This window comes from Vicugna pacos, chromosome 25, assembly GCF_048564905.1.
Source record: "Vicugna pacos chromosome 25, VicPac4, whole genome shotgun sequence".
Lineage (NCBI taxonomy): Eukaryota > Metazoa > Chordata > Mammalia > Artiodactyla > Camelidae > Vicugna > Vicugna pacos.
Window position 1 is genome coordinate 447,534 of NC_133011.1, and position 576,716 is coordinate 1,024,249.

Genomic DNA, 576,716 nt, shown 5'->3' on the forward strand with positions numbered 1-576,716 from the left:
TAAGCTTAACCTCAACCCTATGGGACGGACACTTCCATTTTATTCCCATTTTATTGGCAAGAAGATAGAAGCACAAGGAATCCAAGTAACTCAACTTGGAGCAATGTCTCTGTCTGTTAGTGCAGAGGGAAATGTGATTCATGGATCCCAGTGTGGCCAGAACAAATTTATAAAAGCAGGACCATTTCTCCCTGCAGGAGGGGATGGGGTGGCCAGCTAGTATTTCAAAGTTTAATTCAAATCCCATTTGACTTGTCTGCACTGTTTCCCGTTTGAAGCTCAAGGGATGAGACATAACATCCAACCCTTCCCAGAAGGAAGCAATCACCACCATGAGTAAATTATGATCATTTATGCCAGGGAAGCACTATGTTAGGACCCAGAGGGGTGTGACTGACTCCCTGAAGGCACGATGCAATGGGAAAAAGTTTGAAGAGGAGATGTGTGAGCGCTGGGTTGGGGGAGGAGGAAACACTGATGGGGGATACAGAAGAAGGTGCAAATAAGGAATTCCAGGCAGTGAACATGGCTGCCAACAATACAGATCAAAGTCAAGTACCCTCCCAGACTCTCAGTATTCGGATGGTTCCGGACTATAAACTGTAAGGGAAGGAGGAAGAAAGACAGTATTAAATGAGGCCGGGAACCTGGGTGGGTTTAGTAAGGGTTTTGGGATTGTTTCTTGTAATGACCAGGTGTACATATGGAGGGTCCTCAAGAGATGCTCATTAAAGGAGAGATGTGTGACAAACTGTATGCATGTTGGACAAAAGGATGGTGAGCTCCCCCTGGATCTTTCTGGGGAGTTCCTGGAAACCTCTTTTTCATACTCTGGAACCCCTGGTAACAAACCCTATTTGTTCGTTTCAGTTCCTGCTTTAGCAGAAAGCACGTTGGGTATTTTGAGCCCTGAGGCTTACAGACTCAGGATGGGGAAGGTCTTGTGAGTCAGGAAGTCACCATGGGGCCTCTGGTGCTGCCTCAGAGTGTGTCACAGGATCTGAGCTGAAACCTTTTTCTGGAATTTCCAAGCAGAAGCCGGAGTATCGCCAGGGGATTATCACCGTTTTGAGCAAGAGGAAGTTTAGCAAAGCTTTCGTGGGAAAATTCAGATCTATGTTGCAGTCTCAAAAGTGCAGATTCCAAAGACGGTCCTAATTATCTCCCTCTATCTTGTACAATGAACCTTTGAAAAAGGTTCAAGTGGCTCCCTCTATCTTGTACAATGAACCTTTGAAAAATGGGAGGAAAAAAATCAGTGAAAACCTACTTACCGGAATTCAATGTACATAATTAAATTATGTTTCGGCTGTTTAGAATTCAGCTTAGGGTGGCTGGTGTAAAAGGAAAAACAAGCATTATATAAGAAAAAAAAGGGTTTTAAAGCTCAAAGAACGACAAATCATGTCTAACCTGTAGAATGATATTTCTAAAGAACAAAATGGTTCACTCTCGAAAATTACTAACAGAGTGTCAGGAGAGAACAAAGGCTTTGCAAGAAAGACCATAATTCTTACATAATTTATATATATATTTTGTATTTCGCCAAAGAATGCCATTTGGGAAAATTGAAAATTAAGGTATCTAAATATTTCTAATTAAATAATTAAAACGCCTGTCAACTTTTCTCATTGTGTTTTGTTCTTATTTTAAGGATTTGTGGAAGGATAAAGAGAAAGAGAAAGGCTTTTCATCTCGGAGAAAACTCTGTTCTCCAGGCACCTCCTCTGTGCTTTTCTTCTTTCTTTCTTTCTTTCTTTTTATTTTCTCGCCACCAAGAATTACTTTGTCGCCTCTCTCGGTGTCTTGAGTTCTTCTTTTTAACTTTTCTTCCTCCAGTGAAGTGTTGCCTTCTGGAGACGTTCTCCCATCTTTTCTTAGGGGTTTCTAGGCTAAGAATTCTTTTATCTTTCTCAGTCCCCTTTCAGTTCTTGGAGACGTTGGAATATTTACTGAAGGATTAGAAACAACTCAGGTTGAGGGTTTCTCTTAAGAGACAGGCTTAGGGTGAGGGTATAGCTCAGTTGTAGGGCCGATGCTTGGCATGCATGAGGTCCTGGGTTCAATCCCCAGCATCTCCACTAAAATAAATGAGAAAATAAACCCAATTACCTCCCCTCCCCCCAAAAATAAATGGGAAAAAGTTGATATAAAAAACACATGCTGTACAATTCTTATAGAATAAAAAGAAACTTAAGGTAAAAACCTTTAGAAAATGTTCCAGCCTCTCACCTACCCGCCTCCCTCCAAGTGGGATTGTCATGCACAATTCTACTCCCCATGTTCTGCTGTGGGTCCTGAGGCTGTCGGGGTGCAGAGAGCATCCTCTGGGGTCCTGAGGCTGTCAGAGTGCAGAGAGCATCTTCTGACCACCGCTCACTGAGAAGGTGCCCCGTTTTACACTGGAAGCAGTCCTTCTGTCAGGTTGGGTGGTAGCTGGAAGATGGTTCTTTGACTTTCTGGGAGAACACCTGGCTATTTCTCAGGCTTGGTCTGCTCAGCCTGCCCTGATCCTGGAAATCACTCCTTCCTCCACATCTTCCCAGGGCCGCTTCTCACTCCTCATCCTCCACACACTCCCCATGGTGGCTCTGGATGGAGCAGGGGTCCCTCTCGTGTGACCCCCACTCAGCGGCACCCAGGCCCCTCCACGTTCTCTCCTTTGAAGACGGAGCTGGCCCTGGCACCCAAGTACAGAAGACCACAGACATTGCATTTTTACCCCCCTAGGACCTTCTTTATCCTCTTGCTTACTCCTTCCTGTGACTCCTCCTTCAACATGTCCTTGCCCTTCACTGCCTGGGGCCCCCCTCCAGGATGATCCACAGAGGGAAACACAAACCCCACAATCTTTGGCACCAGTTTATTTTCAGTTGCATAGGAAGCCAGTTCACATGGCTTAAGACATTGAAGACATATAATTTAATAGCTCACAGCAAGCAGGAAGTGGTTGACGAAGTCAGTAGCTAGATGACCTCACAGGGAACAATGACTTTTCTGATGGTTCTGAATGTTTAGTCTTTTGTCCTTCGTTTTCATATTTGTCCCCTTGTGATGGCAACATGGGCAGCCCTGGGCATCACCACATCTCACACAACACGGTGAATCCTCCTTCCAAAAGAAATTCCAAAGATAATGGAAAAGAAACCTCTGCAAGGCTGGCTTTAGTGACTCACTTTCCAAGAATGTTACCGAGTCCAGACTCATTTTGCTCGCCCAACAAATCAGGAGACGAGCTGTTGGGGCAAGGGATGATGACTTTATTCAGAAAGCTGGCAGATCAAGAAGATAGGGGACTAATGTCCTGGAGAACCATCTTCCCCAGGTCAGAATTCAGGCTCTTTTTATACTAAAAAGGGGAGGGGGTGGTTGGTTGTTGCAAACTTCTCGGTGCAGGAATCCTGTGATCTTGCAGCTGTGCCCGTGGGTCAGGTCACAGTGCCCCTGCAAACCTCCAGCAAAACAAATGTTATTCTCTGTTCTGCAACTTTTTAATCTCTCTATGAACGGAAAAGTGTTGACATCCTTAAAGGTCAGAGCCTTGAGAGTGGGCTCTCCTGTAAAGGCAACGGTCTCTTACAAAAAGTGCAGAACCAGCATGACTCAGCACAGGAAACGGAGCTGAGGGTTAGAGCCAAAGGAACCGATCCAACATGGAGTCAAGTTTGTTCTTCTCTATTACAGAAAAACATTTCAGGATCCAACATCCAAGTGCATGGTTATTCAAATCACAGAAGGATGGGCTCACATTTTGTTACCACAGTTTACTGGGAGTCCTGGTGAGGGTTAGCTGCATTCTATGCTCAGGGTCTCACTGGGTGGAGATGGAGATGTCAGCTGAGCTGGGTTCTCACCGGCAGCACCAGGTACCCTTCCAAGGACATTCAGGTGGTTGGGAGAATTTATTTCGTCACAGGTGAACAACTGAGGTTGAAAAAGAAACATAAACAAATAAATAAAAATAGAAAGCAAAATAGGTCCCTCATCAGAATGAGTCTGAGAATGAATCACTTGAAGGTCTCTATGATTTCTCCCATTTCTCAAATTGTATGAATCTAAGATCCTTTTTATTCATCAGATAATTCATACTTTTATATTTCTCTCTGACTCCCCTTCCTCCCACACCCAAAGAAGGGCTCTGGAAGTGGTCCACTTTACATCTTTTGACTCATCTCATCCGTGGATGGACTTTGGTTTATGTCCTCAGAGTCTGGAACCCTGGCATCTCTTGTACTTGGGGATGACTCAGAAATTTATGAATTTGTACCACCTAAAAATGCCAGATTTCAGAAGAAAATACTTACGTCCAAATGATATACTTGAAGTTCAATGTAAAGTTGATTACAATCAATTCACGGGATAAAAAGACTAAGGGTGCACTTCATTTGACAAAAAAAAAAAATCATTTGACACTTCAGAACTTACTAGCCTGCATAAATGCCCCAGCAGGAAAAAGATGCATTGATGGAGTGCACATTTGAGACTGATTTCTCCGAAAGGCATTTGTACCTCTTAAGAGATTTTCAGAACCGAGCTGGACGCTGTTCTTTGAAACAGGTAATTGGTCATTAGCTGATGATCACACTTGTAGTTACTTCCTGGACAATGAAGGTCTTTAACATCATAGAAGGTCAAATTGTCAAGCAGGTCCTATAGGAAGCTGGCTTGGGTCTAGCACAGATACCCAATTGGAACAGTTCTCTACACTATCTGAGTTTTTTTTTTTCTTTCTTTTTTTAATCAATTTATTTATTTTTTTAAATTGAAGCACAGTCAGTTTACAATGTGTCAATTTCTGATGCACAGCATCATGCCTCAGTCATACGTGTACATACATATATTTCTTTTCATAGTCTTTTTCATTGTAGATTATTACAAGATATTGACTCTAGTTCCCTGTGCTACACAGTATAAACTTGTTTATTTATTTTATATATAGTAGTATTTGCAAATCTTGAACTCCCAATTTATCCCTTCCCACCTCCTACCCCTCCCATAACCATGAGTTTCTTGTCTATGTCTGTAAGTCTGTTTTTCTTTTGTAAATAAGCTCATTTGTCTTTTTTTTTTAATTCCACATATGAGTGATCTCACATGGTATTTTTCTTTCTCTTTCTTGGAATGACATTCTCCAGGTCCATCCATGTTGCTGCAAATGGCGTTACTTTATTATTTTTTTATGACTGAGTAGTATTCCATTGTGTAAATATACCACATCTTCTTTATCCAGTCAACTATTGATGGACATTTAGGTTGTTTCCATGTCTTGGCTATAGTAAACAGTGCTGCTGTGAACATTGGGGTGCAGGTGTCTTTTCAAATTAAAGTTTCCTCAGGATATATGCCCAGGAGTGGGATTGCTGGATCATAGGGTAAGTCTATTTTTAAAAACTGTCACCTAAAACTTGGACTCCTTTAGCTGCCTGTATGCCTTGTGTAGTTTTATTGATGTGGCCATAAGCCTGATAGCCACAGCACTGCCTAGGGGGAAAATCGGGTCATTCAAAGGCTAAACTAAACCTTACCATAATTATGAAATGGGCATAGTGCTGCACATTTATTTTCAGAGTCTCTCTAAAATTAGGATAGTCATGTGCACATTTCCATGTTACCTAACCCAGCTCTCTGGCAGGTGAAAAACCAGGAAAAAAAAAAAAAAAGAAGCCATTCCATACACATACCTATAAACATCCTTAGCAAACAGGGAAATCATGAATTACCATCATATTTGTTCACTTCTTTGAAATTCCGTTTAAATATTTAATCCCACAATGTTATGATATTTTTACCATTCTTATGGAGATAAAAAAAAACAACAACAGTACAGGGAGTTGAAAGAGCAGGACAAAGCAGAGTGGAAGCTGCCTATGAGTTGATGTCAGCCAGCCCTTAACTGGGGACTGTAGGAGGGCGGGGGGAATGGGGACACGGTTAAGGGTGCAACTGATCAGAATGTTGAGGGAGCCTTAGAAGCAGCAGCTAGTTATGGTTTTAGGAAAGCAATAAAGAGACAAATCCATCTCTTGTATTTCCCCCTATGTTTTTACTAATTCACGCCGGAGAGGGAGGAGAGTCCAGGAGGAATGTGGGACCTGCGTCAAGTCACCCCTCCCCACTTAGCAGGTTCCCTGTCTTAAGGAAACAGAACCTTGCACCCAGGAGACATCCATGGACACCATTCTGTCCAGGGGGAAACGTACCATCTGGGCTCATGTTGGCTTGGGGGGTTAACTCCTCTTGGTTATGACTGCCTTTCTTGAGTTCCTGTTGGCTTGTAAGTTACCAGTGGAATGAAATCCTACAGACGCTGGAGATGGTACAACTGATTGTCAGTGAGCAAATGTGGGGCAAGAGAAATCTTTTTTAAAAATAACCCATCTTCCAAACAAAACAGAAACAAAAATGGACCCACGATCTGGCTTTGGGCTGGTCAACAGCTTCTAATTTGGATTGTTAACTATATTTGAGTGTCAAAGAGCAAATATCAAAATACACGTCTGAGTGGGCGAGTCAGCTACCTCTCTGTGTTTCAAAAGCAACTCAGACAAGCCCCAAGAGCCTAGGAATAATTGCGATATTAATTCAGCTCATCAACAGCCACGAGAAACACGGCTCTTGCTTTTCTAACAATTCAGAGGACTTTGGCACGTCAAGGGGATGTTAATTGGCCTGAACGGGCCCAGTGCATCTGGCTGTCCAGACATCATCATGCTGCCCTTCAGACGGATCTGTTTTAGCACGTGGACCACGCGTAAGCTCTATTCTGGGGGCTGGGGAATCTGTGTTCCTGAAACGATACAGATCCAGTTTTTTTTTTGTCAAAGCACCAACCTATCCAGCTGTCTTGGGAACTCCAAAGCTGAGTGCCCTCTTTCAAAAGAAGAACAATCACAGAAGGGAAAGAAAGGAAACACAAAAATTGAAAAGATCTTTAGACCATTGACATGCCACATGATTGGAAGGGAAGATGCCTGGTTTAAGCTGAAATCGAGAGGTTAAAATTGCAACAGGTGTGTTTTACCAAACCAAACGCTCTGTCGGCACACACACAGTGGGATGAATGCAGGAATGGGCCCCTTATGGCTTTAAATGTGATGCGCTGTTGTTAACAACATCAAAAGAGATGGAAAGAGACAAAGACTGAGTGAGAACGGGAGAGGGGGACCCATGTGCCCTACACGTGCGTGCCCAGGGGATTTCTGGGTTGGGACGTTTGTCACTGCACCAACGTATTCAGGTCAAGCCGTGTGGGTCCAAGGAAGCCCACCTGGGCACTGCATGGGAGGTGAGCCCTGTCCACACCAGGGGCTGCTGGAAAGACGAGACGCATGGGGAGGGCAGGAGGGTCCTACTCCGGATGCAGGCAGAGAAGCAACCGAGAAAAAATTCTGGGGAGGCCGACATGCAGCTGTGATGTCACACTGTGGCCGGTGGGGACCCCGTGCTGGGAAAAACTGGGCAGGCCAGGCAAAGACGTGAATGGAGGAGAGCCGGGGGAGCTGGCAGTGTGAAGAAGCAAGAGGGAGTCATTTGGAATTAAAATACACACTAGCCTGGCTGGAGGTGGACCCTGGGCAGCAATGAAGAACTCAGACCTCGTTGGTCACAGAAGGTTAGTCCTGGTTTGAACGGATCAAGACCTTGAGTGCCATGATCAGAGCAGAAGAACCATCTCTTGGAGCTGCAAGGGCTCCTGGTCACCTGAGGATGAGATAGGATGAGGTGGCCAAGAGCAACAGAGGGCATTTAATGTGTCTCCAAGACAAAGGGTTGGGCTCAGGTGTGATGGCTCTGGGGCCTCAGGGACAAAATTTAATAATTGCTCCACACCAATCTGCTCAGCCTGCCTTAACTGGGCTGATGCAACAGGATATGATCCAAGACTTGAAAGGCAAGACAGTCCCGCCATATGCAATACGATGGATGGACTTTGAAGACATGATGCCAAGTGAAATAAGCCAGTCACAGAACAATGAAGACTGAATGGTTCACCTTCTGTGAAGTATCCGTAATGGTCAACCACACAGAGGAAGGGAGCAGAATTGTGGTTGTCAGGAGAACGGGGAGGTGGACATTTGTTCTTCAATGGTTGCAAAGCTCAGTCATGCAAGATGTTCAGGGTCTACCACACAACGTGGTGCCCATAGTTAACAATACCGCGTTGCACACCTAAACATTTGGTAAAGGGTAGATCCCGTGTGAGGTGATCTTAACACACACCCGCATGCATAGAACTGGACAGTTTAATAAGCCATATTGTGCAAAACCCAAAATCAAGGGACAAAGAATATTAACAATTTATACCCTGGAAAGAGAGGACCAGCTCAGTTCCCAGCATCTCTTGGCTACCTGCACGCGACAATACTCCTGAGAGGCAATGCCACCCTTTGCTTCGTTGACTCTCAGTTTTCTCCTCTGCAGAGAAGAGATCATAGTGGCACATGTTATAATATCATAGGGTTAAATGCAGAAGTTGGGGAAGATCTGAGTGCACTGTCCAGCAGATAATAAATATTAACTCCAGGTAATGTCCTCATCATCCCAGCTTTTAAACCTCACAAGACTCCCATCAGAACTGTGTTCTTCCCTATTCTGGAGAACGTAAGCTCACACATCTAGAAAATATGGGAAGTTATGACTCTAGACACAAGCTCCTTCCCATGAGATAAGCCTGCCTCAAACTCTCTAATAATCAAGTTTGGAAAATTTAAATAACCATCAATGATTTTTATATCCAGATCTCTTTCGTTGTCTGTCTCCAACCAACCAGGATGTCCCCAGCTGTGTCAGTGTCTGGATATAAAGGAGGTTTTTAACCCCAAGTCTCCTGGCTTATTTGCATCTGCTACCTTCACAGCAGGACCCTGGACCTCAAAACAGAGTTTCCGCCAGACTACTCCTCTCTTGGAACTTGTCTGTCCCCCTTTGCACTCACTCTTCCCGGGCTACTGCTGAGGACCACGCCCAGGTTCCCATCCACGGAGTCCTCCAGAGATACTTCTTTGGCTTGGAACAGAGCTGTCCACCTCCCATCCTGTACATAGACACCCTATCTCTTGTAGGAAGTCTCTAAAGCATTTTAATAGATCTCAGAGTCCGGAGCTCAGGAAAGTCACAGAGAGAGGAGGGGAGGCCCCTTCTCACCTCTGGTTGATGGCCCACCTTCCTATCCTGCATTTCCTTCTGCAGGAACTAAGTCTTCCCAGCAAGGCTTGTAGAGTGAATGCCTGTATTTTCAGAAGAGAGTACCAGTCAGAATGGCCATCATTCAAAAGTTCACAAATGGCAAATGCTGGAGAGGCTGTGGAGAAAAGGGAGCCCTCCTCCACTGCTGGTGGGAATGCAGTGTGGTGCAGCCACTGTGGAAACCAGTATGGAGATTCCTCAAAAGACTGAAAATAAACTTACCGTATGACCCAGGAATCCCACTCCTGGGCTTGTATCCAGAAGGAAATCTACTTCAGGATGACACGTGCACACCAATGTTCATAGCAGCACTATTTACAATAGCCAAAACACGGAAACAGCCTAAATGTCCATCAACAGGTGACTGGATAAAGAAGATGTGGTATATTTATACAATGGAATACTACTCAGCCATAAAAACCGACAACATAATGCCATTTGCAGCAACATGGATGCTCCTGGAGAATGTCATTCTAAGTGAAGTAAGCCAGAGAAAGAAAAATACCACATGAGATCACTCATATGTGGAATCTAAAAAACAAAAACAAAAACAAACAAACAAACAAAAACAAAGCATAAATACAGGACAGAAATAGACTCACAGACAGAGAATACAGACTTGTGGTTGCCAGGTGGCTGGAGAGTGGGAAGGGATAGACTGGGATTTCAGAATTGTAGAATAGATAAACAAGATTACACTGTATAGCACAGGGAAATATACACAAAATGTTGTGATAACTCAGTGAGAAAAAAATGTGACAATGAGTGTGTATATGTCCATGAATGACTGAAAAATTGTGCTGAACACTGGAATTTGACACAACATTGTAAAATGATTGTAAATCAATAAAAAATGTTAAAAAGAAAAGATTCAGGAAGGAAGATGGAGCCGCCATGGACCACGAGACTTGAGTAATAACCCAGCATTGATTTCTTAGTTGTTTTGCCTCATATGGATTTCTTTTTGTGTGCTGGAGAAGTCTACTACCCAGAAACATCAATGGACACAAACAAAATGAATAAGCCAACAAACAAGACTAATCTCTCTAGACAGAGGACAAGTTAAAGAGTGATCTAGCAGAGCAGAAACATTATGACCTAATGTCAGGTGAATACTGTAATAAAAAGATTGTGCTCTTCTCCCTTCTTACCAAGTGTGGAGACTGTGAACAGAGCCCTGTCTTCCATCCCTGCCCTGCAACAACAAGGTGATGTGGTTACGGCAACTATGGATGGAGACATACCCTTCATCTCTACCCAGCAATAAGATGGGCTCATCACTCCTTACACCGCAGAGATTGGGAGAAAAGACCAGTCATCTAGTCACATCCTGCAATAAGAAGGCAGCCCTTTTCTTCCTCCCCACCAGACATTGCAGCTATGGAGATGGTGGGCAGAGCTCTGTTCACCATTCTTTCCCTGGGAAAATGAGGCAGTGTACTCTTTTTCCCAACAAAAGAGTGAGGAGAGGGAGAATTTCAGAGGAAATGAAATGAGAGACAAGGATATTATAAGTCTGCGTATCAAGTTCTTGGCAGATCTTACAGTAGTCCACACATGAAACCAGCGAGATACAAAACAGCAGCGGTTTGATGACTGAACGGTGTGGGATATCACCTAAGTTCTAGGTTGGCCTCTAGGTAGCACACAAGTGGGACAGGTCAGTACAGTGTTGCAGAGGCTTTGAAAACTAATTTGACATTTCAACCACACCCCACTAAGTGGGTCAGGCTATATGTTTTGAAACTCTATGTATTGAATGCCTGAATGTAAAATAGGAATTAGACTTTTTAACATAATACTCAAAATGTCCAGGATACAATCCAAAATAACTCATTACTCCAAGAATCAAGAAAATCTAAAATCTCATTAAAAAAAGGAATCAATAGATGTCAATACTGAGATGACACAGATGTTGGAATTATCCAACATAATTTCAAAGCATCAATCATAAAAATGTTCTGAGAAACAATTACAAACACTCTTGAAACAGATGAAAAAAAGTTTAAAGTAACAGAAATAGAAGAGAAGAAAAAAAGAAATAACTAAAGAAAAAATTTAAACGGAAAAATACAATAACCAAAAGCTTAAAACTTACTGGATAAACACAAGAGCAGAAGGGAGTTGACAGAGGAAATAATTAGGGAACTAAAAACAGATCAGTGGATATTATCAAGTCTGAGAAAAAGAAAAAATAAATAAACCCTCAGTGACTCTCCTAGGACAATAACAAAAGGAACTTTATTTTATTGTTCTTATTTGAATTCCTTTTTTTTTGTTTTCTACTTCCTATGGCTCCTCTTGGTCTCTGCTTTTAACATAATCACTAAAGATAATAGATCTTTTGTTTATCTATTTTCTAAAATAGTCTTCCCTTTATTCCATACTTACTCATAGTTTTAAAATCTCTTTTAATACTCAGTAACTCCTCTTGACTTTTTAAAATTATGTTTTATGTTTGAGAGCAAAAATTAGCTGATGTCATCCTCCAAATATGTAGGCATACTAATTACTACAACTATATCATGGAATGGAGAAGATAAATGGACTAAAATGTAGTAAGATACGTACTTTCCTTTAAAGTTGGTAAATATTGGTATTAGTGGAGGGTAATAAGTTATATAGAGAGAGTGTGATCCCTGAAATGGCAGCGGTTGGAAAACTACTGCCCTTGGACCAAAACCTATCTTCCATCTGTTGTTGTACATAAAGTTTGATTGATGCAAAACTACGTCAATTTATTTATGTATTTTTTATAGCTGGGTTTTTGTTGTTTTTTTTTTTGCTACCCTTGCAGAACAGACTAGGTGCAACAATGACCATATATCTCCTATGGTTATAATATTTACTACCTGATCCTTTACAGAAAAATATTTACCAATACTAGAGCAGCCACTAAAAACTTATAAAGAGACATAATAATAAAAATATGGATAAATCAAGCAACAAGAAGAAAAATAAACATGTTGCACTACATCAAACTGAAAAGCTTTCATCAGCAAAGGATACAGTCAACAGAGTGAAATGGCAAACTACAGAATGGGAAAAAAATGTTTAGAAGCCAAAAACCCAATAAAGGGTTAATCTTCGAAAAATATAAGGAACTCAAACAACTTAACAGCAAGAAAACTAATAACCAAAATAAAAAGTGAGCTAAGGACTGGAATAAGTATTTCTCCAAAGACATACAAACGGCCGACAAGTATATGAAAAGATGTTCAACATCACTAATTGTCAGGGAAATGCAAATCAAAACCACAATGAGATAAAATTTCATACTAGTCAGGGTAGCTATTAACAACGACAACAAAAGACAAGTGTTGGCAAGGATGTAGAGAAGTCAGACCTCTCGCACAGCGTTGGTGGGAATGCAGAATGGTACAGCCACTGCGGAAAACAGTATGGAGGTTCCTCAAAAATTAAAAATAGAACTCCAGTATAATTCAGCAATCCCATTTCTGGGCATATATCCTAAAGAATTAAAATGAGGTTCTTAAAGAGATATTAGCATTCCCAAGTTTACTGCAGCACAATTCACAATAGCCAAGATGTGAAAACAACTTACATGTCTGTCTACAGATGAATGGACAGAGGTTTCAGCTAAAGATGAGTAAGCTCCAGAGACCTGCTGTACATTACACTTACAGTCAACAATAATACATTGTCTACTTAAACGTTTGTGAAGAGGCTAGATCTCATGTTAAGTGCTTGTACGACAATAAAATAAAATTTGAAAAATATAGATTAATCAATAGTGTTACAAATGTTCCAATAACCCACAGGAAAGAGGAAATAGTGGAAAAGCACATACACATACACATACACAGACATAACAGAAAATAAGAAATATTATGACAGATGGCAATGCTTTCTTTTGTTTAAGTAAATTGTTCTAAGTCTCCATTTTATTTTTATATTTTCTTAGGGATCTGGCCATTTAGAATGTGGTCATCTATTTTACCTAGTCCTTAAAAGTACTTTTCCTGTAACTACTCTTTGATGAACAATGACATTTAAATTTTATATGACAAAATTAATTCAACAAATATTTATTGAACACTACTATTTGGTGAATAATTTACTAGTCTTTGGAAGTTATAATAAAGCATTTCAAGATGACTGCAGTTCATATTTTAAGTGAATAACTTAACTCCAACCACTTCCGTATCCTAGGGTCTGAAGTAAAAAAATGGTGAAGGAAAGGCTTTAATTTCAATGATTATTTACATATACATTTATCTCTTACTCAGAAACCAGCAATTTTTTTAATAATTAACTATTAAACAGCATTTGAGACACCTCCTTATTATGCAAGATACATATAAAATTGTCATTTTGTCACACTAAAGGTCAAGGAATTCTGTTCAGTGGGAACAGGAAAGCTTCTTATAAGAGACACCATTTAATTTTATGTCAGAGAAGGGGGTATTTTTATTATAAGCAGAGGAGAAAACACACAAAAATTAGGAAAGCAAATGAAGTATATGAATATTTTTCAAATTGCTCTACTGGGAATTATATTTAAACACAACATAAGAAGTCAGAAGGAGATACATATGGTTAATCACAGTAAATGCAACAGTGGAAGAAAGATTTGAAGCAATATTTAAAGTGAAAGAATAAAAGAGAGTGGGCAAAATAGGGGAGAAGACATTTCAAAGATCAACTGTCATGGCTGGAAAGAAAACCATATGACTGGAAATCATAAGGGGGATTACGAATGAGTGAGCAAGAACGTGTGTTCTGGGAAAGCTAGGGCAGAAAGGCAACAAAAGAATTTAGCCCAACAAATCTGTCATTCTTCCAACCTAAATAAATTAAACACGAGGTAACATAAAGCCCAGATTTTATTGGAATCTTTGTGCCATGTTTTGAATAGAATAATACAAATTCATCAAGAAAAATGTCTCAGAGAAAAAGTTTTCCATTTTCTTTTCACAACTTTTAGTTCAATAGGGCAAACCAAGTCAAAGAAAATGAAACTGAAGTAAGGAATGTATTTTTATTACTAAAATTAAGAATATGTCAAGGTCAAAACATTGATTTCTAAAAGAGATTTTAAAAGTACAAGAATCAATAAGTATGGAACAGGGGGAAGACTATTTTAGATGATGGATAAAAAAGATCTACTGTCTTCTGTGATTATGTTAAAAGCAGAGCGCATGAGAATCCGTAGGAGGGAGGGGAAAATAAAAGGAATTCAAATAAGAGCAATAAAATAATGTGCTTATCCATACATAATATTTATGAGTAAGTTTGAGAATAAGAAGGCATTTATCTCTAAAAGGAATCAGATATTGTTAGATCTCATAGAATAACAATAATTTGGCCCTGTTTCTAAATTCAGGAAAGAAAATACAAAAATGATTTTAGTCATCAAAAATTTAAAGCCTGGAAAGCACAGAAGCTCTTAGGAATCAAAAATTGAAACAAACATAAAGGAAAGGAGATAAGAAATATTTGCATAGATAAATGTAAAAGGTGGATTTTATTACCCTAAAACCTGACTCAAAATTCATAGATGAAAAAAGTGGAGAAGTCTTCCAGATAAATAATCTTTTTTTCGGTAACTTTACATTTATTTGTCATGGATCAGTTAGTCAACCTAAATATTAGTTTCATTCATTCATTCATCCATTCATTCATATATCCTTCCATTGTTTATGTGACAACTTAGGTATTGCAAATACTGATAATCTCTCATATATCATACTTCAAGGTACATTGTCATTCATCCTGTCTAAAACCCTTGACAGACCACTCTATCATGCAATAAACTTTTTCTCTTTTTGTTCTATTAAGTCTCCCACTGTATTTATGAGACAAGTTTAAGAACTATAAACTAGAAAGTTTTGCATTTAGATAGATACCTAATATGTTGAATAACCTAACTCAGAAAGTACTAATTGGCCACTATAAACCTGAGGCAAATTTATGGAAAATTCTGAATCTTACTTCTAAGACGTTTTTGACAAAAATTTTAGAGTACGTATTGATGGAAAGTGATTTAATTTTCAAATGACATATACCTTTGAAGGATGGAAGACAGAATTTAAGTATAAACAGATTTTAACAGGCTGGAAACTGGTGCTGAATCTAAAAAGATGAAAATTAATAGGAATACACCACACATTCTGCCCTTAGTTTCAAATGCCTCATCCAATAAATTGTCTATAGAGGAACTGTGTCTTTGTAGCAATAAACTTTAAATTGTCTTTTTAATTGATGTGACATAATGTAGCAGCCAAAACAACAAATGGGATCTGAAGTTGTATGGATTACTAGCAATAGAATATCAAGAGTAACTTGTGAGACAGGAGCATTCGTTTATTAGTAGCTCTTTCTCCCTGGTTAGACAACAAGCACTAGAAGAGCAGAAATCCAGTCACTTAATAGTAAACTCCTAATGCTTAGATGCTTTTTTTTTTTGAAAGACAATCATAAAACTATGCCATGAAGAAAAAAAAATCACAACCATTAAGAAATAATGATATACAATTTCCAAGTTTGGCATATCTCCCTCTAATCATAATTACCATAAAGAAAATCACACTGGAGATTTTATCCTGTGCATAATATCTTTTAGCATAAAAAACATTGTATTGAACTTTTTAATTTCATTTATCTCCTAAAATATTGAAACCATTTTGACATTAAAACTACTTACTACTTAATAAACATCGTTGCATGATAAATAATGACTGAACAGTAATTATATGAAAGTTTCCTAATATTAACCCTTAGGGTTCCTATACTAACATGTTCCTAATTTTTCTCAAGAAAATAATTGTCATCTTTATTTGCATTTCATATCATTTATTTTGGTTTTATTACCAGCAATTGTCAAAGAAAACAAATTGTTTTAATCCTTATACATAGTCTCATAATTCATAATGACTTGAGGAAAAAACTTTACATTAATTTGCTATCCCAATCATAAGCTAGGAAAAGGCCTTTCTTACTCTGCTCTAGTGTCACAAGTTATACTCTGTAGAGGCAGACACTGAGATGGAATTTAGGGTGCAAGATCTTTATTGGAAATCAACAACTGTGAATGGGAGAAGCTGGATTGGGCAAAAGAGGAAATGAAGCTGTAATTCAGGATTGAAGAAGCCTCAGCGAATATGGTGGAGAGCTCTGGCATAGGATTGCCTGTTAGGGTGTCTCATACCCTGCTGAAATGACAGGACTTTTAGATCTCCACCTGACTCTGTAGCTGCCTGTGGGTTGTCACAAGAAGGACATGACACGGGGGAGCTGGCTCTCTGCATCTGAGGCTGGCACGAAGGAGCTGACAGCTGGAGGCCATGTGCTGGCTGCACTCCCTGCTGGTGGGCCTCAGGTCCTTCTGTGAAGCGGAGACCAGGCAGTGCATACCCATGTCCAGCACGTCTTGCCATCTAACTGTGTCATGTTCTCTTAACTGAACTCTTTGAGTTTGAGTTAAATCTTAGACTCTCCCTCTTTGCAGATGTCTTATTCTATTCTTGACATGGCTTTTGTCGCAAACTTCAGACTCTTCCAACAGGGCTACCTATGGTTCCTCTCACTTCTAGCAAGAAAATCCCATACGTGTCCACTCTCTAAGAGTTTGGCCCAAAGCAAAAGACAGCCACGATATTCAACATGCCATTAATTCAACAATAAATTGTGTTAACACTATACAGTTATCTGATACCTTCCCCTTACATTAAAACAACAGAAGAGAAAGTATTTGTTTCCTGGTCCACATAATGACCTTGCCCTATTATTTTTGCCTGATATAATACACAGAGATCAAATACCCCAAACTGATTTACTCAGGTTTTTTGGCCTGGATACGAATAAAATGGTAATTAATACTAAACAGATATTAATGATACACAAATGGATTTTACAAACTTTATACTATCCAGCATTTACTAAAAAAATTCTGTAGAGGTAACAATAATAAAAATAACATTTATTGACATGTAATATGAGCCAGACACAGTGTGAAGTACTTCACATAGAATATATCATTTAATACTCCTGGCAATTTTTGAATTAGGCATTAGTAATATTGTCTTCATTTTACAAGTGAAAAGATTAGAACTCATAGAGGAGCAGCTTGCACTTAACCAAGCAGTAGACGTGTGACTTAGAGCCAGAGCCTTAACCACTACACTCGTTTGTCTGGGGAGGGCTATATACACATATATAGTTATAATCTTCACTTCCCAGGGGACGAACTTAACATTTTTCAGAGAAGTATCTCACACCACTTGGCTAAATGTAGTGACCTGAGGTGTTAATAGCTGATAGTGGAGCAAGTAGAGTTTATTAAAATAATTACTGTGATGATGATTAGTAAGATATTAATAATATTGTCACCCATACTGTGCAGCCCAGGCCCCAGGTGCAGAAACTGTTTTTAACTATACAGGCTGGTTGTGTTCTCTCAACAGGATGCTACAAAGGCCCAAGGCAAAATCAAACTGAACTGGCTAATAGCAGGCAAAGTAGGCTAAAGGTCAACACTTTTCTCGCCTTGATTTTTCTGTTTCCATGCCAACCCCTGAGATCTGAAGGACACTTCCCCTGATTTAATTCTGTGTTTGTTTTAAAAGCACCTTGTATTTGGCAGAGATGCTTTTCAGCTGTACTTTGAGAGATACATGCTTTGAGAGATATGCAGTGGTCAACCGCCCTGACCAGGCTCTGAATTGACCACAGGAACGCACCTGCGCAGATGAGACCTGGAGGTATCCGAGAGTTACCATTCTTCACTGTCATACTAAGCTCTCCACCCGAAGTGGGGATTTGTACTCTGCCAGGCACCCATTTGTGCCCTGGGCAAAGGAGAGTGAAGACTGCGCATGCCCTGCTGTCGCTGGACCTCTCCGCAGCTTTCCTGGAGCCCTGACGACCTGCCTGCCTTCTAACCCTTAAATTCGCTCTCTCCCTTCCCTTCAGGGAGAAGGTGCCTTTAGAGCATGAGCTCCCGTCTCTGTTCATTGGCCACTGAATAAAAGCCTGCCTGGCCTGCACCAAACTCAGTTTCGTTTTCGGCAGGGTGAACCTGAGCAGGAAAGAACTCCCTGACGGAGCCAGAGGGGCTTCAGTTCAGTGAGGGCCCAAAACGGGGGCCTCATGTCCACTCAGTAAAAATATTTTTAAGTAAACGTTAATTTTAGCTTTCTCTATGGGAAGTATGATTGAGAATTAAATATACTGGAAAATACATTATATATTATAGTTGAGCCTTGAACAATGCTGAGGATAGGGTGCCACCTCCCGCCCCCCAGGCACTTGCATATCGCTTATAGTCGGCCCACCATGTCCTTGGTTCCTCTGTATCCCGGCTTCTGCATCCCCCGAGTCAACCTAACAGGGATCGCATAATGCTGCGGTATTTACTATTGAAAAAAAAAAAAATCCACCTATAAAGTGGACCCACGCAGTTCAAGCCCGTGTTGTTCGAGGGTCATCTGTATTTTAAAAATACTATCTCCTTCGCACTTTTTTTTTTTACTGAAAGCAGCTTAATGTAATAATGTGTATTTGATTCAAAGCTCGCCAGTGACAAATTTGATCTCCAGAAAGTAATATGAAAAACAACGGAAACGTGTTTAATTCCATTCTTCATTTTAAAGTAGGAGACATCCCTCTGCTTTTAGTGTCTACCCTTCCCTGTGCAAATGCTGAAAGAAAGAATGAACTTACGGTTTTTGGAAGCAATCTCCCCTTTTCTCTTCTCCGTGAAAGGTGGAGTGCTGACCGTTTGCTAGTTCAAACGTCAGTTCCTCAGGAGTTCCCAGGGTGAAGTTTAAAACTTAGCATCCTTTATCTGGAGGGCAAGGAGACACGGAAGGAAGGCCATTCCAGGTGGGTAGGTGGCTGTGTTAACAAGCAAGCCAGCTTAAATCCGAGGCTTGTCCTGGGCAGCAGCAAGATGAGTACCTCTGTATCTGTCCCCCAGCATCTTAAGAGTTTACATAGAGGTCTTAAGTTCAGCCACAGATAGAGTTCAAATGATCTCAGTAACACACTACTCTCTCGAGACCGTATCCTCAAAGCAGCAATTAGTAAGGGAATAGACAGCAGAACGTATGTTCCAAAGACACGGGAGGCGGGTAAGTTCTAGCTTGCATGTCAACCAGTGGTCACGTCCTCTCTATGACCTCTTCCTCCAACATTGTATATAGTTTTTTCAAAAAAAAAAAAAAAAGGACCGTCCTTTTGTTGACTTATAAAATATGCCAGGCTGCCACCCTTTCATATCGCTGATCAATGAGTTAATGAGCCATAATTTATTCATAGCTCCTTGAATACTTCTCTTTTTCAATGCATAAATATAAATATATGCAATTCTTATTATAAAACCTATAGCTAAGAATTTGAATAACTATTGTGTTTGAATATGTGATCAAATAGGCACTATATATTATTTTAGAGAAAAAGGAAACTAGAAACGTAGCATTAAAGTTAATTATTTCTTAGTTATCATCTTATAAATTTTATAAAGTACATAAAATTATGAATTAACTTGGCCATTAAAGAAAATTTGAAATAGGTAAAATGGAAATATGAGGAAATGATGAGATTGTTTCACTTTATTTTTATTTTAAGTGATACCCATATCCTTTTTGTGATCAATGTAAGTTAGTGGCAAGGTTTCTAAGATATTAATTCACTTTCTGGAAATGAAATATGCTTATAGCATTTTCCATTAAAATTATGCTTCACTGAATATCTGGGAGTACAGCTAAAGTGACTTCTTTCCAAATGTCTAATGGAAATTATAGCAAAATATTAATATAGATTTAGCCATAATAAAAACATGCTATGGTGGTGAGATTTGATTGTAATGATATAAATATTCCTATCCAGTCTAACAAATGTCCTAAATGTCAGATAAAGTAGATTAAGTAAAATCCCCATAGAAGGAAATAATCAGCATAAATATCTATATAAAAATTCACATAAAGCTGTACTATAGGGGAGAATTATATACCATGTGCTACTATCTTCACCCAAGCTCTTTGATGGACTTCATATTCAAAAGCTTCTAGATTGTCATTATTGAGGCTACCATTGAGAGTAATGCCTAATTTCCTCTAAAATGTATATTTATCATGCCTTAATTATTATTCTTCATTTATATCTGAAAATAATTTGGTAGAGCACCAGTAACCTATTTTAGAAACCTGAAATATACTAGTTGCCACAGATTCTGAGTCATTAACATCCATTAAAAGTCATTGGCTGACTTACTGTTGTGATAGCTGTAAATACCCATAAAGTCTCCTACAGTCAAAGTTTACTCAAATCTCAAGGGTTTTTGGCATCTTACAATATTCCCTTTATGTTTTTTCCCAAAAGGAAGAAAGAGCCTATTAAGTGCTTTTGGAGTCTTTGTGCTGCTTCTTTTCATGTTGTCTCCTGAGAAAGTCCAGGAAAAGAGACAATTGAGAAAGTGGGGAAAGAGATTGTTCAGGCTCCTGAACTGCATCTTCCTTATGAAGTCCTTATCAAGTTCTTTAGATTTTTTTATGCCAAAAAATAATAAAAAACAATGTATCTAGAATTCTGATATCAACAAACTGTTACTCAAGTGTTCTGACGCTAATAGCCTGACATCCAGAGAAAGGAAGTCAAGCGTAAACTTGGATAACTTTTCACACATATGATATTGTTAATTACACTTCAAACTAGACAGTTCCATATTGAAAGACCTATAAATTCCTTCAGTCTGATGGCAAGAGATTTTGTAAATTAGTTAAACATCTATACTGACCCTGAAATGTACTAGGCGTCAAGAAAAACATGGTTCCTGGAGTTCCTGTGAACAGCTATGATTATTGTGTAGATACAGCTTTCCCATCAGCATGCCATCCATCACTGTAAAAGCCATCAGCCAGTGTTAGTGAGCAAGCTGAACGGTGCTAGCTTTATTTGGTTGTGGCTGAAGGAGAGGCAGCTCCATCAGGGGAGCCAACAAAGTTCAGTTGCCAGGGCTCTGGTGACTTAGGAATGGTAAGGATGCCCTCTCCTTTGAGCATGCAACTGCCTAGGCAGGCATGGCTGCCCTCCAGGCTTTGTTCTCTTCTTGTCTGAGTGGATTCAGAGAAGCCCAATGGCAGGGCGGCAGTCAAGATACTGGAGAGGTTTTTGTTATTGCTGCTGCTGTTGTTGCTGTTTAAGTAATTTGCTGCAAGACAGGCATTTCCCCTTCACCATGTGTCTGGGAGAGCTCAGAGGCCGTGTTCTGTGGGGGTGAGAATGAACAGCCCCGATACCTAAAGGGTGATAGTTCTCCAACACAAGTGTTCCTCACACAATGTCTTCTTAATAATATTTAGCCCTCCTCTGTTATCTCACAGATGTTTCTTCCCCTAGAAATGTTTTAGCTTCCTGTCATTATCGCAGTCTGTCCATTCCTAATGATTTTCTCGCTGTCCCTTCTTTCATAGCCACCCTGGGTTTTGTCTCAGCCACAGAGCTTTAGTTGCTGGCAAACTTCCCAGGAGTTTGGCCCAGAGTCAGCAGATCTCTTATGCATCCCTGCAATTCAGGGGGGAACTTTTCTGATACAATAGGTTGTCCCCAAAGGGAGTCAGAGTCTAAGGAAGTTTCTTTGCTCCCTGAGATCAGAGGCTCTCTTTTCCCTTTCCGATGGGCCAGCTAGTGCTTGAGTTAGAAATGAAGCTCCTATGTAAACCACATCCTACTGAATGCTAGCGTTCACAAGTTGAAATCAACATTTAAACTTCTAGCAGTTCTTCCAGGCCTGGATGCTCTTGCTTTTGAGGGGGATTAGTTATCTTCCCAGGTACTGTCACATAATTTTTGTCCTGAAATGTTTACAAAAGATCCTGGTGTTCTCTACAGTATTAGGATGCTTCCGCACCCTGACCGCCACCTCACTACAGGATTGTGGGCTCTTTTATCTTTTGCTCTCTCTCCTTTACCTTAAAGCTCATAAAGGATGAGAGACTCAGGAGAGGGAGTCAGTGGACTGAATTAAAGGCAGGTTTGTATTCCTATAAACAACAGAAAAGTGCACTGAATTACTTGTCACTAACAGTTTTTGCTCCAGTCTCTTATTTCAGGTCAAATATGCCTCACAAGGATTCCTGAGTGATCTGCCTTTCCTGGATACTGCATCCATTCATGGCAGGTTGTGGCCTGCAGGCAAACAATGCAGCAACTAGACATCTAGCCCTTTCTATGGCTTAGGGTCTTGATTCTCAGTGGATCTGGTGACCCTCAGGCAGAACTATGACCATTAACACCACCTATGACCTGTCTTTTTGCCCAAACGTTTTCTCTCTCCCCCTCCAGGTGACCTAACTTCAACCGAAGAGATGTATGTCCCAACTTCAGGGTGATCCAAATGAACCCATCTGCTGTATTCCAAGGGCCTTTTCTGGTGTAAGAAGAACATGTTCTTTGTAAGAATACAACTAATTTAATTTTTACCATTGATTATTCAGATTGCTTTGTAATGTTCCAGTTTGAACAACAGTCATGTTTTTGTTCCCACACCACCATGCACAGCGAGAACTGCATGCATGATAATAATTTCTATTTCTACATACTAGCAACAAGTAGTAGAGAATTTTAAAACATAAAACTTATCACTGTAACAAAGGTACCACTCTGGGAGGCAATGTTGACAGTGGGGGAAGCTAAGCATATGGGGGATCAGGAGGTGTATGGGAAATCTCTGTACTTTCTTCTTAATTTTGCTGTGAAACCAAAACTGCTCTTAAAACAAGTCTTTTTAAAAAATTATTACAGGCATGCAAAGCAAAGTTGGTCAACATTCAAAATCAAAATCAGTCAGTGTTATCTACCAAATCAGGCTAAAGAAGAAAAACTTTCTATGGAAAACTATATAGGATCAGAGAATTGGCACAGAAAAAAATGGACAATACCTAATATCCATTCATGATTTAAAAACAAAAACTCTCAGAAAAGCTGCAGTACAGGAGAACTCCTTCAATTTGATATGGAACATTTTACCCAAAAACCTTCAAGTAGCAATATACTTAATAGTGAGAAAGTGGATGCTTTGCCTCAAAACTGGGGGAAAAATTTCTCTAGGAAGGCTAGTGAAGGAACAGGGCAAGGATGTCCTTCCTCTCTCAAGGCTCCAGTTCAACTTTGTGGTAGATGTCCTTGACAGGGAAATGAAAGAAAATAAATAAAATATATATAGATTAGAAATGAAGAAATAAAACTGTCTTTATTTGCAAATGACAGGATTTTCTAAGTAGAAGATCCCAAAGAATTGACAAAAAAACTTCTATAATGAGTATAGCAAGTTTACTGGACGAACAAATAATATACAAAAAAGATGAATAGGTGATGCCCAGGAGATTATTTTTAGGCTGCTGAAATAATTACATCCTGTATGGTATTGTAATGGTGAATGCAAGACAGTAAGCCCTTGTCAAAATCTCTAGAACATTACAAAACAAAGAATAAAACCCATGGTCACAAATTTTGAAAAAATCATTTAGGAAGTCAGGTGATCTCAGGATGGAACTCAGAATGAAGCAAACTAATATAAATGTACTACAACTGTATGAAGCAAACTTACTTAAAGGACTTGAGGAGTGAGATGCTGACCTAAGCACCTTTGGAAATAAGTGGAGTTTGTAAGACTAAAGGCAAAAGAAACTTTACATAAGACTTGTACTTTAGTTGATAAATTTTTTTCTCCCCATGAATATACAGGTTAACAATTCTGAAACAACTATATATATCTACTAGAGTTGAAGAAGTAAGAAAAAGGATGGTAGAGGGTGGGAATCAGGTTTCTTATGGTTGAGTGGAGAGTTACAGATATACAGAGGAGGAAGACAGAATAATAAATGTGGTAATGGATTAGAGTTGTAAACACTAGCATGAGCTCATATTTCCCACTATATAAATACAGGTTGTTACACATAGAAATATTTATACATACCTGTGTATGTATACACAGGGTAGTATACGCATATATATGTCTACGCTTTTTCAGCTGAGAGGGCAAGAAATAATGGCAGCCTGCTGGTAATTAGTACCCCTAGTGTTCAGATCTTGGTTTCCAATGCCATTTACCAATAAAAGGAACCAGTGCTTCTTGGAGAAATGGTTGATTCTAAGACCGGGGAGGAAATGAACAAGATGAGACTTGTAGTGCCAGAAAATAAGAAAAATCTCAAAAAGCAAAAACAAAACCTCTACCCACAGTAACAGAGATATTTCAAAAGGATAGAGGGGCCAATTAAAAGAGGCACCCATGGCCAAAGCTGGAAAAATTTTAGCAACATAACTAACAAAGTAGTATTAGATTATAACCCAAATTATAAAATATCCATGTGTCCATATTGATATAAAAATGGTTAATTAAGTAAATAAATATGAGAGTTAATACATTTCCTGCTCAGGGTAATTTCAAATAATTTGTATACTTACTTTGCCCTTAGGAAGGCAGAGTATTACTTCCCTCCTTAATCATGGTTGTAAATAGTGGCTACCTTCCAATAGTATGAAAAGAGTGGGGAAAAAAGGTAACTTTACAGTGGAGAGGATGGACAAACACAACCTCAAACCAGGTGATCAAGATCAACATCAAGAGTGATGTGCCATATTGAGACATACTGATAGTGTATACCCTTGATATCATGTGAAGACCATGGCACTTTATGTCATGGCTTCTTCTCCAAAACACATGCCTTCAATCTAACCATAAGAAAACCATTAGGCAAATCCCAGCTGAGGGACACTCTACTATCTACTGAGATACCTTACCAGTGTTCTTCAAAACTTTCAAGTTCATCAAAAACAGGGAAAGACAAAGAAACTTTTAACAATCAAAGCAACCCTAAGAAGACATTACAGTGATTCTTGAACAATGTTGGGGTCAGGGATGCTGACCCTCCACTCACTTGAAAATCCTCAAATTACAGTCAGCCCTCCATATATAACATTCCTCCATTTCCATGGTTCCACATCCTCAGATTCAACCAAGGTGGATCATGCAGTACTGTAGTATGTATTTAGTAAAAGAAATCTATGTATAAATGGACTGACACAGTTCAAATTCATGTTTTTCAAGTGTCAACTATACTACTACGTAATGAGGTACCATGGGTGAGATCCTGAACAGAAAAATGACAATGGGTAAAAACCAGGACAATTTGAATAAGGGATTTACTTTTTAAGGTAGTTATTAATAATATAAAGTAATAATGTAGTGACACTTTGGTTCATTAATTGTGAAAAATATATTATAGTAATGGAACATATTAATAATAGGAAAACTGAATGAATGGTGAATGGAAATCCTCTGTATAATCTTTGCAATAATTTTGTAAATCTAGAACTGCTCTAATTCTTTAAAATTTAAGGTTCATTAAAAATTTTAAAAAGAAGAAAAACAATGTACTATATAGCTTCAAAAGCAAGCAAAACTTAGAAATAATTTAACATATTTTTGAGAGATCTATATCCTGAAAACTAGAGTATTACTGAGGAAAATTAAAGGACTAAATAAATGGAGAGAGGTACACTATTCATGGAGTAGAAGACTCAGTATTTTTATGATTTCATTTCTCCCCAAATTCACGTATGGATTTAATGCAATCTTATTGAGTTGTATTTTTTTAGAAACATAACATATTGATTCTTGAATGTATATAGAAGCAAAAAAACATAGAGCGAGCCAGATTTTGAAAGAAAGGAATAAAGATGGAGGATATCCACTAACTTATTTCAAGGCTTACTCTAAAGCTACAATAAACAAGACAGTGTGGCAATAAAGAAAATATAGGCATATAGATCAATAGAAAAAAATGAGGGTGCAGAAACAAATCCACCATATATGGTCAATCAATTCTTAATGAAGCAGCCAAGAGAGTTCAGTTGTAAAAGAATGTTTTTTCAACAAGTTGTGGTGGAACAAATATCCCTGTACAAAATGAATCATATCCCTTCCTCACAACATATACAAAATCAACACATGCTAGGTCATACACTTACATTTAAGAGCTGAATCTATAAAACCTTAGAAGCAAATAAGATAAAATGTATTTTGATTAAGTCCAGTACTTTTGCTATAATTCCAAGTTCATTAACATTTTCTTCCATATACTTAATCCTTTATTAATGCCATCCAGTGCATTTTTCTACTGAGGCATTTTATTTTTAGAGGTTTGATTTGAGTCTTTAAATTGTCTGTCTCTCCTTATCAAGTTCATGCTTTCCTCTGCCGTAATTTCAATATTAAAACAGCTGTTTTATTATCTTTGTCTGCTATTTCCACCATCTCTGTCATTTCTGGGTCTATCACTATTAATTGGTTTTCTCCTTATTATGGGTTATATTTTTCTGCTTATCAGCATGCTTGGAAATTTTTGACCAGATGCTAGTCATTATGTTTGTGACATTTTTATGTTGGAGTCTGATTGTGTTTTGTTTTTATATTTCTTCAAATACGTTTGGGCTTGGTTTGGGGATTCATTTAAATAACTTAGAAACAATTTGATATTCCACAGGATTGAGTTTAAGCTTTGTTAGGTGGGACCAGAGCAGCCTTTAATGTATAGTGAATTTGGCCCCAAGTTTGAGGCCATTCCTTTTAGAGTAATCTACGTGCTACCCCATATGTTGAGGAATTATTTCTACTCTGGCTCGAGAATGTAAACTATAGTTGGCTCTCTGGTATTTCCAGTGATTTGACTGCCTGCTTTCTTTTTTTGTGCTTCTTTGCATGGCCTGAGATGGTTTTCTGTGTCCAATATTGATCACTATTCAGGTGAAGACTCAAGGGAAGTACTATGTAGATATCCAGATCTCTCTTTATGGAGATCACTCTCTCCAGTACTCTGCTGTGTGAATTATAGATGCCTTGACTACCTCAAATTTTAAATTGTATATTATCTACTTAGGGAGGCCACCAAGCTGCATGTGGGTTCCTGTGCTTATTTATTTTGCTTCTCAAAAATGTAAAAATAAAATAAAATAAAATAAAAATGAAAAAAATGTAAAAAAAAAATAAAATACTTTGCTTCTCAGTGATCATTAATGAATGTTACATTTCATTTAAGTCTGAAAACTATGCTTCTTATATTTTGTCTGAACTATTGATTTTTTAAGGTAAATGGACAAACACGTTGTTCCATCATATCTGGAGGGGAAAATACAAACTTGATGAGCTTTAAAAAATATTCATCTTCATGTAACCATCACCTCAATCAAGATACAGATTAACAATAAATAACAAATAGAAATTTTAAAGTGAGTATCTCTTCCTGTCATAATTATGGCTGATTATTTTTTCTTTTTTCTGTACGCTGCAATTTTTTCTTAATGACTTCATCAATTCCTCAATTCTGTAATTTGAGAAAAAATTTTAAATGTAATTATAAAAAATAGACCATGTTTTACAGTTTAATGCTTTTTCTGCCTTGTTAGAACATGCATTTTATAAGATATTTTCTATATAATTTATCCATAAAGCCTATTTAAACATTAAAAAAAAACCCAAAAATCATTTGAATTCTCCAATTTGGTACTTTACAAATAGTGGATATTTTATGACTTAAATTTCTGTATTAGTGTTTAATATATAAGAATTGAATGTGATTTTTTATTTGTGTCTAATTTCATTGTTTAAATAATGGAAGCCTTCATTAATTTTTCTGCAGTCATATTTCTGTCCTATTTCTGGAATTCTGAAGAAATAATTTTCCAAAAGGAAAAGATTTCCTCCCTTAAAAGTATTATTTTTTAAGTTCAAGAAACAGAAGAATGTTGGGCAAAATCTTTATTGAAGAGAATCCAGCAATAACAAGAACAAAGAGAGCTATTTATCACTGTAGAACTATAGTAATTGCATACTATCTTAGTGATTAAACTAATGATTTAATGCTTGGAATTTAAAGGCTTGGCAGAACTCCTCAAACAAAAAACCAAACAAATAAAAAAACCTTAGTTATGGGTTGTACTTCTCAGCAGTAACATTAGCTTGAAATTTACATTGGAAAGTACTGTAAGTCTTTATTATATTAAAATTGAGATCCCTCAAGTGTTTTAAACTCAATATGTAATGGAACCAATTGAATTGTAATTCAGTCAATTATTTGTCTTACATTTAACATTTAAATTTTAAAATCCTGCTACCAAGAAGGAAGAGGATACTGAGATACAAATTTACACACACACACACAAAACATATTAATAATCAATTAAACTAATTAATCAGTTTAATCAAACTAAAAAAAATTTATTTGTAACTGGGCATGGGAAACGTTTCACATTTTTTTTCTGCCTGACTACTTACTGAATAATAAATCTACAAATCTGGAAAAGTTGTGACATTATTTCAAGACAATCTGACTTTTAGTTTCTACTTCCAGTACAATGGGGAAATAAAATGATACTGATTACATTTTTCAAGTGAATACCCATTACATGATTGTGAAACATTTTCAATGATTATTTAAATAGAGACAGGTTATAGAAATGTCTGCAAGTTTTTAAAACACTAGCTATCAGGCTGCACAGTCTATTGTCTATTGTTTACTTTATTTGGAAATGGCTCAGTGACCTACATAATAGTTTCAAATCTCCAGGTAACTGTGAACTTGGTGACCTAAGGAAAAAGTGAAGGTAAATATGTCATATATATTATGATATTACTTATATAAGGTAAAATTTCCAAAAGTACAGTTTGGAAACATTTTTTACTCAATAAGCAACAAAGGAAAATAGAAAAATTCCTATTGTTTTCCACTTATTAACTTGTATAGGTTCCTAAATGTCTCCCAGCCTGGTCCAGAGAATCATAAAATAAAAACATGTTCAGAATTACCTCTTATTTTTGTAATATGTTGTCATGAGCCATTTATTTTCCTGCTTTTGAAAGAGATTGTGAAAACATATTCCTATTTTTTTTCCTATTGGAAAGTGAATACCAATACCAAGTTAATTCATATCCCATGCCTCTTTAATGACAATCAGCTATTTCTGAATCTCTCATCAACCATTAACACACTTTTTATGTTGCTGGAATATTACTGAATACAAGAATATTTGGTAGTGCACTTGAAAGTTTATATCATCTATTATTATAGTGTTTTCTTGTTCACTGTGTAAGCATGTGTAATTAATTAAATAAGCCAATTTGTCAACCCGATGTGCTCTCTTTTAAAATCAGGAAGTAAAGTCCTTTCACTGTATCACAGTGCATGTAATTAACCTTTGCCAGAGGCTTATTTTTACCCTGTGCCTCCTACATTTACTAGCAGGTTTACCTTGTCATATACCATATAGCATGCCAAACTCAGCTTAATGTTACAGCTAACAGTAGTATTTAGCACCCTTGGTTAAGACAAAATAAAGTTTACATATGTATCATTTGATAAAACAATGTTTATTCTGTATTAGTGTGTTAGTTCATCAGTTGAAGAACACATCCTTAGAATCAAGACAGCTTAGATTCAAATACCAATAAAGCCATGCAAAAGCATAAAATCTTAGTTTCCTATCAAATATACATTTTAAGGAAATTAAATTATATATTTTTAAGAAAAATAAAATGTGAATAATAATTAAAATATTGAAAAAACAAAAAATATAACTATATTTTATTAAAAATACATTTTAGAAATTAAAAGATTAATAGTTTTATAAAATTAGAGTACAAAATAAAAATCTTCACAATTTTTGAAAACGTAATCCATGGTATTGATGGTATATTTTCCCAACAACTGACAGTTTCTAAAATATAGCTCTGCATATTTTGTCATCTTTGAAAAATAATGGGCCTTGCCATAAGTCAAACTTATAAAAAAGGAATAAAAAACAAAACAAAACAAAAACAACTTTAAAATCAGGTTTTTCCATTCTAGCCCCAGAGGAGATTAAGTATACTCTATCCTGTCTTTTTCCCACTGAATACAATTACAAATTGGACAGAATTATGGAGCACATCTTTGAGTACTCTGAAATTTACATTTTAAGCAGTTAATCCAACAGAAAAATTGATTAAGAAAATAAACAATTCACGAAAGTAGAAATACAACTGCTAAGAAGTATATGAAATTATGTACAGTAAAACAGTATTAGGAAATTAAAAATTACAAATTTTTACTATTTGATTATTAAATATTATGTGATTAGCTCTGAAGGTTAGAAACATCAAGTAGTGCCATAGATGTGGAGAATTAAGAACTGACCTTTACTACTGGTGTAAGATATATATATCCCAGAGGATATGGAGATTATATATATATATGTGTGTGTGTGTGTTTCCTCTGGGATAGGTAATTCACAGAAACTTCCATAACACACCTGGGAAAAAATATTCACATATGGGCATTATATTTATGTATAAAGCTAACAGTTAAATAGAAGTTGTACTGTATAACTATTGATCACCAACTAAATGGCAGGAACAATGCTAAGTTACTTAAATTTATTAATCTATTTACTCCTTGAAAATGAACCTATGAAGTAAGTATAGTTATGACCTACATTTTACAGATGAAGAGAAAAATACTTGGTTTAGATCATACAGGCAATATATGTTGAGATTACAATTTCAAAGTAGATCCCTATTATGGGAGAACAAAAGAAAGTCATGGCCAGATTACAGGTCTTGATATTAACAGCTCTAAGTGAAAAAAGTCAGACTGGGAAAGACAAATACTGTGCAATCTCACTTACATGTGGAATCTAAAAATACAAACCAACTAAACTCATAGATACAGAGAACAGATTGGGGTTTGCTTGGGGTGGGGGCAGGGTAAAGTTGGTGAAGGTGGTCAAAATGTACATACTTCCAGTTATAAAATAAAATAAATATGCCCTGGTGACTTAATGTACAGCATGGTGACTATAGTTATAATACTGTATTGTACATTTGAAAGCTGCTAAGAGATTGTACCTTAAAGGCTCTCATCACAGGAAAAAACTTTTTAACTCTGTGTGGTGATGTATGTTAACTTATTGTGGCGATCGTTTCTTAATATATGCAGATATTGAACCATTATGTTGTACACCTGAAACTAATATAGCAATTACATCTCAATTTAGAAAACAAATACTAAAGAGTTTGTTTAGACAAACTTATTTGTAATTAAAACCAATGAGCATTGAGTGTGTCAAAAACTGTAAGAAAAAAATACAGAGGAAATTATTATTAATTAAAATACACTAACCAACCAAAATGGCTTTCCAGTTATCCTAGTATTATTCCTGGGCAAGATCTTGGTTTAGCATCATTTTGTAGAAGAAACTGTGCGTCTGTTCTGCTTACCCTGCCAAAGGGACCCAAGCACCGGTACACAAGACAGCGAACACCACTGAATTCATGCACCTCAATTCTGTAAGCTCCCTGGTATTCTTCCATTAAACACTTTCACTGTTTAAAACAACTGGAGGTTCTTCTCTTTACTCTTGTTCTTCCTCCTCTTTCCACTTCTTGCAAACAAGGATTCTAGCAGCAATAGCTACTCGTCAGTAGTAAAGTTTTTATAACAAAGGAATGATTTTAGAGATGGAAAAGGATAGTAAATGAGACATGTTCTCCTCCTGTGAATATGATGAGAGAGGATGTATCTGGCCATGTCCTTTACTGTAAATCCCCAAGGTACAATTGTCCTCAAAAGCAAGGATATAACCATTAGTTCAGCTGACACATTAAACGTGATTCTGCTTCTTAGTCTAACTGCATAACAACACCCCTTGGTCAGAACCCATGTAGGTCAACAGTAAATATCAAATTCTTTTCCCCACTGGTCTCCAAAAAAAAAAAAAAGTTTCAGAAAAGATTCAGATGCCCTTGGAAAGGAAGAGAGGGACGCAGTGAGTAATTTCTCTGTTAGTTACTGAAACTCATCTAAATATCTTTATGTTCTTTCCTCAATTACTTATGTAGTAAGTCACAATTCTGGCAAAAAGTTTTGAAAAAAATAAAACAAAATCCCACACAGAGTGATAGTAAAGTAAGAGCCATTATTTAAATCCTGAGGGTAAAGTTACAGTCAGGGGGAGATTCATCTCTAAGGGAATAAAAAGTAAAAAGAGTTACTAGTGAAAGAAAGAAAATAATGTCAGGGAAAAAATTTTTTTTAATTCTTGAGGGAAATATATTAAGGAAAAAATCAAAGAACAGTATAAATTTAAGAATAAAAAGATTTTCTAAATAAAATGTGGCCACATAACAAAGACAAGGGGAAGATTAAAGACTATCTAAGATATTATCAAAGGGACAATTACAATATATAAAGATAGCAGGATTCTATGTGAGCATGGAGATTATATAAAAATAATGACACTCAAGAGAACACAGGAGGAAAACATTTGAGTTCAGATAATAGATACATTAAAGGCATATATTTAGGAAAATGTTTGAAATATGAGTAAAAGAAGGCTTACTTTGATTTGTTGAGAAAAATAACAACCAAATACACATTTTAAGAGTGAACACAGTTCTTTTGCATACTAATAGTTTTATATACTGTTTGATTTATATCTGTGGCCTTGATTTCTTACTTAGGCCAAGTGTAAGTAATGAAAACAAAGAAAGTTCTCAATATTCCCATCTGGGATGGCATTTCCTCAGTATATAACAAATTACGGCTAGAATGATAAGAAATTTACATCTGCGCATGCTAAATTCACAACGGATTTAAGCCATGTTAGTGGGGATACTGACTATGTCTGCACTAGGGTACATACAACTGGAATTCAAAGGAGTCATATAGTCATTACCATATAGGTGTTATTTAAAGTGAAAAAGACCACATTAAAAATGACTATAGAAAGAGAAATAGAAGGATTCTGAAGCCTAATCCCTACAGATTTCAACCTTTAGAAGTCTAACAGAGATTTAAAAATGGGGGAAAAATGAAGACTTAACAACTTGTCAAGCAATGTGCTAAGGAATCTTTAAATACTTCTAATTGGACAGTTTGGATTATTTATAGTTGAATGTGATTGCTATTCTTTCACTCATATATACAAATATGTTATCTCTGCCCATACACATAGTTTTCTTATTTCTAAAGATCTTTACATAATTTGCTTTTTGCTTTTGCCTGTGGCTGGTCTCAATTTCATGTTGAATATATGGACTTAAGTTGTGATGACAACTTTCAATTATGTTTATGCCCTATAGATAACCTTTTCTCTTTTTGGTTCTAATGATCTTTGAAAAGCTAAGGACTAAAGGGAAGTAATTAAATAAATCAGTGTTTTTCCTGATTGTTTTGTTGGATGTTTTTAAACAGAACTTGATAGTTTCTATTTATTTTCACATTTGGGGATATTTTAAAAATTTAATAGAATACTATTGGTTACTAACGAAACATTTGAGCAAGAAGTTTTTCCACTTTCCCCATTTTTAAAACCACTTGATTAATGCCATCATGATTTACGGTTATGATATAATTACTATAGGGGATGGGTGAGTAACTTTTAATATTTTAATGTTATTGCTTGCTCTTTATTTTTTTTAACTGAACTCAGCGTGGGAAGGAAGAGATTTAAACATGAAGCCAATTACTTCTCTATTCCTTTCACCAGAGAAAGTTTAAATTGGGATTAATGAGTGCTTAGAGGCACTTTTTAAAAAACACTTCTGTGAGGTAAAACGGATATGCCCCAAAATGCACACATTTTGAGTACATTATGAATTTTGACAAATTTATAGATTTGCGAAACCTTCACCGCACCAAGAAAATGAACATTTCCTCTACACCCAAAGGTTCCTGATACCGCCTTGTAACCCATTTTTCCCCTCAACACCATCCATAGAGAAATGAATCTTCTGTGCTCCATTCCAACTCTACCAGGGCAGTGTTATTGGGTGTTAATATTGACACATATGTGGCATGTATTTTCATCAACATTAATTTCATATACAATCTGAAATTGAGAATAAGTAATCCAGGTGAAGGTTCCCATGGCAAAAGTGAGAAAACCAGAGCCCATTCATTGTCTTCATTCATTTATTTAGTTACGTTTACTGAAATAAACACTGTTGTCAGGCACTGTGCTTGGTGCTGCAACTACAAAGAGGGAGCATGACCAGACAGAAAACAATAGTTCTGTGTGGAAATTTCATGTTTAAGACATTTTTGAAGTATCCAAGTGACAATGTTAGCATAAGGAGTAAGACACATAGGCAGTGTGCTAGAGCTGGTTATGTAGAACATAAAATTTTCTCAGCTCAGAGCCTGATAGACATGATACGAACATGGGGTTTAGAATCATATGTAACATAATTAAGACTAGTTCATCCCTGGTGCAAGATTGGTACTTTTTTCCCACTATATCCATGTTATACATCATTAAATGACTACACCTATTTTTTTTTTTTGCAGTCAAAAATCTTTGTAACATAGTGTTCCAAGAAGAGAGAGGCAATTGATAATACATCTGCAAAAAGTGAAAAGGCCAACAAAAAATAATAGGAATTTAGGATTATGTTAGAAATCTGGGGTGAGAAAGATGCAACATGCAGGATCCAATCACCAAAATCAGAATCATGAGAAAGGTGGTCCTGAAGGAAGAGAGGACGTAGGAATATAATATTCAAAGCCCATAATCAGAGCCTCATAAGGCATTAGGGCAAGATGTCCAACATCAAGAAATGTACAATTATCTTAATAAACAGTTGTTTTCAATCATCTTTGTAGGCTAATAGTTGTGAGCATAGTTTGATACAAGGTTCTTAGATTTTGATATGTAGATGTCATAGATTAATTTTTTTCAATAATTGTGCCTTTAAATTGTCTATTCTTCTTTTATGGAAAAACTAAAATCTAAGTACTCTACTTACAATGGAGTTTGCATAATCACAGAAAAAATTTAAGAAAATATTTTTCAGTTTATTATATGTGCCACATATAAGGAACTTGGGCTATGATCTGCCAAAAAAGAAAGGAAAGAAAAGAAAGAATGCAACAAACTACTACTTCTTTAATTTTTCCTTTTTTTTTTTGAACTGAGTATTTCTCAGTGGAATAAGCTAGGCAACGATGTTGCCTCTATACCACCCAGTTCTCTCTGAAGCTATTTCCAAAAGAAATTTGTATCTGCATAGTCTTTCTGAAGCAATGCAGTTGTTTCTCAAATATCCAGTATATTTTATTTGTCTATTTTTTTTATCCAGTGTTCCTGGTTTTACTCTTGGGATAAAAATTATTTCCCTAATCCATGTTTGCAAGTACTTGATATTTATAGATAGATTTTATGTCCCCAGATAGACTTTGTTCACTCCAGCTCATAAAATTGGAGGTATTTTAATCCTTCTCATTAGTCTGTCTGTGCACTCTCCTAATCTCTCATATTGCTTTTGCTGTGGTCTCTTGGTTTTCATTTATCTATGTGTTCGTAGGATTGGAATATCTATAACTACATGTATTCAAGCAGGTGAGTTCACATCAAATATGAAGACAAATCATTATTCTCATGCCTGTCAAGTTGATAAAAGTCACACAGATTGAAAAAAAGAAAGCTCTTATATTTTAATTATTCTCCAACATTTTACTATTATGAAGCATTTATATAGCATTTTATTTACACAACACCAAATTGATTTTTTTATGTATATACTCTATACTTTCATCTATTGGCTTAACTACTTCTTGGTAATGTTTTAAATCCTCCAGGGCCCACTTCTGAAATTAAGTCAGATGGCAAAATTCTAAAATAGTTATTATTTCTGAAATTCATTAAATATTTGAACTCCTTCTCTGTTATTACTGTTAATATTGTCTCATTGTTCATTGAAAGATGTAGCAGCTACTCTACACATCAGTTGTGACAGTTGTGATGAGGTCACAGAATGGATACAAATACTGCTGGGTAAATTCCTTTTTTTAAGACAGGGATCCCTTTTTTTAGGTAAAAATCTATTTTCTAAAAAAATCAGCATATGAAAATCGATTGATTTTAAATTATGAAATCACTCGTATGTGGAATATAAAAAAAGAAATAAAGAGGACACTAATGAACTCATCCACAAAACAGAAACAGAATTACAGACGCAGTAAACAGTCTATGGTTACTGGGGGTGGGAAGGGATACATTTGAGAGTTTGAGATTTGCAAATGTTAGCCACTCTATGTAAAAATAGAGTGAAAAAACAAATTTCTTCTATAGCACAGGGAACCATATTCAACATCTTGTAATAAACTCTAATAGAAAAGAATATGAAACTGACAACCAAAAAAGTTTACGTGTGTAATCATGGTATTGAGATTTTAACTTGCAATATTTTTGTTGTTGTTACACTATCGTCAAGTAAATCTTTTTAAAACATTAATACATAGGTCATGACAAACAATAAATGGTATTTAGGCTTAAAATGAGAACCTGCCAGCCTGCCCCTTTATGTTACAATGATATTAAATAATTCTGCCAGTTGATATCAGTTTTATCTCAGACATTCCACTTTGTATTAAACTCTGGTCAGTTTATTTCCCATCTGTTGTTAAATTGAGAATTAATGGACACATAGCACTGACTATGCATAAAACCAAGTCAAGCTTTTTTTTGAAAAGAAAATTTAACTTTTGTTGACAAATCATGCTCTCTATGATTATTAACCAATACAGAAAAAAAAAATTGTAACAGAAAGCAAAACTGTATTTTTTATAAGTCTATAAAAATTAGGTCTCGAGATCAAACAGCAATCAAATTGAGGTGCCCAGGAAAAAATCAGAAGTATTTACAAGAAGAAAGAATTTTCCACTCATAACTTTGGGAAAGGCAGGAGATAGAGAGGTGGGTTTGAGGAGTTAAAAAATGGAGAGAGACCACCACCAGGTCCCTTCACCTAACCAGCTCCAACATTAGAAAAGATATTCAAGGACATTTCAAAGTTTATATAGGGGTGTTGTAACTAATGTAATTTTCAATTTTTATTGCAATATCTCACATTATACTGTTATACATATGAAGGCTCAGAAAACCAGGAATATCAGAATAAATAACCTAATACTTGACTATAAGAATAAAAGGCAGATAGAACTGAAATGAGAAGAAAATCACCTGGCTCTTCCTTTTGGAATCCTAATGCTCTGCCTTGTGAAACTGACTGGAGGGAAGAAGATGTGCCACGTCTCCTCCTGTGGACGCGCTCTTACTCAGTCCTGCAGGAAATAAACACATTTCCAAAACTTCCAGGACAACTGACTTTTTCTTTTTGTTTTTTGTTTTTGCTTGTTTGTTTTGGGGGAGGTTTCATTTTGTTTGTCTTTAAACCAAGGGTACTAGACAAAGAAAGTCAGGTTTCTGGTGTTTCTGGGGCCTCCTATTTGAGTATGTCTCTGATTCTCCCAGAAGTAAATCAACTTTCCCTAAGTCCTAAGAAAAAGTTTTCAGTGTCTTGGAATTCCCTAATTGTTTTACCTAGTGCTGGGATTCAGGGCTGGTCACCCCGAAATAGGCCTCAATGGCATATTGATCGTTTTGAATTCAAGTTACTTAAGAAAGGGCCAGTCAAGAGGGACACTTTGACCCTCCTCTCTGTATCCTTGAAAGCAGGAAATAAATTTCCATGTAAAAGGTGGTGGACACCCTTAACTCCAGAGATCTGGGCTGAGAAGCCTGTAGAGATAAATCTTGTTACTTCTTTAATTTACTACCCCAAGACCAAACTCTGTTTAGATTCTTTGCTAATTAATTACCCAAAACCTAAGTTTCTTTATCCTGTCAATCCCTCACCAATGTATTGTTTTTTTCTGTCTAAAAGGTATAAAAGCTGTCTGCTTTAGCTACTTCTTAGGTCCTTTTTCTATTGAGATCTTCATGCCCATGAATTAAAATCTGTCTCTTTTTCTCTTGTTAAACTATCTTATGACAGTTTTATTATTCGTCCAACCACAAGAACTTAGGAGGGGTCAAGGGGGAAATTTCCCCTTCCCAGACAACAGTAACAAATAATGCACCCTACTACAATAACGTCATGTTGTTAAAATGGCTAATGTGTAAAACTACATGGAAATCAGTGATTAACAATAAACTTCCCTTAAGAATAGCAATGACTTACAGAAAATGATGAAGAACTTGCTTAACCATTCCAACACTCCAAAAACGCTTTCGCATTGTTCAGAGGAAGACTGCTATTTAACTGCTCTTTATAGTATGTAATAACACTGTCCGCATCAAAGGTCCCTTCGATGATACCATAATTATTAACAGTTAGGTAATGAATAGTCACGGTGTATAGAAAATGTCTCAAAATACTTGAGATTTTATCTACTTTTGTGAGGTTGTATATTGCAAATGTCAATAATGGTGATAGCAATTTCAGATACATGTATTTTTCTTCCATTTTTGTCTCAGTTGAAAGTCTGTTGAAACCTCACTGAATCTACTCTGCCATTCTCTACTGGCTGTATGGTAATCAGACCTGGGTAGGACTCAAATAATACTCATTCTCTTCTCTGTATGGCTCAGAGTTAACTATAACACTTCTCTCCAAAGATGCACATTTTCCTTGCTTTAAGATAAAAGCTGTATTCATACACAAAAAAAAGTACAATGAGATTTTTGAAGATTTTTTTAATACATACCTATTTTTATTTCAAATGCTAACTTTATAAAATCCTAAATATAGGAATAAATTGGGAGTTCGAGATTTGCAGATACTAACTAAATAAACAACGAGTTTCTTCTGTATAGCACAGGGAACTATATCAATATCTTGTAGTAACCTATAATGAAAATTAATATGAAAAGGAATATATGTATGTACATGTATGATTGAATCATTATGCTATCCATCAGAGATTGACACAAAATTGTAAACTGACTGTACTTCAATTTAAAAAAGGAAAAAAATCCTCAATATTTTTCTGATAACATTTATTTCATTCCTGTGAATTATTTTTCTTTTTTTCTTGTTTTTTCTCTCTTCTAACATTCTCTAAGCTCCTTCCTCTCTTTTTCCTTCTCTTTTTTTCCTTCTCTTTTTTCCTTCTCTCCTCCCCTTTCTCTTGTTCCCTTCCTTCTTTCCATTTGTCTTTCTTTTCTTCCATTTCCTTTATTTTCTTCCTCTTTATTTACAGAGAGATATTTATATCTTTGGTAGTCTTTTCAGAAGTATTGAGCTCAAAAATTATATTTTCTCCTTTATCTAACTGATATTGTGTGCATACAATTTTTTCCTGGTTAGAAGAAATGCAGTCAGTCACAGTAAATAACTACCTTAATTCTTTAAGGTTAATTATTGATAATTTTTTAAAAAGTAACTGGATGACTATATATTGCTTATGATAAATTATCTTACTAATAGTCAAAATCTAGCTCAACTGGGTCCATTTACAAATTATAAATTTACAAAGCATTTAAAACTTAATTTAAGTGCATTTTTGTTCTCAAAAGGATTTTGATTAGTTTTAGAATTTCAGTAAAGACAACAGATGTACTTTAAGCAAGAGATAAATCTACATAAATTCAAAAAAGCAAAGTCCTTTGGAGTTTCATTTGTTTATCTTTCTTGTTTCCCACTTTTGTCAGTATTTTACCAGCACTGTACAAAAAAATATATGCATATGCAGATGCTGAAATGGCATAAATTCTAATATTTAAAGAATAGATGGACAGACTAAATGTGATCATTTACAACGTATGACTAGTTCATCCATAAACTCACATTACCCAGCAGCATATATACTCCATGTAACATATACAGATATATATATGTGTATTCTAAAATATGTAATTCTTCATCATCATAAAAATTATGAGAATGTTCACAGATTACCTCAAGATCTCCCATCACTGTGGGATGCTAAAGATACAATGATGTTAAAGAAAAACAAAAACAAATATATTGGTCATTTTTTCCCTCAGTTCCTCCCAACGAACTTTCCTCTCTGCTCCTATTCCAGCTCCCAGTGGGCAAGATGCAAATGGGTATTTGGGACTAACTGGAGGAGTTGAACTAGAAGCTGAGGGGTGTTTCTTTCTGTCTTTATATTTAGTCACATTTCAAATGCTTAAGTTTGATTTTCAAAGCTGGAACAAACCATACTTTTCAGCAGAATATTACTTGCCACTAATTCCCTGAGAACAGCTAGGTTTTCTCTGAAGTCACCTATGTCTTTGTTTTGCCCTTATAAACAAATGCTTTGCAGTATCTTCTCCCTGTCACCCATACTCCTCCAGAATCTTAAATGCTTTTGTTGTGTTCTCGCTCTCACAGGAGACTTGTAAACACTTGACATTTCAGAGGAGTGATAGGACTTTGCAGATTTTCCCCAAAACATTGTTTTAAAACAAGCATTCAATATTTTATTATTTCAGCTCACTCATCTTTCCTAAAAACAAGTACATAAGTATGTGCTCCTAAGACAAAAATTAGAAGTTTGTAGTTAAAATAGATTAAATTATGTAATAGTTATGAATAAATTAGGAAATAAATACAAAAGAACTGACTGATAGACATAGTTGGGAGCATTTGAGTAAATTAAATCCTAATGGTTTTTCACTGTATTTTATTCAGTTTCAATCCTAATGTTAACTCAATGTTTAGAACATAGAACATATTTCATATAACATTTTTAACTAACAAATACTAATAAAATCTACCACTATGAAGTAAATTATCAAAGAAATTTTGAGTGAATAATATGTTTTGGCTGTTTCTTCACTTGAATAGCCATTTGGTGATTTATAAAAATACACACCCGTATCATCCATTTATATTTTTATTAATTACTTGATTAATTTTAGAGTGTTAGATTACATGTGTGTATAGAGAGAAAAGAGAAAGTTTTGTATGTATGTGTATACATATACATTTATAATATCCATTTAGCCATTACATTTATGTTATATAAGTATATAACATATTTGTTATATAAGTGCATATATGCCTATTATATATACAGCATGTATCCATATAACATATATATAAATATACAGTCAACCCTTGAACAACACAGGAGCTAGGGGTGTCGAATTTCCACACGGTTGAAAATATGAGTATAACTTATAATTGGCCCTCAGTATGTGCAATTCATCCATATCCATGGTTGACATCCACAGGTTCGCATCACAGACCTGAAGTAAATTACAGATTCAACCAATAATGCATCTTGCAGTACTGTAGTATTTGCTGTTTAAAAAATCCACATAAAAGTGAACTCATAAGTTCAAATTCATGTCACTCATGGGTCAACATCCATAAATATATAGAGATGTATATTTACATGTTAATATTATATATGTGTGTGTACATATACATACACATTAATATTTATTTGTTATACATAAAAATATAAGCTTTGTGTGAGAAAATCAACATATATGCATTTTTCAGATTCATTAAAGAAAGAAGATTGACACCAAAAACTATTTTTCCCTTGGTAGATTTCTTTTTTTTCTCTACATAGAGAATTCTGTTTTTCTATTAGCTTATTAGAACCTGCATCACCATCCTGGATCACCTAGACTAGTGCCTTTTCAAAGTTTAATTAAGATGTCTTCTTCAATTGTAGTTTTCAATTGTTGCTTTACTACATTATATTGTTTTTGCCCTTAAGAGTTTCAAGTTTTAACGTTTTGAAATATTGTTTTCTGCTGCCTGTATCTATCACATTTTTACTTGTTCTTCCCATTTCTTTCTGTATTCCTGGGATTTTTGTCTTTTTTTTTTTTAATTCTCCAACAGAATTTTATTTCTGGATACTGAAATTTGGTTTTGACATAATTTTTGATTTGATATAAATTTTATTATTTTTTAAATATATTTTTATTGAAGTACAGCCAGTTTACAATGTTGTATTAATTTCTGGTGTACAGCAAAATACTTCACTCACATAGGAACACACATTCATTCCTTCTAATATTCTTCTTCAGAAGATGAGACTGACGAGGGCTTAATCTCTAGAATATATAAACAGTTCATACAACTTAATAACAAAAAAAAAAACCCAATCCAAAAATGGGTGGAAGACCTAAACAATCAATCCTCCAATGAAGACATATGAATAGCCAATATAGGCACCTGAAAAAATGCTCAATATTGCTAATTATCAGAGAAATGCAAATCAAACAGCAATGAGGTATCACCTCACACCATTTAGAATGATCATCATTCAAAAGTCCACAAATGACAAATGCTGGACAGGGTATGGAGAAAAGAGGACCCTTCTCTACTGTTGGTACAGCCATTATGGAAAACTGTCATATATATTTTAGATGTCCTCGAGCTAGCCTTTACTTCTGAGATTGCTTTGTCACTTCTTCAATTTTTGTCTGATCTCAGGAAGCTCAAATCTAACATTTCCATGATTTTTTCCCCTTTATTTATATTGTGGTTTTGAATCTCTTGCTTTCTTTCAAGTAAGTAATTTCTTAATTATATTTTTATATTGATATTATGAATGTCACACTCAATTGTCTCCATTTTTAATTTTTGAGGGTAAGTGTTTTAACCTGCTGAAAGTTTTAATTGTCTTTTTTTGTTGCTACTGTTATTTGTTTTTTATATGAACTTTATACACACTTAGTTTTTCTTGTAATTAGATTCATGTGCATTATGCCAGAGATAAACCTAAAGCAAATTGAATCAGAGAAGCTAAAATAAAATAATCAAAAAATATTTGCCAAATACAAACAAAAAGAAAACAGAGGTTTATCAAGCAAGATAGAATTTAGCCTCCAAAAATTAAATGAGATAGATTTATAGTTTGAAAGTTTGCAATTTATAGTGGTTGTATAATAGCTCCAAATATCTAGCCTATTAATAATACAGCAGCAAAATTTCTAAAGTTGAAACTACAGGGAATAAAAGAGGAAATAGAGAGGCATTAAAAAAACACCCATAATAAGAGTTTTAACTCATTACTCTAAACCCAAAATATTTCATGTGGAAAAAACTTGAGTACAGAGAAGATCTAACCTAAACAAGATAACTAATAAGGTATTGATATATCTGTTTACTCATTCATAATGTACATTTCCTCATTGGTAATGTAGAAAAAAGCACTTCTTTTCAATTGCAAGAGAAAGAGTTTAAACAGAAAAAGTAAAATGAACAAGTAGAAATAATACAGAAGTTGACATTTGATTACAGTACATCATCTTTCTGGATGTAACCTGCCAATGCATTAAGTATCTTTAACTTATGTATATGAAAGAGATTGATTTATAATCTTCCATTATTGTAATGTGCTTGTCAGCTTTTGGCTTCAAGGATATGTTGGTCTAACAATTGTTAAGAAATACTGTCTTTCTCTGCATTCCTTGGAAAACTTTGTTCAAGATAAATGTTCCTTCTTCTTACATTGGGAACATTCACTGCTGGATCCAACTAAGACAGAAGTTTCTTTTGTAGGAATGTTTTTAATAATACATTCAATTACCTTAATAAATATTGGACTATTCAAAATTTTTATTTCTTTGTGCCAGATAATATTATTGTTTCCCCAAGGAATTTATGTATTTGCTCTAAGTTATGAAATTCCTTGGCATACACTTGTTCACAGTTATCATCTTATTCATTTTTTTGCTAGTAGAATGCCTAATAATATCCCTTTCATCATTTCTAGGTTTGGTTAATCACATTTTTCTCATTCTTTATAAAAAATTATAGTAGTCTTCTCAAAGAATCAACTTTTGACTTTGTTAATTTTCTCTGTGGTTTATTTCATTTACTTCTCCTATTGTCAAGGTTTTCTGCCTCATATCTGTTTTCCTAGGGAGGGGATTTGCTCTTTGTTTTCTAGCTCATGAGTTGGAAGTGCTAAGGTTAGCTAATTTCAAACCATAAGTTATCTTCTAATATACACCCTAAAGTTATAAATATCACTTGGAGATCTCCTTTAATTACAACCCACAAGTGTGTGCTTCCTTATTCTCATTATTAATCATTTTAAAATATAATTGACTGGATTAGTGATCTCAGCCTGTATTTTAAACGTTTTCTTTAATATTTCAATTATTTTTGAAGTGTATTGTTTTTAAAGAATCTCTAGATACATTTTTCTACTTATCCTTTGATTAATAATTTCCAAGTTAAATTCACAGTAGTCCAAGAATAGGCTTTGAATATTTTCAAAATGTATTTATTGAGGCTTCTGTAAGGCTCAGGGTTTACCGATTATGTAATTGTTACATGGATACCTGACAAAATTTTGTGAACTCTTTAATCGTTAGAGGCAAGTTTCTCTATATGCAACTTTGATCAAATTTTTTAACTGTAACAATTTCCTATTGGATTTACTCCTTTATTTTTAAGTTACCCCTCTTTATCACTAGCAATGCTACTTTCCTTAAAGCTAATGCTTTATATTAGCATAGCTATATCAGTTTTTTGATTTGTTGTGATATTTTGCATGTTACACTTATAAACAGCATATGGATGTTTTTATTTAAATTGAGTCTGGCTATCTTAGTCCCAATATTTAGTTTATTTGTCTTTATAATAATTACTGAAATAGTTAGGTTTTAATATGTCATCTAACTGTTTTCAATTAGGCTCATTTGTTTCTTGTTTTATTCTGTTTTGTTTTAATTTAATTCCTTCCGAGTTTCTTTGAATGAATCAAAAGATTCATTTCATGTTTTCTACATTTGACTTATTAGTTACCTTCTTTCAGTGTTCTTTTTGTGGTTATACTACATATTATAACCATTATTTTTAGTTATTATATTGGATATAAGTTATTATCTTTGCCACCTCCTGCAACATTGCTAGAGGTCACTTAAGACATATTTTCTCCATTTTAGATTTTATGTTATTGCTTACATTCACTTTAATTCTATGAACATTTTAAACTCACAGAGGTATTACACTTACTGTTTTAAATTGTCAATATTCATGTGGAATTTTCTGGCTGTTTACCATTTTCAGTGATTTTTATTCCCTATTAACAGTTTTTGTTTTCTTTTGTTGTCATTTTTTTTTCAGATGGGGGAGAACTCAACATACAGATGTCCACTAAAAGCAAAAGTTGGAGCTAGCAACATAGAACTAAAAAAAAAAAAAAAAAAGATTTAAAATATACTTTAAAAAACCCCCAGTCTGTGCAGGAGCTGTCTGCCTTCCCACATCCAGGTTTATACTCCATGATTGGTATCTATAAGGAAATTGCTGCTAAGGACTTAAAGCAAATTTTTATCCTCAGCACAAGTGGGGAAAAACAAAACAAAACAAAACAAAAAGAGAAGTAGTTAAATACATTGTATTCATTATTTCATGCTGTTTCTAAACAGAAACTAACATTGAATTTTAGTGCCTCAGTGAGTCACAGTAAAACACACACAAAAAAAGATCCAGTGAATGCTTAGTCATCCCCTATCAATTATCACAGTAATTTCTAAACCATCACCTTAATTCCACATTAATTATTTATGATGCTAATTTAAGGGGAAGTATTCTATAATTTACAACTTCTTACTACCATCCTCCAACTTAAAGAAACAAATAATATTAATTCTTAATGTATGTAAATAACTGACTTACTGGATAGCATATGTTTTAACCTGTGTCCTCTAGAAAGCGTATTTGAAAGGTACAAGTTTAGCACAATGATGGGGGAGAAGAAAAGGGAAATGAGACAAGGAAAGATTTGAAGCAACATGATGCTCACCTTGTTGGCACCTGCCTCACTGATGTCTAGGAACAAACAGCAGATTTCTCAGCAGTTGTGCTTACTCAGCATGGAAGACTTTTCTTGAAGGACTGCAAGGAACTTATGTCTGGCTGTCTCCTGTCTGACATTTCTTTTGGGTTAAATTTCTGTCCGTGGTAAACAAACTTCCCTACGCTTCCAGGTTGTAATATTCAGAATCTCTGCTCTTGTGAAGGAAGCCCTCCCTCTTCCACCCTTCACGGTGTGGTTCTTCATCTAACTAGGAAAGTGGAGAGAAGGAGGGAGGCAGTCAAGAGAGACTCGCTTGTTTCCCAGTTTTCTGAGTTTAGAAGTTCTTAAGTATTATGAATTAAGTCTCACAACTAGCCTATAGGGTAGGCGATGAATTTTGTCCAGTTTTACAAATGTGTAAAACATCATCTTCAAGGTCATATGGCTCAAAGTGTTATAGGCATAAAATTCAGATTCAATATGACAGCCCCAAGTGTCCACAGTTTGAAGATTATATGCAATCACAAGGTCAGTAATAAATTATTGTTCTTTAATTAAACAAAAGGAATGTTTCTTCAATTAAATAGTTTTATAGTGCTATTCAGGCAGCCTGTGGAACGTCTTAACAGTGTGGATTGTTTTATACCATTTTGAAAGAATGAGTAACTTTTTAATAAAATGTTGCCCTTGCGGCACTTGAATGTATAATATACGGGAAATTTACTGGATTTAATTTGGTATCGGTTAGATGAAAGTTATAGTTAACTTTGTAAGGGAATCTATACAATTATCTAGGAACATAAATAGTTCTTGATGCCCAGTACTTTTTCTTCCCAATAAAAAGTATTACTTATTTAAGGAAAGGAATCTAATAAATACTTGTTGCTGAGCCAGATTTTCCTCTGCATTTCACAGTCATAACGAGCTTCTCCAAGATTTTGCCCCATAAATGAAGCACGCACTGAACTTCAAGGTTGAGTTATGATCCAACAGCCTCTGAATGGAACCATGCCGTGATGTATATGAGACAGCAGATAATCAGAAGTCATTTCTCAGTGTTCTGGACATCCTTTCTGTGCTCTTTAAATGGACTTAAACCACCTCTGCAAACCACACTGTAGTGATACAGCCTAGGCAATGTGATACAATACAAGGTTATGATTCCACTTTTCCTGTCAAACCAAATATTTTATTCCTAAGAAGCTAATTAAATTCTATTCTCTTGTTTTAAGTAACTAGAATACAGCGAATTGAAAGAAAACAATTATTTTATAATGCTTTTTGTTTGTGCAAATAAATCAATGTTGGAATAGTCAGTTAAATGAAGGTTCCTGAATAGAACTTTGAGTGTATTTCAAATGACCAGTTTTGCCAATAAGGACCAGTAATCAAACAATGATTATAGAGATATGTAAACATAAAGATGGTCTCTACACCTATATTTTGCTTCTCATACTTTCATTGGTTCTATTTATCTTTTTCAGATGTTTACATATTTATTTTTAAATGAAATAATTATCTTGCTCAGATTTTAGGTTTACCTTTTCATTGTGAGTGTACTTGTGTGTGCATGCACATTGGAATCATCCAAGGATTACGAAGGATAAATAAATGGAAGATATGGACCTTGAGCTATGAAACTTTACCTCTTTTGGCTTTCAAAAATTGTGACAATCAATTTGAGTGATTTTGTTCATAATTATCCTTTTAAATGAGACATTGTAACATTAATTTAAGTCTATTTCTTGAAAAGCTGTATCACTGGAAAAAATGAAGTTGGGTGATCTACAGAGTTAAAATTTTCTCCCAGTAAGCTAAATTGGATTTACTTCTTTTTCAAAAGGCTGTATTATACAAAGAAGAGGCTATTCCTCCTTACTGAGATTTCTTGCATTTTGCTATGTTCTAAGCACCAGATAAGCTTTACCAATTACAACCTGCTGTTCAGCACTTAAAGTACAATGGGTCAACTCTAAAACAGACAAAAGAGCAGCTATATAAAGTTTGACAGTATATCTTTATCTTCAAATGAAACAGATATATTCTCTAATTAAACTTTTTCACGGTTTGGTCTAGTATGTTACCGTCTTTTTTGAAACTTTAAAATTTTTCTTACCTATATTGGCATTTTTCTTTACAAGTATAGGTTATGAGAAAATCCCTGATTTTGTTGGCCTAAATTGAAAAAGGGAGAATATCATTTTTGATCTCATGGAACCCAGAGAAGCTCAATAATTTGCTTTTCCTAGGAAAAATAATATTCCTCTATAACATAGTGGGTATATGTGAGGTATCTGAAATCAAATTATGTGCATTTGTGCGTCTGAGTTTGAGTTTCCGAAAGCTTAGTGTCTCAGTTTTCTTATCTGCAAAATAATAATAATAATCACTTCAAAATAGTGTTTATAGCAAAAAATGTTTGAGTATATTATTGAATACTTATTCTGTATTCAATACAAAGTAATACATTATATTAGTATTATTTTATTATGTAGATATCAATTTTTAATTGACTAGAGCCATGTCATTAAAGATAGCTTAAAATTCTGATTGAGGCTAAGTAACCTGGAATGGATTAACCTCAGAAAAGCATAGGAGAGAACTGAAAGCCAGGATCTGAGTCCTGGAACATGCTCATCTCTGCAAAAGGAGTTATTTGTTGATAACTGTCAGTTATCTTCAGAAGTGAAACACAAAGCTCATCGGGATTGGGTCTAGGTTGCATCAGAAACAAGTGGGCAAAAAACAGGACCAGTAGGTGGAACAGCAGCCATCAGAAATGGATTTTTATTCTAATCCTCACCCACAGCAGCTCAGTGCAGTCAACTCCGCCCTTTAACCAGTTAAGAGGGAGTAGGCTAGTTCATCAATCCAATGACAACATCTACAGATAATTGAGGATATTTTCTGTATTAAGAAACAATGTCATTTGCATCCATCAAGAGTGATACATAATCTAGAAATTCCTTTCCATTAATATAAGCATATTATAACTATAGAGGCAAAAATTAATTACGTAAAATAAAGGCAATGTCCTTAGTCAACAATCCAGACTTCAGGACAGTGAGTTTCCAAGTAATTTACTCCTTAATTTATTCTAAATATTAATTGACTCACTGCATGTCAAGGACTGTTCTAGGTTCCAGGGGAATTCAGATAAACAAAAAGACAAGTTCACTATGTCATAAAACTTGTACTCTGGTAAAAGGAGATGGAAAACAAACAAAAATACAATGTGATTGGTCAGTAGTGGTAAATTATATAATAAAAAAATAGGTCAATTGAGATAAAAAAATGGATGGTTACATTCAGTTAAATTTCCAGGAAAAGTGTTATTCTAGTGATATTCAATACGATACTTAATGACAAGAAATATCCAAATATGGCAAAATTTGGTATATAATAGACCAGAAAAAGGAAGCAGGACTTATAAAGGCCTGGCAGAATGGAATTTGGTAATTGCAGAACTAGAAAGTAGGCCGATGTGATTGCATGTCAGGATATTGGAGGATTTCAGAAAATGATGTCAACCAATAGGGCCTCAAGTTAATGTCAAACTTTTTAGAATATTCTAAGATAATGGGAATCCATTGAGGGTTTAAACAAGGTATCTTCAGGTTCTGAGTATCTATGGGAATATCATTCTGGTTGAAGACAGGAAATGAATGAATTCATGTATGGAGAATGAAAGGAAAGGGCACAAATTCTGAAGAATGGACTTAGGATAAAATGTTACTCTATCCTGGAAGAGATCTAATGGATGGATTTATTAAAAGTGGTAGTAATAGAGAGAGGGGCATTGTGATATATTTTGTAAATGAGGTCACTAAAATTTGCCAATAGTTTGGATATAAACAGATGAGAGAAGGAAGAAAAAAAAGCATTCTTGAGAAGGTTGAATGTAAGTGTAGCGATCAAGTAATCTTTTTTTATGTTATGTTCACAATAATTATTGGAAATCCAACTGGATACATGAAGCAGAAAAGTATTACAGATAAACGCATTTGGAATTCAGGAGAGGAAGGTGCTGAGTCCATAGCTCTGAGCCTCTTCAGCAAATCAATATTATTAAAGAACGTGTTGGATAAGGTCACTCTGGGAAAAAAATTAGAGAGAGAAGACAAAGGATTACCAACCTCTGAAACAAAGATAGATCCTTCATACTTAGAAATTGACACCAGTTCCTACTAAAGTGACTATCATTATTTCCTGGTATTAACAGGAATTTTCTCATTGACTTGGCTATAACAAATTGGGTAAGAAATTACTCTTTTTCATACCAAGCTAGCACATCTACATTAAGAAAGAACAGTTCAAATCTAAAAATGTATTATGTCTAAAGGAAATACTGTATATGTAATTTAGATACAGATTTACTTGTGAGCAACAGAAAAAAATCTCAAAAATTACACTGGCATAATGACAAAAAGTGTCTCCAGGAACTCAGTTTATTACTCAGCTTTATCCAGAGTCTGGAATTTAGTCCCACATTCCAGAGAAGCATCTGTGCTCAAGGTAATAAGATGGAAAAAAGGATAAAAAATAGTAGGGTTGATGGACTATACAGTCTTTCTGAAAGAAGATTCCCATAGAACATACAGAATGATTCCATTTACATCTCATTAGCTGATTGTAGTCTCAAAGCCCCTCCAATGCGAAGAATGGAACCATGGCCTTTGTTAGAGGTGACTATATGACCAGCTAAGTGTTCACTGTCTTTAGAAAGAGTGAATGGGTACTAAAAATAATCAGGAGTCTCTGTCATTTTCATATTACTATTTAATAAAAAAGGATGATGTTGAAATATAGTATTAAAAGGAAATAATTAAATTGACAGTCATTAACTACCTCAATGAATTAGTCCCACTTTCTCAAAAACCTAAGGACTATATGCCTACTTTAATAGATATATGGAATTGTTTACATGAAAATTAAATTAATTAATGCCCACACATTATCCTGTATCCTTTTTGCAGCCCAACATAATATGAAGTTAAAGGGGAAAAACTATAAATTTTAATAATAAAGGCAACAGAAAATTAAATGGGATAATCTGAAAAGTGTTACAACAAAGTAAAATATTTCAATGAACTTAAAGTTTATGTTTAAACAGAGATGCTGTTTCAGAGATAATGTTTAACATATTACACCTCAACAATGCCAGCTACCTTCTCTTTCTGCTATTATAAGGACATATAAATCTCTGCTTATGCAAAACACTTCATGTAGATCATCTGGGGAATAACTTTAAAGAAGAAAATTGGGAGGTGTAATTTCAAAAAGTGTCCAACATCAAGTATATTTCTTCATTAAAATTTGAATTTTTTTTTCTTCTGAACATTTTAGTTCATTAATAAAGAATGGATCCACTCTCTGAAAAATCTCTTAATTTTTGCTGAAGCACTGAGTATTAAAAGTTTCTCCTTTAACCTCTCCAATTATTGAAAGTTATTGTTTCCTTGTCTGGTTCAGAGTTATAGGAGAGAAGTTCTGCTTTCACCTGAAGGAACCAAAATCAGGTCAAAGAGCTTCCTCCAAGGAAAACAGAGTAAGATAATTCTAACCAGTATTAGTTACCTCAGTGGTTAATAACAAAAATTATGTGAGCTGTCTAAATCAGTATAATAGATAAAGTTAGTGAGTTAATAAGTGACTTTGGAACATTCTTGTATAGTGGAGAAAACCTGTAAAAGAACCTTAAAAGAATACATATGAGTCCAAAAAATTGTATTGATCCATTTAGGATTTAAGACCCATTACTTATGGGATTTGGGCTTAAGGCAAATTACTTCGTGTGTTTTCCTCTTTAATATTGGTTATCCCTCTTTGTCTTCTTGTGATATTTACATATTCACTTTATAGAAGGACATTTATCTCAGGCACATTTATTTATTAAAATAGAAGAGTTTAACCGGCATAATAAATAAAATGCTACATTTGTTTATCTCTTATAAAGGCAAGTAACAGTAACAAAGGAATGAAGAGATGTCTCATGTCTGATTCTGCTATTTAAAATCTCACTAACAAAATATTTTCTATGTTATTATTATAGGAATCTCAAATTTGAAATGGACTGTAGAGATAAGTGCAGTACAACATTCTGCTTTCTCTGCTTGAGCATCACTAGTGTTCTGTGTTTTCACAGAACACAGGGAATATCCATTCTATTTTCAAACAGATGTGTAACTGTGTTCTCTAGAGTTTATTCTGCCACCTCCCCTGAAATCTTATAAACACCTTGGTTTAGCTCTCTAGAGTCACAAAAATTATTGGTCATCATTCTTCTACGCATCAGATGCTAAGGATATTAGCAAAAGTTTCATGTCCACTATCTTGTTTTTTTAGGGCCCAAAACTTTATTTTTGTTAAGAATTTTTCAGATTGTCTTTTTTATGGGGGCCTAGAAGAAAGGCTACATTCTTCCTTCCAATGCAGCTGAGTATAGGTAAATGACAAAGTGCTAACAATTTGAATGTAAAAGAAAGCAGTCTTTGCTAAATTCAGAAGTATAAGGCCTTCTCTGCCTTCCTCTATGGCACTGGTTTCTTTTAAATGTGCTTGGAATTTGATTATAAATATATGGAGCTTATGTAAACATCCTGAGTATAAGGATGAAAGCAATATTCTAGGAAGATTTCCCTGGAAATGAAGAAGGCAACTGGTTATTGATAACTTGGACAAATAACAACCCTAATTTGAGTGACAAATCTCCAAACATTTGAGTAAGGAACCAAGCTTGGTGTTTAATGAAAACACTGTTAATCTAGGTGTTTTCTCAATTGCTGTTGAGATGTATTCTTATGGAGATGTATTTTTAATGGATACATCCTTATATAAGCTCTCATATTCCAGGTGTTTTTCCGTGAAGTATTTTGCTATACTGAAAAAATAATTATATTCACGTAAAATATTAATGTATGAATGATGATGTTTAACTGATGTTAAATTACACAGAAATAATTAGAATAATTTTAAATATTTATATTACTGACTGCATCTATTGACTCTCAATTATGAAAAAAGAGATTTAGCATACTTACACTTCTTCCCACCTTTTATCCGCATTCCTATAATTTGATTTTGTCAGGTGAATTATCAATTTATACAGTCAAGATATATCACATTTACTTTCTTTTTCCTAAATGTAATTTTAAAAATTGGTTTGCCCTAATTCAAGGTTGAATAAAGTCAAAGTTCCTCATCAATTATTTTTAAACTATAGCTTTCCACATTCCTTCATTTTTCATCTTTAGATATTTATTTGTTGTCCAGATGTAATGGTTTTCTAGTACTTTTCTCAGTAAATACTCAAGGATGGTTTTACAGACATAAGAACATTCATTGCTCTACGGCTGAATGAATTTGTTCTGACCATAATGTTATTCAGGTACCATTCCTTTACTCAAAACTTTGTTTTATTTTGAGGATATTGGAAGCCAACATCATTTTTCTGACTAGCTGCTCATCAGTTTCACAGGATATTTGTTAGTGTTAATTATTTACATAAAATTTTCCTGTAATGAATTATGCCCTTTCAATCTACAGATTCAAATCTATTTTAAGATTATTTTATTCTCGTATATTTATATCTGCTATATTATTTCAACTTGCGTTGTTCTCTGCTTCTTGCACATCAATTATGTGTAGCTCAATTCTTCTTTGTCTCCAATAATTATCCTTTCTCATTCCTGTTTTATATCTTTTTGTTGCTGTTCTGTTTTCTGTTTTGAAGTGAGGTTTCAGCCTTATGAATTGCTTGGGTCATGGAACATAAGCAGAAGTAATACATGTAACATTTGAACATGAAAAATATCCCCCAAGACGCCATGTGCAATATGCCACCTATGTTTCTCCCAACTCCAGCAAGGAGAAATAGTTTAGATGATGGATAATACATTGCCCTGGGTCCCTGAATGAGGATGAAATTCACTAAAGCTCTATGCCAACCCAAGCTGCGTATGGTTGATCTAGTAATAGTATGAACAAGTAATAAACCACTGTCCTTTTATACCAGTAAGATTTGGAAATTGTTTCTTACTGCAATATAACCTATTTCTTTCTGACTGAGCATATACAACAGTTTTTTCTTCTCATTTATCAGACTTATAGTTTCTTTCTTTGATTTTAATTATTTTTAATTATTTGTATACCTCCATCCTCTCAAGTATATTTCTCTTCTATTAAGTAAAGTTAAGAATGTCTAGATCTATGTCCAATGTATTTAAACCTTCTCTCAAATCTTCTCTATCGTTCTATTTTTCTACTTTGCTTTTGAATATTTTTTCTGGGTTTCATTCCACTAGTTTGCTCTCTTTTGTTAGTTAAATAAGCTGTTTCATTTCAAGAATTCTAATTGATTTTTCCCCCAGGTACAATATTCTTTGGAATCAAGTTTAAAATACAAATTATATTTTTTTCCAAAAATTTTTAAATTTGGCTCTGTTAGATTTATTGAGTGTTAACTTTTTTTTTAATTTAGTGACTTTCCTTTATGGAATTTGTTTTCTCTCTGATTATTTTTCTAACTTTTTAATGGCTAATTCTTGTTCACCAGTGTTTGTTCTATGTACTATTTCTGTTGAGTATGTGGGAAGGGCAGGAATATGTAGAAGTTATAACTTCCCTAAGGCATTTCCCTCATTCTTTAGTGCTGACATGGATTGGCCAACACACTTATTCGGCAGCTTCCCACTTAATAACCCTAGTGAAAGCCAGAGGGTTCAATACAGTTCTGTTGAGCTTGGTTCATATATCCCTTGAAATAGTCCTACAGCATCAACAATGTACTTTTGTTATTGATTTGAACTGTGGTTTCCCTGGTTTTGTTTCTCTGTAGAATCTGAAACTGGAAATCTTCTTTACTGACAGAAACTTCTGAAAAATTCTGACACATTGATGGCACTCTTTCTTGTTTTTCTCTGTTATTGTAGCTATAGTCTCATCTCTATGTTCTTGCTTCAACTTTCCATGGACTTGGGGGCTTGTGGGGCTCTTGGCTTTGTCTGGAATTTTTGTCTGATGTCCTAGATTTGCCTCTCAGAAGCAAAGTAATTTCTCTGGAAAATATGACTATATTTTCTAGTCTGTTGTGGTAATTTTATAGCCTGCCTATGTGCTTCAGAGGCTTACTGCCAGCTTCAGGTCATCTGTGAATTTCATTAGCATGTTTTCCATGTACCCAGCTAAATCACAGATAAAGATGCTCAACAGGATAATATTAAGAACCAAGTCCTGTGCCTCAGTTCATTCCAGGTTGACGCTGAGTCTTTAATCAATATTCTCTTGGGATTCTCATTGAGAAGTTATCAAGTGTAGTTAACCATATTATCAGGAAATTTAGAATTACCCATCAATTTCTCAAAAAAATGAAAAAAGCATTTGCCAATTGCCATGCTAAAATTATTTTACTCTATGTCTTTAGCATTTCATGCTGGCTGTCTTTATTTCACCTTCCTCCTTCTGACTGTTCTCTGCACAGGATCCAAAATAATCTTTCAAATCTGATTAACTTACAGCCCTGATCCTAATGCATCGATGTCTTTCTTACAAATCCCTCTATTATGTGACCTCTAGCTATTTCCTATCACTCTTGTAAAACACTGTCTTTCTTAAGAAATTATGTAATTGCTGATTTTCTTATATAAAATGTTTTTCCCTTACATAGGGACTTGACTTCCTCCTTCACAGTGTATAGGCTCTACTTAAATATGATATCCAAGAAGATATTTTCCCTAATTATCCTGTTTCAAAGAACATGCTCCTTCCATCACTTTTTATTTTCTTATACTGTTAAATGACGGAATGGAGGAATAAATCTTCCACCTCTACTTGCTTAGGGAAAAATAATTTTAATTAAATGAGAAATTTTAAAAATTTCATTGGCTTTTATTTGTCATTCATTGTCTTTATCAATGCTTATAAATCATCTGAATTTTTTTAATCAAAATTTTCTTGACATTAGACTGAAACTCACTCGCCCATGGTTCTGGCATTTACCTCATTTATTTTTAAGAAAATTATGTCTTTGAGCATTTCTAACCTACCAGAGCTATAAAAGAGATAAATATAATAGGTAAGGAGTAGAGTATATGTTAAAATGGTCCATCTTATACCAAGAACCACTGCATTATATGCTTACTGTGTTTCATCAGTTTCCAGTGATGATCAGTAAAGAATAAAGAGCTAGCTAGGAAGTTAGGGGCAGAACCCTAGATTGGTTCCTTGGTTAGGCTGCTTATTCATGTTATTTCAATTTTCTGCCTCAAGTTTCACAATCATTATCCTAAGAAATTTCAGAAGGTTGTAAACAAGTATAAGGGTAATAAATGTAAAATACCATAGAAGTAGTAGGCATCCAATAAAAATACATTAATGTAATTCATAAGCTGACAGAGCAAGGACAGAGCTAGGGCTCAGGTACAGGCGTTAAATGGTGGCTTTCCCACAATCTCACCTACGCTGTACTTTACTTTTTTATACCAACATTTTCTACATTTTTCTACTCTGATGATCATTTTCTTTGGAAAAAAATAGGTAAGTTTGATTTTTTTTATGTTTATATCAATACAATTCATAACATGGACCACCTGCTAACGTTTTTTAGTGGTTTCCTTTATGTGTCTTGTCGATGAAAATTTACTGCTCAGCTAAGGTCTCTTTGTTCGTAATATAAATATTGAGTGCTTTCTCTCAATTGGCATATCTGCCACATCTGGACATGATAGCAAATAAAAATAGAGATACAAATACAACAAGCCCCCACCCCTTCCACACACAGAGATTGGTTCCAGAGAGTAATGGCAGAAATTAATAGTGACCTTATAGACGTCAAGAATATAAGGATGGAGGCCCCTGTATACCTGTGTCTAACTCACCAGTCTAGCCCCTACAGAACCAAAGAGGTTATGTTAAATCACAATGGACAAGTACTAACAGCAACTGAATCTGTTATGCCACACACTGTGTCTTTGTTAGAGCATTAACAAGGGCTCAGTAAAAGGAAGGCGATGAGTGAGCCAAGTAATACATTCTTGGCTATTCCTATTACTAAAAGAACGTTTTTCTTTTGCTTTATGATTTCTGATTTTGAATTCTATTAAGAACCCCTTGCCTAAACGTAGTGAAAGCTATGGCTAGGGTTAATTATTTTTGCATTTTTCCCTATGCTGTTTGTTGGAAAGTATTCTATTCTTACAGTTTTGTACTAGGCATTGTCTGAAGATCTTTCTAAGTGCTCTAGCACTTAGATTTTAATTGGTGGCTAAGCACCTTTAGTTTTCCCTTTGTCTTTGTCTAATGCATTAATTATAATCAGAAAAAAACTAATTCCATAATATCTATGATAACTATTTATCTTATAGCTCTCAAACATCTAACACATTACATTTGCCTGTTCCTTCTCTCCTACTCGTACTCTATCCCATTCCAGATCCTAAATTATATCATAAGACAAAGAATTAGGAAGTATAAGAAAGGAAGAAATAAAACGCTGCTATTTATAAATAGCATAATTGTATAAACAGAAACTCCAAAAGAAACTGTAAATAATATATCCAAATCTATAAATAAATTCAATATGGTCACTAGAAAGAAAATAAATACTATATTAATATAGTTACATTTATATTTTATAACAAAGGGTATTTAGAAAATAAAATTAATAGTATCATTTACAACTGGATCAAGAATATAAATAATCAGAAATGCACTAAAGAAAGATGTTCAAGAACTTTCTATTAAATATTACACCATATTAATTTCCTATTGTTGATTTAGAAATTGCCACAAACTTAGTAAAATACATATTCATTATCTTACAATTCTGTAGATCAGATTTAGAAAGTGGGTTAGCAGCGCTGCATTCTTTCTGGAAGGTCTAGGAGAGAAATGTTTCCTTGCCTTTCCCAGCTTCCACAGGCTGCTCATGTTAGTAGGCTTATGCATCTGCATTGCTCCAGCCTCTGCATCTTTGTTACACCTCTTGCTTTGACTCAGACCTTCTGGCCTTCATCTTAATAATTCTTGTGATTACATGGGATCCACCCAGATAATTTAGAATAATCTCTGTCTCAAAATGCTTAACTTAATCACACCTATAATGTCCCTTTTTGCTATGTAAGATAGCATATCTACAGGTTCTAGAGTTTAGTTCGTGGACTTCTTTGTGAGGTTGTTATACTTCCTACCACAATAGAGAAAAATTAAAGAAGAAACTAATGAAGTTCTTTATATCAGACATTATGGGGAACAATTGAAGAAGGTGTAAATCTTCATGGATTAGAAATCTAAATATGGTAAAGCTGTCAGTTGCTTCTAAATCTTTTAATAGTTTCAATGCAATGTCATTTAAAATGTTAGCAATATTCTTCCTTACTGAATGGAGATGTTGATTCTGAAATTTATATGAAAATTTAAAATACGAAGTACAGCTACAATTTTAAATTGGCTTTAAAATTTTATAGCACTACATCATTGTCATGTATCAAAATTTATTATGAACTTTACCATAACTAAGACAGTGTGGTATTAGTGAAAAGATAAATAAGTAAATACATCAGTGAAATAGGACATATTAGAGATTCCAGAAATTCTCATTTATATAATATATATATGAATATAATATAGGAACAGTACCCAATGATCTCATAGGAGGCCTACAATTAATTCTTAAGCACAGTACAGAAAAAGCTAATCATAAGCATGAGATTTAAAAACAAAGGAAACTGATGTCAACAAGATGGTAGATGGGAGTTTTCCCTCATTTTCCTCTCAAAGAACACACATTTGGATTATCATCCATAGACAAGAGAGAATATCTTAGTGGAAATTTGGAAGTCTAGCACACTATTGGAGCAAAAAAAAAATTCTGAAATTGGATGCATTGAGGGAGGTAAGAGGAACAGTTTCACTTCTTTACCCATATCACCCTCTCCTAAAGCAGCATAGCTCCGTACCAAGAGAGAGCCTCACCATCCACAATGTATCCCACAAGGGTAAGTGAGCTGTCCTCCTCAGCTGCGTGGGACTCTTCCAAAGAGGTCTGCTTCCTTCTCACTCCACCCAGAGTACTAAGACTGTCTGCTCAGCTGAGGGCAGGGAGAGACCAGGAACACGGCGGCCAGGACTCAGAAATCATCAAAACGATGTTGATCCTACTAACTGCTTCATGCGCTCCATCTAGAAGACTGTTCAGAGAATGATGAAAATGCCTCACCTGTGGATCTCTCTGACTGGCCCACAGGCACCCCGATGTTCCATGCACCTCAGCCACATGACCCTAAACCCCTGTGATGGGCTCTCTGAGTGTGCCCCATGAATAAAAAGTGTGAGTCTTTGCAGACAGGTAGTAAGCACATAAAGAAAGCCAGACTAACTATGTGGTTTGGGAGAAAGCACACAACCTTGAACATTCAGTACTGTCTTAAAGAAAGAAAATGGGAGACTGTCAGCATTCAACCTGGCCTTGTAAGATTAAGAGAAGGCATTCAAGTTTAAGAATTATCCCCTCTCCCCAAGAGAGAACAAGAAGTGTGGAAGAGATAAATCCATAGAAAAGGTCTGAGAAAGCCTCAGAATCCCTATTAGGGCTGACAGGTGGGAATATTTCCCTTAGAAACCACTCACTAAAGACTGCAGGAAGTTACTGCCTCTTTAAATTCAAAGAGTGACACAAGATGAAACAAAACACAAAAAAGTCAAGAAGATATGAGATTACTACAGAAACACAATAATCTTCCAGTAACTGACCACAAAGAAATAATGATCTATAATCTGTCTGATTAAGAATTCAAAAAAATTGTTTTTAGGAAGCACAATGAGTTACAAGAAAACACAGAAAGACAATAAAGCCAAATCAGGAAAATAATACACAAGCAAGTTGAGAAGTTTAACACAGAGATAAAATCATAAAAAAGAACCACACAGAAATTCTGGAGCTAAATAATACAATAAAAGAAATTAAAAAATACAATAATGAGTAAGGAGATAGAATCAGTAATCAAAAATCCCTCAACATAGATAAGCTCAGGAACAATACAGTTTTCTTGGCAAATTCTACTAAATATTTAAAAAATTAATGCTAATCCTTCTCAAATGCTTCCCAAAAATTGAAAAGTATGAAATACTTTCAAACTCATTTTCTAAGGCCAGTGTTAAAACTCTGATACCAAAGTGAGAAAACACAACAAGGAAAAAAAAAAATCACTGGCCAATATGCCTAATGAACATACATGCAAAAAGTCTTAATAAAATATTAGAAGACAGAGTTCAACAGCACATAAAAGAATTATACATCATGATCATGCGGAATTTATCCCTGGGTTGCAAGGATGGTTCAATAAAGCAGTAAATGTGATAACACCACATAAACAGCATGATATGCATAAAAAGCATATTATTATCTCAATAGGATGACACAATTCATCCTACATTTATGATAAAATCTCTCAACAATATTTAATGTAGAATGAATATACAGTAAAATAATGAAAGTCATATAGAATTCAAGCCCACAGCTAAAATCATACTCCATGGAAAAAAGCTGAAAGCATTTCCTCTACAATGAGGAACAAGAGAAGGATGCCCATTATCACCATATCTATTTAACATAGTACTAGGAGTCCCAGCCAGAGCTAGGCAAGAAACAGAAATAAAAAGCATCCAAATTGGAAAGAAGAAGTAAAACTGTCTTTGTTTGCAGAAGATATGATCTTATCTATGGAAAACCCTAAGACCCTACCAAAACCTTTTAGAACTAATACACAGATTCAGTAAAGTTGCAGTATACAAAATTAATATACAAAAATCAGTTGCATTTCTTTAGTTACAAACTGTCAAAATATAAATTTAGAAAACAATCCATTTATAAATGAATCAACCCAATAAAATATTTAGAAATAAATTTAACCAAGGATGTGAAAGATCTGTATATTGAAAGCTGAGACATTAATGAAAAAAATTGAAGAATTCACAAACAACTTAAAAGATACCCAATGACTATAATTGTAAGAATTAATATTGTTAAAATGTCTATACTACTTAATATACTCACTCATTCAATGAAATCTCTTGAAATTCCAATGGCAGTTTTCAAAGAAATAGAAAAAAAATTCCTATAATTTGTATAAAACCACAAAAGATCCTGAATAGCCAAATAAATCTTAAGAAAGAAGAAAGCTGGGGGCATCACACTTTCCAATTTCAACCTACGGTACAAAACAATCCAAACAACATTGCACTGGTGAAGAAAACACACACATAAACTAATGGAACAGAAATAAAGGCCAGAAATAAACTCATACATACATGATCAACTAATCTGACAAGGACATCAAGAATGTACATTGGGCAAAGGATAGTTTCTCAAATAACTGGTGCTGGGAGAGCTGGATACCCACATTCAAAAGGATGAAACTGGACCTCTATCTTATATCAGTCATAAAAACTAACTCAAAATGGATTGAACACTTAACTGTAAGACATGAAACCATAAAACTCCCAGATGAAAACACAGGGGAAAAACTCCTTGACATTGGTCTTGGCAATGTTTTTTTTTTTTTTTTTTGGATATATAACACCAAAAGCACAGGCAACAGAAGTAAAAATAAACAAGTGGATCTACATCAAACTAAAAATCTTCTGCACAACAAAGGAAACCATCAACAAAATGAAAAGGCAACTTACAGAATGGGCAAAAATACATACAGACCACATATTGTATAAGAGGTTAATATCCAACAAACATAAGAAGCACAGACAGCACAGACATCATCTGATTCAAAAATGGACAATGCACTGAACAGACAATTTTCCAGATAAGAAATATAAACAGTCAACAAGTATATGAAAAGTTTTTCAGCATCATTAATCATCAGGGAAATGCAAACCAAAACCACAATTAGATATCACCTTGATGGCATTAATCAAAAAGACAAGAGATAGAAAATGTTGTGGAGAATGTAGAGAAAACTATTGGTGGGGATGTAAATTGGTACAGCTATAAAAAAATATGGAGGTTGCTCAAAAAAATAAAAACAGAACTATCACACAGTCCACCAACCCCATTTCTGCATTTATATCTGTATGTATCTGACTGAAACAAAATCATTATTTTGAAGAGGTATCTGCATTCCCATGTTTATTGTAGCATTAGTCCTAATAGCCAAGATATAGAAACTACTTCAGTGTCTATCAATGGATAAGAGAGATATGAGATAGATAGATAGATAGATAGATAGATAGATAGATAGATAGATAGATAGATAGATAGATAATAGACAGATACAATGGAATATTATTTAGTCAAGAGAAGGAAGGAAATCATTCTCTTCATGACAACATGGATGAACCTCAGGGACATTACGCAAAGACAGAGAAAGACAAATAATGTATGATCTCATTTATATGTGGAATCTAAAAAAAACAAAAATCAAAATCACAGAAAAGAAGAACAAAATAGTGCTTACTAGGAGCTGGGTGTCGGGTAAATGGGGAGACAATGGTCAAAGAGTTATAAGATGAATAAGTACTGGGGATAACGTATAGCATGGTTACTATAGTTAATAATACTTTGTTTTACACTTGAAATTTGCTAAGAGAGCAGATCATAAGCATTCTCACTGAACACACAAAAAATATAGAGTATGTGAGGTTATGAAATTGGTAATTAACCTGATTACGGTAATCATTTCACAACATATATGCATATCAAATCATTATGTTGTGCACTTTAAATACATACAAGTTTATTTATTAATAAATTGAGGTGTGTGATTATATACACCTCAATAAAGCTGGGGAAAAAGAAATAAAGTATCTTTTAAATAAAAAAGCATGTTCTCTGATTACAAGAAGATTAAACTAAAAATCAATGAAAGAATGATACATGGAAATTCCCCAATGACACAGAAATTAAATGACTCACTTCCAAATAACCCATGAATCAGAGGAAGCCACAAGAAAACTTTTAAATATTTTGAATTTATTTTAGTGATGCTAAATAATACACACTTTTATCTAAAAAAATAAAATAAACTGGTAAGTTGTTAAACACTGGTTCATTAAACAATATAATTTAAAGAGTAAAAAGGCATGATATAAAGTAAGAGAAGAAATAAATGAGCAATCAGGATGAAATGTACAGTGTGGAGAATACAGCCAATAATAATGTAATATCTTTGTATGGTGACAAAGGTGGTCAAAAGGTACAAGCTTCTGGTCATAAGATAAATAAGTACCAGAGATGTAACATACAACATGATAAATATAATTCACACTGCCATATGTTACAGATGAAAGTTAAGAGAGTATATACTAAGAGCTCTCATCACAAGGAAAAATTTTTCCTTTTATTTTGCATCTATCTATGAGATGCTAGATGGTTACTGAATTAAATGTGGTAATCATTTCATCATGCCTGTGGGTCAAACCATTATGCTGTATACCTTAAACTTACACAGTGCTGTATGCTGATTATATTTCAATAAAACTGAAATGGAACATAAAAAAAGTGGGAGAAGAATTTTGAACAGGAATTTCAACACAGTTTGGAGAAAATCTCCCAAAACATGTGAACATTTTCTCAACCACAGTAGTCATCAGATAAATCAAATTCAAGTCAGAATAACTTGAAATATTCAATAATACAGTTAACCTTAGCGACAAATAAATAAAAAGAATGAAATGCCAGGAGGAAACAAGGCTATAGAGCTTTTAGGACAGTGTTACGCTGCCCATGGAGGTATAAATTTTCTAGTCACTGGAGAAAATTGGTAGTAGCTTCTAAAGCTCACAGAGCCTTACCTGTATATCCCCGCTATTTCACTGCTGTGCACCTAGGCGGGAAGAGGCATGTGCAGCAGTGATCTGCACAGCACTGTTCACAATATTCAAAACTTGAAACAACCTTCTCATTTTTAATTCATGGGTTGCTTTTGACATTTGGATAGGATTGTCCTTATTGTATTCTAATTAGCATCTTCCAATCCACCAAAAATAGCAGCACTGTTGCCTAGTGGTTTTGACAACCAGACTATCCCCACATATTTTCAAATGGATTTTAGCAGAGAGGTACAAACCCCTCATGAACCACATTACATAAAAACAAAGAATGAATAATACTGCAGAACAATGGACACAGAAATCAGACATTTCAGAAGAGCAAGAAAATGGTTTCAGAAACTGATATTTCTTTTAGTGCATAGAAAAGGGACCTTTCTTGAAAGGATTGTGAGGAATTTCAGGAAGAAAGACTTAAACAAAGGAGGATATTGAAATTACTTCAGAAAGCAAAGTTTTAAAGTTTTTCTCTCTTGAGTTGTAATCTCATATATTTGTACAACCATTAAGTAAAAAGCTTTCACTTATATTTCCGGTGCCCCTAAAGAAATCCTGATAGGACTGAAGCAGCCTGTCTCATACCTTCTTACTGGACCTCACAGGGAGAGGGCCCATCAAACTGGCCATGCTTGGAGTAATTGGAGTTAAAAAGGCAAAAGAAGTAAGATCCAAGAAGCTCTAGGATAAAATGATAGAGGACAAACCAAAAGATGGAAACATCTCCTCACCACTGTAAATCTCAAAGTGAGAAAGTCTTCACCCAAGCAGGTGATCAACAAGAAAATGCTTTTCAGGCTCATTAAAAGAAGAGCAATAAATAGCAAGTCTCTTCTCCATCTAGGTCTGAATAGCAATGGGTCAAGGTAGAGGCTAACATATCATCTTTGCTATTAATGAAGACTGATGGGGAGGGTGGAGCTTAATTTAGCACAAAATGGATGTCCCACCTAAATCCCCAAATGAGGCAAAATTACCCAACCAGTCATTGTCATGCGGGACCCGGGCAGTCCTCTGCTGAGAGGGAACAGACAAGCACTACGCTCTCTTTCTGCCGGTAGGTGGGCTAGGTATATTGTTATTTTTCTCAAATTTATCAATAGGGCAATTTACTGTACATCCCTAGGGAGGGCTGAGTAAAAGTGAAGAGACCTAAGGGGGCTCCTTTTAGAGGAAGAAAGCATCAGGCATGGGAGGAAGGATTCCGTTACCCTTTCCTAGTTTTTTTTTTTTTTTTCCTCCCTTGACATACTGGACTTTTTGCAAGGCAGCTCACAGTTAATGAACTTTGTGACATTTCCCTGACCCAAGTGATTAGCAGTTTCTCTGCATCTGCCTTTCGGGCGTCTCCTTCTCCAAACATCTGCAAATGCTGCTTTGTGTCTCTTCCTGAGACCATCAGTATTCAGTTTAGGTTCGCCACCCAGATGTTCTGAAATGAATCAAAACAGTGTACTCATTAAACTAACACCAAGATCAGTCTATAGTGTCAGTTAGAAATTTCACTCTTGTTCTATTTTTATGCCAAATTAAGTCCAGCCGTACTATTCATCAATCTATATCAACTGCAATGAACTCAAATAACTCAAATAACATCAAGATACTTCAGTAAAAGATGTACAAGTATATTTCAACAACAAAAAACTATGCCAAAATATAGAGATATGCTGTAATTTAATACAAGTTTTCTATTACCTTTTAGAGAGAAATTCAAAGATTAAACCTCCTCGCAATGATATCAAAAATACAATGAATTAAAGTTCGAAATGAAATCCTCCTTTCCTAGTGAATTCATGATTAAAGTTCTCAAGTCTTAAATTAAATCCTAAAACCATTCTTCAAACTCTCTTAATCTCTTAATTTTTTTATTGAAAGGTTTTTGAAGCCTAGTAGGAACTGGAAATTCCTTCTCTGGAGCTGTGTGATTCCTGAAGAATCCCAGAAGTTATATTAGTTTATTTCCAAGTGTCATAAATACTGCATTTAACAAATATCTATTGAGCGACTCCTGAGTCACAGGCACTTTTCTAAATTCTTAGGATACATTAGTTAATAAAACATCAAATATCTGTACTCTTGTGAATCATATTCTAGAGAATATGACATAAACAACCAATAATACATTAAATAAGTTATTTAAAATTTTTGCTATTGGAAAAAAATATATATATACAGGGTAAAGAAAATAGTAAGTTTGGAGGTAGGGGCTACAGATGATAGTTTTAAATAGGGTGGTGAGGCTAAGCCCACTGGAAAGGTCCCATTTAAGCATCATTTACAGTAGGCAACATGGGAGACTAAACCACGTGGGCTTCTGGGAAAGCATTGGAGGTGGAGAAAAGTCAGAGCGCAGGCTTTAAGTCCCTCTAAGTCAGTGCTTCAGAGGGTGTTTCAGCATCTCGATAGAGCAGGGTTCTTTCAGTCACTGTCCCTGAGGTCTCTCACCGGAGTGGGTGTGATGATTTCTTCAGTTTTAGAAGTTCTTATTCAATACCAAATGCATCTAATAAACGTAGTTTTCCTTTACTTCCCTGGATTTTATCATTCTGACTGGGAGGTATTTTTTGCTTCAACTCAACATCTACTCCAGATATAGACTTTATCTGCCATTGATAACTTTGACACAGGAATCGGACAAGGCATAGACATTCAAGGAATAACACAGCAATTAACACTAGGATGGTGAAAGATTCAACCCCCAGTAGGACTTGAGGCTCAAGATGGTGGGAGATTTGACTTCTTGTAGACCTTGAGCTTCATTATATGCTCATTGTTACATATGAGCATGATAAATAACATGCCCATAGGTGCCATGACAGTCCCAAAGCTAACCATAGGAGGTCAAAGAGTGGGCCATGGCTAAATACCTGGGACTCCCAGCCCCTTCCCCAGGGTAGCTAAAATGGTCCTCTCACTTGTTCACATATGAAGCTACTGAGCCCACAAAAACTGACAACTCAGCTCCCTCCTCCTTGGAGTGTGTAACTCTTTTACTTTCATCTGAGCACTCAACCCCCACACCTGATGGCCTTTCTCTTGCCTTCTTAAATAGCCTACATTCTATGCAGTATGTATCTCTCTAAATAAATACACCTTTACTCAACTGCGGCTTGCTCTTGAATTCTTTCCTGCGCTAAGGAGGATATATTGATAGGAACTTAAAAAAAAAAAAGTCTAAAAAAATGGACCAAAATACCCAACAACTGTGAGATAGCTAAAAAGTTGAAACATAGGTTTAATGAGAATGCTAGAAGGAGAAGAAAGAAAATGAAACAGAAGAAATTTTTGAAGCAAAAATGACCAAGAATTTCCCCAAATTAATGTCAGACACCAAACCATAGATCTAAGAAGATCAAAGGACACTAAGTAGGATAAATTCCAACAAAACCACACCTAAATTCTATCCTTAACTTTCATGGACCTCCAAGTACATACACTCCAGAGTTTATAAGTAGTAGCCATCAACCATAGATCAGTAGTCCTCAACTGAGGGCAGTTTTGGCTCCCAAGGGACACTTCTCAGTATCTGAAGACAACTGTTATTATCACAGCTGGAAAAAACGTACGACTGGTGTCTAGTGGGATCCTACAATGTACAGGAAAGTCCCCCGTACACCCAAAAATGAGTTATCAAACCCTAAAGGTCAATAGTGCCAAGGTTGAAAAACTCTTCTGATGACAAAGCCCCTAAAGCTACAGTTAGCCTTGGATAACAAAATGGTACATTTTCTGAGGATTAAAAGCCCCTACCCAAGCATCAATAGTTAAAAGTCAGCTGCACCGCTGTGAACTACTGCCCAACTGAAAACAGCCATCACAAACCACCATGTTAAAATTTTCCAACCCACATGTTAAAGGGAGTTCAAGAGAGTCGCACCAATCGTGCCAGCCTGCATCAGCTGGCTAGAACCTTCAAAGAAAGGAACACGCTTAGGGTCTTTAAACAGATTTAGTTTTCAGGAATATTCTTTCACTTAGTAGATTTAACAACCCTGAGGGATTTACTTAACTTGTTTGAGTTTCATCTATAAAATGAGGGGGATATATACAATTTTATGTCATTGTTGTACAGGTTAAGTTAGATAATGTATAATCAGTCCTTGGCATATACATGTTCAAAGAAGTTAGTCCTTATGAGGATGGTGACAGTTTTGCTGGATGTCTTATATTTTCTCCTACAGAGCTACTCTGCATCCTTTCCCACTCTGTTCTCTGCCCTGGGAGGCTGGAGTCTGTAGGGACTACATCAACGGTCTCCCTTAACTTCTGAAACCCTGTTGACTTTGACCAACAGGAAGCACCAGAAGTAAGTTGGGAAAAGAAGGAAAAGTGAGGATTGGTTATTCCCTCAGGGGTTTATGGGTCATAACAGTCCTTCTGTTACTAGTCTCCAAAATTTGTGTTATTCCTTGTGGTTTTCCTACATCTGACTGTACTCCCCTCTACAGCTTTTGAAAAGAGCTTCTTTATTAAATACTCCTCAAAATACCCAGTTTGAGTACCATTTCTGTTTCCTATCAGGACTTCTTTTGACAGGTACTATTACTAATTATGATGATGGGGATTGTTAGTCCTCATGCCACAATGATTTCCAGAGGGGCAAAATTCATGTTTTATACAACTATTTTCCCTTAAAGTCCACAGCACTATTAAAAGATAATGCAGATAAAACAAAACCAGTGGATTCTTGTGTTTTAATTTGATTGCCATTGATACTAATTCAGCTAGGTCATTTCATTAAAAACTTCTACACATTACTAAATAAAATATAGAAAGCCAAAAACATTAATGGAAGCAAATTCAAGTATGTCATCTTTTTAATGTTGGGGTTTATATTGTTTCCTCAGAATAGTAATTTATAAGCAAATGTCTCTTATTTCACTCTCCTCTAGAATTTTGAAATCTTTAAGAAAAAATACCATTAAGTGCAACAAATCCTTAATGTAAAATTTAAATAGTTGATAAGCTTCTCGTAGTGCAATTGTTAGCTTAGGGTTCTCAAGAGATTTAGCTCTGAAATTTGATACAATCACTTTTCTGCCAAAGAAAATTACACCAATTTAATGAAACTGTCACAGACTAGACCAAGCAATATACACATCAAATAGATCAGTTCTCAAAGATTGGTCTTCAAACTTCATGACTTTTTTCTAATAGAATAGCAAAAGTTGCTCAAATTCCAGCAATCTTTGCAGTTTAGGGAGCATTTTCTTCTCAACAGTGAAAGGTCATTTAGGATCTAAAGTATTAGGCCTTTAAGTTTTATGTGATCATATAATTTATTACCCAACCTGGGAAATGTTTGAGAGTATCAGGTGGGGCTATTAATAATTATACAAGGTAACAGGTATAAACTGGGACTTTGAGGGGAAAGCTGTGGTGTTTGGTTACTCTATCAAATTCCTTCTAGACTGAATAAAATATTTTTTTGTAGATTTTCAGGTGTTTTTTTTTTTCCTACCCCATATTAATGTCAATCTCCAGAATGTCTCATCTTGGGGTATTTTCCACAATTTTTCTAAGATTTTTTTTTCTTTTGTTTTCAGAATTTAAGTGAAAATTAGCCCTGGGTCTGCTTAACATTATTCTTGACACTTCCATTCCTCTTCTCAGTAGGCATTAAATAAAGAAACATAACAAAATCTGCTGGGATAAATACCTCTATCAGTGTTTGTATGTATATGATTATAAGTTTGTAGTTTTCCAAAAATATGTACATTCCAAATAAAGCATCCTATAGGCAGGTTTGAATTTGGTAAACCTTCCACAGAGGATATTTCTTACTCTGTTCAATTCTGTTAGAGAAAATTAAAGTCAATACCATGATATAGGGAGTGTTCTTTTAAACAAATAAATTTAGCTGATTATAAAATTTTAAAATCTGAAACTTATTTATAAAGGGAACATAGATGACAAGTATGTCATCTGGAGAGTTTTCTGCCTGCAGCAGTAGAAACTTATTGAGACAGCAACCTTCAGTATGAGAGCAAAAAAACACAGAAACATAGCACTGAAAACTCTATTGGTGCTACTGACATGAAGGGGATTAAATATAATAACTTTGTAAGTGCTAATATTTCAATCAAGATATGAACATTTTTCATGTCATTTCATGGTTCAATTTTGAAAGCAATAAATCATTATCTATGTACTGCTTTGCCATGATTAAAGTTTAAACGGATGAGCAAAAATTCATACCGAGCTTCATGAAATCTTAGAAACTGAACATTGAGTAACAGTTCTGAGCAGTTAGTAAATAAAAACATTCAAATACAAGGCTCTTTCATGGTAGCTTAAAGCAGGATTTTGATGTATAATGAGCAGTGCAATCTATATAAATAACTGGCATCTATGATGATAAGTTTATCAAACATATTCCATTAAGCCTTCATGAACTTAGAGATAAGTGCCTCTCTTTAGCTGATACAGAAAAACTTTTGACATTCTGCAAAGTAAAAAATAATGTTCAAGTTAAAATTACAACTTAACTGTTCTAAGCAGCACCACAACTCATGATGAAAACTTCAGCATTCACCTCAAAGAATCACACCTGACACGTCACTCATCCAAAACATTCTAACTATTGTAATTACAGTACAAGAGTCAAGTTAACAAGATGATGGAAGTTCGTCTTGAAAGCACACCTCTTGTTGGAGCTTTGTCCAAAGCTGATCTATAATAGGTAGGTAAGCCTTTTTATAATAGAAAAGCCTACATCTTCCATGAGTTAGTGGAGTGCAGGAAATTCTGGTTTGAATAGTCAAGTAGTTATCAGCAGTAGAGTAGGAAATCCAGGTATTTTAAAGATTTTTCTATTATTCATTATTCATTCTTCCATTATTGATTCATCTGCTCAACATTTATTATAACCTTCAGAGGCAGAAGATATGCACTCAACACTGTCAAAACTAAAAATAAAACAAAATGGATAGACCCTGCATGTGGTAGAAAGAATAAGTGGCCCCTGAAGCTGTCCGATTCCCAATCCCTGAAACCTGAATATTTTACATAATAAAAAGGACTTTGCAGGTGTGATTAAATTAGGGATTTTGAGATAGGATTATCCTGGGTTATCTAGTTGGTCCAATGTAATCACAACAATCCTTCTAAATGGCAGAAAGAGGTCAAAGTCAGAAAGAGAAATTTGAAAATATTACTCTGCTGGCTCAGAGAAAAGAGGAAGGGACCACGAGCTAAGAATGCAGGTGGCCTCTAGAATCTGGAAAAGGCAGATTCTCCCCTTCAGCCTCCAGAAGCAATGCAGCCTTGCCAACACGGTGCCTTTAGTGTGGTAAGAGCCAGTTTGAACTTTTGACTCTCAGAACTGTTATACTAACTTCATAATTTATATTATTTAACAAATGACAAAGCAAAGTTGTTTTAAGCCAAGAAGTTTGTGGTGATTTGCTACAGCAGCAATTGAAAACTAAAATGCTGCCTTAAAGGAATCTGTGGGCTAAATATAAGACTAAATACATAAGTTAATAACACAAAGTCAATATCTCTTTGAGAGATAAAAGCATGAGATACGATAATGAAGTACTAACAACTGATAACATTGATTGAGCACTTATTCTACTCCAGGACACATTAATTTTCAAGCAACTCTTAGGATAAAAATATTTTCTACCATTTCTATGGTGGAAAAAAGTTTTTTAAATTTATTTTACTTAAAGTAAGTTAAAAACCTGGGAAAGTCAGAGCTTGAATCCATGCTGCATGATTTCGGATCATGAAGTCTAAACCACCATGTCATATATAACATTTCACCAAATGTCGACATAGGGCAGTTAAGGTAGTTGAAACCACAATAGGACCTACTCAGGTAGTGAATTTGTGCATGTACTAGCTGGGTAAGGGAATTCTTCCTAAGATCAGGAGCACTAAACACAACGCACATGTCCTGAATGACTATCTTAATTCACGTCTTGTATAGCTTATAATCATAGTCACCTACATGATGGGCCAGACTTTATTAAATCAAAGGGCTTTGTTTCATAGCATTTTTACCTTTTTGCACTTCCTTGGTAGCTTCCATTGAGTAAATTTTCCCCCAGAGTAGTCAGAGTCATTTGACATTGTAAGAACACACACATATACAAGCACAATGGCCTGACAGATTAATTTATCTTTATGCATTCCCACACATGTCATGAAGCCAAGTATGTACTAAACAACCCCAAGTTTTATTAAATTAATTAGTGAGGATAATTAAAATATTTTTATGGTTCGAAGTGTCCTAAGAGCAATCTAGTATAACACTCCCGTGAAGAATGAAACCGTTTTTGCCTGAGTGATGAGTCATGTCTTAGAGGGTTCATTTTAAATGTCAGAATGACAGGTATGTATATTTCTATTGGAGTAACTTTACCAGTAAAGATTTCAAATGGGAAAATTAAAACATCATAGTTTAAACCTAGGAAAATGAGAAATAGAAATTCTGTTTTGAAATTTGTGTTTGTGAGATAAAAGGAGTCTGCAGCATACATTAATACGCACAGAAATGGGAAGGAAAGAGTTGACCGTATGATCCTTTAAAAAACTGAATTTACCAATTTTGTTGAGCCCATAGGTTATTGAAATAGAAGAATTATGATTAGGAGAAAGAGAGTGACTGAAGGTACTGAGATTATATAGATGAGAGTTGAATGTGGGGAGTGCTGAATGCAGTTAAGAAAATATGCAGTTAGAGAGTGCAGAACAAATATGAATAACTTACATTTTTAAGAAGAAAACAGGAATAGAACATGTCAAAGAGGACAGGAAAATTAAAATGAGAATTAAGGGAATGAGTACTGTGAACGAAAAAATACGGCAAACCATATGAATAAATAAGAATGCTGAAGCCATCAAGTCATCAGCAGCTGCCACCACCGCCCAGTGAGGACAAGCCTGCAGCCCAGCCTCTGCAGCCACTCCCAGTGGTGCCCTCTGAGGGGACTCAGAATAAGAAAGGACAAGAAACTGGCCCTAGATAGCTAGGTGCTTGTCAAAGAATGAATTCAATGAGCCCAAATGTTTGCTTCCTCCAATGATCTGGGGCCAATCTCACAGCCCCTCCCCCAATCCCGCCCCCCAGCATTTCAATCCTGGCACCCACAGTTCTGATGAATGTCAAAAGCAGACTTGAAGAGGGAAGAGGAAATGATTCATTAGTCCCTTGTGTTCCAGGTCAGTTCACTGAAGAGCAAATCTCCACATGATGAGCCAGATTTTCAAATAAACTTGCCTTGTTTATCAATGTACCTATTTCTTTTACTTGTTCATGATGTGTACATGAATTTTTTGGATGGAATTATTGTTAACAGGTTTAAAATATTTTCATGAAATATCAGTTGATGGATTTGAAGTTTTACCTTGGTTTACTTTTTAAACTTGGTTTAGTCTCACTGTACATCTGTGACCAAAATACAGTGTATTCCAGATTTTTCTCCATTTTGGGTCAATGACTATGGGGAATGAGAATTTCATTGGTATTTCAAATTAGATTTCATGTATTTTGGATGACAAGAGTTTCATGAATGGTAGAACAGGTTTCTCTATTCTGATACCTTGTCTTTCAGTTCATTGCCTTTTGTACGTCTCTTAATGCACAGATTTGTAAACCAGCTAGTTCAGATAAATATTTTGCCTCTATATCAAGCACTTGAGAAGGGATTAGTGTCTGAAATGTGAGTCACACGCAAAATTGAAATTCATTTTGAGTTGGATTGACAAATCTGTTGCAAAACAGTCGGGGTGAACAAGCTGTGGCACACTGAAAACCAAGTCCGCACAGCAGCTCTAACTACAAGCTGACAATCCTTAAAGGCATTTGAAACCATTTCACATAGCATAATTTGCCAGTAAAATTTAAAAGTTAATTATATATTTTTAAATTTTGGCCCTTACAGCATAGTAGAGTGAGCTAATCATTCTCCTTCATAGAATATTGTCATCATTGACCCATACAAGGTCCTTCTCAGGTTTTATTGTGTTTTATATATTCCCCCTTCATCTCCAATCTCCACTCTCATTCCCTGCCTCTGTGAGGACTTGCTGTAATGTGTTTGTTCTATGTCCTTAAAATGTGTGGAGAGGGGAGGGTAATAGCTCAGTGGTAGAGCACACACTTAGCATCACCAGTTCCTGGGTTCAATCCCCTGTACCTCCATTTAAAAAACAAACAAACAAACAAAATTTATTTAAACACGTGGATCCTAACTAGTGTTTTGTATGTTTGCTTTTAGTTTTCACACATAGAATGGTGCTGTAAATATCCTTCTATTTCTTACTCTGTTTTAAAGATCTGTCCATGTTGATCTTTGTATACTCAGTTCATTGCCTCCAACAGTTGCTTTGTATTCCATAGGATGCATTCAGCCCATTTTATTTTATTTTGGGGGGTTTTTTTTTTGAGGGGGAGGTAATTAGGTTTATTTATTTATTTATTTTTTAATGGAGGTATGGGGGATTGAACCCAGGACCTCGTGCATGCTTGGTTTGCATTCTACCACTGAGCTACACCCTCCTCCCTGGGCCATTTTACTCCTCATACCCTAGGTATAGGGTGTCTCCAGCTGTCCGCTACCATAAACAATTTCCTGATGCATGTCCTTACACACGTGCCCTTACTGAGGAATGAGATGAGTTTTGTGGAGTGCACACGCAGGAGGCTGATCGCTGTATCACAGAGCATATGGGCATGTAACGTCACTAAGTACTGCTAGCTTGTTTCCCTGAATGACTAACTGGTTTAAACAACCATTGGAGGCAGGGCAGGGAGATGGAGGCAAAATTTAAGGGAGTGCCAACAAACTCAGTAATAACATAATATTTTTATTGAAATATAGTTAATTTACAATATTGTGTTTATTTTAGGTGTGCAGCAAAGTGATTCAGTTATATATGTATAAAATATATACATAATTAAAATTATATATAATTATATATACAATTACTATATTTATAACTGTATATAATTATTATAATTATACATATTTTCCAAGTTATTTTCCATTATAGATTATTACAAGATATTAAATACAGTTCCCTGTGTTACTATGTTATACAGTAAATCTTTGTTGCTTATCTGTTTCATGAATAGTAGTTTGTACATGTTAACCCTAAACTCCTAATTTATCTCTCCTCATCCTTTTCCCCTTTGGTAACCATAAGTTTGTTTTTCTATGTCTGTGAATATGTTTGTTTTGTTTACAGATTCATTTGTATTATTTTTTAGATTCCACATGTAAGTGATACCATATAATATCTGTCCTTCTCTTTCTTTCTTTTTTTTTTTTTCTGTCTGACTTACTCCACTAAGTATAATCTCCTCTAGGTCCATCCATGTTGCTACAAATGGCAAATTTTTTCTATGGCTGAATAATATTCTCTCTCTCTCTCTACGTATAGGCATTTGGGTTGTTTCCATGTCTTCGCTAATGTAGTTTCTCCAAAGAAGACATACAGATGGCCAAGAGGCACATGGAATGTTACTCAACGTCACTAATTATGGAGAAACGCAAATCAAAACCATAAGGAAATATCACCTCAAACTGGTCAGAATGGCTATTATCAAAAAGTCTACAAATAATAAATGCTGGAGAAGGTGTGGTGAAAATGAAACCCCCCTACACTGTTGGTGGGAATACAAATTAGTGCAGCCACTATGGGAAACAGTAAGAAGGTTCCTTAAAAAACTAGAAATAGAGCTAAAATATGATCCAGCAACCCTACTCCTGGGCATATATCTGGAAAAGACAAAAACTCTGATTCGAAAAGATACCCGCACCCCAATGTACACAGCAGCACTATTTAACATAAAATTGTGATGCAATATTTTTAATGAGCTAAGTTAATATAAAAAAATCCACGATGAACCAAATTTTAATATCTAAAAATAAAGAAGACAACTAGTGCTACACTTGCCTAACTCTCAGACCCCACCTCAGGGATGAGGAACGGGGTCCTCCAGCTACTGGGAATAGTGCTGGAAGACAGTCCTTTGGCCTTCAGCCCCTTCAGGAATGTTCTCAGCTGGAAAAAACCACCCCTGAGTGGTCATCCAATTGAGGGCATAGAAATGACTCATTCCTTTACCTCTGTTGGGTCAGCAATGAGGGGTGACCCCAGCCTCAGTGCTCCCCGTGGGGCTGGCTGAGTCTTTCTTTGTGACAGCGACACAGCTGATATCTCCTGTCTCCTCCCCGCCCTCCTCCACAGGTCCTTCCCAGTAAATGTCTTGCTTGCTAAGCTTAAGCTGGGAGTTTGCTATTGAAGATACCAACTTGTGTCACTTGCTAATATTTGGTATTATCTTCCTGTACAGCATTAGTCATCCTGATGTATGTAAAATAGAATCTCAGTGTTTTTCAAAATTTGCATTGCTTTGATTATCAGTGAGGTTGGACATCTCTTGGCACGCTCTGTGGCCAGTAGGGCTTTTCCTTCTATGAACTGCCTATCCGCATGCTTTGCCCATTTTTCCACATGTGCTGTAAACTTTATAATGTAGAGCTGTTGTTGAATTGATAATTTGGTGAGCTGGCCGTTCCGTAGTCTAATTTTAGCAGTTTGACTGTCAGTGGATTAGCTTTCCTTGGATTCCATTTACACTTTTTGATTAACTGAAAAATTTGGCAAATTAGGTGAATTTCATTTGGCCAATGGAATTTTGGTGAATTGACTTCAAGTAAACTGGTTTTTGATGAATTGGCTTGTATCTACTAAGGATGTTTTGGCCACTAACTCTCCTTACAACTTTCCTTGAGAACGCTCCATGAGATCTGTCAAACCCAATGATGGGGGGAATGTACATGGAAGACCCCTGCCTCTTATAATCCAAACCCCCTACCGTGTTTCCTCCTTCTCCCCTTTCTACCCATATCTGATCACTATGCCCCTCTGCTCAATATCCTCCGTAGTCTCCCTCCACTCCATCATAGCAGAAGATGCCCTCTGCCATGTGACCTAGTCCATCCACTTTTGCTCCTTCCTTCTGTCAGCAGTGGCACGCCCAGTGTTACCTGCATCCAGCCATCTCTACTGTTCCTCAGACCAGCATGGCTCTCTCCCATCACAGAAAAACTGCTTAAAAGGGCTGACTAGACTTTTCTTTTTTTTTTTTTTCACTTCAAGTTTTATTTTGCCTCTTGCAATGGTCTTCAGATAGTTTTACAGTTCGTTTTCTACAGGAACTGAGCTGTGATCTAATAAACAATCAATGAAATGTCATCCCAATCTTAATAAATATTCATAACCATAGAGAAGATAGCATAGCACTTTACGATCCTAGAGGCCTGGAAATCTGTTTCATAGTTAGCTCTGTGACCAGAAGACCAGCCAAACTGATAATTAAAAGCCAAGATAAAGCCACAAACAAACTTGCTAAAAATCCTGATTCCATAAGAGGTTGACCATGAAATTCTCCAGATAAAATGCTAGAAATTGTCCACTCATGTACAAAATGTACTTAGAGAAAATCAAATGACATTAAGCCATTTTAAATAGTATCTTGCAAAGATCTTCCCTTCACCTAAGTCCTTGAAAATGCCAGCTAGGTTCCAGTTGTCCAGCATACCATACATATCCTGCTATCAGTTAAAGATTTCTAAACTGAATATAAAGAGGTCTTCCTTCACCTCACCCATTCAATGCACATTCACAGGCCTTGGTTCAAAGTCACCTGGTAGCACTGGGTACTGCTTTAAAAGATTCTCTTTTCAAAACCCGTACGGATGGAAATCTAGGAAGGAAAATCTTTCAAGTTTCCTTTTCCTTGATGCTCCCCTCTCAGCTCAAAGTTAAAACAGCTGATACAAAACTGCAGGGAAGCAAGATAACAATATACTGTTAGGAATCTGGAGAAGTCAGCCAGCCATGATTAAAAAAATGAATCCTGCAGAGATTACCTTCTAGTCTCAAGCTCAGAACCCTTAAAAACACCAAATCTAAATTAAAATCAACAAAGCTTTCGGTAACTGTGGTTAAAGAAAAAAAGTTAACCATAAGTCATTGGTTAAAGTGTGCTCATTCTTTCAAAAAATTAGATACAAACATGCAAGAACTAAAGACTGATTTAATAAAACCAGTAGTAACAGGTCTTGAAATTAAAGGACATCTGACCTGAGGGCAAATGAGATCAATCAGTCCCTGAACCCTACTTGCCAGATGTCTAAACTAACATTTCACATGCTGACCTGCATTGAGGTTAATTTCCAGAAGTGACTGTACTTTCCAACAGATTGAGTCCTATGGAAGTTAGGCTCTCGTACCCAAAGTGGTCATGGCCTAGCCCTAGGTGGGAGGCACTTCAAAAGTAATAAAACTTCTTAAAAAAATGAAGACAAAAGTAAAGAAAATCCACCTTCCACTGATTTAACATTATTCAAAGTGCCATCCTGAACCACACCCTTTCATTTTCAAAAGGAAAATTACAAAAACAGTAAACACAAAGGATAGTCAGGTTACAGCTAGTTTATATACAAAAAATTTTTTACAAGTTTGTCACTTTTAGGCTTTTGCCACAAACAACTGCACATTTGTCCCTACAAAGCACAACATGCCTGAACCAATGGTCACTACAAAGACGATTGGCCATGGCTTTACAAAAAGCAGAAAAACTGCCCAAATTGAAATCATTTATTCAGCTTACTATGCCATAACCATCCCACTTGGAATCTCCACCCTGAAGCCTCTGAAACCAAATCTTTCTCATCTTTGCCATGACCCCGAGAATGAGATACATTTCATTCAATAAGCCAAGGAGGATGACAAATGATTTTGATTACTCTTAGGTGAGAAATGCAACCATACTGGATGCAGAAAACAGTGCTGACTACATTTATTGAAGAACCCTTCCCTAAAGCCCATATAAGAGGTCTTGGCACCTAACACAAGACCCAATAAGGAGGCCCAGATCTCTTTCACACAGGATTTGCAGCAATACTATCTTCTTCCAGCCAGTGAGTAGTCTCAAAGTACGATGGGTGAGTTTTATATAGTCTTCTTTGTTTCCAATCCCCATCAGCTGATTTGTTGCTGCTCCAGAGGCTGAACTGTATGAAGACCCCAACCACCACACACCAGGTGAAGTTAAGAGACTTTCCGACAGTTCATAGTGCCAACAAATGTCACAGGCTCCGACCAAGTATAACCACATCCTTTGGAAATCCTTCCATTTTTGCAATTTCAAAACAGCCTAACTTGCTGTAAAATTCCAAAATTCTTTTATCATCCGGTCTCACTTCACAGAAAGCCCCTCGGGAGCCATTAGCCTTCAGTGAAGAAAGGAGACAAGCCATCATGCTTTTGGCTACGCTTGGGTCAGTTACTTTTTTGTGAATATCCATCCTTATCAGAGAAGGGAAGTTGGCAAGGAAAGTTTCTGGCAACACTTCCTGCTCTTCATGGAAACTCAACATTATTTTCTCAGCCTCAGAGAGTTCTTTGTCACCATTTGGCTTGGTATACTTCTCCTGCATGAAGGGAATCCAGGAAATTTTACATTTTCTAATGAAGGGAGTCACATCTACAGTGCCCAGGGCATAACCACATATGCCATCTTCATCTTCTAGGACAAAACAGTAATCCAGGCTGAGGGAAAGCAACCCTCCTACTAACTTGTCTCCAATAAGGTCAGGCTGACTTTGAAAAGGTAAACCCACTCCATCGTCATACATTTCTCTGCAAATCTTGTACACAGAAGCCTCATCTTTAGGAAAATATGGTCTGATAGTATAAACTTTGGAGGTAGGAGTCAGTGGGGGTGGTTGAAAAAAGAGGTCATTTGTCCCATCAATTGGCAGCAAACGCTGGAACTCTCCTGCTAGACCACCTCTAAAGGCCCAGGTTTCTTGGTCTCCAATTAAGAACTGTGCTGAAGAATGACTACGACACCCTAACCACTGTACAAAAGACTTCACCATAGACATTATACTCTTGATATCCCAAACATAGGAGTACATGTCATAAAGGATTGTCCTGTTGGCACAACTGGAGAGCCGAGTGAACATTCCCATCACTAGTCCACACATCTCTTCAAACTTGGCTGCTCGTGACCGCCATTCTTCAATTTTTTCAGAGTCTTTCCCTTTGCAATTGACGCTAACAACACTGCTATTCGCTCGAAGCCACTGGAACTCCCTTAACATCTGTGCTCCTTTGGGTCCACGTTCATAAGGAAGGTAGAATAGGTCAGCAAGTAATTGTAAATCCTCCAAAGTCACCGGTTCTGCAGTGTACAAAGGCTTTTCATTTGGACCAGGCACAAACTCCTCCTTGTTTGTCTGTTCATCAGTCTGCATAGGGGCAATATCACTAATGCAATCTTCCTGCATAGACATCTCTGGGGATTTTGATTCAGCTATGCTCTCTTTATCAGTGTCCATTGGTTTCAATTCCTCTGCCATCTTAGCTTTGACAATTTCAGTCAGTATTTGATTGTCATTCTTGTGGTCTGTTTCTTCCTGTTTTTCCACTACCATGTCCATGGATTCCTCATCTGGGCTGTTTCTTTTCTTCTTCCTTGGTCAGAGCTGTAGGCTCACCACTCAAGGCTGCTCCTTGGCTCATAATGGGCTCCTGGTAAACTGTTGTAACTACAGTTGTGGCATTTAAAGAAGGTGCTGCAACTAGAGGAGTCCCATCAACTACACTTGCTTTAGAGCCACTGTGTGCAACTTGCCTACTGCTGTACTGATGAGGTACGCCAAACTCCTGCAGCCATTCTGTTAAAGCTAACTTTAGAGCCATCTGTGGACTATAGAGTACATCAGTTTCAATATCTTCATCACTGCCTTCATTTTCTAACTTTATCTGGATGGATACTGTACTGTCTTCACTGTCAGTCATTACGACATCTTTTCTCACTCCATTCATGTTTGATTTGTACCAAGTGGCAAGGGTATGGATAGCAACATAGTTGGCTTCAAATTCACAATTTGGATTAGCCAGGACTCCTTTTAACCATGGGATGAGTTCTGTGGATCTTCCTTTGTATGGGCCCAGAAATAGTCTCTTCTGGTCATAATCATTAGCATGAATGTTATCCCAGATTACCGGAGCTCTCTTAATAATCTTAGAAACCTCTTCAATGGACTCTACTGGAATTTCTTTAGATACAACTTTGGGACCTGTCCAAAGCACCTCAATTCCAGGTAGCAGCTTTTCACCCACAGTCCTTAAGTAAGGAGACTGAGACACATTTGGATAACAGAAAGTGCCACAATATTCTGTGGGACAGAAGAGGAACGTTTCTGGCTCTCCTAGATACTGATAAATTTCATTTGTGATGGAGACCTGGGCATGCGCAAAAGAACTGAATACCTCTTTGTCAGCTGCACACATATTATGGTCAATATCATCAAAAAGAAAGCAAATGACCTGCACCCAAACTGAGAAACCTGATCCAGTTTGCGTTTTAAGGTAGATACTTCCTTGGGGTTAGAAAAGGTAATATCCAATCCAGGTGAGATAGCATAGATGAACTCTATCTCATATTCCCGTGCAGCAGAGATGAGAGTCATAAGTTGCTCAGCTTCTTCCACTGAATACATCTCTCGGCAAAACATCCTATGTTTGTAGTCATCTTTTGGAGCATACAAATATGTATTTAGTTCCCATTTCTGGAGCCTTCTAAAGAGTTCTTTTCTCTGTTCCATAACCCATGGTCTTCCATAAAATCCTTCCACCACGCCACATAGGAACCTCTGAGCCCCTCCTGCCGCCCCGGCCACCGCTGCTCCCCCGGCCCCGGATGGGTTGTCTTCTCCGGGGGCCGGAGCTGCCGGCGGCTCCAACGATGCCCCCGCGGAGGCGGCAGGGTTGGAGCTGAGCTCGCCCTCCCGCTCCTCCAGCGCCGCCTGGCTCTCTTTCTGCACCATCCTCCTGACCCCGGCCGCCGCCACCTCTGCAGGTCCTCCTCGGCCTCCGTCCGTCTGTTGGGCTGCAGGCCCGGAGCCCTAGAGAGGGCCTCGGCTCCAAGCGCGCCCCCCTCCTATTCCTCCCCCTCCCCCTCTGCCCTTGCCCCTCCCTCTCCGCAGGGACCCGAATGCCCTGATGAGAAGGGCGGTGGCACCGGCGCGAGCCCTTTGTCAGCCGCTGCTTCAGTCTAAGCTAGGGATCCGGAAATCCGAGCGGAGAGCGAGGCCGCGATCTCCCGTTGCCTAGAGGTAGATGGCCAAGGCGCCTTTTTTCGTTCTCAGTCGGCCTCTGCTGCCCTTCCAATAATCCTAGTTCTTCCGCTGCCTTCACCCGAAGCCCCTAGATCTCCTCTGCCACTGCCTCTACCGCCCGCTTCCTGTTTATCCGCCTGACTAGACTTTTCATCTCCACTTATTGCCTCCATTCTCTCCTCAACCTATTCGTGATGGATTCCACCCCCAGGACCCAGCAGAGACTGCTTTTGTAAAATGCCCGATGGCCTCCAAGTGGTAGCGTTCAGAAGTCACCTGACCTTTCAGGAATATACTTTCTGCACAACTACTTGCTCCTCTTGAGACAGCCTCAGCTCTTGGCCTCAGTGACGCCACGCTCTCTCAGTTTTTTGTTGGAATTTCCTGATTCATCCCCCCTTTTGTGGCTGTCTCCTTCTCCACTCAGCCTCTAAAGGTAGGAGCTCTCCAGGGCTGGAGGCTGGGTCCCTCCTCCTGTGTTCTCTCCCCAGGGTATCGCACTGTATGCCATGGTCCTAATACTATCTATATGCTTTATCTGCTGTCTCCTCAGGCCAAGCTCACCCCACATTTGAGTGGAGAAGGAGACAGCCACAAAAGGGGAGAAGAATCGGGGAATTCCAACAAAAAAACTGAGAGAGTGTGGTGTCACTGAGGCCAATTAGCTGTTTCCTCGGCTTGAACCCCCTCCCCCAACTCTGCCCATCCCCACCTTTGCAGGTCTGAAACCCTCTGTGCCAGTCAGATATGACTTTAAATGGCATCTCCTCAGAGAGGTCTTCTCTGAGTATCCAATTTAAAGTAGCCGTCCACTTACTCTTTACTTCACACCATTTTAACTCTCTCCACAAGCCCTTCTGGTTTTCTGGGGGTTTTGTTGTTGTTTTTGTTTGTTTGTTATTTATTTCTTCCCTTTCTGACTACTCTAGAGAGAATATAAATCCCCATATCAGTACAGACTTCATCTGTCTCATTAGGCAATCAATAAGCAAGCAAATAGATCGACTTTGAAACACTTTAGCATATACAGTTTGATTTTAGGGACATGCCCCTTCCGTTAAGTTACATACAACTGTACCTCAGGCTGTTGGCATTTTCACCAGAAATGCACAGTCCCGGGAAAACCAGCAAGTATTCTCATTTGGAATTCCATCTTCTGTACCCTGCAGCAGTTCTGTCCGACAGAAATGTAACGTAAGCCACATACTTAACATTAACTTTGCTAACAGCCACTTTTTAAATGCTAAGAAAGAGGCTGAAATGAATTTTTGGAATGTTTGATTTAACCCAATATATGTGATATTATTTTGACATATAAAATTATTAATGAGATATTTTATTTAATTTTTTTGTGGGGGTTGTACTAATATTAGGTAATTATAGAAGTAGGGGACTGGGCAGATGAGGGAGGATGGTCCAGAAGATGGCATTATGCCCGCCTCCAGCATAAAGGGACTTCACTTCTTCTAAATGAGTGTCAGCAAAAAATGGGTTAGAACCAACAGCTGCAACTGCTCGGTAGAGAGAAGAACTTGACCCGACAGGACCCAGTGCTCATTGTTATATAATTAACATTGCAGTTTTGGCCCCTCCATGGGTTTTTCTGTGTACAGCATGGGTAAGGACGTGCGCAAAGGAAACAAGCATTCCAGGGGCAAGAGCCGTCAATCAATCCAAAGACCATCTCTAAGCCCCGGTACAGCATAAGAGAAAGGGCAAACAAAGACCACCGCTTTCCCTTCCTTGGATCAGCCCGCCTCCCGTTTCTGGAAGTGTACTTTTCTTTTCCTAAATAAATTCTTCAAAATCTTTCGATACACAATGCACTCCATCTCCCATCTGTAAACTTGTCTTTCGGGTAAGACAAGGACCGGGGTCTGCTCCTTTTTGGGGGAGCACTAAGTCTTCCAGCTCTAATGTATCTTACGCTTAAAGAGCACCTCACTTGGCCTAGCTGAAGCACTCCACAGCCACATGTGGCTCCTGGCTACCATATTGGATAGCACAGCCCTCGAGAGTTTACCACAAGTTCTCCTGTTAGCGAGATCTTGATCAATACTTGAAGCTCTGAAAATTTGCATCATGAATGTCCAGCATTTTTTTTTCCCTTGGGGAAACTGATGGCCTGTTAAACAGCAAGATGAATATTTAAAATGGACTTTCATGGGTGAAATGAAAGATGTTAAACAAACATGGAGCAGCTACAATACTTTTGAGACACTTTCCACTCTAGTGTGCACAGGGTGTAAGAATTAGGAGGCCTATAGCTTGTATTTGCAAGGATGGCACTTGAAGTTGAATTCCTAAATGGTCCCAAGTCCAGTCATTGGTTTAGGAAGACTTACGGTTGTCTGATGCCAACTCTACGGCTAATGGCATACTGCCTCTGGAATGTAGTTCTGCCATTCTGGCTAAGCTGAAACTCTCTTGCACATGGTGGTCAGAGCCCACAAAGCACCTAAAGGAATAGAGAGCTGCCACTTCATTCACCCGACCAGCAGGAACTGCTTTGTGCTTCCTTAAGGAGTATTTATTCAGAAATGTGTGTTTGACAGATTTTTTTTGAGGCTTGCTTTCATAGTAGTAGTAAGACTGTGGAAGTAAAGAAAGCCTCAAATTTTTCAGCAGGAATTTTTCAGCAAATTGAATTGCAAGTTTACCTATAATCCAATGGACTTGGGGCAGTTCACGGCAGTCTTCACAGCAAACCTCTGTCAACCATTAACGCTCAGCTGAAGCTCCACCTCCTCCCCGGGCAGACATCAGCCCACTTCCCTTGCCTCCCATTACACCTTTTCAAAGGCCCTCTGCGTTGCAATTATTTTTATGTATGTATGTATATTACATTGTAATTACTGTTATGTGTGTGTCCCTCCCGGGACTGTTAACTCCTCAGAGGGCAGGGGGTCCTACCTTTTAATCTTTGTATAACTAGCAAACTCAAATCAATGCTTTGCTCTCAATATGCATTTAGTAATCATTTGCAAGATGAATGAACTAATGAACCACAGACAATACTCCATTTAATGCTAAGGAAATGCTCAACACGGAGTGGAGACACAAGACACATCCTGCCTCAGTGCCTTGTAATCGAAGTAAGGCAATCAGTAGACAAGAGGGGGCTCAGAGATGGCCTGAGGTGACAGAAAATGGCAGATGTCGGTAGCAGTTTTCTTAATTTCTCCATTAATGAGAGTGATTTTTTTGTTTTTTGGTTTTTGGTTTTTTTCTGCTTTTTAATCTATCATCTGACATCATTTAGCTAATATAGTCTTTTCCATCTTTGGGGGGACTAACTGTGGATCTTGGCTATTGTCTTTATTAGTTTGGTAATGACTTCATTGGGTTTAGGGGTCATTAATCTCTTGTTAATGTTTGCAACTTTGACAAACAGATGAAACATATTCCCCTTCATTCAAAATTTGATCTAAAATTAATTATCTTACTTTTTTGGCTTCAGGGCTTGTATATTTTCACATCAGAAGGTACACTTAATTTTAAATGAAGTGATTTTTATAACCTTCCTCTGAAAATTTAAGAAGGGCACTTGCTCTTTAATCTAGGTAATTATATCTCTGGTTTTGAATTAGCTTTTCTTTTTGGATGCGCTAGTTGCCTTCAGCATTTTTCTGTCTCTGTGTCTTCTGTATCCAGTCACAATTTGTCATGATGTCCATGCCTTTTAGCTTTTAATTCCCTCCAGAGACCCAGCCATAAAGCCAAGACCTTTTAAAAATTGTGTCACATGTTTCTACTTTCAGGAAAGTGCACATTCTGGGGCTTTTTTGAAGTTATTATTTTTTTTTTCCTTTTTACACTGATGTCTACAGTTCCCTGAAGGAAGTTACTTCTACTGGCTTCACTCATTCCTGTTTCTTTAGTGGCTCACTCTGATTCGAGAAGGGAAGAGTTATGACTTCCTGTTCCAGGAAAAGAATGAAGAGAAGACAACACAGACCATCAGGAGGCTACTCAGAGCACTGGCCTCAAGTCCGGAAGCTTCTGATCTGTAATGAGAAGCCCTGTGGCAAGGGGCGTCCTTCTCATCCTGCTGCTTTGGCTCGCCTTGTGAGTCAGGAGCACATGACTGCCTGAAAAGTATAGGTCAAGCAACTTCATGAAATTGCTCTAATGTGCTCTACCCACAAAGCATAGAAAGAAAGACAGAATGAAAGAGAGGGATGACTAGTAGACTGCAAATAATCATGTTTATTCAATAAGAAGGAAAATGTGAGTGACAACCATAAGGATTCCACCTATTCATCATGGTCTTTATGTGGGTTGGAATTTGAAATAAAGAGTAGCTGAAGTTTGTTTCTGGGTTGGAAAGTTGAGCTTCAGTAGATCTTAGATTTTTTCCCTTAGTGTTAATAGAATCACGGATTCTTAATAGAAAGCTGAACCCCGGAAGGTGGCTCGTCACAGACCAATGCCATCAAACCAGGGTCTGAGAGAGGGAAATGCTTCAGGGACGCCATGAAGGTTTCAGTTAAGCTTCATTTTAAAAATATTAGTAAACATTTAAAAAGCTGAAAAGCTATGACTTTAAAAAAATTACACATAACTCCAAATATTTGATACACCAAATTTAACACATCAGAGACCATTGATGAAATAATGTGTGCTGTAGGTTAACACAATAATCAGACCTGCAACATAAGAATAGTTACCACTTATTATATTCATATGCTGTACTAGGAATAATGCTAACTAGTAGCCAATTGACTAATAACTATTTAACTAACAGATAAATAAATATTTGACTATTTATTTGATTATTTCTTCATAAGTCATTTAATGTCTTTCTCACAGTGTTTCTATGATGATTAAATGAGAAGATGCACATAAACTATTGAGTCCAGTACTTGGCACAGTGTAAGCATTCCATATATATTAACTACTATGAATTCTCACAAACATTCCTGTGGAGGGATTTTTACCACTGTTATATTATCTGTAATTTGCTTTAAAATTCTTCAACGTAGTGCGTATTAACTTTAATCTCTATCCTCAGGGCGTTAGTTAACATTTGTAGTTCCCTAAATGAAAATATACAATCCAGGGAGTTAGCATTTTAAAGACTCTACTCCAAAACTGAGGCTCCACTATCATTATTCCTGATCAACACCGGAAGGTTTCTAATTAGCATAATGGATGTGAGAAATGACATTTCATTGGAGAAATGAATAGTGCTGAAGGATGAGTGGACTGACTAGAAGTAATGAATAGACACCCCTGCCCTTGAATGAAGAGGAAAGAATCAAGCTAGCCCAATAGCCTACACCGTTCGAATAATATTAGGATTCTGACTTGTTCTGAGTGTAGCATTTAGTGGAGGTTTACGTCACCCGACTGAGCAGGCTGTTAGCTGAGCGAGGCTGTCAGGATACTTCAGCACCTGCCTGAAGTGAAACTTGCAGACAAGCTGCTTTCAAAGTGTCTGAAAGGACAGAGAGTTAGCACTTCCCTGACCTTTCGTAAACTAAGACCAAATGGCTACATGGTAAGTGCTTGTATGTTGCAGAACTTGGAGCTGTAAGGTACTTTCTATGTCCAGGGTGCCGTGGGAGGAATCTGCTTCTCCCTGTTGGAGGTTTCCTCTGTCTTCTCAAAAGAACTCGGTAACTGTCAACAACCAGATTGGCTTGGCTGGTTCTCGATGATTCTCGTTTGTAAAGCTGAGGCTGAAATTGCTTAAGAATTCTGCTTGGGGTCAGTTTTGTAGTTAGTGTTGGTGGCGCCGAGCTACGTGGCGTCGAAGCCTAAGTTCCTAACAAGTGTGTTCCACCGCCTCTCAGAGAATTTGTTGAGTGAGTAACTGCCCTGTGGTGATTATATCATATCGTAGATTGTTGTAGCAGTTTCTGTGAGCTTTGTGTACTTCTCGTCTGACTTCTGTGTTATGATAAGGCAGGCATGTGGTTGTTAGATACTGTTAATGATTGAGACTTCAAACAAAATGTCCTGACCTTTTTCCAGCTTCTGAATTAGTCCAACTGAAGAGTATCTGGAGATATCAAAAAGGACAGTGAAAACACCACACCGTTTACAATAATACACACTGAAAACAAAATAGAAATATAACATGAACGCCAAGGCAGGTATTAGATGATGTCTGTTGCTCACCACTTCAGATGTCATTGTTCTATTGTCATTAAACAGCCTCATTGTTCTCACTGGGTGACTTTATAATGAGTAGATATTACATATCTGAAATTGTAAAATAATAGCATATGTCTGGATTCAAATCCCAGTGTTAATTATTCCACCTGTATGAGAGTTGGTAAATAATGTAACTTCTCTGAGCTTTGGTTTTGTAATGTGCGAAAGGGATACTACTATAAAATTGGAAAGATTTCTATGAGGATTAAATAAATGAAAATATGTGAAGCATGTAGCACTTCAATATACGAAAGCCATGATTTTTATTACTCTTTGTATCATTATCATCCAGTCCCATGTTCTACATAAAGTAAGAATATTCTCTCCACCAGTCTTGGCCTATAATAACTAAGCTTCCTTGAATGCTTCCAGTGACAGGGAGATCACTACTTACTATTCCATTAAGTCCATATCTGTACCTGGAAAATTCCCACCTTTGATCCTAGTTCTGCCTCTGGAACTGGAAATTTACTTCATATTCCCACGAAGCAACCCTTTAGCTTTTTAACATGACATCTTCACACGAGATGGGAGGGTCAACCGAAGAGAACAACCTGAGGTTGGCTTGTCCCATTTGATTACAGAAAACAGGTGACACAGGACTTGCTTGGGGGCATACACCAGCCTCCAACCCAGCCAAGTTGAGTGATTATATACCAATAACCAGAGTTCTCAAAATATATAGACTGTAAGCAAGATGAGTGGCTTTCCAGGAAGAGCAATTTGGGAAGTCAGAACAATGCTTCTTTCTTTTGTGACTTGGAGGCTGTTTGTCCTTAGGAGCCTCAACTAAATCCCAATCCCCCAGAATAATGACCATTCTGTTAGGGGCTAGGTACACATATACCCATTACTCCCATTTTATAAACGAGGCGCTGAGGCTTAGAGGTGAAGTAGCACTAAGACATACATTTAGTGATGGGCTTCCAAGCCAGTCTGGCTGAATCCAGAGCCCACGTTCTTATCTCCTCAGCAGTCATGAGTCACTGGAACAGTCTTAGTGATGTTTTCTGGTAGCTAATTTCAGCCTGAAAGAGTTAGAAAGCTGCCTTAGAGTTGTTACTTTCCAAATATACCGAATATTAACATTTTAGCCACTAAATTTAGCAGATCTGAGGTTTTCATGGTTATGTTTTATTTTAAAATGTGGTAAAGGAATTGTAAGAATATTATCTCTTCCTTGGAGGTTCAAAAATCAACTTGCCATTGGGGAGGAAAAAGATAACGTGATCTATAGGATATTTTTATAATTCTGGAGTCAGCATCCGTGCACCTTGCACACATGAATTTGCTCCAACTGCAGATCACAGCCTGAAACTTCCACAGCGATTGTCAACTAACACCTTTGCCTCCCTGAATATTTGCCTTCAAAGCATAAAAAGGATAAGGAAATGTTGGTGACTCGGAACACCTGTAATATTCCAATAATTCTTATTGTCAGAAGGAATTGCAGCAGAATATAGTGGTTAAGAGTGAGGGCTCTGAAACTCTGCAGCAAGTTTGAACTTGGCCCTGACCGCTTATCAGCAGCATGAGCTTGGACGCATTCCTTCTTTGGGCTTCAGCTTCCTCATCTGTAAAATCAGGGTAGCAGTAGTGGTGTTGTTGTGGAGGTTAAACGTGTACGGCGCCTTGAACATGGCTGAGCATGTAATAAGCACTTTATGTTCTTCTTACTTTCCCTCCAGAAAGGTTTGGGGAATTGAATGGTTTATGTAGTACAGCGCTGCAGAATAAACCCATGTGTATGTGTAAATGTGGGTGCATAGGGGGGAGCGAGGGAATGGGGAGGGGGGTGGTTATTTAGCGTTTTAAAGAAACTAATCCAGAGCCCACATCTCGGAAGTGGTTGTTTAAGCATTTCAAGTATCATTAAGAATCTACACACCAGAAGGCTCAGAAACTGGTATAAGGTTGTACCACAGCTTTTCTTTCTTCCATTGGCTCTACCGAGTGTTAGGATATGGGTTTGGCTAGAAAGTTTCACAGGACCCGCTGTCCTTACCTGAAGGAAGAGGAAGAGCCCTGGTGTTTTCCGAGCTGCATCTCCATCCTGAGCTCTGCTTGGTCCCGTGTTTGCCTCTCTGTTCACAGAGGGCTCTGCCCTGAGATGCATTTGGAAGGTTGGTTAATCCATCGGTCAGAATCCTACAGAAAGACTACAAGTGAGCTTCCCACACAAGGTGCAGTCAGAAGGCCTGAGGACAGCCGTGTGGCTGTTTTTGTGCCTGGTGGCCAATCAGTGTTTATACTTTACCAAGAGGCTGGTCTAGGATATACTTTCATTGAAACATACTGTCTTACTGAGTAGTCTGTTGGAGGAGATAGGAGGAGAGGGAATTGATGGCTTTTATCTGCATCGGAGGCCAGAGGAGACTAATTCTTACCAGAATAACCACTGACCATTGAATGACCAAATTGGCATAGGTCAGCCCCCAACACTGAGAGGTCTTATGTAAAGGACTCAGCTCGGTAATTGATACTCTTTTCATTCCCTGAAACCTGCCTTTCCTACCAGAAAGCAAAAAGGTAGGCCTGCAACCAATTCATTCATTTATTTGACAACTATTCAGAGGGCCCACTCTGTGCCAGGCACTGTGTTAGGTGCTGGGGACATATGCAGTAGTGTGTAAAGCAGCAGTTCTGCCCACACGGAGCTGACGTTCCAGCGAGCGAAGACAATGAACAAACTAAAAAAAATGCCGTCAAGCCTTCCTCTCCATCTCCCCGGGTCCTGCATCAGTACCAGAGAGCAAGGTGGAGGTGGACCGGCCTTGTGAGGTAGAGGCGGGCGCCATCCTGGGGAGGCTACTTTCTTAGAAGCAGTCGCAGGGGTCTAGGAAATGGTTTGTCCCGGTGCTTCAGAACAGTTCTGCAATGTCCACGAGCAGTAAACAAGCAAGAAACAAAAGCAGAGTCACTGAAGAGCCACCGCCTATGTGTTGTATGTGTTCTGAGCAGAGACACTGCACATGGGTACTCCACATCCATGGGACCAGTGTGGTTTTCTACCTATTTGAGAAAAACCTCCAGTTCAAGATTCCCTTTCAATATTCAGAAGTAAACAATTAGCTCAGCTCTGAGCCAGCCTGACTCTGAAACATCTATTTGCCCCTTATTTCAACCCTTAGATTCAAGAGCTTGTTTAGTGTCACATCTTTCCTTGCCTCCCGTCCCCAGCCTACCCAGCCCACCTGCCTCCACTGCTTGCTGACAAGTGACCTCTTTGCTCCCAGGGATGGTCTTTCTCTTCTCCTCATTGTTATCCAAGGCTCCCCGGCCTCCATTTCCCCAATATTCTAGGATTATGCCTTTGTCTTTTATTATCCTGTCGCCTTTCCCTTTTAATAATTGCATTCACCCTCCTTCAATAATAAAAGTAAAAAGGGAGAGTAAGTTAGGTTTTAAGCGTAGGACTCAAGAAAAAAAAGTCATTTTGATGTTAATCCAAGCACAGCTGAGGGTTGCCTTGGGAAATATATGACATAGACAGGTTAATTATACTGTGATTATTCATATCACAAAAATATTGCAATGTTACTGATGGGAGTATTATATCTATTTTAAAAACTCCAGCAAAGGTAAATGATTAAAAATAATGAGCTCCTGGAACATTTAAAGTAGAATTTGATTTACACATATTTTACTTACAAATTTTGGAGACAGTGCATTTTGTTCTAAATGAGTCACACCAATGTAATACTGAAATACGAAAGCAAAAATCGAAAAGTATCTCAACTGGTTGGAGCCCCTTTGGGGTCATCATTGTCTCATGATGATTAACAATGACTTTAGGTATTGAGATAAACAGAACTGTCACAATTAGTAATTACTTACTTACTTTAATGATTGAATATTGATTTAGCCGCCAGCCATTTGTAAGGACTGGGTAGGTCCCCCCTAAAAGTGTAAGACAAGGTACTTACTCTCAAGGTTACTTACAATCTAACCATGAAGATAAACCATATGTATAGAGAAAGTGAATAAAAACCTCAAGGGTGATACAGTAGGTACCAGTTGAGTGGTGTAGATGGACAGGTGGTGTGTCAGTTTTGAGGAAGGCTGATTGGCAGGCCAAGTGGATAAGGTTCACTCCACACTAGTGTCTGGATCATCTCAATTACTGTAAGTAGCTTTGGCATCTTCTTAACTCTCGCTCTGTATCTTTAGTCTTTTTCACGCAATTGATTTATTTAAGTGGGCAATATATAGTTATGTTGTAACGTATTTTAATAGCTTGAAAATATACAGTGAAGTGAGTCCTTATGAAGACATACCCTGATCCAGCAGCAACAGAGTTAGCTGTTCACTCCAGAAAATGAACCAGGAGGGGTTACCAGGAGGCCAGTAACTTATCTGAAATAATATTTATACCACCCAGCAAATAGTGAAGAAAAACTTCCTTCAGCTCTGGACATGGTAGTAATCAAATCCGGTGGCAGGGCTGACATGAGCACAACTCAACAGACAATCCAGCATATCTGTCTTACATCTGGCTGCCGCTACCCAAGAGTTATTATGACATCCAACAGTGGTTAAGTATCAGTAATTTAAACCCCTGTGATTATAACTAAACTGCACCCCTCAAACAATACATTCATGTTGATTTCTTCATCCAGAAATATATATACAGTGAAAATTGGCCACCCCCTGCCCTCTTTCACTGCACGTACCCGCTTTCACCGGACTGCTTCTCTCCCTGGAGACCACCGCCATTACTGGTGCCTTATGTGTCCCTCCAGAGTTAGTTCTATGCATGTACAAACATACACAAATGACAGAGCCTATGTACTAGTCCAGATCTTTCGCTAACTTGAAGATTTATCTTGGAGATCATCATATCTCACTAGATTTACTTCACTCTTTTTGTTTGTTTGTTTTCTGTTTTTGTTTTTGTTTGGTCGGGAAGGTAATTCGATTTATTTATTTATTTAGTGGAGGTGCTGGGGATTGAACCCAGGACCTCTTACATGCTAGGCTTGCACTCTACCACTAAGCTATACCCTCCCCCTCTACTTCATTCTTTTTAAAGCTGCATATTATTTTTTTCTTGCATTCTTTTTTAAATTGAAGTATAGTCAGTTTACAATGTTGTGTCAATTTTTGGTGTACAGTGTAATATTTCAGTCCTACGTATACACACAGATATTCATTTTTATATTCTTTCTCATTATAGGTTACTACAAGATTTTCAGTATAGTTCCCTGTGCTAGAGAAGAAAAACTTGTTATTTACCTATTTTATATATAGTAGTAGAGCTGTATATTATTTCAGTGTCTGTATGTGCTATAATTTGTGTCACCTCTTGATGGCTATTTAGGTAGTTCCTTAGCATGTACACTTATTTTTAATTTTTAATGTTTTTAATTGAAATATAATTAACATCAATTAAAATGCAGAGATCTTCAGTGTTGAGTTTGGAAGACTTCTGATGATCATTTACACCCATTAACCACTACCTAAGATAAAACACAGAATATTTGCATCTTCACAGAAAGCTCCTTTGTCCCTCTGCAGTCAGTCTCCCCTGCCCCTCCACTGCTCTGATTACTATCCTTGTAAATTAATTTTGTCTGTCCTTGAACTTCAAAGATTGGATTCAGATAGAATCTACTCTCTTTTGTCAGACTTCTTTCATTCAGCATCACATTTTTCAGATTTGACCATGTTTTTTGCAGATTTAATCTTAATTTATATACTAATCTAAATAAATAAGATTTTTATTGAAGTGCAGTTGATTTTCAAAGTCATTTTAGTTAAATAAATAAGATTTTGCCTATGCTCTGGGTGTTTTAGGGGGTTACAAATGCTAATTAATTGATTTACTAATTAATCTCATCCAAAGAAGGATGGACCTTTGAAATGGTTAAACAAAGATTTGAAAGGAGTCATGAAATTAATATTAACTTTCATTTAAAAAGACTGCAGTATTTTAGGTGACGCTAAGATTGATATGTTACCTCTTTGATATGTAACAAGTGGATGTGATTTTCTGAGAGTCCATGATTTTAAACCATTCCTCTTTTAAGTGCCTTACTTCCTGAATTTCTAATATGTGTTTTGAGATTTTTGCCTGATGGCAATGATAGTCCTCATATAATTATATTCAATGTTCCTGGAGATGTAAACAGAGAAGACTTCTTGGAATGAATGCACAATAAACTCAAGATTGACTGTGGTATACACCCTCCCATGACTATGTAAAAGCCATTCCTCCCTGCTCCCTTCACCGTAGCAGAGCCTTGGTTTGTTCCATTTCCCTTGCTTTGGGGAGTACAGGTCTGTCCTCAGCTCCAGAGGCTGAGCCAAATGTTCTAAGGATGGCAGAACTGAGAGACAGCGAAACTGAGGCTGTTACTGTGTACTTAAATGGAAACCTAAGGGACAGAAATTTTTTGTTGGAGGTTTTGAAATTTATTTTATTTTTTAAGTCAAGTTTACTGAGCTATAATCTACCCTGTTGTAAAATTCACTCTGTTCATGATGAGTTAATTAAAACTAAATTCTTTGTATGCTCTTTATCATGATTTGCTTTTTAAATACTAATAGCAAACAGAGGACAGTTTTGGTCCATTTAAATTCTGAGTAATCTAGAACCAGTTATAGCACCTTGAAGCTTGGAAAGAAACTGAGCTCTGTAGAGCTTGTACCACATAGGATGCTTTGGCTGAAAGTAACAGAAAGTACTGATGCAAAATGGACTAAAACAATAAGGAAAAGTATTATTTTGCAGAGCTGGGAGTCCATAGTCGGACAGGTTCAGGTGCAGTATGTTCTGAGGCTCCAGGGAATCCCAAGGACCCAGACTCTGTACATATATTCACTGTTGTCCTCTGCTTCCACTTTTGCCTAACGCAACTTCATTCTTGGTCACAATTTCATTGCTAGCAGCTATCTGGGGTACTCCTTCCTTTGGGTACAGCGGGAGTGAGAGCCATGGAATAAAATATGCCCGTCCATCTGATTGGGCCACCAATCTCTATCACACCTATCTGTAGATCAGTAAGTCTCACACCTATCTCTAGATCAGTACTAGTCAACAGGAGATTGGCTTAGAAAAATAGGATTATTTGATCAGGTGGATGTCTGATGAAAAATTAGGGTCCTCTTAGGGAGGAGAAAGAGGAAAATGGATTAAGGTAACAAAAACAACATTTACTACAGAGCTGTATGATATCTTAGGCTGCTAAGGTCATATTTAGTAGACTAGTTATTGCCTCACCAATACTTGGACTATTCAGGTGGCCTGAGAGGATTAATAGAGCTCCATTAAGTGCTTTACTCTCTAGAAGTGCTTTTATGCACTGCAAAATAGTCTTCACTCAAACAAATTTTATTATATCTCATGGGTAGGATTTCCAGTCCTGGACTCTTTCTGAATTACTTTTACTTTGCATAACCACAAATATAACTTATGGTTGTCAAGAAAATCTCAAGAGAAGCTTACAAACTTTGTTGCAACTTAAAAATATAGATAAAAAATTAATTTGATTTTAAAAAGCAATGTTAGGAAAGTGAAAAAAGGAAGGGAGAAGATGGGAAAAAATGCCACCTGAAGCAATCTGAAAATGCTTATACTATACAAATGTGAAAACCTGAAAATCACTTTAAGTAGCTTTGAACTAGGCAGAATTGAGCTTTTTCAATTTGAGTCTATGTCATATTACCATCAAATTCTTTAAGAGCTTCAAATACTTTTAAGATCTATGTGTAAGAATTATTCTATGTGTATAGTAAACAGTCTTATGGTTATCAGGGGTGGGGAATGGGGGTGGGAAGGGATAAGTTTGGGAGTTCGAGATTTGCAAATATTAACTATTATATATGAAAATTAATAAAAAACCAAATTTCTTCTGTATAGCACAGGGGCCTATAAACAGTGTCTTGCAATAACTTTTACTGAAAAAGTGTATGAAAATTAATATATGTATGTGTATGTGTGACTGGGACATTAAGCTGTACACCAGAGATTGACACATTGTAATTGACTATACTTCAATTAAAAAAAAATAAGAAAAAAAAAATTGTTCTATGTCTAGAAAATAAAACTGAAAGGAAACATACCTAAATGTTGATATTATCTCTGAGCATGAGGATTAGGAAAGATTTTCTTAACTGATTTTCATATTTTTCACATTTAAAAAAATGAACAGTATGTATTACTTTTTTCAATCAGAATAAAATAGTGTATTATAAAATATACAGTGTTTTGTCCAGCAATATAATGTAGAGACTAGATTTATAACTAGTGAAGAATACTTAATCTTGTTCCATTACTAAGAACCTAGGGATTTATAAGCCAGGATCAATCTCTGTGACCAAATATTTCATCAATGTGCAATATCCAATTGGCTGCTTATATTAGAAGCAATTGCTCCAGGTGGTTTATAGCAACTAAAATGATCCCACTAGATCACTCTTCCTGACTAATCTCATCTTTTCCAAAAGTTAGAGACTCCAATACCAGTCCTTTGTGACAATGATACTGTATTTTGTGAAAAAGATCAACTCAAAGTGCCAAATTCCAAATAGCTAAGCAGAGTTTGCAAACTGGTACCCAGAGGGCTAAATCTGATTAATATACCTATTCGGTTTGGCTTATACAGAGTAACTTAAACATGAAGTAGTCAGTAGTCAAACAAATTAGAAGATTTTTTATAAAATATGAATTTTTGGATTCCTTGAATAATTAGAAGGCTGGAATTGCTTCTAAACAACCATCATATTGCCTACCTTACAAGACTGGCTCCATTTCTTAAGTGTGTGTCTTTGGCAAGTTACTTATCTTCCACATGCCTCTGTTTCCTCTCTGGCAAGGTGTAATAACAACAGTGCCTGCTTCATAGGGTTGTGTTGAGAATTGAATGAACTAATACAACTAAAAGACATAGAACAGTACTTAGTACCTAGGCAGGGATGGATAAATGTTAGCCATTATTAATGTTACCAGGCAACCTCAGGAGGCACTTGAGTTTGGTCCTTCTGAAGTTGGGGATCACATCCTGCAGAAGGTAGGAGAGGTGGGTGGTGCTGGGTACAAAGAGTAGGTTTGGGACATGGGATGGATTTGCAGAGACTTGGCTTCTGGTATAGTGAGACAATGAGAGGGGAATAGATATCAATCAGAACTGGAGAGAGGGCATTGTAACAGGAATCTGAAATCAGATGAGCATATTTCTTTGCTTTGCCATTTACCAGCTGAAGTTTTCCAAAGTTTTCAAACTTCTGTTTCCTCATCTGCAGAATGGGGATAAAAACAATGCCTATCCTGAGGCATGTCTTAGCGTGGATTTCCTCCAGAAAGTAAAGTGAGAGACAAGAGCTTTCATGGAGAGAATTTATTTTGGGAAATGATCCTAGGGTATAGGAGCAGGGGACTGAAATAGTGTCCCAGGAAGAGGAAAAATAGCACAAAGCTGTGCTGCTGAGCTGGATGCTCTTGTAGTCAGCTGGACCTGAGTCCCACAAGACCCTCTGAAAAGCCATGCAGAATATACCTCAGATTTGTTCACTCAAGGGATAGAAAAGAGGAGCATTCATCTATGGTCTCTGTGCCCTCTCCCCACTGCCCTGCTCCTTTGGTCACTGGTCGCCCATTGGGGTATTAGTTATTTTGCACTTCCAAGTTTGTGCATATGGAGACCAAGTGGACACCTGCAGGCTTCCTAGTGTCAGAGGTGTCCCCAGGGTAGTCAGCAAGGGGTACTCGGTACAGAAGAGGCAATGTGCTGTCAGGAGGCACCTGTGGGAAGCAGGTTGCTGCAACAATGGCTGGAGGAAACAGTGGACCAAGAGGACTGTAATGAGGCCCACTGGGGGCCCAGAGTCTGCTATAAATGTCCTATATAGAGTCTGTGGGTATTCCCTTGTCAAGAGAATCTGAATTTGCTTCAATATCTTTTTTTTTTTTTTGAGGTGGTATGTCTATTTTAATGTACTTTTAACAATGACTGAACTTTTAAATAAAGAAATGCATAATAAAAGTTAACATATGTATCCGACAATTTTGTCTTCTATTCTCAACAGTATATTTTAAACCCTGGACAAAATTAGTAGCCCAAATCTTTATTCTACCTTAAATTAATTTGTTTGTCCTCTTCTCTCCTCTCCAAATCACTGTACAGAGTTTGACGATAAGAAATATGATTCTTTGATAGCCCTTAATTCATTCTTGCAGCACCCCTGTATGGAGTTCAAGACCGACACACTTGAACAGCATTAACGTATGTCAACATACCAAGACATCTAGATGTCAAGATGAGAGGAGAGGTTCAGTCTGGAGATGACGGCTCAAAGACTTCTGCTGAAGTTGAAGACCACTTTGTGGTACACCGTCCACTATCTGCTGACTTCAAGCAGTGTGACAAAGAACAACATGACCAACACCAATGAATGTGACCCTACGTGACACGGCGAGAGGGACTGATGTCCACAGCAGCTCCCGAGGTAGAAAACTGACTATTTATTATCAAAGATGTGCATGATACCGAAGTTAATAATGTTTAAGTATAAAAGTTAAAAAACTGCGCAAAGGTGCTGTAAGCGCCCTGCACACACACGCTGGCAAGAGGCTAAACTACATCAACCAGGAGGTCTGCAGTGAGACTGTTTTCTTTATGAGTTTTAAACTCTGTATTTCTTTAGAATTTTTATGTATTCTATGCGTTCATTTTCTATTTCCTTATGCCCCCTCTAGCTCAAATCAAGGAAGAAAAACCAATCCTAAAAACTTGTGGGTCACTCAGCGGCTTGCACGTCAGTCCTCACAGATGCGGGAGGCCGCTCGGGCGCAGGGCCGTGAGAGGCAAGACTCGGGGAGAGGACTCGAGCTGGTGGTCCCAGGACGCGTGCGGAGGGGCTGGGGAGGAGGACGTCTGAGAGACTCTGGGGCTACCCACTTGGACTTGAGATCGCTGGGATTGAGGAGGTTAAATATCTATAAAAACTGAGAGTTTTCAGGTGTCCTACACCTACACCATCCAATTCTGTAAATAGGTAACTCACTTTGTTTTAAAAATACTGGTTTTGAACAATCGAGTTACAGTTATAGTGCATGCTACATGTATTCAGGTGATTAGAAAACCGATCAGCCAGTTTCAGAGATGCCTCTTTCTTAAATTAGCAGTAGGAAATCCCCATGAATTTATCTCAGGGGCAGACGGGTGGTGGGAAAAGCACGGAGTTGAGGAAAACGTGCAGAGAACTGGTCAGGAGTGGCAGAGACGCTCCCTTCTCAGTGTCCTGGCGGCCCCTCTGTAGACAGAGGGTGAGAACACAATTGTGTGTTTATCAGCTTATGGAGGAAACATAAATTCCTGCTTGTTTCAGAAAGGGCCCTCTATAAACACTACCTGACCCTGACAACACCTCATTTAAAAACTGAAGGAACTAGACCTGGCGTGGGTGTGCAGGGAGGGAGGAGAGAAGGCAGGGGAAGTAAAAATGATTCCTAAATGCGAAGTTCAGAGCGGAGCCTGGGCCTCGGGGCCACTGGCCCAGCAAACAACGCAATCCTTAGAAGGTCGGGAGTGAGACTCTGGGCTGACAATTAAGAGTGAGCAGACGGCAGCTGAGCAGCACAGTCACAGGAGAAGAAAACAGTCACCACTGTTCACTTTTTCACTCTCCCTTTAGCTACAACCTCGGCATAGGAGGTGTGAATGAAGTCATAGAGCTGCTTCGCGTTTGCCGCGTTCCCCAGGACACTCGCCAGCTTGTCTTGGGACAGGCTGGCTAACTCTGCGATGTTCTTAACGTGGTTCATCAAGGAGCGACAGTTTTTGGCATTGACCCCCGGCATTTTCAACAGGAAGTCTTGGGGCCCGGGGCTATACTTCTCTGCCTCGGGGAGGGTCTCGGAGTCCGCGGTCACCGCCATGGCGGCCACCGAGTCAGGCTGTGGCTTGTTTTGCTTCAGCTCCTCAAACAGCTCCGCGGTTGCGTGTGGGGAGGGGCACCAGAGAAGCCGGAGCCTGGGGAAGTGAAGCGTGAGGAGGGTGAGCTTGGAGCTGACGTCGCTGCTGGAGATCTCCTGGTGTAAGGCGCCGCGGGACACGAGGGAGAAGGGCTTGCTGGCGTCGAACTCGATGAGGAGCACCGGCCGCTTGTAGCGGCGGGACATGGAGGTGCACTGGCTGTACAGGCGGCCGTTGTTCGAGGAGCCGATCAGGTCGCTGATGCTCTTGCGCTCCACGCACATTTCCGGAGTCAGGATGTAGTCGCCGACCTCCAGCGTCACTGGCTCAATGTCGATGCCCCGACGATGGATCAGAGACGGGAGTTCACTTCGAAACTCGCGCATATCCACGACTATACTTTGCTGGGTACCATTCTGCTCCTGGCCGCCCGCTTTCCGAGTGTCAGTGGGAGCGCCCATAGACATGCAGCCTCTTACGAGGTCCAGGTTCGTTTCATCCCTGCCTTCACTTTCTTCAGGGACAACCATGCTAGCCTTTTCCCTTATGAACTTTTCAAAAGCTTCCTTCTCTTTCCGCAAAGCAGTGAGATAGCGCTGTTCCTCGGTGGAACCTCCGTATATAAGTAAACCCTCAGCGGTTTCCCGGGGCGACTTGCCCTGTAAATTTCAAGCTGACGTACGAACATTAGCTCTGCGTCGTACAGAACCGCGTATCGCGGCTCCACTTTGTGGAGCACCCTGGTCAGAGCGTAGGGGTCGCTGCAGCCCAGAAGTGGGTGGATGATGGTGAGGGGGTCTTTCAGGATCCCGTACGCGGCATCAGACGATACATTTAAATCAAACTCCTCATGCTGAATATCTTCTAAGGAGTTCTCGGGGCTGTTGCTTACGTCTCTTGGACACCCTTCCTCGACATCTCTCTCCTCGTCCACTTCTTCAGATTTCCCCATCATCTGAGTTAAAGTCAACCGTGGCTTCTTCTTTCTGAGAGTCCTCTCGTTGGCAGCAGCCCCCTCTTTGTTTCGGAGGCCTCTGAGCCTTCTGCTGGATTTCGTTGTTCTCTTTGTACCGTCCTCCTGCCTGAACTTCACCCACACGTCTTCAGCTTTGCTGTCCTTCTCAAAGGTTTTCCTGTACAGCCTCAACAAGAAGGCCTCTGCTCCGACCGCGACGTACTCCCGCAGCTGGGAGCACGTCCTGTCATCACTTGCACAGATGAGAATTTGTCCTGGACCACCGAGGGCTTCACTCTCCTTATTCTCTGCCTCAATTTCTTTCAGTACTTCGGTAAGTGCTTCCCACTTTGGGTTGCTTTCTAGTACCAGTTCCTTTTTTGCTTCTTGTTCCTCTTCAGTTTCCATTTTTTCAGGCATTTTGCCTTTTTTACTCATTTTGGCATCTGGAACATGATAAACCCTTGCTCGAGCATTTACAAACATCGAGGTGCTAGAGTCAAGAAACAGCCAACCTGAATTCTGACCAAATGCCTTCTCTGTTGCTCTGAGAGATTCCAGAAGATTAAGAAATGTGACACAATCATATTGAGAGAGATATTGCAGCAAAGTACGTAATATCTTCAAATCCTGAACCAAGGATTTAGTCTTGGCTCCAAGCTGGTGCCACAAAGGATCCAGATAATGGCAGATTGTCTTGTCAAAAGGTTTTCCAATAGCATTTTCTAAAGATAAATCTTCGACTTCCAGTGATGGGTTATGGCATTTCAGTTCCTTCAGACACGCATTTAAAATGTCCGGAATAGCAGTCTGTATAGCACGCATGGCAGGTGTCATAGAAACATGAATTTCTACGACTTCGGGTTTATGCTGTTCTAAAAATGAGTTTACTGCTACATGGAACCTTGGCCACAGATACAGCTTCTTCACGAAAAGATTTCTCATCACTCTTTCCACGTGACAAAAGCCAGTGTCAAAGGCAATGGCATTGTCTGTGAAAGCTTTAATGAAACCACGTTTGTTTTTCTGTCGAAAGAGGCGCAAGATGAATGCTTCTTGACAAGAATCGATTATTCTGTGAGCTCTATACACCAAGACGCCAGTAATTAAATCTGAGGGTATTCTGTCAGTCAAGAAGTCAACCACAAGTATTCGACTGGTTGCAAATATCACACCGCCTTGTGTGTAAACTTCATAGCGATTGTTACTTGTGATTTCATTTGTTTCACGGCGAGGGAGGTGTTCAATTCCTTCTATCTTCAGCTGATTGATAAAATACTCCTCCTCGGCCGGCTGCGTGTTGAGCACCAGCACCAGGCATGCCGGGTGGCAGTGCAGCTGTAGGAAGTGGTAGAGGAGCCGGTCCGCGCCGAGCCCGCGGGCGCACACTACCAGCCCGTCCGCATCCAGCAGTTCCAGCACCAACTGCCGCTCGTATTCCAGCAGCGGCGCCATAGCTGTCGGTGGAGCCGGCAGGCCCGGCTCCATGGGCGCCCTTCCGGGGCGGCCCAATATCTTTTATTTAGTTGCATTATCCATACCTCCATGAAAACGTTTTTGGGGACAACTTGCGTTTGCTCTCTGTTAATTGCATAAAAGGTATCTATTTACCCTCTGATTCAGGAATATACAACATTAAAAGTAGATTCCCGTATGATACATCCAGAAAGACAACGTTTAGACTTAGATACCACAGAGCTGATACACTTGTCTGGACATTTCCTCTATAAAATTACCTTTAGAATTGTTACACATTTTTATGTTCAAGAAATCTAGCTTGAAAGACTGCTCCAGAGATTACACGATCACTGCTCTTTGCTCTGCGACTCAGGCAAAGGCCTCTGACACTGGGCAGTAAGAGCAGTCAGAGTGATGTGGTAGACGGGGGTCAGGCTTTGACCGCCTCAATCTTGTTTCAGCCAAAAATTTCTTTTGTCCCCTCACTTCCCCAAGCCTGTTTTCTTGTTTGTAAAAGGATTTGGATTAAACGACTTAAAATTTCCTTGATATGGAAAAGAATGAAATTGGGCTCCCTACCACACACTGCATACAAAAGTTAACTCAAAATTGATCAACGGGGGGGTTGGGGGGGCAGGGAGGGTGCCATGAAGCTTTAGCTCAGTGGTAGAGTGTGTGCCTAGCATGCACAAGGTTCTGGGTTCAATCCCCAGTACCTCCATTAAACAAATGAACAAACAAGCAAACCTAATTACCTCCATCCTCTGGTCCCCCCAAAAAGAAAAAACAAAATGGATCAACCACCTAAATATGAGATAAAACCATAAAACCATTAGAAGAAAATGTAAGAATAAATCCTCATGATCTTGGATTTGGCAATGGTTTTTAAAATATGACACCAAAAGTATAAGCAAAACAACAACCAAATAAATATACTGGACTTTCTTAGAGTTAATAACTTTTGTGCATCAAAGGATATTATCAAGAAAGCGAAAATACACCTACAGAATGGGAGAAAATATTTACAAATCACATATTTGATAAGGGTTTAGTATATGTAGAATATGTAAAGAATATTCTCAATAATAAATAAATAGTCCAGTTCAAAAACAAAGGACTTGAATAGCCATTTTTGCAAAGCACATGGCTACGAAGCACATGAAAAGATGCTCAATGTGATTAGTTATTAGGGAAATGCAAATCAAAACTACAGTGAGATACCAATTCATACCAACTGGGTTGGCTATAATAATAAGTTTAAAAAGGAAAACACGTGTGAGAATGTGCAGAAATTGGAACCCTTGTGTATTGCCAGTGGAAATGTAAAATAGTTCTGCTCCTATGGAAAACAGTTCGGCAGTCTCTCAAAAAGTTAAACAGAGAATTACCGTATGGCCCAGCAATTCCACTCCTAGGTATACATATGTTCTTAGCATTATTCACAGCAGGCGAAAAGTGGAAGTAACTGAATGTCTATCAAGGGGTACTAGGGCTGTTCATCCCTTAATAGTAAATAAGGGTACATGCATACAGTGGATAAACAAATTGTGGTATGTGCACACAATGGAATTTTATTCAACCATAAAAAAGGAATGAAGTACTGTTACATACTACAAGATGGATGAACCTCAAAAACGTTATGTTAAGTGAAAGAAACATGGCAGAAAGGTCACATATTGTGTGATTCCATTTATATGAATTACCCAGAATAGGCAGATCCATAGAGACAGAAAGCAGATTGGTAAGTACCTAGAGCTTGGGATAGGGGATAAGGCAGAATAATGGCTTAGTGGGTCCAGGGTTTCCTTTGGGGTGATGAAAATGTTTGGAACTAGATAAGGGTGCTGGTTGCATGATACTGTGAAGGCACTAAATGTCACCGAATTGTTCTTTTTAAGATGGCTAATTTCATGTCATATGAATTTCACTTCAATTTTTTAAAAAGTCTTTGATAGCTGTGAAATCTCTGAACGTGACGAAAGTAATAAAACCATAAATAGTTCGTAAGATGGGAAGAGCAAAGAATGGGGCTTATTACATAAAATGAACGGTACCACTCTGAAAAAGCCAGGGACCCCCTGTCTTAGATCACGAATTTTCAGCAGTGGGGAATCTGAGTCAGGGTCCTAATGTCTATATTTATGTTGGCACCATTTGGCTGATTTTTTCAGGCAACAAGTGAAGGCGAAGAGTAGCATCTTTACATCTACAATCATCTGTAAGTTAGTCTGTCTGTAAATCACATGCAATGCAGAAACTTAAAAATAACTCCCCGTCTTTTATGGCTGCCTATCTGGATAGGCATGGAGACAATATGCTGTATTCAAGGCATCAAAGAGATATCATCAAAAGTGTGTAAATGACCTTGGGTTTATTAACTTTTTTAAGGCTATTCATGGTGTTAGCAGAGTAAGCATTTATTGTTTGTGACAACCCCTCAGGGCAGATGCCATGGTCCTGCCACTTTCGCGTGCTTGTTAATTCTTTCTTGTGTCCTAAATTTCAAGAAGATGGAAATGGACGTTTGGAAGCTAATAATAGTGTCGTCTCATTGGCAGGAGCGAGAAGGGAGACGCCTGCGGAAAAACGATAACACCGGGTGCCTTGAGGCATCCGCAAGGGAATGAGGGAGAGAAATGGGACAGGAAGGACCACGGGGAATCAATAGCACAGGAAGGCAGGGACAATGAAAGCATGTGAGCCCGAAAACCAGCAGGAAATAAAAATATATATGTAAGAGCTTAAACAATGGGTATCAGAAGCAGAGCCTGCTAGTCGTTCACTTCGGCTGTCAAAATTCACTGGGAATTTAGCAGTATTCAAACCACTTAACTTGGTAACTTCGCCTCTGGGGCTCTATCTTAAGGAAATGACCCTATTGAGAATATGTCCTTTTACTTGACATTATCAAACTTCAGCAGTGTGGGGAGGACTAGTTAAGTGAAACATTGACCACCCCCTTGACCAAATAGCCATTAGAAATGGTGTGGTCACAGCTTTCATAATAATATGGGAAAGTGTTGTGCTATTTTTGCACAATAATGTATTTCTTCCTTTTATGAAAGTGAAATACAGTAATTGTAGAGAATACAAATCATGACAGCATCAAAAATAAAATAATTTATAACCCTACTTCTAGAGATAACCAAGTTGTATTTTGGTTTACTTCCTTCCAGTCTTTTTAATGAAAGTATGCATATACATACGTATTTATAAAGATGGGTTCCACATTGTACCAACCTTTGTAATCAAACTTAACTAAAATAGGAGGAAAAAAGTAGCAAGATCTTATACACATATGGCATCATGAATGTCTTTGTATGACGGACTGGGAAAGGTTTCCCCATTTTTATTCCTCAACAGTTTTTTGATATTTGTCCACTTCCTTGATAGAATGGATTTCTGGTCCTCTAAAGTTGGAAATGGTAGGAGAATTGAGGAGATTTGGGAAGGGATGGATGGCTGACTCCATCCTGAGATTCTCCATTCAGTGCCACCAGGTAGGATGGAGGCTTGGTGTTATCACCGGAGCTGGCAGCTTCTCTCCGAGAGCTGAAATGGGATCGTTGCAGGAGAGCATCCCCAGGCTGAAGTCGGGAAGCTAAGTCTTTGTAAACCTGCATTGTGTGGCTGTACGTTAAGTTTCCCTTCTTAGTCCTGGCCACCCTCTGACCCCCTATTTCCCCTGCCTCCTCCACATCTCACACACACACACACACACACACAGAGGTCTCCTCTCATTGGCAACTCTGGACTTGCTTTTATTTAGGAAGCAACTGGTTTCCTTAAAGAAAGTGTGTATTATTCTCACAATGGGAAAATAAATAAACTTTAATGGATAAATAAACCTAGTTGCAGGGGCAGATTTCTTAGGCCCACACTAAGGTTTTCACTGATGCTGTGGGCATCCAACATCATGAGTTTACACTGTCGAGAAAGACTTGCACCCCCACCTGGGCTTCATGCTTACCCTGGCTCCCTAGGTCCTGCCCAGGGCACATGACTGAGATCCAGGCCAGTCACGCATCTTGTGACAGCCTGACCACTCAGCTCTTCCCTTTTGCTGAATTCTGTCTTCTTTTGCTAACAAGTCCATACAGAAAGAGCAGCTGGGCCCCGAAAGGGCATTTTATCAGGGAGGAATTAGCCTGGTTCTCTGACACCAAGATGAGTGTGTTTGAAGATTATTGGTACTCTGCTCCTTGGCTCTCTGTCCTTCAGTCTAAATAATCCCAGTTCTTTCAATTTTTCCCCCCATAAGCATTATTGTTTCCTACCCTTTAATATCCTTACAATTCTTCTCGGAACCTCTCCCAGTCTTCCTCTTCCCTCTGTAATTACAGGGCTCAGATACAATATTCTAGGAAGCGCCTGAGCTGTGCTCAGTAAAATGGAAAGCTTATCTCAAGATTCCTCCATGCTGGGGTTTATGCAGCCTTCCCAGAGTCACACAACGCTGTATTTTTAAGCAACTGCTTTAGAATGCCTCGTGAACAGTTTATTATCTCCCAGGAGCAGAAGCCTACAGAGGTGGGCATGGTGCAGGGGCCCCCGGGGGGGCACAGCACGACCAGCTGTGCTGGCAGCCGGCACTGTGGGCACAGGAGGCAAACTTGGAGAGTGAGGCCCTCGGGGCCTGGGTCCCTTTTTAAGAGCATTTTCCTCTTCAGAGGCTTCCTCTCCCACCAAACAGACTGCTCCTTAACCTTCCAAAGTAAGAAAGAATCTAATATCATCATTTATACTTTGCCTAAAACTCAGTCATGTCAGTGTGTGTTTCATTCAGGAATTTGCGGTTTTAACCCTTTTAGTTTTAACTGAAGAGTGAGAGACATTCACTACTGAGAGAATCTCAAACAACAGCAAATGAATGGGCCATATCGTGTCTATCTATTATCTATCTACAGATCTATTTACCTACCTATTATCTATTTATAGATTATCTATCTATCCACCTATGATCTATTTTCTATCTATCAATCTATCTGTCATCTATCTACTTACCTTTTACCTACCTATCCATCTGTGTATCTGTCCATCTGTCATCTATCGGTCATTCCTTCTTTCTTCTTGCCTCTGGCTCACTGGCCAGGCTGCTGTTTCTGCCCATTGGGATACCTAAGGGGGCTGAGACAGACCAGCTACTCCGTCCCCTCCCTGCTCTCTCCCCTCTTCCCTTCCTTCTGTTCATTCAACAAAACTCTGTTGGGTACCTGCTCTGCTCCTTCCATGTTCTCAACAAAGTTCTGGGATTAAAATAATGAAAAAACAAAACAGAGCCCCTGCCTCCAAAGGACTCGTAATTTGGTAGGAGGTGTAATTCCATCCCAACTGATGGGAAAAGAAGTGTAATGAAGCATCTAGACACAGCCCTAGATGTTGTGTGACAAGAAAAGAATTGTCGTTCCCACCCGGGAGTGGAGGAGACAGCTGGAAAGCCCTCTTGCGGGGAGGGCGCTGAAACTTTACTTCTACTATGAGCCCATGCTCCTCATTTACCATCTTCTGTCCCACACCTCCCAAGATGCAAGCGAGACAGAAATACTTTTTTTCCTTCTGAGCCAGTTGTGTTTCTGCTTTCCTGTCCCCTCCAGGGCAGCTGGGTCACAACTTCATAGCCTGGAGGCTCTTGTTTTAACTTCCTCTCGACACAGGACTGTGGAAGCCCTCAGTGTATAAACGATCTGTGAGTATACATGTGTGTGTGTGTGTGTGTGTGTGTGTGTGTGTGTGTGGTGTGAGCGCTGTACACGTGACCAAGTACTAGAAATCTCCTTCCTTGGGACGCAGTGGGAGAGTTGAGGAACCTTGGACATTGGAAACTAGGATCTCATTTTTTCCATGCAAGTAAGTACAAATCAAATACATCTTTATCTACTTGTGCTTTTTTTCACTCTTTATTTTCCACAGCAATTTATTACAGCAAACCTCAGAGATACTCCATGTTCGATTCCAGGCCACTGAAATAAAGTGAGTATCACAGTAAAATGATCCACATGAATTCTTTGGTTTCCCAGTGCATACAAAAGTTATATTTATACTATACTGTATTAAGTGTGCAGTAGTCTAAGAAAACAACCTTAATTTAAAAATAATGCTATTGGAAAAATGGCAGCTATAGACTTGTTCAACGCAGGGTTGTCACGGATCTTCAATTTGCAGAAAACGCAGTATCTATGAAGTGCAGTAAAAGCAGCGTAACAAAGCTGGGCATGGCTGTGTTCCAATGTTTAAGTAAACTACTGTTCCTTCTCTGCTCCCCTCCTCACAGCACTGCTGACACTACGTACGGGCTTTTCCACACCAAGCAACTCTCCGGCTCTTGGTGTCATACGTTTAACTGCCGCTTACTGCCCAGAGGGCACAGACCCCACAGGGGAAGCGCTTGGTCCCACAAGGCTTCAGACACCTCTCGTAAGTCCATGCTGCACCTGTGCTTCTGACCAGCCAGCCATCGATCCAGGGCTTCCACAACCTTTTCCTTAGGGTTTGATAATTTGCTAGAATGGCTCTCAAAACTCAGGAAAAAAATTTACCAGAGTACCAGTTTATTAGAAGAGGATACAACTCAGAAACAGCCAGATGGGAGAGATGCACAGGGCGAGGTGTAGGCAAGGGGCGCTGATCTTCCGTGCCTTCTCAGGGCACGCCACCCTCTCAGCATCTCCACGTGTTCCCCAACCAGGAAGCTCTCTAAATTGCATTGTTTAGGGTTTTTATAGAAGTTCCATCAGGTAGGAATACTTGATTAAATCATTGACCATTAGTGCTTGGACTCAGTCTTCAGCCCTTTCCCCCTCCCTCAAGATCAGTGGGTAGAGCTGAAAATTCCAACTGTCTAATCACTAGCTAGTTCCTCTAGTAACCAGCCCCCACTGTGAGGCTGTCCTGGAGCCTCCAGCCACCTGTCATCTCATTAGCATACAAGAAAGACACTTATCACAGAGGAGATTCCAAGGGTTTTAGGAGCTGCTTGACAGGAAAGCAGCAAGGCACGCAGAAACCGAATATGTATTTCTTATTCTGCCCCAATGTTATTCTTACATTTGAATTTACCTTGAATATTAGACTATAAGGTCCTTGAGAGGAAGGACCAAACCATATACACCTTGATACAACCTTTAGCTCTTCACATACACTCAATAAATATTTGTTAAATAAATGAATAACTTCATTAGTCAAAACAAGTATTTTCTAAATGTTTGTTGAATGAATAAATGAATTCATGTGTATTGATCTCTTGTAAGTTTATTTGGTTTCCACAGTAAAATTGACACCATTGTTTCAGTGCCAGGGTGTTTCCAGCCCTAGGAGGATTTTGGACACATGTGAGGTATCTTTAGTTGTCATAATGTTGGAGGAAACATCTCTGGCATAGGACAGTCCCACACAAATTCACTCCAGACTTACAAATAGGTGAAAAGTGTCTTTCTACTTATGAATCCCCAACTAACTCAATTGTACCCATAAATACAGAGCACTTTTGGCATCATTTTAATACATGGTCATTGTCCCAGCAATAGAACAATCATACCAAGCAAGGGATGGTTGTACCTTGACTTTTTGGAAACTTTAACAAGAATTGTTCACCAAAAATTATGTCACCTATGGCAACAGCCCTCATGGCATACAAGTCGTCATCACAGCTCAGCTCAATTTGTCAGCATTTGTGATCATGCATTCATAGTGCTTCTTTGTAAAGACCTAGCACCTGACAGTCATCGCTACATCTTGGTGTGGTCATGCCTAAGCATTTGTGACTGAAATACACATTACTTTGCTGTAAATTATGTTCCTTTTATTTATTTTATACTACATTGATTTTTATATTGATTTTTTAAAAATTATGTATGATGGTGGTTATATTAGCTATACATTTCAGTTCAAGGTAATAAAGGATGAGCTACATGATATTTATATTAAAAACAGACTTTGGGTCTGCTATAAACTGAATGTTGGTGTCCCCCCCTTTCCCTGCAGATTTCCTATGTTGAAGCCCACTCCTCACGTGAGAGTTTTAGGAGAGAGGTAACTAGGTCACAAGGGTGGAGCCCTCATGAATGGCATTAGTGCCCTTGCAGAAGAGGCCCCAGAGAGCTCCCTTGCCCCTTCCACCATGTGAGGACACAGAGAAGATGGCTGCCAGTGGACTCTCACTGGACACTAAATCTGCCAGTGTCTTGATCTTGGACCTCCCAGCCTCCAGACTGTGAGACGTGAACATCTGCTGTTTGTGCACTGCACAGGCTGTGGTGCTGCGTCACAGCAGCCTCAACAGACCACGGCTGGGTCTGGGGGGGCCGAGGTCTTCTTACTCTCCCACACTTTGCTGCTTACAACCTCAAAGAATCATGGGGAGACGACTGCCATCTCTTAGATCCCTTGTCCCCTTTGCATTTCCCGAGGAGGCCTTCCCACCTCACTTGGGTGCCCTCAGTTATCCTTCCTCAGGGGTGCAGTGCTGCCTCCCCAGGTGTCTGCCGATGGTGACACCTGACAAAGCCTCCTTCCTTAGAGCTTAGCCATTCATCTTGGTTTGGGGCATTGCTCTTCTGCCAGATGAACAATGACATCAAACTCGGTAATGAGGCTGGGATTAGCTGGCCAAGGGGAGGAGGTTGGCTTAGGCTAGAGAAGTCGTTAGGAACCATTGGTTTATTATCTGAACTCCCGAGAGAAGCTTTTGGTCATGTCCCCTGGGCTTTCTATAGAAGGCATGTCTGCACACAGCACAGGGGTGGCCCATAGAGTGTCTTTGTATGAATTCGAAATGGTACCCCTTGGAAGGCAAACAGTTGCTACAAGGCTTCTTCTCCCCTGGCTGGTGCGGCTGAGCCTTGATCAGAGCCGGGATGGATCACAGCTCCTACTCACCTCTGCAGCAAGGACAGCCCTGACTTGGGCCTTTAAAGATTTACTTTTGGTGAATGATGATCATCTGGGGTTGGGCTAAGGGACACTTGTGGCTACCTGAGGTCTTGGCTCCAGAGAATTAATTTCCAAAATATGTTTCTCATGGGCCTCCATCCAGCTAAGACATTGGACCCTGGAGGCAGGTTGCCTGATCCAAAACTCGGTTCTATCATTCAGTATCTCAGAACCATTGGCAAGTTGGTTGAACTTGGGAAATTTACTTAAACTTTTAATACCTCTGTTTTCACATTTGTACAATAGGGATAGTAGTATATCTAATCCTCTAATAAGGTTGTTACATGGATTAAATGAGTTAATATATGTCCAGGGTGTAGAACAGTACACCCTGTTAAGAATTATGTAAATTTATATATAAGTTTAGAACACTTTATATAAATTCCATATCTTTATTGCTACACTTCCTAAATTATATGAAATTATGTTTGCATCTTTGCTACTAGACCGAATCTCTCACAAAGCAAGACTACTTTTTACCCACTTTGAATCTCTCACACAGTAGCAGAGTGACTGCTCCTCCCCGCTCAGTGAATGGTGTTGATTGACTGACTAACAGACTGAATGAATGAATGAATGAATGGATTCCCAGGGCAGAGAAGTGCCTTCAGGACACCATCTTCCTTGGTAGGTCTTCTCCCAATATGCCAAGCCTTGAAGTAGAGGAATTAGCAGGAGCAAGGAGGTTCCCTGCCCTTCCTGATCGCACCTGAATTTACCAACAGGCAGAGAGACTGTCTGGCTACCAACCAATGCTGTTAAGTGAACAAAGACATCTGTGGTCTCTGGGGCTGCCCGTCTGGCACCTTGCAGGAAAGTGAAACCGAGTGTGAAACACACCTGTTCTCTCTGGCCTTTTAACTGGCAGGGCTTTAATTGCTAAGGGGCAGGAGAGGTGGGAGGTCCAAGCTTTGAAAGAGCCAGGGGATTAATTGTGTGTTAATGGATGGATGTACAGGGGTGAGGGGGCAGTGGAGGGGGGGCAGCCCGGGTGGGGAGGGGAGTGGGGAGCAGTTGCACATTCTGGCCTCTTGGGCTCTTTCTTCTTCACTGCTGTATGCCTTGTCAGCAGCCAGATGGCCCAGACCAAAATGAAAACAAATTCAGTTTGGGAAGAGAAACCGTAGAGCACGTCTCTAGTGAGTAATGATGCTGAGCGGCATCTCCAGGTCTGGAGCTGTCCTTTGTTGCTCACATTTCAAATAGTGAATTTCCAACCTCCAGTCAAGGCATTCGAGGCCTTTCAGGGTTTGAGAGTGTCAGCCCCAATTCCCTCTCCCCGACCAAATTCCTCTCTGTCCTTCAAATCTTAGTGCACATTTTGGCCTCAGCATTGTTGCTGTTATCTCTGTGCAAAATGCCCTCTGCCTATTCAACTGCTCTTGTTAAAAACTCCCATTCTTGTGACAATGAATGTATGTATGTTCATGTATAACTGAAAAATTGTGCTCTACCCTGAAATTTGACACAACATTGTAAACTGACTGTAACTCAATAAAAAAAAATGTTTATATAAAAAAAAAACTCCCATTCTTTAGGGCTCCACTTAAATGCATTTCCTTCAAGACACCTATGAGATCCTCTTAACTCAAGCCATTTTAAGACTCTCATAATCCCATGTACTTTTCCACCTCCCTTAGTTCCCAAGATACTAAAATTTTAAAATATAACTTTCCTTATTAAATTACTTATTATTTTGAAAACATTTAATTTACAATTTGCTGTGGTATTTTGGCAAATCATTGTTTATCCCTGGGAATTCTGGTAAAGTAAGAAAATCTACTCTATAGATTGTTTTCAATTTATAATGATATTTTATAAATTTTAAATTTGACTATCATTGAAGATAATAAATGCTTATAAATTCTGGTTTTACTGTTTTTCTTTACATATTAGGAAGCCATTACTTTCTTATTTGGTTCTGCAGTCTCCATAGGCCCTTGGAAAGCTGGGTGGCCCTGGATTCTAGGCTACAACTTCTAAACGGGACTGAGCCCTGTCACCAGCAGACTCACTCTCTTTCTTCTTGAGCATAAGGCTCTCTGCACCCCTAGTGGGGGGCTAGTTTTGATCAAATTCTGCCCTTGATTCAGCATCTAGCTACCCGCTAGAAACAGAGGCTCACAGGATATGGTCACGATCAACCAAAAAGATGCCATAATTGTGAACCTGTAGGCACCAGATAGTATGCTATGAAAACACAGAAATCAAACATGTCAAATCATAAGGAGAAATTTACAGACTCTTCATAATAGTTGTAGATTTTTATATACTAGTAGATTCGAAGTACACAAATTATAAAAGATACGGAAGACTTGAATAACACAGCTACAAACTTGATGATATAAGTACTTATAAAACTCTGTACTTAACAATGTGACTATACATTGTTCATAAGCACACACATACCATAGAAGACACCATACTCTGGTGAGGTTGTCCACAGACTGAGAAGCACAAATGAATGGGGAATTCTCCCTGCTTAGTTTGGTGAGAATGATTGAAGGTGGCTGTCACCAGTGGTGTCTGGAAAGGTTTTACAGGGTGGTCTTGAAGGAATTCACTTGTTAAGCTGGTAAGGAAGAGAAGAACATTCCAGTAAGTAGAACTAGTTTATAGAGACCAAAAAAAAGAGCCTCAAATGGGGAAATAGCAAGTACTTCTATGTGACTAGAGTATAGGGAATGTTGAGAAGACACTGGAATTTTAAGCAGCAACCATTAAGAGATGGCCTTGCAAGACATACTTTACCTTACAAAGTAGCAGTTTCTAAAATGAGGCTACCCAGACATGGCCATTGATTTTTGCCATATCCATTCACCAAATGTATTTTTCAATCTTAATGTTCTTTAAGTCAACAAACTCTAAAACTCAAGTACATTTACTGAAAAAAGAAATTGCAAAACACCTCTGTAAATGAACAACTGGTAATCTTGTCATTAATAGGAGTTAACTAAAAAAAATATATAATGAAAGCAAAACAAGATGACTACATTCTAGTTATGTATTACGGACTATGGTGAGCATCCCACATACCCCTCTCCAGCAAAATAAAAACTACCAATGTGCTACTAATTGTGGGTTATTATTCACATTTAAAAAAAAAAACTGATGCAAAGGAAGAAATCTGTAGTGTTAGAATCACAGGGCCTTCAGAGAAGCTCATTTATTTAGATCACTTAGGTAACCCTTCTCTTCACCAAATGTTTCTGCAGGCCACAGAATAAAGTAGTAATAAATGCGCTCTTAATTAACAGGGTTATGGTGAGGATTTAATGAGTTTGTGTAGCGGATCATAGCCTGATGTTTACTGAGTGCTTATTACAGACATACTGTTAAATGTTTTATACACATTATTTAATCCTCATAGCAGCTCTGTGAGGTAGGTACTATTATAGTTACCATTTTACAGAGGATGAAGCAAAGCCTCAGAGAGGTTAAGTAACATGCCCAGGATGGCATAGCAAACAATTCAGAGCCAGAAACTGAACTCAAACTTCTTGGTTTTTAAGCTTTCAGTGTTAGTTCTAATAACATTTTTTATTTGAATAGTTTATTTTCCTTTTCCCAGAGGCTTTTCCTTGTCACCAGATTCCATTTAGAGGCAGGGGATTAATGTTACTAATATTGCCAGGGAAAAAAGCAGGGAGAAAACCATATACCCAAATCCACTGACCACCAGTTGGCTGGATAATTATTTTCATACTTGACTAAGTTTACTGAATTGTTTCATCACCTCTATACAATTAGGAACAAAGGCCATTCAGTCAGTTCAGGCATAAAAGTCTTCACATTAAACAGCTGAACCTATCTGCCTCCCTGCCTCCCTTGAGAATGATCTGGTTTTAATCTAATGAACTTCAAGAAATATTCAGCTTATCATGTGTTTTTCCTTGGGTTGAATGCTGGACAACTCACGGTGAAACTGGAGCCTTCCATCTACAAAGGGTTCATCTGCACACTTGACTCCCAGATTTCTCTTATTTTCTAACGTTATCGTCCCCTTGGCCTGATTGCCTCATCTATCTATTTATTTGAGATAAGTTCTTATTTTTTTAAATTTAAAATTAAGGTTTAAGTATATGAAGATATCTTTTTAAGATGATACCATTGGACACCAACAGATTTTGACAGTCATGTGTGTAAATACGTTCACTTATTGTAAGTTAACTGTTTTCCATTTTAACAAAAGTTTCGGGATGCAAGTTCATGATTCCACAGAAATGTTGGTGATTGTCTTGGGAGCTTAATGCCTTTCTCCATTGGAAAACCCCAGTCTTCTTTTTCCTTTATTTTCATTAAATCTCGAAGTTTGGGGTATTTGACAATTAATACGTTTACTTTCTCCATTTAAAATATTTTCCTGTGTATTTTTATAAGCTAATTAAATTCCTTTAAGAAGTTAGAATATCAAGACAGCAATTAATTACTTCATTAACAAAATGACTATCCCCGAGTCCACTTCCCCAGTTCCTCAATCATTTCCTGGATTAGCTAATCCACGAGCAGATGGGCAGAATGCCTGAAAAACACCTTCATTTTGTTTTTCTGAACCATCAAAGTGAATAGCTTTTTACCATTATGAGAAATAAAAAAGCCTAATAAAATCTAGGTGATTGATCCCTTTTATGCTTCTTGAGGGGTTTCCTGAGACGTCGATTAGACACTTGTTTTATTTCTCTGACAGAGGCTCACCTTGGAAGAGCCAGGGGATGGATCTGTGGGCAGAGGACCAAAGAGGTTTGGAGGCTCTAACCACCAAGCTGATAGCGGAGGCCCCCGGCTGGACCGGGATTCCATCCCTGTGTGCAAAGGGCAGAGCCACCCAGCTGACATCAGACCAGGGCCCAAGGTATCAGCTGAGAGCTCAGCCTGCCCTGTGCCATGAGGCACCTGGTTTCTAACCTCTCAAATTCCTATCGATTTATTTATAAATGGGAAGAGAATAGGGATCGACCATAATAAAATGATAGAAATGGAGTCAATTTCTCAAAAGACGCTTCAATTTTCCAAACTGAGGTAAAATGAAGAGCTGTATTTTATTGGTCAGTAATTTAAACTTCACGGTCATCTGAAGTTCAGTTTCCCTAATAGTGTTATCTCATGCCCAAGTAGAAGTTAGGTAAATATTTTTCTTCTAGCTAGAGAGAAATTCATCAAAATTCTGTCAGGCAATATAAATTGTGATCACTACTTTGGACTCTCTCTAGAACTATAACAAGTCTCATTCAGAAACTACAATATTCTTCTGGGGAAAAAACGCACTTTAATCATATACCTGCTGGTCAACACAAAGCTATGAATAAACAGTCCAGCAGGCAATATTGCAAGTAAAGTGCTGAGTGTTTTCTTAAGAACTGAGAAGAAAAAAATGTACACTTTCCCAACAAATGTTTCCTTTGAGTCCTTTGAGAACCAAAACTAAGGACTGTGAATACTAATCTAATTGTGTATATAAAATTACTTAACAAGACGTTCTTCAGCAGCTTAGTTTTCCCATCATATTTTCACTATAGATTCTTTTAGTCACTTGGAATTCATATTGCTATTAAAATGTTTTCTTAATCATGTAGTAATACCTGGCATATATTTGGGACTGTTTTCAGACTCCATTTTTTCTCTAGTGACACTTTTTTTTTTTTTGTCAATAATACTAAATGTTTTAGTAACTGGTAGGTCTTTTTTACTCTATTATTTGCTTTCATCCTGACTATGTTCTAATTCTTTTTACATGCTTAATTTTCAGACAACTTTAGTATAATTTTATCTATTTCCAATAAAAAAGAAAAAAGTTATTTTATTTGAAATGAAGTCCAAAATATTGGCAATTTGGGAATTGATTGGCAATAGAATTGATACTCTAAAATATTTAGTATTTTAACCCATAAACATTAAATGCTGTTTTTCAACTCTTGTGGAAAGGGATACAATGTATCCTCCAATGAGCTCCATCTTCTGGTGTTTACGTTCTGTTGTAATTCGTGGGTGTTACCTACAAGTTGCTTCTAACCAATAGAATATTTCACAGGTGATGTAATGGCATTTCCATGATTATGCTTCATAACATTATAATTTCTACCTTATTAGAAGACCCTCTCTCTTGCTTGCTTTGATAAAACAAATTTTTATATGCAGCCTTCTCCGTTGAGGCCCATGTAGCAAGGAACTGAGTGTGACCTGAAGGTGATAGCCAGGGAAAAGCTGGGGCCTTTAGTCCAACAGTCCAAGGGAGATGAATTCTGCCAATATGAAGTGACCTTCAAAAAGATCCTTTGCCAGCCAAACCTTGAAATGAAACTGTAACCCAGAAAGGAGTCTCATTTACATGGAATATACAGATATGCGTACACTGATGAATTTAATAAGTTAATACTTAATGGATTTTTGCATGGGTGTTTTTCAGTTAAATTAACTGGCAATTTTCACTCTTCATTCTATGTTTCACAAATTTGGTGCTAACGCTAGCTTGGCTAATTTACAAAATAAATGGGAAAGTTTTCTCTTTTTTCTAATCTTAAAAAAATTATATAGTATATCATTTCCTTCAGTACAACTTGAAAAAATCATGCAATTTCCTCACAGAACCCCTATCTGAAGCAAATGTGATAAGCTACGTAAACCTCTTTAATCAGAATTTGGGATGTTTGGCATTTAGTAAATGTTAATTGCTTCTATGAATGATACTGCTCTGACAGTTTTACCAGTTTCTTCCAAGGTATTTAACTGTTAAAGTTTTCTATCACATAATGACATTTAAAAAATTTATACTTTATATTTTATCTAACAATTCAAATTATTTGCAAGGGTTTTACAGAGTACTCATTGAGTCCTTCACTCACTCTGCGTGTGTTGTGATTTTTCTTATTCTTATTTCAGTGCATTGTGTGGCTTCTCCGTGTCTTCTGTTTTAAAGAATATATTATTTTTATGTAGGATTGTTTCATAAAAATTTATTATTCTACTCATTCTCCATTTCCTAATTTCCTAATCTACTTTTTTGTTTTAATAGTATGTCTAAATTCTTAAAGTAGATGATTAATTCAATATTATTCTCCCTTGTAGCACTGAAACATGTTAAAACTTTTTTCTTTAAGAAAAAACTAAATATCCATAAGTTTAGATATGTAATCTTTATATTAAAATTTTTTCTAGATATTAAACAATTTTAGTGGTAATTTCCACTTTGACACCATTATTTTTAATCAATTTTTTCTAGTTTTTGTTTGTATTTTCATTTTTTTCTCTGCTTTCATTATTTTTATTGCATTTTTTAATATTGGTCAAAGTACATGGCCTATATTATTTGGTAATTTTTGAAACTGAGATTTGCTCTGCAGAATAATACACAGACAACATTTTTAAATGTTTGATGAGGATTTGAAGGGAGTGTGTTTTTTCAGGGTATAGAGTTCAATGTATTTTTTAAACCTGCATTATTAGTTAGATATCATTTGATTCTTCAGCATTCTTTCTTATTTTAAGGTATATTCTTTAACACAAACTAATAGAGGCAAGTTAGATTTTTATTTCAATTGTGTTTCTGCAGAATTTGTTTTTGTATTTTCTATATTTTATAACTACTTTAGTTTTTAAGGGTTCATGATGTTAAGAATTGGTTATATGTATACAAACTTACTTGACATCAGTATCTTAAACTAGATTTTTAATTTTTTAAATTTCTAATTTTTTTGCTAATTCTTGTCCAGTAACTTTTAACCATGTTCTACCGGCCTTAGTATAATTTCAGCCCTGAGTCAAAATACAGAGTGATGAAGAGTATTTAAGTAACTAACTACACAGACTGTTTAACCATTGAGGCCAACGTGTTCTGAAACTGTCCTTTCAATGTCCCACACAAGGCAGTTCTTAACGGTAATTACATTAAAGAGACAAACAATTATAAATCTCCCTGTGGTATAATTTTATCAGAACAGGAACTTATGGGAACAAAAAACACATTGTAGTGGTGAGATCAGCATTATTTTAAGCACTAAAATGCAACTTACTGAGGCTAAATAACCCAAGTAATGGCATTCCTAGAACATCCTTGGGTTTGAGGTTAGCAAATGTTATCAGTGTCTGGCTACATAACTTATTCTGTAAAATAACAATCAGAAATGTATTACCAAAAACAATGTCTCAGAAGATAGAAGTTAAATAATTCAATTTTAAAACCTATAGACTTTGCATAATATTTTTTCAGACTTCTGACTTTTTCATGTAGTATAATCAAATATAACAGACTGTAATGAGAGTACTTGTTTTCTGAAAATACTAAAGACTGTACATAGACATTTCTTTTCCTCTCTCCTCTTTATTCAAACTTTGCAGAAGTGGAATGTTGTTTAGGTAATAGATAAACCTCGGGTAGAAACCACTTTTATGAGGAAGAGTTCATGGTGACTTCATCTCTGCTATACTCATGGGTCCATAAGTGTAGTAGCCAAGTTTACAGTAATTCTCTTCCCTGTATTCCCACTGTCCAATACTGTACTTGGTACATAGTAAGTCTACTGCTATTGCTCAGTGTTTTCCACTTTGAGTGAATAAATGTGTGTGAATGACATTGAAGACTAAAGTTTATCAACTTAAAATATATATTTTTATGTCTTTCTTTATTATCCTAGAGATAAGAGTCTAAATAAAAATGTATTTGTTTACTTATTTGCTTAGAAGTTGAAAGTTTTCATTTAAAAATTGTGCAAGTTAACAACAGCTGTTTCAAGTAAATTGTTGGTAAGCTAAGCTTTTATCCACATACTGGGAAAAACAAATAACAATAGTAGAGTATAAAGACTTTTGGTGGAGATTGTGAAAGTTGAAGGTGCAGCAGTCAGGTTGGTGTACAAGGAGTCAATAAGATTTGACTCTTCCGTGAATAAGTTAATGAGATTAAGGAACTAGAGATGAGAGGGCAGAAGAGAACATTTGTTGAATGTGTGATGTGAATGAGTACCAGGGAAAGGAGATATAATCACTATCCTTAGATTTTAAGATCACATCTTCATACTCACATGGCTTAAACAAACAAGTAAGTAAATACATGTGTTAATAAAGATAAAGCAAAGGTATATTCTCTACCAGATCATATAACCCAGCTACTCCTGGTGTTGGCCTTGTTTATACTTTTGCCTCAATTCTTTAGTTCAAACTAAAATTGGTAAACTTTCTTAGAATAATAGTCTTAACTTTGATAAGTATTAGCAAAATTAACTGTTTTTATTTTAGTAAGAGTAATGGCAAAATTGGCTATTTCATCACATACAATACTCCCCCTGGTTGTGTTCCTAATTATCCTAATATATGGATTCATTAGATATGAACTCTGTTTTATTAGTTTTTTGTGATTATGTATATGTACTAGATTCTTGGTATATATTTATGATTATGTCCCTAAGATGTGAAATACATCTCCAAAATGAAAAGAAAACAAATAAATTAAAAATACGTACAGATATATAAATTGACCTCTGTCAATGTGTACAGGCAAAACTAATAAATGACTCTTTATGCACTGCCATTATCAACAGCGTTCTGAAGTATTTTGTATAATACTGTGGGTAAAACTTTTCAGTAACCCATGTTAAATGTGGAATTGCTGAATCCTAGAAGGAGAGAGGGATCCAGATAGTGAGGCTGGAAATCAGAACTATTTTTGTCCTGCTGGTGTTTGCATGTCAATCAAAGGGAGATGCCTGGAAGAGTCCAAAGGAGAAATACAGTGTTAAAGTTATTACAGAGATAAATCCAGCTGAATTGGGGGATTTACTAGATATTTAATACATGAAAATAATAGATAAGTTCCTGCTTTCATGAAGTTTATAGTCTGAAATAAATACAGGATAACTATTTGCAATAAAGTACGATAGTGAATACTATGATTTAAACATCAAAATAGTGTTATGGAGAAAATAATGTAAATATGGTTTCCCTAGGACTAATTGATTATATGACATGTGGAAAGTGTCCAGACATCCAGAGATCCTAGAACATGAATTTCATCAATGGCAATATAATGAATGGGCTTCAAACATGTTTTATTTTAAAATTGTGTGCCCCTTTCTTGCTGCAGACATAGCCGTCTCATTAGAGGATATCATTATTATTGCTGTTATTATTATTATCACCATATTATTGAATCCCATGTAAATGTGATGTATTATTCAGGAATAAAACCACAGAAATTTGACAGTTCAGACAAACAAGGTTGTGTATGCATACAGTGAAATCGAACATTTTACTATCACAGCCAATGAACTAGTAAGTTGTCATCTTGTATTTTGAGCCTCGATTTTTGTTTTCATTTTCACTTCTTTGAGGAAACTAAACTACCAGGTGATTAAAAACTGTATTACAAGCTTAAACTGAATGCCTTCTTACTGCTAATGTACTCATTTGTTTTGCATTACGTTTGGAATTGAATGAGTGACAATGTCTCCTACTTTGGGCTCCTCCATCAAACCATGGTTATAAAATTAATGAACTGAAAGGGGCTCTTTTTATTAGCAGACATTAAAAAAAAATTAAGTGCCAATGCAACTCTGAATCCTGAGAAACTAATGAGAAATGTTTTACTTGTTCTTTATTAGAATTCCTTGAATGATAGAAAATAATAGACAATTGAGCCCAACCCTTGGTCTAAATCAGCGATACCATGAGCAAGGTATCATTTGTTGAGCGTTTGTTGCTAAATGCTATGTAGAGATATTTATGCCTCTGAAACTCTTCTAATCCATTGTGACTGATGTATCTGTTTATCTGTCTCCTCCACTATTCCAAGGACAAATTGAGGATAAAGCCTAGGTCATTCTTCTCCGTAATGATGACAGTAATCATAACAATAATACTTATCATGCAACCATAGCACGTGCTTGTATCTTCAAGCACTTTACAATGACTCACTTAATATTCATAACAATGGCCTGAAGTAAGACCTCTTACGAAACCCAACTTCCGTTCTAGCGTCTGGATTTAAAGTCCATGCTCTTAACCACAAAACGATGTCAGACCCACTAGCACATTATTGCCAGTTTACAGCTGTCTCTTTTAAATGACTTAGGAAAAAAAGAGATTTTGTAAAAACTCAGTGAATTAATACGGAAATATAAAAAATACACTCTTCCTCTTCTCCAGGGTCTCAAAATGTAGAATTAGGAATTTATATACATACACACCTGAGAAGGTTCATTTCTTTCTGTGCTGTATTTTCTTCACCTTTTCTGTTTTCTGATCTAAATTTTGTGTTGATTTTGTTTTTCTGTGTGCAGTAGATAGCATGTTTCTAGGACTAATCATGTCAGTATCTTCTGAGTTTTTTTCCCCCTACATAGAGAAATTTCTTTCATTCAGAGAGGCCCCAGTGGGGCTATAAGGCTGTGGTAATTCTATTTAGGCATAATTCTTCAATTTTAAAAAAAGGTTACTTTTCGCCTGGATGTTACACTATAGCAGTACTTCTCTTTAGATAATGAAAGTGAGAGAATTTAATACTTTGTTCTATGAAAATACAAGTACAATACTAAAATGTTTGTGATTTAGTTTTTAACTCATTAAATTACCATTCAATGCAACATAACATCCTTTGTTTTCCTTTAACGGTTGTACAGCACAGTGACCAGCATTTTAAATCTAAAAGTAATGCATATCATATCTTTAAGATTATGATCTTTTAAACAAAATCACTATTCTCTCTATACTTTTAGTTTTCACTTGTGGAATCCCTTGTCTATTTCTCCTTCTTCCCAAGAAGCATTTTTATCAGTTTCATGTTACTATGTCCTCATCACAATGAGTTTCGTTATTCCTGTACTTTAAGGCAGATGTCCTGTGCTTTTAGCTCAGTCATATGTGATCGGGAGACTATATGATTTTTGTCCAAACTGTGCCACTATTGAGAATCAGAACAATGCTTTTAATAAGTAAGCCAAGAAAACAAGTATAAACCAAGAATAAACTGGGACCCCTGTTTACCTTATATACAAGTTTTCCAACTCTTACGTTAAGGTAATCTTTGATCAGGGAAAGAACAGGCACTCACAGCTGTCTCACTTTCCTAATGCGTGGATTTTACCATATTTAGTGGCCCACCTTTTTCTGGATATCTAGTGAGGACAATTTACAAACACCCAGGTTTGGCCCCTAGAATCAAACTGACCTACCTAGATGCATATTAATTAAGTCAAGTAATTAATATGTTCCTATATTCATGTATGCAACAAACATTGACTAAATGCAGGCCAGTCGCTATGCTAATATTTAGGAATCATCACTGAATGACATAGGATGCCTTTTGTATGGGGTTCTTCGTCTAATAGAGAAGGATATGCAAATGGGCAGATGATGTATGCTATGGCAGGTAATGTGCTAGAGCACATTACAAGGTCTAGGAGATGAAAAGTGACATAAAACTAATTCACTTTTCATGAGTGAGAGAAATTTCCAGAGAGTAAGGTGAGTTAAGATGTATGGATTCTTTTTAATTGGTCAGTAAAAATGAAGATTATTTCATTTGGGAAGAATGGTGTGTGTAGAAGCCTCGAGGCTGTAGGAGCCATGGACAGGACAGACAGCATGAAGTTTGATAAAGTGAGGAATAAGGTATGGGAGAGAAATGATGAGAAACTTGATGAAGGAAAATACAAGCGCTCATTTCCAAAGAGCCTTGGGAATCATTCTAGAGTTTGATTTTCATCCTGAGCCTAATGACATTTCAATGCTTTAAGTAGGAGCCGTGCCATTTGATTTGTGGAGACGCAGTGAAAATGTGCCGGTCAGACTTCCTCCTGGGAGGCGCCTGCTCCCCAGAGGTGCCGCTCTGGAGCCATCATTCTGGTGAGGATATATTTCCTGCTGGCTGCCCTCAGGGAGCCTGAGCAGGGTGGCGATGCCAGTGCTTACCCACTCCTGCAAGAGAAAGGACTCCTTTAGGTGGCCCCAAGATTCCTCAGTGGCCTGGCTGATCTGTCTTAGAACTGTGCTGCAGTCTGAGATTCTTTGTATCCACTTATCCTTCCCTCCCCTGCAGTAAATCTCTTGCTCATCTAATCATATCTTGTCACCCAAACTGACATAATTTGATCTCTGATTATTGAGATTCTGTATGAGTGTCAGCCTTAACTGAGCCTTGGGTTTTGTTTTGTACAGCATGACTATCTACTCTGCCGACTCAACCTTGTATGCCCCAGAGAGAATAATGTGAATTCTAAGTAAAACCCTGGATAAGCATATATCTTAAGAGACGTTTATACATATACATGATCTAACTTAATCAGATCAGAGTCTGTCTGTCACACTACTTTTATAGCTCTTTGAATAGAGAAATTTTTCCTCTCTTGGTCATTAATGTGTATCTTATCCAGTAGAGAACCTAAAATATGATAGGTGAACAAGTATGGTGTGTACCTTTAAGGAACAGTATTTGCCAATTAAACAGTGATTTGATGCCTATATGCCTATTTATCTTTCTTGGATTCCTTTGTAACACTTATTACAAAATTAAAATATTTTTAATTTTGGCTAATTATTCCCTGAACTTTTTGTAAGTTATTTTGAACATGTTTATATTCCCATTGCAGTATATGAATTCCAGTTCCTAAACATTCTAACCAATAATAATTTTTATTTAATTAGAGGTATTCTGTTGGTTGTCAAATGACCTTGAAAGATATTTATGAGGAAGCTTGGAGAAACATAATTAATAGATCCTTTAGTTAAAGCTAGAAGTAAGTCTCAGTCATTTTCCTTAAATATGCTCTGATCATTTATTTTATTACAAAGTTTGAGATAACTCTTTGAAGGCTGAGTTGGGTATTACAGAATGTTTAGCAATGTCCTTGGCCTCTACCACAAGACGCCAGTGGTACTTGCCATTTCTTTGCCCCCAAATTTGATAACCCCAAATCTCAAGATATTGCCAAATATTCCCTGGGAGGCAAAATTACCCAGGGTTAAAAAGCATTGATATAAAGGAAGAATTCCATCAACTCTATGTTCAATATCTTGAAAAATAAATATTTCAAACTTTAATCTAGATATAGTATAATGCCTCAAGCACATTCTAGAAGGGGAAGAGTGGATTACTCAGTAGAGTTTTATACTGAATTTATCAAGGAAAGGGAATTCATGTCTTAAATTTTTTAACCATGGCAATATCTTGAATATAGTTGATTTCACCAATGATAATGTTTCTAGTATATATTTTGCGAATTAACAAGCCACTGCATTTCACTAATGTGAGAAAATTTCTACTGTAAAAGCAATTGTGTTTCTTGAAGGTGAAGGACACTGAATCAAACTGCAGTAAGCACTTCTGAAGTATAGCTTTCCTTATTTAATGCAAAATTAACATTCTTGGAATGTGCATTAATTAATCATATGGACTGACTATTAATAGGACAAATAAGTGTCCTGGGAAGTAGCTTAAACTAAGGCATATGTAATATCTCATTGTTTATTTGAAAATAAATCACAAATATCATGGTAATTGGTTTAATTATCCCTCTTAATAATTGGGCTTAATGTATCATTGAGTCTTCATCAAGAGAAGCAGTATCTCTTGGAGATATGTATGAATACGTAGGCGTTAACTTCCTAGAGGGTTTGACCATATGAAATTGTGATGCATAAGCAGTCTCAGGAAGGCTGCTGTTTCATGTCTGATGTTACAGCCTGAAGTCCACAGGGTGGGAAGTTGGGACGGAAGGATGGATGGAAAATGGGAGAGATCCAGAGTGAATTGGAGCTTCTGGAGGCAAACAGAAACTAACTCAGTTCTTCAAGCCCCTGGTGGTGTGGTGGTGTCCTACGCAGCTTGGGCCAACCCATCACAGAGCTAAAAATATACTCCTGACCCCGGAGTCAAAGATGCTGAAGGAGGATCCAGGGGCCAGTAAGGCAGTTACAGTCTGGCTGTTGCTTCGCACCAGTGAGGTGAGGCAGCAGGTCTGCTGCAGTGTGTACGAGCTACAGAACGGCTGCTGCTCCCATTCCTCCATCCAATGGTATCTTAAATATTTTACTTCTGGCCCACCTTTAGTAGAAACATATGAGAAGGAAAATTCTGGGAAACATAGTCAAATTTAATCTTGTAAACCACCACAGTTTATAAACATTATCAATGATATATATGGACTTGGAACATTATCTGTGAGTTTTTCTATCCAGTGATGAATAATTAATTAGCTAACTTACTGCAACCCCTTTCTCTCGTCCCTCTTTTCAATTTGTTCTGTTAGTTACCTTTAAAACTTTAAATTATAATGCTTAAAAGCTAGTTCACATTTTAGGAATTGTAGCAATTATACCTTGAATCCCCATGATTTTGCTCATAAATTCTCCTTCACCTCCTTTTCCCTCTATCTCCTTATTTGATCTTTCATCATCTGTCATCTGTGACTTGCCAAGTGCAAGTTACATGATAATAATCTTGATTTTCAGATACAAAACCTTATTTAAGTTTGACTTGTGTTTTCTATGAGCAGTAACTAAGCGTAAATTATAATGATACCTAAATATTTGTTGCTAAATAGCCAAAAATATGTCATGGAAATATTTTCTTTCTTGAGCATCTTTTTGTAAATTTTTAAATGGTGCTCCCATTACCTTTCTTATATTTTTTCCTGATTTTTCTGTGTTCATCATGTCTGTACATTCACCTGCTATCTGGTTTCTATAATTTGATCTTATTTCAGTGACTTCCTTCCTAGAGCAATCTGAATCAGTTGGTTTCTAGGCTGGTTATAACTCCTGAGTTGGATCAACAGTGCTCCATGTCTTCTGTCTTCCGCTTCCTCCTTTGTGTATTCCTCATTATTGGGAAGAGTATACCCTCAGATAACGTCCTAAGAAGGAAGTTGCAGGATGTTAAAGTTCTGAGACAGTATTTCTCTCTCTCACTCTCTCCCTCTCACACACACACACATGCCCCTTTTCAATTTCTTCAAATTTGATTAATAATTTGTGCATAGAATTCTGCGTTCAATATTATCTGTAAGAACTGTTGAAGTTTTTGTTCCACTGCATTCAGCACTTGATTATCATTGAATAAAAACCTGAGACCATTATGATTCTTGTAACTTTGTGCATGTTATTTCCTTTTTCTCTTTAGAATCTCTTATAAAGTTCTTTATTATATCTGCTTTATTCAGGGTTGTATCTGGTTTTAGTTTGAAGAGTTGGGAAATGCTGTTTTACTATTTTTTCCTTGATTTTCTTTGTTTGATATTTTTGTTTCCTTCCTTTCTGAAACTCTTATTAGTGGGAGGATTATATATTAAATTGATTCTCTACTTGTATGTTATGTTTTGTCTCATTTTATATTTCAAAAGACCATAATCTGTTACTTTAACAGTTCTATTTTTCTTGGATAATGTTTCTTTTCTTATCACTTTTGTTATTGTCATTTATTGGTTGTTGGAATTTATGTTGCTGACATTCTGCACATGCATATGAATCCTTATTTGTCCCTTTAAAATGTATTAGAGCTGCTGGAATCTCTGTGAGCAGATCTGCATTCATCAGTGTCATGCCTGTTATTAGATGAGAAAGCAAAGAACTGGAGATTATTTGAGACACATCCACATTCCTGAAGGCACAGGGTCTCTTTGCAGGTTTAACATTCCCACTAGTACATGCCATACACTTTGTTCAAATATCATGAGCTAAGAAAAACAATCTTTCTTACTATATATTCTAGTTTTATTTTCTAGAGAATAAGCACCTGATAGTTGATAATTTTACACATTAGCTTTTGAGAAGAGAAGGGGAAACCTTCTCATTGCCTCATAAACATACTTTGTGTAAGTTTTTTTTTTTATGTTCACCCACTGATTACTCTTCTAGATACATATTTTGAGTTTCTTCAGGGTTTCTTCATGAATTATAAGGCTTCCTATGAAAAACAGATTGCTAATCCTCTGCTTTGATTCACCTACCAATGTACTTATTTATATTTATTGTACTTATTTTTATTATGTGTGATGGTAAGTTTTATAAATGTGTCAACAGGAAGGGTGTTTTGGGATGGGATAAGCATTTGAATCAATGGACTTTGAGTAAGCAGATTGCCCTCCATATTGTGGGTGGGCCTTATCCAATCAGTTGAAGGCTTGATTAGAACAAAAAGTCCTGCAAGAGGGAATCCTCTGGCAGACTGCCTTTGAACTTCATCTGAACTGTCAGCTTTCCTAGGTCTTCAGCTTGCCATTCCTCAGGTTGAAACTGTACCATGAGATCTTCTGGTTCTCTGGCTTGGGGGCCCACACTGCAAGTTTTAGGCTCACCAGCCTCCATAAACATGTGAGCCAATTCCTTATAATAAATCTCTCTACATAGATTTACACATCTTATTGGTTCTTTTTCTTGATTTTCAATTTTATATTTTCAGTTATCATATCTCATGAAAGCCTTTCTTTTTTTAACATATAGAATTAAAAACAATATTATGCCATTCTTTTAACCCAGTTTTACTTGGAATTAATTAAAAACATGTGTGTGCCCAGTCCATTATCTTCAACTGGAGCAAAGTTTACCTTTAAAATGGAATCTGAAGTCAATATAATAGAAATTGGATTGGAAGGGGGCAGACTAGAAGCAAAGAGTCCAAGTGAATCACTGTTTCATTAAATCAGGTTAAGATAGTGGTGGCCTGTGCAAATGAAATGTCAGTGGATGTTAAGAGGCTACGTCAGATCTACAGCATATTTGACATCATATTTGATTGTCCATTTTGTAGTGGTTTCAGCTTGATGCTTCATCTAGGGCTGTTGGATTTTCAGTCAGTTAATTAATTTGTCTCCTACTGTATTCTCATGCACTTCAAGCTGCCCTACCAGGCCCTAGACTGTATTTGTTTTTTCACTCTCATAACAGTTTCAATTTGCTAACAAGCCCTGTCCTTTCTTGTCCTTCTCCAGGTTTTCAAATCTCTAATAATCTAGTCTTTTGTAACATTTATCATTAATCAAGTCTCTTCTCACTGCTGGCTTACTTATTTCCTTCCTTCTCTCCTTTACTTTGAAGGATGTTGGCTCTCTTCCTGATGTGTGTGTGTGTGTGTGTGTGTGAAACTTAGTTATCAGCCTACTGTTATAAGCTAATATAAATTCCTTCTCATTGCAAATAATCTTAATTTCAACGATAGGAGTATAACCTTTATTCTTCCTAGTTTTCCTTGCTAGGAAAGATTAAATGTGGATCCTTTTTCACTTGTTCAGGACATGTCTTTCAGCTCCAGATTCTGGCTATTTCTTGAATCCTGGATCTGCCTTTCATTTGTGTTGGTACTCTTGTCTTTTGGAAATTGTGCTTATATTTAACTTATTTGGTTTGGACTCATGGCTCCCTAGAAAAACTTTGGCTCAAATGACCCCTCTGCCTACTGCCAGTTATGCTTTATGTAAATTTTATCCAATTTGTCCAATATGGAGACAGTCCCTGGCCCTGCCTTGCAGGACATGTTCCTGGATGGGCCTCTGCTCATTCGATATGAGAAGCAGATTCAGGTAACTAAATTCATGATGAATAGGATTCCAAATATATCTGTTCCCCTGGGTTCTGTATGTAGGAGTTTATAGTCACTTTTACGTCTTTGTCTTACACTCTAGAATCCTCATTTTGCTCAATTACTTTATTCAGACTCCATCATTCAATTTCCCAGGCCTTGAACTCTAAAAAAAAAAAAAAGAAAAAAAAAACAAACAAAAAACTAAAATAGATGAGGCTATTGCAGCTCTCGTATATTAATGATAACTAAAATTATTGGAATGCTTATAATGTCAATCACTGTGCTAAGTGCTTTACATGACCTATTTAGACGCTCAAAATACTACGATTTAAGTAATAATTGTAACATCATTTTATGTATAAGAAAACTTAGGTTTGGTGGGTGAAAATAAGCTACTTATTTAGCCAGGATGCCACATCAATGCTACCTATTTTAGATTTTATTAACAAAGATCATAATTTCCAATACCAGTTTTGATATAGGGTAGTACAGATTAAGTTTAAACTGAGATAACAAACAGCTCTCTAGGTATCAGTATGTAAAAACAACAAACATTTTCTTCTCAATACATGACTTCAGCATCCACCCCTGAATAGGAAGAGGGAACTGGGGCAGCTTATACTTGCAGTTTTGTATTTTGTTCCATGAGTGGCATCTGCCACTTCCGCCGCAGCCCGCCTGCCAGCCCCACCTAGCAGCACTGGAAGCTGTAGCCCTTTGCGTGCATGGAGGAGAGGACAGCTGGATACTGGTGACCATTAGTAATGTCTGTTGTATCAGCATTTCTAGAAGCCGTGGGTGTCTGACTCTAAAGACCATGATCCTGAGAACTGAATTCTCCTTTCTCCTCTCAGTTCTAATCGATTTAACAAAACTATATACTAACTTAAAACTGTTTAAAATACAGAGAAAAATATACAGGGAAGAAAATTAATTACTCATGACCACTGATATTAACATATGAAAGTTTTTCACATAAACTCCATATATAAATCTTAATAAATAATTAAGAAAATTACCAATTCTCTATCCTGTAGGTTTCACTTATTATTTAGCATTTTTATAAATTTAAAGTCTGTAAGAAGATCATATATAAAACTTAGAAACTAAGCTAGAGGTATTTTATTTAACCAATTGGCTAGGTTGGATATTAAAGTCATTGAAATGCTTTAGTATTATGTAGTAGCATACCGTTAAACAACTCAAGCTACCCTCTAATATAAATTTACAAATATAACAGTACTCAAATCTGTTATGTATTGTGATTTTTTATATTTTTAGGTAATAGTTTTATATTTCCTTTCCCATTTTTCACTCTCTTTGTGTCTTTACTCTTTTATGCCTATGAAGTCAGATTTGTTTACATTTTCTTAGGAATAAAGTATTTCTAAAAGGAGATATTTTTCAATATCAATCTATAATTGCTTAAAAATTAGATTTTAAGTAATAGCACTTTCATCAAAATACCTCCAGGGAATATTTGCTTTTCCTCAATCGAAAGCAAATTGTTTTACACAAATTATCTACTTTAATGACTTGTTTTCTCATTAGTAGAATCTTGTATGATGTGTCTTGTTGACTTCTCCCTCCTCTTGGCATTTCCTGGTGATTCTATGATGAGAGAATTATTTTTTCTTTCACTGACTTTAGGGAATGGCTTCTGCTAAACCTTGGCCTCGTCTCTTACAGAACCATAGACTTCATAAAATGTTCTAAGAAACAGGTTAAATGAGCTCCTCTACTTTTAGCAGTTTGTTTCCACACTATATAATCTCATCTCAACGATTCTATAAATAGATATCTTCAGAAGTGGCGCCTCACATAACAGGGACCTATTTTGATACTAGTGGGGTTCATAAGCTAATTTTCAGTGGCAATCTCCTGTATTTATACCAAATATATTTCGGGCAGAATTAGTGCTGAAATTATGGTACTCATTTAAAGAACACTTTTGTTTATTAATATTAAATTTGCCATTTTATGCTTATAATTGTTTTAGAACTGCATCTTGCCTAAGAACCGAGGATATTTCCATTGTAAAATTTTTCAAGTTCGTTGACTTTTTACTACTATACTTCCTTTACAATGTTTGGCATATATATTTGTTTTCTCCTTTCAATATTGTTCTTGAAATTTTAAATAAGTGACATCCTCATTTCACTTAGAAGGCTATAATTACATAAACAGAATAGTCAGAAGGTGTTCTATTTAGAAGACAATAATTGCTTTCTATGGATGCAGAATGGAGGTTTAGAAGGATCACCTTTACACAGGAAAGAGATTGGGAAACGTTCCTTCAAATTAGGAAGTTGTGATAGCTCCATTTTCAACGTGAAGATATTTTATACCTATAAGTTGAGAAAAAAACATATTTGCAAGTGAAACACTTAAAATCATATCTCATGTTTCCATAAGAGGAATATTTTTATGGATTTAATAAAAGCTCATGGACTTAATAAAAGCTCAGCTTCCAAAACACTTGTCAAATTCCTTCTTAAGCAGGGTCTGTGCTGCAGTTAAACCAAGTATTTCAAAGCATTTTGATAATTTTTTCCTTTGGTTTACACTGTAGTCAGCTCAACTGAATCACTGTCTTTTACCATTTCTATGGAGAAACTTTGATTCTGCGCAGGCCGGACCAGACATAAATCATTCAACTGATGGCCTCTTAATCCTATGTTTTCACTTGTACTTTCAAAAATTGGATCAAAGATACCTTTATTTTCCCATGCTATTCCAAAGTATCATATATTAATAGCTGACGTTATGCAGCAACATGTCTCATGTAGTCTTTCCTGCTCCCTGACCAAGTGCTTACAATCGCCTGTCACTTACCCACTTACTTGCCTCAGACTATTTGTTAGGCTTCCCATAGCCCCATACAGCCTTAAACTTTGACTTGCCCCTAAGCTTAAGTAAGCACTGAGGTATTCAGCACGCTCCCTTAACAACTCATTCCAAGAATTAGCTGACACAAGGAGAACTGCTTCCTATTAAGACGTCCAGTCCTGTGTTCTGCTCACCCTCACTGTTGCTGCCTCCCTGACAGTTTCTGCTAGTCCTGCTGACCTCCCCATTTATCTGTCTCTCTGTACGATTTCTGTTTGTTTAATTTTGAAGTGCTTGCAGATATTGTAGTTAGAGTTTGCTCCCTATTACAAAATTCTTTTAAAAAAAAGTCTCTCCATACCTAAGTTCAGATTTACTTTTGGTTTGCCTAATGTTACTGTCATTATCCTCATTTATACCAACTGGGAAACCGCATATAAAGGAAATATAGTTATTTAATAAAAATTACATATATAGTAATATTAACACTAGAACTTCAACATAAATCTGTATCAAACAAAGTTCTCATTTATGGCATAGCCTCTTTTTTTTTACTGCTTCAAATACGGTAACATTTATTAGAAAGATTTGCACATTTTAAAACACTAGGCAGAATTTTCCTTTAAGCTTCTAATCTGTTCACACTGCCTGCACTGTGGTAGTGGATCTTGCTAAGCCACTGCTAAGCAGAATTAGTAAGCACATATGGCCCTTGGCCACATGTCTTGTCCTGATGCGCAAGCAATGGAGACCTCATGCCCCCGGCATGCAGTACAGCACACTGTCTCCTGGCTGCCTGGCAGACTCCTCGGTGATACCTCATCCTCAGCCGACGGGATGGTTTGAATCTAGTCCTTCATCTGGGTACTCCTGGTATCTCATCCCTCAGTTTCCTGAAGTGTGATGAAATAATCACATTGCAGGAATTGATGAAAATTCAATAGGAGACTCTAAAAGATAGCATTCTTAAACCCAAATAAGTGAACCTGTGAATTCTGTACTCACTGGATGGACTTTCAGGAACATGAGTGGGATTTCTTAGAAATGGTGTTCTGTTCTGTTCAATCATGCCAGAGAAAAGAAAAAAATGACCTGTAGTCTTTATTGAGGCATGTATCTCTAAATTCTCTCTCTTTGCTCTTTCACTGTAGGGTACACAGTGCTGCTTCATTTTGTAGCTGTGTATAGAAACCGACAAAGGTGAATTTTCTCACTTCTCACTTCTTTGTGTAATTTTAGGATAACTTACGATGACCATTCCAGTTTCTGATTTTTGTTTAATGCATTTGCCTAAAGACAGGCTTAAAATAAGCCATAAAATGTTTCATTGAACAGCTCAAAATATGGTAGGTAATGAAATTGTTTATCAGCCCTATAGCATTATGGTTCTCTATAGTGTTACTTCCATGATGTAACCTAGATAATTTGTGGGCCCACCTTCTTTTAGAATAAACAGGAGGTTTTGGCACAAAAGGAGGGACAAATATCCTGACCATAAAGTAAAAAATAATTCTGGGACTCTATGTTTATGATGTTAACAATGGTTAGTGTGCCTTGCCACAAATAATAAGAGAAGTTCATATGTACCTTTACTCTAGGATAGAGAAGCAATCATTGATGCACAGCTATGAACAAAGATTAGCAGTGGGAAACTACTTTTTCAGGTTATACAGAAAAAAATGTCAAGCATAAATTTATATTTGAGCTGAAGTCTAAGAACTGAATCATGTGCTCAGAAGCATGCCATTGTGTTACACTTTCCTCTTTGAAAATATTTTATTGTTATCCTCCAGAAGTTGTTCATGGCCGATAAACTATGGAATTAAAAAGTATCTTCAGCAAGAGTGATGCCAACATTAATATAAAAAACTGAAGTGAAAAAACCAAGTTAAATGAAGAGAAACAGGAAAAGGGGGAAATGGAGCATTTGATGGTAGAATTCCAGCTAATTAATAATTTTTAGACTCATTTTATTATCTGTTTAAACAGACAATTTAACTTTGCTAAATTTGAGATAAATTTAGGATTTAAGTTCTATGTTGAAAATTAAATTGTTTTAATATACTTGATTTTTTTATTGTGCCTCAAAGGAAGAATGCACACCTACTATAAACATGTAGATATAAATGTCTATATCTATGCTGATAGATCTTTCTATATTTAGATGTAGTATACATTATATTATAAGTTAAAAGTAATATATAAGTTGTTGAAAATCCAGCTTTGATCATATTATTGTAGGAAATTACTTTTTATTTGTACTTTTGACTTTCTGTTGAATATTAAAAAAATAATGTACTGTAAGTAGTCCCTGGGTATCTGGGGGGATTGATTCCAGAACCCACTACAGATATCAAAATCCCTGGTTGCTCAAAGACTGTATATCCAAGGTTTTGCATCTGTGGATACAAACAACCATGGATCATATAGTTCTAAATTCACTAGAAAAATCTGCATGTAAGTGGACCCAAGCAGTTCAACCATGTGTTGCTCAAGAGTCAACAGCATGTTTTAAAATTTTATTTTTAATATCCCTTCCCTATTTTCAGTAACTCTGCTTTCCATAGTTACCACTTCCTGTTACTCACTCAATTAGGAAACTATTATTTGAGTGGAATTCTAGAGTTAGAATATATTTATAAAATCATCAAAACCTACTGTCTAAGCAGAACTAGAGTTAAAATTTTCTTTTTACAGTAATCACATACATAGTCTATCTTCAAGTTTTCTTTGAAACTCCTATTTTGAGTGAGTGATACTCATCTTGAACAGTTTGGAACTAATACAAGAAGCAGTACATGGTGACTTGGTTGCCCAAGGTCAAATGTTTCATAATATTTATAAAATTAGAAAAAAATAAGAAAACTCAGCATGTAAAATGATGAAGCTAGAACACTCCCTTACACCATATACAAAAATCAACTCAAAATGGATTAAAGACTTAAACATAAGACAAGATACAATAAACCTCCTAGAGGAAAACATAGGCAAAACATTATCTGACATACATTTCAAAAATTTTCTCCTAGAAGAAATAAAAGCAAGAATAAACAAATGGGACCTAATGAAACTTACAAGCTTCTGCACAGCAAAGGAAACCAGAAGTAAAACAAGAAGAAAACCTACGGAATGGGAGAAAATTTTTGCAAGTGAAACCGACAAAGGCTTGATCTCCAGAATATATAAGCAGCTCATACGACTCAATAAGAAAAAAATAAACAACCCAATCCAAAAATGGGCAGAAGACCTAAACAAGCAATTCTCCAAGGAAGGCATACAAATGATCAAAAAGCACATGAAAAAATGCTCAATATCACTAATTATCAGAGAAATGCAAATCAAAACTACAATGAGGTATCACCTCACACCAGTCAGAATGGCCGTCATTCAAAAATCCAAAAATGACAAATGCTGGAGAGGCTGTGGAGAAAGGGGAACCCTCCTACACTGCTGGTGGGAATGAAGTTTGGTGCAGCCACTATGGAAAACTGTGGAGATTCCTCAAAAGACTAGGAATAGACTTACTGTATGACCCAGGAATCCCACTCCTGGGCTTGTATCCAGAAGGAACCCTACTTCAGGATGACACCTGCACCCCAATGTTCATAGCAGCACTATTTACAATAGCCAAAACATGGAAACAGCCTAAATGTCCATCAACAGGTGACTGGATAAAGAAGATGTGGTATATTTATACAATGGAATACTACTCAGCCATAAAAACCGACAACATAATGCCATTTGCAGCAACATGGATGCTCCTGGAGAATGCCATTCTAGTGACAGAGTGAAGTAAACCAGAAAGAGAAAGAAAAATATCGTATGAGATCGCTCATATGTGGAATCTAAAAAACAAACAAACAAACAAAAACAAAGCATAAATACAGTACAGAAATAGACTCACAGACAGAGAATACAGACTTGTGGTTACCAGCAGGGTGGAGGGTGGGAAGGGATAGACTGGGATTTCAGAACTGTAGAATAGATAAACAAGATTACACTGTATAGCACAGGGAAATATACACAAAATGTTGTGATAACTCACAGAGAAAAAAATGTGACAATGAGTGTGTATATGTCCATGAATGACTGAAAAATTGTGCTGAACACTGGAATTTGACACAACATTGTAAAATGATTATAAATCAATAAAAAATGTTTAAAAAAAACCAACAAAAAAGAAAAACCTTTTAGTCATGCTTTTTGAATGTCTAGATCCTAAACTCTTTTTGTGCATGGTAAAACATTTACATTTGAAAAGGAAATAAAACCAGATTAATCTATCTAGACAAGGAGAAAAATAATTAGTGAATGTTAATTGCTTAAACATTTATAGATTCCAGAGTACTTTCTCTTTTTTTCTAAGTGATTCTCACAGCATTTCTGGGGGTGGAAAAATAACTTATACAACATCACATAAGTGAAAAATGGAAGAACCATGATTCATTCAAATCCTTGCTTTGCACACCAAGTATATCTGCCGTACCTCCCATAACCCCTTCTATTTTTCCATGTCATCTGAAAGTTTACAGTTTAATCAACCATGCATCGATGACAAATATTTCACTTTTGGCTTGCTTTTGACAGTTGAAGGTTTCATCATTATAGTTTTTCTTTTCTGCTAATATTGCTACATGTTCTTCCATAGTATTACTTTTTCCAAACCATCAAGGTAATATAAAACACTGACCTCCAAAATATTTGAACAGAATTTTGTTGATCAAGTTTTTTTTATTTTTTATTAAACACTGATTCCTATAGAACATGAACCATTATGTTACCAACCGGGAACTTCAACAGGGAACTCCTGCCATCTAAAATCCTTCCGTTAGTTTTGTATTCTCATAATCTACCACCTATAAACATGGACATTCCCACTTCCCTCCTCCTTCCCCCCTCCTGTCCCTTTTCTTTTTGGTCGAACAATATAGTGCTCATGTTTTCCTGCAGTATAACTTCCCTAGAATAGGCACCTAATGAATAAATCACATGTCACATTAGTAGAGAATATGGAGTTTCAGTATATGATGGAAAAATCAATTCTATGAAAAGAAAATGATAGTGTAGAAGTGGAAAATTTTTACATCTTATACAAATACTCATTTTGGAAAGCTGTTTTTTCTTTCTTGTAAATATTGGTGAAATTCAAATTTGATTTGTTTCCAGCTTATTTGGAAAACAATGCAGTAGGGCTAACTTGATTTCTTTTACATAGCTTCAAACATAAAGACATTGATTACAGTTAAAAAATCAGCATAAAATGCAGCTGGACCACAGTGCCACTTATGTAACCTTACCCTCTCTCTTTTTCTTTCCTTTTATAGGATTACAGGAAAATAATGTGATTTTAATTGGTAGTAATGATAACATGCTTTTTGTTAGGTTTCTGTAAAATCTGCAATTTTAATTTATATTATTATGCGTAACTCTATCATAGGTTTATCCTAAAAGATACCCGGCACCATTGCAGGGTGTTATTTGGAAATCTAATGGCCTTCTCTAGTTTCACTCATGAGTACATTGTTCTCATTCTCAGAAATAAATCATTAAAAGGAACAAATGTTCTACATTTTCTGCAGTAAAGGATGACAGTTAAATGTCTGAAGGAGGAAAGAGTGGATCAAAGTAGAGGAAATAGAGATGGATGTACTTAGTTGTTGAATAAGAGATTCAGCCATGAAATGTATCGGGAAAGCTCTCAAGGATAGAAAGTCTAAAGAGGAGTTAATTAAAATAAATGTGAGCATCACTGCCTAATTGTGATCATTTTCCTCCTGTATCTACTTGATCTCACTTTAATCCTCACAGTCTAAATATAAAATAATGGCCAGCTTTAGCAATTATTTTCCAAAGTTAATCCATCAATGACATTTAGAGACACCAAGGGATCTGAAAGGGATTTTGTTTTTGTAAAATAGAGATTGCTTCTTTACTTTTTAATCTTATGCATAAGTTGGACATTGACCCAACTCGTTCTCTAGTTAGGAGATGAGTTTTCCTATCCTTGCACTGTTACCTAGGATACCAAGTCCTTGCTACATTTAGACACCTGCATAATTGCTCTATGTGCATTATATCAGGTCACTTGTGAGGCAAATCAAAGAAACTCATCTACCCAAATAAGATTCTGATAAAATGAAGATCGTAAAATAATATTTTGAAGTTTTATGTTTAAGTATTTTTCAGACTACTCAGAAAAACTGCCTTTCTCCAGCACAATTTTTAAAATTAATTTTGCAACAAATGGTGTTTATTGCTTATTGTTTCTAGTTTGTAACTTGATTCTGTTAGCAAAACACTGACTGATTTTGTGACTTTTGCTGCTGTGATTATGGTGTTTATAAAAAACTAATTCATTTTAATTTATATGATGAAACCATCAGTAATTTTTAAATGAAAGCTTTTGAATAAAATTTTGATAGTTGTTACATAATCAAGTGAACTAAATCTGTAATACAATTTTTCATTATAAAAATATACATTTTATGTCAGAAATAATCATTATATAAAACTATTCTTTGTTCATTTTTCTAAACTTTTTGTCTCTAGGATTCATTTCAGTAAATCATGTCATGATTCAATTAAATCATGTCTACTTACCATCTTCAATCTGGAGTCTTAGGTGAACTTTCAGAAGTGTGTTCCATTTCCTCATTGAGCTGGTAGTTGCTGAGTGTGTGGTGAGTGATGGGATAAATGGATGCCAGATGCATATCTTTTTCTTGGTCTCATGTGATGTAATGAGGGATCTTATGTGCATGGATCACCATGTAAACCCAGACAGTGATGCTGGCTAAGGTCCTATAAGAAAGGCAAATCTGTGTCCAGAATGAGTCAGTTCTAGTCCTAATGAAAGGAGTCCACTGCTGGCAGAGTTCAGTGTAATCACCTTGCCACTAAGTAGCTCACTGGTATCTTCTGGGAATGATTCATAGCAGATCTTATGCATTGGACTTTGGTGGACATTCAGAGGCATCAGAATCTAGATTAGCCTTGATAGGCGAGTGTAGCTCTATTGCTGGTCATCATGGGCCCATTTTAACAGCATGGTTGTTGATGATGGTTGACTGACCTGAATTGGTCGAGTCAAAGCTCTACTGTTAGGGAGATTTCACCTCATTGTTGATTCAGGGTCATACTGGAGGGTGACAGTAGCATAGAAGGAATGTATCTTTAGTTTGCATCCATATATGAGATATCCCAAGTTCAACCTTATTTCCTCTCCATCGTCTCTTGAAAGTACCACCCCACCCCCACCACCCAGGCATCCGTAGATGTGACCTTAGGGAGAGGTGTCGGGACAACACTGGAGGACATGGGATTCTGGATCACTTGATTGTGCAGCTCATTTTTCTGCCCTCTGGACCAACCTGTGCCCTGTCCTTCACATAACACTGTCTTGTGATGCGTTGCTTCCAGTTTTCCCCAACCTTTTGACTTGGTAACTTGGCAGGTCTGACAGAACCTATTCATGATGAGCATGATTTTTTTTTAACTGAATTATAATTGACATATAGCATTTATTCGTTTCAGGTGTACAATGTAATAATTTGGCATTTATATACATTGCAAAATGGTTCCCCCAGTATGTTTAGCTACCATCTGTCTCTGTACAAATTTACAATATATTTTTCTTGTGATGAACATTTAAGACTTATTTTCTTAGACATTTTGAAATTCATAATACAATGTTACCGACTATAGTCACTATGCTTTATATTACACCTCCATGACTTGAAACTGGGAGTTTGTACCTCTGATCCCCTTCACCCATTTCAATCACCCATGATAGGCTTTCCTATTTAAAAGTCACTTGATATCCCTTAATCAAACTTTCCATCTTTACAAGTGCACAGTAGACTATCAAATTCTGTTTTCAGATGATGGCCTGAGTGGACTATAGAAAATAAAAAGACTTCACATGATGATGCCCCCCGCTGGGGCTTGCCATACATTCTAAGGGGTGCTATTCCTGCAGAGTCGTATGGCTCACGTAGAAGGACCCAAGTAGAAGAATCGTAACCTGTATCTGCTGCTGATAACCTTTTCTGGCTCTGGGTCTCACCAAAAGCTCTCAGCCTTCCAAATCACCTGGCAAATGAGTCGAAACAGAAATGGCCAGTCTGAAATATGCTGTATCCAGTACAAAATGCCTCCCAGGTTCCGTGTTTCCTGTGTAGTGGTGAATAGTGCAAGATCTATTGTCCTTTACTTTTGCAAAAACCTTGTCCCAGTGCATTGGGCATAAAAACGTCACTGGTGTGATATGTTCCATAGCTTTTTAGTGTTTATCTCCCATCCTCTGGGACACATGGATCTTACCAAGGCCTCAAATATGCTTGCTCTTTTTGCTCAGTTGGTTTGACTATCATGCCATTAATATAGAGAACCAATCTAATAGTTTGCAGGATATCCCAATGGTCTAGAATCCTTGAGAATATTTTATGAGAGGAGGAGAGTTAACATAATCCTGTGGCAACCCATGTGAACTGACTCTGGTCCACTTTCATAGTAAGGCACGAGAAGAATACATTGACCAGATCAATTACTCCAAACCATGCACACAGGATCATCTTACTATGTTCTTGAAGAGAAAAGCTCCTTTTGTACAATTTGAGGTAACTGACTGTCATTCTCTAGGATCAATCTTGTTTCTGTAAGAGCTGGCATTATGAATAAATGATGTCATAGAGACGACAGTCCTGGAATTCTTTAAGCACTTACAGGGAGCACTGACCTCTCCTATTTCCTTTGATATGTGGTGTCATTTTATTTAATGACCTGGCTCTGGAATAGGTAGTTCTGTAGGCCTTCTGTGAAAAAACTTTTTACGACACAGGCCAAGAAACCAATCTGGGGAGTGGTGTACTGAGAGGGACGTTCACTACACACTCAGGGACTGGGGAACCGGAGACTAGATGATAATGAGTCTGTGAAATTGATAGCACCCGATAAAAGCCAGACCTGGGCAGGTTCTTTACTTCCTGCTTTGTCCCCGCCTTCTGCCACTCTAGCGAGAGTTACCATGCTTCAGGTGCAATGTAGCAGGGTCAGCTATGACTCTGTCCATTGATTCCCCCAAATATTTATATATTCCCAGTCCCTAGTTTATTGTTTCCAGAGTAAATGGTCCTGGACCTTTTGGGGACAAGGCTAGATGAATTATTGGTGCTTATGTATAATGTAGCTTTTCAGTGTCCATCCTTCTGGGAACTTGGACCTTCCTTCAAATAGTTCCAGGCCTGAAAGCTGGCCCAGAACCAGAAGTGGGGACACAGCAACATGAGTTTTTGCGTGTCTGCCCCAAGCCTCCTGATCATGAATCCTTAATTCACTTTGATGTGATTTTTCAGATCAATGATACAAATGGAGCCATCTGTCTTTCCCTATATATCTTCCCGGCAAGGATGTCATATCCTATTAAACGTGTCTATGGCTGGGTATCAGCCTCCACCCTATTTGTACTCTGATATTGTTGTTTGTTACAATCATTGCACCCACCTTCTTTTTGACAGCTGGTAACCATCACATGACCTACTTTCTTTCAGGAAACTTTCATTACTATTCCCATTGCTGTCAGGGAACCCAGCTCTCTAATAGCTTTCCAAGTGTCAGACCTGAACTACAGTCTTACAGAGGCTGCTCAGTTTCTCATCAGTGCCTGCCTTATTGTCTGCGTAAAGAGAGTGTCCTTTAGGCCTCCTTTAAAATATAGTTGACTAGTGGTTTCCAGCCTTATGTAACTGATAGCCATTTCAACATTCTGCTTTGCTTAGCTTCTCAGTTCCTTTTTACACTGCCTGTTATGGTAGTTATGGTTATTATATTTCACTTAATGGGGGACATTGCCTTCTCGGGGCTTTCTCCTGCCATTCTACCAGGTCCAATCTGACTCCTGGATCCTTGATAGAGTATTAAATATAGTTTGATAGGAGAGTTTCCCAGTTTTATAAAGTGTCCCTTATCTTTGTGTCATGATACCCTTGACATCAGACTTTCTGCATCCAGCCCCTTACATAAGTCTGACTCCCGTTTGTACACTTGGCAAGGCTTTGTAACTCCTTTAGTTACAGTCCTTTCACTCCCTTTGCAGATCAGGTGCCATCCTGCTCAGTCATGTTGTCACTCAACACTGGTTATTGTTCTCATGGACAAAACTGGCGCAGAGGAGCAGATTCCGGGGTTGGTCACATGTTGTCCCTTAAGGCAGCAACTGGTAGATTTTCTTCGAACAAGGTACATGCAAGCTTTAAATGTGGAGGTGTCCTGGAGGAGTCTGCGTGGGTACTGAGATTTAGGAGATGGAGTTTTAGGAGATGCTGCAGTCTGCGAATGTTCAGGAGCACGTGGACATTTCGTGTGTTCATGTGCATTGTGACAGGTGTCTCCATCCCAGGTCTAAAGGTCCCACTCCCTCCCAATTCGGGCTCCATCGTGGTGCAATGGAATTGCTGGACAGGAGGATTCAGTCTTCCCTGCCGCTGCATTACCTTTATACCTAAGGGCTGACCTTGAGCCTCAGCTTTTGCCTTCCAGCTACAGGAGATGAAAGTTTCCATTTCTGTTGCCGAGGAGGCTCTATGGCTTTTAAACGCATGGTCTTAAATTGGTGATGAATTACCTCAGGCGTTTGCTATCTTTGTCTAGTTCATTGATCACCCCCTAGTCACTGCTCTGGCAACTGTGTTTCTCATAATCACTACTTCCTTTCACTGTAAGCCATTCCAGGTCACCACTGGTGAGACTATTAACTATTACACTGCTATTTCACGTCGGAGGTTATCAGTATGTCACAACAATGGGATCCTCATTGCCAATAAATAGGCCAATGAATAATCTATCTCCAAAAGCCCATTTTATAAACTGCTTCCTCCTGGCACCATCTGCTGTTAGCCTGATTCTGCAGAAAACTGAGTTTTAGGAATACTGGTGCCTTTAAGAAGTTGAAAGAAGCAGGATTAGGCAGAAGGGAAATTCCATCTTACAATATTCAGGTTTTGTTTTGTTGTGCTTTTTGTATTCACTCAGTGATTATCAAACATAGCAGCATATTAAGAATCCTAGCAAGTGTATTTTAAAAGATACCAGTACCTGGGTCCACCACTGATGGATTAAGTCACAATCCCTGTGAGTCGTTCTCAGAGACCTTTAGGCTGTAAATGCTTACAAAGTAGTTTTAAAGTAGAGAAAGTACTGCCTGCTGTTTTGGGCTTATCAGTTAAGTTACAATTAACCACTTTTGTGGCTGCATTCCCGAAGAGACTAGCAGTCATACATCTATATTCATGATTCTACTCTGCCAGTATCAACCATTGCTCCTTGGTGTATCTTTTTTGGAACCACTGGAAGATAGTTTTTTATTTTGACCTTTGTAGGCTGTGACATGGATCATTCCCTAAGCAGAAAATGTTCCCTCTATTTGATCTACTATCTTGAGTGACTCCCAAACAGGAGTTATACAATGAGTCTAAATGCCAGCATAAAAATTCTACAAATATTTAAAGATTATCAGTGTTAAAGAATAATGAAATCACTGAGTCTTCTAAAAATACTATGATTCCTTGGAGAAATTAGAGTTTAAGAAATAAAACTTCTTCTCTTTGTAAGTTAAAGACATACAAATCCACACATGTTAAACAAAGATTTAAATAAATCAAGATCTTAGTTTTTCATCCGGTTTAATTTCACCTGAGAGAATCTCACTGAGATGCTTGGGTAGAATTGGGGTTTCTTTAGTCTCTTGCTGTTATAAATATAACCTTGTAAGAGTGCCAAAGATGATCTTATCTCCAAATCTAACGTGTTTCACCTTTTAAACCCTGAAGGATTTGTTCAATAATTTAATTTTTTATACACTGGCTTTCTTGCAAATACAAAGTCCCAACTCCTTAACATGGCTAATAATCTCTCCTGGCTCATTTTACATTTCCAGTCAAAGACCATGTGGTGAATTAGTCATCTCACATGGAACGAGGTAGAGAGAGAGAGAGAGGAAACAATTGATTTGAGCCTTGTCTGAATGGGTACCCAGTTTAGAAAAATATTCTCCAGTGATGCATATCCCGTTTAAGGTATCATTTTTCTCATGTAGGATTTACAATAGTTCTTACTTAAATGCAGCTTTTGATATCGGAGGTCTGGGCTATGGCCTGAAATTATTATATATAACAAGTTCCTAGATGATGCTGAAGATGTCAGTCTGAGGATACTCTGACCATGGCTTAAAGAAGTGAATCTTTCTTAAACTGCAGTCTTAGTTAGGACCAGCAGCAAAATGTCTAAAATTTAAGGCAGTAACAAGATGAAAGAGATTATGAAGCAATCAGAACATTCATACATTTTTTGTGGGATTGTGAATAAGTAGAAGCACTTTGGAAAACTCTTAGGTGGGATTTGTGGGAACTAAATATATGATAGTGCTAGGTCACAGAAATTTCACGCTTCATTTTACACGCAAAGCAAAGACGTGCCTTATTGGCACCAAAAGACAAAGATGCATGTTCATGTTGTGTTATTCATAATAGCCCAAAACTTGAATCAGACTGAATGTTTATCAACATGAGAATACATAATTAAATTTAGAAATATTTATAAAATTTGGTCCCATAATACTAATGTATGAGCAAAATTTTAAAAATATTTAAATTTCTAGCTGCTAAATTTTTAAGGTTTGAGCATTAATTCTGCTTTATATTAAATATTAAATTCATTAATATTTATAAGAAAATAATAAAAATTAGTGTATGTGTTTATTTAACATATTATATATGATTTTGTTAATGATTTCTTATTAATTTGTTTCTCTTTTCTATCATAATTTAAGAGTTTATTTTAAATGGAAATCCCTGATTTTCTGTATGTTTGTTTCTGAGCTATCAAGATTTGTTAATTGTTATTTATTGTGGTCAGGGTTGATAAGAATATTATTATTATTATTATTATTATTATTATTATAAAATAATGGCCATATTTCTCTATGCTGTGCAATATATCCTTGTTGCTAACTTATTTTATACATAGTAGTTTTTAATCTCTTATTTCCATACCATTATTTTGCCCCTCTTCCCTTTCTTGTCTGTACTGGTAACCTAACAGTTTGTTTTCTATATCTGTGACTGCTACTTTTGTTATGTACATTAATTTGTTTTCTTTTTTAGATTCCAGATATAAGTGATAACAGAGCATTTGCCTTTCTCTGTCTGACTTATTTCCCTAAGCATAATATTCTGTAGGACCGTTCACATTATTGCAAATGATAGGAAGTCTTTACGGCTAAGGACTATTCCATTGTATATCTATATACCATATCTTCTTTATCTGTTCATCTGTTGAAGGCCATGTAGGTTGCTTCCATATCTTGGCTACTATAAATAATGCTGCTATGAAAACTGATGTCCATGTATCATTTTGAATTACTGTTTTTAATTTCCTTGCATACATATCCAGGAATGGAGTTGGTGAATTATATAGTAATTCTGTTTTTAGATTTTTGAGGAATCACCTCTCTGTTTTCCATTGTAGCTAAACAAATTTACATTCCTACCAGCAGTGTACTAGGGTTCTCTTTTCTCCACATCCTTGCCGATATTTGTTATTTAAGAACTTTTTGATGATAGCTAATTTGAAAGGTGTGAGGTGATACTTCACTGTGTTTTTGATTTGCATTTCCCTGATTAACGATGTTGAACATCTTTTCATGTGCCTGTTGGTCATCTGTATGTCTTCTTTAGAAAAATGTCAATTCAGGTCTTCTGCCCATTTTTTAATCAGGTTGTTTTGTTTTTTTGATACTAAATTGTATAAGCTGTTCATGTATTTTGGATATTAAACCCTTATTGGTCATGTCATTTGCAAATATTTTCTCTCATTCCATAGGTGGTCTTTTATTTTTCTCGATCATTTCCTTTACTGAGTGAAAGCTTTTAAGTTTAATTAGGTCCCATTTATTTTTGCTTTTATTTCATTTGCCTTTATAGACAGATCCAAAAATTATTGCTACAATTTATGTCAAAGAGTGTTTTGCCTATATTCTCTTCTAGTTGCATGCTTTCAGTTCTTACACTTGTCTATAATCCACTTTGAGTTTATATATGGTGGGAACAGATGCTCTCGTTCATCTACACGTATCTTTCTAGTTTTCCCAGCACCGCTTATTGAACAGATTCTTTTCTCCATTATGTATTCTTGCCTCCTTTGTTGTAGATTAACTGACCATAAGTGTGTGGGTTTACTTCTCGGCTTTCTATTCTGTTTTATTAACCTATGTGACAGTTTTACTGCTTCCCTTCCAATTTGGATGACTTTTTTTTTTTTCTTGTCTGATTGCTGTGGCTTGGACTTCCAATATTATGTTAGATAGAAGTGGTGAGTGTGGAGTCTTAGTCTTGTTCCTGATTTTAGAGGAAAAGCTTTCAGCTTTTCACCACTGAGTATGCTGTTAGCTGTGGGTTTGTGATAAATGGCTTTTATTATGTTAAGATATGTTCCCTTTATCCCCATTTGATAGTTTTTATCATGAATGGATATTGAATTCTGTCAAATGCTTTTTCTGCATCTGGAATAATCTTGTGATTTTTATCCTTCCTTGTGTTAATGTGTTGTATCACGTTGAGTGTGAATATGAAAACATCCTTGCATCACTGGAATGAAACTCACTTGATCATAATTTATAAATTGTTCATATAATTATGAATTTGTCTTGCTAATATTTTGTTGAGTATCTTTGCAGCTATATTCATCAGCAATACTGATCTATAATTTTATGTTTTTGTAGTGTCTCTTGGTTTCGGTATGAGGGTAATCACAACCTTGTACATGAATTTTGGGGGTGTTCCGTCCTCTTCAGTTTTTTGGAGTAGTTTGAGAAGGATAGGTATTAGGTCTTCTTGATGTTTGGTGGAATTCCCCCCTGTAGCAGTCTTCTCCTGAACTTCTGTTTCCTGGGAAATTTCTATTACAAATTCAATTTCACTACTAGTAATTGATTTGTTCAGATTTTCTATTTCTTCCTGATTCAGTCTTGAAAGATTGTATGTTTCTAGAAATTTGTTCATTTCTTCTAGTCTATCCAATTTGTTTGTATACAACTATTCATAGTAATCTGTGATTTTTTATATCTCTGTGATACTGGTTATTTCTCCTCTTTTATTTCTTACTTTGTTTATTTGAGTCATCTCTTTTCTTGATGAGTCTGGCTGTAGGTTTATATGTTTTGTTTACCTTTAAAAAAAAAACAGGTCTTGGCTTCATTGTTCTTTTCATTGTTTTAGAGGGGCTATATTTTATTTATTTCCTCTCTGATCTTTGTTATTTCTTTCCTTCTGCTGACTGTAGACTGTTCTTCTAATTCTTTTAGATGGAAGGTTAGGTTATTCAAGATTTTTCTTGTTTCTTGAGGTAAGCTGGTGACTGTATGAACTTGACTCTCAGAACTGCTTTTGCTGCTTCCCATAGATTTTTGGAAACTTGTGTTTCCATTTTCACTTATCTTGAGGTATTTTCTGATTTCTTCTTTGAGTTCTTCATCGACGTACTGGTCTTCTAGTAGCACGTTGTTTAGTCTCCACAAATTTGGTGTGTGTCATATATTACATATAATTTTTGTTATCAATATCTTACTTTTATGTAGATTTATTTTTGAACTATCACGGTTTGTCAATTTTTATTTATTGTGTTGAGGAATGTTAAAGAGAATGGTATTTTTTTGTGCAAACATATATGGTTGGCTTAAAGATTTATATCAATTTTTTCTTTTGTGGGTATAAAGTATTCTCTTAATAGATGGATGAATGGATGTCTATGGAAATTTTTTGTGTTCAAATCATGTTTTGATTTGTTGGTATGTTTTTAATAAAATGGTTGAAATTGTCCAACTATGGTTAATTATTTTTATATTTCTCCTTGTATTGCTATTAGCTTTTGCTTTAATATCAGTTAAGGCTGTTTGCAAAGGTATATACAATTTCATAGCTTTTTTATATTCTTAGTGGATTGTACTTGTGCAAATCTAAGTTATTCCTCTGTTCTATATTCTCCTTTTGTCTAGGTCTTCTAAGAAGCAAACACCAAGACAGAATTAAATGTGTGAGAATTATATTAGGGAAAATGTCTTTGCTATAGGAAATAGGGAGCTGTAAAAGTGCGAGTGAGAGGTCACATAGTAAAGGAAAAAGGGTTAATGTTGGTGAAACATCCTGGATTGCCCAGCAGTGTAAAGACTATTTTGCAAGGCCATCAGTGAGTCCTTGAACAAAAGGCAAAAGACAAAGGGATCCTGTCTTTCCCAAGAACTGGTCTGCCTTGATCTCTCTGATATATTTCAATATGGCATAGTTTCTGTGCAAATGGGGTGATGAATTTCAAAGCTGGAATGGCCTTTTATACTCCCTACAATAAAAAGTCAGCAAGGCATACTCTCATGACTGCCACATCCTAGTGTAACAATACTGGCACAGAATTTTATTTGTATGATAATTTTGACATAGTGATTTATATTAGACAACACGTGCATGGTTCATAGTTTTCATGCCTTCCTTTTATTTTAGATGTGTCTCTTATAAGAATACCACTTTAAGCAATTTTTATATTCCTTTGAGAGTCAAACTCATTCTGATTTATTTGGATTATTGATATGCTTGGAATTACTCTTTCTGTCTGACTTCATATTTTTGGTCCTTAGAAAGGTATCTTTATCTTCTCTCACCTCTTTTCTAGCTTAATCACTTTGAACAGTTTCACTTCCATGTTTAACTCCCATGTTGATTTCAATCAATAATTTCCCTTTTTTCTGGTGGCATTAAATATTTGAGAAGATAGAGTTACATTTATAGCTTAATCAGTGATCTTTATTACCTCCAGTGTAGACCTGAATGATGGAATATTTGCAGAATTTTATATTGAATAATTTGAATATAACTTAATTATGGAATTTAGGACCCTGCCATAGATATAGAGTATTTTTGATAATCTGTGGACAGTCTTTTTTTTATAGGAAGAGTTTAGAATAACTCATAATGTAGGTATATAGTCCTATTGGCTCAGAAATAATTGTTTTACACTGTCATAATTTAAACAGGTTGAGAAGAGGAGATTCATTACCTTAATCTTGTCTCTAAACATATCTTATGCCTAAAAAGAAAACTTTGCTCTGAAACTGACCTAGCTTTCTAAATATTTGCAGAGTTAATGGTGTGTATATCACATAAAGTTGACTAATAGTCATGAAAATTTACTTAAATACTCAAAACAATGAAGATAAAGGAATCTTTTATGTCCAGCTGATGCATGATAGTTTGGTTCATGATATGACAAGGTACAAAGAACACAGCTTTTTTATCTGTTTTAAATAACTGGAAAATAATAATACCAAGTTGCCAACCTAAAAACTGCACCAAGGAAAACTACCATAATGCAATTAAAAAGATTGTCATATATTCTTTCTATGTGGGTCGTCTCTAAGCGTGAAATCTCTTCTTGACATTTTGTGCTAGGTAGCAGAGCTGTTCTTAAATGTCATCTCCTAATCATTGAGATAAATTGTTAGGTTACTCCCTTTTGATACCAGATGATTTCTTTTTTGCATTTTCTACATCCACTTTTCTTCTGGTAAAGTGCAAAGTGTACAACTCTATATTTCATGCAGATACATCAAATTTTATACTCAAAACACTGGTGACTAGAATTAACAGACTAAATATCTATCTGAATATCTGGTCTTCATGAGGGTGGATGCCTTTCAACCTAAAAAAATTATTATATCTTCTGAAAACCAGTATCATAACATCCAGAAAGCAATGTAATGCAAACAATACAAAACTAGTTTTCATATCATTTCAAATTTTATATCCATGAACTCAGTAGTATATATCCAGCACCTACTATATGTAGTATGTAATTACCTGAGTTATAAAAATGACCTGTGATTCAAACTTTGATATAAAAAAAGTAGTGGCAAAATACGATTTTGACTATAGCTGCACAAAAATCTCAAAAAATTAAAACAAAAAAATTAGTGTACTATAAAGGGCTACATTAATGGAGAAGAATATTTCAGCCATTTGTAGAATGTATAACTACGTTCCATATGTAATTTTGAGGACTTCAAATGCATCAAGAGCCTAGGAATAGCATGCTTAAGTTCTGAATCATTTGGATGGTGTCAGCTGACTATTTACCAGTTTCTTACTGAAAGAACATTATTTCATATCTTTAATTGAAGAAACATAATTTGAGACCTATTGATTAATCTTCAATATTTTCTCTGCTAAATAATACTAAGTACTTATAGAAACTATAGTTTATGTTGAAGGTTTACATTTCTAGAATTTTTTTTTTTAAGTTATACTTTCTATTGTCAGAGTGGCCCTGAGAATTAGGAGTTTGTTTTTTCTACTTGTAGTATTTCAAGTTGTCAGTAGGAGTAAGTGCAAAGAGAAAAAAGGAAGCACACTGTAGAGCATTGTTTTTTGGTGGTTCTAAAATAAGATGAGAGTGAAATTTCCTTTTTTTTTTTGATCCATTACATTTTAGCAAAGCAGTTTTACCCACATATCTTTATTCAGTGATAATTCCATGAATATATTTAAAAAGATATATCCTAGGATTCTTTTTAAGTTCCTAGCCATTTTAGCACTTGTTCTAAAAAATGAAAGTGAAAACTAATATTTTAGTTATAATAAATGCAAACATATTTTTCTCATGTTACCATTTTTTGTCATTTATTTTTGATGATCTTTATATCAGTTTGAAAGAATGTGACCTCGAATCTCTTTCTGAAACATTCACTACTCAGGTATCTGATGCCACATAATTTCACTGTAATACTTACTTTCTTAGAAATCTTGGCACAAATTTAATCCGTAACTACCAATGGGATGGGTCAGCTGCTTTTTTGTTTTGTTTAGATTTTAGCTTTTGAAATGTAGGTAACTTAAATTGATCCCTCAAGTTGCCTTTGTCTTTTTTAAAAAATTCTCCTAAAATTAGGAAACAAAATACACATAGACATATACATGTTAAAGAATTGTTGCCAAGTCTTAATTTCATAATTTATGTACTCTCTCTCATGACATTTATAGAAAATATAATAATTTCCATCTGATGATATTCTCTTTAACATAAAATTTATTTTATATGGATATATTATGATTTATATTTATAACAAGCTTTTTGCTAAATTCATAAATTTGCTTTTCACCATTTTTCTTCAGTAATTTATTAATTTATTTGAGATTAAACCAAGGTGTACTAAATATGGATTTTTATTCATGCTTAATTACTTGTCTACATGACATTTCATAAATGATTTAAGCATAGTATACATATATAGTCTTCTTCATATGACTCATCACACATACTTAATAAACCAATTTTTATGTAATTTTGAGACAGCATCACAGATTGGAAAAAGTGCTAGAGTCGTAAGACTTATGGTTAAGTCTTTATCGTATCTTTGAAGTTATCACTGTTAGTAATGTTGTTCTTACTGTTAATATTACCACGATGGTGTCTAAAAAATGCTGATGATCCTTGTTGTAATGGATTAAGTTTGATTTACATTTTTGTGTGTCAGATAATTTAATAAACTTGTAATAAGTTGGTAAAGGATGAACTAGTTACACGTTTGTTGTTCATGTTGTCATTGTCACTATTGCTATAATCGAAGCGATATTCCTGCCATGTCATGTATTCTGCCGTTACAGAAATGAGGTCTGTCTGTAAGGCCAGAGGAGTTCAGGAGTTAAAATAATCATTTCATGCAGTTATTAATGTAGAATATTTAGTAACAGAGGGAGCATGGAGAATGAGTCACTCTAGAATTGTCACTTAGAAGGCATACACAGTATTCAGTAAAAGAGTAAATGATAGAAGTAATGAAGAATAAATCTCAAGACCACATGCTTGGATGACTTAAAATATCTGCACTGAAACTAGTCAACAAAATGTGATTGAAGGACGACTTCACAATGGAACAGAATAAACATAATTCTTGATGCTCAGTTCATGGTTTGATTGGATTAGATCATAGGAAATATGAGTCTTATACTTGTAAATTATAAACAGATGAAAAGAGGCAGCAGCTGAACCAGATACTTCCATCAACGCAAATATTAAAGCAGGATAAACAAGACTATTAGTGAACAGAATTTCAAACAAATTAAGATCTGGCCATGTTAAGCAACATTATTTACTTGATTTTTAAAAGTTCAGGGTTGTCATTGCCTTAATCTACAATTCCTTAAAATATTTTCGTACCATGAATTAGTTACATACTTCATAGATTCTATTATCCTCCACTCAGTACCATTTTCATTTCTTTTATATTTGCATTTGTTTATTTGTCCTGCTTTATTTTTGCACTTCAAATACACAATACAATTTAAGGGCAGAGGTTATGTCTATAGTGTGAATACCTAACTTGACACTTGATACTTTGTAGAGATTCAAATACTAATTGTGTGAATGAATTGAATTATTTTATTATTGTTTCTCTGAATATCACTTGCACATACTCCACCCTGTTAATATTCATTGTTGCATAACTTAAAATCAAATATATGTATTTTTTACAGTTATAAGCTTGGTTTTTCTATCCTTCATACAAACTAATAAAGAAGTATAATGTCAAAACTTTCCTTAGCGATATATCTAGCAGGCATCTGGCTAAAGATTTAAAAGCTGTAGGTATTTAATATTACTTATATACTATTTAGTGTGCTATTTCAATTTTCCACTTGGCCAAGTATTAGTACAGAGATGAATTATTGAAACTAACATCAACTATAATGCTGCAGCTATTTTGGTACATTAAATACCAAGTGCCTATAGGTGACTCCATTAGAAAGGATGGATAGACTTTCACTACAGCATCAGCTAAATGAAAGTAGCATCCTTACTACCTTTAATTAGCATAATGTCTATTCATTAATTATGCTAAATTTAACAACCACTCTTTCTTGAGCTTTTATTCTTATTTTAAGAAAATTAAATGAAGAAGTTACTCAGTGTGTAGTATTTAAACATTGTGATATACAGAAATAATCAGGCTCATATAAAAGAGTGCTTTTAAAATTAAAGATGTTTTCTTAGAAACTTGAATTTTAAAAATAGTTTTGATGCCAAACTTCAATTTAATCAATCTGATAATCACTTTTTATATTTTTTGTGCCTTCAACTTTCAATAAACTGAGATACAGTCAATATTTTGACTATAAATTACCACTATTTTGTTGACAATGGATAAAATGGTCTACTTTTTGCACAGTCTAATCCTAAGCATAAATAAAGAGGAATCATACTGATTTTCACAGTCAGTATTTAGTAAGTATAAAATCTATCAATTAAATCCATCTTCAGAATCAGAAACTGTTCAGGTAAAGCAATCAGAACTGCTTTTTTGGCACTAAAAATAAATGTCTGAATTATCTTTTTTTCTTTTTTGTACAATTCTATTGCCTCTAAAGTTACTTTACAATACTCTTTATAGCAGCTTCTTAAACTATCACATTTATACAGGCTGTATCATTATCACCTTTTTACTGATAGGCAAGTTGAAAATCACAGTTTTATTCAAGTGATTTACTTAGCTTTTGTGGTGGTTGACTAAAAGATGTGAAGGGACTGAATAAGAATCATATCATCCTTGCTTTCTTCCTCTAATGTTTTTCTATTCAATAAACTTTGAAAGACCTCTAAAAAACTAACTCAAATAGATTTTGGTGGTTTGTTTAAAATACATCCTAACTGGCATGTACAATAGTAATACTGTCGTGTTGTCCAATTTGATCTGGGAGAAAATGTATGATAAGAGTCAAAGGTGAATAGATCAACTTTGATTTTGTAGAAGAGAAAAGGCAAGCAAGTTTTTGAGGGTTTTTTTTTTTTTGGACTTTCTGGGAAATACTTTCTCATCCTGAGGGCATCTTGCCAGATGACTGAACTGAGAATCTAACATGCTTGTTGTAATGGCCAATACTATGTACAAAGTCAATATGGAAAAGATGTTATTGGAAAATAAACAAAGAGAATGCCTCCAAAGCCCTTGTCCCAGAACTCATAATCAAACTGAGAGCTTGATGGGTAAACATAGTGAAACTTCCCAAAATGAGGCAATTAACTCCAAGGCTTTCACAGTTAGGTCCCTCCTGGCTTGCTAAGCTAGCACCCTCATACTCCAAACTCCCCTAACTGGCATGCTCTCTTAGGATCAGGTTACACGTCACTTCTTCCAAGAAGTCTTTCCTGACCTACAGCATGTTTGGTTCCCTTTTGAGCTACCCTACCAAGTGGTTTCTCTCTGTCATGACTTTTGTTATATTATATTGGCCATTTTTCCTGAATGGTAGTGACTGAGACCTGTAACAGTTCAGTTTGTGGCTTACAGTCAGCCTTCAATTCATGTTCCCTAGAGAATGACTAAGCAAATAAGTGAATCATGTATTCAGAAGAAAGAATAAGTTTAAATGTGAGGATGAGTTACCTTACTGAGTCTATATTTGTGAAATACATATTTCAACAGGCTTAGAATTAAGATATAGTCGAATGGCCTCAGATTCTAAATGAGAAAATAATTCAGAAGTTTCTGGAGACTCTGAAACAGAACCGTGACATTACATACAGTTATGGATGATTCAAATTATGATTGATTCAGATTAGAAAAAAAGAGGGGTATTTAAAGAAAATCCATGAGATAGGGTGCAAAGGAATTCTTATTTAAAAAAAGAATCTTGGATGAAAGATTTTCAAAAAGGAAATGTATAGTTATTCTTGAAGAAGAAAAATAACCATTTATAAATTCCTATTATCCAATTATCCAGATATGGACATAAAATCTGATAGAGTAGGATAGAAAAATCTTTGGAATTCACTTAGGATATTGACATGACCACCTTCAAAGAATAAAGGGGCCCCCAAAACTGATTGTGGAGAAAACCTGGAATTCAGACATATAGGTAAACTCAGGGGGACTTTTTTAAGGAAAAACAATGTATCAATATTTAAAATTACTTCCTCAGGATTATGGTCAATTTCAGACTTAACTTTTAAGAGAAAAGTATTTCAGAACCAGCCCTAGTATCTGAAAGTGACTATTTTCATGAAATTAAATTCAGCAATACTTAAATGTAAACTTTAAATACATATATTTTTAATATTTAACTCAGTCCTGGTTTGATGTTTACTAATTTTTTTTAACTTTACTATTTGTTGTATCCACTTAGCATCAGGAAAGCAAAAGGAAAGAGTCAAACTGATGATCTCGCCAAGAATTAGGATTAAATGGCTACGGGTTTCTCTAAAATGAATGAAATCATTGTTCATATACTGTGCATAGCTGGCATGCCAAACAAATGATCAAGAATTACACCTGTTATCCTAAAATTAAGCTGGAAAACTATTTTAATAAAAATGTTTATATAAATTGTTATTTCAATTATGAAGCAAGTCTGAGGTTCATATTCACTGTGATGCATAATTTCATAAAATAAAAGTTTATAAATTTGGACTTTCAGTGCATTTTGAGACACTGAATATGATGGGGTTTGGCTATCAGGCCTTTATTTTCTTCTGAAGTGAGCACTAAACATTGAAAAATGGCTTTGTTACAAAAAACTTCTATAATTTAGTTATGAAATTTAATATTTGAATTATATTTTAGATCTCCTCTCCAAATAGAAGAGTATGACACCATCACAATTATTTATGATATAGTGTATACATTAAATGAAGTGGAAAAACACTGAACTAAGTTGGCTGAAGTTATGTGATGGAAATGAGGTACTAAATTAGAAAAATGATAGAAAATAAATATAACTCATTTGGAAAATTGATCTTTGATCAAGTGCTAAAAAGCAGTCGCTTTAATATTTTCAGAGAAAACAAAACGGAGTTTAGATGGTTCAGAATATAGTACCCTACAATTTTTCCTTTATATTTTAAAATCATTTGAGGGTGATTTATGATAGAATCTTTAGTGCACAGCAAAATTACAAGTTTAAGATTTGGCTTTTTTCCTACTTAAACTCTTTCCTATCAATAACTCATTTATGTAGCAGTTATTTATTATCATATCCTATAGTAGGCTCATTACACACATAATTCATAATAGGTAAGCATTGTTATCCCAGTTTTATAGGGAAGAAATTGGGTTTGAGGGTTTCAGAGAAATTGGGTAACTTTCCCAAGGTAGTGTGTTTAATATAAGGGAGAATTAGAATTTGAATGCAGGAATTTGGGGCTTCAAACTTGAGACCATTTTCTCTATACCAAACTGCTTATCTGTTCAGTATCGTATCTTTCTATTTTTCATTCCCATTTACTTTCCACTAAAGCATTATAAAAATATACCAATTTTCTGAGAATCTCATGATGTTTCATACCTTACTCTCTTTTTACATTCCATACATTACTCTTTTTCTCTTTTTTTAGTTTGTTGAAGTTCATTCTACTTTTAAATAACTGGTAAACTTCTATTTTTCTTAAAAAATATCATCATATTATAGATTCTCCCCAAATCCCTTCTGACCACCACCACTGTTCTCAAAGTGTCATTTGCTCTCTATTTAACCTTTTTACCTTCGATGTTCTCTGTACATCGTATGTATGCATTCAATTTTTGTATACTTACATACACAAGTTTTCTAATAATGTGGGGGCTTCTTCAGAGATTATGCCACAGAATACCTGTATCTGAATCCCTGGTGCCTAGAACATTGTCTGGTACATAATAGGTCCTGAATAAATATTGAACTGAAATAAAGGCATTAATTTATTTCACAATCCTATTTGTAAAGGCAAGAGGCCAAATTTGGATGGATGGTGATGAGAATATCATTGTTTTTGACATTAGATGACTGAAATTATGAGTGGAAGTTTTAAAGTTTGAATATTTTATAAAAGGATACTAAACTTGAAATGAGAAAACCTATTCTACAATTTTGAAATCCCAGTCTATGCTTTCAAAATTGTAGAATAGATAAACAAGATTACACTGTATAGCACAGGGAAATATACACAAAATGTTATGATAAATCACAGAGAAAAAAATGTGACAATGAGTGTGTATATGTCCATGAATGACTGAAAAATTGTGCTGAACACTGGAATTTGACACAACATTGTAAAATGATTATAAATCAATAAAAAATGGTAAAAAAAATGAATTATAGCTGTTCATGACATATTCTGGCACTACTGACTATTCTTCATATTTTGTTTAATGTAATATTATTGCATATTCATTTTAAGACAAAGGTGGGTAGAATCATTTATATTTAATATCATAGAGCAACTTAAGTTTTTCTTTGCTTATAAAGCTCTTGAGAGATTTTTCTCCTGTGAATTTGACCAAAAAGTCACCTTTGTCTTAGATTATGACATCAGAAAGATGTTGGTTCATGAGAATTTAAGTTTTATACATTCAGCCTTTATGTTATCTTTATGATTATACTACCAGTTTTGACTGACAAGTGTTCAACTCAATGAATAATAAGTCTTTGTTATTTATTTTGTGGAATGGATCTGCTGAAAGCCAAAATGGCTATTAACCATATTATTTTCAATTCCATGTCAAAATATGGCTACATTTATTCTTATGGGGGCATCAGGGGTTTGTTTTAATTTCATGTTTCAATGCCATGTTAAGATTAGATATTAAGAATAAAATCATATACCTTTGGAGTGCAAAAAAAAAAAAAAGAAAAAAAGAAATGAGAAAACCTAAATAAAGTCTTGCTTTTTCATATGCAAGCAATGAAAAATTAGGCATTTCATTTCTAAGTTTTAATTATTCTCTAAAATGCGACTTACACAACTCTTTTTAAATCACATAGTTATTTTGCGAAATCAAATAAAAATGGAATAATGCATATGAAAACACTTGCAAACTGCAAACCATTGAATTTGATATTCCTTTTATTATTTCAGGGAGAAAAACTGACCTAAGGAAGATTAGGAAAATTTAGTGGGACTATCAGTCTAGTGATTTAGGAGAGTTAGGTGCCATGGAATATTTTAACTGAACTCTTGGGTCAGTCTTCCAGACATTCAAAGATGAAATTTGTCAATGAGCTGTGGTTAATGTGAAATGCAGTTGTTAGTGGCATGCTATAGCCTAAATTTAGTCTTCATCTGTTTAGGAATTACATCTGAACTTAAAATAAAATACAGAAATCATGAACGTTGATGTTATTATCTCTCCACTTCCAAAACTGTTCCACCAGCAAAATAATGAATTTTTTTCAGAAAAGAAAAGAAAAAGTAGTTAGGATAATTTAGGATTTTTACCCTGTACCATATCCTTTTGTGACTATTCAGAATGCACATACTCAAATTAAATATTTGTTCCTTTATAAGTTTTGAAATTTTCAGAAATTACTGGCTTTATTTTAAGCAATTTCAACCCAAGTTACTATTTTACAAAAAGCACTTTGGGAAAAATTTGTCGTAGATATTTTTAACAAATGAATAGGGAAGTAAAAGAGGAGTGATCCAAGACTTGAAGATCAAGAGTAACTGAAAATTTATCACCAGCTAGATATTCAAATTAGGAAGGATGAAATAGTAAGATCTCTACTTTGAATTGTTCCATTGAGGATGATTCATTTTTTAGAGCAGTAATGAAAGTAGCAAAGTGTTCTGTCAATCAGGTACATTCAACAGAGTCATCTCAAGGTCTAGTCAAGCCAAGAGCCATAAATTTTATGAATATATTCTTCTCCTGATGACTGCTTTCTAAATGGAGGAAGAGAAGCTATACACTGGGATATAATGTTACTCCAGGGGGTAAGAGAGAGCACATTATTGTACAACCAATTGATAAGGGTATGTATCCTTAAGGAATAGCTTTGTTATATATTCATCTGGAAGTAAGGAAGGACCATCTTAATACCTCTTTAAAAGCAGAATTAATCATGATTAGGAAATTATGGAATTCTTATTTGTCATGTACAAGAAAACCCATGAGACAAGCACTAGTCTTAGACTTTGAAAAAATGCACTTGATATTAAAACAAGACAATTTACTAAATTTCACAAGGGAACTTGCAGTATACAGATACAGAACAAAATATAAGGGTCTTTGGGTCAAATGTGAAAATGTTTTAAATTAATTCTTGGCACTAAACTAAAACGACTTACCCAGTGATAATTTTTTACTTTCACTAGTGATGGTTCTTGAACTTTAATTTTTAAAGTGTGATACTGCAAAGTTCTTAGTATGCATTTGTAGTAAATGCAGGCTCTGTTCTAGCATTTTAAATCTCTTAACAGGTCTTTGCTGTGAAGAATTTCACCAGCTGAATCTTAATATTATTCATGGTTATGGAAGGGAACATACTGAAATTTCTTTGCCTATTAGTGTCTTTTTAGCAGAAGTTTAATATTTAGGTAAGATATTCAGATTCTATGCCTAAAATAACATTAGAAGCTTGAAAACTTATTAGACAAGGTAACATGGCATTGGGTACTTTTGAAAAATATAGTTTGAGAAATATGATAAACTATTTTGAGATTTATATTACTTATAATGTGTTGTACGTGCAAACATATTTTGATTTGGATTTATGTGATTCTCTAAAGGAACTGAAAACCTGTTGCAGAACCAAAGAAAATATCTAGAAAAAACAATGAGAGAAAGGCTGAGGATAGAAACTGCAAAAAGTTTAAATGATCCTAAGCTTTGAGGAAAGATCTAGAAGGAATGATTAAAGAACAACCATCTTGGAAAATAACTGTAATCAGTAAACACAACCAGGATTTTATCTAAAACACATTATGGTAATATGACATAATTTATTTTTTTACATTATTATGAATAATAAAATTAAGAGTTATACAAACATTCACTTACATTCACTGATGTCCATTATTCCAAGAACTTTCTCAGCCTCTGTGAGCACAAATATAAAACAAATACAGACAAAAATTGAAATCTTTGCCCTCATGGAGTTTGCATTCTATGCAGAGGTGGGGATAATTGACAAATAACTAAATATGTAATATTTAAATATGAAGAAAAATAAAGTAGAAGGTAGTAAGGAATGCCTGGGGTGAAGGGAGTTATAATTTAAGAAGTGTAAACTTGGAAATCCTTACTGAAAAGAGAACATTTGAGCAAAGAAAGGATGAAAGAGGAATTTAATGTAGTTATCTAGAAGAAGACCCTTAGAAAGAACCCATACTTATACTTTACTTTGACTTTAGTGATGCTTGCAATAAAGTCTCATATAAAATTTAGATATTTAAAATGATTAAATGATTATAATCTTACATGAAAATATACTCCCAAAGTGTTAATAAAATGATGTCAGCTCATGGTAAAATGCGTAGTAAAGATTCTTCCCTCCAACCTGTACTCTTCAACATTTAGTCAAGAATTGGAATCAGGATCTAGGAAGCATACTTTTCATATTTATGGACAAATCAAAAATGATAAGATCAGTTAATCCTGCATGTATAAAGTACACTTCTGAAGAAAATTGGCCTACACTAACAAAAATGAACTTGGCAAACATGAATATCAGATCTTATATTTGGTGAGAAAACTCAATTTTGTAAGTGCAGAATTATTGAGACCTGGCTAAATAGAAACTTCATTTAAAATATTAAATTTAGCATTTTTTAGGTAGAGTCCTGGGCTGTCAGATGAGAAGCCGTGGGTCAGCAAAAGGCCACAAGGCAAAGTGAGATAGAGAAGTTGGTTATTATATATAGGCCCTGGAGAAGGTGCACAGCACACCTCCAGGGGCCATGAAGGGAGATCAAGGCAGGGTGCAGGCAAGAGAGAGCACATGAGGACCTGGGCACATGCCGTTTTTAGAGTCCCTGGGGTGGAGTGCTTTGGGGTCTCCAGGCTAAGGCTTACCAAAAAGAGCAAGGGTTTCATCAAAGGAGTACACAAGAGGAAGGCTGGGAGGTGGGGTAGAGTTCTCACCACAAAGACATCAAGGGATTCTATCAGGAATTTGTAATTGCTTGTAACTCTGGGGGCTGTTAGCTAAGATATTTGCTCCAGGGAGGGGCTCATGTCAGTTCAAGGCCCCTGCAGGTCTGTTGGCCACAAAAATGGATGCTGAGGAAGCAATATTATGGAGTAGTTTAGCTAAACTCTCAACACACATGACAATGTAGCCTGACTGAATCCTTGATTTCAGGTTTGGTCTAGCTTCTAGATTGTTGTGACTTAGCTGAGAAGAGGACCCAGCTAAACGGTGCCTGTACTCCTGACCCTGGAAACTGAGACAAAATAACCATGTGTTGTTTTAAGCTTCTAAGTTTGTGGTAATTTGTTATTTAGCAATGGAAAACAAAGACAAGCCATTTAAACAACTTTAGGATTATGTAGGGTGGTTACACAATTTAGGTCAAACCAAATAAAAATGCCTTAGCTGGATACAGATGATTTAGAGATGGACATATGAATCAAGATGAGTCCATCAAAATTCCCCTTAAGATATTTCTGCTAGAGCAGATGAAGCATTTTCTGCTAAAGCATTTTCTTTTTGCCACTTACACTGCTAACTGGGAAGAGAAATAAAAATCTGAAAATATTACTGTATTTCTTCAATCTAGCTATGTGTAAACAGGCTCTCATCAGCTGCATGCCTTAGAATTCTAAAGTTGCATAAGAAATACATGATTTGCCAAACAAAGAGTCATGCCTAATACCAAGACAAAAGATTGCGTCTGTTATCCTTTCCTAGCGTATCTTTTTTAATCACTAAATTCTGGCCAAGTGTAATTATATGCTATTTCCCAAACTCAACACTTATGTTTGCCTTCCTGTCTCTTTGCCCACAGTGATTCTTGCACTACAATGCAGTCTTATGTGTACACTTTCCTTGACTTTTTATACCCAATTCTTAGCTTTTCTACAATGATCTGAGTTGAAGTTACCTGTCATAAAATGTCTTTGCTGCAAAATTCAAAACAAAGTCCTAGAATAATTTTACCATGGTTATGAAAATTAAATTCCTATTTCAGAATTTAGCAAAAATGTCTCTGTGGCTTAGTCCATGACCATTTTTTTTATAACTCCTCCAAATGTATTTGAAATGAATGTGTATTCTGTTTTATAGGCTTTCTTTTTTTACAAAAACACTTAAAGAACTGTTGATAGGTTTTCAAGTCTGATGTAAGTATATCTATTGTCATTTAAATTTTAAAAATATCATTGTAACTGATGTTGATTTTTTTTAAGGGATTAAGTTTGAAATAAGGAGAAATGTGTGATTATAAATACAGTTTTAAATAAGTGGAATGCTACCATCTTGACTTTTGGGAATGAAGAATCTACCACAGATTATACTACTGGAATGTAATTAGATACCTCTTCTCATTTAGGCTACTAACTACACTCCTGACTCAGGATATTCTGATACTAACCTGGATCCCGGGACACTGGCTACACTCTTCATGTAATTTCACAATTCTGATTAAAACATTGACTTTGACAGGTGTGATATATCTAACAGTCTCCACATCTCATAATTTCATATGTGTATAAATTTCTGCTTCATTCTCTAGACTGTAAGATCATCCTGGGGCAGGGGTATCATGTGATATACCTTCGTATACTCATCCTCTCAGCTGTGCCCCAGCAATAAGCACTTTGATTTCACTCAGCACATCTTTGGTACATAAAATTAAACCGAACCAAGGAATTCAGTAGGGACAGCTCAGAACTGAAGCCTTGTAAAAATGCTTCCACTTGGAGGAAAATGGTGCTTGCCATGAAGTTAATAATAACAGTAAACTAATCTGTTGAAGAACAGGAGAGAGAGAGAAAAAAGAAAGTTACGTGATGACAGCTTTGCGATGCACATGCATACTGATATTTTAAAATCAATCTTTAAGACCTTACTTGACTGACGTATATTTAACTTTGCTGTGAAGAAGATATTGCTCACTCATCTATCTTCAGCATCTGTTCTTTAGCATTTATTAGGCTCTTGATTAATGTTGATTGAATGGATTAATGGATCAATTATTACATCCATGATTAGAAATATGAGTTTGAAGATAATTTGCTAAAAAGGTGCTCCTTGTTACATGAATTCCTAGGTGTCATTTAAAGCAACAAAATCCAATTTAAAGAGCAACTGCTTTTATTTTTTTGAAAAAAAAAAAAACAACTCTTGAGTTTAAATTTTAAAAGTTCAGTCTTCACCCCTGAATTCTGACATTTTCATATCTATGTTCCATTTAGTCTTCAAACATAACATGGCCAAGATTAAGATCATCATCCTTCACTCAAAATAGATTGTCCCTCTTGTTTTCTTCATTCTATTGAAGGCACTATAGTTTTCTAGCTATCAAAGCCTGCAAACTTACCACAATTTTCAAGTATATGCTTGCTCCATCATATCCAGTTAATTGTCTTAGACTTTGCAAACATCCGTTAACTACATTTATTTTGATAACAACCCAATTACACGTGGTAGAACTCAGTCTACAGATGGGAAGGTGGTGAGTCACCTTCCCCAAGGAAAATTTGAATAACCATTACTCAGGCCTAGATTTATTTCCAATTTCCTCACTAGCTCTTTGTATAGCATTCACTCTCTTATTTTCCTTTTTTTTTTTTGTACTGATATCTAATAAGGCACACAATGTCCTGTATTGTAATTTTGTAATTACTGTGTTGTAGTTGAATTGTTTGACTTGCGCTTTTCATGTTTCCTCAGAGGTACAGTAAGCCCTTTGATGTCTCAAACTAACGCTCTCTCTGGCCACCCTTGAAAGGTGAATAACTGCAGCACTTCCTTTTACTACATTCTTTCTAGACACTTCAGTCTGGGCAATTACCGTTCTCATTTTGAAGCAGCCCATGATCACAGAGAAACCCCTGGTAGGTGTTTGCAAGGTTCTATTTTGAATTTTCCTAGTGCAGTGGATATGTACATCAAGCATAGTTCTAGCTATTATACTGAAGTACGTTATCACTAATCCCCTTGAACCCAGTCAGGGTGAAAAACATGCGAGGAAAGAGCAATTTCAAGAAAATCTGATCTACTTCATAGAATTCATTAACAGCTTATTTTTCTTAAGTTTATTACTTGTGTTCGTTTATATATCTATGATGTCTGTAAGGAATTCCAAACCTCATGTGGGAAGATCTTGAAAGCCTTTAAATTTTATCAAAATAAAAATTTTGGAGATAAAGCAAAAATGAAATAGAGTAAAACACCTCCTCTCCAAAAATGGGACCAGACCCATTTTTATCTAGATAAATTAGTGTAACACAAATTCCCCACTTTAACCATTTTCATTGTACAATTCAGTGGTGTATACTAAATTCACAATGTTGTGCAACCGTCACCACTAATTCCAGAAAATTTTAACCACCCCCAGAAGAAACTCCATGCCCACTAAGGAGTCATTTCTTGTCCCCACTTCCCACCCCTATCACCTAGGAAACCACAAATCTATTTTTTGTTTCAATGGATTTGCCTAATCTGAACATTTCATGTAAGTAGAAACATACAAGTATGTTAATCTTTGTCTAGTAAGTTCAATGAGTTTCTTTAGGAATAGTTTCAATTTACTTTTCTCTGTCCTGTTTTATGGGTTGTACTGTCTTATTTGTATGTATCATATTCATTGTCAAAACTCTTCATTTTTAATATGATAATGTGACAGCTCTAGAAATCAGGTTATCCCGTCTTCCCAGATTGTTGTACTCCTTGTTTTCATTGCTATTGTTTATTTATTTTGAGACTCTGCTGATGGTCTCTGTATGTTAGGCATGGCTTCAATACTCAGCCAGGCAGTTTACAACTCTGCCTTAGTCTTGACTTCCACCCTGATTAGAGCATAAAGGTCAGTCAGAGGTAAGCACGTAGGGCATTTTTTTGTTCTTTCTGGAGCATATGCCCTTCTCTGGGAATTCACATGGCCTTCTAGATTCCCAAGAAAAAACTTGGAGCTTTTAAAAACACCTGTTACCTAAAGAATCTCATTCCCCAGACTTTTCTCCCAAGCTTTTTGGTTAGTCAATTATATGTTCCAAGTGTTATTCATTGTCCTGGACAGCAATGGCTATTATATCAACCTGTAAAATTTTTGACAAATGCCCAGATAGCTGCCTCAGAGTTCCTAGTTGGGAAAGGTAAAGGCAAACCCTTTGGAGCTGGTCATCTAGGGAGTCACTGAACAGGTCAAGACAAACAACCACAATTCTTTGCAAATGAGGTCTGTTGAGTTTTATCTGGAGCTGGTACCTGTATAAGGGTTGTGGGTTATCTTCAAATATTGCATAACTGGAGAATATGAAGTGGGAACAGGGTAGGTTAAAGTGCTACCAAACTCTCAGTTCTTACTGAGATCCAGTTGGCTTTTATTAAGCATTACCCTTTTTGCTGCAAGCTTTTGGTGATTTTCCAGAATTCCAAAAAGGGTGATAGTGAAAGTTTTTCAATTGCTTTTATGGAAATGTGAACTTTTGAGTTTCTTAACTTTTCCATTATTCATTTACAATACAAGAAAAACACTTAAGATGATATTACAACTAAGCTGGATTTGAACCAGGAGAAATTGGGTAGGAAAGGTAAGAGAAACAAACCATGTAGAGAGAGTGTTTTGTGAAAAGGCCCAGAAACATAAGATGGAGACTGATGTGTTCTGGGAAATGGCCCTAGTTCAGCAAGGCTGAATTATAGGATTCAATTAAAGTAAAAAGGCATGCATTTTAGAAGAGAGAGAATGGAGACAGAGTTCCTTATGCCATAGTACAATATTTGGACTTAATTTGGACACTGTGGACTGAACTGTTTAATGCAGATTTGTTAGATTATTTCTGTGAATGTTATAGAGGGTCAAGTTAGGCAAGGAAACTGGTGAAGAGACCAATATAAAAATCAAAAGCACAAGAGGTGAAGAACTAGACTGTGGATGTCTGTTCAAATGGAGGGAATACTTACATATTTAGTACTTAGAGACAAAGATTCTTATAGTACACAACTTAATATTTCTAGTCAAATTACATCATACAGTAAGAGTCAATGAAAAAGATTATTCTCACTAATGAATGAACATACCACTCTTTCTTAGATGTGTACCCTAACTTTACTACTAGAGTAGTTTCCGAATAGTTGATTCAGAAATTTTTGTGATGGAAGACAAGGTCTGGAGGGAGAGTTTTGGTCCAATAGTATAGCACTCAAAGTTATCATTTATACTGTAGAACAGTAACCTATTTCAGGATAACCACTGGTTTTAATCTAAGTCATCAATATGAATTTGTTTTTTAACATTGTCAGCTGTAAGGAAATTAAACTCTTCTAAGAAAACAAGCCAGGAGAATCCCAAAATATGATCAGGGTAAAAATAAAACGACTCTTGGGAAATCTGAGGGATAGCCTTATTCCCAACCTTAATCTATCCCAACATTAGAGATTAAAAGACACAATTACATCCAAAAACATAACCCACGTTTTGACAAATAAGTAAGTAATTATTTCTCCCTATTGAAATGTTAGTAACTTGTGAATAGGGACTACACTTTATATTTTTTAATTTACACCATAACTAAACAGAGTAATATCACATATATTACACAAAATACTATATATTTGAAAACACATTACTTATTTCTAAAAGATTGCAATAATCAGCCACAATCACTGTTCAAAATGAGCAGCATCTGAATTTCTAATGAAGAATTAACTAAAGTTACTCAGAAAAGGTTTATTTTAGTACAAGTAGCTCCATTCATACGAGAGAATTTTTCAGTAAACATCTCATATATGGGTAGATATGTGTAGTATATGTGAAGGGCAACAAACACTTTGAGAAAGATACAGATAGCAAATATTTTAGACTTTGCAGTTCATACCATCTTTCATAGCTAATCGAATCGGTCCTTGGAGTTGTAAAAACAGCCATAGACAATACATAAAGGAATGAGTGTGGCTGGTTTTTTTTAAAGCCTTATTTACAGACACTAAAATTTGATTTCCTGTAATTTTCATGTGTCCCATAATAGCACACTTTTGATATTTTTTTTAGTATTAGAAATAATTTTTCAACCCCAAGTTCAGCTTGCGAATCAGACGGAAGGCCATGTTAGTTGGGCTTACGGTCTGCTGACTCCTCTTCTAGAATCTGAAATCGACGTGGTTATTTTCACAAACTGTTTATATTAGAGCAGTGTATGTACAGGCTAAGATTGAGTTGTCTGGACTCTGAAAACCCTACGGCTGGAGTAGTGTGATTTTTTTCCCTAGATTTTTAAAATTCTTACTGCGTTTCATAGGCTCAAAAAACTTTTTTTAGAATGACTGCATACATGTCTGTCTGAATGAAAATATTATCATCTCTATTCTGTCAGGGCACTAAAAAGAGTCAAAAATCAAATGACTTAATTTTCTTTTCCTAACGTTTTTATGTAGCTACAGTATAGCCACCCAGTTCCTTCATTTGTTTTGACTAAACTCACAATGTGTAAGGATAACCAGTTTTTAAAATTCCATACCCATTTCAGTGGTCCATGAAAGAGCATTAGAACAGAGTTAATCATAGGGTCAGAATGAATAAAGCACATTGGTTACAGGCTTACAAAGCTTAGGCATTTATAGACATGAATATTTTATAACTATAAAGCAGAATTGTTGTAAATGTCATTATGTAATAAATATATATGAAATAAAATAACTATTAATTTTCATTTTTGTTGCATAATATTGTTCTAAATATTTGAAAATTTGTTTTCCGTGTAGTTGTGGGAACCTTTCCAACCATTTAGTTCTTCAGTTGGAAATGATTTTTTTTATCAGATCTTGATGTATTATAGCATACTGGCTAAGAGCATGGGGTCTGCAATTAAACTAATTAAGTACAGATCTTAGATCCTCTCCTAAGCATGTGACCTTGCACAATGTTCTTATCTGTGATTTATTATTCTCTTATTTGCATGGAGATAAAAAATGCTAGATCATAGATGTTGATATTTAAAGGGGGTAATATGTACAAATTACTTACAACAATTTCTGATACATTTAAAGAACTTAATAAGGCTATCTTTTAATATATATTTAAACTAGACAATAAAATATTATCATAGCACTTATTTTTAGTTATCTATTTCATCCCACCCAACATATATAATATGGGAGAAAATGATTTGGAGCCCTAAAAGAAGATTCCAGACAATCTGGTTAATACATTAAGAATATATATATATTAGCATGTATGTACATATATATACGTATATGTATAATCATACAAGTAACCTGCATTGAAAATCAGATCTGAAGGAAACTGCCTACCAGCAGAAAGCAGCTAAAGGCACTGTGGAATTTTACCCTAAATCAGAAAAAAACAGATTTCCTTTTAGGAAGAATACTCATATTCACCCATGGGCATGAATCTATTTGTATCAAGTTCCTTTTACCTACAGTTTTTCTAAGTTAGAAGGAACATCTTTCACCTTTTGATGTGAAATAGTCCCCTTTGGGTTAAGACACCTCCTCCTTGGCTGCAGAAGCATATTAATGAGAAAGTTATTTATAAAACTTTAAATTATATTAATATCACTATACTTAGAATGTATAGTGATTTCAAATATAGAATTAATAATACACTAAGATGTCAAAATGGAGCTAAAGGGGAAAAACATGAACTTTTCATTAGAAGTTATTACATTGTATCTTTAATTTATTGTTAAAGACTTACTGTGAAGAAATGTACAGCTTGGAACTTTCCAGAATGGGCATCTTCATAAAAAAGCAAATAATCCCTGAATATCTTCCTATAGAGTTGGATGGGTTTTGTTGTTGTTGTTTGACAGTTTGTTGCTGTAGTTACTGCCATTGTTCTTAAATGATTGTTTTTTAGTGAATAAAATGTTACGTAATGGCTGGTTTTCACTAAGATAAATGTTGTACCATTTCCAAGGTAAATCTTTCTCAGTACTGTTAAAATTGATTTCTATTTTATAATTTTGAGAATGCCAACCTATACATTCCAAAATCAAACACTACTTTTTCATCAAAGGCACAATTAAATTGTATAAATTAATTACTATTTCATCTCATCAGAGATAAATTTTGGCAGTCATATTTTCAGTGAGTTCACATGAATTCGAGTCTTGACCAAACAGCTATTAATTTATAATAGTTTGTCTATACTGAGATGCTACACCCTTATCATTCCCTTATCACTTGCCTGCCTCTTTCCAGCAACCAAATAACCATTATTGTTATTACATTCTTTGTATTTTCATCAACTCATATATATCTCAAATTATTTAATGCTAGTCATTTCTGCAACTTAAAAAATATCATAGTGAACATTGTCTCTTTTTTTGCTTATTTTATTCATTATTTCACCAATCATATAATATTGGCACATGTATCAATGTGAGAGAGAATATTGTTTACTTTTTCTTTTTTCTTTCAGAAATATTTGTTAGTCTGTTTCATTTGGCCAATTTTGTTAGGAGATACCAACAGCTCAGCTTGTTAGAACATTCAAATAAGATCATGTATGAATTTCATTGAGAGAAGTTTTATTTAAAATTAGCATCTTGCAAGGCTTATTTACCCAGAATTTCTAACCCCAAAAAGCATTATGTAACTGGTCTTTTTTGGCTATATGCTTTTAGATGTAGCAAGGTTCAGTAATTTTTAACCTAGTTTTAGAGATGATGTATTTATTACAAATAAATGGAAAAAAATTCCCAAGAACAATTTTATAACGTTTCCCCCAGGGCCACATTTTTTCCTTATTTAATTAGAAATGCCCATTGTCACAGACAACCAAATTTTTTCTTGATTGTTTTAGTTAATATTTTCATTGGGAAGGGAATAATGTAAACCTAAATGTGAAAAATAAAAGGAAAACTAATATTATAATACTGAATTTAACATGTATTATATAAAAGGTTTTCAAATAACACCATTATTCCTCAATTTACATTTGATACCTTCTTATAAGACAGTAAGATGGCTCAGACACACGGTTCATTTAATCAAGTAGACTTTTGCCAACACAAGTCCAGTGACAGATGTTCGTAATAGAGTATGTCTCAAATTTTAGGGTGCATAAATAAAATCTGGAAGATTAAAAAGTGAATATTCATGAACTTGAGTTGCAAATTGGACATGTGACAGACAGTCTAGATGCTTTTATTGCAGATTATCCACCCATCCTAATTGACTAGTCTCTTTTCTGTACCTGATGTAGCTTACTTGTCTCTTTGAGGAACGAAGTACTTGTTTCAGCACTTGTGTCTATTTTTCTGGTTAAAAAAACCATAATTTTATCAATTGTCAGAAAAACGTTTATATTCTTACTTTTTGGATGTTAATTAAATTTTAGTTTGTGAGCAAAATACTAGGCACATTAATTTTTAAGGAATAGTCTAAATACCATCTATTTGTTTCTTATATATCAAATTATGCTTCATTGAATTCTTCAGTGATTCTTCATAGAATTCATTAATAGCTTATTTTTCTTAAGTTTATTACTTGCATTTGTTTATATTTCTATTTTTATGAAATTATTCACATTGAATTTTTAGCACAAGTGGTGGCAGGGGCAAGGCAGCTACCTGGGGTCTCTTTTATAAGGGCACAAATGACACTCATGAGGGCTCAACCCTCATGATCTAAACATCCATCCTCTGTGGACAAACCTGCGGCCGGGATGAAGTGTAGGTGGCAGGGGTCTCATGTCCCTACTCTAGCCAGGCCCCCTCCTCCAGGCAGCCTCTCCCCTCCCTCTGCAAAGGGGCTAGTGATCTGCCGGCAGCAGGGCATGTAGCAGGAAGCTTTCCTGTCCTCAGCCTGCGGTGGGCTAAGAAATGCCCCCCAACCTCCACATCCATGTCCAGTCCCAGGACCTGAGCGGGACCTTGCACTGACCTGGGTGAGCGAAGCCCTGGAGATGAGCTCACCCTGGTCACTCAGGTGGCCCTAAACACTGTCACAAGGGTCCTCACTGGAGAGGACAGACATACAGGGAGGAGGCCACGTGGCCCAGGGACCTGGCACCCAGTTGCTGCAGAAGCAGGAGGGGCCCTCCCCGAGGCCTCGGGCAGGAGCGCAGCCGGGCCACACCCGTGAACTAGTGAGTGTGAGCCTGTGTCGGTGTAAACGTGGGAGTGTGTGGATGTGAGTGTGTAAACAGGTGTGTCAGTGTAATCGTGCAGTGTGCATGTGTGAATGTGGGAGTGTGAGCATATTGTGCAGATGGAAACAAACAGAGACAGGAATTGAGTTGCAGTCTTTCAGGTGACAAAACTGCATGAGGTGTCAGATCTGAAGCCTCGAGACACCACCCTGCAGGAGGTCGCTCAGCTGGGGTCCTGGGTGGCATCAGGGATCTGTGACTCTGGACAGGACAGGCTACGGCGCTACCATGGAGCAGAGCCCCCCTCCCAGGAGCCCTGGGATGGACAGGGACCTGCTGGCTGCACTGAGTCCATGAAGCTCTCAGCCCTGCCTGTTCCCACTGACTTCTAGCGAGTTTTGGGGCCTGGACTCCAGGTCTCCTCCTAAACGCTTAGGTCACCCTTCCCTGGCCGCCATCTCCCACGTCACCCATCACAGCAGAGATGGAGCCTCATGGGAGGCAGGTCCCTGGACCCGGATAGGAGCACAGCCCTCCCTGCTGGAGGGAACCGTCACTCAGGATAATGGGCCTCCCGCGGGGATGGGCAGGCCACCCCTCACTCAGCCCAGATCTGCCCTTGTGCACATAAAGAGTCCTAGCCTGGCCCTTCTCTGACCCCATGGGTTTCCTGTGGGGCCATGTGGGGGCCAGAGTGGCCCAGCCCCATGCTGGGATCAGCCCTTCCCCTCTCCCCTAGTGCCTGGACAAGTGACATCACTCTAACTCCGGAGCAAAATTGAGGGAACCGTTTTCTAGACCCTGTCTGGCCTCCCCTCCCTTGGCCCAACTGATGGTCAGCCCCGGTCATCAGGGACCTGTTTACCGGGACACAGAACGCCCCTCAGGGCTCTGAGCAGTCAATTGTGGCCCAGAGGCCCCTGGCCTCAGAGGCAGAGCTGTGGGCCCCCAGCAGCCACAGAGGGCCTGCTCCCTGCCCCCAGGCCCAAGTCCCCACTGATTCTGGAGTGCCTGTGGGGTGCTCTGCCACTGGTTTGGGAAATCCTGTGCCTTGAGTTTCCCTGGGGGACCCTGCTGTGTGCAGCAGGGCTGGTCTTCCTAGTAAAGCAATGGTACACTTCCTGAAGTGGGGAGACTCCAGGCAAGGGGCGCTCTTCCCTCGATGAAGCCTGTGGACAACAGACTGAGACAGCAGGACCCATGACGCAGGCAGATGGAGCCAGCAGAACGCCCGGCAGGCCAGTCCTCCCCTCTTACAAACTTTGTGCTTCTTGGCTCTGAACACAAGCCCGAGCAAGTGATCCGTTCAGGGCATGGTGGACTGTGTAGAAGTTCCCGAAGTGACCAATGAGACACCCAGCCTCCAAGCACCAGAGAGCACTAGGGAGCAGCTTCAGCAGAGAGGAGGACCTGAAGGGAAACCTTCATTCTTCAGAAAGCCTGGAGCTGATGGCCAGGGAAATAGCGAACTGGAAGCAGCGAGTCCAGAGAAAGAAAGGCTGGTGGAGGTGAACGCCCGAAGGGAATGGGCCCTGCAGGACAAGGTCACCCAGCTGGAGTTCCTGGCTGAGCACCTGATGAGGGCCACCCCGCCAGCCCAGGGACCTGGGAGATGGCAGGGGGCATGGCAGCACCAGAGGCCAGCAGGGCGCGAGGAGCAGCACAGAACCCCTCATCCATCCCTCGGCCAGAAGGGGACCTGAAGCGGTCTGGGGTGACATCAGTGTCCCATCCAGGTCCTGAGCTGGAGCCTCAGGAAGAGCCAGACAAGTGGGGGAAGAAAAGCGGATGAGTGCAGAGCTGGCAGGACAAATAGCGCATCTGCAGGAGGGGGAGGCAGGTCTGCGGCAGGAGAACGCCAAGCTTGACAGTGACACCCAGCAGCTGCACCAGACTCCAGATGCTGCCCAGAGTCCACGTCGATTGCCCCATGCAGCTTCAGAAGTCGCACCAGGAGAAAGCGTGCTGCTCAGAGCTGGAGAGGAAGCTGGCCACCGCTAGGGGACAGGTGACCTCCATGCAACAGATCCGCAGTGTCTACAAGAAGATGGCCCAGGCCCTGGGCCAGCAGCTGGAGGAAAACCCTCCCCACCACCAGAAGGTCCTCTTCATTGAAAGAGCCCAGGAGAGCTAGATGGCTTCTGTGGGGATGGAGAGAAAGCTCCCAGAGCTGAGATGACAACCAGCACCACAGGCAGGCGCTGCGGGTCCAGGGCGACCCCTGGCCCTTCCCGCCCGGCCCTGGTGCTCCCGCTGCCCTGGCCGCTGACCCCAGGGGCCCGGAGGTGGGGGGCTCCAGGCATCAGGCCTCCAGCAAGAAGGAGGGTCTCCCTGTGAGGGCTCACCGCTCTGGGGTCACCTGCAGGCCCCCAAATTTTCTGTGGAAGCAGAAGAGCCTCTCCTCGAAAATCTCCCACAAGCGCTTCTGATGCAGAGTCCTGGGGACGCAGCGTGCACGTGGACTGTGGGCCAGAGGCGGGCAACACAGTCCTCCGCTCCGATTCCAGGGCATTCGTGGTGAGAGAAGACGCTGGGACTCAGGACAGACCGTAAGACACGAACCTGCCGTGTGTGCAAGGGGCTCGGGGAAGACAGCCCAGCAGGCGGCCAAGGCAGGAGGGCGTCCCTCTGGGCCCCCTGGGAGGCTCTGACCCAATTCCTTGCAGGCGGGGCCTGGGCATCTGTATTTTTCCAAGTTCCCCTCCGGGTTCTGTGTGCAGCAGAGATGAGGGCAGGGCCCGGACCCATATTGAAGAGGCGTGGTCTCCAGAGTCAGCGTTGGGGCCCTGTCTTCCCACGGCCCGTCTCCATAGCTTACATCTTTTTTTATTAAAAAGACTTACTTTTAGAGCACCTTTGAGGACACAGCTGAATTGACTGAAAGGTTCAGAGGGTTTGCATCTATCCCCAGTCCTTACACACTCAAAACTCTCAACAACCCCAGCCGTGGCACACTCGTGACTTCTGTGACCAACACGTCACCACCAACCCCCAGAGTCCACACCGGTCGGGGCTCACTCTTGATGCAGTGACTTCTGTGCGTCTGGACAGAGGCCCAGTGTGACCCATGTGGGACCAGAGTGCTTCTGCCCCGAGAGGAGCTGCTGGGTTGTCCCCCACAGGGCATGTCCACCGGGAAGTACCCTCTGTGCTGCTGCCGGTCCCCCATCACATGGGCTCAGAGCTCATTATCTATGGGGCTTTCAGTATCGGGCCACAACCTGCGGGCTCACGGAGAAGGCTGCAAGGGCAGCACTGCGCATCTCCCTTTGCGAGAGCGCTTTGATACTGGGGCCCCTCTGCGCCCCAGCAGCACCTGTGGGCTGGCGGGAGAGGAGGCTGCTCTGGCTGCTTGCTCCCAGCCCTCCCCCTCGTGCTCGCCAGCAGTGCAGCTCTCCAAGGTGGACCCAGGCTCTTCTTTGCACACTCCCAGCCCCCCAAAGGCTGCTTCTGCACAGTCAACCCCCGTTCTCTCCCCAGGTCCACTTTCTGAAGCCCGAGCCCCGGCACCCCGTCCCAGCCCACTCCTGCTGGCTTACGCCTCAGGTTAGGGGTCACAGGGACCTTCTGTGACGACTTCTCTCTGTCCTGCCTGCCAAGCGGCTGCTGCTGTCTCCTCCGAGGCTCTGAGGCTCCCTCTGTCCCCGATGAGCTGCCTGCTGTAGGGCGATTCTGGGGGGGCGGTCCTTTTCCTCCCTGGCCGCTCCCTTCACCGGAGAGGAGGTCCTGTCCCAGTTTCCTTTTTAACTCCTACCCAGTTTGGGGAAGATTTTTCCTTGTAGTCCCTCTTGTACCACACTTCCTGTCAGAGCTCAGCAGGCATTCTGTGAGAACTGTTCCACATGCAGGTGTGCTTTTGATATTTGTGGGAGACGGTGACCCTCATGTCCTTCTATTCCACCACCTGGAAGCCCCTCCCTGACACCAATTTCTAAACTGAATTCTTACTAAATACTGTTCCCACGTTCTCCACTTTATAAGCAGACGAGCTGAAGTATTTATGATTTGTGATTCTCCCAAGGAATCCCCTAATACCTAACAAAACGAACCTAAACACCTAAATCTGAATCAGGTCGTTCATTGATGTGATTCTCATGATTATGTTTTCTCTTTTCAAAAAATACAGAAAAATGGACAATCTGCCAATTGTCCAGAATTAACACTATCATTTTAAAATGATATACAATTCTGGTTATTTTGGAAATGTGTGTCTGCACTACAAACAAAATACACAGCTTGCAATATACACACGTTTTACTTTCTACCATGATAAAGACACCTGATCAGCAGATTAGGGAGCTTGGTCCTATGCAGACATGAGTCTCCCATAGTGAGCAGCAGAAGAGTGCAGAAGGTAAAAACAAAAAAGGAATTTGTGGTAAAAAATTTTAAAAAGGAGATTAAAAAGATTATACTGAATAGCACAGGGTAATATATACAAGATCTTGTGGTAGCTCACAAAGGAAAAAAAATGTGACAATGAATATATATACGTTTGCGTATAACTGAAAACTTGTGCTCTACACAAGAATTTGATACAACATTGTAAAATGACTATCACTCAATAAAAAGAAAAAGGAATATATGGCCTTTTAGTTAAAAAGCTCTAAATTCTGTTCATCCATAATGCCTTTCTGCTGTTCACCCCCACCCATGATCCATGTGTGTAGTTTCTCAGTCAGCTATTCCAGGTTTTAAATAGTTTGTAAATTTTCAGTTTCTACACACTTTATCATCGACTTGTGGTTTTGTAATTAAAGCGTTTTAGTTCCCTTCTCTGTTCAGCTGTTAATGCTGAGATTCATATCTAGTTTTATAAGCTTCTCCTTGGGTTTTTTTTTTTTTTGGCTCATGACATTTTTTTTGTTTGTCATGGAAATGTAAGAAGGGAATATTAATACATTTCAATTTAGTTCTGTAATGTCAGGAATTTTTCAAAAAAATTTAAAGATGACTGGAGCTAAATAAATATATAAATACATTCATTCTAATCAATGCTCCCTGACTTGCTACCTTTGTAATCCTGAACAAGTTCTGAACAAGTTTATTAACTGCTCTGCTGTGGGTGTGGTAGAATAAAGAAAGGGTTCACTAGTAGCCAGACCTTGCCTTACTGAGCTTCATCTCCATTTTTCACAAACTGAAGGACTGTGGCAACCCCGACTGGAACAAATCTACTGGCACCATTTTTCCAACAGCATTTGCTCACTTTGTATCTCTGGGGAACATTTAAGTACTTCTCACACTCTCTCCAACTTCCTCATTGCTATTATATGGAGGTGGGAAGCCCCATGAAAAGACCAACAGGACCCACAGGCAGGGCCACTACTTTCCCGCTGGCACCATCCTGTCCCCTGGCCTGGCGGCATTCTCTCGCTTTTGTGCTTCTGTAAAACAGCTTGCTTCTAGGAAAACAAAACTTATCCCTAAGAGTCTATTGGTTCCCAAAGCTCACTCCTGATTGGTCCATTTCTGACACCTCATTTGCACATGGCACGAAAATGGAAACCTAAAACTCTATAAAAGCCTATAAACGGGTCCAGAGCTTGGAGTGTGAACTCCTCTGAGCACGCCGGCGTAATAAACCTGAGTTCTCCAACCCTCCAAGTGTCACTTGGTCTCTCGCCGGGATTCAGGCTGCTGTAACACTTTGCTGTAACAATAGTTCTTACGGTGATCTGTGACCAGTGATCTTCAATGTTACTACTGCAGAAAGCTTACAACTCACTGAAAGCTCAGATGATGGTTAAAGCGTTTTCTAGCAATGTAATATTTTAAAATTCAGGAATGTACATTTTTTAAGACATAATGCTACTAGACAATTAAGAGACTATAGGATCGTTTAAACACAACTTTTATATGCACTGGGAAACCAAAACATTCCTGTAACTAGCTTCACTGCTTTATTGCAGTGGTCTAAAACTAACCCACAATGTCTCCAAGGTCTGCCTGTAGGCCATGTACAGAGCAGAGAAGGGACCCACGGGACCCACGGGCCATAAGGCTGGAAGCAGGCTTCAGCAATATTTGGGGAGAGGTCTTCAACTATGTGACAGAAGAGTCAGTACTCAACTCACTACAGAGACAAGATCTTAACCACAACAATAAACTAGTTAGAAATTTTGAACACAACTGTTGAGGGTATCTGAATATGAAAAAGTGGATTCTGGAAGCCTTTTCAGCCCCCTGAAGATTCTCCCTTATTATCAGAGCAGGAGGACATGGACAGAAATAAAATTGGGCAGCAGACACCTAATCCAGCACAAAACTGCACACACAATGTGCTCTCAGGAGGTCACTGCTTGGGGATGAAGCAGAGCTTAGGGAGCCAGGACTCAAGGTAGGATCCTCGTTTCATTTTGACCTGCTTGGTTTGTAGTAAAACTTCAGTTCCCGTCTCCTGTCCCAGCAGGGATCTGTCATAATGCAGTCATGGTGCTAGCCACTCACCTGCATTAACATGCAGTAGATTCCAGCCACACCGTGGGCCAAGCCAGCATACTGCTTCCTGCGCCACTGATACAACAGGGGACGGCACTCAGCCTTCTTTTCATCCCTCGATGAAGTCTTGCCCGATTCAATAACAGCATCAACTACCTACGGAGATGAGGCAGAGTAAGTCCAAAAAACTTAAATCTGTTTTAGTCTAATTAAAAACAAAAACAAGTCTTCATATAGACAGGTGAGTTAATATAAAAATCTTTAAACAGTAGCCAACACCGTTATTTTTACTTTATAAATTAATAAGTACAGGCAGAGAGATATCAGAAGACAATCTCACAATAGGAAAAGATATTAAGAAGTAGAACCAAGAACTCAATAGGTCTTTGTATGGCAGTTAACTAGAGTCTAGAAAAACTTCCTAGAAAACTCCCCTACACTTAGTTGCTTTGTAGTTTCAATGTTTTCCCCAAAAGATTGGAAAGTACAGTCTGCCCTCCGCATCCACTGCGGGTTCCACATCCACAGATTCAACCAACCTCAGATCAAAAAATATTGGGGGGGGGAATCCAGAAGGTTCCCAAAAGCAAACCTTGAATTTACTGCACATGTGCAGCTATTTACCGAGCACTTACATTAGGTATTACAAGTAATCTAGAGACGATTGAAAGTACAGGGGAGGGTGTGGGCAGGTTATATGCAACTACACCACTTTACATAAGGGACCTTAACACCCCAGGATGCTGGTATCTGAGAGGATCCCTGGAACCAATCCCTAGCGGGTGCTGAGAGGTGACTGCACATCTTCCAAGGAACTGGCTTTTTCCTGAAATGCTAAGGAAATGATGTGTATTACAGGATTCTAGTTAGATCAAAAGAACGTCACATCTGTAATGATTCTGTGGCAAAGACACTAATTGTTTCCTCATATCCTCTCCCCCATATACTTCTGGTAACTATGCTCCAAGTTTTAGCTGGGCATCTGGCCTCTGAGATACAGACAGCTAGACACAGTCATCTGACTGAGGTCTGGAAGTGGGATGTGAGCAGAAGGGAGGTGGGCAACTTCTAGTCAGCCTCAGAAAGGAAGGTGCTCACCGTCCACTTCCTCACCACCCCAGGGACTGCAGGTGTTCGGCTGGCTTTGGTCATGCAGAGAAGGGCACGGCCCTACAGTAAGGTGGAGCGAGGCAGAAGTAGGTATTCGCCTGGACTGCCCAGCTGTTCAGAGACCTCGTGAAAGAGAAATGAACATTTTATCTTCCTGAAGCTGTTGTTGTTTGGTTCTAGTGAAAACAGCTGAATTAATACAGACATAATTTCTAAAAAAAAAAAAAAAATCCCTGATAAGAAAAAAGAAAAGGGGCTGTTTATTAATCTTATGAATGCCTTAGGAAATCACTCCCAGCTAGGAGCAGAGTCCAGCCACTCCTACAACCCTAGGCAAGCAGCCAGGTGGCTGGGCAAAGACGCGGCAGGCGGTAGGATCCCACAGCACCTCTCTGATAGCTGCCTCACGCAGGGTGCTGGGACCCATCTCCAGACTTCACGTAGAGTAAGGCATACACATAACCCGCCTGTCCACACAGCAGCTCGTCGGGAAGGCCAGAAACCTGGCAGATGATGGTTCTCTGGAGCTGCAAAGGTCGATCCCACAAGAAAAATTCTGTTTTCCCAGAGAATGTCTAAAATAACTGTTCCTGAAGCTGCAAGTAACCCTATCACTTTAGAAATTATCTATTATTTACTATTAATTTACATCTAGTTTTTAAAAATACAAAAAAAAAACCCACACGCAAAACAAAAGCTTCCCCTCTACAAAACCAAATTTCTCTCAGATCTCAGTTAATAACAAAACATCTTTCTGTTCAAAAGTTCTACATTTATATCTAAAATGTGTGAGATATATACATATGAATCATGTAAGATGTCCTAAATCATGTAAGATAGTCAATTTTGAAATCCAGAAATACAAGGAAATGATTTAAAACCTTAACGAAAATGTTACCAAAATGTAGCCAATGCTTGGAAATTACCTTCAGTCATCTCATCCTTAACAAACATTAATTGACTGGCACCTGCCAGACATGCTTCCAGACCATGGCAGTGCGCCCTGATTTCAGCTGTTTCAAGAGAATAGGAACCAATAGGCGCAATAAAAGTTCACAATCTCTAATTGTTTCATAGACAATTACAGTGCACCTAAGGCATACAAGCTAATTTTCGTGCATTGAAGGCAACCAAGAATTACTTGGGAGAAACCGTGTTTCATGCCCCCTCAAATTAAGGCAAACACATGCCTGGACATAAAGGGAGCATGTGATCGAGATTAGTACACAAGCTCCTAACTTCTTGCAGAGACCTGTTTGCAAGAGTAGATGAATTAAAAATTAATTTTGTTTTTGAATCTCTTTCTACAGCAAGACTGAGGATTTGGAGAAAATACTTTCGGCTTTAACAACTCACTTTGGGACTTGCAATCACTTTTTAGTTTATGATATGACATGCTCTGACGACAAGGGCCCGGCACCTCCACCGAGGAAAGTGGCCCCCCACCCCCAGGCCGTGCAGATTCTGAAGTGTTCTCTTTATGGTCCAGGGGTCGGAGCAGATAGGGCTGGTCACAAGTGATCCGGTGCAGCTGCAGGCACAAAAGGGCTATGCCTGCAAGGATTCCCCCGCCCGAAAAGAAAAGCATGACTGCCTTTCTTTTTTACCTTCAAGACATAATCTTATGATTAAAGGACAGTTTTATTAGTGGCACAAATTTTTTTCTCCAAAATGTTAATAGTAGTGATATTTTAATGAATTCAATGTAATTGAATATGATTCAACTTAAAAAAATATCTTGGTGGATCGCTTTGCAATAAAAAGCTTTGGTTCTAAATTTAGTTTATTTCTTTATTAAATTTTTTTTATTTTTTACTTTTTTTTCAGTTTATTTCAATTTATTTACAATTTATGTAGATGTATGGGCTATCAGACTAGCTCTCTTCCTAAATAATCATCTACTTTTTATTCCTTCCAAGGAGGCAAAGGCTTTTGTTGCAGTGTGACTGATAAAAAGCCTATCTTCTTACAAACTAAGCAGAGGTTGTATTGTTATATTTTTAACAAGTAAGCTGAAAATCCACTGAAATTCTCTTTTGTAAGATTTTTCCAACCACCCAGGAAGTCGGTACGGAGTTGTTGGGGGCGACATACGTTCTACCTGTGGACAAAGTCACACGACAGAGACGCAGCCAACAGAGTCTCCTTCAAAGGGCATCTCCCTTCTCACCTGTCACAAATCTGACCTCTGACTCGAAGCGACAGATTATGCGAGCTTCCGTGTCTGACATTATTCACCGAGTGCATCTTATCGACAGCTGTGTGGCATCTCAGAGGGGCTTCCAGGTTGGTAAACAGAACAGAGCAGAACAGAACACAGCACAACCCGACAACTGTCCGCTACGCTGACGTAGGTGACTGGTGAGCCACTGAGCCCCACAAAGTTCTGCCAAGTTTTCAGTCCAACCAACCAAGCCGGCAGCCCTCGGGTCAGCACCTGGACTCCAGGACAGCTCACTGAAATGAACAGCTGAGTCAGGGCGGCAGCAACCTCGCTCTGCCCTGACAGTCACGTCCCTGCCTCCGTCCTAGAAGTGACATCTGGCCAGAGTCACAGCACCCCGGCCAGCTCATTCTTCAAGTATTAGGAAAACACATTGCTTGATTTTCAGGCACACTCACTATGACTACACCTTCTGATGCTGTTGCACAGTGTTCTCCAGAGCAAGAGACCAGCGGGACAGGCAGAGATGCACAGGGAAAGGCTGATGGGTGGTGGCTGGCCCACGTGGTGATGGAGGCTGAGTCGTCCCCCCACCTGCCATCTGCAAGCTGGAGGCCCAGGAGAGCCAGTGGTGTAGCTCAGCCCAGCCCGGAGGCCTGAGAACCAGCAGTGCTGAGGGCAGAGACTGACGTCCCAGATCTTGCCGTCAGGAGGGAGGGGGCCTCCCTCCTCCACCTTTCTGTCCTATTCAGGTCCCCCTCAGTGGATTGGAGGAGGCTCACCCACATTAGGACTCTGCTCTACTGAGTCCACATTCAAATGCAAAAAACAAAAATCTCTTCTGCAAATACCCTCCCAGACACACCAGGATAACATTTAGCCAAATAATTGGGCGCCTCAGGGTCCAGTCAGGTCGACACATAAACCAACCGTCACGAATCTCTTCTTTCAAAACCCCATTGTGCCGTCTCCTGTGCCTTCTGGGGTGCACACACCCTCTTCGAGGGCACCCAGGCTCTGAAAACCATCTCCTCCTGGGGAAGCACAGAGAGGGAAAGGACCTTTCCACAGCACACAGAGCAGCAGGGACAGAGGGTCATCAGCCCCCAAGTGAAAAGAATTTGGCCTCTGACTCTGGGGCCAAATCAGCCCTCACTGCCTCCCTTTCATCATTTATTCTCACTTGAGGACAAGGCACCATGAGACGTGCACGCGGACAGAGGTGCATCAGCTGGACAGGTGATCAGGGATGGTGCTGGTCTCCACAGAGAGCGGCTGCCTAGCAGAGGGGACACGCATGGAGATTCGGGGTGGGCCAGGCTGTTCAGGCTGCACAGGGCACAGGCGTCCAGGGGCACCCCCAGCCCACTGTCAAGAGAGTGAAACATGGGGAGGTGGGGTCAGAGGAACACAGATAAAGATGACAGCAGACTTGTCATTAAAAGCAATGCCAGACAAAGGACAGTGGAACAGCATCTTTAACATACTGAAAAGAAAAAATACCATCAGTGCAGACTCTCAGCCCAGCAGAAGCATCTTTAAACCATGAAGGCAAAATGGAGACTTTTTCAGACACACAAGAACCGAAAGAATTCATCACCAACAGATTTGTGGGACATTTTAAAGCAGGTCCTTCAGGCAGAAGGAGGATGACACCAGAGAGAAGCTTGGATCCACTCAGAGAAATAAAAAGCACCAGAAATCATAAGTATGTGGATAAACCCAAAATACTCTTTCCTATTATAATGTAGCTTTAAAATAGAATTTAATGTTTATAATGGAAATAATATTATATTGGGGGTTATAACATATGTACAAATAAAATCTATGATGACGTGAACGGCAAACATATAAGATGGGAGAAGACAAAGTATATACTGTTTGCTAAGATTCTTACACTGTATGTGAGATTGTACAATACCAGCTGAACACAGACAAGGAATGATAAGGATCCATTAAAATAATAAAACAATCACAGCTAATAAGAGAGAAAGAAAGAGATTTAAGTGGAATAACAAAAATATTTAATTAACTGAAAATAGGCAGAAAAAGAGGAAAGAGAAAACAAAGAACAGATGGACAGATGAGACAAACAGAAAACAGCACCATGGTAAATTAAAATCCAGCCACATCAATAATCACATTAATTGTAAATGGTTTGAACAGCTCAACTGAGAGGAAGAGATTTGGAAACTGGATTAAAAGGCAAGATCCAATTGTATGTTGCTTACAAGAAATCCTTTAAATAAAAGGATGCAAATAACGTTAACAGTAAAATGATGGACAGTGATATAACAAGAGAATTAGATTCCCTGTATTACTATCAGACAAAGGAGACGGCAGAGTCAGATGTCTTACCTGGGGAAAAGAGAATCTTTTTTAAATAAGAGGAACAAAAGTTTCAATGTATCAAGAGGACATAATCCTAAACGCATATGCACCCAGTAACAGATAAAACAAACACAAAGCAAAACCTGACAGAACTGCAAGAAGTCCCATCCACAGCTGCAGTTGGAGACTCCAACACCATTCTCTCAGAAATTGATAAAATGAAGAGAGCAAGTCAGCAAGGGCAGAGAAGACCTGAAGGCAGCGATCAGCCAGCCTGATGTAACTGGCATTTATAAAACTCCATCCAGCAGCGACAGAACCTCTCCCTGGCTAACTCCTCCCAAATCTCCACGACTCCATCGGGCATTATCTCTACAGGCTGATCTCACCGACCTCGGGGCTGGGCCAGGCCGTGGGCACTATCACTGTTGTGGAATCATCTGGGGCTGACACAGTTACTCCTTTACCAGCCTCTGGGCACTCGGGGCAGGGTTACATCCCACCACATGGGTGTCCCGCCCAGGGCCCAGTGTGGCCCAGATGCTCCATAAGCATCTGCTGGATGGAGCCGGGGTCGGTGGGGGGGGGGGGGGGACACCCGGCACGTGGGTGCAGAGAGAGCTGCCACAGGCTGTGCGCGCACTTCCCGGCAGGGTGACGCATCTGGTTTCCCTTGAGAGGGGGACATTCACTGACGTTCCGGTCTGTGGGCATTTCCCTGGCACCGTGCTGTGGCACACAGCTGTGATTCAAGCCGGAAGCATCGTCCCCAGGGAGGGATGTCTGTGGAGATGCACTCACCCCAGCACCCCAGGGGAGACCCCAGGCCCAGGAACAGACAACAGGATGAACACCACACACTGCACTTCGGATGTGAAAGCAGGGTAGTGGGCTGTGTAGCGTGCACTTCCTGCAACCCTGAGGACTACTTCACTGGCACGTGTGTGCAGAAAGGAGGCTTGGGAAGGGGAGTGACTGGAGGAAGACACGCGGCAGGCCTCAGCTCGGCCCAACCACCGGGAACTCCACATCCGTGCCGGCCCTCCCTCTGAGTGCCGAGAATGGCAGCTGCACAACTAGGAATTCCCTTCGGAACAAGCGTTCATCGGTAGAGAAAGAAACTGCCCTGCTACAATCAATTGTAATGGCCATCATTATTATGCACTGAGTTCAAAGAAAAAAATCACTGGAGCAAACAGCATTTCGAGAGTTACAGATGAAGAGGTTGAGGATGTCATTAGGAGGGAAGAGCCCATGTTCACTTAGGTCTGCAGGACCAGCCAGATCTCAGTAAATAACCCACTGAGTCTCTGGTCTGGAAATTCTGCGGTAGTCTGAGGCACGCTGATGCTTGCCTGCCGTGCTTAAATATCCGGGGAGGAAAATGGGCCCAGTTTTGAAATGTTCTTGTTTCGCAGTGTTTACAGGAAAGGGAGGAGTTTCTTGTTATACATCCTTGGAAAAATAGGTCAGTGTGTTCAGCGTCAGCAGCCCTTCCCGTGACAAGGGGGTCTCTCTGGCCCTGCACTCCCAGGAAAGCTCACTTCACGGTGAAGCTGGGTGTCCAATGGGTACCGCTGGCAAAAGGTCCCAGGGCAGGGTCAGCCACTGCACTTAGTCAGACTTAAAGGGACACCGATGCCAAGAGCAGCCCTTGTCAGCCCAGATGAGAGAAAAATGCCTGCTTTGGGGGGAAGTGGTGTCCCAGGCTGGGGGAGCCAAGAGCCGGGGCCTTAGTCCCACTCTCTGAGCATGAGATACAAAGCAGGCACCTAGTCAACAAGTCAGAAAGCCCATCTCACACCATCGAGACGGGTCCAGCTCTTCCCGGTTCATCCTGAGTGTGTTCTTCTCTAGCTGAGTAGCTACTCTTAACCGGAAGATCTTAAACCAGAAGGCCCGGGGTAGATGCAACCCAGGGGCCAGCTGGCCTGGTCACCCCGGACAGACAGCCAGAGCCAGACAAAACCAAGTTCGAGGCACAGTCCACCAAAGAGACTGTCCTCCCTTACCTGGCATGGCTTTGGCAAACTGCAGTGGCCAAACTCCCCTTCCAGGAACTGATCGGTGTGTGCTGGCCTCTTCCACTGGGATCGGCTGTGATCCAGGGCCCACCCAGAGGATGCTGCCTACGGGTTCCCTTGCCGCCTGCTTCTGGTGAGGCTCAGCCAGTGAGCAGCACCAGCAGGAGCTGGGAGGGGGGGAGAAGGGCGTGGCCGGGTCCCCCCCAGCCTGGTCACTGCAGGCTGCCGTGTCCCTCAGCCGAAGGTCGTGAATCCTGCCTGGTGGCCCACTGTGTCCCCAGTTGTGGACTGCTCCCCTGCCCCCGAGATCTGGGATGAGAACCCTCCACGTGGTGCCCCATGTCATACACAGCCTGAGATCAGCCTACATTCCCTGCACCTTTCAGATGCTCATCAGCTCCCTTGACCTCACCCGTCTGGAGCATGCCCTCTGCCCTCTGTCCTCTGCCCAGCCTGAGTGATACGTGCCTGAGGCCACTGTCACCTCCACCGCAGCCCCCTCACCCAGAGGCCAACCATGCCCAGGCTCCACAGGACAGTTTTAAGGCGCCCTCCTGGTGGCTCCCGTGACGGTGGAAGCCCTGCCCCCTGCCCTCTGCCCCATCATGCTCCACTGCTAGGCCGCCTTCCACAGACAGGGATGGGATCCTGCCATCCTGGCCCCAGGCTGGCAGTCAACCCTGCCCAGAGAAGGAAGGCTCTGACTCCTCAGTGGTCTCCCTGCTGCCCCTCCCGCCTGGGTCTCTGCCAAGCTCCCCATCCTGCCATACACCATGTCCTCTTTCCTCAACAGCAGCCCCTCACCCACCCTCGGTCACCTCTCAGCCTCCAACAGGCCCAGGGAAGCACAGGCTCTCCCCAGGACCCTGGCTGGGCACCGTGTGGACATGCTCACAGGGCTGTGGTCTGGCTCTGGCACTGATGAAGGCAGCGGCCCGGGCGCCTTGAGGTGGTGAGGCAGGATCAGGTGTTCTCGCCTGCATGCTCTCCCCAGAGGCCCTGCCTGCGCCCCACACGGCTCAGACACCCCCTGGGCCTCCCTGCCTGTGGAGAGGGAGCTAAGGTGCTCAGATCTCAGCAGAATACAGGTATGAAGGGAGGACAGTGCCGGGCCATAGGCCCCTCAGAATCAGGGGTCTCTCTGCCAAGGCCTGGCTTGGGGCTCCCACTGGCCACGCACGGGGAGTCAGTCTGTGCAGAATGGGCACTAACTTAACTACAGGCTAAAGAATAAAACAGGCAAGTCCTCAGGGACAGGAAGCAGGTTAGTGGTGACTTAGGGCTGGGTGGCAGCTAGAAACGGGGAATGACTACTCGTGGGCATGAAGTTTTTGGGGGGATGTGAAAAATATACTAAAATTGACCGTGGTGATGGCTGCACAACCCCATGCATGTACTGAAAACCACTGAATTACACACTTTACGTGAGTGGGCGGATTTTCTGGGATCCACTGTGAATTACATTTCAGTAAAGCTGCTACACAGAAAGGGTAAGTGAGCTGTTTTCTCCACCTACCGTGTCTGCACGTGCAGAGACAGATGCACACACACACACACACGTGAACACAAACACACATTTTCTTTCTGCTGTTTACCCAGAGTAAGGAAGTAATTCCTGATGAACCTCAATAGGAAACCTGCCCTGATGTGCAGACAGAAATCCACTTAGCACAGGGAACAGTGTTCAGTATCTTGTAATAATCTTTAATGGGAAAGAATATGAAATGAATATATATATATATATATATACACACACATATATATATATATATATATATATATATATATGCATGACTGGGACTTGATGCCATGTATCAAAAATTACTACATTGTAACTGACTATATACTCCAATTTTTTTAATTAAAAAAAAAAGAAACCTGCTTAGCCAGCGCCTGTCTTTTACAGGTTTACTAAAATAGAGGGTAAACTGTCGTGTTCATTGCTGTGGCCACTGCCTTCCGTTCCCACCACAGGTGGCACACTTCTCTGCCCCACCTTGCCCCTCTCCCACAGCAAGAACATCCCAGCAGTGGCTGTCCTGAGGCCCCAGTGGGACCAAAGGACTGTCAGACATCAGTAATGTAGTGTCTGCAGGGTGGTCAGCTGTGCTAAGCACCTACTTGGGTGCCAGGCCCACGGCCAAGCACATTGGGAAGGGAATTACAATTATTCCTCACTGTAGGGGCTAATGGTATGTGTCAACTCACTGGGCCACGGGGTGCCCAGAGGGCTGGCGGATGTCACTGTGTGCCCGTGCAGGTGCGTAAGGAGAGGTTACACTGCGGGAAGAGGCTGCCCTCTCCAATGTGGGTGGGCGTTACCCAATACCCTGGGGCCTGAATAAAAGGAAAAGGCAGAGGAAGGTGAATTCGCTCTCTGCCTGAGCTGGGATGTCCAGCTTCCCCTGCCCTTGGACAGCAGCGCTCTGGTCCTTGGACCTCTGGACTCAAACTGCATCCCGTCATCCCTGTCCTCTCACTGCGGACAGCAGGCGGTGGGATCTCCCTGCCTCCGTAATCTCAGGGGCCGATCTCTGTAATAAACTCGCTCTTCTCTCTGTATCTGACTGGCAGCTTCTCTGCAGAACCTGACCCACACACCTACATGGAATTAGGGTCATCGCCCCAGCTGAATACGGACCAGAGAGGAAAGTCACACAGACCCTAAGCGGAGCTGTGGGATTCGGGATGAGGACCACCTAACCTCAGGCCCACAACCAGCCCGCCCCTCTGTGTATTCTGCCCCAGGAACATGGATGTCACATTGACCAGCTTCATGCATCTTCCTGAAGCAAGGATGCGGGCAGGCAGCAGCGAAAGAGCCTGGGCCCCCAGCAGCTGGGTCTGAGCCTGTCCCACTGCTGGAAGAGTGTGGGGTGACAGTGGGGTGCACCTAGCCAGCTGTGTACCCAGTCACCGGCTCCTCCCTGTGTCCTCTAGGCTGTACGTGGTCCCTGGTATGAGGACGCTATCACCCACCTCAAACCCGCTGGGATCCCCCCCAAGACAACCATTCTGGCTCTGGCCCTGGGCACATCACGTCCTTGTCTGTTTCCCATCTGTAACCCCACGTCCCAGGCAGGGCTGCCGTGAAGACTAAATGGAATGAAATGCCTCAGACACCGAGCTGCTTCTTCATGTGTCAAAACAAGGAGACTCTCTGGCAGCCCCCATTGTGCTGCGTGCCCTCCTTGCCATTTTTAGACAAGGAGACCAAGGGGAGGAAATCTGTCCTGAGTCAAAAAGTTTGCAAGTTGCACAGATGGAGTTCGAACCCTGGACCAGAGAACCAGAAGGCCTCAGTTCCGAGCTGGGGACGCAGAATGGGCGACAAGGGGACATGGAGCACATGACCAGTGGACATGGAGTGGGTGACGAGGGGACACCCAGACACACCACAGCATGTGTGCCCTGGGTGAGGCCCGCAAGTGGCCCTAGGTAGGCCCTGCACGCCTGTGTGCTGGCTACAGGGCATGAGCAGGGGCCCTCTGGCGGTCATCGCCCACCTACCAGGGCCCAGGGCCAGGACAGCGCACAGGGCTGCCCCTCTCCATCTCCCTCAGGACTCTTGTGTCAGAATTTCCCAGCATGCACTTTAAAAATATCAGTTCCTGGCCCCAACAGCTGACCTCCTGAATCTGGGCTGAGCCATGCTAGATTTGGCATCTTCAAGAGTTTCCCACGACCCTGAAGGGACCGGCCGTCACGTCCAGCCCGGGGAGGCTGAGCCCCTCTGTGCCGTCACCCCTCTGCCAGAGCGCCTTTGGGGACAGGAGCTCGCTGCTGGTGAAAGAGCTAAACTCTGACCGCCAGATGCAGCCCATCAGCTGTGCCCCTTCCTTCTTTCCTGCAGTCCTTCTCCCTGTACCTGGCACCGGCCTCCTTCACCACGACGGTGCCGCTCACACGGCTGCGGCGTCTAGCCAGGAGCCCCCACCCGACACCTCTCCCGAGGGACCCCCTTGCCGACCCCCAGTGAAGCAGCGAGGCTCCTCTTACCTGTGAGGCTGAGACGTAGTCCAGCCGCAGCCTGACGTCCAGCTGCCGGGCGTGCAGGGCCAGCACGCATGAGGACAGCAGGATGGCCGTGATCGGCTGGAAGTTGCCCCCGGAGCCACTGCTGCCCCTTGCGGAAGAGGAGGAGGAAAATCCATGTCAGTGCCAAGAACACAGGACCCGTCCACAGAGGGCCCCTCAGGTGTGACAACCACAGAGGCGCCTGCGACTGACCTGGACTGAGAGCCACTTCTCTCAGGGAAGCTCAAGGACCTCTGCTGAGCCTCCCTCTCCCTCCCTAAAGAGGGAAAACCCAGAGGTTTTCCAACTTTGCAGTCTCTGTCCATTCATCAGCCATGTCTAGTTTATCTCACCAGCCAGCCAAACCCCCTCCCTGCCTTCCCCACCTCTTGCAGGCGGCTTTCGGGGGCTGGGGGGGCGCCCTTCCTCCCTGAGGCCAGCCCTGCTGGGGCAGCATGTGTAATACAAAGGAACAAACATGACTGGGTATTAGATCTATTCTTTTTCCTTTAACCCTGTGCTGTTTTCCAGGCTGTCTTACCTGCTCTGCCCCTCTTGTGAAACAATGTTGCCTTCAGCCTGAAATTGACAGGAGAGCCTCTCTCAAGGCTGTCAGCCTTAATATATGAACTCTTTTGCTCTCCTTTACACACAACAAGTTGCAGAATAGAAAGTTACATTTGTTTTCTTAGAGGTTTTACAGGGGCCCCATGAGCTGACCCACAACTGCAAAAACAAAGAATTCCTGCACCAAGAAGTTTGCCCCAACCACCCACAACCCCTCTCCTTTTTAGTGTAAAAGGAGCCTGAATTCTCACTCGGAGAAGGTGGCTCTCCAGGACATTAGCCTGCCATCTTCTCGGTCAGCTGGCTTTCTAAATAAAGTCACCGTTCTTTACCCGACACTGCGTGTCCCGATTTCCTGGCCTGTCGTGCGTCTAGGGGAATTGAGTGTGGACTTGGAAACACAGGGAAGGAAGGCCAAGTCAGAACTCTCATCCTCCTGAAGGATCCCCTCTGCCTTTGCTCAGAATACCACCAAGGGGTTGCTGGGACAGTGGACAGAAAAATGAGGCTGCAACACAACCATGAGCACTGGGCCTGGGTGGGAAGGACGAGGGGGTGTTGCACACCTGGCCTCCTTCCGAGTCACATCACACCCGTGTCCACAAGACCCAGGGAGGCCTGGAGCCCCACACAGCAGAGCACATCCAAACCTGCAGATGCCCACTGACAGGTCCAGTGTGCACCCGTCTGGCCCCCTCCTCTCCGCTCCTCCTCCCTCTACCCCACTGGCTCAGCCCTGGTCCCACCACATCCCCTACCTAGGGCCAGCACAGATGCAGGAACACCCTCGGCAGGCCTCCCAGCCTCACGCCCTCAGGTCTGCATGCCTGAATGGTGCAGCTCTGCCCCTTTCTGGCCCTCACCACCGACGCTCCAGCCGCCTGCTCTCCCGCCTTCCACCCCCCGCCCTGCAGAGCGCCTCCTCTGGTCACGGCATCCTGGCCTCCAGGACCGACAGGGATCCCACCCCTTTGCTTCACCAGCTTCTCCTCTTGTTCTAAGAATGTTTAGTTGCGCCTATGTTGTCCCAGGCCCTGCTCCTAGTACGTGATGAGTATCAGCTCCAATTCCCATCCCTTTCACAGACAGAGACACGAAGGCCCTGAAGCTGGCAGCCCCTAGTGACGACGGAGCCAGCTGGGTGGGCGAAGGTCCCAGGTGGTCCCAGAGCTGCCACACCAGCCTTGATGCCCTGGCTGTGGCCACTTCCACCTCACAGAGGAAAGCCCTCTGTTGACTCCCAGGCTTTCTTGGGGATACATGGCTGCAACGGACCCCAACCCAGCCACGTGCCCAGCCGTGCCGTCACCCCTCCCTTCCTCGGTATGTGCTGGGCCTCTGCTGGGCAGCTCTGTCCCACCTGCCAGTCCCCATCCTCCCCAGCCGGATCCTGCCATCCATGCCTGGCCTCAAAGTCACCTCCTGTTGCCTGGCCCCAGTCTTCTGCACAAGGTCCGGTGAACTCAAAGCCCAGCTATCACGTCCAGGGCCTGAGGAGGGCAGTATGTGAGCACATGGGTCGGCCCTTGAACAGACACGCCGCCTGCTGTCAGGATCCTGCGCTCCACCCCAGCTGCTTCCTGCCCGGCAGCCGGGAGCGGGACACGCTGCAGCGCTGGGTTACAACCCCACACTGAGAAAAACGCTCGGGGCCGAGGGAGGGCGAGGAGGGGAGAGTGGGCATTCAGAAAGAAAGGGGCTGGCGGAGCCCGGGCCCCCTCCACCGGGAGAACCGTTTGTCCACCAGGCACACGGGTTCCCAGCACTAGGGACAAGGGTGACAGGACTTAGGAACCAGTGTCTATTGGCCATGGTTTCATTTGGACATAGGCGAGTAGAGCCATCTTACCTGAAGTGGGAAACTGCAGCTGACCGAGCCAGAAGCCACCTCGTCTGTGAAATCAAAGAGCTGGCCTGTGGCTGTTTATTCAAACAGCATTTTTTCCTCAACTTCAATCAAGAGGGTACCTATGAATAACAAAGAATTTAAATAAATAAACCTAGATTCAATCTTCCCAAGAAGTAGTTGCTTTCAACAACTGCACAAAGATAACACTGAGTCTGTCAGACGTGACGAACGGGGGTCTAGTGGGGAAACGGGACGTTTGAAAAAGAAGGTTCAGGCAGGACATGTGGACGGTGTGCAGGACAAGGACAGAGCCCTCTCCCAGGCCTGGGCAGCACGCGCCACGTGATAAACCCTGGCTCCTAAGCCAAGGAAGAATCCTGGAGAGTGTGGAGGCCGCCGTCTACGACATGAACACCCAACAGGGCACAGGACCCTCCTTTCGGGGAGAACAGCATCACCCCTTGTGCTCATTCATTCAGTCACCTTCCACACCCACCCTTCGGGGCACGCTCCCAGAACTCCAAACAGCACCCCGCACAGGATGGGGCCTAAGGAGCTTGTGCCCCATCGACGACTCTTTCCACCAGCCAGGAAGGTGAGAGACAAACTGCCTCCACCTGTCCTGCCAAGAGGGCAGGCAGAGGCCACGCACCTACCTGTCCAGGTGATAGGCAGGTGCAAGGCACATACACACATGCACCTGGACCAGGTGATGAGCAGGTACAGGACACACACACACACACACACACATGTACCTGGACCAGCTGACGTGCAGGTACAGACACAGGACACCAGGAAGCAGACGTAGAACTCCAGGAGGAGCAGGATGGTCACACCCCTAGGACAGATGACACACAGTCCCTGCAGGCTGGGCCAGGTGAGGTGTGCCCAGAGGATGCCAGGGGCCCCGCCCTCCCTCCCCTGCCCCACCTGGGCCCCAGCCCCAGGGAAGCAGCAGTGGTGTCTGGGGAGCTGCCCATGCTGGTCCTCTTCTAGCAGAGGAGCCCCTCCTGTGTCCGCACTCACTTCCCCGCCACCCCAGGGTCCCTCTAGCCCTGGGAGCGCCTGAGAGGCACTCTCCTCATGCAGGAAGGCCGAGGGCTGCACAGACCTGGCTGCCATGCACTGCCCTCTTCCTGGGCCTCATCTGGAGGGGGCTTTTCTAGAAAAAGTTGGATCCCAGGTAGGGCCATCCAGGTGGCCAGTGTGTGCAGTGTCTGGGGGTGGGGGTGGCTTCCATGTGTTTTGAATTGACTCCACTCGGAAGGTTCATTAAGAAAGTGGTACAATCATTTCTCGGCCTTTTGGCTGAGATCAAGTGTGAAGAAAGTGGTATATTTGGAGGAAATGTGGAGTTTTTCTGGGGTTTTTCTTATAAAGAACAAAAAATGCCAAACTCAATTTTGAGTTATAATGGTTAAATGTTATTAAAGTTATTGTATTTATGTCCCTTTCCAGAGCTGACTTTTTCTTATTTTAACATTTCTGAACATTTGTCAGCAAGCACCTGGAAACCAGGGTGCCCGTTTGGTCTGTTCCCTCTCGCAGCGGCTGTCATGATGCCCGTGGTGCGTGTTCTGAGGATGGAGGGGTCGCAGAACTGAGTATATTTAAAATCAACAGCTCAGAAGGAGCAGCCCCGCCCCGGCCAGCAGGCTCGCGTGGCCAGCTCCTCCGGGAAACGGGGAACTGGTGTGCGGCTCAGGCTGCCCCCTGAGGCGGGGGCACCACGGGACTGTGACTGCGGGAGTCCAACCTGAACCTGAAAAGCGAAGGACGCTTGGCGACCTCTGACGGACGGACCCAGAATAACACTTACTGCGAGGTTATTAGCAGATGGGCAAGGCCAAACAAGGCAGCCAGAATCAGGGCCAGAGCGAAGGCGCTGGTGAAATGCTCGCCCTGAAGCTGGTGGTACAAGACACAAACCCCGTCAGGGGCCCTGGCTTCCCAGACACACCAGGCTCTTCCCCAGGGCGCGGGGATGCCCAGAACCACTGCAGTGCTGAGAAGGGCGGCACCCACGCTCACAGGATGTCCCAGGGCCTCAGACTCCCACCACCTCTGACCCCTCCCAACCCTGGCACCCACCTCTCTCACTCAGCCTGCTTGTACTTCAGGGTGGAGACGTGCAGGTCTGCCATCTCCAGCTCCATCTGGCGGGCTTCCAGAAGGTGCCGTTGTACCTGCTGACGCATGTCCCAGGGGTGAGGTAGGCAACATTTGTAGAGAAAAATGAGCAGTTTCTGAGCTTTTCTGAAGTTGTTCTCAACACCTTCCGCTGCTGATCATGGGAAGAAAAGAAGGAATGCTGTCAAACTCTCCACTTATCAAAGAAAAGAACTCTTATGGTCCCTCCTTCTGGATCCTCGCCCACTGCAGAGTCCGGGGGGCCTGCTGTGGGGATCTGAGATGCAACCGTGGCTCTACCACCTGCTGGTGGTGAGACCCCAGGTGAGTTACCTCAGCGTCAGTACTGGGGCCCTCGTGTCTGTAAGTGGGGTCACAGCACCTGAGTGCTGGCACCGTGTGGAGGGTTTCTGGGCCCAACATGTGAGCAGTGGACGGTGTCCAGCACACAGCAATGAACCTGGTTCTTTGACAATATTCATAAAATCAATAAATCTCTAGCAAGCATGACAAAGAAAAGGAGAGAAAAACACTAACAAGTTCAGGAAAGAAATGTGATTTTACCACCAATCCTGCAGACATGAAGAGGATGATAGACACCACGAACAACAGCACACATGGAAATATGACAGCTCAGATCAGTGACCTACCCCTTGAAACACACAAACTACCACAACTCACCCAACAGGACAGATCATTAGAATAGCCCTATTATTGCTAATGAAATTTAATTCATAATTTTTAAATTCATGAAAAAGTAATCTCCAGGCTGAGATGATTTCAGCAGAGAATTCTACCAAACATTTAAACAAAAATTAACCAATGAAGTTAGAACACTCCCTTACACCATACACGAAATAAACTCAAAATGGATCAAAGACTTAAACGTAAGACAAGATACAATAAACCTCCTAGAAGGAAATCTAGGCAAAGCATTATCTCACATACATCTCAAAAATCTCCTAGGCCAGTCTACCCAAGCAATAGAAATAATAGCAAGAATAAACAAATGGGACCTAATGAAACTTAAAAGCTTCTGCACAGCAAAGGAAACCATAAGCAAAACAAAATGACAACCTACGGGATGGGAGGACATTTTTGCAAAAGATGAAACCGACCAAGGCTTGATCTCCAGAATATATAAGCAGCTCATATGACTTAAGAAAACAAAGCAACCCAATCCAAACATGGGCAGAAGACCTAAAGAAGCAATTCTCCAGTGAAGACTACAAATGGCCAATAGGCACATGTGAAAATGCTCACTGTCACTAATTATCAGAGAAATGGAAATCAAAACTACAAAGCACCAGTCAGAATGGCTGTCACTTCAAAGTTCATGAACGATAAATGCTAGAGACGGTATGGAGAAAAGGGAACTCTCTTACACTGCTGGTGGGAATGTACTTTGGTGAAGCCATTATGGAAAACAGTATGGAATTTCCTCAAAAAACTAACAACAGACTTACCTTATGATCCAGCAATCCCACTTCTGGGTATATATTCAGAGGAAACTCCAATGCAAAAAGGTACCTGCACCCCACTATTCATAGCACCACTATATATAATAGCCAAAAGCAACCAACGTGGAAGCAACCTAAATGAAGAAACAGGTGGCTGGATTAAGCTGATGTAGTATATTTATACAATGGAATACTACTCTGCCATTAAGAAGGTTAAAAGAATGCTATTTGCAGCAATAAGGATGGACCTAGAGATCGCCATTCTTAGTGAAGTGAGCCAGAAAGAGAAAAATACCAAATGATATGACTCATATGTGCAATCACACCCCCACAGGGACAGCTGCAAAGGATTCCAAAAAGAAAGAATTCCTGCACCAAGAAGTCTGCATCAACCAACCACAGCCCCTCCCCTTTTTAGTAGAAAAGGAGCCTGAAGTCTGACTTGGGGAAGAGGGTTCTCCAGGACATTAGTCGACTGTGTTCTTGGTCTATAGCTGTCCATGTGGGTCAAGTCATGGTGCCCCTGTACAACCTCTAACAAAACAAGTTATTTTCTATTCTGCAACTTGTTGTTTTTATATCAGTGCAAAAGTGTTAATGTGCTTAAAGATCAGAGCCTTGAGAACAGGCTCTCCTGTTTATGAGACAGACAAGACTAAGCCTAGGTAACAGGGCACAGGGTTAAAGCCACAGGAAGAGATCTAGTATGGAGTCAGATTTGTTCTTTTCTATTACGTATCATCTATTTTTATGGTTTAAGTTTGCAAGAATTAAGTTTAGCCTTTTCCCACTTTAAACTGTGCAGTTCAGGAGCATTAAGTGCACTTGCAATGCTGTGGGATCAGCACCCCTGTCTGGGTTCAGACTCCTTCCTTCCTCAGAGTAAAACCTTGTATCCGAAGCACACCCCACGTCCTCCCTCCCCTAGCCTGTGACAAGCCCTCATCCCCTTGCTCTCTGTCTTTACCTATCCTGGAGGTTCCCTATCAATGACATCATATAAAAGGTGGCTTTTTGTGTCTGCCCACATCTCTTAAGTTAGGACAGGTAAATCTTTTTGTTTTTACGTGAATTAGCATTTTGTATTTTGAAAGGAAGATCCAGATGGATTAAAGATGAGATATACTAAATGAAGCCCTTTTAGTAACTGTGCATAATCTTGGGGTAGGCACTGTTGTTCTAAGTGTGAAACCAGAACCAAAGGGAGATGCTTAGCTCTTCCTGTGGCAAAATAAAACCAAACAAAACCGAAAAACAAAGACCAGAAAAGACAGCTCAAAAGACAAACCACAACCTGAAAAAGCATTCCTCTTGACGCAAGGTCAGAGAAAGGTTTCACACCCATGTGGTCTAAACACCTCTCGAAACCCAGTGTTCTGAAAAGACACAGAACACACACAGGCAGTTTCAACAAGAAGCAGTGCAGGTGGCCAGTGTGTGTTAGAGGTGCTTGGCCTCTAGGGTGAGGACACAGGCAGACAGACACACTGTGGGTCTTTAGCCTGGTGACAACCAGCCCTGGTGACAACATGAAGAGGCAGAGGCCCCAGCAGATCCCCTGGAGGGAAGAGCGAAAAGACACTCCTCTCTGGGGGAACAGTGAGCAGGACACATCAAAGGGCCACAGGTGCATCCCTTCCCCAGCAGTGCTGGTCCTTAGAGCTGATCCCACCAAAGTGCTTGCACAGCCTTCAAAGATGTGTTTTCTTCAGTAACATGAATTCAAAATAATATGTCATCAAGGCATTTTCAGAAGTGCCTGCCCTGGGCCCTAAAAATACACACATAAAAATACATACATATACACATAATCGTATGCACATACGCATACAGGAAAGAGACAGTCTGAAACACAGAGGCAGAGGGAGAGAGAGACAGAGAGAGAGGCACTGAGAGACAGAGAGAGAAGGAACACTGGAGCTGGGAATGAGTGGAACTGACGCACATTGTCTCAAGTCAGTCTACATGTCAGAACCCGGTCCCAGTGTCCATCCACCCTGCAGGGGAGAGTGTGGGGATCACACAAGGACGTGTGACCAGAAGGCAAAAAAGCAGGGAGCCACTGTGGGGCAGCCCACGCCAGAGGCCGAGATGGGGCACTGGGCATGAATCTGACATGACAGAATGACCTTGGAGGTCGCATGCCGGAACGGACGATGTCAGAGTTGTGTTTAATTTCAACCTGCCAACAGGGAGCTGGGAAGCAGGCGGCAAGGAGGGTGACTCTCCCCAGAGCCCAGGGCAGACCCCGGCCTGTGTGGGGTATGCCCTGCTCCCCACCAGCCCTCTGTGGGGCCCTTCCTTTGCTAAGTCTGTGCATGAGCTCCCTGTGATGCCAGCCCGCAGAGGTGACAGGTGCAGTAGGTGTTAGTGGTTCTAGAGACAGGATGGCTTTCCTAGGAAGCGGGGTCCAGAATGATCCCCACTGGGCCGATGGGGGATTGGGGAGACCCTGAGAGGCAGGTGGCTTGTCCAGGGTGACAGCACTGCTGGTGGGGGAGCCAGGTCTGAACCCAGCTGTGTCCTCAGAGCTGTGGCCCTGGCTGCATCCAGGCCTCCCCAGGGCTATAGGAGGGGCGAGTTGGTGTCACTGTGTGGACATGGCATGGGGTGGGAAGTGAGCCATCAGCTGCCCAGAGAGGTCCTTGGGGAGCTTTGTGTAAGGAGGAAGCTTGGGGAAGGGGACCCCAGGAAGTGACCTCACTTCCCTGGCAACACAGCCCAACAGAACTTGGAACCCAGGTCACCAGGCACCTGCTCTGTAGAGAAGAACCCTTCTCAACTGACTTGGCTGGTGAACTCAGCTCAGCTCAGAAATGTTTTGTTGCGTCCCAAGATCCCGAGGTCGCGGCCCACGGAAATCCCGCTGCAACGGCCTTTGCCAACAGTGCCGACAGTGGGTCGGGTCTCATCCCAGGCGCCTCTGGCCTTTTGGCCAGAGGGACCGAAAGGTAACAGGGAGGCCCAGGGCAGGCCTGCACAGATCCCACCCGGGTGACCAAACGGCCCCTTCCTGACTGGTGGAGGGGGGGCAGTCATGTTGGGGGGGGGTCCTGCCTCAAGCAAGAGCAGGCTGAGGAAGGGTCAGAGGCCTGGGGGGCCGATCACATCCACAACCTGGGTCCAAGCGGGCTGGCTGGGATGTGGAGAACCGGGGCAGGGCCCTGCTGCCAGAGGTGGTGCCCATGCCCTCTGGGTGTGTCTCTTGCCTCCCGGGTGACTGAGATGACCAAGGTGCCAGTCTGATCTGGCAGCAGAGGGTCGAGTGGGGCAGAAGCAGGAGTGGTCCTGGCCGGGCAGGGCTCTGAGACCTTCGGGGCCTGGCCGGCTGTTGGTCACTGTCATTGCAGAGCCAGACAGCGCAGGATCCAGGGAACCAGGACACTCATGCCACCTCCCCAAGTGAGGGGCTGGTGTGCCACACTGTGGAAGGCCAGCACAGGCTCTGGAAGAGTCTGAGTATGAAGGGCTACCCACCACCACGGCCTACTACCCAGACACCACCCAGGTCTCCCCCCAGGATCTTGCCCAGGGCTGAGGGGCAGCTCAGCACCCCCGGCTCTGACCTGGAGCACCATGCCCACCTCCCGGGGATTCAGGTAGAGGACCAGGAGCCCCCCAAAGCAGAGCCCAAAGGTAAGAAGGGCAGGGCTGCTGCGGGTGTGTAGCTGAGGGAGGGCGGAGAGCTGGGTCACACAGGGAGGCATCCCCAAAGGCTGCTGTTGGGACCAGAGTAAAGACTGGCCTCAGACCACCTGTCTGGAAGAATTCACTCACAGAACACATCCTGTGGGCACCTGCTCAGTTGGAGCTGTCTGCAAAGCTCTGAGAAGGTTTCTGTTCTTGAAAAAGCACATGGAAAGGGAGGCATGTGGGTACCTTTTTCCATTCTCAAACCTAAGCACAACCACTAGAATTAAAGCTCTCTCCACGTCCAACAGTTACAGGTCCAGAGCAGGCAGGGGCAGGGGAAGACAGCACAGAAAAAAAGCAGGACCACCAGGATCCAGCAGGAGACCGCGAGCTCCCTCCTGCTGCACCTGCTGATCTTGCTGCTCCTGAAGATAATGCAGCTCCTGCTGATCTAGCTGGTCCTGAAGGGCTTGCCGTACCTGAAGAGCCTGCTGCTCCTGCTGATCTAGCCACCCCTGAAGAGCCTGCCACTAGTGAAGAGCCTGCCGATCCTGAAGAGCCGGCTGCTCCTGCTGACCTAGCCACTCCTGAAGAGCCTGCCGCTCCTGCTGATCTAGCTGCTCCTGAAGAGCCTGCTGATCTTGCGGCTCTTGAAGAGCCTGCGGCTCCTGCTATTCTAGCCACTCCTGAAGAGCCCGCCGCTCCTGAAGAGCCTGCCGATCCTGAACAGCCTGCTTATCTTGCAGCTCTTGAAGAGCCTGCTGCTCCTGCTGATCTAGCCACACCTGAAGAGCCTACTGCTCCTGAAGAGCCTGCTGCTCCTGCTAACCTAGCCGCTCCTGAAGAGCCTGCAGCTCCTGCTGATCTAGCCATTCCTGAAGAGCCTGCCGCTCCAGAAGAGCCTGCTGATCTTGCCACTCTTGAAGAACCTGCGGCTCCTGCTATTCTAGCCACTCCTGAAGAGCCTGCTGCTCCTGAAGACCCTGCTGCACTTGCTGATCTAGGCATTCCTGAAGAGCCTGCCGCTCGTGAAGAGGCTGCCTCTCCTGCTGATCTAGCCGCTCCTGAAGATGCAGTCGCTCCTTCTGATCTTTCCGCTCCTGAACAGCCTGCAGCTCCTGCTGATGTAGCCGGTCCTGAAGAGCCTGCCGCTCCTGCTGATCTTGCAGCTCCTGAAGAGCCTGCCACTCCTGCTGATCTTGCAGCTCCTGAAGAGCCTGCCGCTCCTGAACAGTCTGCCGCTCCTGAACAGCCATCTTCTCCTGCTGATATAGCTGCTCCTGCAGAGCCTGCTGCTTGTGCTGATCTTGCCGCTCCTGAACAGCCTGCCGCTCCTGAACAGCCTGCCGCTCCTGAACAGCTTGCTGCTCCTGAACAGCCTGCCACTCCTGAAGAGCCTGCCGCTCCTGCTGATCTAGCAGCTAATGAAGAGCCTGCCGCTCCCACTGATCTTACCATTCCTGTAGAGCCTGCCGCTCCTGCTGATCTAGCCACTCCTGAAGAGCCTGCTGATCTTGCAGCTCTTGAAGAGCCTGCCGCTCCTGCTCATCTAGCCACAACTGAAGAGCCTGCCGCTCCTGAAGGGCCTCCCTCTCCTGAAGAGCCTGCCGCTCCTGCACCTGCACCTGCACCGCTGGGCATTGGAGAAGCAGTTCTGGCATCATCACCCCCTAGGGCTGAGCCCCCTCTGCCCCCTCCTACACCTTCTCCAAAATACCACCATGAATCCCCTCCCCCACCTGAAGTTGACTTCACTACCCCTGAAGTTCTTTTTGTTTTGTTTTTCTTTACTTTACTTTGTTTGTTTCACCCCATGGTTGGCATCCTTTATTTTTCTGCTTCCTATTTCCTTTAATAAATTACAGATTTTTTCCCTTTTAAATTGTGCAACTCAGGAACATTAAGTGCATTCACATACTGTGCGACCATCACTACCATGTAGTTTTACGCTATTTGTTTCCTCATAATAATACCCTGGATCCAAAGTGCACACTCCCTTCCTCCCCCAGCCCCTGACAACCCCGAGTCCTCTTCCTGTCTAGGGGTCTTTACCTCTCATGGGTGTTCCCCATGAGTGAAACCATAGGAAAGGTGGCGTTTTGTGCCTGCCCACATGGTTTAAGTGGGGGCTGGTGAATTCTTTTGTTTTCACTTAAAATAGCATTTTCCACTTTTCACTTTACCTCCCCCCAGGAACTTCCTAAGAACATACCCCAAACAGGCTTGCACACGCGTCTCTGTCTTAGGATCTGCTTCTGGGGGAGCTCAGCCTGAGACAATCCCCACAGAGCTGATCACAGCACTCACGTGTTAATGCTGGCTTTTTGACTTCTCTATATATTACCTCATCGATGAAGTCACAAGTGATTTTAGGGAAGGAACTACACTTACTGCATCATAGTTTTCCTCACCAACTCCTGACCAGCACAGTTTTATGTAGGAGGAGGTGTGAGTCAACTTTCAGTTCCAACGTTTTCTTTATGTTGCAAGTTTTCACTTCTACCAGGTGGAGTTTAGGAAACGGGACACTCATGAGTTTACTGAAATGCATGTAAAGTATGTAAATATCATGCATATAAGGTATGTCACTGGAGTCCAAGCTCTGGTTTGGCTGACATCATTTTTGTACATATCCACCAAAGGGGGCGTCAGCTGGGAAAAGGCAGCCTACGCTGTCGGGAGTCAATGACTGAGCATAAGGTGCAGGCTTATCCTTTTGAAGTGGAAGCTTGAAGGGTATCTGGCTGTTATTTATAGCAGTTCACAATGTCACTGAGTCAGAGGGACCTTGGGACCATCTGGTGTCTGACCTTCTTCTATCCAGTTGGTAATTTGCAAAGAGGTCAATATAGTCTTTACATTTCAAGTAAGAACGTGAAAACACCTTGCTAAACCAAGTGAAGAAATAACCAAGTGGACAAGGGTCTCCCATCAGAGTCTCTGCCCATTTTCCTGGATCCTCTGTGTGTTAAGATCTTTATGCTTTGGAGAAGGATGACCTGGGCCCCACCTCCATCATCGGTAATTAGTATTTGAAAAGTCACTCCTCTTCCAACCTCAGCTTCCTTATCTGTCAAACAGGGAAACAGTAAAGGCATCAACTTCATAAAGGGGTTGCGAGGGTTAGAGTAAATGAGGGAATTACTGAGTCCTGTGCCCAGCATGGTGTCGGCACCTCCAAGCCACAAAGCCGTCATCATCCCATCAGGGCCTCACAGCATCCGCATGACAAGTGGGGTGTGATTCCATCTCTTCCCAGGTTCACAGGATGCATGTCTCCTGGTTAGCTTGCTCCTGCAAGGCTGTGTGGTGAGGTCAGGGGTCTAGGGTGGGCAGCGATGGAGGTGGGTGCAGGGGGCCTGCCCCGGATGCTCTGCTCTGGTCATCTTTCTCCCATCCCCCCCCGCAGCCTGGCCTGGAGACTGCCAACACAATTCTTCAACTTCCTGCTTATGAACATGCTAATGACGACTGCAAAAAGGACATTGGTCCCTTTAAAGGGAAGGCTCCAATGACTGAACATGTAAGATTGAGCCAGGGAGCGGGAACTGAAAGCGTTAAGGCCAATATGATGGTGCAAGCCATGGCAGGATTGAAATTAGGAAAAAAAAAATTCAAGGCAAATGTTTGAACTGTGGAAAAATTGGTCATACAAAAAAGGAATGCAGAAATACAAAACAGAAGGCTGCACCAGGAAACTTTATGAGAAGTAACAAGGAAAAATCTTCTGGACTCTGTCCAAGATGTGAAAAAGGAAATCATTGGGCAAATCAATGTAGGTCCGTGTTGCATAAGGATGGGACAAGTTTCAGGAAAACTTCAAAAGCAGCTCACTCCCAGCCCCGTGACAAAAGGGAGCGTTCCCTGCACAGGCCAGCGTGAACAAAGATTACAGCACAACGCCATGGAATCATCCCCAGCAACCGCAGGGAGTGCCTCCGTCGATATCCCCTGTTTAAATTCATTTATTCTTATGCCAGGGGATGAACCATCCTTAATAGAAACAGAAACTGACCACTTGAACAAACCAATCACTAGAAATGAAATCGAATTAGCGATTAAAAAAAACCTCCCTACAAATAAAAGTCCAGGACTGGACGGCTTCACCAGGGAGTTCTACCAAACATACAAAGAACTCCTCACACCAGTCCTCCTCAAACTCTTCCAGAAGACTGAAAAAGGAGGGGATACTCCCAAATTCATTCTATGAAGCCACCATCACCCTGACACCAAAACCAGGCAAAGACACTACCAAAAAAGAGAATTACGGGCCAATATCACTGGTGAACATAGATGCAAAAATTCTTACCACAGTATTAGCAAATAGAATCCAACACCATATAAAAAAGATTATACATCATGACCAAGTGGGGTTCATCCCAGGGACACAAGGGTGGTTCAACATATGCAAGTCAACGAACGTAATACATCACATCAACAAGAGAGGGACAAAAACCACATGATCATCTCAATGGATGCAGAAAAAGCTTTCGATAAAATTCAACACCCATTTATGATAAAAACTCTCACCAAAGTGGGTATAGAGGGAACATATCTCAACATAATAAAAGCTACATATGACAAACCTACAGCCAGCATAGTACTCAACGGTGAAAAACCTAAAAGAGTCTCACTAAAATCTGGGACAAAACAAGGCTGTCCACTCTCAGCACTCCTATTCCACACAGTCTTGGAAGTCCTAGCCACAGCAGTCAGGCAAGAGAGAGAAATAAACTGGAGATAAACTGGAAAAGAAGAGGTAAATGTGTCACTATATGCAGATGACATAATACTATGTATAGAAAAGGTCCACAGAAAAACTCCTAGAACTAATTGAAGAATTCAGCAGGGTAGCAGTTTACAAGATTAATGTACAAATATCAGTTGCATTTCAATGAATCAACAGGAAAAGAAAGTAAAGAAACAAACCCCTTTAAAATAGCGCCCAAAGTAATAAAATACCTAGGAGTAAATCTAACCAAGGAGGTCAGTTATACATGGAGAAATATAAAACATTGATTAAAGAAATTAAGGAGACCTAAAAAAATGGAAAGATATTGCAAGCCCCTGGACTGGAAGAATCAATATTGTTAAAATGGCCACACTGCCCAAGGCAATCTACAGATTTAGTGCAATCCCTATCAAATTACCCAGGACATATTTCACAGAACTAGAACAAATCATAATCAAATTTACATGGAACCACAAAACACCTAGATTTGCCAAAGCATTACTAAAGAAAAAGAAAGTGGCTGGAGGAATAACCCACCCAGACTTCGGACAATACTACAGAGCTACAGTCATCAAGACAGCATGGTACTGGTACAAAAACAGACATATAGACCAATGGAACAGAACAGAGAGCCCAGACATGAACCTACAAGCTTTCGGTCAACTCATCTTCGACAAAGGATGTGAGAATATACAATGGAATAAAGACGGTCTCTTCAGCAAATGGTGTTGGGAAAACTGGACAGCAGCATGTAAATCAATGAAGTTAGAATACTCCCTCACACCATACACAAACATAGACTCAGAGTCCCTTTGACCCTGGGCCTTGACTGGGCGCCGAGTGAAGGCTCGTCTGCGAGGCCCGCTGATGTTCCGAGGCTGGGGCTCAGCACATTGGTGGTGAGACAGCTTGTCATGCCGGGCCACAGAGGTAACAGCTGTTTTCAAGGTTTGGCCAGACTGTATATACTCCATTCCTTCCATCCCATGTTATATGGAATGCACACGATTTAATTTAATTGCCATTTAATTACTTCAGTCCCTTTCTTAGAGGAGAAGACATGGGACCATATACTCCAGGGGAACCAGTAGTCGGAACGTTTACTCAGTGATTTTCTTTGCAGACTTGGTAGCTGTAAGGAGCTCACCCGTGTTTTCGCCGTGTTGATTGCTTTCAGTGCAGCTTCGGCAGGGTGACCGCGGGGCTCAACAGGCTGCGGAGACTGAGTGCTGTTCTTAAGGCCATCATTCGGTGAAGCTTTTCCCAAATAAAATTCAACAGGAGCCAGCCTTTATTTGGACTGCACACTCAGTGGAACGCTCAGCTTCTGCAGGCACATCAGCCGCTCTAGCTCACAGACTGAATCTCTGTGTGCCTCTTACTACTGTGAGCGCTGTGCACAGACTCAGGGGTGCAGGTCGTCTCGCTCTGGCCACTGTTCCGCTTTGGGCTGGGAAAGAGGCAGCTGACTCCTGCTCTAGGGAAAGATCGCTGATGGAAGCGTAGGACACACAGGGTCAGTCACACAGAGGGCCCCTGATGGAAGTGCTGTCGTGTGGCCATGTGGCCCTGTGCTGTCCACACACGTGGCTTCTGGGCAATTAAAAAGCAGCTGGTCCGAGTCAAGATGTCCCTTAAGTATAACATTCATACTAGTCATAAATAATAATAATAATGATAATAATAATAATAATTGTTTATATTGACTTCATGTTACAATGATAACACTTGGGGTTGATTGGTTTAAATAAACTATATTATTAAAATTAATCACACTTTTCACTTTTTAAAATGTGAGCATCAGAAAATTTGAAATTACAGGGGTGGCCCTCCTTACACGGCACACCTTGCCATAGCTGCCGGGGCGCTAAGAGCTGGCCCAGGTTCTGGGGCGTGGCCTCCCTTGGGTGTGTGAATAGACTGCCCTTTTGCCAATTTTTAAGGGTCTTGTGCAGTTTCTGTCAGTGTCTTAGTGATGTGACCTCTGCGTCCTCGCCATGACATCTGCTGTCCATGCAATGGTCACGTCAGGGCCGCACCGGGAGCTGGACCCCGGGAGCTCGGGCAAGTTGCCCACCCCTCTTGGTGCTATTGTGTTGTATTACATTACATTACGCTGTAATGAGATGTACTCAGATTATCTTGTCATCAAGGTTACCCATGTGTAGGTTAGTCACCAGTGAACCGGACCCATCTGCATTTATTTTAGGCAAAACAATGAAAAGTCAGCAAGGAAACATTTACTAAAGAAAATCAATCACCTGGAAACTAGAATTTTTTAAAACCTGAAGCAAAGTTGACTTACAGGTTGTGTTAGTTTCATGTATACGGCAAAGTGACTCAGTTATATGTGTGTGTGTATATATATATATATCTCCTTTTTCAGATTCTTTTCCATTATCAGTATTACAAGAGACTGAATACAGTTCCCTGTGCTATGCCGCAGTCCCTTGGTGGTTATGTATTTTGTATATAGCAGTGAGCATCTGGTAATCCCACATTCCTAATTTAGGAGTTTGGTTCCATAATTAGTTTTTTTCATACAAGGCATCCTGAACATTGTTTTGTAAAAGAAAAGCTTTTGACAGTTTACCTTATTTCCTGAGAGGGCAGCAGGACCAGAAGAGACACCAGCCTCTAAGGAGTCCCTGCCACTAACTCAATCAATTCCACGGGGCAGCCCCCCAAGTGATGGATAAGGAGAAGAGGAGGCCCAGAGCACTCAGAGCTAACTCACAGAGAGAGGTCACCAGCAGGGTCCCACCCCCTGCTTTCTAGAGGCCTGTTAGAGACCACAAGGTCCCCAACTGTAAACAACCACCATTTGTACGTGTGCTGATGGCAGAAGACAACTTTTCAGCAAGACAGCCATGTGTTCCCTTTAGGCAGATTGTCAGCTGTCTTGTTCTGTTCCAGTAATAACTGTGCACATAGAAAACTCGGAAACAGTACTTAGAGGAGAAAATAAAAGTCCTCCAACATCCAATTTCGAATTAGTGCCTGTCAGATAAGCAGTGCTGATAATGTGGCACAGCCTTTCTCATCCCAACGTCCACACGCTCTCAGAGAAGAGCAAAACTGGGGATTAAAGCATATGTATACATGGTTCTGTTTCCTGGGTTCCCATCCCCCAGTTATCCTTATAGAAGGGTAGGAGTTATGGGACCTTGAGATGTGCCCTAACTATTCTGTTAATCTTCAATCTAACTCTTTGACAAACACCTGGCCATGTGTGCTGCTTCCTGCTGCTGCAGCCAATGAGCTCAAATTTTTACCCCCAAACCAAACCACAGAAAGAGAGCTATAAAAACCAGCACTGAAAACAAACAAGCATGAAGCAACATGGATGGACCTGGAGATCATCATTTTAAATGAAGCCAGAAAGAGAAAGTAAAACACCGTATGATATCACTCATATGTGGAATCTGAAAAAAGAAAAAAGAGGACACTAACGAACTCATCTGCAAAACAGAAAGACTTGCAGACTTAGTAAACAATCTTATGTTACTGATGGTGGGGAAAAAGGGCGTCAGAAGGGATAAATTTGGAAGTTCAAGATTTGCAAGTATTAACTATATACAAAAATAGATATAAAACAAAGTTCTTCCGTATAGCACAGGGAATTATATTCAATATCTTCTAATAACCTTTAATGAAAAAGAATACAAAAATGAATGTATGTGTGTATATGCATGATTGAGACGCTATGCTGTACACCAGAAACTGACCCATTATAACTGACTATACGTCAACTAAAAAAGCAATGTAAAATTAGTGTAAAACAAAAAAAGTTTAGTAAGCATACACAAGTACAAGTTAAAAAAAAACACTACCAAAAAACATTACCAAAACTTTCAGGTTGGGTTTAGACGGCAGAATTTGAAAACCAAAATGAAGCCACCCTTCCCCAGAAAGCTGGAAGCAGCATTCATCCGATGCAGAGATGCAGAGCAAGATCAACATTTTTGGTTACTGAACGAATTCCTGGTGCCAGCCAGGGCCACCACCACCCTGGGGCCTCACCAAAGGTGCAGAGTCCCTGGCAGCTGGGGGATGGCTAACCCACTTGTCTAATTCGTGACAATTTGAAGGCCGCACCTACCCTTAGCATCTCCATCTATATTAGTGGGAGCCCACCTGGATGCCAAACATACTTTACCACCACCTTCCTTGGAGACACCAAACTAACCACCAAGGAGAGGTCAGTGTCTGGAGTCTGGGTGTGATGAGATGGAGTGCGAGGAGCCAGGCATCTTCCATTTTCCAGAGTCCACCCAGGTGGACCTACTGGAAAACATTAGCCCTATTTCCAAAAGGACCAAAGCGTCAATGCAGAATTCCAGGCCGTAGCTGAGAAGAGACAGCACTCAGCTGATCTGCAGGCTGGAAGCAGCCATCCACTCATAAGCCAAAGTCCACTCTAAGATCAACCTACAACTATTCATAACACCTTTTCTAGGTGCCCAGCACTGCGCTTCTCACCGGGGGAGTAAGTACACGGTGTAGAGACCCAGACTGGGGTGTCAGAAGGGAGGAGACACCAAGGATGTGTGTCAGTGGGGCAGCGAGGCCCAGCCCTCACCCACCTCCTGAGAGCTGGAAGGTCCGTCTACCAGGGGGGCCGGTCTCCTGGGGCTCGGGGGGCCTGTGAGAGTCCCAGACACCTCAGAAGGGCTGTGCTTGTGTCTAGAGATGGACGACAGGGGAATTTAAGGGTCTGGGCAGGTAAGGATCTCATCCATTCCAGACTTCTCTTTTCCAAAGTTTTTTTTTTTCAAGTATTTTTCATTACTATTTTTATTTATTTATTTTGTAGGGGGAGGTAATTAGATTGATTGATTGATTGATTGATTGATTGATTGATTTAACTGGAGGTACTGGGGACTGAGCCCAGGACCTCGTGCATGGCAAGCACCCGCTCTACCACTGTGCTACACCCTCCAGCTTCATATTCTGTCCCACAAGAGAAAAATATAATTATGAACCACAGGAGTTTGAAGCTGGAGGGGCAGGACTTGTTATCTCTTCTCAGCTCAAAGGAATTGTCAGGGCAACATTTGGACACTTGTTGGCTTTTGGAAGGAGTGTGATCCTGTGTTAGACATTTCAATGCTGATTTGTATAGCTCTCTTTCTGTGGTTTGGTTTGGGGGTAAAAATTTGAGCTCACTGGCTGCAGCAGCAGGAAGCAGCACACATGGCCAGGTGGCCCATCTGGAGTGACACTGCCAGTGGGCAGGCACTTTACCGCTATTAGAGACCCCTGTCTGTGTGGCTCTGCCCTTGCAATGCCACCCCTTGGCCAGGCCACTTTCATGCAGTCACTCAGTCACCTTCCAGATGCCCTCCCACCCTCTGTTGGTGCAAGTGGGCCAATCACTCATCTCCACTTTGCATTTTTCACTTGACAGTAAATATGTCCTGGAGACCACAGCACATGAGTAAGTACTGACGTTCCTCAGCCTTTTGGTAGCGGCACAGGCTCCCACAGACACCACGCTCCTCCCTGGGTTTGCAGGGTGCGCCTCACCGTCCGATGCTTCCCTTTCCTGAATGCCCCCCACACACACACAGCTCCTAGGGCAGGAGGCCCGGGAGCAGGTCCTGTGCGTGCTGGCCCAGAGGGCGCCTGTCACATGTATTCTGCGCACAGGGCTCGGGCACAGGAGACCGGGAGCTGGGGGGTCAGCCTCCCTCTGGAGGGTTCTGGTGGAGCTGGACTGGCTGGCTGGCTGCTGCGCTGGGTGTCTGTTAGGTGACAATGGGACCCTCAACTGATGGGGACAGAAAGCCTTCTCTCCCTCCTCTTGGTCTTAGCTTTGCTGTCACCTTGTGGAGCTCCTCAAGGGAAACTCTCCGCAGTCAGTATAGGTTTCAGCTCTCTGATGCCCACTTCTCTGTTTAATAATCTGCTTTGTTACGGTTTCAGGGTGAGTGGAGAGTAGGAGGCACGGGAACTCATGCTTGTCTTCTGCCCTGAGGTGACAGCACCGCAGTCGGGGGAGCCCTCCCCTGTTTGTGGGCCCCGGACTTGGGAAGGGCGCCCTGTGCTTGACCACCTTTGGGTGCACGGTGGGGCTCTGGGAGTTCTGTCACCCCTGTGACGCTGGAAGTAAAGGTTCTCTCCGCAGTGCATTCTCCTGGAGGGTGGCTGGGCCGTGTGTGGTGCAGGGTGTCATCAGCTCTGAAGGAGCTGGTGATCCACCAGCATATTCAGGGCCACTACTCAGAACTTTGTCTGGGGCTCTGGGGACACTGGTGCCGTCCCTTCCTCCAGCCTCCTGCCCTGTTGGCACAGGAAGCGTCTTCTTTCTGCCTGTGCAGGGAGGGCTGTCAGACAGTAAACGCTGGAAAGCAAAGGCCACGTTCAAGGCTGGGTTTGCGTGTGTCCCCGTTGAAATTAATCAAAAGTAGGTAAACTGAAAATTCAGTTCTTCAGCCACATTCCAAGGACTTGGTCACCACCTCTGGCTGGCAGTACCTCAGAGGACAGTAGACCAAGAACTTTTCCACCAGCCCTGACTCCGTTTACTTTACAGTAAATGACAAAGATGTGCCTTTGTTTTCAGCACTGATTTCTTTGTACGTGTCATGCAGACAGATGTCCCCCAGCTCAAGTATGGAGGAGGCATGTTCTCCGCTTGGCCCTTCCATCAGCAGCAATCTTCCCTCGTCTGTCCTGGCATCATTCAGTTTGCACACCTTTGACAGCAACGTGCGTTGTACTGCACTTTTTTTTTTTCCTTATCTTTTCAACCTGGGATCCCCCAGCTAGCTTCTCTGAGAGCAAGCCGTGCATCTGATTCACACTGCGCTCCTGTTCTCTCACTGCGGTGTCCATTTTAACACCTATTATTACAGAGACATACTGTCTTTGAATGTTTAACAAAAGGGATTGCTTAAACAACCAGAAAGCCAAAATTGAGGATTTTTCTTCCTGGAATACACTAATCAGGGATGTTTTATGTAACAAGCCGTGGGATCAGCAGGTTCCTGGCGAGGCTCAGCCACTCTCAGGGCTCTGTGCTGAGTCCTGAGTGGCTGACTCAGTTACTTCAATGCTTTGAAATATCTTCCGAAAAAAATTAACTTGCTTTAGTATTAGGTGATTTTTATCTCAAAAATCATTAGTTATCTCAGTGAAACAAAATAAGCACAAACTGCTCAAGCCACATGGGAACTTAGAGATGATGCCACTTTTCAACAAGGAGGCATCTGGGGGAAACCTGAGCGTGGGCTGGGCTGGCGGGGCCGGCGCCAGGACACAAGTCTCCCTTACGCATCAGACACAGACTCCAGACTTCACCGTAAGTGCTGCGCAAAGACCACCAGGGCCTGACCTGAGAGCAGAAAAACCGCTCCAGGCCGGTCCAGCCATGGGCAAAGCTCTCTCCTTGTCTCTGGGCCCCAAACGCCCCACTGATGACACAGGAAAATGGCAGATTTACCCAGGGATGGACCCAGAAGCTTATATAACCGGGGTGGAAGCCCCTTCAGAAAAAAACTCAAAATGCCCCAAGTCCTCAACACAATAGGAAGTATAAGAGAGGGAAAGCTGAAATGGAGAGACAGCAATCTCCACCGACTACACTTTAAAAAACTTAACGTCACAAATTTACAAAATTATATGGTGTGCGGCTTAGACTCGGGGCCTTGGAAGGATCAAGCGGACGGGGGCCATGCAGCCCCCAGGGGTCTGTCGGTCATCAGGGGTCACATCCTAGTGCCCACATGGGGCCTGTCTGTAGTCAGTGAGTCAGTGCAGTGGTGCGTCCTGGTGACCACACGGAGGGGTCTGCTGGTGCTCAGCCTCAGACCCACGTCCTAGTGACCACATGGAGTCTGCTGGTCAAGCGTGGTGCCATATCCCAGGACCAGAACTTCACTGCTTCAAAAGATGGTCTTAAATTAATGACCCTGTACAGAGACTTCAATGCCCCAGAAGTTTACCATCACACAGAGATGTGAGTGCCTTCTGGTTACCCAGGCCTGTCCTGGGTGCTAGAGGTGGGGTGGGAGAAGACAGACTTGGGTCCGATTCTGGAGCACACGTCCCAGGGCGCAAAGCCAAGCAGCAAACCCGAGGGCGGCGGCACCAGAGGGCACGTGCGAGGCGAGATGCCTGCAGGGTCCCTGAGCGGGTGACCAGAGTCCTCCTAAACTAGGTGAAGGCCCCTCAGAAGGTAACAGTTGACAAACGGCAAAAACAAAAATCAGCACAAAAACTCTTAAACATGTTATGCACAGCCCTTGCTCTCATCTGATAAGAGCACCGTGGCCTTCCTCCCGAAACTCATCACCCCAGTGGCTCACGAGTCAACACGAGACAAAGTCCAACTGGGGGAGGGTCTATAAAAACCTGACCACCACCCCTAAAGCTCTTCCAGATCATCAAAACAAGGAGCATCAGACAAACTGCCACAGTCAAGGAGACGAGACGCCGAAACATCACGTGGGATCCTGGATGGGATTCGGGAACAGTAAAACATAAGGAAATCAGGATGAAACACGGACTTCAGTGAATAGAGACGTATCAGGGCAGGTGTACTAGTTGTGACAGTGAACGACACGAACGCAAGGTGACGTTTACATTAGGGGAAACTAGGTGTGGGAGACGGGGGAACTGTCTGTACTTTCCTCTTTTTCTCAAGTCTGAAACTACTGCAAAATTTAAAAGATTATTTTAAAGCTGCTCTGCAGAAAAACAGCAATCTGTAACTTCCCTACGATGAAATCTGTCCACCTGAGCCATTTCCAGCTCCTGAAACCCAGGGGACTTCCTCCTCCCCCAGCTGCTGGCCGGGCCACCCCAGGCCCTCACCTGTCCACACTATACGTTACTACACAGCTCTCTGGAAAGTTCTTCTAGACACTGACTCCTGGCAAACACTGGTCCCCTGTTACTAGACCGCCACCTTCTGGCCACATTTTTTACCAAAATAGCTCATCAAGGAGGGGAATGTATTTGTGAGATTTTAAAGTCATGGTTTCCACCTCCATTGCTTCTGTAGTTTCCAACAAAGAACAGTAAAAACAGAGGCGCCGACAGACACGAGAGAGGTGACGGTGGGAAGGAAGCTCTCATCACCGGGCTGACAGGACTGTGAAGTTCCAAGCAAATTAGATACCATCTTGCTTACTGAACTCAGCATGCTGGCTTCTTTCAAACATAGCTCCTCGTCACCTGTATCTCTCCAAATTCACAGCTGTAAGGTACACCTGCCTCACCCAGGGAGGGCGGCCTCACAAGGGGAGGATGGCACTTCTGGCTCGGTCTAGATTCACACGCGCTATAAAAATCCTACCCAGAGGCTAAATTAGCACTGAGATGAAAATCCATCTGTCACCCTGGATGTGGCTCAGCTCATTCCACACACATACAAGCTCTAACTGTGATGGGCAAGGCCATAGCCCCAGTTACTCAATCCAACTCGAATCTGCATGTTGCTGGGAAGGTGTCTAGATGTGGTGAAGGCTCACCATCAGCGGACTTTAGGTAAGGGAGTCTGTCCTAAACAATCTGGTGGGCCTGGTTTAATCAGTTGTAAGACCTTAAAAGTGTATCTGCAGCTTCCCTGAGGAGAAGGCGTTCAGCCTTCTCGTCAGCAGCCTGGGGTTGTGCCCAAGAGGCCCATTCACTTCTTCCTGATGGGCGGCCCTGCACAATCCACATTCACCCAGCTTCCTGCAGTCTCACCACAGCTGCAGAGGTGCTGGCACTCATGCCCTGCTCCTCTCCTGCCCCATCTGCCACCTGGATGCTCAGGGTCAGAGCCCAGCACCCCACCTCCCACTGGCTGGTGCCCACAACAGTGAGGCCCAGCAAGCATGCGCTCTTCTCACTTGTACAGCGCGGTTTTCTGCGCCACACATTACGCGCTTGCATTGCCATCTCACCTGTAACATTCTGGGCCGTGTTCTCTCGCTGAAACCATCATGCCTGATGCAGAACCCACGGAGGTGGCAGAGTTCCGCAACCCAGGGCTGCGGGTTTTATTGTATTTAGCTTTGTTTTCAGGACTTTATGGGCACCTGGCGCCACGCATGGCACAGACGGATTCTCCAGCAGCAACAGCAAAAGCAATGGCCCATGGTGCTCTGCATCTGGTACCACCAGCCAGGACCTGCTAAGGCCCCTCTTAGAGAAAATCAGCCGCAAGGGGAACTCAGAGAGGTATCAGAAGGGTATCAGAGCGGCTGCCCGGGCTAGGCTTGCAGATGGCCTTTCCTGAAGGGTCCTTCTGCTCAGGGTCTCATGTTGGCTGGTACAGTCCTCCCTTCTTGTCCCTTTAATACACCAGCCTCTGAGTCCTGCCTTAAATGGCGAGCCAAAGAAAAATGTGGAAATGCCAGGAAAGTAAGTTTATAAATTTGTACATTAACATTTGCAGTATTTTGTAACTTAAGGGACCAGATCTATTATCAAGTATATTTCTTTTTGAAACTTGAAGCCACCTACAGTAACATTAACATATTCATGTGTTAGAGAAACAGGTTACATATTGGAATTGAAATCAATCTCTTAAGAGGAACAAAGAAAGAAACCAGAATAGTAATAAACACATTTCTTACATTAAACAGACTCCAGCATCAAAGTTAGTAAGAAAAGGCTAACACTTGTTAGAAACATCACTGTAACACAGAAGTAACGTCACCTGTGGCGCTAGTATTAGGAAACAGCAGGTACTTTATGACTTGGGGATTTCCTAAGCAGGGCTCAAAAAGTAAACTTAAGGGGAAGAATGGTGGACTTGACCGCAGCAAAATGAGAGACTTCTGTACCAGAGCTGGCAGTCTGCGAGAAGTACCGGTAGCCTCTCAAGTCAAAAGGGATAAATACCTAGAACAAATAATGAACTCCTGCAAATCAGGAAAAAGAAAAAGACAGCCCAATAGGACAATTAAAACACAAAAAACAAACAAGTAAAAAAACCAAAGCAACAAAACGCCCCAAAACACAACCAGAACAGGCAACCCACAGAGCAAAACCTGTGGCCTGGGACCAAAAAGCAGATAAAAGGCATCCAATGCCCCATCTCGCAATCAATCAAAACTGATAATAAAAATACCACCAAGATGTCACTTGACATCCATCAGAATGACAAACCTAAGAAGTCAGATAACACCAATTTACCTCATGCTTGGGAGGAAGCTGAGACCTGGGGACGTGTCCACACACCCTGCCCCCCACACTCGCGCCCAGGGCCATACTCAGCTGTACCCTCCATGTCCCACAGAGACCTGCAAGAGGACCCAACAGTCACACTGCCAGGAAAAGCAAGGGTTTCACAGTGTCTTGTGGATGCTACAAACACGATGCTGTGTAGTTTCCACAAATTTCAGGACCCAAACGCACATCTGGATGGTGGGCTGGGAAGACCTCGATCAAATGCCAAGAAAACCAAGAGTGATGTGGGGTCGGGGTGGAGGGACTGGAGACACACCAGAGCAGGCAGGGATGATGCAAGTTAAGACCCTAAAGTGCTGGTGCTCAAATCAAACAGAGGAAAGGGGTGAAAACACCTAACCTGGAGCCCTCCTTTGTTCTGAAAGAGTCAGCCAAACCATTTATGACTTACTTGGGAACCCACACAGCTCTCCAGTGTATAATAAGCCTGAGTGATTTGAGATTCACAGGGCAAGTACTAAGGAAAACGGTCTGAATTTATTTCTCTTCACAAGCAAGTGGGCGGGTGCTAGTGAGCTGAAGCCAGCAGCCGCTCCACGTGATGCATCACGCTGGGTACAGATCATGGGCCGCTGAGCGTGGCTGTGAACTGAGTGGCCTTGCGCACAGGCTGCTCTGATGATCACTCACCTGCAAGCCAGACTGAGAAGCCCTTCTCTGCTGGGGAAGCGGTTGCAGTGCTTCCGAACATCCAGGCATTCTCCAACAACTCGATCTTCTTGCTGAACTGCACTTCCAAAATGGGGATAACCTCTGGCATCTTGGCAGATATCAGACGGTAAGCTATGTCTGGCTTCCCAATGAACCGCTGGCAGATGCTGACTTCATAAGGTGTGTGAACCTTGATGTCATCTACATGTTCTCTTTCAAATCTGTGCATGAGCAAGGAGTCTGAGTCATGGATTTCCAACCCAGAAACAAGGACAGTGAACTTTCCTAGTTTAACCCTAGATTCTGTTCTTTGGGAAATAACAGCAGGAATTCTGATCACTATCCCTTCTTTTCCAAAAGCTTTGGAACTAGCCACGGAGGCGCCCACGCTGGGTTTTGTTTCTGATGGCACCTTCCAAAGCCTGGAGCTAAAGGGCCACCAAGAAGGAGATTCCAGCTCTGTCAGCAACTTAAAAAAACAAATGAAACATAGAAACTAGTCAATCAGTTGTTATTTGTTTATTTTTTTTGAAAATTGCTTTGACTTCTATAAAGAATGTTACCATTTTACAGTTTTCTTTTTCACAAACACTCTTTTCCACCTCAAAAAGAGCAGAAATTATCATCCCTGTGCTTTAGAGAAGAAAACTAAGGCCAAGAGCAGTGGGACGTTTCGCCTGTAGATACACAGCTAATCTGAACGGCAGACACACAACTGAAACACACAGCTTCTAACTACAATGTTGCTCTTTTCTCTGGCCAAAATAAATCTTGGTCTTAGTCTCTACAGAACTGTCTAATAGCACTTTCTGCAGTAATTTGTATTGCCTAATACAGTAATGGGGACATGTGGCTGCTGAGCACCTGAAATGCAGCTGCTGCAATGATGAACTGAGTTTCAAACTTAATTTTAATGTGGCTAGTGGCTACCATATTGGACAGCATAACTCTAACCCCTAATAGCATCAAGAAATACTATCTAAAAAGCCAATGAAAGAGGAAAAAATAGAAGCAGGAAAGGAAAAGCAAAGGAGTAAAGATCAAAGGGAATAAACAGAAAACAAGAAACAAGAATGTGGAATTGTTTCAACCATATTAGTCAAACTAAATGTAAGTGGTCTAAATTCTCTAATTAAAAGGCAGATTGTGAGTCTGGGTAAAGAAGCAAGACACAGCTATATCCTTTTCACAAGAAACAATGTGAAATACAAAGACACAGATACACTGAAAGGAAGGGAATTGGAAAAAAGATGTGAAAAGTAAACATTAAGACATGGGGTGTTACTGGGGACAAAGAGGGACAATGCTTAATAATAAGAAGGTCAATCTAAAAGAAAATTTACTGATAGTAAATATGTATGTATCCAATAACAAAACTCCAAAATTCGTTAGCAAAAACTGGCAAACCTAAAGGAAGAAATAGACAATCATCATTGTAGATTTTAACAAATTTCTCTCCATGATTCATACATCAGAAGATAAAATTAGTATGAATATAGAAATTGTAAACAACCCTATTTAACCAACTCAACCTGACTGATATTTACAGAAAACATCATCCAAATGGTGAATGTACACTCTTTTTACGTGTATTCAGAACACAAACAATAACAAAGAGTACAAAAGAGTGGATAAGATGGCAGAGTAGTGAGACCCTGAGCTCACCTCCTCCCACGGGCACACCAAAATTACAACTATTTACAGAGCAACTATCCTACTGAGAAGGAACTGAAGACTAATAGAGACGATTTTCCACAACTAAAGATATTAAGAAGGAACTACGATGAGATGGGTAGAAGGGGCAGAGACACAGTATATTTTATGGCCCACATCTCCAGGTAGGCAACGTACAAACAGGAGGATGATCACAATTGCAAAAGTTCTCCCCGAGGAGTGAGGGGCCCAGACCCCACACCAGGATCCTCAGCCCAAGGGTACTACACTGGAAGATGAGCCCCTATAATGTCTGACTTCGAAGGCCAGTGGAATTTGTGAAACAGAGAACTGGAGGGCTGTAGCAAGCAGAAAGTCTGCTTTTAAACAACACAAGCAAAATCTCAGATGCTCCCAGACCCAGCACAGAGGGAGTAATTTGAAAGCAGCCTAGGTCAGACTCACTTTTTGAACTTGGAGAAGCCTGACAGAGAGGTGGGATGCCAGCAGAACTCCCCCTGGGGACACAGGTATGGGTAGCAGCCATTGATGGGAGCCTGTTCTCCCACCCTGGAGGGCACTGGTGCTGGCAAGGGCCGTTCTGGAGTCGAGACTATCTGCACCAGGACCAGGCCCCATCCACCAGCAGGCTGGCAGCAGTCCCTGGGCACCCTGTACGGAGCAGCCAGTCCCATGGGGAAACAACTCTGCCTGCCACCCCCAGACCCATGGCCCTGTAGCCAGCCACATAAGGACCTGGCACTGCTCACCAACAGATGGGCCAGCCCTGGGACCCCAGGTCCTACAGCCAGCCACACTGAGACTGGTCCTGCCCACAGGCAGGCCGACATCAGCCCCAGGAGTTCTAAGGCCCTTGCTCCACACACTAGCAGGCCAGCACCAGCCCTGGGACTTGCTGGCACCTACAGCCAACAGTCCCAGGACCCCCCAGGCCCAAAGCCAACTGCACAGTGAGTGGGTTACCCACCAGCAGGCTGAGACAAGCCCTAGGAACCCCTGGGGCCACTCAGTCGGCAGCTCTGGGACACAGACTTGCCCATGAGTGGCCAGCAGGCTCTGCATAAGGCAAGGCTTGGCAGCAGCTAACTGGGCAAAGACCAGCCCTTCCTGCCTGCACACCCACAGCAGCTGGCCCGGCCATGACACAAGAACCCGCTCACATGATGAGGGGGGCACCCCTAGATTATGTAACTCAGGTGACCAGAGCGGGGTGTGCTGCTGGGCACCAAACAATGTCTCCCACACAAGCCTAGTTCTCCAAGATCAGAAAACATAACTGATCTACTTAATTCATAGAAATAAACACAGAGAATTAGGCAAAAGGAGGCAAGAGAGGAATATATTCCAAACGAAGGAAAAGATAAAATCCCAGGAGAAGAACTCAGTGAAGTGGAGATACGCAATCTCCTCAGTAAAGAGTTCAAGGTAATGATCACAAAGAAGTTCAGCAAACTCAGGGAAAGAATGAATGATCATAGCAAGGAGTTTAAAAAGATTTAGAAAATATAAAGAAGAACCAAACAGAGATGAAGAATTCAGTAAGTGAAATTTGAAAATATACTAGGAGGAACCAACAGTAGAACAGATGATACAGAGGAACAGATCAGAGATCTGGAAGACAGAGTAGCTGAAGTCACCCAAGCTGAACAGAAAAAAAAAGAAATTTTAAAAAAGCAAGGGCAGTTTAAGATACCTCTAGTCTTATACCACAACACTGTGAGACTAGAAATCAAGTATAAGAAAAAAAAAACTGCAAAAAACACAAGCACATGGAGGCCAAACAGAACGCTACTGAAAACAAATGGGTTACAGGAGAAATTAAAGAAGAAATTAAAAAATGCTTGGAGACAAAAGGAAACAAAAACACAACAACCCAAAATCTATAGGATGCAGCAAAAGCAGTGCTAGGAGGGAAATTTATAGAGATACAGGCCACTTCAGGAAACAAGAAAAAGCTCAAGAGAATAACCTAACTTTACACTTGAAGGAAGGAGAAAATGAAGAACAAACAAAACCCAAAGTTAGAAGGAAAGAAGTCATAAAGATCAGAGTGGAAATTAATGAAACAGAGACAACAACAAAAAAACACACAATAGAAAAGGTCAATGAAACTAAGAGCTGGTTCTTTGAAAAGATAAAATTGATAAACCTTTAGCCAGACTCATCAAGAAAAAAAGGAGAGGACCCAAATAGATAAAAACAGAAATGAAAAAGGGGAGGTTACAATTGAGACCACAGAAATGCACAGAATCATGGGAGATTACTACAAAAAATCATATGCCAATAAGATGGACAATCCAGAAGAAATGGATAAATTCCTAGAAACATACACTCTTCCAAGACTGAGTCAGGAAGAAATACAAAATATAACCAGATCAATTACCACTAATGAAACTGAATCATTAAAAATAAACAAACAAAAACCCCCCAAAACTCCCAACAAACAAAAGTCCAGGACCAGACGGCTTCCGAGGTAAATTCTACAGAACATTTAACGAAGAGTTAAATGCCCATCCTTCTCAAAGTATTCAAAACGTTAAAAAGGAAAAAATGCTTCCCAACTCATTCTACAAGCCCAGCATCACTTGATACAAACCAAACAGATGCTTCAAAACAAGAAAACTACAGGCCAGTATCACTGAGGAACAGAGATGTAAAAATCCTCCACAAGATACATTCAGAGCAAACTTAACAACACACTGAAAGGACCAAACTCTGTAATCAGCTGGGATTTACCCAGGGATGTAAGATGGCTTGATATCCACAAACCAGTCACTGTGCTGCACCACATTAACAAATCAAAGACCAAAACTTGTACGAGCATCTCAACAGATGCAGAAAAAGCTTTTGACAAAATTCATCATCTATTTACGATAAAAACACTCAACAAAGTGGGTATCGAGGAAACACACCTCAACGTAATAAAGACCACGTAAGACAAACCTACAGCCAACATCGCACTCGGCAGTGACAGGCTAAGCGCATTTCCTCTAGGATCAGGAACAAGACAAGGATGCCTGCTCTTGGCACTTCTCTTCTTTGAAGAAGTGCGTTCTTTTTCTGTTTACCATATCTGGGATTGAGTCCTGAAGAAGCCATAACCCTGGATAAGCAGACAAAAATAAATACATAAAAGGAAGGCTGCTCTCTCTACCCTATAGACAAGGGGAAACCTGCTGAGAGAGAACTTTCAGTCAATAACAGCTCTACTCCAGCCAAACTCCCCCCAGAGAAGTGCAGCCCACTACTGCCTTCATCAGCAAACACCACAGAGGAGCCTCGACATGGACACTCACCCAGCTGCCCTCAGGCTATGTCCTTCCCCCTAACTGGGGCAGAGTCAGAGAAGGCCATGTGAATGGCCTAGATGCCCACCCGCACCTAGCTGCGCTGAGGGGAACGTCTCTCAACTAGCGTGGTGTCAGAGGAGGCCATGCGAGGGGCCAGCAGTATAAGGGAAATCTTACAAGACAGTAGAGGCCAAGAGGTGATGGTGACAAGACAGTTCTCATCCTCCCAGTTAGGGCAGTGTTGGCAGAGGCAGATGGGGAAGCCTGAAATTCCACCCCTAGTCAGTAGTAGCAAATGTCTTTCCCATCTCAAGGCATAAATGAGGGCCAGGTGGGCAATCTGGATTCTCATTCCCACGTGACAGGAAAAACAATTAGCTTCTAACTCCCAAGAGCACTATGTCAGGGGAAGACCTGCTAAAATAGAAGATAATGTCCAGAGTTTCCTTTAAGATAATACCCCAAATGTCCAGGATACAATGAAAATTCACCACCAGACCAAGAACCAGAAAAATTTGAACATGAGTAAAAAAAGACAAGCAACAGATGCCAAAACCAGGAAGAAATTGATAGAATACCATGACGAGGATTCTAAAGGGGCCATCATAAAGATACCTCAACAATTATGAACATGCTGGAAACAAATGGAAACACAGGAAGTCACAGGAAAGAAACAGAAGACACAAAAGTAGTACCACACGAGACTTTAAGCACTGAGAAATACAGTAATATTAAAAAAAGAAAAAGTCTGGACAAGATAAACTGCATGCAGCATAGCTTGACAGATAAAAGAATCAGTGAAATTAAAGATCAAAGGATAGAAATTATCCAAATTGAACAACAGAGAGAAAATTAAAAAAAAAAAGAGTTTAAGTGTCTGAGTGATTAAAATGAAAGATCTAACATTTATATCATCAGCATTCCAGGAAGAGATGAAAAGAATATGGAACTGAAAAAGTGTTCAAAGAAATAATGGCTGGCAATTTCCCAAATCAGGCAAAAATACATAAACCCTTAGATTCAAAAAAAAAAAAAAAGAATAGACCCACACAGGATAAAACCAAAGAAATTAACATAAAGATACATTAGACAAAGGAAAAACCCTGACAGCAGCAAGAGAGACAGGAAACCTTATTTACGTAAGAAAAATAATTCAAAGGACAGTGGATATTTCATCAGAAACCATGCAGGCAGAAGGAAGGTATATAATGTTTTTCCAATGCTGCAAGAAAAGAGCTGTCCATTCAAAATGCTTTAGCCAGTAAAACTATCCTCCAGGAATGAAGAGGAAATCAAGCTATCCTCAGAGGAAAGGAAACTACAGAGAATTTGCTGCCAGCAGGTCTGCCTTAAAAAAATGCCTCAAAGAAGTGCTGGATTAGAAAGGAACTGATGAAGACAGGAGTCCTGGAATATCAGGAAGGAGAGTAGAAAAACGGAAAAGTAAATACAGGGAAATAAAATAGACTTGCCCTCTTTTCTTGGACTTGCTAAAATATGTATGATGCTTGAAATAAAAAAGTACAACCTAGATGTGTTCTTAAAGAATGTATGAAGATGACTGTGTTATCTTAATATAATTTATATAAATCAGGTGAAGAGACACAAAGATAGGTAGAGCTTTTATACTCAACTCAAACTGGTAAAACGTTAACAACAGTAAAAAGTGACAAATTATGTTTATATAATGTAATATCTAAAGTGACCAATGAAGAAGCCATGTATTTTTAAAATTTTTATTGAAGTAGTCAGTTACAATGTGTCAATTTCTGGTGCACAGCACAATGTCCTAGTCATGCACATACATCAGTTTTCATATTCTTTCTCATTAAAGGTTATTACAATATATTGAACATAGTTCCCTGTGCTACACAGAAGAAACTGTTTAAAATCTATTTTTATATATAGTGGCTAACATTTGCAAATCTCAACCTCCCAAATTTATCCCTTCCCACCCCTTTTTCCCCATAACCATAAGATTGTTACTATGTCTGTGAGTCTGTTTCTGTTTTGTGGGTAAGTTCATAGTGTCTTTTTTTTTTTTAGATTCCACATATGATACCACTCATATGTGGAATCTTTCTCTTTCTGACTTACTTCAGTTAGAATGATGATCTCTAGGTCCATCCATGTTGCTGCAAATAGCATTATTTTATTCTTTTTATGGCTGAGTAGTATTCCATTATATAAATATACCATAACTCTAATGAAGAATCTATATAAGAAGATACATTCAAAATATATAATCACAATGCGATTCTGAAATAATATTCAGGTAACCCACAGGAAGGCAGGAAAAGAACCAGAAATGAACAACAGAGAGAACAAACAACACAAAAAATAAAATAGGAAGCTTAAGTTGTTTTATACCACATTATTGTTAAGATGGCGAAACTCTCCCAAAATGATCTAGAGCTTCAATACAATTTTTATCAAAATCCTAGCTAGCCGTTGTGCAGAAATTGGCTAGTTGATACTAAAATTCATATGAAAATGCAAGGAACCCAGAATAACCAAAACAATCTTGAAAAAGAAGAAAGTTGGTAGAATCCTACTACTTGATTGCAAAATTTACTACAAAGCTATAGAAATAAAGATGGTGTGGTACTGGCATAAGGTGACACATATGGATCACTGAAATAGAATTCAGAGTTTAGAAACAAACCTTGACATTTACAGGCAACTGGTTTTCAACAAGAGTGACAAGACAATTCAATGCAGAAACAAGTCTTTTCAACAAATGTTGCTGATAGAACTGGATATCCACATGCCAAAAAAAGAATTTGGACCCATTTTACATATCATTCACAAAACGAACTCAAAAGGAATCACAGGCCTAAATATAATAGCCAAAACAATAGAATTCTTAGAAAAAAGCACAAGAGTAAACCTTTGTAACCTTGGACTAGGCAATGGATTCTTAGATGTAACACCAAAAGAGAAGCAATAACAAAAGATACATTAGACTTCATCAAAATTCAAAATTTTCATACTTCAAAGAACACAAGCAAGAAAGTGAAATGACAATCCACAGAACGGGAGAAAATATTTGCAAATCAGGTATATGATAAAGAGACTTGTATCCAGAATACATGACGAACTCTTACAACTCCGTAATAACAATTTAACCTTTAACCATAAAAAATGGTCAAAGGATTTGGAAATAAAAATATGTATGAACAAAAAACACAGGAGAAGATGCTCATTATCATTAGGAAGTGAAAATGACTGCCACAGTGAGATGCCACTTCACACCCACTAGGACGGTTACAGTGAGAAAGACGGGCTGTAACAAGCACTGGTGAGCACGCGGAGAAAGCGGAGCCCTCACCCATCACGGCAGGAGTGCAAAGTGGTGCAGCTACTTCAGAAAACAATCTCTCAGTTTCTCAGCATGTTAAACAGAGACCCAGCAATCTCCCTCTCAAGGAAAATGAAAATATATGTCCACACAGACACCTGTACATGAGCGTCCACAGGAGCACTCCTCATGGTAACCACAAAGTAAAAACAATGTGTCCATCAAAACCGGTCAGTGGGTGAACAGAATGTGACAGACCCATACAGCAGAGTTCTTGTTCAGAAATATACAGGAATGTACTTGATCCTCCAACAGGGATGAACCTCAAAAACAATGCTAGGTGAAAGAAGCCAGGCACACATTAATTCTCCAGAAAAGTCAAACCTAAACAATATAGAAAGAGAGGAGATGGGTGGTGACCTGGGCTAGGGTGAGAACAGAGTGACGGCAGACGGGCTTGAAGCAACCTTAGGGGGTGATGAAAAGGTCCTAAAATTGATTATGATGTTTGTCCAACTGTAAATTTACTAAAAATTACCGACTGTGCACATAAAACAAGTGAATTTTTTGGTACGTAAACTAGAAAGCTGTTCTAAAAAATCTACACAGACACATTAGAGTGAAAAAGAGGACAACAGAAAAACATCTTCAAAATGCTGAGCTCAATTTGGTTCAATTATGAAGAGTGAAATTATCATTCAGAGTGTAAAATAAAGGTATTTTCCAACATATAAAGATTGAGACAATACTACTTACTCGTAGATCCCAATGAAAACACAATCAGATCAATTATTTCCTCAGCAAACTCCCGTGATCAAATCTGGGTCACCAGCTTGTCTTCATTTCATTTAAAAAGAGCCACATGTGACCTGTGTGCTTAACTGAACAGGTTCCATTTTTGGAGTCAAACTCCATTTTGTGCTGATAAAGCAGGAACTAAACTTAACTCTTGAACTGGGCTAAGGCGGATGGCGAAACACACGTCTGCTGCGTTCACATTTTTAAGATAAAATCGGGACACCCTAACAATAGATTTCCTGGTAACCTATGCAAAGTGCTCAGAACCCCAATGAAATGTAAACTGTGACTGTATCTTCCAACCATAATTTTAGACAAAAAACTGAGGTGAAGGTTCTAAACTTCCCTCTTCCTGATAATGAAAATCTCTGACTTTTACCCCTCAGTGGGACAAAGTTTAGGTTGCTACCTGAATCTGTGCTCCCTGAATTGCAATTCCAAGACACCAAATAGGGGTGTAAGGGCTTCTACTGGCAAAGACTCATCAGAATTGAGGGGCTCTATTTTCCCAATTTCATCAGGATCTTCCCACATTTCCACATTCCAATTTTCAGGATCCCATTTCTTCCCTATCGATGCCTGTGGTGTAACAGCAGACACCATGTGAAGTTGGGATTTCAATTTACATTATAATTCAGCCACTGACAGGCTGATGCTCTGGATCCGGTTTTCAGAAATCTCAGTGCTGTTGCTATGGGAGCTAAGGTTTTCTTTCAGGGCACGTACAGAAATGTTCAAGTCCTCACGGGGCACCCTGAACTCGTGCTTTCCTTCCTACACGCTGTCCAGTGGAGTCAGGGCAGCCAGCCAATCTCATTACACTCATTAGTTTGGCATAAGTCTTATCAGGTATCAAATACATGGTCATGCAGTGCCCTGCCTCTCTGAAGTATCTGGCTACGAGCAGCCCGGGACGGGATGCTATGTATCACCACTGCCACACCACCGATGCCCTCCACACCGCCGGGGCAGAGAGTAACTAGTTTTCTTTGTCTCTAATCAGACCAGAGTCCAAAACCTGTAGGATTCAGAAATCCCTCTTCACTCTCACTACCAGAATCTGTATCAGTCAGGGTTCTCAGAGAGACAAAGCCACCAGGATACACATACACATGCACGCACATAAATATGGAGAAAGAGAAATCAAAAGGGAAGGGACAGAAAGGGAGACAGAGAAGGAAGAAGGGAGGAAGCAGCAGAGAAACAGAAAGAGAGGAAGAGGAGGACCACATTTTGCGAGGACTCCCGAAGGCACTATGACTGCTTAAATCTTGAACTGTCATGACAAGAGCACCAGACATTCTCAGACCACACAGCACAGGTCTCAAACACTGACCACAAATAGCCCTTTTCAGCAGAACAAAAAACTTCATAGTCCAGGCTTTCCCATACAAGACCATCCATAACATCCCAAGAGAGCAGCAAATAGGGCATTCTAGGAGCAGTGACAGGCTGCTATTCAAACAGAACATCTGGAGAACAGAAAGTAATTCTTGGAAATTTAAAAATATGGTAACAGAAATAGAAGGTGTTGACTGGAAAAAAAAAAGTACAACCTAAAAGTTGAGAACTATATTTTATTAGGTGGACCTTCTGAGGACTTCAGGCCCCAGAGGCAGCCTCTCAGATAGCTCTGAGGGACTGCTCTGAAGAGGGGAGTGGGGAGCCAGGATAAACAGGATTCTGCAACAAAGACCAGGTAGTCGGAACATCAAAAGACTACTGTTAATTAAAGAAAACCAGGTTATCCCAAGTTAATGAACTTGGTGCTTCTCCATGTATGGGAAGATGCAAGAGACTGGGCTCACTGAAATCAGTCCTTCGATGTGCACCTCCTCCACCACGGGCCACGATCCTGATCTTCCCCGTCCCGAGTCCCCACAGGGTGCGCCATCGGGGCGGCTGCAGGGGCTGAGTGCCTGGCAGTGGGCATGACTGCCCCCATCCTGCATTCCCCGAGGCTCTCCTTCGGGGGCTGCGGCACTGGCTGATGCAGCATCCTGTGTTTGCTGACACAACAGGCGACATTTTTCATTCACCAAGGGTAGGAAGATAAACTTCAAGAAATCAAAATAGAAAAGGCCAAGGAGAAAGGAAAATGGTAGCAGTATCTGAAGATCAGCCCAAGTCAGATAACAAAAAAAAGAGGCTTTCCGAAAGGAACACACTTTAAAAACTGAGGGGAAAAGATCATCAGAGAAATAACTGAGGCAATTTCCCAGCTCCGATGGACAAACTGAGGGCTACCACAGCAGACTGCAGAGGCCTCGCAGCGAGGAGCGTCCCGCACCACGAGAACACCGCTCTGGGCACACGGGCCCGCCGCGCTCTGGCTAAGTCACCCCGAGGCTGCGGAGCGTGGGCCCTGCGTGCACCCTCCCTGTTCATGTTGTCATATTTTAACTATATTTTTCCTGTAAAACACTTTAAAAACATCTTATAAATGGCAATCTGCTGTATACATCTCTTTGCAACTTGCTGTTGGTTTTTTTTAGCACTGCTTTGGGATTTATCCAAGTTGATGTGCATAGATCTAACACATAATAGTTAACATAAAAGAATGAGTCTATTTTGTGACTAAAACATAGCTTATCCTCCTTAGCTTATCCCATCCTCCTTCAGAAGCAAGTGACTGCAATTGTTCTTTACTGTCCACAGTCCTTTACTGAATGTTCACATCCACACACGCCGTGCACAAGTGCCAATGTGTCTCTAGGACACACACCGGAAAGGGAAAGGGCATGGTCGTGGGGTGTGTGCACCTCTGGCTTCACTAGTTTTGACAACTGCTCTAAGTGGTTGAACTAATTTATATTATTGATAGAAACATCAGGGTTCTCATCACCCCAATTCTTAACCAACAGCTGGTGTTGCTCAACTGATACTTCCCCTCATCACGAGGGATGCTGAAATCCTTTTCGCAGTTCATTGGTCTTTGGGTATTTCTCATTTGTGAGACACTGTGGCAGAGACGAATGGTCCCCAGCATCCACTCTCCTCTTCTTCGTTTCCTAATGGGACACGTGAGTAATCTCTCACAACGACCCAGCTTCTCTGTTCCTAGGTGTAGCTATGTGATTCAGTCCTGCCAGCAGGATATGAGCAGAGTGATATGTGCAACTCTGGGGTCATCTTCTTAAAGATAAGACTGCGTGCCCTGGCCTCCCTCTCTGTTCCCCCTTCCCTGGGAGTGAGGGCCACCAGCAACTTTTGCTACAGTGATGCTGCCATGTGATAAGATGGGAGATCCTCTAGCTAATGCGTAGCCTTAGGTGATGACCTGAAGCAGAGCTTTCCATCTGCCTGGGACACCTTCTTTCCTTTGGACCCTTATATGGAGGGAAATAAACTTCTCGCTTATTTCAGCCACAGTATTTTTGGATCTGTTATAGCAGCTCATTAGCCTAAATGCCAGTCAACAGCCTTTATCAAGTTTTCTGTTGAGTTCGCTTTTTCTCATTTTGTCTTTAACTAGCTGGATATTAACCCTTTGTTGGGATACGGGCAGATATCATAAATATTTTCTCCCAACCTCAGGTTCATCCTTTTGCTTTCTCTTTTGTCAAAAGATACAAGTCACCTGATTGTTCTCCTAAAGAATTACACCAACTGCCACGCCTCATGAGCAGTGGGACAAAATGCGGATTCACTGTCCTCAGGTGGCACTGTGTATTCTTTTAATTTTTGTTAATTTGACATTAAAACCTAGATGTTCGTTATCTTAATGTGCATTTCTTTGACTTCCAGTGCATATGAACAGTCTTCTAAAATTCTAGTCTCTATATTCTGATACGTATTGAAGATACATTAAACATCCCTGACGTACTTTACACACCTCATAGTCAGTGCAGCGCTCCTCAAAGTGTGGTCTTTGGACCCTGCAAGGGAGCCTGGGGGGTCAAAATTGCTTCCTCCAGCGCCACAACACCATTTGGCTCGCTAGCTCTCATTCGCTCATGAGTGCAGAGCGGAGTTTCCAGAGGCCACACGACCTGTGACGGTACAGCAGACTGACTGCAGAAGCAGACAAGAGAATGCAGCCGTCTTCTAAGCCTCACCTTAAAGAGATGAGCAAAAAACTCACACGGCACCACTCTTCTCACTGACCATGCTTTGCTTTATGAAAGTTACTTTTCATTAAAAAATGTTACCTATGTTACTACATCATTGGTTTAGCATTGTACTTTCAAAACAAATAATTATTTAATTTCTTAGTTTAAAAAACTATACAGTACAGAACCACCCAGAGCCTGGGCCCTAGACTAGGCTTCGCCCTGTGAGGCCCCCGGGGGGACCTGCTTTCAGATCAGCTCCTAGAACTGGAATTTCTGAGTCAAATACTTTGAGGCTTTGGATACGTACTGCTGAACCTCCTTCTTTCTCATTATTCATTCCTACCAACTTTTCTCAGGTGAATTTAAAATTTCAGCTTGGGGCAGCACAGAGTAGGAGAGGAAGACGGCGGAGCAGAAAGACCCTGAGCTCACCTCCCCTCGCACGAGCACATCAAAATCAGAACTATCTGCAGAGCAGCCATCAGTGAAGGGGCTGCAACCCACCAGAAAAAAAATCTGCAACTAAAGACATAAAGAAGGCATCACAACAAGATGGGTAGGAAGGGAGAAATCGTGATATAACCAAATCCCATACCACCCTGGGTGGGCGACCCCCAAACTAGAGGAAAATTACAAGGCGGATGCGAGCTTCGAGCCCCATATAGGCTTCCCCAGCTCGGGGGCCCAGCACAAGGAAGACGAGCCCTCAGACCGTTTGGCTTTAAAGGCCAGCAGGCCGTTCCTGCGGGAGCCCCTCATGGCTGGGGGAGACAGAGACTCCACTCTTACAGGGCGCACACAAAACCTCACGCCCGCCAGGACCCAGGGCAAAAGCAGTAACCTGATAGAAGCGTGGGTCAGATCTACCTGCTGGTCCTGGAGAGTGTCTCCTGGAGATGTGGGAGACTGGCCATGGCTCGCCCTGGGGGCACAGACACTGGTGGCAGACATACTGGGGAACATTCAACCCCAGGAGCACTCCTGGCAGCTGACATAGTGGATCATTAGCGCCAAGATCTGGCACCAACCAACAGCCTCCAGTAGGCTCCAGTACCGGGACACCTCATGCAAAACAACTCCCCAGGCGGGAATACAGACCCACCCATCGGCAGACAGGCTGCCTTGGACTTCTAAGGCCCACAGCTGCCTCTAGACACGCCCCTAGGCATGGCCCTGCCCACTTGAGGGCAGAGACCCAGTTCCACCTACCAGAGGGCAGTACCAGCCCTCCCGCCAGGAAGCCTGCTCAAGCCTCTAGAACAGTGTCACGCCCCAGGGGGCAGACACCAGAAGCAAGAAAACTACAATCCCGCAACACAGGCCAGACCCTGCCCTGGGGCCAGCTGGGCTATGGCCCTGCCCACTAGCAAGACAGCGCAATCTTCAAGACACCCCGGCCCCCAAACGAACCATGTCAGGAACCAGACCCCTGCCCACAACCAACAATGTGAAATGAGTTCCAGGATCCCTGGGCCCTGCAGCCGGAATCCAGCAACCAGCTCTGCCTGCCAGTAGTGCAACACTAAGCCCAGGACGTGGCTTCAGCTGCCAGTGGGCAGGCAACAGCCTCAGATTCCTCAGGACACTGACTCTGCCCACCCGTGCACCATCACTAGCCCCAGGACCCCCAGGGTTCTGCAGCCAGCCACCATGCACACGGGCCCTGCTAAACAGCAGCCAGCACCATCCACACGAAGGCGGGGCCCGCAACCAACCAGACGAGGGCCAACCAAGCCTACCCAGACAACCTGTAGAGTCAGCCTGCCGCAACAGAAGGACACATGCAGCCCCCTTAGGGGAAGCCCTAGAGCATGTATCTTGGGTGGTGAGAGGGGAGTGCACTGCTGGATGCACAGGACGTCTCCTACAGAGGGCCACGTCTCCAAGGTCGAGAAGTGTAACTAACCTGCCACATGCACAAAAATACAAATAGTAACACAGACAAAATGAGGCAGCAGGGGACTATGTTCCAGACAAAGGAACAGGATAAAACCCAAGAAGAAAAACTGAGTGAAGCAGAGATAGGCAATCTATCTGAGAAGTTCAGAGTAATGATTGCAAAGATGATCAAAGAACTCAGGAAAAGAATGGATGCACAGAGCGAGAAGTTTTACATCTTTAACAAAGAGTCAGAAAATATAAACACAACCAAACAGAGACGAAGAATAATGCCAATGAAAACTACACTAGAAGGAATACATAGTGGACTAAATAACACAAAAGAATGGATCAGGGAGCTGGAAGACAGAGTAGTGGAAATCACTACCTCAGAACAAAGAATAAAAAGAGATGAGGACAGTTTAAGAGACCTCTGGGATGGCATCACACTACTACTTGCATTATAGGGGTCCCAGAAGTAGACGACAGACAGGAAAGGGCCTGAAAAAACATTCAAAGAGATAATAGCTGAAAACTTCCCTAAACCTGGGAAAGGAAACAGGTACCCAAGTCCAGGAAGCGCAAAGAGTCCTCACAGGATTAACCCAAAGGAGAACACACCAAGACACGTAATCGAAACCGCAAAAATTAGAAATAAAGAGAGAATACTAAAAGCAGCAAGGGGAAAGCAACCAGTAACATGCAAGGGACTCCCGCAAGGCTATCAGCTGACTTCTCAGCAGAAACTCTGCAGGCCCGAAGGGAGTGGCACAACAGACTGAAAGTGATGAAGGGGTAAAACCTGTACCCGAGAACACTCCCACAGCACGGCGCTCATTCAAATTTCATGGAAAATCAAAAGCCTCACGCACAAGCAAAAGCGAAAAGAATTCAGCACCATGAAGCCAGCTTTACAGCAATGTTAAAGGAACTTCTGTAGGCAAAAGAGAAAAGGCCACAACTATAAACAAGAAAATTACAAAATGAAACAGCTCACCGGTAAAGGCAGGCACATAGTAAAGGCAGGTAAACATCCACACAAAAAGACGCAGGGTGGTTAAAACACAGGTGTAGTAACATCACCTGTATCCACAATAAGCAGTTAAGGGATACACAGAACAATTAGATGTAAAACAATAATCGCAGCTGGCTCCTTCTCAGCTGGATCTTCTGCTGTTCACACTCCTCCTCCTGCTGCTCACACTCCTCCTCCTGCTCCCCACCTGTGCCCCTTGTCAGCCCACCACAGTATGGTGTCAAATAAAATATAAAGGCAGTAATCATCAGGGGAGGAGAGTATACATGTAGGGTACTTAAAATACATTTGAAATTAAGAGATCAGCAACTTAAAACAATCATGTACATGGAGAGACTGCTAAGCAAAGCCTCACGGTAATTGCGAACCACAAATCTACAATAGATATACACACACACAAAAATCCAAAATAACACTAAAGATAGTTATGAAATCACAAGACGACAAAAGAATAAAGGAGGGGAAAAAGACCTATAAAAATATCCAAAACAATTCACAAAATGGCAGTAAGAACAGACACATCAATAATCACCTTAAATGTAAACAAGCTACATCACCAATCAAAGTACACAGACCAGCTGAATGGATACAAAACTAAGACCTGTACATACACTGCCTGCAGGAGATTCACTTCACGTCTAGAGACACGCACAGACTGAAAGAGGTGATGGAAAAAGGTATATTCCACGCAAATGGAAATCAAAAGAAAGCTGGAGTAGCAATACCTACATCAGACAAAACAGACTTTAAAATGCTGTTCCAAAAGACAAAGGACACTACATAATGATCAAGGGATCAATCCAAGAAGATAGAACAATTGTAAATAAATATGCACCTAACACAGGACACCTCAATATATAAGACAAATATTAACAAACATTAAAAGGGGAAATTGACAGTAAAACAGCAGCTTTAACAGCCCACTTACATCAATGGGCAGATCATCCAGATAGAAAATCAACAAGGAAACACAGCCCTTAAATAACACATTAGACCAGTAGACTTAATTGATATTTACAGAGCATTCCATCAGAGAGCAGCAGAATACCTACTCTTCTCAAGTGCACGTGCAACATTCTCCAGGATATACCACATACTAGTAGAGGCTACAAAATGAGCCTCTGTAAATTTAAGAAAATTGAAATCATATCAAACATCTTTTTGGACCACAGCGCTATAAGACTAGAAATCAATTACAAGAAAAAAAAAGGCAGAAAACACAAATATGTGGAGGTTACACAATATGCTACTTAACAGTCAAGGATCACTGAAGAAATCAGAGGAAATCAAAAAACACCTAGAGACAAATAAAAAAGAAACCATGGTGATCCAGACCTGTGAGGTGCAGGAAAAGCAGTTCCAAGAGGGAAGTTTGTAGTGATACAAGCTTACTTCAGTAAACAAACAAATAGAATCTCAAGTAAACCACCTAACCTTACACCTAAAGCAAAAAGAACAAACAAAACTCCAAGTCAGCAAAAGAAAGAAATCATAAAGATCAGAATAAATGAAATGGAGACTAAAAATCCAATAGAAAAATAGAAAAAATTCTCTGAAAGCTACAATCCCAAGACTGCACCGGGAAGAAATAGAAAATATAAATAGACCAATCACCAGCACTGAAACTGAATCAGTAATTTAAGACCTCCCAACAAACAGAAGTCCAGGACCAGACGGCTTCCCAAGGGAACTCTACCAAACATGCGGGGAAGAGTTAACACCTATTCTTCTGAAACTATTTCCAAAAATGCAGAGGAAGGAACACTTCTGAACTCATTCTATGAGCCACCATCACCTGATACCAAAACCAGGCAGGGACATCACACACACACACACACACACACACACACACACATTACAGGCCAGTATCACTGAACGTAGATGCAACAATCCTCAACAAAATACAAGCAAACCAACTCCAACAATGCAGGAATTACCCCAGGAATGCAAGGATTTTCCAATATCCACAAATCACTCTATGTGAATTCACAAATTGAAGACTAAAAGCCATATTATCATCTCAATAGATGCAGAAGAAGTTTTTGATAAAATTCAACATCCATTTATGATAAAAACTCAGCAGACAGTGGGCACAGAGGGAACATAACTCAACATAACAAAGGCCGTATATGACAAACCCTCAGCTAACATCATACTTAGTAGCAAAAAGCTGAAAGCACTCCCCCTAAGATCAGAAACAATCCTGGGAGGCCCACTCTCACTCTTCTTTAAAGCAGTTTTGGACATCCTAGCCACAGCAATCAGAGAATAGAAACAAATGAAAAGAATCCAAATAGGGAAGAAAGAATCAAAACCACCTGTTTGCAGATGACGATACTATACACAGAAAATCCTAAAGATGCCAACAGAAAACTACTAGAGCTCATCAGTGAATTCTGTAAAGTTGGAGGATACAAAATCAACATACAGAAGTCTGCTACATTTCTACACACTAACAACAAATATCAGAAAAAGAAATTGAGGAAACAATCCCATTTACCATCACATCAAAAAAGAATACAACACCTAGGAATAAGCCTGCCTCAGGAGGTAAAAGACCTGCACTCCAAAGCCTGTAAGATGTGATGAAAGAAACTGAAGATGACACAGGTAGGAAGATACACCATGTCCTTGGATTGGAAGAATTAATATTGTTAAAATGACCATAAAATTCAAGGCATTCTACAAATTCAATACAATTCCTATCAAATTACCAATGATCATTTTTCACCGAACTACAACAAAAATTTTTATATCCAAATAAATTTTGGATATATATATATATCTCCAAATAAATATATATCCAAATATATCCAAAATTTATTTGGATATAGAGTACCCACAACAATCTTGGGAAAGAACAGAGCTGCAGGAATCATACTTCGTGACTTCAGATTATACAACCAAGCTACAGTAATCAAAACAGTATGGAACTGTTACAAAAATGGACACACAGATCAATGGAACAGGACAGAAAGCCCCAAAATAAACTCATGCACTTCTGGTCAATCAGTCTATGACAAAGGGGGCAAGCATGTACAATAGAGAAAACCATCTCTTTGATAAGTGGTGCTGGGAAAACTCGGCAGCTACGTGTAAAAAAATGAAATTAGAACATTTTCTCAAACCATATTCAAAAATAAACACAAACTTGATTAAAGACCTAAATGTAAGACTGGATACTATTGAACTCCTAGAGGAAAAAAATAGGCAGAACAATCTTTGACATAAATTGCAACAATATTTTTTGGACCCGTCTCCTAGAGTAATGAAAACAAAAGCAAAAAAAACCCAACCAACCAAACAAAAAGGATTCAATTAAACTTAAAATCTTTTGCACAGCAATGGAAACCACAGCAAAATTAAAACATTACCTACAGAATGGTAGAATATACATACAGATGATGCAACTGACAAGGCATTAATATCCAAAATACACAAACAGCTCATACAGCTCAATATCAATAAAACAACCCAATTGAAAAACAGGCATTAGATGTAAACAGACATTTCCCCAAAGAAGATATCCAAATGGACAACAGGCACATGAAAAGATGCTCGTTTAGTGATGTGCTAATTAGAGAAATGCAAATCAAAACCAGAATGATGTATCATCTCACAATGGCCAAAATGGCCATTATCAAAGAGTCTACAAATAAATGCTGGAGAGGGTGTGGAGAAAAACGGAACTCTCTTACAGTATTGGTGGGAATGTAGTTTGGTGCAGCCACTATGGAAAACAGTATGGAGATTTCTCAAAAAACTAAACATAGATTTATCATGTGATCCAGCAATCCCACTCCTGGGCATATATCAGGAGGGAACTCTAATTCAAAAAGACACATGCACACCAATGTTCACAGCAGCACTATTTACAACAGCCAAGACATGGAAACAGCCTAAAGGTCCATCGACAGGTGACTGGTTAAAGAAAGTTGTGGCAATACACACACACACACACACACACACAGAGGACTACTACTCAGCTATAAAAAAGAGTAAATAATGCCATTTGCAGCAACATGGGTGGACCTGGAGACTGTCATACTAACTGAAGTAAGACAGAAAGAGAAATAAAAATACCATATGATAGTATCACTTATCTGTGCAATTTAAAGAAAAAAAAACCAAATGAACTTATTTACAAAACAGAAACAGACTCATATACATAGAAAACAAACTATGGTTACCAGGGAGAAAGGGAGTGGGAAGGGATAAATTGGGAGTTTGAGATTTTTCACATACTAACTACTATATATAAATAGATAAGCAACAAGTTCATGCTGTATGGGAACTATACTCAATATCTGATAGTAACCTACAGTGAAAAAGAGTATGAAAAGGAATATGTGTATGTATATGTACGATGAACCATGCTGTACACTGTATACAACATTGTAAAGTGACTATATTTCAATAAAAAGCAAACAAAAAACACGGTAAGCTCATCACCTGTTTTTTTGTTGCTCTGTACTCTGGTTGTCATCAACTATTTATATTTTATAGTTTCCTGACAGCTCCTCTGGGCTTCATACACAGATTTTATAGTTGCATTTAAAGGAAAATACAGGGCAGAGTATGCTTACTTCATCTTACCCAGAACCAGAAACTTCCCTTCAGATTTTGAGGCTGGGTGTTAGTTCAGCCTTGTTGAACAGGATGTATAGGCTAGAAAGAGCAGGCATATAAGTTTGCTTGGTATTTTTTAAAATTATATTTTGCTCCATGTGAAGCAGGGATGTGAATGTGGAACCATTATTTGTTACATGCTCTGAGCTCCTTTTATTCGTCTATGTGCTTCAGTAAATAACAGAATGAATCAGGCAATGACATGTATCCAGATCACAGTCATTGAGAGTTGGACTGGGAGGTAAAAATTAGGGTTATCGATTGATAATATGACTGTGTCCCTATGAGACTTCTATTTTAGTACCAGTAGATGGAGTCAGTTCTCCTTAACAGGATGGATAGATTTGCTCAGGCAACATCAACAGCTAGACTGTTCTCCACAGTGGCTCTCCTTTACCAGTTCTAGATCTTCAGAGACTTTGAGAGATTATGGAATCCAACACTTTTTGAATGAGGTAGAGGTACAGGAAGGTTGAGAGATGCCAAGTTCACACAGCTCATTCCTGTTAGAGTGAGGAGCAGAAACAAGACTCCTGGCTGTCTGGTGTTGCTTTTTCCCATCATAAAGACATTCTTTACTCTGACTGTCCCATGATACTGCTGGTTCAGTGGATCAAAGAGATAACAGCTCATGTGAGTCCTACCATTGAGAGAGTCTGGACCTTGTGTGGACTTTCTCCTAGCTTTTGAAAAGCAGTATGTGGAGATTCTGTCTCATCCTTCATTCTTTTGGGTGAGAAAAGGACTTTTTCAGTGGAGTATTTCTTTGAATTTCCAAGCCACGGATTTTTGAGCAAAGACTATTCGCAGAATTTTCTAAAAAGTGGATGTAACAATCTGACCAAGTTTTTCCTTATTGTTAACACAAGTCATAGGAGTGATTTTTTTTTCATTACCATACTGCACTTTCTCTGATAATATTTCTCTGAAATAATTTTTTCAAATTTTTTGGACATTTTCCCTTACCTGGTAATTTAAGAATTCTATTCATTTATTCTCATCAAGCAAGACTGAGATTTGGTTTAAATAAATGATACTACATTCTCCAAAGGAATTTGTGAATGAGGGGGCTGGAAATAGAAGACCTATCTGATCCTTAGATATAATGAAGTTCTGAATCCCAAAGGAAGTTGGAACCAGAGATTAAAAGATGGGAACTGAATATAATAGGAAACCTAATTTGTCCATAGTCAAAGGGCTTATGAATGGTAGAGTGTGAATTGAATCCAAATCTACAGAGATGTAAAGTCTGGTTCTTTTCTGTTCTACCACTGGATGAAGATATACTGAGTTCTGTTGATTAGGGAGTGAAAAAATAGCTTACAATACTGCTTAACACAGAAAAAATGTTGCACAACTGTTAGTTAAATACATAACAGAAATGCTGCATTGTTTGCTTGTGAAAGGCAGAAAATTAAGTTTGTTTATATTGCTTGGTAATTAATATTTTTTCTTATTACAAGAACCACCTTCTATTTCCTATTCAATGACCCTCTCTGGTCAATTTCTTTTACCTTCCTCAAGACCCAAATAAAAATCTGTCTCCTCTCACCATTGTTCTATTCAGAATATGATTGTATTGTCTTTATTATTTCGCAGCATGGACCAAGCTTATAGAACATAATTTGCTTATTTTGGAAATCTTCTTTGGAATTGGTCCCAAGGATTAGGTAATTGTGTGTGCGAATATTCAAGACAGCAACTCTCCCTCATGAATTTTCGTATGCCAAGCACTGAACGAATTGTTGACTATTGGGTCAGGGTTAAGGCTTGCTAATTTAAAGAGTGTACTTTTTTATTCCCCCTGTAAATGCAATGTAGCATTCTTAAATACAAGAGAATTCAAATTTAAATACAATGGAAATGTTAGTCCAATTATTTTGTGACTCCAGGTAAGTAAGTGTTCGATCAGCCTTTTGTAATTAACCAATTAATGCTTAGGAAGGATTATTTCTTCTCTCATCTCTAAATTTGAATCATTTTAGTGATTGGTCTGAAGTGAAATAATTGCTTATACTATTTCCCTTTTTCTACATTCTTCACAAAAATATCTCTTGAGACCCGTTTCCCTATAAGACATTTCTTTCATCTCTAGGGAATAGGAGGCGCCCTAAGGACTCAGGCAATTCAACAGCATAAACAAATTAAGCCTTACCAGGAAATCTACAGGGGCTTGGGCTTAATCATAGTTTCCTAACAACGCGAAACATTTAAAAATTCCTTCCAATGTAATATGTGACAGGAACACTGGGATGGGGTTGGGGATTAATATCAAAGACTCCCTTTTCTAGGGAGCAAGTAGAGGAAAGGTATTTCCTGGAGTGTCAGCATTTCATCCCCCTATTTCAGTGAGTGTGATGAGCTCACAGCCCCTTGTACTGAGTTTGTTGGACCCCTAAATACTTCCTTCTTCCCCTGGGTTGGTGTTTCAGAGGAAGTTAATTTTTTTTCTCCCCTCATTTTTAGGCTATACCTGGAAAGTAATGTAAAATCAAGTGCCAGTATCGACTTGGTCATAGTTTGACTATTTTCATTTTTGTTCCCTAGACATTTGCTATTTTAACTTTAAAATTAGGCTTCCCAGTTAACAGGTAATCAATTTTTTTTCAGGAAGCCTTAACCTCAATGTCCTTGTTCCCCAAAGTTACCCTCCCAAGCTTCTCCAAATTCATTAACTTCAGGATAAGCAGATGGAGGCAATCTCTTAAATTAAACTAAATGCTGCTATGAAAATAATCTGTATATGTTATATTGCTATTAGCACAAATTGAATCCATTAATTTCATTTATATAGCAATTATTCAAAGACCTATGCTTTGTACAATGTACAAAGTATGACCGAATCCTAACTTAAATGATTTTGCAGTTTGTTTTTCCTAAGAGGAGTATAGATCAAAGCATTTCCTTGATCAGTGCAATAGCTTACATTTCTTTTGGCCACCTCTAATTAGAGGACAACTTAATCAAGATGTCTAGGTGTTTCTTCTTGACTTTTGCTTTGTTTTTGTACCTGTGGACAAACCCATCTACCTTCTACACTCCTCTAATTTCCACTCATTATACCTCCAGATTTCTCCTTCTAAAACTGGAACCAGCACATTGTTAAATGTAGAAAAGAAAGATAAATGGCTGGCTGTTCTTGGTCTGCCAACATAATAGGATAAACAACAGGTCAGCTACTGGCTTTTGTGACCCGTTAACTTAGCTGAGGCTTTTCTTCAAGATCTTGGTGAAGAAAAAGGCAACCTCTGGGCTGTGGGCCTTGAGCATGTGCCATACCTCGGTAATTGTTTGTCTTTTTGGAGAAATGCCCTGGCTCCCCATGTCTATCACTTGTCCCCTTAGTACAAGGGGATGACTCTGGGAAGGGAACTTCATCAATCTGGGGACAATCTCTCAACCCAGACCTACCCATTATCTCTTCTGAGAATTTGACGCAGGTCAGTATAAATGGATGATATTGCTGCGGTGATGACGAATTGTTTCCTAAAAAGACTTGTGGACAGATGTACGTCATTTGAGACCATGGGCTCCCAAAACAGTGTCCCAGAATACCGATGCTTTTGTAAGTTTTAGCATAATCTAATGAATCTTATCTTTTAAAAATTATTTCATTACTTTTTCCCAACATATTTTCTGACTTTCATCAAAATATTTGCGTATTTTAAAATACAAGTATTTCAGGGAATGCTCTTTAAAACCCTGTGATATAATTGTTAAAGCTCCCTTATAAGATGAAATCAATTCTCATGTTTATACACAGGTCTTGGGGTGTGTGGGTCTATGTTTCAGATCCTATGACAAAGGGCATCAATTCCTCTTGCAGTCTTACAGATCTAACTAATAAGCCATCACTATAATGGATAATCAGGGAGGTCTATTGTTAGGCAAAAGTATTTTTCAAGTGTGTAATAAACTTTCTAGATTTCTACACATTTTTCTCAATATTTAGTAGTCTCTGTGAGAACATGAATTCAAAAAAAAGCTTGAGTGTTTTGAACAACCAGTGCAAACTAATATAGTATTCACATTAATATAGTATTCAGAGAGCCCTGACAAAGAGCAAACCTGGTTATTATTAACCCTGTTCTGTGGTGGAGGAAATGTGGGTACAAAGAACTAAAATTCATTCAAGGAACCATCCTCAGGCAGATGTGATCGCTAAGATACGGTAACTTGCCTTGGGTGACTTAGACTCTCAGTTCCATTTCCAGTGCCCAATTTATTACAACAAATGTCGGACAATTCTGGGGCTCCTCAGGCTGCCATGACTGGCTTCCTTGGGAAGCATCTGTCATCTGGGAAATGTGCAGATTATCTTTCTTCCAAATTTGGTCCATTTCCTGAGCTCACAAAGGTCTTTTTCCCTCATTTAGTTCTCCTACCCCATTTTACTTTCCTTTTTTTCCCAGCTTTATTGAGAAATCACTGGCTTGCATCACTGTAAAAGTTGAAGGTATACAGCAGGATGGTTTGATTTATAGAGATCGTGAAATCATCACCACAAAAAGTTCAGCTAACATCCATCTTCTCGTATAGATACAATTAAAATAAAAGAAAGAAGAAGAGAAAAAAGGAAAAAAAATCTTTGTGTTGAGAACCCTTAGGATTTATCCTCTTAACCACTTTCCTATACGTCATAGAGCAGTGTTAGCTGTAGTCATCATGTTGAAAATTACATCCCTAATACTTACCTATTTTGTAACTTTAAGTTTGTAACTTTTGACCACATTCCTCCAATTTCCTCTCTCACTGCTCTCCACTTCTGATGACCACAAGTCTGATCTTTTTTTCTATGATCAATTTACTTTTATTATTTATTTATTTTTAAAAATTTAAATATATATTTATTGAAGTACAGTGAGTTTACAATGTTGTGTCAATTTTTGGTGTACAGCACAATGCTTCAGTCATATAGGAAGATACATATATTCATTTTCATATTCTTTTTCACCATAAGTTACAAGATATTGAATATAGTTCCCTGTGCTATAGAGTATAAACTAGTTGTTTATTTTATATGTAGTAGTTAGCATCTGCAAATCTCGAACTCCCAATTTATCCTTTTCCACCCCCTTACCCCCTGGTAACCTTAAGTTTGCTTTCTATGTTTGTGAGTCTGTTTTGTAGATTAGTTCATTTGTATCCTTTTTTTCCTTTTCTTTTCTTTCTTTTTTTTTTTTTAAGGTTTCACATATGAGTGATATCATATGGTATTTTTCTTTCTCTTTCTGGCTTACTTCACTTAGAATGATGATCTCCAGGTCCATTCATGCTGCTGCAAATGGCATTATATTTTATGGCTGAGTAGTATTCCATTATATAAATATACCACAACTTCTTTATTCAGTCATCTGTTGATGGACATTTAGGTTGCTTCCAAGTCTTGGCTATTGTCAACAGTGCTGCTGTGAACACTGGGGCACATGTATCTTTTTCAATTAGAGCTCCCTCTGGATATATGCTCAGGAGTGGGATTGCTGAATCATATGATAAGTCTATTGAGTATTTTTGGCTTCTTTGTTAATTATTAGTTGACCTTATATGCTTGGGGTTGTTTCTAGGCTTGGGATTCTGTTCCATTAGTCTTTTTGTCTGTTTTTAAGCCAGTACCACACTGCTTTGATGACTACAGCTTTATTGCATAGCTTGAAATCAGAAAGTGTGATAGCTCCTGCTTTGTTATTTTTTTCTCAGAATTTCTTTGGCATTTGGGTTCTTTTGTGATTTCATTTAAATTTTAGGAGCTTTTTTTTTCTTAACTTCTGTAAAAAAAATGCCATTGGAATCTTGGTGGTGATTGTACTGAATCTATACATGACTTTTTGTAGTATTGATGTTTTAACAATATTAACCCTTCCAGTCCATGCACACAAGATACTTTTCCATTTATTTGTTTTCTTCTGTTTCTTTGACCAATTTCTTACCATTTTCAACATAAAGATCTTTTACCTCCTCAGTTAAATTTATTGCTAAGTACTTTATTGTTTTTGATGTTATGATAAATGGGATCATTTTTTAAACTTTTTTCAGAGTATAGAAATGCTACTGGTTTTTGTATGTTAATTTCCTATTCTGCAAATTTACTGAATTTATTGATAAGATCTATTGGGTTAGCCTATATAGTCAGGCTATGAAGTAGCTACCTTGAGTTTAGTGGCTGCATTATACAAAAAGAAAAAAAAAAGAAAGAAAAGAAAAGAAAAAGAAATGCTCAGAGGGTAAGCTCCTACAACCTGCGAGTGGCCTAACTTAGAATCTGGGGAACAGGGTCACACAAAAGGCAGAATCAGTTAGCCCAACTAGTCAGGTTAAGAGAATAAGAGCAAGCAAGATGGAGAAAGATTCACACATTTTATATATATATATGTGAAATAAATACATATTATATATTTATATATATACATGTCATGTATATATATGTGTGTGTCATCTGCAAATAGAGACAATTTTATTCCTTTTTTCCCCCCCAATTCTGAAACTTTTTCTTTCTTTTTCTTGTCTGACTGCTCTAGCTAGGACTTTCAATACTATATTGAATAGAAGTGGCAAGAGTGGGCACCCCGGTCTTCTTACTGATCTTAGAAGAAAATCTTTCACCACTGAGTATAATGTTAGCTGAGGGCTTTTCATATATGGGGTTTATCATGTTGAGATATGTTCCTTCTATGCCAAATTTGTTAGCAGTTTTTATCATGAATAGATGTTAAATGTTAACAACTTTTCTGTATCTATTGAGATAACCATATGATATATTTCTTTCATGATATTAATGTGATGTACCACTTTAATTGATTTGCATATGTTGAATCATCCTTCCATCCCAGGGATAAGTCACACTGGATCTTGGTGAATGACCCATTTAATGTGCTGCTGAATTTGGTTTACTAGTATTTTTGTTGAAAGTGTGTGTGTGTGTTCATTAGAAATGTTGACCTGCAGTCTTCTTCTCTCGTAGTGCTCTTCTCTGGTTTTGGTATAAGAATAATGCTAATAAATTAATGAGTTGGGAGTGTTCCCTCCTCTTAGATACTCCCACCCCTTGTTCTACACCACCACCACTATTTAAAAATGCCACCATTTGACTGTCACAGGACAAGAATATGTGAACTATGAGCCAGAGATAAGCTAAGGGCCACAAGACAAGGCAGCCAGATAGAAACAGTAAATAATGAGGACATGTGAAGTGGGAAAAGTTCCTCTAAACCTTTGCCAAGGTAATTATATAAACGGAATCTTCCCCCTGGGTGAAGCTTGTGGCAGACACCCACTTGCACTGTAGCAGGTTTATAAATAACCCTAAAAATATTGATTGTTTATGAAAAAGAGTAAGAACAATATTAGGACTCAGTACCTTGCTGAGGTCATCTTAGGTCCAACAACTTTTTGTGTTCATGGACCTAATTTTCAGTTAACCCAGCAGTGATTAGACTCAGGAAGCATACTTATACTAACCAAATCTCCAGGCAGTTGGTTGATAAGACAATACTATTTATTAGCTGAGAAGTGAATGGGCCCCAAGGAGGGCTAAAATGTTGTCATTTAGGGTACAGCATTTATGCCATTAGATGGAAAGCAAGGATGGCAGAACAGGATGTTAGATGACCCAAGGTGCATTAGGTAAGTCTGCCACCTACGATGAGAACTGCCATGCCAATGAAGGGGGACTACTTCTTTTTTGCCTATTTCTAAAAATGCACATGGGGATTCTTAAGCTCCCACTCTCCCTTTTCTAAATTCCATACAAACAACTAGTGTGACCCTGTTGAGATCACAGATTTTGGCTTAGTATCTTTACAATACCAGGTGTTGGGGCTGGGACAGAACAGTTTAGTAAATACATAGAATAAATACTGAATGACTTAATAAATGATTCCTTGTGCTAAAAGCATAGAACTTAAATGTTCTCACCAAAAGAAAAAAGATAAATACATTAGGCGATAGGTGTTATAACTAACTATATGGAGGGAATTTTTTCATTATATACCTATATACTTACCATGATGTATACTTTAAATATCTTATAGTTCTGTATGTCAATTATTCCCCAATAAAGCTGAAATTATTTACACACATATGTAATAAAACAAATTTGGAAGAAGAAAGTAGGGAAAAAGGTATATACATGAGGTTGGTAACTATTATTGTCTGCGAGTGGATGGGATTATGGAATTTATATTCTTTAATTGTCTTTGCTATCTTGTTTTTCTGTAACAAACATGCACATGTTCTTATGATAAGGATGGTTAAATAATTAACAAACTAACTGAATAAAAAGCCCTTGTCTTCGGGGCATCCCTCTTGAGCCAAAAATAAGAAAGAAAAATAAAATGGCTGTTCCTTTATGTGTGGTGATTACAAATCACACGTTAAGTTTCATTACAAAGTGGTTTTTTTTTTAATGTAGTTAAAGATTCTCGTACTGGAAAAAAATTGCTTGTGTCCATGTTACAACTTCTGAGCTTGCAGTTGGTGCTGACCCAGCTTAGCTCTAGGTATGTATTTTCACTATGATCTGTAGATATGCTACACTCATAACATACTATTTTAAGCTGTTGCACTACAATTTTCAAGTTCACATATGAAAACTCTGGTTCTAATTGTTCTTTGCATGTCGCTTCATATCCAGCAATAACTCTTTTCTGAGTCTATAACCCCTTCTGATTGGACCACAATTGGACATGCCCTGCATGTGGACAGAACAACTGAGGGAAACCACAGGGATGCATTTACAGACACTCCATTTATATCATATGCTAGTTTTTCCAGCAGCTGGGTGTTTGTGAACCCGATATATGCTGATGATAGGAAATTACATCCATACAGCTAAGGTTTAATTGTTGATATCGAGGAAATACATTTTTTTTCCTGTTAATATTTGAGTCCTAAGCAAGTTCTATGTTCTCAGGCCAAGTACCTGATTGGTATCTATTTGATAATGTAAACTCTCAGTGAAATGCAGGTCAGAAAACAAACCTACTGCAAAAATAACCCTGCAGAATGATCCTGATTATTCCTTTTAATTGATCTCTCTGCATGGTATTGTGTTGAGCTGCAATGCACATACACACAAAAAAATCCCTCACTTTTCTGCTCATTTTGTGAATGCACCTGGCAGGGAAAAAAAATCCTTTTACCTTTGCACAAACAAAGCTCCTTTTGGTCTCTTGGGTAATGTCTTTGTCATCACGGTTGGACCAAATCACGAACAATTAAGCGGCAAGTGAATTTGGAGTTCTCTTGTCTCAACCCTCCACCCTCCCTTGCTTCCTTGATAATGTATCAGTTTTGTGACTATCCTTTAAATGGATACTGTGAGTCCCATCTATACTTGTAGCTCACAGACAGTGCAGGGTCTGGCACATAGTAAGTCACAAATACATTTTTCACTTGAAGTTATAGTAATGGATATTTGAGAGCTGACCATATTCACTGAAGCTATTGCTCCATAAATTTAAGGAGGAATGTGTATCAGCAAAGAAATAGGCTCAATGTTAATGGAATCTGGCATGTTTGCTTTTTTTTTTAAAGTATGTTTTCTTCCCTCCCAATTAATTTATGATTATATCAATAATTTTTAATTATTACTTTAAAGGATTATCTAGTTAACTTACTTGATCAGATTAGAGGCTACTGAAGCAAACGTTATAGCTTCCATTGCTTTATAGCCAAGTATCTTTACTTAACACCTTGCCCTGCAATTCCAGGCAATCAGCAGGCAACATGGCCCAGTGAAATAGTGTGGCTGGTAAAATAAAAAGCATTCTCACTGTTGGGATAAAACAAGGTGCACCCTTTCTGTATGAATAATAGGACACATGTTAATATCTCTAAATAAGTATATCAAGCTGAGGGTGATGGAGAGAAGCAATGAAAGCTCTGGAGATTTCATTTTGCTTGGATTCTCTGACCGGCCAAAACTGGAGATGGTCCTGTTTTTTGTCAACATGCTTTTTTACTTTCTGGCTGTCACAGGCAACTCCACCATCATCTTTCTCTCCCTGCTGGATGCTCGACTGCATACACCTATGTATTTCTTCCTCAGCAACCTGTCTCTCCTGGATCTCTGCTACACGACCAGCAGCATTCCCCAGATGGTGGTCAACCTCTGGGGTCCACACAAAACCATCACCTACGTAGGTTGTGTCATCCAACTCTTTGCCTTCCTGTCTGTGGGGGGCATTGAGTGCATTCTTCTCTCCGTCATGGCCTGTGACCGCTTTGTGGCTGTCTGCAAGCCGCTTCACTACCTGACCATCATGCACCCACAGCTGTGATTGCAGCTGGCAGCCTTTGCCTGGCTCAGCGGGATTGCTAACTCCATCCTGATGTCCCCACTGACAATGTCCCTGGGACGGTGTGGTCACCATTGCATCAACCACTTTGTGTGTGAGATGCCGGCTATCATCCACATCTCCTGCGTCGACACCGGCCATGTTGAAGGCCTGGCTTTCTTCCTGGCCATTTCCATTGTGCTTGTGCCTCTCACCATGATACTTGTCTCCTACGGTTTTATTCCAAGTGCAGTTCTACGGATCCAGTCTGCGGCCGGGAGGCAAAAGGCCTTCAACACCTGCTTCTCCCACCTGGTGGTGGTGTCCCTTTTCTACAGCACCATCATCTACATGTATATGCAGCCCGGGAACGTGGCAAGCCAGGACCAGGGCAAGTTTCTCACCCTTTTCTACTGCCTAGTGACCCCCACTCTGAATCCCTTCATCTATACACTGAGAAACAAAGACGTGAAGGGGGCCATGAGGAAGGTTCTTGGGAAAGACCGCATGCAGCCTGTTGGATGCTGGAGGGCACTGATGTAGGCAGTCAGTACTCATCCTGAGGTTCTTATCATCCATGGAAATTGCTCCGTTTCCAGGCAGTAACAATGCACAATGGCATGTAAAATGCTGAGATGTTATAAAACGGTCTTCTCTCCTTCAGGGATCTGACTCAGTAATTTGTATCTTTGCTTGCAAGTGCACACACCCTCTGTGTTCTTCAAAGTGGCAGAGTTAATCACAAAAGATAATGTGCTGGTGGAGAGATGCAGCTTCCTCTTTGCTCAGTGGGTTTTTTACAGGGAGATAATTATTTCTTTGCAGATAACGCACTCTGATTCCAGAGATTTGCAACATTTGTAACATCAATTTCAGGTCAGATACACAGGAAAGGAAGCATCATGGCAGAACAGTGTGTGTGTTGAGGGTGGGTTGGGGGGGTATAACCAGTATTTTGGGGGCACATTTATTCCATTCCTTCTTCCCTTTAGTTCTGAATTTTCCAGACCCTGCCACAGAGATGATTTTCTTACTTCTTCAGGCCGTTTCCTGCCTTCTGTCTTACGCAAATAATTTGTAGTGACTTCAGTCAGAACAATGTTCTTCTGTGTGTGTGTGTGAGTGTGTATGTGTGTCAAATGTGTTCCTCAGAGTGAACCATGGACACAAAGGTTTGAAGGTCACTGTCTTAAAGAGTCTCTATTGGAAAAGCTCCCAAGTAGGCAGTATGCCCGCACAGAGGGAAAACTAGGGATATAATTTTTAATAATTCAGTAACAGAGGGTCATAGGAGAATAGTGGTGTGGTGGCACATGGACAGGAAGAGTGTGGGAAACAAGGGAACCACAACTGCTTACTATGGGAGAGTTTTCCAGGATACGTGATGATGGCAATGATGATGACAAGGCTGAAAATGAAGCTAATTGTGATGAAAATAGAATTGTATTTTATCAACTCATATATTTTTGCCTTTAGATATTCTGAAGTAGCTATGATTCAAGATTTAGTGGAAAGTCATAGCTTACTTCACATTACCTTTTTTCTTAAAATTTACAATAGAAGCGGAAAATAAGATTCTTTGATTAAGGTTTTTTTTTAAATAATAAAATTAATAAAGTGTCAACTGTTTCCTGGAACTAGTCAGTCTCCATGATGGTCAACTTTAGGTGTCAACTTGGCTAGGTCACAGTACCTAGATATTTGGCAAAACAGCAGTCTGGATGTTGCTATAAAGGTATTTGTAGATGAGATTAACATTTAAATCAATATGAGAGGTGATTAGGTATTCTTACTGACCCTGGCTGATTAACGAGGGAAAGTAAAATGCCAGCCTGATGAAAGGCAGGACACTCCTCTTCTCCCACAGCTGGCTTCTTATTTATAGGAAGCAGTTCAGCAATTTCTGTCCCACAACTGCTGCATTAGTTCTAAGGAAATACCCCAGTATCTCTTTCTTTGTTCTCTTCTCCCACCCCTGAAGTCTGTTTTAGGACTGAGCTCCATGGGAGAAAGTAGCCAATAGAGGACGGTTTGCACTACAGGAATGAAGGAAACAATGGCAGAGCCTTCCAATAAAAGATCCCACAGCCCAATAAGTGCCCAGAGCTGTCTCAACAGGCTACCTGGCTGATGGCTTCCACTCGACTGTTTCCTTTTCCTCTCTCTCTGAGCAATAAAAGCAGTTCTTTTTTCACTTTGTTCCTCTGCCTCTACTGAGAATTGTTTCTCATTTGGTGGACAAGGACCCACACATCTGGGGAGGTTTGCCACCCACTTGGTGGGCTTTTCAATTTGGGGTTCCTTTATCCGCTGACAAATAGACTGAGTAAAGCAGACTGCTCTCCATAAAGTGTATGGGCCTCATCCAGTAAGTTGAAAGTCTTAAGGGGAAGACTGAGGTCACCATAGGAAGAGGAAGAGGGAATTCTGCCACCAAACTGCCTTCAGACTCCAGCTGCAACTACGGGGTCCACCCTGATCCCAGCCCTGCCTCGGAATGCACACACTTGCTGTTAATGCCCGGTCAACCCAGCTGCACATCAGTATCGTGTTCAAAAGTCCCACAGAAACTGAGTTTACCAAGTACCAGCAGCATAAATCTGCCCACGCTGTCTGGGACATGGCTCAGATTTCAGCCCCACTTCCACTTGGGGGAAACCCACCAGGGATTGTGCCCTTTGAGAGCAGGCTGAGAGGGAGACTGCCATGGCGGGGTCCCATACCTCCCTCCGAGAGCATGCATGAATAATGGTGCTTTTACGGCAGGGCCGTGCCCTGTGAGCTTGCTGAGAAGGAGGCTGCTCTGGCGGGGTCCTCCCCCTGCTTCCACATATACCAAACCCGGCCTCCTTCACACACACTCCCGGCCTGGGTCCTCACCACACTCTAGCCTCATCTGACCGCCTTCACACAGCTAACTCCAGTTCTCTCCCTGGGTCCATCCTTTGAAGCCTGAGCTCCAGCACCCAGGCCCAGCATGCACCAGCAGGCTCGCGTCTTGGGCTGGGGACTGCACATATCCTCTGTGCCAGCGTCTTTCTGTTCTGTTTGCCATAAAGCAGCTGCTGTGTTTTCCTCCGAGCCTCTGAAGCTCCTATTCTGACCCAGCGGATCTCCCACTGGTGCGGGGGCTTCCCAGAGTGGGGGCACTTTTTCTCTTTCACTGCTTTCTCCCCAGGGCATAGGTCCTGTTCCAACTATTTTCTCTCTCTTTTTTTTTTTCCTACCTGGTTCCATGAAGATTTTTCTTGTGGTTTTATTTGTATAAGATCTTCTATCAGAGTTCAGACGGTATTCTATGAGAATTGTTCCACATGTATATGTATTTTTGATGTATCTGTGGGAGTTGAGGGCCTCATTCTTCCATTCCTGATGCCCCCTCCCCAACTTTCATTTTTAAGGCAGATTTGTGAAGTAAACTGAGCTGCATCCCAATCTGTTTTCCCCTCCAACTGCCAATATACAAGCAATAATTGTAAAAAAAAATGAAATTCTTGTATTATTTGCCTCAATAATGTACATTCTGGATGTTATCTTAAGAAAATAATTCAGTAGAAGAAAGAAACCTACACACATCACATAACATAGCAGAAAAATAAAATTTAAAAAAATCCTGAATGTGTATGCATATCAATTGCTGGAAACCAGTTCAAGATATGAGTGTATGAGTGTGAGTATTTTAATGTCATTTAATGGAAAAAACTCAAGAAAGAGCAGGGCACACTGAAACTAACTGCCTATATTAAAATATGAGCTTCCTTTCTTCCAAGATTTGATAATTTGTGCCTCAGTTTACTCATGTATAAAATGGGGATAATGATAGTACCTAAATAATAACTTTCTTGTGAAAATTAAATCAGTGAAATTATAATTCCAGAAATGTGGATGGCAATACTAAGCTCTCAATATATGGGTGTCCTATAATTCTATTTAATTCTGATACTGACTATCTGCATTTGGCATCAGAACCCACAGATATAAGAGGTAGGTCCTCCACAAGACCATTCTCAGTTCAGGAGGCAGTACCAAGCCCCAGGTTGCTACCCATACTTATGACCAACTGACTATAAATCAGGGGTTCCCAGTACCCCTTCTGCAGGTTCAGTTATTTGCTAAAATGACTCACATAGCTCAGGGAAACACTTAAGTCAACTGGTTTATCCGAAAGAGTATCAATGAATAGCCACATGAAGAGGTACATGAGATGAGGTCTGCAAAGCTCCTAAGCACAGGATCTTCTGTCTCTGCAGAGTCTGGGGTCCACTACTTTCTTGGCACATGGATTCTTTCACCAACCTGCAGCTCTCCAAACCCTGTCCATTGCATGGGGGTGACTGATTAAACCACTGCCCACAGGTGACTTAATTTCCAGCCACTCTCCCCTCTGCAAAGGTTGAGGGTGGGGCTGAAAATTCCAACCTTCTAATCACATGGTTGGTTTCTCTGGTATCCAGACCCCATCTGAAGCTATCTAAAGGACCCTACTTTGAGTCACCTCATTGGCATAAACTCAGGTGCATTTGAAATGGGCTTGTTATGAATAACAAAAGACACTCTTCTCATCCACATCACTTAGAAAATTCTAAGGGACCTTGAAGCTCTGTGCCAAGGAGTCAGGGGCAAAGAACAGATGCACATATTTCTTATTACATCACAAGAGATTGCAGGCAAAATGCCAAATATGTCTATGGATAAACAGACCTAGACATATCTCAGCCTAAAATTTTAGTAAGTTTGTAATTGCCTAAACTTTATGAGGTCAATAGTATCTACCTTACTGAGTCATTACAAATATCAGGAGGAAAATGTAAAGGACTTCATACAGATTAGGCACCTTCAGTGGCAGACATTGCTATAAAATGTCACAAAATAATATAACAATTAACATGTAACTCTGTGAACAATTAACAGTATCATAACTAACATACACATTACACATATAAGCTATGTAAACAATTAACAGAATATTATTATTAACAAAAAATAAAAATAGAAAATACTTTCTCTTTATCTTGGCCTGAAAATATACCTGCTCTTACCTTGCACTCAAGCAACACTAGACAGAAATGACGTCCCAAGTATCCTGCCCCTCCAAATCAATATTGATACTTTTAACTCTGTTTTTCCTCCTCATAAGTGATGAGTTTCTAAATATGCCCTCGTGTCCCTCCAAAACCACAGCGGTTCTCTAAGACAATGTGCCTAAGAGCCTTCTTCACATCCTTGTTCCTCAGCGTGTAAATCAGGGGGTTCAACATCGGGGTGACGATGGTATAGAAGAGGGCTATGAACTTGCCTTGCTCGTGAGAGTTGCTCTTGGCTGGCTGGAGATACATGAAAATGATTCTCCCATAAAACAGAGCCACTACTGCCACGTGGGAAGAGCAGGTGTTGAGTGCCTTTCTCCACACCTCTGCTGACCTGATCTTCAACACAGCCCAGGCAACACGGCTGTATGAGACCAGGATGAGACCCAGAGGCAAGACGACAAAGATGACACTGGCCACATACATCTCCACTTCATTGAAGCTGGTGTCCACACATGCCAGTTGCATAATGAGGGGCATCTCACAGAAGAAGTGATCAATGTGATTGTTCCCACACAGAGGCAGGAGCATAGTGAGCGTGGAACCAACCATGCTGGTGGTCAGACCCCCGAGCCATGAGGCAAAGGCCAGGCTGCGGCAAAGCCGTGGATGTATGACGACAGTGTAGTGGAGTGGCCTGCAGATGGCAGCGTAGCGATCGTAAGACATGACTGCCAGGAGGATACATTCAGTCGCCCCCAACCAGTGGGAGATATAGAACTGGGCCACACAGCCTCCATAGCGGATGGTCTTCTGTGGACCCCAGAGGTTGACCAGGAGTTGTGGGACGATGCTCGTGGTGAAGCTAATGTCCAGGAAGGAAAGGTTGACAAGAAAGAAGTACACAGGGGTGTGGAGGTGCACATCCATACAGGAAAGCAGAATGATGGTGCTGTTGCCCAAGACGGACACCACATAAATCCCTGAGACAATGACGAAAAGGACAGGTTCTAGCGAGGGTCGTTCAGAGAAGCCCAGAAGCACAAAGACTTCTGGAGAACTCCCAATGGCTACTTCCACCATCACGCACAAAGCCCACCTGCAGGTGAGTGGGGGGCACAGGGTATCAAGCATTAGGGGTTGCATCAGCGAGCAAGCTTTAAACGTAAATGCATAGCCCCTGTATTTGAAAGCACCCATCCAACTGCTCCATGGATGATCTTGTGCCGTCTTCCTGAAGGCCAACTTGGAATGCGTGCTAGAAGACATGGAAATAAGCACAGCCTGGGGAAAAAATGGACATTCATGCAAAATTCTTGGACAGTTATGCGCTATTTCTTTTTTATTGAAATATTACTTACAGTAGCAACATCTGGAGTCAACCTAAATTTTTAGTGATGAGGTTTTCAATGGGTGGAGGATGGCATTTCATCTGGTGAAACACTGCACTCCCTTTAAAACTGAGCCTGTGCTGCCTCCCTACTCAGTTAATAGTCACACAGAGTCCATTCTGACGTTTCTCTTTCTCTCAAATCCCACAATTATCAGCAAATTTTTGCTTTATTATTAAATATAACCAGAGTCTCATCACCTCTCACCACTTACGCTGCTACTCCCCTGGCCCTTACTGTTATCATTTACCACCTGAACAACTGACCTCACATTCTGACTTGTCTTCCTGCTTCCCTGTTACTTCCCTTCAAAGCATACTCAACACAGCAGCCTGAAGATTACATTAAGACATAATATGAGAATACGAAAATGAATATATGTATATTCATGTATGACTGAAGCATTGTGCTGCACACCAGAAACTGACACAACACTGTAAGCTGACTATACTTCAATTAAAAAAAAAAAGAATTACCCTGTGTACACAGCATTAGACTACAAGCTTAGAAGTGTACTAGCTGAGGAATACTTGCTGTAAGAAGTTTTAATCCAAGAAAGAAAAGCAAAACAGATTAAAATTTACACACAAAGGTACAAGCATGTATCGTATTTCTACGTACTAAAGCCTCAAACAGAATTCTATTTTTATTGTACATAAATATAACCATGCAAAAAAGTTATAAAAATAAATTAGTTATACTGAGATACAAAAGTGCTCTGTATTTTAAAGGGATAAGGAAAAAATAAAGCACGGAATGCCAAAAAACAAAAAGAGAGAGAGAGAGATGATAAGATCACACTACTTTACTGCTCACTACCCCCATTATTGTGGAACAAGGCTTTTCCTCCAAAACAGTCACATGCTTGCCTTCTCACCTCCATCAGGTTGGTCTTCAAAAGTCATCTTTCATTGTCTTATTTAATACTGAAAACCCACCCAGCTCCCTTCTCTCCTTTTCCTGTTTTATTTTTATTTATAGTACTTATCACTATAGAATAAACACGCTATTCTAATTTATTATGTTCATTATCTGTCCCTTTCCATTACAGTATAAATTCCATGGAGCCATGCCTTCCTGTTATTTTGCTTATTGCATTTAGACACTAACCCAGTGTCTAATACACAGAAGTCCTTTAATCAATAGCCCCTGAATGGGTAAACTGTGAGACAGATTGTTAGGATGGTACGTGGTCATGGTGGAGGCAGAACTAAAGAAATGGAAAGGTATAGCTGATTCTCACTCACTCACAGGGCAATCTCACAGCAGTATTGTCAAGAAAGAACTCTTGGAACTGTCAGAGTCATGCACAGGTGACTCCAGTGATCTCTTCATCTTACACACGGGGAGTAAAACAAAGGATGAGCCAGCAGGGATGATGTGTGAAGCCAGAAGCCCCCATAGAAGCAAATCGATAATCTCAATCTGCTTCCATTGTCCCTGAACATTTCTGGAGCCCTTATTTACAAAAACATGAATTTTTTCTTCCCTTTCTTTTAAAAGGAAGAGTAAATTCATTAAAATTAGAGCCCATTCAGATGTGAGGAACAGAGCAGCTGTAAACTCAACTGTAAACCCTTTTAAAGTCCCAGAGAGTGAAACTTACTCATCTCTATAATTGGCATTTTATGAAGCAAAATAAACTTGAAGACATGTACATTCACAGTGTTTTAAAATACATGGAGAGTTTCCCAGTGCATTTTGTAGAAACGGAGCTCAGAGAGCCTCAGGCATTTGCCAAAATTCACACATAGAAGTTATACTGGTGTGGACTTGACTGAGTTAGAATGCAGAGAAAATCCTCTGCTTTGCGTAGAGAAGACTTGAGCAGCACTGAAACTCTGAGAAAGCACCTGGGAGACGGATTCTGACCCCCTCCAAATTCAGGAAGCATGGAGAGCTGTCAGAACACGGGTGGTTTCATAGTGTGGATGTGGGAGAGGAGAAGTGAGTGAGGATAGTCATATGTAACTGAGTTATGGCACAATAAAGTAATTGCCCTATACAGACAGTCACCTCAGACAAACTGATGAGGACATCAAAAAGTAGAACAGTAAACTGAAAACTGCATTGTCCCCCTGGGTGTTAACTATCTCCTCTGGAGATAAGAAAATTTTGTTGGCCCACATATGAAGAAAATGTTTGAATGTCACCAAGAGAGGGGGACCAAGAGATCAGTCATGGTCATGAAGTAATATAATAGTTTGGTAGAATTTTTGAGGACATAGAGATCTTTGTGACAATCAGTGGCTCACTCAAAGGCCAAGAGCTCCTCAGATTTCCTTGGAGCACACTCAAGACAACAAGATTCTTAGTACAAAAATAACATTCCTGGTAAAGGAAGAGTTTTGTTCATTCAGTGAGTAACCAAAATTGTTACAGTGAAAAAAAAATCACTCTTGAAAATGTGGCCCCCACCCCAAGTCCTGTGACATTATGACAAAGAAAGGTAGCATGGTAACAGTTATGGGGATGAGTCCAAATTCTGTGAGTCAATTATGCAGTCACAAACTCATGAATGTGGGAAACCTGCTAAAATACCAAAGACTACAAGAAGAGCGAATTAGATTACTGAAATGGATCAGTGCTCATCAATCTTAATTGAAATTGCCAGAAACTCTGTGTTCTGTTTTATCTTAAATACCATGAAAAACAAATAGACCCCAGAATGTCACTTACTGATGGTGAGACAGCAGCAGCATCTTTCTGCATTCAGGGTGCAAACATTATATAATGGGCTGTATTTTATTTCAAGAATCGATAAGATCCACAAATTCAGGGCATGTGACATTAAAAAGTAGGAAAGCAGCCAACAGATTTAGAAGCCATAAAAATACTGGAAATCTCCAAGCCAGTAGTGGCAAGTGTGCTAGGCTGTCTTCAAATGCATGTGTAAGGACAGAGCCTTAAGTTTTAAAATCAGAATAGGTTTAAATTAGAAAGAAGCACTTTTTTCCCCTAAGAAAACTGTCAGCAAAAATACTGAGGTTGATTCATAGTGTTTTCAGAATAAGAAATAAATGCCAACCCCAAAGGACCAAGTGTGTCATAAAACCCTTAAAATCACAAGACATTCATTTTATCCCCTGGAGCAATCAGGAGGGAGACAGAGGGTAATGATGTCAGGAAGATGAAATTGGAAGGAATGAAGCTTTGGGGATTTTTTTCCCTATTGAGTGATTACAATTTTATTATAATTTCTGTATACACAGAATTGATTCTTTTCATGAATAAAATGTTATTTTAGGTTTTTATACTGCCAAACATTGATTGCAGAACATAAGAATCAGTTATGTCTACACAAAATTTATCATGTAGTGGAGGGGATAGTCTGAAATATTTGCCTATACCATAATTTTGGTACAGGTTTTAAAGATGTTTTCGAAATCCAATTATTCTATTATTGGTGTACAATACAATGACGAACTAATATTTTTCTTGCTAGATCAAGTTTATATTTACTATGGTAAAACACATATAACACATAAATTTACCATTGTAACCACTTTAAAGTGTACAAATCAATGGAATTAAGTGCAATCACAAAATAGTGCAACCATCATTAGTATCCAGTTCCAAAAATAAAACTTTTATTTATCACCCCCCAACATGCTCCCTTTAAGCAATCACTTTCCATTTGCTTTCCCTTCCCCAGTCTTTGGCAACAACTAAATCTACCTTGTCGCTATGGATCTGACTATTTTGGATATTCCATATAAATAAAAACATACAGTATGTGGTCTTTAATGTTTGACTTCTTTCACTTAGTATAAAGTTTTCAAAGTTCTTGGATACTGTAGCATGTATCAGTATTTTATTTACTTTTATAGCTGAGTAATATTCCATTGTGTGACTTTACTGCATTATGGTTCTCTATTCATCTGCTGATTTAAAAAACAGAAATTCATTTTGAACTGTTTCCCTCTGTACTCTTTGATTTGTATAGTATAAAGAACCTTGGGAGAGGATCATTAGTAAGAATTTGACTCGTGAAATTAGTCAGGACTGGGTTTGTATATTGCACTGGCACTAATTAGTTCGGACTGTTAGTTAAGCCTCTAAGTTCACTTGTTCTCAGTTTTTTTATTCATATTTTAAAGGGTTTTCAGAGCATTATTCTAATTTGTAAGGTAAGATCTGTGCCTGTCATAGTTACTAATACATTCCCCATTGTCCCATATATTTGCCTGATACCTCGCATGTTGACAACACCTAATGCATATTTTTTATTATTATTATTATTATTAGTCAATGAATGAACGATTCTGGAGGTAGTCTGTCAATCAGAGTATGAAATGATCTTTTTCTCTTAGCTTTATTGAGATATAATTGACATATAACCTTGTGTAAGTTTTAAGATGTTCCAACATGTGTTTTCTCTCCAAAGCACCAAATGACTCACATCAGCTGGATGTCAATCAAACTAATTTTGACACTATATAATGCAGATTACTCCTGAGTGACCCTGCAAGGAGCTATCATGAACCCCACTTTAAAGATGAGGCAACTGAGGCTTTGCGTGGACAAATGACTTGCTGAAGGCTATGTGGTTATTAAGTAGTAGAGCAAGGAGTGCACATGGGTTTGCACCTTACATAATATATTTCCTATCCCCTCACTCCCTTAATTACCTAATGTGGTTTAATGGGTTCAAATACTAACTATATCGTGAAGATTCTCCAAATTATATTCCTGGGCAGCACACCCACGCCCAACTTTAGACTCATACAGTTCATTGTCTATGTTATATCTTCATTTGGAAGATGGAATGGACTAAACTGTATTCCTCCAAAATTTATATGTTGATGCTCTTAACCCTACTGTGACTATGTTTGGAGATGGCACCTTTAAGGAATAATTAAGTTTATCTGAGTGAGGTCATAAGAGTACTACCCTAATCCCATAGGACTGGTGTCCTTATAAGAAGTTGAAAAACACGAATCTGCTTCTCCTTCCTCCCTCTCTCTCTCTCTCCCCATCTCCCTCTCCCACCCTGAGCATGCACAGAGGAAAGGCATGTGAACACACAGTAACAGGAAGGCTATCTATAAGTCAGGAAGAGAGACCTCACCAGAAACCAACCTTGATGACACCTTGATCTAGGATTTTCAACTTTCAGTACTGTGAGAAAATAAATTCCTGTTGTTCAAGCCACCCAATATGGGATTTTCTTTGGCAGGCTAGCACCAATTCCAAATTTAATGCTTCAGAAAGTGAGCCCTGTTCCCTACCAGATCTTCTCTAGCTTCACCCTCCCCATCCCAGTTGATGATAACTCTATTCTACTAGGTTCTCAAGTCAGAAATCACACAGTCAACTTTCATCACTCACTTTTCCACTCCCTACCCTCACTCAGCATATATAATCTCTCCGAAAATCCTACTGGCTCTATCTTTAAAATATTCAGATTACAATTACTTCTCACAACTTGTCTCCCTGTGTCAACCATAATCATTGTATTAAAATGTAAGTCACATAAAATGTATCTTACTCGAAAGCATTCATTCCCATTCACCTGACTCTGAATAAAGATGCAACATTGCCGTAATAACCCACGAAGCCCTATACTAGCTGCCCCCTTCACCTTCCATATCCATTACTTCTCTAACCCGATGGCCCACCACTTCCCCCATTCCTCCCCTGGCTGTAGCCACAGGAGTCTCTGTTGTTCTTGACACATGCCAGGCACTCATCTGACACATTACTTTTGTCCCTGCTGAGGACTCTGCCTAGAACCACCACCCTCTCCTCATGTCTGTCCTCAAGCTTCACCTGGGGAGTGACTTTTCACTGTTGCACTACTCACAATGGCAGATCCGCCCTTTCTCCATTCCTGCTCCGCTCCTCTAGAGAGTACTTTCCATCACCTCACATTCCAGATGCGTATTTCCTCATTCCCACGTCTGTGCCTCCTTCTTTCAGAATGGAAGCTCATGAAGGCAATGGTTTGTTCATTTCCTTCTGCATCGCCAGCTCCCAGAGCATGGTCACACAGATGCTGCTTAATGCTCGTGTGTATAAATATGCTGAACTGCACAGTGTGAGACCGTGGCCGCCTGGAGAATGCAAACAGCCCTAGGGAAGACGGAATTCTCTCTCTGTTGAAAACAAGTAGTCTTTTCTTCAACTTGCCCATTCCAGAGCTGAACACGCTGTTAGAAGAGATAATTAGCTTGACTGTGGTGAGTGCTTCACAGTATATACCAAAATATCATGTCATACATCTTAAATAGATGCTATTTTTATTTACCATACCTCAATAAAGTTAGACAAATAAAACAAAAGAGAGATAAGATCTCACACAGGGTTTTGCAGTTTCCTTTTTTTCTTTTCTATTTATCTGCAACTTTACAATTATTGTGCTACTTCATGTATCTTGCAAGCTGCCATCACAGATTACTCAAAGACCTGTGTAGTCTTAGTTTGTCTTACAACATTTTTTTTTACAATTATAATAGTGGAGTTTTTTGGCCAAAATTTTCTTCAATTCATAGTTTTTTTTCATATTGAAGATAATAAAACAAAAACAAATACACTTCATTACTTAGAACAATATATTCCATATGCACAGCCATTGAGCTTCTCAGAATTTTGAGTTTCCCCATGCATCACTGAGCAAAGCAATGGCATGGACTCCCATCATGTGGGTCACATGGGGAGATGTTAGCCCAAGGGTACAAACTTGCCCTTGGAAGACAAGTAAGTTTTGGGACCTGATGCATGGACAGTATTGTGATTATAGCTAACAATACTATACTATGTAGTTGAAAGTTACTAAGAGACTAGATCTTATGTGGCATTTAACCATATAAACAAGCTGATTGTCTTCTGAATGGTGTGCCTTTCAATTGAAAACAGATTATAAGAACAAAATGTCCAAAGTTACTATTGAGCATGGTCAAAGAGCATTTGAATAATACAGATTTTTATTATATATTTTATTTATGTTTAATTTTATAGATTCCAGAAAGAATGCTGATATTAAGATTACTAAACTATGTATGTTTACCTTTCTACATATAATAAATCTAAGTCATCTGCTTCTACGCCCACTATCAATCCATAAAAACATCAGTTTTCTGCAACTTAACCTCTAACCTTAGCAGGATGTAAACATCAGAACCATTAAGATTTGCCAATTCTTAGTGTCAATGACTGCCAGTTCATTCAAGGAAGTTGAGCTTATTAACTGCTAGTAAAGGACCAAATGCCAGAGGGAAATGCAGCATGAAGTTTGGCTTAGGGGAAAGTTCCTAGGAGGTGACAGAAAGGATGTTCTGTTGAGTACGCTAATTAAAGGTTGAGTATTTGCATTTTGATTAGGGAGAATGAGGCCACAGATCTATATACAGTTTGTTAAACCAAGCTGAATCTTTCATTGTTCAGAATACGTTTTTTAGTTAGGTCGTGGTCTTAAAAGGGATGGTAAACAAGACCTCAAATTCTTCAAAACTATTAACTTTGGTTTTTTTAATCCTTCAACGTTTCTGTTCATTTCTGGAAGGAATGAGGAAATAACTCGAGGAAATAGCTTTCATTGTGATATATTTCCGCAAGTGGTGTCATAAAAGGAAATTTCCCTTCTACATTTGAAAATGTGTTGTGGCAACTAGGACACATCCCTCACAAGTTCCAGATAAGGATCAGTCGAGCTAATTATAACATTGTTGAGCATGAACTCCTCATTCTCATCATCATCACCAACTAGGCAATTGTAGATGACTGTTCTCTGACTATCAGAATAAATGGAAAGCATTTTGTGTCCTTTTCCAAACAAATGAAAGATGAACTTGTTGGTAGGCAGGAGACCAAGTAGAGTGAAAAAGCAAGTAGAGAATACTGATAGGGAGGACTCTTGCAGAGGATAGAAATGACCTGCATCTGTGGGGAAGTTGAGGCACTGGCTTTGAAATGACTGGCATCTCTTATTTTTCTGCACAGCACTGAGAGTGCTAAATGAAGCTCCTATGACGTGCACGTCTGTTGTGCTCGGTCAACTCTCACCGCCACCATCATTGCGGAATACCTTACAGTTCACTAAAACTCACTTTCACTTATACACTATCCATTCTACAGATGAAGAATGCAAGTCCCAGGAGGTTCACTGGTTAGCCTTCGGTAGTAGAATTAAAGTCTTGTCCTTCCAGATGGACTCATGCTAGTGTGAGCAGAGAGGAAGTTAAAGAGGCTGAAGAAACTAGAGGCCTTTGGTGTTACCACATCTCCATCATTTAGTGTCTGAGGTCCAACAGGGGCCTGCTTAATTGAGCATGTAGGGGATGATGAGTTTATCTGTGAGTAATAAACGGTTTATTACACTGGCTCTCAAATCTTAGCAGGCAATAGAATAGCACATGCCCAGAGTTTCTGATTCAGCAGGTGTGAGCTGGGACCTGAAATCTGTATTTCTAACAAGTTTTCAGGTGACACTGATGCCGCTGGTCTTGGGACCATGCTTTGAGAATCCCCGGCCTAGTACCTTCCTCCTTAAAGGACCAGCAGGAATGGCATCAGTAGGGAGCTTGATGGAAAGACAAAGCATTAACCCCAGTTGGAAAGAGTCAGAACCCACACTTACAAGGTCCTTAGATCACTGTGAAAGTTTGGGAAACAAGGCTTTGGTACATAGGTTCTTAAATATGAATTAAGTAAACCATAAACCCAGAATGGGGTGTGAGACAATCCTGCTTCAAATATATTTCTCTCACTCTGGTGATTGAAACATAACTAGTAATACAAAATTTAGAAATGATTATAAGGCACTTGAGACCCATGAGCTCTGTCGATGGGGAGCAGTAAGTTAAACATCTTCAGCCATGGTATTTTTATTTGGGAAAAAAGAAGGAATTGGAACAGATGAACATGCAGTTTCTGAATTCAGCAGATCAATTTCATGCTGGATACAAACTGAAGAAAATCAGTTACCTGTTCTGCTCTCCACTTGGGGGGAAACGTAATGAATAAGCCATTTCACCCCCCCCCAACAGCAGTGGCTCAGAGTCAGCAGTCAGCTAATCGCCTGCTTTGAAATTATCACTATGGCCAGCTTGTACTTTGTGGCTCTGATGGGTGGTGTAGGGGAGGGAGTGGGGGACCAGATGGTGGAGATGAGTATGTTAGGCCCTGTCTCCTTCCCGCTTGTAATACTAGCCTTAGAACAACAGGAAGAACAATTGCTCTACCTCAAATAACGTTCAGATCTTTCTATTTTCATACTCTTTCTCTGCAGTCTAGTCTTCTGAAGCATCAGACTGCTGAAGAAAGATATTTACACTTGATTTGATTTTTATGAATAGAAGAACAGACATTTTATTTTTAATTATCATTCTTTTTCCTTACAAGAGTTTCTTTTTGTGTGTTTGGAACAGGACAAAATATTGGGAGTCTTGAAATCTCAGATTCCTGAGAAATAGGATGGCCCCTGCCATGTCTGAGCCTGAAATCCTGGAATTTCCTTGGAAGCAAAGTAAACCCAGAGTGTTAGATTTATTCTCTCCCACTTCAGCTTGATTCTCCCCCTACATTATACACACACACACACACACACACACACACACACACACACCCTGCCCCTTCCTGTCCCCCTCCCCTTCAGATCCGCCCCTGTCTACTTTACCATGCCTATGCCCATCCCCAGGCAGCTTGTGACTGGTGAAAGCACAGGCCAGTGGTCCGATGCAACATCCTGCCCTGTATTGTGGCTGTTGTTACTTTGGTCAAGGCACCCAGGATCTGAGAAACAGAGTCACTGTGAAGGATGGGAAATTATCTCCTGAGAGAATTCAGGTGAGTCCTGACTCCTGGCACAGCCCTTCTTGGAGAAAGAGAGCAGGGAGAAGGAAGCCAGGTGTATGCATTTGGAATAGGGGGGCAGTTTGACTTGAAGAAGGCTGAGCTTGAAGACAGCATCCTCTAAGAGCACACAGAGACCTCCCATTTCACCTTCTCTTGGCTTACTTTGCAATCATGGTAGGTTGCCAGATTTAGAAAGTAAAAATACAAGATGCCAGTCAGATTTGAATTTCAGATAAACAGATACATTTTAAAGTATAAATATCCCCATGCAATATTTGGAGCATTATTGCATGGGTCACACTTACACTAAAAAATTGTGTTGTTTACCTGCAATTCAAATTTAACTCTGCATCCTGTATTTTATCTGGTAGCCTTGGCCTGTGGTCACTTGAATCTGTACACTTCTCTTTCCTCATCTGGGTAAAAGGCTTCCCTCTTCATTCGTTAGCTTCATGGGATCAATATGAGACTAAACTGTCAGGTTCTTGAAAATTACAGAAGCAAAATAGTTCACTGAAATGCTTTTAATTTAAGTAGTACTTTTTTGAGTTATTTTTTTATCCCTATCCCCATCAAATGCTTTTGAAGTTGTAGAACAGATATGGATAATAAGTATCATTCTTTTTACACCTTGCTTAATATTAAAGATTGTCTCTGCAGCACCCCATTCACCCATTCACTCTCCCAAACTCCTCCCATACAGTCTTATTATATTATATTAAAAAACTAGGCTTAAAAGATGGCATGTAATTGGCATATAACATTAAGTATAAGCTGTACATAGTGTTGATCTGGTGCATTTGTATACTGCAATCTAATTACCACCATAGACTTAGCTAATACCACTATCACCTCTATCATGTCAGATGACTTCACATAATATCATTTCTTTTTCTGTGCTACAAACAATTAAGATCTAGTCTCAATAGCTGTGAAGTTTATAATACAGTACTGTTGACTATAATTGCTATGTTGTGCATTAGATCTCTAGGACTTATTTATTTCCTAGTTGCGAGTTTGTATCCTTAAACAACATCTCTTCAATTCCACCACTCCTCAGCCAGGTAACCACCATTCTACTCTGTCTCTATGAGTTTAGCTTTTTAAGATTCCACCTATAAGTGAGATTATACAGTATTTGACTTTCTCTGTCTGACTTACTTCACTTAGCATAATGCCCTCAAGGTCCATCCGTGTTGTCACAAGTGGCAGGATTTCCTTCTTTTTCATGGCTGAATGATATTCCCCCTCTATATATATAGACTCTTGAACAATGCAGGGTTTAGGGGCACTGACCACTCCACACAGTCAAAAATCCACATTTAACTTTACAGTCAGCCCTCCACATCCACAGTTCTGTGTCTGTAGATCATGCGGTACTGTAGTAGTATTTACTGAAAAAATATCTGCTTGTAGTTGGACCTATATGGTTCAAACTCTGCTGTTCAAGGTTCAGCTGTATATACATATGTATATAACAATATTATATTCAAGGGTAAACTGTGTGTATATATGTATACATATTTACATCACATCTTCTTTATCATTCATCTGTTGACAGATATTTATACTGTTTCTGTATCCTGGCTATTGTGGATAATGCTACACTAAATACAAGAGTGCAAATATCTCTTGGCTATCCTGTTTTCATTTCTTTTGTATATATACCCAGAAACAGGATTGCTGGATCCTAGAATAATTCTATTTTTAATCTTAAAATAATTTTTGTAGTGGCTGAACCAACAGTGTACAAGTGTTCCTTCTTCTCTACATCCTTACCAACCCTTATTATCTCTTGCCTCCTTTTTTTTCTCTTTCATTCTTGATAGTAGCCATACTAACAGGTGTGAGGTGATATCTTACTGTGATTTTGATAATTTGCATTTCCCTGATATTCAGTGATGTTGAACATTTTTTCTGTACCTATTGTTCATTTGGATGTGTTTTTTAATACAACTAGGTTGATTTGGTGACACAACACTCTAATCACATTACTCCTGTGTTTCAAAGAGCAAATCCATTCCCACTAGCTTGCAGTTGAAATGTAGACCACTCATTCTGGAGTTTAAAGTCCTATATATTCTGTTTTAATCACTCCCTCCTTGTTTTCTTCTCACTTTGGGCCTTGCCTCCACTGTCTTATGTAGCAGCTGACCTCTAATGAAGTTACTAAGGAGTCTCTCAAAGGCAGTTATTACTTTGAATATATCTTTGCAGCCTCTGTGACTCCCTAGATCTTAGAGCAAAACAGGGATTTAAAGAATGTGTACTTAGTTTAGTTAAAAAAAAATTTTCTTCCCTTTGTGTCATAAATGTGTTGTATGGACTTTATACCCTTGTCAATCTGACCACTTGTTAATTTTTTTAGTTCAACCCTGCCTGCCTTGGCTGTCAGAACTCTTGCTCCAAAGTTCACTTTCAATCATTTTTACTTATCATATTCATTCTGCAGTGCTCTGGCCAAATGCTCCATCTTCCTGATCTCTGCCAGAAATTATTATTATTTTTTTTTTACTATTCTATGCTTTGTAAACAGTTATACACACTGATGACACTAAACACATTCTGCCTAGTGTCATGACTACATGGGTGTAAGTCTTGTAGATAGTGGATTCTTTGACTACAAGGGCAGTGTCTTTAAACTCTTTGAGAAACCCTTGAAATTCTTGCTCATACTCTGAAGAAGGAAGGCTCTCAATAAATGTTTTCTGGCTGATATGAAAAAGCACATGTGATTCTCATTCAAGAAAAGCAGAAGGTAAACTTATCTGCTTCAGAATACTGAGACCCAAAGGAGTTTTCCTTTCTTTTTTTTTTTTTTGTCTCCCTCTTTATGTTGATTTTCAAAATTTCTGACATATACCTATTACTGTGTTGTGATAGGGTTGGTGATCTCTTTTGGACAACCCTGAACTTCTCTTACTTTATTAACATTAAAGCAGCAAGAGGATGCTGATTCAATTAGACCATGTTGTAAATGAAGCCAGTTAAGATTCAGACAGATGGGAGTGTCTTGGTTTGCTCACCTTTGTGATTGGAAAGACCCTTTCTCATTCTGCTCTTCAGCCATTCCTGTTTAGGATCTTATACCCAACTCCTGGAGAAGGCTATTGGCTGGATTTCAGTTCTATTTTAAAAATCCAGGCTGATGTGAAGAGCAAAGGGGTGGAGGTACCCTCTGGAGTTCTCATGATTGGCATCTATGAATGATGATGCCTCTGCAGTCCAGGGACTTTTCTAGGTCCAGCATGCCGCTACACTCAGGGCAGCTAGATTCAGCAGTACTCAGGGAACTCACAAGGCTGAGTGAAGTACTCAACTTACATTGATTGTAACAACTGATAATTATCTCAGGCTTTATCTTTGCCCTGCACACTCTTAGGAAATTTATTAGATTATCTCATTATTTTTCCATATCTACTATCCAAAGTGGTGGTTATTATCCTCACATACTGTGATCTTGGGAAAATGCAGTATTAAATATGAAAATGTGTCACATAGTTGGATATGCTGATTAATTGGTGATGGGAGATATTTTATTCTCAGTGAGTAAAATATAGGTAATTCCTGTCTAGAGCACTCTTTATTGGTGAACTTGGTAAGGCAGGTTAGCAGCATTTCTTGAAGGTCATACAATCAGATAAAAGAGAAATGGATAGTTTCTGATAAATAATTCACTGGGAAATCACGAAGCTGGATTAAACTTATATTTGATAATAGTCCTTCTTTACTTGTAATCCTGGACAAATTCCTTGGTTTCTGGGATTCCATGTCCTTATGTCCACAATGGGGATAATAATGTTGCCAGATCCTAGCTTCAGTTGTGAAGATAAATGAAACAATGCATGAATGTTAACAGGGACATCGTAGGCTATTAATCACTGATGGCTATTATTTAACTACTTTCGTACTCTGAAGTCAGATTTTTTTCAGGTTCTTGAGCCATAGTGTATTTCGCTTTAGTGAATTACTCATAGAAATTATCTGGTTCACAAGGAACCAAATTCCATGCACTGCAGATATGATTGACAACAAAATGGAAACATTCCACCTCATAGAACTTGTTTTATTAACAGAAAGGAGTTACAGACAATTATATAAATTACACAGTTCAGGTAGTTAAAAGTACTATGAATTAAATATAGCAGAGGAAGGAGTGTGATGTTATGAACATCTAATCTCTGAGGAGAGACCTGAATAATTGAGAATAACCAGATTAGGCAAAAATCTGTGGGATTGACTACCAGAGAGACTATATATATATAGTCTTTATATATACTATATAAAGGCCCTGAGGAGGGTCTGAGTATGGTGTGCACTGGGATTAGGAGCACAGGAGGACATGCGGTTACTAAGGTGAGCTGAATCACTACTTGCCAACTCCATATTTCATAGCTGGTTGTCCCGTGCTCCTTTCTTTCTCTTTGTATTGAGATATACTTGGTATGTAAAAATTTGCATATTTAAAGTATACATTTTGTTAAGTTGTTACATATGTAAACTCCTGTGATTTCATCACCCTGATCAATGTGCTAAATATATTCACCTCCAATTTCCTTGTATTTTCTTCTCTGTGTTTTTTTCTTAACTTTTCTGTTGAGTTATAAGCATTTTACAATGTTGTGTCAAATTCCAGTGTAAAGCACAATTTTTCAGTTATACATGAACATACATATATTCATTGTCACATTTTTTTCTCTGTGAGCTACCGTAAGATCTTGTATTTATTTCCCTGTGCTACACACTATAATCTTGTTTATCTATTCTACATTTTGAAATCCCAGTTTGTTTCTTCCCACCCCCTGCCCCCTTGGCAACCACAAGTTTCTATTCTATGTCTATGAGTCTGCTTCTGTTTTGAACTTACTTTTATTTTATTTTTTTTAGATTCCACATATGAGTGATCTCATATGGTATTTTTCTTTCTCTTTCTGGCTTACTTCACTTAGAATGACATTCTCCAGGAACATCCATGTTGCTGAAAATGGTGTGATGTTGTTGGTTTTTATGGCTGAATAGTATTCCATTGTGTACATATACCACCTCTTCTTTATCCAGTCATCTGTTGATGGACATCTAGCCTGTTTCCATGTCTTGGCTATTGTAAATAGTGCTGTTATAAACATTGGGGTGCAGTTGTCATTTTGAAGTAGGGTTCCTTCTGGATATATGCCCAGGAGCAGGATTCCTGGGTCATATGATAAGTCTATTCCTAGTCTTTTGAGGAATCCCCATACTGTTTTCCACAGTGGCTGCACCAAACTGCATTCCCACCAGCAGTGTAGGAGGGTTTCCTTTTCTCCACAGCCTCTCCAGCATTTGTCATTTGTGGACTTTTGAATGATGGCCATTCTGACTGGTGTGAGGTGATACCTCGTTGTAGTTTTGATTTGCATTTCTCTGATAATTAGTGATATGGAGCATTTTTTCATGTGCCTATTGACCAGTTAGTATGTCTTCCTTGGAGAATTGCTTGTTTAGGTCTTTTCCTCATTTTTGAATTTGGTTGTTTGTTTTTCTCTTATTAAGTCATATGAGCCGCTTATATATTCTGGAGATCGAGCCTTTGTCAGTTTCACTTGCAAGAATTTTCTCCCATTCCGTAGGTTGTCATTTTGTTTTTCTTATGGTTTCCTTTGCTGTGTAGAAGCTTATAAGTTTCATTAGGTCCCATTTGTTTATTCTTGCTTTTATTTCTATTGCTTGAGTAGACTGCCCTAGGAGAGGATTTTTGAGATGTATGTCAGATAATGTCTTGCCTACATTTTCTTCTAGGAGGTTTATTGTACCTTAACATATTTTAAAGTGCACAATACCTTATTATTGACTATAGGTGCTATGTTTACTGCAGATCTCTGAAACTTACTTATGTAGCATAACCAAACTTTACATCCATTGAACAACGCCCCATTTCCTCCTCTCCCTAGCTCTTTGCAGCAATCACTCTACTTTCTGTGTCTATGAGTTTGTCTATTTTCAATTCCACGTGTAAATTGAAATTATGCATTATTTGTCCTTCTGTGACTGACTAATTTCACCTAAGCATAATAGCCTCAAGGTTCACCCATGTTGTTGTAAATGGTAGAGTACTTTCTTTTTTATGGATGAATAATATTCAGTTGTATGCATATGCCAGGTTTTCTTTATCCATTCATCTATGAGTAGACATTTGTGTTGCTTCTATATTTTGGCTATTGTGAATGACGCTACAATAAACTTAAGAGAGAAGATACCTCTTTGAGATCCTGATTTTGATTTCTTGATGTATATCCAGAAGCAGGGTATATACTGGATCATATGGTTATTATGTTTTTAATTTTTTGAAGAGTCTTTATACAATTTTCCATAGTACCTGCACCATTTGGCTACTTACCAATGATGCACAAGGGTTCCAATTTCTCCACACCATTACCACCACCTGCCGTGTGTGTGTGTGTGTGTGTGTATAGATAGATGTATTTATATATATATGTTTTTGATAACAGCCATTCTAACAGGTGTGAGGTGATAACTCAATGTGATTTTGATATACACTTCCTTGATAAGTAGTGATGTTGAGTGCATTTTCATGTACCATCTGTATGTCTTCTTTGGCAATGGAGGGAAAAATGATACAACTGTTCTTAAAGAGTTTAATTCAAATATGTCCTGCAATGAAAAATGCTTCCTTCTTTTCAAGGTCAATCAGTATTTGTGGAAAGCTTATATGTGACAGCACTCTTGACCTCAAGAAAAAATTAACACAGAGGACAGATTACAGTCCTCTGATGCTGATGAAAAAAATTGCTAAGACACTTCAAGAAGCACTGTACTTAATCACTGTTCTGTAACTTTAAAAAATTAGAGATTATATAGCTGAGAAGGATAAGAACTTTTCACAGTGACTTCTGCTATAAAGTGTAATTTTTAAGAGTGTATAGAATGATGACTTAACACATGTATATGTTGCAAAATGATGACCAGGGTGTGATTTCTGGTGTCAAGTCATGGGTAATTTCCACTACATCACAACAGCCTCTTTCCAAGATAGGGCAGACGTTAATGTGTTCTAGGTAGAAGCATACATATTGTGCTGTAGAAACGAGGAAAGAATGAATGGAATTCTGAATTAGAAAGACAGGAAGGAAGGACATGTTTGAGGAACTGCTGTTTGGATTGTGCTGCAAATGTTAGGAATGTTGACCAAACTGGAAAGGCTTTCTAAAGTGTAGGGACAGTATGTGAAAATGTATGGGTTTGAAGTATATGGTGGTTCAGGAATTACAATTAATTAATTGTCTGGTAATTATAACATATTGTTCATGAATAGATCCAATTGGAGAAGAACTTGAAAATGAGATTCAGCATTCGATGATAAAGTCTTCTACAGATATTAACTACTATATATAAAATAAACAAGTTTCTTCTCTAAATGATTATATTCAATATCTTGTAGTAAACCTATAATAAAAAAATATGAAAAGGAATATATGTATGTGTATGTATGAGTTAAACATTACGCTGTACACCAGAAATTGACACAACATTGCAAACTGACTATACTTCAATAAAAAACAAACACGATAAAATGTAGCTCACAAAAATTAAAAAAAAAGGAACAATCTTGTGTACAAAATACATTTCATTAGACAACAAAAAAAAAGTCTTCAAAAGCACTTGGGAAGTGATAATGTAGTGAAAATTTATGAGTTGGAGAAAGATGTAATGTGGCTTATATTTTAAAGAGAATTGTATGAACTCAGTGTGTAAGGTGAAATGAAAGAGAAAAAATGGACAAAGTTAAGAAACTCTTAAAATACACCAGTCAAGAGATGGTGAAGACCTAAAATTCAGCAGGAAAAAACAAAATGAAAAAAAGACGTTTGGTGAAAGTAACTGCATTTCCAATGTTTGGCAGTCATTTAGATCACAGACGTGATGTGAGAGAAGGATAAAATTATTCCCCGAAATGAAATTTAAGATTATTCCTGGCATTTCCAGGGGACCTTTCTGTAATTAGAGAATCTTGGCAGATGCTGTATATATTTGGAGATGAAGGAAACACAGAAACAGAGAGGCAGTGATAGATCTTAGGTGAGACGGAACTGGAGAGTCCCAGCTTCCTCTTACAGCTGTCAAACAAATCCCTATCAAATCTGCCAGATGGAGGAAACAGAAATGACAAGAATCAGACTCAACCCACTCCCTTTCCTTTTCCTATGATAACGTTCTTTACTTTCTCCAGATGCAACCGTTACCCCGTGCCTCTGTGTGGTCATTCACCTAATGAAAGAGCTATGAGTCTTGCACCAAGGGTTTTCCAGATCTATTCTCAGCCACTCTACTCCAATGGTACTGAGGGGAAAAGGAAATGATATTTATCAAGCAGCTGAAGGGTGCCAAACATATTGTACAGTTGGGTTAAATCCTCCTAATAATACAATGAAGGAGACATTGTTATCCCCATTCGTACAAGTTTTGAAATTTAGGGCACAAAGGTTTCAAACTCACAGTTAGAAGAGGCAGTTTAAGTCATTAGACACGAAGTCAGCAAGACGCCAAAGCTTGCAAGCCTTGTCTGCTTACTTGAGAGAGAACTTAAATAAGACTTCTTTTCAAGAAGAAGGTATATCCAGGCTGTGCTCTAGGCCTTCTGGAACATGGGAGGGTGTGAAGCCTGATGATGGTTCTCTGAGGGGACCGAGGGGATGCAGGGTTAGCCTTCTGCCTGCTGCTCATCTAAAGGATTCAATATTAAATGGATAATCAGGAATGTTTCCTTCTTCTGGAAATCTGTACCTGATACACACATTATGTTTAGAATGTATGAATCTTCTCTCCGTCTACTCAGTGATGGAGTTCACGATGTCCTATCCCCAAATGCAGCATCTTGGTATATCGACTATTTTAAGCTGAAGGAGTCTGAGGAAACAGCAGAAGCAGGACAGTTATTCTGACCCCTTCACCCTTTCGGTTCTTCCCTGAAAGCATGAGCTAAATCACTCACTTGAAAGATGCTCTCTTGTACCAGGAGGAAGGGAGAAATTCTTATCAACTGAGGACCAAGAAAGCTATATAAATAAACTGTGTTACATCTTCACCATTTATTTCCCTTAGCCTAAACCCCTCTGCCTTGTCAATTCTTCACAGATGTTTTGTTTTTTTGTCTAAAAGGTATAAAAGCTTCCTGTTCTGCTTGTTTCTTCTGGTCTTCATTCTCTTGTGAAGGCTCCCATGTATATGCAAAAATTAAATAAAATTTGTATGCTTTCCTCCTGTTAACCTGTCTTATGTCAATTTAATTTTAGGCCCAGCCAGAGACCTAAAGAAAGCAGAGGATAAGTTTTCCTCCTCTACATCATCTACCTATCTATCTGAAGTTTGTGTGTACCTATGAACACATCATGCAAACAGGCCCTAATTGACGAAAAATGATACGACAATTTCTTAATAATGGCACAAAAAACTTCAGAACTATAGATTGATAGTTTTATTGTTCTTGGTCATCTTGAATATCTTATGATCTCTCTATGACCCAGACTTTCAAAGGTGATAGTTTAAAGGAAGATTCAATAACAGAAAATCTATACTGCCTCTGGTGGAATTAGACACAGTCTTAATTTCCTCAGACAAGATGGATTTAGAACTTGTAGAAGTTTTTTGGAGAAATCTTCATAACTGAATCTCTATAACTGTTTATAAAGAAGCCATGCATTCCTGCTCAGGACTAAAATAATCAAATTAAAACCTTGGATATTTCCCAGAAAATAAAGCTTTAGTGTGCCCCTGACTTTAGAAAGGAGAGATAGTAAACAAAATATAGGAAAATTGGCCTTAAGACAAACTTGATTCATCGTCTCATCAATTCTGCCATTACTTTTTTAAAAATTAATTTATTTTTTACTTGAAGTATAGTCAGTTTACAAATGAAGATGAATTCTGCCATTACATTTTAAATGTATCAAGTGCTTGGCCAGACATCAGAGACTGGAGCATCTGAGGCAAAGTCCCAAGGCTGAAGCAGGTGAATTTTCCTCATGTAGGTGATCACATAGACTTCCCCTCTTTATTCTCATTAGCTAATATTTAAGCAATGGTAGAATGTAATGAATTTTGGTGATGCTGTTACATTTTCCAAGAAAAAAAAAGAAAGAATGGGCTAGAGATTTTCAAAACTAACTCTTCCTTGAGACCACTGAGAAGTATTTTGCATTGCCATTTTCATTCAATTTTTAATAAAGTTGTAGGTGCTTTAAAAGTGGAGAAATGAATAAGGAAATCACCACGAAGAGAGAAACTGAGGCGTGGTAGAAAGTAGTAGCAAGTGTAAGATGGTCTTGGTTTAAGCCCCTGTCATGAGATTCTTTTGAGTATTTTTAAAATTAACCATATTCCCTAGTTCTTATTTATTTATTAACTATTATGTTATTATGATATATTTATATTTTATAATGTATATGTTTATTATATTATTTACTATATATTATATTCTTCATTGTTTCATTATTTGTTGTTTATTATTTTCCCCAGCTTTACTGAGATATAATTGACATATAATATTGCATTAGTTTCAGGTGTACAGCATAATAATTTAACATTTGTTTATACTGCAAAATAATTGCTACAGTACGTTTAGTTAACATTGATCACCTCACACAGTTGCAGTTTTTTGCATGTGATGAGAACTTTAAAGATCTTCTCTATTAGCAACTTTCAAATCTATAATGTGTTATTAACTGTAGCCACCATGCTGTACGTTACATCCCCAAGACCTATTTATTTTATAACTGGAATTTTGTGCCTTTTGACCACCTTCACATATTTCTCTCACTCCCTGCCACCCCTCACTTCTGGCAACCATCAGTGTCTTCTCTGTATCTATGTGCTGGTGACTTTAAGATACCACATATAAGTGAGATCACATATATAGTATTTGTCTTTCTCTGTCTGATTTTTTTATTTAGCATAATGCCCTCAAGGTCCATTCCATACTCCCTAGTTCTTAACCTATTATCAACTTTCACCTATGCAAGACCATTCTCACTATTTTTTCTCCTTCCTCCCTGATTCTCAATCTCACTCCTGTTCCCATAAGTATCAATTATAGCATATTTCACCTGTAACCTTAGAGAGAAAGGATCTATTTATCTAAAATTTGAATAGATACAAATGATAATATGATGTCAAATGAGTCTATTATTTACTTTCTTTACTAATCAATATCTCTGAGATCTGTAATTGTTAGAGTAAGTGCATCTGCTAGGTAGCTGCTTCTGCGTGTTCATTATCTGCACTCACTTCATACCATTCATTCACTGCCAACCCTCGCACCAAAGTCCTTCTGTGGACATTGAGAACACACCTCTTACATCCCTTTGGAAGTAGTGACCTGGAATGCACCCTGTTTCTTTTCTAAGAAGAGGCTGCACCTTTTACTCCCCCTTTCTGGATAGCTTCTGCATCTCCACATCCATTCCTACAATTGGAACACGCATGTTTCCTAATTCTGCCATTCATTCATTTTAATATAAGTTTGTATCCAAGTGCTATTTTAATTTTCATTTTTCTGGTTGTTTGTTGGTGATTTTCTGTATTTATTCATATGCTCGTTAGGCACCAAAGCTTCTTTCAAATGTTTACTGTTCAAATCCTTTACTCATCTTTTTTTTTTTTAATTTGGTCTCTTGCATTCTTGTGGATTAGCAAGCACCTTTTGAATACTGCAGACTCACCTCTTGAGTGTTAGCCAAGTTAAAGTAAAAAATACTCAATGACACATGTGAAAGATGGCAAAGAAGACCTGATTTTACAGTCTAGGAGACAGATGGGGCTCAACTCCAAGTATGGCATGGGCAAGTGGGGATTTATAACTATGGAACAGAGTTGGGGGGTGGTCAGTGGGTGAAAAATTGCTAAGAAGAAATAGGGATAAAAGTGGTTCGGCTAAACCAACCTGAGTGAATTCTTGCTGAAGACAGGCCGGGATGATCAGATATTACTTGGGGGATGGTGGAGGATGAAGAATTTGAGCTATCAGGGGCGAGGTTTCTAGTAAAAGTTTCATAGCAAGATTCTTGTTAAAACTGGATTTTACAAGGAAGTGCATAGATGGGACTAGGAGGAGGTTCAGGAGACTAATGTTGGCTCACACAAAGAATCTCTGTTAGCTATTACAAATACCTGTTCTTACTGAGTATCTATATGCTAGTTACATTTTTTATTTACTGGAAATCCTAAATGTTGATATTATAAAATTTGTCATCTTTTTGCCTCATGGTTTGTGATTTGGTGCTTTTAAGATAATTAAATTTCCTTTCATTGATTTCTATATTAAAGCAAAATTTGCATATAGTGAAATGAGCAAATGTTAAGTGTAAGACTTGAGTTTTACAAATGTGGATACCTATATAACTGGTACCCCAATCATGAGATATATATATATATATATATTTTTTTTCATTATCCCCGAAAGTTTCCATGCCTCTTGTCAGTCAGTCACCTCCAAACACTGTTCTGGTTTCTATTCCCATGTTTGCCATTTTGTAAATGGTCCCGTACAAAAGAATATACTCTTGCATTTATCTTTTACTTAACATTAATGAAGAGTTTCATCCACATTGCGTGTACCAAAGTTCATTCTTTTTTTATTGTTTAATGTTCCAGAGTTTATTTATGTGCAAATATACAAGATTATGATTATACATTCTTCTATTCACAGCATTTGACTTGCTTCTGATTTTTGGCTGTAATGAATCAAGCTTCTAAAAATACTCACGTACAAATGCTTTTGTGGATATGTGTTTTGAGTAATTTCCTAGGAGTGGAACTGAAGAAGTTTTTCCCCATTCTTATATGATAAAGCTATTATTCTGACATTTCTTTGATTGACTTTGTTATTTACATCATCAATCCCTATTAGTATATAGCTTAAATTAGGAATTTTGCTTTTTTCTCTCTCTAAAACTAAGCCACATTTTGCGATTTCATCTACTAGAAGAGCCACTCTTTTCTCTTTGAACTGTAGTTCCTTCTTTATTATATTCAAGTTTCTACATATAGATGGTTCTGTTCCTTTGTACTCAATTTAAAAAAAATTGGCCTATAACTTTATTGGCAGCATACAGTTTTTATTATTATGACTTTGTAGTATGACTTGGTATCTGGTGTGATGCTATCCTCAATGACATCATAGAGGTTTGACATAAGAAATATAAGGCAGAGCAGATTTTTTCCCCCAGTAAGATGGGTTTTAATATAAAGAGTTTGGTACTTACAAAAATCATTGGAATGACTGAAGTTGTAGGTTTGAGGCTGGGCCTCTTATAAAGATATTCTCACCCTACAGAACTGACTGAGGGGAGCCCCTCCTGCCCAGGAGGCTTCTAGAAGGACTGTCCATTTAAGAATTCTGCACCCCCTACCAACAATGTCTATGAGGTTGGAGAATGGACACCAGAATGTTTATGTGGAGAAAATTCCTCTGTGAGCCTGATTTTCAGAGGAAGAGCCATAAAAAGGCCTCTTCTCACTTTGGGCAGCACCTAATTTGCAGCTTGAATATTGGTGGAAACAATCACCAGAGTCAGAGGAAGATGGTAATTGCTTTCCTTTCTCTGAAAAGAAGGTAGAATAGAAGTTGCATTGCCCATCAACTGTGTCCAGAACATGCTCTCTTCATCACTCTTTGTTTCAAAACTGATTTAGCTCTTTGAGGACTTTTCCCTCCCATACTCATTAAAAATTTAATTTGTTAATTTTATCAGAAGTGCCAGCTTGAATTCTCATTGGGATAACATTGACTACCTAGAGGGCAAAAAATGCTATGCTAATTCAAATACACTATTCCAATCAAAAATTGTTTGTAACTGTACCTATTCAACTCTTTAATGTGTTTTAATAAGAGTTGCAATTTTTGTTTTTTTCTTGCATTCTTTTGTTAGGTTGATTTCGAGATACCATTTAAAACAGCAAATCTATGAAGTGCATTATTCTCTAGCCTGGTATTGTTGAAATGCTACTGACTTTTGTAAGGTCATTTTGTGTCCACCAGCCTTGCTGACTTCCTCATTTATTTTAAAGGTTTGTTAATGTTACTGGGTTTTCTACATAGTTAACACATCAGCTATAAAGTTAAAGATTTTTCTCTTCCTTTTCATTTCTTGCAAAGCCTACTTGTTTCTTGTTTCGTTTTTATTAACCTTGCTGTATGTTTTTGATATATTGCTTTTATCAAAATGAGGAAGTTCCAACTTACAATACATTTTATGAGGATTTTTATTGTTAATGGGGCTCAATATTATCAAATGGATTTTTTGAAACTATTGAGAAAATCTTGTAATTTTTTTCTTAGATTCTAAGGTGGTAAATTATGTTAATAGACTTTGTATTGATGACCTACACTGTTTGGTATAAAACCTTATTGAATGTCATGTGCTTTTTGTTGTTGTTTTGATTTACTTTTTATTGAAGTATAGTTGATTTACAATATTATGTTAGTTTCAAGTGTACAGGATAGTGAGTCAGTATTTTTATAGATCATGCTCCATTCAAAGTTATTCCAGGAAAGTATCTATAATATCCTGTGCTATCTCCTTGTTGCTTATCTGTTTTATAAATAGTAGTTTATCTCTCTTAATCCCATACCCTTAACATGTCCCTCCCCCTTTTCTCTCCCTTTTGGTAACCACTAGAATGTTTTCTGTATATGTGAATTGGTTTCTGTTTTGTCTATATATTCATTTGTATTATTTTTTAGATTTCATATATAAGTGATATCAAATAGTATGACTCTTTCTCTGTCTGACATTTCACTAAACATAATTTTCTCTAGGTCCATCCATCTTGTTGCAAATGATAGAAATTCATTCTTTTTTATGACTGAGTAATATTCCATTTTATCTAGATGATAGATAGATAGATAGATAGAGTAGATATAGTATAAATACATATATCTCACAGCTTCTATATCCTTTCATCTGTTGAGGGCACTTAGGCTGTTTCTATTTCTTGGCTATTGTGAATAGCGATGTTGTATAAACACTGCAATATGTGTGTCTTTTTGAATTAGTGTTTGTGTTTTTGTTTTTTTCCAAATATATACCTAGGAGTGGAATTGCTGGATCATATGTAGTTCTATTCTCAGCTTTTTGAGGAATCTCCACACTGGTTTTCATGGTGGCTGCACCAATTTATGTTTCCACCAACAGTGTATAACTGTTTCCTTTTCTCCACATCCTCTCCAACATTTATTTGTAGTTTTTTTGATGCAAGCCATTCTGACAGGTGTGAGGTGATATTTTATTGCTGCTTTGATTGGCATTACTCTACTAATTAGTGATGTCAAGCAACTTTTCATGTGTCTGTTAGCCCTCTGTATGTTTTCTTTGAAAAAAATCTATTCAGAACTTCTGCCCATTTCTTGATGGGTTGTTTGTTTGATATTGAATTGTATGAGCTTTTTACATAGTTTGCATATTAACCACTTGTCAGCCACATCATTTGAAATATTTTCTCCCATTCTATAGGTTGTCTTTCCATTTTGTCAATGATTTCCTTTGCAGTGAAAAATGTTTAGGTTTAATAAGGTCCATTTTGTTTGCTTTTGCTTTTATTGCTTTTGCCTTTGGAAACTGATCCAAAAAATATTACTACAATTTATGTCAAAGAGTATTCTGCCTATATTCCCTTCTAGGAATTTTTTGGTTATGGATCTTACATGTAGGTCTTAAAATATGGAAAAATCAGCCATTATCTCAGTACTCTGGCAAACATACACTTCTAGGCTTAACTTAGTATCTGATATTTTAATGATAGACTATTGATAATTTATTAATACAGTCAACAAATCTTTGTATATCACCAATGTCTGATGTTACATGAATTCTGCTTGATTTAAAAAAATCTTTTACTTCATGTACAGTAGAATTTAATGCCCAGTTATGTTCAGTAATATTAATGACTTCAAACTCTAACTAGGTTCCTACTAAGTTAAGAAGTTTATGCTCCTACTTTTTTTAAACTTTAAAATACAAACATCCCTTAGAAGGTTAAATCTGTGAATCATTAATAACCTCAAGGACAATTACTTTAGTAGATTCTTTCTTCATTGACCAATTTAGGAAAATGAAATCATAAGAAAACTGGACTCTAGGAAGGCAGAAAAAGAACAGAAGACGGGGATGATGAAATTAAATTTTACCTGATTTTACAATCTATCCTACTAATAATCATTATATCAAAATCTGACCGCTTTTGAATATTATCCAGAAATCTCTATAACAATATATTCTGTAAAAGAAAAGGGTCCCTTCCTCTGCAAATCTGATTTACTTTGTATTTAACAAATTCTATTCTCTGCTTAGTGGTTCTATATGTCAATATCTAACAATGTTTCTTTAACTGTAAACACCAACACTGAGGAAATGACTTCTCTGAATAAAGCCAGTAAACAAGTGTGAAGCTCATAGTCTGAGATATTTTATATGCAGCCCTATATAGAAACAGGACAACAGACCAATGTTGGGGATTTGATGACAGCAGAAAAAGACCAAAGTAATGCTATGCTTGTTGTACAACAGGTGTAATGAAAGATTTGATTAATTGAATTATGAGCCTGGCTCTATTGCTAACTATTACATAACCACAGTGTAATCACATTGTCACTCTGGTCACAACTTCATCATTCAGTCTGTGTTTGATTCTCATAAGAATGATTTTAATTTATGGGAAAACCCTAAGAGTAATATGTACAACAAAAATTTCTTTCTTTCTTTCTTTAAATTTTTCTTTTTTTTATTTATTTTGTTGAGGGGAGGTAATTAGGTTTATTCATTTACTTTTATTTTTGGAGGAGGTACTGGGGACTGAAACCAGGACCTTGCGCATGCTAAGAAAGTGCTCTATCACTTGAGCTATCCCCTTCCCCCAGAATTTCTTGAATAGTGGTGAAGATTACATTGCCCTATATGTACTTTGATGGCAAGACAGCAGGGTTTGGAGGACCTTGCTCTGGCTCAGAGGACCAGGGTCGATAGTCCTAGTACTGCACATGGATGTTCATAAGCTGCTGATGCTACTTGGGCTCACTGGAGAGTCTGCACCCTCCCATTATTAAGGTCTTTCTACCTTTTTGTCCCCTCCTACCTCTTCTGGTGACTCAGGAAACTTGCATTCCCAATTTTGATCAATTACAGCCTTGGAACTTTCCTGATTATTAAAAACGACACATTGAGATCAAAGATCACACTACAGACATTTTGCTCCATCATCAGCCTGGCCCCTGTGGTCAATTTCCAAATTGCATTCTGTAACTACAACTACCAATTTCAAAGGAAAGGAGAAGTTTGACAAAATTGAAAGGCACGCTTGGTTTTCATGGCAAGGAAAGCTAGAAAAGGAGATGAAAATATTTGGAGGGAGGTAACAGTCTCTTTCTTTCTGTTTTCCTATAGTTGCCTGAAAGACAATCAAAAGCAGCTCGGGAAGGAGAATCCAGATGTGAAAAGTAAACGGTAAGAACACAGCATATCAGAGCATTTCCCTCTCCCAAAGATTAACTTCCAGAATCTCTGTCCCAAGAGAGATAACACCTTATCTTAGACCTCTTAGAACCACAATGATCCAATTCTTTGCTGATTGCTTCTAAGACCTTCGCAGAATGTTGGATGGGGAGTCTACCTAAACATGAAAGATGGGGTATTAGTGGGTGTACATATTTTGTTTTTTAATAGCTATATAAAGCAAATTCATGAATGTACAGCTGAAATAAAAGATGTTTGGCTTTGGTTGGCTATTTGCGATGGCCATACTTTTAACATACTCTTTATGCTTAGCCAGAATACTCTTTGGGAAATACAAGTCTAATTATGACTTTCCCTTAAGACACTTTAATGGTTCTCTCTTACATCCAGAATAAAATCCAAATTCTTCACCTGGGGCTTCAATGAGGATTGACTCCTGTGTACCTCTCCAATGTCCTATCTCACCCTGCACACTCACCCATTATCTCCCAGGGAGTCACACTCTTCAAGCCACCAATCATTTCCACCTCAGGACCCTGGTACATACAGCTCTGTTAGGGCTCAGGGTTTTTGTTTTCCTTGCTTGTGCTTGATATCATCTCTTCTGGAGATGCTGGCTCTTGTGAATACTCTGAAAAATCTCCCTGACTAGACTATGTGGTAATGCTTTTTCCACACCTGGTGGATTTCCTGCACTGCCCACCCCACCTCCCTCACTTATATTTGCCATGCCTTTATCTTAACTTGTAACTTTACATATATATATATATACACACACACACACACACACACATACATACATATAATTTATTTATTAATAGGCTTTATTTTTTGAGTAGTTTCAGGTTCACAGCAGAATTGAGCAGAAAATAGAGTTGGCACATAGCCCTCCCCACCCACACACATATACTCCTCTACCCTCAGCATCCCTCATCAGTGTGGCATATTTGGTACAACTGATGAACCAACATGGGCACATTATTATCAACCAAAGTCCATAGTTTACATTAAGGTTCACTCTTGATGTTGTACATTCTATCGGTTTTGACAAATGCATAATGACATGTAGCCACCACTACAGTATCATATAGAATACTTTCATTGCCCTAAAAATCTCTTGTGCTCCATCTATTTACTCCTCCCTCGTAACTTTATATTTGTTAATTTAGCTTTTCATAGTCCATCTTCCTCTACGGGCCATGTGTTTGTCAAAACACTAACCACTGTTTGACTCATAAGTGCCTATCTGTTGCCCAACCCTCACAAGACACTCAATGGAAAAAAAGGACAAAAAAAAAAGAAGCAGTGAAAAAAAACAATCTATATCTGGACACCGGTATCTTGCCTTGGCTTAGATGAACAGAAACACCCTGACTTGTTTATCGGTCATGGGCTTTTCATATCTTTGCACTCAACCTCTTTCCTAATCATTCCATTTCAAGGTCTGGGTTTCTACCTCTGAAATGGCCCCTCCTGCAGCTACAAAGCATAAAAGGACGAGGGATTGAGAGGAAGGCCTAGGTGTTTGCTGGTGATGTGAAACAATGTTTGCAGGAATCAGTCATTTCCTACGTGTTTCATATCTGCTTTCTCTGCACAAAGAAAAAAGTAGAAACAGTAGAGGGACTATGACTGCCCTGTGACTCTTTGCAACTCTCCTTTACATTTTGTGGTTGGAAAGGAGATAGCAAGTATCTGGTGAGGTTATAGAACCAAGTTTCTGATTCTTATCTGCAGTTTTTTCCCCACGGATGTTCTGGGATTCATTATTTATTCTTGAAGTTCAGAAGGCATTACATAACAATGTTCCATATGATTTGTGCATTTTTCCCTATAAAATCAATATTCAGCTTCAAGTCTTTAAGTTTTATTTTTATATATTTGAACACTTTTATTTTATTTGTTTGGTTCTCACCTCCAGAAATAACAACTATGTTTATATTAGGCCTTCTTTTTTCATAATTAACGACTTGACCTCCTCATTTTATACCATTTAATTTTCCAGTGTGCTTTACATGCTACTGCTTTGTTTCTAGAGGAACTGATTTTACTTTTCCATGTTTTTAATGCTGTTTTAATTTCTCTAAAATGTTGTCATTTCTTTCAGTTGTTTTCCTGATTTATGCTGGCCCACTTTCCCTCTCCATGTCTTATTATTCTTAATATTTAATAGCAGATAATCACTCTTTGTCTGCCTTAAAAAATACACTGTTTGTGCTATTTTTGTGTTATGTTTGTTATGCAGGTCATTTTTGAGATAAAGTGATATGTATGTGTACATCTGAGCATTTGCTTGGGGAGGGTGCAGAGGAGAAGTAACTTAAGATTCAGGCTTTGATTTTAGTATGAGTCTCAGACTGCCTCCTCACCAAATACTCTCCCTCTGCCCTGGGCACATCTCTGTTCTGCGTGTATTACCTTCTTTGCAAAGGACAGGTTGTATCCTTTGCCATCTCCATTTTTCCTCTCAAATTTAGCAGTCCAGGAAGCAAACAAAAGGTGATGTGTTGGCAATCCCAACCCCTTTGTCTCTTCTCTGTTTTCATAAAGAATTCTGTCCCTGTGGAAATAATCTCTATTTCTCTCATCATTAGCCCACATAATGTCTGTCACCGTAAGTTGGCAGTTAGAATTTCTAAGACTTCTCATTTGTCTTTGAAGATACGTACTCTCTCATGAAGAATAGCAGAGAAACAAATTGTGTTTCAATATTCTTCATTGAATCATTCCTGATTTCACCATACTGCACATATGTTCTCTGTATATATGATAATATACAATATGCATGGTCTAAGAATTTAGTAATTCCTGAAGTTTCATAAATTATGGAGTCTGTTCTTCATATTTTTCATTATTATCCTACATTTTTGTGGTTTTTCTTTTTTCAGCTTTACTGAAGTAACTTGTCATGTAAAATTTTAAGATATTTAGAGTATTTGATGATTTGATATATGTACACATTTGGAAAGTATTTTTCCACTGAAGTAATTCACACACCCATCACTTCACACATTTGCCTTGTTTTATGTGAGAGCGTATAAGGTCTACTCTCTAACCATTTCAATTATATAATACCGTGTTATTAACTGTATTTCATACTTTTTCAGAAAGAGACAAAGTAAGCAGACTTTTAATTTTACTTAACCTTTGAAATGTAATCTAGCAATGACCTTAGGTTAAGAGCAAAGAAACATTCCTTTCAAGTGCAATTTTAGCTTTGAGAACTGGAGTGTCTCATGTTATTATCTCTTTTCTTTGTAGGCAGGAAATGACTACACTTGAGAGAGAAAATCAAGGTCAAGATAAGAAAAGTAAGTCATTGCTTCAGAATATTTCTCAAACTAGGGATGCTGTAAATCACTCTATTTCTAGCACTTACAAATGTTGCTCAACATCTCCCTCTTGAAATTCTTCCTTCCTTCATTTGTTTTGACACCACATTCCACTGTTTGGGTTCTCAATTGCTGGCCACTTCTCTATGATCCAGTGCTACCCTTTCTTGGGTACATCTAAGATGCCAGTGCTTCTTAGGTGACCCAGATTTAGAATCTTTCTACGCTCTTGAGGAATTTGTGTATGAATGATTTTACTTCTTCTACCCTTTGGTAGAATTTTCTTGGAAAAATAATCTAGGGGAGGTTATATTTATTGTGAATAATTTTTTAACATATAGATGTAAATGCTTTTGAAGTTACAGACTATCTCCATTTTCTAATTCATCTTGTCAGATTTGAAAGTTACATTTCTCATCAAATTTGTCCTTTTCAACTAAAATTCAGAAGCCCTTAGCTTAAAATTGTTAATCATATCCTTGTATGTATTTAAAGTTTGTAGGATCTATAATGATGCCCTCTGATTTCTAACAGAGTTTCTGTGTGTGTGTGTGTGTGTGCACGCGCACGCATGTGCATGTGTGCACATGTGCACATGCAGATTTTCTATTATTTGATTAATCAGTTTTACTAGAGTTCCTTTATTTCATTAATATTTTTATGGAATCAGATTTTGTAACTGATTAATCATTTATCACAAGAGATGCTCTCTTTCTGGGCCTAATTCCAACTGGTATATAGCTTACCCAAATTCTAAGAGGCTCATCAAATATTGTGCTATTTTGATTTATAGGAAGAGGAGATGCAAGTTGAATCCGATGCGGTTATCCTGAAATAATTCAGGCTACTAACCCCCCTCAAACTTCAGTGAGGTGCAGATTTTTTCATTTTCCTTTGGCAACCTATGTGTTTAAAGTGGCCTGAGGTACCTGCTCCTTTCCGTTCACTAGGACCTATCAGCTTTATGTCCTCCATGTAGTAGACCATTAATACGTCCTGTGGGTATATGAAATGATCAATGTTTGTGCAAGTCAGATTTTGACAGAGAGACAGAAACTGCTGAAGCTCTGAGACACACCAAAGAAGCAGCACTGGTGTCCCTCCACATGAAAGCAAATGTATCTAGATATCTGTCATTCTGCTGCTTTAGTGAAGTACACAGACCTTATCTGAACAGTAAATGCAATCAAAGTTGCCATCTAATTAAATCTGAGAAACTGTCCAAGACCTAGCCATCCTTTACTAAGGCCAAAATATAAAGAATATTCTTTCAGGGCAGTCCCCTTGGTCCTTTAATCAGTTCTTGAACCACAAATTTAAACACAGTGACTAAAGAATTTGAACATGACACAAACAGATGGAAAAATATACCAGTGTTCTTGGGTTGGAAGAATTAATGTTAAAATGATGATACTACCCAAGGCAACCTACAGATTGAAAGCAACCCCTATTAAAATACTAATTTTGGTATTTTTCACAGAACTAAAATAAATAAAAATTTGTATGGAAATATAAAAGACCCCAAATAGCCACAGCAATCTTGAGAAGAACAGAGCAGAGGGAATCATGCACCCTGACTTCAGACAATAAGCTACAATTAATCAAAACAGCATAGTACTGACACAAAAACAGACATAGATCAAGGAACAGAATAGAGATCCCAGAAATAAACCTATATACTTATGATCAATTAATCTATGACAAAGGAGGTAAGAAAGCACAAAGGAGAAAATATAGTCTCTTCAATGAGTGGTGCTGGAAAAACTGGGCAGCTTCATGTAAAAAAAATGAAATCAGAGCTTTCTCTAATACTACATACGAATATAAACGCAAAATGGATTAGAGACCTAAATGTAAGACCAGAAACTATAAAACTTCTAGGGGAAAATGTAGGCAAAACACTCTGACATAAATCACAGCAGTATATTTTTTGAATCTGTCTCCTAAAGCAATGGAAATAAAAACAAAAATAAACAAATAGGACTGAATTAAACTTAAAAGCTTTTACACAGCAAAGGAAACCACTGACAAAACAAAAAACAACCTACTGGATGGGAGAAGATGTTTGCAAATCATATGGTTGACAAGAGGTTAATATTCAAACTATATAAACAGCTCATACAATTCAACATCAAAGAAACAAACAACCGAATTTAAAAATGGGCAGAAGAACTGAATAGATATTTTTCCAAAGAGGACATACAGATGGCCAACAAGCACATGAAAATATGCTGAATGATGCTAAACATCATGGAAATGCAAATCAAAACCACAATGACAATTATGGGTCTTCTGTGATTCCATATAAATTTTTGGATGATTTGTTCTAGTTCTGTGAAAAATATCCTGGGTAATCTGATAGGGATTGCATTAAATCTGTAGATTGCTTTGGGTAGTATGGCCATTTTAACAATATTAATTCTTTCAATCCAAGAACATGGGATATCGTTCCATTTCTTTAAGTCATCTTTAATCTCCTTAGTCAGCATTTTGTAGTTCTCCACATATAAATATTTCACTTCATTGGTCAGATTTATTCCTAAGTATTTTATTTTTTTGGATACAATTTTAAAAGGGATTATTTCTTTACTTTCCTTTTCTGATATTTCACTATTAGTGTAAAGAAGTGCCACTGATTTCTGTATGTTGATCTTGTATTCTACCTTGCCAAATTCTTTTTTCAGCTCTAGCAGTTTTTGTGTACAGCCTTCAGAATATACTACCATGTCACCCCCATATAATGACAATTTTACAAATCACCCTAAAATTTATATGGAATCACAAAAGACCTAGAATTGCCAAAGCAATATTGAAGAAAAAGAATTAAGCTGCAGGAATAACCCTCCCAGACTTCAGACCATACTACAGAGGTACAGGAATTCAAACAGCACGGTATTGGCACAGAAACAGACATGGATCAATGGAAGAGAATAGAGAGCCTAGAAATAAACCCACAGACCTATGGTCAATTAATCTTCGACAAAGGAGCCAAGAATACACAATGGAGAAAAGACAGTCTCTTCAGCAAATGGTGTTGTGAAAACTAGACAGCAGCATGTAAATCAATGAAGTTAGAAGACTCCTTCACACCATACACAAAATACACTCAAAATGTCTTAAAGACTTAAATGTAAGACAAGACACTATAAACCTACTAGAAGAAAACATAGCAAAGCATTTTCTGACATACATCTTAGCAATGATCTCCTAGGGCAGTCTACCCAGGCAATAGAAATAAAAGCAAAAATAAACAAATGGGACCTAATTAAATTTATAAGCTTTTGCAGAGCAAAGGAAACCATAAGCAAAACAAAAAACAGCTTATGGAATGGGAGAAAATACTTGTAAATGATGTGACTGACAAAGGTTTAATTTCCAGAATATATAAACAGCTCATCCAAGCTAATAAAAAAAAGTCAAACAACCCAGTTCAAAAATGGACAGAAGACCTAAACAAGCAGTTCTCCAAAGAAGACATAAAAATGGCCAATAGGCACATGAAAAGATATTCAATATTGCTAATTAGCAGAGAAATGCAAATCAAAACTACAATGAAGTATCACCTCACACCATTCAGAATGGCCATCATTCAAAAGTTCACAAATGACAAATGCTGGAGAAGCTGTGGAGAAAAGGGAACGCTCCTACACTGCTGGTAGGAACGCAGTTTGGTGCAGCCATTATGGAAAACAGTATGGAGATGCATCAAAAAACTAAAAATGGACTTAACATATGACCCAGCAACCCCACTCTGGGACATATATCTGGAGGGAACTCTAATTTTAAAACACATGCTCCCCAGTGTTCATAGCAGCACTATATACAGTAGCCAAGACATGGAAGCAACCTAAATGTCCATCAACAGATGACTGGATAAAGAATTTATGGTATATTTATAGAATAGAATACTACTCAGTCATAAAAAAGAATAAAATAATGCCATTTGTAGCAACACGGGTGTCCCTGGAGAATGTTATTCTAAGTGAAGTAAGCTAGGAAGAAAAATTAAAATACCACATGATATCACTTATAATTGGAACCTAAAAAAAAAAATGAGGAGACAAATGAACTCATCCACAAAACAGAAATAAACTCACAAACATAGTAAACAATCTTATAGTTCGGGAGGGAAAGGGAGTGGGAAAGGAAAAATTGGGGAGTTTGAAATTTGCAAATATTAACCACTATATATAAAAATAGACAAAAAAATTTCTTCTGTATAGCACAGGGAACTATATTCAATATCTTCTAATAAGCTTTATTTAAAAAGGATATGAAAATGAATATATATATATATATATGCATGACTGGAACATATGCTGTACATCAGAAACTGACACATTGTAACTGACTATATGACAGTAAAAAAAAATCTTGAGGTGGGGAGAGTATTCAGGATTATCCAGGTTAACACAATGTAAACACAAAGGTTCTTAAAAGGTAGAAGAGAGAAGCAGAAAAGACAATGTCAGAGTGATGCAGCATGAGAAAAACTCAAATAGCCATAGTGGGTTTGAAGCAATGGAGACGGCCATGATCCGAGGAATAAGGGAAGTCTACAGAAACTGGAAAAGGCAAAGAAATGGAGTCTCCCCTAAAGCCTCCAGAAAGGAATGCAACCATGTCAATACCTTGGTTTTAGCCCAGTGAGTCTCTTTTAAGAATTCTGATCTGTAGAACTGTAAGATAATAAATCTGTGTTGTTTTAAGCCATCAGGTTTATGGTAATTTATTACAGCATTAATAGGAGACAATTACAACCTGAAATAGTAATGCTATTTTATAAGGGTCATTACTGAGGTCAGTTCCTAGGCAGCCACTCTAGTTAATAATTTCAACTCTGAGCTAAAATACTGAGTCCAGATCTTCTGGTAAGTGCACCAGTATCTAGACACACATTCAGTCCCATAACATGTGTGTTTTCCTTCATAATTTAAGACTCACAGAATCAATTCAATCAAATACCATGTTGTTGAATTCACCCTTTTGTTTATTTGATTTGGGCAGGTAGTTAATAAATATTAAAGAATAAAAAGGTATATATTCTCTTTCTGTTCTAATCTCTTTCATTTCAAGGGCATACTTGGATCTGATTTTTATTTTCAGTCTGAATACAATGATGTGTTTTGTTGAGGGATACTGGCTGGCTTTCCTCTGCAAGATGACTTTCTGCAGGGTTTTTAATCAAGGAAGGAAGAGTCTCACTATTTATTCAGGATGAGAGGCAGTCCTTCATCTAACAACATAGTCTTACTTGCTGGTTTTGGAATTCAGGTTAATTGCAGTCATCAGAAATTTCATGATATTCCTGTTCTAATTCTAAGATTCATATTCTTTTCCAATCAATGCCTTAACCTCAAATAGAAATCTACTAAGGATGTTAATTCAGCTGACCTTTAGCACAGTGATGACATGTTTCACGTCTTTACTCTGAGAATAAATATGATACTTCTTTTAACACCTTCAGCACCAAAAGCTGCAACCACTTCACCCAATACTGTTTGATTTCTTCATGCCCTTCATATTGATGCTTAGTTCCCCAGATTCTTGCCTCTAATGCTTTAATTGAATTGTATTCAGGCTACATAATTCTCTCAGTTTATGATTATAAGATGATATTAATTAAAAACATTTGTTAATTAAATTATATATAATTATATTTATAAAGATATGTGATTATATGGATTTCTTATTTAAAAATTTTTTAAACTTTTTGAGTTCTAATCATTTTGCAATGTTGTGTCAAATTCCAGTGTAGATCACAATTTTTCAGTTATACATGAACATATATATATATTCATTGTCACATTTTTTTCTGTGAGCTAACATAAGATCTTGTATATATTTCCCTGTGTGTTACAGTATAATCTTGTTTATCTATTCTACATTTTGAAATCCCAAACTGTCCCTTCCCACCCCCCGCCCCCTTGGCAACCACAAGTTTGTATTCTATGTCTATGAGTCTGTTTCTGACTTGTATTTATGTTTTGTTTGTTTTGTTTTGTATTTTTAGATTCCACATATGAGGGATCTCATATGGTATTTTTCTTTCTCTTTCTGGCTTACTTCACTTAGAATGACATTCTCCAGGAACATCCATGTTGCTGCAAATATTTGAAATCAATGCATTGAACATGATTTTTTTTGTGAAGAACAGTGAGCTATTAGAAATTACTAACAAACTTTGTTATACAAAGTATGTTTAATTTGTTTAATATATTCTAAGATTTTGCTAAGAACCACTACCAAGTTTAGTAGGCTGTAGACTTAATTAGTCAATGTTCCTTTTACAAATTGGGATTTTGATATATTTAGTATTCTGTGACCTCTCTAATAACTTCTTTATTAAAATACTAGTAGTTGATCTCAGATTAACACATGTATAATTTGCTTCAGTATTCATAGGTATAATCAACCTGAATCTGGATTTAACTGGAGATAGTTACTTTTGTTACTTTAGTACTTTCTTTATAATGTACTTTTCTCTATAATGATTGCTACTTAATACTTATCTCTATAATAATTGTTCATCTTAAAAATCATGTGCTTTTCCTGTGATAATTTCATACAATTTATATTTTAAATATCACAGCCATAATTACTCTTTAAAAAAATATTTGCCAAACTCTATTGTCATAGCATGTTTCTGGACAAAATTTTGTTACTCAGTTTCAAAATCCACTTTTATTCCCCAGCTTTGGTGTGAGTCACTTACACAGAAACACAGTATTGACACTGCCTCATAACATTTGTTTTTCCTTCATTTTGTCATATAGCCTTGAGAACGTAGTAATAACATGGAATCATGTCTGATGTTTAGATGAAGTTTTATCACTGTATTTTATTCTTTCACCATCTCCTTACCACCAGCCTGTGAAGTTCTACAACTCTCAGGTTGCTTTCTTTTTTTATATACATACATATATTTTTATTGACGTATACTCAGTTTACAATGTTGTGTCAATTTCTGGTGTACAGCACAATACTTCAGTCATATAGGAACATACATATATGAATTTTCATATTCTCTTCTACCATAAGTTACTACAAGATATTAAATATAGTTCCCTGTGCTATACAATATAAACTTACTGTTTATCTATTTTTTTATATATTAGTTAGTATCTGCAAATCTCGAACTCCCAATTTATCCTTTTTATTTGTTATCCTCCAGGTAAAGATGTCCCATCCACTTCTAATCAGGTAATAGAGAAATTATTACATTTGTCTAATAAATGTCAAAATACAGACAACTTCATATAAGCCTAGTTGTAGCTCTTCCTTTACTTGTGACTTCTGAATGGATTTGTCAAATTTTTCATATTTTAAATAATATTCTTGTTCATTTTAATGCAGATATAAAAGGAAGTTAAAATATTGAAATATTTTAACAGATTTAGGTAATCTGTAAATTCTTATTCTTGTCCCAAGTCTACTGAAATCTATTATTTTAATTTTCAAAAACCTTGTAACAAAAATAAATGAAATCAAATTCACAGTTATAATGTGAGAGCATCAATTCTTTTTATCTTTTCACATTCCTCTTTAATCCATATGTCCAGGAATTAGCGTTTATATTTAGACATTGTATGGAATATCAATAAACATATTAAAATGTCTATTATTTTTAATACATAAGCATTATACTGATTTAATTAACATGTAGTATTCATGTTTTTTAATTTTCTTTCATAGGTCTATGCAACTGACAATGTATTTAAACTGTAAATTTTATTAACTGCATTTTATCCTATGAAAATGGATTGCTATGTAACTTGAATACTTACTTATTGAGATCTGATTGCTGCATATATTGCACCTCAATATGTGTGACCTAAAATATACGACTGCTTTTCTCTAGGTATTCAGGGAGACAACAGTGACTTTTTTTCCTCTTTTATTACCCTGAGGTGAAATGAAAGCAGAATGAGTAGTAGTTTGGAGCACAGTTCATGTTGCTAAAATAAGGTCTCTAAGAGGCTTGGAGAAAGGGCTTTGAACACTTGAGGTGTAAGATCACCATCAGACAAGAAGAAAGGAGGCATGGGTCACTGAGTTAAAACCTGATGGATGATTCTGGATCCTTGATCTCTTTTTTTTCTTGGCAGGAAAATGAGAACGGCAGTGGTTCTGAAGAAGTGAGCTACACTGTCATTAATCACCTGCCCTATCGGAGACCCTCTCTGAGCTCCAATGATGATGGTTATGAGAACGTTCTGTCTACCACAGGAAGAGGGAGACCATTAAGAGAAGGGTCGGAAACAGAATATGCCCGTCTCAGGACTTCTGTTATTAGGTCTTCTTCCTGTACCCCTGAGAATGATTATGAATTTGTACTTCCTCACTAGAACCTTCATTCCTCAACGTCTTCCAGTAACAAAGATGATACAGCGTAGTGGCCTCCAGGGGAGCTTCTCTTTCAGCAGTTCATGAAACATTCATTTATGGCCCAATCTTAGAAATTATGTCCTTTTACTATATTTGCATTGAGAAACTCTGAAATACGGCATTTCTGTGGTTTGGGTAAAGCCATATAGATTGACGTAATGAGACAGAGTATTCTGCATCCTCTTGTTTATAAGGTCTGAGGACATGGAGGTGGTGGGAAAACCTTCGTAAGACAAACACCCACAGATATACAACTTAGAATATCCAGTTTCAATTCTGCTTTCCAAATTTCAAAAGCCAACATTTATACTCCTAATCATCTATTTCAGTTTTTGAGGTCTAATATATTAAATAAACTTGTAAAATATAAGACCAGTGACTAGACCATTTGCTGACCTGATATTTACTTTAATCTTATCTTTTCCATGTATTAGAGATTCTTGCCATAAATTTGAGGTAGTAGTTCAAAAACTAATACCTTTTGATAACTGGCCTTTCTGAAAGGAGAAACTGAGAGTGCCATTAAAAAAAAAAAAGAGGAATAAATGAATAAGGGTTGGGGTCTTTGTTTCCAATAGTAAATCACAGAACTCTGCTTGAAGATTCCTAAGAAAATGAAAATATACATGCTTATAGTTTTGTTCACAACATACTACTTAATTTAACCTATGACTAGTTATCTCAAATGAGGAAGGATGAATAGTGTCTGGTTTTAAAATTTAGGTAAATCCGTAAGTAATCCATCTATTTTACTTTCATTCCCAAGGATATTCCAAATGATATGCCAGCTTCTCAATAAGGACACAAAGGCTGTAAGTGACAAAATATTTATGATTAATTTTTTACCAAAGTGGGTATAGAGGGAACATATCTCAACATAATAAAAGCTATTTATGACAAACCTACAGCCAGCATAGGACTCAACAATGAAAAACTGAAAACCTTCGAACTAAAATCTAGGACAAGACAAGGTTGTCCACTCTCACCACTCCTACTCAACATAGTCTTGGAAGTCCTAGCCACAACTATCAGGCAAGAAAAAGAAATAAAATGGATCCAAATTGGAAAAGAAGAGGTAAAACTGTCACTACATGAAGATGACATGATACTATATGTGGAAAACCCTAAAAGCTCCACACAAAAACTACTAGAACTAAGAAAAGAATTCAGCAAGGTAGCAGGATACAAGATTAATGTACAAAAATCAGTTTCATTTCTTTACACTAATGATGAATCAACAGGAAAAGAAAGTAAAGAAATAATTCCTTTTAAAATAGCACCCAAAGTAATAAAACACCTAGGAATACATCTAATCAAGGAGGTGAAGACTTATACATGGAGAATTACAAAACATTGATTAAGGAAATTAAAGAAGACTTTAAAAACGGAAAGATACTCCATGCTCCCGGATTGGAAGAATAAATATTGTTAAAATGGTCACACTGCCCAAGGAAATCTACAGATTTAAAGCAATCCCTATCAAATTACCCAGGACATATTTCAGAGAACTAGAACAAACTGTAATAAAATTTATATGGAATCACAAAAGACCTAGAATTGCCAAAGCATTACTGAAGAAAAAGAAAAAGGCTGGATGAATAATCCTCCTAGACTTTAGACAATACTACAGAGCTACAGTGATCAAAACAGCATGGTATTGGCATAAAAACAGACATATGGATTGATGGAACAGAATACAGAGCCCAGAAATGAGCCCATAAACTTTTGGTCAATTAACTTTAACAAAGGAGGCAAGAACATACAATGGAATAAAGACAATCTCTTCAGTAAATGGTGTTGGGAAAACTGGACAGCAGCACGTAAATCAAAGAAGCTAGAACACTTCCTTACACCATACACAAAAATAAACTTAAAATGGATTAAAGACTTAAACTTAAGGCAAGACACAATAAACCTTCTAGAAGAAAATACAGCAAAACATTATCTCACATATATCTCAAAAATGTTCTAGGGCAGCCTACCCAAGAAATAGAAATAAAAGCAAAAATAAACAAATGGGACCTAATTAAACTTACAAGCTTTTGCACAACAAAGGAAACCGTAAGGAAAACAAAGCAACAGCCTATGGAATGGGAGAAAATTTTTGTAAATGAAACCGACAAAGGCTTGATCTCCAGAATATATAAACAGCTCATATGACTTAATAAGAAAAAAACAAACAAGCAAGTTCAAAAATGGGCAGAAGATCTAAACAAGCAATTCTCCAATGAAGACATACACATGGTCAATAGACATATGAAAAAATGCTCAATATCACTAATTAACAGAGAAGTGAAAATCAAAACTACAATGAGGTATCACCTCACACCAGTCAGAATGGCCATCATTTAAAAGTCCACAAATGATAAATGCTGGAGAGGCTGTGGAGAAAAGGGAACCCTCTCACACTGTTGGTGGGAATGCAGTTTAGTGCAGCCATTGTGGAAAACAGTATGGAGATTCCTCAAAAGACTAGGAATAGACTTACCATATGACCTAGCAATCCCATTCCTGGGCATATATCCAGAAGGAACCCTAATTCAAAAAGACACCTGCACTTCAATGTTCATAGCAGCATTATTTACAATAGCCAAGATATGGAAACAACCTAAATGTCCATCGACAGATAACTGGATAAAGATGTATATTTATATAATGGAATACTATTCAGCCATAAAAATGACAACATAATGCCATTTGCAGCAACATGGATGTCCCTGGAGAATGTCATTCTAAGTGAAGTAAGCCAGAAAGAAAAAGAAAAATACCATATGATATTACTCATATGGGAAATCTGAAAAAAAAAATAAAGAAAACAAATGAACTTAAATATAAAACAGAAACAGACTCACAGACATAGAATACAAACTTGTGGTTGTGAGGAGGGAGGGGGTTGGGAAGGGACAGACTGGGAGTTCGAGATTTGAAGATACTGATGGGTAGATATAAAACAGATAAACAAGTTTATACTGCATAGCACAGGGAAATATATACAAGATTTTGTAGTAGCTCACAGTGAAAAAGAATACGAAAATGAGTATCTGTATATTCATGTATGACTGAAAAATTGTGCTGTACACCAGAAATTGACACAACATTGTAAACTGACTATAACTCAATAAAAAAAGAAAGAAAAAATGGCAATATCATGGAATTCATTTCATCTCAGGGCCAACTAAAAACAAATATTTATGTCACAAGCCATAATAATGCAGAAATAAAACAAAAGTTTTGAGGAAAAAACTAAGGAAAGTGGAAGATGGTGTAAACATACCAACTTCGTCATCTTTTACAGCAAGGAAATGAATAGTATTAATTAACAATGATAAATTAGAAAGATTATAAGTAAATACTAGTATAAAGATAGAGTAAGGAAAAGGTTTTCATATACTGAAATTTGGTAGTGAAATTAAGACAGGAATACAAAGGGAAAAGAAATATATTTACTACTTGCTCATAGTGTGAATCAACTTTTTCTACATTAAATAAGGAACTGTAAGTAAAATACAGAATTAAAGCTAGCTCTGTAGATTCAATGCAATCCCAATCAAAACCCCTGCACTTATTTTTCAAAAATTCCAGTCTATTCTAGAATTCATACAGAAACTCAAAGGACCCAGAACTGCCAAGGGCACCTGAAAGCAGATTAACAAACCTGAAAGACTGAACACGACCAGATACCAAGACTTATTATAAAAAGATAATGTGGCATCAGCACATGCATTGACTACGTAGTCAGTGAAAGTCAATAGAGAATTGTGAAATAGAATTGCATGTGGTTGATGGCCAAGGTGGCCTCATAATGCAGTGGTACATTTTTCAATAAGTAGTTTTGTATTAACCAGGAATTAATTAGTCTTCTATGGTACCATAAAAAATTATCACATATGTGCTGGCTTAAAACAATCCAAAGTTATTACCCACCATTTCTGTGGGTACTGGTATAGGTGAACTGGATCTTCTGCTCACGAACTCAAAAGGCTGCATAGGAGGTGCTTGCTGTCAGGGCTGGAGACTCATTTAAGTTTCTGTGTCCTCTTGTACATACATGGTTGTTGCTGGAATTCATTTTCTTTTGGTTGCTTAGCTCAAGCCCTCAGCTGATAGACACCATCTGCTATTCCCTCACATATGGGTCCCTCTCCAAAATCGAAGTTCACTCCTTCAAAGCCAACAGGAGAACTTCTCTCATGCTTTGAAGCTCTCGTTTCAGAAAGGGCCAAGTCCCTCCGAAGGACTCATCTGAGTAGATCAGATCCAGCTAAAATAGTCTCCCTTTTAATTAAATCAAAGTCAGCTGACTTGAGGCCTTAACGACATTGGAAAAATCACTTTACCTTTGTCTATAACATAACCTAATCAAAAGTAAAATCCATCATGACAATCATTCTTTACATACTCTAGGGGGCGAGATTATACTGAATACCAAGGGCAGGAAACTTACAGGACATCTCAGAATTTTCTCACCACAGCCAGATACCCATAGAGATTGAAAAAAAAAAAAAAAGGAAAAGAAAACAGAAGAAGCAGCAGCTACATGCCTTCCTCACACTATAAAGAAAACCCAATTCTCATCTTACCTTATAACAAAAATTAATGGATTGCAGATTTAAGTGTCAAAAAAAATGATTTAACAAAAATGTAGGACAATATGTTATGTTAGTGATCTTGGTTTTGACAAATATCTACTAAAATGGTAAAATAATACTAACAAAGGAAAATAATAAATTGGACTATTTCAAGTTAAGAACTCTTCTTTATTAAAAACATGATAAAAATCTTAAGTTGTGAGAAGACATTTGTAATTATATATACAACCAATAAGAGTCTATCCACCACATGTAAAGAATTCCTACAAATCACTATGAGAAACACAGAAAATTCAGTGGTACAGTGGGCAAAAGACCTGTGAAGGCAGTTGAAAAAATATATGCCAATAGCAAAAAAGCACATGAAAGACACTCAACTTGATTTATAGTCAGAGGAATGCAAATGAAAAACACAGTGAAACATACCAACACTTATGAGAGCAGCTAAAATTTATAAAAGATTAAAATGCTAAGTATTACAGGGCATATGAATAAACTGGAAACTGCTGGAAAACTCTTTGTGCCTCCTAAAACTGAACATACCTATACTCATCTACAGCGATCACACTCCTAGATTACACCTAATAAATACATACCCAAACATATATGCACCATGAGACAGATCAGCATGCTCCCAGCAGAACTAATCCTCATATCTATAAAATGTCAACTCCACAATGCCCTTCAATACAAAAGTGGAAGAATCATGATACATTCACGTAACAGAATAATATTCAGAATACAAATGAATGTTCTACAAAAACACACACCTTTGAGATAAACATCCAAACATAAAGTTTAGCAAAGTTAAGTCACACAAAACACATAATGATTATACAATTTATATACAGTATTTTTAAAAAAACCCAGCAAAACGAATCTATACTGTTAGAAGTCAAGATTAAGTTTCCTCTTAATGAGTGAAGACACTTGAAGGGATATGTGAGCAGATATTTGACGTTTGGGTAGTATTACTCCCTTGAGCTGGATGCTGTTTCCATAAATGTGTAAAGATTGTGAAAGTTTTTCAAAAGGCACACTTCTAAGATATTTGTACTTCTATGTATAATTATAAGGCAAACTAAAAGTTTTTTACAAATAGGATAGGATGTCTTTAATTGCAGTTAATTTCTAAGTTAAAAAAATGATAAAAGACATCACAAACCATTTCAATCAAGAAAAAAAAAAAAAAAAGCCCGAGTAACACCTTGAAAATCAGACAAACTTTTATTTGAGGGACAGAAAAAGAAAATGAGAGAGAGACATGAAATGATGAAACTGGAAATCCATAATGTATATCTAACAATTTGGCAAATGTACAAACTGGTCAACCATGAAGACGGCAGTATAAACAATGTCTGAAATTTGCAACTCCACAAAAGCAACAAACACATGAGAAAAATTATCATAATCAACACTTTCAGAATTCTGGAAAATAATGAAAGATAATCAAAAATGGTATAGTTTTGCCCTAAGAATAGACAGTCTAGTCCAGTGAAACAGAGTTGAGAATTCAAAAGTGAACTCATACATCCATGGCCAATTGATTTTTGACAAGGATGGCAACACCAGTCAATGGGTTCAAATAGTCTCTTTAATAAATAGCGCTCAGACACTAGGATACCCACTCGTAAAAGAAGGGCAGTGGGGTGCCTACAAAAACCACATACAAAAATTATCTCAAATTGGATCAGTAACCCAAATATAAAGGCTAATATGACTGACCTTCTTTGGAAGAAACTTAAGAGTAAATTTTCATGACCTTATATTTGGCAGTGAAGACTTAGATACGAAACCCAAAACATGAGCAACAAAAGAAAAAATAGATAAATTGGACTTTAAAACGGAAAACCTCTGCGCTTTAAAGAACATAATCAGAAAAGTGAAAAGACAAATAGTAAATGTAACGGGGATTTGTCTTCAAAATATATAAAGAATGCCTACACCTCAAGAACGAAAAGAGAAATGTCCCACTTAAAATACGGGAAAAGGACTTATTGAAGTCCACAGTTATACAAATGGCCATCTGAAAAGATGCTCTGTATAACTGGTCATGAGAGGAATGCAATTCAAAGTCACAATGATACATCACTTCACACCCACTGAAAGAGCGAGAACAACAAAAACATATTAAAAACCTAAGGAGAAAAGTGTAAAATAATGTGTTCCTGACGATGTGGCAGGAATGTAAACTATTGTGGCCACTGTGGGGAACAGCGCGGCGCCTCTTCCAAAAAGCACAGAATTACAACCAGCCCAACAGTTTACTGAACACAGAGACCCAAACAGACACATCAGCGAGAAAGGATCAGTAATCCAGTAACTACTGCTGTAGAGCCAACGGGAAAAAATATTAAATTTGGATAATTCATACTTTAAGTGAAATTAATTCTGAATTGAGAAACAAGGTAGGAGGTAAATAAAATCATAAGAAAACTAGCAGAAAATGTCACGTAATCTCAAACCAAAGACTATTTCCACAAGCAAATGTCCTAAGTGGAAAAATATAGGCGAGACCCGGGATACACACACATTTGCACACAACCTTCACGACCGAAACCCCAACCAAGAAAACCTGGAACACCACGCATGGTCGTCCGGGCCCCGGTCCCGACGGTGCCGCAGGAGGACCAGACCTCCGACCCCCGCGCACCAGGTTCCTTGGAGAAGCGCGACCAGGCCGAGGGCTCCCAGAGGCCTGCAGGCCAGAGGGCGGGTGGCCCGCCCCGCAACCCCAGCCCAGTCGAGAGGGACCTCACGCCCAGGACCGAGGGTCGCCGGCACACCCCGCACCCGAGGCCCGCGCCCCCAGCTCGAGCAGCTCTGAGAAGCTCAGAGAACTGCAGACTCACCCTCTGTGGAGGCCGTCCTGTCAGAGGCTCCTCGGGGGCGCTGTCTCCTGAGGGGCCGACGTCCTGTCAGAGGCCCCGGAGGGAGCGGAGGCGGCAGGTCTGACAGCAGAAGCGCTGGGCCTGGCCACCTCGCTCTCCGCTCCAGACCGCAGCTTCCACCGACTGGACTGGCGTCCGAGGCCCTCAATGCATTCTGGGGTTCCGTCTGGCTGCCAGGTTTATATGCGTAGGGTTTACGTCTGTGGGGTTTACGGCAGGGGTTTACGACTTGGGGGAGTTTACGACTTGGGGGGCTTTACGACTTGGGGGAGTTTACGACTTGGGGGAGTTTACGGCTTGATGGACTTTACGACTTGGGGGACTTTACGGCTTTGGGGGTTACAGCTAGTGGGTGTTAGTCTGGGTCCCGCTTCTGTGGCTGCCGCCGTGGGCCACCTCTACTGCCTGGCTCTGGTGGCCCGGCCACTCCCGCCCCTGGCTCCCACGGAGGTGAGCCGTGCGGGAGGAGATCTTCAGCGGCCTCACCTGCGACACACAGGGGAGGCCACAGAGCCAGGAGCCTCGTCTTCGTCTTCGTGGACGAGAGGCCGACGAGCTGCAGCCTGAGGGGCGACCGCACCAGAAGGCCAAAGGTAACCTGTGTCCCCTCCCTCCGCGCGGCCTCCACATGGGTGTCCATAGGGACAGTAGGTCCTTGAGCAACACGGGCGTGAGGTGTGCGGGTCCACTCACAGCAGAGTGTTTCAGTAAATGGGTGCTCTAAATATGCACACCATAAACCAACACATCTTAAAATGTTTCTCCCGTGGATTAAAGGAAAAGCAGGGAGTTGTGGTTTTCACAAAGTACGAGAGGGATTTTTTTTCCCCACTCCCTAGTTTCCCACGTTGTATAATATGATAATGTTTGTTGTGAATCTGCAAAAGGGCTGCATGCCACTTGTGTGTGCTGTAAGGTTTCTAATTGCTACCTTTAGCTGCTTCCAAGATCGTTAAGTGGCCAAAGTGGGTTTATTTTGGATATCAGTTATCCAAGAGCTTTAACTACTACATTTTGTCACATACAGTTTACAGTGAGGTTCAAAGATGCTAAATTACTTGGGAGCCTTTTCCACAAACTGCTACCACCATTTCTTTGGATCATTGTGTCCTAAACTATATAGTGGGGTTGGGGATCATCTGTCCTCCTCATTGTCTCTGCATTTGCTCTCCCAAATGGAAGAAGCAGTATATTCCATGTGTCCTACTGACTCTTCTCACTAGTCTGTAAAAATCATTACCATTTATCCTTAATATGGAACATTGTACTGAAATATTAGCATATATTTTAAATTTCTAGAACACATCCAGGAGGCTATCCTCTGTCGTGTTTTTGCCATTTAGCAATCATTTACATCAATAAAAAGCCATAAAAAAGTCAAGGAGCATTTTTTTTTCCAGATTGCCTATGGTAGTTTTCAGTAGCAGAATTTTGAGGCATCAATTTTTGATTCTAGGAAAGTCTATTTCTTAACTTAGTTCCATAAACTGTAGGACTGGCATCATTATTTTTTATCAGCTATTTTTATTTCATTTTTGTTGTATATGTCTTTCTGTTTAATCTTTCTTTGTGTCATATATTAGGGGTGGATGGCAAGATTGTCAGAAAAGCATTTTCTTTACCCTTGGGCCCATACCTCTGTGCTCCCTATAACTAAGGAAAAAAAGATTCATTGAGAACATGTGGTTTCCTCCTGTTGAGGGTCCCTCCAGGTATTCAGGCATCTACCTGCTGAACAGTGTCCTCTGCTCTAAGTTGCAAAATATTTTTATTCTCACGTAGTGTATTTTTGTGTTTGTGTAATTATAACAATTTCTCTCTTTCCTACTTCCGCAACCACGCCATATACATAAAGTCAAGAGAAAAGGGCAGGAGAAGTGGAAAGAAAATCACAAAATTCAATTGGAAGAGGTCCCCAATAGTGGAACTTTAATTTTCATTGCACTTGGCTCTGTGGCCAGCAGGCCAGCTGCTTGACTTCCCCTGGCCTCATTTTTGTCCTCCAGTGTTAATTTGTTTGCCCTTTGTCGCTGGCTCCTGTTGCCCAGAATCCCTGGAGTTAATCACATCACAAGGGAACTCGTTAACTCAGGGACTATATGTGACAGTATTAATCGTGCAGTTAGTCTTAGGTGGGCACAGTGATGCCCATGCAGTCTCCTGCAGAGGAAGGAACGTAAATCTAAGCTGGGCAACTCTTCTTTCTGGCACTTGCATGTGGGACATTAGATACTGTAAATTGTGTATGGTGTCAAATGAGTAGCTAGTGTTAATGTGTCACAGATTGAGTGGGACTCTGGGTTAAAGTCCTAAAGACAAGAAGAATGTCGAAACAATGGTTCTCAGTTGTAGAAATGATCAGTCTGATTCTTCCCGGCTTCAGCTCACTTGGAACTAAATGGATGCACACGGTTTTTAACTACTTAATCTCCTTATTTCATCATATGTAAAACTTCAATAATCTTAGCTTCTTCCTGTTTGTTGTCTCAATATCCTGATGGGAGTTAAATGTTAATGATTTTCACTGAGCCCTCTGCAGCATTTCTTGCATTCTATTGATACTACATTCAGTCTCTAATTGTGATTGTCCACTTTGCATTGGCTGTGTACAGAGTTTCTGGACTAGAGTTTCTTTGGTTTTAAATTATTCTATACTGTGCAAGCATATTTATCTTGAAAAGGAAAATTCAAACAAAACCAAAACCCTCCTACAAGGCCTATGCTATCCAAATGATATCTACTGATGTTTGTATTCCTTAAAGAAGTGACTCAAATTTACCTTTATAAGTATCGTATCCTGTTATGTGGCATAGTTAATATATGAAATAATCATACTTCCAATTTAGTTTCTTTTTCCTTTTTCAAATAAAACCCTACCATGTACTCTCCATTTCTATATTTGTTTCTTACTATCAGGAAATTATTTGGTCTTGGATTGCTCTCCTTCTCATCTCTTTAAGAGCAAGGTGAATACAACCCAGACCTTCTCCTCTATAGATTCCTCTCCCAACTCTGCATCCTCACAGTGAACCTCTTACACTGATCATAAGATGCATACTCTCACATGTTTTATCATGTTCCTGCCTTATTTATGTATCCATTTGGTAGACTGTGAGAATGTACTATGGTGTTTGTAATTCCTGTATTTCCTGTGAAATTCCATTACCTTTATATAAAAAATTATATTGAGGAAAAGGTGTGAAAAATCTCAGTGTTAATGCATTTTAGCTTTTATTTCATCCTCAAGGTAGATGGAAAACATATGATCAATGAGACCAGTAATGCCACTTCATGAAATAATCAAGGATATCACACACCAGTATTCTCTGCTTTGACCTTTTCTCTTTAACTGTTTACAAACTTACTTCTTAACATCCAGATCTTAACTGCCAGGGAATTGACATAAAATCCTTGCAGTTTCTGTTTAATGTAATTTAATCACTCTGGAGTGAGTAATCAAAGTGAGAGTAATGCCGTGGACTAATGACAGCACCTTCTCTGGGTTCATTCTGGTAGGTTTTTCTGACCGACCTCAGTTGGAGCTGGTTCTCTTTGGGGTAATCATGTCCCTTTACCTCATGACACTCCTCGGCAATGCTGCCATCATCCTAGTATCCCTCTTGGACTCTAAACTCCACAATCCCATGTACTTTTTCCTCTCCCATCTCTCATTACTGGACCTTTGCTTCACCAGCAGTATTATTCCTCAGCTTCTAGTCAACCTGGGGGGTCCAGATAAGTCTATCACGTATGGAGGCTGTGTGGTTCAGCTCTATGTCTCCCTTGCCCTGGGATCCACAGAGTGTGTCCTTCTGGCTGTGATGTCCTACGATCGCTATGTCGCAGTCTGTCATCCTCTGCATTACGCCTCTGTCATGCACCCTCGGCTCTGTCACATCCTGGCATCTATGGCGTGGCTCAGTGGTCTGGCAACCACCCTCATACAGTCCACTCTCAACCTGCAGCTGCCCTTCTGTGGGCATCGCCATGTAGATCATTTCTTCTGTGAGGTTCCTGTGCTCATCAGGTTGGCTTGTGGGGACACCGCCTTCAACCAGGCATAGCTCTTTGTGGCTAGCGTCTTATTCCTGGTGGTGCCCTTGTCGCTCATCCTGATATCCTATGGGCACATCACCCAAGCAGTTCTAAAGATAAAGTCAGCCATTGGATGACGTAAAGCATTTGGAACCTGCTCCTCCCACCTGACGGTGGTGATAGTCTTCTATGGAACCATTATCTTCATGTATCTGCAGCCAGCCAAGAGGAGATCCAAGGACCAGGATAAGTTTGTGTCCCTCTTCTACACTGTGGTGTCCCCCATACTTAACCCCCTTATCTATACTCTGAGAAATAAGGAAGTGAAGGCAGCACTGAAAAAAATTCTGAGGAGGGGGAGGGTATAGCTCAGTGGTAAAGTGCATGCCTAGCATGCCCGAGGTCCTGGGTTCAATCCCCAGTACCTCTATTAAACAAACACACAAATAAATAAACCTAATTACTTCCCTCCCTCCGAAATATTTTAAAAAAGAACAAAAAATTCTGAGGATAACTTTGTGATTCAGTGGGACATGATTATTAAAAGACATTTAGAAGAGAGTTATTTAGACTGATTAATGGATAATGATTTGGTCATGTTCATAATTTTATAATTGAGTTTTAGTAGAAAAAATTTTAAACAGAGTTTGAATTTTCCACTTGGACGGACCTGAGTTTGAATACCCATTCCACCACATAACATCTGTGTGACCTGTACAATTTGCATAACCTGTATGTTATCTATAAACTGGGCTGCATAATATTGAGCAACCCAAACTAAAATTAGATTATTCTAGACATTTTATTGTGTATAAAGTTTATTCATAAAGTCAATTTATTTAGTAGGTATAACCATATGCTATATGGGTATAATTGTAATTTTTCTTTTGCAGAGATAGAGATATTTTGACCTGTTGCTCATAAAAGAAAGAGCAAAACATAAATGTCAGTGGCATTATTCTTTCAACTAGCCATGGATTCCAGGACCCCTCAGCTTGTGGGAAGTTCCCCTGAGTGAGTCCCATTATACACTGAGCTCACCTGTATTGCTGCATTTTCCCTCCTGCTAGCAAGTTTCTGATTTTTTGTATTTCTTTCCTTAGTAGGTTTTTGGAGTCATCACAGTTTAAAGTCTTCACAGAGGTGACTCCCAGATTTCTGTTCCAACACAGATATTTCATAGTCTATGTTCAACTATGTATTTCACTTCTCCACCTGGGTGTATTAAAACAACCTCAAATCAGCACATCCAAACTAAATCGAAAGCTCCCTGATTTTGTTTGTTTTCCCACACTATTCCCAGTATCACAAAATGGAACATACATCATCCCAACTCCTGTCTATTTCACCTGTTGTACGTAACCTAGACACAGTCCTGTGGATTTTACCTTTTAGCTATCTCTCTAGTCTAACCATTTCTTTCCATTTTAATTTTCTACCACCAGTGCACTTCTAAGATGATCTCCTTACTAGACAGAAGATATTTATTTAAGTGAATTAAATACATCTTCCCTTATACCTTTTATCATTTTGGATGTTGCTAGGTACATGCAATGTTTAGTGCATCATGGATCTTATGTTTGTCTTATCTCTTTATGAAATGCATTTGTTTATTAACAATTACTGAGGCATTGAAGATGCAGATGTGAACAAAACAGCACCCACACTTCTATATGCTAATGGTCCAACTCAGTCGACTGGGAGATTTTCCCTCTGTGATGGTATCTATTGGCAAACAATAGAAGACATTAGGGGGAAAAACCCTCACTTTCAGCATATTGATTGTAGAATCAAATCTGTCTCAAAGAAGTGATAATATTAATGGTTATGTGTTTTTATTATATTTGGATTTTTGATATTAAACTGATATGGTGGCTAAACAACATCATCTAGGCAGTAGCACCCCACCCTGAAGAAGAGGAAAGAGTTTATATTGTTATTTGCTAAATCACAAATATGTTAATAAGTGTATAAGAAAGGAAAGAATCCATGAGTGAGTTTTAAAGGGGCTGACAGCTTATAACAGAAGCCAAATAGTTTTCAAGTGATATATTTTAAGTGACAGGGAGGACATTTTTTTAAAAAAATCATTAGAAGATTTGTATATATATACACCTAGCAGGATATGGTTGGAAATAGAATGATCTCCCTCATGCTGAGGAGAGCACAAACATCTCTGAACTCCAAGTAAACTGGGGCTTAATAATTTAGAAAAATATATAGGAAAGGAAAATCAGTTTATGGAGCACATGCACTGACAGGTTTTTTCTTTTTCTCTTTTGTAATGTGAGTGCCTGATTTGTGGTTTGATTCAATGGGGGATCCATTTCAATGGGGAATCCACCTCAAAGATGGCTCTCTCCAACAGACACGTTGCCAGCCACTTGACAAGGTAATCAATCAGGCCACCTTCTCCAACTGAGGTGCCTTTGTTTTAGAGATTTTAGTTCATTTCAGTCACTGACATTTTGGGCTCCTGGTTGGATTTTTTTCCCCAAATCTTCTGGCACTTCAAATTCTGGCTCTGATGGTTTAAATTCACCAACAAAGAGTGAACTGAACAAACAACCCAATCCAAAAATGGACAGAAGACCTAAACAAGAAGCAATTCTCCAATGAAGACGTATAAATGACTAATAGGCACATGAAAAAATGTTCAATATCACTAATTATCAGAGAAACGCAAATCAAAACTACAATGAAGTATCACCTCATGCCAATCAGAATGACTGTCCTTCAAAAATCCACAGATATCCAGAGGGAATCCTAATTCAAAAAGACACCTGCACCCCAATGTTCATAGCAGCACTATTTACAATAGCCAAGACATGGAAACAGCCTGAATGTCCATCAACAGATGACTGGATAAAGAAGGGGTGGTATATTTATACAATGGAATACTACTCAGCCAGGAAAAATGATAAAATAGCGCCATTTGCAGCAACATGGATGTCCCTGGAGAATGTCATTCTAAGTGAAGTAAGCCAGAAAGAGAAAGAAAAATACCATATGATGTCACTCATATGTGGAATCTAAAAAAAAAATGGCAAATGAATATATATAAAACAGAAACAGACTCACAAACGTTGAATACAGACTTGTGGTTGCCAGAGGGGAGGGGGGTGGGAAGGGATAAATTGGGAGTTTGAGATTTGCAGATGCTGGCTGGTGTATATAAAATAGATAAATAAGCATATACTGTATAGCACAGGGAAATATATTCAGTATCTTGTAACTTACAGAGAAAAGAAATGTGAAAATGAATATATGTATGTTCACGTATGACTGAAGAATTCTGCTGTACATCAGAAATTGACACAACTTACAAGCTGACTATACCTCAATTAAAAAAAGTGTGAATCCAAGAAATCCTAGGTCTCCAACCTTGCGCCTAACAAGAGTAGAACCTCAGGCCCACTGCTGTCCCCTCCCCCCACCGCATCATGTGGCCCCAGGTGTGTTGTGTAATTTTCAGGTCTTGTCAGTCATAAAACGTTTTTTTCAAAGTTTCCTGATGATTGCTGAAGGTTTTAATTTGTTTTTAATTTTTATTTCTTTTGAGGGGGAAGCTATTAGGTTTTATTTTTTTAATTTATTTATTTATGGAGGTACTTGGAATTGAACCCAGGACCTCATGCATTGCTAAGCATGCACTCTATCACTGAGCTATATCCTCCCCACTCCACTGAAGGGTGTTTTGCAAGCATTGTAACTACTATAATCTCTGCTCCAGCCACAGTGTTAACTGTTGATAGGCTGAGACCAGTATAAAACAACTTAATATGCAGGATGTGGAATCTGGAAATTTTTGGTAAGCAGGATCAGACTTAGATAATCAAGGAAAAATGGGGGCTCTCCAATTCTGAATGACAATAAAGCAGCAATTAATTTTTTTCTTCTATAGAACCTGTGAAGTACTCTAAGAGTAGAAAAGAGAAATAAGAACATGATTAATTTGCTCAAAAATTCCAAGTGGCATTTTACTGTAGTGAGAACAGAGCAGTACAATAATGCCTGATATTTGTTGTTCAATTGGAAGTCAGTCTTCAGCCACCTTGATATTCTGGGCCAATTATTCAAGAAATTTACTCATGAGGTTATTTTTCTGAATTACTGTAATTTCTCTGAATTCTCTGTAATTACTGAATGATAGTATTTTTCTGTTGCCTTATGCAAGAATTATAAAGGGGTAATCGGGATGAATTTTAATTGGCAAATGTTTTGGAAAGTGCCAAGGTAAGCTCCTGATATCTTACTGCATAAATCCTTAAGTAAGAGAAAGAAAGATTGCAAGGCATTTTTTCATGATCATGGTCCGGGATCTTATGGACATTTTAATGAGTCCCATGTTTTCCATAGAGGAAATGTAATTCTTGTACCCTTCTGGGGACATGATGATGCCACATTAACAAAGTCTATTGTTTATTTCCTAGCATAAGCCATCTCGTTATGGAGGAAGTAAGTCAATGAGGTTTCTCTTTTTCAAGTTAATTTTTTTAAGAAGTGGGGTCACTAGGGGTAGCTCACTTTCTTCTGATACATTACTGTGCAAGCCCCAGGACCTGGTTTAGAAAACATTTAATTTTTCCATTATTCAGAATGGATATTTTCATGTTGTACCACAAACTGCATGGACCAGGAGCAACATGTTTTAGAGCTGTTGCAGAGAGATTCATCTTCCAGAGAAGCAGCTTTGTAGCCATTGTGGTAACTTTTTAGTCATAACCGAAGATCAAACTTCATTTGTGCACCAAACTTCCAAAGATAGTTTCAACATTCTTGCATCCTCTTTCAGGTAGGGGAAGAAGATAAGGTATTATTTTCTGGGCATAATGACATTGGTTTGGGTGGTAGTCAGTGTGAAGTCGGACTTTACAACATCCTGAATACTTCCTTTTCTTGGAACCTCTCATTTGGTTCCCTAGTTTGCTTTTTCTTGAATAGCTCCTGTGCTTCTGGGAGCATAAACTGAACACTTATTTATTTATTCTCAAGACACAGGCTGCTGGAGATAGTGTGGACAAGGAAGTAATTCCGGAGGCTACAAGTCATGTTCTTGTCCTGAAACAGGTACATTGACAGGAGGCACCAGCTGCTGTCATTAGACCAGCATCTCATCTCGTCTGACTAGATTGTATGTTTTATTGCAGATAGAGCAAACTATGAAATTAAAGAAACAGACTTGTGAAGACTGGATTTCAAATTAATCTTTTCATGTTGTCTCTGATTATTCCAGAAAATTTTCTTTCTCATAAAATTGCCTTGGCTCCTTTTTTTCTTCCTTCCTTCCTTCTTTCTTTCTTTTTCCTTTTTGATGCTTAATATCTTCCCTGTTCAAAGGCAGCAACAAATGGGTTTAATGGAAGCTTTCTGTATTCTTCAAAATGGAAAAAAAAAAAAAACAGTCCCCTGACCCAAATATTTTTACAGTGACACACATTTCTGAAACATCTTGCCAAGATCTAGAAACCATCTTACTGACTTAAAAGGGAATAATATCGAGATATACATTATCTGCTCAACCAACTGGTCTTACTTTTGACTACAAATAAATTTCCAGAAATTCATTTCTAAAACATTAGCATATGCCTCACTTCTTCACTTACCACTCTGCTACCCCTTTACTTAATTGCAGTCTCAGTTTTCTGATCTGCTCTGGAGCTGATTGACTCCATAGACAATTAAAATGCTTGTTTTTCATATCAGCATGCTACTTCCTCTCATGGTACATCCTGAAATCTCCTTATTCTGAAAGGACATTTGAGCTCAATGTAAAATTTATTTTTGAGTGCAATTTTTGTTGTTTTTAAAAGGTACAGGTAGTTAGCTGACAGTATTTGTGACCTTTAGCCTAGAGTTATTCCTATTCTATTTGTATAAGAAAGTTGTGTTTCCTTTATTTAAAAATAAACCAATTTTTGTGTTTTGTTATTGGATGTTACAAATGAAAAAAAAAAAGAATCTACCAAAATAAGAGTAGAAAGTTGAATGATGTATAGCAACATTTGTATACCAGAAGGTATTTTAAGGAGAATAATAATTCATGGGCTCAACACTGTGATAGCACTTTGAACTCCCACCCTATAATCACACAGTGAAATAATAGATGCCAGATATTTTCAAAGAGGAAAAAAAAATGTTAGTGTTAGAGAAGAAGGCAAAATATGAGAGTTACAACATTTGTTGATACAGGTGGTGTTCCTGATGGGGCCAGCTGAGGAGAGGAAACTGGAGATGTGACCCTGGAGCTGGAATTCCGTGAACAGGTGGGTGTGAGGTGCTGAGGGGAATGTTCAGCAAAAGCAGGGGGAGGGGTTTTATCAAAGTTTTTTATTACAGTCAGGCTGGACACAGTGTGACATGACAACACCCAGGAGTTTTCCATAGTTTAAGGTAGACGGGCTGGAGGTGCATCTTGTTCTCTGAGGGTGGCATGAATAATCAGTATAATATGAAACCACCCAGAAGATGGCTGTTTGGATAGATGATTGGACTGCAAGTGACAACACTGACTGGGTGACAAGCCAAGACACCATTGACTATGAGTACCTTATTTTTTTGTGGGTAGTACAGATAATCAATGGTTTTTAAAGGTGGTAGGTAGCTGTAGGGACACAGCATTACCTTCGAGGATGTAGAGGACCCTATCCAGTGGGATGTCCCATGTCATCATGGTGGATTGGCTCAAAACAACGGGACCAAAAGTGCCCATGTCAGGAGATCTTTTCAGCTGCCAAATCCAAATACTAGCTTCATACAGTGGACCATATACCATAGTGTGCTGGGGGCACAGAAAGAAGAAATAGAATTGCAAGGGAGCATAGTCAGCATTTGTCAGGGAGCTAGAAGAGAAGGTTGGTTGAACCTTGGAAGACACTCATTACTTATTGGTGGAAGGAACAATTATTAGCGTGAGTCATTCAATCCCAACTAGACAACCTGATTCTTTCCATGATGTGTCTGTGTATTTAAAGAAATGTGTCTTTGTTTACAAATATATTTCTACTTTAGTTAAAAACTTTAATGATGGTATTTCGCAGTGCAGATATTTTACAGTTTTGTAATAAAGGAGACATTACTTACAGTATAACTTGTTAATTTGCTGGGGGTTTTTTGAAAATTTCTTTGTGAAGTAAACTTGATCAAGATGTTTCTGAAATATTTCCAAAATTATCTACTTGTTAATTTTGTATTTTTATCTTTATTATGCTATTAGAGTCTTTTCTATGTTTTTAAAGGGATGTTTTATTACTATTCAGAATTAATTTTGTTAATTTATGTAAAATGTTACTTTTTTCAAGTTTTATTTTCTGGTATTTTTCTAACTTACTTACCTGTTCTTTTCTTATTTTGTCTTGTTTAAAAAGAGTGTTTAACTATAAAATTCTCATATTTTGATGCTTAGGATTTAAAAAAACGATACATTTAATAATCTCCAATTGAAATTTTGGCATCTTGTTTCACCTAATTTCCTACTTACTGATGGCAGTTTTACAGCAGTAAGTTAGAGGATATAATGAGTAAGGTTTCTATTCTATACATAATCGAAGTTTTCATTAAAGCTTAGTAACTGGTCAATGACATAAACTTTGTGTTGCCAACATGTTTGCTTTTTCTGTGCTTATTTTACTTGAGTCTGAAAATCTAACAGTGACATGTCTTCATTGTGGATTATGTTACATATATTCATAAGGCAACTGTAAGAATGATTACTTCAGCTTAAATATTAGCTTTCATAGTGTTAAACTGTGAGCTTTTGATGTTAAGAAAATTTATTGTGAGAACTTTAGGGTATTGTGTTTCTGATTTTTTCATGTCCTTTGTCTTTCTTAATAACTCTGTTTTTTCCCTTTTTATTGCTTTCTATGCAAGTTACTCAAGCATATTCCTTAATCAACTTTTTTTCACTTACTTTCTAAATATAACTTAGAAAGTAACCATTATAGATATATATAATGTGGTTTCCCACAGTTGTTCTGTCCACATGTGGGGCATGTCCAATTGTGGTCCAACCAGAAGGGGTTATAGACTCAGAAAAGAGTTATTGCCTGATACGAAGGCACATGCAAATAACAATTAGAACCAGAGTTTTCATATATGAACTTGAAAATTGTAGTGAAATGCTTAAGGAATAGTCTGTTATGAGTGCAGCGTATCTACAGATCATAGTGAAAATACATACCTAGAGCTAAGCTGGGTCAGCACCAACTGCAAGCTCAGAAGTTGTAACATGGACACAAGCAATTTTTTTTCCAGTACGAGAATCTTTAACTACATCTAAAAAAAAAAACACTTTGTAATGAAACTTAATGTGTGATTTGTAATCACCATACATAAAAGAACAGCCATTTTATTTTTCTTTCTTATTTTTGGCTCAAGAGGTATGCCCCGAAGACAAGGGCTTGTTATTCAGTTAGTTTGTTAATTATTTAACCATCCTTATCATAAGAACATGTGCATGTTTGTTACAGAAAAACAAGAAAGCAAAGACAATTAAAGAATATAAATTCCATAATCCCATCCACTCGCAGACAATAATAGTTACCAACCTCATGTATATACCTTTTTCCCTACTTTCTTCTTCCAAATTTGTTTTATTATATATGTGTGTAAATAATTTCAGCTTTATTGGGAAATAATTGACATACAGAACTATAAGATATTTAAAGTATACATCATGGTAAGTATACATATATATATAGGTATATAATGAAAAAATTCCCTCCATATAGTTAGTTATAACACCTATCATCTTATGTATTTATCTTTTTTCTTTTGGTGAGAACATTTAAGTTTTATGCTTTTATTAAGTCATTCAGTATTTATTCTATGTATTTACTAAACTGTTCTGTCCCAGCCCCAACACCTGGTATTGTAAAGATACTAAGCCAAAATCTGTGATCTCAACAGGGTCACACTAGTTGTTTGTATGGAATTTAGAAAAGGGAGAGTGGGAGCTTAAGAATCCCCATGTGCATTTTTAGAAACAGGCAAAAAAGAAGTAGTCCCACTTCATTGGCATGGCAGTTCTCATTGTAGGTGGCAGACTTACCTAATGCACCTTGGGTCATCTAACATCCTGTTCTGCCATCCTTGCTTTCCATCTAATGGCATAAATGCTGTACCCTAAATGACAACATTTTAGCCCTCCTTGGGGCCCATTCACTTCTCAGCTAATAAATAGTATTGTCTTATCAACCAACTGCCTGGAGATTTGGTTAGTATAAGTATGCTTCCTGAGTCTAATCACTGCTGGGTTAACTGAAAATTAGGTCCATGAACACAAAAAGTTGTTGGACCTAAGATGACCTCAGCAAGGTACTGAGTCCTAATATTGTTCTTACTCTTTTTCATAAACAGTCAATATTTTTAGGGTTATTTATAAACCTGCTACAGTGCAAGTGGGTCTCTGCCACAAGCTTCACCCAGGGGGAAGATTCCGTTTATATAATTACCTTGGCAAAGGTTTAGAGGAACTTTTCCCACTTCACATGTCCTCATTATTTACTGTTTCTATCTGGCTGCCTTGTCTAGTGGCCCTTAGCTTATCTCTGGCTCGTAGTTCACATATTCTTGTCTTGTGACAGTCAAATGGTGGCATTTTTAAATAGTGGTGGTGGTGTAGAAAAAGGGGTGGGAGTATCTAAGAGGAGGGAACACTCCCAACTCATTAATTTATTAGCATTATTCTTATACCAAAACCAGAGAAGAGCACTACGAGAGAAGAAGACTGCAGGTCAACATTTCTAATGAACACACACACACACTTTCAACAAAAATACTAGTAAACCAAATTCAGCAGCACATTAAATGGGTCATTCACCAAGATCCAGTGTGACTTATCCCTGGGATGGAAGGATGATTCAACATATGCAAATCAATTAAAGTGGTACATCACATTAATATCATGAAAGAAATATATCATATGATTATCTCAATAGATACAGAAAAAGTTGTTAACATTTAACATCTATTCATGATAAAAACTGCTAACAAATTTGGCATAGAAGGAACATATCTCAACATGATAAACCCCATATATGAAAAGCCCTCAGCTAACATTATACTCAGTGGTGAAAGATTTTCTTCTAAGATCAGGAAGAAGACCAGTGTGACCACTCTTGCCACTTCTATTCAATATAGTATTGAAAGTCCTAGCTAGAGCAGTCAGGCAAGAAAAAGAAAGAAAAAGTTTCAGAATTGGGGGAAAAAAGGAATAAAATTGTCTCTATTTGCAGATGACATATATATATATATGTATATATATATGACATGTATATATATAATTATATAACATATTTATATAATATATATAAACATATATATATATATATATATATAAACATATATATATATATAAAACGTGTGAATCTTTCTCCATCTTGCTTGCTCTTATTCTCTTAACCTGACTAGTTGGGCTAACTGATTCTGCCTTTTGTGTGACCCTGTTCCCCAGATTCCAAGTTAGGCCACTCGCAGGTTGTAGGAGCTTACCCTCTGAGCATTTCTTTTTCTTTTCTTTCCTTTTTTTTTTTTTTTGTATAATGCGGCCACTAAACTCAAGCTAGCTACTTCATAGCCTGACTATATAGGCTAACCCAATAGATCTTATCAATAAATTCAGTAAATTTGCAGAATACGAAATTAACATACAAAAACCAGTAGCATTTCTATACTCTGAAAAAAGTTTAAAAATTGATCCCATTTATCATAACATCAAAAACAATAAAGTACTTAGCAATAAATTTAACTGAGGAGGTAAAAGATCTTTATGTTGAAAATGGTAAGAAATTGGTCAAAGAAACAGAAGAAAACAAATAAATGGAAAAGTATCTTGTGTGCATGGACTGGAAGGGTTAATATTCTTAAAACATCAATACTACAAAAAGTCATGTATAGATTCAGTACAATCACCACCAAGATTCCAATGGCATTTTTTTTACAGAAGTTAAGAAAAAAAAAGCTCCTAAAATTTAAATGAAATCACAAAAGAACCCAAATGCCAAAGAAATTCTGAGAAAAAAGTAACAAAGCAGGAGGTATCACACTTTCTGATTTCAAGCTATGCAATAAAGCTGTAGTCATCAAAGCAGCGTGATACTGGCTTAAAAACAGACAAAAAGACTAATGGAACAGAATCCCAAGCCTAGAAACAACCTCAAGCATATAAGGTCAACTAATAATTAACAAAGAAGCCAAAAATACTCAGTAGACTTATCATATGATTCAGCAATCCCACTCCTGAGCGTATATCCAGAGGGAGCTCTAATTGAAAAAGATAAATGTGCCCCAGTGTTCACAGCAGCACTGTTGACAATAGCCAAGACTTGGAAGCAACCTAAAGTCCATCAACAGATGACTGAATAAAGAAGTTGTGGTATATTTATATAATGGAATACTACTCAGCCATAAAATATAATGCCATTTGCAGCAGCATGAGTGGACCTGGAGATCATCATTCTAAGTGAAGTAAGCCAGAAAGAGAAAGAAAAATACCATATGATATCACTCATATGTGAAACCTTAAAAAAAAAAAAGAAAGAAAAGAAAAGGAAAAAAAGGATACAAATGAACTAATCTACAAAACAGACTCACAAACATAGAAAGCAAACTTATGGTTACCAGGGGGTAAGGGGGTGGAAAAGGATAAATTGGGAGTTCGAGATTTGCAGATGCTAACTACTACATATAAAATAAACAACTAGATTATACTGTATAGCACAGGGAACTATATTCAATATCTTGTAACTTATGGTGAAAAAGAATATGAAAATGAATATATGTATCTTCCTATATGACTGAAGCATTGTGCTGTACACCAAAAATTGACACAATATTGTAAACTCACTGTACTTCAATAAATATATATTTAAAATTTTAAAAATAAATAAATAATAAAAGTAAATTGATCATAGAAAAAAAGATCAGACTTGTGGTCATCAGAAGTGGAGAGCAGTGAGAGAGGAAATTGGAGGAATGTGGTCAAAAGTTACAAACTTAAAGTTACAAAATAGGTAAGTATTAGGGATGTAATTTTCAACATGATGACTACAGCTAACACTGCTCTATGACGTATAGGAAAGTGGTTAAGAGGATAAATCCTAAGGGTTCTCAACACAAAGATTTTTTTTCCTTTTTTCTCTTCTTCTTTCTTTTATTTTAATTGTATCTATACGAGAAGATGGATGTTAGCTGAACTTTTTGTGGTAATGATTTCACGATCTCTATAAATCAAACCATCCTGCTGTATACCTTCAACTTTTACAGTGATGCAAGCCAGTGATTTCTCAATAAAGCTGGGAAAAAAAGGAAAGTAAAATGGGGTAGGAGAACTAAATGAGGGAAAAAGACCTTTGTGAGCTCAGGAAATGGACCAAATTTGGAAGAAAGATAATCTGCACATTTCCCAGATGACAGATGCTTCCCAAGGAAGCCAGTCATGGCAGCCTGAGGAGCCCCAGAATTGTCCGACATTTGTTGTAATAAATTGGGCACTGGAAATGGAACTGAGAGTCTAAGTCACCCAAGGCAAGTTACCGTATCTTAGCGATCACATCTGCCTGAGGATGGTTCCTTGAATGAATTTTAGTTCTTTGTACCCACATTTCCTCCACCACAGAACAGGGTTAATAATAACCAGGTTTGCTCTTTGTCAGGGCTCTCTGAATACTATATTAATGTGAATACTATATTAGTTTGCACTGGTTGTTCAAAACACTCAAGCTTTTTTTTGAATTCATGTTCTCACAGAGACTACTAAATATTGAGAAAAATGTGTAGAAATCTAGAAAGTTTATTACACACTTGAAAAATACTTTTGCCTAACAATAGACCTCCCTGATTATCCATTATAGTGATGGCTTATTAGTTAGATCTGTAAGACTGCAAGAGGAATTGATGCCCTTTGTCATAGGATCTGAAACATAGACCCACACACCCCAAGACCTGTGTATAAACATGAGAATTGATTTCATCTTATAAGGGAGCTTTAACAATTATATCACAGGGTTTTAAAGAGCATTCCCTGAAATACTTGTATTTTAAAATACGCAAATATTTTGATGAAAGTCAGAAAATATGTTGGGAAAAAGTAATGAAATAATTTTTAAAAGATAAGATTCATTAGATTATGCTAAAACTTACAAAAGCATCGGTATTCTGGGACACTGTTTTGGGAGCCCATGGTCTCAAATGACGTACATCTGTCCACAAGTCTTTTTAGGAAACAATTCGTCATCACCGCAGCAATATCATCCATTTATACTGACCTGCATCAAATTCTCAGAAGAGATAATGGGTAGGTCTGGGTTGAGAGATTGTCCCCAGATTGATGAAGTTCCCTTCCCAGAGTCATCCCCTTGTACTAAGGGGACAAGTGATAGACATGGGGAGCCAGGGCATTTCTCCAAAAAGACAAACAATTACCGAGGTATGGCACATGCTCAAGGCCCACAGCCCAGAGGTTGCCTTTTTCTTCACCAAGATCTTGAAGAAAAGCCTCAGCTAAGTTAACGGGTCACAAAAGCCAGTAGCTGACCTGTTGTTTATCCTATTATGTTGGCAGACCAAGAACAGCCAGCCATTTATCTTTCTTTTCTACATTTAACAATGTGCTGGTTCCAGTTTTAGAAGGAGAAATCTGGAGGTATAATGAGTGGAAATTAGAGGAGTGTAGAAGGTAGATGGGTTTGTCCACAGGTACAAAAACAAAGCAAAAGTCAAGAAGAAACACCTAGACATCTTGATTAAGTTGTCCTCTAATTAGAGATGGCCAAAAGAAATGTAAGCTATTGCACTGATCAAGGAAATGCTTTGATCTATACTCCTCTTAGGAAAAACAAACTGCAAAATCATTTAAGTTAGGATTCGGTCATACTTTGTACATTGTACAAAGCATAGGTCTTTGAATAATTGCTATATAAATGAAATTAATGGATTCAATTTGTGCTAATAGCAATATAACATATACAGATTATTTTCATAGCAGCATTTAGTTTAATTTAAGAGATTGCCTCCATCTGCTTATCCTGAAGTTAATGAATTTGGAGAAGCTTGGGAGGGTAACTTTGGGGAACAAGGACATTGAGGTTAAGGCTTCCTGAAAAAAAATTGATTACCTGTTAACTGGGAAGCCTAATTTTAAAGTTAAAATAGCAAATGTCTAGGGAACAAAAATGAAAATAGTCAAACTATGACCAAGTCGATACTGGCACTTGATTTTACATTACTTTCCAGGTATAGCCTAAAAATGAGGGGAGAAAAAAAATTAACTTCCTCTGAAACACCAACCCAGGGGAAGAAGGAAGTATTTAGGGGTCCAACAAACTCAGTACAAGGGGCTGTGAGCTCATCACACTCACTGAAATAGGGGGATGAAATGCTGACACTCCAGGAAATACCTTTCCTCTACTTGCTCCCTAGAAAAGGGAGTCTTTGATATTAATCCCCAACCCCATCCCAGTGTTCCTGTCACATATTACATTGGAAGGAATTTTTAAATGTTTCGCGTTGTTAGGAAACTATGATTAAGCCCAAGCCCCTGTAGATTTCCTGGTAAGGCTTAATTTGTTTATGCTGTTGAATTGCCTGAGTCCTTAGGGCGCCTCCTATTCCCTAGAGATGAAAGAAATGTCTTACAGGGAAACGGGTCTCAAGAGATTTTTTGTGAAGAATGTAGAAAAAGGGAAATAGTATAAGCAATTATTTCACTTCAGACCAATCACTAAAATGATTCAAATTTAGAGATGAGAGAAGAAATAGTCCTTCCTAAGCATTAATTGGTTAATTACAAAAGGCTGATCGAACACTTACTTACCTGGAGTCACAAAATAATTGGACTAACATTTCCATTGTATTTAAATTCGAATTCTCTTGTATTTAAGAATGCTACATTGCATTTACAGGGGGAATAAAAAAGTACACTCTTTAAATTAGCAAGCCTTAACCCTGACCCAATAGTCAACAATTCGTTCAGTGCTTGGCATACGAAAATTCATGAGGGAGAGTTGCTGTCTTGAATATTCGCACACACAATTACCTAATCCTTGGGACCAATTCCAAAGAAGATTTCCAAAATAAGCAAATTATGTTCTATAAACTTGGTCCATGCTGCGAAATAATAAAGACAATACAATCATATTCTGAATAGAACAATGGTGAGAGGAGACAGATTTTTATTTGGGTCTTGAGGAAGGCAAAAGAAATTGACCAGAGAGGGTCATTGAATAGGAAAGAGAAGGTGGTGCTTATAATAAGAAAAAAAATTAATTACCAAGCAATATAAACAAACTTAATTTTCTGCCTTTCACAAACAAACAATGCAGCATTTCTGTTATGTATTTAACTAACAGTTGTGCAACATTTTTTCTGTCTTAAGCACTATTGTAAGCTATTTTTTCACTCCCTAATCAACAGAACTCAGTATATCTTCATCCAGTGGTAGAACAGAAAAGAACCAGACTTTACATCTCTGTAGATTTGGATTCAATTCACACTCTACCATTCATAAGCCCTTTGACTATGGACAAATTAGGTTTCCTATTATATTCAGTTCCCATCTTTTAATCTCTGGTTCCAACTTCCTTTGGGATTCAGAACTTCATTATATCTAAGGATCAGATAGGTCTTCTATTTCCAGCCCCCTCATTCACAAATTCCTTTGGAGAATGTAGTATCATTTATTTAATACCAAATCTCAATCTTGCTTGATGAGAATAAATGAATAGAATTCTTAAATTACCAGGTAAGGGAAAATGTCCAAAAAATTTGAAAAAATTATTTCAGAGAAATATTATCAGAGAAAGTGCAGTATGGTAATGAAAAAAAATCACTCCTATGACTTGTGTTAACAATAAGGAAAAACTTGGTCAGATTGTTACATCCACTTTTTAGAAAATTCTGCGAATAGTCTTTGCTCAAAAAGTCCGTGGCTTGGAAATTCAAAGAAATACTCCACTGAAAAAGTCCTTTTCTCACCCAGAAGAATGAAGGAATGAGACAGAATCTCCACATACTGATTTTCAAAAGCTAGGAGAAAGTCCACACAAGGTCCAGACTCTCTCAATGGTAGGACTCACATGAGCTGTTATCTCTTTGATCCACTGAACCAGCAGTATCATGGGACAGACAGAGTAAAGAATGTCTTTATGATGGGAAAAAGCAACACCAGACAGCCAGGAGTCTTGTTTCTGCTCCTCACTCTAACAGGAATGAGCTGTGTGAACTTGGCATCTCTCAGCCTTCCTGTACCTCTACCTCATTCAGAAAGTGTTGGATTCCATAATCTCTCAAAGTCTCTGAAGATCTAGAACTGGTAAAGGAGAGCCACTGTGGAGAACAGTCTAGCTGTTGATGTTGCCTGAGCAAATCTATCCATCCTGTTAAAGAGAACTGACTCCATCTACTGGTACTAAAATAGAAGTCTCATAGGGACACAGTCATATTATCAATTGATAACCCTGATTTTTACCTCCCAGTCCAACTCTCAATGACTGTGATCTGGATACATGTCATTGCCTGATTCATTCTGTTATTTACTGAAGCACATAGACGAATAAAAGGAGCTCAGAGCATGTAACAAATAATGGTTCCACATTCACAACCCTGCTTCACATGGAGCAAAATATAATTTAAAAAAAATACCAAGCAAACTTATGTGCCTGCTCTTTCTAGCCTAAACATCGTGTTCAACAAGGCTGAACTAACACCCAGCCTCAAAACCTGAAGGGAATGTTCTGGTTCTGGGTAAGATGAAGTAAGCATACTCTGCCCTGTATTTTCCTTTAAATGCAACTATAAAATCTGTGTATGAAGCCCAGAGGAGCTGTCAGGAAACTATAAAATATAAATAGTTGATGACAACCAGAGTACAGAGCAACAAAAAAACAGGTGATGAGCTTACCGTGTTTTTTGTTTGCTTTTTATTGAAATATAGTCACTTTACAATGTTGTATACAGTGTACAGCATGGTTCATCGTACATATACATACATATATTCCTTTTCATACTCTTTTTCACTGTAGGTTAGTATCAGATATTGAGTATAGTTCCCATACAGCATGAACTTGTTGCTTATCTATTTATATATAGTAGTTAGTATGTGAAAAATCTCAAACTCCCAATTTATCCCTTCCCACCCCCTTTCTCCCTGGTAACCATAGTTTGTTTTCTATGTATATGAGTCTGTTTCTGTTTTGTAAATAAGTTCATTTGGGTTTTTTTTCTGTAAATTGCACAGATAAGTGATACCATATGGTATTTTTATTTCTCTTTCTGTCTTTCTTCAGTTAGAATGACAGTCTCCAGGTCACCCATGTTGCTGCAAATGGCATTGTTTACTCTTTTTTATAGCTGAGTAGTAGTCCTCTGTGTGTGTGTGTGTGTGTGTGTGTGTGTGTGTGTTTGTGTGTGTTGCCACAACTTCTTTAACCAGTCACCTGTCGTTGGACATTTTGGCTGTTTCCATGTCTTGGCTGTTGTAAATAGTGCAGCTGTGAACATTGGGGTGCATGTGTCTTCTTGAATTAGTTTTCTCTGGTTATATGCCCAGGAGTGGGACTGCTGAATCATATGGTAAGTCTGTTTTTAGTCTTTTTAAGGAACTTCCATACTGTCCTCCATAGTGGCTGCACCAATTTACATTCCCACCAGCAGTGTGGGAGTGTTCCTTTTTCTCCACACCCTCTCCAGCATTTATTGTTTGTGGACTTTTGAATGATGGCCATTCTGACTGGTGTCAGGTGATACCTCATTGTAGTTTTGATTTGCATTTCTCTAATAATTAGCGATGGTGAGCATCTCATCAGTTGCCTGTTAGCCATCTGAATGTCTTCTTTAGAGAAATCTCTATTTAGGTCTTCTGCCCATTTTTTTCACTGGGTTGCTTGTTTTTTAAATATTAAGCCTCCTCAGCTAGGGGTCACTATGGAAGTCCAAAAGGTGATTCTGCAAAGTGGGATCTCAGCCCTTACATCACACCACATTCCAATGAAAAACCAAGCACGTGATGTATCAGCTGGTCCCAGGTGAATATTACTCCAGCAGAATTTTACCTTGCTAGTGTCTTTTTCACATGAAACCTTTGTATCATCCATGATTTAAGACCATTTACAGTCAATCTTATTCTACCTGTACCACCGTAGACAAACTCTTTCCCAGGGTGTAATATCTATTTCCATACACCATTACTTTTTTTCTGCTATTTTCAAATATTCTTACAGATTATCAGAATTCCACAATTTCTAGGTATTCTAACTCAACTCTCTGGTCAAATCTTTTTATCACCATTTCATCTCCTCTCCTCTTCACTTTACTTTTTGTTATATTGTATTTTATTGTATTAGTACTTTATTCCAATTTCTTTCCAACTGATGACATTTTGAAGGAGCATCTCTGAGAGTCAGTTTCCTGAGTCTCTGTAGAGACTTAGTGCAGAGGTCATTGGCCAGATTATGGATGGACTGATTGATTTCTCACTCCATCTCATGAAACTCCCATTCACCACTAACTATATACAAGGATGAGGTTTTGGTGAAGAAAAATGTGTCCATAACTGCAGTGTCAATGCTAGGACAAATGTCACAGTTCTGAGTGGTGGTGTATCTAAGGGGGTATGGTATGAATGAGTGAACATCCTGCAACCAGGACAATTTCTTTGATTTCCTTAGAATTTCCAGGATGTACATGTGTTTAATAAGTACTTGTTGACTTGACCCATTGTAGATTTATCACAGAAATATGGTGGCTACAGGAGGTTTTAGGTGAAAGAATAAACCTCTCGGGAAGTGATGTCTGCAGCTGTTGCCAATGCCCTAGTCCAGGTCAGCAGGAAATACACTCATTATATGTGTGTGGATGATCTGACAGTGGTTGTCATGCCACAGAGACACAGCAAGAATAAGAATAAAGACAGGGACTAGCGCTCAGAATAATAGACTAAATTTCTTCAATCTTTTATTTCCAAGATGATGCCCTATGGGTGATTCCTTGAGCTTAAAAGGGAAACTTAAATTTTGTTTTTATCAAATGGAAAGACAACAAGTGGCTACTAGGTAGTTCAGATTTTAACTGCATAGAACCTAAATTCACAAGAATCAGCTGATGAAATGAAAACCTCAGTGAGAAACTGGGCATGTCTGACAGATCCTGAGCACTATCTTGGGTACTCTCTTGCCTTGTAATTCTAAACAACTCCTTTCCTCTCTGAATTTTGTCACATCATTTGCAAATGGAGTAAAAAAACCTACCTTCCATATGTCCTGTGATCGTCTATATAATACAGGAAGATTATAGAAGCAACCAAATTTTACTTTATTCTTAGTATCTCCAAAACATCAAGCTAAAGTGACTTTGAAATAATTTTTCCGTTTCCATCTGGATATATTGTTTTCATAGATTCAGCCTCTGTCATAGTCTATGATTCCACTCCCCTCATAATCCCCAAAGCCTGAACTTACATTATGTACTAACAATATAAAATCAGCACACTTACCCTGGGTCTCCACCTCCAAACCCTACGTTTATACCAGGGCGCAAAATTTTGCAGCAGAGTCCTCTGGGAGTTTATAAAGAACCCTATTTATTTAATATAAAAGAAGCAAGCAAAGAGTATTTCCTATAACTAGGAAAAAGCATTTTTCTCCTTGTAGTATTGAGTGGGAAAGTACTAAAGGCAATTTTTACTAAAAGCAAGATCTAAATAACAAAACTGAAGCTATTCCTAAAGGAATAGATTGCCAATGGCTGTGGTCCATGAAAAGAAAAGTAGACATCATTGAGATATCACTTGTCTAATATTTGTCATACCTTACCTTATTTAATTTCTACTACAACTTTGTAAAGTAAGTATTATTAGCCTCATAATACAGATGAAAAAGCTAGACAACAAGAGATAACTGGTAAGAGGAAAAATCAGTTTCAAACCTGATATGGTTGCCATCACCCTCTATGCCTGGTCTGCAGCATCATTCATGCCCAGTAAAGGTGGCCATCCATTCAGAATGCTCTAGGACGGTTTCTAGTTGATGTAAGAAGTTGGACTAAGTTTATTTAAAAAACAATTATTTCCAAATCTGGCTCTCAGTAATATCTAGAGAACTTTTTAAAAACAGACCCATACTTGGAGTTTTTGATGCAAGAAATCTAGGGAGTTCTTGGAAATTCATATCTTAAAGAGTCTTATGCAAAACCAAGTTGCAGTAATACTGCTCTGAGTAGCTTCCAATTCTAATAACTTTGGCCATCAAAAGATTTTTTGAGATGGTGGTAATTGAATATAAAACAGCTTTCTTTCAAGAGGAATATTTACAGCTGATTAAAGCAATCTGCTAAGGAAACCAAAGTTCTTCATTCTATTCCAATGTTTTTCAGTTGTACTTTTGTCTCCAAAGTCTTGGACTCCTAACTCCAGTCAACTATCTTGTAAATACTTTGGCTGTGAGAGGAAGTCAAGGAAAAGGTACAGATGACGCTAAATAAACTCTTCCTTTTCAAAAAGCAAACCAAAGAATACTCCTTAGTCATGGAGAACCAACCTCAATCTAGGACAACAAATGGTGATTTTACTGAGGTTGACTTGCCACTTTCTGAAGAACCAGTGAAGTGATTACTAAAGGAGCTTCAAGAGGAGGCCACTCACATTGCCTCATTTTTAGTTGGCATCTCATGACATAGTCTGCAGACTGTGATTTGAATTAGTTCTGTACTGAGGTCCCCTGCAGTTGCAAATTTAAGCCCAAAGTTGGATAAAATGAAAGTACATTAGAGATCTCCTAAAGCACACATCTTTAAACAGAAGGAAACCACTTCACATCTATGGAGCAGAACATGGGGTCAAACTCAAAAGCATTGTGGTTTCCATGTTCATTTCGCTCTTTAAATGTTAGTTCTCCACATGGTTGAGACATATACAAGAGGGCGAATCCAGAACATCAACTTATAGTGCCCTAACATTTCTCTTTTAGGTTTCCTTGGCCCCCTTCTCCCACCCCAGGAGCTTCCTCATTGCTCCTTTCACATCCTTGTTCCTCAGAGTATAGATGAGGGGGTTGACACTGGGAGTGACAATGGTGTAGAAGAGAATGAGGAACTTGCCCTGATCTTGGGAGTAGCTGTTGGCTGGCTGCAGGTACATGTAGACGATGGTTCCATAGAAGAGAATGACCACCATTAGGTGAGAAGAGCAGGTGTGGAAGGCCTTCTTCCGTCCTGCTGCTGATTTGATCCTCAGCACAGCAGCCGTGATCATGCCGTAGGAGGTGAGGATCAGGGAGAGGGGCACCAGGAGAAGAGCGACCCCCAGGGCAAAGGCAGATGCTTCCACCAGCATGGTGTCTTCACAGGACATGGCAATCAGAGCAAGCATCTCACACAGAAAGTGGTCCACCTTGTGACGCCCACATAGAGAGAGATGCATCGTCTGGGGACACATAACAAAGGAGTTCAGAAAGCCTCAGCACCAGGCCACGATCACCAGCTGCAGGCAGAGACGTGGGTGCATGACCACAGTGTAGTGCAGGGGCCGGCAGACAGCCACATAGTGGTCATAGGACATGACAGCCAGGAGAACACACTCGGTCGAGCCCAGCACCATATAGATGTAGAGTTGGGCCTCACAGCCATGGTAGGTGATGGTCTTCTCTGGACCCCACAGGTTCCACAGCAGCTGGGGAACAATGCTCGTTGTAAAGCAGAGGTCCAAGAAAGACAGGTTCCCAAGAAAGAAGTACATGGGTGTATGGAGCCTGGAGTCCATGATGGACAAGAGGATGATGGCAGTGTTGCCCACTAGGGTCAGGATGTAGAAGACCAAGATAAAAGCAAAGAGAATTCTCTCCAGTCGAGGCCGATCAGAAAAACCCACCAGGATGAATGCCTGTTGGTAGCTGTCATTGTCTCTTTCCATAATCTTCACCAGCTGTTACGGAGACACAGAAAAAGAATTAGAAAAGATGGCAAATGAAGACTGTACCCAGCAGTCTCCAGTTTCCATTTACAGATCTGTAAAGTTAGGAAGGTCAGTTGCCCCTCTATTACTTTTCTAGTACACACTTTTTGTTACCTATTAAATGCAAAGCAGTGTACCTGATGCCCCTGGAAGGCAGAGGATGAGTTTATTTAGAAGTTGTTCTCTTTGGTGAATAATGTATGTATATAATGATAAAGAAAGGAGAAAGTGAAAGTTCTCTAAAAGATTTGTTCAAAAGCTGAGTGTTTTGCAAATTATTTCCAAGTGATCAGGGAGATCTCTATAGAACACTTTATATTATAGGGAGACGGCTGTACCTGAGAGGTTTCTTGGTGTTTTTTGTTTGTTTGTTTGTTTTTGGTTTTTTTTCAAGTAACAGGTAAGAATGTATACATGTGGTATATTGAGAGAAATATGTTCTAAGAAGGAAGAAGGATAGTAGGATGATGCTCTGGGAATCCACAAATGTACATCAGAAAACTCCTTAATGACATGCAGTTTTATTGACTTTAAACACAATACCTTTTGACCATAAAAGAAAGAGCTGAGATAGGCTGGATTCTGCCTCTGTTATAAAAGGCACAATTGCAAATGTGTAGCCTGAAATCCAGTTTTTCTCTCTACAGTTTGAGTTTTCCTTGTGCAAGCTGGAGAGCAGGCTAGATCCTCTCTCCATCCCTACCCAGACCTCACGTGTCTATGTGACTCATGGAGTCGGGTACATGCCCTGAACATTTCAGCTTCTTGTGGCTTCCAGTCTGTGCCAAGGGCTTTGATGGGGCTCTGCCTTACAGTATAGCACCAGTCAGTGTTCACTCAGGCTTGTATCAGCTCCGGTATTAGCCAACAGCATCGTGGCGACACACAGGAAAGAAGCAGTGAGAACAAGGGCACAGAAACATTTTGAAGGATGTATGTCTTCGTGCAGCTGCTGTCACCACTGGTCGAGCCTGACAGTGGAGAAGTTATAAACTCTATTCAGCTGGCGCTGCAGGCAGGAATTTTGTAAATTTCTATTTACTGTGCCAGGCACAGGAACCTCTGCCAGGCCAGCCACGTGAAGAGATGAAAGAGGGCAGGAAATGATCAGAAGTAGCCAGCCAAGTACCAAAGACTTTACTAGGTCAACCGAGCACTCGAAAGGGAGGCCTTCCCACACACGCTTTGCTGGTGTTGGTTGTGAAGAATAACTTGCACCTCTGTATGCATAGACCTGTCACAGCTTTCAGCCAAGTTTAATACAATCAATGGAAGTGTCTCATCAGAACAACAGAAGGCTAGACAAACTGCTCAGCTACAAACACCATGCAGGGCCCAATTGCTCAGGCAAAACTGCAAATTTAACACATTTATTTATTTATAACATATCTTCTCTAAGGAATATTTTCTCAATGTGCTATTCTTTCATTCCAAGATGGCCCAATGCTCAGCCTTATGTCCAATACTCAGAGGCTCTCCTTTGTTTCACCTAACAAGCGTTTCAACCATAAATGAGTGCACCCAGTTTTTCATGCATTTTAGCTCATCTTTAGTTCAGAACCATGAAGTTGCAAGAAATACAGATGTTGAGAATGGAAATCGAAAAGGAATGGAGGTGTTCAAACACCTGAAGTAGTTCACTTAGCACCTAACACTATAAAAATGCACTAATTTTGAAACCTTTGGCCTAAAAATCTTGATGAATGCACTTGGCTTGATTCTCTGACTAAAGATTACACCCAATCCTGCACCACCAACCCACAGAGGTGGACCTGCCGAATGGGAGATAACAATACCAAATGGTGGAGCTTTTTTTGTCTGTTTCAGGTATATATCACATCTTAAACAATCATCACTCTTTTCATATTTACAATATGTTAAATATTTTGCTGAGCTTTTACACTTACAGTTACAGGCCAGCCTCACAGCAGCCCTGCAAGGTGGGCAGGCCGAGTATGAGGATCACCATGTTAGAGGTGAACAATTTCAATGACAGAATACCGGAGCAAGGTCCATAAGGCCAGTCCTACCCATTAGCTCAAAAGTTTTGTTCACTCTGCCTTCTTCCCCTGTTGGTATCTATTTAAACTTGTTTCAAGTTGGTCTTTTGTTACTGTTTCACTCACCTGCATGTACAGACCTAACAAAAACTTTATGAGTACTTGCTGGGGAGAAGCTTGTGGTCATTCTCAGCATCGCCAGGGAAGGCTTGCAATGCTTGATTTGTCACTGTGATAAAACAGAATGACACAGAGGTTTTCTGTTCAAATTGGCTATTATTTCATGAGGAGATTAAACAGGGTGATATGATGTGTGTGTGTGTATGTAGGGTCAGGGGATGCCCTGGGATCAGCCCAGCTAGGAGTGAGGAAGCAAACAGAACATCATCTCTCCTAATCTACCTGTCTTAGGTCCAGTTTGTTAGAATTTGGTGCTTTCAGTTGTTTCTGAATTGGATGCAGTAGCTGTGTTTTTAAACGGAGTTAGAGTACGGGTCGGCATTGGGAACCTCCTTATTCTGGTGCCCTAATTAATAGATATAAACCCTAGTAGAACTATTACAAATATAATTATAAATCCAACAAAGGACCAAAGATACAGAAATAAGACTCATTGCTACAACAAAACTCATATCAAAATCCTCACTATTGTTCTTCCCAGAAAGCAGAAGACCTAAGAATCTGTCATCCTTTCTTACTTCAATTCCAGAGATTAGCCAGGAGTTTTCTCAGGGATTAGGCAGCTAATTCTGGTCCCTTTTAGTTTCTGGATCTTGCGAAGGAAATTCCAGAAAAAACTCTGATGAGGGATGGAACACACACAAAAAAATCTCTGCCCCATTGAAGTTTTAAAATGAAACTTTAAGTTTCTAAGCTTAAAAGAATAAAATAGTTAATTGTGGGCAAAAGCAATCAGGACTGGCCAGCGGTGGCATCTTTTCTTAGCTGAGTGGGTGAGGTTGCATAGTGCCATGTTTCAAATCAGCATGTTTTATCTCACATCCATAAATACAGGTACCCTAAGGTTAAGGAGATGGCAGATGATCCCCCAGGGATGAAAGGAAGCACACTTATTTCAAAGGGCTTTAAAAAAACATTATGTCATTTTATTGGTGCATAACAAGGGGACAGGAAGACAGCTCTAATACCCGCCACCTTGGGAATTTGGAATAGTCTGGAGACCTGAAGACAGACAGTTTGTTTACAGAGCTAAGACTTCAGGGACTGGTGTCCTCATCTAGAGATTGGCTCAGGCTCCCACATGTGAAGGCTGAACTCACCAGGGAGATTGTATGGAAAATTCCCAAACATGGGACTCAGGTTTTCTTGAAGAGAGATTTGATTTCTGGGTTTTATGTAACAATGAGAGTAGATCAATTTCTTATTTTGATCTTATAATCACAAAGTTAAAACTATGAAATTGTGGAGAGCTAGGAAATGCCAAAGAGCTGAATCCACACCTTTCAATATGGGAAAGAATAGGGTAACGGAGATACTGATTTGGGAATTCTGACCTAAGAATTCTCACTGCCATGTTGAGAAGCCAAGAGAAAAGTCACTTTTCCCTTCTACTACACCCAGTGTGTCATCTGCAAGAATGGTGTCACATCTTGAGGATGGTGTTCAGCCAGTTCCGTCTAGATCAAGTGACTGGATGGTGTCTCTGACCCTCCCCTTCCCATATTCTCAGTGCATATGTCTTTCCAGGGGCTAAGGTTGCCTTGTTTTGCCTCCTGCAGACCTCCTAAACAGAAACATGGGATGGGAATGTCAGTCTTCCATACAACTGGCAAAAATAATTTGATTACAATGTTTTATTTAGCTCTTCAAAATGGCAGGCACCACCTCTTGTAATAAGACAGGAATCTCTTTGAGAAGTTGCAGAAAACAGAATATATCTGATCTTCTTGGATTCCAGCTGCTCATACTTTATTAATTTAAAAAATACAGTCCTGCATATGGCTTGAAAAAGATTATAATTTTATATATAAAGGAATTAATTTCCAGTTACATTGTGACTTACTCAAGGTCAGATTGCTCGTGGCTAGTGGCTGCCAAGTCTAGAACAGGCCATCAGACCTTCTTAATTCATAGTCTTTCCATGAAATCAGATGAAATGCAACTATTACACATTGAGGTAATGTATGATAAAAACTTTCATCAAAGTAGGTATAGAAATAGCATACCTCAACATATTAAAAGTCACTGACAACCAACTCATGGGTAACAAAATCCTCAACATTGAAAATCTGAAAGCCTTCTTACTAGATTCAGAAACAAGATAAGGATGTCCACTCTCATCACTTCTATCCAACATGGTATTGAAAATCTTGGCCAGGAATCAGACAGGGGAAATACATAAAATGGGCCCAAATTAAAAGAGAAGATGTAAAACTTACACTATTTGCAGATTACATGATACTCTATATCAAGAACCCTAAATTCTCCTCCCTAAAACCATAAGAAGTAATAAATGACTTCAGCAAGACAGCAGGATACAAGATTAATACACAGAAATCTGTTACATTTCTTTACACTAATAACAAAATATCAGGAAAAAAGAATGTAAAAATTCCATTTAAGGCAACATCAAAAAAGAAAAAAAACTATCAATAAACTTAATGAAGCATTTAAAGACCTATACACTGAAAACTATAGAACACTGATAAAGGAAATTGAGGCTAATTGAAGAAATGGAAAAATCTAGTGCTCTGAGATAGGAATAATTAATATTGCTAAAATGGCCTTACCACCCCCCAAAATCTACAGACTTAATCTGTAGATTAATCTATAGAATTACCTTTGGCTTTTTTCATAGAACTGAAAGTAATAATCCTAAGATTTATATGAAACCACAGAAGACCTTGAATTGCCAAAGCAATTCTGAAGAAAAAGAAGAAAGCTGGAGGTGTAATCCTTCAAGACTTCAGACTATACCTAAATGCTACAGTAATCAAAACAGCATGGTACTGGCAGAAAATCAGGCACACAGATCAACGGAACAGAACAGAGATCCCAGAAATCAACCCATACTTTTATGGGCAATTAATCTACAACAAAGGATTCAAGGATATAGCACAGAAAAAAAGAGAATCTCTTCAACAAGCAGTGTTGGGAAACCTGCACAACTACCTGTGAAAAAATGAAATCAGAACACCCCTTCAGATCATATACAAAATTAAACTCAACAGAGTTTAAAGACCAAAATGTAAGATAGAACAAAAGAGAAACATACTTTGGTATACATTGTAGCAAAATTTTCTTAAATTAGTCTCTCAAGACAAAAGAAATTAAAGCAAAAATAACAAATAAGACCTCCAAAAATAAGCTGGATATATGCCCAGGACTGGTCTTGCTGGATCACATGGTAAGTCTATTTTTAGTCTTTTGAGGAATCTCCATACTGTTTTCCCCAATGACTGGACCAAACTATATTCCCACCAACTGTGTAGGAGGGTTCCCTTTTCTCCACAGCTCCTCCAACATTTATTGTTTGTGGACTTTTGAATGATGGCCATTCTGACTGGTGTGAGGTGATACCTCATTGTAGTTTTGATTTGCATTTCTCTGATAATTAGTGATATTGAGCATGTTTTCATGTGCCTATTGGCCATTTGTATATCTTCATTAGAGAATTGCTTGTTTAGGTCTTCTGTTCATTTTTTGAATTGGATTGTTTGTTTTTATTATTAAGTTGTATGAGCTGTTTATATATTCTGGAAATTAAGCCCTTGTGTATCGCCTCATTTGCAAATATTTTCTCCTGGTTCTGTAGGTTGTCTTTTTGTTTTGTTTATGGTTTCCTTTGCTGTGCAAAAGTTTGTAAGTTTAATTAGGTCCCATGATTATTTTTGCTTTTATTTCTTTTGGCTGGATAGACTGCCCTAGGAGAACATTGCTGAGATTTATGCCAGAGAATGTTTTGCCTGTGTTTTCTTTTAAGAGATTTATAATATCTTGTCTTAAGTCTTTTAGCCATTTTGAGTTTATTTTTGTATATAGTATGAGGGAGTATTTTAACTTCATTGATTTACATGTAGCTGTCCAGTTTTCCCAAAACCATTTGCTGAAGAAACTGTACTCCACTGTATGTTCTTGCTTACTTTGTGAAAGATTAATTGACCATAAGTTTGTGGATTTATTTCTGGGTTCTCTATTCTCTTCCTTTGACCCATATGTCTGTTTTTATGCCAATAGCATGCTGCTTTGATTACTGTAGCTCTGTAATACTGTCTGAAGTCTGGGAGGGTTATTCCTCCAGCTTCATTCTTTTTCCTTCAATATTGCTTTGACAGTTCTGGGTCTTTTGTGATTCCATATAAATCTTAGGATCATTTGTTCCAGTTCTGTAAAAAATGTCCTGGGTAATTTGATAGGGATTGCATTAAATCTGTAGATTGCCTTGAGCAGTTCAATCCATGTGTATTCTTTAAACAAATGTTTCTGTTGTAAATAATTGTTGTATTTTTTTTTCTTTTTAATCCATTCAGCCATTCTGTGCCTTCTGATTGGATAATTTAATCCATTAATATTTAAAGTAATTGTTGATAGGCAAAGATTTACTTTTGCCATTTTGTTCATTTTTATGACTATTTTCTTGTCCCTTGCTTCATGTCTGGCTGTCTTCCTTTGTGATTTGATGATTTTTTGTAGCATATGCTTTAAATCCTTTCTATTTATGTTTGTGTATTTACTTTAATATTTGACCTTGTGGGAACAGTGAAACTTACATAAAACATATTTATTATAGTCTGTTTGAAGTTGAAAACAATATCTATCACTTAGAAAAACTCTGCTCTTTATCCTTTCAAAATTTTTGTTATTGATATTGCAGTGTCCATATTTTATAGTGTATCCCTTTACAAATTCTTGTGGCTATAATTGTTTTAAATACATTTATCTTATAACTATCATACTAGAGTAAAAAGCAATTTATGCACCACCATTAAAATATTACAGCAATCAAAATTTGACTATTTACTTACCTTTACTATTAAATTTTATAATTACAGAGGTGTTGTGCTACTAGTGTCTTTTCAACTTGAAGAGCTCCTTTTCAACATTTTTGCAAAGCAGTTCTAGTGGTGATAAACTCCTTTAACTTTTGTTTGTTTGGGATGGTATTTAATTATTCTTTATTTCTGAAGGACAGCTTTGCTCAATTTGGTATTTTTGCTTAGCTTTTTCTTTTCTTTCAGAACTTGGAATATATTATTCCACTCTCTTAAGGGTCAGCCTTTAAGGATTTTGATGAGAAATATGCTGATAGCTTTATGAGGGTTCCCTTGTCACTTTTTTCTCAATGATTTAAAATTTTCCTCTTTGTATTTGACTGACTAATTTTGGTTATAATGTGTCAGTACAATTTTCTTTGGACTGATCCTATTTGTAAATATCTTTATAATCCTCTTTGTGAATATCTTGAACTTGGATATCCATGTTTCTTCCAAAATTAAAAAAAAAGTTTTAGTCATTTAAAAAAAAAAAAGTCTTCTTCCCTTTTTTTTTCCCCTCCTAGGATTATCATAGTGTATATTTTGATTTACAGAATGGTATCTCAAAATCTTGCAGGATTTTTTCAATCTTTTCCATTTTTTCTCTAACTATAATTTCAAATGGCTTGTGTTCAAGCTCACAAAATTTTTTTTCTGTTTGATAAAGGATGCTGTTGGTGATTTCGATTGGATTTTTCATTTCATCCTTTGTGTTTTTAACTGCAAAATTTCTATTTGTTTTTTTATGATTTTATATATTTATTGAACTCTCATTTTGTTCATATATTGTTGCCCTGATTTCATTGAACTGTCTATCTGTGTTCTTGCTCAGATTCTTTAAAACAATTAGTTAAATTATTTTTCAGGAAATTCATAGTTTTCTATTTCTTTGATGTAAGTTAATGGAAAATTATTTTTCTTCCTTGCTGGTGTCATGCTTTACTGATTTTTTTGGATGTCTTGCATTGATGTCTTTGCATTTGAAGAAGTAATCTGCTGTCTTTACTGACTGGCTTCCAGAGACAAAGATCTTCACCAGTCAACCAGGCTATGGGTTCTGGAAGTCTCTAAGATCTCTTTCATGGACACACCAGCTTCATTCCCTCTTCAGAGTAAGTTAGAAGATTGAATGCCTTTTTCAAAACCCTCAGAACCAGGATGAGTGCTAACAACTCCCTGTTTCTTTTTTCTTTCAGGCACTGATCATGAAGTATTCAAGATTATTCACAGTCTCCTAATCTAGCTGAGCCAAGCCAGCTGTCTAAACATTCTTGTGCATGACCTGCAGAGGTTTTAGCCCACTATCTTCATGGGCATGTGGGGCAATGGCCACAAGGTCTGCTGGGCACATGGATTGCTGAGGGCACATGTACATTGGCTGAGGGGCCCACAGATGATTCAGCCTATGAAGTTCATGAGTGACCCTATTGGTGGAAACCACAAGGTGTTCAGTAGAAATCATTGTCATTCGTTCAGTTGTGCACCCATTTGCTATGAACCCCTGACTCCTTCCCTGCTCCTAGCTGCCTCAGACTATTCAATGATGCAGATCCTCTCAGTGTTTTGGGTAAGTGAGAAAGAAATGGGACTATTGGGCAGTATCCTGAATGACTGTGGAAGCTAGGCACTAATGAACCTCTTATTTCTCCCCGTGAGAGAGTCATGGGGTTAGAGGCTCTCTCTCAGCACTGAGTTGTGCTGCCTTAGGGAAGGGATGACACAGGTAATGAAAATATTCTTTGATTCTCTTATGCAGCTCTTCTTACATTCTTTGCTTCAACAGGGTGCCAGTACCCCTCGGCTGGACTCCAGAATTTCCACAGTGATATTCTCATTCATGGGAGATTGTCAGAATTATCGTTTCTGTGGGGGGAATAAATGTTGGAAACCCCTGTTCTGCCGTATTGAGCAGAGAACTGAAGGAAGGGAAGTAGCTGGCTCTACAGACACCTCTGGACGAGGCACTTGGGCAAAGAGATCAGTCAGACAAAGGCCTTAGGGTGAGACATCCCCAGTCTGTTTAAGACCAGCAAGGCAATCAGTATAAAAGTTGTGGACTGATAAAGAGCAAGAACACTGGAAGTTCAGATCTATAAAGAAATAAGCAGGTTAGACTCAATTTATCAGGGTTTTGTACATCCCTGTGAGTACTAGGGGGTCTCTGGAGAGTTATGAGCAGAGGAAAAGTTTCTTGTCTAGGTTTGAGTAGATTACACTGGCTTCATTGTTGGCAATAGAGGTAAGGGAGTAACCGTTTAGTCCGAAAAGAAGAAATTCCCATCTTTTGGAACATTTGGTAGGTAGATGAGAGATAAGGATTCCAATCTTGGAATATTGAGATTTTATTAGACACCCAAATGGATTTCTTTCTAAACACAGAGTTGCATTTAGAAGGAATACCTAAGATAGGAAGTTGAATTTGGAAGTCAATTCTACAGAGAGGCAAAAGATTTAGAGAAACCATATGAAATATACCAGACTATCAAAATTATTCTCAGTATTCAGGAGAGAAAATATTGAACTCAGGAAAATGCAGAGTTAAAAAATTGAGGTGAAGGAGAACGATTTTCAAGGGAAAAAAAGGAGCTACATATAAGGGTAAAGAAAAACACAATAAATTAATGATTATTTAAGCCAAATGATACACTACATCAAAGTTTGGGGAGTTATGTTTGTCAATGTCATTGGTAGCATGAAATAGACTGAGAATTGATGTCAGTTTATAAAATGGTAGATGACCTTGGTAGCCTTAACAGGAATGATTTTGGCATATGTGGTTGGAAAAATTACTAAGTGAATTGGGTTTAATACCGAATGGAAGCAAAAAAAAAAAAAAAGGAAATAGTGAGTACCACAATATTTTAATACTTTTTTTCTGGATATGTAACTGATAAATCTGATTATAGAGACACAGTAAAATGGAATCAAATAATACTTTTAAGTTGAAATACAAAGTACATACTTTGTATTCTGAGGGAAATGGTCCAGTAAAGAAGAGAGAAAATTATGATACAAGAAAGAAGGGAGGGCAGTTTTAAAAATATCCTCGTGTAGGTGATAGAGGTGGGAATCTGCTTTATATGGCGAAAGGTTAGTGTTACTTTGCAGTGTGCACAAGGTCTCCTCATTGACAGATGAGAATATTGAGGAAATGTGGAAATTTGCAGATGAATGGGTAACAATAACACAGACATAAAACTTTTCTTCTGCATCTTTTAATACCTGCATTGAGCTAGTAAACAAGTCATCAGATGAAAGTGTTGTAGAAACAGGAAACATTCAGGATTAAGAAAAACTAAAATGATTTGAAATCGACATCAAGAAAGAGGGACAATGAATGAATTGCAAATGAACTGCCATCCTTGGAGGTTTAAAAGTCCGCTAGAGATGACAAATTTGAAGTGACGATGTTTAGCATATCTTTCCAGTCACATTCAGCAGGATGTGGTCAGAACCAAGGAAGCTATATTTAGATAGATATGGCACTGCAAGACTCTAGTGTGGCTAGAGAGATGTGTGCAAGCTATCATTGTAAATATGGACCATGGAATTTAAGCTGGATAAGGAAAGTGTTTCCTTAAATCTTAGATCTAAAAAGGATAGGCAATTTTTTAAAAGTAGAAAAGAAAATAGTGGTTACACAGCTGGTTGAATATTTGTGGTTTTATTGAGCAAGGAAAAGTCTTTCTGATCAGGTAAATTAAAAATTCAAATAAAAATGATATTAAGTAACAGTGCTTTACAGGTCATTTGTGGGAACTGTGTATTAGGTAGTGAAAACAGAAACTGGTAATGTCATGCATTGTTGAGAAGAATATAAATTAGTTCAATAACATATGTACACATTTTCCATCAAGCCCGTTCATGAATTTATGGCAAAGAAAAGCTTACATGTATGTGGATTGAAATACATACAGTGTTATTCATCAGTAAGAAGGTCAAATATCAATCAAAAGAGGATGGGGAAAATATTCTTGTTTATTTTATGACGTTTCCATGCAGATTGAAAGAAGGAATCATGATTATATTTAGACATTAACATTTAAGCTAAAACAGAAAATAAAAGTGTGAAAGGACAATTTAATAAAACCATTATTTGTAGTAAATTGCACAAATCATAAATACACAGAAAAAATGCATAGATAGCGACAGCTCAATTAATTTTCATAAGTAAACATACTTGAGTAATTTGTTCACACATTCTCTATGGCAGTGCTTGCTATGTATACTTGATTTGTTGGAAACCAATGAAGATTTGTTTCTTTATATTGATACGTTGTCACTGAGCCTGTTTGTGACAATAAAGTATATTGTCTTGAACATGAGATATTTACCAACTGGATACATTAATAATTTATCCCTGGGCAAAATCGGTTTTAACCAGATGCCATTCTTTTAAATATGGAATGAGTTTAGCTTCTTTGTTTAGGGCCTGCTTTAATTTATCCCTCCTGTAATGATGCAATTGTCCATGAAACTATCATGGCAGTTATGTACCCTACTGTGTCTCTTACATGAAACAATATTTCCACAATGGCATTATTTATGTTGTGGTAAAAAACTGGCTCTGTTTAATGCCTTTATCTTAGGGCCTTTGGAACCTTATTTTCCCACGTGGTAGTTGTATCTCTCTACTGGTCTTTCTTCAGGACAAGAGATGTTCATATACCTGCAGTCACCAGAGACTTACACCCAACACCATGGGAAATGCCTCTTCCTCTAAATGGAATTCTCACTCCAACAATTAATCTTTCCTTTGATGCCCAGAAGACAAAGACATAAAGACAGGTAGATAGGTTAATTGGGAGAATGTTCCCAAAGATACCGGGCAGAGAATAAAGTTGGAGGAATGATACAACTTTCTCTAATTTAATATATGGAAAAGGTAACACATCACCGTGAAGAAGTTAGTAAATAATTTTAATTTCAATTAACATAAAACTTATAATACTTGTATTAATTATGAAGTATACTGGTGGCTTATTATATAATTATATGATACCAATACCATAGAAAGGTTTAAGTATCAAAGAAACAAGTGTCTCTATTTCTCTCTCTCTCACACACAGATAGCAAGATGCATTTTGTCACTTTGCTGCTAACAATTTTATTTCTAATATTTCTTGCATTCCAATAGAGAAACTTATTATGGATTCCCAAAACTTTGTAATATTTTACTTAGGGGTGTGATATATGGCATTAACTTTGATTATGTTCCAAAACTCTGGGAGAATTATTCAGTCTACCTCCATTATTTTCAAGCTGTTTTGACTTATTAGTCAATATATGTGAAAAGGAGTAATGTGTATTTATTTCCAAGTAGAAACATTAACAGCTATTATGTGACTCCCAACCAGGTGTATTTTCCCATTACTGTACATTTGGCAAAGTCTCAAAGAGCGGCTGCCTCTTTCATCTTGAATTCTGGAATGAAGTAGGTACAGAGCAGAATCACCACTGAGCCAAGGCATAATGTGAATTCTTTTTTCTAGGCTATTCTTATATATACTAAGGTATTCTGTTACTGAAACTTAACATAATCCAAATTGACTGGTACAGTGGCTATAAAGTAATCGTACAATTGCAATCTTCCATAGCAATCTTAAATACCTATTCCATCATGAACATTTCTTCACACCAGATACTGTGCTAGGTGTACCTGTTATTTATTACTATAGCTTTATGCATCCTTTTGAAATGAATCAAAATTATATTAGTAAGCTATGTGCTTATTCAACTAATGTGAATTAATTCATTACATGGGCAAGTCCATGAAGTTAGGTTCTCTTGTGTTGTTGACCGCTCACTCCCTCTGTGCTTGACAGTCAAAAAAACTTAGCTAATTACATTGGTATTTGGAAACTACCACTGGAAAATATTTAATATTTATCATTTACTATTACTGGTCATTTTACACATTAGTTATCACTCAAGTCCTTCCTCACATGAACATTTTTGTCATATCTATACCGCACATTAGTGTGATGTTCTGTTTGCTAATTGTCTCCCTATCTTTTTAAGCCTTTATAACCGAGACAGAAGAATTTATACTAAGTGTAGACGCTGGTGCGCTCTGTGTTGTGAGCTATCATTTTTTATTTTTTTGGAGGAAACTTAAGAGTTTATTGAATGAAATATATGTTGGCATTGGAAGACTTTTGTTTTCTTTTATTTGTTGTTGTCTTTTTTCTTTCAGTTTTATTGAGATACAATTGACATACCACACTCCAACATAAGTTGAAGATGAACAGCATAAGCTGACTTACATACATCATGAGATGATTATCATGATAAATTTAGTGAACATCTGTCATCTCATATAGATACAAAATTAAAGTATTAGAAAAAACTCCTTTTGATGGTAACTTTTAAGTATTACACTCTTAACAATTTGCATATGTTGTATACAGCAGTGTTAATTACATCTATCATGTACATTCCATCCCTAGTATCTATTTATATTATAACTGGAAGTTTGTACCTTTTGACTGTCTTCATCCAATTCCCACTTCCCACACCTCCACCTCTGGTGACTACAATTCTGATTTCCTTTCTTATGAGCTTATTAGTTAGTTTGTTTTAAAGTATAATTGGCCTACAGTACTATGTTAGTTCCTATTACAAAACATAGTGATTTGGTATTTCTATAAATTTCAAAAATGATCCCCAGAACTCTAGTTGCAAATTGTCATCATACAAAGATGTAACATTGCTATTGACTATATTCCCCACATTGCACATTTTATTTATTTTGCAACAAGAAATTGATACCTCTTAATCTCTCTCACCTATTTTTCCCCTCCGCTCTGGCAACAACCTGTTTGTTCTCTGTATCTATCACTCAGTTTCTATTTTATTAAGTTTGTTAATTTGTATTTTTAGATTCCACATAAAAGTGAAATAATAAAGTATTTGTTTTTCTCTGACTTATTTTACTTGGCGTAATACATTCTAGGTCCATCCATATTGTCACAAATGGCAAGATTTCATTCCTTTTTATGGCAGAGTAATATTCCTATATATGTATTATCTATCTATCACATCTTCACTCTATCTATCTATTATCTATCTATCTATTATCTATCTATCTACCTATCACACCTTCTTTATCCATGTATCTATTAGTGTACATTTAGGTTGCTTCCATATCTTGTCTAAATATTCCTGCAATAAATGTAGAGGACATAAATCATCTTAAATTAGAGCTTTTGTTTCTTCAGATAAATACTCAGGATGGAATTGCTGGATCACATGGTAGTTCTATTTTTAGTTTTTTGAGAAAACTCCTTACTGGCTGCATCAATTTATATTCCCACCAACAGTACATGAGTTTACTCTTTTTTTTCCCCACATCCTCCCCAACACTTGTTATTTGTTGTCTTTTTGATAATAGCAATTCTGACAGGTGTTAGATTATATTTCATTTGGTTTTGATTTGCATTTCCTGAAATTACTGATATTGAGAATCTTTTCATTTGCCTGTTGGCCATCTGCTCATCTTCTTTAGAAAAATATCAGGTCAGGTTCCCTGCCCATTAATTAATCAATTAGTTGTTTTCGTTTGTCTGTTTGTTGCTGCATAGTATGAGTTCCTTGTATATTTTGCATAGTACCCCAGATCAGATCTATCTTTTGAGAATGTCTTCAATCACTCATCAGGTAGCCTTTTATTTTGCTTACAGTTTCCCTCACTGTGCAAAAGCCTTTTAGTTTACTATAGCCTCATTTGTTTATTTTTGCTCTTGTTTCCATTGCTTGAGGAGACATCTAAAAAAGTAATATGAAGACCAATATCAAAGAGCATACTGCCTATGTTTTCCTCCAGAAATTATATAGCTTCAGGTCTTAGATTTAAGTATTTAGCCCACTTTGAGTTATTTTTGTGCATGGTATGAAAGAGTAGTCTAGTTTGATTCTTTTGCATGTAGCTGTCCAGTTTTCCCAACACCATTTACTACAGAGGCTATCCTTTCCCTGTTCCTTATTTTTGCCTTTTTTTTTTGGTAAAAGAAAGACTTCATATATTTGATTATTTTTTCTTATTTAGAATGTTCACAGAAAGCATACCTATCTAGGCATATAGTTAGTCTATAAAGATATATTAATTCTGCACTTTAAAAAAATCTTCTTGTGGTATATTTATACAATGGAATACTACTCAGCCATAAAAACTGACAACATAATGCCATTTGCAGCAACATGGATGATCCTAGAGAATGTCATTCTAAGTGAAGTAAGCCAGAAAGAGAAAGAAAAATACCATATGAGATCGCTTATATGTGGAATCTAAAACAAACAAACAAACAAACAAAGCATAAATACAAAACAGAAACAGACTCATAGACATAGAATACAAACTTGTGATTGCCAAGAGGGCAGGGGGTGGGAAGGGACAGACTGGGAGTTCGAAATTTGTAGATACCGACAGGCATATGTAGAATAGATAAACAAGATTACACTGTATAGCACAGGGAAATATACACAAAATGTTATGATAAATCACAGAGAAAAAAATGTGACAATGAGTGTGTATATGTCCATGAATGACTGAAAAATTGTGCTGAACACTGGAATTTGACACAACACTGTAAAATGATTATGAATCAATAAAAAAAATCTTCTAAATATATTTCATCTACTTAGAGAAAATAATCAAATATTATCAAAGATGAAATACCATTTAAAATCTTGACTAAGTATGATTTTTAATTTTTTGGAATATATTTTCTTCATCTGAACCCTTCTGACTTGCTTCCAAATGTCAATTTTCTTATATTTTGTTATCTTCATTTGTTCAACAAAATATCAATTTTAATTTCCCATTTAAAAAGTTTTGTTGGAATGATTAATAGATGCAGTGATTATTTTTATTAAACATTAAAAAGTAATCCCAGATACATTAATTTTATGTATTCTGTCCATGAGAATTGCATTGTGGGTATTAGGTCAATTGAACGGTAAGACTTTTTTCCCAGAAGTGATCTCAGAACCATAAATTCCCCCTTGAATCTTTCCAAGTTTAATTGGTGGATTGAGATTATAGTCCCTGCGGTAATACCATTATAAACTAGCCATATCCTAAATCTAGGTACTTTATGCCAAAGGGGAGAATCTGTTCTCCTCCATTTCCTTTCCGATTTACTCCTTGTTTTAGATTCAAAATGTAGAACTTACTGTCGTTCTGTGGCTTTACTCTCCTGACTCCCAAACAGGCAACGAGTCAGGAAGAGCAGAGCAAGAAACCAAACTCTCGCATCCGCTACTTTTCTTCCTTAGTTGCCACTTCTACATCATCTTCCCAGGAAATTAGTATTTTTTTTTCTACCTGGATTGGCCAGCATTTATAACTGGAATCACACAAAAATACTAAACTGAAACGAAACCATCCAAGAAGAGGCTGGGATCATCCACAATATCAGGTATTACAAAATAGCTGCTGAAAGAAAGTAAACCACAGATTCTTCTATGTAGCAATGTCCACATAATTTTAAGATGCAAGAACAAAGACATGGCATCCTAGAATTCTTCCATCCACCCTTAGTACATGATAACCCCTCTGCAGGGCTGTGCACTGAGCTCTTGATAAAGCGTATTAAGCGTATGGATCAAGCAGTCCTTGGATGGTGGGAAGAGATGGAGGGCTTAAAAAGTTGGGAAGTAAAAAAAAAATTGTAATTTCAAGTGTGATTATTAAAATTCGCCATGTGCAAATAACATGAGCTTGACATCACACAAAATATAAAATACGTTTAAATCAGAATGGCTATTTTTTTTAGGAATTCTTTTTAAATGAAAACTGAATTCTTCTTAAACGAAAAACTCATATTTAAGACAGACAAAAGAATATGCAGCCGTGATGTGAAGTAACACTTCACTTAGCTGAACAAAGACACAGACATAATGTAAGACTGACATAGAGACATACATCCATGTATTCGAAAGACATTGCATAGAACTTCATGCAAGCTATTTTAAAAAATAATTTTATAAGTGTTAAGGCTTGCAAAAATAAATTTATAATTTGAGTCTTAATTTTACTTTTCTTAGTATTAAGAAACATTGGTGTGTCTGTATGTGTGTTTGAGAGAGAGAAAGACAGAGACAAACAGAAGTACTGGCAGAGAGATGCTGGGTGATTGGAATCCAGGATATTTCTACTAAAAGCTACTACTCTGTAATGACAAGAGGTAACAAGAAAGAAAAAGAAAAAATGGCTGAGGGCATTTTAACGTTATCCATGGTCATAATTTCTTAATATAAAATGGAGGAATTATTTTACATCACATTTTAAAATAATATACAGAAATGCATACTATGTATGCTTCAGAATGTTTATTTGAAACTTTAAGAAAATTTAACACATAAGCTTCAGTTCCTTGAGAAATGAATTTACCTAGAAATTTAAATTTCTGGCCAATATTGAGTAATGTGTTGCTATCATAACTCTTCAAGTAGAACTTACAGATATTTCCTATCTTGATACTTTTATTGTAAATGTACCACTAAAATCACACCCTCCTTCAGTTATCATTCCAGCAGTAATAAATATTTTGAGTTTTTAACACCCTTGTTAAACCCATTGTTCTCTTCCTTAATAACTTTCCTCTAAAAACTGCTTTTGCTGCATCCTGTAAATGTTGGTATGTTGTGTTCCCATTTTTTTTCCTTTGGAATCAAGATTTTGTGATTTCTCTTTGTTTTTTTTTTTGTTGTTGTTGTTGTTGTTTGACTTTGTCACTCCTTTTGCTCTAGAATGTATTACTTTCTACAGATTCATAATTTTTTTTTAAATGTACCTTTGCTTTGTTTTCTCACATTTTAGTTTTATTGTGTCTCAGTTCTTCGTCAGGTCTTCTCTGGGTTGAGTCTGTTTGGGGATGTTTGAGCTTTGTGTAGCTGGATGTCCATAACCCCACTCAGAATTGGGAGTTTTCAGTCATTCTTTCTTTAAATAGACTTTCTCTCTTTTATTTATTTTTAAAAAATTTTTTATTTTATTGAGTTATAGTCAGTTTACAATGTTGTATCGATTTCCAGTATAGAGCACAATTTTTCAGTCATACATGAATATACATATATTCATTTTCATATTCTTTTTCACCATGAGCTACCACAAGATCTTGTATACATTTCCTTGTGCTGTACAGTATAATCTTGTTTATTTATTCTATATATACCTGTCAGTATCCACAAATTTTGAACTTCCAGTCTATTCTCTCTTCTATTTCTGAAGCTCCTGTAATTGTCTACCTTCATATTGTGTACCTTGATGGTGTCCCAAAACTCCCATAGGATTTTTTTCACACTTTTTTTCTTTTTACTCCTCTGAATGGATAGTTTCAAATGACTTGTTTTCAGCCTCACTGATTCACTCTTTATCAAGTCTTCTGTTGAAGTTTGCTATTGAAATTTTTAGTCAATCACTGTATTCTTCAGTTATCAAATATTTTTGTTCTTTCTATAGTTTATTTTCCATTGTTGAAGATTTCATTTTGTTCACATATTACATTTGTTTTCTAATTTTATGTAGTCATCTGGGTTTTCTTGCAGTTCACCCAACACTTAAAATAATTATTCTGAATTATTTGTCAATCACTTCATAGATCCCCCTTTCTGTTTGGTTGGGCACTGCAGTATTTATTTGTTTTTACTGGTGGTGTCATGTCTCCCATTGTCCTCACGATCCTTGAATCCTTATGTTGCTATATGGAATTTGAGAATGTGGTCATCTCTTCCATTCTTTACAGATCCATCCTGGCAGATACCCAAAGACTTTTGCAGTCATCAAAACGGTGTTCTAGCCAAGCTAGCTTGTAATACACATGAAGAGGTGGGGAATTCTGCTAAACATACATACATTCACTTTCATATTCTTTTTCACTGTAAGTTACTACAAAATATTGAATACAGTTCCCCGTGCTATACAGTATAAACTTGTTTATTTATTTTATATATACCAGTCAGTATCTGCGAATCTCTAACTCCCAGCTTATCTCTTCCCACCTCCTTCCCCCACTGGTAACCATTTCTCATATTTCTGTTGTCTGACATTGCCTCTTCCTTCAACTGGTCATCAAATCTCTGAATTCTTGTTTATCTGATTCATGATATCCTCTCGTTGATGAAAGTGCTTTATTAAGATATTTTTTAAGTTATAAATTAAGTTTGAACATTATATCATGATTTAGACCTGCTTTTTGGCAACCGTTTTCAGGTTAATTTACTTAATCTGCGAAGAAGTTTGTTAATTATTGTTGTTTGCTTTTTGGTCAGGACACTGCATTTTTATGTGTTATTATTTAATGATTTAATTTGCTTTTCCTGTTACTACCACATTGAATTCCACAGGCTTGCAGCCACTGGGGAATCATTCCTTCTTTCTCTGGCTCTATTGCTCTGTTAACTGTGTACCTACACTTTTTTTCTCTAAGTCCCACTTTTTGTCACTTCCTCACCATTGACCATGACGGATGACGATGTTATTTTGTTAGCTCTATCCCCTTCTCCCAAGGCTCTTTCAAACCTTTCTCTTCATCTTTTCTCTGATTGCTCCCTGCCTCCTTGTCTGTAAGACTCATGCACAGCTCTTTACACTAATGGTAAGCACTTCTCCCCAGAGGGAAGCTCTTTTTGATATTTTGGGGCTGTTACCACCATTAGTGACCCTGAGTGCCCTTCTTGTTTTCTTCAAGGCCTCCTGGCCCCATTCTGGGTTTTCTGCAACAATTCTGATGAATCTCAGAAAGGTATTTTGATGAATACCTTTCTTCTCCATTACGTGTAATTTGGTGAGGTTTTGTTTGTTTGTTTGTCTGTCTTTTAACTATGATGAAGCTACCATGTGTGCTTTATTTTGCTATTCATTGTCCTGGATGTTTGGTATATATTTTTGGAATAAAAGTAAAAATATTAAGATTAGAAGACTATCTATTGTAAATAGTGCTGCTATGAACATTGGGGTGCAGGTGTCTTTTTGAAGTAGGGATCCTTCTGGATATATGCTCAGGAGTGGGATTCCTGGGTCCTATGGTAAGTCTATTCCTAGTCTTTTGAGGAATCTCCAGACTGTTTTCCACAATGGCTGCACTAAACTGCATTCCCACCAAAAGTGTGAGAGGGTTCCCTGTTCTCCACAGCCTCTCCAGCATTTGTCATTGGTGGACTTTTGAATGATGGCCATTCTGGCTGATGTGAGATGATACCTCATTGTAGTTTTGATTTGCATTTCTCTGATAATTAGTGATATGGAGCATTTTTTTTCATGTGCCTATTAATCATTCATATTTCTTCCTTAGAGAATTGCTTGTTTAGGTCTTCTGCCCATTTTTGGATTGGGTTGTTTTTTTTTTTCTTATTAAGCTCCTATGAGCTGCTTATATATTCTGGAGATCAAGCCTTTATCAGTTTCATCTTTTGCAAAAATTTTCTCCCATTCCATAGGTTGTCTTGTTTTACGTATGTTTTCCTTTGCTGTGCAGAAGCTTGTAAATTTCATTAGGTCCCATTTGTTTATTCTTGCTATTATTTCTATTGCTTGGGTAGACTGCCCTATGAGAACATTTTTGAGATGTATGTCAGATAATGTTTGGCATATGTTTTCTTCTGGGAGGTTTATTGTATCTTGTCTTATGTTCAAGTCTTTGATCCATTTTGAGTTGATTTTTGTGTATGGTGTAAGGGAGTGTTCTAGCTTCACTGATTTGCATGCTGCTGTCTAGTTTTCCCAACACCATTTGCTGAAGACACTGTCTTTATTCCATTGTATATTCTTGCCTCCTTTGTTGAAGATTAGTTGACCAAAAGCTTTTGGGTTCATTTCTGGGCTCTCTATGCTGTTCCATTGGTCCATATGTGTTTTTGTACCAATACCATGCTGTTTTGATTACTGTAGCTCTGTATGCAACAATGAATGTATGTATGTTCCCGTATAACTGGAAAATTGTGCTCTACACTGGAAATTGACACAACATTGTAAACTGACTATAATCCAATAAAAAAAAGATTAGAAGACTATCTAATAACACCCAGAACTTCCTTATTTATGTTTGAAAATTTTTGCATTATTTGCCTGTGTGTAGAAGGAGATAATTAGGGTAAGGGTGCAAAGGATTTTCAGTTAGTGGTCCAGGTAGTAGAAACAGATTTGGAAGAGGGAAGTTGTTGAAAAGGTGATGAGGGGATGTTGATACACAGACAGACAGAAGCCCCTTACATATAGATGTGCATATATATTTCAGGAAATTTTTTCTCAGTTCATGATTAGCTAGCATGCACATCCATCATTTGGCTTGCAAATTCTAATTCTTTTCTACTATTCTTTTATTGGCAGAATTAATAACTAATACCATAAACAAAGTGCTTGTAGTGCTAAAATTTTCTTCCTTTCTTCTACAGTATTCTAGTTCAAATAAAAACTCTGTTTTTCATGTTATCTTGATTATAGAGGGATTTTGTACAAGTTTGTTTCTTTCTTACATTAAGGAAAGAAAGTCTTAACTACCACAGATTCTAAACTGAGAGAAATGTATGTATTGTTTTGATAAAACAGTATCCTATGAACATTTATATGTATGTACATATATATGACATGTTTACATTTATATAAAAATGTGATTTTATAAATTATATATAAATGATATAAACATATAATAGATCCTGTTTTATATATGTTTAAAATAACACATGTATATATAATTTTCAATAGCACTACGAGCTACAAAGAATCAATTGTAATTTGAATGAGATGACTTAAATGGTTTAACATTTCACCATCTCCATCTTTAATTAATGGAGATGTATACAATCAAAACATTTGTTTTTATCTCTTCTGTTGAAAGTGCTGAAGTGAGGGTAGATTTCACTTTGCGCTCCATGCCTTGAGCCTTTGCATGAGAATCTGCATTTTTGCTATCAATGAGGACATGTATCAAATGTTTACCCCCTGATGTCCATGGACCAGGTATGGCAAAGTATTCGTAAGTCTTCTGTTTCCTTATTTTTCTCTTTTATTGCAACTTGAATTCTGATGTGATTTTAAATACAGATACAATTATAAATATGGTATAATTTATACATACATTTCATTTTGTACATTCTGCATCTTATTTCAGTTTGACATTGGACAATAGTACTTAAAGTAGTTTTTAAATATTGACCAAAATATCTGGTAATACTTTGAAATAAAATATTTGCATAAAATGAAAGGAGGCGGTCAGTTGCTTTGCTGTATAAATAGATAATTTTAATAATCAGACATATCAATTTTAAAATGGACAAATATAAGAAGAGCAAAATTGAATAAATATAAACAAAGAACATCAACTTAAAATAAATGTTAAAACAATGATTTTCACAAATTACATAAGGGGCAAAAACTAATAAAATTTCATTTAGCCATGATGAATTGACATGAGTAGCTTTCAAACACCTGGAAAGGAGTATTTATTGTACTACGTCTGCAAGATTTAAAAACTATATTGACTTTCCTATATTTTGGCAACTAATTCTATTTCTGGGGCTCTTTAAACAAATCAAAGTATAAGTAAATGTATGGATTTTTTTCAAAAATATTATAGTAATAAACTTTAACCAACTATAATGGCAAATAATAAAACAATAACATTTGCTACATGATGAAAGTGGATGCAGTCTTTGAAAATAAGTTTTTTTGGTGTGTTTTTTAAGCCTTTGGCTATAAGATAATCCAAAAAACTCAGGATTTGGTCATATAGTAAGTATATACAGTATAAAGTATCAAAAATTTTTAAAAAGAGATTTAATTTACATTTTTTGGGGGGGGTGAAGAGGTAATTTGGTTTATTTATTTCTTTATTTAATAGAAGTACTAGGGATTGAACCCAGGCCCTCATGCATGCTAGTCACGCACTCCTCACCTTAGTTATACCCTGCCCTCCAGATTTATTTTAATAAATTATTGTAGTTTAATTTGATGACCAACAATTTAACATTTATACCCATTATATAATAAGTATGGGTATATTGTTGTTAAGGTACAGATGATGAGCGAGGAGCGTGGGTATGAAAGTAGGTTTTTTAGTATCACTAAGGTGAGTATAAAAAGCAGTTAACAGTGATCATACTTGAATGAAGATATTTCAAATAAATGTTATCTTTTAAATTTATATATTTTTATTTTTCAAAGATTATATACTAAAATATAATGTGTTCCAAGTACATTTTCAAACAAAATAGTACATAATTTGGTGACTATAAGCAGCATTAATTTCAAAATTTAATTTGAAATTAATTCACAACATTTGGACTTGAAAAGGAAAATATATAAAGCTTTCAAAAATTTCAAAATTATTTTGCAACATTTGGACTTGAAAAGGAAAATATATAAAGCTTTTGCTTCAGGTGGAAGTACCTACCAAGGAGAGAGCTAAGGTAAACTAGTTCTCTGACTCATCTCTAAACACTTGTAAGTTAAATTTACAGTAATTGAGGAATGTTAAAAGTAAGTGGAAAGGAGATACGTGAAGAGAAGAAGATGGGAAGTGAAGGAGGAACCATGGAATGATGTGTGTGCGTGTGAGATTGCTGTCTGGGTATTTCATTAAAAATGTCAGCAGCCCAAACTCTACTGTCACTGTCCAAACCCATGAGTGGGCATCTGGTTGATGCTAATCTGATTCTCATCTCCTCTCTGTCCTCTCTCCTCAAGACTATGTCTTCAAGAGCTCCTTTCTCCATCACTCGTCACATCACTTCAAACTCCTCATGATGCCTGGGATATACTACCACTACCTACATCTAACTTACGTTCTTTGCAACATCTGTGTTAATTTTTCCTAGTGTCTCCCTCATATCTGTCTGCTGTTGTCTAATTTAAAAATGCACAATAGCAGATTCTTCTAGGAAGACCCAACCAAAATTGATAGAGTATACAGTCTCACAGATGAACATCACTAATTTATTGAGCTATCTCTTCTAGAGGAAGATTGAAGAGCGGATGTTAGATTATGAGTGGGAAAAAGAGGGCATCGTGATGGTGTTTGCATTAGAGTTTCTTCCATTAGAAAAAAAATGAAATATGCTTCAAGGAAACAAAGGGAGTACCATTTTCTGTCAAAGGATATACAGTGAGGAAAGTGCTATCATATTTTACAGCCTGGCTGAATGTTATAAATGAAAGAAAATCATATCTGAAGCCATTACAGTTTACCAATGTTCACCTCATCAATTTCTGCCTCCAGAATATAAATTCTGTTCTAAATTGAAGTCTGCAGGATAATGGAGGAAAGCAGCAACAGTTCTGAAAAGGGATTGCTTCTCCTGGGATTTTCTGACCAGCCCCAGCTAGAGAGAATCCTTTTTGTTATCATTTTGTTTGTCTACATCCTGAGCCTTCTGGGGAACACCGCCATCATTTTGGCGTCTTGCCTGGACCCCAAACTCCACACTCCCATGTACTTTTTCCTCTGCAACCTCTCTTGTGTAGACATCTGCTTTACCACAAGTGTTGCCCCGCAGTTGCTGGTTACCATGAGTAGGAAGGACAAGAACATGAGCTATGGCGCATGCGTGGCCCAGCTCTATGTGGCCATGGGGTTGGGCTCCTCCGAGTGTGTTCTCTTGGCGGTCATGGCTTATGATCGCTATGCTGCCGTCTGCCGGCCTCTGCGCTACACAACCATTATGCATCCTCAGCTCTGTTCGTCCCTGGCCAGCACAGCATGGCTCGGTGGCCTCATCACCTCCCTGATTCAGTGCTCCCTGACTCTGCAGCTGCCCCTCTGTGGTCATCGCAAACTGGACCACATTTTTTGCGAGGTTCCAGTGCTCATCAGACTGGCCTGTGTGGACACCACATTCAATGAGGTAGAACTCTTTGTGGCCAGTGTAATCTTTTTAATTGTCCCTGTGTCACTCATCTTAGCCTCCTACGGCTGTATCACGCAAACTGTGTTGAGAATAAAATCAGCAGCGGGGCGCCGGAAGGCCTTTGGGACTTGCTCCTCCCACCTGGCTGTGGTCATCATTTTCTATGGGACCATCATTTTCATGTACCTTCAGCCAGCGAAAAGTAGCTCCAAAATCCGGGGGAAGTTTGTCTCTCTTTCCTACACCATAGTCACACCACTCTTAAACCCCATTATCTACACTCTGAGAAACAAAGATGTGAAAGGCGCTGTGGGGACACTAGTAATGGGAAATGCTTTGGGTTCAGAAAGGGCATGAGCTGTAAGTATAAATTTAGCCTGTTGTTTTTAGCTTGTGGATGACTTGTTCTGAGTACTGTTTTCCTGTTCAACGCCATAAGCAGTCGTAAAAGATGGAGAACTCTACAAGAGGCTGACACACTCAAGCCACAATAAGTTTCATTCTTTCCAAACATCGTTCTCATGGAGTCCAAGATTCTATGCTCCGTCTACAGTAAACTCTTTGGTCCTCCTCGACCGTGCCATCAACTTTCATGCACTAATTATTTCACCCTGGAATACTGGTCTATCTGGTAAACCTCGACTTCGCCCTAAAATCTCAAATAAAATGTTACCTGTACTCTCCAGGTTTCTTGAAACATGAAACATGATTCATCTCACCTTCTGGGTAAAACTGTTTCATAATAAATGTTGAGAACATAAAACATACCCTATTTTATTTATACATTTCACACCATTATATATATGTGTATATATATATATATACACACACACACACACGCATACATATATATACACACACACATATATACACACATATAAATATCTATATTTAGAAAAAATATATTACCACTTTTCCACAATATCAGCTTAAACCAGAGAAGAAACTAGCCTTGCTATATTGACTCATTTATGTTAGGAAACCAGAAATATAAAATAGAATTGTGATGCAAATGTTTGCTTCATTATTTTATTAAAGTAACCAAAGGTGCAAAATTTTATTAAACAGATTAATCCACATATAATTCGATTCATTCCTCTTTTGTTTAAAGGGGTTAGAAGTTGAGTAAAAGTGAGAGAGAGAGTATGTCATTCTCTTTGTCTCTGTCTCTCTGGCTCTCTCTCCCAAAGAGAGTGAAATCCATCAATTTGTCAGTCTCAAGTATTTTAAGAGAAAATTGTGGAAGTGAAAAAATATGGATTTAATCTACAATCTTAATTTTATTTTCATCTTTCATTATAATACCCACAAGGGAAAAAAGAACATGAAAAGAAAAAGTAAAATTCATACGTGACTTAGACTTAAGATAACAGAAAACTGAAGCTCATGTAAATACAGTTTATAACAGAATGTTGCTGTCAGTGTATAAATGTTAAAGTGTGGACCTGTCTCTACTGCCAAAGACTAGATTGAAGGCGAAATGGCTGCACATTTAAGGATAAAAAGCATCAGAAGAATTTTCTGAATGAATCAGGGGTGCTGCTCCAAAAGCATCGGTCCAATTTACACCTATTAAACATCTTCATAACAAATAAAGTGATGAGTATTTATTTAACAGAAAGAAGAGGCATAAAATCCTGGTTGAATTTGTCTTCCAGATTTTTCTTATGTGGGTCCCCTACTCAGTAATGGAAGGAAGAGTGGGGAAGCTATTTGAACACGTTCAGGAATGCACACTTTCATTTATAACATCCAAAGAGAGAAGTTCTACAGGGAACCTCACCTTTATAAAAATATCATTTCTGTATGCCCCAAAAAATACAACACAGGAAAGAACACATGTATGTCAGACTGTAAATCAATTTAATTAAATAAGGCCTCTAAGACACAAGATATCACAGTTAAAACACAAGCACAAAAACAAAACACAGCTAAATACCCAAATGCCTTTAGCTTTTCTGTAAAGGAAAGCAAATGTTTAGTAAGTAATGTTTTAATATCTTACTTTATTTGGGAATAACCTGGTTATTTCATGAAATCCCATCATTTAACTCAATTTAACATAATTCTAAAATTTAAGTTACCAAATATTTGGAAAGATCATGTTTAAGTAGATATTTCTAAACAATAGGTAATTCTGAAGAGTCTACCCAAAAGTTCTTATCTTATTGGTGTTTAATTTACTTATAAGAATTTTGTCACACCAAATGATTATTTTTTGACAAATATGCAACAGATATAACAAGATCTTATTTGACTTTAATTAAACCTGGGTACAGTGAAAGTATTATACTTAATATTGATGACTCTAAAGACATGCCTATATTAATCAGATTAACAAAGTTAAGCTAACCTTAACACCAGGTATTAACTTAATATTGAATGTTTCCCAGTTTGATGAGAAGGTTAATAAGAGACCAAGAGGGAGGCACCCCTTTGTTTTCAGAGCCTTAGGACCTTGTGGTGGCCAGTGGGAAGAAAAAGAGTTAGAGGTTGAAGGAGGGTGTTTTTCTAGAGAACCCAAATTAGAGGTCAGAAAGCAGAAGCCAGTATTCCCAGTAAAAAAACAGACACGAGTTTATAAGACGCACATAGCCTTGAGATTGGGCACGGCCAGGGAGAGTGTTGTTTCTTGAAGTGTTGTCTTAGATAGAGGACCCAAACATATTTGAAAAGTTCCATAGCGAATCTTCATTGATAGTTTTGGCATTTAAAAAGTGGCAGAGGAATAATTTTAAGAAACAAGAGAATAATTGCAAGGAAACTAGAAGAAGACAGATGATAATAAAATATAAAAATATGAATAGAATAAACAAAGACAAATGTGTCTTTAAAAATAAATTTAATGATTATAACAAGTGATCAGAAAAAGCGAACCATATAATAATTAAAAATAAAATTATAATAAATAAAAATAAATAAAAGCAATTTATATAATAAAAATAAATAAGATTTTAAAAATTAAGTAATAAATAAATAAAACAGAGTTAGATGTAATAAACTAGGAATCATAGAGTAGATTGAACAGATGTAGCATGATGAGTTGAGAAATAATGGAAACTGCATAGAGTTGGATAAGTTAGATGATGAAGAATTCATGGGATGCAGGAGAAAGAGCATGGTTATGGAGAGTGCACAATGAAGGCAAGTCGTCTAGCATGCTTACAGAAGTGATGACTTATTGCTGCTTTGGCACAACCTTGCTTAGCGCCACTTGGAGGCAGGCAGGGCTGGCGGGCTGGAGCTAGCTCACTCTCCTGGCATACTGCAGACCCTCTGGCGAGGCAGACAAGTGTGCCACATGGGCAGACCCGTGCACTTAGCTGGGTGCAGGGGAGGCGGCATTGTGGCCTCCATTCTCCTGTCCAGGGTCCTGGCTTGGTTGTCTGCTGGGCTGTCTGGCGCCACTTGGAGCAGCCACGTGTGCCACGGTCTGCACCTGGTCCCTGCCCAGCCCAGCTGCTGCCCACTTATCGTGCCCTGTATCCTCACTCCAGCTGCAGAAGCTGGCCCCAGGGGCTGGCGCTCCACTGGCCTGGGGGAGGGCACATATCTGTGTCATGACACTAGAGAAATTCTCATGGGAAGAGGGGAATAAAAGTTACCTTGATTCTTAGTCACCTGAAAAAAAAAGAATTTTTAATGAAAGACAGAAAGTGTACTATAAACAGAAGATTTCATTAGTAAAGTAAAAAGATAGCAAAATATAGTACACCCTTAAGAATTGGAGGTGGGCCAACCCAAGAGGGGGAAAAGGATGCTGCTCTTTTGTTTCTCCCATCTTACAGCCTGGCTTAGGGGGCATTTTTGTGACTGATTGATTGACAGCTCACAGTCTTTGAGTGCTCAGGTTGACTGATTGACAGCTCATGTTCCTTGTGTTCAGGCTGATTGACAGCTCACGTTCCTGGTGCTCAGGCACGCCCATCTCTCTTGCACATGCACACAGAGAAACTTACAGGAAGGGACTCAAACTGAGCACCTTATCCTGAATGCAGGTGTACTGTTATTTTCTGGGTTGCTCCTTCCCCCTTCCTCTCCCCTTTGCTTGATGCTTATTTCTGTCTAACTGCCTAGCAGTTCAATATCACTAATCAACAGGGAAATGCAAATTAAAACCACAATGAGAGATCACCTCACACTTGTTAGGATGGCTGTTAAAAAAAAAAGAGAGAGATAACAATTGGTGGCAAAGATGTGAAGTAAAAGGGACACTTGCACATTGTAGGTAGAAATGTAACTTGGTACAGCCATTAAGGAAGACAGTATGAAGTTTCCTTAAAAAACCCCAAAATTTTACCATCATGTTATCCAGCAAAATAAATGTACTTAGTCTCTCAAAGATATGGAAAGGAAACAACTTAGGTGTCCAGAGAGACAGATGGATTAATAAAAAAAATTGTGACTGTATATATACGTATTTACATATGATACACCTCATTTAGCCTAAAAAAGAAAGAGAACATGTCATTTGCAACAACATGGTAAACCTTGAAGTACATTACGCTCGGTAAAATAAGCCAGACACAGAAGAAAGTATCTACATGATTTCACAAATACGTGGAGTCTAAAAATGTCTAGTACATGAAAGTAGAGGGTGTAACAGTGGTTACCAGGGGCACAGAAGTGGAAAAACTGGAAAAGTGCTGGTCAAAATGTACAAAGTTTTAGTTATGTAAGATAAATAAGACTAGATACCCAATGTACAGAAAGATCACTATAGGTAATAATTCTCTATTGAATACTGGCTATTTGCTACCAGACTAGATGTCAGGTACTCTCACCACACACATAAAAATAACTAGGTGAGACAAACAATCCAATAAAAAATGGGCAGAAAAACTAAATAGACATTTTTTCAAGGAATACATACAAATGGCCCCAGGTACATGATCAGATCCTCAACATCACTAATTATAATGGAAATGCAAATAAGCTATCACCTCACACCCATCAGAGTGGCTGTCATCAAGAAGACAAGAAAAGAGGAGTGTTGGCAAAGATGTAGCAATCTGGGAACACTTGTGCACGGTTGGTGGGAATTTAAATTGGTCTAGTCTCTGGAAAACAGTCTGGAGGTTCCTCAAAAAATTGATAAGATAATGCCATATGATCCATCAGTTCCACTCTGGGGTGTATATTCAAAGAAAATAAAAACAGGAGAAGAGATATGTACTCCATGTTTATTAATTATTCACAATAGCCCAGATATGGATTATACACAAAATACTTACAATTATACACAAAATACTTACAATTGAGATAGCATTGGAATTTTTAGTAGTAATACTCAATGTTAAAAGACAAAGGAGGGAGGGATACCCTTATAATCACGAGGGAATATGATTTTCAGCCTAGAAGACTACACTTAGCCAAACTTCTAAGTGGGGAGGTAAAATAATGCCATTTTCAGACATGCAAGTTCTCAACAAAATTTTCTCCTATGTACCTTGTTTGGGAATCTACTGAAGGATATGTTCCACTAAAATGAAAGAGTAAATAAAAAAAGTAGGGAGGCTTATAGTATAGACATCAAGGGATCCAGGGAAGAGGGTTAATGGTGAAGGATCCTCCCAGGAGGATCTCTGTGAAGGTAACCCTCAGGCAGGCAGTCTGGGAGGGGAGCCGGAGCATAGAGGCTACAGGAAGGGTGGTCTAGGAAGCAGCAACTGAGAGAAGTTTGAAGTACTCATGATAACAAGAAAATATTTATCAGGGGAAAACTTGTACGTACGGCAGAAAAGCAGATCAAGCAAACAAACAAGTCTGAGACCTAATTAATTCTAGTTTCAGACCAGATTTTTTTTTTCTTTCAAAAGCAATAAAATAGCATCTTAAAGGAAAGGTAACCACAGTGCCACCAATGACTTTAACATCAATATTTATTCCATCTTAATAATATAAAAATTGAATGTTATTTTAACAAAATTAATGGAGCTATAATCTTTTTGAGATGATGGGAGAAGTATGTGTGTGTGTAGAGCTCGGGAGAGTGGAAGGAACCCAAATCCTGATCATTTGTAGTCAAACTTGTGCCAGTTATTTGTCTGTGGACTCTCAGCTCCAAACTGACTAGGAGTCAGTGAACTACAGTTGCCCCACAAACAGTGCAGGAACTAGGGGCTCTGATCCTCTATGCAGTCAAAATTCCAAATATATTTTACAATCAGCCTTCTGTAGCCATGGTTCTGCATCCTTGGATTCAACAACAGCAAATACTGGAGTATTGTAGTATTTACTATGGAAAAAACAAAACAGAACAACTCATGTATAAGTGGACACATGCAGTTCAAACCAGTATTATTCAAGGGTCAACTGTCATTACTCTGAATCCATTATCAATTTGTTTCATATTAATTTCTCCCAGAAGGAACTACCAAAAGGAGACCAAGGGGAGAAAATTCTGTGATTATATTTGTTTCCTTGGCTTATTCTTTCAATACATCAACATCTTTATAACCATTTCCCTGTATTAATTTTTCTTCTTAAGGGAAAAAAAAGATTGTTAATGTGTAATGATCCTACGTTATAAGCCATGTGAAGGAAAGGCTTTTTTTTTTCCTTCCACTATACCATATTCTAGCCCCTAGTACAGAGACTGATATTTAATAAAATTGTACAAAAATTTTTGTAGAATATATAGAAAGTCTTTCATTACAATTAATTATATTATATTCAATTATGCACCTTCTGTACATAATTTTTAATTGTAAATTTAATTCATGCTTTTCAGTAAAAGAAGACACCTGAAGTTATCATTTACACTTTTACCCTCTAAGATCATGATTCTTGCTTTTTTGTCTTTTGAGGTATTTGTACACGTTTGTAAGCTCAGTGTATATGGACTCTTAAATCAAGTCATTTCCTAAGTGTATCATTACAGTTTGGATATCTGATTGAGGTTAAGTGTATTGAAATGTGTTTCTTTTACATATATTTATAACTGCAGGAATAAAAATATTAGGGGCACAGAACTGAGGTTACAGTGGACTTTCATGGGTAAACACTCTGCTTTAGAATTTTCTGTAAACCTCATGGCTTACGAACAAAGTTCTATGTGATATTAATGCAAACATAAAAATCAGCTGTGATGGCTAACGTTTTTTGTCAACTTGACTGAGCCATGGGATGTCCATATTAAACATTATTTCTGAGTTTGGGTGTTGCCAAATGAGACTGGCATTTGAACTGGTGGATGAGAAAATCATATTACCTCCCCTAATGAGGGTGGGATCCATCCAATCTATTCAGGACCTGAGTAGAACTGAAGGATTGTGGAACAAAGAATTCACTCTCTGCCTGACTATTGGATCCAGGACATTGGTGTTCACCTACCCTTGGACTTGGGTTTTTACCACCAGCTTTCTTAGATCTTTACTTTCCAGATGAGAGATTATGGGATTTTCAACCTCCATTGTCATGTGAGCCAATTTCTTACTCTCTTTCCCTCTCCCTGGACAAATGGATAAAGAGAATGTCTATCTGTGTATATAAATATCTCTTGATATAGAAAATCTCTGTCTATATGTGCATAATACCTACATCTATTGTACTGTGTCAATATGTCGATATATATATCTATCTAGTCCCCTATTGGCTGTTTCTCTGGAGAACCCTGACTAATACACTAATGTAACTAATACATAAACTTTCTGAATGCTTTTTTAAAATCCTAAAAATGCCCATTACCTACAGACTGACTATTAGAAAGTGCCTCCCAGGATTCAAGAATCTTTTTCTATTCATGTTAGAACACAGATGTCACACTAACTTGTGATATTTGGGAAAGATGGCTTAAAATCACTGGTTCCCCACTGTTTTTAAGAGTGAGTGCCTTCTCTTAGATTTCTGTGACTTCCCAGAGGACTTAGACTCATATGGTCTCTTCCTAGCTCTTGCTTTTTCTGATGTGGTCGAGATAATACTTCATATAAATATTTGATTCCTGGAAGGTGGGTATAGCTCGATGGTAGAGCACATGCTTAGCATGTCTGAGGTCCTGGATTCAATCCACATACCACCACTAAAAAAAAGAAGAAAAATTAAAAACAAAAAAAGTATTTTATTCCTTCTTTTTTTTCCCCTAACATTTTTAGAGCAAGTTTTCTCTTCCGAATCAAAGACAGCCGTGTGAACTCCCACCATCAGGCCAACACTCCAAAGAAGCCCCGCCTGACATTTACTGATTTTCCATGATACACACATACACACGTACAGTCTTGCACTCTTCATTTAGGTAGGACAGTTCACTAAGCTATCAAACATACATTCATATAAATACTTCTTCCTGTTTTATAAAATTTTAACTAAAACATAAAATACATAGTAAGAATTCCAAAACACATTGGTTATGCACATAAAATAACACAAAATATATATACTCGTTAATTCAGCACTTGAATAAAGAAGGAAAACATCATCAACATTCGAAAACTCTACTCGTGTGTCATTCAATCATCAAGCAAAAGTAATTATAATCCTGATTTTTAACCTAGCTTTCTAAGTGGTGTGCTTTGGTGTGCGCTCTGTACACCTGTCTGTTCATCTGAGTGCATGCTAGAGGAAATGAACCGTGCACCCTGCACATGTATCTCACAGCGCTCTTATGCCATTGCCACCCCTGCAATGGATGGATGCCAATTGTGGCAACTGGTTCTGTAGATCTTTTTCTCCAAGACTGGTTATCAGCTAGGGCATAGTACCCATCCTAGACTACTGCCTTTCCTGACATTAGGAGCATACAACTTGCAGTTAGCCATACTTGCTTGTCAAGTATTTTGCTTAAGTAAAACATATTAATCCTTGGCAAATTATTTTTGTAATTTTAAATGTTCATATTATTAGAGAGAAATCTTAGTAACAGCTTAGTGAGATATTTTTGTCATGCAATGAAATAATGTACATCCATTTAAAAATGGTAAAGAATGTTGAATGATGTCTTAAATATGCATTCTGGAGTGGTAAATAGGTAAAAAAAAAATATGAGGTGGTCAAGAAGGCATGACAGAGGCAGAAGAAGACCAGAAGCACCAAGATTTCTACCAGAAACCTGAACTTTTGATACATCAGTACTGAATGGCCGCAGCATGAAAAACACAATAGAAGGCTGGCACAGCAAATTTTGAAAGCTGATGGCAGTGCATTATCCTTCACTTTGGAGATTTATTGAAGTGTTAAAAGACCAATAGCAAGGCAACAAACAAATTATAACCTAGGTTCTTGGTAAGTGCACTCAAATACACCAAATGACTTCATGATAATAATGACAAAATCAAACTTGAATGACCAGGAACTGTTAACAGTGGTATCAAATATAAAGCAGATTAATCAGGTTGATATATACTTGAGAGAAATTACTCATCAACTTAAGGGTAACCTTGTTGGATTTCATGAGGAGTAAGAAAAAGAATAAACGTGAAATCCAAAATTTATCATGAATTACAATAAAAATAATGTAAATACAATTTTAACGAATTTAAATGTATTATTCAGCAAATCAAGGATGAAATGTCTCCGTGGAGTTTTGGACAGAACTCGATTTCAAGGGCCTTTTTTTCATGGACCAAATATCCCAATGGGCATTTTGGACATGACCAACTATAAAAGACTTTTTGGCGTAGCCCAATTGTGTCAATGTTTTAGACAGTACCAAATGTCCTGAAAAACATTTAGTGCTTATGGTAGAAACACTATTTCACACTGAGAATCCAAATTGTCATCAAAAAAGCCAACACAAAGATCAGGTTAAAGCTTGGATCTCTGGGGGGGTTATTAATCCTAAATTTAAATAATTACAATGTTGAAGGTGCAGGATGCTCTGTTATAATCCCAAATCACACTGTGATACACAGTAAGCTTGCAAGGGTAAGAAGGTTGGTTGACACAGCCTTTAATTGCACAAAGAGAACAATTCACTGAAACAAACTATGAATAACCAATACACGTTCCAAAATCTAGGCATTGAAAACACATAACTGAGTACAAGTTTTACTTCTGTAAGAAATGCTGAGTCTGTAGAAATAGTGATGGCAGTTTTTTTTTCTGATATTCTTGTCATTGTTGTTGCCATAATTAACTGGAGGTAACATATGGCATGCTTACCATTTGCTAGACTTCATGTGGAGTACAGTTATTGGAATATCTGACAAACATTCTCATGCTAATTTGATAAATCAATATCACGTGTGGGTCTTAAGAACATTCCACAATCTTAATTGCTCATTTACTGGTCTGCTTTCCAAAATGCCTTTCTCCTGTTCTCAAAATTTTCACAATCCTCCCTGTTCTTCACAAACAGGATCCTTCTCTTTTTTTTTTTTTTTGCCATACATATATATACACACACACTTATTTATTGAAGTATAACCAGTTTACAATGTTGTGTCAATTTCTGGTGCACAGCAAAATGCTTCAACCATACATGAACATACATATATTTGTTTTCATATTCTTTTTCACCATAAGATGCTACAAGATATTGAATCTATTTCCCTGTGCTAAACAGTATCAACTAGTTGTTTATTTATTATATATATATTAGTTAGTATCTGCAAATCTCAAACTCCCGATTTGTCCCTTCTTACCCTCATTCCCCCCGGTAACCATAAGTTTATTTTCTATGTCTGTGAGTCTGTTTCTGTTTTGTAAATAAGTTTGTTTGTCTTTTTTTTTTTAAGATTCCACATATGAGTGATATCATGCATTTTTCTTTCTCTTTCCAGCCCACTTCACTCAGAATGACATTGTCCAGGTCCATCCATGTTGCTGCAAATGGCATTATTTTATTCTTTTTATGGCTGAGTAGTATTCCATTGTTTAAATATACCACAACTTCTTAATCCAGTCATCTACTGATGGACCTTTTGGTTGTTTCCATGTCTTGGCTACTGTAAATAGTGCTGCAATGAACATGGGGTGCAGGTGTCTTTTTGAATTAAGGTTCCCACTGGATATATGCCCACAAGTGGGATTGCTGGATTAAATAGTAAGTCTATTTTTACTATTTTGAGGACTCTCCAGTTTTCTGTAATGGCTTCAACAAACTATATTCCCACCAGCAATGTAGGAGGGTTCCCTTTTCTCCACAGCCTCTCCAGCATTTATCATCTGTGGACTTTTAAATGATGGCCATTCTGACTGGTGTGAGGTGATACCTCACTGTAGTTTTGATTTGCATTTCTCTGATAATTAGTGTTATTGAGCATTTTTTCATGTGCTTATTGGCCATTTGTATGTCTTCAATGGAGAATTCCTTGTTTGGTTCTTCTGCCCATTTTTGGATTGGGTTTTTGTTGTTGTTTTTATAAAGTTGTATGAGCTGTTTATATATTCTGGAAAGTAAGCCCTTGTCTGTCTCATCTTTTGCAAATATTTTCTTCCATTTCAGAGGTTGTCTGTTTTGCTTATGTTTTCCTTTGCTGTGAAAAAGCTTGTATGTTTAATTGGGTCCCATTTGTTTATTTTTGCTTTTATTTCTATTGCTTGGGTAGATTGCCCTAGAAGAACATTGCTAAGATTTATGTCAGATAATGTTTCACCTATGTTTTCTTCAAAGAGTTTTATAGTGTCTTGTCTTATGTTTAAGTCTTTAAGCCATCCTTCCTGCCAAAACCTGGAACAAGACAAGGATGCCCACTCTCACCATTTCTACTCAGTATAGTATGGGAAGCCCTACCCATAGCAATCAGACAAGAAAAAGAAATAAAAATGATCCAGATTGGAAGAGAAGAGGTAAAATTGTTATTATATGCAGATGACGTGATATTATATGTAGAAAACCCTAAAGGCTCCACACAAAACCTACTAGTGTAATAAAAGAATTTGGCAAGGTAGCAGGATACAAGATTAACATACAGAAATCAGTGGTGTTTCTTTACAATAACAATAAAATATCAGAAAAGGAAAGTAAAGAAACAATCCCTTTTAAAATAGCACCCAAAACCCCAAAATACTTAGGAATAGATCTGACCAAGGAAGTGAAAGACTTACATGCAGACAACTATAAAACATTGACTAAGGAAATTAAAAAGATGACTTAAAGAAATGGAATGATACCCCATGTTCTTGGATTGGAAGACTGAATATTGTTAAAGTGGCCATACTACCCAAAGCAATCCACAGATTTAATGTGATCCATATCAAATTACCCAGGACATTATTTTCACAGAACTGGAACAAATAATCCTAAAATTTATTTACATTGAATCACAAAAGATCCATAATTGCCAAAGCATTACTGAAAAAAAATAAATAAAGCTGGAGGAATAACCCTCCCAGACTTCAGACTATACTACAGAGCTACAGTAATCAAAACAGCATGGTATTGGCACAAAGACAGACATATGGATCAATGGAACTGAATAGAGAGCCCAGAAGTAAACCCACAAACTTTTGGTCAATTAATCTTTGACAAAGGAAGCAAGAATATACAATGGAGTAAAGATAGTCTCTTCAGCAAATGGTGTTGGGAAAATTGGACAGCTGCATGTAAATCAATTAAGTTAGAATATTCCCTCACACCATACACAAACATAAACTCAGAACCTCTTCTTTATTTTAAATACTCTGAGAAAATAGAAGTTATTAGAAGAGAATTTGCTAGTATCACATATGCCATGTCTTACTTCCTGCTACAGTCAATGAACTGTCTACGCTCACACAAAAGATTAACCTCTCCAATTCTAAATTGCTTTCTATGCTCTCTGTCATTCTCAAAGGCTATCCCTCTGGAGGAAGCTTCCTTTATTTTCCATCCATCATCAATTTACTCTTTGTATAGAATTACTTCCTTAACGTAGCTGTAATACCTCACAACAACAACAAAACACATTGGTCACACATATCCTTCTAGCTGCTGCTCCATTTTTCTGATGTCATCTATTAAAAAAGACTAACTGTATTTATATTCTGCTCATCTTGTTCATCAGTTTACCCTGAATCTTCTCTGAGCAAAGGTACATGGAAGTTAATATTATTAAGTTCACCTGTGACCTCAATGTTGCCAAATCCAATGGTCAACTTTTACTTCTTATAATTCAACAAGAAACTGCATTTGTTGCAGTTGATTATACTTTCCAGCTTTGAATAGTTTCTTCATCTTTATCATTTTCATTCCACTAAATCCCTGTCTCTTGTTTTACTTGCTTCCCAACTGAACACAGGTGTTTTAAGTCTCAGTATCAAACTTTTACTCTTACCTAAGTGATTTCAACTAATTTCATGTCTTTAAATATATATATACACACACACACATATACATACAGATATATATATATATATATATATATATTTAATTCTGAAGACTACAAATTTCACAACTCCAATGCAAACTCCAATTGGATCCACATATCTAATAGACTTTTCAAAAGTATCTCAAAAACAACTGGATTCTTGATTTCTCCTGTTGAAACCTGCTACTCTACAAATTTTCAAATCTCAGTAAATACAAATTCCATTTTCTTTTCACTTGAGCCCAAACCATTGAGTTATCGTTCATTCCGTATTCTTTCCTAACAGCCATTCCCTCCACAAGCTTAATCCTGCTGTGTCATTTCCCTGCTCAATCCATCTTTGTCTCTCATTTGAAGCCCCCTAATTTGTTGTCCTGCATCCAGCCTAGCTCCCTGCTCTAGTCTCCAAACCATAGACATAGAGATCCTTCTAAAAATGCATAACTTACCAAGTTATACCTCTACAGAGAATTCTTCAAGAACTTCCCATCTCTGAACAAAACTAAGAATGCATTCAAGTCATGTTGTTGAATCACAGCATTGGGCAGTGTAAGTTTTCTCCCCATCTCTAGAACTCTGCTGTTAAAATAACATGAAAAGAAGCATGATAGAATTTTTCGATGTTAAATATTAGAGTCTATTCACTTTGAGTAGGTGTGTAAAGCTCAGACACTCATAAATTCACACTCAGTTTAGCTCAACCATCCACTATTTGTTGTGGCCCAGTATTTGAAAGCCAGTATTTTCACACAAATGGTATAAAGGTGATCATAAAGTTTATAATCCACTGGGGAAAATCCAATAATTAAAGGCAGTATTAAATTTGTGATTTATCTTCTTAGTCACCTGTGAATTGGTATTTTTTTTCTTATCCATACAAAAATAATCGCAGAATTTTGGGCACCAAAATTTTGTAGCTTTGGACGGTTTTTTGTTTTGTTTGACCATGAAGTGAGTGTAAAGAGGACCTTATGAGAGTTGCTTAAACTCTAATACCTGCTTTGTTTTTTTCTCTCTTTTTTTCCAAGAGATAAGAACTAAGATCAGAGGAATTCTTTTACTTACTTAATAATACATTGCTTTTGATAGTTGGCCAAAAAGTCTAGCACAGCTAATGAAAGCACGTTTGGTTCCCTTCATCTATGCGGAAGAAACCAGCCAAGGTAAATCCTCTTAATTGTCAACTATAAACAATCTTTGACACCTGACCAGATACTCTCCATAGTCTCTTGTGAAACAGGGCACACAGAGGATGTTATTAGGAAAACCTGTTCCCAGTGTACTGACTCTCTAACCATCACTTGTGGATACTTTCCGAGCAGATAAGCATTGTGCAAGTATCTTTTTAAATGCCCCCATGACATCTTTGTTTCTGACGCTGTAGATGAGAGGATTGAGCATGGGCGTGACGATGGTATAGAAGGCTGATACCACCTTGTCCTGCTCAGGGGTGTGAAATGCCTGGGGCAGCACATATGTGTAGAAGGCAGCCCCATAGAAAATGCTGACTACAGTCAAGTGGGAAGAGCACGTGGCAAAGGCCTTCTTCCTGCCCTCAGACGAGCGCATGCGGTGGACGGTCAACAAGATGAGGGAGTATGAGGTGGAGATAATCGAGATGGGGATGAGCAGCATGAGTACACAGCAGATGTACATCAAGGTTTCGTACAAGGATGTGTCAGCACAGGCCAGTCTGAGAACTGCAGGGATCTCATAGAAGAAATGGTCGATACTGCGGGAGCCGCAGTAGGGGACATTCATGGTGATTGGGGTGGGCAGAAAGCCATCCAAGGACCCACCGAACCAGGCTCCAGCAGCCAGAAGAAGACACACTTTGAGGTTCATCAGGGCTGGGTACCTAAGAGGGTTGCAGACAGCCACGTAGCGGTCATAGGCCATGAGGCCCAACAGGAAGAACTCTGAGCCAATCATGGTCAAGTAGAGGAAGATCTGGATGCCACAGGCTGCAAAGGAAATGGTCTTCTCTTTAGAAACCATGTCCACCAGGAGCTTTGGGACAGTGGTACAAATGAAAAGGGTGTCCATGATGGACAGCTGGCTTAGCAGAAAGTACATGGGCGTGTGGAGGCGGGAGTCCACCTGGATCAAGAATATCATGACCATATGTGCAGTTACAGCCACCACAAAAATAGCGAAGATGACCGCAAAGACAATCCCTGTAGTTCTAGGGTTTATCAGAAGCCCCAGGAGGGTAAAGTCAGAGGATGAAGTTCTGTTCTTCATTGACGTTGCCTATGACAGCTCCAGAGGAGCAGGAAGCCACAAATACCAGGGGGAAAAAAGGAGAGAGAAAACACTTTCTGTATGGGAGAAACTCACATTGGAGATGACACCTCAGTGGCCACTGGTTCCAATAAAATTTTCAATGTCATAATGCTAGAGACAAAAACAAATGGACCAAGAGACATATCATAAATCATAAACTATAAACCTGTTCTTTTTTTTCTCTTTGGAGAACAACACTTTTTATATTGTGTTTATGCTGCAATACATAAACTGTGCTAATTGCATAAGAATTTTGGTGTTTGCTGTATCTTGCTTAGAGTTTCAGCTCGATCTGCCCAGTTTGTTCTGCATTTTTGGCCTTTAGAATCTCATCCAGCACATAGTAGGGCTAAGTAAATACTGGTTGGAGAAAAGGATGATTGATTCATTGATTATTTGGATGGCTAAAGGTGAGCAGAATAAACAACTTATTAAGTGAAAGGTGTAAAGGAAAAAAACAAAAGCTTCCTGTGTGTCTTCTCTATTTTCAATACTTTCATTTCTGACACTTCCGAATATGTGGGGGTTCTCCCCTTACCTTGGTAATCTCCAACTTCTAGGCACTAGATTGGTGTCTTACAATTTAATTCAGTTCTCACTCTACCTTTCTGGAAATGTCCCATAGGTTAGGGGTTCAGTTCCATAAGACTGACCCCACCTCAGATGCCAGATGCAGGTACAGATCATCATTCCTGCTTCTAAACTACTGGCTGTACACTGGAGTTTCCCATGACTCCCTCCATGAATTCAACTGATTTTCTAGAGTGTTTCATGGAGTTCAGGAAATCATTTCACCTATTAAATTGGCTAGGATATAACTCAGGAACAATCAGCTGCAAGAGTACATAAGGCAAGATTTGTACAAAAAGGCCATTACTCATTGATGATTAATTAAACCTCTAACTCTTCTCTTCTCCTTGGAGACTTCGGAGGTGGGAATCTAAAAATTCCAAACCTCTCATCATAAAGTTAGTTTCCTGGCAACTAGCCTCCATCCTTAGGGTTTTCCATAAGTAACCGCATTAACATAAACTCAGGTGTGGCTGGGAGGGACGTGTTATGAGTAACAAAAGACACATACGAGGCTCTTTTCATTTAGGAAATTCTGAGGATTTTAGGATGTTTGTGGCCGGAACAGGGACAAAGACCCAATATGTATTTCTTATTACACATCACATTATCACAAAAGTTTAGAAAAATATGTTTAGCCATCATGAATAAAATGTTTAAGTTTCCAGTCTCATTTTCCTAGTTTTTTCCAGCAGCTTTCCCACTCTCTACTTATTCTTTCTTGGATGTTTTCAGTCTGATCTCAGCAGAGCAAAGAGATCCTGAGAAGCCTACAGCAGACCAGGTCACTTTATGCTCAATACTCTGCTATGACACTTCATATCCCACTTCAAGTCCTATCCTGTTGTGGAATTTTCACTCTGTGAAGTCATTTCCTCCCCCTTCCAGTGCATTAGCCCTGGTGCTGCAGCTCCCATGGCCTCCTGGTTGAGTCTTCATCCCCACTCTCTGGGAGCTCCCCAGCCCACGTCCTTTGCTTCTGCTGTAACTCAGGCTTGAGTCTCCCCCTCAAATCTGTATGTGGTCATCCCCGCGTGCCTTTCAAGTCTTTCCTCAAAGTCCACCCTCTTAGAAGGATCTATTCTTGTAGGACTTGAGTATTTGTATTTTTCAGATTCATTATCTATTATACATATTCATTTTATTTTGGGTTTCTCTACTGCTCACTAGAAAGTAAGACCAACATGAGCAAAGATATTTGCCTATGTTGTTTACTGTGTGTTTCCAAAATATAAAATCATGTCTAACATATGGTAATTATTTGTTGAATATTTAATGAATGACTATGAAACATAAGTCCATAGAATACATAGGGTTTTTTTTGCTTTTTAAAATGATACATTTCTAGTAGAATTCCTAAAAAATACACCCAAGTATGTTCTATAAAATGTGCGAAGTTGAAGTAAAATTTAAATGCTATGCCTTGTTTACCTTCAATTCAATGTAACATCACCCCAGAATAGAATCCACCAGGATTTTTCTTAATAAGATACATAGTTCTAAGAAACAGAAATACGACAAAAACATCTAAGCTCCAACAGCAACACAAATTTCATCTCTTAGTCATTGAGGTTTTATGTATACTCATTTGAGACGATCACTCTCTGTGACTTGAAATCCACATTCATTCCAAAAAGAGAACTCACCACTTTATCTCATTTTATCTCTCTTCCGAGTCTGGTTTGTTGTGACAGCTATTCATTGATCATGCACCAACTATTGTGCAAAAGAGAACAGTAGCTTGAGATGTTCTTTTCCATCCAGAGATTGTATTGTGATCTTAATAATGTTTGAATTCACCTTCTGTTGCCCAGATAAAAGCACAGAACATCATTATGCATGATTTTTCTTAGCAGCAACTTTCCATCTATTATCAGAAAAACTGTGTATTAAAATGCTACTATTCATTTGGTATTTTAATGAAATTCACAAATCTATAATAAATTCAATTTAGTATTAATTCAAACCAATAGTGTTAAGAAGAATAAATTTTCTACTCCAAATCAAAGATCCCAGTGTTCTAATTCCCAGACTATAAATATATTTCTTTACTTGGCAAAATTGACTTTGCAATTGTATGTTAGGGATGGTGAGATGAGGAGATTTTTCTGGAATGTCTTGTTGAGTCCGATGTTGGGACCTTTATACAGGGGTGCAGGAAAGAGGGAGTCAGGGATCAGAGGATGAGATGTGACATTATGAACAGAGGTGCAAGTGATACAAATGCTGCTTTTGAAAATGAAGGGGGACGTGAGGCAAGGAACCGAGTGTTCTCCAGCATCCGAAAATGGCTAAGAGATGAAATCCACCCTAAAACTTCCAGAAAGAAGCATAGCCTTCTTGACGACTGAATTTTAGTCCAGCATGCACAATTTTGGGTCTGCAGCCTCCAGAACTGTAAGATAATAAATTTGTGTCATTTTTAAGGCACTGAATTTGTGGTTATTTGAACAGTAGCCACAAAAACCTAATATACTCTAAATAATTTTATCAGATTTTAAACGTAAGTATAATTGAGGCATGCTGCTAACAATAAAACAGCTAGCAATGCTTATTCTTTGCCAGGTGTCTTTCCACACACTCTAGTGTTTTGATGTAGCCACTCTTCACAGCACTTCTGTGGGGGAATTACTATAATGATCACCATCTTGTGGTTGGGTAAACTGAGGCAGAGAGGGCAAGTGGCAGAGCTGGGTCCTGACTCAAAGACTAAGACTTTGTTTCTCATACTCTCCACGGCTACATTCAACTGATCCATAAGTGAACAGCATCCTTTGAAGCATCAGTTAAGTTTATAACCAGCTAAAACAAGTCAAAGGAACACAGGTTACAAGGCCATAATCACACTCAGGAAAAATTTGAATTTCTGGTCAAAAGTTGTCCACAAAGGCATAGAGTAACAAAATGAAGGTAAATTTCAGAAACCCCAAATGCTCTCTAGCTCCTGGACAATCTCTAGTTATCACATACCTACATGCAGAGGCCTTGCTTCCAACTGAGGTCCAAGTGGAAAAAAAAAAATTCCTCATCAAATGTACCCTGAGAAAGATTCTGCAAACACCAGACTCAGAAGCATCCACTGCTGAGGGCAACTCATTATTTCCAAGCAGACATAATAATGTCCCACCCAATGGTCCTGCCCTCAGATAAACACCATTGCAGAGGCAGCCTTGTAAAGATGGCACCATGTTTCCTTTTGAATCCAGATTTGAATAATATCCTGTGTATTGAGTGTCAGGGAAAAGTAACAGAGTTCATTTAAGAATAAATAACTGCTGAGGTCAAGACCATTATTTAAAGTTCAGTGAAGAAGAAACAACAAAGATGTTTCAAAATATTGCATGGAAATGGGAATCCCGTCTCAATCCTTGTGAAATCAACTGAAATGTCCTGAAAGCTGTCCTGTCAGTAATTTACAAATCTAAAACCATCAGTTAAGTTACTGAGTATTTTTAATATAATTTCCCTCCTCTGCTATATTTTCCTAGGTAAACCTATATTTTCCTAGGTGTTCCCAAATGGGGAAGGAAGATAAGTTTTTAAATCAGCATTTAAAAAAAGACAGGGTAAAATGCTAACTCTGTGATCAGACCTCAGCATTCTTATGGTTATGCCTAATGTTTTTTGAAGCACAATGCATCATTCTCTATACCAAATTCTCCCTACGGGTGGTGTGGTACTTTGAGAGTTCTCCCACTGTGAATCTAAGACTAGTGGTTACATGGGACCTGATGCTTTTGATACAAATATTCCCTGCTTGAGCTGGATTGGATTTTGTTTTTAAATATCAGTAGAAAACTAAAGGTGTTCCCAGCCTTATTTTTCAGTCAGGTGGTCCCCTCTCCTGGGTGATTTCATAAAAATGACTCCCACCGCTTTCTCCGCTGAGTATGTGTGAATCACTGAACACCTGGTGCCACATTCCTCTAACTCGTGTGCTGTGTGAGGCTATGAGATGTGCTGAAATGTGAAGCGGGGAGTCTGACTTGACTGCACTCGGCTGTGCATTGGATGCCCAAAGGTAAAGGTTTGGAGTGTAAGTTTAGCTTGCTTTGACTCTTCCCTGCAGTCAAAGCACAAAGAAGTTTTTTTTAACAGGCTAGATTCTGGAGAGCCCTGGTGACTTTCCCTTCTGCCGCACAGGACGCAGAGTGTAGAAATGGGGTTCAAGCTGTCAACATTATTCAACTTGAACCTCTGATAGAAAGCAGCCCTGTATCAACACTGAATATCAAAGGAGGGCTGTCATGAATTGCCGGTGGGAAAGAGCGTAGGTGTTACTTCTGTTAGAGAGAGCACCACGTCAGTAACAGGACTTAAAAAATAATATGTATGAACTTCCTCTCTCAGGGAATTTTATTTAGAAATTAAAAAAAAAGTGAGCGACCTTGTAGAAATAGTAAGAAAGCAGAGGCAACGTAAGCACCTGCTAATGGACATACACAAAATAGTTTAGGTTTTAATATTAGAATTAGTTACAGAATGCCAGGTGTCCTTTACGACAGGATGTGGATCTATAATCATTATGTATGACAGTTTCATTGTATTCTTAAGAGAAAAACATGGCAGTTACAATCTCATTATATGTATTATAATATATATAATATATAAAAACATATATGATAAGGATATATGTAACACTGAGCGTATGTGATAAGGATGTACATACACAAACATGTATATATAATTTAATGTGCGTATGTTGAGCACATGCACGTGCATATATATGTAATTATGAAGTAAACTAAAGTTTCACTGATGGTGGAGTTTCAAGTGACACCAGTTTGTTCTTGACTATATTTTCTGTCTTCCTACAATTGTAGATCGAATGTGTAAAAGTAATTTACTTTCAAATCAAAGAATAAGCCTCCTGTTTGCAACTTGGGCAGTAAATACATATACTTTTTGGCTTTGCAGTCTTAAAATGTTGGTGGAGTGACTAAGCTATGATAAATTTATACCAGAATCCTGCCCATATCTGCTCCTGCATTCTAGACAGAATCCACCTGATTTCTTCTGACTCTTACGCCTCTGTACCACAGGGTGTCACCTGAAGTACATGCTTCTAATCGTAAAATAGACCCTTTAGTCTCTGCAAGTTAAATTTGGAAAGACTTGGTAATATACATACATTTAAAAAAGTCAGATAATAGGAACTTGTAAACATGTAGCATATTAGATAAGCAAAATAATATTTTAGCAAAGAGAGAAGAAATACAAACAAAAGAATGCCCGTAAGTGATGAAGGCTTACTCATTGTTGTAAACAACTCCAGTTTGCTCGTGTAAATTTCCCAGTTTTCGACAATCACGTCAAACTCTAAGATGTCACTTTACCCTTCACTCCTCATGCAGTTTTAACCTGATCCTTAGAGAGAAACTGTACCTCACTGCCTCGGGTGAAAATCCATGCGACACTGGGAAAGTCACTTTTCACATTTGTTACTTGCCAAAAGCACATCAGAGCAGCCCCTGTCCCCAGGGTTATTGGGAGAATTTTATGTAAGGCCCTCATGAGAGTCCTGGCACTTAAGACTGTTTTTGAAAAGTTTAGGACCTTCCCTCACACAAGAAAAGTAACCTTCTACTTTGCTAGTCGTGGAAACAGAACAGGTTCCAGAATGAGAAAATGGTATTAATTTCTGAATTTGAAAATGGTCAGCACACATAACCTTGTCTTAATTACTTTAATCCCCTTAGCCTAACTTTCCTTGTATTTAGAGCAAACATGACAGTAAAAATAGTATAAAATTCATAATTTTTAGATTGTACATCTAAGATTATAGAAACATGTATTTTCAACTAAAAACTAGCACTGGACCAGTTCTCTGTCTTAAGACATTTACTATCTAAAAATCATTTAATACAGGCACAGTGTATGTTGTAATTTGGTTCTTAAAAGTACTCAAAGGTAAAGATTTTTATCATCTTTCAAATGAGAAAAGAGCATTATTTGTAGGCACCCCTGGCTTCCATCAAATGTATATTCATCTTTCTTTCATGGAAGTTGCCCCACGGTTTATCCAGGGATGCAGGAACGCAGCTGTCTCTGTTGCAACTTCATCCTCTCTACGGAAGGTCAGGGCCAGAGACATGGATTTACCTACATTCAATCATGTTTCCTTCTTTTATCTTCCTAAGGTTATTGGTTACTGATTAAAATCACTGCCTATTGCAGGTAAACACTGGAAATTCGGGAAAAGAACAATTTTAATAATGTCAACTGATATATCCTAAGCCTTGTCCTAACACTTAATTTTTCAGTCAATATGGAAAAAAATTTTTTTTTCTGTCTCTACACCAGAGCAAATGCTTATATTTGACACTTACCTCCTGTTTGTGTCAAAGGAGGATGGCTATCTATGACAAATCTAGCAAAAAGCAATGATGTTTCTTCGCAGGAGCCACAAACTTAAAAGGCTTAAATAGAAATTATATCAGAATTAGTGGATTTGGAAGGGATTTAAGTATGGTTCTTTTGATCCAGCTTCCCCCTTGATAAGCAATTCTGTGTGAGCCTGTAAAAGTTACCTAATTTATATGATTTTCAGTCTCCACTGTATCTCTTCAAACCTGGATTTCCCAGGAAGAAGAAAAAAAGAAGAATTATGTAAACATTAAAATGTATATTTTCAAGTGTGAAGTCTTCTAAAATGAACTTGCCTTCATTCATTCAAACTAATAATATTCTACATCAGGAAAACTTCTTGGTACTTGGGGTGCTTCAGGGAACAAAATCAAAATCCCTGTCCTTGCTTATGTGATGAGTAAAATCTAACATAATGGAATAAACTTACATCAAATCAAATCAAATCAAATCAAATCAAATCAAATCAAGCAAGATGGACTAGTAAGAGTTTGTGCTACACTGTATAGCACAGGGAAATATACACAAAATGTTATGATAAATCACAGAGAAAAAAATGTGAAAAAAAAGAGTTTGTGCTACAGATTTTATCACTGTTATATTCTTATCTAATTATGTAAACCAAGGTGATATAGTAGAACAGAAATCTTACCTATTTTCTTAAAATTTAATTATCTGGGATTTTGAAAAAAGCATTCACTGGGATGTTTAGTAAATATTTGGCGAGACCATAATAGGCATGCAGAGTGAATCGGATCTCTCTTCAACACAATCCCAACTGAAAACAAATTAAAATGTTTCTGGTTTTAGGTAATTCTATATGAATCAGCCTGTTGTTTTAGTTAAATAACCTTTCAATGCCATGAAATTTTCCATTATTACAATTGTCCAGCTTCATTTAAATCACTTCTTTATGGTATTATTATCAGAAGTTTTCAACACTTTTTCACGTGGTCACGGTTATCAAAGCTGTTAGCAGGACTTCACTTTGCCCACAGTGAGTAGTCTAATTTGTATTGTTTGTTTTCTGAGAGGGAGATAATTAGGGTTCTTCATTGATTTCCATTTAAAAGAGGTTCTGGGGATTGAACCCAGGACCTCGTGCGTGCTGAGCATGCGCTCTACCACTTGAGCTACGCCCTTCCCCCCTTCACTTTCTAGTCAACAGAGATCTGTATTCTCTTCTCCACACTAAATAATTTTCTAAATATTTGCAGTATTGATGATCATTCCCTTATATCTGAAACTTTCTTGGTATTCAGAAAGGATTTAACAAAATATTTATTAAGTAGACTTTATAGCATCCATGATTATAACTTGTATATTATATAAACATACATTTTATACTGTGCCAGTGAAATAAATATTTGGAAGCAATGGTTCATTTAATTTTATGCCCACATTCCTCACCTGTAGAAAGACCCCAGAAGGGGTCTGACTGCCTCTGAACACAGAGCATCAGGTCCTTGGTAGACCAGCCTAGCTGGCATACAACAGAAAATGAGCATGGATTTTATCAGCATGTTACTCCCAAAGGGTATTTTTCCCCCAGGTCATTATCAAGATTAACAAGCTGGCAGCTGCATATGGTGCCACATGCTTCTCTCTTTTGGAAATTGTTTTATCAATTAATAGTAAGGTTTGGTACAAAATCACGAAGTCAGAAGATGCGGTTTTGAAGTTTTCATCTGCCTCTTGCTTGGGTGAGGCAATAGTTTACTCTGAACTTCAGCTTCTCTATATCTCCCATGAGTGTAATTCCTTTCTCAAAATACTTGGCAGGACTTTGTGAAGAAGCAGAATCACAATCAGAGAATGCAGTTAAATATGCTTTGAAAAAAGGGGGCAGTATTCCCTTCACCTTTTCCCCATAGTCAAGAAAAGTACTTGACATCTTGTGAATATGCAACTGGTATTTTGAATTAATTTATACTCTTAAAATTCATAATTTTCATTCTCAAGTTAAATATATTTAGGCTGAAGAGGAAAATGGGATGACCACAATTATCTTCTACAAAAATTTGGTAACATTTGACTGGGAAAAAAAATCCCCTAGTCATCCCTTATAAGATAAGACTAGTCTTGTGAGTGAAGGGAGAGGACACATACTATATATGATGTGATTTAATTTTTTTATTATTAATTTTTTTATTGAGTTATAGTCAGTTTACAATGTTGTGTCAATTTCTGGTGTACAGCACAATTTTTCAGTCATACAAGAATATACATATATTTATTTTCATAGTCTTTCTCACCATGAGCTATGACAAGATCTTGAAAATATTTCCCTGTACAGTATTAACTTGTTTATCTATCTTATATATGCCGGTCAGTATCTTAAAGTATGACATACAATAGAAAAACACACACATCAGAAGAGACAAGATGTATAAATCATCACAAAGTGAACACACCCATGCCGCCACCCATGAGGCAAGGAATAGACCCTTAACAACATCACAGAAGTACCTCCCCACTTCTGCCCCAATCACTAACTCTAGAAACTAAATTTACCTCCCTTGCCTGTTGTTTTTCAGATACTTTTGAAATATTTATCAATTGTAAATGTTAAATGCCCTTGTGAAATGTGCAAATGACTCATCTTGGAAACGTGAAAACTAAAGCCATGTAGCAGCAGCCCAGGTCTAGGCAGGACTTTGAGGAAATTGGAAAGAAGACATGAATGTCTAGGGTAGAGGGGGAAATGGGAATTGTGAAGTGAAAGATTTTGTGGATAGAGGTGCTAACAAAGCCAGGAAGAAGGAGAAGACAGAAAGTATTAATGCAGAGACTAAGGGATTTAAAAGATAATGAAATTGCATTGAAATAACACTGATATTTTAGAATGGCCATCATTCAAAAGTCCACCAATGACAAATGCTGGAGAGGCTGTGGAGAAAAGGAGACCCTCCTACACTGCTGGTGGGAATGCAGTTTGGTGCAGCCACTGTGGAAAACAGCATGGAGATTCCTCAAATGACTAGGAATAGACTTACCATATGACCCAGGAATCCCGCTCCTGGGCATATATCCAGAAGAAACCCTACTTCAAAAAGACACCCGCACCCCAATATTCATAGCAGCACTATTTACAATAGCCAAGACATGGAATCAGCCTAAATGTCCATCAACAGATGACTGGATAAAGAAGCTGTGGTATATTTACACAATAGAATACTATTCAGCCATAAAAAATGACAACATAATGCCATTTGCAGCAACATGGATGTTCCAGGAGAATGTCATTCTAAGTGAAGTAAGCCAGAAAGAGAAAGAAAAGTACCATATGCGATTGCTCATATGTGGACTCTAAAAAAAACCAAAAACAAAAACATAAATACAAAACAGAAACAGACTCATAGACATAGAATACAAACTTGTGGTTGCCAAGGGGGTGGGGGGTGGGAAGGGACAGACTGAGATTTCAAAATGTAGAATAGATACACAAGATTATACTGTATAGCACAGGGAAATATATACAAGATCTTGTGGTAGCTCACAGCGAAAAAAAAATGTGACAGTGAATATATGTATGTTCACGTATAACTGAAAAATTGTGCCCTCCATTGGAAATTGACACAACATTGTAAACTGACTATAACTCAATAAAATAAAATTTTAAAAAAAGAAAGGACACTGATATTTTATAAACAAATCCTGGTTAGTTTTTCTACTTGAAAAGATTCATCACTCCAAGTCATTCTTTCATCTTTTTTTTTCTATCTGTTTATTTGATTTTAGAGTAAGATCAAATTTTTAGGAGCCTTCCGAGGCAAAAGTAACTCCATGATTAGCATATTGCTGAGAACGTGTTATATTCAAATCAGCATCCATGGAGGAAACGTTTTTTTACTCTATGTTGAAGCTAGGGTAACATAAGGCTGAGTAACCTTTTCTTAATCTAGTGTGAACTATAAAACCACTCAAAAATAGTCCAACATATTCTAAGCTTTCTGTTGATAGCTAAAATAAACACCAGGCGAGTCAAATTGTCTTTGTCGTATTTTAGTACCTCATATGCAGTAGGAAGTTAAAATTAGGTAAATGACTGGAGAGTCCTCAATGAGTATGGCGTTTGGTAAAGATTCTATCAAAATCCTACATCTGTCAAAACTCCACACTTAACCAAAAGCTAATGAATAAAAGAAGTATTGTCTACCAGTCCACGAAACGGAAAGTTTTAGAACAGGAACATGGACCAAGGGAGCTGAGTTAACTAATGAAATGTTTTGATTTAGTCATTCTATGTTTATCTATGACGTTTCACTGGGGAATGAATGGTAGTTGTTGAAGGATTGAGCAATGTTATCATCTTAATTACAGAAGTCAATTTTAATCAATCTGTAAATATTTACTAATTTCCAGGCACATAGTGGTCATGACTTACAGTTTAATTTCAGAGCTTAGAGAACACCGACATTTATAAAAGGTAACTAAGAATACCGAACCCAGAACTCAATTGAATTGTCTTCACCAAAGTTTTCTAAATAAAGCTGCTACACTATTACCATTAGAAGGTATTTAATTTGCATTGAATAGCTGACATTAAATCAGCAAGGACATGATAATTGCTCCTTGCAATTTCTTTTTAAAAGTTTGTCAGCAATACAGACACAAAAGACACATGAACACAGGCAACATGTAAAAACATCTATTCAGGACCTCAAGGGATGTTTGGCCTGCCTGAGATAATTTATAATGCTACTTGAAGAGAGTGCTCTCTGGAAGGTGTCTGTCAGTGAATCCAAACAAGTCAGTTGCCTGATGCTGAGATGCTGGCGGCCTTCAGCTATATAATTTTTTTAATGATGCTCGCAAAGGATGCTTCTGCCTGGTATAATTTAGGACTGTTAAAATGATAGTGACTATTTCTCAGAACCAAGGACATATTTTCCGGAAGGACTGTTTGCCACTGGCGACAGCACCAAGGATGTTAGTGTCTCCTGGACACATCCCCCGCTCTGATTTTCTGGTGGGAGGATGTGCATCTCCCCAGCACTCTTTTTAGAGCTGTGGCCACGTCTTTATTTCTCAAGCTGTAGATGAGTGGGTTGAGCATCGGAGTGAGGATGGTGTAGAAGGCAGACACAACCTTGTCTTTCTCTGGCGTGTGATACGAATGGGGCAGCACGTTGGTGTAGAAGGCTGCCCCATAGAAAATAATCACCACCATAATATGGGAGGAACAGGTAGCGAAGGCTTTGCGCCAGCCAGCCCTCGGCAGAGTTCATCCGATGCACAGTGAGCAGGATGCGCGTGTAGGAGACGGAGATGACAGATACAGGGATAAGTAGCATCAGCACGCAGCAGGCATACATCAGGGTCTCATAGAGCGATGTGTCACCACATGACAGCTTCAGGACCGCTGGGATCTCACAGAAAAAGTGATTGATCTCTCGGGAGCCACAGTAGGGGAAAGTCATGGTGACGGGAGTCAACATGAATCCGTCCAAGGAACCACCAACCCAGGAGCCCACCACCATGAACAAGCAGATCCTGCGGTTCATGAGGTGAGGGTATCGAAGAGGGTTGCACACAGCTACGTACCTGTCATAAGCCATGAGTCCCAGCAGGAAGAATTCTCCTCCGATCAGGGTCAGATAAAGGAAGATCTGAATCGCACAGCCCAGGAAGGAGATGGTCTTTTCCTCGGACAAGAGGTCTTGTAGCATCTTGGGGACAGTGATGCAGATGTAGACGGTGTCCATGATGGAGAGCTGGCTGAGCAAGAAGTACATGGGTGTGTGAAGGCGGGAGTCTGTGTGAATGAGCAGAATCATAACCAGGTTGGCTGTCACAGCCACCAAAAAGATGGAGAAGACCACTGCAAAGATAAGTCCGGGAAATGCAGGATGTGTGATGAGACCCAAGAGGATGAAGTCAGTGGAGTTCTGGAGAACCGCCTCCATGCCCATGTCACATGATAGCTCCTGGAGCTGCAAAGACAGAAAGTTGTTGGGTTAATTGATAATCCAGTACATAGGCAGGGGTGGGCAACATGACTAGTATGCGTGAAGAAGCAGAGTGGAATAAAGGAAAGAACACTGACCTCAGAATCATTTTGAATCCCGGTTTCAGTATTAATGGTCTAACATTAACATCAGACAGAGAAATTAATCTATGAATGAACTCAACTTCATCACTTGTGAAGGGTTATCATAGGTCTGTATCTCTGCAGGCTGGATGTAAGATGTAAATGTAATAATTCATACAGGATCACTTTCAAATTTTTCTTACTTTTTCTTTCAAACCATCTTCTATACACATTTTATAATCTTACTTTAGACTGAAAATTGCCTGAGTTTGATAACTGTGCCTTACTCTTCGTGTTGTCTTGCAATCATTATGCATAGGTTGATGAAATGTTAACTACTCTCTGCCATTTAGACAATTACATTGTTAATATCATACATAGAAATCCATTTGTGATTTCATAAATTGATAGAAGATAAACATGAAGACAATAAATGCAAGTAAATTTAATAATTTTGGCTCCTGTTATTATTAGACTATTTTGTGAATGGTTTGAACATTAAGGATGAACCAGGCAGTGCTACAGCCTTCAGTGAAGGTTCAGGACCCACTGGCCACTGGTTAGATGTTGTGCTGCCAAGGAAGCTCATGTTTTAGGCAAAGGTCACCTTAAGCGCTTGGATCTACTTTTTCTCACAGGATCATTTGGGGTCCTAAATCTCAAATGAGGACCACTTAGCTTTACTCCATTCCACGAGCAGGACTTTGGGTTCGTCATCATGGTGGTCCTTCTGGTTGATGCCATTGAGTCAGGTTGAGATTTTATGACTTAGTAAGGCATCATATCATTTCATGATGATCTAAGCTTCTCTTAAATCATTGTTCAACCAAACATTAACAGAGTTTCTCTGGCAGGGTGGCATTCTGAAGTTTTCAAAATGTTATAGGGTCCTAGAAATCCATTTTTTAAAATTTCCTTAACAATTTTTTTCTACCTTGTTACTGATCCTTATGTGTATAAGTAAAGATAACTCCAGATGGACAAGTGATTCCTGAATTTAGAGAGAAAAAGATAAATTAATATTAAAACTCTCTTGAACTAAATGGAATGAAAGCTTACAGCTTTTATTCTTCAGAAATGTAATTATGCATTTCTTAGTTGTGTTCAGAAACATTGAAGGGTGAATTGTTTATTATTATTACAATTATTTTGTACTGTATTTGTCTCCATCTCAGTGACAGAATGACTGAAGAAGTATACTTGTATAAAAGGTATTAGCTACCAATACTTTATCTGTATTTTTTATTCCATAATGGTCAAATATATTGTTTCTGAGACATCAAGAATGAATAAGTCCTCCTTTATGCTGAAGCAAACCCTTAGGAACAATAGAAAGACTTTTTCTTTCTGAGTGCTCATTAAAGATGGAGTTATATTATGAGTAATAGTCTAGAAAAATAAGCAAAATTCCAGAAGGAAAATGAAAAGCAATTTTATGTTGGTCTGTACTGGAACTTAAATTTAATACACCTTCTCAGTTGAAAGGGAGAGAAACAAATGACTGGATATTTAGTAAACTCTACCTAAATATCAAATATTAACTCTCAGTTAGTTCAGTGGAAGTCAGCTACTTCACCCTTCTTTAATACGTGAAAGATTTACCTGTCACAAGCACAACGCTGAATCATAGAGAAAGAGACTGAATTTAAGATATTGCAATTATAAGGCTTTGCAATAACTGGTTGGATATGAAAATATTCACACAGACAGAGGTTAACTTTACCTTGACCAACAATCTTTGTTTTTCCACTTAGACACGTTATAGATTTTTATATGTCACTTACTGACAGTATCAAATCTGCTCCTAATGAATATTTCAAAAAAGCACTGAAAATGAAATAACCATACCATCTGAAAATTGCCTACGAAACTTTAAAAAGTTTCTTTACAATCAAAATATGGGCCAGAGAATTTTATCTCACACAAGCAAGCACTCAGATTGGACTCCACAGAATATTCGACAGAATTCATCAATCTTATTGCCTCGAGTCTTCTTGATTAAGGAATACAAAATTTTTCTAGCTCTGAGATCCTGTCTTGGAGTAGATCCTAGGATAACAGAATACAGAAGCTGAAGGAGAAGAGAGATAAGCCAACTTTTTTATTTTTAAAACAACCAGAGACTCAGTGAATAAAAGAACCACAGATTGGATCCAGGCTGCTTGTGTGCGTGTGCGTGTGCATGTGCGTGTGTGTGTGTGTGTGTGTGTGTAAGAGAGAGAATATTTGAGTGTAGGGAATAGATTTTGCTAGGGGAGTAGCCCACTATGAGGCTTAGCACAAAGGAGCATATTTTATTTTTGCAATGAAATCAAATATATAAACCAATGTGATATGTGATCAAAACACGGAATCACTACTGTACTGTGGATTATTTGATGTGACAAGTAAACAATGACAATGTTTGCATTATGAGCATGATGACATTTTATGATTTATTTCTTTTTGCATCAGTTCCCAGGATCTCATTTTAACAATAATGCAATGTAATGTGTGATTTGGTTTATTTACATGTACAAGATCCTGGATCCCATTCCCCTCAGCCTTTCTATCATTATCATCATTATTCCCTGCTCTTTCTTAGATTTTCTCCCATTTCCCTATCTAACTGAAGTCCTTTTAAGAGAGAGAGAGAGAGAGAAAGAAAGAAAGAAAGAAAGAAAGAAAGAAAGAAAGAAAGAAAGAAAGAAAGAAAGAAAGAAAGAAAGAAAGAAAGGAAGGAAGGAAGGAAGAAAGGAAGGAAGGAAGGAAGGAAGGAAGGAAGGAAGGAAGGAAGGAAGGAAGGAAGGAAGAAAGAAAGGGAAAGAAAAGAAAGAAAGAGAGAAAAGAAAGAAAAAAGAAAAAAGAAAAGAAAAGAAGCATTTAAAAGCCTGTATTTGCATGATCTCAGTCGCAGGCCTGTCTGCTGTTCTAGAAAGAGAATGCACTGACCTCCAGGACTGGGTATAACATCACCTGGCATTGCTACAAAATCACCTGCTTAAGCAGGGGCTGGGGCGTGGGAGGATCCAACTAAGGGAAGGAGGGCACTGGGAAGGGAGACTGGATTCTCCGCCGAGGGAAAGGATGGTGAGTTCTGCCAAGAGGCCTTGATTCTGTCTCTGGTATACCGCATGGAAAGAAGAGGTAAGGAGATCAGAGAGGGTCTCTATGCAGAGGGCCAGCGGCACATTTCAAGACAACAGGCCTGGAATTGTTCTGGGAGATGCCACAGAAATGCAGACACAGTTCAGACTCTCACAGTATATTGTAAAAAGAGACCTCCAAATGAGATAGGTGGTGTTATACCAGGCAGAAGGAAGAGCCCAGATGGAGAATTCTTCAAACAATCCCTTCTGATACCCTGTATATGCTCATTTAAATCTTCTGTATGTTATGATGTTTTGATGTCTTAAAAAGCTATTCTAGCTATGGAGAGACTGCCCGTCCCTGGGCTAGTCAACTTGTAGCGAAAGCAAAGGGCCCAGCATGTCTCTGATAGGCAAACTAACCAATCCAGAGCCAGACACCCTCCCCTGGCAAGTGCACCCCTGGGGACAAGCTCTTCCTGCTTATTCACTCCAAAACTAGATACCAGGCAGCCACTCCAAAGCCTGCCCAAAGGATTCAAACTAGCCCATCCTTAACTGCTTCCCCTGCCCTGCCTCATCTTTCCAGCGGAAAGCCTGATAAAGGCCACGCATGGCCAAATCCTTTCCCCTTGTTCCTGCCTTTTGCCTCCTGACCCCCTGCTGACTCTCCCATGTGACCCTGCGTGGTATGCTGTGCCTCCTGCCTGTTGGACCTTGAGTATAATAAACTTCGTATTTTCTTTTTCCTGAATCCCTCCTCTGTCTCCTCTTGTGGCCGTGCTTTTCTCGACCAGCTCATAAAATAACACAAAGTACACCCTCTCCCAGGATTCAAGCATGACCAGAGCTATGGGAAATGAGCTGGGCAGCATTCTTTCTGTGGTAATAAAGCTGCTGACAGAAGTGATCTCCTCCACCTGACACATCGTGCCTGTCACGTCATCCTAAAGGGTAGCGTTTCCAATCTCTTCTTAAAGAGATCGGAAGGGATAAACTGGGAGTTCGAGATTTGCAGATACTGACTGGTATAGATTAAATAGATAAACAAGTTTATACTGTACAGCACAGGGAACTATATTCAATATCTTGTAGCAGCTCACGGTGAAAAAGAATATGAAAATAAATATATGTATGTTCATGTATGACTGAAGCATCGTGCTGTACACCAGAAATTGACACAGAATTGTAAACTGACCATAACTCAATGAAAAAGAAAAGATAGACTCTCTCAAGTGCAAACACATTCTATGCTTAAGGCATTGCACAATGTGTGGGGTGAACTGCCAAGATTTACAGAAACTGCCACCCCCCCCACCAAAGGAGCATACAGCACAGTTTTAGGAATACAACATATACCAAAAATATTTATAAAAGCAGACTATCATAAATCGAAATTGGAGATTTCTCCAGAAGAGAAAATGGATTATGCTGGGAATTTGGAAAGTATTTAGCAGCAAAAATAAGACAGCAGCAGTGCATGCAGTTGCTCGTGGAATTATACCGGAGCTGTCAAGTAGACTTGGGAATGACCTGCACATAGGAAATTCTCTGGACCTTCATTTACTTTAAGTCAAAGGAGGGAATTATATCACTAACCAAAAGTACCAGATAGCTCAAAGAGTCATAGATTATTTCTGAATGATATAGAGAGTCACTAATAGAATATTGGAATATATTTGCTTTCAGTACATTTTGTAAAGAGGAGACAAGGAAAGATGTGAAAGTCATCAAGAGATGCAGGCTGAGAAAAAGGATGTTATAATGCTGCCCAAACCAGAAAGCAAGCAGAGTTTGCCATGTGCCAACCAGGTAGTTTGAAAGCTTATTTCATACATGAAATTCATAGCAAACAAAAAAATGCTGTGCATGAGCTCAAGTAATGTGGGTCAGAATTCTTTACTTCAAGAGCTCAAGCTATGGCTAGAGATCGAGATAAACTTAAAGCGTGGAGCATTTAAATACACTCAAGTGATAACTGCTTTAAAACGTGTGGTAAAGAGTAAGAACCAAGAAAAGGCTATATTTAGTTCAATTAGAATAAACAGCGTAATAGCAAAGATGGAAATTGGCCTGACTTTAAAGCTTGAGGCTTAAAAAGGAGACAGAGAAAGACCATGATTGTTGTAAACAATGTCAGAGAAAGACAGCAAACAAGAATTATCAAGGTTCAGGGGTGGGGAAGAAAGAAGAGTCCAGTGCGCCAGTAGCTGAAGGGTGCCTCGGAGAGCTAATGTGTGGGGGACAGCCTGGAGATGGTTTATAATGAGGCTGGAAAGTGAAGGCTGAGAGATTTTGACTCAACTGAAAATTAAACATAAATGTAAGTTGTCTGATTATGATGAAATAGTAAAGATTGTATCTGAGAGTTTTCTAGTTCTGAAAGGAAGTTGATTAATTACTATTAATAATTTCTTTAAAGCCACACTAGGCTGTGACCATTGAACAACTTTTTTTTTCCCAATCTTTCCTTTACCCATTCTAAGTACACCTGTCCTCTTTTATCTATTTTTTATAAATTAGGGGATTATTTTGAGCACTGTTTCACTCATTCAATAATCTGTTTATTTCTGTAGCAACTTAGTACCTAATGATGTGAACTTGTCTAGCTTTCTTCACTTTATTTCTAATGTTCATGGTCATTATACGTTCGTAGATACTCATCACCTGCTCTGTTCATCTAAGTAGTAACTGATTTCATCAGTGGAATGCAAACCAACCCTCTGCTTTCCCTCACCACTCCCACGGTCAATTTGGAAATTTTCAAAGTGGAAAATCAAGCATAAGAAGATAGAAGAGCCTTTCCTTACTTAAAAAATGAACTACAGTGGCATGTAGATAATATTTATTGAACACCTATGGTGCCAGTTGAAGGAATATGTGTTCTAATGCCAAGCACCAACTTACCTAAAATATATTGCCAAGGATACCATCAGTGGTCCAGAAAAAATAAGCACAACTGTGCTCCGAAAGTAGTGGGCAAAGGGTCTACATTTCAAGCTGTCAGATGCCAGAAGGACAGCCATTATATTGATTTTCTGAACGGCAGGGTCAGCTTATGTGATGGTAAATAGAAATCAGAGGATCAGGCATAGGTGACATCTACTCCACCCTACTAATGCTGTGGGGAGTGAAGGAGAAGAGGGAAGGAGATGCAGAAGACCAGGAGTGACAGAGGACCAACAGCAGCTGATACCTGAGGCTCTAAACATAACGTGCTCATCATGGCATTGTGTTATCTAAGTATCTGAAATGTAGACACAATCCCATCCAATTCAGTTGCTCAGCCCAGTGGGCTCTAGTGTGCCCACGCTAGGAAGCCATTCAGGGAATTTCTTTAAGAGATGTTGTTTGTTTATGGGAAAAAAATTGCCTTTTGGGGCACTCTGAGAGCACATGAGTTTGCCTGTGGAGTAAGGAAGGGAGAGGGGAGCTTAGAAAATAATCAGAAAAAAGAAATAATTCAACATCTTTTAATCTCCTCCCAAGGATACAAAAAAAACTCTACCCTCATTTAACTACATCCAAAGAAGGTAACTCTTGCCTTAAAAATATTCAGAGGACAATCTATCCTTCTTCATTAGTAATATATCTCCTAGCCATTAAGATCTAAAAATCCCTCACAATTAATGCTAAGCTTGATCATCCAATCATCAGCTTGGACATGCACTTTTCCTCTTTAGTAAATCCATTCAAGTCTTTTAAAACTATTACTAGATGGCCCTTGGCTTCCCATTTCAAGCTAAATTATCCACTTTCCAAAAAGTGAGTGTACAAATTTATCCTTCTTAATCTTGAAGACAGTTTCTAATGGTCACAGTTATACTTAAGGAAAACATCCCAGTGTATGAGGACTGTTCTAACTAGTTTCCACAAAAATGTTAGCTCTTACCTCAGAGCAGCTGGGTCCAAGCCTTAGTCAGGCAACAGTGAAATGGTAGACTTCTTAAATACTTGAATATGGAGGTGGGGCTAGTTCAAGGGTAAGCTTTTCATTAATAATGGATTTCAGTGTCCTGCAGCAGGAATCCCTAGGTTAGTAATTAATCTGTATTTACTGGGTTCACCTTGTCCATTAGAAGAGGATTAATGAAAGTCCAGCCCTCTTACCACAGTGTCCATTCTTTTCCCAAGTGAAACGTTGTAATCACTTACTGATATTTATTCAGACAACCACTTATCTAATCCTGGCACTTCTCCAGAGTAATTTAAAAACAAAATGTGGTGTAGGGGTGAGAGTAAGAGTCATTCTAAATTTAAAATTAAAGCTTCAAATCTCTAAAATTGGCCGTACCAAACCAAAAATAAAAACCCCACTCTTTTCTATGCCATTGACCTATTTTGTGTAGGGAAAGTTATATTAAAATATGTATTTAATACAGATGTTAAAAGTTTTTCATAATTATTCATTTAATGAGTAGTGAAGGAGGAATTTATACACAGTATGAAACAAAGGAGACACGATAAAGAGCAAAGAGAAAACAGAGAAAGAGAAGAAAGAAGGAAAGGAAACAAGGAGATGGGGGAAAGGGGAAGGGAAGAAGAAACAAGAGATGGAGTAAAATTAAAGGTATACATTTCCGAAAAGTTATTTTGCGTAGCTATATTAAGATATTAAACATGAGATGAATTAAAATTTCCAAAACTTGAATTCACTTTACTTTAGAGAAGAAGGTGGTCTTGTTTGACGAGGTGAGTATCTTAACTAATCACATCACCACCACCAACAATACTAGTAAACATCATGATTGAATGGTTTTCATTCTTTAGGCCTCGTGATGCACGGGTGACTTAAATAATTTCTACTCATTGCAAATTCATTAGACATAGACCTTAGACCTCTTACCCTCTATGTTGCAGACAAAAAAAATTCCAGCCATTTAGAATGCTATTCAATAACCAATTCTTCTTGAAGAATATTTTATGTGAGTTATCAATAAATGTAAAAGTCCTTTAATTAGATATGGAATTGATTCGAATATGCTTTCCCTTCCAGTGTGATGTTGCTCATTACCGAGCCACCAATAGTTTACAAACAGATATTGATCGTCCCAGCCCTACATGGGTCTGATAATACCTGGGGGTCTACAACTACCAGAGAGTTGATCTGGCCATCAGCAGCCACCTCAGTTTTCCCCCGTGTGCCATAAGACCACCATTTAGTTTGATATTCATGTCGTAAAAATGGTTGAGATGTGCTGCTGTAACAATTAAGTTGGTCTTCTCTTATTATTCTCAAGTTCACAGAGGAAAATAACACAGCTAGTGAATGTGACAATTTTTCATCTACTGTTAAACTTAGTGATCCTGTAAAAATACAAAAACCTAAATTATTTATATATGATAGATATTTCATGACATCTCAATGTTCCTTTTCATGGTTCTTGCTCATTGTTCTTTTAGCTCTTTTTCTCCTTCTACCTTTCAACTCCTTCAGTCCTTTCCGGTAATAGTTCTTATACAGAGGTCAAAACAGACACAGCCTTACATTCCAAGACAGCAGTTCCTAAATTCTGTATGTTTACATTCCCAGTGCTTGATTTCAAATAATTCAGTTTGCCCACCCCCTCCCAAAGTGCTGCCTGGCATTTGGAGAGAATGCTTTTTGGACAAAAATCCCATTATTTAACATGGTAAGACATAAATGAATACATTTTTAGAAAGTTCTTCCTAAATTCCTAAACATTTGAGCTCTCTGCTGATATTCTTGAAAGACAGAGACACATATCAGATTCCCTAACTAGGACTTCAGACATGGAAGAGAAAGCATGAAGACACTGAGAGACCTGGGAGAAGAAAATTTCAGAGCGGACAGAATATTGGACCTATGACTGGTAAGTCTTATAACTCAACCATCTCCTTGGAGGAATGAGTAAACAAAAAGCCTCAGAGGATGTGCCAAAGATCCTTGAACTTGGAATAAGAATCCTTGCCATTCCCTGTGTGTCTTTGGGAAAGGGATTCCATTCTCAGAGGTTGTAATACCCTCTATTAAACAAAAAAAATGTTTTGGTACAGTCATCTCTGAGCTAACGTCAAACTTCAGTGTTCTATGACACAGAATTTAAATAATGTTTGCTTACTTTTCATTTTAATTCTCATTGCTTCGTTATGTTTGCTTCATCGGCAGAAATCCAATCACTGCCACTGAAGTGGACTTCATGTATCTATTTGCTACAAATAAGAGTGTAAAGAGTATTTTTCTTGAAATTATAGAAGGTGCTCTGGGGTATTTCTCAGCAAAGACTGGCAGTCACTAAACTTTAGGTCTACATTATAAGCAAAAAAAAAGTTGATGTAAATATCAAAGAGCAGTCTTGAGCAGAATCTACTCAGAGCACACATGAAGAATCAGGCACCCAAGATAGATAGAACGCACAATCTTAGGATGAAAATCAGATCTCTGCCCAGAGATGGAAACAACATTCTCTAAACTCATCTGGCTCACTATGGAATGGTAGATTCTAAACGTTGTGGAAATTCCATCGATTTTAGGCTAAAAAATTATTTATATTGTACATTAGAACCAAAGAGCCCCATTGAGCACACAATGAAGAAAGCAATGCTAGACTTACCTACATTTTCCATTGTGCAAACCTTCTTCTGGCTACAGCTAAGTGCATCTAACCAAGACAAACACATCTGTGTTAAATGGGTTTCCGTTAAAAACCTCTCTATATTAAAGCCTCATCTCCTTCTCTCTCTCATATCATTGCCAATACACTTCAGAAGTTCATTTTAAAAGGCCCTGTGTTTTTCATGTCCCTAGTTATCCTGGTAATCTTAGGAGAACTAAAATCCCATCTTTCACTCGGGAAGAGCAGCAGTGGGGTGCTGGAGCATAGTCAAAATAACTGAAAAAGCGGGGATGGATAAAACACAAGAGCAAGGGAGAGAAAAAGGAAATAGAAAAGGGTTAGGGATGTAGGGATGGTTAGGAATAGAAGAGGGAGGGATACACATCAGACAAGACAAAAGAAGGCATAGAAAAAAAAGAGGGAGAAAAAAAGCTAAAATTGAGGGAAAGAAGAGCCCACAAAAGGCAGATATGGCATGAATTTCCTAACACTGCTCTAGAGGGGAGAAAATCAGCTGATGTTGAAAACAAATATATTATAAACCATGTGATATTTATTTTATTCATTCAATTTATATCATTTCAGTGACAATTGTATGTCTAAAACTAAGCTGAAAAGCAAATGCATGTGGCTCCTTTTAATTCACTGGGTGGGGAAGGAGGAAGGTCAAGTCCTGATAGATGGTTATTCAGTTTCCTTCCAAGAAGCTTTCTTCATATTAGGACATGATTGCCTGTTTTCTTCAGTTTCTGAAGTTAAGCGGAAATGAGTCTGAAGTGACCTTATGATATCCAGCCCCTCACGACGCACTAGAGGCAATGGCTATTATTTTATCTCAAGGATGCGTATGGTCCTTGAAACATTTTCTGTATGTTTTATTAAAGGTCTTATGTTAGAGTTAGAGGACATTAATCACCTTTATAGTCTCACCTCGACAAAAGAAAATTCTGTGTTAAGTGCAATGTCAAGAGATAGGGCCACTCCTGGAAGAGAAATAGGGGAGAAAAGCAGATTTCACTGCCCCGTCTCTACAGTTAAGAGTCAATTACAATAGTACCTCATGGTATCTAGTACCTTCCAAAGCTATAGTTGCTTTGCATCGGTTATCTCGTATTCTCTTAAAATTATCCCTCTGAGGTAGTAATTAGGTTAGAATATCCTAATTTAAGACATTGGGAAAGAGGGTTTCAAGAAATTAACTTGTCCAACCTGGCATAAGTAAATGCACGTATAACTAAAGCTTAATGAGAGTTACAATCTCAAAGCATCTTTTTAATGAGAATGTAACATTTCTAAACTCACTATTTCTTTCCTAACCAGAATCCATTTCTAAAACATATTCACCATTTCTATATCAGAAAAGGCCAAAAGTTCCAATCCTGGTCTGAATCATTCTCTCCGTGACACAGACATCTGTGTGAGAAGACACATTTCTAACAGAATGAAAAACTGGATTGAGAGATCCTAGGAGATCGGGACACAATTGTGGAGTCTGAAAGTTGATTCCAACTTCCGCTTCCAGTATGGGTTTTATTGAGGGAAAATAAGACAGACGCCTGTATTTAAGGATAATAAACAATGTCATCTTTCACCCACGTGGAAATGCAATATAAAAAAAATAAGATGCCTTTGAAAGTTCCGTAATGAGCTGTTTCTCCTTTTCTTTTCCAAGGTGTAGAAGCATTAGATTTTCTGAAACATTATGTCAACTCCCAGACTTATCTATACACACTAAAACCACACCCATACTAAAACATTCTTAAATGAGCTTATGTATAATCACATTTTCATTTTTGTAATACAAAGTATTCTTAGGGTTAGATAATGAAGTATAAGCAAACTCCAATATAGAAATGTAGAAAGATAGAAAGACTGAGGACTTAATATAGAATGAGTTTAGTCAAGTGGAAAAAAGTGTGGAAAAGAGAAAAGATAAAAATTAATTTCTGTGCTTCAAAAAATACTGGTTAATTACAAGTACTCAAATGATGAAATAAACTAAGCTAAATTAAAATATTATGAAAATACAAAATAATGAGTAGCATATATTAATTTCCAAAAGAATAACTCTCAAGAAAGTCCTTTTCTTTTGCATTAAAATCTTTGAAAATGAAATATATTTGGTCATCAGACAATTTAAATATAGTGAAAAATATGGGATTTAAAACTGCCCTGGTTGTTCCCATTAGATTATATCATTAAGAGAACAGAAAATGTAGAAGCCATCGAAGTTCACCAAAGCCTCAAAACCACATTGTTTTTTACATTGAATCCACCATTCTGGGATAATTTTAGCAAAATTTTATGGAGAAAAAGAAAAGGAGTTGGTCTCCTCCAAAAACTGATGTGTACTCTTTTGTCTACTAGCCATGCTAATGGAATTCAGCTAAGAAAATTAATTATATAGACTCAAACCAATTTTTAAAAAAAGAGTAATGATAATGCCAATACTGGCTTGATTGAATAAAAAATTTGTAAGCCCCAAAATCACCTGTAAAAAGATCAATCAGATATTGAAATAACATTTGAAATAGAATCAAAATAATACTTGACATGTTGATGTCTTTGAAGTAGTCGTGTCTTTGTAGAGTGTCTGAGGAGAGACTATAGTGAGAAGTTATTGGTGTAGCTGAAGATAAGCATTTCTTTTGGGATGACTGACATAGTAGGAAACAGACAACTGCATGGTCTTCAGTGGAATGCAGGGTTTGCTGAAAGCTGATGTGTGACTACTGAATTCCCTGTCTTATTCCCACTCCATTCAAAACAGTCCATTGTTCAGAACCCTTATGTTTTTCAAAAATGATGAAATCTTCAAAATCTCGCTGTCAGCTTTCCAAATCCCAGAATGCCCCACGATTGCTGACATAGGGGTGACCTGTTATTTTCAGGCAGACAATATTCAAATCCAAAGGTGACGATAAAGTCCTATATCTTTTCTTCAACCTCTAGCAGGAGCTATGGTTTCTTTAGAAGGTGTTTACCTTCCTGGGGACAAGCACCTCCCCAGAGCTTTCTGTAGGGCCCCTGTGACATCTTTGTTTCTGAGACTGTAAATGAGCGGGTTGAGCAAGGGAGTGAGGATAGTGTAGAAGGCAGACACAGCCTTGTCCTGCTCAGGAGTATGGTAAGAGTGAGGCAGCACATAGGTGTACATGGCAGCCCCGTAAAAGAGGCTGACAACCACCATGTGGGAGGAGCAAGTGGCCACTGCCTTTCACCTCCCCTCTGCTTCACTCATCCTATAAACAGTCAGGAGAATCCTTGTGTAAGAGGCCGAGATGACAGAGAAAGGAATGAGGAGCATCATGATGCAGCAGACATACATGGCTGTCTCATAGGCTGATGTGTCCACACAGGAGAGCTTCAGAAGGGCAGGTACCTCACAGAAGAAGTGATTGATTTCCCGGGAAGCACAGAAAGGGAACTGCATGGTGACTGGCGTGAGCAAGAAGCCATCTATGGACCCTCCCAGCCAAGCTGCCACCACAATCAATAAGCAGATCTTGCGGCTCATCAGGACAGGATAGCGCAGAGGGTTGCAGATGGCGACATAGCGGTCATAGGACATGAGTCCTAAAAGGAAGAACTCAGCCCCTGCTAAGGTCAAGTAGAGGAAATGCTGGGCAGTGCATCCTGCAAAGGAAATGGCCCTCTGGCCCACCATCTGGTCAACCAGCATCTTGGGCACAATGGTGGAAATGTACAGAATGTCCATGATGGAAAGCTGGCTGAGCAGAAAGTACATTGGAGTGTGGAGGTGGGAATCCATGTGGATGAGAATGATCATGATGGTGTTGCTGGCTATGGAGATGACAAAGACCAGGAAGATGAGGACAAAAAGAAGCCAGGGAAAGCGGGTGTTGCTGAACAGGCCCAGGAGGACGAAGTCGGCATACATAGAATAATTGCCCCACTCCATAACTCTGTAGGTTATGCAAAAGAAAGATGGATATGACAGGTAAAGCAGGGCACAAAAGATAAGTATTGGGTTTGCTTAAAACATGACGCAACCACAGACAAATCAAGACATATTAATCACATCCCATTGTGTAATGTCCCACTTTTTCTAATACTTTCTGGGGTTGATTCCAGTTATCTGTTGCTTGAAGAAATTAGTTTTTACCTTTAGGTCCTAAGTAGACCCACCTTCAATCATGAAGCTCAAACTTTTTAATTTCCTGGAAGAACACTCATAGCAGGATTATATTATGTCACATCATACCATCATTTACTTAAGAATGATATTCTCGATTTACTGTTACTTCTTAACTTGGAGGTCACAGTGAAACAATTTTACGTCCATTGGCTCAAGAATATTTATTTATTTATGTACTTGCTTATTTATTTATTTATGCTCAAGCACAGTCTTACATTGAGGTAGATATGCATAAAATAGATAAAAATAAGGGTTCAAGATGGCAGTGTAGAGATATTCTAAACTCATCTCCTCCCTAGGACACAATAAATACACAGTGACATGTGAAATAAGTTCCTTTTATAGGGACCTAAAAACTGGATGAACAGAGGCTTCAGAACGAAGAGTAAAAGGATACCATCAAGACAGGTAGGAGAAACAGAGATATGGTAACACCAAAGGGGGGAAAAACATCCAGCAGTGGCAATCAACACTTGTGAAAGATCACAAAGGTGAGGTTATTATCCTTGAAGACTGAGGAATTTCAGCTCCACATCAGGTACTGCAATGCTTAGATCCTGCGTAGGACAGACAAGCCCCCAAAACACTTAATTTTAAAAACTAATAGGGGAATACATCCAGGAAAATTATAGAAGTAGAGGGAATGGAAAGCCTGCTCTCAAAGGATTTACATGCAGACTTGCCCCCAAAACCACTGCAAAAGCACCAGATTGAAAAATGCATGGACATTACTAATCTTGAAGCTTGTACCAGAGAGGCAGGAATCATCTGGGACATTCCTGGGGGATTGAAACATTGGTGAGAGACAATTGTGGGATCTCGGGCTACATTGTTAATACTAGTCCTTGCAGGTGCCACTTTAGAAATTTCCACCTAACATTTTATCACCAGTGAGCATGCTCTACTGAGAGCCCCATACACCCCTAAGCCTCAGCTGGACCTCACAGGCAGCTGAGCAATAACGTCACGCACCAGCACTCTGTAGTTGCCATGGACAGACCCTGCAGCTATGCTGGGGGGTAGCCCTGCCCACTAGTGCACTGCAGTGGTAACTGCTGCCTTATCCCAAAAGCCCACGTAGAGGACACTCCTTGAGTGCTGGGCTCTGATGGCTGCGTAGGGTTGCTCTTCTGAGCCCTACAGAACATTTGCTACATAAGCCACTGTTTTTGGCGCTGATAGAGGTACCTGATTTATTTAGTACATAGAAACAAATACAGAGAATTAGGTAACAAAAGGAGATATAAAATTTTTTTTCCATAACCTCAGAAAGAGAACCCAATAAAACAGGGATAAGCATTCTACCTGATAAAGAATTAAAAGTACTGGTCATAAAAATGCTCACCAAACTCAGAAGGATGGATGAACACAATGTGGACTTCAGCAAACAGATAGAAAATACCAAAAATAATAAATAAAAATCAGAAATAGGAAGATATCACAATTGATACTACAGAAATATAAAGGATCACAAGAGACAATTATAAATAATTATATGCCAGCAAACTGGAAAACCTAGAAGAAATGGAAATATTATTAGAAATATACAACCGACCATGACTGAATTTAGAGGCAATAGAAAAAAAAAATCTGACCAGATCAATTATTAATAAGATGATTGAATTCATCAATGACAATCTCCAAACAAAGAAAAGCCCAGGATCAGATGATTTTGCTAATGAATTTTTCACAAATAAAATCAAAGAATAGTTAATAACTATCCTTCTCAAAATCTTCCAAAAACTTGAGGAGGAGTGAAAGTTTCCAACACATTTTGCAAAGCTATCATTAGCTTAATACCAAAATCAGACAAAGACAACACACACACAAAAAGGAAATTGCAGGCCAATATTCTTAATGAACATAGATGCAAAAATCCTCAACAAAATACTAGCAAATTAAATCCAACAATATATTAAAAGGTGCATACACCAGAAACAAGTGAGATTTATTTGGGGGATCCAAGCATGATGCAGTATTCGCAAATCAATTAATGTGATACATTACATTAACAAAATGGAGGATCAAAATCTTATGATTATGCATAAGAAAAACATTTGACAAAATTCAATAGTAAGATGAATAAGAAAAAGATTTGACAAAATTCAATATTCATTTATGATAAAGTCTCAGCAAAGCAGGCATGGAGGGAATTTACCTCAATGTAATTAAGATCATATATGAGAAACCCACAGCTAATATTATTATCAATGGTGAAAAGCTGAAGTATTTTCCTTTAAGATCAAAACAAGACAAGGATGCTCTCTCTCACCACTTTTATTCAACATATTACTAGCTGCAGCAATTAGGCAAGAAAAATAAATAAATTCAAATTGGAAAGGAGAAAGTAAAACTGTCACTATCTGAAGATAATGTGATACTGTATATTAAAAAAAAAACTAAAGATTTTATCAAAAATTTGTTAAAACCGATACATAAATTTAGTAAAGTCACAGTATACAAAATCACTGTACAGAAATCTTTGGCAATTCTACACACTAGTAACAAATTAAAAAGATAAATTAAGAAACAATCTCATTTGCAATCACAATAAAAAATAAAATACATAGTATTAAGCTTAACCAAGGACGTAAATAACTTGTACACTAAAAACTTCAGGACATTAATGAAAGAAATTGAAAAGGATTCCAAAAAAACAAAATACCATGTGGGCATGGATTAGAAGAATTAATATTGCTAAAATGTTCATACTACCCAAAGCAATATGCAGATTTAATGCAATCGCCATCAAAATACCAAGGCATATTTTATAAAAGTAGAACAAATAATTTAAAAAATTGTATGGAACACAACATACCCCAAATAACCAAAACAATCTTGAGAAAGAACAAAGCTGTAGGTAGCATGCATTCATATTTCAGACTACACTACAAATCTATAATAATCAAAACAGTATGGTGCTGCCACAAAAGCCCACATATAAATCAATGGAACAGAACTGAGAGCCCAGAAACACACACACACACACACACACACACACATATAGACAATTAATATATGACAAAATAGCAAAGAACACACAACAGAGAAATGTCTCTTCAATAGATGGTGCTGAGAAAGGTGGACAGTCACATACAAACGAATGAAACTAGACCACTATTCTACATCATATACAAAAATTAAGTCAAAATGGATTAAAGACTTGAATATAAGACCCAAAACAATAAAATTCCTAGAAGAAAATGTAGGCAATAACTTTATTGACTTTAGTTTTAGTGATGTTGTGTGGCTCTGACTCCAAAGGCAAGGAAAACAATAGCAAAAATAAACAAATAGGACTATATGAAACGAAAAAGTTTCTACGCAGTGAAGGAAATCATTTCCAGAATGAAAAGTCAACCTATTTGAATGGGAGAGGATGTTTGCAAATGATGTATCCAATAAGGGGTTAATATCCAGAATATATAAAGAACTCATACAACTCAGGGACAAACAGCAATAATCAACACACCAATTTTAAAAAGGCGCATAGGATCTGAAGAGATATTTTTATTCCGAAGACATACAGATGTGCAAAAGTTACATAAACAGGTCCAAAACATCACTAATTATCAGAAAAATGCAAGTCAAAACCACAATGGGATATTACCTCACACCTGTTAGAATGACTGTTATTGAAGAAAGAGTAACAAATGTTAGAGCGGATGTGGAGAAAAGAGAATCCTTGTACACTGTTGGTAGAACTGTAAACTGGTGCAGCTAATATAGAAAAGAATATGGAGATCACCCCCCCAATTAAGAATAGAACTACCACATGACCCATCTATTTCACTTTGGATATTTATCTGAAGATCACCAAAAACCAGTATTTTGGAAAAGTATATACACCCCTATGTTTGTTGTAGCATTATTTACATTAGCCAAGGTATGGAAACAACTGAAGGATCCATCGATGAATGAAGGGATGAAGAAGACCTTTCTATATACAGTGGAATACTACTCAACCATAAAAAATAAGGAAACCTTGCCATTTGTGACAAGGAGGGACCTTGAGGGTATTATGCAAAGCGAAATAAGTCAGACCGAGGGAGAAAACACCATACGATTTCACTTATATATGGAATCTTAAAAATCACAATGAACAAATAAAGCAGAACAGAAACAAACTCAATGATATAGCAAATAGATTAGTGGTTAGTAGAGGGGAAGGAGGTTGTGGGAGGGTAAAATGGGCAAAGGGTCTCCACTGGATGGTAATCGATTTGTGGCAATGATTACTCTGTAGTGTATACAGATGTTGAACTATAATGCTATACACCTGAAACTTACATATATATATATGTGTGTGTGTGTATATATATATATATATATTTTTTTTTTTCAGAAGGCTAAAAACAGAAGGTGTATAACTGCATAGGGATGGAGTGGTATGTTAGTGGTGGGAATCCCCACCATATACTTCTCTCCCACACTAGGCTCTAGTTCTCACAATTAGAATTCAGATTGAAAACCACTGATCCAGATCATACAGTTTGGCTGTGAGATGATAATAACCTTAACTGATTTTACCTGACAACATTATCCTTGACACACTTGTCCATTGTAAAATCTGAGTGTTTAGCTTACATTTTGTTAGGTGTTGGATATTTGAAAATGATAGTTCCATGTCAAATTAAAACCACAAGAGCTCTGAACTCTGAGAAATAATCTGTAAATTATTAGAAGAAAGGCAGTACAGGGAAAATTTTCAGAGTCAAGTGGTGTGTATTTTCCTTATTTTAGCCAGAAATCAGTGATTAATAACATACAACTCATATGATTAGTTAAATGAAAGCAATAACTAATATATAAATTTTTAATAGAAAAAAGAGTGAAAAGGCTGATTTACATAATACTAGGGGGTATTGTCTCCCCAAAGAGGGGGTTTTCTGTTTAAACTTGATGTTTAATTATCCATAGATAGTTATTTTACTTAAGCAATATTTTATCACACTTATGAACTGATAGGTTATTTAGACAAACAGTTTCTATTGGTACCATATAGATCTGCACTATACAGTACAGCACCACAAACCACGTGAGGCTGTTGAGGACCTGAAACGTGACTTTTCTGAATGGAGATGTTCCGTAAGTACAAATTATATCAAGAATCAAAGACTTCTTAGTACGAAAGAAGATAAGCAACATATCACATTAAAATGTCTATATTGACTACATTCTGAAATGCTAATACTTTGGATATCTTTGTTAAATAACATAGATTAAATTAGTTTTACTTTTTCCTTTTTACATTTTTTAATGTGGCTACTAGAAAATTTTAAATTACCTCTGTGGCTCCCAACAGACTTCTAGTGGAGAGCACTGGTCTAAGAGCTTCGCTTTCCCAGAATATGATGGCTGCAAATATCTCCATCCAAGCAAGCCCACAGAATTGAATAGAACCCATATTAGAAAAAATCAAGCAAAAAATTCAGGTGTAACAGTAAATTAGAAAGTAGTGGAGAGGCTGTGGAGAAAGGGGAACCCTCCTACACTGCTGGTGGGAATGCAGTTTGGTGCAGCCACTATGGAAAACAGTGTGGAGATTCCTCAAAAGACTAGGAATAGACTTACCAGATGACCCAGGAATCCCACTCCTGGGCTTGTATCCAGAAGGAAATCTACTTCAGGATGACACCTGCACTCCAATGTTCATAGCAGCACTGTTTACAATAGCCAAAACATGGAAACATCCTAAATGTCCATCAATAGGTGACTGGATAAAGAAGAGGTGGTATATTTGTACAATGGAATACTACTCAGCCATAAAAACTGACAACATAACGCCATTTGCAGCAACATGGATGCTCCTAGAGAATGTCATTCTAAGTGAAGTAAGCCAGAAAGAGAAAGAAAAATACCATATGAGATCACTCATATGTGGAATCTAAAGACTCTTGGACAGAGAATACAGACTTGTGGTTACCAGGGGGGTAGAGGGTGGGAAGGGATAGACTGGGATTTCAAAATTGTAGAATAGATAAACAAGATTACACTGTATAGCACAGGGAAATATACACAAAATGTTATGATAAATCACAGAGAAAAAAATGTGACAATGAGTGTGTATATGTCCATGAATGACTGAAAAATTGTGCTGAACACTGGAATTTGACACAGCATTGTAAAATGATTATAAATCAATAAAAAATGTTAAAAAAAAAGAAAGTAGTAAGAACACACTAATAACAGAGGGCTTGGTGCTTAGTGATTCATAAATATGATTTAATTTGCTTTCCCCAATATCCCTATGAAACACTGCTTTATCCATTCTACAGATGAAAAGCAATGAGATTTAAAGAGATTAAGAGATTTTCTTGGAAGCATATGACAAATCGGAGGCAGTATGCTGTTTTCCAGTAATTCAAAGTAGATATCAATTCATTCATTTCATAAGTATTTCCTGAGTCACACCGTGTGAGTTATGGTTTGAATTTATGCCACAGACCATCTGCATATTTCATCAAAAGTAAGTTATGACTGATAGATTCATAACTATGAAAAGTACATTCTCAGCCAGGCTTTTCTTGATGAGACCCATATTATATTCTTACAGACTTTTCAGCTTTTAACTCTTGAGATATTACAAGCTATACACCAGAGCTTTATTAGCTGTTTTCCTGATGTGTGTCCTTCTTCGGTTTCTCTTCCCCCCCCCCATTGTGCTAAACCACGGGGGAAATGGAAGGCAAGCCTTCAGCAGCAATTCACATGAAGGATAAAGAGAATGCCCACTCAACCCTGCCAATCAGAAGTTTGGTAAGAACGAGTTCCTTAGAGAACTCAGTTCATTATTTCACTGTAAATTCAGATGGTGCCTGGTTAGTAGAGACCAAGCACAGTGATTGCTGCTGGTCCCTGGAAATGTTAAAGCCCACGAGGGACAGATGGGCCCCCAAATCTCTCTTTCATGGCAAAGGTATCCCCAGCCCTGACCATGATTATTTAAAGCATTGAAACTCACTAATGGGTCCCTAGAGATTCCCACAGCACTCTTCACAAAGGGAGAGATTTCAGCATCTCCATAATTCCTCAAATTTTAAAAACATTTTTGTCCCTCTCTGTTCGTATTGACTCATGGCCTGCATTTAAAAAACTACAAAGCAGATAACTACACAAGAATATTAGAAAATAAGAAAAAAAAAACCAACGGAAACACTTGATGCTCTCATATAATAACTATTAATAATACTTCTATGCTTATGCATAATTTTTTTATCTTAGCATACTTTCAATTATATATATTATATAACATATATAATAATATATTAATACTATTATTAAAATAGTATATTAAATTAATGCTATTATATAATAGTATTTTATACTATCAAGTATGCCTTTTTATGTAAAGTACAGTTTTTACACAGAATATTGAATAATGTAATATGTAACCATTTATTCCTCAGTTGGTTGACACTCACATTGTTTCTAAGTTTGCTTACAATGTGCAATACTGTGAGATTAGTTTTGTGGAAGTGGGTCTTGGAAAATAGATTTATTAGGCTTTTGAAGTCCATGGCCAAATTGTTACAAAGCTAGTGATTAGTGATACTCAAAGAATGACATTGGAGCACATTTGTGGCATGATAATCCGGTACCAGTATCTAAACTTGCTTTAATGTGAATTTCTTTGATACTGAAAAAAAATATACATGTTATTATATGTATATTTTGTCTTTCTATTGCTTATTTTAGGAATTTCATTCTTCATGACCCTTGCCCTTTTCTATACTGGAGATTTCTCAAAAACCAATATTACTCTATAGGTAAGGACCTTTTTTTCTGTGTCTAATATTTATTGCAAGTATTTTACCTAAATGATTACCTGCAATTATAACTTTATTTAATTTTTAGGTCAAAATGTTTTAAATAGTTACTTAATTAAGACATTTATTTTGTCCCTTTGAAATCTGGGTTTGGACGTTATTCCTCATACAGGTAGGTCTGTGATTCATATGATATTCTATTTTAATCCAGTTATCAAAATATTTCAAATGTGTAATATTTGAATTAAAAATAGAATCTATTTCACTCTTTCTTGAAAAATTTAGGACTATAGATTCCTCTAAAAGGAAAAACATAATAAATTTGTCCTTTCAGTTCATGCCAGTGAACTTCAATTTCTACTTATTCAAATAAGCAAAAGAGTTCAAATGCAAATGAAGACTAGGATTACCTCGCTGAATTTCCCCTCTTCTCTCTCTGCTGATGTGGGAAACACATCGTCATAAATGAAACCGATTTTCACTCATGTTGCATATGTAAATGTTGGCATAAAATGTGAATACTTAAAAAACTAATGGGTTTTAGTTTAGCCTTAAGCAACATTGCAATGGTAGTGACAATTAAATTCTGGGATCTCACCCTGTGCTTTCTTACTCTTCTCTCTCTAGTAATAGCAGATTCAACAGAATGTAGCTAGGTTTCTTCCTTCCTTCCTTCCTTCCTTCCTTCCTTCCTTCCTTCCTTCCTTCCTTCCTTCCTTTCTTTCTTTCTTTCTTTCTTTCTTTCTTTCTTTCTTTCTTTCTTTCTCTCTCTCTCTCTCTCTCTTTCTTTCTTTCTTTCTTTCTTTCTTTCTTTCTTTCTCTCTCTCTTTCTTTCTTTCTTTCTTTCTTTCTTTCTTTTTCTTTCTTTCTTTCTTTTTCTTTCTTTTCTTTCTTTGTATGTTTCTTTTCTTTCTTTCTTTCTTTCTTTCTTTCTTTCTTTCTTTCTTTCTTTCTTTCTTTCTTTCTCTCTCTTTTCTTTTCTTTCTTTCTTTCTTTTTCCTTTTTCACATTGTCATTCTCCTGTTAAACTGCTTCCTGTCAAACACTGGAACAATTCTAAGTGACCATTTAATTCAGATTTTGCTAAAAGTTTAAAACAGGCAGGAGATCATGACATTGGCATAAATGGGAACTCACCTGAGCAAACAGAAATAAAAATAAAAGTTGACCCTCAGTATAAGCCATTTAATCCTATGTATAGTCTAGTCCATTATGATTCTCCCTTACCATGTTTTTATGTAAAACCTCACTTCTAATTGTGGAATAAAAACAGCTTTTTCTAAAGTAAAATCATTTGGGCATCTTTAGAAGGGTAGAGAAATTTTGACAGAAACAAAGGATCATTCTTTATTCTGAAAGCAGACTAATAACATGATCATCCCATCAGCTCAATCTCAAGAAGAATTAAACTGAAGTCTTCTCTTGTCTATTCCCACCCTTGAAATCTGTTTTCCTTGACATTTGGTGAGTAGTATTATGTACACTAAAAAATATTTGGAAACATAAACCTGTTTTCACGTTCTATTTTCATCATGTATGAGATTCTGGATGCCTGGCAAGCCACTCAAATTTTCTACCCTATCCAATAATTTCCAAGTATAAAATAAGAAAGTGTGGTCAGTTATTTTAGGGCAGAATTTGTAGGATTTTCTTAACTAAATTATTTTTAAAGATATTCATCAGTTACCTGAGGAGATGGGCTGGTGGAAACAAATTAGATAAACTCTTGCCCTTATAAATACCTCAAAATTATAAAAGTGAATATACTTTTTCAAGAAAGTAAGCTTTGTTGAAACCTTACATTAAAACAAGCTTGCATAGAATTTTCCTGAGCAGAAAAATCACCTGTATTCTAATGTACACAACAGAGAATTGAGTCTATCTTATAGACTGAAAGAAGAAATCAGATCAAAAAATATAAAATTTATATGAGTCATACTGATTCATAAGTACCTATAATTAGAAAACTAAGGTATTTCAACTTTGAGATTTCCTAGTATGTCCCTAGTTTGAACCAGCTTCCCAGTAAGTCCAGAATCAGATACTATTTCAAACGCCACATAATTAACTGATAAAAAGTCCTCAAAGTTACTTACCTCACACTGTAGCCTCCTCAGAATCTGATGGTCTCAACTGAAGATCAATTATCTACTGTCTGGAGAAAAATCTTACAGAATTAAAGTAGTAAATGGAATTGCTCAGCAATTTTTAAATAAGTATGGGTAACTAAGAGGGAAGAATCAGATCTTTCAAACTGAAAGCTGGTATTCTGAATGGAAGGAAAACAAAGAAGGGGAAAGAAAAGCAAAGAGCGTGTGAAGTCATAAGTGGCTATAGTTTCAAAGAATATAATGGTGAATTGGCTTGAACATAGAATTACATCTTGTTGGCCGAAGGTATGGACCAGTCTCAACCAATGTAAGATACTTTCAAACAGGCAAGGATAGGTGAATAGATTGAAAACCTAGAGATGGTCAAGCAGTCCTTAAATGCCTAATAAAGATGGTACAAGGAAAGTTGGCACCAGCTACATGATGTAGGCTACTACAAGCAAAGAGTTCAAGCAATTTAAATAAGAGAGCTTGCATTATCAAGGTAGACTAGTACTCCCATTTGGAAGAATAATTGATATCAGAATATCAATCCCTGGGGCACTTTGTCCCTAACCTACAATTACACATAATCTTCCAGTTTTCAAAGAATTATAGTAGTTAAGGTGTCACCCAAAAAGTCAGGCATCAGGCTGTGGAACTCTACATTCAAATTAATTACTTTTTCCCCCTACTTTTTTCATGGCATGATTTTGGATCACTTACCCCCTTTTTACACTTCTAATCTTTATGCATTCCACTCTCAAAAGTTAATGAAAAAATCCAACCCTCCTAGGGGTGCATTGTCTTGCTAAAGGCAGTACATTTTATGCCTACCCTGTCACTAAAGTATTCACTTGGTATGTGACCATCTGATCTTTCATATAACGTGTAGTTAGTTATAAGAAAATGTTCATCACTGAAAAACATTCAAAATATACAGAACAACAACTAAGACAATAAGAAAATACAATTTTTGAGTTATTTCAAGAGTAATGTACTCTTTCCCCTTTTTTTCTAATAATCTCACAAGTGCCCCCATTCTACTCTTTGGGAAAAAAAAAATCTTTGGCCAAGGAACTCTGCTGTGTTGTTATCTCCCTCTGCATTATCTGTTGAGTCTTTATCATGCAATTTACATTTAACACTTCCTGCTACGTACATAAATGAAATTCGGATTTCAGGTTTTCTGATCCTGAAGTTCTGAAGTTCATGTAATACAGGGAGCCTTATTCATGTTTACACAGTTAGATACAAACATAAATATTCTCTTTGGGTAAAAAAAGAAATCCATTCAAATTACAAATTGAAAAAGCTAATAAATGCCTAAATGAATTTCATAAAAAACAGTAACATAATATTATGATTTAACTGCTTGACACACAACTTTAACCATTTTTCAACAATTTTGGACTGCATATTCTGTGGTTGCACTTTATAAGACAATGACATTTTCTGTGAAGAAAAGAGAAAAATAATTCAATTATTCTAGTATTGTTGGCTGAGAATTATTTTCTTATACTTTAGAAAAGTTTCTGTTCTTCCTACATTTTTAGGATTGTGGTCAACTTAAGATAACTGTTATGAAATTATTTTCATATAGGACCTCCCTGAACCTGAGTTTCCCAGAAATTTGATCTTAGAAAATAAACACTACATTGTACATTTTCCCCAAGAAATGTGATCCAGGAAGCCAAAGGGACAGAGAGAGAGAAGTAGAAGTTAAAGCAAGAAAAATGAATGGAATACTACTCAGCCATAAAAAGAATAAAATAATGCCATTTGCAACAACACAGATGGACCTAGAGATCGTCACTCTAAGTGAAGTAAGCCAGAAAGAGAAAGAAAATTACCATATGATATCACTCATATGTGGAATCTAAGAAAAAAAAAAAGAGGAAAAAAGGACACTATGAACTCATCTGCAAAACAGAAACAGACCCGCAGACATAGTAATCAATCTATGGTTACCAGAGAAACGGGGTGGGAAGGAATAAATTTGGGAGTTTGAGATTTACAAATGTTAGCCACTATATATAAAAATAGATTTTAAAGTTTCTGCTGTGTAGCACAGGGAACTATGTTCAATATCTTGTAATAACCTTTAATGAAAAAGAATATGGAAATGAATGGGGAGCAGCATCCATTACCAGCTACCAGGCCCCCTTTTCCTGTTTTCCTCCAGACGGTGCATGTATAAAATCAGAATTTATCTTTCCTGGTGACTCCTTCATCTTAAAGGGCGGGAGAAGATGTCTGGCAAAGATAAGAGCCCATCTGGCTGACCAGCATGAAAGCTCTTGTCTCATTAGAACCTTCTTTATAATAGTCATTGCACCTTTAGATTGTCTTTTGCAAGATTTTGTCATTTTTGTGGATATCTACATCTTCTGGGGCCACAGTTCTTAGACATAGATGAAGCAGATGGGCTGGAAAGTGGCGTGCTCAATTATTTGGAAGTTGAGGATCCCACTTTCTTAGCTAAGACTTGGGTCTCTCGGTGCCAAACTCAAACTAATACCAAAGCAGCATCCAGCGCTGGGTTGGGGGTCATGGGGTGTTTTACTGTGTACCTCATTTGTTGCACAGGTTGACCTAGTGTCACTCTAACTCATTCCATTACAAATGTACTGTCACAGGTAGTCTGAGAAATAAATGATGCACTCTAACAGCTTTTATGTGCTTTAGTCATGCCCATCAACTTTTGTGACTTTTGGTTTTGAGATTCCGTTAGAAATAGGCTTTACCTCATGTGTACATTTAACACATCAGCAGAAACCAGAGAGATGTCACTGTGAACTGGCCAATAGTAGGCCTGTGCATACCACCAGCAATTCTCACTGTGAAACTGGGGACTGAGGAAAGGACTGACTCCACAGACTCCAAAAAATTAAGACTGTGGACTGGGATATTCCAATCAGATGCAATACTGGGGACTAATCCACCAGTAATTTCTAATGTAGAGTCTGAGGACAGATCCAAGTTCTGAGGATTCCAATCAAATGGGCAAGTGCAGACTGAACCAAGGGCTAGGGGCTTGGGTTCTGTGTGGAAAATTCTGTCAGTTCAAGCTGACCTGGCCTGGGTTGAAAAGCCAATTAAATCAGTACCCTGACACAGTGAGTGTGGTGCTCAATACCAAGAGGAGTTTCCCATGATTCCCAGAACTGTCAAGACATTGGAGAACTCAAAGTGTTTGTGGGTACCAGTGCCTGTGTTGTCCTTGAAGCCATGAGAAGTATCCTTCAGATCCCATCACGCTCCATAATATTGGCAAAAAAATAAAATTCCACTGAGTAAATTTTACAGACCTTATAAGTTGACAAATAAAATATGATATATGTTAGCTTTTTTTATTGTAGTATACCCAACAGTCAAAAATAAACATACAAAAATTGAAAGTGATCAAGTTTTTCAAAGTCAACGCTGAGTGTGTCATGCATCCACACCAAGAAACAGAAAACTATGAGCACCAAGAAGTCTTCCTTTGCACACCTTCAGCCACCAACCTTCCCAAAGCACAGGGTAGTCTCGCTAGATCTGTACATTATATAAATACACCCTTTGTGACTTGCTTCTTTAGTTCAACATTATGTTTTTGAGACTAAGCAATGTTGCTCCCAGTGATGTTAGAACACCTACTTTTATTGTACTGACGATGTCACTCTTTATTTATTTGTTTTTGATTTCACCATCAGTGAGCTTTTGGGTCACTTCTGATTTTTTATTTGTTACTGCGTGACTTTTGGTAACCCTTATGCATATGTGTCTGTTAGGAATTCACTCAAGGTTGAACCTTCTAGAGCACAAATTATGAATATGTTCCACTTTAGTGGCTGCTGTCACATAAAATGTGGTGGAAATACAGATTGCTTGCTTGCTTTTTTGCTTGACTTTTGTTTTCATTATCTTGCCCCCACTGGAATGTAAACTTCTTGAGCGCAGGTGCTTTGTCTATTTTGTTCACAGCTATGATGAATGAGCAGATAAATGGATGGATAAATGAGGAAGCTGGATCTGAAAGACACAGCATTCTATCGATCACATTCCTTGAAATGTTACAGTCCAGGGCACTGATTAAAAATGTTACCCTAAAGAATTCCATTATATCCATGACCTCCACTGTTCTCATCAAATTGGAATTTATAATGAGTGTTTCATTTATAATGAGAGTAATAAAGGATGATGAATCTGACAAAGCGTTTAAATCATTACCTTTTAGACCGATGGACCAGTATGATTATGATCATTAATAATTTAATAAAGTTATCCCTTTGATCACTGAGTGAATACCTTATATAATCCAGTGGGATGTTGAACATGATTTGTCACATCCTTTCTGCCCTCAATTCCTTGGATTAGTGGGGATATGGATAAGAACTGTGAGCTAACTTCTATTACCAGGCTAACATATGCTTAATCTTGATGACTTTGTGATATATTCAAAAAATATATCAGCATCCTCCCAGCTGGTATCCCTGTATGTTTCTCCAACATCTTAGAAATGCTTTCGTGCATTCAGTCCTGTCATGTTGTCTTCTCTGGGCAATGTCCTTTACTCTCATCCAATTTTTACTAATCTGACAAGTAGTTCTTACTAATGTGTTGCAAACAAGCAGAAGTTAAATACTGTCTTTCTACATAAACTTTTAAAAATCACCTAATGATTTTAATGATTACAGTAGCTTTTTGAGTAAAACACGTTCAGTGAGTTTTCCTACCACTTGACAAATTAGAACGTGTAAGACAGCTATCCAACTGTCTTCCTAAATGGCTGGGTACGAGTATTACTCTAAAAATAGAAGAAACAATGATATTTCTCTCATTTTTAGATGGTAAGCTAGAGTTACATAGCAGTAACTTTCATCCCCAAAGTAATATCTTCTGTTCTGTACTCCTTAACATATTCATACCATTTAAAATTGCATGCAGTTTATTTTAGTCCCCAAAGGCAAAATTGCAGAGCAAGAAATTTTAACTTGTGTTTTTGGAAACCGCTGAGCATTTATTTTGAACACATGTGAGCAGGGAAGGAGGAAAGGAAGATGTAAGAAAGGAAAGAAGAGATGAGGGAAGGAAGACCAAGAGGATACATTTTTTTATATAGATCATTTTTTTTTTCTGCACAGTTGAATGTACCCTCCAATTTAATCTTTCATTGAGAGCATTTCCACACCGGCCACAGAGGCTCCCATTCACCACCTGCATGGGGAAGAGTCAAGCGTCAAAAGGCATCCCCTGACACTCCTTGTACACCCTTGCACCTGGCCAGTGCCCTCTTCATAGCTCCGGTCACATCCTTGTTCCTCAAACTGTAGATGAGTGGATTAAGCATGGGTGTGAGGATAGTGTAGAACACGGAGAAGACTTTGTCTTGCTCTGGCCTGTGGTAAGAGTGTGGCAGCATGTAGGTGTACATGGCAGCCCCATAGAACAGGGTCACCACTGTTATGTGAGATGAGCAGGTGGCAAACGCCTTCTTCCTCCCCTCCACTGAGCTCATGCGGTGGACTGTGGTCAGGATTTGGGCATAGGAGGCAATCACCAAAGAGAAAGGAATCAGAAGCATCAAAACACAGCACACATACATCACTGTCTCATAGACAGCTGTGTCTGCACAAGCCAACTTCAGGACGGCAGGTGCTTCACAGAAGAAATGGTTTATCTCCCAGGAGTTGCAGAAAGGGAAACTCATGGTGATGGGGGTCAGAAGGAAGCCATCCAGAGAGCCCCCAAACCAGGAACCTACTATAATCATCCAACAAACACGGCGGCTCATGAGGACGGGATAGCGGAGGGGGTTGCAGATGGCTACGTAGCGGTCATAGGCCATGAGGCCCAGCAGGAAGAACTCAGCTCCCACAAGGGTGAGATAGAGGAAGTGCTGAGCTGTGCATCCCACGAAGGAGATGGTCCTTTGACCCAGCAGGTAGTCAACCAGCATCTTGGGCACGATGGTAGAGATGTACATCATGTCAATGAGGGAGAGGTGGCTAAGTAGGAAGTACATGGGGGTGTGGAGGCACAAGTCGGTGCGGATCAGGAATATCATGACCCCATTGGCCATCAAAGCAGTGAAAAAGATGAGAGAGATGATGGCAAAAAGAAGGCCTGATGTGTCTTGTCTGTTGAACAACCCCATGAAGATAAAATCTGTAGAGGATGTGTTGTATCCTTCCATGGATCCCATGATGGCGCTGTTGTGACCTAGAACCTTCCAAATAAAACCATGATATTTGCAGGAAATTAACATAGCATACAGACTGATTGTTAGGAAGTAAATTTCTAAGTTGGAAGAAAGCGTTTAAAATATTTTTTGCAGAAAGAGAGTCACAGACACAGAAAACAAACAGAATGGAGGAAGGAGGGATAAATTGAGAGTTGGGGATTGGCAGATACAAACTACTGTGTACGGAATAAATTTAAAAAAAAACAAGGTCCCTCAGGGATCTGTAGCCAATGGCTTATAGTAACCTGCAATGAAAAAGAATGTATAAACTAATACAATATTGTAAATCAAGTATATGTCAATAAAAAGTTAAATAACATAGTTTCACATTACTTTGTTACTCATTCTTAGCAACAAACTATTCTAAAATATTTTTCAATAAAATTGATTATTTTAAATCAAAAGTTCTTTATAATCATTGAACAAGATGATGTCAGCAATACTATTGTACCACAGTGATACATATAACAACCCTCAATGCTATACAGGAGTTAAATATACCCTGGTCTGCTGTATGTGTGTGTGTCTGTGTCTGTGTGTGTGAACGTACCACCTTGGATGCTTTTAAATTGGTATCCTTATTCAGTGCATGTTTATTATCATCATCATCACCACCATCTTTGAAACATCTCAGTACTGGCTGTTAATAGTGAATGTTGGCCATTTACACAAATATGAGTGCCTTACCATTTGGGTTGCGAATCACTATGTTATGAGTGTTCTGTTGGTGCCATTTTGTTTATGTCGCAGGCAAAATTGAATGGAGGAAATCAAGTGGGGAATGGAAATTACTCTTGCAAACCCAGATGTGAAGGGGTCACCCAGTACAAGAGGCATTCACTGTTTTAGAATTATTTTTGTTGATTTTTTAAAAAAGAAATTTCCATTGTAGGATGTTGGGTAATTAGCATTAGTTTTTAGCATCAGCAATTAGGATTCCGAGGGAATAGCACAAGAACATATGCACTGAACTATAACCCACTGATTAGTTTTGGAAACTGGAATTTTTTCATAGTTATCTGTAATTCAGAAAAACTCATTGACTCTGTTTTATATAATTTCAGGTGATGATAAAGGAAAAATTCACAACAAATTGTTTGAAAGTCAAGGATGATTTTTCATATGTTTAAAGTTAAATATGCCAAGATGAGAAATATTTTACCAACATGGTTGGAAGTTAAATTGATCCAACTAGTCCATGTTCCTCTAAATATACTACAAGTATGAGCATTTGAGTCAACTGTACAGAAAAAAATATTATCAAGAGTAATTATAATGATACTGTGAAGAGTTTACTTTGTGCCAAGTGTTTTGTATCTGTTGACTCTCAATTCACTATGTGCTCTCACTCAAATTAGTTATCAAATAAAATGTGCTGACAACATGAGTCATTAAATGTGAATAATTAAATTTTTAACTATGCGTACTCATTAATGTGAGCCGTGAAAATTAGTCATAATCAAGAGTATACCACATTAACTGTTATAATATGGACTGCTGAATTTCAAGAGACTTAACTCTATTTTTCATGTTTATCTTTTTAATTTTTTTTGTTTTGCTAATTTCATAATCTTTGTTGCCAGGTCTCAAAAATTGCCTGACACCACGTACCATTTTATCATCCTTCAGAACCTGCCTCATTTTTCTATTACTGTTAAAATATGCTTCTAAAGGAAAAAACTTCTGTCCAATTTATGGAATAGCTTAAATATTAGTAATATTTTAACTGCTCCCACACCTTCCGCATTTTGGGTCTACCTTTTTTGCGTGTACCAAGTCCTACTCACAGAGGAAAATTATGTATTGCTTTACAAAGTCAAGTAGCTTTCTTTGCTCTCCATCCACATTCATTCCTTAATCTTTTAATACTTTTTCTGCTGTTCTAATTTTTTTCTGCCTGGCCCTATAGTTCCAACAATGACAGAGTCAACTCCAAAGGCTTCTCCATTTTGCAGCTAACTGGTCATACCCTCTTGACTGCACATAAAAAGTTTAATTGGTAAGAGAACAAGTCCTGTTTGGTAAAATTACTGTCTGCTATCTCACTAGGGGGCACATAATGTGAAGGCTATACATGAATTTCTGCTGGGCACGGATTTTATTACTTTTCTGTGATTTCGTACAAATGAAAATAATTACAAATTGTCTGAAATGATTCTGTGACTTTATACAGGAATTTACTTCTGAAATGAGGTAACAGACATACAGTAAAACAAAATTTTGAATCAGATAAATTGAGGTCTCCTGGCCATGATGTAAATTAACTCTGTGACTGTGGCTTCTCTCCCTAAACACTCTAAGCCTCAGATTTCATTTATATTAAATTCGGATGATATAACATTCAGGACTGCTCTACAGATCAAATTAAAACTCCATAGCTATAAGGTGAAATATTTTATACAATGCAAAGTAAAGTGCTAGTTAGTGTTAAGCACATATATGCTAGTTATCTCAGAATTATTAGTAAATATATGAAAATTCCCAGTTTCTCATTAAGCAATATACATATCCAACTAAAATCTATTAATTTGCATTGTAAATGCCTCGAGTTTCAGGTTTATAGACTCTGGCACTCCCAGTGGAAATAATTCAGCATTTAGATTCTGTATTTCCCCCCAGAAATCCTTTTACTTGAAGGAAATGTTTTTTGTACAAATCCTTAGAAAGATGTGTGCATCACATTTAAACCTGATGAGAACGTAATGTCTTTGAGAAGCATAGATATGCTGAGCCTGCAAGATATGAGAACACAACCAAAAAACAGTGATTGTGCAAAAGAGGCATGACTTTATTGAGTTAAATTACCTTTAAGGGTGGCTTAAATTACTTTTTTATTATACTATACCACACATCACGTAAGAGTAATGCATAGAAATACATCCTGACATTTGCAAATATCATCTCCTGTTTTGTCAGAGGTACACATTTGGTTGAGTGGGGATAGTTACAAAATTACATTTTCCTACTTAACTTTAAGTTAGGATGCAATTTCTGCCTGTGACTGTGAGGGTCGCCAAGCCTGTCCGTGAAATTAACTGACAATAGAATCTCAAAGTTGTAGACCGCAGTCCTCCCTGCTTATATGTGCCCCACTGGTGAGCTTTCTGCCACATGAAAGAGCGTGCTTCATGCTCCTTCAGTGCAACAGCCCTTTGCCAGGAAGTTCTATATTCACTAGGATTAAAAGCTGCTCATAAAACCCTCTAGACCCACTCAGAGGTAGTTTTTTCCATTTTAACATCAATCCTTCATAGTGTGAATATGACTATGTGAATGAAAAGTATTGCCAGCCATATCAGTAAACAAAGGATGCTGTGGCCATCAAGTCATCAGCCACTACCTGCACCCCCTTTCCCCCTGCCCACTAGTAAGCAGAGGGACCTCAGGATTAGGGCCAGCAGGCAGCCTGGCCTCTGCTGCCACCCACAGTGGTGTACACTGAAGGGACTCAGGATGGGCAAGAACAGGATGTTGGCCCTAGAGAGCTAAGGTGCATATCAAAGGAATGATTTCAATGAGCTCAGATCTTTGTACCTTCCCATACATAGAAAAGTGCTAAAGTCTTTAACTTGAGATATCTGGTTTTCTTTAATTAACAGTAATCTTTTGATGTTCTGACTACCTGGTCTTTGTTGCAAAAATGCCTATATATCCTGGCTTCTCCTTTGCCTCATTGGAAGAGTCTCTTCGAATAATCTGAGAGGCTGCCTCCCGGTCTCTAGTCCTCAGGAAGTCCACCTAATGAAACGTAACTTTCAACTTTTTATGCATTTTCTTCAGTTGACAATGTCAGAGTCTTTTTCCACCCATCTCTGTGTCAGTCTATGCTTTCCAATTGTTCTGTGCATTAATCTATATATCCTTTGCTGAAATACTCAAGTTTCAGGTAATAATTTGGGGTGATCTTTTGCAATGTCTGTTTTAAAATGCAGTATCTTAATTTCAAGAGTTAACCCTAGGCAGAATTTTCTAAAGCAGAATACCCTGGAAATATTATGTTTTCTGTTTTTATATCAGACATATCACACGGTTGGCTCATTATATACAAATTATAACTTCCAGTCGTATCTTCTCATGAGAGGTCCTCCAGCAAGGCCCAATCCATCCTTGTTCCAGTTTGAAAATAAATACAAACATTTACATATATTTCTAGACCTTCTCTGTATTCCTAAATTCTGTTCAGCATTTCAAAAAGTTGGAATGATCGAGAATAAAGTCAAATTGAATCATACAATTATTAGATAATGAAATGCTAATGTACTCAGACAATTTCATCAGGGGTCCATTGGTCTTTGGGCCATCACTCTGGGGAGCTATTGAGAACCACATTCCTTTTTTAACCATATACTCCTCCTGCCAGGACTCTTGAAAAGATCACACACCTGGATAAGTCCCACAACTAGAGAGATTCACTCTTTCTGAAAGGAGTTCCTTCTGTGATTCAATATGGTGGCCACTAGAAGATTGCTTGTGAACCGCTGGCAGAGTGCATCTGAGGGATGCAGGTGTCTGCACATCTCTGAAAATCATTATGGAAAAGTGATATGTGAAATGCTCGCACCACTGAAGCCAGGTGGAGCCCTAGGTTTGCAGTGAGAGGGCCCACGGGCGTCTGCCTGTGTCCTTAAGGCAAGTTCTTGTCATTCTCCAACCCTCAGTGTTCTTATCCATAAAAAGAATGAAGCATACAAAAGATTTGACTCTCGAGTAGAGAGGAACGAAACACTAGCAGGGAATCAGAAAGCCTGGGTCATAGTCTGTGCTCTATAAATGAGGATTCAGTGCAAGTTTTTCATTTAGCCCATCAATTAGTATTGTCCTATCCCTTCTAATTCACATGGCTAAGGTTTGCTTAAACTATATATATACTTTTTAAAGGTTTTGCTAAAATTAAACACAGAGACACAAAAATATTTTGTAGAAAAGATTAGTTGCACAGTTCCATCTTATCGTATCCTTAAAACCCAAGATTTGCAATATGTACTCTAGATCACTCCCCAAATTAATGAAATAAGCTATCTGCTTCTCAATGAACTTGCAGTGGGGATGGAGGGCGTGGAGCAGTTACTTCCCCACTGAATCTGCACATGGGATTTGCAGCCTATGAGTTTTAGATTCCCTTGCCTCTATGCCCTAAGATTTAGTTTGCATAAAGCTTGTTAACATCATATAAAGCGTGCGTATTGTCAGACCCCTAAAAAATGATGTGAAAGCTTAGCCATTTCCATACCCAGCAAATATTTAAAGTGTCATTAAGACAGGCCAGGCGAGGTGCTCATCAAAATTTTATTTGTCACCTCTGATCTTACTGCACAGTTTCGAAAGACATGGATATTCATTAAGATATTAAGTAGAGAGGAATATACAGACTTGGTTTAAGTGTTGCAGAAGCTCCTGGATGAGTCACTGAATTGCTTAACTGAATCAAGAGTTTTTCATTGTTTAGGTAAAATCTCAAACCATTGAATCCAATCATTTACTTTTCTTTTTTTAACTTTTTTTTTTGGAGTTATAGTCAGTTTACAATGTTGTGTCAATTTCATTTACTTTTTAAAAAGCCATAAAATGATTGATTTATTTTTCCTACATCCTTCCTTGTTTAAACTCATCACCCTACATTTCTCATATCTTTTTCTGAGACATGCAGTATGAATGCTACACATTAAAAAGACCATGTTACACAAGTCTCTTGGTGTTCATAAAAGAATTAAATACACATCATTCATATAAAATTTATTCAAATGTCTAATATGATCCTAAACTTTGTTCCAACTAAAGAAGATCATCTCTGTCACTTACTTGGAGCTGAATCTTCTCCAGATGGTCATTCAGGGTAAAGTAGGTTCATCAAAGGTGAAGATAGTCATACAAAACTTAGTAAACACAAAGACCCGCAAAATACAAGAACTTAAAGTAACTGAAAAGGATATGCAATGAACAGAGACTTTTCAGAAAGTAGAAGGTGATACGTTACTAGAAAAGACTTTGATTAAGCTTAGTGGATTTAATTTCTCTCCCATTTACATTAAGGAGGAAAAACACAAAGTGATTCATAGTCATGGCTATCCATAAATAGAAAGGTTTCAAGATCTCATCCAGCTGTGTGCTCAGGTCTTTGCACATTATCCATGAAGATCCAAAAGACAGAGGTTTTTACTCTAGGCTTATGAACCTGAACTTGCTGAATTATAAATTAGAGCTATCTTTAGCACCTGATGATGGAGTTAGCTCAGAAGGAGACATGCAACAACTTACTAAGAGTTATTTTGTAATAGAAATCTACAAAAGGAAAATTTTAAAAATACCCTAAAAATCCTTGAAACAGTTTTTTTTTTTTTAACTGCCAGGACAAATCACACAGGTCCAGCTTTCTAGAAAAATGTGTTAAAACGCTTCCTTTCTTTTCAAGAGATTTTAGAAACCAGTGAGGGACAATTGTGAAAAACTTAAAAAGCAGAAAGAAAGTTGCAGACCATTAAAGAATGCTGGACGGTATCTGGGTGTTCTGTGTTTTGGTTCCCTGGAGCAACAGGAAATGCTCGTAGCAAGAAGAGGCAGGAGTTTAAATAGTTTTCTGAGAAGGCCACGAAGTGAAGTGCTCTTGTAAAGAGCAGATCTCTTCCCTGTGGAGCTCAGCAGACCTTAATGAGACAGATCTGTCCCAGCTAATGAACAGTGTATTCATGGGGTGAAACAGCATGAACGCTAAGTCACATGGACTTTAATAAAAGTGTTTCCACTGCTGGGCTCCAAAGCCAAGATCCTGATTTCCTGAACATTTCATCAGAAATTTCCTTCAGCATCATGCATCTTAATGTGAAAAGCCATAAAGATGATTTTTTAAAATAGCCCAATTTCTGTTACTCATCTTAGCGGTTTATTGATAGTCTAATAATAATTATTTTATCTGGTATTGACACACTCACACACACACACACACACGCATATATATACTTGAGGAAATATGAAAAAGTTTAACAAATTAAAAGTGCTCATAATACTTAGAGATAGTCACCAAAGCGTATCATAGAGACACTTATCTTTACAAAATTGCGTTTACATTGTATACGTTATATACATGGTATTTACACACTGACACCTACATATGTGTGTATTTACATATAATTTGGCAATTTTGATTTTTCACAAAAAAATACTTAGGAAGTCCACGAAGTGAAATAGTCTTCCAAATGTAACATTCATAAGCCACATTATTCTCCCCCAGGGATCTGCTCAGTTTTATTTAACTAATGCTCCACTTTCATGCGTACGTGTTTTAATTGTGGCATTAATAAATCACGTAATGATGAAGATCTTTTTAAAAATCAATCTTGTTTTAACTTGACTGAAGTTTTTTTGAAGGCTTCATATCCAAGTTTTAACATATATATATTAATTTTATACAATTTTTAAAGATTACACTTCACTTAGGGTTATTACTTAAATAGTCTATATTCTCTGTGCTGTGCAATGTATCTTTGAAGCCTTGTCTTACACCTAATAGCCCCTCCCTCATCTCCCCACTGGTACCCACTAGTTGGTTCTCTCTGTATCTGTTGAGTCTGCTTCTTTTTTGTTATATTCACTAGTTCTGTATTTTTTAAGATTCCACATATAAATAAAAGCATACAGTATTTCCTTTTCTCTGTCTGACTTATTTCACTTAGCAAAATGCCCTCCAGGTCCATCCATATGGGTGCAAATGGCAAAATTCTGTTCTTTTAAGGCTGAGGAGTATTCCTTAAATGCATACACCACATCTTTTTTATCCATTCATCTGCTGATGGACACTTAGGTTGCTTCCATATCTTGGCTATTGTAATAAAGCGGCAATGAACATTAAGATGCATATTTTTTTGAAAAACGATGTTTGGTTTCTTTTGGATATATACTCAGGAGTTGAATTGCTGAGTCATACTGTAGTTCTAGTTTTACTTTTTTTTTTTTGACAAACATCCATCCTGTATTCCACAGTGCCTGTAGCAATTTATAGTCTAACAGTATACACTTAATTTTAAATCTAGATCTTGTCGTGTTTCCTTCATAAATTTTTCTTCAATGACAATTAGTCAATTTGTGTAATTATTTTTAAGTTTTACTTTTAATTTGCATTTCCAAAACATTTTGTAATGTCTGATAGTTCCCATTGCACTGATGCAGCCTCACAGCTCTCTTTCCACATACATAAGTATAAACAGATATGCATACACATACACACCCATTTACAACTTTAAATTTGTACCTAAATTTAATTGATTTTTTTTTCTAGTGAGGAAATTTCTTGAATGTGTTGGAATTTTTTTTTCTAAATTGTCTGCCCATTTCATGTGCTCTTATTTAATTGGATTTTTTTAACTTCTTATATTTTAAACACATTACAGTATAGAATAAATGAACAAAAAAGACCTACTCTATAGCACAGGGAATTATACTCAATTTCTTGAAATGAGCTGAAAATGGAAAAGAATTTGAAAATATATATATGTATGTACATGTATAACTGAATCACTTTGCAGTATACGTGAAACTAACATTGTAAATTGACTATACTTCAATAAAAATTACAAAAAAGTATGAACATGTGTTTATCATATATAGGTCAAGTAGTGCTTGCATTTGCTTTCTGTTTAAATTTTATTCATTGTTTTTTGTTAAACAGATTATTGATTGACTGACTGATTTATGTTTTAGTTACTGGAACAAAGCGTATCATCATTACTTCTTTCATTTTTATTTTCCCTGTTACATGCTTAGAAAATATTCTTATAGTTTTAAACATGAAACTATTTTAAGTTATATTGGTTTTCCTTTGTGTGTGTGTTTTTTTTAATTTAACTCTTTAAATTTGAATCTGAGGGTAAGATTGTGAAGCAGAAATATACAATATTCCCTCTAAATAACAATACATTTATCTCATTATCCCAATGACACCAATTATTGACAAATTATCCCTCAAATGAGTTTGAACATCAATTTTTTCATATATTAAGTTTTTACATTTATCAGGGACTCCATCTAGTGTACTGTACTGATCCTTCTAATTTTTAAAACTATACCTCACCATTTGTATTATTTCAACATGTTATTTGTTTTTGTATGTGGTAAAGAAAATGGTCTTCCAGCTTCCTCTTCCAAAAGGATTTATAAATATTTGCTCACTTATTTAGGAAACATACATCTAGAACTGCATTATTATGTTTCAAAAACAAAAATAGAAAAATTATTTTATAGTTCTTATTAGAGTAGCCCTAGACTAATTGATCTGAAGAGTATTAAAATCTTTGCAAAATTACTCTTCTCATCCCAGAGTGTGATACGCTCTTTGATTTGGTTAGGTATTAGGTTAAGTACCTTTAAGAGTTGCAATTTGTGTATAGTGTGTGGATATTCTTGTAGTCATGTGTATGGGTATGAGTATGGATTCTGTATGTTTCTGTGTATTACTAATTATTTTTGTATATTTATTATTAGATTTATTCCTTACTATTTTATTTGTTATGATTTCTGCAAATTTTTTGTATTTGTCAATATTTACCTCTGGCATACTGAGGAACTGCTGGATTTTAAATACTAATTTATTTTTCATCTGTTAACAGACAATTTCTAATTAGTAAAAACATCTGGAAAGGTTCACATTATGTTTACTTTGCACACTTATCAAATGCACAAAAATAAACGTATGCTGTTCTTCATTCTAAAATGTAAAGATTAATTTTTTATTTGCCTTATACTATTAAGAATTTCCCAGAAATCTCAACCAACATGGTGGACATGGGTTCTTTGTATTATTTTAGACATTCATAATAATGTATGTATTACTTTATCATTTTGTCTGGATCTTTTCTTAGTGTGAGACAGATAAACTTCATCGTGGTAAGAAGTTACACTTTTATTTTTGTTTACTATCTAAAATTTTCTATCGGCAATGATTGCTGGATTTAATCTCTTGGCAACCATTCTTTACAAGCAGTGTGTGTGTGTATGTGTCTTTATGTATTTGTGTGCCTGAATCTCAGAGAGCACATTACTAATTCATTTTTTTTGCAATAGTGTTATTATATATATATATTTATTGAAGTATAGTCAGTTTACAAGGTTGTGTCAATTTCTCATATGCAGCACAATGCTTCAATCATATAGGAACATACATATATTCCTTTTCATATACTTTTTCACCATAAGTTACTGTAAGATACTGAATATAGTTCCCTGTGCTATACAGTAAAAAAACCTGTTGTTTATCCATTTTATGTATATTAATTAGTATCTCCAAATCTCAAACTCCCAATTTATCCCTAACCATAAGTTTTTTTTCTATGTCTCTGAATCAGTTTCTGTTTTGTAAATACGTTCTTTTTTTTTTTTAGATTCCACATATAAGTGGTATCATGTGGTATTTTTCTTTCTTCTTCTGGCTTACTTCCCTTAGAATGACATTCCCCAGGTCCAACCATGTTGCTGCAGATGGCATTATTTTATTCTTTTTAATGGCTCAGTAGTATTCCATTGTATAAATATATCACAACTTCTTTATCCAGTCATCTGTTGATGGACATTTAGATTTTTCCATGTCTTGGCTATTGTAAATAGTGCTGCTATGAACATTGGGGTATATTTTTGAATTAGATTACCTCTGGATATATGCCCAGGATAGCTGGATCATATGGTAAGTCTATTTTTAGTCTTTTAAGGAATCTCCATACTGTTTTCCATAATGGCTACACCAAACACCATTCCCACCAGCAGTGTAGGAGGGTTCCCTTTTCTCCACAGCCTCTCCAGCATTTGTCATTTGTGGACTTTTGAATGATGGCCATTCTGACTGGCATGAGGTGGTATCTCATTGAAGTTTTGATTTGCATTTCTCTGATAAGTAGAGATATTGAGCATTTTTCTCATGTGCCTATTGGCACTATCGTCACTGGAGAATTTCTTGTTTAGGTCTTCTGCCCATTTTTGGATTGGTTTGTTTGTTTTTTTGTTATTAAGTTGTATGAGCTGTTTATATATTCTGGAAATTAAGCCCTTGTCTATCTCATCTTCTGCAAATATTTTCTCCCATTCTGTAGGTTGTATTTTTGTTTTGCTTATGGTTTCCTTTGTAGTGCAAATGCCTGTAAGTTTAATTAGGTCCTGTTTATTTTTGCTTTTATTTCTATTGCCTGGGTAGACTGCCCTAGGAGAACATTGCTGAGATTTATGTCAGATAATGTTTTGCCTGTGTTTTCTTCTGAGAGATTCATAGTGTCTTGTCTTATGTTTGCCTTTAATCCATTTTGAGTTTATTTTTGTGTATGATGTGAAGGAGTACTCTGACTCCATTGATTTACATGCTGCTGTCCAGTTTTTCCAACACCATTTGCTGAAGAGACTGTCTTTACTCCATTGTATGTTCTTCCCTCCTTTGTCAAAGATTAATTAACCAAACGTTTGTGAATTTATTTCTGGGCTCTCTGTTTTGTTCCATTAGTCCATATGTTTGTTTTTGTACCAATACAATGCTGTTTTGATTACTGTAGCTCTGTAGAATTGTCTGAAGTCTGAGGGAGGGGTGGTTATTCCTCCAGCTTCATTCTTTTTCTTCAATACTGCTTTGGCAATTCTGGGTATTTTGTGATTCCATATAAATTTTAGGATTATTTGTTTTAGTTCTGTGGAAAATGTCCTGGGTAATTTGATAGGGATGGCATTAAATCTGTAGTATGTTTTGGGGAGTATGGCCATTTTAACAATATTAATTCTTCCAATCCAAGAACATGGGATATCTTTCTATTTCTTTAAGTCTTCTTTGATTTCCTTAGTCAATGTTTTGTAGCTCTCCGTGTATGTTTTTCACTTCCTTGATCAGATTTATTCCTAAGTATTCAATATTTTTTGGATGCAATTTTAAACAGGATTGTTTCTTTAATTTCCTTTTGTGATATTTCATTCTGAATGTAAAGAAATGCCAGTGATTTCTGTATGTTAATCTTATATCTTGCTACCTTGCTGAAATCTTTCATTAGCTCTAGTAGTTTATGCGTGGAGCCTTTAGGGTTTTCTGTATATAGTAACATGTCATCTGCATATAATGACAATTTTACCTCTTCTCTTCCAATTTGAATCCATTTTCTCCCTTTTCTTGTCTTATTGCTGTGGCAAGGACTTCCAATACTATACTGAATACAAGTGATAAGAGTGGACATTCTTATCTTCTTCCATTTTTTAGGGGGAAGGCGTTCAGCTTTTCACCATTGAGTATTATTCTGGCTGTAGGTTTGTCATTGTCACCAATAGCTTTTATTATGTTGAGGTATGTTCCCTCTATACCTACTTTGGTGAGAGGTTTTATCATAAATGGGTGTTGAAGTTTATCAAATGTTTTTCCTGCATCTATTGAGGTGATCATGTTATTGTTATACTTTCTCTTGTGGATGTGGTGTATCACTTTGATTGATTTCTGTATGTTGAACCATCCTTGCATCCCTGGGATGAACCCAACATGATCATGGTGTGTTACCTTTTTTATGTGTTGCTGGATTCTGTTTGCTAATATTTTGTTGAGGATATTTGCATCTACGTTCATCAATATTGGCCTATAGTTTTCTTTTTTGGTAGTGTCTTTGTCTGGCTTTGGTATCAGGGTGATGGTGTCTTCATAGAATGAATTGGGAGTATTCCCTTATTTTCAATTTTTTGGAAGAGTTTGAGAAGGATTGGTATGAGCTCTTCTTTGTATGTTTGATAGAGTTCCCCCAGTGAAGTCATCTGGTTCTGGACTTTTGTTTGCAGGTAGTTTTTTTTTATTGCTGATTCTATTTCACTTCTACTGATTGGTCTCTGCAAATGATCTACTACTTCTTAATTCAGTTTTGGTAGAATGTATATTTCTAGAAACTTTCCATTTCTTCTAAGTTGTCAAACTTATTGCCTTATAGCATATAGTTGTTCATTGTATTCTCTTATAATTTTTCATATTTCTGTTGTGTTGGTTGTAATTTCTCCATTTTCATTTCTTATTTTGTTTATTTATGTTCTTTCATTTTTCTTCTTGGTCAGCCTGGCCAGAGCTTTGTCAATTTTGTTTACTCTTTCAAAAAACCAGCATTTGGTTTGATTTTTCTATTGTTTTTTAATCTCAATTTTATTTATTTCATCTCTGATCTTTATTATTTCTCTCCTTTTGCTGACTTTAGGTTTTTTGTTTTCTTTCGGTTTTCTTTTTATAATTCTTTTAGGTGGTAGATTATGTTGTTTATTTGAGATTGCTCTTCTTTTTTGAGGATACCTGGATCGCTAGGAACTTCCCTCTTAGTATCAGTTTCCCTTAGTTTTGTCTGCCAAGCCATTCCCACTTTCTCCTCTGAGCCTTGGAAGTTCCGCTTCTGTCCTCACTGACCTCTCAGCTAGAGAGGAGGCATCCTAACATGAGGGTGCCTATCTTCCTATACCACTCTCTCCTTGCAGAACTGTCCTACACTGATTTTTTCTTTTTTTTCTTGCTGGATTTTGTGAGAATCCTCCTGCATTTCAAAGAGAGAGACACACTGCCAGAGTTCAGTAGGTGTTCTGTGCGATTTAATGGGTTTGCAGATGTAATTCTTGATGTATTTGTGGGAGAGGGCAAGCTGTGAGTCTCTCCACTCCACCATCTTGGCTCAAACCCTGCAATAGTGTTGAGGTTGCTTACTAGCAAGGAATGGAACAGTAAGTAAAACTGTTTTAAACAGAAGATCCTCATTCTGTGCTAGTGCTACAGTTTATAGTAGACTATGTAAGCCAACTCAGCTCTCTGAGACTGTTTTCCCATTTCTGGAATGATCATTTTGAGCAAGATCAGTAATCACACATGCAAGGCATTTGTGTCTGGCACCTTATGCCCTGAACCTCATCCCCAGGAACCCACTTATGCACCTCCTGATTAATGGGACTGCATGACTCTTCTTACAAAGCATAAATGTAGATTTTGTTCTTGAGAAATTTCTTGACATAGAATTGGCAACCATTGGCAAGATCCCCTCTAGGACAATTTGCTCCCTTGAATTCTCTTCCTGTAAGAAGTTTCCCCACATTTTCTTTGGCCATTATTTATGGAGCACCTGCTGCTTGTCAGGCCATTGGGGAGGTCATCTAAGTCACTGGCTCCCTTCCCTACCATAGTCCCCAATTCACCTGCACTCCTTACCAGGGATAGTCCTATGCTTCATAGGTGGAATCATTGACTTCTTAGGAACACGGCTTGATGCCAAAATTCACTCTATTTACTACATACAGCTACATATTTAAAGCACTGAATGTGTTCATTGCATTCTAAACATCAGAACATAAACCGAAACAAAAACTTAAAAACTGGCCATAGTCTACCTCAAGCTGATGGAAGGGCCTGTGTACTACTCAAATTGTTAGCAAGTTTTTTTTTTTCTTGTGGGCACCAGCAATTATTTTGTATTGGTAATCTGTGAGAATATATCCCATTTCACTTATGGACAAACTGAAGCCAAGGCAGCCCAGTCATCTAAGTAACAGTGAGTGTCTGGCAGCTCTAAGAGCCAAATCAAGCACCCTTCCAGTCATTACTAATTCTTTTATAAACACAAGTTGCACATTTAACTTGCTGGTTGCCACCACAGGAAGGTCTTAAGACATTTTCCATGGGCTCTGACACTGATATTCAACCTGACTTTCTTGCAGGCATGTCTGTATAGCTCACAAGTGGAGACATTGTCTTCACGTTCCATCAGAGGACTTCAAAATATTCCACTGTCTCTGCAGAATTAAGACCACCTGAATTTTATAAACTTCTTAGTGTATTGGACATGTGATGAATAAAAAAACACCTTCTGGAGAGAAAACCATTCTGCTCACTCTAACGTGGGCTTCTCTTGCAGCAGTAGCCTTCTGAGAAATATAGATGACTCATTTCCCCTCCTTACACAGGTTATATATGCCTTATTATATATGCAGGATGGGAAAGAAATACTGACTTGAAATGCAGAGTACCAAGGAAATACTACCATATGCCCAAGGTGTGAAATTAATTTGTCATCCCCGCCAAAATTCTAGCCTTACTGCTCCCCCACCTCCAAAATACCCATAGCCAAATCACCAAAACAAAGCCAATTACATTAGCAAGGTCTTATAATTTAATGTCTGGTCTCCATCCTGCTTCTACAAATTCCACCATTCTAATGATTTCTTGAGTGAAATGCAGCATCAGAGAGTGACCTGGGTTTTAGGAAGTTTGTTTGTTTTTTTTAATTAATAAGGTTTATATTAGAAGCCTTTTGATTTACAGAAAATGTAGCATGGAGTTTGACCATATACTTCCTCTCTTTTCCCTATTTTTAACATCTTTCATCAGTATGGTACATTTGTTGCAATTGATTAACTGATTTTCATACATTATAATTAACTAAAGTCTATGGTTTGCATTAGGATTCACCCTATGTTCTATAGTTCTGTGAGTTCTGACCAATGCATCATATTCCATTACAGTATCGTACAGGACAGCTTCATTGCCCTAACAATCCTCTGTGTTCCATTAATTTGTCTCTTCCTCCTGCAACCCCTAAGAACCAATCATCTTTTTATCATTTCCTTATTTTGCCTTTTCCGGAATGCTATACAGTTGGAAATCACGTACTATGTAGGCATTTCAGACTGTCTTTCTTCACTTAGTCTTATATCTTAAATATTCCTCCTTTACTTCATGGCTTGTTAGCTCATTTCTTTTTGTTGTGGAAAACATTCCGTTGTATGAATGTATCACACTTTATCTGTTCATCTACTGAAAGGCATCGTGATTAATTATTGATGATCATATAAAAAGCTGTTATAAATACCACATGCAGGTTTTTGTGTAAAAAAAAAAATCAGTAGGGTAAGCCCTGAGAAGCACAATTTCTAGATTATATGGTAAGACTACGTCTGGATTTGTAAGAAACTGCCAAACTGTCTTCCACAGGAGTTATTTTGCACTCCCACCAACAACAAATGAGGGTTCCTGTGTTTCACTAGCATTTGCTATGGACAGTATTTTGAGTTGTAACCATTCTAATAGGTGTGTAGTGCTATCTCATTACTGTTTTAACTACTACATTTAAAAAGTATGCACTATTTATTCTTAATTTTATAATTTTCCTACTGAAATTTATTTTAATCCCTACAGTTGGGGTATTAATTTTGCACATTATCAATTTCCTTTCCTTAGTATGATGAATAAGACAACATGCTTATATGTGCGAGAAAGACAGAGAAAAATATAAATGGAGGAATTTTAAAAAACCAGGAAAAATAATATAAACATGAAGGGCAATCACCTTTGTTATGAAAAGCTAAAATAATGGTTGGTATTTAGTACATTTATCATATTTGCTTTTATAAAGAAAACCATTACATTAGGTCAAACTTTACGAAAGAGGAAATTGGGCCTTTGTTACATATACGATATACAGAATTTCACATGGCCTCTACAAGTGGAGCCCAAATTGATTCTCAGTTCTCAGGACCACGCCTCATCTCTTCTGGTTAATTGCTTTCTTGTGCCTCACCATCCTCTGGGTTGGAGATGGCCCCTCCTATCACCTGGCAAATGGTACTTTCCAAGCCAGTCGGACAAGATTGGAGGAGATGTACCTTCCAGATAGAGAGCCTCAGAAAGTTTGCCTCTGGTTTGCAAGTGATAACCCTGCTGAATCAGATGGAAGCAAGTCCACTTCCTTGATTAACTAGTTAGTCCAGCCCACAGGGTTCCAAGGTGGATTTTTCCTTTTGGTTACAGATTTTGTCTACAACGCAGAATCTTTTTCAGTGTGATAGGAGGCATGGTTATGTTTACCTCACCCACTATCACCTGTGTCCTGTCAGCAGTAGAACATCCCCAAACCCAGTTGGGATTTTGTCATACTGGTTAAAGCACAAAATCTGGCACATCACCATGCAGAGGTGGTCTAAGGGGCTTGGGGGTATGGTCCAAGTGTTTACAACTGGGTACAGTTTAGCACAAACACATATATTCTGGGTTCCAGCTTCCTGGAAAGAAATTATATTGTAACTTCCCAAGAATTGTCCAGCTCCAACTTTCAAATGAAAAGTGAATTATTTCCCTCCCATTTTATATTATATATTGTAAAACTTAGTACCATAGAAAGAGAAAAATATGCTGTCCACTATTTCTTTGGAAGAAAAAGATAACATATCCACACCACCACTAACACCTAAACAGCGATTCCAGAAATCTAATAATTCCAATGTATTGGAGAAGAAACTGAAAAGTGATTACTAAGTTTGCAAGTTAATGGAGCACTGCTTCCTCATCTGCCTCTCACTGTGTCTGCATTTTCCACATAACAAATATAATATCATAGAATCCTTGCCCAGCAGATACTTAGTCTTTGCATTTCTGCAAAAATACATGATTCTTTTTTTTTCCCCCAGCTCCAAATTTAAAGGAGGGATGTTTTCAGGTGTTACTCAAAGAAAGGATATTCAGATATTCTAAATCCTGGTGTGAGTTAATGTAGGTATTTCCTTTGAAGTTTTATGACATGATAATTTCTTTCAAATGTCTGCATACCTAACCCTTTCATAAACTCCATCAATGGATCATTTGAATAATGTAATCAAATGTTTCATTCTTATGAGGCTACTGAGGGTAGGCAGAGTATGTAATATTAATAAGACATTTGGGGGCCCTTATATACATAAATTACAGCCAGATAAGTGGTATGAGAGAAGAATTGGAATGGATAGATGCAAGGAATAAACATCAGTGCTGTTTTTGAAACCAAGCAGGACCCTGTAGGGCATTCCTGGGTACCAAATTTGTGTGCCTCATTTCGTTTTTGTAAAAAAGGCTTCAGTCTCCTAAGCTTTCCCTGAGGTCCAAAGAACAGACTCAAACAGTGACTAATTAGAAAAGTGAGGAATTGCTGAAACAAAGGAAAGACAGTCAAGTAAGAAAAAATAATGATAGCTTAAACAATAGTTCAGCAATGAAACAGAATCACAGGGCTCCTAGTTCCTCCTCAAGTACATACCAGTTCTTTGAGTTCTGCAGAAACTAAGACCCTCACCCAGGCAGAGAATGGTGACTACAATGCTAATCACAAGCGTGTAGACCCCAGACTGGTTGGAACGAGAAAGTTGATGATTAAGATTCCCAAAATGTGATCCTGTCACCTCAACACCAACACATCAGAAGAATGTCCATGAACTTATCTTGCACCCTGGTACCCTCACCTTTAATGTTGCCTTTAAGAACCCTTGCCCCAAAGCCGTCAAGAGTTTTGTTCTTTTGAGCGCTAGATGCCCATTCTCCTGGATTGGTGGCCTGCGATAAATGCTGCATGCTCCTTCACCACAACCTGGTTTCAGTAGACTGGCTCAGTAATGTTTATAGCATTCTTGCATTATCAAAGCACAGATGTTACAGTGGCTTCACATTTTTGATAAGAGTACTGCTGATGGACCTTTTGACATAACTGGCATTGGTTGCTGCAAGCATTATCTGTAGTATCCATGGCATAACCCCATTCCCCCCTGAGCAGGCATGGAGAATTTAGATTGTCAGAATTCTCCTACTGTCCCACTGCAGGGCCCTTGACATCTTGCCAAAACCCTCCTAAAAGCCCCAGTCACATCTCTGTTTCTCAGGCTATAGATGAGAGGGTTTAGCAAGGGAGTGAGGATAGTGTAGAAGGCAGAGAAGACTTTGTCTTTGATTGGGGTGTGGTATGATTGGGGAAGCATGTATGTGTACAGGGCGGCCCCACAGAACAACATCACCACCATCATGTGTGAGGAGCAGGTGGCAAAGGCCTTCTTCTTCCCTTCTGCTGACTTCATCTGGTGCACTGTGGTGAGAACCCTGGTATAGGACGCGAGCACCACAGAGAAGGGGATAAGCAGCATCACGACATAGCAAAGGTACATCACCATTTCATAGGCAGCTTTGTCACCGCAAGCCAGCCTCAGCATGGTGGGTGCCTCACAGAAGAAGTGATTGATCTTGTGCGAAGCACAGAATGGGAGACTCATGGTGATAGGCGTGAGGAGGAAGCTGTCCAAAGTACCACCAAACCAAGAGCTGGCCAAGATTATCCAACAGATCCAAGGGCTCATGAGAGCAGAATAGCGGAGGGGATTGCAGATGGCCACGTATCGGTCATAGGCCATGAGTCCCAGCAGGAAAAATTCAGCCCCTACAAGGCCCATATAGAGGAAGTACTGGGCTGTACAGGCAATGAAGGAAATGGTCCTCTTGTCCCTGAGATAATCGACCAGCATCTTGGGAACAATGGTGGAGATGTACATCATGTCAATGAGAGAGAGGTGGCTGAGCAGGAAGTACATGGGGGTGTGGAGGTGAGGGTCCATGTGGATCAGGAAGATCATGACCCCATTAGCTATCATGGCCATGAAGAAGATGGCACAAATGATGCTGAAAAGGAAACCAGAGGCTTTATTGTTAGTGAAGAGCCCTGTGAGGGTGAAGTCACTGAAAAATGTCTTATTATCTTCATCCATGGTGTTGAGTTGGACCTGGAGGCATAAGAAAAGAAGTCTGGGGTTAATGAAAACTGTGGTAGATAAAATGAACCATTAAAAATGTCTGTACAAGCATGACTGAATTAAAATGTTTTATATAACTGATATCAAGAATATTGTTTTTTGAGTGTGAGGGGGGTGAGCCTGCAGCTTCCTCATTTGTGGTTATTTCTTCTTACTGAAAAGCAGTTCTAAAATTTGGTCCCCATGGCATGAAGATGAATGGTCATCTGGCAATTAACACTTGGTTTAAGCAAGTTTAATTATTATTTCAGAACATCTGGGCCACAGAGAGGATCTTCCCCTGGAGTTGGCTCCATTTATTTGAAATGTGGATACTACTGCAAAACAATTGATTTAATCATTTCAAATAAACCTACAGTTCAGTAAGATGTTCCACTGAATTGAGAATTTTTGTGACAATTTTAAAACCGATCAACCTCATCAGAAAATAACCATTAAGTTGTAGATATGATTGAAAACTATAATGAACTGTAATGAATTGGATCACAGCTTTGGCCATCTGACTATTTATCAGTCACTCATCCTTATTTGTACCTTCACTCATTGTTGATTTTTCAATCAATCACACACCAACCTTTAGTTATGGTGAACAACTTGTACAGAGTTTCTAAGCTCTTGAGTTACTGTTGCAAACAAAAGAGGAAATGTTTCATGTGAGTTATGGATTTAGTTGTGGGAGAATGAGAGTGAATTAATAAAGGACAATGATGGCTCTGGGTAGTAAGAAATACTACAAGGAAAAAGTTTACCATGGATAATGAAGGACGACAAATGAGCAGTCATGTGAAAGTTAGAGAGAAGGGTATTCCTGCAGACTGAAGAGCAACTTTAAAATCCCTAAAGCAGAAAGGAGCTTATTATATTCAAGACATTTCATGCAGAACATCATGAATGAAGAGGGTAGTGAGGTGTCAGAGGACAGATTTTTAAGATGTGTTAGCCAAGGTCAAGGGTCAAAATTATTTTTAAATATCTGTTGAGAATTAAGATGCAACTGACAGCTTGTAACCATCTGTTTAACATTTAAACACATGTTCATTCTGATTTTTTCTTTTTCAGTTTCCCTTTTGTGCATATGAGCCAATGATTCCTCCTCTTTATTCTGCAGTTTTGTGGACTTTGAAGGCTTTACAACAGGAGAAATTCCATCTAGGTTAGTCTGGGGCAGTCCGAGTTACATATTCTGTCCCTGGGTCCTTTCTGGTTTAGTGTGAGTCCTGCCCCCTTTCGCTCTCAAGAGCATCCTAATTTGGTTGGTCATAAGCCTTAGACATGGTACCTGAAAGAAGTGTCTGAAGGACTATGTTAGGTACAGGGTAGCAGGAAACCCTGAAAGGTCTCAACAGCTGGAGGGAAATCCACACTATGGGCAGTACATTTGCATATTGAATATATAATGAGAATAAAGGAATCCCTTTCAAAAATTCCTTATTAGCTTTACCATTTACCAGTCTTCAAAGGCCAGATCTAATTTGTGAATTACTTGGGTGGGGGTGCATAATATTAACCATTGCAAACATGAGTTGTTCTATAGGAAGGAGCAGGTAATGTAACCATAAGTGAGTGGAGCTGACAGTCAGGTTGCTGGTCTAGGAACAGCATTTTGAAGTAGGGGTTCTCTATGGTTCCAGTTCCTTGATCTATAATTAAGGGTCATCCTTTCCTCACCATGTAAATGTTCTTGCCTCTGTCCCCCCACCTTCTCTGTAATGACAGAAATGACACAATTTGCAAGGTCTAAATCATAAATCAGTTAGCACACATCAGTAAGCTGGTACCTCAAATGCGTTACCTGCCTAATAAGAACTATTGTCCATATTACTAGATACACTTGAATTGTCAGTAATATGTGAATCAAAAAGGAAGATATTCTAAAACGTGTTAATAGGGAATAAACATTAACATATATCCAGATATTTGTATAGGTGAAACAAAATTGAGAAGTAAGAATAGAGAAGAAATTGCAAACTGTTCCTTACAATGGACACTGAATTCAGTTTAAATAGATATGTTTAAAAGGAATGTAAATATGATTACAAACTTGCTCGAATTCAAAATAACGCTTAACAACAAAGATCTATTGCAAGGTATGAAAATGTAATTAAAGTGGGGGAGGGTATAACTCAGTGGTAGAATGCATGCTTAGCATGCACGAGGTCCTGGGTTCAGTCCCCGGTACCTCAGTTAAATAAATAAATACATACATATATACATAAATACATAAACAAAGCACCCTAAATCTCCCTTCCCAAAAGAACAAAAACGAACAGAATATGTAATGAAAATTTTATATAAAAAACAGATTCAGTTTACATAGGATGGAAAATTAGGGAGTACCAGAATGTAGCTTGCATGAAGTTATTTTTTTATTCATTCATTCCACTATTTATTGTGATCTGTTGGTGGAGGAGCTATGATACAACAACAATGTACACTCTATCTCGGAACATATATTCTAATGGAAGGGACTGATGGGAAATAATTAAACACACAACCATCAAGAGTTTAACATGATTCTCTCAGCAAACGAGCCAGAGAAGATAGATTTTCTCACTCATGAGTGGAACAAAAGAGAGCTACAAGGAAAAGCACAATTCTGAAAAGCACTAACAAAACCAGGCCGAGTATTAAAGTCAGACACGAGGATGTGTGTGTGTGTTCAAAAAACACTAGAAAATTACATAATATAGAAAGGCAGGAGGTAAAAGCATATAATGAGATTAGACAGGAAACAGCTAATTTGATATCAACATATGGGGTAGAAACACTTCCTTTTAAAGAAAAGGCTCACTCTTTAAGGAAGCAAATCAGAAAAAGTACCAAACAGAAAAAGACAGACTGAAAAGATGCAAAAAAAAAAAAAAAGAATGAATATAAAAATATAAGTCAATACTACAGATGGAGAAAAGAGGTAATTCTATTATTCACATTATAAATGGAGATATTTTATGTGCTTAATATGTTCTATTAGTTTCTAAAGGACAATCTTTTAAAGTAAAATATGTTAGAATTATGAAATAATGATAGGTTTAAATCTAATTTAAAATATATAAATATATGCCAACCACTACTCAGGGCAAAAAGACACTCAAACTTGTACTTAAATCAAAATACTATGAATGAAAGCCTATAGGACATAGCCAAAGAGGTACTCAGACAAAATTGTATAGCACTCAATAAAGCATTTTTATATGAAAAATATGTGGTGTAAATAAAGGTTTAACCTAGTAAGTTAGAAATATATCCACAACATAAATTTAAAGATGAGGAAGAGAATATACCAGTTTTAAATAGATATTCATGGATTCTAAAATGCATAGACTGCATATATAAAGAGGTGATTCTTTAAAATTGAAACAAAGTAGACCAACTTCTGACTAGGCTAATGATATTTGGGGGAAAAAAAAGGATGAGATTAAGAATTAAGCATGAATTAAGAATGAGAAAAATGATCTAACCACAGATATGAGAAAAATAACAAAATATTTGTGATAGGATGTTATTTCAACATTGTATTAATATAGTGAATATTTCGATAAAGATTAGTTTCAAATATATACCTAGATGTGTCTATAGGCATAATATGCATGTATAACTATAAATAAATAGAACGCATATATATCCAAATTGCTAAGAAAATTGTTAACAAGATCCACAAAATTTGGAAAAAATTAAGTAAAATATTTTAATAGAGCTATGTGTCCCTCAAGTTCCTAGTTTAGAAAGCATTCTATAAAAATCTTCTAAGAACAGAGAATTTCAAAATTATTGCAGTGTGTAGAAAGATATGGGTTTTATCCCCACCTATTTTATAAATCTGTATAGCTTGCAAAACACAGTCCTTCCTAATTGTAAATCAATTTCACTTATACATGTAGATTAAAATTCCCCAAATTAATATGTCATTAAACCCAGCAGTACGTTAAGAATAGCACATCTAAGAACCGGCTCATATAAGCCTACTCCTTCTCTCTTAAAGCCCGTCAAGTCGCTGCATTGTTTTTGAGCTACAGGTAAAAGTCCTGAATGTGATTTGCCTGGCCCTCAGTGGCTTGGACCCTTGGCCCTCTGCTTTCCAGGGATCTGTCAATTCCTGGCTCTTACCTCCCAGAAACTAGCCTGACTCAGGAGCACCCCCTGCCTGGAACACAATTCTCCCCACTTTATCTGGTTTCGCTGGCCTCTTTTCAGCTCAGGTGTATACTTTCCTCAGAGAGGACCCTCTCTGGTGTCAGTGACAGCATAAAATGCCCTAATTACATGTTAACATACTGTTCATAATAACAAAGATGTTAGCAAAATATCTGTACATAATATTAACAGAAATGCTGAAATAGTTGGTAATGTGTCAAACTTGGATAAAAGTGTAAAACTAATAAAATGCAATTCTAATTAAAATCCCAGTAGGAATTTTTCTGGAGAAACTTGGTAAAATGGTTCTAAATTTGATCTGATAGAACGAGGATGTGCTAACTGTCCAGAGGGAACAATGCTAAAAAATGGCAGTACTTCAACCTCTGGGGGACCAATGAAAAATGCAGAGACTGAACAACTGGATAAAAAAGCATGTTTAGAAATAAACGCCCCTAGCCCCTGCAAAAAAAAAAAAAATGCACACAGATTATAGCACATTGGTAAATGTTGCACATAGGATTTTTTAAAAGATGGATTTCAGAATGCACATACAACAATGAAAGAAAACAGAATACGTCACCCTAAAAGATGCATCATTGACATAAAACTTATCTTGAGCTGAAGGCAATTAAAAGTAGCAAACTCGGGAACAGCTCCTTCTTTTCTTTCTAAAGGCAGGATACACAATCTATTATTGGAGACAGACTCAGCAGGAAACTGCAAACCTTATTCATTTCCTCCCTTACATTATACTCCCACAGCTTGCCACTCACAGAAGCATAAAACTGCTTCCCTTAGTCTTACTATTTTTCTACAAATGTATTTTTCTTCGCTGAAGTTGCTACATATGCCACAGTTATAAGCCAATGGCTTTGGGTTAACTTTTGCGTTGAGATTTCTCCTGTGTATGGTAAGCTACATGTATTAATAAATTGTTTTTCTTTTATTAATACGTCTTTTTGTTGAAGCGCCCCAGCTGAAGACCTAACAGTGGTAAAGCATTGCCTTCTTTATAGAGACAAGAAAATTGCACCCTAGAGATAAAGAATACAGCTTTTCTTTGAACTCACAATCTTTAGCCCAGGTGACTCCAAAAACTTAAATAAAAGAAATCAATACATTTCTAAAATGAAGCTTTTATGTAATGCTTGAAGCCCTTTAACAAAGAAACCTTGTTTTGGAATCAGAAAAAAAATATGTTTAAAGAATGACAGTAACATTTTAGGGTTTTCTACATGAAGAAGTGGACTCGTGCAGTCCCACGCACTGCTAGTGTGACTATAAATTACAACAAAATTTCTGGAAGTATCTGGCAATATGTATCAATTTTTAAAAGATCTACACTCTAATGTTATGAATTTATACTAGGGAAATATATAGTACGAAGATGTGATTATATGCAAATGCATTAATCATCATTTTGATTGTGAAAATAAACTGAAAACAGTGTAAGTGATCAACATTACCAGACTGATGAAATTAAACATTATACTCCTTACCTTGGACCCTTTGATACTAATAATGTAGATTAGTTTTCCTGTCATGTAAATATGTGCATAATATATTTTTGAGTAAAAAACACATTAATATTCTTTTACAGAAATATGTATGCCTAGAAAAACTTTCATCGCCCATAGTTGGTTTAGTGTGTTTTGCACTCAGATAGGGAAGAATGAAACTGAGGGCAGAAATCAGGCTTAAGGAAGAAGAAAAACCCACAGGAGGTGCTAAATTGAATGGAGATTGAAGAATCAGGAAGACATTTTACCAGAACATCTTACAGTCTGGTTTATTTTACTTACAGTGTACTATGCACTTTGTATGTCATGCTTTTCCAAATCAGATAGACTCTGATGATCAGAGTTCCATAACACTTTCAGTCTCTTTGTGATGCTCTTAAATGTCTGATAGGAAGAACACTGCTCCCCATTTGCGCCCATGACATGTCTTCAACTTGTTTCCACAGCTCACGGCTTTCTGCCCAATGTTTTCGTTTGTTGTGTATTTCTCGCGTTCCAACTACAGTGTGAGATTTTTGACAGTCGACTCATCTTCCAAATGGTTTTTATAGTCATGGCCATTAGCGCAGTCTTGCACTTACTAGGTGGTCTGTATATCAACAGATTACTCCAAAAACGTAATGATTCCTATGGCTAATATTTTCCCGTTTCAAGCTTGTACGTGAGGGGACAAAGGATGTGACTGTTTGCTTTTATAGCCTCTATGATATCACATGGTACTGAAGATCTAAATTCAAAGACCTCTTAAGTCAGAACAAAGCTGGTCTGTGGAAAGGAAAGACAGCTTTGACACCAAGCAGAAAGGTGATGGTGTTGGCCAGGTGTTTCTGTCTAACATCAAAAGTTGTGTTAAGCCTGCGCTTTCAACACAGCTTGACTAACAAGATCTGACCGACCGACAGCCACAACCATCTGGGAAGAGGACTCCCATCTTCTGGGTGCTGCTGCCTGCTGTGCCCAGAACGGTCCACAAAATGCAATAAACATAACCAGATCATGAAATAGTGAGTGGCTCCACAGCAAAGCTAGCAGTGTTAATTACCATTTGATTATTTTTTGTGTCAAACAGTGATGCTGGTTTCACACAAGTGAGTGGCTATTTTGTAATTGAAGCAACAGAAAACTTGAAGTCTAATCCAAGTCTTTCTATGATTATTTCTGCCCAACTGCTGACCCCACCCCATTTAACTGTAAATATTTCTTTATTACCTGAAAAATAAATATTTAAGAGTGCTAAATGAATACTTTGTGAGTACGCAGAAATAGCTAAAATAGTAGTCTATGTTTTTTAGGTTTGACAGCTAGGTTTTTGTCCACAGTTTTGGCTTTATTCAATTCAGTCAAAATTATGTGCCTCTACTTTCCTGGATTCTATTTTATCCATTTCCAACCCAGTCTTCTAAAGGTAAAGCATCCTGTCTTCCTTATACTTCCACCAAAATTTCTAATTTCCAATTCTATTCTATTTAATTACGTTTTCATCACCAAAGTCTTTGTGCTCCAAGCTTATGTAACAGCAAGTTTGAATATGCACAAAAATGAATATGCAAAAGATATGCAAATTGTCACAAGCCAGTACATTTATTATGAATTCTTCCTGGCCCCCATATGTATTATCCATGAGAGCCAAGAGGCTTTCTTACCCTGAGGATGGAGGTAAAAGCTGATGGCAATGTATCACTTGCAGGTATAATATATTTAGAGAGAGGAATGTTAGTTAAAAGCAAGATTAGTTACAGACAACTTCACAAAAGATAAGACCTTAGAAACTGAAAGATAAAATGGAACCTCTTTGGTTTTCCTGTTTTCTGTCTCCACATTGGCTTCTTGCTGTCATTGAAAAGACGACAGGAGATCCAGGTTGAAAGACCCAGAGAATCAAAACAGAGATTGTTAGTTAGAAGTATTTAAAGATGACCAAGTTAGAAGTATTTAAAGATGATCAATATAACTGAAGCCATGTATTTCATACTTCAGTGCCACAGACAATTTGGGGCACACAGCAGCAGGGAACTAAAGCAGGAAGAGTTTAAATAACCTTTAGAATGATACCATGACCATCCTGAGAGCTCTCATGGCGAGGTCTCCTTCTAAGAATCCAGAGGGGATATTAATTAAACTGATTCTGGTTGATCCTGAGAAATTTAACCCAAAAGTCTAAATGGCAAGCAAAGAAAGTGCTCTAAAGCTGAAAGGATTAGTCTGACTTCTCTCCAGTTTTTTTTTTTAATCAGCTTGAGAACAGCTGTTTTCTGAATGTTTCATCACATCACATTATGTATTTTATTGCCCTGGAGAGCAAATTAGTAATAGTGGGAAAACCAGCAAAGTAAGGAGAAAAGTTGGTCATTTTTTTTTCCTCACTTCCGTAACAATCATGAACTCTAATTCTTACAATTTTTTTTTCTTTTGTGAAGCAACTTTCTGATATGGATCATTCGTTGACTAAATGATAGCAAAACAACTCGTGTAATCGCCAGTAACATCACTTGCCAAATTTGTAAGAAAATCTATGGGGAAAGTTTTTGCCTATAAGAATCCAATTTACAGAAATGATTGTCATCAAACCCTCTTGAATGCCTGGTCAAACATCAAGTTGATGAACATTGCTTTATCCTAGATTAGAAGTCAGAGTGAAACTTTTGTTTAAAAAAAATAAGCCTTTGCTTTATTTTTTAAAGCAAAAATTATGTGAAAATTTTGAAAAAAAATGGACAATACTTCATTACTTTAATACATAAAACAAAGTGTGCCAGTCAACTGGAAAGTTTAGACATGCTCATTCTTTTTTTTTCTGACAACATCACACTCAGGTCTGGGATGAATACTTCCTGTGACCACCTGAAATGGGAAATGTAATAATCAGGGACAGTAAATAAAACAATATTAATATCACCTGTCATTCCACCAAAGAACCAGTGTTATATTTTGTTGTATATGCTTAGGAATGGATGGAACTTAGCTAGGTTATATTATTCAGTGTATATTTACTTTCTCTTTACTGTGTATCGTAACTAGTGTTGCCACCTGCAATCTGACGTTAATGGTTTCATGGTAAAGAGAAACGATTGTAACTAGTGTCCCAGGCTGATTCATATTTTGGCCATTGTGCATAGCAGGGCATTGGATAACTGTACAGAAATAGTTGTGTTCAAATCTACTTCTTTAGAAGAGTTTTCAAGAAGTGGAGTTGCTAATACACCAATATATATATATATTTTTTTAATACACCACTGTTTTTTCTAATACACCACTACTAATTCATGAGTCAAGGGATAGAAATCTATATTGCTAAATAAACCCCAAGATGAATTTTATAACACTTAGTAGAAATACATGACAAGAGTGTCTATTTCACCATCCTTGCATGGGGTTTTCTCTGCTGATTCCGGTCTATATGCATGTATATGTGCATGTATGTGCATTTGTAGACCAGAATTTCTGTAAAACAACTAAAACAGATGTAGCAACACCACCGCCATCATCACTTTCATCATTACAATGTAAGCCTTGGGTATAAAGTATTCCATTCCGTATTTTAAACTAATCAATTGTCATCCCTTGATATGGTCAGTTTCTCTCTGGGGACATCAGCCTATGAGTTACGGGGTGGATTCTTGCTGTGACCATGGGAAGAAAGTAAGGAAATGTCAATGGCGTATTATATATCATTATTTTATATGAAGAAATTGAGATTACTGATCTGAACAGACAGATCAACCAAAAAACCAAATTTAAAGTGCATACTATGTGCCAGGCATTATATTAGGAATCACTGAGATACTAGTAATCAAAATATAAACAGTCAGTGGCTAATTGGAGCTAAGAGGCGTGGGATGAGGATCACATTAGTAAATGCATTCAAAGTGACTGGTTGTTACTATCATTAATTTATGTTATTACCAAAATGATGACTGTTTTATGCTAAGGAAATATGTGCCTTTCAGTTTTTACTACCCGGAAATAAATCTTGAAACTCCAGGTCATTATATCAATTGAAGTTGGTCAGGGGAGAGACCCTGAATTATAAAGAAAAACTTATTTTTCCTAATTTATTTTTAAAAATATTTTTTCTTGATCTTGTGATACATTTGTGAATCAGGTACAGTGCAAACATACAAAAGAAACTGCTAGAATGATAAGGAAATAATGTGGCACTGATACAATTAAGTTAAAATTTTTTTGAAATGAACTCAATGCACAATGTATTCACACTGACAAACAACAAAAAAAACTAAGGAATAATGATATTTGATTTTAAAAGAATGATAAATCCTTATTAGAAGTACTGAAAATAAAGTAGAACATTAAGTAAAAAGACTACATATGTTATTGAAATTCTCAAATATATGCAAACAAAAAAGTACCTAATATGATAGAACATCAATGGAAAAAAAGCCAAACATCTAGCAAATATAAATGTTGTAATTGTCTTCTAAATGTGATTTAAGTTTATTTGCTGTTAAGTTATTTGCTGTTAAGTAAGTTGCCACTGCGTTCAGTTAATTTTCAAAGGCTTGGATCGGATCCTTCAAATCCTACATTTTCTGAAATGGGTCATGAATGTGAGTGAACTAATGCAAAAATGGTAACAGGGACCAAAATATTTGAATCTCATAGACACTTTTTATGCTGAAGAAAACAAAGGTTCTATGTCATTTTGGAGATGAGGGAATACACAAGAGAAATCACATCAAGTTTTCACCCATATTTGCCAAGCTTGGGCAGAGAATGTAGATCTCTTTGATTTAATTTGTGATCCATCTATGCCGTGCAGTTTTTTTTCCCCCCAGTAATTAAAATAAGCCAAAAATATTGAAGGAGAATGAGAATCAGATATGCTCTTTTTCCCTAAACCTAGTGCTGAATTAAAAGCAACTGTAGTGAGAAATACTGAACACGCTGGGAATTTCTGTAAGATTTATGGGAGGAAGGGTTCACAGATGTTGTCACTGACTTGAACAGAATTTCAACTTTTCTGGCTTATCTTTCCCTTCCCCATCACGCTGAGTCATTGATTTGATGGAGGGTGTTGAGGAGGGATGGAGGAGGTGCAGGGGATGGAGGATAAGGACGTGATGCAAACCCACAGTGCTGGTGGTCCCTGTGCAGACAGCAAGGCAAACTCCCGCTGCCCAACGGCCGCTCTGGTTCTGGGCCTTTCTGAGCACAGGCTGAGAAGGTGGCCTTGGGCAAGTAACTTCAATTTTCTGAGTCTTAGCTTTGTCTCCTTTGAGGAGGAAGGAGGGAATAATGATGATAACGATGATGATGATGATAACCTCCCGGTGTTCTTATAAAGTTAGGCGGGTTCCCGTACCCACACGTCGTAAGAGAGTCCAGGACAGACGCTGAAAGCATTTTTTTGTTGGGTGGTCACTGATTCTGCTTGTGTAGTTTTTAAAAGATGCCCATTTTTTAATGTGTATTATCAGATTAAGTTCCTACAAAAAACTTCTATATGAAATACATGTCCTCGTTTTTTAGAAAACTAAGGCTCAGAGAAGATATTTTTCATCCAATATTTCAGACTGAGAGGTCAATGACTTGCTAAGATTGCCCTGCGAATACACAGTAAAAGCAGCTTAAGGATATTGTTGGTTTATTCATGAATAAAGGGAAAAGACTTCCTTGAGAAAACTGGAAAGTTGAAAATCAGAACTAAAAAAAATGCACTAAACCCTGCACGAAGCATTTTCTGCAGGAGAGCCCTCCTGCATCCTGAGACATTCCAGGTTTTGCCTAGGAGCAGCAGCAGCAGCAGTCACCTCCCCAGCCACTAGGTGACAGCACTGCCAAGTCCTCACTGGTCCCCTCAGGGGCAGAGGTGACTCCTCTTCCAGCCCAGGTAAGTCTGGGTCCTGTTCTCACTCTGCTCTGCAGGAGGGATGCTGGGAGACCAGGACAAACACCTCTGAGATAGAGGGCAGTTGCCCTGTGGATGGTAAGGATGCTCAGATGCCTGCATTGATTGCAGAGCTCAGAATTCTTTCCCGGATGGGTGACCCCTGCAGAGCTCAGGAAGCAGGCATCCTGGAGGGGATTTTTCCATAAGGTCTTCAAGGGCTGGGGAAGGGAAGGGGCCTGAAGAGAAAGAATATCTTCACTGGGCTGCCTAACTGAGAAATCACTGTCCAGGTGGAGGCATCATTGAAAGTCAACAGTGGACTTGGCTAATGGGGACAAGGACAGGCTGGACAGAGACACCAATAAGGCCAGGGTGTTTCTACAGTGTGAGGTCACCAATCACTCTGGGGATAGACCCAGAGGCAGCAGACGCTTCCTGTCCCAGTTCAGCCGGTTGCTACACAGCTGGGGACATATGGCTTTAATGTCTCATCTGCAACAAGAGGGCAATAAGGATCTATTTGAGATGCCCCATCTTTGTGCCTACCTTGCTCTTAGAGTAGCAAGATTGATGTGGACTTAACATAACAGCAACTCCATAGCAGTGAGGAGGTATCTTTTAAGAGAATCAGTTTGTTCTAGAGAGAGCAGTTCCTTCGTTCATCCAATAAACATTGAAGTTGAGAAGTAGGCAAAGGGATGAGATCAAAGTACAAAAAAAAAAAAAAAAGACCCACATGATCTTTGCTGTCTGGAGCCTTCCTGATGGATGAAAAGATGAACAAAATGTTTGTCAGGCAGCCTTGAAGGGGAGTCTTTAGATGAGGGTTCTGGCCAGAGGTCACTCGGGATGGGAGAGCTCTCTAGGGAGGGGATTTGAAGCTGACACTGAGGGACACGTTGCATCTGTGAAGAGTACAAGTGTAAAAGGGACAACAGGCAGGGTGGGCACCCCAAGTGCAGAGAGCATGCAAGGGGTCCAGAGGGACAGATGTGGGTGTCTTCCAGAAGTTTGGGGAAGACAATGAGGTTGGTCTTGGATAGATGGTGCTGGGGAAAGGACAAAGTGACCTTGAGAAGAGTAGGAAGAACACTCCAGGAGAAGGAAATCTAGTCACTGGATTCAGGGTTCTATTTGTACAATACTTGAACTTTTTCCTTGAATAAAACTCCCCACAGGCCTTGAGAAAACCTGTAAAAACAGCCACCACTTGGCAAATTCTACATGGGGATTCTATCTTGCCTGTGATACATCTTTGATTCCAATAACCCTTTGAATGGGGCCATTTCCTCTTTTATTCCTCACCTCCCATTTTCTCTTGATTCATTTCAATTAGACTGTTGTCCCCATCCCTCCTCTGAGGCCACTCCCCAAAATCCACAATGACAACATCATTTCCCAATACAATGCTAAATTCTCAGTGTTCATCCTTCTTAATCGATGAGCAGAACTGGGTCTCTTGGATCTGCCCACACCGCTTAGAATACTAACTTCACCTGATTTCTGCGATAGATCACTCTCTTTCTTCTCCTTCTTCATCAGCATCTCTTCTTTTGGTTACTTTTGCTGGAAAAGCAGGGTTGGTCGGCACTACTTCTGACTGGGTACCTGCTGAGAGGGAACAGTTGCTGTCTGCAATCTGGGGATACCATGTTGGCATTAACATGGTCTTCCCAATGTACCATTGTCTGTGAAGTCCCCTACAAGGGGGTTCAGTAAATTCCAGGTCCCTTACATGCCACAGAATTTTGTGGAGATACCTGAATATGTGTGTGTGTGTTTGTGCACGCGCGTGCACACGCGTGGAGGGTGTGTGTGTGAGTGTGTGTGTATATTAGTGGAACTGCGTAGTTCTTATAAATTCTTCAATAGAGGTATGGAACATTCTATTCTGAACACATCTATAACTTATGGCTCTAAAAACATGTTTAAATAAATTATTTCTGTTTGATAGAGTAATTAAAAGAAACCTTTGGAGGAACATGGTTCCATACCACTTTTTGTTTTATTTTGTTCCGTTTTGTTCCCTATGTCTCTAGGGTGTTGTAAATGGAACCATCAAACGTGCATCATTTTGGTTTAGCAAATTGAGGGATGATGCTAGTTTTTAATTAATTTAAATTTATAATGAATATTTATTGATTCAGTTTTACTGCATCAAACTTATAGGGAATTGATTTTCTAAAATTGTTTCCCAAAACACTGCAAGATGTTTATTTTATGGTCATGAACTAATCTACTGTGTCAAGAAGTACTGGGAATATGTACTTTTGAAACAGTAAGTTGGACACAGCCAACTGGAGAACGGAAGGCACAAAACCACGTCTGTGGTCTTTATGCAACAGTTTCACCAAGGCCTCTCTTACTCCAAATATTCTTCCCTCCAGTTCCTTTGTTGTTGAAGCGGGATCCATGCCACTTAGATCAACACCACTCAGCTCCCATCCTCACTCGCCTCACCTCCCTGTCTCCAGTGTCAGAGCTCCCCTGTTGATTACCACAATTTAGCATTTCAAAAATACAAACCTGACCATGTCACTGCTGTTTGTACAACTCTGGGTCACAGAAGGTCAAGAAATGCATCTTTATGAGCTGTAACTTTTCTGCATTAATATCAAGTCATACCATGTATTTAATTGAACCTATTTGCATATAAAACTGTAGGTTCAAATTCCTTGGGAACAGCAACCATATAGCATTCAGATTTTAATCTCATTTAGCTATTATTTTGGGTTATAACATAGCATAGGGGATACTCATTAAATATTTGAATAAATGAGTTTGGATATTTGATATCCTGTCTCTCTTTCTTTGTGCGGTAAATTACATACTTCAAAACTCAGCTCAGATAGCACCTCATGGAAGGAAACTCCCCTAAGCTTTTCTGCCATTCAGAGTTTATAGTTTTCCCTCTGTCTCTTATGAAATTCTGCATTCTAAACCTACCACCTGGTAAGGACAATTAACCTCTCCGATAGATGCCTCCAGGGTTGGACCACGTGAAACAAGCTAGCCCGAACAAAGGTGGGCAGAGAGAGGATGGTCTCAGTAATAATTAGCCACGTTGAAATGAGCACGTTTTCTAGACATTATGTCATTTACATTGTCACCAAACAGAAGACAAACTCAAAAGGGGGGTGACTGATATTTTAACTGTTTATGTGGAATAATTACATATTTACATATGAATAGCATGACCAAGAATGGTAAAAGCAACAGCCACATACTCTTTACCCAGACTCACCACTTACTGACTTTGTACCATTTTGCTTCACCATTCCTCCCCATTAAATCAATTACATAGCATCTCATGACCTTTTTCCTTTAAATATTTTTATTATGTGTTTCCTAAGAATATAGATATTCATCTATAAAGTCATAGTGTAGTCATCAACTTTAGTACATGTAACAGCAATACAGTATGATTATATAATACATTTTGAACGAAGAAGGATTCAAAAATTGAAGAGTTTTCTTGTACAGGAAAGGAATTCTTTTTTTTAACATTTTTTATTGCTTTATAATCATTTTACAATGTTGTGTCAAATTCCAATGTAGAGCACAATTTTTCAGTTATACATGAACATATATATATTCATTGTCACATTTTTTTCTCTGTGAGCTACCATTAGATCTTGTGTATATTTCCCTGTGCTATACAGTATAATCTTGTTTATCTATTCTACATTTTGAAATCCCAGTCTGTCCCTTCCCACCCCCCACCCCCTTGGCAACCACAAGTTTGTAGTCTATGTCTATGAGTCGGTTTCTGTTTTGTATCTATGCTTTGTTTGTTAGTTAGTTAGTTTGTTTTTTAAAAGAGGGGTGAAAATGAGATGAGACACCATGGTATGAAAGTCTGAGGATTAATGTTGGCATAGGATTCTAAACTTTTGATGTGTAGGGAGAAGGAAAAATACATTAATATCAAAGTTTCTTACTTTACAGTTTCTTGAAAGCTCCCATTCAACATTTTCTTCAGAGCTCCCATAACATCCTTATTCCTCAGACTGTAGATTAAAGGGTTTAGCACAGGAGTGAGTATGGTGTAAAAGACAGATACCATCATGTCCTTCTCAGGGCTGTGGTAGGAGCTGGGGAGCATGTAGGTATAAACGGCAGCCCCGTAGAAGAGGATGACCACAGTCATGTGGGAAGAGCATGTCACAAAGGCCTTCTTCCGGGCCTCTGCTGAGTTCATCCTGTGGATGGTGAGGAGGATAAAATAGTAGGAGCCTGAAATGACTGTCACAGGGATGAGGAGCATGAGGACACAGCACAAGTACATGAAAATCTCATAGAGGGAGGGGTCTGAGCAGGAGAGCTTTAATACAGCAGGGACCTCACAGAAGAAATGATGGATCGCCCGGGATCTGCAGAAGGGGAACATCATGGTGATGGGAGTAAACAAGAAGCCATCCACCGAGCCCAGAAACCAGCAGCCAGATGCCAGAGAGAGACACACCCTATGGTTCATGAGGACAGGGTAATGGAGAGGATGGCAGATGGCCACGTAGCGATCATAGGCCATGGAGGCTAGAAGGAAAAACTCTGAACCTGCTAGGGTCACATAGAGGAACATCTGCATCCCGCATTCAGGGGCTGAGATCTTATTCACACCCGAGACTTGGTCCATGAGTATCTTGGGCACGGTGACGGAAATGTACATCACATCCATGAGAGACAACTGGCTGATGAAAAAGTACATGGGGGTGTGGAGGTGGGTGCTGGAGTATATCAGAAAGATCAGGATGCTGTTTCCAGACAAGGCCATCAGGAAAATCACAAAAATGACTGCACAAAGGAGAGCTGGGTGCTCTGTCTGGCTGAAGAGTCCCACCAGGATGAAACCTGACATGTCAGTGTGGTTGGTCATCCAGGTGCTGTTCTCCATGAGGTTCCCCCTGGACCACCAAAGAGAGCTTTGAAGTTAATGGACCCTCAAAGGAAGCTACCCATTGAAATGAATAGTTACTGACTGTGTGTGTATGTGTGTGTGTGTGTGTGTGTGTACCAACCCAGTTATGCTAACAGGAGGAAATCCCTTTGTTCTGTATACATGGAGATTTAAAATTACCTGTAAGTCTATGAATATCAGAAAACTAGGGGCAGAAGAATTGAGATTATCTGATGGTGAAATGCTTTTCATGGAGAAAAATGGACAGTTGCATAGTCACTGGCCTATGAAAACACACCAAAAAAGTGAATTATTTTAAGAGAAATATTACACTTCCATAGAATTTCTGTTATAGAACTTGGAATTTCATTCTCTCTCTGGTTTAAGAATCCACCTTGGTTCTTAAAAACTCTTGGAGGCATATTCCATATGAGAAAGATTTAAAAATGAACTGAAACACAATTTAAAGAAAATCTATACAAAACATTTGAACACCTTGTCCTACAGGATTAGATGATACTGTGAGGCGTTGTGGTTGTACGGAGTGAGCTTCGGGTCTCCAGGAACAGATTGTGGTCCTCATCAATAGTCAGTCTCTCAGATATCCTGGGAGCACCGTGAGAGAATCCTGGAATCTGAGGCTGGGCTGCTGTGGGCCTGGATTATCCTCCACCCACTGTTTCTCTGTTCACGCTATATGAAAAGAGGCTAAAAAATAGTGTCGGGTCTCAGGTATGATTAGGATTAGATGAGGAAAAATAATAAAAGTCTTAGAACACTACCAGTTACAGATGAATAAACCTGTAACACATCCTGTTTGTTTAGAGTGTTAATATCTACCATAGTAACTGTGCAGAATCTGTGTAAGAGATGGCTGTTATTATGAGTCTCCGATGATATAAGACGCATTACATCAGTTCACCAGTTTTAGTATCTTTATGCATTTTAGAATTTGGATTTAGTAATTTGTGTACAAATTATGTGTGAATATGTTTTACATATATATACATACATATATTATACATTTATTAATATATATATGCACATATACATCCAATCATTTTAAAGAATACATAATTTTAAGTAAATATATGTATATATGTATGTAAATATATACATATATGTATGTAAATAAATGTATATAAATATATATGTATATAAATATATACATATAAATAAATATATGTATATAAATATACACATATAAATAAATATGGATAAATATGTAATATATATTTCTTATTTTAAACCTGTTTAAGCAGAGACTTATATAGGAACCCATCTTATTTCTGTCTATTACATGTTTTTCCGTGTTGAAATTCACCTTCTGAAAGCATCTACCATTTGCGGTAAATCTCAGGGGACAAGAAATGGGATTTTGAGGGTCACTGCCATTTGTCAGACAAGGCTTTAGTTATTTTCCCAAATGTTTTCTGCTTAAAACATATATCAATGAATTATTCATGGAAGCTGTGATGAAGAGAGGAAAGCTGTGCACTGAGACATTTCTGACTCTAATTTACTGTTTCCTCCTCTATCTTGCTGATTGTAGCCAGCCTCTGTATTAGACGCTGAAGCTGAATTAAAGACAAATTAAACTTGGTTAGCTTGAAGGAGATCACGGTCAGTCTATTCAGGGAGAAATATTATGTAAATGTGATGTAAAGTATGATTTAAAACTAACTGCAAATTTAAAAAAAAAGAAATACAGACAAAGAATGTCTGACTCAGTAATAGTTCCTCCTACACTTCCTCTTACAAAGATTAAACTTTTGCAGCTTCTCAATTTCTGACAAAAGCCATTACCAGCAAGAAGAAAACACTGGCTCCTCTTTCTGGGAAGAGTTTAGAGTTGGTTATGATGCAGGAATATTTCAGAAAGAATGTCCAAGTTTCAAATACATTTTATGATAATTCCAAAGGCTAATTATGATATTCAACTTATGAACCGTTCTAGGTTCTAGAGGGCTAAAGCAATAGATAACACTGCAGAAATTCTTTGATTTCTTAATATAAACGTCCAACAAATCCAGGACACATTGCAATAAAAATTTATACATTTTAAAGATAACCTTTCTATCAAATTCTACCCTCAGTGGCAGATGGAATTTGGATCTGTGCAAAACGTAAAAACAGGTCAATAAATTTCAAAACACACCTCTTGACTAAGTCTATATTGTGGTTAAATAGAAGCAAAGACTGTTGAAGTGACCAATAGATATGAAGGCTTTGAAGTTGTTTACTGAGTGAAAAGAGGGGGATCAGGAAGGCGCTTGGTGGGCACTGAACGAAGCTCTGCTGCACTTTGGTAAGTGGGGTTCACTGTCATTAAGCCACAATGAACAGCCCACCCAAGACACCAGACAGAGAAGGGGACACACTGTACAGCAGCTGTCCCCCACTCCCCATTCACTCCTACTCTCCTCTAATCTAATTCCTTGAACTTCATGTGAAGAGTGTAGTGTATATTTAAATTGGGAAATTGTTGGCAGTGATGGTGGAATCATATCCAACCTTACTTGCAGCTCACAGCATTCCAGGAATTTTTCCATTGCTTCACTGAATTTGATCTTGCCCAAGAGCCTGTGAGCCTACCTCCTCACCTCATTTTCTCCTTTAAAATGTCAAAAAAGTCAGGTTGTCAGGGTGTCTGCTTAGTACCACACAACTGAGCTTAAGTGAGAACCTTTGTCTTAGCCCAAGAGTTGAAGGCATGGACTGTAACTCTGCCTTAGATATCTTGGGGAGTCTCCTTCCGTAGTAAACAATTTGGGAGAGGTCACCATTGTTAGTTTCACTGAAAACATAAATATGATTAAGACATTTATTTTTGATGTTTTCTAACCCTCAGAAATCACCCATATTCCAAGTAAAATCAGTAACCCTTCCTCTGTAAAGTTTCAGGATCAGAAAAACAAATACGCCATGTAATAAAACAGAAAGAATATATATATTATTTTGTCTACAAATTGTTGAAAACCAAAAACTGACTTCCTAATATATTGCAGTAAATACATCTTATATAAAGAGCTTCAAAAGAAAAAGCACATTTGCTTTTCTCCTTACAATAGTTTTAAAAAAGGAAAAATGTTTTTAACAATTAATAGAATGTGCGAGAAGCAGAAAAGTCAAGAACAATCATTACCCTTTTGGAAGTTCTGTCTCCTTGTCTGGCTTAACCCAGCATCAGATGACGTCGCTGGGCTCATCCAGATGGGCTGATAAAGTGTGTCCAGGTTAAGTGCGCAAAGTGGACCAGGAGAGTGACATCACCCCTGGTTCTGCTATGCCCATTGAGTGAGTGCATCAAGGTTTTTCTGTTGATAAATCCCTTTGAGACTATAAAAAGGAATGCATTTAAGAGAGCTAATAAAGCTAACAGATCGTCCTGTTGTACTTTTCTGGATTTTTGCCTCATGTCTTTCTATAAACCTGCTTTTATTTTTAATCTCAGTGTGTATCACGATGTTAACCAATATGAACAGTAATTGCAAATTTCAACATCACTAATAAATTATTAGGTATGAAAGTATTTTAGTTTCTAAGTAGCCTTTTCATTCAGCAAAATATATTTTCTTCTATGTGTGAGATACATTTTTTTCTCATTTGAAGTTCTGAAAAATTTGTGAAGTAATATTTTTTTTATCTTTCACTGACACAGACTTTGAAACTCATAGTTCAACTGATTTGTCATAGAAAATAGAATTACTCAGTAATTACTCAGTACCATGGTCAAAGCTGAAATTGTCTTGATCACTCTTAATTAGATTACTCATTGTACAATTTCTTTTGCTATTCACGTGAAATCTGTATTAGTTTAATATTACATTTATTTTTTATCATTTTTCCAATTCATTTAATTTTAGAACATTTGTTTCCCAGTGTCATTGAGATATAATTGACATGTAACATTGTGTAAGTTTAAGATTTATGATGTGATGATATATATTGCAAACTGTTTCCCACGATAAGGTTTGTTGTTAACATACCCTTCAATTTCACATAATTACCATTTTGTTATGGTGAGAACATTAAAGCTGTACCTCATAGCAGCTTTCAAGTATACAATACAATATTGTAAACTGTAGCCAACATGCTGTAGCATGCATACGTTTAAAGTGTACAACACTTTGAAGATGTTGATTTGATAACATCTAAATTGCAAAATGATTAACAATGTAGCTTTAGTTAACACTTCCATCATATCCTATAATTACGATTCTGTGATCATTTCTTTTTTGTGATGAGTACAATGAAGTTTTACTCTCCTAACAAATTTCACATATATAATCCATAACTGTTGACTATAATCATAAGGCTATGCATTAGATCCTCAGAATTTCTTTATTCTCTAACTGTAAGCTTGTTTTCTTTGGCCAACAGCTCCCCATAACTCCCACCCCCAGCCCCTGGTAACTGCCATTCTACTCTTGGTTCCATGATTTTGGCTTTTTTAGATCTCACATATAAGTGATATCACACAGTATTTTGTCTTTCTCTCTCTGACATTACATCTAGCATAATGCCCTCAAGTTTTATCCAATTGCTGCAAATGGCAGGACTTGATCCCTTTTTGTGGCTGCATAATATTCTCCTACCTATTTCTATATCACATTTTCTCTATCCATTCGTCTCTTGATGGACACCACTTCTTTCGTATTTTGGCTATTGTGAATAATGCTGCAATAAACATGAAGTGTAGCAATTTCTTTGACACCTTGTTTTTATTTACTTGGATACATACTGAGACGTGGGATTTCTGGATCACACAGTAGTTCTATTTTTAAAATTCTGAGGAACCTCTGTACTCTTTTTCACTGTACTAAGTCCTATTCCCAACAACAGTTCCTTTTCTTCACATCTAACATATGTGAGGTGAACTGATTGTACTTTTGATTTGCACTTAGTGATAATTAGTGATGTTAAACACCTCTTCATGTAACTGAGGGTTATTTCTATGTCTTTGGAAAATGTCTATTCAGCTTCTCTGTTCATTTTTACATTTATGAACTCCATTAATTTACAGCATATTTACCTTTTATCAGATATAAAGTTTACAAACACTTTTCTCATTCCATAAATTCCTTTTTAATTTTGTTGATTGTTTCACTTGCTATGCGATACTTTGTTAGATTTGCACAGTCACAATTACTAATTTTGAATTGCCTTGCCTGTGCTTTTTAATGCCAAATCCAAAAAAAAAAAAAAAAGTTGTCAAGGCCAATGTCAAGAAGTTTTCCTCTGTTCAAATCTAGGAGTCTTATGCTTGAAGGTTATTTGTTTGTTTGTTTTGTTTATGTACTTTAATTTTATTTAATTAATTAATTTTATTTTATTTTATTATTTTATTCTTGTGGTTTCCGGTGTCCTTTTTCCAATATCATTAAATGAAAAAGAAATATCCTTTCCTCCCAGTTTATTATTGGCATTTTTGTCAAAAACTACTTTCGGTGAAAGTTTACTTGCTGGTTCTCTAGTCTGTTCCCTTGATCTATGCATCTGTCTTGATTTTATTACTTTGTAATATAATATGAAATTAGGAAGTATATTGCCTCGAACTTTGTTCTTCTTGCTCAATTTTTTTTAGCTATTTGGAGTCTCTTAAGGTTACACATTTTAGATTTTAAAAAACTTCTTTGAAAATGCCATTGGACTTTTGATAAGAATTGCTTTAAATTCGCAAATCACTTTTGGTGCCATCAATATCCAAATAATATTAATCCTTTCCATTTATGAGTGTGGGATATTTTTCTACTTGGGGTCTTCTTCCATATGTTTCATCAATATTTTATGGTTTTTAGTATACTTTTCACCTCTTCAGTTAAATTCATTCCTAAGTATTTTATTCTTTTTTATAGCTATTGTAAATAAAATGGTTTACTTAACTTTTTACTTTGTTAGTGATTTCTGTATGTTGATTTTGTATCCTGCAACTTTATTTAGCATGTGTATTATTTTAAACCATTTTTTTTAGAGGAGTATGTAGGATTTTATACATATAATCTGCAAACTGAGACAATTATACTTCTTCCTTCCCAATATGGGTATGTTTTATTTTTTTCTCTTGCCTAATTACTCTGGTTCGGACCGCAATACTGGGCTAGAGTGAGAAAGCTTGTGTTTTGCATGATCTCAGAAGAAGATCTTTCAGCTTTACACCATTAAGCATGATGTCAGCTGTGGGTCTGCATAAATGGCCTTTATTATGTTGCAGTACATAACTTGTATATTGAATTTGTTGAGTATTTTTACCATGAAATGAAGATGAATTTTGTCACATGTGCTTTCTTTATGTGTTGAAGTGATCATAGACTTTATCCCTCATTTTGTAAATGCGGTGCATAGCATTTATTGATTTTCTTATGCTGAAGCATCCTTGCATCCCAGGGATAAATTACAACTGATCACAGAGCATGATCTTCCTAATGTGTTCTTGAATTTGGTTTGCTAACTTGCTGTTGAGATGACCCAGCATATTGGCCTATAATTTTGTATTATCCTTGTCTAGTTTTGTTATCAGAAAAAATAAAATAAAATAAAATAGAATAAAATAAAATAAAATAAAATAAAATAAAATAAAATAAAATAATTGAATAAAAGAATTTTGAAATGTTCTCACCACTTGAAAAATTTAGAATATTTTGAAAAATAGTACTATTGTATCTTCTTTTGTTTGTTAGATTTTACCAGCGAAGCCATATGATCTTTAATTTTTCTTTTTGGAGAGGATTGTTATCACAGAATCATTCCCCTCTCCTGTTCTGGACAGATTTTCCATTTTTTATGATTTTATTTTTGCACATTGTATGTTTCTAGGAATGTATCCATTTATTGTAGTTTGCCCAGTATTTAATCATATTAATATTCATAGTAGTTTTCTTATGACTCTTTGTATAATTCATTCTCTTTCATTTTAAAATTTTACTTATTTGAATCTTCTCAGTCTCTTTTTCTTAGGTAGTCTAGTTAAATCTTGTCCATTTTATTTATCTTTTCAAAAAAATCAAATCTTGGTTTCGCTGATCTTTTCTATTTTCCCTTCATGCCTATTTTACTTATTTCTGCTCTGATCTTTTTGGTTTGCTTCCTTTTGGAACTTTAAGCTTTTTTTTTTTTAATTCTCTTTCTAGTTTCGTGAGATACAAAGTTCGATTCTTATTTGAAATCTATCTTTTTTCTTATGTAGAAGTGTATTACTATAAACTTCCCTGTTAGAACAGGTTTTGATACATCCCATAATTTTGTTATCTTGTATTTTATTTTCTGTTTGTCTCAAGATATGTGTGTGTGTGTGTGTGTGTGTGTTTGTTTATTTATTTGTTTATTTAGTTAAATTTCCCTTCTGATCTATTCTCTGACCCATTGGCTGTTTAGGAGGGTGGTATTTTTAAGTATCTGTGAATTTTTCCAGTTTCCTTCTGTTGCTGATTTCTAGTTTTGTATTATTGTGTTCAGAATTGATGCTTGACAATATTGCAGTCTTCTTAAATTTGTTAATGCTTTTATCGTGGACTGTTATATGGTTTCTCCTGGATAATGTAATGTTCGTGCTTGAGAAGAATATGTACCCTGCTGTTCAGTAGAATGTTAATCTCTATGTCTTCTAGGTCCATTTGGTTTAAATGTTATTCAGATCTCCTATTTCCTTATTTTTTTTCTTTCTGGATCAATCACACACCCATTGTTAAAAGTGAAATACTGAAGTCCCATGCTATTATTCTATTGCTATCTATATTCCACTGTAGATCTGCTAAAATTCACCTTATATATTTTGGTGTTCCAATGTTGCATGCACACACATACGCAAGTATTGTAGCCTCCTTATAATTTTACACTTTTATTATTATACAGTGAAGTTATTTATCTTTTGTAATTGATTTTGTTATTTTTTTTAATTGAGCTAGAGCCAATTACACTATGTCAATTTCAGTGTTCAGTACAATGTCCCAGTCATGTATATACATACATATATTTATTTTCATATTTTTTTCATTGAAGGCTGTCACAAGATATTAAACATAGTTCCCTGTGCTATACAAAGGAAACTTTTAAAAATCTATTTATATATATAGTGGCTAACATTGGTAAATCTCAAACTCCCAAATTTATCCCTTCCCACCCCTTTTCCCCAGTAACCATAAGATTCTTCACTAAGTCTGCAAGTCTGTTTCTGTTTTGTAGATGAGTTCATACTGTCCTTTTTTTTTTTATATTCCACATATGTGTGATCTCATATGGTATTTTTCTTTCTCTTTCTGGCTTATTTCTCTCAGAGAGATGATCTGTCGGTCATTCATGTTGTTGCAAATGACATTATTTTATTCTTTTGTGTGAGTGAGTAGTATTCCATTGTATAAATACACCACAGCTTCTTTATCCAGTGAGTTGTTTATAAACATTTAGGTGGTTTACCTTGTTTAAATAGCAGGAAGCCTGTTACAATTAACTAGTTTGACTTCATGTTTGTCTGAATTAAATGAAGTATCTATGCCTTTGTTGTTGTTGCTATTTTTGTTGCCATCATTGTATTTAAATATGGTCTTTCTCAGCATTTTCCAGAAAGCAGCTTTTATATCCTGGTTCTTCAGGCTGTAAATGATGGGATTCAGAGTTGGTGGTACCATGGTGTAGAAGACAGACACCATCAGGTCTGAAACAGAAGGAGACTCTGACACTGGCTTTAGGTAGGCAATGGACCCTGTATTGAGGAAAACAGTAACAACCACAAGATGAGGAATGCATGTTGAGAAAGCTTTTGACCTGCCTTTCACGGATGGAATGCTCATAACTGTGGAGAAGATGTGGATATAAGAAACCAGGATTGAAATAAAACACACGATCCCCAAGGATGTTGTGACAATGATGGCTCCAATCTCAGCAACGAACTTCTCTGAGCAGGAAAGTTTGAGCAATGAAGGAATCTCACAGAAGAACTGATGGACAAAATTTGACCTACAGAATGGTAATGAGAAGGTCACAGATGTATTCAGGAGCCCAGAGGCAATCCCGCTGAGCCATGAAGCAGCCAACATCTGCTCACAGGCTGCTTTCTTCATGACAACCTGATAATGTAGGGGGCGGCAAATAGCCACATATCGGTCATAAGACATCACTGTGAGCAATGTCAACTCTGCACATGCAAACAAAACAACCAGAAAAACTTGTGCCACACACCCAAGGAAAGATATGGAACTATTTTGGGTCAAAGACTGAATGATGGCCTTGGGAACTGTGACAGAGATGAAACAGACATCTAACAGTGACAGTGTCTTCAGAAAAAAGTGCATAGGACTGTGGAGGTGCTGATCCAAAGTAGTAAGAAGAACAATGAGAAGATTGCCAACCAGAGCTGCCAGGTAGATGAATAAGAACAGAATGACATGGAGGACTTGCCCCTCCCGGCTATCTGAAAATCCCATGAGGACGAATTCAGTGATGGACATGCTGACTTTGGCCATGATAATCTTCTCTCTGGGACTAGGCAGAAGAAAAACACTGTGAGAATCTTTGTTTAGAGCTAAATATTGTGTAGCTTCATAGATTGAGTTTATATTTTATTTCTGTTCAGTTTATTAAAATGAAATTGTTGGATAGACACAAATTAACAAATATCTCTCTTAGTTTTCCAATTTTAGTTATGCATGGTCCCATATCATAAAATATGTGAGACAATATGGAGGCGTAATTTTTATTTGACAATGTATAATAAGATCTACAAAGTTTTGATGAGCCCATGAATTGGATTGTCTGAATGACAGACCAAGAAAATAATTTGAGTTACTATTTTCACAATTTTATTTAAGATTCTACATAATCATTTATAATTTTCTAGATATTATTTCAAGCACCTTGTGTGTATCAACTTGATTAATATTCAAAACTCTCCAAAGAAAACAATAATGAAGTCTTTTTTTAGAGGGAAAACATATTGGCAAAATGGCTTTTTAATTTGCCAAATGTCAGAAAGTAAGTGAACAGTGGAGCCAGGGTGTGAATCCTTCCAGATTTTCTAAAGCCTGGACATTCACACACTGCACTGTTCACTCTCTGAAGACTGTTGAATAAGACTAAAATTGATCTATGTATCTAAGAGCGTACTCACAAGAGAAGCACCAAAGACACGGGAGGTTTCCCGGCATTATTGGGTGATTAATAATAACAAAGGGTTCAAATTTAAGGGCTTTGAGAATCTTCACAACCATGCCAAGAACTAATCATTTCTACCCATCAAATGAACACAGTGGGCTGAACTTTCCAGTGTTCTAAATTGCCCCTTGTATCTTTCTGGTTCTTTCACTCTACCACGTTCGAGAGATTGACTGAATAAAGAGAATCAGAAAAGAATGCCAATAAACAGCAACACAATAACTAAACAGTCCCCTTAGCATCATGTTTAGCCAGAAGAAACAGAAATCCTCACACTGTCCAATCTCACAGTTACTTAACGTTTTGGTGGAATTAACTTCTTTATTCTCGTCAGTAGTCATGGGGTCTCAAACTAGAAAATAACGAAAATATTTGAGACACACAGTTGTTGATCTTGCGCTTAGCAATAGAAATGCTTAAGTATCCCCTTTAATCATTATGTTCAGTATCACTAAGGAATGTAAAAAGAGTAGTTTCTATTCTAGGCATCATCGTGAAAACCAAAGAATTGTTACCCAAAGCAACTTGAAACAGTGCCATACAAAAGTATCAAAGCAGGAAAAGAACTGAAAGATACTATGCACCTTAAGTTTTCCAACTCAGAAAAGTCCATGAGCAAAGAGCAGTTTTTTACCTCTTGGATATAATCTTAGTTGAGCTCAAATTTTTAACATTATAATTTTGACTTTTGAGTTTGAACTTATATTAACAGTCTTGTTGAAAATATTATGAAACAGCAAGTAAAGGAGAAGAGTTAAGGAGTATGCATACAGCGATGAGATTTATAAATAAAGAGTTTAAAGTTCTTCCCGAAAGAAGCCCCTGACTGGAAAAAGTCCCTGAGAACACAATCTTCAGAAAGTATATCCAGAAAGAATTTATAGCCTGAGAGTAAAGTGTGTAATATTTTGTTAAGGAGTAACATTTGAGATAATATTTTAAGAATCAAAAATATTCTTAAGAGACATGAAACACACTGGATTTTTTTAACCTAACCCAGGGGGCTCATTCCAAGTTTATACCCTACAGAATGGAATATGGGGAGTCAAAGCCAATTTTATCTTAATTGCATTAGTCGCTTGTAGAAAGAGAGCTCCGTGGGGATTGCGTCTACTCTGGAATTATATTTAGAGACATAAGGGCTAGAAGGATACTGAGAGATAAAATATAGAGTCTAGCTTGGTTCCTGGAATTCAACGTTATTTTACTTAGAATCTGAGTTTTGGTATCATGTGGATTATTGAAATTAATTATTACACTTTGAAGACAATGAATCAGGTCTACGGAGTAGAAGAATGCAATGATCCAATATTACATAACAATTTAGTAGTCACTGGACATTCTGTAAAATGTTATATTAAGGAAATATAATACAAAACTACTCTTTATTTAGAACTATATATATGAGGAATGCACTTGAACATGAAATACATAACATCAACTTATTTGATATAATAAAAATAGACTATGGGTATGAACACAAAGACATATTGCTGTGAAGTTAACTTTCTAGCAATATTTGAAAAAATAAAATCAACTAGTTTGAGAATGAGAACCAAAACTGTATGCCCATGTATTCAGTCCTGACACCAAGAGCAAAAATTACCCTTACTATCTATATGGGAATGAATTTGTACTATATATTCTTTTTAATTGCATAGTCTAATTTCTCCAGGAGTCTCCTGCTTATGGAATTGTTTTGTTTGATTGTATTTTTACATAAATTTATGAGATTCATCAACTTTTCGGTTGAAAACATCAACATAAATTTTATTACCTGATTCATCCGATCCTCACCTGAAAATCCCCATCTTGCTGTTTCCACCAATCCAGGACTGTCGTTTTCTGATCCTTACACAATTCCAATCAAGTCTTCCTTCCTTCCTTTTTTGAAAATTTCTAGTTCACAATAAAGTCTAACGCAATTTTTCCCCCCTTCAAGGAATTACCAAAAGTTTGTGAGGTGGTGTAGTCCCTTACAGGATGTTAGCATTGGAGTTAGTGTTGGTTAGTGTTGCAGAATCAGATTTCAACAAAGGGATACAGCAGATAGGAAATGCCCAGGTGGAAAGTGAGGTTACCTAAGAAAAAGCTTTCCACCAAGGAAGTCAGGGCACGTTGCTGTGCTATTGAAGACTTATCAGAATTCCATGTGACACAAATAGTGATAAAATTTCCAAAAAATTTTAAACAATTATTCTGATCTTTACACTATTTGAATTTATGTGTAAATGCTACTTTCCTGCTTCTTGTAAACTTTGTGAATTTATTAACTAAAATATTCCTGCATATGACTTTAAACGTAGCCCCCACCGCCTCGGTGTACTAATGGTTGAGTACTTTTCAGTACTTTTTTGCAATTTCCTATTCAGTCCTTAGGTTGTGCGTAGTTAACTTAGTACGATATGCTTATCAGTGAATTTCTTTTGCTTTTGTCTGTGTAGAAAATACATTTTTTCTGAATTTGCCATTTTCATAATTACTTATACCATAGAAAAATCTATTATTGTTATTATAATATTTATTATCTGGTATTCAGTATTTGGTGTTATTTTTCTCAAAACGATACTGGTAATTTATTGATTTTAAGGAGCCCAGAGGACTTATGTCTACCTTGGTCTAGGCAAATGACATGACCTCTATCATAGCTTCTGGAAAAGATAGGTATTTATATCTGCCATCTTCAACTGAGAGAAATTGAAATGATGGTGTCAAAGTTTCCATTTTGCTGGAAAGAGAGCTGAGGTGTCAAATTTTGAGTAGTAGATTAAAGCAACAAGCCAGATATGAAAATAAAAGGTAAGTCTTTCTTTGATGGCACAAATAAAGGATAAACTAGAGAATGCACCAGCTCCTCCCTGTTCTATTTTTATGCACGGACAGGCCTACTAGTCAAGGGCCAGAAGAATCAGTGCATATGTGGAGGTTATCACTTCTCAGGGAACCCAAATAAAATGTTCTTGCAGGAAGAGGGAGAAAAGGGAGGAGCAGGATTATAAAGTATGGGATACTTAGAGCAGAGAAAAGTATCTTCAAGATTCCTCCTTCCTCTTCATAGTGTAGACTTGGCAGAGGTCCATGAGGAACTACTCAGTTGAACCCCAGGAGCAGAGATCTCAAAATAAAGGCATTTGGGTCAAAATGTACAGCTAAACTCTACTCCACCTAAGTCACAAGTATTTTTGAGACTATAATATAGTGACTGTGGATCAAGTCTGGTATGGGGATGACAAATATTCCCTAAGAGGTCTGACAAGTAAAATCCTGTAATGGTCAGTGGTCAAATGGAAGGACCACATGTAGATATTTGAACAAAAGCCAGGCTCCTCAAAATCACTGGCAGTTATCCATTTGTAAACAACACATATGTGAACAATATCATTATAAGGAAAGTGGACAGGGTAACCACAAATCAAAAACGTACAGCAGAGTCACAAAAACCAAAAAGAAACCAAGCGAATACAAAAGAAAATTATCAAATGACAAAAAGAAAAACAAAAAAGAAAAAGAAAGGAACAAAGAAGAAATACCAAATGAACTGAAAAACAAAGATCAAAATGGCAATAAACACACATCTGTCAATAATTACTGTAAATGTCCATGGACTAAATTCTCCAGACAAAAGATATAAAGTGGCAGATTGGAAAATAAAACAAGACTCTACAATATGTTGCCTACAAGAGACTCCTTTAGGGTGAAAGATACATGGGTTGAAAGTGAGAGGATGTAAAAAGATATTTCATTCAAATAAAAATGATAGGAAAGCAGGGTTAGCAATACTCATATCAGACAAAATAGACTTTAAAACAAAGGCCAAAAAGAAACATAAAGAAGGACACTATATAATGATCAAAGCAGCAAAAAAAAAAAAAAAGAGGATATTACACTAGTCAACGTACATGCAACCAATATAGGAGCATCTAAATATATTAAAAAATTCTAACAGACCTAAAGGGAGAAATTGATGGAAACATAATATTAGTATACTTTAACACCCATGAACATCATTTGACAGATATTCCAGGCATAAAATCAATAAGGCAATGGATATGCTAAATGACACAATAGAACACTTGGACTTAATTGATATTTTTAAGACATTACATTGTCCAGAAACATAATATAAATTCCTTTCAAGTGCACATAGAATAGTCTTTAGGATAGATCACATCCTCAGACACAAAAGAAGCCTCAATAAATTTAAGAGACTAGAAATTACTTTAAGCATCTTCCTAACCATAATGATACAAAACTAGAATTCAACCACAGGGGGAAAAATGAGAACAAAAAAACTGCATGGAGACTAAACAGCATACTACTAAAAAACCAATAGGTCAACAATGAAATCAAAGAAGGAAGATGGAAGAAAGAAGAAGGAAGAAGGAAGAAGAGGAAGAGGAAGAAGAAGAAGAAAGAGGAGGAGGAGAAGGAGGAGGAGGAGGAAGACTAAATAAGACCTACATGTAAGGCTGGAAACTACAAAACTCCTAGGAGAGAACAAAGGCAGAACATCCTTTCACATAACTTGTAGCAATTTTTTTCCCATCAGTCTCCTCAGGCAAAGGCAACAGAAGCAAAATATGCAAATGGGACCCAATTAAACTTAAAAGATTTTGCACAGCAAAAGAAACCAATGACAAAACAGAAAAGACAGCTTACTGGATGACGGAAAATAACTGCAAATTTTACATCTGATAAGGGATTAATATTCAAAATATATAAACACCTCAGACTACTTAATATCACAAATACAAACAACCCTGTAAAAAGATGGGCAGAAGACCCCAATAAACAATTTTCCAAAGAAGATACACCTATGGTCAACAGGTACATGAAAAGATGCTCAATGTAACTAATCATCAGAGGAATGCAATCAAAACCACAATGAGATGTCACCTCACACCTGACATAGTGACTATCTTAAAAATGACCACAAGTTGATAGAAAGTCCAGAAATAAATCCACATACATATGATTAATTAATCTATGACAAAGGAGGCAAGAATGTACAATGGAGAAAAGACAGTCTCTTCAATAAGTGGTGCTGGGGAAACTGGACAGCTACCTGTAAAAGACTTTAATTAGAACATTCTCTGACACCATACACAAAAATAAACTCAAAATAGATTAAAGATCTAAATGTAAGACCAGATACTATAAAACTCCTACAGGAAAACATAGGCAGAACACTTGTGGACATACATTACAGCAATATATTTTTTGAACCAGCTCCTGGAGCATTGGAAATAAAAGCAAAAATTAACAAATGGGATCTGATTAAACTTAAAAGCTTTTGCACAGATAAGTGTACCATAAGCAAAACAAAAAGACAACCTACAGAATGGGAGAAAATATTTGCAAATGATGTCACTGACAAGGGACTAATTTCCAAAATATACAAATAGCTCGTACACCTTAATATCAAAGAAACAAGCAACCCAATCCAAAAATGGGCAGAAGACATAAACAAGCAAATCTCCAATGAAGACATACAAATGGCCAATAGGCACATGAAAAAATGCTCGGCATCGCTAATTGTCAGAGAAATGCAGATCAAAACTACAATGAGGTGTCACTTCACATCAGCCAGAATGGCCACCATTGAAAAGTCTACAAATGGTAGATGCTGGAGAGGGTGTGGAGAAAAGGGAACCCTTCAACATTGTGGGTGGGAGTGTAGATTGGTGCAGCCACTATGGAGGACAGTATGGAGGTTCCTTAAAAAACTGAAAATAGACTTATCATATGATCCAGCAATCCCACTCCTGGGCATATATCCAGAGAAAATAAAACTCAAAAAGACACATGCAACCCAACATTCATAGCAGCACTATTTACGATAGCTAAGACATGGAAACAACCCATATGCCCATCAACAGATGACTGGATAAAGAAGATGTGGCACATATATACAATGGAACACTACTCAGCCATAAAAAAAATAAAATAATGCCATTTGCAGCAATATGGATGAACCTGAAGGTTGTCATTCTAAGTGAAGTGGGCTGGAAAGAGAAAGTAAAATGCCATATAATATCATTTATATGAGGAATTTAAAAAATAATAACAATAATAATGACATAAATGAACTACTTATTATTTATAACTAAGATGATTGATTTCTTGAATATGTGTAAGCACATCTGACTGTCCTTTATGACTGGATTACCACATCCTGCTGATTCTTATTTTGTAGTTGGCTTTATTCCTTTGATAACTGTGTAAGTTTAAAAAGCTAACACTCTAATCTGTTCTTAGAAACAATAATCAGTACATATATGTAAACTAAAAATATGTGCAGTATATTGTATATATGTATTTACATGCAATACAATGTGTATGTGCAGTTGAACTGTAATATTTCTACCTAATAAAACTGGAAAAGGAAAAAAATGACAAGTAGCAAATATTAGCAAAGATATGGAGTAAAGGGAACCTTAGTACACTCTTGGTGAATTCATAAACTGGCGCAGTTTGGAAAACAGTATGGACGTTCCTCAAAAACTAAAAATAAAAACTACCACATGATCCATCAATTCCAATCCTAGGTGGAATCTGAAGAAAAGGAAGCACTTATTTGAAAGGTTAATGCATCCCAATGTTCATAGCACGATTATTTACCATATCCAGGATTTGGAAGCAACCTAAGTGTCCATCAATAAATGGATGGATAAAAAAGATGCAGGATGTATATGTATATATACAGAGACACTAGAATATTACTCAGCCATAAAGAGAATTAAATTTTGCCATTTGCAACAACACGAATGGCTCTTGAGAGTATTATGTTTAGTGGAATATATCAGAGAAAAACAAGCACATGTTATCATTTATATCTGAAATTTAAAAAATAAAACAAGTGGATAAATATAATTAAGCAGAAACAGATTCACAGGCATAGAAAAGAAACTAGTGATTGGCAGTGGGAAGAGGGATAGGGGAAAAGCAAGTTGTGGTATGTGTTTAAGAGGTACGAACTACAAAGTACAAAGTAAGTGAGATACAATATTTTACAGCATACAGAATGCAGCCAATATGTGCAATAATATTAAATGGAGTATAATATATAAAAATACTGAATTACTATGTTGTACACCTGAAACTAATGTAATATTATAAATCAACTATACTTCCATTTAAAAATAAAACAAAATATAAAGATAAAATAAATGCTGACAAATATATGGAGAAATTGGAACCCTCCTGCTTTGCTGGTGAAAATGTAAAATGGCAGAACAATCATGAAGAATAATATATTGGTTTTTCAAACAGTTCATGATAGAATTACTATAAGATCCATCAATTCCACATCTGGGTATACACTCAAAAAGAGTTGAAAGCAGAGTCTTGGAGAGGTGTTTCTCCACCTATGTTTATAGCAGCATTGTCCAGAAAAGTAAAAAGTTGGAATCAACTCAAGCATCCATGACATGTGAATGGATAAAGAACTTTTGATAATTACAATGAAACATTATCCAGCCTTAAACAAAAGTGAAGTTTGATACATGCTACAACATAGATGAACTCTGAAGACATTAAGCAAAATAAAATAGGCCAGGTACAAAAGGACAGATGTTATTTTATTCCATTTATGTCAGGTGCGAAGAGAGTTAAAACATTTAGTTACAGAAATTAGATTGATTGTTGCCATGGACAAGGGCCAAGAGAAACTGAGAAGAGTTTGGGAGATGGATTGTGATGATGGCTTCACAACAGTGTGGATGTTTTTAACACCATTCAATTGTGCACTTTGAAATGGTTCAAATAGTACATTTTCTATTATTTATAATATGCCTTAATTAAAGAGTAAAAAATGTCCTGGTTATGTAATTATATCTTCAAGATGCTCAGAAGAAATTGTATTTAACCAAACAACTCTCCCTCTGTCTTTAACAACTACTAGAGAACAAAGGCAAAGGGTGAGAGGAACTATGCATATAGAAAGAGTCTTAAATATTCTGCAATAGAAAACACAATGATTATTTTAAAAGATTAATTATACAGGTCTCAATGGAGTGAATTTGGGTGAGATTTCCAATACCTAAAACCCAGACATAAAGTTAATTATAGAAGTGTGGATCAAATTCAGGGATAAACTTGGAATGGACTTTTTTATTATTTCCAAGAATAAAAGTTTCTTAATATAACTTTCTTCACAGCTTCTTTTACCTGTGTGTTTCTGAGACTGTAGATGATAGGATTTAAGAATGGAGGAACTATGGTATAAAAAACAGGAAGAATCATGTCCTGAATTGTTTCAGAGTTTACCAAAGGCTTTAGGTACACAGAGAGAATAGAGCTGAGAAAGACAGACACCACAAGAATGTGAGGGACACAGGTGGAAAAGACCTTTCCTTGCTCTCTGATTGGAAACCTTAGCACAGTGGAAAATATGTGAATATATGACATAGTAATAAAGATAAGGCAGCCCCCAATAACCACAATGGCAGAAAAGAGAATTAAAAGGAAATTGCTGGAGGTATCAGAGCAGGAGAGCCTCAGCAGAGAGGGGACATCACAGAAGAACTGCTGGATCACATTGGACTGACAGAAGGTCAGCTGGAATGTTTGACCCGTGTGCACACCTGCACAGACAAGACCACTGAGCAAGGAGGTGAGTGTCATTTGGACACAGCATTGGTGGCTCATGACAACTGGGTAGTGGAGGGGCTGGCAGATGGCCACGTAGCACTCTCGGGCCATAATGGTGAGGAACACCAGCTCCACATAGGCAAAATAAATGACCAGGAAAACCTGGGTTGCACACCCAGCCACTGAAATGGTGCTGTTGCCAGTGAGAGAGTTGACACAGGCATTGGGGACAGTGACAGTAACATAGCACATATCTAAGACAGACAGATTTCTGAGGAAGAAGTACATGGGCATGTTAAGTTTCTGGTCAAGCGTGGTGACAGTGACAATGAGAAGATTCCCTAACAAGGTAACCAAGTAGATCAGAAGGAACAGCATGGAGTGCAGGAGCCGTAACTGCCATCTGTCAGCAAAGTTCATGAGGAGAAACTCAGTCACTGTGGTGGAGTTGGCCATCTTTTGGAAAAGGTGGTTGATCTGGAAAATAAAAGGGATAAACCCCATGAGACACAGGGCTCAAGAAAAATAATGCAGTTTCCTTAAATATTTTATTTGAATATGGGCTTCTCTATCTCATACAGCTGGTCTTTATATGCATTAAATGTCCACCATTAAGACTTTTGATCTGTCCATCTTATTGTCATCACTGAGTAGTTAACATTGCAAAGTGCTAAGAATGGGACTCTCCAATCTCATTATTTGGTTACAACATGTAGAGTTATTATTTTTTCAGTAATATCCAGCCCTCTGAGATTCATTATGTTAATGAAGATTTATCACTTTGTAGATAGATAGATAGATAGATAGATAGATAGATAGATAGATAGATAGATAGATAAGTAGAGATAATTCAGAGTCAGTTCTCAAAGACAGTTTTTATTTTTGATTTGGAGTTGTATCCCGTGTCTAGTTCGATACTGACCCACAGTTGAAGTTCATCTTGACCTTCTACAATGTGCTGGCTGTGGATCAACAAGATGCCATAAACTCTTCAAATCAGTCTTTAGCGATAAACACAAAAGTTGAGATTAAGAATTTCCACATTTAGATTTTGAGCGTCATTTTAAAGTGTTATTTTGCTATAAATGTATTTGAATTCTTTCAAAGTAGTGATTTCAAGAAGATTTCAGAGGAAATTGAAAATGGTCTTCACTACAGTTATTTCAAGAGGCACTGGTCTCTGTGACGTAAACTTGGGTAGAGAAGATTTCTTATGTGGTTATGTGAAGAAATAAATACTAAATTTTATTATTAGGTATTTCATAGATGATTATGTCTACACTCCTATTCTAAATTTGAGTATTTTTAAATCTTATATGGTTGTAATAAAATAACTAGAGTTACTTTTCTGTGTGTATCTTCAGAATGTAATTTCCATCAACAAATTCAATTTCTTCTACAGATACATTTGCTATTTAAAGTTACACTTAATTTTGGAAACAAAAAGGTTTCCTCCTGCAAAACAATAATCTGAAAGTTTCACATTCTAAGCACAAATTCCTTATCATTTATACTTGTTTATTCCTAGCAAATTATTATTTTACTATTTATTAATACTCTGTGATTTAATTCCTTCTCTTCTGTGCCTGAATGCCACATTTGCTGCCAATTTAGTATCACCATGTAAATAACAGTAATACACATGATAATTTGGTAAAATGTCCATAGAAAAATATATTTTACCACAAAATTTAAATATCATCATTAATATGAACAGTTGCTAATGAAGATTTGATCTCAGCCCTTTTACCTAATGGTGACTTCTGTTTCTGTCTGCAAAGTGGTGTGTCTTGGTCTTGTTGATTTTTTTTCTTTGCTTTTTTTCCCATTTCAGTTGTGATCATTTATTTTAAAAGTATTACCTGTACTTTCTAGTAAAATTTTAGTTCTGCACATATCATTTCTGAAACATTTTTGAGGAATTATGGGTCTGTGAGGAGTCTATTTCTTCTGCAGTCCGAAAACTTTTTCCTCTTCAGCATCTTCACACATTAACTAAAATCTCCCACACAGAAGCCACTTTCTCATCAGTGTTTCTAGGGCATAACAGAAAATACATGTTTTTTCCAAGGTTGTATTATTCTTGGCCAGGCCCAAGTATTTATCTATTACTTTGCACAGCAAAAGTGTGAAATTTAAGTGCTTTTGTAAAAATGTATACAGAATCTTATATAAAGTTCCATTCTCCACTTGTCCCCTATGTGATATCAAAGGTCTCACCTCTGCCACCTTCTCAATTTCAAAATACACTCAGAACTTTTTATAGTTTCAGTCATGAGTGCATACATCTAAGTTACTAAAAAGGTGCATTTAAAGATAACTGATTGACTACTGACATTCTTCTCAATGCTGTATTGCACAGATAACTAGCTCTCAAAGGAATTATATTTTTTCTTAATTACCTTAAATTAATAAATTGCATAGTGTCTAAAATAATCAAACTCATGCCAACATGTGACAAGTATAAGCTAGGGTCTTCGTCTAGCAATATTTTTTAAAACAAATTACCCATAACCATTTAAAAATTCTTCCAGATGCTGGGATTTTGGTTAAAGAAAGAAACTATCATCTTATGTTAGGTGCTTGATTCCAATGATGGTAAAATATAATACTTAAAAACAAAAATGAATATCTAAAATTAAAAAATAATGGATCCTATGTCCTTGGAGAATGTCATTCTAAACGAAGTAAGCCAGAAAAAGAAAGGAAAATATAATATGAGATCGCTCGTATGTGGAATCTAAACAAAAAAGAAAAAAGAAGAAGAAGAAAGAAAGAAAGAGAGAAAGAGAGAAAGAAAGAGAGGGAGACAAGAGAAAAGTACAAAACAGAAGCAGACTCATAGACATAGAATACAAAGTTGAGGTTGCCACAGGACGGGGAGGTGGGAAGGGACAGCATGGGAGTTTGAAATTTGTCGATACTGACAGGTATATACAGAATAGATAAGTAAGATTATACTGTACAGCACAGGGAAATATATACAAGATCTTGTGGTAGCTCACGGTGAAAAAGAATGTGGCAATGAATATGTGTATATTCAAGGAAAACTGAAAAATTGTGCGCTGCACTGGAAATTGACACAACATTGTAAACTGACTATAATTCAATAAAATTAAATTAAAAAATGGTAGATCCTAAAAAAAATAGTAGTAGGGAATTCATAAGACTTCTCTCTTTTCCAAAATATTAAATGAAAAATTAAGATATATTTTTAAAACTTGTTAAGGTGACATAGAACTAAAAAGACAATGTCCCCTACTATTTCTCTTTCCAATTGCACTTGGCAAATTTTCCCTAGTTTGAACACAACTTAATAGACGTACTTTTTAATTTATGTGACAAAATTATAACTTGAAAATTCCTTGCTTATTTGACTATTTTTATGCATAAGTACCATAGGGAACATTCAGCTTTCACAGCCTAAGGCAGTAGTCTCATGTAAGAATAAAATACAAAAGAAATAAACATACAAGCTACTTTTTTACTCTCATTTTAGACCTCACATACTTTAAACAGTTAAATATAAATGCATTTTATTTTTAAAAAAGTCAGAATTTAGTAAAATCATATGGTTTAATAATATTTTAATTATATATTTTAAATTCCAACTTCTAAGAATATGCCCAAAGGAAAGGAAATCAGTCATCGTGAAGAATCTATCTCATGCCAACGTTTATGCGGCTTTATTCACAATCATTGAGATATGAAAACAGTTTAAATGTGCTACCAGGAATGAAAGGAAAGAAAAAAAGGGTGTGTGTGCATGCACACATATACATTCTATTGGATATTATTCAGCCATGAAGGGTACCCTGCAATTTGCAACAACATGAATGAACCTGGAGGGCATTATGCTATGTGAAATAAGCCAGACAGAGAAAAATGAATACCAATAATGTATACTATCACTTATATGTAAAATCTAATTAAAAAGGAAATTTTATAGAAACAACGAATGGAATGGTGGTTGCCAGGGCGAGGGCAAATGGAAATGGGTCAAAGGGTACAAATGTTCAATCTGAAGAATTAGTTCTAAAGATCTAGTGTAGAGCATAGTGATTATAGTTTAACATATATTATTGTATACCTGAAAGTTGCTTAAGCGTTGTCATAAGAAAAAAGTTACCCATGTGAGGTGATGAATGTACTAATTATCTTGATACTGGTAATCTACAATGGATGTGTATATATACCATCTAGTTGCACAGATAAAAAAAGAGATAAATTCCAACAGTCTTATATTATTATTTGTTTACCCTAAAGCTGATTTCTTCTTAGGCTCATCTGGAAATCCGGTACACATGGTTCTGAGGATTTTCCAAGTATATGGAATATAGATGTTTGAAAATAAGAATTTTAAATCCATAGGAACAGTATAAAGAAACACCTATCAGCAGGATGTTAAACATGAGCAGATCACACTCCCCAGTGTAACTATTGTGTCAACACAATGATAGCAGAGACTATAAGACATTTGATAAGAATTATCTGCGCTTGCTCCTATTCTTTTAATGGGTCAACTTATTCTTTTAAAAAGTTATTTATTGTTTCGTAGAGTAAAATAAGTAGGGCCATTGCATTGATATTCTAGCCATACTTTCAATTTTGAAAATGTTCATTTCTAAAACAATAGTAAAAGCACAAATGAAGCAAAAAATCTCCTGAAAAAACAGAGTGTGATGGGAAAGTAAAGAAGTTAGGAAGACATTAATAACAGTAGAGACCAAAAAGTACTTACTTTAGAGTACTGCATGTTCTTATCTATGAGGGAACATATGTTTCTCTTGCTAAATTTTCCAAATCACAGTCTTTAAGATGGATTGACCAAATTTGCCCATGTGATAAGTTTTGAGAAAATTTTCATATGAAAAAAGCATCGATTTTTTGTGGACGTAGGCCAGTCACGTTCTGCTTTCTCTGAAAATATGGGCATAGCTGTCATCACTTCAAAGCCTCTGGGAAGATAATCTTTGTGATTGAATTTTGGTCAGTTGCCCAAGGGTAATTTCAAGCTGGTAGCAATCTCTACAGCACTTGTGAGACCCAATTAAAATGAGACCCAATTAAAGAAGAAAAGGGTTGACAAACTAGAAGTGTGTTACAGATAAGTGTGTGTAAATAATTAATAAGTTAATAAAATAATAGAAGTAGGGAATGTACATGCATTTTTATCCTTCAAAGTTTGTATTGGGGGCATCTCTGTGATCTTAATGATACTGTTATGTATTTTACGGGACCCAGATAACTTGTGTCTGCCTTGGTCTGGGCAAATGACACGACCTCAGTCATTGGCTTTGTAAAATATAATTTTATTTGTATCTGTTGTGTTGAATTGAGAGAAATTGAAATGACTCTGTCAAAGTTTCCACTGAGCTGCAGGAAAGCTGAGGGCCACATGTTGAGTAGCAACAAGCCAGTAATGAAAGTAATTTTAATCACTTCCTATGATGGTACAAATGAAGGATGAACTAGAGATAGCACTGACTGTGCTATGTTTGTGGTCATTGGTCATGGGCCAGAAGAATCAGCACATATGTGCAGGTCATACCACTTTTCAGGGGGCCCAAACAAAACGTTCTTGCAGCTGTATTGGCTGGGACCCGGGGAGGAAGAAAAGGGGGGAGTAGTATTAGAAAGTATGGGATACTTGAGTAAAGTGTCTTGAAGATTTCTCCTCTTCCCCCTTATAAGGAAGGCGGATGTAACAGAGGTCTAAAGTGAATGCATTTGAGCCAAAATGTAGTCACGTATGATAGCACGGCCAAACCAGATTCCAGCTGAGTCACTGAGCACAAGCTTTTTCAGGGACTACAATGTAATGACTGTGCATCAAGTCTCGTGTGGGAATGACATGTTTTTCCGGTGAGATCAGGCAAGTAAAGTCCTGTAATGGTCAATGGTTGGCCTGAAAGACACACTCATTGATATCTGACCAAAAACCAAACCCCTCAAAATCACTGGCCATCATCCATTTGAAAATTGTACTTACTGTACAATGTGGAACATTTAGTTGTTAATTTGAGCTCCTATGAAAATAAATGAGTTAAAGTAATGTGTGTAGATTTACATCCATAAAAATCTTAAAAGACGGGTCCCATTGTTACTGCTTTGTATCAAACTCAGATTCCTAGATTGAGTGAGGTCAGTGATCTCCGAAAAGACATTGAGGGCGGAAGAAAGAACATACCTGGGCTTTGAAGTCATGCCTTTCTAACTACAATGCTTGCTATACTCTAGCAGCTTATTGTTGACTTCCTCCATTTTACTAAATATTCGTAGTATCTATACAGTTGTAGCTAAACCAAAACAGCCAAAATTGTAAAGAGAACTGGATAGATTATTGATATTAATTTGATTTTTAATACAGTGCTCTTAAATCCAGCAGATTAAGTAGACCAAAATAAGCAATATGAATCTACGGTTATGAAAGTAAATTTACTAATTTTGATTCCTTTTATATACAAAAAGAGAGAGTGGAAGAGATATTGAGAGAAAATTCAAAATTTAACAACATAAGATATACAATGTTTATTTATAAATTATGTTCTTTTGCTATACACACATACACACATATTTATTCCCCACTGCATATGAAATTGGCCATTTTCTCTACCTGTCTAGATCTGTCTATCTTATAACTGTTTATATCTATCTAACAATCTATCTTCATGTATCAGCTATTCTTCCATCAAGCTTAATAACTGTATTGTTTGACAATTTTGATGCTTATTTTACTCTTGTCTACTCATCCATCAGATTATTCAAGTAGATATTTTTTTAATTCTCTTTAGAGAATCCAATATTGTTTTATTATTTATTTGTTTATTTATTTATTTATTATTGATATTTTGTCAGTTTGACATCAGTTGTTCTGTAGGGAAAAGGGCAGGTTCCACATTCCATGTAAGAAAATTAATTCTCAATAATGAGTGCAAGTTTGAGAAGCTGGTTTGAGTTAATTCTAGGAATCAAAACCAGAATGTATTGCATTGTATAAATCTCAGGAATATTTAACACATAAATGACTTATTTGTCTAACGGGAGTATGTGTATTTAGGTGTATTGTATATGAAATACAATGAACGTTTTTTTCAAATGGATTTGGATTTCATAACGTGCTTATTAATAAAATGTCATAAAACAAAAAAACCTTGAAAAAATGTACGTAGACTGATAATTTCAAAGTCATCAGCATGTTGTGAGTTTCTTTTTAAGTATTTCAATAGAGTTGATAATTATGTATTGAAAACCAATGTTAGAGTTAGCAAATACTCACTACACAATGTGTGCATTCAAATAAAAATTTGTAAACCTTGGGAAATATTACTAAAGCAGGTATATCATCAGTTTTCCTATCTCTGAATCTGAGGTGGGTAATACTGAACCAGGGATATACTGTTACTCTTCACTACCACCATTTACAGATACACTGGTCTAAGTGATTCACCTCAGTAGAGAAGAATTCTATGTGGTCATTCTGTAAAAAATTCTATGAGAAAATAAATAATAAAATTTTACTATGATAAATATTGCAAATGACTCATCTACACCCCTACACAACCTCGAGTCAATATGATTAAATCTTGTATGATTTTAATAAAATAATTGGAGATTTTTTTTCATGATTTATCTTCTGAATGTTAATCATGGCACCCTTTCTCAGCCTCTCTGTGATAATGCTGCTTCAGTCTTTCCCTCTGAAAAAATTCGATATTTCTACACACTCCTATGAAACATAACAAGAAAAATCCCCCCATTCCATCCCTCTGATGCACAAAGGTGAATTATCACAGGAGAGATGGCAATACAAGTTTAAAGCACTCAGGAATAACCTTCATGAAGGGTTCTGAATTTCATTCAGAATATAAAGTCCTCAGCCACATAGAAAATCTCAGTTCATTCTAAGTATGAACCTTGGAGTATAGTTACTCAAAACATGAAGCCAACAAGAAGGTAAAAGCAACACAAGTGTCCGTCAAAAGATGAACTGATAAAGAAAATGTGGTGTACGTACAGTGAAATGTTTTTCACCTTTAAATAGGAAAACAATTGTAACATACGTTCCATCATGGGTGAAACTTAAAGACGTTATGCTAAGTTACATCAGCCTCTCACAAAAAGGCAAATACTCTATCATGCCACTTCTATGAAGTACACAGAGTCAGCTAATCTATTGAGACAAATATAGAATGGTGCACCAGTATATTTTCTCAATTTTTATTAATTGTTTTAAATAATATAGTTATGTTTTCCTACTTTTTAACTGTATGTCAAAATATAATTAATTTTCTGGTATTCATATTTTTCTTCCACTTAATAATTTTAGAAGGAATTATTTCTTCCCCATTTTCTCTGTTACACAATTTACCTTAGATAATTTGATCCTAAGCATGTACCAAAGTGGTTATGAACCAATGAGAGTAGTTTGGAAACAAAAACTTTGATAAAAATTAATAAAATTAATGAAAATTCCATGTATATTATAGACAACATTTATTTATATTTTTCACATGTGTGTGTTATTCTGCAGCATGTTATTTACATAGATATTTCAAATTTCACTGTCTAAATACAGATAGCACAGCCTGCAAATTACTTATATATTTGATTTGCTAAGGATTCCTTTGAGATATTATTGATATTGTTAATAATTAATGAATAGCAGACATATATAATCTAAAATGATTTTCATCATATATCTTGGGTCATATTCATTCATTAAAAATAGAGCTGCTAGCTTTAACAGAGATTAAATAAAAAGGGTAATATAAAACACAATGATTATTTTATAGGATTAATTATACAGGTCTCAATAGAGTGAATTTGGAGGGAGCAGTCTAATACATAACACCCAGACAGAAGTTATTTTACACACATTGAATCTCATTCAGTGTTGCTGGGATAAAATGATGTGATTTATTATTTTCCAAAATAAAAGTTTCTCTGTTTTTAAATTTTATTTTATTGAGTTATAGTCAGTTACAATGTTGTGTCAATTTCCAGTGTAGAGCACAATTTTTCAGTTATACATGAACACACATATATTCATTGTCACATTCTTTTCACCATGGGCTACGACAAGATCTTGTATATATTTCCCTGAGCTATACAGTATAATTTTGTCTATCTATTCTATATATACCTGTCAGTATCTACAAATTTCAAACTCCCAGGTTGTCCCTTCCTACCCTCCTCCTCCTTGGCAAACACAAGTTTGTATTCTATGTCTATGAGTCTGTTCCTGATTTGTATTTGTGTTCTTTTTTTTTTTATTTCACGTGTGAGCGATCTCATATGGTATTTTTCTTTCTCTTTCTGGCTTATTTCACTTAGAATGACATTCTCCAAGTACATCCATGTTGCTGCTAATGGCATCAAGTTGTCATTTTTATGGCTGAATAGTATTCCATTGCATAAATATATCAAATCTTCTTTATCCAGTCATTTGTTGATGAAAGTTTCTTAACATAACTTTCTTCACAGCTTCTTTTACCTGTGTGTTTCTAAGACTGTAGATGATAGGATTTAAGAATGGAGGAACTATGGTATAAAAAACAGAAAGAATCATGTCCTGAATTGTTTCAGAATTTACTGAAGGCTTTAGATACACACAGAGACTAGAGCCTAGAAAGAGAGACACCACAAGAATGTGAGGGACACAGGTGGAAAAGACCTTTCCTTGCTCTCTGATTGGAAACTTTAGCACAGTGGAAAATATGTGAATATATGACATAGTAATAAAGATAAAGCAGCCCCCAATAACCACAATGGCAGAAAAGAGAATTAAAAGGAAATAGCTGGAGGTATCAGAGCAGGAGATTCTTAGCAGAGAGGGGATATCACAGAAGAACTGATGGATCACATTGGACTGACAGAAGGTCAGCTGGAATGTTTGACCCGTGTGCACACCTGCATAGACAAGACCACTGAGCAAGGAGGCGAGTGTCATTTGGACACAGCATTGGTGGCTCATGACAACTGGGTAGTGGAGGGGCTGGCAGGTGGCCACATAGCGGTCTCGGGCCATAACGGTGAGAAACATCACCTCCACATAGACAAAATAAATGACCAGGAATACCTGGGATGCACACCCAGCCACTGAAATGGTGCTGTTGCCAGTGAGAGAGTTGACACAGGCATTGGGGACAGTGACAGTAACATAGCACATATCTAAGACAGACAGATTTCTGAGGAAGAAGTACATGGGCATGTTAAGTTTCTGGTCAAGCGTGGTGACAGTGACAATGAGAAGATTCCCTAACAATGTAACCAAGTACATCAGAAGGAACAGCATGGAGTGCAGGAGCCGTAACTGCCATCTGTCAGCAAAGTTCATGAGGAGAAACTCAGTCACCGTGGTGGAGTTGGCCATCTTTTGGAAAAGGTGGTTGATCTGGAAAATAAAAGGGATAAACCATGAGACACAGGACTCAGAAAAATAATTAATGTAGTTTCCTTAAATATTTTATTTGAACATGGGCTTCTCTATCTCATATAGCTGGTCTTTATATGCATTAAATGTCCATCATTAGACTTTGGATCTGTCCATCTTATTGCCACCACTGAGTACTTAACATGGCAAAGTGCTAAGGATGGGACTCTCCAATCTCATTATTTCGTTATAACATGGAGAGTTATTACTTTATTCAATAATATCCAGCCCACTGAAGTTTGTTATTTTAATGAAGATTTATCACTAGATAGATAGATAGCTAGATAGATAGAGATACTTCCAAGTCAAGTCTCAATGACAGTTTTTAACGTTTATTTAGAATTGTACCCCATGTCTAGTTGGATATTGACACAAGTTGAAGTTTAGCTTAATGTCTTACAGAACGTTGACTGTGGATCAACAAGAGTTCATAACTTCTTCAGATTAGTCTTTAGGGTTAAGCACAGAAACTGAGATTAAGAATTTCCATGCTTGTGTTTGTGTCACTTTTTAGTATAATTTTCCTGAAATCCATTTTAATTCTTTTTAAATTATGCCTCAAGAAAATTTCAGAGGAAATTGAAAATGGCCTTCACTACAGTTATTTCAAGAGGCATTGGTCTAGATTAAGTAAACTTGGGTAGAGAACATTTCTATGTGGTTATGTGAGGAAATAAATACTAAATTTACTATTATAACTTTTGTAGATGATATTCTACCTTCTCATTCAAACTTGAGTAAATATCGTTAAATCTTAAATGGTTGTAATAAAATAGCTTGAGTACTTTCTGTGTATACTTCAGAATGTAAATTTCATCCTAGAAATTCAATTTTTATACAATTATATTGCCATTTAAAATCACTATTAATTTTGCCCCTGATCACACAAAAAATTTTTCCTCCCACAAAACAATAATCTGAAAGTGTCACATTCTAAGCATAAATACCTTATCATTTACCTTTTCGTGTCCCTAACAAATTATTATTTTACTATTCGTTAATACTCCATGGTTTAATTTCCTCTCTTTAGTGTCTGAATACCACATTTGTCACCATTTTAATATCACCATATGAATATTAGCAGTACAGAATAGAATTTGGTAAATTTTCTGTATAGAAAAATATTCTTACCACAAAAAATTTAAAGATTTCCAATCATATGATCAATTTACTAATGAAGATTTCGTCTCAGTGTTTTTATGCATCAGTAACTTAGATTTCTGTGTACAAAGTGGCTTGTCTTGGGCTTGTAGATTTTTTTGTCACTTTTCCCCACCATTTTCATTGTGATTATTTATTTTTAAAGTATTACTTATACTTTCTGTCATTCCTTAAGCAGTTTTAACCAATTACAGGTCTGTGAGTAGTCTATTTTCTTTGCACGGCCCAAACTTTTCCCTCTTCAAAGTCTTCTCACATTAACCGAAATCTCCCACGTGGAATCCACTTTTCTCATCAGTTTTCTTAAAGCATAACAGAAAATGAATGTTTTCTCCAAGGTTGTGATTTTCCTTAACCAGGGCAAGTATTTGTATATTACATTGCACAACAAAGCTATAAAATTTAAGTGTGTTTTTTTTGTAAAATGTATACACAGTCTCATATTCTGTTATATTCTCCATTTGTCCCCTACAGGATATTAAAGCTGTCACCTCAGTGACCTTCTGAATCTCCAACTACACCCAGAACTTTTGTACTTTCAGTTGTAAATGCATGCATCATAGTTAGTTTTAAAAAGATGCACTTTAAGTTATCTGATTGATTACTAACATTTTTCTCAATGTTATTTTTTCCCACAGGTTACTAGATCTAAGCAGAATTAAATATTTTCTCAATCACCAGGAAATTCATAAAGTGCACATAGGTCTAAAGTAGTAAAACTCACACTAGCATATGAGGAGTAGGAGGTCTTAATCTAGAAACATTTGTTTGAACTCATCACCCATAATCATTCAAAAATTATTCCAGGCACTGGGATTTCATTGAAAGCAAGAAAGTATTTTATTTTAGATGCTTGATTCCAGCAAGTTTAAAATATAGTACCGAAAAACACGAATGAATCTTTAAAAATTCAGAAAAGACCAGGTCCTAGGTCCTAATAAAAACAGTAGAAGTGAATTTATAAGGCTTTTCCCTTTTCCAAAATATTAGATGAAAAGCTAAGACACATTTTTAAACCCGCACAGTGACACAAAACTAGAGAGACACTACGTCACCTTTTAGTTGTTTCTCCAATAGAAGTTAGTAAACTGCCAATAGTTTGAACTAAACTTAATAGATGCAGTCTTTTGGTTATGTGACAAAATCATAATTTTAAAATTCCTTTCTTCTATGACTATTTTTCATACACAAGTATCATAGGGAAAATTTAACTTACAGAGCCTAAAGCAGTAGTCTCATCTAAGAATAAAATAAAAAAGAAAGAAATGTACAAGCTACTTTCTTAGTCTCATTTCAGACCTCCCATTATTTCAACAGATAAAATATAAGTGCAATTTCATTATAAAATAGTCACATTTAAGAAAAACATGTAACTTAATTATAGTTTAATAATAATTTTAAAATTCCTACTTCTTAGAATATACCCAAAGGAAATGAATTCAATCATCTTGAAGAGACTATCTTATGCCAATGTTTATTGCAGTATATTTACACTCATCAAGATATGGAAGCAGTTTAGACAAAGTATAAGTATATGTGTATATAGATATGTATATATATACATATATATACAAAAAGTATATATATATGCATACACACAGTATGCACATATATATATAATGGAATATTATTCAGCCATAAAAGGGTACCCTGCAACATGGATGAACTTGGAGGTCATTATGCTATATGAAATAAGCCAGACAGAGAAAGATAAGTATCAGTAACTTATGGTATCACTTACATATGAAATCTAACTAAAAAGTAAATTTTAGAGAAACAAAGAATAGAAGAGTGGTGGCTAGGGCTAGGGGAGAGTGAAGTGGGTCAAAGGGTACAAATCTCCATTATAAGAATCAGTCCTCAAGATCCACTGTAGAGTATATTGATTATAGTTAATAACATGTGATTGAATACCTGAAAATGCTGACAGAAGATCTTGAGAGTTGTCATAGGAAAAAGTTAATTATATGAGGTGATGGATGTACAAATTATTTTGATTTTGGTAATCAATCTATAATGCATATGTATATCATATCATCTAGTTTTACAGATAAAACATATAGATATATTCTGACTGTCTTATATTATTATTTATTTACCTGAATGTTGATTTCTTCTTAGGTTCCTCTGGCACTTCCATATACAAGGTTCTGAGGATTTTCCAAGTATATTATTGAGATATAGATAGATAGATAGGTAATGTTTGAAAGTAAGAATTTTAAATCAATAGTAACAGTATAAAGAAACAACTGTCCACTATGGTTTATTTTTATGTTAAACCTAAGTCCATCACACCACCTGACCAAGTATTATGACAATATTATAGCAACTTCTATAAAACATTTGGCAAGAATTCTCTGTGCTTTCTGTTTTCTTCAAATAATTAACTCTTCTTTTATTGAGTGAGCTCATTCCTTTAATAAAATGACTACATGTTTCATAGAGTAAGATAAATTGCTTTGACAATCTAGCCGTACTTTCAATTCTGAAAATGTTCATTTCCAAAACAAAAGTAAAATTGTAAAGGTGAAGCAAAAATCTCATGAAAAACAATGTTTGGGGGAAGTATAGAAGTTGGGAAGACATTAGTAATAGTAATCAAAAAGTACTTACTCTTCAGTACTCTATGTTCTGAATCTATAAGGGAACAAATTCTTCTCTTGTTATTTTTCCAAATCAAGGTCCTTTAGATGGATTGACTGAATTTCCCCATGCAGATAAGCATTGGGAGCACTTTAATATGAAAAAAGCACCATTTTTTAGGTTGTGTAAGTAGGCTGATCACGTTCTGTTTTGTGTAAAAATGTGGGCATAAGTGTGCCATAACCTTCGATGCCTCTGGGAAGAAAATCTTTGTGATTGAGATCTGGTCAGTTGCCCAAGGGTAATTTCAAGCAGATAATGATCCTTAGAGCACAGAGGAGTGAGATGCAATTAAAATGAAACCCAATTAAATAATGAAGAAAGGTTGATGAACTAGGAAGAGTGTTACTATAAATGTGTGTAAATAATTAATAAGTTCATAAATAATATAATTAAAGAGCATACATGCATTTTTATCATTCAAAGTTTGCATTGGGGGCATCTCTGATTCCAGTGATACTATTATATATTTTAAGGAACCCAGATAACCTTGTATACCTTGGTGTAGGCAAATGACATGACCTCAATCGTGGGCTTTGGAAAATATAATTAATTTTTTATATCTATCATATTCAATTGAGAGAAATGGCGATAACAGTGACAAAGTTTCCACTGAGCTGGAGAGAAAGCTGGGGCCGGATATTGAGTAGCAACAATCCAGAAATCAGAGTATCAGTAAAGTTGTTAGTCACTTTCTATGCTGGTACAAACAAAAGATAAACTGGAGAATGCACCAACTGTTCTATTTTTGTGACCACTGATCAAGGGCCAGAAGGATCAACAGATATGTGGAAGTCATATGACTTCTCAAGGAACCTAAATGAAAAGTTCTTGGAGTTTCATGGGCCTGGACCAGAAGGGGTGGGGAAGAAAAGGGAGGAGTAGGACCATGATGTATGGGATACTTAGAGCAGAGAAAAGTGTCTTGAGGATTTCTCTTCTTCCTCGCCACTGGGGAGCCGTGGCAGAGGTCCCTTTGCAACTACTCAGCTGAAGACCCCAGCTGCACAGATCTCAGAATGAATGCATCTGGGCCAAAATGTAGACATGTATAATAGCATGGCCAAACTGGACTCCAACTGGAATCCACCCGAGTCATTGACAGCAGGCATTTTCAGGGACAGCAACACACTTGACTGTGCATCAAGTCTGGTGTGGGAATGGCATGTGTTTCCGATGAGGTCTGCCTTAAGTTGTGTAACAGTCAATGGCTGGCCGGAAAGACCAGCAGACAGATACTTGACCAAAAGTTGGACTCCTCAAAATCACTGGCTACTGTCCATTTGAAAATTATACTTACTGTGTATTCTGTGGAAAATATCATTAGAAGGAAAGTGGCATGAAGCACTCATGAGTTACCATAGGCCAGTATCATGTTAAGGTAACTGGTAAAATTCCTTTGGGGCCATTTTGCCAGGCTTCAGTTCCCAGATCTGTCCTTAACAGGTGAATGGACCGAAGCCAGTTTTTGTCTGTTTCTTTTTGTTTGTTTTCCTTTGTTTTGTTTTTTAATCAAAGCCTTTACTTCTTAGTTGTTAGTCTAGGCTGTTACGAAAATAAATGAATTAATGTCTGTAGATTAGTACACGTAAAATTTTAAAAGATGGGCATTTCTGCTTTGTATGAGACTCGGGATCCAAGACTTAGTGAGGTCAGTGATCCCCCAATAGGGATTGAGAGGGAGAAAAGGCCACATCTGGGCTCTGGACCCATTCTCTTTTAACTACGCTGCTTACTGTATCATAGCAACTTATTGTTTACTTCCTTTATTCTACTGAATATTCATAGTATCTATATAATTGTAGCGAAACCAAAACTGCCAAAATTGTAAAGAGAACTGGATAGAGTATTGATACTAATTTGATTTTTTAATAGAGTGCTCTATAAATCCAGTAGATCAACTAGACCAAAATAAGCAAATTGAATCTGTTATAAAAATAAATTTATTAATTTTGATTCTCTTTGTTTACAAAGAGAGGGGAAGAGATATTGAGAAAAAATTCAAAATTTAACAACATAAAATATACAATGTCTTTTTTGTAAATTATGTTCATATGATATACACACATGCACACATATTCCCCATTGCATATGAAATTGTCTATTTTCTCTGTCTAGATATGTCGATCTTATATCTGTTTATATCTATCTATCAATCTATCATCTATCATCTATTCTTCATCAAGCTTAGTAACTATATTGTTTGAAGATTTTGACATTTTTGTTTACTCTTGTGTATTCACCCATCAGATTCTTAAAGCAGTTCTTTAAAAAAAATTCTCTTTAGAAAATCCAATATTGTTTTATTTATTTCTGATGTTCTGTCAGCTTGACATAAGTCATTCTTTAGCGAAAAGGGCTAAATTATGTATTACATGTAGTAGTCTCAATAGCGTGTGCAATTTTGAGAAGCTGGTTTGACATAATTCCAGGAATCAAAAACAGAATCTGTTGCCTTGCATCAATCTCAGGAATATTTATCATGTAAATGATTTATTTGCCCAACTGAAATATGCACATTTAGGTATATTGCATATGAAATACAATGAAAGTTTTTTTCAAATGGGTTTGTATTTTGTAACATGATTATATAATAAAATGTCATAAAACAACAAAAAAACTTGGGAAAAATGTACAGAGACTGATAAATTCATTGTCCATCAGCATGTTGTGAGCTTCTTTTAAAGAATATCAATAAAGTTGCCTACTGTTTATTGAAGAAAATTGTTATGGTTAATGAATACTCACTTCATAACATATGCAATATTGCAAAGAAAATTTTGTAAATCTTGGGAGATATTATTAAAGCATTTATATTGTCAGTTTTCTTATCTCAAAATCTGAAGTTAGTAACACTGAACCAGTGAAAGAATGGTAGTCCTCACTACCACCATTTACAGATATGCTGGTCTACGTGAATCATCTCAGCAGAGAAGAATTCTCTGTGGTCATTCTGTAAAACATTCTATGAGAAAATAAATAATAAAATTTTACTATGATAAATATTGCAAATGACTTGTCTACATTCCTACACAACCTAAAGTCAATACTATTAAATCTTGTATGATTTGAATGAAATAACTGGAGATTTTTTCTGGTTTATCATCTGAATTTCATTTTAATTTTTGGATTTGTCCTATACAAAAAAAAAAAAAAAAGAGAGAGAGAGAAAATACTCCTTGACATTTGTGTTGACAGTCATTTTTGATATACCACTTAAAGCTCAGGCAACCAAAAAATAAGTAAACATGTGATCATAATCAGAGCAAAAACAAATAAACAAGATGAAAAAGTTACCTACAGATTAAGAGAAAACATTTGCAAATCATGTATCTGATAAGGAAATGATACCCAAAATATGTAAGGAGTTCATACAACTGAACAGAAAAAAAAAATGGACAAAAACTCTGATAGATTTCCAAAGAAGACTTACAAATGGCCAATAGATACATGAAAATGCCTTTGACATCACTAATTATCAGGGAAATGCAATTCAAAACCACAATGAGATATCACTCCAATATGTCAAGATGACTAAGAGCGAAAAATAAATAAAAGTAAGTGTTGGCAACAATGTGGGGTGAAGGTAACACTTGTACATTGTACAAGGGAATGTAAATTGGTACAGCCATTGTGGAAAACAATATGGAGGTTCTTCAAAACACTAAAACTGGATTTATGATATGATCTTGTAATCCACATAAGAGAAATTAAATCAGTACCTAAAGTTATGCCTGCAATACCATGTTTACTGCAGCATTATTTATAATAGCCAATATATGGAAGCAATCTGTGTCCTCAACAGATGCCCAGACAAGGAAAATGGGGTATATATATTCATCCTTATAAAAGAAAGCAATCCTGCCATTCAGAACAACATAAATAAAAATGTAGGACATTATGCTAAGTGAAATAGGGCAAACACAAAAAGGTAAGAGCTGAATGGTGTTATTATATGTGGAAGGTTAAAAAAAAAAAGTCAAATAATAGAAAAGCAGAGATTGTAACTCTGGTTACCAGAGGTGGACGGTGGGGGAGATGAGAAGATGTTTATCAAAGGGTATAAGATTGCAGTATGTAGCAAGAATTAGTCTTTGAGATATAATGCACAGCCTGATACTATAATGAATAAAGCTGTATTGAATAATGGAAATTTGCTAAAAATATATTTCAGGTGCTCTCATCACATGCAAAAAGCAGTCAATAAAGGGAAACTATTGAGAATAAGTTATATCATTCAGTGATGCTGGGTTACTTAAATTTAGTGCTTTGTTTTCTTTTTCCAGTAGGTTATTAAAAGGATGCTAAAAAACCTCATGGATCATTTATATTTTATGTTTTCCCTACTCTTGGCTGAACCATCATTCCACTGATTATCTTTTTATAGCCCGTGAGAAAATCCCCCAAACTCTTCTGTTTTATAAACATTGCTTTTTCCTAAGTTTAATTAAAATTGTACATTGCCTAGTCTCAGAATTATTGATGTTTCTTAATTTTCTTCTGAAATAGTTTCCAATCAGGTGATTTGATGAAATACACATCATAATATTCTTAATACTTTAAAAAATAATGTTAAAATTTTAATAATTTATACTAGTAATTTGAACATGTGTAATAGAAACTTGCCCTTATACATTTTAATCAAAGTGCTCCACAGTTTTTCTTTTCTGGTTTGAGAGCCAGCTTAAGTGTCTAAGACCAATCTGTTCAAATATTATCTTGATTCTCACTCCCATTATCTTCAACTGGTGTCAGCTTTCCCCTCTGACTGTGCTCCTTAATTATAATGTACTACACAGTGCTCTTACCTACAGAAAGCTCAGATTCCTCAGCTTATAAACTGATTTGTCCTGGTCCTGTTGATATCTTGTATTGTTTTTTTTCCCACATTTTTATCATGGTAATTAATTTCAATATACTATCTGTACTTTCTATTACAAATTTTGGCACTACATTTTGCACATTTTTTTACAATAACTCTTACCAATTACAGACCTTTAAGAAGCCTATATCATTATTTCCTCTGCCCTCACAAATATTTGGTCCTATTCAGCGTCTTCTCACATAACCACAATCTTTCCTCTAGAAGTTACTTTTCCTTGAGTTTTTCTAGTCCATTTGTGAATACACATGTGTTTTCCAAAGCTGTGTTATGCGTGACCAACCCCAAGGGTTTGAAATTGATTGAATTTTATTGATACACTATTTTGTTTGAGTGACAGTAATATAATTTGAACATTTCATTTTTATTTGACTCTACTTTTCAAGCATAAGTTTCACATAGAAACTTTAAATTATGGTGCCTTAAGCAGAAATTGTATGTAAGAATGAAATATGAAAGAAAAATATATAAATGGCAATCTTATACTTAATTTAGACCTCAGATCATTTTAACAATTAAAATAAATGTAATTTCTTTAAGAACCAGACAGATTTTTAACAAAAACATGATTTACTTGTATTTGAAAATTACACATAATATCTTCGACTGAGTCTCTACTAAACCCATCTAAGCTTAAAAGTATACAAATTCTTAGTGCATATTTTCAATTAAAAAAATATGGTGGACTTAAAAGTAAAACAAAGATAAGGAAAAATTGAAATATATATAATTATAACTATAAATTAAAGTATTTCAAATTCCAGAAATCGAGACTTTAAAATTTTTTTTCTTTTAATGATCAAGTGATGAGTAGAGAGCTTACAATTGTCACATTTTGCCATTGATTTCTTTAAGTAAGAAAATGAACAATACTTTGTTTCAAAACCTAAAAAGGATTATTTAAGTTGTAAGATTATAGATGAATTTTAATTACCATCCTCAATGTTTTAAAGGAATTTTTAGTGTTATTTTTGAAAAATTTGAAAATATTGAAGTAAATTTAATTATACTTTGAATTCTAAATAAGACTATAAAAGTTATACCTTCATATTTGATTATGTTTAAGTTGCTTATACATATCTTATTGCTTATGTATATCTGTGTATGTTATATACAGGTGTATATATATGAATAGATAAGTAACACTCCTTTATTATAAATGCTTTTATTTTAAAAGACCAAATAATGATAGTCAAATTGAAAATATGAGAATGTGACTCATTTTTATTTCAATAAATTATATGAAGTCTAAAATCACAAGAATTAATAATTCATAACAGAAAGGTAGATCTGCTATGAACATGATTTACCCTATGACAAGTGATTCTATTTTCTAAATAGCCAGCACCAAATAAAAACCTTAGACACTGAGTCTCTAACAGGCTTCCCTGGTCAGAAGCGTTGTATGCATGTTGCTGCCTCTTCACTGCTAGGGGAAAGTATTCTTTGTGTGACACCTCATGGATAAAAAAGAAAATGAAGAAAATTATACATGGATTCCTCTAGACTATGTCTTTGCCCGTCATGATCCTACGGGGTACCCTGATTATTACATCATGTTACATCTTACCTGTGAGTATAGCTATATGTTGAAAACTGTGCATCATTCTTGGCATCTAGGAAAGAGTGAATGGCTATGGGGATCCATAATATAGAGATTATGGATAGTAATGGCACAAACTAAAGAGCTGAGGAATTTTATTCCATCAGCATGCAGACGGTAGAAGTGGATAAACTGGTTTGGTCATTGGTGGAAGAGGTACAAGACAATGGTATTGAAAGCATTGAAGATAATACGGTTTGCATATGAAATCATAAGCACTAAAATGTAATAGAAAAAAGTTAAGTCAGTAAGAGTTGATGAAGGTAGGTAATGATGAGAAATCCTTATCAGATTAAAGAAAATTGTAAGGTACTTGGAGAATGAATGCCTTTTTTCGTTGTTATAACTAAATCAAATGATATCTTTTTTTCCTGATAATTTCTTTACTTTCATATGTGCTTAAGTTGTGGAAGAGGCTTTAGTGATTTTCAAAGTGTCAGTTGTCTGGGTTGTTTCCCAGACCTTGCAAAGGGGTTTGAATTCACATCAGATGAGGGAGGATTTAGCAAATAGATTAGGCTAGACTCAGTTTCTAGTTTAGAAAAGGAAAAAAAAAAAAAACCTGCATTGCCCATAATCACTTACCAAATTAGAGGAAGAGACAAAATTTTGCGAAAGTCAAAATGATAACTCTTATACTCATTTATGGAATGTTCTCATCAAATAATTCCAGAAACAATACTGGAAGTGATCATATGAAAGTTTTAGTGTTGTGGAAAATCCAAATATAGGTTTGGTTATGATTAATATTATTTTACTAAAATAGGTGATGTCAGTGCATATTTAATGATACATTTTCAGTGTTACCTGGATGATATAATTTAGACTCCTCACTTTGAAATAAGACCCCTATAATTAAACCTTTAAAGATAATTATTTCTGTTTCTATAGGGACTCATTGTGAACTCCCAAACTAGCCATATATAATCCTCAGTGAGTCTATGTCCAGTGCTCTGTGGCTTTGTGCATGCATTTCAGTCTCCCATGATTCCTTTATAACCATTCTTTGCAGAAAATTTCCTATTTATTTAAATGGAATATCACAAATGCCAACTCAGCAAGGAAGCAGTCCCAGAGATTTTAAGTATTCTTAATTGTGCTAAGAACGCCTACCATTACTTTTTTTTTAAAGTGAATTACTCTCATGACCTATGTTGGTTTTCTGTTTTTCTGTGGCAAATTACCACAGACTTAATGCCCGGGATCAATACTGACTCATTATTTTAGAGTCGCATATATTAGACGTCCAGTACAGTTGGTTAGATTCCCTTCTTAGGTTCTCACAGATGGACTTGCTTTTATTGGAGACTATGTGGACAGTTTCCAGTCTCATTCAGGTTATTTGCATATTTTTGTCCTACATGGTCATAGGACTGATGTCACTGTTTCTTTACTGCCTACGAGCCAGAGGTTGCACTCAACTCCCACAACCTGCTTTTTGCACATGGCCCCCTCCATCTTTAAAGCCACAGATGACATGCCATAGTATTCTCATGATTTGCTTCAGTCTTTCTTCTCCTTTTACTCTTTTCTCTAAAGCACTTACGTGATTTGGTCAGCCATAAACACGTAAAAATCTAATATTAAGGTCAACTGACTTTGCCTTCAATTGCAAATTGCCTTTGTTATCAACTTATTATCAATTGACTTTACCTTCATTTGCAAAATGCCTTTTGGCCATGTAACGTGACAACTAAAGGAGTAACATCCATAATGTTCATAGTCTCTGGAATTTGGATGAAAAATTATGGCTGGCCATCACAAAATTATGCTGATCACAACTTTTAAAAGGCATTGCAATTTATGTACATCTTATTATTTCTCTCTTCCTTAATAACAAACTTCTTACATAAACAATAACACAGAGTTAATTTTTAACCCTGTATAAAAGCATGTTGTTTGTCATACAGTTTACATTCGGTCAATATTAGTTGAATTAATTAATAAGTAGTAGAAAAGGAAATGACTCAAAACAGTGAGGATCCCACAAAATCATTACTGATTTTAGTTATAAATGATCATAATTGAAAACCACATGAGCAACAACTAGAAAGACAGTGCTTGATCACAGGTTTGTTTCCATTCACATAATATATAAATGACACAGAAATATGCAATAGTAACACATTACACCTATGGAATAAAAGCAAATTAAGTAAACAGTCCATGTGTAATATCATCAAAAATAAGTTATTAATAAATTTCACAAAATAGCACACAATTTGTACACCAGAAAAGTGCAAAATCTTGAAAGAAAGAAATATTTAAAGAAAAAAATCAAAGGTATTTTGTTGTCCATGAATTGTAAGATTTCTTATTGTGAAGTTGGAGAAAGCCCCCAAACTGGTTTATACATGCAACATGATCTCTACAAAAATTTCAGCTGCTCTTTTTCAGAAGATGACAAGCTGATCCTAAAGTTTACGTGGAAACTCAAGATACCCGGAATAGCCTAAGCAACGTGTTACCAAGATGAACAAAAAGAACTTAACACTTTCTTAGTTTTCACTTAACAATGAGGCCATAGAAATCAGGGCATTGCAGCAACAACCTGAGGTTAGATCTATACATGCATGAAATAGAACTCTGTCCAAGAGTAATTATATTCATCTATGGCCAATTGACTTTAAATAAAGTTACAATTAACAATTCAATGGAGTAAGCACATTAATTAATATTGAAATTCACAGGGACTAAGCAGCCTATGCTGTTGTCTAAATTGCCTTCTTTACTTGTGATGTTTATATAATACTATACTAAATAAAGCTATTTAATATTGGGGAGAAAGTAGAAGAAAAGAACTCTAGGAGAATAAGATGATGGAAGGGACTTCAGTCCCTGGAAGGAGTGTTGACCAGAGTGGACACGCAAAGATGTTGGATGAAATTATATTAATTTTCTTCTCTTCAGCAGTTTCTGAAATCCCCTGGCTACTTCTTTGTTGCGAAGACTGTAGATGAGAGGGTTTAGCATGGGAGTGAGGATTGTGTAAAAGGCTGAGACCATCTTATCCTGGGCTGGTGTGTGGTTGGAAGCTGGTCTCATGTACATAAACATGGCAGCACCGTAATAGAGTCCAACCACAGACAAATGGGAGGAGCAGGTGGTGAAGGCTCTGCGGCGACGTTCCTCAGAGCCCATGCCAATGACAGCTCCAAGGACTCGTGAATAGGAACCAACAATCACAGAGACCGGAAAGACTAGCATCACCACACAGCAGATGAAAAGCAGTCTTTCAAACGTAGCGGTGTCTGTACAAGACAGCGGTAACAGGGCAGCAACGTCACAGAAAAAGTGATGGATCTCCAGGGAGCTGCAGTATGAGAATGAGAGGGTGGCTGCGAGCACAATGATGCCATCAAGAGAGCCCAAGACCCAGGAAGAAACGGTCATGAGGACACAGAGTTTCGGATTCATTAGAATAGTGTATCGAAGAGGGTGGCATATAGCCACATAGCGGTCATAGGCCATGACAGCCAGCAGGAAACATTCAGCTCCAAGCAGGGAAACGTAGAAAAAGATCTGAGTTCCACAACCTGCTAGAGAGAGGAGTTTGCTGCCAGACAGGTAGTTGAAGGCCATCTTGGGGACAGTGGTAGAGATAAGCATCAGGTCCATGAGGGAGAGCTGGCTGAGCAGGAAGTACATGGGGGTGTGGAGCTGGGTGTCCAGGTGGATGAGGAGAACCATGGCAGTATTTCCCACGAAGGCCACTGAGAAGATGCCCAAGACCAGAGAGAAGAGGAAGATGTGGGTGGGGCTGTGATTGAAGATTCCTAACAGGATGAAGTCAAAATCGAAGCTCTGGTTTCTCCAAACCATCCTGGATCACTTGCTTCACCTACAAGTTCCAGAGTGGACACAAGTATGTGTACTAATTTAGTTTTCAAATGCATACTGTGGCAATGCACTCAGACGCAACTGCATGCACGTCAAAGACGTCCTCACTAAACTTCAGCTGCCTCCCCTTTAGTCCCAGTAAGTTATGCGACTTGGTCCAGTGCACTCTTCTTGGTTCCCTATCCAAACGTCACAAACAAGAACTTCAATAAGTATTTCTTTATTTTCCAGAAAAGAAAACTGAAGTAGATATGAAGTTACTGATGGTTTACCAACAGATACACAGTCCATAGAGAAAACATAGGAGAAAAAATAATTACATGTACTTTGTTGCTCAATTTTATGAACCATCCCTGTTCACATGGAATCCCTTTACATCTTTTAGTCCTAACTTGTCTCCAGCCTGCGCTCTTCTTAATAACTACAAATTTCCTCTTCTCTGGATTCCCCCTACCTTCCTGCCCCCTCCTCATGTGTGATACTGGACCAGTGAAAGACTATATTGAATCAGCATTATTACCCCATACGGAAACCTGCATACTTGTTTTCAGAGAAGTGTTTAATAACGTTACATTTTAACTTTACTATCTCAGACTGAACTTTGGAGTTTTTTTCTTAATTCATCAAAAGCCCCACTTTTTTTTTTCCCCTTCGGGAAGTAAAAGATATTTACTTCTATTTTGAGAATAATTTTGCTTTTTCCAACCTGGACAAGCTGTAAGGGTGGCATGGAGGGTAACTTTCTTTTTTTTTTATAACAATAAAATGTTAACGTTGAGTGGCATTAACTTCTGGGAGCAAAGGAAAACCCCTCTGTGTGCTTTAAAAGTTTTACTGCAGTGTGCTCTTTTGGGCCCTGATGGGGCTTGTTCAACCACAATGAGTAAAGGCATGACTGTAAGAAATACCTAACCTCTTACAATTTGAATTTGGGTTCTTGGGCAGAACCCAAGACGTACTTGGGTGGAGTGGGGTCAGCACTGCGACAATGAACCTGGAGAGGTATGAGGAATCAGATCATAGCCAGAATGGCATCCTTCTATTTTGTTTTTATTTACACATTTATCAAAGAAATATTTTTGGGTGTGGCATGAAGATGTGGAGTGATGTGAAATAATTTTTCATTGAGAAAAGTCTCTCAGTGGCTGAAATATGACAGGTTGCCTGGGTTAAGTCTGCAAGCATCGCAACGAGGTGGAAGATACCTGCCATATCCAAGGGTACCAGGTAAACCACAGGCAGTAACAATGGAGGAAGGAGGGTACTGGTGGGAAATATAAGCATCCATCCAGTCTCTGTTAAAGGGTATTGGTTTCTAGCTGCCATATATTTCACTCTGCTTCTAAAATATCATGTTATAAAGACACGAGTCTTATAGAATCTCAAAATAATTGTACACCAAATAAAACTCACTCTGAAGGAGATCCTCATTTTCCCCCCTGTCTGATATACTTCACTAAAATGCCTCTGGCCTTCCAGACTTCAAATCTTGAAATAAAATAATTTATTTTTCTCTTATTTTATTCATGGTCTTATTTTAAATTCACCCTTTAAAAAAAAATCTAAGTTATGTCTCATATCATGCTTTTGAAAATGAAAACCCACTGACCCTGAGCTATTTATTATAGTGAGTGTTTAGCCATGGGGTCGATCTTTAATTCCACTGAAAAAAATTCTAAGCAAGTAGTAGTTTTCAAATATGTTCTGTGGAATTGGATTAAATAACAAATAAATTCCAATTATCTACTTTTTATTTTGACATTTCAGTGAGCAATGGCATAAATAGAGATACCTTAAGCTTTTTTCTATTTAAAATTCACAACCTACATGTATTATTGTATACATGACACCAAATAATGTGTATCTCCAAGGACAGGAATGATTCTTGTAACTGTTGTACAAGTGACATTTTAATGACAGATGGCCCATGCCTATCAAAACATTCTATCTAGAATGGGTAAATTAGTTCAAAATCTGTCTGCTGCAGAAATTTTTCCCTAGGAAATACCCTGGCTATGTAATAATATTCAAAATTAACTTTCGTTGATTATAGTTAAAGATAAAACTCTTCTCAGAGAGTTTTTTTGCTTTTTTAAAATAACACACAAAAATGACAGGCTTTATTTTCAGAGAATTAAAATGTTATGCTATTATTCTAAAAAAAAAAAGACCGCTTTATTCCCATTTCTAACATTTGAGCATAGAAGAGTGCCTTGCAGAATGAGATATGCTGAATATTGAAACTGGAGAATTACCCCTTCAGTCACAAATTCCTCTCTTTGTATAACTAGTATGTGTTAGATACATTCACCTGTTTTAATGATGAATACATGTTGATGGAATCCTAATTTTCTGTGACAAAAATACATGAAAATATTGATAACTTTAAATAAGTAGCACATATAGTCTTATTCCCAATGTAGTCAACATAAAGACCCACCAGCTTCTTTCTGTCTTCTCGTAATTTAAAATTTTGATTCAGTGTTATAATTAAACATAAAACTGTGAAATTTTAACATCCCAGCTAGAACATTCTGCTATTTCTATATTCTTGTCATGCCAATTGTAAAAAGAAATTGGAGAATAAGTCCCAGGAAGATGAAAAAAAAAAGCATGTTAAAGAAAAGAAGTTATTTAAGAAGGGGAGAATTAAGAGCGTGGAAGAAATGTGGAGGCATATGAGGAAATGAGTTGCAAAACAAGAGCTGATAACATAAAGGAAAAAGGGGGGAAAAGTAAGATTGAGGACTGAAAGCCTTAGATGATTAGATACCTTGAAATATTAATGGATAAGAGAGAAGAAAGACAACATAATTCATGGACTGCAGTGGGCACAGGACTCTGGGAGAAGGCCCAGCTGCACCGGGCCTAGGTTTTCTCTAGACCTTGCAACATTATAAAACTGAAGATTTCCATCCGTGCATTCTGGAACATTCCATATTTCCAGATCTTACAAGTTTCACATAATGTATAATTTATTTCAATCAAATGTCATCATATTTTTCTTTTTTTTCTCCCATTGATGGCATAGATTCTGAGAATTTTAGTAACTGATATATTTTGAAACATTAATAAGGAAACCGAATTCTGTTTGGGGTCACATCATTTCCTCCAGTAATTCGTAAATTGAAAATTTGTACAAGGTGATGTGAGGGAATTTTTTACGTCTAAATGTCCATGAATCCCTTTCAAAGCAGTATATTAAAGTCACCTGGTATGTGATTGTTTCTATAAATTCATTTTGAAGTGGTATCTCACAACTAAATGATAATTATGTTTATCATAGATATTTCACATTTATTTAATAACTATTTCTAATAAGTGAAAAATAACTTAAGGAAAATGGTTCTGTGTTTTCTCTTCTCCCTTATTTTTAGCATGAAAGAGAAAGAGAGACTAGGATGTGAAAGGAAATGTTGCTACTCCCAGGATGTTGTGAAAAATGGTACATAATATGGTGAACTTATAAAAATATACAGCATAATTTTAAAATCAAGGCTGAGAAAGCCTTATATTTGTATAATCTATATAGTGTTACAAAAACTTTTTCACACACAGTCTTTCTCTCTCTCTCTCTCTCACCAAATCCATTTAAGGTCAATAGAGGATGAAACAGATTCTCATAAAAGAATTTATCTTATATTTATACTTACAGGTGGCAATTCACCAAATAAATTCTAGGACCTCTGAACCAGAAAATGAGAATCACTCTTTGACTCTGAGTCGCATTTCAAGCTTTCCTTCTGTCTCTTCTAGAATAGAGTCAGCAGCAGTTATTCAAATGGTCCAAAGGATTCACATTTTCAGAGACTGAGCCATCATATGGAATCATGGACCTTAAGTCCTTTACCCCCACAGAGCACTCAGTCCCTCGACTTCAATTACAGAAGGGCGTGCCCTCTTTCAGAACCTCTCCTAGGAAACAAAATCCATATGGACCCCCAGGTTTGAATTAAATTTGGCCTGTTTCTCATACTTTAATTGTTGGCTACCTACTTTTCTTTAGGAAATAATGTTCGTAGTGATAAAACTAAATATTTCCAGATTTTAAAAATAGAGGTAGAATTAAAACAGAGAAGATTTACTACAAGGTAAACTGAATCTTTCAACCTGCCCTCTCTACTGGGTTAACATTATTGCCTCATTTGCAGTATGTCGTATCTAGTAGTTAGGCTGAAATAGAATGCAAATGAACCCTCAGAGCCTAAATGTGTGCAAGAACACGATGAGGTATGCAAATGGGTCCAAAGGCTTTATGAAAGCTCCCTGTGGTCCACCCCTGCATTAAATGCCTGCTGTGTTGGTCCCAGCTTACTGACAGTGATGCTGTAGCCCAGGGATGCCCAAGGCATCTGCCCGGGTCCATATTACTCAAAACCAACCTCCGTAGACATTTCTCCCTTACCAGGGCCAGTGTTCTGGCTGCACTTACCCCTGTGGTTCTTACTATGATTGCAAGACACACTTCAGCAAAAACCATCAGGGAACTTTGAGGAACAAAATCCATCAGCTATCGTTTTTGTCTCGGAGCCAGGCAGTGAGCTTGAAGGATTGGGAAACAAACTAACAAACTGGCTTCCCTGATGCTAAAATTGTTTGCTGATTTGTTCTAAGAAATTCTGAAACTTATTTTTTCTCCCTTGCTGTTTTTTTGTGCTAAACAACCCCCAAACTTTTCCCCAAACGTTACGCTCTCCCCTCCCTATACATTCCTTACTGAAAATAGCTTTAACCCAGAGGCAATGCTCCAGGAAGGGGGTGACAGTCAAATGGACAGACCCTCCAGAGTTCCTCCGTGATGCCAGGAAGATTTATTGAGGTTACGAGGAATGTAGCACCCTGTAAAGCACTCTGATTGTTGCCACCTTTTCTGTTCCATCCAGGTTTTCCATGAAACCTCAAGACCCCAACCCCAAGATGGAGTCACAATCCCTAAGGCATTATCCTGCTGTGACTCCCCTTTGCTTGACATTAAAATCTGCTAAGGTCATGGATTATTTGCTGTTTCCAAGACATGGAAACAATATAAGTGTCCATCAATGGATAAACACATAAAGAAAATGTGATACATGCACACAATGTGGTACATGTACACACACACAAACACACTGGAATATTATTCAACAATAAAAAATGAAGGGAAAAAAATCCTGTCATTTGTGACAACATGGGCAAAGCTTGAGGGCATCATGCTAAGGAAAATAAGTCAAAAAGAGAAAGACAAATACTGTATGATGATACTTGTATGAGAAATCTAAAATCATAGAATTCATAGGAACAAAGTAGAATGCTGGCTATCAGGAGCTGAGTGGTGGGAGAAATGGGGTGATGTTTCTCAAAGGGTAGAAACTGTTCAATACAAGATAGATGTTTTCCAGGAATCTATTGTGCAACATGGTAACAACAGCCAAAAATGTTAGCATACACTGAAAATATATTACTAGAATAGAGCTTTAATATTCTACCATAACAACAATTGTATTTCTGTTAAAGGATGTGTTAATTCATTTTATTGTGCAAAAATATTTCACATCATATACATGTATCAAATCGTCACATTGTATACGTTATATCTGCATACGTGAATTACATCTCAATAAAGAAAAAGTTGTTGGAATGTTTGTGAGCAATAGTTAATTTCCTGGTGGCTGAAGTTATTAATCAAAAACAAACTAAAAATCTCTGCATTACTAAGTCATCTTAAATACATTCACAATAATATTCCAAAAGATTATACAAAAGTTTAATTGCCTTTCCCTTAAAGGACTGATAGACACCACCAGCACCCCTCCCTCTGCTTCTTTTCTGCCCCATCTAAAGACAAAAGTAAATCTGATTTCTTTCAATAGGGAAACTTTTTGTTCTATTGTGTTTGATCTTTACTTTTCTTTTTCCAGAATTACTCTCCACATTTTCCACCTCTCCTTGCTATTCTGGAAGCCCTTAGGAGTCTTTCCCTTTTGACTTCTGGTGGAGTTTTGGCCAATGGTAGCAAAGACAGGAAATCAAATGGTGAGAGCTGTGTATTTCCCCGTCCAGTGACTGTGAACACTCTGGGGTGGGAGTCTCTGCTAAGGGCAATGGGTCTGGTCTGAGTCCTCCTGATGTGGCTTCTTTTTACAGGTCATTTAGCTGCCTTTCCCTTTACTCCTTCATGCTCATAGGTATGTCTGCTTGTCTATTTATCTTCATCAATAAAACTCTCTATCATCTTTATGAACACCATAGTATTCTAATTTTAATGCTTTTGATTTTGTGAATAAACATGACTAATATGTAACAAATTTTTTAATGTTTGTGAAATTATTTGGCCTAAAATAGAACAATTCCTGTGAATGTTCCCAGAATTTAAAATAATTATTCTCAATTTTTGGTTGTATGAATTCTATGCAATTACTGTTTTTAATTTGGTTTTAAAATCACACCTTACATTTTGAATTACTTCATCTGTTTTTACATGAGAAAAACACGTTGACGATTACACTAAGAATGAGGAATTATAAATACTTCCTTGATTTATAACCGTTTTAAATTTTTTTATTTAAAATTAACTCAGTTTTTATAAGTTTATGATTGTAGACTTTATTACTTTTTGTCAAGAAATATCTATGACTGATCATTTGTCTTTTTTTGAATTTTATTTAATACTATATTAACATTATCAGATCTGAATTATTTGTTAACATTTCACAAATAAATATATTTTCTGTTATTTTAAGTTTATTTCTTTTATTATTATGGATAGATGTTTAAAATCCGTCTTTTAATTGTTTAGCTGTATTTTACCTATGTATTTAGCAATCTTTTTGTCCTGTGTTTCAAGTCAGTTTTCCCCTTAGCTTCCTTTGGAATAATTGATTGATCTTTGCTTGTTTAACACTCATCATTATTTTTTTCAATGTATATGCCTTCTATTTGCTTCAAATATATGTGTGTGTGTGTGTGTTTATATATATATATATATAATGTATTTATATATGTTTATGTAAATATATATTGTATAACCTTAACTCCAAATAAAACAACAAGAGCAAAGTATTTCTACACATTTGCTTCCTTCTTTCTCCTCCTCTTTACATTATCAATGCTCAGTGATCACCTGGAATTTTATTATCTTTTAAAAATATAATATTCAAAGAAATTCAAATCTCACGATATATTTACTAATATTTTGTTCTACTTCTTCCTCTCCAATTAATTTTTCATTTGGCTATACAATTTACTAATAAATCCTTCCACTAAGGATATATATAAATATAAATTTTCCAAGTTCTTGATTATATGAAAATCATATGAGATCATCCTCACTCTTGCAATGTAGTTTAAGTGGGTATACAATTAGGATCCAAGATATTTTCTCATAAAACTTTGAACATATGGAACATCTTCCCTACATTCAACATTGCTAGTAAAAAGTTTCATTTAAATATGGATTTTACTCTTTTTTGAAGGAAATTTCACCACCCACCATGTCACAAATGTATTTGAGCATTTTCTTTCCATCATTATGTTCATATAATGCATTATGATATATGCTTGTGTCTTCGCATGTGCACGCATGTATGTATGTTAACTTATCCTGCTTGCCTTCTATTTAACTTTATGTTTCTGTGGAAAAGCCCCATAAAATGTAGTGGCTTAGGACAATTATTTATTACTTATGGTTCTGAGGTTTGGTAAATGGACCGTATTCAGCTGGGTCAGAGTCATTTACCCTTCAGTCGACATTGGCTAGGGCAATAAAACAGGCTGGAATGTCTAAGAGGCATTTACTAAAATTCCTCATGTCTTGGATGGATGGCTGCAACACCTACCAAATAGAAAATGGCCAGAATTCACTTTTTATCACCACTCTGGTCGCTGGACTTCTTTATGAGGTAACTCAGGGCTCAGTGAGAATGTATGTGGAACATATCACCCTTCCAAAGGTCTTGGCCCAGAATTGAGACTGATTTACTTCTGCCACATTCTTTTGGTAAATGCAAGTTAAAAGACTCATTAAGAGGTGAAAAGCCTCAGCTATGATGAAGGAAAATCACGTATATATGGGAGTGGAAAGAATTTCTGGTAACCTTTTTTGCAGACACCCTGGCCAAGCATCCACTGTGGTCTTTCTTCTGTCCTGAAAAAAAAATAATGTGTTTTCTCTTGTGTCATTTTAGTTTACTTTTCTGCACTTATTTTTGTTTTATAACTTCTTCTTGTTTTCTCTTTACTTTCTACTGCCAGGAAGATACCATACCACCAAATTTTATTCTTCATTTTACAAATTTTATGAATACAGTCTATTTGTCTTGTTTCTATTGAGGTAAAATTGGCATATAATATTACATTAGATTCAGATGTATAATATAATAATTTGATATTTGTATATATTATGAAGTGATTACAATAATCTTTCTTAAGTACATTTAAAACTAGAGCTCCATGTTTGGCTCTGTAGCCACATTCTGCTACTCAGCCTTATAACTTTTCAAATAATTTTTGAATGTATCAAAATTTTATTGTTTTTATTTATGAGCGCATATTCAATTGTACAGATATACCACGATTTATTCATTTACCTGTTGATAGATGTTTAGATATTCCCAGTTTGGGGCTATTACAATTACCTGTGTACAATATTTGTGAACACTTGTGTACAAACCCAAAATACCTCAGAGGGAAATGGCTAAGTTATATGGTATACGTATGTCTAAATTTTTAAGTAATTGTCCATCTGTTTTCCAAAGTCGTTAGAGCATTGTGCATTCCATTTAACAGTACAGAGAATCTCTGTTGCTCCATATTCTTTCCAACATTATGTATGATCAAATTTTTAATTTTAAACATTTCAGCTTGTGTATGATGGTATCTCACTGTGATTTTAATTAGCAATTTCTTAGTAATTAATTATACTGAGAATCTTTTCATACACTAGTTTGCCATCCAAACATCTTCTTTGAAAACATAACCTGTTTAAGTTTGCTGCCCATTTTTTAATTAGGCTATTTCTTTACTATTGAGTTGTAAAAGTTCTTTATATATTCTAGTCACTATTCTTTTATTAGAAACATGACTTTCAGAAACTTTTTCCACTGTGTGTTCTTATTTGCTCTAGTGTATTTATGCAAATATTATTTTTCTTTTTTAGTTTTTTTTTACTGAGTTATAGTCAGTTTATAATGTTGTGTCAATTTCTGGTGTACAGGACAATTTTTCAGTCATACATGAATATGCATATATTCATTTTCATATTCTTTTTCACTGTGAGCTACTCCCTTTGTGCTCCTTTAACTTGGTTCTGTCGGTCAAGGGCTATTCCTTACAGATCTGAGCCTCAGAGGCTCCCCCTCCATCCTGCTGGCCTCTCCGTTGGAGATGGAGGGACCCAGCAATTGAGTGCTAGTCCTCCTTTGCTGCTCCATCCCCACGAGACCAGCCCTACACTATTTTCCTTTTTCTTCCTTCTTTTTTCCTTTTCTCCTACCAGATTCATGGCATATTTTGTTTTTAGAAGAAGATGGCGTTCTGTCAAAGTTCAGGAGGTGTTCTGATTGGCTGGGTGAGCCTGTGGATGTCAGTCTTGATGTGTTTGTGGGAGAGGGTGAACTACCAGAGTCCTGCTCCACCATCTTGGCCCTCTCTCTGGTTTTTTTTTTTTTTATGTTGAGTTGTATGAACAGTTTATATATGTTTTATATTAACCCTTTATGTCTGATATCATTTACAAATATTTTCTCCTATTCAGTAGGTTGCCTTTTCATTTTGTCAATGGTTGCCTTTGTTGAGTAAAAGTTTTAAAATTTAATTTGGTCCCATATGTTTATTTTTCCCTTTAGGGGACATATTTCCAAAAAGGATTGCAATAATTTATGCCAGAGAGTGTTCTGCCTATATTTTCCTCTAGGAGTTTTATAGTAATCTAGTCGTACATTAAAATCTTTAATCCATTTTGAGTTTATTTTTGTATAGAGTGTTAGGGAATGTATGTAAGTATGTATGTATTGGAGAATGTTGCAATTTAATTCTTTTACACATAGCTGTCCACTTTTCCCAGCACTACTTATTGAAGAAACTGTTTTTCCTCTGTTGTATATTCTTGCCTCCTTTGTTGTAACTTACCATAAGTATGTGGGTATATTTCTGGGCTCTGTATTCTGTTCCATTGATCTCTGAGGCATTTTGTGCCAGTACCATACTGTTTTGATTGCTATAGCTTTGTTGTATAGTTTGAAGTCAGGGCGTGTGATTCCTCCAGTTCTGTTTTTTGTCAAGATTGTTTTGATTATTCAGGGTCTTTTTTGTTTCCATACAACTTGAAAAATTATTTGTTCTAGTTCTATGAAAAATGCCATTGATATTTTCATAAGGATTGCATTGAATGTGTAGAATGCCTTGGGAAGTGTGGTCACTTTAACAATATTCATTCTTCCAATCCAAGAACACTATATAGCCCAAAGGAAGTTCAACATTCTCAATCCTGTGGGAGAAAATCTGCAATATAATTATTCTCCAGTTTGTGTGTTGCCCACCCAAGGGTATGGGAGTTGATTTTACATCATGAGTCCACCCCTCCTACCTGTCTAGTTGTGTATCCTTCTTTATGTATTTAGTTGTAGAAGATTTTTTCTGGTAGGTTCTGTCTTTTTCAGTGACCTTGTTCTGCAAATAGTTGTGATTTTGGTGTGCTTGTGAGAGGAGGTCAGTTCAGAGACTTTCTACTGACTAAAATAATTGGCTAAAAGATCATCTAAGGGTTCTTGTTTGGTTTCTTTAAAAACTGGCATAATAAATTATTAAGACTCAAAAGAGTCTAGAAATAACAGCATCTCCTCAATCTTCTAGACTGGGAGATTGCCAAACAAGCCCTCCTAATGTTGGACCTGCTATAAAATCCCTTACACATATATAATTTTATTTATATGCATTCTAAAATGTGCTGAGAGACATAGTGGAGTCTTCTGTTACTCAATATATCCTTAATGAAACTGATAAACAGAAGTTGAAGGGCACTTCCAACTGGCTGGAAGTCTAGATAAAAATTAAGAATCTTTGATTCTTTTTTTTTTCCCTCTTACATCATTGGGTTGGGATGTTCACTAACAAAGACAGCAAGGCACTAATCACAGGCAACTATGTGCTCTAGGCATGAAAGGGAAAGGCCTAATTGGTAGAGCAGTGTTCAGGAGACCAGTAAATCAGGCTTCTGGGATTGTAGCGAAAAACTTTTAATGAGATTGGCTGAATTCAACACCCACAGAGCCTAGTTAAATAATCTCCCAATTAGCAAGAGTTAAAACTTTGTCATTATCCTTTGGAACCTGTGAGTTAATTGGATCCTTAATCTATTAGAGTAATTTAGAGAAATTCTCAGGGATCAGTAAGGACCCTTTATTAGCAAACTGAAAGAAAACAAAGTTGTGTGGTTGCCATGGTAACACCTGGCAGAGGAATGAGTTTCATAGAAGTAAAGTGTCCTCTCTCTAAACTGTACATCAAAACCAACTAACAACAGCCAGTCCATGCTTGATGGAAAATAGCTAACAGTTATATGATAAGCTTTTAAAGTAAAGACAGTACAGCAGTGTCCTCTGCTGTCCTGATACAAAGGGATGAGTCAAAGATGGGTTAATTCAAAAACAAGCGAAAAATAAATTGATTGATTTAATCAATATTAAATAAAATCACAAAACTTTACTTTAAAATACAATCTTGTATTATTAACGCTAATGAATCTGGTATAATGAGAGGATTTTTTTAAATTTCCAAAGACTGTATATCAATTTATTTTTGTTGTTTTATTGTGTTGTTTAGTATCTTATTACCATGTTAAATAGAAAAGCTTCATATCAAATAATTGCTTTGATTCTGATTTTAATTGATATTTTCGATTAATTTAGAGTTGTTAAAACCTCCAAATTTGTATACTGTTACTATTACATATTTATATCACATATATATTTATACATATGTAATATGTACATATACATTTTTATTAGTTTAAGAAAGTTTACTTCTATTCTTACTTTACTAAGAGGTTATTTTTTAATTATAATAAAGTGGAGTTGAATTTTGGTGCACATATTTTTCTGCCCTGTATGATTAGCTCAGATTATAGGAAATACAATACACTAAATTAAATGAAATTTAGAGACTCCAAATTAATTCAGTGAAAATCAGGATGGCCGTAGGGAGAGAAAAAAAGGCTTGAACCTAACTATGTAAAAGTTATTTCAAAGTGGATTATATTTCTAAATCTAAAAGCTGAAACCATAAGAATTCTGAAAATAAATCACAAAATACAGATAGGCAAAGATTTCTTAGATGGGATCCCAAAAGAACAATTCTTAAAATAAAACAGAATAATAAATAAAATAAAATTCAAAAGACCTAATGAAATAAATGAATAAACCACCAGTAGACTGAGGAGGAAGTACTCACACTATGTATCTGACAATGGTCTCATGCAAATTATATTAAAAATCCCTAAACCCAAAACAATAAAATCCCAGCAATAAAAAAGAAAAATGATTCAAATGTTAAAACTGAGCCAAAGAGGATATGTGTTTGGATGGCCAAGAGTTAAATGAAAAGATGTTCAAGAACATTAGTCATTGCGAAGTGTGTATTATTCTTAAGAAAAATGTCAAAAGTGGAAACATTTTAAAATGGAGCTGGAGCAGCCATTCCAGAGGAGCCCTTTTGTGATCCTGTTTTCTGAATCTTTGAACTGGGCCAAGCTAACAACATTCCAAGAAATCAGCAAGAACGAGAATATCTTTTTGACAGGAATAACAAAAGCAAACATTTACCTAATGACCACTTGGCTTGACCAATCAATAAAGTAGAAATCTAGCTTTGCTTGTCAAAATTAATAAACTTTTCCTTAAAAAAAAAATCTCATTTTCCTCTGTAATCAGGTCATTATTTGTGTTTCTCCCTGAATCTATTTAACTAAAATTGCAATTATATGATCCCAAATAAATGCTTTGCCTCTTGAAGCAATTTTTTCCTCCTCCCTCCCTTCCTTCCTTCTTTTCTTTCTTTTTTTCTTTTCTTTCTTCTTTACTTCTTTCTTTCCCATTCTTCCTGTGCATTAGTATGTTTCAAAATAAGGATTTTTAAAATGCTGAAAATACAAACAGTTACAAAGATGTAGATCAAATGAGATATTCATGTGTGGCTGATAAAACCCTCCTATGATTCACCAATTCCATAAGTAGTTATTTAACCAAGACAAATTTAAGCATATATCTATAAAAATATTTGTATAAGAATGTTCATAATCAGCCCATTCATAGGAATCGCAATAAAGATGTCCATAACATACATACACATGTACACACATATGTAAATAATGTGTTATATATGTATATTATTTATGTATAGTATATAAGGTAGAAGTTTTTCTAAGTGGGATATCAAGAAGGGAAAAGCAGAAAGCACTACTCAAAAATAATTGCAGATATACTAAACCACAGATTACTAGGGCAAAGGATTATAGGTGAAGACATAAAATAGACTGTCAAAGGCCCCAAGGAAAGAACACTTTGGGAAATTAAAACATTTAAAAATAGTTGTACATACAGGAAAATATAAAAAGCCACACACAGGTCCAGGTAAGATGCATGCTGAGTAAGGACTGAGAGAGCATTTAGCCTTCTCCTCAGGATGTTTATAAGGCTCAGAACCAAGGCTCAACTAATCATTGGCACAGATACATTCTGAAAATAATAGGTGACATAGATGTTTTTTCAAGTGACCCCTTTTTTGACAAAAATAATCATAAGGTACACCAAAAAAAAAAAAAAAGACTCATTCAAAAGAAAAGCATAAATATTCAGAAATCATTCCTGAAGAAACACACATATGAAACTTATGGAAAAAGACTTTAAACAACAAATGCTTAGTGAGGTAAGAAAAATAAACAACAAAAGGAAATCAGAAAAACAGCATAAAAAGAAAATTATCTTATCAATAAAAGGCTAAAATGTAATAAGTAATGAAATAGAGTATCTGCAGCTGAAAAATACAATGAATGCACTGAAAAATTGAGTATGGAATTTCAATGGCCAACTTAAGCAGGCAGAAGAATCAAAGAACCAAAAGTTAGACGTGAAATTATGGAGCCCAAGGGACAAAAAGAAAAAGAAAAAAGTAAACAGAAGCAAAAAGATGTGGCACACCATCAAAAGGAAAAATATATGCATTATGGGAGCCTCAAAAGAATAAGAGAGAGAAGGTGAGGATAGATTATTTAAAGAAGCAATGGTCCAAACCATTCCAAATGTGGGAAACGTCATAAATTTACAAATCTCAGAAGCTCAATGAACTCAAGTGAGATAAACTTAAAGAGATTCACTGTAAAATCTATTATAATCTAATAAAATAAAATTCACATTTTAAGTCATGACAAAAACATTTATCATAAAATTCTCTCAGTTTATCTGAGCCTTCTCCCTCCCTCCCTAATGTGCAATTGCATCTTCATTACACATCAATCAGACCACAAACTGGGGAGAGTGTGCTCAGTCATAAAGATCAATGTTTTTCCCTTTCTTCTGAGGCTAGCAATGAAACTTCTTAAGAGAATAGCATTCTTTTCCAACTCTGTAGGAGGCCATGGTGACTTGATGTTCTATAAGTACTTCCTTACCTGGACTATGTATATCTGGTGAACTGTAGGTAAAATATCAGTATGTCACTTCAATTTCTAACAGGTGGAACAGTTCTCAGAGCTCTCTGAGAGTCTGTTTCCTGAAGAGTTATAATCCGCACTTTGGCTTGAATAAAATTCCCTTTTTTTCTTCTTAACTTGGTTGTAATTGAATTTCTGTTGACAAACCAAACTGTTGAAAGATGATGAGAAAATTTGACAGTAGGAAAATCAAAAACAAAAACTAACAAACAAAAACTTGTCACATACAAAAGTTGCCCATAAGAGTATGAACCAATTTCTCTCAAAAACTTGGAGCTCATGAGGCAATAGAATAATATATACAAAGTGCTGAAAGAATAAAGTCGAACAACCTCCTCCCATAAAACTGTTAAACATAAATTCTATATCCAGCAAAACTCTACTTTAAAATTAAGGGAGAAATTAAGATATTTGCATATAATTAGAAGCTGAGAGAATTGGCTTGTCCCAAAAGAAATACTACAGGGAATTCTTCATGCTGAAATTAAGGAATGCTAGAGGGTAACTTGAAGACATACTAAAATGTATGTCTAAGTATTTTTTTTTGAAAAAACAGTATTATTACTAAAGGTAAATATATGACTAAGTATTTTTTTTTGAAAAAACAGTATTATTATAATTTTGGATTATATTTCCATTTAAACAGTTTTCTACAGAATTTAGACTACAAGTGCATAAAATATAATTATAAATTTATGTCAAGTACACAATGGATAAAATGTAATTAATGACATTAATAATATAATAAAGTGGAGGATGAAACTGTAAAGGAGTATAGATTTATACGCAATTGAACTTACATGTTAACAATTAGAAATAGATTGTTATAAACTTTAGGATGTTATATGTAATCCACATGGCAAATTCAAAGGAAATATTTATAAAATACACCAAAATAAAATAAAAAGGAATCAAAATGTTTCACAACAAAAATTTCAGCACAAGAGAAGGAAATGATGGAGAAAATAGGACCAATCAGCTGAAAGATGTAAAGATACAACCAAAAAATGGCAAAATTCTTTTTCTATAACTATTTATTTTAAATGTAAGTGGATTAAACTCCCAAATCAAAGGCATAGAATGGGAGAAAAAAAATGTTTTAGTGATCCAATGCTGTCTACTCTCTTTAGAGCTGAGGACAAAAAAAAGAAAGGATGGAAAGGATAACCCAAGCAAGCAGTAAAAAAGAGACCTATGATGACTATGCCAATATCAGACAAAATACACTTTAAATTAAAAAATGATAAATAGGACATTACACTTTGATGAGAAGTTCAAATCACCAGGAAGATATAACAATTAAAAACATATATGCAACAAACATAAGAGATCCAAAATATATGAAGCAACTGCTGACAAAATTGAAAGGAGACACAAAAAGTGCTATAACAGTAGTAGGAAACTTGAATACCACACATTCAATAATGGATAGAAAAATCAGACAAAATTTCAAAAAGAAGTCAGAGGACTTGAAAGTCACTCTAAACTATATGGACCAAATAGAACTCTCCACACAATAAAAGCTGAATACATATTAAATTAAGTGCACATAAAATATTCTTCAGGATAGACTACATATTAGGCCACATAACAAGTCTTCAAAAGTTTACAAGTATTAAGACGTTTCAAAATATCTTTTCTAACCATTATAAAATAAAATTGGAAATCAAATAAAAATTGACAAATATATGAAAAATAATCAACACAGTTTAAAGCAATCAATGTGTCAAAGAAGAAATTACAAGGGATATTAGAAAATGTCCTGAGACAAATGAATATGAAAACACAATGTACAAAATTATATGGGATGCAGTAACATGGTGCTAAGAAAATTTGTGGACATAATTATCTACATCAAAATTAAAAATCTCAAATCAAAATCTAATTTCACACTAAGAAACTGCAAGACAAGAAAAAGAAAATCAAAATCTAACATTAAAAAGGAAATAATAAATATTAGAGTGGTCATAATTTGAACAAAGAATAGAAAAACAGAGAAAATCAACAAAACTAAGAGTTGGTTCTTTTAAAAGATGAGCATTGAAAATTCTTTATTAGACTGATAAAGAAAAATGAGAGACAATTAAAATTACTAATATCAGAAATGAAAGTGGGGTCATTAATTTCAATCACCAGAAATAAAAATAATTATAAGAAAGAACCATGAACTGTTGTGCACCAAAATTTTACATAATCTACAGACAGATGGAGAATTTCCTAGGAACATGGATCTACCAAGATGGAATATTTAGCAAAAAGAAAATCTGAACATTTCAATAATTAGAAAAAAGATTGAATCAGTAAATCAGTAATTTAAAACTTCTCAACAAAGAAAATCCCAGCACCAAGTGGCATCGTGTTGAATTCTATCAAATGTTTAAGGAAGAATTAATGTCAAGCATTTTAGACCTCTTCCAAAAAACTGAATAGGAAGAGACACTTCCAAACTTACCCTGTTAGGTCAGCATATCACCTTGATACCAAAGCCAGACAAAGATTCTGCCGAAAAAAAACAACAACAAAAAGACCCCCGAACTAAAAACTCATAACTCTTACAAATATTGATGAAAACTCTTCAACAAAATACCAAAAAATCAGCTTTGCCCTCTTATTAAAAGGACGGCATATACAACATGACCAGGTGACACTTGTTGATATAAGCAAGTACCTGTAAATTGGGACAGTCACTATGGAGAACAGCATGGAGATTCCTCAAATAACTAACTATAGAACCACCCTATGATCCAGAATTCCACCTTAGGGTATATATCCAAAGGAAATAAAATCGAGACCTTCAGGAGATAGCTGCACTCTCATGTTCATTGCAGCACTATTCACAACAGCGAACACCTGGAAAAAACCTAAGTTTCTGTCCATGGTGAATGAACAGAGAAAATTTGGTACATAGATAAAATGAAATATTATTAAGCCATCATAAAGAAGGCAGCCCTGCCATTTGTGACTACATTTATCGACTTTGTGGGCTTTATGCTAAATGAAAAGTCAAACCCAACAAGAAAAAATACAGTATGATTTCATGTATATGTGAAAATTCAAAGAGATGAACTTACAGAAACATATTGGTGGTTAGTGGGGGCTGGAAGCGGGGGGAAATTTTGTTGGTCAAAGGGTACAAACTTCCAGTTATAAGATGAGTAAGTTATGTGGATCTAGTGTAAAATATGATGACTATACTTAAAGAGATAGTATTGTATACTTGAAGATTGTTAACAGAGTAAATCTTAAATATTCTCACAACACACACATAAAGATACAGATACACACAAAAGGTAACTATATGAGGTGATGCATGTTTTAACAGATTTTAGTGTGGTAATCATTTCACAATATTTAAATATATGAAACCATTCTGTATACCTTAAAAGCGCACAATGTCATGCGTGAATTATATCTCAGTAAATCTGGGTCAAATATTAAATAAAATTTATACAGGAATGCAAAATCTCAAAAATAGAAAAAGAAGAAGATAAAAAGAAATAAAATTACTGGATACTTATACAACTTAATATCAGAATTTATCAGATTACAGAAATTAACACAATGTGGTATTTGCACAAGAATAAAAAAGCAGACAAAGGGAAAACCAGCCGGCCCATTTATGGCCCCATACAGATGCCTGATTTATAACAAAGCTGCCACAGAAAGTTTTTATATTAGCAATTCGGGGTCAATTTGGAGTACTTTGACACAACACATTGAAAAAATAATTTGGTAAGAATTAAAGAACTAAAATGGTAGGACATCTTTGTGAATTTGTATAGGCAACTATTTGTTAAACTAGACCGAAAGTAAAACCATGACATAAATAATTGATAAAGTCATCCTCATAAAAGTTAAAATTTTTCTGCTCACCAGTAGAAGGGAAAGCACAAGCTGCACACAGGAAGAGGTTTGCAGTACATATACCGGGCAAAGATTGGTATCCAAAATATATAGATTTCCTAACAAATCAGTAAGAAAAGAGAGCTAGCTCTCCCTTCCCAACCTAAAAAATAATGGCAAACACTTGCATATACTTGCTAACCAGTGTCTGATAAGCATATAAAAATGTAGTACAGATCACTGACCTTCTGAAAAAGAGAAATTAAAACTACAATGGGAAACTACTCATCATAAAGATTAAAATGAAAAGGACTGACAATACCACTTGCTGGTGAGGATGTGGAACAATTGGCATTCTCAGTTCTCAACTGAGCATCGCCAATAAGGCAAAAGTTGACATAAAAACCTTGGGAAATTTGAGCATTCTCTAGTACAGCTCAACATTCTTATAACTGATGAAACAATAATTCCACTGTGGCCGATGCACTAAACCGAAATGAAAGTTGAGTTTATTAAATGACAACTACGGAAGTGTTTGCAGCCATTTAATTTACAGTAGTCCCAAACTGGAAACAATTCAAATCCTCACAGAAGCACAATTAATAAATACATATAGTATATTAATACAATGAAAAAAGTATCATATGGAATCAAAATACAATTTACACGAACCTTCATAGTATTGAGCAAATGAAGTATAGCATAATTAACAGTGATATTTTAGAATAGCCTTTCTGGAGTTATTGATTGGAAGGAAGCAAAAGGAAGACTTCAGGGTACTAGAAATATTCTAAATCTTGATATTCATCATAGTTACATAGGCATATACACATGTAATATTCATCAAACTGTACTCTTGAGATTTATCTTAACAGCATTAACTAAGAACTGTATCAACTAAAAAATATATATAAAAAATTATAATTTGATGATGATATATTCAAAGTAACTCCCCAGTTAAACTCTTCTTTCTATTCATGCCTTTGTGCATATTTCCTCTACATGATACTTTATTTCTAGACATCGTATATTATTTAAAGACATATAAAGATTTTACATAAACCTTTATTAAGGAACTAAGAATAAAACTCCCAAAAGTAATCAAGAGATGGACACATATAATTTTGAAAACTATTTCAAAATGATCCTCTTTATTGTCGATTTCATATTTAATTTCATTATGCTCACATTACTAGTCTGTAATGTCATTTTAAATGTGTTGCTCTTTTCCCAGATATCTGATAAATTTTTATTAATGTTCTACATTTGCCTGGAGATAACAATTCTGTGGCTATTTTTTGTTTGTGTTTCCTCCTATAAAAGTCTTGCAGAAATATTTCATCCTGAGCAATATTTATGGGCTTAATATATGACTCTCTAAGTGATGCGTTCTAGAATTTACCTTTCTGATGGTAAATAAATCTGTCACAAACAATTAACTTTCCATGATTACATTTACTTTGATCAGTATCATCCATCTTAAGAGAAGAAAACATTTTGAGCATAACTGACAGAATATCAGCAATTAGGCTTCTTTTATTTTATCCTAATACTGGGTGAAGAGAATAATAAGCAAACAAATTGTTAGTGTTGAACAGATGACTGTCTCCTGACATCAATTCATCCCAAGAGAGTAGCATTTCCTGAATAATTTCTCTGGACATGGGCCCAGGATCTACTTGCACTGGTTAAGGTACTATTATAAACACACATTCAAAATTGATATTTGCATCTCTACATAAAGCTGAAAATTACCTACATTGCTCTAAAATATTTGAGGTGAAATTGATACGGCAATTTAGCTCTCAGACGTTTGTACTGGAGAGTCATTCTCCCTGGAAGCTCTATCTGAAATTCTTTCTTTTTTTAATGTTATTTCTTAAGTGTGTTGCAACTGAAGCCAATTTGGACCCAATCACAAAATTCTCTAAGCCAGCTTCTGCAGTTTCTGATTACCATTTGGCTTTGATGACCAAGCTTTGTGTCATATCTGCCTGGTTTTGCATAGTCACCTAACAGACAGAGGAAGCAGTCCTGTTCCCCAGCCCTTAAGGAGTGCCCTGTATTTTGCATGAGAAATAGCTTAGTCATCTGCACATTTGCCGATGTAAAGTGTTCCACAAAACTTTTAAGGGACAGATGGTTGAATCTTACTCAGCTTTGATAACTCATTATTGTCACGTGTTCTGTTAAGACTAAGCATGTTTCTACATCTGAGTTCATATCCATGGACCTACATCCATCATAAGTTAACATAACCTTTAAACATCACAGACACAGTTTCAAGAAAGATACTGGTTGTGGTGTACTTTAAAATGGATTAGCCATTGAAATTGCAACTAGATCCTGGGTATTACTTAAATGAAAAGTTGTATGCACTGAAAAGATTGCCTTCAAACACCAAGCAAAAGTCTGTGGAGGAGTCTTTTAAAAAAGCAACAATATAACATATGTTTAAGTTGTGCAAGTTCCCCTTTGCCAAGAGCCTGCATTTTAAATTATAGTTAAAGAGCAGTGTCATCATTTGTTTTTGGTGGAATCCCTATATTTAATTCTTAGAAATGCATGGAGCAAGGGACATAGGAACACAGTGTTCAGAATAAATTACCAGACACAAATAAAATATACCAGTTTAGGGGACAAGCTCTGGAGTCACATTTTAACATTTATACACTGTGTGATATCGGAAATAATATTTAACATTCTATTTTTCCATTTCCTTATTTAGAAAGTACAAGTCAAAATACTTACATGGTTGTTTGAAGGTACAAAATAATTTATAAAAATTGCTTAGTGTGAAGCATAGAAATAGTGTAAATGCTCCAGAAACAGTCTCTCTCAGTATGATAGACTCAACTATTAACTTCCTATTACACCAATCAACGAACTTAACTTTCTCTTCATGTATTGCTAAGTAAGTGATAATCATAATGTTTAAAATGTTAATGGCTTCTGGAACTTAAACTCAATTGACACTAGATAACCTAGAGTCATGGGACTAAGTCTGCTGGCATCTGATATTTGTACACTTTCCCAGCCACTTTTTCAAGGCTTCCTTGACCTCACTGTTCCTCAGACTGTAGATGAGGGGGTTCAGCACAGGGGTGAAGATCGTATAGAATGTTGACACCACCTTATCGTGGTTCGCTGACCTGTAGGATTTGGGTCTCATGTAGATAAAAATGGCAGCTCCATAAAAGAGTCCCACCACGGACAGATGTGAGGAGCAGGTGGCACAAGCCTTCTTGCGGGCTTCGTTAGAACGCATCTGGAGAACGGCAGCGAGGATGAGGCCATAGGAAGTCAGGATGAGGGAAAGGGGGACCAGGAGCATCAGCACACAGCACATGTACATGACGTCCTCAAAGACAGACGTGTCAGCACAAGCCAAACGCACCAGCATGGGGGCCTCGCAGAAGAAATGGTCGATCTCACGAGCACCACAAAATGGGAAGCTCAGGATGGCAGCAGCCTGCATGAGCCCATCAGCTGCCCCCAGGAACCAAGATGCCAGAGTCATCTGCAAACATAATCGCCGGCTCAAGAGTACAGTGTATCTCAGTGGGTGGCAAACAGCCACATAGCGGTCATAGGACATGGCTGCTAAGAGGAAACCCTCGCCACCATCCAGTGTGAGCGAGACAAAGATCTGCAACCCACAGCCAGTAGAGGAGATGACTTTGTTGCAGGTCAGGTAGTCAGCAGCCATTTTGGGCACGATGGTGCACACCAGCATCAGGTCCATGAGGGAGAGTTGGCTCAGGAGGAAGTACATGGGCCTGTGGAGCCAGGAGTCCAGGTGAATCAGGAGAAGCATGAGGGCGTTGCCCATCAAGGAAGCAATGGCCATGGTAAGCACCGCCTTGAACAGAAAGAGGTGGGATCTGGTGTGCTTAAAGATTCCTAGGAGAATGAAGTATGAAGTTGTGTTTCTCCTCTCCAAGATTTCTCCTGATGTAAGACTGCAAATGGAAAAATAGAGACAGAAGTGGCTATTAGCATCCAACAATCTTAGTTTGACTTCAAAACTTCGATGCGTACTAAGTATGAGAACTTCGCAATGTTTTAAGTAAGGTCAAGCTGTACCACACCTTTACACATCAGTATGTTGATTGATTGAGATAACAGATCAAAGTGGATCAAAAGCAGAAAAAAACTGTCAAGAACTAAATAGTTGTAAATCGTTACTTTGACTATTATTTATTTTTATTATTTTTATTATTATTATGCTCTTAGTATGGGTACTGAAAGCAAATTAATCAGTTGAAGAAAATAAGACTCATATAGCAGTTTGTCATTTATATTTGTTTGAATCACAGATGATTTTTTTCCCAAGTTTTCAAAATTGTAACATTAGTTCCTTTTTTTTTAAATTATAAGAAATTGGAGTCGTCCTACCGTGGGGCTACAAGGACCACGGAATGGAACAGATGAGCATGAGTGAAACAAAGTTTCTACATTGAAGGATATGGATCTTCAATAATTGATGCAAATGGCTTTTTTTCTCTCAGTATTTTTATTTATGATTTTTAAAATGGAGATATTCCTTAGTTCATTACTCCCTACTATGAAACATTTAGTGTCTTCCCGCAACACTCAGAATGAACTAGAAACATTTCCCCAGCTTACTAAGGCTTGGGGACGTGCCACGGGCTTCATTTCACCCCAATGTACACTGTCACTGAGACTTCAAATGACCAGGCAAGTGTGAAAGCGAAGCACAAGAGGATCTGTGATGTCAGTAAATGCTTGGAGAGACCAGCCAGAAATATAATGAGGAGTAAAGTGACCAAAAGGATAAAGAAGTAATTTTAAAACCATTTCATTACCGTGAAGCATCATTGCTATCACAAAGCACAAATACATTTGGAAAGAAAAAAAAACACTTTATTTTAAAAACATCTAAGTTCAGATGGGTGGCTTGTCTTTTGGAGAGACATTTTCATATTCAACAAAACCAAACCATTTTCTTAGGAAACACAATGGAAATCACTGAGCTCACAGAAATGAGTGCAGCTTATGAGGAAGAGTTTGTGGATTGAAAGCTGCTATACACAAAATAGAAGTAAGTTTTTTAGTGTTCATCAATTTCAAACTCCATACTAAGAACAAAACTTGTAAACTTATAAAGAACAGAAGAGCACATAGCAGCAAGGGGCCAATTCTCCTCTTTTATTAACAGAAAAATGCACAAATGTGTCACTTTTATAAATATACATGTTTATAGATAGTGGACAGTCCAAAAGCTTTACCCAAAGCTTTAGAGACACAATGGTTTCTGAGCCTGCTGTCTAGAATTTGTCTGGTTATGGATTGTCACAGAAAGAGATAGTGATGATGCCTTTAAGTCTAAACAGTTTGATCTTGTGAATACCTTAATGCTATAAAAATTAGGTGGCAGACAGGACTCACCTCTTGCAGAGCGACCTCACACATCAGCAGTCTCTTTAAACCACCTGCTAACGGTCTATCACTCACATTTAAACTGATAAAAAAAAAACACACCAGCATCTTTCAAAGACTTGCTTTAGCACTGGAAACCAGAAAAAAACAGGCAGTCTACTTTACCCTGTCAACGCATTGCTAAGCCTTGTTCTCCCAAATACTTTTTACCTAGTATGTGCAGCCCCTTGTTTTACAAACAATTTAAGAGACCTTATTACCACCCCCACCCCCTGACTTCTGACCCACAGGCTCCTACTTCCTCCAGTATAACTTTAAACAACCTTCAGACTCATCTTACTGATGAAGGGATGTGTGGATGAAGAACATGAGACTTGGAATACAGAAGTCCTGGTTTAAGAATCATTCTGTCATTTTCTATGTATGTGATGAATCAGTTATGTAACTTGGCTTTATTTTGTTTAAGTTTACTAGCCTGTTTAAAATTATATACCTCCTGAAGAGATTTCTCAAACAAATAAAAGATGTTTTGTGCACGGAAGAGTTTTGAGATGATTTCCCACATCATTTTGCACAAACAAGATTTTTTTCATTTTAATATATCTATCCAGATCATTTGTTGCCATTGAGTTTTTTTTTTCTTTTTTCACATAAACAGGAGCTAGGAAGTCATAGCAGAAACTGTCAATTTGATTTTTTGACTGAATGCTCTGGCGACATGAAGGTGAAATTCTAAGGCAAATAGAGAAATGATAGAGAAACACACACATCACATGCGCGCACATGTGTGTGTTTAAATGAAATAAGAATAAAATTTGGAACTATGAACGTTTAAAATGAAAATGTAGTAAATAAATAAATAAATAAATCTATAATATCCTCATCTGCTGTGAAAAATTGTGACGTATACGTTGTAATAAATTCGACATCTCAGAATAACAGATAAATTAATTAAAAGGTCAGTTTAAATATATTACATAATTCTTTTGTCGGATATATAGACAAGCAGTTTGATCTTTTTAAACTAAATATCATATAAAACATTTTAAATAAAGGGGTTTTTTGGCATTATGGATTTGTAAACTCATTTACTTGCTAAGTGAAATGTTTAGCTCTTAACTGAACTGCTACGTTAACTCGGCAAATTATGAGACTGTGGACATATGCTTATAAGTAGCTTTTTTTAGGTCAATTGTGGACCAAATTAATTCTAGCCTATTAAAGAGAGTAACTAAAAGTGAGTGAAACATTTTTAAAGCTATATATATATATTTTCCACACCTGGGAGAAATTTTTCCCCTCCAGAAATAAGTGATGGATAACTTTCTAGATGTATATCCTTCCGCAAGAGAAAAGGAGGCTCTGTTTCATTATCTTTAGACTAACAGTATATCTTGCCTGCAATTCTTTTTTACTTATTCTGTGCTCTTTGTTTGGGAAAGATTTCAGAAACTCTGTGTCTGTTAACCTCAAAAGTGTGCCCTTTCTGATGCTGTTACAGAAATTGATCATAGTCTCCCCCACATCCGCACTTACTTGTAAACACAAGTAGAGACCATCGCCGTGAAATTTCGGGAGCTTCCTTTCAGGCCCTCCTTTTCTCTTCCTTCTGCCATCCTGCCCTGCACAAGGAAGGTGACATATGGCCACAAGATATTAACATGGCATGCTTCATTCCTTGAAACAGCGCTACTGGTCAGTGAAAAAAAATTCCACTAATACGAACTCGGTAATTTGAGTGAGTTGACTGCTTATTCAAAAGGATTTTTTAGTTCACTGGTCCTGCCTGGACACAGCCCACATCTTACATTTTCAGAATAGATGTGGAAAATAGAGAGCCTTGTATTTTTTGTCATCTCTGGGTGAAATTTTATAGAGGTTTACTCTGAAACTCAAAATTCACATGAAAAATAACAATCATGTAACAAATGTAAATAATTTGAAATGGCTTCCTAAAAAAATGGATAAATGATTTTTAAACAAGTTAGACTCACCTCCATAGTAGAGTCATAAGTCATGAGGCTTATATATGCTACTGGATCTTTCTGATAGGTTGACTGTGAATGTTTGCTTACATCAGTGTTGGGGATCCTGCTCTCTGCCCCTGGCCTCCTGCCATATTTATTTAGAAGTCCTATGTGACTACTTAAAGTTTCCTACATCTACCAAATACCTTCCCTCGAGTAATGACACTGTCAAAGGCAAATCGTCTTTAGCAAGGCAGCTCAGATTTAAATGTTTCTTTAGAATAAATGATATGTATAGTGAACTAATTTGTCTCCTAGGTTTTTCTAAAAGCAAAGAACCCTGAATGGGAAGGTGAAGCAAAGGGACACTGTTAAGGTCAAGAGCCAATATGAGAAACTCAACAAAAATAAATAAACAAGCAAACAAATAGCTAGCTAGCTAATACAAGGAATGGTCAAAGGCAAAATCTAGAATTCCACTTGTTGAACTGAATAAATGTGACTGAGTTGCCTGAAATAGATAGACTGTTTACTATTCTTAACTGTGTGGTGATAAAACTGATAAACTTTATTTATTAAACATCTCTACATGCCAGCAATATGCTCAGTATTTTACATGCACTTTATTTAATCTTCAAAAAAAAAACGGACCATTGATTTATGAACGTTTGCATTTTACAGGAATGCAAATAATATTAATATTTTAATTCTTCTGAGATAGCAGAGTGGAAGAATTCATCTTTAAATCTCCTTAGTTTTGTGGTTCTCAAACTTTAGTGGACATCTGAATCACCTGAAGGGCTTGAAAAACATTTCCTTAAATAATTCATTTACAAGGTGAACGTTAACTCTATCATGAACTGGATGTCCATGCTTTGACAGCCTATAAACTCATCGATCCCAAATTCTGTGTGTGTGTGTGTGTGTGTTACACCCTGTTTCTATTCCTTACCCATTTCATGATATTACCATTATGACTAAACTTTGTGTTTCCCTCCTATGAAATATGCACAGCATTCCTAACTTTGTAGCATTATTAGAAGAATTAAATGAAATAGTGATAAACGATCTGGAAGGGTATCTGGCCCATTGTCAATTCCATATCAGTGTTCATTCTTACTATCATTGTGACTATTTCAAATGGAAAAAAAATCTCTAAAGCAAAGCTTGTGTTGATTCCAACCCAAATGTTATGAAAATTATCTATAACAGAAAATAAGGCAAAGGCAGAAGAGCCTGTCCTTTCAATATTATCCTGGAGCATTGCATGTTTAAGAAGCTTGTGCAAAGATTACTTAGCTCTCTAGATGAATGCATCTGTGTTTGACTTACTATTTACTACTATTTAGGGCCCAGGATCTGTGAAGTTGCATGTGAACGTGTATATTTGTATCCAGTACAGATGCAAATAATTTCTGTCCAGTAATGAAGTAAGAAATCAACCAGCTTTACCCTAACTGAAAACAAAAACAACACAAGCAATGATTTTCCTTCCTCCTCACTTCAAATGTGTGATGTATTTTCCAACACTGTTTCTTCTTGTCTCCAAAACCAACTGGGTGTCTCCTACAATTCATTTCAATTCTGACACTACCTGGAGTTCAGGTAAACCCCACAGGTTTAAGGGCTCAATCCCAAGGGCCTGCCCCTACTCCAGATTCTAGTCAAAAATAGTGGGTTTTGAGATTACCCACACAAAATCAAGTGTTCCAATGACCCCCTTTTTACGTCCAATGATTTGCTAGATTTGCTAGAATGACTCACAGAAGTCAAAATAATGCTATATTAATAATTATGGCTTATTATAAAGATTAAAAAAGAGCAGCCTATAATATTTTTGTTTTTGTTTGTTGTGTTTTTTTTTTCCCCAAAACTTCTGGCCTCAGTGTTTATGGTAGAAAACTCTTTAACAAACTATTTAACAAACAGCAATATGGGTTAAGACAAAAATGCAAACAAAATAAGGTACAAAATTTCACTGCATAGAAACACTGGAAACATGGTTGTGTCCTTCTCCAGCTCAACAAGACGTATGAAGTGTCAGTGACACCCGCTTGGTTCAACTTTCAGATTTTGGTCACCTGAGAAATATTGTCTGTGTTTCTACATGCAAGACACTGCACTGTGGTAGGTGCCGGATTACAGAGATCAATAAGAGGAAATCCCTGCTCTCACAGGGCTTCCAGTCTCCTGGGGGTGAGGGCAGACAGACACCAGGTGAAACAGATATAAACATGTCAGGTAGTCAAAGTGTTACAAGAGTAGATGGAGAGGAAGGAAAAGTTTCTGTATGTTCTGCAAATTGTTAAGAGCAATCTGAGGCTGCTTTGAAGGTCACAATTTGGGGAAAAGATACAAACTTGAAATCTTTTTTTTTGTAGAGCTGATTTAGTATATTACATATTTTAGCTTTGAAAGCCATAGAAACCAGTTATCTCAGTTTTTTCTCTATACAAGACCCATTTTCCCAAAGCATATGCACAATTTTAATTAAATGCAATGACCGAATGATGCTTCATAATTTTTTAAATATAAAATGAAGTCAATGACTCAAAAAAGTTATCTGCTGCAAGGAGTTTGAGGGGACATTTCATCATCTATATCATTACAGATATAAAGTAAAATGGTTCAACTTTTTAATGCTAGACAGGGAGGAATCATGATTAAAAAGGTCAATATAAAATCATTTGATTATAGTGCATCCATACACTTTCATATAATCATATTAGAGTCAAGTATATTTATTTTCACATCTGTTATAACTGCTATTGTAAAGGAAAAATACTATTGTCTTCTTTTTCCAAGAGATAGGCACAGAGCAAATTTTTTCTCCAGGGAACTTGTGCAAACCAATCAATATAAGATCTAAATTCTTCACATAATATATAAAACAGGAGAAGCCTCTTCAGATTTATTGTTTGAAGGCTGGACTGCAAGCACTTTCCAATCAGAAAACATTCTTCATTCCTGTAATCAGAGCTGCTGCTTACTGCAGGGCAAAGGAACAGACACGATTTCCTCTTAGGCTTCTTCTTTTCCACTGGTGTTTTCTGTTTATCTGTCTGAACAGGTCATAAAATACCTCATTAACGCTGACCTTTGACTTTGCAGAAGATTCTAAAGAGGCACAGTTAACACCACTGTTGCTACATTCTGACTCTGTTCTTTGCCAGCTGCTCACTCACCTTCCAGGTCACGTTTATTGCCAACCCAAATCACTGGAACATCTTCTGTGTCCTTAACCCATAAAATCTGTTCCCTCAGGTCCTGTAAGTCATTAAACGGGGACTGAGCTGTAACAGAATAAACTAGTGCAAACCCTTGTCCCTTGTCCATTCTTCATATACAAATCCCTCGTTGCTGTACTCGCTCTGTTCCCGCTGTGTCCAGGATTTCAAGCATGGGCTGTTGGCAGTCTACTTCAACTTGCTTTTTGCAGGAATCTTCTATTGTTGGGCCATATCTTCTATGAACAAACTGAATTGTCAGAGCAGACTTCCCCACGTCTCCTGAACCAAGCAAGGACCACTAGTTGGTACTCACGCATAACATGATCGGTTTCAATATTGACAATCCCCACATCCGTCCGGTGCCTCCTCCATCTTCTCCCCCTCCTCTTCCCTCCTCTGGGCCATGGCAGCAGTGGCCTGAATCATGTTTTTAAAATAACTATTTTATATAGGATATAAATTTCTGGTTGGGACCCTGAGGTTCATAGTTCTGGAACAGCATTTATAATTTTATAATTAGAATCTATGCTAGTAAGTACTTCATGGCTGTGCTACTGCAATATGGTCCACATCATGTGTGTATGTACAGGTCTAAGTATGTGTATGTTAACAGGCTCATGTCCCCATTAACATACATATTAATCTACATTATGTATTGATAGTAAATGCTGTTTCTGGCTGTAATAAGACAAATTTTTACATAAATTCTTAGATTATATCCAGCCTAAGAGTGATCAATATTGTAATCAAGGCAGTATGTGATATTTTCAGCAAAATATCTTTCAGGGAAAATAATTTACCATCAGCACATCCTGATGAAGCTACATGTGGACTAGAATTAAGAATGGAATTGCATTTTTCTGACTAGAAGACAAAGCAAAAATGGGGCTTCTTTTTTATTGAGGTATAGTCAATTTTTTTTATTGAGGTACAGTTAATTTACAGTGTTGTGTCAGTTCTGGTGTGCAGCACAATGCTTCAGTCATATATGAATATACATATAGTCATTTTCATATTCTTTTTCACTGTGAGGTACTAACAAGATATTGAATATATTTCCCTGTGCTATACAGTATAAACTTGTTTATCTATTCTGTATATACCTGTCAGTATCTACAAATCTCAAACTCCCAGTTTACCCCTTCCCACTCCCCTCCCCCAGCAACCACAAGTCTGTATTCTATGTCTGAGTTTGTTTCTGTTTTTCTTTTTAGATCCCACATGTGAGTGATATCATATGATATTGTTCTTTCTCTTTCTGTCTTACTTCACTTAGAATGACAATCTCCAGGTACATCCATGTTGCTGCAAATGGCGTTATTTTATCATTTTTTATGGCTGAGTAGTATTCTATTGTATAAGTATACTGCAATTTCTTTATCCAGTCATCTATTGATGGACTTTTAGGTTGTTTCCATGTCTTGGCTATTGTAAATAGTGCTGCTGTGAACACTGGGTGCAGGTGTCTTTTTGAATTAAATTTACCTCTGGGTATAAGGTTCCCTCTGGGTAACGCCCAGGAGTGGGATTGCTGGATCATACGGTAAGTCTATTTTTAGTTTTTGAGGAATCTCCATACTGAAAAATGGGACTTTGTGTTTTCTGCTGCCCAGATACTTGTTCACTGAAAACCACAGGAGGCTTTAAACCTAAAGACACAGCACCCCCACATCCAGGGCCCAACAACCTTAGCGGCATCTTTTCACCTTAATGCCCAAGGTTTTTCTCTTCCACATTTCACAGAATCCCTGTTTCCTTTCAGAGCATCCAGTCTGATGTAGCCCTTTTCCTGTGGTAAATCCTGGGCCTGAGTGCTGACAGGCCCGTCGCAAGGACACAGTCTGAAAGCTGGGGGGTGGGGGGGTCCCAGTATGTTCCCAATGTCATCCCTAAAGAGGCAAATTCTCATAGATGGGGCCTTTAAAAATGAAGGGCCAACCCAGAATATCCGCTTTAAACCAGATGCCTCTGGCCAGAAAGATCGAATGTGTGTTTGGTCCCCGAGGGATTCTCCAACAGAGATGGCCTCAGAGGGGTCCCCGACCTCCTGTGCTCAGCTAGGAGGGGACTGTAGGTCCAGGGAAGAGCCTGGTGGCTCTGTGGTGCCGTGGACATGCCAAGTGTCACAGCCTTTTCGGGGGCCACAGCTTCCACCCTTTCCTTCTACTCCTTCCACCCAGGTGGACCTGTTACCACAGTCAACCATGAGGTAAATAAGACCAACCTTCCGCGTTGCTCTGGGCAGCTCCGTCTCCCTTCTCTTCCACTGGTCCTGCTCCAACTGAAGTCAAGAATTCAGCCTCAGAGGCCATGAGAATTCCTACACTCCCTTCTTCTCCGGACCTCCGTGAATAATCCCAAATACCGAATCATTGAAAAATAAGCTATAGCTGCCTTTCAAAGGCAGTATATAATTTTTACAATTTGGTTTTCTTCTCAGTTACAGTCCCGTCCACCCACCCCACCAAACTTGATAAAAAATATTAAGAATCTTTTGGAATTATGGGAACATTTTACACTAACTGCATAACTTTTAAATGCTTCAGAAACTTTAAGACATTTTAAACATTATACCAATCATATAATACAAGTACCATTATGATTCTGATTCTCATGTGATAGCTGTGGAAATGGGCATGAACACAGCTAGTACTTATTCTGAAGTACTTACTACCCTTATTAACTGGTAGAGCCTGGATTCATTCTTGCTGAGGCCAAGTTTGTGCTCTGCTGTGACTCACTTTGTCATGCTGACATTTAGTGGGAGTTTTTAGCCAAACTTTTTGTTTTTAATAGTAAGAACACAAACAGTGACTCGCAAAAATTCTTTGCTAAATGATGCTTGAGAAAACACCACCTCCAGCATCTCTGGGCATTATGTCTATATTTTGGTTAGGACTTTATACGTCATATCATCCAGTTGAGGGTGCTAAATTTAATGGCCTCTTGTTTTAAAAACTATTAAAAATAATTCATTTTTGAAAAGACAGAATGGAAACAGACTATACTTTTGATCGACACTTTATTGGAAATGCAGCTTTAATCAAAAATATTGTTAAACAATTGATCTGATATAAAAATAAAAAGATAAATTACCTTAAATACCACATGATATGTGTTTACCTCAGGTGTACAAATTGCAGAATGATGCTGGCTATCTTAGATAAGGTCAAAAAATTTAAAAATAACCGTTATAAAACAGGAGTAGATTACTGACTGTTTGACATGGTACATATGGTGATTCTGGCTACAAGCCCAGAAATAAACACAATGACATTGCCAGCATCGCATGACAACCTTGAAGTTAATACATATTTATATATATTTTATAAATTCAGATAAATATATAAGTGTATAAGCTAATATATCCCTATTAATATGCATCAAGATAAACCTATTGTAATGACATAAGCCTATATGAAAATTTAGATTCAAAATTTTATAAATAAAATATTAAGTGAATATTACTTTTTCTTCAAGATTTTAGTACACATTAAAATATCTGGGCACAAGCAGTCCCTGGATGACTGAAGTGTAATGTACAGGTCCATATCCATCAGAATTGTCCATCAATAAAATAGGATATGGATATGCATTCACTTACTGTAAGAAATTGGCTCATATAATAATGGAGGCTGAAAAGACCCAAGATGTGCAGGTGGCAACCTGGAGACTTAAGCAAGCCATTGATGTAGTCCCAGTCTGAGAGCTGGCGGCCTCAGGGACCAGATAGAGCTGATACTTCAGCTTGAGTTGAAGACAGTAAAATCTGATGTGTCAGCTTCAAAGCAGTCAGGCAGAAATAAACTCTGTTTTATTCAGCTTATTAGTTCTATGTGGGCCTTCAACTGACTGGATGGGGGCCACCCATATTAGGGAAGGATATAGGCTTTTCTCAATCTACAAATTGGAATATTAATCTCACCCAACAACACTCTTAAAGATGCGCCCAGAATGATGTTTGATCAAATATCTGGGCACTCCCGGCCCAGCCCAACTGACACATAAAATTAACCATCACCAGGCTCAAGAGCAAATCTTATTTATACCTTTGTGTTAGTCTCACTGGTCAGCTTTTAGTGACCTCTTGGAAGAATTCTTACCTCTACTATATGATCATGGCATTTGAAAACAAAGAATGATCATCTTTGATATAATGTTTTGCCATTACTTTTTATTGAAGGCTTGAGATTAAGAATGACTAAGTTGACGTCTACAGCTCAAGAAACAATCATGGATTTGAATAATACTGATGAAGCATTGGTTGAAATTCATTAAGGACTCACCACATTTTTGTTTAATGAAGAATTAACTCAGAACATCAGCATTTACAAAGTGCTTTGAATATGTCTATACACCTTCAAGCTGGCAAGGAGAGCTCCATAATAGAAGACTCAGTTCCAGTTGTGTCATGTAAGGTAAATGTGCTCCCACTGTTGTCCTCAGAGCATGCCTCCCTCTGATTTAGTAGCGCACAAACCATCTTTAAACTGTGGCTTCTGTGAAGGCTGATCCTATTACATACACCCCCATTCATTGCAAAGAGTGTTTGGAGAGGAACAGACAATGGTGTTGAGAACAGAGTGGTGCACCCTTTCATTTATTCGTTTAGTCATTCAGGCAGTGGATTTTTCTTTTCATTTCCTTTTTTTTTTTAATTTCCTATTAGGTTGTAGACTCTAAGTGTAAATTCAGACGTATAGACCAATGGAACAGAATAGAAAGCCCAGAAATAAATCCACAAACTTTTGGTCAATTAATGTTTGACAAAGGAGGCAAGAACATTCAATGGGTTAAAGACAGTCTCTTCAGCAAGTGGTGCTGGATAAACTGGACAGCTGCATGTAAATCAATGAAGTTAGAACACTCCCTCACACCATACACAAAAATGAACTCAAAATGGCTTAAAGACTTAAACATAAGACAAAACACTATAAATCTCTTAGAAGAAAACATAAGCAAAACATTATCTGACATAAATCTCAGCACTGTTCTCCTAGGGCAGTCTACCCAGGCAGTAGAAAATAAAAGCAAAAATAAACAAATGGGACTTAATTAAACTTATCAGGCATTTGCACAGCAAAGGAAATCATATGCAAAACAAAAAGACAACCTACAAAATGGGAGAAAATACTTGCAAAAGATGAGACTGACAAGGGCTTAATTTCCAGAATATATAAACAGCTCATACAACTTAATAACAGAAAAACAACAACCTAATCCACAAATGGGCAGAAGACATAAACAAGCAATTCTCCAATGAAGAGCTACAAATGGCCAGTAGACACATGTGAAAAAAATGTGTATCATCGCTAATTATGAGAGAAATGCAAATCGAAACTACAATGAAGTATCACCTCACACCAGTCAGAATGGGCCATCATTCAAAAGTCCACAAATGATAAATGCTGGAGAGGGTGTGGAGAAAAGGAAACCCTCCTACACTGCTGGTGGGAATGCAGTTTGGTGCAGCGATTATGGAAAACAGTGTGGAGATTCCTCAAAAGACTAAAAATAGACTTACCATATGATCCAGCAATCCCACTCCTGGGTATATATCCAGAGGGAATTCAAAGAGATACATGCACCCCAATGTTCATAACAGCATTATGCACAATAGCAAGACATGGAAAAATCTAAATGTCCTTTGACAGATGACTCAATAATGAAGTGGTGATACATTTATACAATGGAATACTACTCAGCCATAAAAAAAGAATAAAATAATGCCATTTGCAGCAATGTGGATGGACCTGGAGACTGTCATTCTAAGAGAAATAAGTCAGAAAGAAAAAGAAAAATACCATATGATATCACATATATGTGGATTCTAAAAAAAGACAAATGAACTAATTTGCAAAACAGAAACAGACTCTCAGATACAGAGAACAAACTTGTGGTTACCCAGGTGGAGAGGGGATAAATTGAGAGTTAGAGATTTGCAGATACTAACTAATTTATATAAAATAGATAAACAACAAGTTTATACTGTATAGCACAGGGAACTATATTCAATATCTTGTAGCAACTTATGGTGGAGAAGAATATGCAAACGAATATATACGTATGTTCATGTATGACTGAAGCATTGTGCTATACAACAGAAATTGACATAACATTGTAAACTGACTATACTTCAATAAAAAAATACATAAAAAGAAACATTACCAATAAATTACTTATAACAAAATAAATCTGTATGTCAATAACAGCCCCTTTCCAAATGTAAAGCAGTGAAACTAATTTTTCTAGTTTTGTGGTTTATCATATTTGCATTTAAATATGTGTATACATATATGTATATGTATGTGTGTATATAGATATATATATGACAATGTTGTTTATTAAGCAAAGTCTTGTTAAATAATATTCCAGCATCCTTTCCTAGGAGAAGTAACCTCATTTTAATACATCTGTGGATTATAAATCTGTTGATTGAATGGAATAATAAATCCTAAAATCTACTGAGCCTTTCCTCTCAGTAGGTGACAGGTACTATGTAAATCTCTGGTGTATATTATTCCCTTTAATTCTTAGAATATCCTTTAGAACACCTTTAAGAACTTGGCCACATGCTAGAATCTTAAGCAATTTCCCAGTCACCTTTCTAATCAGTGGTGGACCTGGCAGCCTAGAGTCTTCTTCCTGAATCAATGCCGACTGCATGGCACTGCTGCTAAGGGTCACCTTGCCACTTCAGTAGAAGAGCTGACTCGATTAACATTTTTATGGATCAATTGCCTTACCCATATACAATTGGAAAAAAGTATTCTGACATTGCAAACTTTAATTTAGTCATAATCACCAATAAGTTCTTTCTGCATCTCTTAGTCCTTAGGTCAATAACTTACATCATTTCAGCAGGCAGGATGTGACATCTCATAGCCATTGAGTCATGGTTTGGAGTAATCAGGCTCTCTTTGGTCTAATTCTGGGCATCAGCATAATGCAACATCATTGACTATGCTGATGACTTTGCTCTATCTAAGTGCAGAACTGCATGGATCTCCACATCACAAAGTCAACTAAACTGGCCAAGGTTTTGGCCACCGCTGACTTGGACGTTGGGAATCAATTACAGGAGAAAGAGCAATGTGTAAGGCTTGATGATGTAATAATCTGCACGTAAAATATATAAACCCATCCTGTCTTCCAACAGTGGAACCTGAGGGAAGTAGGTGTGAAATGTCTTAGTCACTGGGATGAGATAATAGGAAACGGAAAATGTTTCAACTCATCAATGTATATGCAAATGGAAAAATGCTTCACTGACAGGTTTAAGTTGTGTTCTAATTCTGGCAACTTCTGGACAAAAGGACCCTATGTGTGGCCATAGGATCAATGCTAAAGAAAACAATGAGCAGTTAAGAGTTTGCCATTTTCTTTTGCATAAAATGAGGAATAGATGTTAAAATGTGCCCTCAGGAATTTCCTTCTCATGAACTTTAGCAGCTAAAGAAGAGATCCTCATGTTGGAAAGCGAGTTTTGATTTGATGCAGAGCCTGTTGCTCAGTGACACGATCTTATACCACAGCTTCAGAAACAATGTCAGCAAAGTTTGGTTCTTAAATATTTCAAATAATTCAATGTATTGTTAGCAGGAAATCGTGCCATTATAAAGCTACTTCCACTCTCAAAATACGCAAGAACTTCAGACAAGGTGAGTCATAATAATTTGAATTGAGTTGATTTGGGTTACCTTTACCCCAAGAGTAATTTTGGAGATGGGGTTTTCCTACCTTAGGAAAATATTTCCTTCTACACAGAGAATAGGCAGTTCTATAAAGAATTGGAAAAGTGAAAATTGAACATAAAATGTAAAAAGAAGTAATATGGATCTGGTAGAATTCTACGATGTGTGGCTCTAGAATGATGTATGCCTGTGTGTGACTTTAATTAAGACCCTTTATCTCTCTCTACCTGAGATCTCTCAGTGGTTAAGAATGGACAAAGAAGACTGACACCTACTGAGGATCTACTATGTGTTGAACACACAGAGCTAGTTTAAGTCCATCTTCAGAGCTGTCTTAAAAGTTGTTGGAATTGAGTTAGCGGAGGCTCAAAACACTTTGTTTACCGATCTTGGAATGATTGTCTATAAGCCTTTTTAAAGCGTGCTTGATGGTCAACTTCTGCAAAATAAATTTAGGGCTGGGAGATTGACACATTTACATATAATAGGTCCTCTAAGTTGAGCTTTTATTTTTCCTTTTAACTCTGTAAGTGTCAGCATATGCTTCTTAAGGTGATCAAGAGAGGCATTCATTGCCCGCCCAACTGTAGTCACAAGAACAATATTCTCCAACTTATAATATAACCAGAAGGTGTTGTTTCATGTAATTCTGGTGCAATAAATAAGGTCCCATACCCCATAAAGAAATCTGTTGGTTATCAATAAAAATGGATCCTGAGTTCTGGCTCCTATGTTCCATGTCCTAAAAGCTTCAAATCCCAGATTTATGGGATCCTGAATGTAACTAACTATTGATTTCCAGTGCCTCACATGATACCAGTTTTCAACTTAAAAAGCAAAATAGGTGTTGTAACTATCATCAAAAAAAAATCTTTATGGTACTCTGAGCTCTAATTCATGCAGCAGAGAATCAAAATGCTCGTGAGTCTCTCTACAAAATAACTGGTCTTCATACATTATAACCATTATATATCGTTGTATATATATATGCATATACGGATATCACCATTATAAAACATTAGGTAGCGATTCTAAGTTTGTTGGTTTATTGCCTGTATCACTTACTAAACTTTACCTATATGATTATAGAATCTCGTCTGCTTTAATTACCAAAGCATCTCAGTCCCTAGCAGAACTGTCATAAAACAGACACTAAGTGGATTTTGCTTGAAGGAATGAATGTACTTTAATGATGGTGACTATGCTTTTTCTGTTAGGTTATTAATTTTGATTTCTAGAAAGTTATAAAAAGCAGAAGACGTCTAGGATCCCATTTAGCATCTTTGTGCACCTCTTATGTGCCTACGCACTTCTTATTCTTAGCATCTGTGAACTAAACAACTGTCAGAAAGTATTCCCATTTCTCTATGGTAAGTATTTTTTTCATAATTTCTTTCATGCTTACCAAAGTTACATAAAGTAACGATTGGTTTTGAATTAGCAAAGGGAATCATTGCAACAAACCATAAATGTTTGTTCTTTACTATTGAAAAATTAGTGGCCCAATCAAGATTAGCTAAATCTTTGACATAACATGGCACTAGGAGTCTCCCTCAGACAGAAGAACATAAACAAAGCAGGTGGTCCCATCTGACATCAAAGCTGACCTAAGGGAGAAATCGAACATATACCGAGAAAATATAAGAAATACCACAATCACCATTTATACATGTTTGGGAGACCGAGTGAAGGAAAGAGCCAGTTGCCAGAATCGATGTGACACAGCGAGAAGAAGAGAAGTTATAAACTGTTGAGTCACAAGTAAAAATTCTCAGGGATAGTATAGGTCAGAAGAGCTAGAAAAATTCTCCAAAATTAAATTTTATTCATTTTTTATTGTAAATAATTAATATAAGGTATTAATGTCACTGTTTTATTTAAACAATGAAGTCTGAAGAGAGTAATTACAATATGTAAGCTACAGATCAAACTCATACCTCTGTCCAGGGGAATCGTTTTTCAGTTTCTGAGACTCTGCTGCCACCTACTGTGCAGAAACGAAACTACAGAAAAAGAGTAAATGTCCTTTCTGATCTCAGTATGCTTTGACCTAGTACAAAATGTGGAATTAAGCAAAAGACTAAGAATTACAGTTTCTGTTGAACAAGGCAGCGTGCAGTGAGCAAGGCATTTACCAAATAGGAAACTTGGAATATTTAAATAGCTAGAAATCTGAAGCAGCCGAACAGGCTCAAAAATTAAATATCTAAAACAGGGCGAAGTAACAGGAGAATTAGAATTTAAGCATATAGAAAGTCTTACGTGAGTCACATGAGCCAATCACTACTGTGAATGTGTTGTGTGCAATTGACAGACACTGGGCAATGCAGGCATTCCTGTGACTTGTTTGTGAATTTTGAGTAGTGAGCCTGGCCAGGGGTTAAACCGAGATGAATGCTTTAGTTATCTTGTTTACCTCTGCTGGCTATGACACTAGACTTTAAACTTAAAGATCACTTGATCAGCTATTTATCAGAGAAAACTGGAAGTGGAGCATTCGATTCAGATATTGAAACTGCGTCAACAAAAGCCGTAGTATTGAAGGAAGGAATTCATTCTCACCAAACATGAATGAAGCCAAAGCTCCCTTTTATGCTCCCGTTTTGTTTCATTTCACGTTCTGTGCTTTGTTTTCGTCTTCATTTGCCTTTCAAGGAAGTTGAAACCGTAAGTGTCCATGGAGAAATGGAATCAAACTTCAGATGATTTCATTTTGTTGGGGTTGTTTCCGCCAAATCGAACTGGCCTGCTTCTCTTGTTTCTGATCGTGCTCATATTCTTTCTCGCCTCGGTGGGTAACTCGGCCATGATTTACCTCAAACGCTTGGACGCCTGGCTCCACACACCTATGCACTTCCTCCTCAGCCAGCTGTCTCTCATGGACCTGATGTATCTCTCCACTACCGCCCCCAAGATGGTGTTCAACTTCCTCTCCGGCCAGAAAGGCATCTCCTTCCTGGGATGTGGGGTGCAGTCCTCCTCCTTTCTGACCATGGCATGTTCTGAAGGCTTGCTCCTGGCTTCCATGGCCTATGATCGTTATGTGGCCATCTGCCACCACCTCCACTACTGCATCCGCGTGAGTAAAAGGATGTGCGTGAAGATGATCGTGGGATCTTGGATCTTGGGGTCCATCAACTCCCTGGCACACACAGTCTATGCCCTCCATATCCCTTACTGCAGGTCCAGGGCTATTAATCACTTCTTCTGTGACGTCCCAGCCATGTTGCCTCTGGCATGTATGGGCACCTGGGTCTATGAGTACATGGTTTTTGTGAGCACCAGCCTCTTTCTCCTCTTCCCTTTCCTTGGCATCACTGCTTCCTACGGCCGCGTTCTTTTTGCCGTCTACCATATGCGATCCAGAGATGGAAGAAAAAAGGCTTTCACCACCTGTTCAAGTAGTGACCTTCTGCTATGCACCTTTTGTCTACACCTATCTTCGGCCCAGGAACCTCCGCTCACCAGCAGAAGATAAAATTCTGGCAGTCTTCTACACCATCCTCACGCCAATGCTCAACCCCATTATCTGCAGTCTGAGGAATAAGGAAGTCCTGGGCGCCATGGCAAGAGTGTTTGGGATATCCTCGTCCATGAAGCAGTAATTATGGCGGCCCTCACTCTGCTTCATTTCCTCTTTCCATGTTGGTTAGAAGACCCTAGAGGAGTACTGCCTGGTAGAAATATAATGTGAGCCACGAATGTAATTTAAAATTTTCTAGTAGCCACATTTAAAAAATGAAATTAATCTGAATAATGTATCTGTTTAATCCCAATGTTATAATCAATATTGCTATTAACAACACTGATATTAATGATACATTATATTATGCAACATATTATATTACATATATGTTTGTGCATATGGTACTATTAAGGTAATAATACATTCATATTGACATTACCATTTCTCCACGTAATAGATGCGAGATCATTAAAGTAATGTTTTGTTTTGTTTTCACTGTAAGTCTGTGTGTTTATACTTAGAACCCACTGCAGTTTTGACTGTACACATTTTAAGTTCCCGTTAGCCCATTACTCTGTTGGACAACACAGCCTTAGAGCATTCAGTGAAATGCTCTGAAATGTTTTAAATGAGGTATGTAAAGATATTGTGGTGTATAAAATATGGATAGCGGGCTGAGAAGTAACAAGCCAGCAAAACAAGCAGGCTGACATGCTCCTGAGTTTGTTTACCTGTTTGTTTACCTTTTCTAAAAATATTCTGAGCAGGCTTACTTGACTCAGAATTTGTCTGATTTCAACAAAGATACAGAGATTACGTGACCTGTGTAGGATGATGAGGATAATCAAAAATTATTCTGTATTCAAACTAGGAAAATCACATATTTCAATGACCTTAAAGAAGGTTTTTGTACTTGACACAGTTATTTACTGAAAGGCAGGGAAACAAAACGACTGGGGTGGCTAGAGTATAAAACGTACAAAATGAAACAGAGCCTTCAGGTTTCAGCTACAACATGTGAAACGTAACTGTGGTAGTTGGTCCACAAGTAACACGCTGCTGACAAGCGCCCCCGGTATTTGCGTGCCAAGGAGCCCCACTCGTCTGTGACAGACACTGGACTATGTGTCGTTAGTGAGGTCCACAGACATCCAGCAGATTCCTGCTCCGGGGCCCCGCAAGTGTCCAGCTGCTGCCCTTCAAAGATAATACAGAACATTCCTTTCCCAGCACACACCTCCCTTAGCGGAACTAACTACACTGGACAGTGAACGCTGTACGATGCCCGGAGGCCTGACCACCTGGACTGGTGACAGCACCCTGCCAGAGTCGAATGTCGCCTCCCCCATCACAGCCCCCTCCCTTCCCTGTCACTTCAACATCAACCAATCAGAAACGTGCACAATTCGATCACACACCCTGCAACCCCCTTGTGCCCAATGTCACACCAGCACAAGCAGTAAAAGGTCACCCTCTCTTATAAAAGACTGCAAATATTAACTCTTGGAGCACAGAAGCCACTTGTCCGTGGCCCTCTGTTGTCTTTGGGCACAGTTACATGTTCCAGGAAATTGTGAACATGCTACGTGGCACATCTGAGGGAGGATATAACCAGGTAATTTCTCTACGCAAAGCTAAGTGTTCATGACCTAGGGTCTCCTTTACCTTTCAACTGAGCAATGGGCCGTGAGCCAGATTCCTCAGCTGTGACACATCTCATTCATGTGCTCTGCTGGAGCCAGATTTTCTTTTTGAATTCAAAACAAAACAAAGGATAAAAGATATGTTTTGCTACCCTGATTACGACATTTAGGACTAGTTTGTGGCTCATTCGGATGCTGAAGATCCCTGCCTTTCCTCGTCATTCTTTGCCTGCCTCCAGGCCACTTGTCACCCCAAAGTGTGTGATTTCTTATCAGTCCAGGGGTTCCTGCTCTTCTCTCTGCCCTAAGGACCCCTGCTGTTCACAAGATGTATAATCATACATCCTGCCATTTGGCCCATGCCCATCTTTTTTTGTCTAATTCCTGTCATTTGGCCCATGTCCCCCTTTCTCTGCTCATATCTAATTATAAGCCTGCTCTAACATTAGCAGAGTTAAAATTACAACTTGCATTTTCAACGAGCAGCACATAGTCAATGTCCTCGGTGTGACAGTAAGTGCCTTCTCTTCTCTAGAGTTTAATGCTTTCTCCTGAAAATGACATGCCCTTTCTTCAACTTAATTTCAAAAAAGTTATTTAACCAATATTTGACATCTAATCTCCAGTTGCAATCTTCATGAATTAAGTTTTAACACCAGGGAATTATCTTTGCAGGATTCTGAGTGGCACTTCTGACTTTACCAGACAGCTGAAAATTGTGAAATGCATAATATATTTTAAAAGTAAATCAGCCACTACTTATTATAAAGACAAATCTTCTGTGAAATTGTAAGTTACTTAGTACAGTCGTATGTTGCTTGGGTTTTTTCCTCTGGGTTAAAGCAAATAACTGAATTTTAATACAGCATCATGGAAATCTCTGGTGAAGAGGGAAAGTGTTATACATCCGTACTGGAAGCAAGGGTTGAACTCTGTCATGGTGACTAATTAAATGTCTTCCAGTAAGGCTTCTCATTTCTATAAATAAGATTCTGAATTTTTGATGAATCATAGTGATCTGCCACAATAGTTGATACTGAGCCATGCTTGCTACCAATTATACATATGTAAACTTCTCTCTACCCGTGAAATTATATTCATTTATGAAGAAAGACACCCAAAAATTCCACTAAGTAGTAAGTCATTGCCTCCTGACAAAAACCCACAACCTCTGGTTAATTTATAGTCCTTTCCTTCACGGGCAGAGGTCACTTCTTGCTCTGGCAGTGGATCCTGGTCTCTAGAGCAAATCTCCTAATTGAATATTGTTCGTGGTACCTTACTATACACTCGGGGAAATTTTTCCTTATGTGTTACAATCCATGGCCTATCTAAACTGGACGGTAGTGTCTCTGTCTCAATGATTTTCATCAGTTGATGCATCCTTCTTCTCAAATAATGCTTGACTTTACCACCATAAGCCTTAGTGGTGGTAAAGGATACTGTTTTACTTATGATTACATTCCAATATGTTTTCCTCTGATCAGTTTTGAGCCACCAGCCACCTGCTCAGTTTCTTTCCAGACTAAATTCTCAAGCCTGTGTCCTTTCAATACGTCCTTACAGCCTGCTATTTTTCCTGTAGGTGTACTTGTTGCTGGTAGATGCAACTGGTGTTCCAGGTTTTTGTCCCATCCCAGAAAGAATTCAGAGACAAGACACAGTGGTTTAGAAAAGTAAAGTGAGGATTTATTAAGGGATGGATAATACACTCTCAAGGGGAGAGCGGGCAGGCTCAGGTGAGCGGCTGCCCTGAGTTTCTTTGGCAAGTTAGTTACACAGAGTGTAAAAATGAATGGGTGGAATATTTATTGGGGAGGGAAGGGTTTGGGGTCATATTCCCTGATTATCATCCCAACTCCACCTTCCCAGAAGGAGGAAGGATTTTTGTCCTTAATTAGTCTGGATCAGAAGTGTGTTGGCATCAGTGCATGATGGGTACTTCTGATCTGCAAGGCTAATTTTATTGAAGTGAGGGCATGATGAGCAAAAGGTTACATTTGGACACTGGAAATTCCTGCCTTTTCTCAGCTTTCTTTATTCATCTCCAGGCTACTCATCACCCCAAAAAGTGTGATCCCTTATCAGCCCCAAGGTTCCTGCTTTTCTTTCTCTGCCCAGGGACCCCTGGTGCTTACATGATGTGTGGTTTCCTGCATTTGGCCTGTGCCCCTCCTTTCTGCTCAATTCCTGCCATTTGGTCTGTGTCCCCCTTTCTTGCTCATATCTAGCTACCTGCCTGCTCTAACATACTCACGAAACTTACTTTTAAGCACACATTGAATATTGCTCATGGTATGCAGACATTACCCCTGATTCTTGTGCATTTCTGAAGATTGTATGGAGACCACTAAATCTCTTTAAATATATCTAGTTGTTTTTCTTTTTTTTCCAACGAGGATACATTTTTATCTGTTGTTACCAGTTTTGAATTCTTGTTGATAGATTCAGGTAGCAAATACCAGTTTAGACAGCATTAACAACCACACTTCAGCCAAGTAAATTTGAAAGTCTAGTTGGCTTTATTCAGAGTTTCATGTATTGGGCAGAATCCTATCTATACAGCAGAAAGGCACTCTGAGAAGCTGCACAAAATGGAAGACTTTTAGAGGCAAAAGAAGGCTGGGCCAGAAAGTTCTCTCAGCAGAGTGTTTGTTTCAGGTTAGGTGACCTTCCTTTGGGGGAAGGTGAAGGGTTATCAGGCAGATTTCACTAGTATTGACCAGACATATTCCAGGCTGTCTCGTTAAGATTACATTCCTTGTAGAGGCTTAAACTGTAATTAGGTTAAATATTGTCTCAGTTTGGTGATGTTGGCTTGGCACAAGTGACTCCATTTTGGGCTTGTCTTTTTTTTTTTTTTTAACAATTTCTCCATTTTGATCAGACTCTTAGACTGAAGGATGTAATCAAAATTTAAGGTATTAAGACATTCCCATCTAATGCTATGTAGTTTTTACAGCTTTTATTTATTCTCTGTATGATTTTTGTTGTTTTTGTTTCTAAACCTCTTTCATATCCACAGGCCACATCTTCAGGCTCACAACTTGTTAGTTATTTACTTCATTCCTTTTTAGATATTCCACTCTTAGGGAGAACATTTGCTTGGTTGTCAGCAGCTGTGAACATATATTTAATGGTTTTGGGAGAATGCAGCATATCAAAGATACTAGTCTGACTATTATAAACAGAATAATTCCCATTATCTGGACTGCACTTTGGACCCATGGTCTTCAAGACCCAAACAATTCAAAATCAAATAAGCAAAGAAAGAACACACTGAAGGAGTCACTTTCTTAAGTCAAGTGGCTTGCTCAGTAATCTTACAGAGCTGAGTTTTAACATCCCCAGAAGTGGTAATCCAGGTGCAACAAATGGAGTTGGGTAAAGAATGAACACTTCTTCACTCAATTAAAAAATCATGAAGGGCTATTCTGTTCGAAATATTAGCCAGAACATCTTAGGTTTTATCTAGAGAAGCTATTCTCTTAGAAGCAGATTCTGCAATGCTTTCAAGAATTAAGGAGGCACTACACGGAACAGCCACATTCATATTCAGCCTAAACCAGGAAAGTAGGGATCTGCCAAAGAAAATAAATCCTCAGTCACGAACTTCTCCTGGAGGTCTTTTCTAACGTGATGACACAAATTCAAGGGAATTGACCTATGAGGCGTCTGTTTGTGAATAGTCAAAAGTTCAGTTAGATAATTTAAGAGGCCTTGCCTAGTTATGAGCCAACCATCTAGACATTCATAGGCTCAAGGAGGATGATAACCACTACAGACAAAGGTAAATTCATTGGGGGCACATTCCACCTTTGCTAAGGTGGCATTGCTAATAGACAGATCAGAGCTTTCAATAAAAAAAAAAAAAATCCAGCAGTCTGAAAAGTTAGCCCCACGCTTAACAATGGCCTGGGAGATTTGGGTAATGCTGTTATCATTCCAGGCCAATGCCATGTGAAGAGAAGAAAGAAAAGAAGAAAGGTTTTTATGTTTAGTTAGTGTAGGAAGTCTTGATCGAGCATCTGGGTAGAAGAAACCTACATTGATGCCAACTACTTCTCTTCCATGTCAATTTGGTTTGAGGTCTCCCGCTGGTGCGCAGTTCCTAGAGTCTAAAGAAGCCCTTTTGATGTGATAGATATAGATCCAATCTTCAGTTTTGTAAGTATGTCTGTCACCTGGGTAATGAGGAAGATCTCCTACAGTCCCAACCAAGGAGATTCAAGGGCAGTCATTTTTTCCGAGTGACTCCAAATCAGAATGGTGGGGGTTGGGGGAAATTGGAAACATTGGTTTGGAGAGTTGTAGCCAGATATTTGGGGAAAAAAGAAGAATTCAGAATCCAGTCCAGTTTTATATACAGGAATATAAGAAAACCTCAAGATAACTAACAGAACTAGAATGTAATGTTTAAAAATATGCAGTTTTTCACTTTATATTTATTCCCATTTATTACCAAAACAGCCATGGTAAAACCAATTTGTTTGCATTAAAGTTGGCCTGATTTTTTATATTAAGTGCACCAAGATTGTGATTAACCATATAAGATAGCTTTGCTGGAACCCTGCAGCCAAGCTACAAGTCTGACTTTTCCAAGTGGCTTTATTGGCAACATAAAGTCAATCGTAGTTTCTCAAAGCTGTTTGGTCATATCTGAGTTTATACATACCGCTCTCAAATATGGCATTCCAGTCAAAGCCTTGATAATATACCCAGTGTTTCCAGTTGTGTCCTCTTACAAGGGGAACAGATTCAGATTAAACTTTTGCAAATAATTAATTGTATTTGCATGAACACAATACTCAAGAGTTTCCAGATTCCAGAAGGATCAGTTTGGAACAAGAGTAGATGGCGCATCTTTGTTCATGAAAGTATACTTTTCCCAAATTGTCAAAAGTCACAGATAGCTTAAGAGAAAGTTTTTCTTCAATTTGGAAAGAGAGACTTTAAGAAATCAGCAATGTTTCAGACAAAACAACATAAAAATGTAATTATCCTCCTTGGTCCATTTAGTCACATGTAATGAATACTTGTTCTGCTTGACTCCACTTTCTCCATTATTCGTTTCAATGAATTTCCTTGAAAATAGAACAGTTTTTCAGGAACCCTTTTGCAAAAGAATGTGACAAAAACAATAACTCTGTCAATGACAAAGGCTTAAAATGCCCATTGTTAGAGATCTGATGAAAGTTCTTCGATAAAAAATGTAGTTGTTACTGTGATATGCAACATTTTAAGATGATAGTCAGAATTATGACTGATAACAATATATCAGGATATATAAAACTACTAAAAATTTCATATAATTTCTGGAACACATATGTATCTATACAAATACAGCATAAAGAAGGCTTAATATTACTTCTTATTTGACAGTTATTCTCATGTAATTTTACATATCAAATATGCCCCATTATTTTAACATCTTTATTTGAATAAGATGAAAGAAAATATCTTTTGAAATTTTACAGGAGCCTTATGGAAAGTCGTAAAGTGAATTTGAGGACAAAAATATTTACTATTCCATTTTGGAAAGTTTATCAAGAATTATTAAAAGGGTTTCATACACTTAGTCAAATAGAACCATAGGTCACTGTGAAAAAATACTTAGCTATCCATTCAATCATCATGACAAAGGTCTGGTAGGCAAACACAGAATGTTAAATATTTTCTAAAAAAAAAACACAAAAAACTTAGCCCTTTTCATAGAGAAGACCCAATTTTCTTAAGTAATTAAAGGCCCGATAAAACACAGGAAATTAATCTGATAAAACCCACAATCTTTGCTTTTTAAGGAGGTTATAATTAAATTAAAAACTTGGCTTGCAATTTCTTGTTAAAAGCAGTTTAATAATCGAATAAAACACACAGCGTCAAGGCCAAGGATGGACCATGTCTCCTGATTCCCTGTATTTTTCACTTTCTGGAATGGATGAGGCGTCTGGGGTGGGCATGCCTGCTCCTCCGTAGATTCCTGCCAGTGGTAACAACTGACAAAAACAGCAGACACTCCCATCATTTTCCTGGTTTTGCATGATGGCATTCCCTTTATATTTATTCATTCTCCCTTCTTCAGGGCGAGAAACATGTGTGATTACAGAGGGTCTCATGCTCAGATAGTCCCCTTGCTTGCTTTAATCCTCTGTGTTTGCCAACTTGAAATTCTTAATAATTTTATTTCTGAGTCTGCATGTAAGCAGAAGAGCTGCACTGGTGGCAGCATTAGCGTGCAGTTTTGGTCCAGCAGCAGGAATTGTAGATATTGGCAAAGGTACCAATTAGCCTGGCCTTTTCATGTGCACACAGACACAGTAGAGAGATCAGGGCACAGATAAGTGTAAGCAAAGGGCGCATAGTAGAAAGTCACCACAGTGAGGTGGGCGCTGCAGGTTGAATAGGCCTTCTTCCTCCCTTCTGCTGAGCGCATGCGGTAGACAGCAAGGAGAACGCGGCCGTAGGAACATGCAATCCCAGTGAAAGGCAACAAAAGAAAGAGGCTGGTGCTCACAAACACAGCGTACTCATAGACCCACGTGTCCATGCAGGCCAGAGTCAGCATGGGTGGGACATCACAGAAGAAGTGATTGATGGCCCTGGACCTGCAGTAAGGGATGTGGAGGGCATACGTGGTGTGGGCACAGGAGTTGACAGAGCCCGTTATCCAAGATCCTGTTATCATCAACACACACACTCTTCTGCTGATCCTGATGGGATAGTGAAGAGGGAAGCAAATGGCCACATAATGATCCTAAGCCATGGAGGTCAAAAGCAATCCTTCTGCTCCTGCTAAAGTCAAGAAGAAGAAGCTCGAATCCCACACCCAATGAAGGAGATAGACTTGTTTCCAAACAGGAAGTTGGAGGCCATTCTGGGGACAATGGTGGAGATGTAGGTCAGATCAATTAGAGATAACTGACTAAGTAAAAAGTACATGGGTTTATGAAGATGGGTGTCCAGACAGATGAGAAGGATCATGGAGAGGTTGCCAAATAGAGCCATTAGGAAAATGAGAACAATTAGAATAAAAAGAAACAGGCCAATTCTTGAAGAGGGGAGCAATCCCAATAAGACGAAATCAGTTGATGTTTGATTATAATTTTCCACGGGGCATTCATATAAATTTTCCTAAAGATAGATAAAAGAGTAAGTTAAGTTTTAAACAATAAGCTATTTTTATTATTTACTCAGACAGTATAATATTCAAAGTTTTAGCTCTTAAATTATGAACTTATCAGTTTTAGAAAAACGTAGCCTTATTTTTGAGCTGAAGATTAAAATATGAAGATGCAAATTTTTTTGACCAAGATGTTTTCCAAGAAACATTTAACATTACAAAACCATTTTATTATAGCATTGTTGGGGTAAGTATGTTTTACTGCCTGGTGCAAATTCAAGTGACACCAAACTCAGATGTCATATTCAGAATTTATTCAAAGGAAATCAGTGTAAATTAAATAGTATAGAATTCTATTGTCGATAAATGTTTGCTGCCATCAATGTATGATTTCTCTTCCATATTGCATCCCAATTTTACCTCTAAAACTGTAGCAACCTATCAGCTATGCTGAGAAGCTACTTTCTTTGTAGTCTTCTTCACTCAGAAGTGTTAAACCAAGCTTCTTTTAAGTCAGGCATTACTTTGGTTTTTCTTTTGTGAAGTCTAAAATGCATTCTTATTGTCAAGTATTATTTAATAAAAGTCACTCTCTTCAGACTTTTCAATGAATATCTTAATGATGTAGTTACAGTAGAGCCTTTGCCTGAATATATATTCACCTCCCCCCTTGTAGATTTGATGAATCTGTGTAAGCTTTCCCAAACAGCATCCGTTTTATGTCTCTGTCTCTCCAATACTTATACGGTAATCATTGTTTTATGGAACTTTGTCTAATTTTTACCATTTATTTTTTGTGTGTGTATGAAGTTCTTTCCTGTTCTCAATTAGATATAAATTTAAGCTCATGTATTTATAACATCTCTGTGTTCAAACCCAACTATCATGATTTTTCAAAAATAGATATGTTATGAATTAAAAGAGTTCAGATGAACCTAAGGCACAATAAGAGAAGAAATAGTTTAGAACTCTTTGAGAGAAATAATTTGGATAGAGGAATGGTTGGTCATTTAAATGGAAAAAAAAATGGCATCCTAGGAGTCTTCTTCAAGCAGGTGGTAGACAGAATTCCCTAGAGACATTTAAAGTGATCAAGCTCTACAAATTATGTAGTGCTTTAATTTTGAATGCTTTTTTAGAACCAAATATTAACAGACTCTGAAACATGAACAAGAAAAATGCACACGTGCACACACATGCATATATTCATAAACAAACATGCAATGAGGTAAATGGCTGGAAAAATGTAGAAAATGATGCATTTTTTTAAAAATAGGATTTCTATGTTCAAGGAAGTATGAGACACTATCATTTTGCAATATAAATATCATTGGATATAGAAAAGGAAGTGTAAGTTAACAAAGTCTCTTGCAAATTAAAAAATAACGATTGATGTAAAAGATTGTAAATTTAAAGACCAAATGAAAAAAATCTACAGGAATTAAAAGAAAAATCAGCAAAAATAACGTTAAAGGCTTGCTATTTTCAAAGATAATTAGAGAATTAATACAATGCAACCAATGAATGCTTGTTGTCATTCTTAGAAATGCATATTACAAATAAGAAAAGAGCTGGTAAAATCAAAGAAAAATATTTTTCAGAATTGATATAATGAACCATCAGATTCAAACCACATGAACAGAATGCAGAAAAATAATTGAGAAATATTGAAGAGTATTTTGTTGAAAATTCTACATTTTCTTGAAAACATTTTCTGAAAATTCTCAATGTTGCCTATAAATATATCATCTTAAAATAGTTTTAACTAAGAAAATACCAATAATGAAAATAAATATTTATATAAATACTGAAATTCATCAGGTTTCACAATAAGTTATATTTTTGTGTTTCCGTAATGTATGCTAGAAGGTGGAAGAATGCGCTCAACCTAGCTACCCCAAGACACAAAGTGGAATGTAACTATGTTGAAAAGATACAGAGAGAGAAAAAGACATGGAAGTGGTGGTACGTGGAAGGGGAATGTTTCCATTCACAGTGACTAGAGTAGGAGGCGACAGATGGTATTGATACTTGGTAATTAAACATGAGAAGTTAAACAGATGGGAGAAAAATACAAGGATAAATAGAGGAGAAAAGTGTTAAAATAATACAAAATATTTGCCTTGTGGATGAGGAGGATTGGGTTCTGACACCATTGTTTTGTGTTGTGGGCTGTTGAGATCAATTCTTGCTTTACTTGCTTACTTTACTTTATTAAAGTGACATAAAGCTGAAGTCACAATTAAAAATCAAACTAACAATTAACATTATGGTGAGAGACTGAAAACTGTTCTTTTAAAAGGAAGAAAAGACAAAGATGTCCACTTTTGTCACTTCTAATTTACATATAATCCTGGAAGTAAAAATACCTTAGTTCACAAATGACATGATCTTATATGTAGCAAAATGTGGACTCCACCAAAAATCCGTTAGAGCTAATAAAGAAGGCAAAGTTGCAGGATATGAAATCAGTTGTAATTCTATAAACTAATAATATGCAATACTAAGAGAATTTGAGAAAACAATTGTATTTATAGTATTATGAGAGAGAATACAGTTTTAGGAATAAACTTAACAAAGAAGGCAAAAACTTGTTCACTGAAAATTGCCAAACATGACTGAAAGAAACTGAAAAGACAAATAAATAGGAAAACATTCTTTGCTCTTGGGTTAGAAGGCTAAATATTATTAAGAGTCAGTACTGCCATAAGTAAACAACAGATGCAATGAAATGTCTATCATAATCCCAGTAAGGTTTTTTGGTAGAAATACAAAAATACACCCTAAAATTCTTATGAAATCTCAAGGTACTTAGGATAGCAAAAAGAATCTTAAAAAAGAATAGGAGAACTTACTGTTTCTGATTCAAAACCTACTACAAAGCTATGGTAATAAAAATAGTGTAGCACCTGCAAAAGACAGAAATAAACCAACAAAATAAAACTGACAACCAGAAAACAAAACCTGCACATATTAGGCAAATGATTTTTAATAAGCATCTCAAAGCCATTCAATGGGGATGTCTCTTCAACAAATGTTGCTGGCAAAACTGCATATCTTGGTCCATTGAATGAAATTGGACCATTTCCTTACACCATACACAAGAATTAACTAAACTGGATCCAAGATCTAAATATAGAGCTGGAAGTATAAACTGTGAGGTAAAACCATAGGTGAAATGTTTCCATGACATTGGATTTAGCTGTGCTTTCTCAGATATAACACTAAAAGCATGTACAACAACAACAAACATAGAAATAAATTTGACCTTTAAAACATTAAAAACTTCTGTGCATCAAAGAACTTTATCAGGAGAATGAATAAGCAAGCCACAGAATGGAAAAATATTTGTAAAATATGCATCAGATGATGGACTGAGGTAGGGGATATACAAAGAACTACACAGCTCAGCAGCAACAAAAAAACTAGTTTACAGATGGAGGGAGCACTTGAATACATATTAATCCAAAGCAGTTATACAAATGGCCAGTAAAGATAGGAAAGGATGCGCCACATCACAGATTATTAGGAAAATTCAAATTAAAACCACAATGAGACAGAACATCTCACCCTTTGGTGATGGCTTCTTTAAAAAAAAAAAACAGAAGAAAGAAAAGAACAAGTGTTGAAAAGGATGTGAAGAAATAGAAATGAGCAAACGGAATGCTGGTGGGAATTCAAAATGATCAAACCATTGTGGAAAATGCTATGGCAATATCTAAAAAAAATGAACAAAGTGAAACAAAAAACAGGGAATCACCATATGATCCAGCAATTACAGTTCTGCGTATATGTCCAAATAATTGAAGGCAGAGGATAGACCAGGTATTTTTACATCTATGTTCCTAGCAAATTCACAGAGATGAAATAGAGATGCAAGTGGAATGGCGGTGGCTAAGGACGGGGAGGTGGCAGGCATGGAGAGTTACTGTTCACTGTGTACACAGTTTCCGTTGGGTAACATAGAAATACTCTGGGGTGATGTTGATAATGACCGCACAACGCTACCCATGTGCTTAATGTCATTGACCTGCACACTTAAAAATGGATAACATGATACCCTTTATAGCATGCATATTTACCACAATAAAGTCAAAACTATAATTTAAATGTAACTGAAATTATCCTGTATTTTCAACTCCAAATGTATTCTACAAAACGTATGACAGCATTGTGAACACGTGCAGGAGAAATGATCTTGTAATAATATGTGGCCTATAAACCAGCTTGCCGTGAAAAATTCAGGGACCATTTTTTGTTACAAATGTCATTTGGATTCAACCTGACATATATCAGACTTTCCCATATTATACAATTTATGTTGGTAATTTAATTGTTGATAGGTAAAATATAATATTTGAAATTACCAATGGAATTATCATCATCTCATCTCATGTATATTACATAAGGCTGTGAAAAAGTTTCCATCAGGTAGTTAATTTTCCCACTCTGAAATAATGAAAGGCACATTATATCTGATATTTGATTCTCTGTACCATGACTGCCAACGGAGCATTTTTTGGGTTATTCATGTTACGCTGTTCTGGTATTCGGTTGTGATGTTACCTAAAAGACTCCTGCATCTGACAGGGAAATAATCTTAATTGTTGAAAATACCAGCCTTGAATACTTCAACGTCTAATGTGAAGAGGACATATTTTCCTTGGGTAAAAATAAAAACAAAGAGCTTCCTTTACTCTTTAATTTTGTTTTAATCCACTGCAAGAACAATCACCTCTTTCCATTTACAAAACATTTCATTTGCTTTGCTATTTTACATATCTTTAAAAACATGTCAATCTATGCATCAGCATTAATGACATACATAAGAGGAAAAAGCTAGCAGAAAAAAAAATTCCAGTAACAATTTTTTGGGGAGAGGAAACATCCCTGAATCTGATCGATGTCCTACATGGAAGAGAAAGTGAAGGTGTAAACTTGTTTTACTACGAGACGTTTCTTAGGTGATAAAATTAAGATTCAGAGATTTGAAGTGATTTTACCTTAAAATATACAGTTGAATAGCTGGATTCCAGATTGCTCTATGTATCTACCTATCTATCTATCTATCTAGTCTGCCTATCTACTTACCTACCCACCCATCTACCCATATATCCATCTGTCTGTCTGTCTATATATCTATCTATCTGTCATCTATCTATCATCCATCCCTCAAAATGCATTCTTCACCTATCCAATCTTATCCCTCAAATATTAAATGTTTCAAAGTAATGAATCTGAAATAATGGTGGATCACTTTTTATTCACTAACTCAAAAAAGAAATGAAAAGTAAGAAGGAAAAAAAATAAATTGAAGTCATTAAAATAGAAAATCTATCTAGTTGGTAGAAGGTCAAGAATGCATGTGAGAAGTTTCTTAGAACACAAATAGTTATTTCAGTATTTACTCATTTTGACATGTTCTTCTGCGTTCTCATATATAATAACTTTATTGTATTTTCACTTTACCCAACAACAACCACAGACATTATGTTCCAAAAATGGTCTCTAAAAGCCTTTGAATGAAATCCAATACATGTCTAACTCTCATTACATAATGGTCCCTACCTTGGAGAATCCACTTGCAAAGGATCGTCCATATGATCTGTTGTCCATTCAGACTGTAGATATATCTATATATTCTATATGATGAATAAAACCATTCACATGTGGCCCAGATTTCAAAATGAATTACATATGACCATCTCTTGAAGTCAATATGCATCAGTTTCATTGCAGATATTTCTCCTATTTTTATATTTATAGTTGAAAATGAAATACTGAAAAGGCATCAGTGATCCATATATATTATAGAACATATAGTTTTTAAATAAATAGTTTCATTATTGAAAAGATAAAAAAAACTGAATTGCAGAGATGTAAAGTTATTCAAAACCATGTCGTGACCTAGTGATGGAGCTGAAAGACATAAAGCATATTCTCTAAATTCTACATAATACTTTCCACTAAAGCACAGATTTTTATATCCTACACCTTCCTCAGTTTTCATCAAAATTATTCTCAAAGATCATTCTTGATCATAAAACAAAGCTGGTGTGATAATTTACAGAGGTACAGTAAGGCTGCAGATTTCACCAGAGAAGCGTCCTTGAATTGGCCTTGCTGGAAGTGTTATAGAAAAATCTCAGATTGGACTTGTGGAATCCTCTAAAACACAAGACACTCGCCAACAGGTTTGCAGAACATTACATCACTTCCTACCATCTTAGGTCCCTAAAATATCCTAAGATGTTGTACCTTCCCCAAATGAACTTTCCTCGCTCAACGTGTAAGGCTGGGAAAACAGTAAACCAGGTTACCTGGTCAGTTATACTGGGAGATCTTTGAGTATGTTAGCTACGTGAAGTCAATTGTAGTTCCTAAAAATTGGCCGATCATACATTCATCTATAAGTCTACAGTAAGATTATTTTGCAGTACCATCAGTTACTTAGCATTGACAGCATGGTAAAACAGCTTTCATACAGTCAGAATCACATTACCCAGAAGTGTGTCCTCTTGTGTCTAGACAAACATATTTGTCTACAGTATCCTTACATAGAAGCCTACACGACATTCCACATTCCTTGCTTTCCACAATTTCTTCTAAGGAAGAGACAAAAGATTACATATGGCTTATATTAGTTTCCTGACTTAGGTATTTTACTGATAGTATGTAATAATCAAGTAATGTGTATTTTTAATTTCTGAAGATATGATGTTTGAGAACCACATTTTAGCAGCATAAAGAGATCTAGAATACGCAGTGAATATTTGTTATGTCTATGTGTTTGCATGCTTCTAATTAATTTAATTCCATGAGGTTTTACAATGAGGAATCAACACTAATAAATAGGTAATTCGATAGACAGATATTTTTAAAGACAGAGACTGATTATGAGCATATGTCCTTCAAATTTTGTTTTGCAATGAGAACATATTTATCCTGCTCGTTACAGAAGTACACCAGAGAGTGTTTATGTTTAGAAACTAATTATAATTTTAACTCACTTACTCACAGGTAATGTAAGCTTGGAATAAGAAATTTAACTAACTAAACCTATATCTTTTCTATAAAACAAACCTAAAGATATGTGAGATATTAAAACTATCAATTAGACAAAACATTAAAAAAAAGTGCATGCCTGGATATAATGTATCATTTAAAAGTAGCTGTAAATTTTAATCTTTATCCGTATCATTCTCATCACCATATTTTACATTCACCTCCCTTGTCATCCACTATAATTGCATGATTTTATAGTTTCCAATTATCTATTTGTGCTTTGCCCATTTGATTCTCACAAAAACCTCTGCAGTGTTGCTTATTCAAGTATTATGTTCCTTCACTGGAAATTTATTGATGTATACAGGAAGAAAAAACTAAATAAAATGCAAGTATTAGTAGCATAACACACTTCAATTTCACAAGGTTTGTGATTAAAAATTTTTTAAATGGTTAAATATAACTAAGCATATGGTTTGTTACCTCAAATATTTCTAGAAGTTACCCTTCAAATTATATGTGTATATAGAGACACACACACATCCATAGAAAGTTAATAGTAGCCATTTTTGAGATACATTTTATTTAGCATTTTTATATAAAATTCAAACAAGCAATTTCTAGGTTTTTATTAGACAGAGTGGATTCATGGAGGGCAAAAGAACAAGTAGAAGGCAGCATTGAGATTACCAGGAGCACTGTGTAGCCATTCTTCCTTCATTAGAAACATTATAATAAACATGACATAAGACATGAGGTTTTCCACAGTCCTTGTTTAGGACTGGTACCCTTATGTGTGAGGTTTGCTCTTCAAATGTCACTTGAGCACATGCAGAGCATCTTCCAAGACCCTCATCTCCGTTCCCGTTCAGAAAACACATTTTTGAATCAGCTCCAAAACCACCTTCTTTTGTCCCATTCACCCTCCTCAATTTCTCCTGAACAGTATAGTGAAAAGCACAGCCACTCCTGGACCTCAAATTTTATTTCAAGTCTTCTTTTTCTTAACCAAGTCTTATGTAGCATAGATCATGTTTCCTAAACTGATTACCTTAAATTATTCATGATTTCACACAGTAGTAACCAACCTGCCAAAAATGTGACTGCAATAGAATCAGTATGTACGGGATTACACAGTGTTACTTGCGTACAAGGATCTCTATTCCTAAAGAACAGGTAACTATGCTGTTTCAAAATATTTTCTACTTTGCTGCAATCTTTCCCATTTCTGGAGGATACTTTGTAGTTTGTAGATAGAATGAATCATCCTCTTCTTTAAAAAAACACTGTTTATCCTTCAACTTCCTTTTTTTCTATAAATTTCTTGGTTAAATTGGGGCAAATAAATTTCTTCTTATAATCGAAGTACCTTTTCTAATGAATATAAACTTTTATTATGTACTTTATCAAAGAATATCATAATTATATTCAATGATACTTCAGAATATGGTATCGTTGAGGGTAGACCCACTGAACACAAGCCCAGAACAGTAGCTCGTAGGCCATTTAAGCTGTTGTTTTCATTACCAATATTTCTATGTTTAACTATCATTTCATAATCAATCATTTACAATCATGTCAGTTCTCAGAATTGTACAACATGTTTTAAATTTAAAAGACCTTCATGTCTTAAAGCCCATAAATATGTGTTTGAGAAGTTCATCAATTTTTTTATCTTTAAGGATACGTATTTTAGTATAATTATTTATATATCTTGTTTAAGCCAACTTCAGTCAAATAAAGTTTTCTTTTTGGAGTTCCTTGTCTAATAGAGATGACCGGATGTATGCTTTGTTCATTATAAACAAAGCTACTTAATTCCGAATAAATTTATCTTAAGCCCTTGCTGGAGAGTTCGTTCTCTTCTGTGGTAATTAAAAATTAAAAGACAGTTAAGATTAGTACCTTTTTTTATATCTGCACGTTCACATACTCACTGGGTTGATTAGCTGACGGAGGAGCAATGGACATCATATAAACAAAGTCACCTTCCGAGTAAACGTCTTTGAAAATTTTCCAAATGAATGTACATGTTAACATCTTATCTCTAGAGCTGACATTTTCAACACCTCCATGGAAACTCGGGAGCAAAATGATTCTAAGAATTATTTACCTCGAGGCTTACGCTACTGCCTTTTCTTTCTTTCTTTCTTCCTTTCTATTTTTCTTTCTTCCTTTCTATCTTTCTTCCTTCCTTCCTTCCTTCCTTCCTTCCTTCCTTTCTTTCTTTCTTTCTTCTTTTGTATTCACTTAGGAATGCCCACTGAGATTTTGCGAATGTAGGTTAAGTCACTAACAGCCCAGAGTGGCCAGATGCCAAAGCTGGTGAAGGTGTGTTAAGGGTCAATTCAGTAGGGAAAGAAACAAATTATTCAGATTCTTCCACTGTTATTATTAAACATTTTGAATCATGTATTTTAGATATTGTTGCTCAATAAGTACACACTAATATGTCTGCATATATTAATTAATTTCCTAGTTTTGGTTATATCAGCCCAAAATTGAATACACTAAATGGAATATGGTTAGTTTAATAAAAACATGTAAGCCAGATTCTTAAAATATCAAATATATGAGAGTTACCTTCATTTTAGGTATTAGGTATTTTCAATGGTTTCAGCTCAGATGGAAACACATATTAAAGTGTGAGACAATTTTCACTTATTAAACTAAAGGAAATTATATTACTAACTTTATTGCAATCTTAGTAAATATACAACAAAATAATTTTATTGTAGATAATACATTAAATATTGTTATATTTTTCATGCTTCTAATTAATTCCACTTTTACTTGTGAAGTAAAATATTGGAGCTGTTTAAATTTTTTAAATATTTGAATTTTTATTACAATCATCTCAGTAAAGACTATTTTATGTTAATTTAATTTATTTTGAGTTCTTTGGTCTTCAAGGATCTGGTTGTTTATTTCCCTCCTCAGATTTGGGATGTTGGTGTCATTATTATTTTAAATAAGATATTTTCTCCTTTATCTTCTCTTTTGGGAATTTTCATAATGCATATATTGTTTGTTTAGGAAATCCCATAAATTCTGTGAGATCTTTTCACACTTTTGTATCCTTTTTTTTTTTTTAATTCTCAATCTGGAAAAATTCAAAGGATCTGTTTTGGAGCTCACTCATTCTTTCTTTGGCTTGATCGTGTTTGCTGTTCAGCCTTTCTTGATTTTTTTTTTCCAGTTCAGTCACTGTGTCCTTCAATTTTAGAATTTTGATTTGGTTCTTTTTAAGATATCAGATTTTTTTCTTGAACTTCTCATTTTGTTAAAATATTGATTATCTGATATTGCTTAGTTTTCTGTGTTTTCTTATAGCTAAGTTTCTTTAAGGTAAATATTCTGAATTCTTTGTCAGGAAGTTTTTAGATCTCCATTTCTTGGAGCCAGTTGCCTGTGCATTATTTTGTCATTTGGCAGTGTCACATTCCAAACTTGAGAAACTTTTATTCCTGAGTTGATGCTTTTGTATTTCAAGAAGAAGTCACAGCGAAAATAAAATATGACAATGAATGTATGTATGTTCATGTATAACTGAAAAATTGTGCTCTACACTGGAATTTGACACCACATTGTAAAATAATTATAACTCAATAAAAAAAAGTTTAAAAAAATAAAAGAAGAAGTCACAATTTCTGTTCTTATAGATTAGATTGGATAGGGACAGCCTTGAACTAATCAGCCCAGCCAGAAATTTGGGGAAGCCCAGCAGGGAAGTAACATGAGCAGGTGCACTTACAGGGTCCGTGGGCAAGTGGGCTTGATGTTTGGGTTTATATTAAAATCGGATGCTCACTTGCCTTTCTTTTCCCCACGGGAGAGCACTCAGGAGGAGCAAATCTCTCTGTGTCCTGTGCTTCATGGCACTGGGGAAGGAGTGACTCGGGTAGAGTTAAACTGTCCTTCCAACCCACTTCAATGTGTCTTTACTCATTTCTGTGCTCCACCTGAGGGCTGTAACCTCTCACCTGGAATCCAGAGCTCTCCTGAAGGTGTGTTTTTGCGTGGATAGTTATTTGTATCCGTGTTTCTGTGCAGGGATGCATGTGTAATCCTTTATTCCACCATCTGTCTGATCTAATAACCATGAATGAACAAAATGCGATGTGCTTAGTCAGAGTACTAAGCGAATCCCACACAGCCCATTCCCTGCCCCAGCAAACCTATGGAATAATTTGATTCTAAAATAACCATTTTCTCCCATGAGTATGGCATAAAGTGGTGAGTACTGAGTGCCACATACCTCCCATGAAGACATCACAAAGCCAAGCACAGCATGGAGCAGTGCATTTCCTTTATCCTAAGAGAAGAAAGAAGAATATGGATTTTTTTTTAATTATTGAAATATAGCCAGTTTACAATGTGTCAGTTTCTGGTGTACAGCATGTTTTAGTCATATATATACCTATTGTATTTTTTCTTTCTCTTTCTGGCTTACTTCACTTAGAATGACGAATATGGAATTTAAGTCATATCCTGAATTGTGTATTTCTATAACTTTAAAATTTTTTCTCTGTTCAGTCCAGTTGAATTATTCATAATATCATGCAGGTTTTTTTTAATTGAAACATAGTCAATTTACAATGTTGTGTCAGTTTCTGGTGTACAGCATAATAGTTAAGTCATACGTATACATACATTTAGTATGTATTAGTTTTCATGTCCTTTTCATTATAGGTTATTACAAGATATTGAGTAGAGTTCCCTGTGCTATACAGAAGAAACTGGTCATTTATCTATTTTATATATAGTAGTTAATACTTGCAAATCTTGAACTCCCAATTTATCCCACCCCACTCCCTTTCCCCACCAGTAACCATAAATGCATTTTCTGTGTCTGTGAGTCTATTTCTGTTTTGCAGATAAGTTCATTAGTGTCTTCCTTTTTCTTTTTTTAGATTCCACATATAAGTGATATCATATCATATTTTTCTTTCTCTTTCTGGCTTACTTCATGTAGAATGATAATCTCCAGGTCCATCCATGTTGCTGTAAATGGCATTATTTTATTATTTTTAAGGCTGAATAGTATTCCATTGTATAAATATACCACAGCTTCTTTATCCAGTCATCTGTCAATGAACATTTAGGTTGTTTCCATGTTTTGGCTTTTGTAAAGAGTGCTTCTGTGAACGTTGGGGTGCATGTATCTTTATGAATTAAAGTTCCCTCTGGATATACACCCCAGAGTGTGAATATTGGACCATATGGTAAGTCAATTTTTAGTTTTCTGAGGAATCTCCATACTGTTTTCTGTAACAGTTTTACCAAACTACATTCCCACCAACACTGTAGGAGAAATGGAGATATATTCCACACAGTTTTAATGAAAGATCACATTTACTTATTTTGAAAAAGAGACACCATTCTGTGTCCCAAATACCAAAATACATGTGGTAAATATTTTCACAAAAAATCTTGAAAATACCAAGAACTCAGATGAGAAAAATATCCTCATAAAATGAATTGCAAAATGGATGTGTTTATAACTTTTATAAATTGACATATATGTTAATCCTGTTGGGACTAATGCCACTTTTGGTAAGATTGCACCACTAATGGGCATATTAGGGTTTTTAATAAAAAAATCCAGTAGTTTGAAAAGTTACCCCACTGGCAACGGCCTGGGAGGTTGGAGTAATGAAGTTGTAGTTCTAGGCCAATTCTCAATTTTAAAAAATGAAAGAGAGAAGGAAAAGTTTTATTTTTAGTTTAAGTAGGAAATCTTGATCGGGCAACGTTGGCACAAGCAGTCTACAGTGACGTCAGCTACTACTCTCCCTTGCCGGTTTGATTTGGAGGTCTCCAGCTGGTGTGCAGTTTCTCAAGTCAAAAGAAAACCTTTTAAGTGGGAGATGTAGACTCAAGGTTTAGTTCCTGAAGTGCTCTGTCTGTCATCTGGGTAATGATAAGAATCTGGTATAGTCTCAACCAAGGAGATTCAAGGGCAGTCTTTTTCCTTAGTGTGATTCCAAATCAGAAGGGTAGAAGAAAGTTGGAATTATTAGTTTGGAGGGTTGTAGACAGATTTGGGGGGAAACTAGAAGAATTCAGGATCCAGGCTGGTTACAGTTAAATAACAAAACATAAAGACAATTACCAGGACTAGACTCTAATGTCTGCAAATGAGCAGAGATCACTTTTCTGTCTACTTCATTCCCCATTTCTTTTACAAAGATAATCACAGTAAAGCTAATTCGTTTGCATTAACCTTGGCCTTGCCATTGATATAAGTGCATCAAGAATAGTAATTATCCATATAAGTTCTTTTTAAAATTGATTTGCTGGAAGCCTATAATCAAAGTACTAGCCTGATATTCCAAAGACCTTTGTTGGCTCCATAAAGTCACTCTTAGTTTCTCAAAGCTGTCTGATCATATCTGAGTCTACGTATATGACATTCCACTGAAAGCCTTGATAACATAGCCAGTAGTTCCAACTATGTCCTGTTAGAGAACAGATTCACATTGAAATGAGGCAAATAAGTAATTATATTTTCATGGAAAGAAACATCAAGAACTTCCAGATTCCTCAAGGATCAAGTAAAGGAGAAAAAGCACCTTTGTTTATGATGGTAGAAGGTATACTTTACAGTTTGTCGTAAGTCACAGATAGCTTAGAAAAGGTTTTCTTAGATTTCAAAACCAAAATTTTAAGGAACGAGCGATGTTTCAAACTAAACATTATCAAAAGTTACAATCATCCCCCTGATTCATTAAGCCCCATGTCATGAAAACTTTCTTGCTTGAATCCAGTTTTACCATTAGTTTTTTTTATAGATTGCCTTGAAGAGAAACAGCAGTTTTGCAGGAACACTTTTCAAAAGCATCTGATTAAAACAACAGCTCTCTGCAAATGACAAACACTTAAAATATCCATTGTTAAAGATCTGATGAGTGTTCATTTGATAAGAAAGTGTAGTTATTTCTGTGGTATGCAATCTTTTGAGATGATATTTGGAATTATAAGTGATCATTATACCAGGACATATCAGATTTCTGAATATTTCATATAATTCCTGGAACACATAACATCCATCTGTACAAATACCAGATAAAGAAGGTTTAGTATTACTTTTTATTTGACAACTATTCCCATATAATTTGACATATCAAATAAGCCCAATTATTTTAACATCTCTAGTTTTATAAGAAGAAAGAAAATTTCTTCTGAGATTTTCCAGGGGTCTTATGGAAAATCCCAAAGTTAATTGGAGGTGAAAACATATTTGCTTAGTATATGATGTTGGTAATTTTGGAAAAACATTAAGAAATTTTAAAGTTATTGGTCAAATAAAATTATAGATCACTGTAAAAAATACTTAGCTGTCCATTTAATCATAAGAACAATGAAAGATTTTTTAGACAAATACAGAATGTTAGATACTTGTTTTTTAAAAAAACTTTGCCCTTTTATACAGAAGACTCAGTTTTCTGAAGTAATCAAAGGCCTGATGAAGACAACACAAGAAATTAATATCATATAACTTCAAATCTTTGTTTGTTGGACGGGTTACTATAAAAAGTAAAGAAAAAACTTTGTTTGCAATTTCTCATTAAAAGAAGATTATTAATCTAATAAAGCATGGTGTATTGGGGCCCAGAATAGTGCCATGTCTCTTAATTTCTAATTTTCACTATCTGAAATGGATAAGGAGTCTCGAGAAGGGATCCCTGCTCAATTCCACACTTCCTTAGATTATTTCCAAGAATAAAAACTGACCAAAAAACCCCAGACTTTCCCATTATTTTCTTCATTTTGCCTGATGCCATTCCTTTGTATTAATTCATTTTATCTTTCTCAGAGTATGTGTATGTTGCTTACATGGGCTCTCACATACAGTTAGCACCCTTGCTTGGTAAATGCTGTGTTTTGCCACCTAGAATTCTTAATAATTTTATCTGAGTGTGCATGTGAGCAGAGGAACTATACTCAGTGCCAGCAGCAGCATTCAGTGCAGTTGTACTCCAGCTATGGGGACTGTACACGTCATCTAGGTCATTTGCAAAGGGATCAGCTGGCCTGGCCTCCCCATGTGCACGCATTCATTAATGTTCAGGGTAAGGATGGAGTGATTGGGTTGAGTCACTGGCCCAAACTGGTGCTGGGGATGACAACGACTGCAGATGCAAGAAGAATGGTGACTGGGAGAGAGAAGGAACTTTGTCAGGCAGGAGGAATGACCCATGCTGAAGGTGGGGGCTGATTTACCTTTCCATCCAGAGCCCATCCCTGTGTCATCTGCAAAACAATTAAATGTATCACCTGAGTGTCAGATGAGGAAATATTAGAAAGCTTAGGCAATGAGGTTTTTCAGTAAATTATTACAAAATAAGAAAGCACAAATGACCATGGCAATATAGTACATCAGGGAATTATTAACACTTATTAAAGAGTACAGAATATGTGGTTTTAAAAACTGTTTCAACATTGCAAAGCAAATTACATAAAGGCTTAGAAATGGAAATAATATTTAAAGATTTAAAATTAACTTGAAATTTATTGGTGGAAAAGACATTCTTTTCATGCTGTTTCACAAAATAATTATTAACAAAAAATTTTAATAACAATGTATTTTTTAATTAAAAGTATGGTGATAAAATGAAGGAGTATTCATTTGAAACAAAGATACTCCTGGGTTTCTTACACAAAGTCCACAAATTACCATAAATTTGAGGAATCATTAAAATATTAGTGATTAAATTTATATTTAAAATTAAATTCAAACTTACATGAAATAAATTTGTATTAATTGATGGTTTGAAATATATTAAAAAAACAAATCTTTTTAGAAAAATTCTCTTTGAGAATTATCAGGTCTATGTGTACTAAAATATGTATTTTGATATAATTTATCAAAAATTCAGCTCAACATTTTCACAACCTATACACATTCCTAAGAGCTCCAGTAACATAAGCAGAAAGATTCTTTTAAATATTAAAAAATTCAAAATAATCAAAAATTAATCCCACCCTAATATTTATCACCAGTGACTGAAAACACTTTATACTACATTAATATAGAATAAAGTTTCCAAGTTATAAATTTTGATAAAAATAAATTTGGAGAAAAATGAGTCCTAGAAATCTTATCATCAGTGAAGGTATCACATAATGAAGTACTTTTTATTATGTACAAAATTCTGAGACAAAATATTATTTGTAATTTTTATTGCATTTAATATCTAATGAATTAATGTTGAGAATAAACTACATTGAAGCACCAATACAGGTGACTTTATCCTCTTTTTGAACAGGAGGCCTCATGTTTTGATTTTGTGCTATGCCCTGCAAATAATGTAGGGCATGAACCTTCTCTTCCCTGCCACGTTTGAGGAGTGAAGAACATCTCCACACTGATCATGGATAATGATAACGATTTACCCAGGAAGTTCACCTGAGCTGATGGGTTGATATTGAACATAGTAGAGAGACTTGTTTAGAAAAGTGATTAAGCCATAATATGAATGGTTATAACTGATTCATAAAAATTAACTTTCCCCAACCTGATTCAGTAGAAATATGGGATCTAGTAAGTGACAAATACAATCGCATTTGAGAGATGTTATCTAATATAAGAGTTGTTGTGGCTATTTAGGAAGCTAACTAAGTATGTTCTAAGGGTGGGCAATGCTTGCAAGAATGTCCTTGATATTTCTAACTACTAAACACTGACAAAATAGTCCTATAATCAACTTCTTAATCACCTTGATCTCTGTGGGCATCTCCAGGTCCTTAGTGTTGATCCCCTGATACTAAACCACTTCCTGAGATGCACCACCTGGAAAGAAACATAAACTTGTCATTTTCCTTTCAGAGTGGGATAAGAACTTTGGAATCCTTGATAAAGCCCAGCTAAATCTCTGAAATAGTTTCTCTTTGTAAAAAGAAAGAATAACTGCTACTGGGAATTATAGGCATACTATGAGAAGAAAAGGAAGTGTTCTGACTTTTAATTTGATCTAGACGTTCAGAAATCATGCTTTAGATATATTGCAAAATAAATGGAAAATAGTAGAACTGTTGCGTGGAATGACAATTTCAGTTAGACAGTTTCCATTTCTATCACTACGTGAGGAAGGAACTTTCCCTTTGACAACATTTCAGCAAGAAATATAAGCATTTGAAACTCATGGGGAAAAAAACACCATGAATTAAAATAAAGCTCATTATATGTACGTGTGTGTGTATATATATGTTATATAAACATTATATATACATATAATATTATATATAAATTATATATACACATATAACACATATATATACAATTTCATCCAGGCAAATGAGTGATTTTCTTCTCTAGGTTAATTGTAGTCCTTGCATTTAATGATAAAATAATATTTTAATTACTGTACACTGATGAATGGATTTATATCCAACTCTTGGTACTCATGTAAAAACTTTGTCTAAATTTTCTTAGAGCAGATTCTCTGAGTTACTCTTCTCAAGGCCCCCGTTACCTCTTTGTTTCTCAAGCTATAAATAATAGGGTTAAGTGTCAGTGTCAGGATGGTGTAGAAGACAGCCAGAGCTTTGTCCTCTGCTGGAGATCGAAGGGATCTTGGGCGCAGATAGGTGTAAACAAAGGGTGCATAGTAGAAAGTCACCACAGTGAGGTGGGCGCTGCAGGTTGAATAGGCCTTCTTCCTCCCTTCTGCTGAGCGCATGCGGTAGACAGCAAGGAGAACGCGGCCGTAGGAACATGCAATCCCAGTGAAAGGCAACAAAAGAAAGAGGCTGGTGCTCACAAACACGGTGTACTCATAGACCCACGTGTCCATGCAGGCCAGAGTCAGCATGGCTGGGACATCACAGAAGAAGTGATTGATGGCCCTGGACCTGCAGTAAGGGATGTGGAGGGCATACGTGGTGTGGGCACAGGAGTTGATAGAGCCCATTATCCAAGATCCTGTCATCATCAACACACACACTCTTCTGCTGATCCTGATGGGATAGTGAAGAGGGAAGCAAATGGCCACATAACGATCGTAAGCCATAGAGACCAAGAGCAATCCTTCTGTACCTGCTATAGTCAAAAAGAAGAAGCTCTGAATCCCACACCCAATGAAGGAGATAGACTTGTTTCCAAACAGATAATTGGAGACCATTTTGGGGACAATGGTGGAGATGTAGGTCAGGTCCATGAGGGAGAGCTGACTAAGTAGGAAATACATGGGTGTGTGGAGATGGGTGTCCAGACAGATGAGAAGGAACATGGTGAGGTTGCCAAACAGAGCCACTAGGAAAATGAGAACAATGAGGATATAAAGAAACAGGCCAATTCCTGATGGTGGGAATAACCCCAATAAGATGAAATCAGTTGATGTTTTATTATAATTTTGCATTGGACATTCATGTAATTTTTCCTAAAGGCAAACACAAGAGTAAGTCAGTCAAGTTTAAAGCAAGAAACCATATTTAAGTTAGTATTTTAGTCAGATTGTGTATTATTTAATAAGTTTCAGCTCTGAAATGAAAACTGGACTTACCATATTTGGAAAAAACTCAACATTAGTTTTTGAGGCCAGGGTTTAAAAATTGTAAATGCAAACAGTTTTGGACCAAGTGTTTGCCAAGAAATCTTACAGTTATTAAAAAAAGAATTATGACAGTATTAGGATAAATATGTTTTAGTGTCCTACATAAACCCCAGTAACATCAAATCAGGTGTCATATGCAAAATATATTCGTGAGAAATGAATATAATGCATACATTATAGAATTCTATTATGACTAAGTGTCTATTACCATTAAGGAATGACTTATCTTTCATATTTCAGCCCTCAGGTTTACCTCTAAAACGATTGCACCCTGTCAGCTCATGTTGAGAATCTATTTTTCCTTCTTAGCCTTCTTTGTTCAAAGGTGTTGAAGCAAGCTTCTTTGAAGTCAGTTATTAATTTTGTCTGCCGTGAAATCTAAAGTGAATCCTTATTGTCAGGTATCATTTATAAAAATTCACTCTCTTCTGCCTCTTCAGTGAGTTTCTGAGTATGTAGTTAGAACCTTTCCCTGAGTGTGTGTGTGTGTGTGTGTGTGTGTGTGTGTATTAAACACCACACTTATTGTAGATTTGATAAATCTGTGCAATTTCTTCCAAATAGACGTTTCATGTCTCTCTGCTTTGCTAACACAATAGGATGCACATTGCTTTATGGCACTTTGTCTTACTCATTTAACTTTTTTACCTTTTAGATTCTTGAAGGTTTTTTTTTTCCAATTCTTGATTAGTGTAAATTTAAGCACATATACTTATAATCTCTCCCTGTTAAAACCTATCATGATGATAAAATATATATACCAGCTATAAATTAAGAGAGAGCAGATAAGCGTAAGGCACAATAAGAAATAAAATAGCTCAGAAACATTTGAAGGAATAAATTTGGACAAAGGAAAGGTCAGTCACTTAAAGAGGGAAAAAAGATGTCACCCAAGGAATCTTTTTCATGGAGATGGGAAAAGGAATTCTCCAGAGACACTGTAACTGAACAAGGTCTTCAAAGTATATAGTGTTTCAGTTGTAAATATTTTTATTAAACAAATATTAACAGGCTTTTAAAGAAGTGTGCAACATGAAAGAGGATGTGTGCACATACCCACACACACTCACACAAAAACACAAATACACATTCACACACACTTACAGACATACAGCGAGGTAAAATGATTGGAAAATGTATAAAAGGATGCATTATTTAAAAATAAGATTTGTTTGAGAGGTTTGAGATATTACCATTCTATAAGATAAGTATCATCAGAGCTATTAAAGAGTGTGTCAATTAACAAAGGTTCTAGCAAATTAAAAAAATAATAATAATAATTTTAAAAGATTAAATGAAACTTTTAAAGGCAACATGAAAGGTATCTACCAGAATTTTTAGAAAATGGACAGCAACAAAATAAAAGTTTTGTCGTTTTCAAACGGTAGGAGAATTAGAGAGTTAATATGAGAAACAATATACACTTATTTTTACTCCTAGAAATACATTTAGCAAAATGATAGAGTTAATAATATCAAATTTAAAAATTTAAGTATTGATATGTATGAAATACCATATTCAAACAGCATGAACAGAACGCAGAAAATTAAACAAGAAATATTTCCTTGAAAGAGGTTATCTTGAAATTTCTATGTGTCTTCCTGAGAACATTTTTTGAAAAGTGTCAATATTACCTGTAAATACATGCTCCTAAAACTGTCTTTATGAAGAAAATATCAAAAATGAGAAGAATTATTTATACAGAAATACCAAGTAAAAGGCCATCAGATTTTACAGTAATTTATATTTTTGTATTTTAGAAATGTGTACTAGCAGATGGATAAATGCCATCAACTTAGCTACCACAGACACAAAGAGGAGGAAAGAGAAAAAGAAGTGGAGGTGGTTGTATGTGGAAGGGGAAGGTCTGCATTCACCAGGGTGAGAGTAAGAATCAAAAGATGATATTTAATAATTAAGCTTGAGAAGATAAGCATATTGGTGAAAATACACAATTAAATACAAGGGGAAAATGTTAAAATAATACAAAACGTCTGCCTTGTGGATCAGGAGGAGTGAGTTATGAAACCATTGCTTGCCTTCTGGGCTGTGAGATTATGTTCATATTCCACTGGAATAAATTATTAAAGTGATGTAAAACTGATGTCACAGTTAAAAACTGAAGTCATGACTAACATTATACTCATTTGTGAAGACTGAAAGCTTTTCTTTTAAGAGGAAGAAAAAAAGACAAGGATGTCCACTTTTGTCATTTCTAATTTACACAGTACTGGAAGTAAATTATCTTCATTTACAAATGACATGATCTTACATGTAGAAAAATGTAGAGTTCACCAAAAATGAGTTAGCACTAGTAAACAAATTTAGCAAAGTTACAGGATACAAAATCACTTGTATTTCTATAAGATAATCATATACAATACTGAGAAGTATTTCATAAAGCAGTTAGATTTACAATATCATGAAAAAACTAAAATCCCTGGAAATAAACTTAACAAGACAAATAACTTCTTCACTAAAAATTATAAAATATTGCTGCAGTAAATCAAAAAGGCAAATAAATGGAAAAGTATTCTGAGCTCCTGGGTTGGAAAACTGTTTTGTGAAGATTTCAATATTGCCATAAGCAAACAACTGGTGCAATGGAATGATTATCATGATGCCAGTGAGGGTTTTTTTTGGCATAAATACAAAAATACATCCTAAAATTCTTATGAAGTCTCGTGGTAATGAGAGCCAGTGGAACTTTGTTTTGTTTTTGTTTTTGTTTATCATGTTGCCCTGTTCTAGGATTCTGTCATTTGATATTACTTAAAAGACTTACATCTGCCAGGGAAGCAATCTTAACTGTTGGATAACAGTCTTGAATATTTCAAGGTCTAAATTGAAGAAGCCTTTTTTTTCTGAGTTAAAAAATAAATCCAAATTGTTTAATGTTCTCTTTTATTGTGGTTTTACCCACTGGAACAACAATAAATAACCTATTTCAATTTATACAAAATTTTCAATCTCATTGATATTTTTAAATTATTTTAAAAGATTGTAGCCCATGTATCAGAATTAATGACATTATCTATAAGAGGAAAAGAGGTAGCAGAAAAAATTCTGATGATGGGTTTTTGATGAGGGAAAAAAATGCAAGCCTTGAATCTGGACCTTATCCTACATGGAAGATGAACTGAAGGTGTAAACTTCTGTTGGCCGTCTCTATAGGTTGGCACGTAGAATGTGTCACGATATGTTCCAAGATTAAATTGTATTTGTTCTTGATCACTATCTCTTGAGCTTGAAATCACAACTGACACTTTATAAATAACACAATTGAGATTCACTTTATAAATAACACAATTGAGATTCAGATACTTAAAGTGACTTTGCCTTAAAATTATAGAGTGTTGGATTCCCAGCTTGCACTATCTACCTGTCAAATGATGGATCTATGTATGTAAATGCATTCTTTATCTATTATACTTTAAAATAATTATCTCTAAAATAGTAAATATTTTAAAGTAATGAATCTGAAATAAGGGTGGGTCACTGTTTATTCACCAACACAAAAAGAAGGATAATGAAAAGTAAGAAATGAAAGAAAAAGGAAATAGAAGTTATTAAAATAGAAACACTACATAGGTGTAGAAAGCCAAGAATGTATGTGAAACGTTTCTTAAAACACAAATAAAGTTTCTTAAAATACAAATATAAAAAAGGTCTTTCACAATCCTTATTCAGAATTTGTATCATTAAGCGTTAGCTTTATTCCAGTTTCACTTGAGCACATCCAAAGCATCTTTCAAGACCTTTGCATTCAGAATTAGCTCCAAAAATAATTTATGTTATCTATTTCATACTTTACCATTTTTGCTGAACAGTATAGTAAAAAAAATGCAGCCACTGGCTGTACCTCAAACTTCATTGACAGTCTTCTGTCCCTTAACCAACTCTTACATAGAGAACAACACACACTTCCTGAACTGATTACTTTAACTCAAGAATGGCTTCAATACAAACCATAATGAGAACTATAAGAGAGTCAGTCCGTATGTAATCGCACAGTGTGGTTGTATGAAAGCATCTCTACTCCTAGGGAATATGATGGCATTACATACACAGTTTTAAAGCATCCTCTATGTGTTGCATCTTTCCCATTTCCAGAGGATAGATCACAGGCTGAGGGAGCAATGAATCATCTCTTCTTTTTTTTCAAAAAAATGTTTATCCTTCAACTTCCTTTTTTTCCTATAAATGTCTTGGTTCAATTAAGGGCGAATAAATTCTTCTCCTAATTGAAGTACCATTTTAACTCATATAAATATTTATTATATGCTTTATCATGGAATATCATAATTGTATTCAGCTATATTTCAGAATATGGTATAGTTGAAGGCAGGCCCATTCACTATAAGTCCAGGACATTAGCACATGGACAATATAAGCAGTTGCCTATGTTATCAGTTTTGCTGTTTTAATCTAAGTTTATAATCAATCACTCACAATTAGATCAAATCTTAATTCAATGATAACATGTCTTGGGTATAAAAGAACTTCAAGTCTTAAGATACATGAATATGTGTTTGAGAAATCCATCTTTTTTACTTTTAAGGATACATATTTTAGTATAAATTATTTCTATATCTAGTTTAAAACAACTTCAGTCAAATAAAGTCATTTTTTTTTTTTGGAGTTTCCTGGCTAATAGAGATTCCTGGATGTATTCGTTCTTATTACAAACAGAAGTACTTCATTCTGAATAAATTTCCCTTAAGCCGTTGCAGTGGAATTGCTCCTCTTCTGTGGTGAATAAAAATAAAAATACCATTAGGATTACTACCTTTTATTATATCTGCACTTTCACACACTCACTGGTTTGATTAGCTGACAGAAGTCCAATGGACATCATGTAATCAAAGTCATTTTCTGAGTAAACGTCTTTGAAAATTTTCTAAATGAATGTACATGTTAATATCTTATCTCTAGAGTTGACATTTTTAAATACCTCCATGGAAACTCAGGAGCAAAATGATTATAGGACTTCTTTGCCTGCAGATTTATTCTAATGCTTTTGTTTTGTTTTGTTTTATTTTGTATTCACTTAGGAATGTCCACTGAGATTTAGCCAATGTAAGTTAAGTCACTAATAGCTCACGATGGCCAGAAGCCAAAGTTGAGGGTGGAGTTTTGACAACTTCTAGAGGCATTTTCTCAGGTGTGTTAAGGGTCAGTTCAGTGGGGAAAGAAGCGAATTATTTAATCAGCTTTTTCCCATACTATGTCTCTAAACTTTTTGGATCATATATTTTATATGTTGTTCAATTAATATATATTCATGATATGTTTGCAAGTATTAATGTATATCTCAGTTTTGATTATACTGGTCAAAGTTTAATAAGATAAATATAATATAGTTTAATAAAAAACATACAAGCAAAAATTCTTCAAGTGTCAAATATATGGGAGTGATCTTTAATTTATTTTAGGTGTTCCATATTTTCCATTCAGTTGAAAATACATATTTCTTTATAAAACAATTTTCATTCATTACACTAAACAAAGAAAATATTACTAACTTTGATGAAAGATTTAGAACATACCCAACAAAGCAAACTTACTGAGAAAATACTTTAAATGTTCTTATATTCCTCATAGTTTCCAGTAAGTGAATTAATTGTGCCATTTACTTGTGAGAGTAATACAGGTGCCTTTTAAATTTTTAAAAACTGAATTAAAATTACTTGAATCATTTGTTATAATATGTTTCAAGGAAGATTTTTTTTTCTTCAATTTATTTTGAGTTCTTTGGTCTTCATGGGTCTCGATGTTCATTTCCCGCCTCAGATTTGGGAAGTTGGTGTCATTATTATTTGAAATAAGCTTTCTGTCCCCTTTCTCTTTGTCCGCTTCTTCTGCAATCCCCATAAAGCATATGTTGTTTGTTTACAAAATCCCACAAATTCTATGACAATTTTCCACTCTTTGGTGCTCTGGATTTTTTGATCCTCTGTCTGGATAAGTTCAAATATTCTTGAGCTCACTCGCTGTTTCTTTGACTTGATCATGTCTATTGTTTATCAATTTTTCAGTTCAGTCACTGTGTCCTTCAGTCCTAGAATTTTTATTTGCTTTTTTTAAAGATATCAAGTTTGTTCTTGAATGTCTCATTTTGTTCAAACATTGATTCTCTGATATTATTTAGTTTTCTGTGTTTTCTTATAGCTCCATAAATTTCTTTAAGATAAATATTCTGAACTGTGTCAGGCAGTTTTTAGATCTCCATTTCCTTAAGATCAATTGCTTGTGCATTATTTTGTCATTTGGTCATGTCATATTCTTCTGTCCCTTGTGAAACTTTGATTCTTGAATTGGTGTTTTCATATTTGAAGAGGAAGTCACAATTTCTAGTCTTTATACGTTAGATTTGATAGGAACAGCCTTGAATTAATAAGCCCAGTTAGAAAATTTGCGCAGACTAGTAGGCAAGTAACATGCGCAGGTTTGCTCAGAGGGTCCATGGGTCAGTGGGCTTGATGTTTGTGTCTGTATTAAAATTGGATGCTCACTTGCCCTTCTTTTCCTCACGAGAGAGCACTAAAGAGAAATAAATCTCTCTGTGTCCTGTGCTTCATGGCACTGGGGAAGGAGTGACTCAGGTAGAGTAAAGTATCCTTTCTACCCACTTCAATGTGTCTTATCTCAATTCTGTGCTCCACCTGAGGGCTGTAACCTCTCATCTGGAATCCAGAGCTCTCCTGAATGTATGTTTTTGCATGATTACATATTTATATCCGTGTTTCTGTGAAGGGATGCAGGCTGTAATCTTTTATTCCAACATCTTTCTGGCACAATAGCCATGAATGAACAAAATGAGGAGTACTAAGCCAGTCCCACACAGCCCATTCCCTGCCCCAGCAAACCTATGGGATAATTTGATTCTAAAGTAACTATTTTCTGACCATTACAATGATAATTTTTTATTTTTTTAAAAGGGGGGGAAGCTTGATGGAGTGATAGTAAAAAAAGTTGGCTACAATATGTAGAGAACATGTTTTATTAGAAGGACTATTGGGATCTATGGAAACGGAGAGGAAGGATACAGTGTCCTTATGTAAATGGCATCTGATTCCAAATTTGAGAACAGTGAGGAATGTGAATAATGTAGTCAAAGAAATTTATGTGAGGAAAGTGGATCTTATTTTGAAGATGTGTGCAAGTATCTACCTGATGCAGTTATGAGTTATCACCATTTGTTCAGACAACTGCCTTCAGTTTAGCATGAAGAGGACATAAATGTTTAGGTAGGAGCATGGGCTGCATGATACTGCAGACACAGGAATGCAACAACTGAAAGGAGGAGATAACTTGCCATAAAAGGGAAAGTAACATCATTAATATGTATGTTGACTAGGTAACTCCAAGAGAAATTTCAAGACAGTCTGGAGTTAAAAGGAAATATTAGAATAACAGAGTCTTGTACTGGGAGACTGCAGTCATAGAAACAAGTCATCCCCATTTTCTCCTAGACTGTGACACTAAATGACAATGGCAGTTGAGATCCCCCCATAGAAAGACCACCATTCCAGAAACTTTAGAAGTGTTAGGAACTTTGAGATGTCCAAGGAGGTGGGAAATTTTCCTGTGTGCCACATTATGTTCATTACTGAATTGTAGAGATGGCTTTTCTACAAGCACTGGGCCACATTAGATCACCAGGTCCTCGAGATACCAATGCTTGTCCACTCCTTCACAAATTCATGATAGGCACTCTCCCTCTGTCTCTATCTGTCTCTGGCTCTCCCTCTCTCTATATATATATGTATATATATGCCCATCTCTATCTCTTTCTTTAATGTCTCTCTCTGGTAATTCAGTGTGTCTATAGAAACAGAGTCATTCAAGTTCTTTCTGGACTAACCAAAGAATAAAGGCCAACCAAACCACTTTTACTTTTTCCACTTCTTATGTCCTTTTCCCCAGACACTGTACCTAAAACCATCTTCTGACATATCCTTTTAGCTTAGTGATAATAAGCAAGTTCATAACTGAATGAGAGGTCACTGGACTCTTAGTTAATTAGAAAGTCTAGAACAAACATATCATTTTTTTATGTGTTCTCTTTTGACATTTCTTGGAGAGCAAACACTTCAGTATCTATGAAAGAACCCAAGTTCTCACTTCCTTGCTTGACTTAAGCTATAGCGAAAATATATGCCTACACTATGCGTTAAATTCTTTATTTCTAAGAATATGGGTACAACACAAATACATTTATGAAGCTTTGGGAGGAGCTCATAGTATTATTCTGATTTTATAAATGGTATCTCCAATGGGCAATAGTGGCTTCTTCACAAGATCCATTCACAGGCTGATATTGGACATTCCTCAGGATTGCAGAGTCTTCAGACATACTTCACCTCCATTTCTGGAGATTTTATAAGTCTTTCACTATTTTTATAATTATATTATCAATTTAATTTGGGTAGAATTAATTTCTTTTTCCTGTTAAGAAACCTAGCGGATTATATTAGATTCCAAATCCTATTTTGATTCAGTTGGAAAATCTTGCTAGAAAACACTCTAGTAAGAAAGAGTGAGGACATGGATTAAGGCAGTAATTATAAGGATTTAGGAGGACAGATCTTAAAAGTTTCAAGTAGAAAGCATTGAAATTATTTATGATTGATTGATCTCTCCAAGGGAAGATCAAAATATTTGTGAAATATTTCCCCACAATGTATGATGTGCTTAGCATGAATTTAGCCATTGGTTTTAAGCAGCGATTATCTTTGTTCTTTTTTAACATTTTTATTCTTAATAATATTGTGTTACAATTTTTCCAAGTTTTAGAGTGATGCAGTTGTGAGGTGAGGTAAATCTTTTGACAGCAAGCAACTATTATGTTTTTCCAGATTATTATAACATTATCATTGGTTCCTTGGGATGTAAAATTCTACATAATATAGGGGGAGGGTATAGCTCAAGTGGTAAAACACATGTTTAGTATACAGGAGGTCCTGGGTTTAATCCCCAGTACCACCTCTAAAAATAAAGAAGTAAATCTAATTACCTCCCCCTCCAAGAAATTTAAAAACCTTTAAAAATTTTTTTAAAAAGAAAAACTCTATGTAATATAAATTTGAAAGGAAAAAAGTTATAACCAATTGCCATTCTATAATTCAAGAGATTAATCAGTTAGCACTCTAGTAAGCAATAAATATTTAATCAACATGAGCCTAAAAATATCAAAATTTATATCATTTCTTTCAAATTTCTCTCACTGTTGTTGGAATGTAACATTCCAACAGTGTAATTGACACATTCATTTTGAAAACCAGTATGACAGTTCCTCAAAGACTTAAAAACAGACGATGTGATCTAGAAATCTCCTTTCCTATTATATATCCAAAAGAAGTGAAATCACTAGCAAAAAGTATCTTAACTCCCATGTTCAATGCCACACTATTTGTAATAGCCAAAACCTGGAAATCACTGATCTATCTGTGGATAGTGGATAAAGAAAATGCGCTAAATATATATATATATATATATATATATATATATATATATATATATATATATATATTGGAATATTACTCAGCCTTATAAAAGAAGGAAATCTTGTCACTGCGACCACATGGATGAACCTAGAGGGCATTAGGATAAGTTCTGTATAAAGCAGTCACAGAAAGACCAACACAGCTTGATATAACTTATATATGGAAAGCAAAAAAGTTAAACTCTTAGAAACAGAATGTAGGCTGCTGTTTACCAGGGGCTGGGGGATGAGGAATCTGAGAAAATTTTAGTCAAAGGATACAAAGTTTTAGATACACAGGATGTAAATTTCCTGGAGCTCTAATGTAGAAGCAGGTGACTTTCTCTATCACGTATTTGAAAATTGCTGAGAAAGTAGATCTTAACTGTTCTCATCAGGAAAAAAATACATAACTATGTAAGGTAATAGACATGTTAACTAGTTTGAGTGTGAAGATTTCACAATATATAGGTATAGCAAATCATCACACTGTACACTTTATATATACAATTTTATTTGTTATACCTCAATAAAACTGAAAAAGTGTACATTAATATACAAATAAAATATTATTCTGTTTCCAATTAGATCATGTCCATCCTAAATTATTTATTGTGTTTTGATCCTAATATTGTGAGATAGAAAGTTATTATAGAATTGGTATGCTGAAAGATATCAATAGTTTAGAAATTCTTATTTTTATTTACACATAATAGTAAAACATTTTGCCCTGGAATTAATTGCAAATATATTTATTTCATACTTAAGGCCAAAAAATAAAAAGGATTACAAATAAAAATAAAAATAATGTTTTAGAATATAAATTTATTATATAAAATTTAACTTTTTAATTTTCTGGGTTAATTTCAGTTCCTTCACTGTAGTTATGAAATATTATTTTTATTCATGATTACACAAAGCTGAATTTACTTGTAATTGAGGCCTGGGGACTAAGGCAGATAGTATGCCTACATTTTTATAGAACAGATTTTATTAACCTCTTTTCTCAGGACCCAGATCACGTCCTTTTTTCTCAGGGTATAGATGATAGGGTCCAGCACTGAGCTCAGGGTGGATAATGTAATCAGTGGGCCTAGAGTAGACAGTCCCCACAGTGAGGTGGGTGCTGCAGTTTGAACAAGCCTTCTTCCTCCCTTTTACTGAGTGCACATGATAGATTACAAGGAGAATACAGCCATCGGAATATGCAATACCAAAAAAAGGCAACACAAAGAAGGGGTGGTGCTCAGAAACACTATGTACTCATTGATCCAGGTGTCTCTTCAGGCCAGCATCAACATGGCTGGGACATCACAGAAGAAATGGTTAATGACCCTGGACTGTCAATAGGAGTAATGAAGGACTTAACAATTGTAGGCCCAGGAAGTGATAGCAACCATTACCATAAGAATACACACTTTCATTTTTATTTTTTGATATTATAAATGGAATATTGGATAGGAAAGAAAACAGTCACTTAAAAGGAAAAGAAAATTCTTTCCTAATCTTGTCAATAAACAGACCTTTAGTCCAAGAAAACTTTGTCATTTTTACCCGATGAAAGAAAATTAAGTTTTAATTTTACATAAATACACTATTGATATAAAAACTAATTTTTCTTAAATCCATTTAAATTGAGCCCTTTCATAATTTAATTTTGGCAATACCCTCCAAAGGTAAAAGAAAAATCATATATACATGCATATATCCATAAACATACATAAACAATGAAACAGTGATTCCATAGATTTCATTCCAAAACTGAAGCCCTTGACAAGAAATTTTGTTGAGACTGTGAATTAGATGATGGGAAAGGAATTCTCTATAGCAGTTTGTATTTTAAAAGCCTTATACTCACCATTTTTTTTCTCAGTCTCAAGAAATTGTGGGCAATGTTTCTATTGTATAGTCATGAAAATATTTACCACTTTAAGGGATAGAAAATAACGCAAGTTTTATCCTAGCAGTTTTGGGATATACCTTTATTATCAGAAATCTAGTGTAATTACTATTAAAAATGTTGTTTCTATTAGGGATCAAATTGCAAAGGGCATTCCATCTGTTCATTTACTTTTACTTACTACACTATACCATCCTCACTTTCCAAGGGATTTTATCTCTTTGATTCCTAATCAGGCACTGTGATAAGTGTTGGATTTCAATCTGTGGCAGTTTGAGCCTTTCTAGTTTTGTAAAATGGCATGCTAAGTTCTCCAAATTTTCCTCCCACTCTGCTAACCTGTCTATCAGCCCCAAACCTAGAAGAGTAGTGGACAACTTCACCTCTTTCTCTGACCTCATTCCTTCCTTCAACATTCTAACTCAACTCAAATTGCCCATGCTAGAGGCTAACACACTATGACACCCATTGGTTTCTGTTCTGTGCTACAGTAGACTATGTGTAGTTACTCAAACACTCACACTGAAAAAAAAAATGAGGTTTGGGGCATCCTCATACTCATAAGGCTTCCACAAGCTTCTGACATATGAGCCATCCTCCATCACATAGAAGTTGATGGCCAATTTGGAATTTTCCTCATGGATGCTTTTTCGCCCAATGTTCCTTTTTTTAGTCTACTGGCTGGATCACCAATTTCTGGTTCAGAAACTGGCCCCTGAAAATGCAGGGAAAGTAGAGACAAAACAAAGAAGCAGTATATTCTGGATCTATATGTTAGAGTTTAATAAACAAGGGAACTTTTTTATGAGGCTTGTTTTAGGCAGCCACAAGACAAATAGATCACTAAAACTTCCCAGCATGATCTCAAAAACTTATATAGAAGACTTAAATGGGTTCAGTCACATACACAACAACCCAGATAATCTCAACAATACTTTGCACCCTCAAGGCCGTGTCCTTGGAGTAGTTCCCACTGTGGGGAGTAGGCAGAATGTACTGCCCAATGACAAAGGAGAGAATGTGGAGCTTCTGATTGCTCAAATCCAGCTGGAAGTTCAACCAGTTGTCATATACTCTCTCTTACCTGCTCCAGCAGTTTCATCAGTTCCAAACCATCAGACCCATGGCCAGTTCCTTTTATTACAATGTTCCCAGCAGAGAACTTAGGATGGTAGAGGAAAAATTATTTTTATGTTGGAGAGATAATTAGTTCAAATTTTAAATATTTTTATAAGATTTTGCTTATATTATTGTCATACATTATTTATAACTACACAGGTAATTAATTTAAAAAAAGACATAAGGAAAAGGTATAACTCAAACCAAGAAAATCTTGAGTCATGTCCCAACTGATTATATTTTCAAAAGACTCTAGAATTTTAAATTATGAACTTTTGTAAATTCAGAATTATTTATTTACCTTTTAATTATCTTTTAATTCTTCAACATTATTTGAAAAATAAAATGACGTTAGGAAGAAGGTATAGCTCAAGTGTTAGAGTGCATACTTAGCACACACAAGGTCCTGGGGTCAGTCCCCAGTACTGCTTCTAAAAATAAATAAGTAGATAAACCCAATTACCTCTCCACCCCCACAAAAAAAATGAATAAAATGAATATATAACTTGGAAATTTTTAAAATGTATACAAAGGGTAATATAAATAAGAGATTTCCCTACATTTTTATTATATTTGTAAGTTTTTTTCTGAAATTAAAAATACGCAACTACCTCTCTGGAAATACTTAAACTCAGTAACTCAGGGGCAGCAAAATAACTAGGTATGAAAGTGTAGTGCAATGATATTTCTTACAAAAGTGTTCATTAGGAGGCTGATAAGATGTGAAGATGTAAATGTTATAATACATAATAATAAACAGACCTGCTATAACACGATGATAATATATTTATAAAAACTTTGTTATGATAAAATGACATGTCAAGAATTAAAAGAATATCTAGGGAAAATAGTGATAGATCATTTTAAACTTAAGAGATCAGAGGATAAACTCCATACATTTATGAAATATTGACAGAGTTAAATCAATACTTGTGTTCACAATGAGCAATACATAGTCAGTTTCCTGTGTGACATTAAGCACCTCCTCTTCTCCAGAGCTTAATGCTTTTTCCTGAAAATTATAGGTCCTTGCATTAACTTACTTTTATGAAAGATGATTTGATCGATATTTAACATCTAAACTCTGATTGCTATCTTCATCAATTAAGGTTTAGCAACTGGGAAGTATCTTTGCAGCATTCTAATTAACACTTTTAACTTCACCAGACAGCTGACAATTGTGACATGCATAATATGTGTTAAAACTGTATCAGCAACCACTTGGTGTGAAGACAAAATTTCTGTGGAATTTTAAGTTTCTTAACAGAGTTATATGTTGCTTAGGCTTTTTTTCCTGGGAGCCAAAGCATAGAAATTGGATGTTATTCTAGAGTCCTGGAAATCTCTGGTGAGGAAAGAAAGGGGCCATATGTCCACTCAGGGAGCAAGGGTTGAAATAAGTCTCTTGACCAATCAACTCTCTTCTATCAACAGTTCTCATTTCTGTAAATAGGATTCTGAATTGTTGGGGAATCAAAATGGTACGGGATGTCTTTCCTTGCAAGTAAGTAAATATAATTTCATGAGCAAGGAGAATTTTCTGTACAGATAATTGGTGTCATCATATATTTCATAGTATGTGGAGCTTCACCAAGTTGTCAGTCATTGCCTCCTGACAAAAATACACAGTCTCTGGGTAATTTGCCGTCCTCTCCTTCAGGTCCAGATATAGTTTCTTGCTCAGGCTGTGGTTCCTGATCTTTGGGACAAAACTCCTAATCCAATATCGTTCATGCCATACTGTACCTTCCAAACCTTTTACCTTCTTGGCTACCATCTCCCCCATAAGCTGTACACTGAAGTCTCTGTCTCATTGGCTCTTGGCAGTTTATGTATCTTGCTTCTCAAATAGCACATGGATTTACCATCACAAGGCCTACATACAAAATAGTGATTTCCTTATTATTACACTCTCATCTTTTCTAATGTGTTTGCCTCTGGCGAGTTTTGAGCCACCATCTACATGCTCAGTTTCTTTCTGGACCTAATTCTCAAGTCTGTCTTTCTCCAATACTTCCTCAAGGCCATGCATACTGGCTTGAAGTCACTTGATCTGATAGTACTGAGTTGGCAAATAATATCTTTTATCTTCTTTTTGTCCTGGTGTTGATGTCACAGAATTTATGTTTAGGGTCATATTGGGTATTGCTCATGGTATGCATACATTACACATGATTCTTCTGTGCTTTTAAACATTTTGTGAACCACTTAATCTCTTTAAAAATACTTATTTTTAATTCCAGTGGGGTTACATTTTTGTCTGTTGCTTTCAATTTAGAATTCTGGTTGAAAGAATCAGATTGCAAATGCCAATTCAGACTGAAAAACCAAAATTCAACTGAGTAAATTTGAAGTATGATTTTATGATTTCATTCAGCATTTCATGATATGGGCAGAATCCCATTCATAAAGTAGAAAGGGGCTCTGAGAAGTTATACAAAACGGAAGACTCTTATAGGCAGAAGAAGGCTGGCAAGAAAATTATTTCAGCAGAACACGGATTGTTTCAAGCAAGGTGACTTTCCTCTGGGGTAGGTAAGGTCTATCAGGCAGACAATCTGATTAGTGCTAACCAGATAATTCCAGACTGACTGGTTGAGATTGCATTTCTTGGAGAGGCTTACACTGCAATTATATAAGTAATAAGTCTCAGTCTGATGACATGGGCTTAGCACAGTAGTGCCATCTCCAGTTGTTGCTCTGTAGTTCTCACAGCTTCAATTGATTCTTTGATATTCTCTGGTCAGGATGGTTTCTGTGTGTGTCGTTCCATTCTTAGCAAATTCATTTGCTTGGGGGTAAGCAGCTGTGAAAATACAGTTAAAGCTCTGAGAGAATGCAGAACACCATAAGAACTTCTATTTTTACTAAAAGCAGGACAATTTCCACTGTCTGAATTGCAGCTTGGAGTCATGGTTCCCAAGACTTAATTCAAAATCAAATAAGAAAGAATGCATCTTTGGAGTCACTTTCTTAAGCCAAGTGGCTCGCTCAGTAATCTTATATAGCTAAGTGTTAATGTCCCCAGAAGTGTCAGTCCCGGTGCAGCAAATGATGTTGGCCAAAGCACAGACATCTCCTTGTTCAGTTAAAAGATAATCAAGGGGTAATCTATCAAGAATAACTTAGGCAAGAAGATCTAAGGTCTTGTCTTGGGCAGCTACTGTTTTAGCAACAGATTCTTCAATACCTTCAAGAATTAAGGAGAGATTGTAAATTACAGTTTCATTTATATTTACTCCCTAACCAGGCAGCTAGGGACTTGCCAAATGAAGTGAATCCTGAATCCTGAATATTCCCTGGTAGGTGTTGTCTAACTTGAAATAATATTTAAAGATTATATAAAAGTTTAAAATTAAATGAATGGTCACAAATGGAAAAGAATACTTTTTTCATGCAATGTTTCAGAAAACAATTATTAACAAAAAACTAACAATTTACCTTGTAATTGAAGATACAGTAATCAAATGAGTAAATAGATATTTGAAACAAAAAGACATTTCTTGTTTCTTATACAAAGTCCACAAATTACCAGAAATATGAGGGTGGTTATTAAAATGCCATTAATTAAATTTGTATTTAAAATTAAATACAGATTTACATGGAATGGATTTGTAGAAATCAATGAGACGATATTGACTTATAAGGGAAATGTTTTTAGAAAAACATCTTGAAAATAATCAGCTCTACCTATACTAAAATTTATATTTTGATACAGTTTAACAAGTATTCATCCCCATGCTTTCAAAACCTATAAAAATTCAGATAATTCCAGTAACATATACAGAAAGATTCTTTTCAAAATTCAAAACAATCAAAAATTAATTGCAACCTAGCATTTGTCTCCCAGTGACTGAAAACACTTTGAATTACATTGCTAAAATTTTGAAAAGTATAAATTTTGATGAAAATAATTTTGGAGAAAAATGAGCCCCCCATCTTATAATCAATAAAAACATTGTATAATAAAACATAACTTTTATTATGTATAAAATTTTGCCACAGCATATTCTTTGTAACTTGTAATGCATTTCATAACTAATGAATTAATTTTGAAGAAAAAAAACTATATTTGAGCACCAATACTTGTACTTTTTTCTGATTTCTGAATAAGAAGACTTATATTTTCATTGTGTGCTGTGTCTTGCAAGTTAAGTAGGATGTGGCCTTTCTCTTCCCTGCTGCACCAGAGAGGTAAAGCATATGTTTCTGCTGATTACTGATGAACAGTGCTAACACTTCACCCAGGAAGTGCACCAGAGCTGATGGATTTTTACTGAATGCAGTGGTGGGATTGGTTTAGGAAAGTGACTAAGCCATAAAATGGATGGACTGCTAAAGTTGGTTCATAAAAGTTGACCTTCCTGAATACATTTCAGTAGAACTATGGGATGTAGTGGGTGGTGAACAAAATCTCATCTGAGAGACGTTATCTAATGCAAGATCTGTAGTGGCTACTTAGGATGTAAACCAAGTATGTCCTGAGTGAGGGGGATGGTTGCAAGAATGTTTTTGATTTTTCGAATTCCCACTAATTGTACTAAATCTTGACCCACTCATAACCTCACAATTTACTGGACCTCTGTTGGTATCTTCAAGTCCTTGCTGTGGATCTGCAGATATACCGGCATTAAATCACTTCCTTGGGATGTACTACACTGAAAGAAACAGAAACTTGTCTTTTTCCATTCAGAGTGGTGTAAGGACTTCAGAGTCCCTGATGAAGTGTCAGCTAACTCTCTAAAGTTCCCCTAAATTGAAAGAAAATATAACTGTTACTAGTAAATTATATGACTACTGTGAGAAGAATGAGAAGTCTTTTGACTCTTAGTTTGATCTAGACTTTCAGAAAACTTTTACTTTTATGTTTCAGACATATTGGAGAATCAACTGAAAATTGTGGCACTTTTATAATAAATGACAACTTCAGTTAGTTTCCATTTTCATTTCAATATGACAAAACCATTCCACTGACAAAATATCAGGAAAAAATTAATGCTTCTGAAATTGATGAGGAGAAATACACCATGAAGAAAAAAGAAGAAGGCTTGAAAAAATATACATATATACTTACAAGATAATTTCCTCCAGACATGTGTGATTGTCTTCTGTTCTAGATTAATTTTAGTCCTTGAATTTAATGATAAAATATTTTAAAATTGCTGTACACTGACAAATGGATTTATACCCAAGACCTAGGTACTCATGCCAAAAGTTTTGTCTACATATTCACAGAGCAGATTCTCTGAATTACTCTTCTCAAGGCCCCCATCACCTCCTTGTTTCTCAGGCTATAGATAATAGGATTGAGCATTGGGATCAGGACGGTGTAGAAGACAGCCAGAGCTTTGTCCTCTGCTGGAGATCGAAGGGATCTTGGGCGCAGGTAAGTGTAAGCAAAGGGCACATAATAGAAAGTCACCACAGTGAGGTGGGTGCTGCAGGTTGAAAAGGCCTTCTTCCTCCCTTCTGCTGAGCGCATGCGGTGGACAGCAAGGAGAACGCAGCCGTAGGAACATGCAATAATGACAAAAGGCAGCACAAGGAATAGGGTGCTACACACAAACACGGTGTACTCATAGACCCACGTGTCCATGCAGGCCAGAGTCAGCATGGCTGGGACATCACAGAAGAAGTGATTGATGGCCCTGGACCTGCAGTAAGGGATGTGGAGGGCATACGTGGTGTGGGCACAGGAGTTGACAGAGCCCATTATCCAAGATCCTGTTATCATCAACACACACACTCTTCTGCTGATCCTGATAGGATAGTGAAGAGGGAAGCAAATGGCCACATAACGATCATAAGCCATAAATGTCAAAAGCAGTGTTTCTGCACCTCCTAGAGTCAAGAAGAAGAAGCTCTGAACCCCACACCCAATGAAGGTGATAGACTTGTTTCCAAACAGATAATTGGAGACCATTTTGGGAACAATGGTGGAGATGTAGTTCAGGTCAATGAAGGAGAGCTGACTAAGTAGGAAATACATGGGGGTGTGGAGATGGGTGTCCAGACAGATGAGAAGGATCATGGAGAGGTTGCCAAATAATGCCACTAGGAAAATGAGAGCAATGAGAATAAAAAGAAACAGGCCAATTCCTGAAGGAGGGAATAACCCCAGCAAGATGAAATCAGTTGATGTTTGATTATAACTTTCCATAGAGCACTGATATTATTATTTTTCCTAAAGGTAGACACAAAAGTGAGTTAGATATAAAACAACAAACTATTTCAAGTTATTATTTTAGTCAGACTGTGTATTATTTAAAATGCTACAGCTCTTATTTAGTTTATCTGTTGTGAAATCTGGAGTGAATCTTTATTGTCATGTAGCCATTAAACAAAGTCAATGTCTTCTGCATCCTCAGAAGAGAGGAGTTTCTGAAAGCTGTAGTTAATGTAGAATCTGTGCCTGCATATCTATGCATCACATTCCTTGTGGATTTCATAAATCGACTCAAGCTCTCCTGGATAGCATGTGTTTCATGTCTCTCCGTAACACTTAAGTGTTAAGCATTGCTTCAAGGCACTTTGTCTTACTCATTTCATTTTTACCTTTTATTTTCTTCATCTTACTCATTTAATTTTTATGTTTTATTTTCTTTGTCTTACTCATTTCACTTTTACCTTTTATTTTCTTGTATTTAAACTCTTTCCAATTTTAGGTTAGTGTGTAAATTTAAGCACATACATAAAATATCTCCCTGTTAAATCCCAATTATCTTGATGATAAAAAAATAGATATATCATAAATTAAAAGAGAACAGGAGAGCATAAAGCACAAGAAGAGATGAAATATTTCAGGACCCTTTGAGGAAGGAATCTGGTTAGAGGAATGAGCAGTCACTTAAATGGAAAAAACAAAATGGCCTCCTCGGAGTCTTTTTTGTGGAGATGGGAGGAGAAATTCTCCAGAGACATTGTAAACAGACAAACTCTACAGATTATACCGTATTTTAGTTGCAAATATTCTTTTAGACCCCACTGTTACCATACTTTTAAGCAAATCTGTAACATGGAAGAGGAAGATGCATACATGTACACATACACACAAACACAAGTACACATTCATAAATGAATGTACAATGAGGTAAAATGATTGGAAAAATGTAGAAAAGAATACATTTTTTAAAAAAGACTTGAATCTTCAAATATGTATCAGACAGTATTATTTCACAATGTAAATATCATTATATATGTAAGAGAAAGTGTCAGGTAACAAAGCTGCTTGCAAATTAAAAAAAAATAATAATAAGTGAAAGTTTCATAGACAAAATGAAAAAATATACATATATACACCCAAATTAAAATAAAAGAACATCAACAAAAACATGTAAAAAGATTGTCAATTTGAAAGGATAGGAGAGTTAGATAATTGATGTAAGGGAACAAATGCATGCTTATTTTCATTCCTAGAAATGCATGTAGCAAAATAGTAATGGAATTAATAGCATCCAAAAAACTTTTTTTTCAGAACTTGTGTTTATGAGCCACCATATGCAAACAGTGTGAACAGAATACTGAAAACTAAGTGAAAACCTTTATTGACAATAGTTCCTTGAAAATTCCAAATGCCTTTTCAAAATATTTTCAGACAATTCTCAATAAATATAAATAAATATATTGTCCTAAAAGTGTCCTGACAGAGAAAATACTAATAATGAGAAGGACTATTTGGGTAGAAATACTAAAATATCATCATGTTTTACCATAATCTATATTTTTGTATTTTACAAATACATCCTGGAACAATACTGCCAACCTTGCCACTCCAGACACAAAGTGGGACGTATCCATGTTGTGAAAGGATGGAGAGGGAGAAAGATGGAGGTGGCAGGATGCGGACGAAGAAAGTCTTCACACACAGTGGCTGCAGTAGAGTCAAGAGATGTTTGAAATTTAGTAATTTAAGCATTAGAAAATAAGAATACTGCTAAAAAAATGAATAAATAGAGGGTACAAAGTGTTAAAATAATATAAAATATTTGCCCTGCGGATCAGGAGGACTGGGTTATGAAACCATTCTTTCGTCCCGTAAGCTATTGAGATCATACACTTGCTTCACTTGAAAAAGATATTTAAGTGATGTCAAACTGATGGTACAGTTAAAAATCAAACTCACAAATAACATTATACTCAATGGTGAAAGACTGAAAAACTTTTCCTTTAAGAAGAGAAAAAACAAGGATGCCCACTTTGACAATTCTAATATACGTACTACTGGAAGTAGAATTATCTTAGTTAACAAACAACATAAAATTGTTAAGAGTCCACCAAAAATCTGTGAGAGCTAATTAACAAATACAGCGCAGTCGTAGCACATAAAGTAAGTTTTATTTCTATACACTAATAATATATAATACTAAGAAATATTTTTAAATGATTACATTTACAATATCATGAAAAAGAATAACATCTCAAGGAATAAATTTAACAAAGAAGGCAAAAAATGTTGG

At 37.5% G+C, this 576,716-nt stretch overlaps 16 protein-coding genes, 2 long non-coding RNA genes and 8 pseudogenes across 22 annotated transcripts; 6 read left to right on the plus strand and 20 right to left on the minus strand.

Moving 5' to 3' along the window:
- Positions 1 to 76,699: 76,699 nt before the first annotated feature.
- Positions 76,700 to 81,499, minus strand: LOC102541709 (protein O-GlcNAcase pseudogene; annotated as a pseudogene). Its single transcript, XR_012064096.1, has one exon. The product of XR_012064096.1 is annotated as a protein O-GlcNAcase pseudogene (transcript).
- A 4,726-nt stretch (positions 81,500 to 86,225) lies between these two features.
- LOC140689221 (uncharacterized) lies at positions 86,226 to 299,851 on the minus strand. The gene is made up of 5 exons (XR_012064100.1): positions 299,661 to 299,851; positions 215,833 to 216,074; positions 89,910 to 90,009; positions 88,815 to 88,932; positions 86,226 to 87,749 (listed from the first exon to the last, which is right to left on the minus strand). It is a non-coding gene; the product is annotated as an uncharacterized lncRNA (long non-coding RNA).
- LOC140689212 (DNA repair endonuclease XPF pseudogene) lies at positions 99,409 to 102,268 on the minus strand (annotated as a pseudogene). The gene has a single exon (XR_012064097.1). The product of XR_012064097.1 is annotated as a DNA repair endonuclease XPF pseudogene (transcript).
- LOC140689368 (putative olfactory receptor 2W6) lies at positions 246,369 to 247,331 on the plus strand (annotated as a pseudogene).
- LOC140689123 (olfactory receptor 2C3-like) lies at positions 251,936 to 252,898 on the minus strand. The gene has a single exon (XM_072949383.1). It carries the CDS (start codon positions 252,896 to 252,898, stop codon positions 251,936 to 251,938), a length of 963 nt encoding a protein of 320 aa, XP_072805484.1.
- On the plus strand, positions 262,853 to 292,515 carry LOC140689219 (germinal center-associated signaling and motility-like protein). Of its 3 annotated transcripts, none has more exons than XM_072949420.1 (5): positions 262,853 to 262,992; positions 280,431 to 280,490; positions 283,761 to 283,810; positions 291,006 to 291,034; positions 291,940 to 292,515. In XM_072949420.1, the coding sequence occupies exons 1-5, from the start codon at positions 262,964 to 262,966 to the stop codon at positions 292,177 to 292,179; spliced, it is 408 nt and encodes a 135-aa protein (XP_072805521.1). In that variant the 5' UTR covers positions 262,853 to 262,963; the 3' UTR covers positions 292,180 to 292,515. The 3 variants fall into 3 exon arrangements, with proteins under 3 accessions (XP_072805521.1, XP_072805522.1, XP_072805523.1); XM_072949421.1 differs by lacking the exon at positions 262,853 to 262,992 and adding an exon at positions 276,263 to 276,575; XM_072949422.1 differs by lacking the exon at positions 262,853 to 262,992 and adding an exon at positions 276,574 to 276,604.
- A 196-nt stretch (positions 299,852 to 300,047) lies between the features above and the next one.
- On the plus strand, positions 300,048 to 334,177 carry LOC107035258 (uncharacterized). The gene is made up of 4 exons (XR_012064101.1): positions 300,048 to 300,292; positions 309,927 to 310,000; positions 333,692 to 333,783; positions 333,868 to 334,177. It is a non-coding gene; the product is annotated as an uncharacterized lncRNA (long non-coding RNA).
- LOC140689124 (olfactory receptor 2G2-like) lies at positions 303,167 to 304,102 on the plus strand (annotated as a pseudogene).
- Positions 322,525 to 325,635, minus strand: LOC140689082 (putative olfactory receptor 2W6; annotated as a pseudogene).
- Positions 334,178 to 349,920: 15,743 nt separating the features above from the next.
- Positions 349,921 to 350,872, plus strand: LOC140689128 (olfactory receptor 2G6-like). The gene has a single exon (XM_072949384.1). The coding sequence runs from the start codon at positions 349,925 to 349,927 to the stop codon at positions 350,870 to 350,872; it is 948 nt and encodes a 315-aa protein (XP_072805485.1). The 5' UTR covers positions 349,921 to 349,924.
- Positions 350,873 to 365,034: 14,162 nt separating this feature from the next.
- On the minus strand, positions 365,035 to 365,988 carry LOC140689083 (olfactory receptor 2T11-like). Its single transcript, XM_072949375.1, has one exon. The coding sequence runs from the start codon at positions 365,986 to 365,988 to the stop codon at positions 365,035 to 365,037; it is 954 nt and encodes a 317-aa protein (XP_072805476.1).
- Positions 365,989 to 377,899: 11,911 nt separating this feature from the next.
- Positions 377,900 to 378,881, minus strand: LOC102533495 (olfactory receptor 2T2-like). Its single transcript, XM_072949385.1, is given in 2 exon segments — positions 377,900 to 378,178; positions 378,180 to 378,881. Coding segments are annotated over 2 exon segments (981 nt in total).
- Positions 378,882 to 391,626: 12,745 nt separating this feature from the next.
- On the minus strand, positions 391,627 to 392,543 carry LOC102527389 (olfactory receptor 2T7-like). The gene is given in 2 exon segments (XM_006219974.3): positions 391,627 to 392,487; positions 392,490 to 392,543. Coding segments are annotated over 2 exon segments (915 nt in total).
- A 15,345-nt stretch (positions 392,544 to 407,888) lies between these two features.
- LOC140689130 (olfactory receptor 2T1-like) lies at positions 407,889 to 408,854 on the minus strand. The gene has a single exon (XM_072949386.1). The coding sequence runs from the start codon at positions 408,852 to 408,854 to the stop codon at positions 407,889 to 407,891; it is 966 nt and encodes a 321-aa protein (XP_072805487.1).
- An 18,585-nt stretch (positions 408,855 to 427,439) lies between these two features.
- LOC140689131 (olfactory receptor 2T6-like) lies at positions 427,440 to 428,399 on the minus strand. The gene has a single exon (XM_072949387.1). It carries the CDS (start codon positions 428,397 to 428,399, stop codon positions 427,440 to 427,442), a length of 960 nt encoding a protein of 319 aa, XP_072805488.1.
- Positions 428,400 to 443,883: 15,484 nt separating this feature from the next.
- Positions 443,884 to 444,840, minus strand: LOC140689084 (olfactory receptor 2T29-like). The gene has a single exon (XM_072949376.1). It carries the CDS (start codon positions 444,838 to 444,840, stop codon positions 443,884 to 443,886), a length of 957 nt encoding a protein of 318 aa, XP_072805477.1.
- Positions 444,841 to 453,260: 8,420 nt separating this feature from the next.
- LOC140689132 (olfactory receptor 14A16-like) lies at positions 453,261 to 454,301 on the minus strand. The gene has a single exon (XM_072949388.1). The coding sequence runs from the start codon at positions 454,299 to 454,301 to the stop codon at positions 453,261 to 453,263; it is 1,041 nt and encodes a 346-aa protein (XP_072805489.1).
- Positions 454,302 to 463,104: 8,803 nt separating this feature from the next.
- Positions 463,105 to 464,037, minus strand: LOC140689133 (olfactory receptor 14C36-like). Its single transcript, XM_072949389.1, has one exon. The coding sequence runs from the start codon at positions 464,035 to 464,037 to the stop codon at positions 463,105 to 463,107; it is 933 nt and encodes a 310-aa protein (XP_072805490.1).
- Positions 464,038 to 473,017: 8,980 nt separating this feature from the next.
- LOC140689134 (olfactory receptor 14C36-like) lies at positions 473,018 to 473,956 on the minus strand. The gene has a single exon (XM_072949390.1). The coding sequence runs from the start codon at positions 473,954 to 473,956 to the stop codon at positions 473,018 to 473,020; it is 939 nt and encodes a 312-aa protein (XP_072805491.1).
- A 13,235-nt stretch (positions 473,957 to 487,191) lies between these two features.
- Positions 487,192 to 488,127, minus strand: LOC102528686 (olfactory receptor 2M4-like). The gene has a single exon (XM_015252412.2). It carries the CDS (start codon positions 488,125 to 488,127, stop codon positions 487,192 to 487,194), a length of 936 nt encoding a protein of 311 aa, XP_015107898.2.
- Positions 488,128 to 509,666: 21,539 nt separating this feature from the next.
- On the minus strand, positions 509,667 to 510,518 carry LOC140689085 (olfactory receptor 2T12-like). The gene has a single exon (XM_072949377.1). The coding sequence runs from the start codon at positions 510,516 to 510,518 to the stop codon at positions 509,667 to 509,669; it is 852 nt and encodes a 283-aa protein (XP_072805478.1).
- A 6,285-nt stretch (positions 510,519 to 516,803) lies between these two features.
- On the minus strand, positions 516,804 to 517,585 carry LOC102528432 (ras-related protein Rap-1A pseudogene; annotated as a pseudogene).
- A 10,054-nt stretch (positions 517,586 to 527,639) lies between these two features.
- LOC140689086 (olfactory receptor 2L13-like) lies at positions 527,640 to 528,567 on the plus strand (annotated as a pseudogene).
- A 7,802-nt stretch (positions 528,568 to 536,369) lies between these two features.
- On the minus strand, positions 536,370 to 536,944 carry LOC107035277 (olfactory receptor 2L5-like; annotated as a pseudogene).
- A 17,676-nt stretch (positions 536,945 to 554,620) lies between these two features.
- On the minus strand, positions 554,621 to 555,559 carry LOC102539661 (olfactory receptor 2L3-like). Its single transcript, XM_006219838.3, has one exon. The coding sequence runs from the start codon at positions 555,557 to 555,559 to the stop codon at positions 554,621 to 554,623; it is 939 nt and encodes a 312-aa protein (XP_006219900.3).
- A 17,922-nt stretch (positions 555,560 to 573,481) lies between these two features.
- On the minus strand, positions 573,482 to 574,420 carry LOC102527464 (olfactory receptor 2L3-like). The gene has a single exon (XM_006219574.2). The coding sequence runs from the start codon at positions 574,418 to 574,420 to the stop codon at positions 573,482 to 573,484; it is 939 nt and encodes a 312-aa protein (XP_006219636.2).
- Positions 574,421 to 576,716: the final 2,296 nt, after the last annotated feature.

Coding starts and splice junctions, on each gene's coding strand:
- LOC102539661 (XM_006219838.3), bottom strand. CDS start 555,559: ATGCAAAATTATAATAAAACATCAACTGATTTCATCTTATTGGGGTTA.
- LOC140689123 (XM_072949383.1), bottom strand. CDS start 252,898: ATGGTGGAAGTAGCCATTGGGAGTTCTCCAGAAGTCTTTGTGCTTCTG.
- LOC140689130 (XM_072949386.1), bottom strand. CDS start 408,854: ATGGGATCCATGGAAGGATACAACACATCCTCTACAGATTTTATCTTC.
- LOC102527464 (XM_006219574.2), bottom strand. CDS start 574,420: ATGGAAAGTTATAATCAAACATCAACTGATTTCATCTTGCTGGGGTTA.
- LOC140689134 (XM_072949390.1), bottom strand. CDS start 473,956: ATGGCCAACTCCACCACGGTGACTGAGTTTCTCCTCATGAACTTTGCT.
- LOC140689219 (XM_072949420.1), top strand. CDS start 262,964: ATGGGAAATTATCTCCTGAGAGAATTCAG. Junction 262,993..280,430: donor TATCTCCTGAGAGAATTCAG/GTGAGTCCTGAC, acceptor GTTTTCCTATAG/TTGCCTGAAAGACAATCAAA. Junction 283,811..291,005: donor TCAAGGTCAAGATAAGAAAA/GTAAGTCATTGC, acceptor GTTATCCTCCAG/GTAAAGATGTCCCATCCACT.
- LOC140689085 (XM_072949377.1), bottom strand. CDS start 510,518: ATGGCCATTGCTTCCTTGATGGGCAACGCCCTCATGCTTCTCCTGATT.
- LOC140689133 (XM_072949389.1), bottom strand. CDS start 464,037: ATGGCCAACTCCACCACAGTGACTGAGTTTCTCCTCATGAACTTTGCT.
- LOC140689083 (XM_072949375.1), bottom strand. CDS start 365,988: ATGAAGAACAGAACTTCATCCTCTGACTTTACCCTCCTGGGGCTTCTG.
- LOC140689128 (XM_072949384.1), top strand. CDS start 349,925: ATGGAGGAAAGCAGCAACAGTTCTGAAAAGGGATTGCTTCTCCTGGGA.
- LOC140689131 (XM_072949387.1), bottom strand. CDS start 428,399: ATGGATGAAGATAATAAGACATTTTTCAGTGACTTCACCCTCACAGGG.
- LOC140689084 (XM_072949376.1), bottom strand. CDS start 444,840: ATGGAGAACAGCACCTGGATGACCAACCACACTGACATGTCAGGTTTC.
- LOC140689132 (XM_072949388.1), bottom strand. CDS start 454,301: ATGGCCAAAGTCAGCATGTCCATCACTGAATTCGTCCTCATGGGATTT.
- LOC102528686 (XM_015252412.2), bottom strand. CDS start 488,127: ATGGTTTGGAGAAACCAGAGCTTCGATTTTGACTTCATCCTGTTAGGA.